This window comes from Numenius arquata, chromosome 3 (genome assembly GCF_964106895.1).
Source record: "Numenius arquata chromosome 3, bNumArq3.hap1.1, whole genome shotgun sequence".
NCBI classification, from domain to species: Eukaryota; Metazoa; Chordata; class Aves; order Charadriiformes; family Scolopacidae; genus Numenius; species Numenius arquata.
The window spans coordinates 12,113,646-12,677,409 of NC_133578.1; the positions used below are offsets into that span (position 1 = coordinate 12,113,646).

Consider the following 563,764-nt stretch of genomic DNA (forward strand, 5'->3'; position numbering starts at 1 on the left):
ATTAATTACTAATAGGTTGGGGTTTTTTTCATGTCATCTTTTTGGACACAAGATGCTACATTACAGCACAGAAACAAGATTTTTTCCATCTCCTTTGATGAAGCTTAAGGTAGATGAGACAACCATCATGAATGGCCTGTGCGTACATGCTTCAGTGCAAGGATGTGGCCTGGGAATCCCTTCCACGGCCAGGTTCCTGTGATTTTGTTTCCTGAAGAAGCAGAAACTTTAGGAGACCTTCTAAAATCTCCACATTAAATGTATAATGCAGGTGACAAGTGTATTCATGGCTCTACAGGTGGATCTTCAGGTGAATCAGGCAGTCTGGGAGAACTGTCTATTCACGTGGCTCCCTGCGCTTTTTCCTCAATTATGAATACTTTTTTCATACAAGCTAGACAGACTTGACTCTCTCCAAATTCAATTCTGCTAACATGCTTACATTGAGAAGGCAGTGTCACTGGGAAATTGTTCAGCTTTGAGTGAAGGAGGGGAGACAGAAGAAAAATGGGGGAAATCTTAACTATCGGGTTCCTTTTAGAAGGAAAATTGATGGGTTATTTTTTCTTTTTTTTAAACAAATCTGTCATTGTTGAGACTTAGGAAATTAGTTGTAACCAGGTAAGCTATCAACAGGCAAATATCCTGTGGCTTAATGGCTTGTGGATCACAAGATACCAACAGCCAGACCTTATTATAGTTATCCTCTAGATCAAAGGGCTTTCACATAAATGGGGTGCAGTCTACCATAGCAGAGAGCTGCTGCAGGCCTTCAGGATTTTACTACTTTAAAGTTTTGGTGATTACATAATTGTTTTTTTGTAACTGGAGCTCAAAGCGCTGCGTGTAGCTAATAAGCAGGTAGAAGGAAGAAAACAGCTGAAAAGCAAAGTCTTGACAAACAGCTGTAGCAATAAGTGTCGGTCCTAGCCTAAAAGGGTCAATCCCCTTATGAAACAAGCATTTAATCCTTTACAATTTTTAATTAAAAATCTACCAATAAGCCTATAATACTTTCTTAAGATTTTGTCTATAGAAGGGGAGGCGGTGGGGGGAAGCAGATCACAAGTTGTTTCAGTTGAGACACTGATCTTGTGCAAAACCATGTTTCGGAGCTGAGGGCTCCCACACAAACACCACCTCATGAACTGGTGGTGCAGTGGGGAACCCATCACGTACCCATTGCCCAGAGAACTTAATTAACCAGTGCATCATTAGAGAAGGCCCTACACCACGCTCTGCTGTAGCCCAGCTGCTCCTCTGCTTTCACTTCAGCATCCTCTGAAACCGGAGGAAACACAGGGAAACACACGGCTCTTGCCCAGCCCTGAGACACTTTGCGATCCCGTCCCCGCGAGGTCAGCATCCCCGACCGGCTGCAGGGCTACGGGCGAGCGCTGCCCGGGGCGCCCCAGCCCTCCCTGCCCACTCGAGGGCGGCTGGGGTAGTGCCCAGCGCTTCGCCCGGGAAGGGCAGAGCGGAACGGGGTGGTCAGGGCAGGCAGCCAGCTCCGCTTCTAAAAGCCGGCCGGCCGCCGCTGCCCGGGGCGGGGACCCGGTGGGACGCAGCCGGCGCAACCTCCCGCGGGGGAGACAACGCGGCGGCTCTCCCCGAGCATCCCCGCGGGGCTTTTGTGCCTGCTCGGGGCGGTGGCCCGCCCGGTCCTCTCCGGAGGCGGTCGGCAGCGGGAGCGCAGCCCCACAGCAGCATCCCTCCGGGGGCAGGAGGGAAGACCGGGGCGCAGACGAGCCGAGGGGCTGCGGCGGACAAAGCGAGAAGGCAGACGGGGACCCCCTTCATTCCCCTCTTTTCCCCTCCTCGCAGCTCCGCCGCCGGCGGTGCCCGCGCCGCCGCCGCCAGCCCCGCATCCCGCGGCGGAGGCAGGGCCCGGCGCTACTCCGGCCCCTTCCCCGCGGCTCCCCTACCTGTTCGGAAGAAAGCATCCACCTCGGAGTCGGGGACAGCGCCTTCCTCCGCCGCCCCTTCGGCGGGATTCATGGCTGGGGGAGACGCGGCGGCGAGCCCGGCGGCTGGTAATATCCAGTGAGTTAGGGAGGAGGAGAGCCGAGAGAGAGAGAGAGAAAGAGGGAGGGAAGAGAGGAGGGAGGGAGGGAGAGAGGGAGGGATGGAGGCGCGTTTAGCAGCGAGCCCAGCCGAGCGCCGCCCGGATCATCCCTTCCGCGGTGCCTGCGGGGCGGCTGCCCCGGGGCTGGGCTACGCTGCCCCCGGGCTGCGCTGGGCTGCGCTGGGCGGCGCGGCCCCGGGGCGGGGTGCCGGTGCTGAGCCCCGCCGCCGCCGGCCCCCTCCCCTCCACCCGCTATTGTTCCGACCTGCTCCGCTCCGCTCCCCCCCGCAGCCGCCGCCGCCGCTACCCCTCGCCGCGCTGACAGCCCGGCCCGTCCCCCGGCGGCCGCCCCCGCCGCTTCCCTACCGGCACTTCCTGAGGCAGACCGGGGCGGCCGCGGCGCCCCCCACCGCCGGGGCAGCCCCTCCGCGAGCGCGGCCCGGGCGGGGCGGGGGTCCGGCGGCTGCCGGCGGGGCGGGGCGGGCCGGGCACAGGTGCGGGCAGGGGCGCCCCGGCGGGGTTTAGATTTTTTATTTCCTACGCCTGTGCGCTCCGCAGCCGTATTGCTGTGCATCAGCGGGCTGCACCGCTGCCATGTCTCCCCTCTGATGAATAACCGCGGGGGCACGGCGCGGCGCTCGGCTGTCAGCTGGGCAAGCACGCGGGGAGAGAAAGTGAACGCCGGTGCGGTTACAGGGAAAAAACACCTTTCTTTGTTTGGGGGTGTGCTGGTTTTGGGGGTTGGCTGTTTATTTTTTGTTCATGGGCTGTAGGGCACGATTGCTTTGGAAGCAATCAGTGAAACTGCATGTTGTTGCAGGTATGCCTTCGTATTTTATTCTTTACCATCCTAGGCGACTAGACAGCCAAAAGGGAGTTTGAAAAGCCAAGATCCTGGTCCCAGCTCAGACATTGATTCAACTACCTAAATGATTTTTATTTCTCTCCTGTAGCTCCAATATTTGTGATTTGGGACAATAATTGTTGTCTCAAAAGGAGTGCTGTGAGGAATACTTGTTTGTACTTTGTTAGCAGCTGTGTTCAATATTACTCCCTGAGCCCAGCTATCAAGATTTCAAGCACAGACAGGCAGAGATAGACAGAAAGACAGATGTTTGCCATTTGGGCACTTTCCTTTCTTCTCCTCTTCACCTATTTGAAGTCCCACCAGCTCTTCATTCTTCTATAATCACGTAACAGCTCTAAAACTAGCAGCCTGCTTAAGAAGAAATGTTGCTATTCCACCTATTCAAAACACCGTTGTAAAACAGGAGTGTTACTCTCACACTTCACAGTTGTTCGTCTTTGTTACCTCTACCATGAGAAAGAAAAGCCAGCTGTTGGAGTAACCACCCACTCTGGCTGTATCATCCTTGGATAATCCTTGCTGCCAAAATAGCATCTCCCACTCTCAAGACCAAGAGTCTTTTAGCCAGAGCGTGTCCCCATGCCCTCAGTGTCATTATCCTGTAGGGGTAATTCCCAATCACCAGTCCTTTGCCACTGAAAAACTCGGATGTTTAAGTGACTCTATATGTGCACAGGAGTAAGTCTGCTGTAGAAGATAAGGACAAAACATCTCGGGGAACCTGGTCACCACAGAGGGACTCACTGGAGCACTTCAAAAGAGCTAAGTATCAGTGCATTTCAAGAAAGAAAATACTCCAAGTAGCAGAAGTCTCAAAGCCAACTGGTTTTAAGTGACACTGTTTGGATCAGATCTCAATCTGTCAGGTAGGTTAGCAGCTGAGGCTGGCAGAACCTTTCCTGTTTCAGCCCAGAATATTTTAGACAACAGAGGAACATGGGTTTCCTCCATCTCATCTCTTCTCAGTAGAGTGTAGAGGAATGCTGGATTTGGATGTATGCTCACTGACTAGATATATTGCACTTAATAAAAGGGGTGAAACTTTCCCAGCAGAAACTTAACTGTCAAAATGGCATTGACCAGGCAGGCTGAGCACAGAGATCCCAGGCACATCTTCTCTGACCTTACTGTTTACTACTGGAATTGAAACAGAATTGAGAAGAAAATCATATGTCATGTCTGGGGACTGCAAAAATAAAAGCAAACATCCTATAGAGATCTATCTACCATTTAGTTTTCCTCTGGTTGCCTTATTCCCTTCTGATCTCTGATCTACTGCCCATTTCCCAAGCCTAACACCAGCTGGTTTTAACTGAAGCCATTTACCTTTTTATGCTTACAGATAAAAAGGGTCATTTCACAGCTATCTGCAGAAAATGTCAACACAAAAGCTATGTCCAGGCTGCCAAAGTTCATTGCAGACCTCTGTGCTGCCTCTGAGCTCACATCCCTAGGACAACCAGGATGGCAGGACCACCTCCATACCAGGAACACCAGCAGTAGGGCATTACCACAGTACAAGCATCTGATTGCAATCAGTTTTTGAAGCACCAGGCTTTCTTCAGTGACTGTTCACCCCGTCTTCCACATCACACCATGATGCAGAAAAGCTCTGTGTCTTCCAGGCTCGAGCAAGCTGCGCCATCTCAAATCCCACCTCAAGATCCCATCTCTGAATATTCACTGCCCACAACCCAGATTTCCTGCTTAACCCTCATTCTTCCCCAGACTCGTACGTACAGATTGATTTGTTAGCGTGAGCTAAAACTTTGGTAGCTTGGAAGAATGTGGCTTCTTCATGAAGCATTTTGAATTCGCTCAGATTTAGTACAAACTGATGGTTTTTTGAGTCATAGAATGGTTAGAGTTGGAAGGGACCTTAAAGATCATCGAGTTCCAACCCCCCTGCCATGGGCAGGGACACCTCCACTAGACCAGGTTGCTCAAAGCCCCATCCAGCCTGGCCTTAAACACTTCCAGGGATGGGGCATCCACAACTTCCCTGGGCAACCTGTTCCAGTGCCTCACCACTCTCACAGTAAATATTTTCTTCCTAATATCTAATCTAAATCTCCCCTCTTCCAATTTAAAACCATTAGTCAAAGCATTCCTCCTTTAGGAGCATCCTTAGAAGTTAGGCAGGAGTTACCCGTAAGCAGGAAAGGTTTAGCATCATCCAAAGGGAATTAATGTTGTCAAAGACAGAGAAATTTATATTCCTTTTTTGTTATGAGCCCTGCAGGTGTGGCCTACAGCATCACTTGTAGAAATCACATAGGCTACACAATACATCTTTGTCTGTATAACCTGCAATCAATGGCATTAGAAAATGCCGAGGGAGGCAGAGCAGTTCATTTGACTGACCTGCCATCCTGACAACTACGCAAATTCCTGGTTAATGATTAAACCAGTTAGGCACTTATATTTAACCATGTAAAATACTGATATGTTCTGAAAACAAAGATATTTTTTTTCTTCACAGAACAACTTCATTAGAACAAGAATGGTCCCAGATCTCTCATACTGTGGAACAAATGGGAATTTCCACTTTTTAAAGAATGGGTTTTTTATCCAGTTCCATTAAAGTATATCAAGACTTAGCCATGCATTTTTGTTGCCCATCTCTGCTGTGCAAGGCACAGCAAGTTTATTCTTCTGTGCTTGCAGGTCCACTGCCCAGGGAAGCCCTGCACAATATATTCACTGTTTTCGTGGCATTATCGTTAAAGCAACAGTCCTGCTGTCACATTTTGTACACACCTCCTATATGCACACACCATGGCAATGCAGGATGGGGAGTACCATATTCAGATATCAGTACATTTTAGTGCAACCTCAGACATTAAGTGAGCTACTATTTTTATTAACAATGCAAGCAGAACAGGGCTGTCACTGTAAAATATCATTAACAACTAGGAACCACCATGACTTCAGTTCAAGTCTCGGCAACAAGTTTATGGTTTTTGTTGTTCAAAGAAGAGCTGTTAAATATAGAATGAAATACTTTCTGCAGCGTATAATTCACTTTTTAGATATAACGCTGAAGGCACCTACAGTTTCCTTGAAAAACAAAACACAAAAAAAACCCCTTTAGAATTACATAAGCCAAAATACAGTAGTTTCATTGACAGATACTGCTTTAATCTTTTGCATGGCTCCACTTGACAAATACCTCAACCCATACCAAACAACTTAGTTTAACTAGGTATGAATGTTTTTATTTGTGACAGCCTCTAAAGGTGCTCAAAGATCAGAAACTGTCACACAGGCTTTTGATTTAAGGTCTCTACTATAGTCAAGTTTTCCAATGGGATGGCAATAGGTGGCATCTGAGATGAAACATTTCTTAGCTAAATCTCATGAGCTTGCACGGGAGGAGGGGAACAAAAAAATCAGTAAAAATTCATCTTTCCAAGACAGCAGATCCAAGACAGAAGAAATGTATTTGAAGGCTCTAGGACAGTTGCATTGCTGGAAACAGTACAGGACTCCAAGAAAGCACATGCAATGTGGGTGTCCTGCACAAAGGATCAGGAGACAAGTGCTGCAAAACACAGTACACATGCCAATGGTTCTCATTCAAAAAGGGACAGGGAGAAAAATCCTTCTGCCAGGCTCAGCAGACAAGCCGCAGTCTGCAAGGTGCTGCAGAGACCGTTATTTGCACAGAAAGTCCCTCGCTTTCAGTGTCACAGCAACGTCTAAATACAGAGTGTTAATAGGTAGGATCAAAGAGAAAACCTGAACAGCAGAGCAGGAAAACATAAGTCTTAAAAGCACCTAAGGCTGCCTTGTTAATAAGTTATTTGCAGCTACGTTCCGGGGTATGTGAGAAGAATTTCTCACACCCAGAGACCTGTTCAGACCTATGTCTAGGTATTAGAGATGAAATTACTATGCTGTTAAATTGGACCAGACACAGGGGGTGGAAGTTTTCATCCGTATTCTAGGCTATCAGGAATGCTGGGAGGGAAAATCTGCAAGTCCCCAGAAACCCAGCGCACAGAGAAGCCTCTAGGGCAGGATGGAGGAGGCAGAAGGCATGTTTCATATGCTTAGACTCAAATGCCCACATATGCCAAAGATTATTTCTGCGCTCAGTAGACAGTACAAGGACATCAAGGTTGGCTGGAGCACCCACATATACATTTACACACATAGATTTGCTCTACCCTTTGTTCCAGCCTTAGATATGGAGCAGCTGTATGGGCAGGCATAGAGCAAGCTCTAATCCCATGCCAAAACCCTTGTCCCAGCGTCATCCCTGCTATTGTTATCCTCACCATCTATATCAAAGCTGAAGTGGGAATGTCTACTCAGTGTTCATCTAGTCTCCTGCTTCCACAGTCGACATTAGTTCCAATTTCCCCAAATTTGGACAGAAAGCTGAGCAGTAATCGCTTCTCTTCAGAAACACCACCCCATCCAGAAGAAAGTGATAACGATTAGCAAGACAATTTAAAAAATATAGATAGAGGAGTTTTATCACTGTGACAATGCAGAGGTTTACTAGCATCAGCAGACAGACAAATGTGCCTCTTCCATAAGATACAGAACTGCATTTGCCACTATGGCCACAGAACCTTAAACTGAGTTAGCAGAGAGCAGAACAGCTGATGCCTCCAAAAAGAAGATACAAGTCTTTCTCTAAGTTTACAAATATGAATCTGGAAAAAAAGTCAATAGTGACTGAAAATTCTTTTCTACTCAGTAACTATTTGGATACATTTGTTAAATAAGTTGCTAGGGATCACAGATTCTGTTAACTAATGGGAAAAAAAAGTCTAATCACAAAGGTGGTATCCCTCTGCTAGGCTCCGTTTGCAACAGCAGCGTAGAAAAGAGAAGCTTGTGTTGGCCAAGTTTACGCTGTACTTTTATGTACATAAAGAACATCAGTCTTAAGCACTGTTAAGCCAGAACATTTTATTCTAACTAAGTTTCCTGCAAACATTTAATCCTGATTCTGAAATTTTGCCAGATTCTTAGCGATACTGAACGGTATTTATTTACCAGGAGCTCCTAAACTCCATACAGCCTCCCAGGCAAGTTCTGCCCAGCGCAGAAAGAGTTACAGAACTAGACCAGAAAAAGGAAGGATTAAATATTGAAGTGTTTTGGGAAGAATGTAAATGTACATAGTAGCTATTCAGAAAACCAATTTTAAGGTGAAGCATGCATTAAAATTAAACAGTGACTACTACTTTATTACCACAAGCATTCATTTCTGTGCACTTGTAGGATACTAATTTCACACATGGTTGGACATAAATACTAACCTGTTTTCCATTTCACCAGTATAAATTAGTGTGAGAAAGAAGTTTCTTCCTGGGATAAAAGAAAATCATGGTATTGTATGCAAAAACAAAACCAATGTGAGTTCAGGGTGTTTCTTTTATAAAAAAAATTAGAAAACTAAATGATTGGATCTCTAAATTCATTAAAGTTTTTAGGCTTTGGATTCTCCTAAGAAGCCCTAATAATGCCCATAAATTAATCAGCTAACACATTAGAAATATCTTTAGAACATCAAATGATTCATACCGAATCAGTTGGTGTCATCTTGATAGCCTTTCAAAACCCTCTAGACCTGCTTACGAAAAACTACACTCTACAGTCCCCATAAATCCTGCCAGCAATCTTTACAGACCCTGTGCCTGGCAGCTGTTTATCCTGCTTAGTGCTTTACAATATCTATAATACTGAAAATATACATTGTAACATTCACGCCAGACTCCACCCAGTAACTGGAATGTTTTTTCCCAAATTACCCAATGAATAAGATTAATCAAATACATTTCATTTTGTTCTTAATTGAACAACACAGTATTGCTCATGTAACAAATTTGGATAAATCTTATCTGCAGAACCTCACATGAGGAACTGTCACAAGATGCCCCTCGGGGTTTTTTTGTGGCAGTTTGGATTTTGTGGGGTTTTTTTTGAAAACAGAATTATTGTTACTGAAGGGAGCAATCAGTAAACTACTGAGGCCAAATTTGATGCACCAGAGTCATTCAGCGACTTTGAGTTTTCACCCACATTCCTGCAAGCACACACAGCCGTTCTTTCCACTAGATCTCAGGGGCAGCCATAACTCTTCCTGACACCTGGAGCAGGGGTTGGTTATTCAGCATCTCCCTGCTTTCCAGCAGGGAACTACTTCTCTCCAGAGACCTTTAAGAGTCTTGCTGAGCAGATCTCCACTTCTGCCACCTTCCCCAGATATCTTTTCAGCCTGGCTTACAGCTATGGCTGGAGAGTCTGGAGATATTCTCCTTCAGTTATTGTCCTTTTTGATTTTATTTTTTTTTTTATCCACCTAATAGGAGATCTCCTGTCTCTGCTGCCTATAAACAGAGGTTCACAAGGACAGAGAGTAGCTCCAGCTTCCTCCCAGTAGTGCTTGCTACAGGCAAGCATGAAGGAGGGAAGGTGTTGGGATACTGGGAGTATAACAGAAGCACATGTGACTGCAACCAAAGACTAGTAACCAGGCAAGGAGGAAGATGTGTCCAACCAGCCACATCCTTGTGCTTCCCAGCCACCCTGGGCTGAGGGCCAGCCTTCCCCCCCACTCCACAACTACAGACATGGAGCTTAGCTGCTTGCAGTTGTACTTCAAATCTCACACAACTCAAAGCCCAGCTCAGCTCTGAACTTTAAAAGTAGGTCTCTACTGCCACCACATCTTGCTCAGAGTATCTTACACTCTCTGTGCATTAAGAGGCCAGGGATGGATTCCCATGGTTTACGAGGAGACCTAGACAGACAGACAAGGATGATAATGTGCACATGGTATACTGGAGATTTCTGATGAGGTTTGTGCCGGTTCCAACAACTGCAGATATGAATGTTTTTCACCCTACAAGAGATGCTTCAGCAGCAGAACATTCAAGGAAGAACCTCAGTACCATAGAGAGGCCCAAGAGCCTCTGTGTAATTTGGGCTTTCAGAACAAATTGCCACTTTGATATCTGTATTTTAAGTTCTAGTGCTGAGGGGACCCAGATTCAGGCAGAAGCACAGATGTTGTGTGCTGAGAGCTTAGAAGGAGATAAAATTAGGAACCAGATGGAAAATCACAGATGATACTGTTCCACAGAAGGGGCAAGACAGTATCTGAAGATACTATCTTCAAAACAATATTGTTTCTAGCCACTGTGACACTTTCTCTGAGAGGAAGGTCATTTATACGACAGCAGGTAAGGCTGACATACTTTCTGCAGTAGAAGAGCTGCCTTCATATTAGGTATTTCTACAGCCTGGTCTGTCAGTCTGATAGAGGCTGGTATCAAAATTGCCTTTCAGGGGAGCTGCGCTATAAATTCTTAAGGACCACACATGATTCTGAATATCTTTGAAAACATAATGCTTCACAGCTGCTGGAGCTGAAGTACTCCCTTCCTTCAAAGAATAAACCTTCAGTGGTCATCTGGATTTGTTTAGAAACACTGGTATCTGTTGAGGGGAACTTTCTGTATCATTATGACTGATATAACAAATCTAGAAACCGTACACAAGTACCAACGATCTTCCTTTCTTTGACTATGTCATGTCAGCTCTTCCTTGTACTCTGGTGAACATCTGGAAGAGACCGAACCCATGCTATGCTATGTTAGTACCTTTTATTTCACAGACAGCACTAGACAGCTCACGCTCCACAACTACAAGAAGTCCATGCTATAGGCCACAGGCCATCTGGCTACCAAGATCCAGCATCTTTGGACCAAGCCTCTTTGATCCTGGAAGAACAGGTTTGTTTTTTTACCGGCAGACCTGGTGTACAAGACAGACTGAAGTCTACAGAGGCCTTCATACACTATCTAGTCAGTGATTAGAGAAAGCATAACTCTATGGAAGAAAGCATAACAGAAAGCATAACATCAGGATTTCATTTCTTGTGTAGAGCTGTCTGGGGGAGCAGCAGGGAGCTCAGGATACCAAACAAATGCCCAGAAAGAGAAGGCTGGGCAACGTTTCTTGTTTCAGTGCAAGGTAGAGTTGGGCAAACATCAGTTTTTAACATCTAATAAATTTGCTGTAACACACAGCTTTGGTAAAACTTACTGAAAGAATTCTGCTAGAAATAGTGAGAAAGAATTCAGAATGTTTTGCTTTTGAAATTTGACATTTTGGCTCTATCTGAAAATGTTTTTTCTTGTTTCAGAGACTTTTGTTTTAAATGGTTGGTGGGTAAAGACAAGCCAAGTATCCTGAAAGTGAAACAAATTCAGGCTGCCTGTGCAGCTCAAGCAGTTACAGCTACTGGAAAAACTCTGAATCTGCATACATGGAGTACACATGCAGTGATATTCAGTCTGATATGTAGCCAAAGCAAAAATACTTTTACTCCAGTGCCAAAGCCAGAACAACAAATATATATTAGGTAGAAACAAATATTGGGAGTAAGGATTCTTAGATTCAAATCCAAGGTTTCTTTGTGCTGTGAACTGTGACTTTCCAGAGAACAATTACCCCTCTAAATAATAATTAACCTATCTGCAACAAGGCTATAGTGTATTCTTACCTTCAGGGAAAGGCTAAATTCACCATGGTTCAGTGAAATATTCTTAGATCTACAGCAGAATGACACACCACTTCAGGGTAAACGTTACTCCTATGAGAAGCCTTGGCGGATTCTTTGCACAGAAGTGAATTCCACATTCCCATTTATGGTGGGTCGTATAGAGCTATAGCGGGATATTTTGGTGCCCAAAAGACACACATTCCCCTTCAAGCTTCTGTTTACTTCTCCCAGCCGGCACCGCAGGCACAGTCTGGGCCACAGCCACATTGGTCCCCATTTGGTCACAGGAGTGACACCCAAAAAGCCAGCCACCCCTACTCCAAGTGTGATGTTCTGGAAGTGCTAAATAATATCCGATTGCAAGTTCTGCCAGGAGAAGCTTTTATCTCAAAGATAAATCTCTTCATCAGTTATAACATGGAACAGCACAACATGACAAATGAATTTAAGATTCAAATGTCAATATTGTAAACACACACAGCTTTCCTAGGCAACAGAAGTAAACACTGCAGTCATTATTATCATTCACACAGTCAAATATCACTTGAAATCCATGAATTCATATTTTTTATATGTAATGGCATTTTAATCCTGTTATTTTAAATCTCTTGCCAAAGCCATCCTTCCTGCTCCCTTTATATACGTGTACATACACGCAAATTTGGGCTGATTCTCCACCAGTCAAGGGAAAGAAGAGTTTCAAACACACTTCTTTTCTTATATATATATTTTTTGAGGTGTGGGTAACCAAATTAAAACTAATTTTGGCAAAGACTGAAGTTCTCTACTAAATATTTTTCTTTACCAATGGTTTTTTTACCTTGTCTGATTTATTAGACTATAGAGATTTTCTATGCCTTGTATCTGCTACATTAGCAAAAGAACAGCATTTAGTTTTAGTCAGTTGGGTACATAAGTGTCATAAGCCCATTATTGACTTTAACTGTGGAACTGGAGTAAAATCCCAGGCCTGGTGAAATTAAAGGCAAAAGTCTCTCTAACATCAAGGAAAACAGTTTTCATCCAAATGCTTTTCAGTCTGATCAATATAAGATGTTTTTATTGCTGAAAATCCCAGGTTCAAATACTACTACCAGCACAACTCATCATCCATTTAGACTGTGAAACTGGAACTAATCTTAGGAAGTGTAGTCAGGAGCAATTTTTTCTTACTTGATTTAAAATCAACATTTCTTGCATTCTATATGTTTTCAGTAAAGGGTATTGTTCAGAAAATTATCCTTCCATGCTGTAGTGATGTGGTCCAGGATCTCCCCCACTACTTTCTTCTGCATCAGTTATTAGACCTTGTACTACCCACAATAGAACCAACTTCTTCACTTGAGAAGCTGCAGCTAATTCAGAATTCATCTCTGCACATGAGCAGCTTAAATTATTTCCCCCAATGCATTATTGTGTGTTTATCTACACTGAGTTTCATTTGTCATCATATTGGCCAATCATCCCGTTTTATTAAATCCTTCTGGACATCCTCCCAGTCCTCCATACTTTCTTGCTTGGTTTCACCACCTCATTATTCAATTAATCTTCTAGATCATTATGAAGTGTATTGAAAGGTATGTTCTCTACACTACAAAGTGATTATTCTGAAGATTGAATGGGATTTTGCTCTGATACATTTAGTGGTGTAAAAAACACAACCATGAAAGCATTAGAAAAATACTCTGACATACCTCCCTAAAGAAAATGAAAGTTAGATGGACTTCCCATCCTCACCAGAGGCTCAGTGGTTTGTTGTTCCAGGCCCAGTAACACTTTCTGTGGTTTATGGTACACTAATAAAACAGCACACACTTAAAATAGAGCCTGATGCTTCCAACCCCTCCAGTGCAAGGGAGGTGAAGAACCCTGCTGCATCAGTGGTGCCTGCGTTTGCTTCAGTCCTCTTTGCAGCTGGAAAGAGCACCATAAGCATGATACTGCTCGCTGACATGTTCTTCTTTCTAGGAGCTCTTCCGATCTCCTGCAAACCCAAATGGGGAGAGGGAGATAAGTGAGAAGGAAAAGAGAAGGGAAGGAAAGCATCACCACACTGGGATTATGCCAAGAGCCTGGTAGACTTAGGCACTCCACTCCCATTAGAGTTCTGTAGAAGTGCCAAAGACCATGAAAATAATTTTAAAAATCCCCAAAAGAAATTACTATATCTACCACACTTTGCCAAGTTGTGGAGCTGCCTCCTTGCTATGCTATAGTTTTGTCCATAACAGTGTGGGTGGACATTTTTAGACACTAACATCAGGCAAAGGAGCTACTGACTCAGAATCTGCTGTGAACTTTTAACTAACAGGAACCAACTCCAAAGTCTCCCTCTGGAAAACAGTTTTCCACAGCCTCCAAGAAATTGACCCATGAAAAGGTTTCAGAAACCTCCAGCTGAGCCTACCCAACAGACGTTGCTTTCTGTCCACTCCCCAACCAAAGACACACACTTCTTCAGAGTCCAGTATAATTTTCATAGAAGTCAACAGAAAGACAGTTCAAGCTCCAGGGCAGTCGCTTCCTTATTCATTTTGGAAATACTCTCAGCTAAAGCAAAATTGCCATTGGCCTTCTTCCAGATTTCAAACAGAGAACTGCAGGGTTTGACTCTTATTTGTAGTTTCTGATTCTTTAAGGCAATGCTTTCTGTTTCTCTGCAATTGGCAGTTTTCTACCCATTTTTTTAGAAATCTCATTTTCCCATCTTCTTCTCCATTATCTTAAAGAAAGGCAAAGTATCTAAACAAAAAAATGAAGTTGGAGGTTGATCAGCAAAACTCAACAACTGTGTGAGAGAGTCATCAGCAGTAGGTGGAAGGGCTAGATGACCCAGAAGTTCCTTTCCAGTCCTGTGCCCTTCTCTGCCTTCCAGTTACACTGTCCATAAAGGAGAAACAAACAGGGTAGCCCTGGGCAGGGGGAATGCACTGAACATGAACACAAAGATTTGGATTTTGTTTTGCCTTAAAGGTATTTTGCTATTTATAAGATTTTAAAATACATTTTCATACATAGAGCTTCTGGGTAACTTGCACATATGTAACTGTGTGTGCACGCACACACATTTTTACACACACAGAGGAATCTCTAGATCTTTCTTGTAACAATTCTGCTATGCATTTGTAAAACAACCTCAAGCAATTCACAGTTCTATGCCTTTCTTTTATACTTCTGTAAAATGGTTATAGTGATACTTATTTGCCTCACAGGAGTAGCAAGGAGCCCTCGTTCCAGTTTATAGTGTTCTGAGATGCTCAAGGAGTGCTAAAGAAAAGTGCAGAGTTAATTGGTTCATAAATTGTCAACCTTGCGGTCATTCTCTAGGTTAAAAATAGCTTTAAGTCGTCAGTTCTTTTTGAGTTAACACACACAAGAAAAGGCAATTACTTATGACAAGGTAGGAAGTTGGGGTCTTTTTCTGAAATGTACCCAAACACTAATTAGTGTGTAAACATCTATTACAAACTACCACTCTTTGGAGACCTGCAAACAAGCTTCAGTACAATCCTAACAAATGCTAAGCACAGCCTGCTATGAACACAACACATACACTTTTTGTTACATATTATTGTAACACTAATTGCTTCAAGACATTATGATGTAATTATAACACTGTTCTGGAGACAAAACAATGTTTCCATGGTTTTATCAAGATGATGTTATGATACCAGAATGAAATAATGTCAGTGTGCACGTATGGAGGCAACACTGGATTGTCAAAGTGAAATGAAAGGATGATGCTGTGAATCATTGATGAGCAACCTTTTACAAGAAAATGGAAGTGAACACCAACACAATTCTGCAAAGATGGTATGATGTCCAAATTAAATAAAACAAAATCAGAGGCATTTCATTTAAATCATGTTATGAGCAAGAGCCATTTATGCATTTGTGATTTGGCTTTTTGAATGAGTCACTTACTTACAATAAATGACAATGTTTTGACAGTTCATCTTGAATGGCAAGAGGATCATCTGAGCCATGAGCCTTTTCTTTTTTTTTTCCCCTCCTCTAATCACCTTCCAAAGAAACTATAAAGTGCATTTCTGGTAAGAAGAGTGGTTTCATAAAGACAGCACTCTGGAGATCAATATTTATTCATTTTCAGTGATGACCAGAGAAAAGCTCTATTCCTACATTTTTTTGCCTGTAATGTCTCATTTTTACTGAAAATACCTAGAGACTGAGCTAAGATCAGAGCCTTATCTTGCCACATACTATCTAGGTCGTATGTGCAGACAGCCCCTGGTTTGGAAGAGTTTGCAGCCTGAACAGCAGAACTCAGTGGGAAGTTTCAATCTAAGTACTAGATTTTAAGGAAAAATAGTCTTCCAACATTTAAAATTTCCCTATAGGAAAATTCCAGATTTGCCCTTTTTCTTTTTTTCTTCCATTTTATGGTGGAAAAATCAAAATTTTTTTGTTTGTTTGTTTCTTTCTTTCTTTCTTTCAGGCCAAATTCCTCACCCCTCCATTTCCACCTAAGATTAGTTCTCCAGCCTGAACTACTTCCTACGATGTGTCACATCTTTGCCCTAAATAAGCCACCACATGTTGCAGGAGTCAATCTGTTCAGAAATCTCAACACATACAGGAGAAATATCCTTCCTGTAATTGCACCGAAGTGAAGATGGTGCACAAGCTGCAATGTGAAACAGCATTTAGGCACATTTCTGTTCTCAGCTGCATCGTTCAGACCTGTGCTTCTGGAAAGGCACCAGCTCGAGCCCTACACTGGTGTGCAGCCACTGGAACCTCCCACAAAAACTTCAGCTGACACCTCAGTGCCAAACGCGTACTCCTCCTCTTTTTCAAAAGGCTTTTTAATGTAAGGAAATATATTCTATTATACAGAAATCTTTCTCAAGTGACCACCCAAAGGATTAGTGAAAACAGGTTGCCCAGTAATGACATTGATTTTTATTTGACCTGCAGCTGAAGTCCAATCTGGGAAGGCTGATGTATATATTACAAATGGTCTGTAAGGCACATTGCATTGAAGTCTCAAGACACATCCTGTATTAAGATGCCTTTTCCCAAATCATTTCCTAATTTTTCTGACTGCCTGTCACTTAAGGGTCATGTGGTTTAACAAAGAGATGCTGAACCGCCGTCACCTCTCCCACTCCCATTTGAGTGTGCAGAGGATCCAGCGTGCGCAGGCTGGAACCTGACAATTTCCATAGCAACACCAGAAGGGTCTTGTTAACCACAGGTAGCGCAAACACTCACAAAGCTTTCAAACCATTCTGCAAGCCTCAAAAAGAGGTGCCAAATACGCCAATTATAATTTAAAATTCCTGATAAAAGCATATTTTTAAGGTAGCAATTAAAAAAGGGAATTCTTTCAGGTGGAAATAGTATAGCTGTTCAGCTCATCCAGCTGTATTGCAAGACAACTCCCCAAGCAAATTTTTCTGCTTCTTATAAAATAAAGTATTATTTTAACAGTTAAAGTGAATCATGAGGGAAACTTTACTTCAGAGAAGACCACATCATTTCATCTAGATAATTGTTGTTTTTCTATATATCTGCTATATAAAGCTGACTCTCTTGGCTATATAAAGCCAAAGAGAAACAGAGCAGCAATGGTGCTATTGCTCCCTCTACTGTAAATATTCATTATTTCTTATTACAGGTGATACAATCAAAAATAATTCAACTAATCAAAAAAACAACAACAACAAAAAAAAATCATTTTTTTCAGAATGGCATAACCAATTTATGTTATTCCCTAGCAATGCAATGGAAAGAATATCCAATGAAATAAGATGCCTTTTTTTTTAATATATAAAAAACAGTAAAATATCCATAGATTTTAATTCTAACTGCAGTCATAGGTAAGCATTAAATGGAAAGTTGCATCTATTACCTTAAAAAAATAAACATATGAGCAAACCTTTCTGCCACTGATCACACTCTTGCTTCCTAGTGGCAAAGGGAAAACAGAAATAATAAGTGCCCAGTAAGAAGTATTTTGACCTTCTAAACAGCCTCCCATTACGAACATTGACACTGAGGAATTCAGGGAATTAATCAAGGAGAGTGGAAAATAAACAAGAAGGTGATTCATGAGGAGATTTACAGGACTGCACTCTACATGCATAGGAAAGCAGATTATTGAATAATGCACAGCCGTCCATTACCAGAACCTCAGGAACCAAACGTGCTCATTGCTGAGGTGCCGGGCTCACCCGGAAAGTCTTCAAACAAACTCTGATCCTCTGTCAAAGACCAAAGAGGCTGAACATAATTTTATCCAAACCATCTAAAAATAGATCGCTACTGAGCAGAGTGCAGAAAGAAGTTGCCTCAGCACCAAATTGCTCTCTTCACAGGCTTTATTCCTTTGCAACTAGAGATTTCTAATTTAAGAAAAAAAGCCTCTTCCATCTTTTCTGCAATATTATAGTAATGGAGAATGAGAATGTAGCCGCTAGATTTTTAATACAAAATTCCTTCTGGGAGGTAATTTAAAATTGCCTTTCCTCTTTCTCGGTCCCTGCTATGGCTCAAAGCAATCAGCAGCAAGGGGGGTCCAGTGAAGGAGGGGCTGAGGGCATGTGGGAACGTCACCCCTGGCTGGCATTTACACAGGCAGCAGCATCTTTGACAAAGATCCCCAAGATCCACAGAACATAGAAGATTCATAGACCTCCAAACTTCTCAACTATTTGGAAAGCAATTTGAAAGTTAATTGCCCTTTTGTCCTTTCTCTAAAATATTTCTTTACAGGAAGGAATGGGATAACTTTCATTTTCTACTAATTTTAATTACACAGGATAAGGCTCCTCAGCCAATTTGTTTTAACACGCTCTCCACTCTTCAGTTTGGACAAAGCTCTTCTTCTTGTTTTACCACCAATTGAAATCAATAGAAAAAATCCTCACCAATTTCACTGAGCTATGGGTCACATCTTTGTGTTTTGCAGCCTTTAAGGATCTGAAATCGCAATGGTATTTTAACATACAGAATTTTTTTCTTTTGTGCAAAAAAGCATGTGTCAGGCGCTTTAGGGAGTGTGTTTCAAGTGTCTTATTCACTCCATGCTCTGCTGCTTGAGGAAGCATATGGCTCATTGTGTTTGAAGTCCCATAAATCTGCATTAGTTTAAAATATATGAATGCGAATCATTAGCCTAAGATTTCAGAGCTAGTAAAAGAGAACACAAGTTCAATGTCACTTCTAAGCCCTTCTGAAGTTGACATTATCATGACGGTGAATAAGAAATACCATAGCTACATACTTAAAGTCTGTCACTGACCACTCTTAGGACAGCTTTCGCTAGGAATAAAAACTTCTTTTAAATTTCAAAAACATTTTTTTTTCTTCTTTTGAATCTTCATGGACAAATAGCTTGTGAAGATTACATACCCAAAATAGCAGCACCATCACTTGAATCTAATTAAAACCATTTGTCAGAAACATATTTTAAAATTCAATGAGACCTGTACAGCCAGCCTTGAGTTCAAACTACAATTATCCTGCCCTGTGTATAATTAGAATCACAGGGATTAATGAGCACATACAGTTACAAATTTATTTTCTTCTACCCAGCTTTTTCATTTTAGAGGAAGGAAATAAGTCATTGAGGAATAAAGTAAAAAATAAAATAAGAGGAAAAATTAGTATTTCAGACCACACTAAAGTAAAAAGCATCTGCAGAGAATAAAGGGGGGTTTGGTGTGAAAGAAAGACATGGCAAAGTTTGGAAATATTCCAAAGCTTTTACTTTTAAACTACCTTCATGACATGGCCAGAAAGATTTGGGTGTCAGGTGTGCTTGTCTTTAAACACAAGGATTATTGTCTTAAGTTAGCCTTGAAAGTTCTAGATGTTTGACCACCGACTGAATTAACAAAGGCCATTTATTTCAAATAAAGAGAAAACACACATTAAAATAGAAAGAGGCAAGATAAAATTCCCTCCTTACCTGCACCTCCTTTCTACTTTGTTTATTCCTTATCTAAAGGCAAGAAAAAATGAAAGTAAGATGTAATGCCAATGTGTTTTTTCACTACCTTAATGCTCCTCCTGCTTCAGGCTTTTATGAAAGCCTTGCATCTGTTGCAGCCCTTGCTGTACATTGGGTCACAAGGGACAAAACAGGTAGAAAATAGTGAGCTCCAACTAAAACCTCTCTCTCCCACTGTAATTTATTAACTCATCTGACATTTCTCCCATGGTAGATTAAAGGTGGGGCAGCAATGGGCTGCTCCAGCTGCTCCACATCACAAGGGATGAGCAGAACTAAACAGGATAAAATGCAAAGATCCTGTATCTTAAATCACACTGCTATTGCAAAAAGAGATACGGTTTGCAAAGACAATGAATATCTTTTATTAGTTCAGCAGATATAATTGGGAAAAGCCAGTAATACCATCTGACCTAATAAAATGTAGCACGTTTTGCTGCACCATTTACTCGGTTATACCTTTAGGTTGGATTGTCACAGCTACAACACTGTAACATTATGGCAAGATTGAATTCTATGTTTGTTGTTAGCTTAGCAGCTGGTTGGGCAGTCACCGGCATCCTTTCATCACTCAGAAATAGTTCTCAAATAATAATCTTAAAAGATTTCCAGACACAAAGAAGTCTGTGTTGATAAGAAAAGAAACCTCCATGTCAGGTATATGACCAAAGCCCAGTCATCACGACTGCTGCTTTAATTCATAGGTGCTCATCAAGGCTATGCATTTTCATGGCTTTGTACCCCTTCTCCTAACTTGATCCAAAGCTTTCCTTTTCATGAGCTTTTACAACTAAATTAACTAATCTGATTAAGTCAATAAAAAATTTATCTCTCATTGGCACCATGCAACTTGCTTCACTTGCTATTCCCTGAGGAGATTCTCCTTTAAAGGCTTGATGAAGACTGAACCCACAGTACATAAAGTGTGGAAATGCAGATTCCTTACGTTTTCATAACTTTCCCCCGTATACATAATATATGGTGTTTGTGTGGTGTGGGCAGAGCTATGCTACTGACAGCTTGTCTTTACAGCAAATGCCTCTATTTGCTATAAGGAATCCAACCACTTTTTGCAAAGCAAAAGGTGGAAAAAAGCAGGCTCTGGCTGCAGGTAGCCTAAGTACTCCCAACAAGAGCAGCTTTTTTTTTTTTAGTTCAATCAACAGTAGTTTACTTCCAATTTTCACTGCCAAGACACTTCCTCCTGTGGTCATTATGCTGTTATTTGTAGAGCGATAGCTGTGCGATAGCTGCCTTTCAGGACAAGTAGAAGACACTGCTCCTTTCGCCAGTGTCCATAGGCAATGGGAGGACCACAACTCAGATCTGTGAGGGTGGACTCACATGAAGGGGCTTTGTGCAGGCATGTTCGATTGCCTTCCCAGTGCCAGAAGAGAAATCAGGCTCTCATTTTCAAATGATCCAAAAGAGAAAAGCGACAAATAGCACAGGGCAGGCAAAAGAAGGGCTGAGCTCTGTAACGACATGATTACATGATTCTCTAGGTTCACTGTGTGTTCAAATACATCACCTCTTTTTCTGCATTAAAGCTGTGATTTAGTAGCCTTCCTGACTACTCTGCTTATTCTTTTTGTGATAGTGAATAACCAATTCTGTTCTTGATTTTTGTGATTATTGTTCTCTTCAACTTCCTTTTTGCTACATGCACATACACATGTACAAGTTTTCTACAAAATACTCCACTGAGATGCCTACCAGGTAAAAATCATTAGTCATCACTGGAGGGGAATAACACCTAATGCACAGGCACATAAAGTCCTCCCATTTTATTTCCCACATTTACCATCAGAATAGCAGGAGGATTTTTAGAGGCACAAGGAGTCAGACTATTATTTCCATCTCCCTTTCAGAATGCATGATTCTTCACCAGTTTTTTCCACTTTAATCAGTTTTCTTTTAAGTATCTCAAGCAACTAGGTTTTCCCATGAAGCACATTCTGCTGACATTCATTAGATTGGGTTATGTTCAAAACTGAGTCACACCCTGAGAAGAAAGTCCTGCGGAGGTGCTAAAGGATCTGGTTCAAAATTTAACAATACCACTGACTTTTTTTTTACTACCTCTGAGGCCTTTCTGCAGCCCATGCGCCAGATAATTTCTTCCACCAAATTTTCGATATTTTGTGACTGAGGCTGATTTCAGTATTTCTCTGCTGATGTATCATCCCTTTACATATTTCCCTTGCTAGTGGACAAAACACTACGGGGAGAAAGGGTGAACTGGAGGTCTTCCACCATCTACATTAATGGCACTAAAACTGCAAATATTAATATTGTTATTCAGTTCGTTGCAAACAGGCTGGAATCTCATCAGTAATTATGATTTAGTGAACAGGGCCCATTTTAAAACAGTACATTTTCTCTCTTGGCACCCTCTTTCTTTCCTCCAAAGAAAACACTGTGTCTATGCCTAATTTTTCTGGATTTTTTTCTCACTTTCATCATAAAAATTAGAGGGAGGACAACCCTATTTTGCTCTGCTGTGTTCTTGGATTGGACTAAATCTAGAACAGGTGCTAAAAGTCTTGATCATTTGTTGAGAAAATATGGGGATAAAACCCTCACAAAAGATTGTCACGTAGTAGAGAATGCAGGAATAACTCTGCAAAATGCAGTAGGGAAAAAATAAAAGTTGTAAGCAAAAGAAAACTTATGCATAGAAAGTGTTTTCACTTATCACTTTCAGCATAAATATGCAAGGAATGTAAGGAAATTATGGATTCTGCTGCAGGATCCCATGATGAAGAGCCCAAATCTCTGACTACCTACAGAAAAAGACTGCAACAAAAGCTGATACAGAAAAAAAAACTAGTCAGAAAATGAGAAAAGTCATTCTGATTCCCTCCCATTCCGACATCACGACCTTCCTGAAGGTCAGCCTATTCCCACCTGAAGATCATCATTTAGTCCCTGCCACCAAGCTCAGGTCTTTAAAAGCAGGATCATATTTACCAGCAGTTTCTCATTAATTTCTTGATTTGTAACATAATGGTTTGAAATAAATATTTGTAAATATCATGTCAAGCAAAAAGAGGTCCAGCAGACCAGTAATCAAAGAATGCTAAACCGATCAGCTGTGCTACCTGTTTCCACCAGTTTGCTGAAGAGCATCAGCTAAACATAATATTAAAAGTATATTTCTCTTTGCACCACTGTGAAAGGATTTCCAACACCTTTCACAGAGCAGCTGAAGCCAAAGCTATTACTGTTTTTATGCCACCATCCCTTGATAAAAATGACAGCATGCTCCTCCATTTAGCAGCCACTTTTCTTTGCTCTTCTCTGTTGTTTCCCCCACAAGTTCTGTTCTACTATCATTTTTTGATTTAGTACCTTTCAGTTTCCCTTTCCAACTGTGCACCATTAAGACTCCTCTATTCTAGTCTTCTCTCCAGCTGCTGAAAATTATAATTCTTTCTTCGAGTACTTGGCTTCCTACCCTTTGATCCTTTTTTTGCCTTCCTAGTAAGCCACCTGACCCTTTCATACTTCCTCCACCCCTTTTTCCCTCACTCACCTCCTCCTCTTTCTCAACTGCTCTCACCTTTCTTTGTCTGTGTGCTCTGCCTTCCCAGTTTCTCTCCTCTTCAGCGGAAAATGTAAAATTTTTCCTAGAGCCTGATAAAACCCAGAAATGGAAAACATCATCTTTAATCTTATTTTCTGATTTTCAGTATGGATTCTATTAAAATGGAGTTGTTGGAGTTTTCCACTTCACAGTATACTGATGCAGCGTTATCAGAGTTCCAGTTACATTGTAAAGGATTGAAAGGAATTAAAAGCCAAAGCAAAATTTAGATCCTTTAGATACTTTTCTAATTTAGATATTAGCTAAAATTACATATAGATGTAGCAGTATACACAGCATCTTTCCTTATGTACTGCTTTTTATAATTGTCTGGTCTCTTTACATTAGGAACACAAAAAAGAATAATATTAAAGAAGACCAAACCAGGAGATGGTTACCCAAACTGGCAGATTTCTGTTGGTGGGCAGGGGACTGATCAAGATGCACAGTGGGAGAACGAGTCAGGATTGTAACGTTTGCCAATGGCCTTTCATCACACAGCACACGCATGGGTGGATGCTGCACTCAGCTCACAGGTTTGGCAGAGTGGGCCACCCAAACCACTCGGTGCGATCCCACAGAGGTATCCACAAGGGCAGAAAAGAAATTTACCTCACCCTCATGTTTCTTTTCAAATTTCTGAGTGGGGTAGATAAAAAAGTATCTGAAAGCTTTTTCTACAAAAGCAAGTGAGCAGACCTGGTTGTCCAAACTTGTACTCCCTCCAACCTACTAGTAACAAAGGATGTGTAAAAAACTATCCTGTTCTAAAGATTTCCCCAACCAGTAAGTTCCCAGTTAAAACACAAGAAATCATGGCTAGAACAGGTAAATTAGCTTTACCAAAGCCACAGCACAGAGAGAAGAAAAATTCTAAAGCTTTTAGCAAAGAAAAATTAGCTGTGCTCCCATCCTCCCTGCCTCGGTTTTACCCCTGTTTAACCTCCTTTAGCTCACTGAAATTGCACAAAGGCACCTTCCTGTGTGAGATTCCTGGCTCAGCGCATGTACTTTGCTGGGCCAGTTTCAAGGTGCACTTTGCAGGGAGGTCTCTGCACAAAGCAGTGCTCAGACAGACCTCATCACAAACCAAGGTACAGCCCTTTGTCAGGGCACCAGTTGCGTGCTTGGACCTTATGAGGCGTACACAAAGGCTCAGATACATGTGAGAAATGTTTTTAGGTTTCCATCAAATAGTAAACCCTCTAAGGTAATTATAGCAGCACCCCTAACCTGCTGGGAAGCCTTGGAGAGGGTTCACAGAAGTTCTTATTGGTGAGCTGTGTAAAGGCACAGCCTCAGTGAATTTGCATGCTCCACATTCCTCACTGTCTGAGCCAGTCTCTGAGCACCACCTTCACAGGCTTTCTGGCTCATACTGTGTGTCTAAAGTCAAGATACCGGTCTCAGAAAGATTATGTGCTCAGCAACACTTAAAACAGCCTCTTTTTCTTTTTTAATGGAGTGGAAGTTCTGCTGGCTATTTCTTTTTGTTATTAAATTACTAATCCCTGGATCTGACTGATTGATCTAAAACCTACTGTCAACCGCGAATGGATGTTTGTCAACATCACCATCTACCTTAAGATTCATGACTGAATTGCTGTGATTTAATAAGTTGCAGCACAACAACTACACCAAAGTAATTCTTCATGTTTGCACTTAACCTGTGGAAAACATGAGAGGAATCATATTAGCTTAAATCTCTGTGAAAGAGAAAACACAGATGGATGTCTGAGTTCTACTTATAATGTTGAGGCCTCCTCTGTTGTACTTGCTGAACTTCTGACACCAGAGGATCAACAATCCCTTGGCACTACTGTAATACCGTCAGTAGACAATCTCTTAACGTGAGGTGTGGTGAGGGAAGAGGACGGGGGTGGGCAATCAGAACCACTACACACAGACTGATACCACATGGGCACACAGCTGATTTTTGAAGACCAATGTGTTTTCACCTGCTGTGGCTCAGTGCATGGCAGTGCTCCTACCAGTTGTGTCAGTGGTTGTGGAGGCTTCACTGAGCTCTTGGTTTGGGCTCTTGCACCTCCTGATCGTGTGCCAAGTAGCCCAAGAATAAGTTAAAGCAGAGAAAGCAGAGACTTTGGTGGCTAAGGCTCTGTGGATTATTTGAGGGGTGATGGTCCACAGATGTCCTCAAAGTGAATTTTCTCCCAGGAATGTACTCTCCCAAGCTGCCATATAACCTTGTAACTCTGCAATGTAGCACCATCACACACAGACCCTTCTATGGAAAAATGTTCCAGTGGGATGTTTTGCTCTTTTCTGTGCCCAGAAAGACCCGAGCAGGTGCAGTAGGATGCTGCAGTCTCCTCCCTGACACAGAAGGATACAGGTAAGGGGAGTGAGGACTCCACAGAGGGCAGAAGAAGGGAGAGACTGAAAGGCAGGGAGCAGCAGTGAGTGTGAGGTGGGTGCACAGAACTGGTGTGAATATCCAGAAAGTAATCTTTTATCCAGAACTTATCCACTGAATCTCCTTCCCCCATCTTGTGTCGACCTCCATTCTCTGCTCCCCAGCTTCCAAAGCCAAAGCCAGAAAGGAAACGTGTTTGCACACGTCATGAGGTCATGATGATCATGTCAGAGGTGCTGTGCCTTCACCTTGCTGCTGAGATCATGATGAGCATGTCAGAGGTGCTGTGCCTTCACCTTGTTGCTGACTTGCAGTCGCTGTGGTGCCAATTTGACTTAAGAAAAATTTGTATTTGATGATGAGTTGAAAACATGGAAGCTTTTGATGGGTTCAGTCGTTACTGCTGTAGCTGGCAAGCCCTCAGACAATACCTCTTCTGCCTCCTCCCCAGCTACCTGGGAAGAAGCTGCAGGGTACACCTGAGGCCATCTGAGCCAGTGTCCCTTCCCTGCGGTAGGTGTAGAGCAGCTTCTCTGCAGGATGCTGGATGGGTCACGGAGAGGGGAGAGAGAAAACTACTCACTCTGACTGCTTTATTATCGGTTTCTCTTTGAAGCATGGAGTTTTCAGAACTGGAGGGGAGAAACAACTGATGGCATCCAAATTAACTGTGATAAGCAGGCTCCCTCCTGCCTAGGGGCCATGAAACAAGAAAATCCAGCAACCAGGCCATAACTGTCATTTTTTTCTTTTCCTGCCAAGTGCCAGAGCAGCCAGTGCTGCAGCAGGTGACTAGAAAGGCTCAGGGGTCATTTAGAATGAGTGAGAGCACACTTGGCTTCAGCCGTGGCCACATGCCATCCTTGTGTCATCCCACTTGCACCAGAGAATCAGGGAATCAAAAATTTGCAGCCTGGAGGAAACACCCTAGTGAATTTTTCTGCCCTTGGATTGTCAGAATGGATGGCAAAATACCAAGATCAAGTAGGGAACTTCCAGTAACTAATTGATTTAGACCTCCCAAGCTTGCCGAAAGATGTATCCTTGGGATGAAGATGGGAACATCTGAGTTTCAAAAATGCATTCAGTATTCAAAACCCTCCACCTACATACATATTGCGCCCTGCTAAGGTCCAAGAGCAGACAATATATGCAAGGCTGTATGTGCAAGGCTATTGTTTCCCTTGGCTATGGCTACAAATAGCGAAATAATAAGCATTCAAGTCTCTCCTCTCTATTTAAGGATACGGTGATACAAAACCAGCAAGCTCCTCTGCGCTGTCTCTCTCCCATATTTCTCACAGACTGTTTGTTCTTTCCAAAAGACAGGATGCAAACACAGCATGCCTCCACTGCTTGGCCAGTTTGCTTTTATTTTGTTTCTGTCAAATGATCCCAGTGCTCCAACCCATGAAGGAGTGATTAGCCCCTTTTCTCTGCTCACCTTCTTATCAAAACACGGATTAAAGAGTGAACCCCTAGGAGCGAATTGGGGGAGGAAAGAGGCTTAGCAGAGTTTTCCTAATGCCAGCAGCGAGCATGTCCATAGCAACCTCCTGCCTACTTACTGCCATTAGCGGTAATGTGCTTACCACACAGCAGCTTTCTGAGAGACACTTACTTTGCACACCTTGTCCCGCTCATCATTATTAAGCTTTTGTTTTTATCATAACATTACCAGTGCTATGCTAAATCAAGAATTCATGTTTCTCTGTAAATAAATTAAATGCATTGCTATTAAATAAGGTGTATGAACTATTCTGCATAGTAAGAAATTATGGCAAAGAATAATAAAATATAAATATGAATCATAACAAAAATCATGTGGATTATTTAATCAAAGCCCAATAAAGCTTGTTTAATTTAATTTTCTCAAGGAATAAGTGTCTATATTTACAGTTTCTCAGATTGATTTAATTCATTCTCCATAAGCTTTGTTTCCGCTCTTAGCAGTCTGCAGAAAAAAAGTTACTGTGCCCATGTTCTATTGCATTTCCACCTTCTCAGCAGTGATATAAATGCTATTAAGCTCCCTTGACAGTTTTCCCAATGCTTATAGATTATTGCTGTGTTTTTTTTTAACCCTGGGGCAAAATGTCTTAAAGGAAAACTAGACTGAAACATGATGTTTTTGTCATTATATTCTGCCTTATTACAGCACACAAAACGTGATTTTAAATGACCTGCCTGTTAAAGCCATCTTAGGTAACAGTAAGTTTAAAAATAAATATGTATATCTAGATAAAAATAATTATGTATATGCAGTCAGGGTGAGTATTTTCAGATGACTGTCAAAGGGTTTCTGAGAATCCTAAAGGTGAGGAAGCCCAGAGATAGCTGTTCATTTCCCAGGTGCTATGGGGAGTCTACAAAGAAGGTAAAACCAATCTTATGGTTTTAATTTATACCAAGCTCCTATGCCCTTTTATTTAAGCAGTGCTTCATTAACCTGAAGAGAACAAAGTCCAACTGCTGCTGAGGCCAGTGTCTCTTGCTGACTATTTACAAGTGTTAGAGACAGGGTTCCCTGTGCCTTTTGTGCAGCAGGATAGAAGTTGGCCTTCTACTTCTTTTCCAATGGAGGAATCTCGCTCTCTTTTGTATACCTCCCACAGAGTTTCCTACAAGGCAGGACGATCCAGCCCTCAGTAATTAAGATGCCCATCCTCTTCCCACCACATTCAAGTACAAAAGCCCACTCTGACATCAATAGGAAACAGAAAGTAATATTATTAGTGCTAACTGGTTAGCAACAAATCTCTCTGGCATATGTAAAGCCTATTCATAACTTGAAACAGTTACATAGGGGAACATATAACTAAGCATGAGAACTCCATCAAGAATCCTGAGCATGCCTGCAACCCAGGGGTTCAGGGCTCAGTTTTGGGGCCAGTCTTGTTCAATATCTTCATTGATGATCTAGATAAGGGGATTGAGTGCACCCTCAGTAAGTTTGCGGATGACACCAAACTAGGTGGGAGTGTTGATCTGCTTGAGGGTCGGCAGGCTCTACAGAGGGACCTGGACAGGTTGGACCAATGGGCCAAGGCCAATGGGATGAGGTTTAATAAGGCCAAGTGCCGGGTTCTGCATTTCGGCCACAACAACCCCAGGCAATGCTACAGGCTTGGGGAAGAGTGGCTGGAAAGCTGCCTGGCAGAAAAGGACCTGGGAGTGTTAGTGGACAGCCGGCTTAACATGAGCCAGCAGTGTGCCCAGGCAGCCAAGAAGGCCAACGGCATCCTGGCCTGTATCAGGAATAGCGTGGCCAGCAGGAGCAGGGAAGTCATCGTGCCTCTGTACTCGGCACTGGTGAGGCCTCACCTCGAGTACTGTGTTCAGTTTTGGGCCCCTCACTACAGGAAAGACATTGAAGTGCTGGAGCGTGTCCAGAGGAGAGCCACCAAGCTGGTGAGGGGTCTGGAGAACAAGTCCTATGAGGAGAGGCTGAGGGAACTGGGCATGTTTAGTTTGGAGAAGAGGAGGCTGAGGGGAGACCTCATTGCCCTCTACAACTACCTGAAAGGAAACTGTAGAGAGGCGGGGGTTGGCCTCTTCTCCCAAGGGAATAACGACAGGACCAGAGGAAATGGTCTGAAGTTGCGGCAGGGGAGGTTTAGATTAGATATTAGGAAGAATTACTTTACTGAGAGAGTGGTCAAGCACTGGAACAGCCTGCCCAGGGAGGTGGTGGAGTCACCATCCCTGGAGGTATTTAAGAAACGTGTAGACGTGGCTCTTCAGGGCATGCTCTAGTGCCCGGGATTGTTGGTTTGTGGTGGGGTGTTGTGTGTGGGGTTTAGTTGATGGATGCTGCTTGCTTTTTTTTTTTTTTTTTTTTTTTTTTTTTTTTTTTTTTTTGGGGGGGGTGTTGTTGTTTGTTTGGTTTTGTGTTGTGTTTTTTTGTTTGTTTGTGTGTTTTTGTGTTTTGTTTTGTTTTTTTTTTTTTTTAATGTGGTTGGACTCGATGATCTCAAAGGTCCCTTCCAACCACTAAGATTCTGTGATTCTGTGATTCTGTGATTTTAACCCGTTCAGCACAGATTTCAGCTACCTAAAACCAAATAACCAGTACGCTTTGGTGAACGACAATTTAGCAACATTATTTAGCTTCTTACATCTGCTTAAAAGAAGAGAGTTGTATATTCACGTTGTTTCACTTCTATAAGCAGCAGGCTATCTCCCCTGCACTTCCTGACCTTCAAAGATATGCCAAGAAGCAATTTTAGACAAAAGCATCAAGAAGGAAGAAAAACTTTGCATATAGAAATGAAATAACCATTTCTATTTCATTTGTAGTCTAAAGACACGTAAAGAAGTATTGCCAACTTCCACTGGAAGTTATTTAGGATTCACCCCTGGACCAACCTCACCGCAGCCTACATACAGCACAGTTCCTGTCACCTGAAACGAAGGCATCAGCCTCCTATAAACCTGAAGAAAGATTGCAGGAACGGTAATATTCTGATATAAAAGCTTTCAAGTTTTTCTACTGTAATGACTAAAAAAATGTACAATTTCTGTAGTTGTTCTGCTCTAATTACTGAATGATCCCTTTTTCATAGTACATTGTTATTATTTACAGCCAGTTTATAGCTACATCAATATATTTGTATCTGTTGCGTTATATACTGACAGCACATAATTCAGAAGGTATGTACCATACTTCTTGACTCTAACTCTTCATCCTTTAAGGTGTTTTGCATTTGAAGGTTTTTGACTGAAGCACCCAACTAATTTACCAAGGCGATACACAATCTGCAGGAACTACTTGTTTGTTGCTTTGGGACTAATGTTATGTATCATTTCAGGGTAAATTGATAGGAATCAGGCCTTGCCGTGACCCTGCTTTCCCTTGGAAAGCTTTTACATTTTAAAGCTCAGATGACCTCCTGGAGTTACTGCTTTTAGGCTGTCTGCCTAAAATCATTCCACTTGAATCATGATTTTAGACAGGGGATTTGGGGGATACACAAACACTGGGAATATATATTTTAACATAAAACAGGCCCTAATTTAAATATACAGTTCTAGAAGCTGATAACTCATTGGACATTTGAATCATATTGCACTGCTGTCCCCTCAGAGAGTCACACGCAGGTTCACATCCTTGCTGAGAAGTATACTTGCAGGCTGTTATCGCTTTTTGCCCACCCCCCTTGATCCCAGTAGAGCCCTTATCACCCAGACACAGAGCTCCCTGAACCAAGGACCACTCCATTTGTACAAAAGCATTTGCAAGTTCCCTGAAAAACTGCATGCAGTGTCCCTGTCACCCCACTGCGTTTACATGCCCCATGCTATCTTTAGGCATTCTGCAGTGCAGACTGCGTATAACCAGTACTTTGCCTGCCCCCAGAGTCACAACAATAATTTGAGGTGACCACCCTGAAGGGTTCAAACACTCTCTTCTTTGCTGATCTCTACCATGATTACAAATACCTTTTTTCTGGAGCCCCAGTGACCTGCCCAAGCTCCACAGCCTCACCTTTCCTTGGGTGACATACAGCTGATGGGATCAGGGTGTTTGGGATTCACATAAGGATGCAGGGAAAGAGAAGTCTCGCTCCTGCCAGTACACTACAGCTGGGATCACAGAGCTGCTTCTAGAACCAAGACCTCTCCTTAAGACTGGTCAAGCTCCTCAGCCTCTGGTAATGGTGGAAAATGTGGGAAAATGGGGAAGAGCCTGGAAATGGGGAGAGAGGGCCAGTGGATAGGCAGGCCAGTGGGGAGGGAGAGACCTGAAGTAAGGATGAACATGGAGCAGGAACAACTTAATATGCAGAGCCCAGTGGTGGAAAGAGTGGTTTTAAGGTGAGAAAATTATGAAGAAGTGGGATATCTGCAGGGATATTTGTCATGGAATGGGAGGAAACTATCTGCTACAGGATAGTTTTGTGGTGAACTGTATGTTTAAGAGTTCAGGGAGGTATTTCAGGATGAAGACTTGCAAAGGGTTGGGAAGTGAAACAAGAATAGGTGGGTGGAATAGTAGAGGAATAGGAGCTAATTGACTTGAGAACAGCAAATTGGGAATTACTGGACTGAGGAACTTCCACTAAGCAGAGCAAAGAATACATGCAGTAATGTCATATGGGACAGTAATTTTTCAAGTGTAAAAATATAGATGTTCAAGGCCTGGAGAAGATCAAGCTTTTGGGACGTCAGCTTTCATTTTGTCAGTGTGACTTACAAATCTTTAGGAAGTTAATACAATTTTCTTGGCATGATTTCTTGATCCAGCAGTTTCATTAGCATTCTGCACAGTAGGAATTCAACTCCAGAAATGTTTTTTCTTTTACTGTTTTTTAGCTAACACTTTCAAAGTCCTATTTTTTTCTGTTGGTAATCACTTGAGAGATTATGATAACAAATTTTTTTTCATGACATTTTCACTTTTAATCACATTGAACAGCAAAAGTAATAAGTTTCAAGACTGTAAACAATTGTTTTCAGTTCATCCTCCGATTCTCATGCGGAAACATAATCCAAACACTAAACCAAATATTTAAAATCAGATCTGCCCTCGTGACTTTTTTGTTAAAGAAATAAGACATTTCTTTTAATATCAGGCTCTGGAAATCTTTAGAAAAAGCCTGCATTTTGAGCCTAAGCTTGAAGGTCTATCCTGTAAATACCGAAGTACTCCCTAAACTCACAACATGATAGTGTAGGTCACACTCCTCTCTGGAGGAGACCAGATGAGACAGGAAGCAAGAAGCCAGCACTGAACCTTGTAAAGGTAGGTTCACCATAACAGCTGACACTTTTGGTGCAAGAAGAAGAGGCAAAGAAACAGGAAATAAACTAAGGGAGGTGACAACTGCTGGACTCAGAACGGGGATTAGAGTTGTGAGTGAAAGTGAGGGATTCAGTGAGAGACGCGGACCACAGAAACGGCTTATTTTAGGTCAGCAAGCTTCTTTCATGTGTTCTGACACAGGTACTAAGATTGAGGCCACCACTTTTATCTCTGAGAATGAAACTGGAAATGAAGCTGTGAATAAGTTATAGCTCTGTAAATCAAACCAAAGAGAAGGAAAAGGAGAAAATCCAACATCTGGACAGAAGCCCACTAGGGTTAAAAAAAAAAATCCAATAGGTTTTACTCAAAAGCCAGGAAAAACTCTGGTTGTCAAATCATCGTCTGTGTGACCATGATATCAGCTCACCTTAGCCTAACTCAAGTCTGAGAAGGGGACCCTTGTCCACCTGAGGCAAGACTCACAGAGCTCACATGATATTCAGTCCCATGATATAACAAGCGTTACAACATGTCTGAGTTTAAAGTCAATACTGGCCATTTAAGCTGTTAGAGAAGGACAGAGGATGTAGCAATTGCCTTAGAGAAATTCTCCTATATAGCTTTATGTCTCTTCGTGTGGAGAAGCACAGACACCAAGAGTTCAAGCTTCCCTGGCCTAAGCCAGGCAACGTCCCTCTGCAGTAATCTGAGGTGGTTTATATTAGAAAAAGAAAAATCTGTTTTCAAGTCTATATTTTCAGCCTTCTCTGCTGTGGGAGTCATATATTATGCTAACATATTCACTAGAAAACAGAGTGAGATCACTACATTCATTTCTCATAAGCTAAGTCATGAGATAGAAAAAGATCTCCAGTCACTTTCAGTACAAGGCTGGGCAAAATTGAAGGCAGTGATTTTTAGGTCACTTATTTATATTTTTTTTCCATAAAAGAGACATGACACAGATTCTGAGAAAGGTTATGTAAGTATTTGCCCAAAAATTTAAGGAAATATGATGAAGAGGATATCACTGAAGGATTTACATGGCTGTTCCCTAAGTAGAAGTAAAAAAGATTGCTTGAGAACTTTAGCTGAGAAATACTGAAATGAAATGGAAGATCAAAAGCAGAATTTCCAACTAAAGACTGTGTTGGAACTAGATGACAAAAAGCGAAGTGTATTGCCCATCCTACAAAAGAGATTAGGAGAACCTTGGTTTAGAGGATAAATGCTCTTCCATGACTAAGGTCTGCTTTTCATCAATAATTGTTTTTCTCAGACAAGATAATTAAGGTGAAGGTGACCATATCGATGATTTAACGCTCTTTACTTCTACTGAATAATTTAAGATGAAGACAACATTTTACCTTCAAGCCATTACTTGCATCCTTCGATGTAGTTCCAGGCTTAAGGAAATATATCTAAGTCTTGCTTATTTTCAGTCATTTCCTATATTGTTTCAAGGAAAAGATAATGATACATTTTTCAGCACCATTATTTGGATTTTAAAGAAAATAATCCTATTAAATAAATAGTAAGTTTCCTAATTATTTCAAATGTTTTAGGTTAAAGTCTAAAAAGTGTATAAAATACTTAAAACTCTCGTAAAATCAGATTCAGAAAGTTCCAGTGCTAAACTGGGAATACAAGTCAGCTTCCTAGCTAGGATAAATGGAGTTGTACTGGTTTACCCCAATTGAATATCTGGCCCAGCTGAAATTCCATTTTAAATGGACTGTAGCATCAGGCCCGTGTTTTACCTAATTTTGCCATTTAAGTAAAGCTCATAATTTTCACAAGTAGAGGATTCTGGCATGTTTTTATATATCAGGGAATTCCTCAAATTGATAAAAATAATGTTCAATAATAATATAAGTAAAAATTACATAAGCACTGTGCATACAATTACAAGGTTTGTTGTGAACCTGTTTCTCTATCACCCCACTGACACGTTCTGAAGCCAATCCCCTGCAGCAGCATCCCTAAACTGGAATAACCAGGCAGTATATGAGATATAATACACTTAATACACTTCTTAAAATGTCTTCTGGCAAAACTTATTCATCACACTGTGGTGTTAACATTGAATCAAAATGATAATTGAAATGTCTGTGTTATTAATTACTTTGCTGATAGGAAGGGAGAGTATTTAATATAAGAAGCAGGAAAAGGCAGCTACATGTGGGTAAAGGAAGCAGATTCTAATCACAACAACCAAGGGGATGAAACCTAGATTAAAAATTCCTTTAATGTACTTTAACAAAATAGAGAAATCTTGTGGAAAACAGACAGCCATTCAATAACGTGCAAACTTCTACAGTGAGTCGGCATTCAGCAACAATGTACACAACATAAGGAATAACTGGATAGCTCATACTGTTGCAGGAAGTTTTGAGGACTATTGTGAAATTCAAGTTCAACATCAGTTAATGACGCTGTGCTGTTGCAAAAGAGAAAACACTGTACTAGGAAATATAAACAAGGGTATCATTTATAGACAAATGATGTAATCCTTCTGTTATTCTTAGCATTGGTAAGGTCTCAGCTGGAGTGTTTTGTCCAGTTTTGGGCATCATATTTCAAGAAAGATATGTATCAGCTGAGGACTCCAGATGAGAGTAACTAAAATTTATGAAACACAACACACAGGCAGAATTGAGCAATTTCAGGCTGTTTACCATAGAAAAGAGAGTACTAAAGGTAATATGGTAATTGTCTTCAAATCATTAAAGCACTACTGCAAAGAAGAAAGGGAAGTGATCATCTCCAATTTCATGGACAATGGAAAATAAAACAGTAAGTTAAAATGCAACAGGGAAGATTTAAGCTGGAAGCAGCATAAACTTTTTTTCCAGTGAAGCACTGCAACAGATTGCTCAGGGGGGTGGCAGTATCAGAGCGCAGCAGGGGCCAGCTGATCCGTCAGGGCTGGGAAGCCAGGAGCCACTTGCAATGCCACAGCTGGCAAGGCAGGGACACGCCAGCCAGGGCCCGTCCCACCTCCCCCAGTGAGGGATTAGGGCAGGCCAGGGGAGGCAGCCCTGAGCCTAGGTCATCAGGCAAGTTCCTGGTGATGAGGCAGGTCCAAGATCCAGCCAAGGAGTCAGCCAGCAGACTGGGACCAGGAGGGCCCATGCCAAGTGAAACAGGGCTGTGGTGGAGATAGAGCCCCGGGATCCTGTGGCATTGGTGGGACAGGGACTGATGGCCCTGGGCTGAAATGAGGGTCCTGCACCCAAAGGCAGGCATGAGAGTTATTCCGGGGGGGGGGTGGCTGGTCAGCGCCATTCAGGCCACTGATGCCCTCAGGGCTGTGGCAGGTAGAATGCTACATGAAAAGGCTGGAGGTCTTCAAGAGCAGGCTAGATAAATTCCCAGCAGGATGGGCACAGACATTTCTGATCCAGCCTTGGGCCAGAAGGAGAGACCAAGTCACCTCTAGGCTTGCCACCTTTATTTTGACATCTTAAGTTTGATGCCATAGGTCTGAATTACTGTACACCTGCTCTGGCCCATGGTGATGTTCCCCCAGACATAAGGAAGGGCTGCCTTGGACAGAATGGAAAGATGTCACACCAAAACTCTTAAGGGTCTTGGCTCAAAGAGCAAGAAATATCTTCCCCATTTCTGGGGCAAATATATAAGACATTGATAACTTACATCCATAGGCTTTTTATTATATTTATTATTCCAGTAATATTGTTACACTAGACTACATTTTCAATTTGGATAATCTGCTTTGACCTCTATGTCCATAAATACTCTATATGGTTAATATAAATATAATGGATGGTGAATATTAATGTATTAGCTGTTTCTATGTAGTAGAAAATAGATTATTTCTTCAGCTGTGCTTCCTTTGGCCCTGAAGTTTTATGGTTTTCATACTCAGATCACTTTCTCACCCAAGTCATACCACTGTTGCCAAAGAAAGAATACGCATGAATTAATGTCCACTAACAAATTTAAAATTATAGTCAGGCCACACTTCTGTAAAATTAACATCCTTCCAGATGTTACAGAAGTAATTATTTCCTGTACTCACACTGGTAACTTTACTTATATTTTTATAACTTGTAATCATTATGTGCTTCCACTTTTTCCTCCCATTTGACTTATGGAGTGCTTTTGCTATAATCTTTCTTAACTGAACCCACCAAATGTATGCGTCAGGCATCCAGTTAGTCTCTGATATCACTGATGCTCCCTATATATCTATCCCCTAATCTTTACAGCACACTTCAAAAAGAAAAGCCTAGGTCAAGCCCAATTCAAGTATTTTGAGTGCGATATTGGATGACAGAAAACATCTTCTCCTCTGAATGGAGGTAAAATAGCATGGATTTTTCCTGTGATGCATTTTTAATTCGTGCTTATCTCCAGGTGGGAGGGCTATAATGCATGTAGGTGGACTGGCTCACATGTGTGAATATCCCAGAAGACTTGTTTGGGAGTGTAATGAACACTGGACATTTTACTGAAGAAACTGAGTGGCTGAGGTTTTTAGCCCTGACATGTAAACTGCTTGGAGTTGTAGATTTATTCATATTTTCATGTTATCCTGCATGAATATACTGTATATTGTGATTTTGAGTTAATGTTTATGTTGAAAAAGGAGACTGAGTAATCACATGTTATAACTAGCTCACCACTAACCCAGCTGCTGTTTTTAAAGTCAGGAGGAAATCCCTTTTAGGAATACAGGAATTACTTTAACTATATTCTTTCAGGGTTCAATGGAGCAAGAATATTTGTAGTAAGCTCTTTTCCAGCTTCTTCCTTTCCAGACAATTAGCAACAGATTAAGCTTTGGTTAAGATAGCTGGAGAGACAGGGACAAAGGCTATAAACTTCACCTAACAATTCGCTAAAGCCATTTCTGTAGCACTATGCTGTAGCTGTGAGGATAAGCCCAACAGTTTCATTGTTTCCAGCATCACTCAGAAGATGACTGGTTCTGTCTTGTTATTCCTCACTTACATGGATTTTTTTATAGTTATTGTAGGTGACTGGAACAAACTTCTTGTGTCAAAGGAAACAGATCAGCATCTTTTCACCACTACCAAATATTCAGACAATCTCTGTCAAGGAAACCCAAGAATACGAGGGAAACTTACTCCCATGTGTTTTCAGTTACTAAGAAAAACCAAAGGGCAGGTAGTGGATTTGAATCTAATGGCAGTTGATAGCCAATTTGTATGGGAAGTAGACTGCAGTCTTCTCAGATAACCTCAAGAAACCAGAATGTAAAAGCCTATCAGTTAATGCTGACAATCCAGCAAAAACAGTTATAGATTTCACTGTGGATTCAGAAAATTCTGCAGATTTTATATTTAGCAGAGTGATAAATAGTGTCATGAAATTTTAGCCAAAAATTACTATTTTCATACACACACTTTCACTAATAGGACATTATTCTTGTTTGTAGGATTGCCTGAAAAAAAGACAAATATGGACAAAGATTCTATGAAAGACCAATGGAATTGTCCTAATGCTACTTAAACAAAAATGTGCATCAATTTATCTTAAGGAAATAACGAGTCACTTTTCGGTTTCAATGCAGTACTTATTTTATGTTCACGTGGTGCCATCTTGTGGAATTCAAAACTCACGGATCAGTACTTTGTGCAGCATAAAGTCACCAGCTTTCTGAAAACTCTGGGTTATTACTTAAACTGTCATCAGCTCAGAAAGGTCAAAACAGCTTGAATCTTAGTGATGTTTCCTACAACTCATAACTAAATATGCTTGTGATCTTGTCCTTGTGAGAATGTACTGAGGTGAAAAGCATTTAATGTGCTTTATGTGAGATGCTTCACTTGAATGTGACAGCCCAAAGCTAAGTGATTTATATTTTTCCAACTATATTTACATATTAGGAAGAAGAAATTCATGGCTTATACACCTACTCGTTCCAAATACATCACAAGCATGGGTCTTCCACACAGTGGCTCCTGCTACAGCTTTCAATATGTGCGATTGAACTAAAACACCTTTGACTAAGACACTGAAAATCTAGTAGAACACTTTGTAGATTATTTTAAAACCCATTTTAAAATTGCACCATATTTCTAGGGTCCATGAAATCCAGCTTCATCTCCTCATTATGTTTTTACCTATCAAACAGAAAAGTTATCTACTAAATTTCTGCTTCCTCTAGTAGTATTTTTACTGTGATCAAGACATCCCTTAAGACAGCCCATCACGGACAAATGAAGTACCTGTTTTCTGTCGGTTGTATTCTTAACTACATATTCATTGCTATTCATTTCCCCTTTTCTCTTTGTTATTCATAGACTGAAGGATAGGTGGATAAACAAAAAAAACCCTTCATTCTCTTTCCATTAGCAAAGTTGTAGCTTTACTCCTTAATTGTAGATTTATGGGGGCTTGGGCACCTACCAAAATATTCTTAAACAATAACTGCCAGAACTTACACTGAATGAGAACATGACTTGGTTTTCCTATATAGGTACTGAAAAAGCTCCATTTTCTGATGAAACTGGATTCTTTGACAAACGTCTCCTCTCGTTTTTATCATCAGCTTCATTTTGTTTGCTTTCTCTCCTTCCTGAAACAAAAGAGCTTTGTTTTACTTTATCTAAGAATCATCCCCTCAAAAATCTGTGGTCCCCAAAAGCTATGTTCTAAGTATATCTATTTCTTCATCATTATTAAGCACATCAGTCTTGTAGAGTTTCTGTATCATCCTGGTATTTCAACTTAAACTGTAAATTATTTAGGGTAAGAATAAGCTTTTTACTATTTTCAGTGGTGCTTCATGCAACATGGACAGCACCTCAAGCATTAAGATTGCAAATATAATCACATACATGTTTTAATTAGTCATAATTCAGACAGCTTTTCCCTGGTTAATGATTTGAGTCTTTTCCTCCATCTGTATTTCTGTACTGTATTACATTGTTCCTGTCACTATTTGCTAAATTATGTCCAATTTGTCAACCATTTTCCAGTAAGGAGAGTATGTTCTGTCACACAGAATTAATATTCAGCAGCTTGTAACATGTTTTTTCTGCACAGATGGTCCAATGCACGATGACCTGTGTTAAGTCATCATATCCCACTTCACACTTCATTCTATTTCACTACATGGACATCGTTGTACAATATTTGTAAAAATAATTTATTATTCTTCCTCACTAGCAGCAATATAACTCTTATTTATTACTCTTCCTCACTAACAACAATGTAATCCTTATTTCTTTACATAAACTAAAGCATTATTTCTACACCAAATAGTGTTGGAACCTGGAAGATTGGCACAGTTTGCTTTCCCAAAGGCTGAGCAAACCTGGCCTCGGCCACATCCAATAATCATGCCCCTGGAAATGTTTGGGGAATGTTAATTATCTTTGAAACAGGAATAAAAGATGAAATTGGTTTAATGAAATGCAATGGACTTAAATAGAATTTAATTTTCTCCCTGAAACATATCTCGATCATGAGTATGAATAACAATATAATATTATGTATGAATGCAGCACGTGACATTGAAGAGTAAGACAGTATGTAAGACAAATAAGCTTTGTTTAATCACAATTTTACCGTAACAGCCAGTTAGGTCCAGAGATATTCAGTAATTCCCCAAACTGTTTCAATGAAGAAAGCCAATGTCTGTCAGAAAAAAATATCTACCTCTTCTGACAGCTAACTCTATGCTCAGAATACACTGCTGCTAACAAGTGTCATGACAGCTTGTGCTTTTCTTTAAAGATTGACCACTTGGAGGTCTGTGACTTCATGAGAATTTTCATTCTTTAGGCAATTTTTTTATCTTTACAGTTGGTTTTTTAAAATTATTGATAAGACAATCTTGCTACTTCAGCCATTGTTTCAAAATGGTTCAGCTGACAAGAATGGAACTTGATATCCTTCTGTATTAATTTTCCTTTTGATGAAAAAAAATAAGTGTTGTTCTATGTGTCTTCAACTAATCTGTCAAATCAAAGGATGCGATTGTGGTTTGGGAGGAATTGGGTTTTTTTAATATCTGTTACTTGTTTCTAAAAAACTTGGGATAATTCTTCTTTAATTATTTAAATTGATGAACTCACATCTGTCAGTGAGAATTTAACCATAAACTTCCATAACACCCCTTCAGAAAAAAATATACCAACAGTTCTGGCACTGGTTTGATAGTTGCCACATATCTTTTTGAGATCTTTTAATTTTTTTCCATTTTTCTAGTTTGTATTCCTCCCTTCAGCTGTTCTCCCATTACAGTAAACTTCTTATTTAAAATTTTTCAAAGAGAAAAATTGAAGCAGTCTCCAAATTCCTGCCAGAAAACCCTTCTGGCTTTTTTGACAAGATGATAAATATCTTCACGATATAGTTTTACTTCCAGTTCAGCATAGTTTCAGTGCAAATGTTAGCACAGTAATACGTAATAACACCACAATTTACATACTGGGGGAGCACAGATGTTGAATATTTATATGCGCTTCTGCTATAGTACTCTTAATAACATCGTAATGCAACCACATTTTCAGCCTGAGTAAACGTAATTGCTTTCGATGCTATGTTTTCAGAAGATCTATTTATTCAGCTAATAAAAGCGATGACATGCAGAATACTAATACATCAGTGCCTGTGTGAAACCTGAGGCACTATCCTTGATGATCCATCTACACGGGTGTTTTTAGGGATGGCCAGAGATTTAACACGAGCTGAAAGCCAGTGGGGAGAACAACGAACCGCTGGTTTTAGCCTGAACGCAAAAGCACCAGCAGTTCCCTTTGACTTGCTACCAGCCTGCTTTTACCTCTTGTGCCCGAGGACTTGCAGGACACCGACTGCACAGACAAGCTGAAGCTGTAAGGTAGTTTTATGAGCAGACCCCCACGCAGATATCCTAGTTTTACTTCAGGACGGCCACCCATCTGCGAGGCCCATTTTCCCACGTATTTTAGGATCAGGGCTTGCTGCTGCCGAATGATCCCTATGGCATCAGAGAGATCACGGTGGGAGGCCAGCACTGAGACGCGAAAACCCATCTATGTGAGGTGATTTCTATCTTATTAAGCGGAGAGGCAAGCGGTGGGAGGGCAGCCAACGGCTGAACCCTGAAGGTAACGCCCAGCCCCTCACACCCCAACCGCCGCACTTGACGACGGCCTCACAGCCCGCCCTAGCCCCGCCCATTACCCCTTCTCTCCTCCGATTGGCTATTCCCCTCCCACTTCCCGCCAATCCCCGACCGCGCTCCGCAACGCCGCTCCATCCCCTTCCCGCGCCCGCTGCCGCCGGCGCGCGGTGAGGTGCCGCCACGCGGGGGCGGATCTGGGCGGTGTTAGCCCCGCCCCTCCCCTAACGGCCGTCCCGTCCGTCAGCCAAGCGGGCTGGCGATTGGTCGGCGCGGGCAGAGCGGGGCGGTGTGGCCCCGCCCCCGCCTGGGCCGGGGCTGAGGCAATGGCTGGGACGGCGGCGGTGCGGCCCCGCAAGGTGCGTGTGGGGCGGGGGGATCACTGGCGGGAGTAGGAGCCCCCGTTCCGGTCTGCAGTCGGGTCTCAGCCCTCTCTTGGGGGCGCCTCGTTAGGCCCCGGATGTGCTCGGAGTGGGATAAGGGGGTGTCCCCGCCAGGCGCGGGGCTGGGCGGCTGGGTAACGACTCCTGAGGGGGAGTGTGGCCTTCCGGCTCTGGACGCCTTTGCTTTCCTGGCTTAAGCCCGGCCACCTTCCCCTCAGGGCTCTGACGGCTGATGTGTGTCAGTAAGGGGCTTCGCAGTGAGCTCTCTGTTCGTATCCGTGGTTTGTGCTGTGACTTTATTTTTAAAATCCCCAAGGCTTAGGTGTGTATTTATCGAGCTTGGTTTTATTCTGCAGTGTATGTTTGTACGTCAGCCCTTGGTGGTGCTGTTAAGTGAATTAATGTATCTGTAGAATGCTGTGGAAACTAACGAAGCTTCACACAGTAAAGGTGTGTTTTGTGACACGACAACGACAAGATTCAGTCCCCAATGGCAGCAGTGGGCTCTCCCCTCCACCATGGTCTGAGAGCTGTAAATTACCTTGAACTGATCTGCCTCAGCAAAAGCTCTCTGAATTAGTGGGCAATGGTCGTCTTCCGTTCCGTTGTGAAAGTACTTAATGGAAATCAAAGTATATTTCTCTAATCAACAGGCACTGTCATCTGGAAGACTAACAGGAGCAGCTAAATTCACAAATGGAAGAAAACAGTAAGACCTTAATCATGAATACTATCTAAGATTGAGCATATATCTGAGCATTTGGGAACCTTATGCTTGTCATACCTCACAACTAGCCAAAAATTCTTTGTATATATCAGAAAAACTTTTTAGCTGAAAGGCACTGTGGCCAGGTTCTAAAGCAGCCCATGAACAAACAGAAACAAACTGAGTAGAAATTTTGCCTGTAGAAAGACAGGCACTCTGTCTGTATGTTTTTATTTATAAAAGATTGAATTTGTATAGTTGCTGACCATATGCAAGACTATGGAGCAAAGACTGAATTCTCCTTTGACATAAGCTGTTAATATCTGCTAAATGTGTTTGTTGCAGCAATGCAGAGTTTTCAGAAAGAGAAAGATACTTTGTTTCTTGATAAAATTAATTTACTTTAGTTTGCTATTGTTGAATAAAAGTACTTTTTTTTTTTTTTACTTTGCTGCATATTAAGGAGGTGAATAAACAGTGAGTTTGACTTTTTCAGGTTTGGCTTAAGAAAAGGATGTCATTCTGATGTGGAGTCTGGATACTCTCTCTATTCAACTGACTCTGATGATCAGGTAATTAAATTACTTTAATACAGTCATCTCTGTTATCTAAAGAGAAGAGAAACTGGAATGCCTTGAATGATAGAAGAAAAACACATTCATTTAGATGCTACTGCATCTGGACTAGACATAGCTCCTGCAAAGCTAGCAAGAGTGTCTTTACTGCATCTTGCGGATACATGCAAATTGGCTTTGTGTGCAGTGAGTTTTGCTCTGAAAAATCTCATTAAGGCGCAGGATATATTTTTCAGACACAACTATGCTGTTTGTGGACTAGAGCTGACCCTGGCAGAAGCATAGCTGTACTTGTTAGATTTTGTGCCAAAAAGATTGAGTTGTACAGAGTCAGTGCTGTCTTCTGTGTAGTGCTGAGTCAGTTGATGCCAAAATAGAAATAGGCTGAAAATAGCTTAACTGCATGTGGAAATAAGAATAAAACCCACACACATGCAATTACCAAAATGTAAAATCTGGCAAATGTAATTGCAAAGTAATACATGAAAAATGACATGGTTTTGCAGGTTGTCAGTTGTTCTTTTTCGGATGACAGAGTGGAGAACACTCACCTCTAAGAAAGAATCTTGATTTACTGAAAGAAAACAGTGATACTCATTTTCTGACTGCAATATTCTTTGTACAGGTTGATACTATTCATAATGGACTTGACCGTTGTGCAGCTTTACTGAAGAATATCTTACAAAATGAGGCTCGAGGTTGTACCTATTGAAAATTCAAGTTATGTTTTTTAGTTTTTTCTAAGACTGTTTTGGTTTGTTTTGTTGACTAGTTTTCTTTCAACTAATGCTAGGAAAGGAGACTATCCAGAAACAACCTGGGAAAACATCTTCCATTAAAATTACTTCCAAGCCTTTGCTAACCAAAGGAAATACTTCGAAGAAGAAAGGGTTGAAAAAAGCCATCACTCCTGCCCACATCCGAAAAGAAATTGGTAAGTAAGTGTGCTTTCTTGGGCTTGCTTTTTTCTCAAACAACATTGAGAGACTCCTCAACTTCCTGAGATATAACAAAGCTTCAGATAATTGTTGTTGTTTGTTATATGTTGATCCAGGGCTAGATCCAGAAAAAGATGTAGACATTATTCATTGCTGTTTAGAAACCTTAAATGTTTACTGAGCAGTTACTAAAATTGACAAATGTTTGAGCTGCTTGTACAAGGAAGAAAGTTGAGTGCGTTTACAAATGCCAACATCACCAGGTTTAGCTGGTAGGAAGTGTGGAGGTGAATGATAATGCCCATGCCCCGTGTAGTGAAGCACTACAGGGCTTGGTCTCTGTTTGGGATATGCAGCTATAAACTGTCCTGGAATTAGGTGTCCAGCCCAGCTTTTCGCAAGGATCAGTTTCTGGAAACAGGAAAGTTGCAATAAATAATAAGAACTCAAATGGTTTAGTGGCCAGAGCACTTGAATGGAAAGGTAGACGGGCTACTCTAGGCTGAGTTCTTCTCAGTTGACATACTTCACTTCTATTAGCATTTCTTCCTCTGTCCACTCCATGTCTTTTGTGTGATTAGAGACAGGTAAGGGCTGTAGAACTGTAGAAGGTGAGCACGTAGCTGATATCTTTCCAGCCCTGTAAAAATACGGAGTCTTAATTATACCCAGAATTAAGAAAATGAAGTTTGGAGAGTGCTTTGGTATGGGTTATTCCAAATGGTATAAAAGCTTATGAAGCAGCTAAGCAGAGATTTTAAGAATTGCATTTTAGAACTGGCCTTCTGTAGGATTAAATCTCTCTGCTTCCTTCAAGGACATCAGTCTCTCCAACTGGGATGGGTTGCTCTGTCTGGAAAAAAAAAAAAAAGGAATAATTTGCTAATGAGTAAAAATTGGACTGGAATCTTAGGCTGTAGGATCTTTTGGTTTTCTTTTTCAAAGGAACCTACCGGAGTCTGTCTGACAACACAATAGGTTTGTGTAGATTGAGAAGACAGACAACTTTAGCTGGGTTTTTTGTTCTTTTCTCTATAGTGCCAGTATCAAATAGAAAACTTGCCTCGTCCACCACACCTTCTACTGAGAAAGAGCTTCCCAGTGCAGGACAGAATCAGATGGTTCAACCAATTCATGTGCCTTGCAGTCAACACTCTCCTGTTATGCATCAGAAACTGTGTGAGCATGTGCAAACTCAGATGTCTCTGATAACTGGCCAACCACCACAGAACAGCAATGAAATTCCTACTCTAACTCCTCTTCCTACCTCAAATAATGGTTAGTGGAACTATTAATGTAGAGCCTGCTATTTTACTGTATGAATTTTGCCCAAAATTGCCCTGATCTGAGAGTGTTATTTTTTCTAGGTTGTCAAAATGTTACACCTTTTAATTATCGATTACCTACCTCTACGTCAGCTCTGTCCCTGCAGCATTCAGCGAATCCCTTATCTACTCAGTCAGTAAGTAAAAGTTTGATTCTGACTACTAGTAAACATTTTAAATTTGCACTGCCTATTTATTTATACGTTTATTCAAGTGTATGGGTTTTCTTGAGTTTGTATAATTTTTCTTAGAGAAAAAAACGGCGTATTTCAACCCTTAGTGATGAACAGAATAAATAATAAGAGAAAATACTGCTCTTTAAAATACATTTTATATAGACAGCAAAAAGTGAAATTAGAGGCATTTCAACTGGCTGCTTGTGTCTGCACAGTGAATTCTGTAATGGACAGCAAACATGGAAGGTACAGGAAATTATTCATTGCTGTTAATAATTACATTCTCAGTAATGCTCATTAGGATCATTAACCAACTCCTGATAAAAGAAAACATATCTCATATGTAGGTTTTCCCTGCTAATGATCAAGCTGATTATTTCTTCAGACACTGTGTATTATCTTAGAGCCACGTTGTAAAATACTTGTGTATTTCAGGGTATAGAATAGAACTAACGGAGAGTACCAACTGCCACCTTGATCAGTGTGGTCAAGGGCTTGCACCTTGAAACTGTAAGACTGTAGATTTACCTTCCATCTGCAGGCAGTCCATGTATAGCTAGTGCTGTCCTTGACTTTTAAGAAATTCATCTACGTAAAATATTGAAAGGTAACAGTGTTGTCTTCTATTTTTATTTTTTTTCCCCTGTTCTGGTCTTATTCAAAGAATGAATGTTCATAAAGCAAAAAACCCAAAATGCTGTGGAGTTTTTTTTCTTCACAGAACAGCTGAAAAAGAACTGTGCTTTAATGTTGCCAATAACATTTAAGATAAAGGTAATCTAATCCAGATTTACATTTTATTTACTTCTTAATACACTGGAAAATTACGCTATCAGTAACTTGTAGTTTCTTTCATGATTTGCAAAAAATTATCAAGACTATACTGAGTCAGACAAGGGGGGTTTTGTTGGGTTTTTTTTTAATATTTAAAAAAAATAATCCATGTTAATTTTTTTGTTTCATATCAATATTCTTTATGCAGGATGTTCCTGTAGATGGTGACAATGCATGTGTGCCAGAGATGGGAGGATCTGTGGTTTGCCCGGTAGTTTCAGCTGCTTCTACTGCTGCGCAAATTCAGTCTGCCACTGCTCTACCTGGTGTGATCCCTTGTACAACGTCAGGTGCAGCAGGTAGCTCTACAGTGCCTGCATTCATCCCATTGTCTTCTGTCAGAGAAGTGACCCTCAACCATGAGCAACAGATAAAAGAAGCTGATTTGATAAGATGCATACAAGCTCACCTGGCCCTCTTACAATCACATGAACTGATGAACAGCAGGACTGAACAGAAGCACCATCATCATTGTCCAGCAGAACATAAGGCTTCAAGTAACAAGGAGGAGGAAACTTCTGAAGAACACAGTGAGGACACGGTCAGTGAAGAAGATGAATTGAATGTACTTGATACAGCCCCAGTGAGAGATACAAACTGTAAGACAAGTTCTGTGAAGAAAGTTCTAAAATCTAGAAAAGAAAGTCCAGAAGAAACAGCCCATAAAGTTAAGACTGTAAAATATCTCCTGGGAGAGCTCAGAGCACTGATAGCAGATCAAGGTGAGGACATTTTCTTTGTGCAGTAGAGTGATTACATACAAGTAATATGTTAAATGAGTGAGCACTTCAGTTTCTGGAAGATGTATGTGTCAGATGATTTGTGACATCTTAGTGTGGTTTTATGCCACTTCAATAGCTTCATGTTTCACGCTGGAGAAGTAGTAAATCATTTTTTGGAGTATTTTAACATTATTGTAACAGCTAGGATAAAGATTATTCTCATTTCACATACAGTGTTTTTCCCTGAGAAAGGAAAGGGAGCAGTGTAGACAGATTGCAACAGCAATCCCACCAAGGTTCATTGGAGAGATGGTAGATTGTGATTTACCAACATAGACAAGCTTAAAAATTTTAAATAAATAAATATAGTTAAATTAAAGATAAGGTTTTCTTGGAAAAAAAACCCGGATACTATAATATCTACGCTGTAGATTGCTTAATCGCATATAAAATATTGCTGTCTTATTACAGGTTTGTGTGTTTATAGGGTCTTCTTTTTCCTCACCTCTTGCAGACGATTCAGAAATGTTGAGGTTTATGAGTGAAATAGAAGACTGCATATCGTTGCTCCCAGCTGTAGTGGGAAGTACGAATATACAAACTGACATAGCACTAGCTTTACAGCCTCTCCGAAGTGAAAATGCCCAGCTGCGTAGGTTAGTAACTCGTCAGTGATTCTGTATTTATTGGAAATGCGCCTAAAGTGTCTTCAACTGGTCTGTTCTAAATTGCATATTTTAGCATTATTATGGTGTAAGTGTTACAGTCCTTTCATTCTTGTCTATGCGGTATTTATGATTGGTAAGGCTATGTAGCTTAAAATAAATAATTAACACATAGCAAGACTTCAGTTAATACAGTATCAGTTATATCATGATTGGGCCTTTGTCTAGGTGGGATCAATGTATCATTCTCTCTGAAAACTGCAGTATGGAGATAGTTACCCTGCTTATATTCTTTTTGCAACGTAAATGCAAAAATGTCTCTCATTTCACAGAGCTCTCAAGTACACAGCTGGATAGCACTTTACTTCAGAACAGAGGGAAAGATATTTACCGAAACTTGCAAAGGGTCTTTTGTGTTGAATAAATATAGGAATGTAAGAAAAATGCATTATGTAAACTTTTTATATTTCTGAAACATTCTGTAACATTTAATTCTCAGTAGCAACTTCTTACCAAACTAATTTGAAATGCAGTGGTTTTGAACTTAACTCTGAACTTTCTGAATTTGTGCTTTTCCACAATTCACATTTAGGAGACTAAGAATATTAAACCAGCAACTCGGGGAACAAGAAAGAAGTGAGAAGGCATCTGGCCAGAGCTGCAACTATGAATGTAAAGTACTAATAGAGAATGGTGCTTATTAGGGGCATTTTTGTTACAGCTTTGTTTAAATAGATACAGACATATAAATAAATAATAACAGTATCTATTGTGGCCTTTAGTGGCAAGTGAACTAACTGTTGTGGGTCTATTCATGCAACTGTATTTGTGTGGGTTTGTGCCTGTTTAAGACAGCTCTTCAGCTGCCAAGCAGATTATTTTTCCTTGTGTGCCCCTTAAAATGAAGGTGACATATTAGATAGTCGAGAAGAAAGCTTGAGTTTTATCTTGCTGCCTCAAAAAACCGTTCTTCTATCTGTAAGCAAAATTCATATTACCAAGATTATTTAAAAACTTCGTTTGATCTAGAAATTCAAACTGTACTACATAAAACACTTAAACTTTTTGTGTTTTACTTTTGGTAGTAGTTTCTTTGCAGTCCTTGAACATGATGCTCCAGGGTCAATTGAAAGAATCGCTGAAAGGCCTTGAGTCACTGCAGGCTAAAAATGAAGAACTACTTAAAATAATAGAAAGTCAGAAATTAGAAAATAAACGTCTTGCAAAAGCTATTCAAGATAAAGAGGAAGAATTGCTTGAAAATAAACAGCATTATGACATTCAATCCACCAAGCTCAAGATGGGTATGTGTTTTGAATTTGTTTATTCTTCAATTAGTGTTTATAAACTTAAAAGAAATAATTAGGTAAATTCTTCTTGGCATTTTAGAAGTGGAAGAGGCGTTGGCAAATGTGAAGAACCTTCAGTTTAAGCTGGAAGCTTCAGAGAAAGAAAATAAGATTTTGGGCATAACGTTACGTCAGCGTGATGCAGAAGTTAACAGACTGCGTGAATTAACCAGGTGCTGTTGGCTACACTATTTTTTCACCTCTTGACACCACTTTTTTCTCTTTTTTTTTTTGCATACTTTGTGTTATTGTAATCTTAGTATCTTGGTGGTAAGAGGTCGTATAGGCTAAAACCTCTCTTTGTAGCTACTTCTGCTACAGTGGTGTTAAAATTTTGCTAAAACAGAGTTGTGCTCCATGACTTGAGTTCTGTTGTAAAGTAAAATGCTAGCTGCTGTAACCTGTGTGAAGTTTTAGCTCTTGACAGCAGGCCTGCCGATAAGGAGCTCCATGGGAAGTGCATGGACCTGAAAATGTACTGGTACTTCCCTTGAAGCTGTAGAATTTAGAAACTAATTCTTAACCTGATTTAAGGAGGGTTGTTCTTTTTTATTATTATTTTTTGTTTCTTTCTTTATACTGGTTCAGAAAGAACTTGCAGAGAGATCTGTGTTCAGGACCCATAGCAAGCTCTCCCTGTGGGAATGAGTAGTCCTTTCTTTAATTCTACACACATTTGAAGTAGATTATGCCCAGATGTTTAATTAAGTATAGAGAGTGGGAGTTCTTGGATCACTGAATGAAGGTGGTGTTACTCATAATTTTTTAGTACTATTACTGTGAATTTATTTCGTCGTGGTCTTTTATGATGAACATGGTGGGAAGCTGGGATACTTAAATAGCTTTTTGCACAAGCAAAGGATATGGACATAGAATTTGATTGGACATGATGTACACATGAAGTTAAACTGTTGTCTGTCTTGTTTATAATTGATACTGGTTGGAATGGCAGAGTATTTTTAATCAGTGCTTCAGAGTCTTTAGTGCAAGTTTAGGCACATGACACACTTCTATAACTATTATACTGACCACCAGATGGTGGTATAATGATGTCTTATTACATATGTATATATGTATGCTATGTACATAAGCATTTAAGCATTCATTTCTTTTGATGTAGCAAACAAAATGAGTTATTTCTTTAATTATATTTTTTATTTAGATACAATGAGAAGAATAATTTTGAAAAAATTGTCACTGATTTTGATAACTTTGTGCTTTGTAACAGTTTCTTCACATCAATTTATTTCATAGTATTCAAAGGAGGTTTATTGGGAATAATCTCAAACTTCAGTGGGTTGTGCTATTTTAGTTGTTTTACAGGCACAGTTCTCTGAGCTAAAGAAAGAAATTCAAGAAACTTGGAATTGGTTCACATTTGTACTATGGCTTATGACAACATGTAGAAAGAGAATTGTAACTTTGCTGCAGTCTGATAAATCTAATGTTTTGGTTTTATATAGAAGTGGGTTTTTTTAAATAGTTGCTAAAAAATAGGTAATGTGATTAATCCATCTTACCTTAACAGAACCCTGCAAGGCAGTATGGCCAAGCTTTTGTCTGACCTCACAGTAGACAACGTTAGATCCAAATCTGAAAAAGGTCTCTCGAAGTCTCTTTTGGAAGACCATGAAAAGCAGATGCAACCTGATCCATTTCCTGGGAGTACTTCAGTAATGACTTACCTTAAAAAATTAGAAATGGATCATATTTTGCCAGATACAGAACTTCAGTTCTCAAGTAAAAGTGGAGAATTAGAGATGCGAAATCTAGCCTATGAAAAGTTGGCTGCTGAAGGAAGTAAAATAAACAGTACATTCTCAGAAGAAGGAACATCAACTCCCAGAATACTACAGACCTCACTGAAGCAAGATGCAGAAACAATTAGGGATTCTGTGACTTTACTAGATGACCAAAGCAAGTTGGATGAGACTGTTTATATTCCATTGACTAGCAGTGCCTCAAAAAAACAGTTGCCAATCTCTGAAAGAACCGGTGTGCTTTCCCAAAATAGAGGGGCTCATAAGATGTTGGACTACCACTGTGAGCTCTGGGACTCTGTGCAGCAGAATGGGTGTGAGATTGCAAAGGATCCAACTATTCTGGGTAAATTAAGTGCTGGGTACGGTGTGAAAAATACTATGGAAAACACAGTTGAAGTTATGGGGGATAAAGTGAAGCCAGAAGGAGACAAAGTCCAAATGAAGCCAAAAGGCCCTCCAAGAGGTGCTGCAAAAGACTTCACAGGCAAAGCAAACCAACCTCAGCCTGGTACATACCGTCGCGTACCAATGCTATTTCCAAACGAGACTTCTCAGAAAAAAGGCAGTGGGATAGCTGATTTTAGTTCCATTTTATTTGATGATACATCAGGGAAGTCTGAGTGGAGTGCATCCTCTTTCTCAACTTTTACTTCTCGAGACGAAGAGGACTTTAAGAATAGCTTAGCAGCCTTGGATGCCAACATAGCTCGGTTACAAAGAACTCTGCAAAACAGCATGATGAAACAATGAGTGTGAGGAAACAAGATGGGGTGCGCTTATTTGGATTATTTAGGTTTTTCTGAAGTATAGTAACAAGTACGTACTGATACAAGTATCTGTATTTTTTGGTATGAAATTACTTATTTCTAGTTGTTTAAATTATGGATGGGATTTGTTCCTCATTAAGCTATGGTGCTGTTTCCCTTGATGTGTACAACTTGAAATAACTGGTATAAATGCCTTTTCTTTTAAATTATGACTTAAGTTTATATTCTTTAATTGCAAAATTAATTCTTAGAACAGCACTTTTGAATTCTTTAAGAAATCAGTGTCCTGTTAGTAATACATTTTTTTTTCTATTAAATGATAAAATACACTTGCATGTTTTTAGCGTGTGCTTTTTCAAAGTAGGAACAGGATTGAGAGAGATTAATTTGAAGTCACAGAGGTGATAAAGAGGAATTTTTATTTAGTTATAACTTGACTGTTAGTAAATTGGATGTATAGTTATTTTCTTTGGTTATGACCATATGTTTCAAGAAATGAGCTCTTTGTTCTGGTTCACCATGAAGGTGTGCAAAAAGTAGTGTCAGTATCAAAGAAACAGGTGGGCAGGATTTACCCAGCTGCATTGCTTCTTAATCCAAATGGAGTTGAATCAAGAAGTGGGAGTTTAACTGATGAAAGTGGAGCTGCCTTGAACTTAAGAAGTGTTCTACCTTGACTAGGTGAATCTTTCTAAGTTGTTTGTTTGTTTAGGAGGAACTTAGTTGTGGAAGACTAAATTAAATGTCCTTGTTTAGTAATTTTTTTTTTTTATTCCCCAGAGAACAGTGGCAGGTACCGTAAACAGGGAAGAGGTTCCACAGGTAGAGGCCAGGGAGGAGCTGGCTGCACAGCAGCTCTGAAGGAATGTTGAGAGTTACAATTGGTAAGTCAGGGTCATGCTGTTCAAAAATAAAAAAATAAAATGTAGCCATCATATGGGATTTAGAGTATATGGTAGATCCTATAAAATACATGAAGTAATCTTTTTTCATTCATCACTGGTAAAACTCGGTTTTGAGTATTGGACTTGAAGAAAGAAGTTGATTAAGCGGAGAGTCCAAATGAGAGCAAGAAAAGAACCATTAAAAATTCCGTTCTTTTCTACAATTCTGTTTTACGTCATAGTTTTTACAGATGCTTGATTTTACCTAAAGTAAAAGAGAATATAGTACCAGTAGATAAACACAGAATAGTCTGGTGCTGAGAAACAGAAGCAGTAACAGGCTTCAGCTGACACAAAAGAGACAAATTAGGCATTAGTGAAAGCTGGCAAACCAGTACAGTTAGTGAAGCACCAGAATATACAGTGTGAGGAAGTAATGGAAATGCCACAGTTGGTGAGGTGTCAAACATTTATTGAGCATAAATACAGAGAGTCTGGGCTGACTCACCCAAACTGGCTCTCACAGGAGTGGGAGCGAAGCAGGGAATAATTCCAATCCGTTGTTCTCCTTGACAGGGCTTTCCAGATCTCAATGTCAAGAATATGCATCATGCAAGTTTTTGAGTTACAAGTACAGAAAGGTGGTGTCATTGCTACCATTCTGTTCCCCTTACACCCGTAGCAGTGCTTGAATGCCGTTTTTCATGATTCACAGGTTTTCCAAGAAAGTATATTTGGAAAGGGAACAGCAGTATAAGGACCTGAATTTAAAACTGCTGTTTCTGAGTGTTGCTTATTTTTTTTTTTTCCTAGAAAACATTTCTGTGCTTCCCGGTGCTGGCCTTTTCCCTTATGTTTCCATGTAGCACAAAGGTCTCAACTTTTACCACTTTGAAGAATTTATTTTTTTTTCCATGGATAGTTTCTTGAAGTTAGGATGTTTTCCATACATTGTGCTGGGGAGCAGTTCTGTGATTATTTTAGTTACTAGTTACTGAGCAATAAAAAGGTATGAAGACAACACATAACTACAGAAGATGCCAACTGGCACTCCCGCTTTGAAAAAGGAAAGTTAGACTAAATAGTGACTTCAGTGATTTAGAATGCTTTTAAGGGTTGGCTTGGATGTATTACTCTCCACGCTATTCGTGCTCAGATTCAAAATAAGGTTGATGGTATCAAAATGAACACTTCTTAATTAAATATTTACAGGCAGTTTCAGTGTAGAAGCAAAGCAAGATTTAAACAATAATTATCGCATGGATTAAAGACAAGCTACAATAAATTCTAGTGTTTAAAACTCTCGAGAAGGCTGAGAAAAGGTTGGAAGAATAGTCATTAGTAGACAAACTGATTAGTTTTCTTCTTGCAGCTGGGACTGTTAGTCCACTGGAAGGAGGATATTTGTCCTGGCCAAAGCCAGTTCCAGTCTGCATAAAGCAGTTGTGGTGTCACGATGCCCAAGCACATTCTTCGTGCATTGGGAGCATTTACATTTACTTTTATCTCACCGGGGGAAGATGTTACACTATCTTATTTGTGTCTTATTCATCATTATAAATTAATTCTGTCGAAGCACGAGATGACTATTGGAAAACCTTTTTGGGGATAATGAGAGAAGAGCAGAAGGAGAAGAAGTTAAGAAGAAGAAATAGGAAGAGGGAGTCTTCTTTAACATAGATCTTCATTTTGTACTGAGATATGTCAATCAGAGCTGTAACAACTTTAAATGAAATATAAAATTTCCCATATATGGGCATTATGAATGTGCACTGTTGTGGAAGCAAAAGCCAGCAAGATCAAATATGGAAGTCTTTAAAAGGTGGGAAGGGCTTCCAGGACTCCACTCAAGATAAAGATACTGAAACTGTGGAAGTCAACATAGCTCTAGCGTTCAGTAAGGCTTAATAGAAGATAAATAATGATAACTTCTCTTACAAACTCATTCTTTTAATGTGTCGTATGTTATAAATAAAGGAAACTCTAGAGTCTGCACATTTTGACCACTCACATTGGCATATTCTCAGAAGTACACAGCAAATAAGATCCCAGGTGACTGAGTAAAAAGAAATATTTATCTTTGGTGCCTGAAACAGCTTAAAAGTTATTTTTTCTCCTTCCCGTGGTAACAAGGTAGAAATCACTATGGACCAAAGGCAACACCATTGTAAATGCCAATGCTTGGAATATTGGAGTAGCTCATGCTGCAGCACATACTGCTGCTTTTCACTGGTCAGGATGAGGGAAGTGCTTGTCCTTGCATAAATTGCGAGTTACTGGGATTGATCCTTGTTGCAACCAAGTAGACCTCACGCCTGTGTCTTTTATTAATTTAGATACATTCCTCTCCACTTGGAAGAAGTTTTCAGTCTCATCTGACCCATTGGGCTGCCTGGCTGGATTCCAACACCAAACTTTGTTTCCCCACCAGCCCGGGTTACACTTGTTGAAAACTGTAACTTTCTGTTTGGAAGCAGGAGAGAGTTTTTACCTGAGTAAATCCATCACTCATGCCAAGCACTCCAATTAGACGAATATAATCTTCAATTGACTTCTGGTTTTGGACATATCCCTACAACGAGGAACAGTTATGATAGGTAGAGGAGTTGAAGTGTATTTGCAACAGAATTCAAGCTCCATTTCTGTTCCAGGTTTGTTAAGGACACTTTAGGATAACTTGGGAAAGGCAAGAGAATATGGTAATGACTTGATCAACAAGTGTCAGCTGTGCAAGTTATTTTTGTGTTGTACGTGGAATTTAGCTGTTGTTTCTGTTGTTTCCATGGGGGGAGAAAAAAAAAAAAAGGTAGTATTTAAATTTAGGTAGATATATTGTCTCAGAAAAGCATGGACCTCACTCAGAGCTGAAGGATCAGAAAGGGCAACCAGCTGTGGCGCCTCAGATTCTGTAGCCAGGAGGTGATGTTTGAATGAGCAAGGCCAGCAATAGCATAAACAGCCGTGAGATAACAGAGACTGTTCAAAAGGGAGTCTTCTCTTCCGTGTCTGAAGACTTGTTCTTCCACATCTGTGGTCATGGAAAAAAAAGTTCAAGATTTTCTTCCACTGTATTGTAAGTAGTTATAAAATAAGTTATTTTATACTGTATTTTCAGTATTTACGAAAATTTAAGATTGACCCTTATGATGCCAAGTTGAGAAAAGCACAACTAGTTGGGCCGAGGAGGTTTTATCCCAGGTAGCTGGCTCTCCATACACCTGAACAAGTATTCAGCAGAGCTTTTCAGCTTGGCCAGCAAAGCTGGTTCAGGTTCTGTCCATCACTGTCTCCAAATATAAGGGATATATGCAATTTGTATATTCAACATGAAATCATTGTTTTATGTTCAGTAATAGTTGCTGTGAAACATCTCTCCTGTTCCAGGGATTAGCTTCCAAAGAATAGCTCAGCAGCTGCAACTTCAGTGATCGCAGTCTCCTTTAGACTCTTCTTGTAGCCACAGAGAGAAGTCACAGGAGTTTCATTTTTACAAAGCACATTCTGTGAAGCTGACATCTGCACTATCCAGTGATGTGGAAAGCAAGGAACTCTTAAAGCGTGTTTCATCAAGCTCTTAACAGTCATTTTCCTTTTATGAACCCTTTTCCGTATGGAAAAGGGAAAAGATTGGGCAATACTCCAGAATCCAGGGTACCTGAGTTTAATCCATATATAATTCCCTGCTCCGACTTCTTAAATAATGACTGTCTACAATCCAGTCTCTCATTCAGAGAACTGGGGGATGGTGGTAGCTCCCTGCACACAAAGGATTGCTGCCCTACCACTGTGTCCAGGTTGATCAAAGGCTTCATAAGGAGCAAAGATGCTTTATTTGCTGAAGTGAGGCCAGTGCTGCAGCTGTGTGTGTAAATTAGCTACCTGGGACACCACTTGTGGTCAAGTGGCAAGATCATTCAGCTCTGTGTGAAGGGAAGGTTTTACAGCTCACGCTGCATTTCACAAAATAACAGTGATTGCTACTGGTACCTCGAGTACCTTTCTTAAGTCATTGACTTACACAGGCATCCTTAACAAGGGTGAATTTTTTCTCCTTAGAAGGGAAAGAAACATTTCCCTAGTTAGAATGTGACTGGTTAGATCAGAGAAAGAGATTAGGGAAAAAAAAAATATTATATGTTTAGTCACTTCAATGGTCTCCCCAAATAAGGCAGAGGAATATTCAAGTTCGAACGGGCCAGCTGGGACAGGTCTGCACACCTACTGCCCCACCAGAACCTACAACAAGAGTTGAGAATGTCAAGTCAGTTTTGGGGTATTAAAGCAGGTATGACAGACAATTCAGTCCAAACATAAAGCTAAAGCTCTAAACCTTCCTAGGTAGAGCAGGCTACCCACATTAATGACCTCCTTCTGATTAAGCTCAGGCAGACCACCTATAGCGGTTCTTGATAAAGAATAATGCAAATAGTGTTAGAGATGAGTGTCTGTCTTCCCCAAAATTCAGGGAATTCCTTCAGTAATTTCTTTGCACAATGAAGTCCTGGAGTCAGTTTTCCTTCAATCAGATTCAGGGATATTGAGTAGGCTTTAGTTATGAGTGAGTCAGGGGTTTTGCCTGCAGAGCCCTAGGTACAAGGGAGTCAAACAAATAGCAGCTGAGGTCTTATTGCTGATCTTACTTTAGCCTATCTGCTTTTAAGGTGAAATCAAGAGTGACAATAAATTCCATGACTGGTCTTATGATTTGAGCTGTGAACAGACAGGAGTCTGAACAGAACAATCTGTTTTTTCCCCCAGCCTTCAATCAATATTACGTGTGACCAGATCTTTCTTCACCATAAGAACAGTTTATGCTTTTTATTTAAAGGTGCACACTTGTGCATATATGTTATATACACACATAAGCTGAGAAATCTTTTTGATAGAGAAGAAAATAGTTTTCTCAGGTTTTAGTCTCCAGATTTCTCTTAATCTCTGAAAATGGACTGTTTCTGCAGTCTTTAACAGTCTTTACAGTCTTTAACAGTCTTTACAAGTGTATTCACTTTAGCTCTTTCCATCTGTTCCTGCAGGGCAGGCAAGGGAAAGGCACCTCTCTGTAAGCAGTCCACACCTTCAGTTATCAGCAACGCCCTGTTAAACTTGTCAGCAGTCCTCAAAGGCTTCCCAATAAGCTATGGTGCAGCTGTAAAGAGAGCAGTAGTCATCAGGTTATCTTTGGGCAGCTGTGGGTTAGTCAGTCCTCATGGTCGTGCACTGTTCCCCTTCCAACGCTTGACAGAAATGCCACAGTTACACGGTGATCTTTTTCAGGAATGAAATCGTATGCAAACAAAATCAACCGTGAACTTGAGATCTACGCAGATGCTGTGGTCATACCTCAATGCATCTTCAGTGAATGGTTTCACATGCTGCTTGAGGAGCAAACACCGAGCTGAACTGAAAACCAAATGCTTTTGGAAACATGTTTATCAGGACACAGAGTGGGGAGAATACTATCCCATACAATTTCTCAAGTTTTACTCTTAAATATTTGCCCTGGCCAGACACAAGACCACTCAGAGTGCACAGCCATGCACCAACCCCCAGTCATGAAGTGACACCAGCAGTCACCAGCAATGACACATGCTGGGGAAAAAAAAAATAAAATCTCCTTTTTGCACACATGTGAACATCCATTACTGAAGTTTTTACACTGTGCTCCAAAGACAGAGTGAAAATGGTGCATTACTGACTGGAAAGAGAGCAGCTTAAACTAGCTGAAGTGTAGTGGCCATCTGTGCTACAGTCAACATTATGTGGTTTATAGGCCTTTTAAGCATTTGCATGTCTAAAGACTACTTAGAAGTATTATTTCTCTTAAGACTCCTGGTTTTGCCCAAGCCCACGATGAATTCTGGCTACTTCTCTGCTGCAATCATACAGCCAAAACATATATTTTCTTACTGCCTCCTCCCAGATTCTATTCTGTATTTAGAAGCTAGCAGTGATGGTTTTGGACTTGTAATTATGACATTAAGCTAAGTGTAAAATATTTTTCTTGGCATAATCTAGAATATAAATAGCTTTAATATCAGTTTCAGGTTCTCTTTGTTCCCCTAGGGAATGCCAGTTCTCTTGCATAGTTAGTCTCAGAACTAAGATCATCCCAACATTACCCTTGCCCCAGCGCCCCTTTTCCAAGAAACACAAGCGAAGCAGGGCCAAGAACTCTGCTCTGCCCCCCAAGATTTGAGACAGACAGCACAGAATTATTGCTCTGTGGAGATGTTCCCATACATTCCCTCGACCTTCATCCCCCTTCCCTCCCGACCTGAAGAGATGCCGCAGTTCACCATGACATCGGGCTCTCTCCAAACGCAAACCAAAGGTTGCATTTCTGTTCAAAGAATTTTGAACATTTGAATTTGGCATTTTTATGTCTCGCACTGAAATTTAAGGCTAGTGATTTTCACCTTGCCTCTGTAACACCAAGCACACCAGGAAAGTTGCCACCTAATGCAGCTTTTAAACCATGGGAGAGAGGTGGAGCCTCCACATAAGTAGTGAAGCTGGAGTTTGATTCCTTTCTTAGCAGCCATTGACTAAGGAATGACAAGCTCAGAGTCGAGTTTGAAGTGAGTTCTTTCAAAAGCATTTACTGTTTTTATTAAAAAAATACTATCCGTTGTCACTCAATCCAGTTTGCTCTGTGTATTGTACACTGAGCAAATACAGGCTTTTGCCTGTTCAAGCTTCCCAAGTGAATTCTTCCCAGGAACGTTCCTGAATAGGGTCCTGCAACCGCTGCTATGCTCTTAAGAAGCTTTTGAGATGCCCCACTTGAAGGAGTCACAAACACCTACCTTCCCTCTGCAAGCATGGGCAGCGATGCCGACCGTGATGCCGACTGACACAACAGCCAGCAGTGTGCGTATGGACCAAGGAGTCACAGCCCGGCCCTTTTCGTTCACTGTGTGTGGGGAACGCACGCTACACACTCCCTCACAGCTCATCACTGTCTTTACTCCGGTTTTGTCTGTGCCGTCTCATAGCCTGCCCCTAATCCTTACAAAAGGGTTAAGATGGTCCCCTGGGAAAGCCCCGCCGGGAGAGCTGGGCTCCGAGTGCATTCCCTCCAGCAGAGCCTCTCTCCTAGCAGCTGGCTGGGGAAAGAAGAGCAGGAATCGTCACCACAGACCCGCCGAGGAGCCTCAGACACCGTTCATGCAGACTGTCTCGGGCCATGTACGGAAGAGCTGCTATTGTTAGTGCCACTCAGGAAATATTCTAGGCAGTGTGTAATTGTTTACGCTCAGATTCTTTTATCAATGCTTAATTAACTGCAGTTACAACACATGTTCACCATTAATATTTTAAATTACTGAGATGTTTTTTAAATCTATTCTCTTGGCCTTCTTAGAAACATCCACCAAAGGCTCCAAAACTGATAGGACGTAGTCCTGTGCTTGCAGTACTAGACCCTTCTTGCTTAAGGGTCTGCAAGTACGATGCATGACTTCTACATTTCGTGCCCATGACAGTACAAAAGGGACCATTTCTAAAAGTTATCTGATGCCGATTTAATTTTCTTCCTTTGTAAACAGCTCTGGGCATTTCCAAAACACAGTTTTACCCAGCTACAACAAAAGCTGTTGTCATCCAACCATGCTGCAGAAAGTGGTTACTTTGGATTTGGCCACATCTTCCAAATACACGGTTTCATCAGTCATTTCATCCCACAGAAGAAGCCACAATGAGAAACATTTTGCTTCTGAAATCCAGAGACCACTTCTAAAAGTCTAGAAATTTCTACCCCAGTTGGCTTCTTCAGCTTGATCCCCTCTGCCGAAGTAACCAAGTGGCAGTTTCTTCTCTTTAAATAGGAACATACCTAGCCTAAATGTACTGAAAGACCAGTATTCCTTTTAACAGAGACCTGAGAGGACTGCAAATGAAAGTCATTTTAGTGGGCCTGGGTTTTGTTGAAAAATCAGCCAGGGCTCCCAAAACTAGACAAAAACACACCCTTCTCCTTTTGAAGATTACAGGCTTGCAAGAAGATTCATTACTTGGGTCACAAGGCTTGAAGTTGATCATTCTCAGCCTGTGCTCTAGACAGTCTGGCTGTGCACTGCGCCTAGTCATTAAAGATTTCATGTTTGTGGTTTTGCAGGATTTTATTTTCTAAAGGAGTTATTCTGACAATTTAAGGGGACATCGATAGTCTTGCTGTTCCTGCCCACCTTTTGCAAATATTGACAATTAAATCAAGATTACAATTAATGCAGTCTTTCTGTGCATCGTTGCACTTATGGTTGCTCAAGCCTGGCAACATCATCCCATTAACATTGAGAAGAGACTGCACGTTTTCTCTGGAGCAGTTGTGCATTTCTTGGTCTGATCTGTGTGGCTTTATGCTTATATATTAAAGCCTCTCCCTTTCCTTCCTGCCATACTTCTCTCCTTGCAAATATCATGTTGTACATGATTCTGCTCCCATCTTCCTTCCAATGCAACCCATACTGGGATAACAGTCTTCCTCGGTTACCCACTGGAGGAAACAAATTCTTACCATAATGGCATCTGAATGTCTGTGGGTAGTTCATTATAAATCATGGCTCTGACTTCCAGGGACGCTCTATTTCCAAGCCAAGTTCCCCAAACAACACTCATAAAAGTTAGTGTGCTTGAGAGTATTGTAAGTATCTGGGCTCCAAGCCTGTGAAGGCACACTGCGTCTCCGTTTTAGATCAGGACCTCCGTTTGTCAGATTATTCAGTGCTTACACTATTTAATAGAGACGCTAATAGCTGAAGGGATGCTTTATCTAAGCTCGTGGTTATTCTTGTTCTTCCTTGTCCCGGTTTGAAGTAAAACTGAACCAATTTTCTGTTCTGTAACTTTACATCCCAGCTAGGCCTCCTCTAACTCTCTGAAATTAACGGCATATTGTGGAGAAAACTGCTCGTTCTCAGAATGATAAGCCCAATGTTTGTGCTCCATGCCAAGGGATGGTGTGCAGGGAGGCCCTTGCTTATACTTATTGCTATAACAACCAAGGTCAGCCAATTTCGTTATTTGCCCCCTTAGAGGGTCGGAAATGGAAAAAACGTAGAGGGGTCACATCGGTGGGGAGGAGTGGACAGGACAGGTGACCCAAACCTGACCAACTGGGGTACTCCATCCCATCTGCCCCATGCTCAGTATAAAGGCTGAGGGATCAAAGGGTCAGCCCCCTTCCTGTGATGGCCGGCGTCCAGAGAGGACTCTGTCTGTTCATCTGCCTTTGATCCCGATCCGTGTGTTCCTGACTCCAGAGCTGGAACCCAGTTCCCATTCGTCACTGAGTCCAGTCTGGGACTTCCCCAGTGCCTGCCGGTGATGTGACTGTCATCCTGGGAGCTTGATACGGTTTTGTATATATTGTATCTATTTCATTATTTTCATCTTTATTTTTATTTTGATATTAATTCTTCATTAAAGTAGTTTAGTTCATTCTAAACTTCTGAATCTCCTTATCTCTTTCTCCTCCTCTCTCCTTTTTTTAGGGGGGGGGAAGGGCCATCTGTCGGTCCAGTTTTGCTAAATTCAGCCAAAACCACGACATTCCTACTCCACCCATAACTGATAATAAATTGCAATATTCTAGTGCTTCAGTCCCAATGTACTTACCGAAGACTTCCATTGATGTAGAGAATATTAGGACTACTACCAGAGGGGTATCGAGATTTTAATGAACAGTGATTTTTTCCCAAAGCCAGGAAAGGACTTAAAGGGTCATCCCAGAATAGGTAAGGAGAAAGGTTTAACTCCATACTCTTTATCTCCCTTTGCTGAGGGCAGCAACTATTTTATCTACAGATAGAGCACAACCAGTGATAATCACTAGACTGAAGTCTGTGCAGCCCTTATACGTGTGTTTTGTTGGTTAAATCAGAATTGCTGTGTTACTCTTTTATCATCACTTCCCCCAAGTGATCAGTACCAAGATGACATCTTCTGATCCATTTTTTACAGGAGAGCGCTTCCCATACATGAAAAAAGTTAATACAAATGAACAAAGGCTGGAGACTTTGATAAATGCAGATTTTAGTGTCTGGTGGTCCTGGAAAAAAACAGGCAGTTAGCTAGTAAAAAATGTACTCAAATCAGTCATTTATTATAACATTAAAGGGCTGCCTTTGCACAGACAGTCTGAATCTGCTTCCAGTCAGATCAAGGGGTGATGCTTATTAGTGAAGCTTCTCATAATCCAAAAAGACATGAAAGTGAGGCATGGTTTTTAAATAGAAAAAGTCCTTCTTAGCCTTTTCAGTTATGCACCAGCTGTAGCCCATATCTATTAATAGAAACCCATATTATTTGTATTGAGGAGTTCCTTGAATATTCCCACTTTCTCTAATTAGGTTGAGCAAGGAATTATTGTTAAACTTCTTGCTAAATTCCGTTTTTCAGCAGGTTTTTCCTTAAGCATTTTTTCCTTCTGTGATTGCATGGTTTGTCTTACAGGGAGTGGGACTCTGCCAGCAATTTTTGACCTGAGAACTGGACGTACCAAACACATTTGCAGGAAATAATGCTTCATTAGTTCTACTACTAACAGGGATATTTGAGGTTTGTCCTATTTATTTTCTTTTCAACTTTCTTATATGTTTTGGGGAGAGATAAGCTTCTTAAAATATGCACTAGGCATCTGGAGAAGGTGCAAGTTGGTGACTGTGACGGGCCTGGTCCCTCAGGAGAAATTCCCATGTAGAGCTGGAGCTGCCCCGAGAAAGGTCTTTCTCCTGCATGGCTGAGCTCTAATGCTGGACCTGCTGCCTGAACCATTAGATTTATATGCAATTTTCCTGACAAGCTAAAAGCAAAGTGAAGATTGTAATATTATAAGACATACATACAGTAAAATCTTGCTACATTATATGACTTTTGAAACTTTGTACTTGTTCTGGAATCATTCTGATCATCTGAAAAGTCATTTAAGCATGAATGAATGCTCTAAAGATTGCAAGGTAAGATAGTACTGCCTATCCTATTAGACGTACCTATCTAGGAATACCATCTCTTCCCTCGTTGCTTGAGGAAAGGGCTTGGGCCCAACTTATTAGTGACAGTGAATAGCAGTGAAAGTCAAGCTGGGACTAAAAACAGATGAGAGAGAGAGAAAGAATCCAATGAGGTAGGGAGAAAATTTCTTTTGTAGATAAAGGAGGAAAAAACATTCTGCACAATCAACAGCAGCAGACAGCTGGAGGGTTAGATTGTCTGTCTTTCCATTTCCAGGACGGTTGAGTCACTGCAACACCCAAGGGACAACTTCACAGTTAGGTATTATCACAATTTATATTCTATTACTTTTAGGCTTCTACTCTGTAATTTCATTTTCAAAGAATTGTTGCTAGAATGCCTTTTGTTTTCTGTTTAAGCATGCCTGGTCCTATGGAGGATTCCGGTTAGCTCTAGCAAGCATGAGGTATGCTGTTTCTTTGGAAACATCAAATCTAATTAAAACGGTAGTGTAGATATAATGCCCTTGGGTGCCTGCAATCCAAGACATAGCTGGGATGCTGGGAGATGGGATAATTTCTCATCAATCTGTAAAGGTCATTCTGGGGAGTAGTGGCTTCACCTTCCAAGAAACAGAGAAGCCAGACGTTAATAATGCCCTTGAGCAAGGGACAGAAAGTGGAGAGATAACTAGTGACGTCAGGAAGCCCCACGTTGCCATCATCCAGCAGCATTTAAATATTATTTGTTAGTGACTGTTTGACTGCTCCAGTAGGCATAATTTACCCAAAGTGTTGAGTAACTTATTCCCTGTGCTCATGAGTCGGGTTCCAGCCATTACGAAGTTTCCTCCAATACGTTTTCAGGATGTCAGCCCTGTAGCGGTGAATGAAGTGCCCAGACCTGGACACAGCGCTCTGGAGACAGCCATCCCAGAGGCGTAAAGGCAACCCACCCTCCCTTGGCAGTGACACCATTCCTGCATGGTCAGTACTTCTCCAGACTACTCCTTTTATTTTGCGTAAAAACGTTTCTGTTGCCATGCCACGTTGCTGTTCCTTACATTGTTCAGCAAAACTTTTAAGCTTCTTTTTTTCACTAGTGGAGCTTCCCAAGCTCCTTTCTACCTCTTGGCAAGATTATTTTATTTTAGATCTATTAATTTATTTTTTCCAAACTTACATTTTCCTTCTTTTATTGCTTTTTAGACCTGCTTCTAGTCACTTTGCAACAATTCTCAACGTACTGTAAAATTAAGATTTAATTATTTTTCTCTTTTCTCTCCCTTTAAATATATTTTTTAAGTTAAGTTTGACTCTGCATCATAGCCTCTATGTTTCCTGTCTTTTAGAGAACTTTCAGTCTGCCTACAGTGCTCCTATGCAACTAGTGGTAAATCCTGAACCATGAGTTTATATCCTGCGTGCGCTCATGCTATCTATAACAAAGTTAGAGAAATTCTTAATACCCAAACAGGTAGCTAATTGTTTTTCTTAATTCTCATAGCCTTTTAGCTTCAATGATATCACAGAATCATACAATCATAGAATGGTTTGGGTTGGAAGGGGCCTTAAAGATCACCTAGTTCCAATCCACTGCCATGGGCAGGGACACCTCCCACTAGAGCAGGTTGCTCAAAGCCCCATCCAGCCTGGCCTTGAACACTTCCAGGGATGGGGCATCCACAGCTTCCCTGGGCAACCTGTTCCAGTGCCTCACTACCCTCACAGTAAAGGATTTCTTCCTAATATCTCATCTAAATCTCCCCTGTTTATAAACATTACCCCTCATCCTATCGCTACACTCCCTGAGAATGAGTCCCTCCCCATCTCTCCTGTAGGCCCCATGTTATGAGACAGAACGCTTTGGAAGCTATTTATATTCTGTGATAGTAATTGGTAAATTACTACTGTAAGTATGTTGCCTTGAAGTTTCAGCTGATATTCCATAGTCTTGTACTGGCAGGCAAAATAATGGGACAGCTTTTCTTGGTACCATACATCATTTCGCAATCCTACTGTCCCTTCTTAATTACCTTCTCTCTAGACTGCACACATGCACAGCCACATTAAAAGCAGATGATGTTACTTGCATAAAGAAAAAAAATTGTTATTCAGCTTTATTGAAGCCAAATGAGTTCTGGACAAAGCTGATGCCTCAAATAAAAATTGTGTGTAAAGAGGAGAGAGGCTTTCCAATAGCAGCTGTAGAGCCTAAAGCCTCAGGTAGAGGTGAGTTAACAACAGTCAATCTGTTAGTAGGCAGTTTTCGATATATATAATGAAAGTATATAATTTTTTTGCTTATCACGTATTTTTAGATTTATTTGTTGATTTCAACCTACCATTACATCTGTCTTAATGAGATTAACTTATTAAAAGCCATAGTTTCATGAATAAACTAATTTATTCATGTGCTTACTTCTTTAGACATCTAATGAATTATTTTGCAATGTTCTCAGAGAAAAAAATCTCTTGCACTAAAGTTGTTAAAGCTTTTATTACAAGATCTGTTGCAAATCATTTAGCACTTGAATGCCTCTACTGATGAATAGGAGTCCAATCTGAGTCTGAGTCTCTAGCTCATTCTGTTGATTAATTAAGGCCATTTTTCTGTGAAGTCAACATAATTATTCATATTGTTATGAGGCTAAAAGACTGCAAACTAAATTCTGTTCTAGAAGATGAGGGATACATATAGAGAAAAAGACAGCATAAATCTTGCGGTCCTGAAAGTCTAGTAAAAATAAGCAAAGAATATGTGTAATTAATTATTATTAGAATCTCCATTTAAAAGCAGGGAAGTGGAGATATAGAAAGCTGCCCAAATCAAATTGCATTGTAAGTCTGCGGTAAAGAAATCAAAATGTTTCTTGAGCTGCATAGATGTGGTGAAAACATTTCACTTTGATGTGACTAGGCTACCTCTAATTTCCAATTTTCAGTGAACGTGACAGACACATTTACATTCCTAATGAACTCGTACTCCAGGATGAAAGCAATATGCACAACATATGAAGGTGTCAAACAGTTCCAGTTGAAAATGAAACTCTGGCAGCAAAACATATAGGCGGAGGGCTTTTTCCTGCCATTTATTTTGAGGGTTGATTTTGGAGTCTTTTTCGGTTGTTTCTAACCTCAGTCTTTTGGATGTTTCAGGGTGAAATGAATGCAGTGAAATGAATGCAGTGTTTCAACTGAAGCGAGCGTGTTTTCCAACTTATATGTATTTAGAGAAAGACAGCCGGTAGGAAGCCTCTCTCCTTTTCGTTAAGGAGTAAATTGGTAATTGTTTCGGCTTTTTTTTAATGTCTACAAAAGCATTGGGAATTGGCAACTCTGGAGACTGACACTTTCTATTCACATATGGAAATGGCTGTTCCTCTTCTTGTCCTTCTCACCCCCATCTAGAATCTAGAGTTTGTCAGCAAGATTGTTCCTCTATTGAAACACTCATCATTTTTGAGAAGGTGGCCCATGAGGGTGCTAAATCAGTACTACTAGTGAGATGAGTAGTCTAAGCAATTACCCAATTAAAGAATAATGAAGATGTACCAGAAATACTTATAAAACTTAAAAAACCATATCCTGCTTCATGAAACTATCAAGGTACCTTCCAACAGACATTTTCTGTGTGGAAACAGGTTACTGAGTGTGGAAGAAATACTGAATCTCATTCGTTCGAGCAAGCGTACTGATAAACAGCCATGTGTTACCATAATTCATCTGAATCTCGCACCTTTACTATTGTCTTATTTTGGGCCTGGTTTTATTTCCTCAGCTTTATGGTAGACATTTTGCAACGCTCCAGTAGAAACATCTATCCTGATGAAACGACACCAGAGGTCTGGGGATGTAAACAAGCTGAGGTTAGTACATATCTGAAAATTTGGGAAAAGCTTGAAAATAGTGTTCATTGGAAGAATCTTCTGGTTACGGTATTTCTGCTCTGCTCTGCTCCACTCCCTTATCTCTGTAGTTCACCAAAAACATATTTAGCCCTTTGAGCTGTCACAGCCATCAATCTTCAAATACTTCAAGCTCATTCAAAAGAATTGTTTTTTAAAATAGTAGAGTTGACATCTGCATTGCAATGACATCTTAGGCTGTTTTGGAGGACAGAGAGGCAAACTAGCGGCCTTTTTCCAGATTAAGTCTTGGAAAGATCTCAGTCCTCTGCTTAACGATTAAATATTGCCTTAGTGCTAAAGACAGTCACACACATATACGTATGTATATTTATACATGTATGCATCTAGAAGCAAAAGAATCCTACACCCACAACGTTGTTTTTAAAAGACTCTAATATTTTGTTAATCCTTATGGTAGAATAACAGAACATTAGTCACAGTTTTCTGTACCAGAAGCACTTCCAGAAACAAAATCCGCAAAGTACACACTTTCATCAGAGTCAAATTCCTGCTCCTCCAGCAAGGATATATACTGGATGTCTTAATGAATGCCAGGTACAAAATACCTACCCGCAGCTGCCTTCCTTTCCCGGCTAACAGCTTGTGTTGGAGCAGCATCAAAGCTGGCTACAGGCATAGCAAATATACACACCTGCACGGAGTAATTACCGAAGCTAATGCCAGTATGTATTAGCTTCAGTGCTCTTGTGAAAAAAGTATGGATTAACTCACAGCATTCATCTTATTATAGCTGTCTCACTGCACATCCAGTTTTTATGAGCACTTAGAAAGCAATGTCCATCTATGTTCCTTTTTTATTTCTGATGGTTGAGTCCTTCAGCTGTGATACGGGAGCGATTTCAAAGCTACTCCTTTGTCTGCTTTTCTCCCTGTTTTTATTATTTTTTTCATTTCAAACTCAGCATTAGTTTGCAGGTTAGTGCTCATGTCCTGCCACCACACATACACCTAATGATCTATTTGCAACTTTTATATAATATTTACTTTTACATATCTTAGTACTGGTTTCTTCCTCATCATCTGGAACCACTGGGAAGATTGGTTAGCCCCAAAAGACAGTTTAGAGATCGCTTCTAAAAATCAAAATGGATCAAAATCAAAATCAATCAGTGCTGTCTAATGCGTCTGATGAGAACTGCATTTAACGCTCTTTACTTTTGATCAGTGTTGTCCTATGCTGGAATAAATCTGGAAACATAGAAATGAAAAGCTGCTATTTCTGTAACCATTCTTTTGAACCATCCCCAAAACCACTGAAAATTATTTTTATTGTGAAGTTACAATTTTTTTTCTGTGAAAATGGAGTAAAGATAAAAATAAATTTGAGCTCTAATACCCTGCCTGCCCTGTGTATGCCTGTTTTGTCTAGACCGTGAGCAATGAGAACCAGACACCATCTGAAATGTTAATTTAGTTTATTAAGGAAATGAGGCTTAAATGATTCTGGTATCTGTCTGTGTCCCCTTAATGACTTTTGCGCTCATTGTCTGATTTCAAGCTAATGTGACAGAAGTGGGAGAACTACAAGATAATTAAGGTACTACAAGTTTTGTGAAAATTAGCAGTTGGATAGAAGAGAGAGCGCTATAAATGCCCTGAAAGCCTGGTGCAAGTATGCACATGCAGTCTAACATTAAAGATTCCATACAGTCAAGATCTCTTTTGCATTTCCCCTCTGCAGGAAAAAAAAAAAAAAAAAGAAAAACTAGACTCTGAAATTACAGTTGGTTAAGAAATACAAATAAACAGCAACTCAAGCTTTATTAGTCTGGTGCCCAGAAAATTAGTCTCCTTTTCTGCCAAAAACTAGCAATGCATCCTGTGATGCGGAGGAGGAACTAACACTAGAGCGTGACAGGGATCAGGCTTGTCCTGATGCTGGTCTGGGGATCAGCCACAGAGGCTGGGGTTGGAGCAGCATCCTGCAGAGCTGGCGCAGCTTGGAACAGAGACCAAGCTGCATAAACGCTGTGTGAAAACAGTGTGTTTACTATAAGTGTACTCACTTGGGTTTGGCTGCCAAAATTTTAAGAACTACAAGGACATAAAGCAGCCCGTGACAGAAGTAGTTCTTCTGATCAGAGGTGACTTGAATACCCAATGTTTCACTGCAGAGAAAAGAGATGCCAACTTTGATGTCCGCAGATTCTCTGCTGCAAGGAAGACAATAAAGCGATTTTTAAAAGACTCTTCTCCTAGCATGGGTGAAAGGAAGAGCGTAGCTGGTATTAAGAGCTGCCCCTGGAACTGTAATTCATAGCGACACTACTAGAAGAGCAGCGCTGTGAGCGAGTGCAAGCAGATACAGTATATTTTACACAGAAGCATGTGGGATAGGACCAGGAAGATGAACAGAGAAAGACCTGAGAAAAAAGTAGTTGCATTTCTTTTTGGTACTATGTGTGTCTCTGGGCTGCTACTCATTTTTTGTGCTCAGTCTCTCCCTGTTTTCAGCCCAAAAGTTCAGGGACACTCTGAAGTCATTCTGTACTTAGCTTAAGGCTGAACACGTGGCAGCGTCAGCTGTTTTTCATCTACTTTCCTTCTCCTTGGGGAGCCCTGTTCCGCTTCTAGCAGAGCAGGGAGCCCTTCCTCTGACGATGGAGGAGAAGGTCTAACTCCAGGAACGAAAATTCAGCTATGCATATGCTGATGGCGTTGTGCCAGGCTTGTGGGCACATGAAGTAGCTCATTAGCCCCAAAAAAGGATGTTTCCTAGGTGTTCACATTAAAAATGCAACTGTGTCCTCTGCAACTGCTAAGAGTATAACAATAATTGCCATGTAGTGAGCTGTGATGGTTGTTATTTTCTGGTAGATGGAGCTCACTGATCCCTTCTCTCAGCCAGTTGGTGCTTTGGAAGTTGTCTAGACAGGGAGTGATTTTGTTTAGAGTATAGTTAATTCACTTTCTATCCATAATGAAAACTAGCTTGCCTGCACGCTGCCCTACATCTTCTTCCTCAAAGCACTCTGCCGATGTAACACACCACATCCAGTGGACCACCTGGTTTGTAACCAGGGTTTTTATTCCATCAGTCACGAGAGGGCACTGTTAAACGTGGTCTCCCTCTCGTCTACAGGAGGTATAGTATAGTTGGAAATACGTTAATGCCTTGCAGCTATGACAGACAGCTATACTTTTTAAAGTTATACTCTAGACCTGCTGCCTCTGGTGGTGTAAGATGCTGACAGTAGAAGGATATATTAATTGTGTATTTACGAATAATGAACAACACCGTTGTAATTTACTCATTGTTTTGCAATAGCAAAAAAGAAAGAACAAGAACTTGGCTTGTGTAGTTCTCTGCCCTGCACCCAGATTCTAGGCATCCCTTAACCTTCCTTGAGGAGGGGATGGAAGAAGCAGGTAGGACGTTTTTGTAAGAAAATCTAAGCCAGCACAAATTACTTTTCTGTTTCTTTTTCTTATAAGCTGTGTGGGACAGGCAGTAGCCAATATTTGTTTAAAATACATTTTCTCAGCACAAGGCTAGACTATGGAACTCCTTGCCGCAGGACACTTTGAGACAAAAGAAAAATAGGGACTCTTTATCAGGAGTGTAGTAATAGGACGAGGGGTAACAGTTTTAAACTGAAAGAGGGGAGATTGAGGTTAGATATTAGGAAGAAATCCTGTACTGTGAGAGTGGTGAGACACTGGCACAGGCTGCCCAGAGAAGCCGTGGATGCCCCATCCCTGGAGGTGTTCAAGGCCAGGCTGGATGGGGCTTTGAGCAACCTGCTCTAGTGGGAGGTGTCCCTGCCCATGGCAGTGGATTGGAACTAGGTGATCTTCAAGGTGCCTTCCAACTCTAACCATTTTATGATTCTATGAACTCGCATGACTTGAAAGAATCTGAATGTGTCCATGGACACCAGCAAACAGTGAGTCTTCAAAATTAACACAATTAATTTTAAAAGGGTGTTAGTAACTATTTTGTAGCTTAAGTCATCTCTTTAGAGGGAGCTTGTTGTTATGTGTTGCGTACTGCATGGTGGTTGTGCTACTCTGGAAAGTACCAGGGAGGTGGCACAGAGCTGTGCTTATGTGGATGCACCATCATCAGCACCAAGCTACACTGGCAGTCTCTCTGCCCAGCTCTTCCTTCATAGTGCCACGTAGGTGAACCCGGTATTCTATAGTATCCCTTGTTAAATCTTGTACCTGGAGCATTCACCCAAAGGCTCTGAGGGAAACAAACACTGATTTGGCACCCCCAGGTCTATAAGGAATCATAGATTTGTTTCCTAATTGGTAAAATTTCCCTTGCGCCGACTAAGCTTCTTGTCATGCAAAGTAAGATCAAGTGAGTTTTAGATTTCAAGCAAGAGAAGCAAATGTTCTCTATTGCTTTTACTTGTTATTATTATTACTACTATTCCTTATTTTAAGCATCTGAAATGCTATTTATGTCACTACCCATGTGCCAAAGTTCTTAAATAGCTGCTTGATTGTCCTGTGAGCAAATGGAGGCCTTTGCACTTGGTTCTTTGAGTTCTTTCTCCTCCCTCATTCCCAGTAGTTTAAGATGTGTATGAATAAAATACACAAATGTGTAACATAAAAATGCTTTGGAGAAGGTTGTGTTTAGTAAAGCAAATGGCCTGACTTTGAGCAATCGGTTATTTTTACTGCAGGAGGCCTGGGAAGCCCCACTGGGCAAGGTATTTTCATAGGTCTATAAAAGAAAAGACTTTGCTTTGGAAGGAGCTGGGAAACACCTTGTGTCCTCCTTGTGTTACAGCGTAGAAGTAGAGTTTGACTGTGAAGCGCCTCTTTTATCTGGAGTCAATGAGCTCAGATAAGTGGCCAGACAGTAACTTTCTTTGGTCTCCCAAAACTTTCCTGTAGTTTTTTCCTTGCTTGATTTCTCCGAAGACTATATTGACACTTACAAATAGGATTAATTCCTGGTTTCTGCTGGTTGCCGGTAGAGCTGAGAATGCATACACTGCCTTTTAGGGGTGCTATGATGGTCTTACTCTTTCTGTGAACGATACTGTTTACTGTGCTTGGACAGTTGGGTGCCATTCACTGTATGAGGACAGCTACGGTAGAAGGCGGCATATCTTGGCTTAAAGTAAATGAAGCTTCATCTTCTAGCTATAGGAAAAAAAAAAAAAAGCTGAAAATGTTTTTAAATATCTTTTAAAGGAAAAGTTGATCCTGCAAAAGGAAACTGGAGTCCAAAATATAAAGTCGGTGGGAATTTTGCAGGGGGAGGAGTCTACAGATGGACTGTAAACTTCCAACCTGCTTTCAGGGTTTGAGAACTTGCTGTGTCTATGGTAAGTGTTTGCTCACTGGCTACAGGCTTTTAAATGCTGTGGTGGGAGAAGTGGATTTGAAGCAAATATATGAAATGTTCATGGTCTTGTGTAATTCTTGGTATGTTGACAGAGCAGTAACGAAAGGCTGTTTCAGCTGACCAGTTGGAATATAGATAGAGAATGTGCGTGTGGTAAAGAGATCTGCATTCAATTACCGTCCTACCACAGATGAGCTGCAGACAAGACAATTATTCTGTGCCTCGGTTCCCTAATTCTAAAACAATGATATTCCTTTGTCTGACTTGTCTACTTAGATGAGATGCTCCTTAGGGCATTGATTGTCTCTTAAAATGTTTCTTTTTTTGTTGTTGTCGATTTATCAGTTAATACAAAGCAGCTCTGATTATCTGAGTGCTACTGGAATTCTATTGCTCCTAATTGGAAGAAGTGGTTAATTAGTCATTTGTTATCTCTGGGTTTCATTTTTGCTTCTTTTATCTAATCTTGGCAAAAATACTTTATTCTTGGAAAACAACATTGCACGGTACTTTTGGAAAACTGTCTTACACGATGTCTTCATTTCTCTTTAATCCCATTCCATCAAAATTCAAGAATGTCGGCAATGGTAGTCCAAATTCCCATACTAGACCATGCAGACAATTTTTTTTCTTAGACTAAAAGATTTTGTTATAAACAAACACATATGATTACCACTGCAGAGCTGTTTCATTGCCAGTTAGCCCCTTTTACATAAAGACAGGTGGATGCTTTCAGATTAAATTTGAGATGCCAAACTGTCACTGGTCTAGGTGAATTTTAATGCAGTCTCTTGTGCATGTGTGTTATTCGCATTAAAAGTATCACTTTGGCACGGGAGCCACTTGGGCTGACTTAAAAATATTTGACCAGATAACAAGGAGACGTAACAGTCACTGGAAACCTTTCCAACTTGGGATATTTAATTAGACCTTATGACTGAAAATTCTTATGATCATCAGGAGATCAACATTCCAACATATTCCTGGTTATGTTTATTAAATATTCCCTTTTTTGGTCCTAAGTGTGAATGTTTGGAAAATGTTAAGTTAATACAACCCACTTGACTTCACTGGCACATTTTACAAAAAGGAGGAGGAAAAAATGTGGAAGCCACTGAAAACTAAAGGGCTCTTGCTTTGGAGGAAAACAAAGTTCAAGCCAACGCTACAGACTGGCTGGAACTCTTCCACAGTTTTAAAAGGAAAAGACCCTATTGAAGACTCTTTTCACAAAACTCCTTTGCTTCTTTTATTCAACAGAGGAACCAAGCACACTTAACACTGTATAAAACACATTTCTTTCAGAGAAGCCAGCTTTATCTTCAAGTCCCAGCTAGTTAATCTGTTCAAACTCATTTTTAGCTTAAAGTCTCAGAAATTTGACACACCACAGGGACTTAAAGTTTTTAGTCTAGATGGAATTTGCTGACAATACTCTCAGCTAGGGCACTGATATAGCAGGATTGGTTTCTCTTATTATGTTTGGTAAGGATAAATGTTTTTCTCTCTCAGGGAAAAAGAAGGAAGGGGGACAAGTAAAGAAAATATTAATTTTCTCTCTCTCTCTAGATCTGCAAAGTATAATAACTACATCTATAAGGTACCTCGAGACGCATGTGCCATACATAAAAGATGTGCAAATAGAGTTGTTTTGAAAGTGCCTGGGAAATCCTGTGTGAAGCATTCCCCTCCACAAGTTGCAAGTATTCACCTGCTCTGCCACAGAGGTATAGCTATAAATCCAGAAGCCTAGGTATATCTACAGCGTAATTGGGGTTGGCTTCCAAAATATAGACGGTGAACTATTTATGTGGAACTTCTGCTGTGGGTGGGTGGCAATCCCAAACATGCCCTTGAGCATGGTCAGACGTGTTGCATTTCCAGATAACTCTAATATCCTCTTGCATTTCCGCTTTTTGAGTTGTTGACAATTGAAAACAGAATTTCCTGGCAAAAACTTTTAATTACAACTGCAGCGTTGTTCTCCTATAACTGTTGAAGTTACTGATCCGAGCTTTGTCAAATAACAACTTTATTGCCATGAATGAGGCGACTTTCAAATATACCTTCAAATATACCTTCTCAATTTGTCATGTAAGAAATTTATCAGTGTAACAAATCTGCGTTATGTGAGACTTACCAGTAGTTGTTTCTATCACACTGCTCATACCTTTCATTCCCAAGGGTCAGACTGTTTGCATGGTGCTCTTAACCTTTGTATTTAAAAGAGGGGGGAAAAAAAAAAGCAAGAATACTGTGTGTCTCTTTAATCATGCTGTAGCCATGTAGCCATTACCAGTGCTTCTTTCTTTAGGCTAGAAATGGAGATTAGAGACTGAAGGTTGTAATAAAAGTAAATTATACTCTGTAGCTAGCTTGGCTGGTCTCTGTACAGAATGGGAATGGGCACTAACTGCATATGTAATGGAAGCTCTCTAGTTCTGGGTTATTACTTGAGCAGAACATAAGCATGCTCTGGTAGAAATGGTTAATAAGCATATTTTCTGAATTTTTCCAGAGTTTGATTAATCTCAGAAGCTCTCTGTCAATTTGAACTTAGTTCTGCTGAAGTGAGAGCTTTAGGGGAAAAAAGTTGTGTCTTCCACATACGTGCAGGTACCGTCTGTTTCCATTTCATGAGGAAAAGGGTAAAGCTAATGATGCCATGATGCCAAATGGCAATATTGTCTTTCTGTTGATTGTCTTATATTGATACATTCATTTGTAAGGTCAATCTAGCCTCAGTCAGTACCTGTTTCTCAATCCCTTTTTGCATAAGACACAGTAACCATTCCCTTTATCCATCACTTGACTTGCATGAAAACCAACAGTACTCTGCCGGTGGCTTTAATTCAGCAAGTCAGAAGTATTTAATGTTTTTAATGCTTTAATGTATCTCTGCCACCACCAGTGGCTTTAGAAAAATGATGGTGCAGAATTTTTGCAGTCCAATCAAATATTTGGTCTGCTAGTCTGAACAGTTTGTTAGCTTGAAACACAAGTTTTACATTTTAGCTGCTATTAAAATCACTGAAATTGCTAGCTTTTCCTTGTTTGTGCCACTAGCATATACATTATTCCAACCTCTAAATACAAGAGGATAAAACAGCTGCTGAGTTTCCAAACCTGTAATTTCCCCAAGAGCCAAATGCTTACAGCCCTGTTGCCTTTTTCCACCAAACCTAAACGTGTAAAGACTCAGATACCTGTATATCTTACCAGATACGTATAAACTGCCTATGTGGTCTTTCACTGACAGATATAATAATTTTTTCTTGCTCCTGAGCTGACTGAACTAATGCTGGCCTAAGATTACTGTGTCGATGTCAGTACTACATTGTGTCTGACCTCTTGGCTTCCTCCCTCCATAGGTACTCAACCTCTGTATTTGCCACACGAAACTCACAGGCTTCTCAGTGTTTTCTAAATTCATGGTCAGCAAAGACAGAAGCAGGATGGGGGATGATAATTTAATCTGCCTGCAGATTTGGGAAGATATTATAGCGGTTCACTTTTAGACGATTATCTTCTAATCTCAAGGGGCTAGAAGCTGCATTGCTTTTTAAAACGAGTGCTGCCATTCTGCAAAAAAACAGGCACTCACATGCCAATAAGAGAAAAGAGAAAATTGCCTCTAGGAAACGTGTTGCTTCCCAACAAAGTTACTCACCAAGCATCTGATTTTACCAGTTTCCATGCTTAATAACGGGTCATATCAAGAACATGCCCTATGCTTAAGCAATTTCTGGAGCAGAAGTTTAAGTGAGAAAGAAGCACATATAAAAGTGCACCCTGAAAGGAGCCTAAAAGATTTTACAGGAAGATTGCAAGTGAGAGAATGAATCAGGAAGAAAGCACAAGGCAAAAGGAGAGGTTATCTTTACTCCCTTTATGCAGCTCTGCTCCTTGTACTCCTAATCACCTGATAATCATCTGAACCCTATAGTTCAGCTTCAGTAACTCACTTTTCCAAACACTTCAGCTGGGTAACTTCATCCTTCATTTGTTTCCTGTGCCTTGCCCTACAGAAGCTTTGTAAGCTCTCTGAGGGTTTTGCTGGTTATGGTCCGTGGCACGTAAGCTACAAAAATCTAAATGTAGGTCACAATGAGTTGAAATCTTTTAAACACAGGCAGCCGCTGTTTCCTAAACATGTCCCTGGAGCAGCTGCATGAAGGATGTTTACAATTCAAAAAAAGACAAACCAAAAAAAACCCAACCTCCAACCAAAAAAAAACCCTCAAGCAGCCAATTAAGAATGCACAGGATTACTCTAGCCAGCAGCATTCATTAAATGTCATATCTAAACATTCATTATCTCGGGCTTGATCTGATTTAGGATCAGCATCTAAGGAAGTGGCAGTATTGACTTCCTAGACAGCCTCCTAAAGGGCTCTTAGGACAAAGGCCCAACTAGAAGATAAAGGGTCCTAGCAAGGACTCTGGGGGAAAGCTGTGACTGGACACAAAGTGTTACATCATACTGGTTTCTACTAGGATGGGAGATCTCTCACTTCTTTTTTCCTTCTTGATCTGACTTGTGCAATCATAAAAACAGGGAAAAAAGAGAGAAATATGTAAGCTCTGCTGAGAATGAGTCAATCCCTCGAAACCCAGCAGGGGCACCGTCTGCTCTCCTTATGGATCTCAGTGGCTTTCATCCCGATTCAAGTGTCTCCTACTCCTCCTTCTCAGCTGAAGGCAGATGTGGGTTCATTGGCAAGACTGGGCCTTGTTCTTTGTGAGTGTTTAAGGCCTGAGCAATCATTTTAAATTGAAAGCAGAGACAGTGATGCTATTACAAGATTGTCTAGAGCAGCAATTCCCAACTGGTAAGACATGAGAACATTTACAAGAAAGGAGTTTAATGAAGTCTAGGCTAGAAATCAACAAAGAAAAGCATAAGCATGATATAGAGCAGCATCTTGTTGGAGCGAATGCTTAAAAATGTTGGGAAGAAAACCCTTTCCCAAAAGGTGTTACCAGTACAGACTTTGGTCAGCTGTGACATTGAAAAGGTCAAAACAAGCTCATGCCAGGCTCTGTGTGGGTATTTTAGGCTTCCATATCCTTTCTGTATTCTAATGCCAAATAAATATGTCTGCATAAAGAAAATTTTCATACAATAAGCACTTTTTTTTTAACAGTTTTGGTGCCAATGCGTATGTAGCCGTTGGATTCTGTGGACGTGTGCTGCCATTTGAAAGTAACTACAGACAAAGAGTTATGCGCTTCAGCAGAGATTAGGGATGTATGTCTATTTGTTTCGGACTAAAAAGAAACACATCTGTCCAGTCCAGGATATGCCATCACCATACCCTGAGGAGGAAACAGCCTACAAGTAACAGCTTGGCTGCAGGTAATTAGCACAGTATCTACGCACAGTTGAATGCTAATGCTATGAATGGTGTTACCTGGCACAAGATTACCTGTGAAGTAAACTGGCTAATAGCTATCTTTAATATTTATTTGTACCGACTCATAGGTTTACTTTACAGATATTCTTAAAGTTTCCTTGACACTCTGTCATGACTTCACAGAAAAGAAAATCTGAAGAGGGAGGTTCAACAGAGCCAGTGAGAATTGAGGTATTCAGAATGTCTCTAAATAAAGCCATTTTTGTTTGGGACTCCCAATTCAGTGTTTCAGGCTTTTCTTTTTTTTTTTTTTTTAAAAAGAAGTTTCTCTTTATCTGTTTTCACAGTCCCAGAGCTTTTAAAACAGTGAAAGCATCTTGTGCTCCTAATGAATAGTTCCTCTAAGGGAATTAGGAGTAAGAAAAGTATCACTGCCAGCAAACTTCTTGAAGAGGCAGCAGCAATTCCTCCTTCTTCACTTTGTACTGCACCTGGAAGAGAAAGAGTCAAAGGAATGGCTACAACTTTTCATGGACTCATAATGGTAACTGCTCTCATCCTTTGCAGAGGCTTGTGCTCAGTAAGACAAAACGATGTACCAGGCAAAGGCGGCATCTTGCGCTGCCTCATTGTACGCTACTCAGGTCGCAGGACACATCCTCTATCAATGGCTGAAAAATTCACCTCAGGATCAAAACAAAAAACACCAAGGTCTCTGCAAATATAATACTCCCAACATCGCTGCAGCAAAGTACAGCTTTGCTGCGACCTGCTTATCTTGGCCACATTTTTCTGAGTTGACGGTTGTTGAGTGGAAACAGTGTGATGGGAGAGAAAGAATTAGAGCCTGGGCTGTGGCTTGCTTCATCACCCCTAGAGGTATTTTAGAGCCTGGTGAGCAGGAAAGTTCTCTGCAGCTTGTGCTTTCCCTTTTCTGTAGCAGTTTAGAACCACATTTTAAGATACCTAGCAGTAATTTGATGGCAGCACAGAAGAATGCAAGATGACAGAAAGAAAAGGCTTTGTCCATAGAAACTGGGCTTTTGGTGTGTCTGTTCCCATGTATGTTTATGAACTGGCGATAAATCCATTTCAGATAAAAAGTCAGTTGTTTGGGGTTTTTAAATGTGTAAATAAAAAATTTTAAAAGTATTAGAGTTAAAAGGCTTTAAGTTTGCAGTGTACCTGGATTTCCCTGCCCCTCCCCTTCAGGGTCCTTAGTTCCACATTATAACACAGCAGGTTCTAAGGTCTTAGTATTGAAGAGGATTCAGTGTGTCCCCATCTCTCATTTGCTCTTCCTTCCACACCACTTTAGCACTTAACACAATTAACTGTAAACGGTTTATTAAACTAAATCCCCTGGCCCAGATTTGGATGCCCCTCAGCAGGTGTGCCAGTGCACCAGCCCTAGCCAGGCTCTGGGGGTGGTACGGAGGAGGCAGAGGGCAGCTCTGAGTCCCCTGTGTCACTGGGATCGGGGTAGTGGGTGGCAGGGCTGCAGCTCCAGAGAGACCCTGCGCTCTCCATACATACTCATATGCACACCCCTGTAAACACACCCCTTAGGTGTTTTATTCAAGTCTCATACAGACCTTCACATACATCCTCCATGCACTTCCTTTACATTCAAGCCATGCACTCACCCCAGAAAACACATATACATCCTATACACATTTCATGCACGTCCCATGCAAGACTATAAACACATCCCTCTATACTTCCCCATACATGCACCCCATGCAGTCTCCATACACGGCACTGTCTACACCCTCCGCACACACCTTATCACAGCCACCACATCCCTACGCACCCTTCTAGACGCATCTCATATAGCGCCCCTATACACTCCCACACACCCAGCTCTATAGACTCCCCCATACCTACCCGCCCCACCTGTGCGAGCCGCGCTCCACAGGTGCCGGGCTGACCAGTCCCTCCCCGCTGCTGACTGCGGCGGGGCCGGGGCGGACGGCGGCCGCTGCCTAATAAGGCTCCGAGGCGGCCGCCAGCCCGCGCTGGCGGGGCAGGGAAGGAGTTAAAGGCAGCCGCGCCGACCGCAGCGAGTATCGCCGCCGGGCACCGCTTCCCTCCGGGCTTCCCCCGCTCCCGGAGCGTGCGGGGCAGCGGCGCCCAGCCGAGCGGCAGGTGGGCTGCGGCCGGAGGCGCCGGTCCGGGGCTGGGGGAGCTTCGGAGACGGGGTGGTGGTTCCGGCAGCGCTCCCCGGACCCGCGGGGCTCTCCCTGCCGGCAGAGGGAAGCCCGGGGGCGGGCGGGGGTTACCGGGGCATCCTCCGGCGGAGGGAGGGGTGGAGTAGGCGGAGAAGGAGGAGGGAAACCTGCTTCTCCGGAGGGACGGGGTAGCCGCGCCGCAGCGGACCAGCCCAGCGGAGCCGGCTGCGGGCACATGCCGGGCTTGGAGCATCGGAGCCGCGGGTTTCCTGCGGGCGTCTCAAGCCAGGTCCCGTCCCTTCCCCTGCAAGAGCGTCGGCTGGGCTCCTGCAGGGAGAACCGCTCACCTACGGCTCCCCTCCCAGAGCGCGTTAATCCGAGGGCAAGCAAAGCGGGTAGTAAGTACTTGTCATCTTTTATGTGTGATTTGCTGTAGTTTTATTGTTCTCTGTTGGCAGGTAGCAAAGGGTTGTTAAGAACAAGCATTTATAGGCTAGGCTGTAATGATCGTCTCTTGGGCTCTCCCTTAGACTTCTGAGCCTTTCAGAGATAGAAGGGTGCATGTGTGGAGGCACATGTAGAAATGTTCCTTTGCTGCTCATCTACATCTTTCACGTTTCAGGCAAAATGTATCAAAATGTATGTGATGTTTGTTTTTTTTTTTTTTCTTTCAACTTCTGCTGTTCTCAGAGTAATTTGTACCACGTTGCACAACACAGTGTCTCAGTGAAGGATAAATCCCGATGACACTGCTTAAACGTACTGCATAAGGATGAGGGAAGGAGATGAATGCTTAAAATCATTAACTTGGAGGGGAGGAGGAGGTGAAATCACTTCTCTGTGTGTTGCCTTCACACTATGGAGCAACAGGCTTTTTGGGATTCTTGGCCTTTTAATCCTTTTTCCTGTCTGTGCACATCTGGACTCTGGCCTGGCACTGCTCCCTGCACTCAGCCTGGAAGGCAGCGGCATGGCAGGCTAGCAGGGGCTGGAGACCAGGGATGAAAAGACAGGGAATCTTTCCCTTCCCTTCCCTTGGAGTTTAAAGATAGGTTTTAGCCACAACTCTGTCTTTTGCAGAGTCAATCCATAGGAATACTTGTGCCAGAGTCAGGAAGCAGAATCAAAAGTGTTTTGAAGCCTAGATTGTGTTGTCTTCAAAGGGAATGGCTGAGAAATGCAAATACCTGGTTCCACACACCCTGCTTCTGAGGGTTCCCAAGCGTTGGACCCTATGGAGGATGAGCATGGAGTTACATGACATGCAGAAGGTGTGTTCCCCACTAAGACTCTCCAAAATGATGCCACCTCTTAGTGGAGGGCTGGAAATACCATTTCTGTCAGTGAAGCTGTAAGGGAAGGAGTAATTCCTCTTGCATTCTAAATCCCAAACTGAACAACTATCTCCCTCCCCCTACTTCCTGCACACATGTCTTTATTTTTTTTTTTTTTTTCCTAATGACTTGCATTATTATTTGCCAAATATGGTATGTGTCTTCCTGTGCAACTTCATATTTGCTGAGATGTTCCTGGAACTAGGTTCTAAGAGTGCCTTGTAGGAGCCTTCTGTTTTTAAACCAGAATTATATTTGCTAATAACTGTCAGATGGCATGAATAGTTAATTTTAATCTGGCACGTATCCCCAGTTTTTTCTGTTTCCTCAAATGATACTATTCTGCTATAGCTAGTCCCTATATGCACTGTAGTTTGTAACCTAGTGCTCACTATAAACATTTCCATAATACACCGATGTTTCGCTCATCCTTAGCATTTTGCATCCTAACCCTACAGGACAAGCGTTTTACCTCCAGCGGTAACTGGAGTGACACTGTTGGTCATAGTAGGAGAATGTTTGCCACCAGAGGACCATCAGTAGAAGGAGAGGCAGCATGTCCTGTGCTGGTGTGCAATATATTAACAGTATTTAACCCTTTTAGAGAGACACAAGCAGAAAGAAAATGCCTGGTTTAATACACATCAGAGTTAGGATTTTATATAAATGTGGGAGGCTCACGCTAGTTAATATCACTGACCCAGTTTTAAGATTTCCCTACAAGACCAATAAAAAGGGCTGCCGCAAAGAAAGTTAGAAACCAGATACTTTGCTGTTGCAAGCATCTCTCCATACCTTTAGTTGCTTTGCTACATGGTGCAAAGGAGGATGAAGGAATAAATCAATGAAGTTCCGTTGTTTTGCTTTTATAATGCTGAAAGGGAATTTATGAAGTCTGAAATAAGCAGTGATTACGTATTGTCACTGGCTGAAGTTAAACGTAAGAGATGCATGATTTTTTACCAGTTTTTGGTCTGGTTTGTATTCTCCCTGACTCCTCCTTTAAGATCATTAGGACTTCCTCTGGGCGATGATCCTATTTTTACAGTCAATCAAAATCCATACCAATATCCTTACGCAGGCCAAATACACTGTATTAGAAACACTATAAAGCAACAGCGCTACAAATTACTTTCAGAGCCCTCCTAAAACAAAATGCAGATGCAAATAGAGTTCAGAGCTGCTCCAAATGCTGTGCCTGAAAGTTGCGGATGTCTAAATCCGGAAACTGTGCTCAGAAGCTCTGTTTGAGGGCCTTGTGGGGAGATGGCTGAAGTTCTTGGTTAGACTCTGGGGAACTGGGAGCCACAGTCTGTGGTTTTTGGACTCTTCTAGGTAGTTTGGGTTCAGGCCCAAGCATGGGTTGGAAGGGTTCCTGGACTATTTCATCCTGTTCTTACAGTAAGACTTGTCTTCTCTCCTTCATAAACTTGTCAAGTTCACACTAAAACATGCCACAGTTGTTTCCTTTTCCTGTGTTTAGAGCGGCACTCAATAGTTTTTCCAAACATTACTCCACAGGTATGAGTTTAGGAGGTAACAAAGGAATATCTATTTTTTTTTTTCCTTGGCTGATTAATACTATCTTCTCTATTTGATGCTAAATTATTCATTTTTAACCTCCCTTTGGAAGGTAGGATGTTCTTTTTCTCATTGCTGTAGAAACACATTGCTACACCTGTTGCAGTAGACTTTTAAAAACTTTTTCTGAGTCTGAATAACAGCAGTGGCATCCACTGTTCCAGACAGGATTTTAGCATGCCTACAGCTGCCTTCATTCCCTTCACTGATGGAAATGCTTCCATGATGTACATTAGGATTTGTCCTCAAACCAGGACAGGATTACATATGCTCTTTGGATTTCAGCACTGCATGCAAAGAAGATATGATTATTCTGTAGTGCTGAAAACGATTCAGTAGTGAAGCCAGATGGATCCAGGTAGGATGAACTCTGAACTCTTTTTTTAAATTTATCACAGCTTTTATCACAGCTTCAAATGTCATCTATGTTGTCTCTGATTGCAATATGGGCTTTGCTGAAATGCTGGGTCTTTCCTGAGCAATTGTAAAGGGTCTGTTGAATGTGCTACAGCAAGCTCTGTCTCTAATGTCTTCATTAAGCCTCACTACAAACAGAAGGGTATACTAATTGCCAGACTAACATGTCATCTGGCTCCGTGAACAAGCTACTGAACGCTAAATTATGAATGGAAACTTAAAAGGCTCATTTGCAACCTGCTACATGAAAGAAATACCAATATGAAATGAAAGTACATTTGTACCTCTGCTGCTGTTGCTATTAAAGCTGGTATAGAATTCCAGTTTAATTTTCCTGGGAATCTTGACTAATTTCATAAACTTTTTTTGCCTCTGAAGTTTCAGCAGCTGCTCCCTATATAAAAGCTAGAAATAACTGGTTCTCCTTCAGTAAGAATGAAAGGAGAATTGAGCTCTATAGAAATGAGGAGATTAGAGCTCCGTGAGGCATATACCCATTTAATGCTGCTGGAAACCAAACCCGCTCGAATAATCTTAACTCTCACTTCTGGTGAGCAGAAATTCTAGGGAGGGAAAAAATTCCCTTAGTGACTTATTAACAAAGGCTTTTCAGGTTTACTGGGATTTATCATGTGAGCCTAATCTACCTTTTGTTCATCCAGTTGGCAGGCTTTAAGATTTAAAAAGGTCTGCAGAAACTATTCCCCCAAACTCCTTATTTAATTAAAGAGGCTTGGTGCATTATTTACCTTTGAGTCTTCCATTTATGTGGGAACAATGACTTGGGGTTAACATATTGTAAAATATTTGTGAATGCTGCATTGCAAGCAGAGACAGGGAAAAGAAACAGAAACTCTTGCTATACCTTTAAATTTACACTAACCTATATGGGTTCACTTAGAATGTCTGGAAATGACACCACTCCTACATAAATACTAAACTATAAATAAAGGTGTGTAACAACAAATTTCCCTGCCCCTGTAGGTGTTAAAAGAGCCTGGATGCAAGTCAGTCTTCCTTTGCTTCTATGGGAGCTCTCCAGAGTCATTAGATGCGCAGATCAGGCTTTGTGCATACCGATATTTTTATATATTTTGTTTTGGTAGTTCAGCAAAGACAGACTGGCAGCTGTAGTTCTTTCACTGGTTCCCCCCAGTTCCTTCTCCTCCCCCACTCCATTCATTGCTGTAGCTGTGAGCATCAAGTTGCAGATAAAACGACTTCTGAGAGAGCAAGGGGATGCAGCTCTTGCCAAAGGCAATTAAGTACTTAGGATTACAGTGTGCTTTACAAAGTGTGTTCTTGCTGAATCCCTTTCCTCTTCTGCTTGCTGGCACAAAGCAGTTTCTTGGCACTTACTTTTGTTATAACAAGTCTGAGCATTGCTAAACTTCACTACAGTCTGTCAGGTCTCTAAATAAATCCAGCAAGCTGCGGTGTCTTATGTTGTGAGGACAGCCTTGCTGGTGATTGTTCAGTAAGTCAGCTTGACCTCATCACCTTTGCAGTAATTGGATTAAATTCACTCACTTGCCAAAAATATGGCCAGCTGATGGCATACTAATTATTCAGACTGATGTGCTGTTCTACCTGCACAAGATTCTCAGTGCCAAAGGTATTTTTAGGGCTTGGGGTGCAGCTGATGTGCTATAGGATACAGAATTGTCACTGAGGGATGTCTTCAGTTATTTTCTTCATCAAGAAAGTATTAAAACAGACCATACATTCTGTTTGAAAGTAGAAGATATAACCTGTGGGAGGAGGAAGAGATGCTGTAGTTGCTAGTCATGTGCATCACTTGCTCTTTTTTCTTGTGAAATGTGATAAATTGCTGAGAGTCCACAGGTGGTCTGAAGCTGAGGACCTCCTGGCTGAGGAAAGTGAGTGATGGCATGTGCTGTTTTACACACCTACTGCAGTTTTTTTCTAATTGTTGCACAGCAGGTTAAGTCCATTGCTCTGAATTGCCTTTTTTACTGCTGTTTCTCTTATTCCTCAGCTGTCTTGTGATCTGGGGTATTTGCAGAGTGACAGGACAATATCTGAACAGAAAGATGTGCCCAAAATGATACCAGAACTGTGTAGTGAAGGATAACCTGACTACCAAGCTGTAGTTTCATCCCCAAACCTTTTATATACACACTAAACCAGTGTAATCCAGCTTTCAGCAGGAGAAACTGCTAAGCAGCAAAAATCACTATCTTGCTTGTTAACCTCAGCAAAATATTAAGGGATGAGTGGATAATGGGGAGACCAAGGACTGAGTTGAAAATACTCTTACAAAGAGGATTGGGATTTGAGTGGCTGGAGAGAGACACAGTGGTACTTGGTTTGGCAGAGACATTTTCTGAGATGTTCCGAAAAATGAAAGGATCCCTGTTTTGTGAGTTAGCTGTTCTTATCTGCCTGGAAGTGTTGCAAGTTTCCTGTTTGCTTCTAAGGCCTATCGGAGTTGTGTTTTGCAGGCAGCATGAGTCAAAGGAACTAGAGCTACCAGCTCTTAGTTCTGATCAGGACATTGTTACATTTGATTACAGCACTTCAGAAAACAGCATCATCTTGAAAACTGATGGATACTCACGGTGCAAAACAATACCCGATAGCTAAACAAGGTGAGACAGGGTTGTGAAATTTTCCATATCTACTAAGTGACAGTCACAATTCCATTTACTGTGTAAACATGCATTGCAAATAATAGCAAGGATGGCTGCTTTAATACCTCATTATAAAATGTACTTAGATGTGTACTAATACTTTCTGCAATGTCAAGTCCTATGAAGTTCCTTGTCTCTTAAGCAAATAAATATATCGTTCCATTAATTCCTTATAATGATGCCAACAGCTTGTTAAATATTGAAGTTAACCTTTTTTCATTCATATCTCTTATTTTATGTCATGTATTTGGAATCAGTGTAACTTAAAAAAAAAAAAAAAATCACATCTCTCCTGAGCAAGGAACAAGTCTGACTGGGTGAAGCAAAAGTGTGAGGACATCTTCTGTAAGAAGCACTCACAAAGTCTAGGTCAGGGAATCACTGTGTGTACGGTCTTACACTATTGAATATATCAAAAGGAAAGTTACAAAACAGAAGCAGTAACCAGACTGTTTAAAATAAACAGGAAAGAGAAAGTTGTCAAAAATGGACTGCTTTACTCAGGTTATTTACCTTAAATCTTTTATCATCATAATCTTCCTTTTCCTTTGGTGGAAGAAGAGGAAGGTATTATGTCAGTGCTTTGTGTCTGAAAGCGTCACTAGCTCTCCACATCACTAGTTCAAGTCCAACCTAGTTTTGGAGGTGAAAAACCTTTTCTGTCTTGCACAGCGATGTTTACTGCAGTGGTGTTGTGGGTTAGACTGGAGGGATGTGCCTGTACACATGCTGCCGCTGTTTAAGCGCTGACATTCTGGCTGCGGTGGCCTCAGGGGGTATCTATCAGGCAGAGCCTGTGAGACCATCGCAGAGGGAGCCCTGGCTTTGAAATGTAACAGCTGGTGTATGGGTGTCTCACCCCCAGCATCAGAGCTGTGCAATTCCTCTGACCTCAACAGAGATGCAGCATTCATGGTTTTCAGTAATGTGGGAGCGAAACTGGGCCCATATTCTTTTAACTGGTCTATTTAGCAGCTCTTTTCCATATGCAGTCTCCATGCCAGTGACAGGAGCTTCCTGGAACTGACAGGAGACACAAAAGACCCTCTTCTCTAAATCACTGGACCTTAAGAATATTGAAAGGATGTTACAACAAGCCTCATAATACACCATTGTCAGGCTCTCTCTGAAGATGCCTGCCGTGGTATCATACCTCTAAGCTTTCCAGAGGGGGGTGTGATGACCCCACATGGAAGAAAATAGAAGAGTAATGGTTTGGGTGGCTGTGAAGAATTTTATGGTACTACTTCCCCTGGCTGTAATTTGAAACTAGCTGGAGGTATTTAGCGCTGACTGAACTCCTATCAGTAAGAGGCAAGCAAATATCTGAGTGTGTATCATCCAGTTTTTTAGAAAGAGATCCTGGCTCGTGTGCCTGTGCGTTTGTGGGCGCACCTTTCTCACAGATGTGGAGTGGTGAAAGAAGGTTTATTTCATTTTCTTCTTTGTTTCCCTTTCTTCTTCCTACTCGCTTTCTTGTTCCTCCGCAGTACTGTGGTTTTTCATGTTGCTGTGAAAATGTCAGTGCTCGTGAGTGGAGTGGACACATCCGAATGGAAGAAGCTGCTGGTGTTTGAAGTCTGAAGTTCAGTGCTGCTGAGGGAGTTGTGGAGTTTGCGTTGTGTGCTTCCTTCAGCCCTGACCAGGGATGTGCCTTAACAGCATGTAGTGCTCTTGTAGGAGGGCTTGTGGCAACGCACCTCTGTGTTGCTGGCAAAACAGCCTGGAGTCAGATAATTAATTTTTTTTATTGTTATTTTCTTGGCAATCAATAGAAGCTTCTGATCATTGGTTCAGATACTGAGGAAATAATTATACCACAAATAATTATGAAGTCGCTCACATGGATAGTTATTCAGCCCTTTCCCTCACAGTCTCTGCCTGCTGCACACTCGCTGCAGGCCACAGAATCGCGGCAGGGCTGAGGGAGGCTGTCCCTCAGGGGTGTCCCTGCCCCCTTGGCCATGGGGGACCCCACAGAGTGTCTCCAGCCCTCAGCAGCCGCCATTTTCTGCCCTTTACACCTCATATCCAGGCGCTTCTCTGGCTGAGGGATGTTTTGGGGCAATGACCGGGCTCTGGCGCATGGTGGATTTCCCCCCCTAGGGTCCACTCAGAGCCAGAGGTGGGGGGAACGGGCTGGGACCATCTTGGGGCAGCTCTCAGCCTCCTGACAGGCCACCCCGCTCTGCAGCCTGTCACTTGTGCCACTTAGTGTCATTCTGTGAGAGATGTGGATAAAGGTGTGGCTGTGGGATGGTGGTGAGTATCCATGAGGGAATCCCCTCAGGCTGAGGGGCAGGTGAGGAGGCACGAGCTGTGCCCTGGCCTGCAGACATGGCTGGCCTGAACTCTGACCAGGCAGGCTCAAAGGCACTCCCTCCATTTTGCCTCAGCCCTGACCTGTGAGACCAAAGCTTTATCACAACTGATGGAGAATTTTGCTCAAGTTAGACGCTTAAGTCAACCTGAACATAGGTACTGGGCTACTTACTGATCAATTAAGCACAATTCACACAGAGTAAAAGTCGGTGTGGCTGCTTAAAAGGCTGATTTATATGGGTTTTCTTCAAATGCTTCTAAACTTAGTCAGCAGAAGTATCACTCCTTCATTTTACCCGAAATCATGCCACGATGCAGTTCATCTCAGATGACTAATGAAGTACTTAGTTCTCATTCAAGCTATTTAGCTCTTATCTGATATGACACTCGAAGTTATGTTCCTTCTCCAAGGTATTTCCAAGCTATAGCTGTGGTCATTGAGACCTGGAGACCAAATCGGTAGTCCTGGTTAGCCTGAACAGAAGTGAGGGCTCGGTTCCTGACTGGACCACCATGACATCCAGAAAATGAGGTTGCAAGAGTTAACAACTTGCATGGCATCCCAACAGCAAGGACAGAAAGTCAGAGATATTAAAAAAATTTCCAGGTAAAATAGTGTTGATCTTGCTCCTTTCTCTACATGCGTGATTGTGACCTTAGACTTAATGTAGTATCTTCTAACTGCAAACTTTTTACCACTTTATCCTTTTTGCTTTGTCTGAGATGGTAGAAGTAAATATAAATGTGTAAATATGTTTCAGTACTTGATGTTATATTGTTTAGGCTTTTTTATTATATTGTACTTGACAACTGAGATAACCTGCTTTGAACTTTCTCTAATTGCTCAGTTGTGCATGAGCACTGTGCAAGATCCTATATGTGTGACGGGTACCTGTATGTTACAGTAGCAATGTATGGTTATCAATATTGGTGTAGGGAACTGTAGTAACAGCCTACTTCTCACCAAATTAAGGTGGAGAAAAACACATGGTGTTTCATGTCTGTTCGTGCCTGTTATGTGTTCTGTGGTGAACGGAATTCACTATGTAGCTTTCCAGTGCTAGTTCCTTTCTAGCCAGTTTTATTACAAGCATGAGGTTTTGAGATGGACTGTCAGGAGCAGGCATAAGAGTTAACTTTGTCAAACCTTGTTAATTTTTCATCAATATAGCATAGAATTTTTTTCCCCAAGAACCAAACAAAAATATTTTCGTTTGAAAACTGTAGGAGTTACAAGCTAATGAACTAAATTGAACCTCAAAACAAGGGATTTATTGTCTTGAAAACAAACTTGCTCTAATTGCACTTCTTGTGAGGTATTTTTTTTTCCTTCTGTCCAAGCTTATATTTCACTTATAAGTCAGGATATACAGCTTTGCTGATTAAATTTTTTTAAGATATAAATAACTTACTGTCTTCAAAGACAGTGTTCATTTAACAAATTCTTCTAAAATAAAACTTTGTGATGAATTAAAAATTAAATTAAAATCTTGGTTTACCTGGGCTGGTAAAATAATAGCTTATGGATGTCTGCACTGTGTGTACAGATGTAAAAAGCGCTTTCAGGGTGAAGGGTGTTAAAAGAAAAGCTGTGGCACCTGTAACTGGTCTAAATTGTTTTATTTCTTGTTCTTTGCTGTTTGTATGTGTCCCTGTCCCATTCCTACCCCTGCCACAAGAGGTAATGAGCAAGTCGATAGAGAGCAAACATGTTCCTTTGCTGAGGTTAGAGTCCAGATAAAATAACGGAATTAATCCACAAGCTGCTCAGGAGGAAGAGTACCAGCCATGTGTATATTTTATTTTATTGTGTTCTTTATGGATAATTATCATTAGATACTAAAAGACAGTGATCAGCATGTTGGCAGAAAGCAGATCTCTAAAACAATATTCCTGTATTCTGCTGTTTTTTTGACTGCTGCTGAACACTGAGGCAGTGACTTCAGAGAACTGTCAAGGATGGCTCCAGCTTCTGAGTAGGAACAGTGAGAGCTGGTATTGCCTAGATGAATTACTTGAAATTTCTCTGCACTAAAGCCTGCCTGCCAATTTTTTCCCCGAACAGTGAGTTTTGTCATTAATGAACATACTGAGTAACACCAGTGCCAGCACTGATCCCAGGGACTGCACTACTGACTCCTTTCCATCTTAAAAAGCGCCTGTTAAGCTCTATCCTTTGCTTTCTTATTCTTTCTAATGTGCTTACTCTTACTGTGAATGAAGTTGGACTTGTCAGAGTGTGGTTCCCGGTTTCCCTACATAGCCCTTTCTGTAGCTGGGAGTTACGCAGGCAGGACCTTAGTACAGAGACTAACTCCTCCAGTACAGAGACTCTCTATAATGATGGCTTACACACACATTTTTTTCAGAACTTTTGTGAACATTGTTTTGTCCCACTGATTTATTAACATCTAAATTCCTTGTTTGGTCTAGTATTTCCTGAATTTACTACAGATTTATGTGGCTCCTCTGCCAGATTTGCAAGAGAAAGTGCAATGGGTATGGAAATCTCCACAAAGATTTCAGCAATAAGGACTGATGTAAATAAGTCACTGAGCTTCTCTGCTACAGCTTTAACATCTACATCTGCCCCTTTTACACCTTCATCATCCAGCAGTACAACTGCTTTCCTAGCTGGCTTCCTGTTGTTGGTGTATTTAAAGAGCTGTTTACTAGCACCGTGATCTTTGTTTGCAGGCACTTTTTGGATTGTCTTCTAGCTCCCTTAATTTCCTGCTTACATTTGACTTGCTATGTTTTATGGGCTTCCCTGTCTTTACTTAAGCAATCCACTAATCTAAGAGCTGACCTATGCCCTGCAATAGTCTCCTAACTCTCCCTGAAGCTTCTTGCTTTTTGAACTGCTCCTTTTTAGTGTCCTCTTTCTTTCTTGCCACAACCTTATATAGTTCCCTTTCTTAAAATTGAATATCTATACACTGGTTTTGTTTGGTGACCCTTAGTATCAATGCCATTCTTTGTGTTACCTAACAGGTAGTCTTTATAGCTTTCTCTGGTTTGGATTGTACCGTATACTTAGAAACCTCTTTTCCACTGGAGAGCTATATATGGATGAAGAATAACAACTGATACTATATTGTCCCTTTCTTTTCCATGTGGGAAAATACTGAGTATTTCTGAATGTCCTCATGTGTTGATATATGGCACCTATTAGTATTGTAATACTCTGGAAGCTGTCTATTAAAATTGAGAGGCACAAACTGGGCATGAAGCTATTCTGGGTGCTAATGGAGCTACATACATTATTACCTCTTTCATACACACAGTACACGCAGTGATGATTAAAACTTTGCACTTACACGTATTCTAGCCCAGGGTTTCATAAAATTCAAAATCCCTGCACTTAAAACATCCAGGAAGAAGATAGCCTTGCTTTTCCTGTTTTGCAGATGTGGAAAAAACCTGAAGGAGAATACTCTGTGGTTATATGAGAGGTCTCTGTGGACATGTTTACAAGAGCTGAAGTGTGTTTACATTCATTTCTGTGCAGTTGCTGGAAGATTGTCCTCCTTCCATAAAGCATGTGCATGCATTTGAAGGAGCAGTACAGAAGTTTATTCTCTAGGGATGCTCTTTGAAGGGCTTTTACAAATGCAATCCAGCATTGAAACAAGATATGCAAGCAAGTTATTGTTGATTAATATTGCTTAGCTAGTTGAAGCTAATATTAACCAATAACACCTAAATAGCTGAATAAACCTAGAACTTTGTTCTCTTTGGACTATATCATTAAAATCACATTCTTTTTACTAGGAGCACAGGACTGGAGTTGTTTGGGGTTTTTTTTTCTGGGCCGCTCCCAGTCCCCTGCTATAGCAGTCACCTTGCATTCTGTAAATAGAAACACTTGAGTTTGCAGAGCTTGTCAGTTTGAGCCTTTATTTAACCTGTGAGTATTGGACAAATCTCACTTCAAATCTAGCTGTATGTCTGTGCTTTGTTGTTTAAGGTTTTGGATGCAAGCCTACTACATATCTGCCTGGACCAGAAAGCTGTTGGAAATGTACACGCTCTCTGTGTGATGACTTTGCTGATGAGTTGCAGGAGTTCCCCATCATATGAGGAGCTAAATAGCGAAGTAGAGTTGTATACTTTAAAAGTTACTGTAGAAAAATGAAAGTGAACTTGTCCAGAGCAGTTTCTTCATCAAAGCTGACTAAAATAACATCTGTGGTGAAAACCTGTACCTCATCACTTCATTGTAATACATGCAAGGGAAATGACGTAAAGTGAAACAGTTGTGTGTGCAAAGAGGAACTGGACTTCACAATACAGAAGACCTCTTACTGTCCTATATCTGACTAATCAATTCTCTTGAGTGATTTCGTATCAAATGAAATTTCAGTGGCTGTCAGAATCTTCTGTGATCGTGGGTTTCTGTGGAGGTATTTAGCTGTGGAAGTGCTCTCAGTTCCAGGCTTCAGAAGGATTTTGTTTGTTATCTAGATATCGTTTTCTACTTTACAGTTAGACTGGTAGGTTTATGTAGCTACTCCAGCTAGATTTCACTTGTCTGATATTTAGGTATTGATAATTTCAACAGCATATTAATTTATGTTTTTCTAACTGTAAAATGCATTATTATGACTTATTTGCAGGATTTCTACTAGAATGTTTTTCAAATGGTATGGTCAAACTTTATCACTTTCATCGCTAGGTTTCAAACACTTTGCAAAGAAGTATCAGAGGAAAAGGAGTTGGAAAGGACTTCTGTAAGGCCTGAAAAAAGGTAAGCAAGGTGAATCTTCTGGTTCCATGTCTGAATGCAAAGTTGTCTTATTCTAACTAAAATCAACTTAGGAATTCGCTGAATAAAACTAGTGAATACACTTGCATTGCCTATAATGTCAGCTTAGTCTAGATTTAGCTTGATGCACTGGGAAAAAAATACAAATACTTACATTTATAAGTTTACCCATGAGAATGTTTAGGTATTATCAAATATTTAAGTTCTTACCTTTAAACTGCATGGTTTATATGCAGAATTTCTGGAGCTCATTGGAGAATGATTTTTGTGGTGAACTTTTTTAGCCCAGTTATCTATAAGTCTCTAATGTAAGATTTTGCCCCATGCTTGTATTAATAGTTCTGTTGCCTCAAATGGATTAATTAGCTCAAAAATATGTGATTAATTTAGTGGAAAGACAAAATATTAATTTCTTCCACAATGAGAGGCTCAACGTAATAAGTGTTCAGAGGTTAACTCTGACTTACTATCCATAGCTATTCCACCACATCTGCCGACCAAGAAGGTTTTTAGATGCTAATAAACTGGACATGAAGCCATTACTAGCTACCTTTCAGAAGTTTGTAGCCTGAAAAATAAATAAGATTAAAAAAACACCCTTTAAACTTATTACCTGGATTCCCTGTACCTTGCCCCTTCCAGATGACAATGTTATTCAGTCGTTTCCATCTTCAAATGAGAGAACCTGAACATGCTTTATAGGAAAACTGTTCTGCAAAGTTTCCAGGCTTACAGGGGACAGAGACTTCTGGAAACTGAAAGAATGAGCTTACTAGAAAAATAGAAAGCTTTGAACTGTTTGACAAATCTTGAATATCAACTTGTGAAAACAAAACCTGAGTTGGGTTCAGTGGTGTTTTTTTTTTTTGAAAGGTTCTGGTTAACTTAAATTCAGAGCAAGAGCTGAGTGCTCCCTTTTGTATTATGAAGTTACATAGTACAACAAATAACTTCAAGTTGTGTTGTACCAGCTGCTGTGTAAACACTGAGGAAGACCTTGTCACTGGCCCCAAAGCGTTTTGACCGAGATAATGAACAGTTGCTTACTTCCAGTGCAGTGTTTTATTTATATATATATATTACGGAGAGTTGTACTGAACTGATAAAACGGAATAGTTGTGATTTGTTTGTTTCTTTAATCTAGGGGGATTTGCTGTGGTTCTGCTTTTACTCCCTGCTTTTCAGAAGTATGTGTCTCTTCATTGGTCTTATAACATACTCAATATCTTGTGTTGTTAAAACGTATCTCCCAGAAAAATACCTGGTTTTTAGTTTGAGAAAGAAAGGAGACCAAAATCGCACACAGCACTCTTTTCTGATTTGTTACTTATGCTTTAGAAGAAAGGCACTCTCAACTTTAGATCTCTGCAGCTTCGGTTTCTAGCCCCTGGGTTTTGGTATGTCTTGCTCAGAGATAAGTTTATCATCTGGTACTGCTAGTCTCCCTCTGAAAGTACTTCTGCTCTGTGTGATAAGAAAACTTGTAACCATCTTAAGCTGAACTCTGTACAATTTTTGGCTACAATAAACATATAAGTATATGTTTGTTTTTAATATATTTTTCCTATTCTCCAAATCATTGTCACACCCCGTATAATTCTCTTCAGACTTTTTCAATGCCCTTTTAAGGATTTATGTGGATAACTCTACTGTCAAGGCAGAAGTCTGTGACTTCCTGACTTATGTGTGAGAGGACTTGCATTTGCTTCAGTGAGACAGTAGACTTTTTCCATTACGTGTGTATGTGTCAGACTGAGAGGCCTTGCTTGCACTTCGAAGTTCTCTGAAATGGTAAATTTAAACCCAAACACTGGGGAACAATGCTAATGCTATATGTTGTTTTGTGGGGTTTTTTTAAAAGGAAAAAAACAAAGGAGAGGAAGAACTAACTAGGCCCTGGGGATTGATCTTGACTGTGCCTTATTACCACAGCTTTATCCTTTCCAGTTCTTAAAGATGCTGTCAGTTATTGAACTCTGATGACCTGATTAATGCATTGGAGGGATGCCTATAGATTGTGGTATTGGTATTGTTTCCAGATGGCTTCCTGGCAGGCAGTTTGGCAGCAAGATGTCATCTTTGTGGTGATGAGGGGGAATAATGTGGATTTTTCCTTTTCTTTTTTTTTATGGAGCTTGTCTCAGCGAATAAATACCAGTTATTGGGTCAGTCATTCTGAAAAACAGTAGCCTTGTGGTAAACTGAATTCTGTAGATTTATTGGAGTCTATAGGGTAATACAGTAAAATGATATCTATATTGTTTTCAGAGACTCAAAAGCCATGTAATACCTGCTCCTCCCTCAGTCATCAGGAAGCTGTCTTTTGAAGCTGCATGTATCCTGTGCTTGTGGAATCTATGGGATAATCCCAGATGTTTCTTGGGGCACATACTGGATTTCACAGGACTTAATTCAGAGACTTGAGTTCGGTCAGTGCAGCAGAGAGCAGCTGTCAGAAATTCTTGAGACACCACTGTTTAGGAATTGCCTTCCTGTATTTTTTGCTTCTCCCAGGTAGCACTGGGAGAACAGCCCAGCCCTGGTAGCACAGCCTCAATATAGGTGTGAAAGGGTTAAACTGAATTGCTTTCAGTATCCAGTGAGTCAGAATAAATGACTGAACTGTCCTTTCTAACCTTCTTCCCTGTCCCTTTGTGACAACAGTTGTAGTGTCCTACCCACTTTTCAGCACCACCAAGAAATTACGTCTTTTTAATGGCACAGTTTTGTTTGCATGATGGCTACATGTACAGCTGGTTCCATTTAACCCATGTGACTGAAATGGTTTGTGAAGTGGCTTCTTATTTTTATTGTTAAGGCAAAGATTAACCTTTAAGCTCCTTTTCCTTACAAGGGGATTTCTTCTATATATCAATATATAAAGTGAAGACTTGTTGGGCAGAACTGATTAGCTGGGAGACTGGGAATGTCACAGTGCAGTTCCTCCTTTGGATCTGAGTTCTTTTGCTCCTAGCAAAACGTTTCATTTCTCTGGAGGGAGAGGAGCCGGATTCAGTGAGAAGTCTCTATCCTAATAAACTGAGAATTAACTTACTTTCTTGGCGGCATCTGCAAGCTGTGCTGTTTCACCATCACTAATTCATTTTAAAACCAGCTCAACTGTGTCTAGTTGAGCTGTTCTCTGCAAACAGTAGTGTACATACGTTTTGTGCATCATAACTTATAAGGCATAAGATGGAAAATTTCCTGGATTTAGTTCTTCTAACTTCATTGCATTACTGTTTCACACCACATACACATAAATGCATGATTCTACCTATGGACATGTAAGGGCATGTAGGTGGTTTTTTTTTTTCTTATCTGTTGATCTCTTTTGATGTCAGAAGAGAAGATGGAATGAAATGATGTGTTTTTGCTGACCTCAGGACCCACATGCCCCCAGTGGTTTGCACAGAAAGTGCTGTATTGGAAGGTGGATGCTGTAGATGTGAACTGTTATTGTATGTTTTTACATTGTATTGTATTGTTGGACTTTTAGCACTAGAAGAGAGGGAGATAATAAACTGTTATAGGAATAAAAGCCTTGGCCAGAGTTTCGAACTTTAATAACAGTTTTGTTGCAAGGAAGCTGGGAAATTGCAGTGGTTCTGAGCCAGGCCATGCTATAAATCTGACATGTTAGAGACAACTTGCTAGCAATGTTCTCTGAGATTTCTTACAGAAAATGTGGTTCTTATTGCAATATGCCTCCTCGTTCCAAGAGGACTGGCAGCTGGTTCTACTACTGCTTGTGCCAACAAGGCTGTAACTCCATTTTTCTCTTAATCATCAAATTAATTTTCTTCTAGATCGTGAAATATAGGCTTACATTTAGACACAGGTTTAATGGTGGGTTTGAACTTGCTACAACCTCTAAGTTGGTAATGTGCAGTGTAGCAGGGAGAGGCTCATGGTTTTGGCAAAGCTCCACTTACCTACTTCACTTAAATTCAGTTTGTGACTTGTCCTTCATCAGCTTCACTACCGAGTCCTACCTGCTTCTGTCTACAGCCAGGCCAGTAAAAATGCCATAGGAATTGGAGATGATACATAAGAGACAGAAAGGAGAAAGCCAACTCCTTCTGCCATAGTTCTAAACCAACTGAATCCCTAATGCATGATTTGTGTTTTGTGTATATCTGGCCAAATGTTCCCATGCAGTAATTAATGGCAATTGTCTGGTGAGCAATCTCTTGTGGAAGGATCACTAAAGCTTTCTGTAAGAAAGCTTTTGAGGAAAATCCAGTGTTCCAAATTCATTTCACCACTTTGGTTGTCTTCTGAGGACCTACAGCAGCCTGAAGAATACAGAAGCAATCAAATTCTTGCTCTAGTTTGGATTACAAAATCGAATTAATATGGAGAGAAAATACATATCAATGTCATTGGATAGTGTCTTCCATGGGCGAAGAAATTGCTCCAGAATGGATTTGTTGCTATAGATGTTTAAGAGGGGCTGGGAGCGTCTTGGCTTAGTCTGCCTAAACCAAGGAAATCTGAAATAGAGATTTATGTTCCCAGCTTAATTTTTAAAGTTGTGGGCAGCGAGGGAGAAAAGGAAGTGTATTCAGTGGTATGAGGCTAAAGGCAAATTGCCCAGATCTGCCCTCAGAAATGTAAGCAGAAGTCTCACTAATTTCAGAGGGACTGCACAATATAATGAAAGGATAATGTGGTCCACAGAAGTATCCAACTCCAGTACTATCCTTGCAGGGAATGAGACCCGTTGGTCCAGGGGGGCCTGTCCAGCCTTATTTACAATAGCTGTGCTATACAACTTCTTTCATATTCTGATTTTTAAGTGGAATTAGGCTTTTTTCTTTAATTAGTGGGAAGCTGCTCCTTTGCCATATTGGAAGCATTCTTCTGATTTCTAACCTAAATATATTCACTGTTCATTTAACATGCATGACTTTTAGGTCTCTTGTTATCCCAGCCCCTTGTTACTCACAATTGTTTTATATAAGTATTTTTCTGTATGATTTTTTGTTTGATATCTGTTAACAGTATGCTATCAAGAGTGGGGCTAAAACCCACCCAGCAGAGGGATGTTTACAGTAAGAAGCAAAATGAACCAGTAGGCTACATACATATGGAAGTCAACCCAATTAGATTGCAAAACTGCAGCTTTGGGTGTAGAAAGGCAAAGCTGACCTCTCCAAAGGCACAGCTGACCTCCTACTACGGTCCCTTAACATCTGTGCAAGAGGAGGTTGGAGGCACTGGTGGCCTTATGCACAGGGTTCCCAGAAATGCCTTGATCTTACACAGTGAAAGGTGAGTTGTGGTAAGAAATTAAATTAGCATGGTACTTCCTAGTTCCTCATTCTGTCCCAACTTTAAGCAGTGTGTTTAGTCTTTCAATGGCAAGAGATGATGATGATGCACAGTAGCAGCTGCCAGAGATAACATATGAAGAATGATTAGTTTGATAATGTAAGGGGTAACACAAAGTAACAGTTTATTTTGTGCCAAGTCTAGTAGTTCCTAAAAATAAATAGAAGTAAGGATGTAAAATTTCCCCATTAGTACACTAGGGATGAAACTGGAATCTGTATTATTTGGTCTCTAACTTTTGTGTAGGTAGCATTTTTCAGAAGTATCTGTGTTCTGTTGAACATCAGTGGAATCTGAAGAACTCTCTGAAAAATGTGTTCTCTATGAACTATGTTGATTTTGTTGTGCTTTTGTCATGACTCTCCAGGGAGGCAATGTTGCATTTGGGATCAGGGAGCTTACCTGCTTTGCTGTGGTTCTCCTGGGTATGGGTTGAAATAGACTGGCAAGTTCCTGATCTGTGTGGAAATAGGGAAGAAGGCTGCTATTCCATGGTTAGATGTGTGGAGAAAAAGTGACTTTGATTACCTTTTTGGATTGAAAGGTTTGAACATATAAGGTTTCTTTAGGTATGCAGGTCCTCTCCTTGGCTGTATCTCAAACTTATTCCTCAGTAAACCAAAATAAGCTGTGTGAGTATCAGGGAAAATATCACTTAAAATCCATTACTACAATGTGTTGTGTCTTACAACTCACAAAAGCTGTTAGATGGTATATTATGATCAGAGTAAAGAAAATATAAATTTGCAATGGCAACAACATGAAAGAAACTGGTTTGCTCTTGAGGTTCCTAGAAGCCCTCCTTATTTCTGTTTGAAATAGTAACTGAACCCCAGTGAGTAATGCTTGTGAATTGTGCTGCTCTGGCCTCCATCAGACAGTTTGCTCAACAAAAGCCTAGAGATAATGCTGTAAAATATATAAAGTGGGAGTGTTTGAGCTGTATGCTTTCCTTCACGTTCACTTTTTCTTAAATTATCAACATACATACAGTTGCCTTGTCCAAGTGAAAGTCATGAGGAGGTTTTGATTAGTTCTCCATTGTGAAGCTCATTTGGGTAGTTAATTGCCATTGCCTCTGTATTTATACCAGTCCGCCTTGGGAACTCTGAGAGCCACAGCATATCTTAGGCTACTCTGTTGCTGTATCTTCTGCATCCTCAGCCAACACAGAATATCAAAGGTAGTAAGTGAATAAAATAAAATTGTTTTATAACTCCCATCCTCCTCTTCACAAAACTCTCATGCAAGCTGGTAAGACTCCACCTTCTCCACACTGGAAACTACCAGAGACTTCCTTTAAAGATGTCTCTTGTAGCCTTGCTTTAAATTAGTTATGGGGAGTATTACAAAAACTCAAAGGTTAAACAATGTTTGGCTTGTATCTACTTAGGTGGAGGATTCTAGCATGTATTTCACTTGCTACTGCAGAGGCTGTAGCATTTGCTTAGTTTGCAAAAGCACTGCTATAGCTCTTGCCTGCGCACCAGACTTGGAATCAGTGAGGGCAAACCCAGATTTGCCCTCTTTCATTTGAATAAAGTAACCTTGAAGCTTCCCAGCTCCCCTCCTGTTCTCTGTTCCCCAAAAGTATTCTAATATTTGGAATTTGTAAACACAGGATTTGGGATTCCATATGCATCTGGAAATGATAAACTGTTGGTATTGCAGAGATGTAACCCTTTATACCTCTAACCTAGGAACTCTCTAGAGAGAACTTATAGGCACATCTGATGTAGATGTGGGCGGATTCCTAGCAGCTAAAACCAAAATGAAAAAGTTACTGTTGAATGAGTGGAATTTTCATTGAAAACTATCTCATTTGCTGGGGGGGTGGGAGTGTGTGTAAAAACTATAGAATCTGTTTGGCAATAAATACAGCCATAATATTTTTGAGCTAGGAACTGAAGAGATGAGAGTCAAGTAAAACTTGCCAGATGGCATTAGTAGAGGAGAGGACCTTTTGGAAGAGAGATGGTAGTGAAGGGAAAAAAAAAAAAACCCAAACTAAAACCTCACCCCTAACAGAATCTTAGATTAGTTGAGGTTCAGTGAATTGCTTTGTTGAAAACACAAGGAAAGAATTTAAATAAAGAAAGCCTGATAAGGTGCAGGGCATCACAGATCTGTTTCCATAGTGACATTGTTCAAATAGAGGCTTAAAGGAATATGAATACCATTGTAGCTGAACTCTATAGAAGATACCAATCTTCCAATGGGGATACTGGTTGTTGGTTATTTGATGTTTTTCCCCTATTAGTTGGATTTGGGAAAAAGGTGGTGAAGGGAAAACAGGAGCTTAGACAAATAATGGGCTTGACAGACTACTGCTTCCTTCCAGCTCCTGCTTTCTGTGTTTTATATGCCCTCTCCACTCATTTTTACTTTGACTGTTGTAATTGTTAAAAACTGGATTTAAGTGTTTTTAGAAAAAGAAATAGACACCCCCACTCCCTACTTGCCTATACTGAAGCAAACACAACTTGAGTGTAGGATTCAAATATGCATGTTCCTTTATGTCTGTGTTTATTCTCCTTTGATAAAAAGATGCAACTGAATCATTTACTTAAATGTGTGAAGTATGCAGTGTGACTGTATCACTTAGCATTTTATGTTGCCCACTGTCCTAATCATCCTATATCCATTAGGAAATTCACCAAGAGTTACTTTTAGAACTGATGCTTTTCCCTTTGAAAAGCAAGGTCACGCACTGGTTAGAGAAAAGCTGTTTCATGTTACAGATATTGTGGTGTTGGAGTTCTTCCTTCCATTTTTCTTCTCAAAATTGCCATAGTGCAGATTTTTCTTAGCTAAGTGTACTCTGAAAATAAGCACAAACCCCTTAAGTTATAGCTGTATAGAACATATTTTAAGATTAAAAGCATACCAGTCATGTCTGTCTAAATTATGACACATTTTCTTAAAAAAAAAAGAATTCTTATTTAAATAAAACTGTAGCAGTTCTTGGACTTGAACTTTTTAGTACAGGCTAAATAAGCAATCTAATAAGATAAATTTATGTAGAAAGAGGGTAGAAAAACTCTGTGCTTCTTTAGCATCTTGACTTCAGTCCATACAATACTAGGGCAGTATGGAAATGCTGATTTTTATGAGAATGGCCAGATCTAGACAACTCTCACTCAAACATGAGCAGCTTCATATTTTGGACACATCAGCTGGCACTTATCATTACCAGGACTATTCTTCTTAAAGTGTTTGAGACCATATGGAGTCACTGGAGTTGCACCCAATCTGGATCTGATCATAAGCCTGTTTTCATCTAAGAACACAAGTAGTTTGAATTGGAAACGTTATGTACTCATTGAATTAATTGACCTTTAGAGTTAAGGAGAATTACATAGGGAACAGTTTTGGCTTCAGTGAGGTAAATGGATTAATTTTTTCCTGAAATTGATTAGTCAGCCCAAAATTTTACCTTTAAAGTAACTTGATGCATATTACAAAATATTAATTTTCTGTATGTTGATTCAATAGCTGCTTTATGAAGCTGCTTTATCCCAAAGTTGCTCAGAAGCAGAGGGAAGAAAAGCAAATAAATAACTTTGAAAGTGTATGAACATGCTAACTTTCAACATACTATTCTAGTTAGACTGTGTGTTTGTTTTGGTTAAGGAAACAGGCTAGTACAAATGTCCTGTAAAAGCATAAATTTGAGTATTTAACTTACAGTGTGGTGATGGCAATAAACACGAAAGGGTTTAAAAGGGATGTTTCTGCAGAAACTATTTATATTTTGTAATTAAATAAGTTTTTACATATTCCGTGGAGAGTTTTTTCTCTCAATTACAACCCTTCCTAGTGCCACCAGAGCAGATAATATTCATTAAATTCTTCCCATTTTCCACCCCTACCTTAAGGGGAAAAAACTTTCGTTGAAATTTGTTACTTCACTTCTTGGGAGGGATAGAGATCCGGGAAATACAGACACCATGGCAAAAGTTATTTCTCTTTAAATAGTGTGGAAGAAAAATGTAACTTTGAACTAAATTCTGCTTTTAATGAAATATGCTGGTTTATACTCTGCTATTGTATTTAATATAAAATTCTGTAAAATAGTTGGAAACTGAAAATGGGACTCTTCAGTCTCACTCTTCCTTTCCAAAGAGATTTCATTAAGTGTCTCCTGCTCTAGTGGGAGATTTTCAAAGATTTCATATATAGTCTTGCTACTGAGCTGTCAATCAAATAGCAGCCTACAATTACTTGAAGGGGAGTTACAAAGATCAAACAGCCAAGCTTTTCTGAGTAGTGGCAGATGGAAAAATGAGGGGCGGTGTCCTCAAGTTGCAGTTAGTGTTTCACATTGAAGCTTAGGAGGGTAGTACAGCACTGGAATTGGTTACCCAGAAATGTTGCGGCACCTCTGCTTGTGGAGGTATTCAAAGCTTGTCTAGACAAAGCCATAGGTGGTCTGATCAGGTGTTGATGGTAGTTCTGCTTCAAGTGGGATGTTGGGTTAAGGATACGTAGAGATCCGTTCCACCTAGTGTTTCTGGGGCTCTGCCATCATGTTATCAGTTCATTAGTTTTCCTTCTTTCACCCTTATCCCAGGGTAAGATGAAGACCTCTTGCAGCATCTCCCAAAACTGGTGAACTCTGCCTGTCTAGGGTCCTGGTTCATAGTTTATAAATTTGGACAGCTCATTCAACTTAAAGTTTATGAAGTTGTCACTATTGTCCCTATTCTGAACTTCCCTGGATCTCAGCAAACAATGGTACATTTTGATCATATTTTCTTTTGTGGGATTTTTCTGATGTGACAATCTCTGTCTGCTGATCTTTCACTGAAATCATAATGTCCTACACCTCTTAATCTACTGCTCTATTCTGTGACCCTAAAGATGCATGTTCTTAAAACTCCACACGGTAGCTGTAGAATATCTGCCTAGCTGTTTGGAGTATAAAACACTCCTGTGATTGTGAAATCACATATATTTTTTTAAAGTAGTAATCTCATTCACCACAGCATATCTTTTCCTTGGAAGTCTTTTTTTAGAAGGAATATAGTTGATTTGAACTTTCTGCCTGCCTTGTAGAGCTTCTGCAACAATTTTCTTCTATAATAACTGGGTAATTTCTCTTTGAACATAAAAGGAGCTTTATGTTTTTGACTGGAGTTGAAAGGAGTATATCTCAGGCTCTCTCTCTGGAACTTGCATTAGTGCTTTGTTGATGTCAGCTTGGCTCTCTGCAGGCAAACACTTGGCTGTGAAGAAAATACATGTTGAATCATATAATTACACCTGTAATCTATTATGATAGTCTGTTACTAAATATAATGCCAGAAATAACTCATGATGTTTAGGTTAGCTTCCTGTACGGCTAGAATCACAGAATTTCCTAGTCTGAGCAGATTTATTGTCACAAGCTCTATAGCTGGCGTTTGTTGCACTCCATGCCAGGAAGGCTCCCTGACATGACCCTTGTTTTGATAGTTTACTTATGTATGCGTGGACATCTCCATTGTCAGCATAATTCACTGAAGGTGCCTTGTGTATCTTTCTGGATATTGGAGAAATGTACCGGAAAGCTGAGCATGACAAGTGCATTGTGATATGCTTGTTTTAAGGCTGATCACTCCTTGCCTTCTACCTTTAAATGATCCTTAGTGCTTTGAATCAAGTTCCACTGAATACAAATATTTATTTTTAAAATCCAAAATAGGTAATACTGTTAGATTTTTATAAAGACACTGGTGACAAAATCATACTTATCTGCCAGATCAAACCTCTAAGAAACAGGAAGTGAATGGTACACTATGATTCTGACAATGCAGTTGTCCAATGTATATTCATGGAAGAGAAACTCGGTTCGTTGTAACTTGTGAGTTTTAGCTCTGTCTTGTCTGGGATTTCTCTGAGGATGGCAGCCCAGTAGGAGGTAATTTTGCCTCTCCTTGCTGATACGTGGACAGTTTCTGCCTCTTTGGATGTGCTGTTGTCGCTTTGGTAGGCCAGGTGCAGTCATCTAAATTTTACCGTGCTATTACCTAATTATTAACTCACTATGTGGTAGGATGTTCTATCGATCCTGAGTATTGCATAAAACATACTTCATATTAGGACGTCAACTGACTGCCGAAATGTACACAAAGATAGGCTTGGACTAGTTAGTGAAACATGCTACCAGTTTTTACCTGAGATTAGACATGATTTTGGCATGATGGGCTGATGTTCATGCTCTGTCTTCTCCTTAACAAAGAATTTAAGGAATTTAACTTTGGCATTAACTTGGCATTAACTTAGAATGTATTTCTAAGACAGCATGTAGGCAGGGACCTTTGAAAAGTTGTGTCTTGGGAATAGAAGAAGATATTCCCGACTCTGAATTCTGGTCCTTTTGAATGTAATGTGATTTTATTTTCAGTCCAGATCCAGCTCCCCCTGTGCTTGGGTGACTGCTAGGGTTAGTAAAAAGGGAAGGGTGTGAATATGAGAACAGGGGGTAGGGGGATGGGAAGGAGGAGGTGAATGTTGTCATTGGTAGCAGCTGATATTTAAGGTGTGGATCCAAGGTCCCTCTAGACTGAAGATTAGAAACCTGTTTGTGTTGCTGTACAAGCACTAACAAGCACAGCTCCTGGGCTAAGGAGTTTCCACTTAAAAGGATAGGACCTTTGTGTTTTTACAAGCAGAGATGAGAAACTCTGTCCTGGAAGGATAAAGTATCTTGACAAAGGTCACTGCAGTTACCCCTTATCATACAAACTGGTGGCTCAACTCATGGCTTCTGAGTCCAAGGCATTACTACCAAGCTGTGCTTTCCTTTCCCTAATGTTTTCTAACCGTCTAGTCAACAAAACAGAAAGTTGGTTACCAGGGAGCTGGCAGAGACCTTTCCTGTGCTATGGAAGGAGTGTGTGTACATATTCTATTCCTAGGATAAAACTACAGTTCTGGCTTCCCAAGAGCCTTTGGAAATAATTTTCTCTCACCTGCTATCCAGACAAGCAATATTCAACCTGTGGATTTGATATCTTAAAGCGTCCTGAGCCAGCTGTTGTTTCGGAACCCAGTGTTGCCTGCACAGAACCTGGAAGCTCTCGGTGGGTGAGAAAAAAGCAACCTTTTCCAAGTACCCTGTAAGGTATATCCTGAATGATTATTTGCTTTTTAAGGATGGATTGATATTGGTCAATCTTCATTTGAGTTAACATGGAAGAACTAGTGAAGTGGGAGCTTTCTTCTACTTCCAAAGCATCTATATTAGTTTTGCTTGTTCTGATTGTTCAAAATGAGAAAATGACTTTAGATTTTTTTTTCCCCTCGTGACATGACTTTAAGACAATGAATAATCTTGCAAAGGAAGTGTCCCACTGTGAAAACTGACACCAGTAGGGTTGTTGGTTTTTTTTTTTTCTTTGGTGTGTGGGGTATATTTATGTTCTCCCCTCCCATCCGTAGTCACCCTTTTACTTCTAAATGATGTGGAAAATGTTGGTGCCAAAAAATAGCTAGATGAAATATTGATAAATGTGGGAATCACTTACTTAGAACAGAGGCAAATTGGAAGGCAGCTGGTTTTCATCTTTTCTGTTAATGTGGGAGGTGGATTGGGTGTCTGTATGTGAAGATTTGAGGCTACTGATTTATGTCCCCATATCATGCTTTTGGAGAAGGGGAAAAAGCAAGAGTGCTGAGAGTGAGAATCAAACACACAACATTTCTTCAGGCTTCTATTCATTATAGATTGACTTTTAAGAAATGGAGGGAATGTTCATTGCATCTTTTTGTCTCTGTGCTATGTCAAATGTTGTAAGTGCTGGGAATGATATGATTCATGGTATGCTTTATTCGCAAAACAACTTTTTACTTGAAAAACTTTATTAAAGTGGAATGAGTGTCCTCCTACACTTACACCACTGGGGAGATGTTGTGGTGCTGATCATGGTGTCTGGGTTAATTCTAGATTGATATCATATAGTAATAAATACAACAGGATTTTGAGAATCCCCGTGCAGTATGGTGATGGAGAATGTAATTTAAATTTTCATGTAGAGCAAGTGCTTTTGGCATTACTGCATCTAGTTCTTTCAAATTGTCAGTTCCAGGGGTGGCCAGATAACAAAGTTAGGAATTATAATACAGAATAAAATAGAAGCACTTATTCTGGCATTTTCAAAACTTGTATCTGCAGCTCTGACTATAAGTCAGAAAGGCTTCATAGAACTGAGAAGGATTCAGAGATAGGCAGAAAAATTGGAGGTATGGAATGTCATCCACAGGACCAGAGAGTAAACTAGGGCTCTTTAGTGTTGGTTGGCAGCTGAGGGTGCCATAAAACTAAAAATAATATGGAAAAGGTAAACGAGGAATAATTGGTCATAGCTTCATTTGAATAGAGGGAGAACTCAGTAAAACTCTGACAAGAAGATTAAAACAAATCTTATTTTCATATTTATTTTTTCTTAATGAAAGGCATGTGCAATTGATTATGGAATTCACTGCAATAAAGTGTTAAGAAGGCCAAAATGAGTTCAGGAAGAGGTTAAATTCATAGAGGTTAAACTTGGAGACTATGAAACATCATGGTCTGGCTTCTTAAGTCCATAAACTGCTGATTGCCAGAAGCCAGGAGGGTGTATTTGGGAAAGAATTGCTGTAAGCTTACACTGGCTTTATGTGTTCTTTCCCAAGGCAAGTGCTACTGATGGTCACTGGAGATAGGATATGCATAAGAATGAGACATTGGGGCATTTTTAGGGCTTGCTTTCCAACAGCTCTAGCTGTTTGACTCCATTTACAGACATGATATTTTGGTAACACTTAATGATCAAACTACATCCTTATATTGATTCTGTACTCTCCTCTTCATACATCGAGGCATACAGTAGCACTGTCTGCCAGAGCATCATCCAGGAACTAGAACAGTTACCTATTCAGTGCAACTCCATGAATTTCATGAGGGTGATTGCTTTGTGAGGTGCTGATCCCAATTCTGTGTTGTCTCTTTTGCAGTATCTATACACTCACTTCAGCTTCGCTTGCTGTAACTTTAATCATCTTGGAAGCCTTTCTCACTTCTATTTATTGAGTTATTTACTGTTTTTATCTAGGTAATTTAGCTGTTGCTTTCCTAGTTGGGACCATCATTCTTTCCAGCCGCTAACCTTTCTGTTTGTCCACTTTTGGTTTTAGGTATTCCTCTCTTGAAATAATGGGTGGGGGGAATTTCCTGCTTTTGTCATGGAAGGGATGGAAGTGTGGTGCTCTGGTTCATGTTTGTGAATTTGAAGGAAGCGATACTGTAAGCTGTTAGTTCTGTAGAGCTCCTTTCACAAGTGACAGACAATTGTACTTCACATGGGTGAAATGCACGTGAAATTTTTGTTGTTCTGGTTTTTGCTTGTTTAATCCTGTAACTGTGCTGAGTGAATTCCAAGTCAATGCTGGTGTCACATTAGTGGTGTGTGAGCCAGTGTAGTGAAGCTGCAGGGGCACACTGGTTTAACCTCTGTAGTGATGTGCTCAGAAAGTGTGTATATTTTTGCTGCTGTCCCATAGACTGGGAGTGGGAACTTGGAAGTTTCCCACTACAATCAATAGGAAACCAGCAAGTACTTAGGAATGAGAATTGCTTTCCTTTCTGGTATCTGGCCCACTGCCTGTTTTTGTGGTTTATGTAATGTTCCAGCTTTCACACTCCTCTGGGGGTGCAGAGGTGACTGCTTTCTTCCCTCGCCATACGTATTAAAATACAGCTTGCAAACGGGGTGAATGTATGCAACTCTAGGCAAGCCATCTTCAGAGAGATGAGGAAATTTTTGTGCCTTCCTAACAAGGATGTCATGCTGAAAAATGTTGTCCTGAGGAAAATGAAAGGACTGTGGCTTAAACAGAGGACTTTTAAACAAACAAAGCCTTAAACTTCTTTAAAAAGGACTAGCTAAAATTTGGGGGCTAGACAGATACCACAGTTATACTCTATTTTCTATGACTAGAAGTTTTCAAACTAACTTTCTAGCTTTTGTAGTTGTGAAGAAAGCTTTTAAGGAGTGCAGTAGCTGCTGCAGCCACAGCCACCTGAGTTGGCAGGCAGCCTGAAACAATAAGCCTTGAGGTGTGAATTCTTCTCATTCATTCAATGGATGGCTAATTCAAATGGCATTGATACAACTTTAAAGGTGAGCGTTAACTGTTTCATTGGGCATCAAAGCCGCTAGAAAAAATGGGAGAGTATGTAATGAAAGTGAGTAGTATTGTGTTGGGCAATCTTTTAACAGCACAGGGTGGGCTGAACACATGGCTTTTGAACATCTGTGCAGCCCAAGTCTGCTCAATTAAATAAACATTAACTATCGATGAGCAGCAGTAAACGACGGAAAGTATGAGGTGAATGAGAGGGGAAAAACAGACCTTTGTCATAAGTGGAGTTAGTCATGTATTTGCCTGCTGGCAGTCTCATGCTCACAGAATTCTTTGACGCCTTTGGCATGCAAAAGGTTTGCCTACTTGCTGGATTTGGGGTTATCACCTATCTAGTCTGAAGGAGGAGAGACCAATTATGCTTCCTACTTGATAAGTAGAAGTTTATGAGATGGGGAAGTGCATGCTGTATTTTGTTGCTGGCAGAAGTAAAGAGTAATTTCTATTTTTCATTTAGCACAAAATTATTAGTTGGAGAGGGAGAACACTGTTGCTATGTAGTCTGGCTCAGGAGGAATTGATGTGCCCTTTAAACATGGTTTTGTGCTCATCTGGATTAGAGAACATGGAAGAAATTTGCTGTATGAACTTTTGTTTTAAGGCTGTTCCAGTTGATAAATAACTATTCTGAGAGGCTGATATGCATCTAAAAATCTCCTTTCTTTTCATCAAACATGACTTAATTGCTCTAATTGCAGATTTTTATTGATACTTCCAAATTGTTGTGTTAAAGGACTGCAGTATCATAATTTGGAGAAAACACTGCTAGCCTCGAAGTCCTTCAGTCCAGAATGAAGTCAAGTGATATGAAAGTAGAAGAGGAAAGTAGGAAAGCTTTCCAAGACATTCAGTGTAGATATATTATCCAGGAAGAAGAGCTCTTGGATTTGCATGGAAGTCAGTTCTGCAGAAACCAGGAGGAGATAGACAATGGGAACTGCTAACAATATGGGAAAATTAATTTGAATATTTATAATTAGTTATAGCAAAATGTTCTTAGGCAGAAGTTCCTTCAAAGCAGATTGTGCTTGTCCAAATTCATTAGGACATTAATGGCATTGCAGGTTATTGCCAAGAGGCCTGGAAGTTCAAATAGCAGATCTAGTCCAGAATACATTTGCTGGACAAAATGATCTTAATTCTATTTGTTGGGCCTTGAACAGGCCTGCAGTTATTCCAGGAAGTTTGAATCACTTCTGGGTTTGAATTGTCCTGGGTGCCCATTGCCAAGCACTGGCCTTCAAAAATTATGCAGCAGTTTTTTCCATCCCAACCTGATGGATTTGTTAACGCGTGTCCTACCTTTTGTTTGGAAACTCAAAACCACAATGAAACAGGTAGTGCAGCTTTCATGTATGTATGTAAAACTATGTCAGAGCCACCTTAAAATCTGCCTAGTTTCACACTCTGCTTTGAGTCATTGCTTTCCCTGATGTATCACATGTACTTTCCAAAGGAAGGGGCCAAATACTGTGAAACTTATTGGAAAGGTTTAAAATTTTGACCTGTTCTGTGTTCCACTTGTTCCTGTTTTTTTTAGTCTCTCAACAATTGGTAATTCCATTCAGTCTGTCCCATATTCTTCTAATCAATTCCCTCCTAGATATTTTTCCATTTGGCTGTTCTTGGAGGCTTCTGATCTTGTTGCCACAAACTCCTAAACTGGTTCATTTTCAAGGCTTGTGTTATAAGATTTTTTAAGAGTGGCCAGTATTTCCCAAACCCTCCATTCATTTTCCAGTGTCTGGATCTGACAGCTGCCCAGTCCTTTAAGCTGATGCAGTGTCTCCTACTGCCCTGATTTATCCTGCTGGCCCTGCACAGCTAAAGCTGTGCATCCCACCTCAGAGATGGCTGCACTCCAGGACTGGGTGCAACAATTCAAATACAGAACTACAATACCTGGAAAGCAGCTTGGGACAAAAAGGGCACATGAATGTGTCAGATATTAATGCCAGCGTTCCTGCAGGCCTTACTGTCTCCCCAGTTAAACAGGTCCAGAGATTGGCTTTGTTTCCCTGTGGCTGAATTCAGCCAAGATCATTCCTATCCAACTTCTTAAGTGACTTGAAAACACTGAAATGAATTGCTTTAAACACCCTAATAAGTAATTTCTATTACTGAGAAGGATGTATTCACTGCCAGCATGGTACTGGTGCTGAAAGTGGATTACATTAGCCTTTTGTTTAAAATCAATTGAGTTTACAACTTCACTTCAAAGTCTTTAAAGCTTTAAAATAGAGCCAGCAGAAACTGTTTAACAAGTCAATGCTGCCCTGGGATTTGCATTGTTCTATCTTTAGCTGTGAGAGGGAAAGACTTCATTTTCCTGTACTTTCACTTCACCCAGGGAGAGTGGTGCAGAACAATAAGCAGCCTATTCAGTCTTGCCTTACCAGTGGTTTGCTAAGCTTTACCTAGGTGCAGATGCCTCCCTACACAACGAATTGCAATTCCTCCACAGTTTCAGAGTGCTCTCACTTTAAAGCTCGCTTTATTGTTAGATTGCACTGTCGTTTTGGATTGTTCCACTTTTCAAAACTTATGTTATGATGAAGAATCCTTTAAAATGAGTTTATGGAACAGTGGAGCCTTTTAGACTTCACACACTAACTTCTTATTCCTGTTGCACAAAGGGCAGCACAGTCTTTCAGTGGCCCAGAGAAAACAAGACCATTGGTTTAAAGTATGGATGATACCCTGCCAGTTCAAATTCATAGATTTTTCACTCACTGTATGTGTTTAAGTGAAACTAAGAAACGAGGAAGCCTTAGTTTAAACATTGACTGCTGCTTCTGAGGTGGGGGAAGAAGCATCTTCCATAAAACAAGGGCCTCCCTTTAACCCCCACACAATGAAAAGACTTCTGTCAACATAAGCAGGCAGAAGGGGAAGCAGAGAGTGAGTGGGTGAGTACCATTGTGTAACCAAATTTTTGTCTTTGCTCTCTCATTTGCGGCTCGAGCAGTGAGGAAGCTGAAGGAAGCAACAAGGTGTGTTTTTACTTCAGTGAAAGGCTGCATCAGTCTTGGCCTGCTCTTTGAACATTGCTTGGTCTGTATTGTTCCAACTCAGGAGCAAAACTTCCATATTTTTCAAGGGCCGCTGACTTGGTAGAAGAAGTGAAATATCAACTCTGTGGAAATAAAAATTATAGCTGTTTCCTTTTTAGGACTGAGGTAGTTTGATCTCTAGTTTGAAGAGAAACTGTAGAAACTAGGTTACTTGTAGGGTCTGTCAAAAATGCAACAGATAACGAAGAGCAATATGCACTCAAATCAAGCCTGACTCCTGTTGTGTTGAGCACGCAGATTTTTCTGTGGCTCTGCCACAGAAGGAACCCCAGACAGCTCTGGGTTTCCCCCACCTCTTTTCCCTCAAGGACGGGAGAAAGGTGAGACACAGACTCATTATACTCTTACTATTAAAAGACCTTTTAAATGCATTGAGGCACTTCCCATGCACTTCACATGCATTAAGTCATGTGGAAGACAGGTTTGTAGCTGGTGTGGGATTTAGCCAGAGGCTGAGGCAGAGTCTCCCACAGTCTCTGAATACCTGTGTACTCCTGGGTCCTGAATCCTATGGGGTAAGTTAAGGCTGGTTTTGCATTTTTTTTTCTTTGACTAGAAGTGATCTCATTCAAACTAGCCTATATCTTTCCATGAAATGCTTTAGACTGTTTTCTTTAAATGGTTTTGCTAGAAAAGTCCTCATTCATCCCACCCCATCCCGTTAATATCCTGTCTGTCTCAGAAGAACATGAAGAAATCTCAGCTGTCCTGTTCTTACACATGGTATCTCTGACATGCAAGATGTGTAAGACAATGCTTTGCCTTGTTGCACAAATAGATGCAAAGGTAGAGTAGTCTGGCAGCATGAAGCACTAAAGTTTGGTCTGCCCATGGCATTTGCTGCTCGGAGCTTCCTGTTCATGCACAAAGTACTAGCAATGGAACCAAATAGATATTGGGGGGTGGTGGTGGGGTGTGTAAGTGATAGTTAATGGATAAAGCAGTGTGCCTCCCTTGGTAACTGTTGTTTCTATAAAGCATGCATACAGGTTTGTTTCTTCAATGTTTCACAGCACTAGCAAAGATGAAGAGGTTTAAATGCCAAGTGAGCAAAGCTTGAATTGGATTTTATACTCTGAACCTTTATCTTATGGTTTTTAATGTCTGTGTGTTCTAGGATGCATAGGATTGATAAGGCTGGAGGTTGTGAGCAAACTATACTTATTTTTGCTTTTTCTTAAAGATTTGTACAAGGCAAAGGCAGGGTGGGGGATGTAATCCAGGCCTTGTGCTTAGATCTTGTAAAAACATGCTGATACCATACAATGGCTTTGAATGAACAATAACTGATATTTACTAACAGTTTTTTCTGTTGGAGTGCAATTTGCATCCAAACGCAAGCTCTTCATTATAAACACCATTTTCCCTATGCTGGTACGGAAGACACATCAGTGCCTCATGCTGCCAAGCACTGTGGTTTTTCAGAAGGAAGAAAAAGGCTTAATGCTATTTGTTCAACCCAGCCAGAGATCTACTGTTTATAATCTGAAATATCATAAAATGTGTTTTCAATTACCTCGTGCATATTTTTAAAGAATTAAATTTCCATCAAAGGATTTTGTGAGCTGTTTGATCTCACTGTGTCTAAAGAGCCCAATCTGACTGGAGATAGTTTTGGCTGAACGCATTCAGCACAATTGTGACAAATGTGCCCTTTGAGTGTATGTGACTTTAAGAGAAATCAGTCAATTTATTAGTGAGAGAAGAGGGTGGGGGGGGGCTAATTTCCAGTGTTAGCTGTGAAATGAGTAGCTAAAGACAGGATGTGTGAAGGGACTATGGTTCTTTGTGCTGTATGGCTGACTTAAGCTTTTGTTTTATTCTGTGTTAATCAGGATATAGTATTCCATTTTCCAGACATCTTTAAGTATGAGACAGAGCCCTATCCTACTGTGAGAACCTGGAAACAAAAGATGTAGGTGTTTTTTTTCCACACTGAAAAAAGACTGCTTGTGATGCCATTGTGCTAGGCTCTGTACAAGTACACAGATTCTTGGCACTGTATTTCAATTCATAAATCAATGATAAAAAAATGAAAAAGAGGAAGAAAAATGAAATGCTTTTAATCAGAAATAGTGTCAGGTGATTAAACTCCTACTACTTGATTGTTCTGCCTGATAGACCATGTTGTCTTTCCAGTGTCAGGCTCTAAAGAGCATAATGATGGAATTCAGATTTCTGCTGCTTTTGGATGGAAACTAAACTAGAGAAGCATTTCCTAAACTAGAGAAGCGAGGAAAAATATTGAGACCCCACAGTTTTTCTTTCTGTGCTGATACGTCTTCTGCAAAGAAACACCTAGAAAAATTAGCTTAGGTCTCAAGAGTGATAATTAGTCCAGTGGATTAGCATGCTCATGTTGCTATTTTAGCCTTGGAACTGGCCTGGATCTCTCTATAGAATACTGTACTGCCCTGATTAGGTTTATGTGAGATTGAAGAACAACTTTCCTGTTCCGTTAAAGTAGCTGTTATGTCTCCTTTATTAATTCCTACTGCAATCAAGCATATATCATGGCTTTTGATCTCTTTTCCTGTCATTCTTATTTCTGGGGAACCCTGACGTGAAAGCAGAGGTTTTCTTTACACATCTTGCTTCTTTCCAGCATTTACTGCTCACCTTAAATCCAGGTCTTGTTTTGGTTTGGCTGTAGATTAGGAAGCTGTTGATATTGCTCTTTCTATGTACTAATTTGCAGTCTTCTTTTAGAAAGCTAAATTTATCTGCATTTAACTAATTAATGAAAATGCGTACTATACCAAGTTAAACTGAAATTAAGTCTGGAGCACTTAATGACATGTGTTTGTGTTGTGGCATTTGACCTTTTTGCTGGTGTTGTAATCGTTACTTAGGAAATGCCTATGATATTACAAATAGATGTCAGGTAGAAAATAAGCAGCAGTAGGTGAGACCTTAAGACAAAAAGCCTTTCTATGCAGATGTCATCCCTACTAAGGAGAAGGAAAGAGAAAGCCAGACACTCTGTACAGCAACAGCATGGTTCTATCTAAACAGAAAGGGGCCTGTTTTTCTGAAGTTTCCAGCTAGTGATAGTAGAGGCAGTAATGAGATACAGAATTGCTTTCCATCTTACTCTGCCAATTCAGCTCCAACAAAGATGCCAAATAAGTTTCCATTTATGAGCTTTTCAGTAGAAAACAGTTTTAGCAAAATCCATGCTCTCTCATGCTGAAATTGTCTTTCCCAGTTTGTGATATTTGCTACCTGTTTGACTGTCATTAGCATGAAGCAATGGAAGATTTATATAAATGATATGTATGGAAAATCCCTAAACCATTCACTAGCTGTTTCTTAGTATTTCTGGAAGGGAAAGTAGTGACATCTCTAGGGATGGTTTTTCTATCAGCTGGACCTTCACTAATGTGATTAGCAGGCTAAATGTTCCAAATAAATCCATCTCTGGCATCGATTGCATAAGAGGTGAATTTTGTTCATTTATTATTATATCAGTAAAACCTCAGTATTCATTTCCAAGAGTCAGTGGAAATGGATTACATTCAATACTTATTTTTACCCACACTGTGACCATTAATGTCTCAGGACCTCTGCTTCTGCTGAAATATTATGGGAAATTCCCTCATATTAGAAGCATCCTGACTGCAGTACCCCATGTTCTGATTGTAGGTGAGTAGCTAACTCTAAGGACTTACCGACACCACGTAAGCCTCAGTGGGGCAGAGCACTTTTTTACCTTGTTTGTTTTCATATTTGTTTTTTAACCAATAATATAAGAAGCACATATAATACTATGTGTTAATCTGGATTTTATTGCAAGGCAGACTCATGTTTGTTAACAGTCACTTGTTAGATCCATGTATACGGGAGCAGAATGTGGGTCACAGAAAATGGGATGTTACACCTGAGAAAGCTTTGGAAATGTTTTGGACTAGTACTAGGTAAACAAGGAAATAAGGATTGTCATTGTGATGCTGTAGGTGAGAGATCTGATTAAGCCCTTACTAAGAGGCAGAGAAGGGAAAGAAACATCAAGGAGGAGGGAGGTGGGGATGTTATTATTTTATAACACCGTGGACACCATTATACACTTAACATATCCAATTCTAGTAGCCACAATTCACAAAGGATGCTGAAATTGGAAAATATTCAGGAAAGAGATAAAAGAATGATTCACTGTCTGGAAAAATGCCTTGAAGCCAGAGACTTCAGTCCATTTAGCTTTTCAAAAGGATAAAAATGTGACTGATTATAATTGTACCTACCTGGAGAGGTTAATGATGGTAGAATTGGGTAGAATTGGACCCAGAGCTTGGAATCTGAAGGAGAGTTTAATTCTCACTAGTACTTAAATGCCAAAATGTTTAAAGATCTTAAATAAATAAATTTTTAAAAAATGGCTGTAGAGACATCTCAGAGTGACTGGATGGCTTCTCTAAAGGATCTTAAATGAATGGAGGAATTCTTGCATGATTTCTTTGGGCTGTGTCCCACCAAGCTCAGACAAAATGATTGGAATAATCTCTTCTAACTTTGAACTCAGTAAAAGTTCTCAGTTGCCAGTTTGAATTCACTTCAAACTTCCAGTTTGTGGTCCAGTTTATAGTCTACCTGAAGACATATTAAGAACTTAGTGTTGTCTTATTTTTGGAGGGCAGACATCTGTTATAAAGCATCCTTGTAAGTGCTGCCAAGGGAAAGCCTCATTAGAGCCTATGTGACTTTGATAGTCACATAACTTCTCTATTGCTACAATATTGCTTTAAGTCCTGAGTTACAGCAGTCTGCCTTCCTGTAAACCATGTTGAAAGACTCACAGGGCAAATGAAGGTTGGAATATCTGTTTGTACTGTAGCACAGGTAAGCTAAGGAAAAGCTGGAGTGTACAGCCAGCCTTAGAGGACAGGACGGGGACAAACTTTAATCCCACTTCTGTGGTTTTCAAGAACTCACTTTGATCAAAATGTTATGAGTGAGCGAGCACAGGGGGGTATGCGTGTGTCTGCCCAGAACATGCTCAAGGGTGAGATTTGTGTGGAAGACAAAGGGAAGCTTGTGCTAGGTTTTTTTGGTGTGGAACACAGGAACTTGGGAAACCTCAAGCTTAATAAGGGCGATTTAGGTTATTTTGTCTACTGTAGTTGTGACCTTTAAAAACAGTAATAGTAACTTGACTGAGGAGAGCCATGAAGAGCAGCTGGGTAGTATTACTGTTAGGTGTGTCACCCACAGGAAGGCCTGCTGTCTCTTTCTCTCAGGGCTATGGGAAAATTGGCAATCTTTTAAAATGCCTCACTTCTCAGCTCATACTCAAATTGAGACACAAAAGAAAAATAAGTTCTCTTTATCCTCAGTTTGCCTGAGCATTAAGCTACTGATAATGAAAATTTATGGTATTGCACAAGGAGAATGACTTATTTTAAGAGTAATTTGCAATCTTTTGAAAAATATTTGCCTATGTATCCAGTTACACGTAAGCCTATATAACATCTAATTAAGAATGTATTGATTTGAATTTGAGAGAAAAAGCTGAAAAGCAATCAGGTTTTATTAAGCAACATTTTCAAGAGTAACAGCACAGTATTTCCACCACTGAGTGAAAAATTGGCCTGTGCTAGTGTTTTATGCAAGCACATTCTTTTTTGTTTTTTTTTTCAAGTAACCTTATTTCATGAGAGTGTTTGTTCCAAAATACACAAATCATCCTGAGTGAAAGCTATAAACTTTATCTTCTTTGTTTTGGTTGGAAATGGCCTTGGTCTCTGACCCATAGAAATTGAATAGTCTGCTGACTGGTACAGTGGAGAAGAATTTAGGCTTATAGACTGCAGTTACCAATATACGTGGAAGAAGGGTGAATCTGTTTTCTTGGGCATTCTAGGGAACAGATAATCTTCAGGGAGATGGAAGATACTCTTCTATGTATGCTGTCAATCTCTACACCTCACTCTTCTTGCAGACTTTTTGTATGTCTCTTGGAAATATCCAGAGAGAAGGGGTCATAAAACATGTTTTTAAACAGAGTTTTTTGCTTCATCTCTGTTCACAAAGCTCAAGCATACAAGCAGTAACCTTGAAAATTTTGCTGACTCTTGATTTAGGGGATCGATGCCCATAGTTGACGTTCTGCACTGGGTACATCTTGATCTGAATTTTGTTCCCTATGATAGGGTATCATAAACCTAATACCACCAGGCTTGACTGAAAAGAACAGTGATTATTCTGTGTGTTTTTTAATGTATGAATCTGCTGTCTAAGGTCTTACATTCTCTATTTGTAGATTGCTCAGTAACGTATAGAGGCTGGTCTGTTTCTGGCCAAGGCATCTGCTTTCTTACCAGGCAGGTTGTCTCATTTGTGTTTGTGCTATTTTCCCTATTTTTTTCTGCAAAGTTCTAGGTGTAGCAGCCACTTAAACATCTAACCTGACTTAGCTATTACAAAGGAAAAGAGGAAGCTGGATTGTATTTGTCTTTCCTCTGTATCTGTTAGCTCTGAACAGGGCATGATACTGCACTAGACTAATCCCAGGTCTCAGCTTATTAACAAAATACCAAAACCAGTCTAGGTTTGAGCTAGAGGCAAAGAGAATGGCTGAAGCACTGGGATTCAGCAATGGCATGTTATCTGTGGATATGGCAATGCAGTGTCTACATTAGATGTAGAAACAAAGGAGAGGAAAGAAGTTCTCCACTGGGCAGGCTTGCTGTTAGAACTGGGAAACGCTTTTCCTCGCACAGTTCTTCAGGGAAGAAATGAAATATTTCTTTGGGGAACTCAGTGTACAAGGGAATATTTTCCTAGTTATCAAAAATCTCATGAGTACTAGGATGGTTCAGGTTTTTTTTCTTTACAGGGAGTGGCATGTGTTTTTGCCAGACATGGCTCAGCTCTGATTAATTTACATCCTGATTAAAGGAGAGTTTTCTATATTTTATGTGACTGAACTTTCCTTCCCTGACCCCTCCCCTATCCAAAGATCGCTACAGTGCAATAAAAAGAATATGGGCTCCATTTAAGAGGCTACATTAAAGGAACTATGCCTCATCAAAAAAACAATGCAAGTCATTGTAATCCTTTCAGTCCCCTCTTGTGAATGTCTGCTTCTCAAGTGGATTCAGAAATCCCCAATGAATTCTGGATAAATAAGTTTACATTATGTAGTAAACAAAAGGAGAAGCAATGAACTATTTTGGGTATTAAACATGAAAATTCTAGACTAAAACATTTTTGAAAATTACAGTCTAAATAGTTTTTAAACTACTGAAAAGTCTGAGGTTCTTGCTTTTTCTCCAGTTTAGATTATAAATTTAATATGGTATAGACGCCTTCTGGCTAAAGGGATGTCAATGATTGCATTTTCAATTACTGTATTTTCCACTATTCACACTTATCTGGACCTCTAACATCTGTATAAAACTCTTGGAGGCAGTAGCTCCATTCCTGTAAATTCATTAATTCAGTACAGTTTGGATCTTGAGCCCTTTAAAGGGATGTGACTTAAGCTTGCAATGAATTTCCATTTTCCCTATTATTGGGTGATGTCATTGCAGGCATAAAGAAAGAATATGAATATAGATGGAGCAGCCAAAATTCATAAGAGCAGAAGATGTTAATTTTTTTTGTTTGGATTAGAGGTTCATTCCAGAGAAGTAAGTATATTTTTCCAGCATTTAAAGCCATTAGGTTTTTATTTAGTGCTGTGTTTTTCCTAGTTTTGGCACTAATGAGAGGTCAGGAGCTGACATAAACTGGTCATAAGCAGGTATTGCTTAACCTATTTTCTATGTTTGTTGATGCTGCAGTACTTCAACTACAGAGCCAATGTCTTGATGATCCCCATAGGATCAAATGCAGATCTTTTGATCCTCCAACAGCTGTAAATCCCTGATTTATTTGTGGTTTCACATGTCCAGTTTGCGTTACAGTGATAGCTACACTTCTTCAGCAAGAAACAAAATAGCAATTGTACTGAGTGAAGGTTAGTCAAGATAGCTCTTGGTATTCTGAAGAAACTCAGTAGCTCAAGTTACATATCTCCTTTTCTGTCTCTACCTAGTAGAAATGTATAATGTGCCAAGAATAGTCAATAGCTTTTCATGCTTTTAAGGGAGGAGGTGCTTGATGCAGGGCTGTTAACAGTGGCTTGACTGGAATTTTTAGTTGTGGGTTTTTTTCCTCTTTTTCATCTTTATTCCTGTGATGTGGGGGTTTAGAGGGATACACAAATCTTCATCACTTACTAATTGTCTTGTATGCTTGGTCTCTCTCATTAAGAGAGAAAGCTAGTTAGAGGTCTAGTCTGGGTGCTGACAGCATAGACACCTCCAGCTTAACCACAGTAAGGTGCCCTGACAGTTACCAAAAGACTGCAGGAGTCTTCAATACTGAAAATATACCAGTTTCCAGAATGATAATGCAGTTTATTAGCATAAAATTCACCTGTGTATTTTTAGGGTGTTATTGGATGTGTTATTTTTTTTATAACCTTTCTCAGTGAATGAGATTTATCGTATATTTTCTCTGAAGCAGCTGATGTGCAGGCATGACTAGGATGTCTAGCGGAAATCAGTCCAGTTCAGAAAGTTGGGTTGAGCCTGGAAATTAAGCCATTTGTTAAGATGAAAAATTAATGTCCTGAAGCTGATCTTGATTGTCTTCTACTCTTTTAAAGGAGAACATTTCATGTGCACTGCTTTCCATATTGGTTTGTGCTAGTAACCTCTGTGAAATAAATGATAACAATTAAATTAAAGGCTGGCTTTTAATACTCAAGAATTGAATGCACTGCACTTGGCTCAGCTCAAGAGAAGCCATTATGCCATGGCTAATTCTCTTCTCAATGGGATCACAATGAAAAATCTCACTATAGAAAGCAGATGATTACAGAAGATGCATTAACAGGAAACTGGCTTGTTCTGGGATGAGTTTGCAGCGTAAATCTAGCTCACATTTTAAATCTCTTACTCAGATTTATTTAAAGAAAGGCTTGGTCTTTTAAGCACATTAGTCTTGAATGCTACATATGTAGTAGAACAAACAAGTTTTATCTTTTCTTTATAGTCTCCAAAGTATTTTGAAAACACTAGAATCTTTTTCTGGTTAAATAATTTTTGATTGAGTGTCTGGTGTAATGGTAAGCATATGGCCAAAACGATGTTCTTTGCTAGAAAACATGTTTCCTTGCAAAACATAACTAATAAAGTGACCCATGAGAGCAGAAAAGGAAATGGGGAGAGAAAGAAAAGGTAAACCCAAACAATATGCAAGCACAGGTCTCCTTAAGCTCTTTGAGTTGGAGAGTTCAAGTTAACAGATGTCTTTCTGCAGGAGAGGTTGTTTTTTTTTCCTAATGCTTTAACTAACAACAGATTTGCCTGATTATTATATTTATTTGTAAACAATGCAAACTGGTTTCAACCTGTGGATGAACTGAGTAACTTGGAGCAGATGTCTCACTTAGCCATGGCTATGTGCTTAGATGGTATTGGATCTCTGTTCCTGAGCCTTAAACCTGCCAGCAGTGCCCTCAGTCTGTGTTACAGTGGTGTTTTTCATGCCCTGTAGGTTCCACATCAATCATTGCCATTAAAGCATTTGTTTTCCTCGATGTTTGCTTAACTCGGACGCAAAAATATTGCAAAGGATTCAGTTCTGTCAGATGCCAATAATATTGCATCTGAAGATTTCACAGGACCGTGTTTCCCCTGACTGATAGCCGTACTAAGGTTTTATGTCCTTGTTCCATGTTCATTGCTTCATTTTTACTTCTGTCTAGGTGTGCATACTTAATATTATTTACCTAAATAGACTCACCAAATTCATAAAGAGCTTTATGTATGCACAAGTTTTTCCTTAAGAAAAGGGACTGGTGTTAACTAGGATTAGCACTTAGAGAAAAATGGCTGGTATTTTCAAACTAGAGGGCACACTGGTGTGCTTTATATGGCTTGCATTTATCTGTTCCATTTATTTAACTAACAATTCAAATCTCCCACTGATTTTTCTCCTTGCCCCTCACCGCACAGTTTAAAATGGTTATCTAAAAAAACTACAGTAGGTTACACTTTAAAATCAACTTGTTGGTCTTCAAAGAATGGGAAAGAAGTAACTTTGTAACAGCACGGACAGCTTGAAGAGGCTAGAAACCTGCAAGTAGTCATTTGTCTATCTTTCATTATTCACCTTTTCTACTGAAGCTACATTTCTTTTTGAGGAACTTGCTGTAGTTTATTTTGCATGCTGACAAACCCTATCTTGTTGAAACACTAAGGACATCTAACAGTTATTTAAATGCAATGTAATTTTTTGTCTCTAACAGACCATTTTGGGCTGTGGTGATTTGAATCTTTCATGCAGAAGATACAGAAGCTCTGCACAAGAAGGTTTAAAACAGAGGCATCACTTCAGTCTAAAGAAAGTAGTAGTTAAAATACACATAGCATGGGGAAATCTGGCAAAAGGAAAGCCCACAAAAATCCTTTTCTACTCTCTGGGAGATTTATAAGGTACCACAGGACCTTCCCAAAGTAAATTTAAAATATTTTAAAAATGCAGCAAGACATCAGGAAAGTTATCACTAGCACTTTTTTAAAACTTAGGCCAGAAAGACAAAGACCTTAAATATTTAAGAACAACAAAACCCAAATCCCCTAGTCCTCCAGAACAATTGCTACTTTAAAAACAAAACAAACACACTTGGAAAGGAGTGCTTCATCAAATACTCCTCCAACAATCTCCAGTTACTGCAAGAATACTTTCCACTCCTCTGGATGGATGTCTTGCACACAAGAATCTGAAAGAGTGTAACTGATGAAGTTTGCCAAAAGACATTATCAAAAGTCTGTTAAATCAGGGGAACCTTCCCATTCAGTTCAATAGAACTTGAATGTGAGGTATTAACCCAATTTTAAGTTGTAGTAGGTTCAATTCTAAAGCTAAGTTGGAAGCTACTCATTACATGACCAGTTCTGACTACTTGGTTTAAACTCCCAGCCCTTGGCAATACGAGGTCTGTTCCTTGACAGAATTAAGGCCTAGATATAATTAAAAAAATTTTAATATACGAGCCTTCAGCTGATGTCTTTCTATAAGAATGTAGAGACAACTTAGGCCCTAATACTGTGGAGACTTACTTTGATTTGTTTGATTGAAAAGTGCTATCATATCAAACTTGGCTAAAACTTTCTGTGCGAGCTTCAATGTTGTTTACTGTTATACGCAAAGGCTTATGGGGAAAATCTCCAGCAAACCTTAGGCTGAGCAAGTGATAATCAGGACTGCCAGAGAAAGTGGCCTGTGGATGAGATTTGACTTCAATTCCTTAAAGCTACAGAGTGATTTGTTTCCTCCTCAAACATAAGAATATTTGTTTGCCTTTTGGAACTGGCATCATCTAGCTCTGCTCTGTCAGAAAGCTGGAAAGCCCTTTGGAAGAGGTGATCAAAGGTCTGGAGTCGTCACTTAAGCTTTGTTACCCGTGATCTGTCTTGTAGCAGTACAATATAGCTGGCCATGAAACCATCAGCACTTAGATCACTGCAGCAAATAGAAAACACTGAAGCATATCTCCTGCAAGACAGGCTACTGTCAAAAATTCATACTTCATACAACTATATAGAAAACCTATCTTCTCTAACATTTTTCTTGAGGAGCAAATGTCGAGGAGCAAATGACATCTGTCAGTGAATCCATATGTGAAATCTTATATTGTGTCAGTGGCAAGCAAAGAAGAAAATCTATGCCATAACCACTTGGTAATTCTCAATCATTCAGCAACATGTCACTTCAAAACTAGCAGTCTCAGCTCCTGCTTTGTATAAAGATAAATAAAGTGGGTAATTACAAGTGCCCTAAATTCCCTTAGTCTTCCAACTGGATAGTCTCTTACTTTGTCTTAATAATTTAATATTGTGGATAGCACCTGCTAGGAAGTTATGCTCTTGCCTAGAATGAATTCCTGTGGCGAGTGCTCTTGCTCAAATAAACACTTGCTTATTCAACAGGTCTGTGTCTAGCCTCTTCAAAGACTTACCTGCTAATTTTCAGTCACTACAATGGTGTTATGTTGCTCCTCTCTCATCTCTTCAAAGTCATGCTAGGAGGAACTAGCCATCACTAGTGGTGCTTTATAAGCTCAGAAACTGTGTATAAAGCGGAAGGGTAGAAGTGCAATGGGCACCTTTTCATAACAGTGTCTTGAAGATTTGAGGTTGGTGCATGAAAATCCAGCGTGACTGTAGTTTCTGTCTCCTTTCCATGTGAGAAGAGATAGTCCTGCTGCTCTCCTGACATCTGTTACTGTCCTGTGCTGCCCTGAGGCAATGGAGTATTGCTGAGTGTTGATATTTCCATTATTCCCCTCTTGCTTCTAAATCCCTTTGATCACTGGATCCACATGGTTGAATGCAAGTGGAATTAATATCGCTTTAAGCCTCCAGGCTCATTCAATTTAGCATGCCTCTTCCTTCATATGTATTCAATATTAGAGCCTCCTGTTGAACTGAAAACAAATACAGTGTATTTGTCTGTTTAATTCACTTTACAAGCTTCTAAGATTCTATGCTGCTGTGTCCCAGCTAACATATGTTAAAAAAACTGGGAGAAGGCTACCTTCATTTTTCTGTGGCTTTATGCGGCACAGAAGCAAAGCAGTCACTTGCTGAATTGGACCAGTAGTTTTTCTGCTGAAAAACAATTATTGTGACTACAGCAGCAAGAATCTCTGCAGCTTTACCCATACAGGCTCAGCATGGATCTGTTTTATCCCATTTCTGCTTGATGTGGGTTTGCATTAAGCTTGGGTTTCAAATTCAGAGAAAAGCCAATACTGGAAGGGAAAACTTGCTGTGATTAGGGGTGGCAACGGTAACTGAAATGTTTGCCGACCTCAGGAAATTGGCCTAAGTTTTAGACTTACAAGAAACTATTTCAAATTGGGCAATTTTCTTCTTTACTCAAGTTTTGTTCTAATGATTTCCAATTGTGATATCAAAAACCTGTAAAAATTGTTTACTTAATATTTTCTCTGACATCTCTTTATACAGAGCACCAATAAATCTAGATAGCTGCTTCTGTGCTGGAAAAGACAGACACTACCTCTTTTGTAGTAAATCATTAATAATTGTTCTATATTTCTCACAGAGTTAGATAATAGTGCTGGGAAAAGCTGCTTTTGTCTGTTGAACCAACATACCAATTCTTATTTGGAATTCTACTGCATCCTGTTATTTGTTCTTGCTGTTATTACCTATTAGAAACTTAAAAATGGAAAATAGGGCAGTAGTGAGTCTTTTTGGTATCTGACTGTAGGAATTGCCCTTGCTCTTTTTTTTTTTTTGTTTGTGACTCTGTGTGTGTTAGAAATACTGATGCTTTGCTGAACATACTGCGTAATGTTATCTTTTAGGATCCTAAAGCTGTTTTCTTTGTCACTTGTTGGGTGACTCATTCAGATGTATGCCATAGAATCACACATAAGCAACATTGCTGCCTCTGATCACTTAGACCAAAATGTCCTCAAAACAGAACTGCTTTTGACCACACACTTTAAACCTTCAGAGTGGGTTGTGGTGTTTGCTTTAATGACAAAGCATAAAGCTGCAATAGGCACCTCGTAACAACTTGCATAATTTCTATAATCTATTTTATAGTCAATCTGCACTTCTGAGTGCCTTAACAGCTGCTTGCTAAGGGCTTCTTATGTAGAAATTGTTTGGCTGTCATTCCTGGTCATACAAAGTTGACATGAATGACAGTTATTGTGCAAATAGATTATTAATAGAGGATTAAAAACCAAAGACTGAGGCCCTATTGATTTCTTGCAGCAGATCCAGAGTTGTCAAATGTACTTTTAAAAAAAAACCAACTCTCATAGCCATCTCTGAGGTGAATAGCATCTTGTACCAACTAGGAAATGCATTGACTACAAATGGAGGCAGAAAAAGATCACAGACTGAGGGGGAATGAAGATCAGAAACAATCTGGAAGTTTGGCCTCCCTGCCCTCTCTTCAAATTAGTAGATCTTGTGTGGAATTTGCCTGAATTGCTCTGTTCAAAGGTTATCTGTTAAAGCAATGAAAAAGATGCTTTGAAATATCTCTATTATTTGAAAACAGGACTGTGCTATTTAATCTAAAGAAGAAAACTCTTGCTAGCTACTCTACCTCTGGTTTCAGATAACCTAGTCATTCCAAATATGAGGCTATTGCCTCAGAGGCAGAAATCATCCATTGTCCTGTACCTCACCAGGCAGATTCCTGGAGGCTGTTTTTTCCTGCCAGATAAGAAATAAAATAAATAATGCAGGGTCATTGTGATTGCAGATCTCACAGAACTGTAGTACTGTAGTTCATGATTAATGGGTTTACATTGAACTGCTAGAACTTTTACAGAAAGATGTGCTACCAGATCCCGAGCCAGTGTAAACTGGTTCACTTTTGGGACCTTATGGAAACAGACTGATCTATACGAGCTTAAAACTTAGCTCCTTACCTTAAGAGATTCTTCTCCCTTATGGAGAATAGTAATCATAAAAGCATTTTTTTACCAGTGTTTGGCCTCTGTGCTTTACCTTTTATTTTAAGTAGTTTGGTGCATCATAAGCCATGCATTTATTGTCTCAGTCATCAGTAATAGTGTTCGTAAAATACATGACTGAACTCCCATACAGCTAAAATGCACCCGACAGTGGTGTCATTGGAACATGGTGTCATTGCTGTGGGAGGACAGAGGAGGCGGGAAGAAGCAGTAAGCAGTAGATCATCTCGACAGTGACATGAGAAATCAAGAAGGTATTGAGCAAAAAAAAACAACGCCCAAAACCCCACAAACAGTCTCCAAGCTGAAAATAAACACTCGTACCCTCAAAAAACCCACCTCAGGAAGCAGGAGATGAGCCTTTCAAAAGAGTCCAATAGATTGAATACTGCCATGAAGAAATGCAGGGAAAGAAGAACATGGGAACCTGGAACTTCTCGAATCACTTTGCGTTCTGCTGTTTAAGAACTGAGAAAAGACAGTGTTTAACAGAGTCCAAGGACAGCAATAGTTGGTCCTGCTTCTTATATTGACTTGCTGTATGTCTTCACTAAAGTCATTCAGAGCTCAGGTTTGGAGCTGATGTGGCAAAGATGGATGAGAGAGATCTAGTTGATGGAGGAGAAAAAAAAAACCAACCAACCAAACCAAAACTCAACCCACCAAAAAACAAAGTCTTAAAGCTAACACAGCCGTGGCTTCATTGTAGTAGCCAGGAGTGCGATACTGTGAAAAATTGACTAAGCAGCAGCACAGGGGAATGTGCGATTTGATTAACAAGTAAATATTTTGCAGCACTTCTTTTAGCTGGGGAATGTGGAGACCTGTTGGCAGGGAAAGGATCCATGGCCATTGGAAAAAGAAGCTAAGTGATTGCGGTTGCAGGAAAAGTAGGGATGGTATTTGAGGCACAGGGAAAGTCTTCCGGTGTTGTAACCTGTAATGTGTGACCTCCTTATGCTGTTTGTCAGAGCCTGTGTGGCAATGCACTGCAGCAGCTGGGTGATATGAGCTCTGATGCTATGGCATAGCAGGAATTCTACTACAGACCTCTAACTTGCTCTGCAAAAAGGTCTTTGTGCTTTTACTACTGTCTTAGCTTCCTGTGCTATGGATCCTAGAGGTAGTTACTGGGGGTTTAGGATTTGCTGATACTTGTCAAAAAATTGCTATATTGATTTGGAGTTGTTTAGTGATGCGTGTATCTAGTCTATATGTTCATATGGTCTTATTTTTATTAATTACTTTATCCCTCTATCTTCACAGCTAGATTCCTCAGCAACTATACGTGATGTTAAACAAAAATCCTCATTCTGATACCTTTAGATGTAATTTAGTTATCTTCTTTTTTCTTTTTTTTTTTTTTTCCCTTGAAATAGTTGGGTACTTAAGTGCTTGGTTTCTTTTCATGAGTGTTTGCACTCACAGCATTTTTTTTAACAATCACTTATTTCACATGTGATTTTGGAGGCATCTTAAAAAACTGAGGCCTATGCATTCCATGATCAGCAGACTTGGATATGTATCACATGAGGTGCAAATATTCCAGGAATTTCCTCAGCAAGACCGATCGATGAACTTTCTGTTTGTGTACCTTTGCAGTTTTCAGTACAAGGATTTCTACTCCCTGTTTACCAGTTCCAGATATAGATTATCCTTATAATTGTCTTTTTTTTTTTTTTTGAAAAAACACCGTTTTAATAATCTCTATTGGAAAATGAAACCTTGTGCAACTGGCCAAACAGCCCTTTTCTAGAATTGTGTCTATGCTGTATCTGTAGGTCCACTGGGAAAAGCAGTTTTCTATCCTCCGCTCTTACCTCCTCAGTGCTGGTTTTGAGATTTGTGGCATGGAGATTTTTTTGTCTAAAAGGGGATTTTTGTGGTTTGCTGAACTCTCATTCCAATTTGACACTTTCCATGGCAATTTCACAGGGTGACTTTCTGGTTGTTCCTGGTATAGGAAAAGAGATTCTGCTTCAGGGGGAAACAGTATGGATTTTATTGATATTTTCTCACACCCCTTCCCCAAGCTTTACAAAATTATTTGAACTTTTTAATCCCATTGATACTAATCAAAGATCAGGTTTCCAATTTCTTTTGTTATTTTCAAGTTGATTAAGAACCTCTTGTTCACGGACACCTCCTAGAACTGAGGCATAGTTACTTTTTTAATTGATAAATGATATCCCAAGGCACATCTGGTTTAGAGCTTCTCTGCAGAGTTTAAAAGTGCACCCAGTTCTAAACTGGTTTTCAGAGCCTGCAGAGCTCTGTATTGAGTGCACAGAAGTCTCCTGGCAAGTGCTTGTAAATGAAGAGCTTGCCTTGGACCCGGTTCCCTATTCAGTCTTATTAAAGGCACTGGCAGTCTTTCTACTGACTCCGGCAAATTTGAAGTGACACAATGTTATTTTGTCTGTTGCTCACCTCAGATATACTGTTCATGGAATAAAATGTGTGACTGGGAACAAAACACAGAAACTGGCTGAGTTCTGCCCTCTGTCCTCCATGGCTGAAATTGGCTGTCAGAATAAATTTGACAGAGAGATCAAATTTTTATCTCAATTAAGGCTTCAATATGCTGGTCTGTTAAGAAGTTTGAGTATCTCAGTGTGGTGGTAGTGAGCTAATTTAAGGGGAGGAGAGGGGTGATTCCCTTAATCTGTCATTAAAGAAGAAATCTCTGGCAAGAACTGCATGCAAAAGGAACTGAAAAGAGAACGGAGAAAACATGAATAATTTTTGTATATGCAATAGATATATACAGAAGGTAATGGGATGTGAAGTGTCAGAAGCATTTGAAGAACTAGGTTTTTTCATATATTTTTTTAAAAAATCTTCTGTAATGCTTTATCTTAAAATGACGAATGCATTTCTCTTTCTAATATCAACATTGCACATTTTTATTCACATCTGTGTAAACACTTGGATAATTGGAGTCTTTCTGACCTGCACACTTTCAGTATTGGCATTCAGTGAGGTCGTTGGGATCTCATATAAAGGAAAATTGCCCTAGCCCAGCAACTAGACAGATTTAGTGAGGCAGTTGAGTCGGGAGATATACAAAGCACTTTGCAAACAAAAAAGCTTAAAAAATGGGGAGGAGCGTGGGGAAGGGAATGACTCTTCAACGACTAACTTTGTAGGTGAAAGTCAATCAAAAGGGGTTTTTATGAATCTCAGTCATTTTTGGATTATTTGTCTGTTCTTGTATAAAGGTGGGGGGGGGATCAAACAAAATGCTCCAAAGTTCATTCAGTTGAAGTTGTAGAATTCAACAACGGAGCTATCATGGTTCTCAACCATATTGCCAGTACAGCTGAATATTGGTTGGCCTTAGACAGCCTTCATCATATGTACTTTGTTATATTCTCTCTGCTGAGTGACCGTACTCTTCCCTGCTCCTCAGTGCCTTTCTGCATCCTTAGAGTGGTCTCTTTAATCTCCTGTTGATTTCTTTTTCCTTCTTATTCTCTTTTTTTCTTTTAATCTCAATTTGTCCTTTTTTTTTTTTTTTTTTTTTTCCCCCCTCTGTTCTCTCTTTGATCATCTCTGCCTAGCCATGATATGGTATTCACCTCCCACCTTTCACTGGCCATGAGGAGAGCTAGGCCAGTTACTCCCTGTGTGACAAACAAGTTGATGTGACTGAGATCCTCTATAGAACATCTACACAAGAGCATCACAGTGCTATGCCTGGCTCAATTTTGGCCTTTTAAAAGGGGATGGGAAAACTTTTACTTTGTGGACACGATGGAAAGATTTTATTATTCCTACCACTTTTTTTTCCTATCTGATAGAGTAAATGTTGATATTTTCATTGAACAGATATACTGTGTAAAAAAGGGCTGAGTATTGGATGGGGCCCAAGTCTCATGAGAAGAGCCATTCTAATGAACTTCCGCAAAAGAAGGAGAAAGGGCCCTTCTTGTGCTTGTCTCCCAGCTGGAAGCAGGGCAGTCAGGACAGACTTGCATCTCAGACTGAGTCCAACCATTCTTCTGTCCATATCAGCCCCACTGAAATGTGAAGAGGCTCTGAACTACTGTTTCACATTTGAATCTTCTTTTGCATACACTTTTAAGCTGATAGCTTGGAGAACATAGCGCTGTGTGCTTTTGTAGAACATAGAACAAATGTGGCGTGATCGAAGTAACTTACTGTAACTGTCTAACTTAAAAACCTAGTAAAAAGTACATAAAAGAATTTTTTATGCAGTAAGGTGTTTGAATGTAACAGGGCAGTTTCCCTATGGTTGAAAATGGCAATTACTTTAAAGACACTGATTTCTTTGCCTGCTTGTCGCACTCTGCAGTCTCAAATAAAAGCTGTATTTCACTTGTTATCAGAAATGGACATTTGGCTGAGACTCGCAAACTGGTGCGAGTAAGATTAAGTAAGATTAAGCCAGATTCCTTTTGTCTCCCTCCTTCTCACTAAGCTCTGCAATGTTAATGATTTATATATTGATATTGTCGTTTTCATAGGCTGATTTTTTTCATCTTGTAGCAGTTGTTTCTGTTCAGATTTACAGTGTTTTCTACAGAATAATAGTTATCTTGCTGGCCCATATCCAGCATGTGAAATTCTTATATTGTAGTCCAAATCTAACATCAATTGTCAGATGAATCATAGTTATGGGATTGGAAGGGACTTCAGAAGGCCATCCAGTCTTTCCCATGTCCAAGGCTAAATCAGCTGTATATGTCATTCCTGACAGACATTTGTATGGCTTCCAGCACTGAAGACTCCACAGACTTCTTGAGCAATCTCTTCCAGGACTGCTTCAATTCTTATTTATTATTTTTTTTCCCCCCTAATGTCTCAATTGTCCCTGGTACAAAGCTTATGACTTCATGTCTTGTTTCCCATGTACATTGAGAATAAATTTGTCTTCATTTTCTTTGCAGCAAGCTGTTAAGTTTTTGAATATAATTACCACGTTAACTTTTCCACCTAGTGAGGCCCACTTGGGGAGTTATTCAATTTAAGTGGTAGCTCTTTTTCTTAATTACTTTCTTTTGTTTATTTCCAAAGTCTCCAGTTCAGGCTTGGAGTGCAGCATGCAGCACTGGATGTGGAACCTTACTAGCTGTGAGAAAAGCAGATGGATGGCTTCAGTGTTAGGAGTTGGTCTTGTTTGGTTACATCATTGCTAAAACCTGGATGGTAAAGGTAAAATAGAAGTGTCCAGCTCAAAGGATGCATGTAGGAGTTCACATTTCATTATCTGAAGACTGCTTAAACTTCTTGATGGTTTCTGGTACAGCTCTCCCGAATGGCACTCAAAGCTTTCACTTCTTTCTTTCTATGAATAGAGACAGGAAGTAGGATACAGACAGGAAGCTGTCCTGTATCAGGTAATGTGGGGGTGAGGGTGTTGTGGACCCAACCATAAGCTCATTCTCTCTAGTAGACATTGCTTTATCCTGCAGTTTTGAGAGCTGCTACTCCTGTAAAAAGATTTCTTCTACAGTCTATTCGTAGATGTTCTTGTCAGTGCTCTAGCTGTCTGACTGTCTTGGAGCATCTTGCAGCAGTAAGTTTTGCATGCTATCCAGTGCTTTTATGAAATTAAACCAATTCTTTGTCAATTAAGAAAAAAAGAAGATATTGTCTTAAATCTAGGTTATAACTTTTTCAGCAAGGTGGTGTTTCTGTTTGTTTTGCAGTGCCAAACACATTGTTAAGGATTGATGTATAACCAATGGTTGTTGGAGTGTGCTGGCTTGCATCCATGAATAAAACTGCTATTTCCAGAAAAAATAAACTTGCAGGAGAACTTACGGGCTAGGTTTTCTGCTGACAGTTAATGGGACTTCATAGAATGGAAGGCAGCACAGAATTTGGCCTTGTGCAGCGTATCTCAGCATGAAGAACCAGTGGCTCTTTCAAATGAAGAACCTAATTCCTTTAGTATTAAGTATTTGCAGTATAATTTGGAACTTAGTGATGTTTGTCCATGGCCCAGTCTATCTCTGGCTGAAGTCAACAGATTTCTTTCCAACGTTACCCCAGGGTTCACACACCTCAGCCAGTAGAGTGCATGTGTTTATTTTCCCAAATGGCATATAACTTGGCGGAACTGGGTCTCTCTTTGTTTTCTTGAGTTCTGGCTATATTTGAAACTAAAGCACAAAGCAAAATTTAGAGGCTAAAATTTCTGTGTTTTATGAACAACAAATCTTCCATGACTCAACTTTCGTGCAATTTTATTACCCTACTGGCTTGGAAATGGGCAATAACAATTGGCCACCTGCAGCATCAGCATCAAGGAAAATGAATGTTGTGGTTACTCTCTGAAATGTGGAACCTAAAAAAAAAAAAAAAAAAAAAAACAAAACCTAAAATAAAAAAAACCCACCAACAGACAACTTCACTGTAAACTGCTGATTTAGCATAACATTCTACCACCATTAAGACATTGCAAAAATGTAACTTTTTCTATAAAAACATTTTATTTGAATCAAATGATAGGCAGACCTTTCAAAACTTGTCCCATGCTAATGTGCTCCAGAATTAAACTTGTTAGCTCTGCTAGAACCCTTGCTGAAACCTGCACTCAGATAAAAGGAATTACCTTGCAAAAGAATAGGAAGTAAGATTTTTCTTTCTTTTTAAAAGATTAATTTTTTATTCAGTCCTTTGATCTTTGATATCTTGATTTTACTTTTTTATTGTGTCCCAGCTCTATAGTCTATTGTCTATAGTGTTTAGCCTTATACTAAATAAATATTTATACTTATACTAAGTCATTGAAGCACTGAATGATTCTTCATCCTCAATACTGGGAGAGTTAATACATATAAATAACTATTAAGGGGCTTGGATAGAAGTTATTGTTTAAGTGATGAGTACTGCTGTTTGCAAAGCAGTATTATTGGACTTGAGTATGTTGAGTATTAAGGTCTGAAGCCAGAGCTGTAGCTGCAAATTTGCACTTGTGTACTTGAAACTTCATGCTATTATCAGCTTATACTGACATACTTCTCCTCAAGATGGTTGCCACTGGCACTGAAAGTTATTCCGGAATTGCAAGTTACATTTCAAGAAGGTTTCAAAAGTCTCTGTTCCAAATGTTTCACCGAAGTCCTCTTAAATCGGTAGTCAGCTGCTCCTCAGATACTCTGTGTTGTTCTGTCACTACTGCCACGTGGATGTGAGTTGGACAGAGGAAACAGGTTGGAAATTCTCTTCTGCTTTGTGGATATGACCAGAAACAAATCTGTTCCTACAGCTTTCTCTGCTGCTTGCATCAGTGTATGTCCTGAAAAGGCAGCACAGCACTGGGAAAATTTTGTTTCCTAAAAAATAGGTTAGTAGTCCAGGTCCTGCTGTTCAGTGATCAGGGTCATACCAACACCCAGTAGTCTCCCTGCATTTTGGATGATCATGGAACGTGTGTATTTTTATCATAAACACCAACTTCTACCAGTTATTTTCTATATTTGTAAAGCATAAGATATAAGGTGCAAATTAAGTACAAAAGTACAAATGGTAAAATGAGGACTGGTGCAATCTCTTTTTCTTCAGCTATTGTTAGAATGTATGTATGCTCTGCATATCCTGAAAATCCTTCTTTAAGGAATATAAGAGGTATTATTAGAAGTTTGTTCCTTTATGAGGCCAGCTGCCAGTGATGAAATTCCAGATTGAGATTTTTAGCCCAAACCTTCCCGAGACTGTCGAGTTCTCACACTAAGGTGTTTGGATTTTGGTGTATATTGTGTACTAGAACTGATCCTTTAAAGGAAAAACTGTAGATTTTTATTGCCAGTGACGTGCTGCTTGGTACACTAAAAACCTTTCTGTAGGGCTTGCTTTTTTCTTTCCTTTTTTTTTTTTTTTTTCAATGTTGCTTATAAACTAAAATTGTAGCAGGTTTTGAAGTCAGATTGAATTACTCTCCCCAACGTGCTTCTATAAGAAGCCACTTTAGAATCGGCAAGAACAAGCCCAACTTGCATCCCATTTGCCATCTGGATTTCCCTCTGGCTTCAATTTGCTGCTATAAAATAATTCTTAGGTATGGATGCTGTACTGAACCTGCCCAATGCGTGTCACATTTAGTTACTCATATTTCTTCTAAGATAACAGCTGCAAAGAAGCTGTGTTTCTTGTGGTCTCTCCAGATTTACTGCTTCTTAATCTGATGTTTCAAATTAAACATGCAAGGTTTTAAGTCTTAAAATGTCATTGCGTTCTTCTAAGACACATATTCAGATGCTTTGTAATGGGCATGTTTTTTCTTAAAGTTTAATGCTCGGTGGTTATAGAATAATTGAATAACGTAGCATGTCTGTTTATAATCAAGATGAGTATATGTTATCAAAGGTAGACATACATTTCTTTTTTATATGTGTTTCCGCATCCTACCTTGTACCTGGAATAGCCTTTGCAGCTACTTTCATGTATCAATAAACCTTTAAGGTGCAATTGTGCAAGGGCTCATATCGGGGCTCATGTTAGATGTGATCTGTGGCAATAACACTACTACTGACAGTAGGTAAGTTAGATATCTGTACAGATCCAGTGGACCTGGTATCTTTAGTACCTTAAACAGCACTGGTAAATTGAGGAAAAATTAGAGGATGTTTACAACTGTGTGTATCTGCAACAAAGTCATATCCTTGCTAATGATTTTTTTGCTGGGCAGCACAGAGTAGCCCTCAGGGCCCCCAGGGAGGGCATGATTTTATTTTTGCTTGATAAGAATACATGGGAAATTTGGGGGCTTTTCTTATATGATTTATATAAGTAAAGGTTTGTAACTGCCATCCTTGTGCTCTAATGACCCTATCTTTAAATAAATGTAGGTCGGTTAGCATTATCTTCAGCTATTCCTTTATATAACATCAGGATGAAATTCCTCACCCAGCTATGTGACTGTACCAAGGAAACCATTTCAGGTTAAAGCCCATACCACATTAGTAATGCAAATATAATAAAAGCACCAAATTTATTGATCAGACAGATTTTCTTCTTCCCTCTCTCTCTGATCTGCTAAAAATAATTCAGTTCTGTCACACAAGCTGTATAACAATAGTTCTTTGTGTCTTTCAGAGACTTGTCAGTTGAATATTAATTATGAAGTGGGTTCTCAGTCACACCATGTCAGCCACTTTTACTTATGGACACTTCTAGAGCAGCCACGGTTGTGATTTGCATATTCAACAAAAGCTGCCCAATGCATGTCACTTTTAGTTACTCTACTAAATATGATACAGAGTATCCCACAAGCCCTGAAAAAGTGCATAGGAAGAGTCATCCTTTTTCTTGCAAGGATACCCAAGACATACAGTAGACTACGGGAAAATTGCCACAAAATGCTTTTGTTCTCTTATCTCAATGTAGTTTGAACTCCCAGAAGATATTGCACAGTGCTCCATAAGAAAATGACCTAGCTTCATTTCAGAAAGCTCCTATTATACTTTGTAGCTCAAACTTGATATCACAATCTCACAGGCGTACATCTCCTTTGGAGCTTGACGGTATTTCAGTCTTTAAAAGCAGCCTGGAGAACTTTACTGTATCAGAATAAAACATAGGGGCTGCAATAGTATTTTGTTAAAATGAGCACCTGGAACAGTTTGAACCTGCTCTTTACTGTTTCTGTGTACAGGGAAGATTCTGGTTAACACAAAGCCTCATGGCTGACTTGTGGAGTATGCAATCCAAGGCACTGAAATGATGGGATTTGAAGAACTTGCTTCCTTCTGGGAAAATCTTTGACACAATGGTCCCAAATGAAATTGTAATTTAGCCTGTAATTTTTTTTTGCTGTCACTTTAGTGAGCCTAAGCTTTAGCACAAATTGCAAGTTGATCTGTAATTCCCATTTGTGTGGGATAGTTATGCAAATGCATATTGTGGGAACATACCCAGGGATTTTACACGCATGGTGTTGCCAAAATTTAAGCTTGCAAAATTTTTGTATTGTGGAGTTGTGTGTGAAGACTTGGCATCTGATCCTGTTTCTACAGTCATGTCTAAGAGTCACTATCAAATTTTACTGGGAAAACGGTAGGACATTTAGGGGTCTGGGATGAAAATGCCTTGAAAATTTTTATGATGAAATGACTTTTCTAGAACTAGGTATGTAGAGAGCAAGTGAGATGATGATCATGGTCATGATGATGATCATTTATGGATGAGACAATAAAGGAAGAAACCCCAGTCAAGTCAGGACTGATACAAAACCTCACTTGCTCCCATAGTGTCAGGACACATTCTGAGACTTTGCCTGATCACAACACTTAGCAAGAGCTACAAATAGAGGAACACAAGCACAAGATCTGAACATCACAAAAGCATAATTTGTGGACAGTATCCTATTGTTCCCTTAGAAAAATGAAAGATCTATTCCTCTTGCATGAATAGCATGGCCAGTTCAAATTAGTCCTACTTGCAACAGTGCAATCTTCGTTTTATTCTTTTATCAGAGGCCAATACCTGTTATAATTACCAGGTCTGAAGGAGAAGCTGCTTGGAATGTGTGGCTGCAATTGGTGGGGTTACACTTTCTGTTCTAATTTCCAACCTCTTCGCATCTGCTAAATCTACACATGACTTCATCCCCTTTGCTGATACTCTATGGTTTATTGTTCTTCCTACATGCCGTTTCTTGGGTACCAGTAGCTGACAGGAGTCAGGATACTTCCTTGTGTGGTCTTGTAGGGCAAGACTGAAAAGATAGTCACAAGTCATATTGCTGCAAGAGTTCACTTCTGTAGTTCTGTGCAGAATATAGATTTGTATAGAAGTATGGTAACCACATGTTAGTCTTTGTGGTAAAGAAAGAAGCTGTAGGAAAGGGAATAAGGTGTGTGAAAGGGGGAAGCTGTCAAGCAGGTTTAGAAATGAAAGAAACTTTTAAATATTGAAGGTTTTGAAGCATAACGGGTAACATTTAGTCTCTAGCAAAACTCTGTTGAATTCGGTGATCTAGTAAGGGAATAAATTTAATCTAGTGTTTTAAAATGTACACTTTTTGAAAACTCCCTCCCTCCCCCCCCCGATTGATTTATTAAAAAAAAGATATAATGAGATCCAGCTTCCTGTAAGTTTATGGTAATTTTGTGCCTTTTGCTAGTTATGCTATTTATGTGGTCCTATTACTGTAGCCTGACTCCCGCCCTCTAATATAGTTATCCTCAGAGCACTTCTTTGTGGTAAGGAAGTACAATAATCCCCACTTTACAATTGGGGAGCCATGGCAAAGGAGAGGCTTAGTGACTTGCCTGAGGTCATGCAGGCAGGCCATTATGGAGCGGGGAATTCAACCAGGACTCCCAAACAGCAGACAGATGCTCTAACCCCTGGGCTGTCTGTCCTTTTGCTCCTATCTTTAAAGAGCTCAAAAGGGTCTGTCCAGATTTCAGAGATGGTTCAGAGGTTATTGAAGGCAGTCTGGCTAAAATACCAGAATAGCTGGACCAAGTGAAAATGTGCTGCTTAGGTGTAGAGTTGCAATATGAGTAAGTCAAAGACTTTTTCAGCTGGCAGCTCTGGCTTCCTCTTACTTGCACGAGCTTGCTCTCTCACATGCACACACATGCCCTCTCTGCAACTCATTTTTCTTCTGCCTCGGAGGAAGGACTTGGTAAAAGGAAATTAGTATAATTAAATGGTTATGTAGGAAGCTGATGGTAAGTATTTACTTATTAAAAATAAGTGGAGGAGAAAAAACTATGAGGTGGATATCTTAGTGTTTGCTTTTTGGGGTTTATTTTTGTGAGCAGAGTATTGAGTGACATAGATTTGTTCCCAGTAGAAAATGCTTGAAACACATTAGTCTGCTTTGGTATTAGAAAGATTAGAGGGCACACTGTGAGAATTTGTAAGGATTTATGTGCTTTTTAGAAAGGATTAAGAAAAAAAAAAATCCAGATTAGAAATGCTGTCTAACCACATCACTACCCTACAAGCCAACATTTGCATGGTGGTTTTCTTTTATGTTTAATACCACAATGTTTGTGCTGCAACTTCAGTTACAGTTGGTTTTGTTTAAAGACCATAGTGTAGGTGCGCGCAGCGTGTGAAATGAAATGTTATGAGTTCATGTAGCATCCTTGAAATCTTATTCAGCAGCCAGCTAGCAGTACCTAAGAAAAAGATTTTAGGGATAGACTTATTCTAGAAAGCTGCTTAAATAAAAGAAAAAGAAATCAGAAACATTCCATAGCTTTTAAGTGTCTGCTTTCTTCCTGTCTGTCAAATTTTAAGCTTGAACAAGATTTGTTCTCTGGAACTTTATTATTTCTTTAAAATATTTGGACATGGTAGTTCCATAGTAACACCAGACAGCACAAATAATTATTTATTTGTTTGGGAACATAACTGTTAAACATCCTCTAAGCTGGAAAAAAAAGAAATACTTCCTAATTATTTACTAGAAACATCTTCAGCATACATAGCTAATTAAAGTCAGACTGCTAAATGTGGATGATTAGAAGCTTATGTTGCTAGAAAAATGCTTGTGCTGATTCGAGCTAATAGTCATTATAAATTCAATCCCATTTAGACACTTTATTTAGAAAAACAAACTCATGCAAGATGTCTTTACAGAAAAGGCTAGCTCTTATTCTATTTTATGCTTTGCAGTCTCGCTACATTGGGCATCAATTTGTTGACAGTTTTTGGCATCTTACCAACATGCAATAGCAAAGTAAACTGACCAGTGCGAGTGGCTTAGTTGTCCAGGATTTTTTTTCTTTCTCTCTACTTTCCCCCCTCCTGTTTCTTTCATTTTTTTTTAATCTTTTTTTTTTTTTCATTTAATGTTATGTAGAACTTGATTGAATGACTAGAGAAATCAGTGGAAAGCTGGTGTTGGGCTTCAGCTCAGTCTTTTCACTAGAGGGTATTTCCGAACCACAGGACTTTTCATCCAATGCAGCTAATGTTGGATATAGTGTATTTTCCAGGCATGTGCCGGTGGTTCTGATTCAGGTACTTGGTGAATTTGGTCTTGTAGCATGCCCAGTGTGGAGGTTTCTGTGTGTAAGCAGGTGTCATGCCTACCAACTTCCTTAAAGTCACCCCGCATAAGCTGTTCATTGTACCCAAGGACAGATACTTGAGCATTCTGTCCCTGCAGGGTAGTCCTGTGAGCATCTGCAGCACATATAGTTTTCTCTCTTGCTTGTTTCAGCCATTATAATGGCATTGACCAAAACGGAGTTCCATTTGCATGGGTGAATATCAAGTTTGAATTGAATTCGGGATGTTTGTTGTTTTTCTTTTGTTTTCAATTTTAATACTCTTACAATATGATTTTAAAACCAAATTTTAGGAGGTATATGCTTTATGTTGTTCTGGTTTTGTAAATTCTCTGCTAAATTGATACAGATATGCGTGGAAGGATAGATTTTCTTACTGGCTTCTTATGGAATCAAATGCATTACAGTGTCTTCAAACTGGAGAACATTTTCATATTATCTGTATTATACCTGGCAGCACATTATTGTCACTGCTGGTGGTCTGAAAATTTTATTGCAGGCTTGTATTGGCAGACTGATTTGTGAGTGAAGAGTTTCACAGTTAGACATCGCAGATTTTAGCACTTATAGGCTATGGAAAGATTCAGCTTAGCAGAGGAGAAGAACGTGGGAAGAAAAACCAAAGACCGATTAGTTAGTTGAGCTTGTTGAAAAGTGAAGATGATCTGGGGAAAAGAGAAATTCAAGGAAGAACTTTGAGAAAGAGGACAGAAAAAAGTAAAAATAGAAATAAACCTTAAACTAGGATTTAGACCAATTCAGAAGAGGTAAGAAGATATAAAATTACTAATATCATATACAAAAGATCACAGTTGATATTTATGGCAATTTGAGATTTGAAAAATGTTTGTTGTTAATCTGTAAAGGAAAACAAATTTTAAAAATGTGCTGGCAAATATGTACTCTGTGACAAATACCATTCTGTGACTCAGTATGTATCAGTTTACAGCTGTGTAATTGATTGAAAGTCTGATGGGATAAACTGCAGTTTATTGCGGTGACTGTTCTGAGTGAGAACTCAGTTTGGAGTCTTGTCCTTTATGAAAGAACAATTAATTGAAAGAATAATCCTCTCACTTGTTCAGGCAAATGGTTGTTCATTGCAGAGACTATAGCTGGGAGAGACTGTCATTCTTTGTTTGTTAGGGTGCTAAAGTACATTTGTTAGAAAAGAAGCAAGTCTTTGATTTCATCTCTTGTCTCTGGAATACAATTTTTTCCTTATTTAAATTATATTATGATTTCATATGGTTCTTTGGTAAGTGAAGGTACAAAGATAATTTGGGGTATTTTTTCCTGTTTCCGTTTTAAAGAGTTGCTTATATTGGATCGGGGGACGTGCTGTGCTCTCAAGTGACTGGGTGCCAATAGAGACATTCACGGCAAGATTAACTCTTGTGTAAATAAAAGTAGAATTTTTCAGTTTAAAGTTTTGCATCATAGTTAAGGAAATCATCTTTATTCCATTTATGCTTTGGTCTCATCAATTCAATTATTAGAAACACTAGAGGATTTTCTGGGCTTTGTGTATTGATATACAGAAATGCTAACAGAACACCATTCCAGAAGAAACCCAAAGTCCACGTCACCTGGATTCTTATCAATGAGGAAGGAGATCTCAAGTATTTTTTTGAAAATCTGTGCATTAATAATTTAACTGATATCTTGGAAGGATTTGCCTTCTAAACCATAGCTCCCAACAAGTGCATAGTGTGAAGCAGAAAGCTCTGTGGCTTACAACAAGACACCCTTTGGAGGTGCCTCTTTCTCTCTGTTGACTATCAGGAGTCAAAACTTGTAGTTCAGATTAAACACCTAATTTTTAGACTAATAATTTCTGTCAGAGGAGCTGCCTTCTTAAACTGTTTTTGATCAATAGAGAAGGTGTTTCTGTATGTTTATGAAGCACATCAGGTGTACTACATGGAAAACGTGCAGTTCTCGGCCTGGGTTTTCAGATGCATACGTGTGACTTTGGAGTGTAAGTCCTATTAAGAAATGAATGAGTTTTGTGTTTCCCCTGCTCACCAAATAACTGCAGCCTGTTCTAGAAAAAGTATCCTTCCTACAATCAAGAATAATGTGGCACTAGTTTAATTGATTTTTCTCTTGTTCAAATTGAAGTTTCACTGTTTACTCAAGTATTATTTATTGTAACTTTCACCAGCATCGGATGCATAAATACATAGTCTGTCATGGATTGATGTGTATGGCAGAGGATTATGACTGGAAGTCCAGTGTTCTTCATTGGTTCAACATGACTTACTGTTGGGTCAAGCCATTTCTCAGGGTTTTTTTCCTTTGTTAAACTTGTCTTTTAAATAGGCATTTTACAGTGGGGCTTCTAATTTACATAGATGATTCAAGGAATTAGTACTAGGATCAGCTACTACTTTTTCTGAAAAAACTGAAATTTTAGTTTTCAAAAATACAATAATTCTTGCTTTCTGTTGGGGAGTATGAAATGTGTAGCAGAAGAATCACCTCTGGAGCAGATATCTGTAATGAGGTCTCTAAAATGCCATTTTTGTAGCATTATGAAATTTGGTCTCCATGTTATTTTACTAGACTATGGGCTGTAGAAGAATTTGCAGTAAAGTACAGACTTGGAATTTCTGCAAAAGTATTTGTTATGTACTAGACGTACTTTGGAGAGAGATATCCAGGTATTTCTTAAGATCTTGAAAGCATGGTATGAAAAATCAGATTTTCCACATTCCTGCTTGAAACTTATATCCAGTGCAAACAGAGGTCTTTTTATTTCATAAGTACTTGTTTAATGCTGGCTCTACTTCTGAGACTTATTGATTTTGGTGTATTCCAGGCCAGGAAAATCAAAGTCACGTTGTGAAAATATCTTCCTGAAATAAGTTATTAGCTTTTAATACAGTTGTAAAGGATGACTCTTTGGTTAAGGTTCTGGCCTGGGACTTCAGAGTTCAAACTGAGTTCAGCCCAAGGCTGTGACCCTGACTGCAACTGTAGGCACACCAGGCAATCTTCCTGGGTCTCAGTTCCCCACCTAGGAAGCAGCACTTGTCACCTTAGTCAGAAGACTCTTACTGTGTATATGAATATAGCACACACAGAGAACAGTCTGTTCCTGATCTGATTCTTAGCTATTACTGTAATGTAAGTAATCGTCATAACTTCAATATTACCACTTGTTTCTCTTTTAAAGGCCACATCATGGGGGATGTAAAACTGGTGACATCTACTCGAGTCTCCAAAACCTCCCTGACGCTCAGCCCCCCTGTCCCTGCTGAAGCACCAGCATTTACTCTTCCTCCTCGGAATATCCGAGTGCAGCTGGGAGCCACAGCAAGATTTGAGGGGAAGGTAAGAAACAGAGATGATGGTCTGCTTCTCCATTTGGTTTTTCCCTTTCCTGAAGCTGCCTAGGGGCCTGTAAAGATAGTGAAGTTGCATCTGCAATGTGGAACCTTTACTCAAGAAGAGGACACCAGTGTTTACCCTCCTGAGGAGACAGGAGCATTACAGGTCTGTTTCTGAGTAGAGGGGAGCGTTGCAAAACCTGAGTATGTGCTAGTTATAACATAGCTGACCATGCCAGGCAGGGAGCGTAGCATCAGTGGAAAACTGCTTCAAGATCTGTCTCTAATTGGAGAGTACATATTCTCCTACTGCATATTCATCTCCCTGCATCCCAAATCTGCCTTTTCATGAAACTTCACGTGTAACTCAAACCTAACGCTGCTACAGCATGTTCTTCCTAGTAGCTGAGCTAGGAATCTGTGAAGAGAGTAGAGACACTTTTGTATCTGCACCACCTGCCCTACATGTTGTTAATCTGAAACAAAAAGAGCATTTTCAGAGGAAAGATTGATTTGTTCAAGGAGACTTGTTAACTCAAGGGGTTTAAAAGGGTGTGTAGTGGGGTGTGGATCCCAGGTTCTCCCCTACCGCTCACGCTTGGGATATTGAATTGTGCTTACTGGCATCTGTATTTCTTTCAAGCTTCAATCCTGGTATGATCTTTTCCTTGTTCTAGCTATCTTTCTTTCTCCTCACTTAACTCTTTTTTTTTTTTTTTTTTTTTTTTTTTCTCCTGGAGCTGCCAGTTTTCTCTCTCAGCCCTTTCAGCTTCCTTCTGTCCGTGTCATGCTCTGATCATATGCTGACAGCTGAATCATCAAACTGACCGCACTTTTAATTTTTGAAGTGGTGGGACTTGTCTGACAGAGCTTTACTGTAACAAAAGCAAGGGCTAGAAGGAATTTGGGAAATTCAAAACTTCTGAAACTAACTTGAACAGAGGGCTGGTAGAGGGCATCTGATATTTCCCTTATTTGTTTATGCAAACACAGGCCTGGAACTGGGATTTTTCAACAGGACCTGAGCAGAAAAAAAAATTTTGGAGTATATAAATTTTTAAATGTAAAACCAAAACTCAGAAGTTCTTCTTGGATTTGTCTTTTTGAAGAAAATTTGACATTTTTGGTAGAAAGCTGATAATTTCAATGAAAGTGTTTAAACCAGTTTTTTATCAAACCTTTAGAAAGACTTTTTTAAAAATTAGCTTATTTTTATTGTGATTTTAAGTCACCAGTCAGAAACCCTGTGTGTATGACATTGGCTAGTCCTAGTGAGCATTTCCTTCCTTACTGTTTTTAACTCCTCCTCCTTCCTTTGTTGCAGATAGTGGAAAATTGACATGTTGCTACTTTATGCATGTGACGGCTATGCACAATACTATTCTAACTCTGACCGGTTCTTCCAGACAACACTCTAGCTAACAATAACAATTCAGTGAAATCAAAGTTGAAGCATATGATGTTGCTAAGAGTTGGTTTTACATTTCTCATGTTTCCTCATTAAAAGCTCAAGTGGGATATTTCCAATTTTTAGTGCACTCTGCAGACTTTTTATTATTAGTCAAATGGAAGCAATTATAAAATATAATGAGCTGCAAGCTAGAATGTCATCACTGCTTTGCATTTTTTTCAGATCTGATTTTAAAGTGTTAATTTTTCGGGGACATCTACCCCCTTTTTAAAGTCACTTTGAAGGCTGGAAGGGTAAAGTCTGAGGGGTTTTTTTAATAGCTTGGAGAAAATGCACAAATTCAATACTAATTAAAATGACAGGCCTAAGTTCCTTGAAGGAACAAAGCTTTGATTGAAGTCCTGGATTGAACCTACTTGATGAAAATCTAAATTTCAGTTCTGCCATATGAGCGTGGATGAAACATTTAATTTTCCATTCTTAAAATGGGGATGATAATATACAAGTTATATGCATGTTGTATAGCTGAAATAAACCTTTAATGCTCAAAGTGCTTTTGTAGGTGCGAAACGTTAAAAGCACAGCTTTGCTGAAATACATGTGAGATCTGCAATTACTTTGTGGCAAGTAGCCTTCCTTAACGGTTTGGCAAACCAAGATGATGCAATCACAGCTACTGTCTTTGGCCCTTCAGCCTCTCACTATGCATGGAGCGTTGCCTGGGTTTTTGTTCAGTCCAGCTTGCTGTCCTGGAGGAACTTTGGTTACCTCTGTCAGCTAACACAGGTGAGAAGAAACATGTTAACACAGCTGAAGACATAAACCAGCCAATCTTTATCATTGTGAATTAGTTCCAAATTCCCTGGAATCCACCCTAGCTGGAGGCTGAGATTCGAATTTGCAATTTTTAATTTTTTTTAATATTTTTCGGGGAGGGAAATGTGGAGGAGGAACAAGCTACATTGTTGTAATTGTAAGAGTAATGCAGCATAACATGTTCTCCTTATTATCTTATGCAAGAAAAAATAGGTTTTTAATTACAATACTGACTATTAAAATTGGGTCTGTGATCTGTTGTTTGTAATGTAACGTGGTTGAGGAGGTTGTGTTTGGTTCTGTTGTTTATAAGAGGTGGGTTCAAATGAGTATTTTGTTCTCTAAGTCTAGTAACATGGGCAGGGGGAGAGGGAACACAACAGTACAGTTTGAAAGGATACTGTCACCTAATAACTGCAGCAGCCTGCAGAGCTTGTGTCATCTGGGTCTGTCTTCAACTGCTTCGTACAATGTGGCTTCTTCTGTCACTTTAATGTTCCAGAGGTTCAGAAGGATATTGGACCTGTTCAGAAGGACAATCTTAATAAAACCAATTTATTAAGATTTAGTAATAGAAGTAGCTACTGAACACACTTAGGTTTTTCTATCCTGGAAAATAGGCTACAGATGTTATGATGGTTTGTTGCTGATACTCTGCTTCATCACACAGTGTAAATATTAAACTAGACTCAGGCTAAAGAAAAATAAAAAGCTTTAAAAATGGCTAGACGAGAGATTTTCTTCAAAGAGTTCCTCTGCGGTGGAATTTATATTATCAGAAAGAACAAACATTTTGAGAATCCAAGACAGGATATAAATCTGATATTGTGATGATCTTGTAGTCTTATTAAGTGAAAAAGTAAGAGAGGGCCCCAGAATCAAACTTGTCACTTTTATTTCCAGAGGCAAGTAAGATAAGTTGTGTGAAATGGCAATTCAAGATCAAGGAGAGTGCAGAAATTGAGAAATAGCCCATAAATGTAGGAAATTGGAGGCAGAAAGGAACTGTAGTTGCCATTAACAGGAATTCTTTGGGGTTTTTTTTCTGTTCCTCCTGCTATCATGCTGGTTTTCTTACTAAAATCTCAGCAAGTTTATCTATATCTGGCTGCAGATCTGTTTTCCAATGTGACGTCAGTGTAAAAAGTTCATCATCTTTCAAGTATATGAGCATGATTTTTGGCCTGGAGCACTGACTGAGAGGTGGAACCACTTAGTAAGGCAAAGGCAAGGTTACCTTCCCTAGATGCTCCCCATACATCTGCTACATGGACATCTCAGTTGTTTATCAATCAATTCCTGAGGTGATTTTTAAGAAAACCATCCCAGAATATTATGAAATTGTGTTGTGGGTTCCCAGCTTGTTAGGAATTGCTCGATGTGCTGCTCTTCAGTTTCACATCACGTGTGAGGTGAACATCTCAGGGTGGTAACCTCGTGCCCTGTGCTAAGGCATTGTGGCCTGTCTGACAGAGCCTTTAAGATATTCTTGGAAAAGAAGAGCAGGCCAAAATGTTACCAGGCTTTGTTTTAAATGGTTTCTTTCTCTGTTGTATTAATCACTGGAATATTTATCAGTGCTTTGAAACATTAAATTGTGAATTTTATATCTTTATCTTTCTAATTCATCTGAACATCACTGGATTTTATAATGCTCAATGGCATACTAATGAAGGAGATTCTTTTCTTTGTAGCAAATATCATGGGGGTTCCTGTAGCAAGTGCCACAGGACTGGACAGGGCAATCCTTTTCAGCAATAGCACCTGAACGAGCATCTGTAAATTATCAGGCAAGGTGGTATTTTGATGCTGCTGTTAACATTTGGTCAATTCATAATCCAAGCACAGTATCCTATCAAACTCTTTCAGACTTTGAGTTTTTCTAAATTTCACTTTCTGAAACTGTGCAGGATACTTTAATTACGACATGGAGCACATTACTATGCTGACCTACAAGTACAAGATCATTAGCCATATATCTAGTTTAAAACTTAATTTGTTTCAGTCTCTCACTCTATGAACCCAGCTGCACTGTTCTATAGCAAAGGTTCAAAACGTCACAATAGACCAATACAGATGCAAATAGTATAACTTTCCATACAGTCAAAAGGAATAAAGCTTTTAAACATTTCCATGAATTTTGATAGATTTTCCTAAAGCTCATGAGGATGGTAAGTATATATTAGTATGAGTGCTGGGCAGAGCACCTGGAATGATTTTTCACTGAAATTTGCAAATCTCTACAAGTTTTTCCATTTCTTGTGATGGGCAGAGTATGGCCACACATTTCCACAACTTTGCATGATTTTTTGCCTACCTGATTTCATAGTATCCTGCTTACTGGTCTTTCAGAGACCACAAGCTCAGTGACTTAAGACTGAAGCGTGTCTTATGTCTCAAACTCCATAATTTTGAGAAGGCCTCCTCCTTTGTACTTAGAAATTTGACTTCTGGGTGGTGGACAGCTTTATCCAGCTATAAGTTACCACTGTAACTGTTTAGAGGGGAAAATATGTCTCCATTGTAGAACCTAGCAGTTATTTAAATGTTGCCCTGTCTCCACTCCGCATCCATCTATGTCCACAATTTAAGTGTTGCTCTCAGCCTGAATTGGCCCATCATAGTGCTAAGAGTCAGGTTCAACCTTTGCTTGGGTTTGTAAGCCTTGCCCTGTGTGTATTAAGATGGCAAGCTAATTCTCCGATTCCCTTTCTGTGTTTAGAAGCACTGAAAAGTTCTTTCATGACTGTCTGGGGAAGTCTTAGAAAGCAGGTTGGCTTTCTGTGGCAGAAGGAAAATAAATACTGGGACTCTGAAGTCCTGGTGATGTGTGTAGGTGAATGGAGCAACAGGATGGACTTACCCCAGCAGGGATCTGGACTCTGCCCACATAAGAAGTCAGTGAATGTCAGTGCTCTTATCCAGGTTTCCCTCATCCATGTTAACTTCTGTACAGGAAGGTACTTTAAGGCATAGAGGGACTTACTTGGGTTTCTGCAGTAAAACTGATGGAGACACTCAGAACTAAAAATAAGAATCATTACTGTTCTCTAACCACTGAACCACATTCTCTTGATCTTTCCCTCCCTATTTTAAGCTTTGGGTTCTGAGACCAATAAAATAGTCTGCAGCAGGGTTGTTGCTTTAAAAAAAAATTAAGTTGGTTGCCCAAAACAAGCATTTTTAGTTGATAACTATGTGATTAGCTGCCCACACATAATTTTGCTGAACTGAAATAGCAATAGACATACTACATGAAAAAAATACGTCATGTCACTTCTGGTTCCTTACTGTAATGTCACTGAGTGTCAAGCAGCAAAAAATGACATGTCAAAGAACTGACAGTTTCCAACAAACCTTTCCCTGTCCAGAGTGATATTAACCTCTGATTGCAGCAGGCAATTAACTCAACCTACTTTGGCTGCACACATGTATAATTTTTGAGGGTAATATTGACGGTCATTAATTTTATGAGCTTAAAGAATAGTTGTGCTACAGCTCTGCTTGAGAGGAACAGCCAAATGTCATGTTACAGACCACAGACTGATTGCCTAGAGGTCAGGGAAGGATTTTTCTCCTTGGATAAAGCATTGCACAGTTGGCAACAGTGCAGTATGAGTTGTTTTTCTGCTTCATGTGAGCCATCATATATGGTCCATTGCCAGAACCAAGATATCAAACTACTAAATCTAGTCTGATATTCTAATCCCACGGAGCTAGATTGCATGTATTGACACGTAGTTCATACTCTGAGTAGATGTTGGGGTACTTAGTTCAGTTTGCTACCCATTGAGTAGTTACTTTTCTGCTCTTTTCCTTCCATCCCCCTCCGGGTAAGGGAGCTGGATGGTAAATTTTAAGGCAAGCCAGGTAGATGCCAAATCCTGTCCCTTTTAAATGTGCTTTCGATTTGTCCTTCTACCACCCTGCTGTTGCAACAACCCTTCTGACTCTGTTCAAATCAGTTAAGTCCAATGATGTGCATCAGCTTGCCAACTTTTGAGCTGCTTTTGCTGCTGCTGGTTACACAGATACTCTGAAACATTGTACCTGAGAAAACAAACTGTCATTAAGCAATGAGAAACAAGAGGCAATGGGAAGATTGACAGCGATTCTGCCATCTGTTCTGAGATAGAGGGGAGACCCGTTTATGTGGTGTGTTAAGAGATAAAGAGTAGGGAAGCATTAAAAGAAGCATTGAAGAGAAACACCTCCTACGGCATTTGTAGATCCTTTCAACTACCTGCTAATGGAAAAACAGTTCTAACCAGTTTGTTTTACTGTGGCTGCTGCACCAGCTTTGCATGGCAAAACCTTTGCTATCTTCCCTTTGCAATGTGTGCTCCATTTCCAAGACTCATCAGCAGGCACTCCAGAAGTAGGCTTTAATTACACTGTATGTCTAGATTTGAGGTGGCGGGATCTGAAATGAGAGAAGCCCATATAATGACAGAGGATGATGACATGGCACAAAATCCTTTGTTGTTGGCATGAGATGTTTGCTGTTACAAAATGTACTGGGCAGCTAATTGCACGAAGCTGCTGGTGGTTTTGGACCTAAACTTTCTGGAGGGGTGCCTGTTCTGAGCCGTATGAGGAAGAAACTCGGGAAAGATACATGTTTTCATGGGAGACAATTGTCTGATAAAAGTTAATGCTGTGGGAGGACTTGAGCTGATCTGTAACACCTACCATTCACAATGGTACTCCCAGAAACCTGATACAAAACACTGAGGTATGTTTTTGGGAGTAAACAATTGAAAAAGTTATCAATTTGACTGGAGATTTTATTTGATTTTTCTTTCCAGATGTCAGTGAGCATTCTTGGGGAAAATTGTGGTGCATTCACAAGTTAGTGAAACATTTTATATCAAACATATAGGCAGCTGAAATAAAAAATGAAAATAAACACACATTAGGTGGCTATGAACACCTTATTGCACATCTTTTTTCTGTTTGGATCTTCTACTGCTACTACTTCTTCCTTGGTGTAATTGACCTCCCATTATATTCACTTACCACAGTGGTGGTTTTTTTATCCATTTACATATTCTCACGAGTAATGCATGCATTATTTTATTTGGGTTTATCTTATTGTATATAACTCTGTTTTGGCATATAGAAACAGTGGCTCAATGGTTTCAGCTTTAGACAAGGGCAAAGTGGGAGTGGCTGCTCTTCTGGGAAGTCATTAAGGTGGGATTCAAAATTTCTGCCCCCTACAGTGTCATCTACTCCCAGAATCATTCAAATACGCTTCTCTTCATCAACTGACACAAGCACCTATGTGTTGACACCCATTTTCCCTGCCTTGCGTATGCAATGTCCGTTGGAAAAAAATGCAGGAGTGCAAGATGCTGCTCAAGAAATTTCTAGGTTTTAGACAAGAGTGGTGGTCTGTGAGCTCAAATTCTGTCTCTGTCTCTTTAACTCATAAATTCACTTCATACCTGTCCCCTTGTCACCTATAGCTGTCATCATTATACTCAAAACTTTCCAGGTAGAAGTATTTAAACATTCCTTGTGTAGCCTGTGTGCAGGGGGTGTGATGATTCTCAAAAGTGCTGGACTTGGTACACCCTCCCATGCAACTGACCTGTGCATGTGCTGAGGCAGCAGCCAAGATTCCTGGATGTTCTGCAGAAAAGTTTGGTCAGACCTTTTACAGAGCTGCTCCAAAAGGCCAGACGTTCAGAAATATTAGACAATGCTGAATATCCCCAAATTCCACCCCGACAAAATTTCTAAGCAGGAAAGAGGCCATTACTGAGGAAGACTGGACATACAGTATCGCTATTCTGGGTTGCCATTTCTCAGGGTTGAGTTTTTTGTACAACTGATCCTGTTTACAGTAACCCACCCACCCCCAGACTGTGGAAGAAGTGTGCTTTTTGCCACTGTCATATTTGTTACTCTGTTTGCTTTCTGTCTCCTTTCTCACCTTAAGAGCTTATCTATAACCAGTTGGGGACAGGAGTTCTCTGCTGCTCTGTGCAATGGCAGAACAACTGGGTCCCTATTCTTGGTTGTTTTGGTGCTGACTGATGTAATTAAAGGAACATCAAACCCATTTTTTTTTAACAATAATCATAGTAATAAGATTAATAATAGAATTTTTTTAAATGTATGTACCAAAGCTAAAGAGAATTTTATTATTTTGTGTAGTATATATATACCCAAACCAGGATTGTTTTAGCTAAAGCCAGGACATGTATTTGTGCTGCTTTTGGTCACCACTTTGTCTGTCTGTCTTTACTTTGTCTGTAAAGTGTTTCCAAATATTTTGGTCTTTGAGATGGAAGCGATTAAATCACATGAGGAACCTAACAATAAAATTCTGTGTGATTTAATTGCATCTACCTGTTCCCAGTTCGAACTGGGGGAACCAACAAACTGTTGACCCTGAAAATTTTATTGTAGATCTGTTTTGTGATCACTCACTACTGTGATGTATCCTTGCAAAGCACAGTTTTGTATCAGCTAAAGAAGGCAAGTGTGTGTGTTTAAGGATTTATCCAGAGGGATATCTATAGGGTTGATTTTGAAGAAAATTTACTTCATTAGTAGCGATTTCTGGACTTGCTATTTTTCTATAGTCTTTGAATAGACATCAGAGAAAAAATTTCTTAAATTATGTATCGACAAATTTGCAGAGGAACAGGAGATATAAAATATTCATGTTGTGGTATAAAGGAGGTTCAGTCTTTTACAAAAGCAATGATGGAATAAATACCATGATTAATCATAAAGTCCACTGTTTACGGATGATAAGATAAAAATGTATGAAAAAGGAATAGAAGACAATCTCTTCAAGAGAGAAACAGCTAATCAGCATATCCTAAATAGCTGAAAAAAATATATTCAGAGATGGAGTTGGTGTAAGTCAGGGTAGAAGTGGTCAGTATAATTCGTCTTATTTTTCTTGTCCCATGATGGTTAATCATGAATCTCTCAAATTTCAACAAAGGTTTATTAGATTCTTCAATTCTGCTTTTAATTTGAAAAATATCATCATCTTTTCCAGGCAACTCTCCCTTGCTCCTCTGGGCCAGTGCCTAAGTCTGTCTTGGGGTCAATTCCATTGGCAATAAAAACTCATCATGTAGCATTGTGCTTTCTTATTTATATAAATGTTCTTAGTAGTACTTGAAACTTTATTGCAACTTATCATTATGATGCTTTAAATGTCCTTTTTTGGGGAATTGTGCATTTGAGTCCTTTCACAGTCATCATAGGTTCAAAGGTTAAAGGAGACCTTTAACTGGAGCACTGTGAGCGGTTACCTTTCTTTTCCTTGTGCTGCAATAGCCAACAGTAGCGAGAGAGGGATGAAGTCGGGAAAAGATTTTTGGGTGTTTTGTTTTTTGGTTTTTTTTTTTTTTCTTCCAGAAATATGCTGGAAAACATTTAAATTTCATTTTTCTAGCTGGCCTAAAATTTAGGATGGAGTACTTATCATCAGACGTGCATTTGGCTAACTAGTAATATATTTGCCTTCTTCCATGATAAGCAAGGTTTGAACGTTACTCCAGCACCTTGCCTTCATCTGGCTAATGAAACCACAAAGGTCAGGCAGGGGTTCAGTGCCATATGTAACTGTGAGAGCATGCAAAATAGCAAAGTATGTGTTTCACTCTTCGTAAATGTGTCCCTGAGAGTTTGACCTAAACTACACCAAATGAGACTAAATCACACTTTTTGCTATAATTCTGCTTTTCCCCTGTAGGAAAAGAAAGTAGTCATTAACAGACAGCAAGCATGATGCATTCAGAATCTTTGCAGAAGGCCACATGTGGAGAAGGTTTATAATCAAAACACATCATTACTCATTGCGGTTTTGCTCAGTCCACACTCACTGTAGCACCTAGACTCCAAAGCAAAAAAATTCTGCTTTTGACATGTTACTTGGCTCTTTTCACTCATGGACATAGTATGAAGTTTGGAAACCTACTGGGCAAAACCAGACAGCATACTTTTTTTTTTTTTACATGTAACATCTGGACTCCCTAGCATCTAAGTGCATGCTGAACAGAAAATAACATTGCTGTGAATCGTGTACAATTCAACCCATTCATGAAGGAGAGAAGCCAGTCTGTCTGACAGGGAGCAGCAAGGGCTGGCCGCTCCCCAAAGGAAAGCGAGCCAGGAGCCAAGGGTGAACCAGGCACAGGCTGTGCCATCACCAGTGGGCTGCAGTCTCACAGGCTCTGAACACGGCAGACAGTGCCATGTGCTCTTATAGGGTCTACTGATGCTCTCAGAAATGGCAAGCAGTGAACCAGGTTCAGGATCCAAGCAGAGGGTACAGTCAGAAGTACAGTAGGCAAGGCCAGATTGCTGTTCCATAGCTCCTCTGTTCAGTTTTAATGTTCAGTCTGTAAAACATTTTCACTATGTTACTGGAGGTTACTGAATCTCTGCAGGTGCAGCACATATTTCTGCACCTAAGCTGCCAGAGTTCATTGCTTAGTATCTGGAGACAAACCTGCCTTCATCCCAGTTCGTAGTTAAGTATCACACATGAATGTGCATCTCTTTTTTTCTTCTTTTATGTGGAGGAAATAACCTTTGAAAGAGGAGAGATGTTGATATGTTGGGGTAGTGCTTGATGAGGGAGACGCTGGTACTCCTGTTGCTGTGAGATTATGTGTCAAAGCTCTCTGCACTGCTAGAAGCCAGAAAATCAAGGCATTCCACTGACTGGTCGTCCCTGAGATGACTAGAACAATGTAAGGACTTTGAATTGCCTGCCTAAATATGTTGAATTTATTCTTCTAGGAGACTTAACAGCCACGTTACTGGTTGGGAATTAAATCGAATGTTGACTCACAAGTTAGTAACCTGACCTCTGGGCTAGCCTTCCCACATTAAGGATACGTGGTAGTGAGATTCTAGAGATGATCTAAGCTCTTATGCCTTTCTTCTTCAGAGGAATTTTAGGAATATACACCGCTGCATGAGAGAGTGATAACCTGGAAATGAACCATTTAAAAAAAAAAAAAAATCTTTTTTTAGGCTTTCTGATGATGAAGATAGCTTTATTATCTGTAAATCACTACATTGCTGTAAACCTGCAGCCAGACAGAACAAAGCAATCCTTGTTTTCTGAAAATATTGTGGCAAAAACTGGTACAAATTCCAAGTCAGCTGTGCATGTTTTTATTGCTTATATAGAAAGCTTTGTAATTCAGGTGCAGAATGAGGTGAAATGGAAAAAATTAATTATTTTATCTATCTTTCTAAATTTTCCTTGCTTTTCTGCACCTTTTCGAAATAGTATAGTAAGTGTTACTCTATGGAATATACTATTTATTATAAATACAACAGCTGATCTTACTAAAATACTAATTAAAAGTCATACTGTATGCCAACGTGTAATGTATACGAGACGTTTTCATTTAAAGATGACAACAATCTGCACATGTAGCCCAAAGAAAATGGAGAAGCAAAGACTGACAAATTAAATGATTCTGTTCATGGTTACTTGGCTTTTGGTGACAGAGTAGAGCTTATTTCATCCATCCCTGTGCTCTCTCAACTTATGTTGAATCAGAATGGTAATTTTCCTCTAGCTGCACAGTAGAGTCAAATTGTAACTGTGTGGCTTGAGAGGTTGCCATTCGTTCCACGTGCCCTATAATACACAAGCAAGCCTATAGTTATGGTGCATGTATTATTTAAATTGTTCTTGCAAAGCTTAGAATATTAGTGTAATGCACACTATTTTGTAAAAGCATTCCTCCACACACAGTAGTATCTGGTGTCTCGTATCTGAAATCTAACTTGTTTATATCACATTCCTGTACTCATCAGGCAAACAATGAACAAAGAAATGTTCTGTTATTTGAACACCCTGGAACAAGACTTTGATAAACTAAAGCTTAATTCTTTTGTCTGTATAAATTCTAGTGTTCCTTTTTAAAAGAAGAATTCAGCAGTTCATCTCAACAGGGAGGCAAATATAAATATTTCAAAACAAAATTATGTTAAAAGCCAGGGCACTGGAAGAAAAATTATGATAAAATCTTGGAAATGCAGATTAGAGAACTGTGTTAAATGGTATTGATTTTTGCTTATTTCATGGTACCACTTAAACAGCCTAATTCAACTGGAGACACAGGCCGATCTAGAGTCAGACCCTTCTCTGATGACCGTCAGAGGACAACAGAAGAAATAATCATTACCCACTTGACATTCATGTAGAGTACTAAGGCACAGTGAGATTTGTTGGTTTGTGCGAGATCCCACGGAAATACATGCCTGGATTCAGAACTGAACCCCTGTCTTCTAAAAGTTCAATTCCCATCCAGCACCTTAGACACAATTCTATCTTTGTTGGAGATAAATACCTTCTGATTTGAAAGAGACAGTAAAGATTTGCAGTAGATGCAAATATCACCAATATCTAGGTGGCTGCTGCTGGATTAAGAGCACCCCTTAATGAAAACACAATGCCAGAATTAGGTCCTCGGTGCCCTGACACAAAAGCTGGTTTGTTTGCCTGTTGGGATATGCTAATGGACAGAAGTGTAGACAAAGATTTGTCTGCTCAGGAGACTATTACACACTCAGAGGTTTAATGGAAAACATTATGTTGGATTTGTTCAGATCTCTCAATAGGAATGCTAGCAACTGCAGTTAAGCGGAGCTCTATTGAAAGCATATGCAGAGTAAGCACTTTTTCCACAACCTAAATAAGTGTAGCTATTTTTGAGTGCACGTGTGTGTTGCTCTTACCAAGATCACAGTAATTTTAGTTTTGAGAGAAAGCATTGGAAAGAAGAGGCAAGCCCACAGAATTTCTCTTGAACTCAGCATGTCTATAAATATTTATTCTGAACTGTTGAACTAGAAATTTATAGCCACATCAATTTATACTTAGTGTTTCAGTTAGTGCTTTGAGGGGTTTTTCTTTAAATGGTTGTTGCTCAGCCCTTGATTTTTCTTTTAAACACAGCAGTTTGTATATTGTTCTGTATGAGTTATCTCTGCTAAGATGTTATTTAAAAAGTATGTGTGAAGCCTGGAAAACTTACAGATTTTACAGGTTATTACAGGATAAAAACATCACCGATGGTTGCTAATGAGCTATTGATGTTTTGCAATGGGCTTATGTATGGAAGTCTTAATTATTTAATGCATAGCAGTAAGTTGCCTGTAGCAGAATAAGCACCGCAATGAGAAATGCTAGACGTTTAGGCTGTCTAATGTATTCATATCTTTACAATCCAATATTGCATTTTATACCTCTTTGTAACCACATCAGTTCTACTTTTTCATGAAATTTAAAACAAATGACATTTCATGCCCAGTGCGTTTGCCAGCCCTACCAAGTAGCACTAACAGTGAAGCAGTACACGTAACTGAGGAGAATTTTTATAAGCTATCCAGAGCAGTGCCTTTGCCAGCAGCATTCGTCACTATCAGTAGACAGTCTTTAAATGAACATACAACTGTGCAGTCAACTCAGCAACAAAATCCAGTTTTAGCATTTTCTGTGGCCGCTGCCAGACTCCTAAATTGCAGGAAATAAATCTTGTCTGGCAGGAAATTGATAAAGTACGGGCATGTTCATTCAGAGCAAAGAGTTTTTGTTACCACCTTACATTCCAGATGTGGATTGTTGCCCTTAATTATGAATTTCATAGCTCCAGACATATTTTCCAGTAGCTGTGTGTTTTGGGCACAGAAAGAAAGCACATATTTTCTCTTTTTATTAATTTTCCACAGTAGGTCATGCATACTATGTGTGCTTATGTAAATTGATAGAGATTCCTTGCCTGTTGATAGCATATATTGATATTGAATTCCTAAGAACAGCATCCCCAAGCTAGGAAAATATGAACCTCTTTTGGTCAGGGGCATAGCTCCTACAAGAAGATAGAGCCACTAGTATTCAGTGATGTGTAAAATTAATTCACGTCCTATTAAGACAGAAACTTTGCACCAGTAAGTCAAAAAAAATGATCTTTCAGTCTTCCAGAAATAATATACAACGGAAAAATTAGTTTTTTGCAAGTGTTATTACAGTGAATAATGATCATTCTCTTGAGAAAGGAAAGAAACAGAGTGGATTGTCATCTTTTAAAAGTGACTGCCAAATCAAACCCCAAATATTATTGTTATGAAGGGATTGTTGCTCTGAAAATAATTGACGCTGTTTAGTTTTGCTTTTTTCATGTGGTATCAGCAGAGTTTTTTGACCCGATGATGTCCCAGTCTCAAGTTGTGGCTCAGTGTCTGGATTCTGTGATCAGTTCTGTGAGACAAAACAGCTAAATGTTTGCAGTTTTCCTTCTAAGTGGGGACGTACCTACAGTTTGCTAATGACAGAGTGAAATGCCGGTGTTAATTTCATCCTGTACTTGTCAAGGGGCTTCCTACTGCTTGTGCTTGGTCTAAACAATCTTTATCTACCTCTGTTACTGAACGAAGGATTCACAACTGAAAGTAAAAATCTTTGTCAAGTGTTAAAAACTAAGCTCTCTGTGTTGGGAAGAGGGGAGACAGCTTCCCAACAATTTATTTTTATTGTGTTAAACTGTTTTATGTTTCAGCCTTTCTTCTAGTGCTGCCAAATAAAATTTATGAACAAAAGTGGCAGCAAACACAGTAAATCAGGCTGTCCTGTTGAAGTGGAAATGAATGAACTCCTGTTCTGACAGCTCTCACACCACAGTGAAATTCTGGTCTGATTCTTCAAAATCTTGTTTTCTGTAGCAAAGTTTGCCGCTGCTCTGAAATGAACACTGGTCCTATCGGGAAACTTCTGGCACGCTCCTGAACTCATTGCTACTGACTTAAAGGAACGGCTCCATTTAGTAGTATTTCATAGACATCTTGATTCAGAAATCACCAAAGATGGGGAGGAAGAGAAGAATAGGGAAAGCCAGCATATTTTAGAGGCTTGCGGGACTATGTGGAACAATTAGCAAGAGCCTTATTTCCATTCAGCAACCACAGTTGTTTCCCTTTGAAGTCATTTACATTCTTACTGCATATTCCTAAATGACCCATAACCACACACACAAATCAGCTATTTCTTTGCATTTGCATTTTTTGGCATTTTAAGCTATTCGAACGATTCAGCACCTCATAAAATTTAACACTTTTAAAAAGGCCTTAACATCATTTGGTCCATGGGAAGAAAGCTTCCTCTTTGCAGTTTGCTCCTTTTTTTCTTTAAGGAGATACTCAGAAGCAGAGAAAATTCTCATTGAAATTGATGAGAGTTTCACCCAAGAGAGGGCTGCAAAGTTTATCATCCCTGTTTTGTTGAGAGCTCTTGTGCTTGCCCTTGCCTTTTTGGCCCATTCTACAGACACTTCTACTCTGCAGAGCTGAATGACAGTATTGAAGTTATTGAGAGCTGATAGAGTTGTATCTTGTTATGTTGCTCACATTCTCCTATGGTGGCAGGTTAAAATTCTCTTATTTTTAACACTATTTTACATGCTTCTTATTTTGCTACCAGGACTCTGGACCTCTGGATCTATTTTGTCTGGACCCTCTTTACTATTACTTGATACTGTGCACTTTGATAGCTTTATACAAACACATTCATAAGGTATTGATGGCTTCAGTCATTTTTCAGGGTAAGAACAGCTGCCCTCCTGTGCTGCAGCTTCACCTCAGTCTTTGCATTGACTGCTGCAATAGCAAATTTGTTGGCAAGGAGGAAGTACATGGTCAGGTTATTTGATCTAACATTACTAAATATGGAAAGCTAATTTCCTTTTAGTATGAGTTGGGCAAAATCTCTGGATGTCTCCATGTCTCAGATCCTCAGCCATGAAGTCAGTGACACTTTCCCACATGACAGCTACCTATTTTGGAACTGAAATTGTCTTCAGTTTGTACATAACTCAGTATGCTGCACACCCCTGCTTTGACAAAGCGTCGGAATTTCACCGCTTTGCAGAGACCTTGTCATCTTTGTGTGCCAGTGTAACTCCTAAAAATGTGCAACATCTACAAGAAAGTAGGAGGGAACTAGGACAGCATCTGGGTGGCAATGGGGGAAACAGCCTAAGCTTTCTCCTAGGCTTTATCCAAGGTTTGTGGTGTCTGACTCCTTTTGAATTGCCAACCTAGACAAACTTTTTTAAAAAGGGGAAAAACTGCACAATGACTAAATATAAATATAGGTCTGAAGATGGACAGAGATTCAGTCTACTTATAATCCCATCTTAAGTTCGGAAAACTTGTATGTATGGAAAAAAAAGTCCAGGTGAGCTATATGGGTGGTTTGCATAAAACTCTCCTCATGTGCTTAATGGCTACAGGTCAGCTGGCTGCAATGTGGGGAAAGTAAAAAGGCAGATGTTGCTGCTGGTAGAATGATTTATTAAAGCTCCATCAAAAAAACACTGCCACTTTGAGACTGCAACACCTGTGTGAAAATGCCCCCATTAGTGTAACAGAGGTTTACAACCCCTCATTCGCTTGCTGATTGACATTGCAGCTACACAGAAATGTGTTTCTCTATACAGTGTGTTCCCCTCATGTCTGCTAGGAAAGGGCAGAGTCCACCTTGACAGTGTTCTGTATTTCATCTGAATGATGTTTCGGGTTATTTGGGGGCTTTCTGAAAACTCCTATAAAAATCATACTTTAAATGTAATAAATTTAAACTTATTCTTTAAATTAAATAAAATCTAATTTAGGATAGCACCTATGCATGTGATTGATTCCACAAGACATAAGTAGGGCTTAAGCATTTTCTTAAGAGCTGCATTAATTGGGGCTGGTGTTTGAACTTAAAAATTAAATAAACTGAGAGCAACTTGACACCCAGTGCTGCTCTAAAATTCCACTTGGGTCCTTCAGAAATAATTTAGGACAAATGTACCTGTAGATGTTATGGTACTTGGGAAAGCAATGCTTTATTCAAACAGCTATACTCTGGTGACTGAGCACAAAGCCAATACTCCATGCACCTCTGGGAACTCTCCACACTGAATTTTACAAAAAATATGATTAAATGTAAAAGATTGGAGAAGAAATGATCTGCAGCTGCTGTCTGCTTTTCAGTTAGCAGACCATGTCTTCCATAGATAGGTCATAAATTCTTCCCTGCTGGGAGTACTATAAATGCTGATTCCCCTTCAGAACTGTGGTAGTGTGTGTAGCGTTCAGCACCTCTGCAATCTACAAAAAGGAGTTGAATAGTGAGAAAACAAAATTTGCAGATAATGCAGAACTACTTTAAAGAGTCAAAAGTAAAATTGGTAGGGTGCCATCTGCAGAAGAATCTCATTCTGTTTGGTGCCTGGACTATAAAACATCAAATGCTTTTTGGCATTGTTGAGTACAAAGTAGAAAAATAAAAGATACTTAGTTCAACTTTTATTAGCTATTGCTATTCAAAAGAGAGATCATGTCCTGAACGGCTCTCTGACTAATCAGCTCAAGGTGGGAAAAATAGTAAACAGTGTTAAAAAAAATTGGAAGGAAAAAAAGCCCCAACCATCTGCTCTGTCAATCTAGAAATCTTTGGGTTCCCACATTTGGGATGCTAGAGTCCTTATCTCAGGCTAGAAAAGAGACAGAAAATTTGACAAGGGTTATCTGAGGTATTTCATGGCTCCTAGTACAAGCACCAATTGAAAAACAAAGACTCTTCAGCTTGAACAATACAAGCGGACAAGGATTTGAAACAGGTTTATAAAATCATGAATGTCACGGAAGCATATAAAGGATGTTTGTTTGCTGTTTTCCAAAATATAAAAAGTAGAAAGCTACAGTAAAATGTCAAACAACAAGGTTAAACCAGACAGTGCCTTGCACGCAGTCTGGGAGGCCCCCCTAAGCTTGCCCTAATGATGTGCTAAGGTATTGCACTTGATGAGGCTTGTACACTCCAGAGTGTATCTTCTGGCTGTTCTCTGAATTCTCACCACATGCATGAAGCAAATCTGGTTTTGTGACCATCTCATAACTAGACATTTTCAGATGGAAAATCTAAACCAGCTTTATTTGTACAATTTCTGTAAAGCTTCACAGAAATGTAAGGTCCAAACTGTTCTCCTTACAAAGAAGCTTGCATTACTATTTTGGGCACCTCTCCTTTCTTGTAACATCTTTTGCCCACGACCACCATAATGATAGTGTTTGTGCACGCGTTTTCTCTGTGTATGTTTCTTTGTGCATTTTAAGATGGAAGTTTTGTCCTTGGATACCTGAATTCCTACTCAGACAATTAGGAATTGTGAAGTGTGCCAAGAGTTCACTAGACCTAGTCATATATGTGTCTTCTAGATTATCTAAGTAGCATGCCTGTAATGCCAGCATTGGTTTATGATCTGAACTGAAAGCATGCTTCCAGACAAATGGAGCATTGCAGAATTAATGAAGCAAGACCTAATGAGTTTTCATCAGAGTCAAAGAATTTTGTATAAGATAAACTTTTGTCTTTTTGCTACAGAATTCTAGATTCTCAGTACTCGTGTCAGGGAGGGAATAAGCACAGAAGCACGGCAGAAAGTTATCCTTCCATGTGATCAAATCATTCCACACTTTTTAGGATGAATAGACTTCTTGCCAAGCTCCTGCAGAAACCCTTGCATGTTGCCAGACAGCAAAGTGAAACTCTGTAAAAGGGTCACTCATGTAAAAACTGAGAGAATCCTTTAACTCTTTACTTTCCCCTAGCTTCTGTCTCACCTGAATTCTTATGATTATATCCTGTATCTCCAGTGTAGATCCAGGATTCATAACCTGAACTTGGTCCTTGTAGGTTTATGATATTGTGGGGGTTTTAGTAGACTTTTAAAAATAAACTAAAGTATACCGGTTTTCATTCATATCCCCATAGTTGGGTACAGCAGCCAAAATGAGCCAGAAGTGCTCAGCACTCGCTATCATGTTTTAAGTCAATGAAAACTACACATTACTCAGTATCTTCTGAAATTGGGCCACAGTTTTTTCTATGGAACTAAGAAGAACTTCATATGGCACGCTAACAGTTGCATTGAAATACTAATTGTAAAGGAACAGCTTCTAATAAATAGGAAGAAAGTGCTAATTCTCTTTTTACTTTCTGGGTCTTCTTACCCTTTGCATTGAATTCTATGAGTTGCATCTCCAGGTGATTCTTCCATAATGAGTTGCATCTCCAGGTGATTCTTCCATATCTCTCATCAGGGCCAACAGGACAATGACAAATCTTGCAGCCTTTCTATGTTAGTGGCACATGATCTTCATACTTGAGACTAAAAGAGTATTAGGTTTCCTTCCCTCGTGATGTTAATATTAGCAATATTAAGGAGTTTGATTCGGCAAAGGTTTTCTATTCATTGCAAGAAATGAAAAACAAACAAAATGTCTGGAGTTTGAAACTTCTATAGGTGAAAATTTGAGAAGGAGCTCAACGTAGCTATAGATGGTCTGAGGTTGCCTGAGACAAGAATGCAGTGATTGCCAGGGATGGGTGCCTGAAGAATGAGTTGTAGCATTTGATGGTACTTTACAGATGTTCGCTTCTACTTTCTACCTGTGATTCTTTTTTTTTATTGTTATTGCTTTTGGTTGGGATTTGGGTTTTTTTTTGTTTTGCTTGATTTTGTTTTTGTTTGGGTTTTTTTTTTGGCAAGACAACGGTCTGTTTGAAGGCCTGTGTTGTCATTCTTCTCTCCCTGCTCCATACCATTTGAGAGAAGAAACATATAATTGCACACACCAGTTGTGAAGACTTATGTCTTCAGAGTTGTGTTCCAGTTATGGTTACACCCAAAGAACAAATTTATGAGGACTGTGTGCATGTGGAACAAGAAACCTAAACACCAGATGTAGTGTACCAGAGTTCAACACTTAAACAAAAACATACCCAAGGTTTACAGAAAGACCTTTATTGTTTCTTGTACGAACAATAGGTAATGCTTTGAAGCGAGCTATGTTTAGCCTTAGTATGTATTTCAGTTTTGCTTTAAATGAGGCAATTGTAGATTCTAGACTGCTCTGTAGAAGAGGTAGGTTATTTGCTTTGTTTGCAAGGTCTCCAAATATTTAACATTTTCATGTTTAACCTTGCCAGACAGGTTCTCTGTTTTGGAGGCAAGCTTTTAAAATGGATAAACTATTCTTGAGATATGGTTTTTGTGTGTTTAAAGTCTCAGAAGGAGCTTAACAATGTATCATGTCCACTTTCCTTTATCAAGAACATCTGCTGTTCATTTGTTAAAGCAAACTGTAGCTTGAGCCCAACCAAAGCTTTGTTACAAGACTTGAAAAAGAGCTGCACTGGCATGAACCAGGTTTCCCACCTGCACTAACCAAATAACCTAAATTAAAATAAAAATACACCACCTATTAGGTGGAGTTGTATTCACGATATTCATGTTGTAGTCTCCACAGTTTTGTAGTACTTTTTTTCCTAAGACTGACATTAAGAGTTCACATCAGTATGAACTATTACATCAAGAAGTGGCTTTTTTTCTTGTTAGCACAACTCTGTCCACATGGACAGAGCATGTGTTGCAATATATCGAGTTCTTAACATCCTCTGCTAAGTTCGCTCTCAAGTACATTCCCCTCACAAGTCTTTTGATCACAGTCCAGATCCAAAAACTCTTGGCTCTTGATCCAAGGAAGATAGAGGACATAGAGGACACTGGTTAGAGTCTGGTGACTATGGGAAACACCTCTTTTGTTGTAGGACCTAGGATGAGCCACATCCACAGAACAGCTGTTACTGTCCGGATTGAATCTCTTGGGGCTGCATGAGAGCCTTCAACTATATGACCTTCAGATGAGCCCATCTGATACATAACCTGCAATAAAGTGAATAATATTCCATTTTTGCTGATACCTAGACATTGGAAGGAGAGGTACACTATACAGTTTCTACTGCATTTCAAGTGTAAGTGCTATACATTGTTTTTTCCTATATCTTCTTTGAGTAGAATTACACTTACAAAACCTGTCATGCTACTTAATCACATTTCCTCTGCTGCTTTCTTGATACAATCTGATGGATCAATACTCTAAGTTTCGCAAAAGATGCAAGCAGTTTACACCCTGCTAGTCATGAGTATTTGCTAGGCCAAGTCCCTTCTTTTTTTTGTGTCAGGTTTTTGTTTGCAGGCAGCAGAATAAAGGTCAAAGCTTGTCAGAGATTCTGAATGGTTTTCCACATCTCCCTTGAAATCTCCTCCTGATGTGACTTCCAATGATCTGCCCAAAGTATACACTTTGGAGCTCAATGGTAACATCTGGCGATTATGACTGAGGCTATCCTCTTTTTATCCCTTTTCAATTTCTGATCTCTGAGGCCTTTTCTGAGATGTAGTTCCAAGCAATGACTGGTTTCTGGTTGAAGGTGGGCATGGAACAGAGGATAGGCTACAAACCCTTATCAGAAAGTTACCTCATTCTCTGACATTCCTTAACATTATGATAAGCAGGCAGCCAAATAAGCAAAACACCTGCTGTTCTTCTAAAGGAGGTCACTGCTGTCAGACATCATCTACCAACCTACTGGCCAATTTTTCTTAAATGTCTATTGCTTTTCCTGTCCACTGTGGATGTGGGAAGCAGTTTCTTCTCTTCTGCTTTGCAGGAACCTTTATGCACTAGAAAACATTTCCCTTTTATTGCCATTCTTCTTGTAAGACTTGTTACCCTGGTCATGCAAACTTTGTTTTCATGTTGTTTTAATGCTTCCAGAAACTACAGTCTAACTATAAATGTGCTAGCTACACTACTAACCATCAGCGTTTTCAATAAGTTATTTCTCTGGGTTGCAATAAATGAGGTACAGGCTAAGAGCATCACTTCTAATAGCCTCAAGGGCTGCATATCCCTTAAAGTCTCAAGACAAGTGGAAAAGTCTATTTTTGTGTAGCCATTTATCAGTGCACGTTAATTAAAACAACAAAAACTTCCATACATTTTCTCTAAGAAGTATATTCTGTAATTTTCTGTCTCAAGTAGAAATGGGCAGTTATGATACCAAATTCTTCTCACTAAGAACCATGTGTCAAAAATCAGTGTCACTTAGCTGCAGGAGCAGCAAACCTGCTTATTTTAGGTTGTTAAATACTACCTACTATACTCCGTTATTCTTTAACAGCCTACAAAGGGGACAACCTTCCTCAAAAATCAGCAAGGTATGCAAATTGGGTTGAAAGCTACATTTTAAATAGTGTGTGATGTATAAAAAGGTGAATAGAGAACATTTCTGTCTTTCAGAGGTAAATTCAAATTTTTTTTGAGATGGATTGAGCTACCCAAATACAACCGATTCTTTTTTTCAATGATTGAATACTTTACATTCACAGGTCTTAATTCTGGCCTTTGTGGAATTAAAAGCAAAGGCAGTCTACAGAAATAGCAGCACAACTGAACGCTACGTGCTGACAGAATCTGGATGTTTTAAAATTCTGACTTCATGGGAGAATGATTGTCTCTTGAGAGGAATTTTAGTCATTAGTGGAATTCATATTGCAGCATATGAAATCATCTTTATGAGGGGAGTTATTTTGAATAGCATCTTCATAACAGTTGTATCATTGCCGTCCCAGTACAACTTTTGATGTGCCTGTCTATATAGGATGTAATTTAGGGGAATTTTGCAAACCAAGACATCTTTTTGATAGCTGTTTTCTTCCTGATCTCATTGCTTGTGTGTTGATGTGACCTTGAGCAGCAACATGTGACATTTATCTAGTCTTTAACATCAATCACTGAACACCTCAGCCAGTACAACGTGCATAATGCTAGAATATGTCATGTAATGTTTGCCGTCATTTCCAGAAGTCTTAAGGTGCTACTGTCAGAATGAGCAACAATCAGAAATAGTACACACCCTGTCAGTGCTCCACAGATTTTTATGCTTTGGTTTATTGCCACTTCTGGCTGACCCTTTTGAGTGCTGTGGGTTTGTGTTCATTGTTAGCCTCACTGGAGCCTGCAACAGTTATTACAAAGCAGGATATCGCTTTGAAGTTAAAAGCACGAGACAAAAGAGTGCATCTTGTTGCCCTAAACTGCTACTGCAACTGTGATGCATTTAAGTAGGCAAACCTATGGTTTTGTGAAATTGGTATATAAAAACTTCTTTTATGGAATGTAGATATAGGCTAAGTTTTAGAAAATCTTTCCTGTACTTTCAAACAAGAAAAAGGATCACTGACTATATTGACGTTGACGGCCACTGAATGCCTTTAGGTTTGTGACAATTGGGACTATTTTGTAGCCGCTCAGTTTTTAATAATACTATCCTTCAGTGTACAGATTTGTTGTATTTTTTCTCATTTCTTTTCTTTGGGAATCTAGCACCATCCCTTTTCAATAGTATTCCCCCAGACCTAGATGCAGAACTGAATCTTAACTCTGGAAGTTGCACAGGCAACAGGTTTTTTCTCAGCTCTTCCCACTTGCTGAGCTGATACATAGAGCAGAAGGCTTGTTTTACCTTAGCAGACTTTTCCAAGAAGACTCTAAGCAGTTGATGGGTCCAGACAAAAACTCAAAATTCACGTCTGGGCTAATACAATGGTTATTTGCTGCTTGCTGTCAGTTTTCCACTTGTTAGCGTTGTAGAGCAGGTAAAGAAAAGCTGTAGCCTCACTGGGACTGGCAATACTCACACAGGCCAAACTGTAAATAAAGGTTATAGCCTTCTGCTGCTGGGCATTAAATAAGCAGATAAATTTCTCTTTGCTGTGGATTTACTCAAGGCAGATGTTTTTAGTGAGCTCTGGAAAGGTTAGGGAGGAATATAAAACCTGCTGCAGTTCTGGAATTGATCCATTAGGATCAAAACCTAGTAACCAGTGATTCGTCTAAGAGTCCCTGACACTTTTATGGCAAGACTATGTATTTCAGAGAGGGCTGGCTCAGTTTGAAACACATTCCAAACCCAAACCTGAAATAAATCCTTGCAACAGAGCAATTCTGTAAATTTCTACTTTTCTATCATATCATTTTTGACAAAAAATGAAAGAAAAACAATACAGGGTTTGGGAAGGGAATGACTCAATCTTTTGAAAGGAAATGGCATGTTGATCACCTGTGTTTGTAATTTTCTCTGTGGCATTTCCTCTGTGTAGAGGTGTGGATGAACAAAATAATACAGACATAGCAAACACAAAATAAACACGCATGGAAGAAATGGAAAATTACTTAATGTGGGTTCAGCCATGTGACACTGAAACGACATGTATAATGGTCTACCAGAGCTTGAGGCGTCACGTAAAAATGGCCCTGTGTGGTCCAAAGGGGACTTAAGAATATGATAAAACAAAAAAGAAAAATAGAAGAAAGGTGTTGCTTGTTGCTTCAACCCCAGTTGTTCCCTGGGATAAGTGATGGAAGGTTTATGCTTGGGAGCTTTGAAGCTGAAAAATATATAGAAGAAAATACACCAGAAGGAATGATTGTGAACTGGAAAAAATAGTATTAGGTGACATGTAACTAATGACTTGTATTCACAGCCCAGAATCTTAGCAGCTGTAAACAGATGTGGCTGGGCTATTGTTAGTAAAGAGGTTGCAATGTAATGCACTGAAAAGGTGGTTCTTTCTTCATACCAGGTCAAGTGCTACTCTGTCATTTTATTGTATTATTTTACTTGAAATAGCAGTTTCAAAGCCATTTTGCTTCAAATATTTCAAATTCAAGGAAATCTTAATATCCAGTGAAGCAAGAATGAGAAGTAGAAACTCCATTCTAATCTACTCTCTGGCTTTGGGTAAGTCATTAATCTCTCCATTTGTTTCTTAACGTAAAATGAAAAGATAGGCAGGAAGGCATGGACAAGTTAATATTAAGTAAAGCGTTCTTTGGTACAAGTCAGTTTCAATACCAGTAAGCACTTTATCAACTAACAAGAGTTACACTACTCTCAAAATCTCATTTTCATGCTTCACAACTCCCTTTTTCTGAAAATGAGATGTGCTGAGAAAGATATTGCTGGGAGCCTGCCCTCTGAGTGAGCACTAAACCAATACGCTGGAGTAGTGTTAGGGGGCATGGTTGAGTGGGAGCTGCTGTTTTTCAGAAAGCACAGGAAAGAAAAGGCATGGCCACAAAAAGCTTTAGAAAGATGCAGTAGTATTTTTAAACAGCAATCAACTCCTCATCGTGCAGGATCCCAAAATGTATTCTCTATAGAATATGGCTCTTAGGTAAAGATAGACTCAGAAAGAACTTGAGAAGTTTGTACCAGAAGTGGAAAGTTTCTCCAGCTTATTCAGCAAATTCATGCTCTTGGCAAACATTAATGTCCTATTAAGTAAATAGTGCCAGGAAGAAGGGTTCGCCACATCACTGGCAAAATTAATTTGTTTGAACTGATACCCAATGAATTAAAGGAAAGAGAAAAATTTCTGACATCTGTAGGTTAAGCTCCAACAGATGAGAAACCCAGCTGGAGTGAGGTGGGGCTGGACTAAAAATGAAAGGTTTTGAAAGAAGAGAACCTAGGAATGGGTAAGGTTCATTGGCTAAAGATGGTAATTTGGAAAGTAAGTGCTGTGCAGTCAGAAGAAAGCAGAGCTGAAATGTGGATTGGAAACTGAGAGGAGAATTGGAATTTGCACAAGCCCCAACCGAGCCTTCTTCAAATAAAGACAGATCATCAATATTTTGCCCACCTGGAGGTTGAAGGGACTTCCTGTTCAGTTGCCAAGATTTGATAACGTAGTTCAAAATGCAACATTGCTCCTTTCCCAATGAGCAAACACAGCCACAACTATTACTCATCCCAGCTCATCTTGATCCACTCAGTTACTTCACGACATGTAGGCAAAGGATCAAAGCATCAGAAGATGGAGAGCTAACATATCAGAGTGGGGGAATAGGAAAGAAGGGGGAAATACTGTAATTAGGAGTTGTTATGATGACTGGGGAGGTGTGCTAACAGTTAACACATACTAAAGCAACCTTCTCATAAAGCAGAGGAAGAACCTTTGCCTGAGGAGTTAATTCCTTGGTGGAAACCGGTGTATGTCTGCTTTTCCCATTTTGTTATGAAAGGCACAGATCCTCAACAGGTTTCAACAGCTCAACTGAAACTAATAACTCCATTCTCAGTTGTACCAACTGAGAATCTGCCTGCAAATCTGAAGGTATCATTAATGTCATATCAGGCAAGGATATATTAACATGGTTGCTATTTAAAGAGCACAGGACTGGTTCATTTTGTTGAAAAATCCTCTTTGGGCTACCAGGGCTACTACTCCTTTTAAGCAGTGTGCTTGTGTGAATACCTCTAGGTCTTTATAGTCCCCCTACCAATATAATATGAGAATGACCCTTAATGACGCTTTCTCAAATTATACCCTTATTTTCTGCTTTTCAAGATCAAGACAAAATTTGGTATGTGTCTGCATTTCTTGCCTGTGCATTGTCAGGAGCTACTATATCTCAGCACATTTGAAAAATACATGGCTCCATACAGATTTACAATATAAGCCTAATCCTTGGCAACCATGCTAGAAATTTTTGGTCTGGATACTTTGCAATCTTGCTTACTTAGAGGTATAGTAGCACTGCTGCCCTTGAGTTTCCCAACAATGGGGACCCAGGTGTCAGGATTCTTCATTGGCACCATCACTGTACTTCTGCAGGTAAACCATTATAGTGGGAAACTTTTCTGTGTTGGTATCTGTCTGCCTGACTAGTCTTATGATTTTACCGATTTAACTTATCCAAGAGTTTTTTTCATTTTATTATGTTCTGCCATTTGGCTTGCAAAGAGTATGTGTTTAACAGCTCCTGTGTCAAGAACTTTCCACTGCATTGCTAAATGTCCAACATTTCTTCCTAATACCATCATCTGTTCTGTTTGCCTTCTTTCTCCACTCTCTCTCACATCTTTCCAGGTCAGAGGCTACCCCGAGCCTCAGATCACGTGGTACAGAAATGGGCATCCTGTCCCAGAGGGAGACCATTATATTGTGGACCGCAGCATTCGAGGGATATTCAGCTTGGTAATCAAAGGTGTACAGGAAAGTGATGGTGGCAAATACACCTGTGAGGCTGCAAATGATGGTGGGGTTCGTCAAGTGACAGTGGAACTGACAGTGGAAGGTAAGATGATACTTATACTGTTGTGATGATCATAGAGTTTAATTAAATGAACAAGACGTGTTAAACTGTGTGGTTGAAATCACAACTGTATACACACACTTTCTCACTGGTGTGAGAGTGAATTACATTTCACAGTTTAAGACATAAACCACGTCTATAGCTTGAAAAAGTGTGCGTTCAGTTTCAGATGTGTATGATGATGCTTGGGTAACAAAAGACCTAGCTGTAAAGACTTTGCTATAAACTTTGCCATTTTCATGGAAGCCACCACTCAGGACAGAAACAAAGGCCTGGAAAAGGCAGCATTTTCTCTCAGGCAGTTAAAACAGTGGCAACCTTGGTTGCTTCACAGCCTGTTAGACAGGCACACTTGAGGCAATGGGTTTCTGGAGATCTCCATCCATGCCTCCATTTGCTAAGCTGAACGCCTGGTTGTAATTGCATGCTTAATGTCACACAGGAAACAGCCAAGATCAAACCCAGGAATTTTTAAGAGAACATCTGCATATTAGATAGTTGCAAACTGCCAAATTTGAAATGTAAAGAGTGACACAAAGCCAGGGAAGGTTGGAAATCAATTGTACTACTTCTCTCTTCGCAATTTGGTCATGTCAAAGATCTGTTGAATATCAAAGCTCCTCAGGTCACAACTTTGTGTTGGATTCTTGAAGCAAAGCAAATATCTGTAGCAGTCCTGAAACAATCAGCATAAAGGTTTATTCAGAGTCAAAATCTCTAGCAGATATGCTCAGAGTACATACTGAAATATGCATAGGTCTGGCATGATTGTTGCTGCCTTCTGTTGTAAAAATTATGTTGTAAAAAAAATTTTTTTTTCTCCCCAGTTTTAAATTGTGACAACTTGCATGGAGGTGGAGGATTTTCTTTAAAGCTGTTTTTATATCAGATTTTCTGACCTGGGCTTTCCTGCAGTTTAAAAGCAATTTCATGGCAGTAGCCAATGACTGAATTTCTCAGAGTTTAAGTATTTACGGTCTTTAGTCTAAAAATCTTTGTTCTAAAAAATTCTAATTCTTTATTTTAAAAATTCCTCCATGCATTGAGATTGCAAAGTGCAGATTTTTTTCTGTTCTCAGGCAAGATGTCTAAATGGGGCTGACTGCACCCTGGAAAAATAAATGCCTGAAACACAATCTCATCTTTCCATGGCTCCATGGCTTATAGTCCTCCATGGCTGTCCAATCTGACAGTAATGTAGATTCTTATAAGTCTCTAGAACAAATTTTTTTCACAGCCATCAGAGCTGTTTGTTTCATGCTTCCACTCTGGATCTAACCCAGGTCACTGCCCTTTTTTTTAATGTGCCAAAGCGCCCAGGAGTGCTGTGTGCAGTAGATGGCGCTGAGTTTACACGACTCTGCACACATCTCCCTGTTGCTTACCCCAGCAAACATGATGAACTACCGAGCTTCAAAAAGAATCATTTTACAGAAAAGGTAGCGTGGGCTAGCACAGGCCTAAAAGCCAAACCAAGTAAAGTCAAAACCTCTTTCAGAGCCCCAAACCAGTTTTTTGATATCTTAATTTGAATTAGTGCTGCACCATAAAAATTAGACACAGTGTTTCATTCACTTGTTTAAAAATATTTTTGCATGAATAATCTGCAGTTTTGTTACTACTGAGGCTAGGAATTAGATGGTAACTCTGCTAAAACTTGTTTTTGAAATTGGAGAGCCTGACTTTGGAGTACAGATGACATAACCTTATACTGCAGGTGTTGCATTCCTCCTTTATGTCCAAAACCTGGAGAAATGCATATTTTACATAGTCTTCAGCATCTGTAATTCCCAATGGTCTTGACAAAACTCCTGTCTTCCTGTTTTATGCTTACAGGAAACTCCTTGAAGAAATACAGCCTGCCATCCAGTGCCAAAACCCCTGGGTAAGGAGTCCTCTGGCTTTGATATCGTTTAACAGACACCTAAACATGCAGGAAAACAAGTAAAATAACTCTTGCTAAAGAATAACCACTTCTCCCCATTTTAAGTGCTTCTTGCTTTTTGTCTTTAGCTCTGATTCTCTTCGAGGGCCAGTCAAAAAGGGTTAGATTCTTGTTTAGTTCTCCAGTTCCAGTATTTCCTCACTGGAAGCGTATTCCCAAGGCTCCTTACCTGTGCAAGAATCAGAGGTAATGGAGGAAAGCAAAGCCTGGTGGTTAATGACACAATTCTCCACAGCATTGCATTGGAATAGAGTAACTGCTTGGCGTGATTTCTCACACTTGTGCGATGGGGATAGCAAGAATGGCTGGGCTCTCAGAAGCAGGGCAGCGCCAGTTAAAACAACATCTGAAAACAAACATTTTGATATTTGTGAACTCAAACGCTCTAAGTCCAAATCTCCATTTTTCCCAAGCAGAATAGCTACTATGAGAGTTGCTGTGTTAGTAAAATGGCTGAGGCTGTCAGGAAGACAGAAGTAGATACAGCTACTGCTCCCTCCTTCTGACAGGAATTAATCTGGCTGAAAACAGAACATTCTGCTGGTGTCTGCAATATCGCGTGCTCCTCTGCTGCAATGTTGCACTGTCTTGTCTCTGCTCTCTGATATGCAGAAATCCTTCCCCACACCTTCCAAGACCTGACAGTCTTCTTCTAAAGCCAGAGCAAATACTGCTTTAAGAGTCATCAGCAAGAAATAAAAGCAACTGAAATCAGCATTCTCTCACATATAATTTAAGTATTTCCAAGCAACACAGTTAGTAAACTTTGGTTCAGAAGAAAGAATTGTTCCAGTTTGGAGTAACTGTTAGCAAGAATGGTTTGGAGTAACTGTTAGCAAGAATGAGTCGATGGGGTGATCTAAGCTGGCACACAGAGCAGCCTTCTTGCTTTCATTTACTTTCTGCACATCAGTAAGCATTTACAATAAAGTGAATGCCACTGTTTTAAAAGCCCAGGGCCTAATTCTTCCAACAGTTTAATTCATTTCTTTATATGTAGCTTGTATTTAAGTAGAATTATTTCTGATTTATATCCTTGGGACTAAGACGCATTGGATGTAGACAAAAATACACACTCCTGATTATGTTAGCGATCAGAATACAGATGGTTTGAATTTTAAAATTAACTGAGATTACAACAGTGAAAATAGTAAGTGAAACTCAGTTATCAGGAAGGCTTTTACATGATAATGTCTGTATTGCAAATGTGCTACAGAAATACACACATGCTAAATAATCAAAGCAAGAAAAGACAGTCAAGGTTGCTGTTAGGTTTTGTTATACATTCAGACTTTCCAAAGCCCTATCCTAATCCATTGTATTGCACGCAGGTAGAATGATTGTCCTCATTCTTCATTCTCATGTGTTTTATTCCTGTTCAGTATTAATAATTTTATGGTATGGAAAGTTTATACCTTATATAATCAGGCAGGAGGAAAAAGAAAAAAAACACGTTTCGGTTTGTGTACATCTAGGAAACAACCATAAAGCTGCAGGCTATCTAGTAGTTGATTTTCTTGTAATGTGTTAGTATGTGTGTATAGATATATAAATATAGAAACACCACCTAAAGATGGTCGCTGAAAACTTCTTTAATACACATTTATGCTGTGCTTTAGTGGTAGTATGAGAAAGATGACATTAAAAGCTGTCAGATATTTAATTGTATGATGAAGTGTTTTCCATTTTAGCTTATTCCAGTCACCTTTCTCTCACAAGACCTTTTGCTGGTCCTCTTGTCCATGTGAATCCTTTCATTATGGTATTGTCTCTTACTTAGAAACCTCGAGCTGCCTATATGGCAATCATCATGTCTTGGCAGCACCTTGGACTAAGACGATGAGGTCTCTGTTAGTATCTGACACCTGGTAGAAATGGTGAGGTATTGACACATCTTACTTGCATGTTGTAAAAGGCCATCTGGAAAAGAAGGCCTTGAAAATGGTTCAGTTTGCTTGAAATTAGTTAAAAAAAAAAAATCATCATCTGCCATCTGCTAATGTGTGACTTTGTTGTACCAGGACTTCAGAGCCAAGAGTGTGTGTTCCCTTTAACATTAACAGACCTGAAGTTGCACCTTTTTTTTTTTTTTTTTTTCCTTGCTATAATGGTGCTTAATGTTTTATGTTTTATGGCTGTCAGGGTTTTGGACTGTAGTCACTGATGTCACTCTAGTTTCATTCCATGTGTTGTTTCCCAGCCGTGCCATCCTTTTAAGTAGAGCTGGGCACTTATACTTAGTAGACATTCACCCAGGATGGGTGTACTTTGGTTTTGTGCCTTTTTCATGTTTGCTTTGCAAACATTGTAGTGAATGCGATTCCAAACAGAAGCCTTCCCCAAACCAAAAATCTTTACCAGGACATGTCAGAAATGCTGCAAAACCAAGCTGCTGATTCATAAATCAGAAATTGCAATGTCATTGCACTCAGTGTCAAAATAAATTGTGTGATAAAGATCTGTGAACAGTGAACAAGTATGCACAAATAATCTATTAGGAGACAATTAAGAAACAGAAACTGGAAAAAACCTAAATGCATGCAGTGTTTCCTATCATTTGGTTTGCCCAGCTCTGCTCATAAGCAACTGAAATTGTCCCCAAGTTCTGTTATGTGGGTTATGCTGGATGAGGGTACGTAGCATCATGCTATTCGGTTGCATGAGGAGTCAAGAGTAGTCATCACCAGCATTTCCATTTCTTCCATTGGCCACAAAAAATATTGTGTAGCTAAAATCTCGTTTACCACCAATTCTATACCCTCGTTGGCAGACCACTGGTCTAAAATGCTTCCTGAAGTGTGCTCTAACCACAACAGCTTTCAGTTCTTCTGTAAAACCAGGCTGTCAATTGCCTTTCCAGGGGAAGACTTACTGTTCCATCTGTGGAGAATAGGCCAAGCATCTGGGGAGAGAGTCCACCCAAGTTTGCTACAAAACCCAATAGAGTTGTTGTGCGTGAAGGCCAAACAGGCAAATTCTCATGTAAAATAACAGGACGACCTCAGCCTCAAGTAACTTGGTTTAAGGTATGATTTCCCAAAAAATTAATGTTTTCTTGCTCTTTTGAAATTTGCTGACTTGAAAGGATGAAATGCACTTGACACTGCAAATTATCATGGTGAGAATTTACATACAAGGAGAGCCATGTTCTTCCTCATTTTTATGCTGAATAAACTCACAAAATATAATAGGTTTCCTTCTCAGTATAAATTTCTCCTTTTTCTGTCTCACTGTTGAAAATATTTGTACGAAAGTATAATCTGAGAGCACCAAACAAGATCCAGGTTCTGTTATGAAAATAACAAGTACAGGACATACATGCTCAAATACTTTACTAACTAGACAAGAGAAATAGAAAAAGGATGGGAAATGTGAATATTATCAAAATCTCTGTTTTATAGAGAAGGTCTGCAGGGATTAATGCTTTGACTGTGGTTATAGAGGAGTCTCTGACAGCTGTGAAAATTACAGCTGTATTTCCCAAGACCCATGTCAGTGTCTCAGTCATAAACGGCCTTTTCTGTACCACTCACATTGGGTTTTACCCATACATTAGAATGAAGATTATGTTTGTAAAGCAATGAAATTGAATTGACAAGAAAATTAACTGTTTAGGAATTAACAGATATGATTGGGGTTTTTTATGCATGATTGTTTTTTGCAAATTTAAAAAAAAAATGAATCCAAGGCAGATAAACAACAGCTCAAATGTTTCAGTCTGACTTCCGATAAGACAGTGGTAGCAGAAAAGTGTCTGACATAAAATAAAGGAGACCTGATCTGTCAACTTCAGATCTGCATTAGAACTGGGAATTGTAAACATCTGTCATTTACCAAAAAAAAAGCTTTATAAATGAGCAATATTTAAAATTCATTAGACTATAAAAAGACATTGAAGACTTAAGTCTTAGTGCCCCCTTCGGGCATAGACAAGATCTCCAAACGCCTGGTTTTTTTGTTAGTAAGCAGAGCGCATTCAGGTGATAATTAAATATTACACAGATTAGGCCACTTTCACTGAAACTATTAGTATTATAGAGAATTAAAATTACTTTCTTTAATTTGGAAGACCAAATATATGACTGCTCTGTTGGCATCCTGCTCCACTTCAGCCTTTAACAGACAGTTGCCCTATGTATAGTAGAAAAAAAAAAGCTTTTCTCCAAGCTTTTATTTTATTCTGGAGTCTCCAGGTTTGGGGGCTGGGGAGAAGAAACCACAAAGAAACCCAGAAAACTGCTCATAGAGCAGAGAAATGCTTCCAAGTCATTATCTGCTTTATTCCAGACTTATCCTTGTTGTTTGTAATACAAGAATGCCAGGGTACATCTCAGCAAAGAAACAGCCTCTTGCTGTGGAAGCACTCAACTCACTAAGACATTCCCTTCAGTTGGCATCTCCAACTAGTCTGCTTCTCCCTCCCGCTGCTGTCAGTTCTTTGGGGCCTGCTGGCTCTCGCGACAATCTGCAATGGAGCTGCTCCACAGCAGCCTGCGTCCTGTCCCACCACTCCCTCTAGGTTTTCCAGTTGTGCAACTCAGTGCAAAACAGGATTTGTCATTCAGTTCTCTTTATTCAGGGCTGTGTGGTAAACAGCAAGTAGGGACTAGCAATCCAGCGGCTTGGATCTACGCTTTGGTACTTCCTCACACATGTTTTTGCAGTTTGTTAGAGGTTATATTTTGCAATTGATTGTCAGCTTCTATAATGCATTATTCTATAAACTGGCATTCACTGTCTGATCACATGAATGAAGTATGCAAAGTTCTTTTTATTAGCAGCTCCATCAGTTCTGTTCATGTTTATGTCCTTAAAAATTATATTTCAATACTTTCAGATCTGCATATATTATTCTGTAAAATACCACAGGTGTGCTGTTCAGAGGTTCAGTTGTCATACCATTGCTGGCCTGCAGACACCCAGTCCACCCTCCTGAACTTAGCCTCAATCCATCGCTTTTGGTTAAATTGGTTTTCTTTAGGCTTTCATTATATTATGTGAGCACCTATTTTGAGCTCACTTCCAATAATTCATACACTATGTAAGGTATAAATGTGTTGTTGCTCTTTATCAGTTTTATTGGCAGGTTGTTGTTGTGAAGCATGTTTTTTGCCTCGCTGTTCATACGGCATGGATGAACAGGTAACCATGCGTGTGCTTTGACTGGCTGCAAACAAGCTCAGACCCACGTTGCTTCTGGTCATGTCCAGGAAGCACCAGGGGCTGCAGGGTCCTGCTGAGTGGTAGATATTTCAGCATCGTGGAAATGAATTTACATGGCTGCTGGACCACATCTGGCTAGTGCAGAGACAACACATGACCACCTTCCATACAGCATGGAAGCTTTATAAACAATTAAAATCGCGCTTTTCAGAACTGATGAATAAGCTTTCGTGTAAATGTTTTACTCTGCTTATTGTTTTCTTTCCTCTTTTCTTACTTGTTAAGTTGCAAAGAACAGAAGCTCCTACTATATCACTGTCATACCCATCATGAAAATTAGCTTATTTTTAATTCAAATAGGACTTACAGCACCCAGATAGCAGTGAGTTGGTAGAGACTTCAGGAATGACAGCATCTGAAAACACTGTAGTTTCCATAATGTTTACTGACCAAAGCCCTACAGATTGTAGATTTGTACACTTTCCCTTCCTTAATTTAGGATAGGAAAAGCTGTGGTGCCTGACAGCAAGAGAGTCCTCTTTAATGGCTGGTGCTGCAGCAGAAGCACTGATTTGCTCACAAATGAGGTGTTGGTCAATTATTTCATAGAATTTAAAAGCAAAATTTGTTATTCTGATCATCTAATATTCTTAGCAGAATTTTTTCCAATTCCTGAAGTAATTCAGCATAAAGGAGCTATTGAGGGATAGAGAACTATTCCCCTACTTTAAATTTTTTGCTTGAAAGCGTGATGTATGGCTTCCTGGAACAAACATGAACAGAAAACTGGTTTGAGCCCACATACAGTGAAAAGAAATTTTTCTAGGAATATGGATATAGTAAATAATGCAAAGCCAAAACCAAACTGAGGTGAGTGGGTGGCAAAATGCAGGGGAAAACAGCCTCCTGCAGATATGAATTATATAACTTTTGGACACAGCTTTTTGTTTATACCATCTGAGTATTATTCATAGAAAGAATTTGGCTAAAAGACAGGAGAAAGTCATTTTGACCTGAAGTTTTCCCCAAAAATTTCTTTCTCCCCTTCTCTTATCAATAGCTAGCTGTCTCATGGTGTCTTGTGATATTTGCAGGGTGATATTCAGTTGCAGCAAAATGAGCGTTTCAACATGTTTGAGAAAACAGGCATCCAGTTCTTGGAAATCCAAAATGCTCAGCTCGCTGATTCAGGAATTTACACGTGCACAGTGGTAAACAGCGCTGGGAAGGCATCTGTGTCTGCAGAGCTCACCGTTCAAGGTACAGCAAAGAGTTTACACAGAAGAGAGCACAAGCAAACCACAGACATTCCTTTAAAGTATCTTTAGTTGTGTTCTCAGTATAAGCATTCGCTTTTTCCCATTATCTTCCTCTCTCTTCATTAAATGATGCATAAATGATAGCTTGGAGCATGCTACAGCTGAAAACATTGTGTCAGTTTAATGAGGAAAAGGCTATCCAAATGCTTTGTTACAACTTGCTTTAAAACCAACTTTTCATTTTTACTGTGATTTCGACCTCCATATGGTTTGAACATAGATTTTAATTTCACCAAATGGAAACCTTGCACTTGTCATTATAATCAGTAATTAATTTTGTATTTGTTGAGTACCAGCACCAGATGCACATTTATACCAGCTCCTTTTTGGGAAAAAAAATATTGAATCTATATTTGTAGAACCAGGAAAGTAAAGTAAAGGAGCATAACCCTAAACTGTAAGAGAGAAAAAAAAAAAAAAACAGCTTAATGAGATTAAAATTCAGTGTTCTCAGCTTCCAACCCTGCCTTATTTCCCTGCTGTTAAAGGAAATAAATGTCTTTGTAATAAATAATTTGGGATGTTCTATTCCATATATGCATTACCATATACAGTTCATTTTGTAGTTTGATGCTTCCAATGGTGTCTTCTACATCAGCCTCAAAATCACACAGCCTTCAGCAACCACACTAAAGAGGATTTTTTGCCACTCAGTGGGCAAGCAGACACTGGACCCAATTAAATAATTAAATAAACAGCTGCTGGCTTCAGCTGCAGTCATAAGATCACTGCGTTACACACACGCCCAGCAGTGAATTTTTTGATGCAAGATTTTTAAGTTTACATCAATGCTGTTACTCTGTAAGATATCAAGAATATAAATAACAAGGGGATTTACGTTTGGGATCCTCAGAACTACATGTAGCCTTTACCATTTAAAGCTGTACCTTTTATCTGTAAGTTCCAATCTGATGAAGCCATTGTAGAAGGAGCTTCTACAGGTTGCCAATTCAACTGATGTTTTATAGAAAGGGCCATTTTTTTGTTCAATAAGCCCTTTTTAAACAAGAAACTTGATCCTCACTTGCTCTCCCTGAAGTGGTGAGCTTTCTGTTGTGTAATGGGTACATCTGCCTTGAGAGATGGTGCGGAACTGGGGTCACAAAGTCAGTTGTGGTGTATGTTTGCTTCAGATGCTGACCACATCTCTGAATAATGCGGGCATTCTTTCTTGGATTAGTACAGGTCAGTAAAAAGGGCACTCTCTTGCAATGTACTTGACTAACCAGATGATTCCACTTACCTAACCACAATATATAATACCTAATTCTTTCATTGTCAATTAAATCAGGTCATAGGAGTTGCTGCAAGATGCTAGCAGACAATCAGGTGGCTCAGAATTGCTACATTTTCTTTCAAATCCATGCAATTTCATATATAGATAATCTTGTTCCAAGAGCTACATTTTTTCCTCAAGTTCCCATAGTGGAAAGTGGAGAGGGAAGGGGAAAATGTTCTTTTGATAAACAGAGTTGCATGGTATTGTCTTGTCTGCAACCAGTAGTTATTCAGCTTTCTCTTCTGCATTTATCCAGTCTCTTTTCAGCTTTAATTTTTATGTGAAGGATTTCTGTTACTGTTTATTGACAGGTTTATTGAAGTGAGGTCAACGGGTTATTTCCCTCTCTCACTGCAACTTTTGTGTGTGTGTAAATAGATTCTTTTGGTCACTCTGAATGGTGTGGCAAGTCCAAGCATTTAGATGTGGATTTTGCAAAACACAGTGGAAATCAGGATATCATCCATCACATGTTTTTGTTTTTCCCCTAAGGCAAAGACTCTGAAAGCATTTTTATGGAGTATTTGTTGATGACTTGCAAAAATCATTACCTTGCAAATTCATTAGCACATGTCTTTCTACCATAGCTTCTAGTCTCACAGCTGGCAACGACATAGATGCAACTTTGATCTAACAAGGAGAAACCAAGCTGCATCCTGTGCTGTTAACTAGGGAAGAATGGAGAGATGTGGTTAGTACTTGATCTGGAGTGGTATTTCTCTCCTCCCAACTATTTATTATCTCATGTTACCCCCAAGAGAAACAAATACTCTCAAGGTTTGGAAGACTGCATGGAGGATTACATACATATGAACTTAAGAGACCAACTATGGGCAAACATGTGCTCAGTTATATCAAAGCAGCTGATGAGGTGCCCTGGCCAATCTATACAGCTCAGCCATGTTCCCAGATTTCCTGGTGGTGTTGCAAAGTGAAGAAATGCGATATATTAGCTCTTGTGTTATTCATGTTAAATATGGTAATACATGATAATACTTGCTACACAGTAAATGAGTTGGTAGAAGTTTAGAGGTGGGCCCAGGTTTTGGGATTTTTTACTACTGTTAATTTGGTTTTGTGTTTTAGCCAGAGGACAGCTATACTTTCCCCGTGGGCATGCTCCGGTCTAGTACTCATGCTTTGTCTTTCTCCACTTCTACAAGTTCTGTGGAGTTCCCATAAGATCTGATGAGCTGCCTCCCAACTGTAATTTCTTCCTTACTTCTTTCCCCAACAAGGGGCCTTTGGTGTTCACAGAACCTTAAGTTCTCAAGAGACTTGAGAAATTAGTTGACCCAGCAACGTCTCAAAATGGACCAAGACCTCTTTGTGTTTCAGCTGAGCAGCTTGCTGCTGTACTTACCAAATTTCAGATGTGGTGATAGTCAATCTTGACTTGAGTGGATTGAAAGTATGAAGACTGAAGTTTCTTAAGTATATTTTTTGCTTAAAATCTTTCAAATGTATAGAATTGTGTACAGTATTGTATATATAAATTACCTGGGTTTTCATTTTTTATTTCAGGTCCAGATAAGACTGAGACATACACTCAGCCGCCATGGTATGTTTTTACTGGAGTACTTTCTCAGAATATCTAATTGCAGTACACTAATTTTGACATTTATTGCACGAGCCTTCCTCACAAACTGATAAATCTTTTTGGGTCAGTCTGTATTTCAAAGTTAGAAAATGTTCACTTGGAATGAGATTCTCTTTTGCTGCCAAATTCAGCTGTCCTGGTAGACTCCTGTGAAATAGTAGGTGGAACTGGTGGCAACACTATGAAGTAGAGAGTTCTGGTCTGGTTCAGGAAAGCAAAATTTAGATGGCTTCCCATGTAGCCAAATAATTATATAATCTGAACAAAATCTATATGAGGAGAAATTCTACTCTGTATCAATTGGTCGAACTTCCTTTCTGGAGTCAAAAACCTGTATGCATCTTGTCAGGGTTGTCCCAAAGCTTTAAAGTGCATCATCAGTATGAACTGGTTGTTCTTTGCTGTCATAATCCAAATATGGTATGGCCATGGTCTTTGCTATTGTCTGAAAATACATACAAAACTATGGGTAAAGTAACAAGAAACAAAAAATTTCATATCTTAGGGATTTATCAAGATTTTAAAAGTTAATTTATTATTATTTTTTTTTAAATAATTTTGTAAAGTGGCTTTTCTTTATGAATAGAAAATGCAGGAATGAAATGCTCTAAGCTGACTATGTAAAACACTTTCATGAAGGCCAGTTGCTTTACAGTCTTCAGGGTGTTTAATCTGTGCTCACATGCCCTGGATGGGATGTCAAAATGGCATGTTTGCATTTTCCTAACTCCATGTCCACTGCAAAGTGGATCTGAAAATGCTGTGCTACCCTGTTTTTCAGGTCTGTGTGATTTTTAGGAACATTCTTTAAAATAAGTTTAGTGTACATGGAATTGTGCAGCTCTACAGCCAGAACTCCCCAGGTACTGTGCTCTCCAGAGTAGTTTTGCCTCCTCCATCATTTATTCACAGGAAAATAGATAGTTTGTAAAATGTAAAAATCTTGCAGTTTTAACTGCAAGTCTCCCAGGCATTATATCTCTAGTACATTTAACTCTGGCTGAAGAAAGTACCACAATAAATATCCTGAATCTCCCTGAGAGAATAAGTCAATGGCCGTATTGCAAAACAGAGCTGGGCTAGAAATTACTTCCCATATTTCAAATATGTTCCAATTCTGAGTTGGAATAATACTGTGAAAGTGTGAGATACACACACAGTGCTCTATGGGTATTAGCTTAGTGGTCAGGGCAGTCAACTTCAATGAAGGAAACTTGGATTCATGTCCCCAATTAGTCAGCTACTCTCGTGCCCTCAAAGTACTGAACAGCAGATCCATCATAATTCTGAGAAACTCTTCCTAAGAAAATCATAGCCTCAATTGTTATGTCCAGTCGATTATTATTTTTGACAACACCCCCTCTCCCTTCCCTAGACTTTTGTCAAGTTTCCTGATCAGTCCTCTTGAAATCACCTAAATTACAAAAAGCCATAATTAGAAATTGTAAATTCACTGCACAATTTACATTTTCTTTTTCCTTTAGGGAACTGTTTTATGTGGTGTTTTGAGCTATAATTATACATAGCCTCAATTTATTAAAGCTGAAAGTAGTGTTACATCATGGTCATCCCAGGGGGTCACGTAACTGCTCTCTATCTAAAGCAGTGTAAGCAAGGTTAGTGTCTGACTCACAAAACGTGTTAGAACCTGAGCAGTGGATTTGTATCCATAAACTCCTCAATTGAGACAGTGTCTGAGCAAATGATCACATTTAAGGAAGCTTTTCGCTTCACCTCTTCCATCCATGTTCTTAATTTGTGTGAAGGAAACTAAGGGCTAATTTGTTCACCTCCTTGCTAAGGGCTTGTGCATTTATATCATTGCTGATAATAATAATTAGTCTTTATGCTGTGTCATATATCTGTAAACTTATCATTTTCCTTCAGCATGCCATCAAAACCAACAACAATTACTGTCAAAGCTGTTGAAAATTCAGAATTCAAACAGGCAACTAGCAATGGGATTGCTAAAGAGCTGAAATCCAACAATGCTGAACTCATGGTTGAAACCAAAGACAGGGTGTCAGCAAAAAAAGAGACCTTTTACTTCTCCAGAGAAGCCAAAGACATTAAGCAGGGACAGCACCAAGAATCCAGTGCAGTGTCTCCTCAAGAACCTAAAGAAGGAAAAAAGGGATCCCAGGTCTTGCAGAAAACTTCAAGCACCATCACACTACAAGCTGTCAGACTGCAACCAGAACCAAAGGCAGAACCCCAGGCCACTTTCATCAGACCAGGTGAAGACAGGAAAAGGGCTGTGCAGCCCCTGCTGTCCACTCAGCAAACCCCAACTCTGACAGGGCAAGTCAGTCCACGAAGTAGAGAAGCAGAAAACAGATCTGGAGCCCGGAAGGCTGCAATGGAGGAGAAGAGGGAGCCTCTGGGAATTCCCCCTCAGTTTGAGAGCCGTCCACAGAGCCTGGAAGCATCAGAAGGCCAGGAGATTAAATTCAAGAGCAAAGGTAAAGGGATGAAAGTTATCAGAGCCCTGGGGTTAGTCAGGTTCTTCTTCTGTGTGTGGAAGTGGGGAAGTAATTCCTTCTTCATTGCAAGTTGCCCTCCTCCTAAATAATTTTCGAAACAGATGCAAAATCTCATCCATTTTCCACCGTACTCTTCTCAAAGACATTTTCAAATCATTCCATACTGTAGCATCCATCCCTTCTCTCATTTGAGATTTCCCCAGATGGAATCAATGCTACTCTTTATAGGTGGTAGTTTTAGGGCCTCTGATATGAATGTGCAAGAGAGAAAATGGATGGTAAGCTTTCCAGAACTGTAGTCATATTGCCCTTGAGCCAAAAAAATGATCAGATAAGAAACTACAATCAGTCACTGCATTTCCCTTGCGGCATCTACTTTTACCCCTCATATTTCGTCGACCCAGTGCTGATCTGAGTGCTTCCTTGCAGCTGGGATGATAAAGTCAGAATTAAAAGGGAGGTTTAGAGTTTGCTTTGCAGAATTTGACCGTGTTTTAACCTCTCAGAAGAGTAATGAGAGCTGCATTTTGCTGAATCCAGGGAGTAGATTTGGAACACTTCACTTTTTTTTTTATTTATTACAATTTTAGTAGAAAATAATTTTGAAGCATTTTCTGCTATTTTTTTTAAATAACATTCACGCTTTAAAGTGTTCCCACAAGTGAGAGAGAAATTGTTTTTTATGTCTCTGGAGGAAAAAAAAACTCAAAACAAAACCATGGTAATTTATTTCCTGGAAAAGAATACCCAGACTCACAGAATGTTTGAAGTTCAAAGGGACCTCTGGAGGTCATCTGGTTCAACACTCCTGTTAATGCAGCATCACCTAAAGCAGTTTGTCCAGGAACTACGTCAAAATGGCTTTTGAATATCTCCAGTGAGAGAGAGTCCACAACCTCTCTGGGCAACCTGTGGCAGTGCTCAGTAACCCTCACAGCAAAAAAGTGTTCAGACAGAACCTCCTGTGTTTCAGTTTGTGTTCATTGCCTCTGGTCCTGCCACTGGACATCACTGAATTGAATCACTGAATCACCATCTTCTTTACACTCTCCCTTCAGATATTTATATACTTTGATGAGATTCCCCCCAGCCCTTCTGTTCTCCAGGCTGAGCAGCCCCAGAATAAACAGTCTCAGTGGTAGGTACAATTGATTGCAAAGTACTGCTGGGTGCTCTGAGAAACTAATTTAGCAGGGTAGGAAGGAATGGGGAGAAATGTCTTTCTTTCTCCTTTTAATATCTCATCACATCCGTTTTGTCTGTGTCGTTTAGAGGAACAATATTCAGATAGGAGTGCTTGGGGTTTTTCAAGTTACTAAATATTTGCTATTTTAAAAGATGGACTGCCCTAGAGTCTTGGAAGATCAGAAATATCAAACCATCTTTTTGAAGGTGATTTTGTTTATTAGTTGCTCATTAAGGTTTATGTAGTTATGTATGTGTAAATTATACTTAATTTACACTAAAGCTAAGAAAGAAATTACACTAGGGGGAATACCTGTTCATAAAAATTCAAATACCTGATTGTCTAGTTTCAGGGAAACCAAAACCAGATGTGGAGTGGTTCAAAGAGGGTGAACCTATTAAAGCTGGAGAAGGTGTCCAAATATATGAAGAAGATGGAATTCATTGCCTATGGTTAAAGAAAGCCTGCTTGGGGGACAGTGGATCTTACAGCTGTACAGCTTTCAACCCCAAAGGCCAGACTTCCACCAGCTGGTTGTTAACTGTCAGAAGTAAGTAAGTTCTCTGCACTTTGAAAATTGTGGCTGGGCTTTTCTAAGCCGTCAGTGGGTGGTGACTACAAAATTTCTATTACGACTTTTCAATGCAGGTTAATTCTGATTCCTAGCTCTGTGAATAATGTGGTGTGGGATAGCTGGGAAACCAATTTCTGCATCAGTTTCCCTTCTGACCTTTTGGTTTTGTTGTTTGTAGAGCTAAAACCGTCTCGTTGAATGTTTTGTACGCAGGGAGGCCTGTTCTCCACTGAGGTTTTCTATTGATGCTTGTATTTAATACAGGTTGCTAGAGATTTTATTGCTGTTATTCGACATTCAGTTCTTTTGGAGTTGGTTAGCATTTCTGTAGGACACTGCATATCTGAATGTTTTGCGAGCACAAACCAATCCTGTGCAGTAATGCCAATAAGAAGAAAAGTGAAGGAATGAGAATTGCGTTCTGCTAAATTCAAGTACACTTTCCAGTGGCAAATTATTTTGAGCTTGATGGCACTATCTTACTGGTCTGGTTGAAAGATTTGTGGGCCTCTTAGCAAATCCTGTCGTCAATTCTAATCTTTTCACTGAGTTTTAGGTTTTGTTCTGGAGCTATGATCATGTTTATGCAACATTTCTCTATTTGCTGTGCCTGGGGTGCCAGGATGCCCAAGATACTATCTTTCTGTCTCATGAGAGACCTGTAAACTGCATCCTTAAGTCACCCTGTTTCACTGCCAGCCAGGGCAAATTTGGGAGAGGGACTGGGAGAAGACAGCCAAGAGGAGAGAAGAATTATCCTTCCAGTTCTTTGCGCTGAGCTCTCTGGTCATACGTTGCATACAGTTCTAGCGATTGGCTGCAAATGGTGGATTCTGGCATAGAAAAACACCACCTAAGACACAGCTTGAGGGCTGGCAGTGCCTGCCTTGTAGATTACAGAACTCCTCCTTTATATCAGTCCATTGCTCAAAATTATTTCTGTTTCCCAATAAAACATTTCACCATAGTTTTGATTTATTTTTTTTTCCGCTTGTTTGCATGGGATGAATCTGTTAGCCCAGCCACGTCACCTAAGCATACCTAGAAAAAGTCACTAAGTGGTAAAGATAATTTTTTCAATATGGGTTAAAGGAACTGTTTTCATTTTGGTTTTAAAGGGCATAAGGTTCAAGAGGTTGCTCCGTGCTTTTCCAGTGTCTTGAAAGGATGCACTGTGAGTGAAGGGCAAGACTTTGTGCTGCAGTGCTGTGTAGGAGGTGAACCTGTGCCTCAGATCACATGGCTTCTCAACGGTAAGGAATCCCCCAGGCTGCAATACACATACGCACCTACACCCACAGTCTCCACTGCCGCTCTGATCAGTACATAGCAAGGCCGTCAATACTGCACAAAGCACTCCAAATCACCGTAATATAATCCACTAGAATATTTGAAGAAAATCACTTTATATGCACATAATATGCACGAAGGGTGGTTTTCTTGAGCAGTTTTCTGTCTTACTGCAGTTTTCCAGTATGTCCAGCAGGGGACTCTGGTGACAAGATTCTAGGCAGACGGATTTCGTTAAACACAGCTTTTGACCACACTGCAACAAAGCCTGTGTAGCAACACTGTGTGCTGAACCCGGTGCTACCCCACTCCATTGGAACTAGTCTCTGCTAGGGATAATAAATTCTAAGCAAAGTAAATGCAGTATATCACTCTTTATAGGAGGACGGAAACCCATGCCCGATTCCACTCTTCCATCAACTGGGCAGATCATAATTGGTATTACCAGCTGTGTCCCCAAGATCTTAAAATCACTGCTTTTCTTGTTGCATCTCTACTAGAAATATGTTACTTGAGATTCTAACACTTGTCCAAAGCTGACTGAAAAAAGGGATAAGTAAAATATTTTTAAATTTTATCAGACTATATAATCTCCTATCTTGCCCTGATTGCAAACTGAACATGCAAGTTTCCTTAACAGTCCTCTCTTAGTATTGGAGTCAGGCCCAAACATCAGCGTTTTGCTTAGATTCCAAATTATTTCAGAGATCCAGGGACTACACGCTTCGGCTAAGAACTCTTTCCATTTAGAGCCTTATCTATTAAATGCTAGACAGATTTATTCTGCTTAACCCTTGATCACCTCTGTTACTCCTGAAGTGCAATTTATTTTTTTTGCAGACTCTCCCAGGCTATCTATCTTTGCGTGTATGTGTGTGTGCCATTTAAAGACAAAGAATAGCATACTTTGCCATACAGATGTTTCCTCCCAGATTTTTTTAAAAATTAATTATTTGCACATGATCTCTGTTTTTCTTTAGCTATTCAGAGTAAATGGGATAACTGAAAAAGGTGGTAGGGCAAATGAACCATGACCTTGAGATTGGTATGTTCCCACAGCCTGGTCTGTTCCCCTTACCAACAGCTCCATGTCTAGAATAGAAATGCCACTGCTTTATTTACAACATGAAACATGTGAGTAAAGGCTCTGACACTCTCCCATTGGAAATAATTTGTTTCTGTCTGAAGGCTATTCTGCAGTTCCTCTGCAGACGTGAGTAGAATCACTGTTTTGCTATGCAAGAATTGTGCCTTGCAGCACAGAAGGAGCAACTCCGATCCACAGGGTCAGTCATTTCATCTTCATGTTGCAAGGGTACCCCCTGCTCATTAAGCTTTCACTTAGTCGTTGAATGATGTACTTATACCTGTTGTCTTCCACATACAGAGCATCTTCCCGTCTCAAATGACTTTCTGTGTTACAGTTCATCAGGCATAGATATAGCATCTCCATTGATGTAACCATGTTCTGCTTTGCTAACCAGAAAACCATTGACTCCTGAAAAATACAGCCTACAGATCAATAAGCAACATGTTTCTGCAGGCCTCCAGTATGCACTGTGCCCCCTGCCTTTTTTTCATGATGTTTGTTCTGAATTGACCTTTCTTCTCACTAATCTCAGATGAGTCTGCCCCTGTTCAGGTATAAACATGTTTATTTTGCATCCAAGCTTCTAACTGCATTTGGATCGATATCACAAGGAGGCAAAAGCAGGTGTGTTTTTTTCAGATAGTTGGATTTCAAACAATTAGGGTTCTGTAAGTGAAAGCCAGTGCATTAACTCTGCTCTTAAATCAGAAGGCAGTGATGCGTCTGAGTAACCGAAGCACAAGAAACTATCATAATAATAAAAATTATGGACATCATATATTATTTTAAAGATATAACCATACTAATTTCATTCCAGACTCCTAAAACATACAACCATAGTTTAATGCTTTTCTGTCTTACACCTGATTGTGATACATAACTGTTTATATACCATTTTGATACAAACTTGAACAGATTATAAGCAGTAGTCTAATGCTGATAATTCCATGCACACTCCTAGGGTCATTATTGTGATATCCATTGTAATGCAAACATTTCCTTCCTGTCTAACAGCTAGCTAGATACTACAAAATTCTCATATTTATATACATTATAAAATGAAGGAGAAAGTTGTGTTTCTGGTCCTGAAATATTACTCCAAGCAGACATAACAACGCTTTTGGCAAAATGACTTGATGGACTCTTTCATCAACTGGCCATATGAAGAGAACAGCATAATCACAGTATATAATTTGAGGCAGGAAGACAAATTTTGGTTTTTTTTTTTTTTAAAAAAGTGTGTTACAAACTGCTGTCCATGCTTGGAATATAAAGCTTTTTACATTCACAACCAATAGTCTGTGACAGAGAAAAAAGAAATCTGCTAAGAGCAATCACACTACTGTTCAAAATACAGCACTTTTGCAGAACCCCATAGAAACAAAAATCATATGGGACAGGATGTGTAAAGTTCACAAGAAAATATCAAATGCAAATTGCCTTCCAAGCATGACAATGATAACAACCTGGAATTAATTTTTGAAATGAATATTGAGAAAAGTATGCATATCTCGGTGAAGTAATGAATGTAAAGACTAAGTTATCAAATCATAAGAAACATGAACAGAAGGCTGATTTGAGAAACAAAAAAAAAAAAAATAGGAAAAAAGCAGAACAGTCTCACTCCTAGACTAGCCAGCCTCACTTCAGCAGTGTCCCTTGATGCTGACCAGCCTGTATGCTGTCCAGTCTGCCTTCCCGTAATCTTCAAGGAATCCTCACCACCTAAGAACCAAAAGACTTACAATAACTTCTTGTACAACGTTACATACAAATACTACTTTACATACTGAGCATTTTTACCAGCTGTGACTACATATGAATTTAAAACATTTTCTGAGGCATTATATAGATTGACCTCCCTTTCAGGTCAACCAAGACAAAAAATAGATGATGTATGCTGTGCATTGTCTGTAATTACTTCTTAGTATCTGAGAGGATGAGTAGTTTTTCCATATTCATAGGGACTGCACAAATAAGAGTTACCTGACTGAACTACAGATTTTATTCGAGCTCTTACTGTTCTCTGCAGCTCTACCATCTTGAGTTTCTCTCTCATATTTTTTCCCTATTTTAATGACTTAAAGCTTTTTTCCAACTTTTTCAGCATGGTTCTTTTTTCCTGTTGCTCTCACTCTGCCCTGTATTTTAAGTTTCTTTCTGAATTTTCATTGATTTACTGGCAAATTCCCTGAAAATAAACCTCTTTTGTTTTAGTTCTGACCTGAGCAAAGCCTTATAGATAACTTTTTACACATGTTCTCTGTGACAATGCTTCTGTATGTAACTCCAATTTACTTTAGCTTCTTTATCCACTTTATTGGTAACTTATTTTTAAATTGCAGGAATGAGGCCTATGTGACTGTATTTTAAATATCTTCCTTTTTGTACTGCTTCCCATGCGGTTTTTTTTCCTATCAGTTGAATTGAGCCTCTTTCTGCTGAATTTAAAAACGGTATGACCGTGACTTGAGCATAACAATTCTCTCAGTAGTGTTTGGTTTTAGGATAGCTTTCTGATCTGTCCAGAAAGCTTTTAATAAATGGGCCAGGGGAAAATTTCCTTTCTTCTGGCATAACATGCCAGCAGAAAGGTATTTTTTGTTATTGTTCCTGCTGCCAAGCTGTCATGGAAATTTGACTGTTCTGCCTCTGGAGAAGGGAACGTTTCACTACTGTGAGAGTTGTTTTTATTAGATCAAAATATAAGTACAATGGACATAATTTAGAATCTTGCTGCAGGTTATTCCTTAGGGCTGATATACTTGCATTCATTTTCTGGGGTCTGAGGAAAAGGATGCCCTGTAAATGAATTCACTGTTCTGTGAATAGTGCTAAAAATTAGTCAGTTTAGTTGGGAGCTGCAGTGAAAAAGAGGATGACCTGACAAAATTTGAGGACACAGTGAAGGAGGCCACATTTTCTTTTGCCACGTAGAACACTCGCCCTATTCATCTGCTTATTTACAACTGAAATAAAAAGGCATTGTTCTGGTTTTGATGATGAAGCTTTTATCCTGAGTGTATTTCTGGTATGGTTATCATCATAGTATCATTAGTCACCATTAATAGTTTCAATGTCAGAATCCCAGACAGGCTCCAGATATTCTACAGTGAGACTGGGAAGACAGTCTAGTGCCCCATGTCCTCTTGCAGAAAGCTTCGTCTGCTTGGGCTTTTGCTCTACATGTGCATCTTTGAATGTAATGTTGTTCTTTCATGGAAAAGATATGTGATGGGACCTAATAAACAGTCTGTGTGTACCTGAGTGAAAGGGAGCTCAAAGGTACCCATAATAAGAATGTCAACTGTGAAGAAGGTGGAGAGAGTTTATTCTAAAATTGGAGTCTTCTGGGCAGTTGATTAAATGTTCACCTCATTTTTTCATGCAGTATAAAATTTGCTAACTTAACAAACAGATAACTTATGAGATAAGTAAAGGAACAAGATCATCTTCCACATTTTATAACATATCTAAGTATTGGATCATACTGATTTTGGCACATGTTTATATTTCAAAATGAAACTTCATATGCAGATAGATAGTGCATAGATAATGACTGCCTTCTGAGTTTGCTGGTGTTGAAAATCAGAGGTGAGAGAAAAATCTGTGCCATCATTTAATTTGTCCTTTTAGCAACAGAATCAATTTTGATCCTTCCTTTTGACCATGGTTTCCCAAGTGACAGATGTCTTTGTTTCATTCCTGTACATTTTTTTCTGTAGTTTCACCCTCTTCTCTTAGATGACCCTATTTTTTTTTTCCAGCATGATGTTTATGCACAGATACCAGGCCCTCTTAAGCATTGCATACACTGGGAAAGCAACCAATGATGAGTCAGTAGTGGAAACTATTTAATATTGGGAAAACAGATTGCAGAAACATTTCAGAAAGTAAGGCTCAGATTGATGACAGTTCCTGAAACAATAGCAAGGAAACTTTAACCAGTCTTCACTAACATTTAAACACGTTCCAAACCAATTCAAGGAACCAGTTTCTTAAAAAGAACTTCTATAGTAGTCAGGTCACCACAGATCAGACTGTACCTGTCTGTTACCAGACTATACATAATGTAGTGTAGGTTGACTGCTTGTGTAAATCAGCCTCTTGGCTCCATTTTAGATTTTGCTGTCTCTCTTGGAACATCTTCCACTACAAAGTACTTGATGGAGGACTTCAAGTACTTCTCCATGCTCATCAGGTTTTGCACATCTAGATAATAACGCTAATATCTAGTTTCAGGCAAAGTACAAGATGGAGACAATGTCTGAAGCAAACGCACAAGGCATTTAATTTCTTATCCACCTGAGAGAGAATCTATTAAAAACACAAAGATAAACCTTTCTCCTCTTGCTGCTACTCAAGGTGGCAGCCAGTGAACCTAATGGCAAGATTTCTCTGACAACCATATTCTGCTTTGTGCTTGGATGCTGCTGTCTGTAGTCACTAAAGAGCAGTGGCTGTGCACCAGAGGGCAGGATTCGGCTCTGAACTTTTAATATACTGGCTGATGTTAGGCATCCAGATTTCACTGAAAACAAGAAGTCCTTTTGAAACTTGTGGCTGATGTATTAAGACAGTTCTCTTCCTTTCTGTTTGCAGACCAGCCAATTCAGTATGCCCATTCCACTTTTGAAGACGGAGTTGCAAAATTGACTGTACAAGATGCCCTACCAGAAGATGATGGTATTTATACATGTCTTGCTGAAAACAACACAGGACAGGCATCTTGCAGTGCTCAGGTCACAGTCAAAGGTGAATATCTCAGCCTGCTGTAATAAGTGCAATGATATCAGCTATAATCTTTTTTTAAAAGATATTGGATCCTTAACAGATGTGGTGTTAAGTGGATTCCCTGTTTTTTCTAAGCTGTTATCAGCTGGGTACCTTTTCTCCCCCTTAGAGGTATGTACAACTGAAGTGCTTAAGCACTGTGAAATGTAAAGTAATACATATGTTTCAGAAAAAGGTATTAATGCTCTGACCTTACCAAGAAGGGGTTGGTGTGGTACAGAGCAGTGAGGCTAAGTTTTGGAAGATGTGTACCACTGTAGAAAAGGACTGTTGCTGCTGAAAGAAAAATAAGTGCAGTATCACCAGTATCACCCATCAGGCAGAGGGTGTTATGGTGAGGAGGCAGATGCTGCTACTCTGTCTTGAAAGGCAGAGAACAGGGGCCAGTGCCAGGGAATGCAATTATGATGGCAAATGCCAATATTCTTGTTCTGCTACCAGAATTGATCAGAGATAACTCTGAAGAGGTATGTATCAGCTAACTGGGAGCAGTATATCTCTAAATAAGCAGAATTTTGATAGTGAAAGTACCAGAAGAACATTGTAGCAAGCAATTGAGGTGATCTGTTGTCTCTGAAATCTGAGAGCACCCTCTTTGTAAATATCAATAATTTTGATGCCCTCAGTGGTGATTTGCCATAGCTGATTTGTCCATGAAAGCCATAATTGTGCACTAGGATCTGAACAAACAGTCTAAAAAGACCAGAGATCGCAATGAAAAGATAACAATATCCCATGTATAAATTGAACAGTGAAGTAGTATTAATCAGTATTATTGTCTTTATTCTTATAATCTCACATGGCATCAGTTTTTACAGGCATTTTTTTTATGGCCTGGAGATGATGAGTCCCCTCCCTCTACAATCCCCCTCCCTCAGACTCTCCCTCTCCCTATAATCAAGCCTGTATTTGGTATTTGTCATCTGCAAATGCTTTTTTCCCAAAGTTATAGTAATTTGGCACTGCCTGTCCAACAGACTGCTGAATGTTAGATGCCAAGGGAACTATTCCGTTTGTCTATGACCAAATAATATCTGCCCCAAATTTGTACAGGCAGCTTGGTGGGAAACGTACCCTGATCCCTAGGATCCCAAGATTTGTCTTTGTTTGCCAATGTTCTGTGGTGTTTGTCTTCACCACTTCAGTGATATCCCTGCCCCTATTCTGTCTGTATGAATCTACTTAAAACCCTAGACAAGCTTAAAATGAAAAAAAAGTAATGCTGATAAACCTATGAGTTAATTTCTTGATTACCAAATTGAAAATGTAGTCATCCCCTCCCTGCCCTCTCCCCCCACCCCTGAAAAAAAGGCACAAAGTAGGAAAACAGTGATTTAAAATGCCTGAAACTAATCTGCTCTCAAAGCTGTCATTTATGATTTCTCTGAAGCATTTTATCTGCATTAGCTGAGGGCAAATCAAAAGCGCTCTACCTCAAGGGAGCTGTCTTTGACATGGGACCTGCTGATTCTTCACAGGAACTCAAAAACCAAAAAGACAGCCCCTCTCTTACTAACCATTTTTGAGTTATTTTAGGGTTGACATACAATGCTAACATGGGGGCAATAGTGACCTAACCTTTCCTGAGACTTGTGTACTCTGCTGAGCTATTTCAGGCTATGTAGTCGCTGTTGCACTGAGTTGGATTCCTCCTGTGCTTTAGCTAGTCCAGGGCTAGAAAGCTGCATTGTCAATATTATGGGGAGTTAGTTCCTGTGTTTTACATCCCATTCTATTTTCTGGGAGTCATGGAGTGGGGGGGGAAGAACAAGAGCAGAATTAAGAACATGCATGACAGGCTGTAAAGCCATGTGTTCAACATTTTTACAGCTTTAGCTGTCCCCTCCAATTCCTCCCTAAAACTCATTATGTCCCTGTTGCCATGAAGATTACAGTAACTTTCCCCAAGACTCAGATCAATGTGGATTTGCCTGCCAAAAATAGTACCAAATTTAAAATCGTGATTTCCAAATCTCTTATCTGTTCGTATATTTTTTTCCACCAGACCCTCTAGCAAATGTTTATTGGCATTAGAGTTCTCTGAGACTCTTGAATGCTGCTGCTAAGGCTTCTCTAAATGCTCAGCTTTTGCAGACAGATTACAGCAGGAAATCAGTGTGCGTGCAGAAAGAGAGGAAACCAAAAATCCTCTCCTGACCAGACAGTGATTTTTTGGATAAAGTCTGTAAAAGCTGCTTCTGAATTGTAACCCGTCTCTCTCCAGTTCCTTTTTACCTCCAAGATGATTTAAGTTTTTCAGGTTTCATGCAGTGCTTAGTTTGTTCAGTAATTGCTAGAGAAATATTTTCCTTTTGTATTTGAAAAGTAATTTGTATTTAATCTAAGAAAGAATGGATGTTCTTGGCATACCATCAGTATCAGACTAGTGTCAGAATTCAGCTTTTCCTTAACTTGCTACTGTGGTCCTTGGACATATCTTTGAGTCTGTCTGAGTCTACATTTCACTTCATATTGCCATTTTTGGCTTTGCGATTCTAATGCAGCAAGGGCCTCATGGAGAGGCATATCTGCTGTAATTGTGAGGGAAACTTTACCTGGAGTGAATTGTCTGTCTTAACAGTAAAACTCAATTTTATTTTTCAAAGGCTAAAAGCTCCACCTTCTAAATTAAATTAAGTTCACAGATAACACAGAGAAGTCCCCCATAGTACAAGTCGATACTTAGGGTGTTACCTGGACACATTTATGTTTTCTGATCATCTTTTTTTGCATTCTTTGTCCTGTAGAAGGCTGTTCTTTGTTTTGTGAAAGGAAATTTCCTTTTGTGGGATTATTGTAGGAAACAACATTTTAAAGGCCCTTTGCCCCATAAAGGGCACCTTCTCCAAGTCCTGTTAAGCTAGGAGGGGATTTATTCCAGTACTTTCAGTATGCTTCGCATTGGGCTCTGGATAACCAGCTAAGCTTATTGTGGCATAGCATTCCTTCTAAGTCATCAGTCTCAGATTCATTTATGGTTGTCTTTTGCTTCCTTAGTATTCAGCAGGATAAATTCTGCCTAGCGCTGAGCAACCTCAGTCCTTCCTTGGTTTTGTATGAAAAAATGCTGAAGGTACTTAGCTATTTATAGGAGGCTTTTGGCACTGTGTCAAAGAAGTCCCACACTTCATATGGATGGGGCATAAGAAATGCAGTGGTCGTAAAAAATTCAAACTAATCAGCCTTCTGCTTATTTAAGACAAGAAAATAACATCTTCAGATCACTTAAGTAAGTGATCTGAAGGCTGAGTAAATTGGGATTCATTAGGTAGTCTGTGGAGAAACTAAGTTAATCAAGGTAAAGCTAATTTTGGCCTTGTGAAAGACTAAGTAGACTAAATTGAATCTTGACAGCTGTCTTCGCTGTGACAGTGGTTTCTTACAGCTGAAATACAGGTAGAGATGAACTACAGAGAATAAGCAGCACTTCTTTGAGGAACCAGCCCAAGAAATGTTTTCACCATGAGAAATTTTTCTAACTGAACTCTCCAGTGCACTGGATAAAATGCTAGTTTAATAAGTCTAATGCAAGAAAACCTAAGAGGTGAGAAACAAGGTCCAGGTGATTCAAACACTCAATGATAGATTTTCCTGATATGGTACCATTTGCTGCTCTGCAAATGTTAGACTTTTTTTTCCTTTAAACTTATGCTTCATTTTCTATACACAGGGAGATCAGAATTTGGGAGGCTTTGTACAACTTTTTAAAAAAGTTTTTAAACAACATGTGCATGACAACTGTTTCTGCTGTTGTATGTGAAAGCTAGGCAATTGAGTTGGTGTTCCCATCTAATATTACAATTTTCATATTGTTTTGTCATATGAAAATAAGTATACAAGCCACTTTTTAAATACACTGGACATGCCATTTGAAAAAAAAAACCAAACCCAAAACAACAAACAGCTCCTTAACAAGGATATGCAGCGTACGTTCAGGTCACTTGAAATATGCAGTGATTATATATTGACGGTGATTGAAGATACTGAAGTTGAACATTAATATTAATCGACTTTTTATCAGGGTGGCTGAACATTTTAATCAGTTTTTTATGAATAGTAAACTGAGGTGAGGAGAAGTTAATTGACTTTGGATGTACCTATATAGTGAGTCAGTGTTAGCACTTTGCTGTAGCTGTGACAATCAGAGTATGCAAGAAAACTAGTGGTAATACTTGGTACAGTTGGAAGGTAAAGCCAGGTCCCAGACATAGTAACTGTCTTTCAGGTCTGCCTCATACCTGAGATAAGCCTCCTGATATGTGGTTGTCTCTGTCAGTTAACTAATCACTGACAAGGAATTATAGGTCAGATCCACCTGTAGAAAAGATGTGACAAAGGGATATTTAACTGCCTGACATTCACACCAAAACCTGGGTGACTACACAAGATTACAGGCTGGAGGGAGAGTGGGAATAGGGATGGGACATATGATGGGCTCAATCTAATGTTGTGCCAAAGCAAATTAATACTGTATGTAGGAAGCTTTTGTTCTTTTGCAAACAGACTCTGCATGTAAGAGAGGCTGCTAATTGCTTTTCTCAGCTTTCTCTGGGGATGATATCAAGCTGGAGTGCTTGTTGCACGAGGACTGACTCCTGGGAGAATGTCCTTCCCTCTGCAGTTCTGTCTACTGCAGTTCTGCAGTAGATGACAAACAAAATATCTGACCCACTGCAGGCTCCTTGAGAGTTTTCCAGCCTCCTCCCACCAGGCAGCAGCATCACTGATAGATTTCAAGAGGGAAGGCGTGATGCATGGGTAGTGATAGCAGCAGCACAGGCTTGCAGCCAGGGTACTTTTGTGGGCTCTAATGCTCTGCAGCCACCCATTTTGCTGATGCTTGTCGACTGTTTTTTGAATAGGGGCTTAATACTGCCTGCCTTGGTGAGCAAACACTATTCAGCAAATGCTGCTGCTCCTGCTTATTGACTCTTGGCCTCATTTCTCCCTCCCTGCCGCCTCCCTGCCAGCTGTGCACTTTCCTCCCTTTCACCCCCACCACTTTCTGTTCACGCTTTTTTTTTTTTTTTTTAGTGCAGCCTCCCCAGCATAAATGTCTATGTTGGGAAGCCTGTAGCCCTTACAATCCGATTACTGTAGACATTCATTGATCGTTGGATGAGCAGATTAGAGGCACCTGAAAGCCTGTTAGTGTCCCTGCTGTAGCAGTTTATCAGAGCTGTGAAGGGAGATGCTGTCTGGAAAACCAGTTCATTTTGTTCCTGTCACTCTTCCATCTGGTGTGAGTGGGACCATAAAATATAACCAGGTGGAAGAAAGGCTTTCAGGTAGGAGTCTTTTCTTCCAGTCATGAGAGATGATGTTTTTAGGTTGTGGGTTGTTTTTCTTTCTATCTCAGAATGACCTTAGACATTAATCTTTTAAAGAAGGTTATCACTGCAATAAGCAGCCTCTCTTTGAAGACTTAATTGAGAGGCTACAGCTTTTTTTTTATCTGAGATACATATTTCTGCCTAAGGTAAACTAAGTATGATGTACTTGCCTACAGGGATGAAATATTTTCAATATTTTCAGCTTTTCAAATTCACTATTTGAAAGCATTTTGTTGTGTTTCAAGCATATCATAAATATAAAGGACTACAAAATACTTTCCAAAATATATGAGTCTTGTTGAATGTCCAAAAGGCATTCCAGACCAGTAGCCTGGTGGAATCACTTGGATATGTAAGAACTGGTTTCAGAGCACTAAGTGAAAGGGAGGGGGGTTTTGTTACTGTATTGAAAGGTCAGAGGTAAGCTGTTGTGAACATCAAAGGAACTCTGTTCCAGTGCTTTCAAGAGTGTCCCAAAGTTCTCAATCCAACACTCTGTATGGGTCACTAACAGCTGTAATCCTTGTAAGACTAAGCTGGTTTTTTCTTTTTTTTTTTTAAAAATGCCTTCTTTCAGCACCTCAGGACCAAATGAGAAATACAATACAATGCCGCCAGAGACCAAAAATGAAGGACAAAAGCAAAACATGTGTGGAAGCTTTTAATGATACAGGATTTGTGCCATCAATATAAACAAAGTTCTCTGAAGACAGCTTCTTGATATATAAATCATTTCCAGTAAAAGGGGAACCAAATTTGGATGCAAAGGAGGGATGAGTGCTTAGAGAATAAGCATAACTTAAATGGCAGGAATTGCATTAATATTTCTTGTAAATGAAAAACAAAGATGAGATGCTGACAGAAAAAAAATGTTTAATTTAAAAAGAAAAGAAAAAAGGAAAAAAAAAAAGCCACCCCTATGTCTGATGGTCTTCTCAACTGTGAAGTGATCAAATGCTGTGAACATTAAACTATTATGTACCAGAATGACAGAAAACAGATGGTCACTATAACCGTCTTGGGAATGGCTGTGCATTGGCCAAAGGGGCAAACTGTCCCAGTTTTGATTGCCAAATTCTGTAACGCTTGAAGTTTCAGCTGAAAAGTGGAAGTCATCAAAATATATATAAAACCTGTTAACTGAATGCATGCGTGAGTAATTTTGATAGCATGGGCATGATGTTACCCCAAAGAATATTTCCAAGAGCACCTGATGTGGATTAGCTAATGGGAACTCAACAGTCAGCCATCAAACTAGCTCATAGGATTTGCACTAGTTCTGCAAATCTATGCAGTTCTTGTGTCCTCAAAGGCAAAAATGTCCACATAACAGAAAGAGCATGACAGAATTTGTTGTATGTACATTTGGGATAGTAAGTATCTCTAACTAGGCAGATACACCACTCAAACACCTGCTTTAGCACTTCTTCTTGAGATCTTATTTTGTCAAGCAGTGATACCTCGCTTTTAGAAGAATAAGGTTTCTATTTTACAGACTGGAAAAATGAGCAATTCAGAGATGTCTAAGCGCCTTGATACAGGTTACAGTTTGAGAACTAATGAACAGATCATTCCTTTGCAGTAAAGGAACACAGGGCAGGAACTTTGTGTAGCTGTATACCACTGCAGGTGTTTCTGTGCAGCTTCAGTTTAGTCAAGCCTTGACTGCCATTTGACATACAGGTTTTTTTTTTTCAGGGTAACGTTTTAGTTTGACAGATTTTTAATATAATTTCATCAAGAATTTGAGAAGAAATAACCACATACTAGAACTACCTTCTCTTTTCTGGACTTAAATGCCAAAGAAGTCATGCTTTAGAATTCCTTTCTGACTCCAGCTTTTATCCAGAAATACAGCTTTGCTGCATTTTTTCTTTTTCTTTTTTTTTTTTTTTCCTTTTTACCTTTCTAACTTAAAAAGTTTTCTTGCTCTCAAGATGAGTCTTATTTGTCTTACTTGAGGGGTTCCTTACAAGCATTCTTTATATGGTGTCCTTTTGATTACTCACTCAACAGAGTGAGCAGAACTATTGTAATGTTACCCCAGGTAACTATTCTGTTGCCAGTGTGGATTTGCCAGAGGAGGGAAGGGCTTAAGGGGCTGTAAGTCTTTATATCAGTGGCATCTTCAGCGACTTTGCACTTTATGTGACTGCCTGTTCCTATTGTGCTTCCATTGCATTTCAGCTCATGCACAGCCCAGATTTTTTTTCCTAATGGCAGTGGTATCTTTATGCACCATGATACACTGCAATTAAGCTAAACTCTACCTGGGCAGCCACACGAAAAATTGAGACTGTATGTGTGAAGGTGAAATTCTGCCTCAGCAGTTATGCACATTTTCACTGCTGAGCTAACCTGGCTTGATCTTGCATATATGAAGCACCTTTTCTGCAGTTCTCCGTGTCAGACTGGTACCTAATGATGGGGAATTTGTTAGCAGTTGGCCAGTTCAGCTGCCTTATAAATGCACTTGGTAGGTATACATGCTCTCAGGCCTTCCATGGAGTTGTTGTCTGTGGCAGTTTCAGAAGAGCATTTACTTGATGTAAATAACTTGCAAACAAGGTTAGTCATTAATAAGGCAGACAGCCCTGAAGGCAAAAGTAAACACCACTTCGGCTGCAAAAAGTTCCAGTGAGACTGTCACTGAGGTATTCGGTCTGCTGCCTGCAGAGAGTTCTGCTCTGAACTCAGCTGGCTACTTTGTATCTCTGTCCCCTGCACTCAAAAATGAGACTTTTCCTGAGAAGGGGAAGTGGAGAGGGAGGTGCTGAGCTTTTCTCCCTGGGATTCAGTGATAGAACTCGTGGAAATGGTTCAAAGCTGTGCCAGGTAAGGTTTAGACTGGACATTAGGAAGCATTTCTTTTCTGAGAGTGTGGTCAAACACTGGAACAGCCTTCCTAGAGAGGTGGTCGATGCCCCAAGCCCGTCAGTGTTTAAGAAGTATTTGGAAAATGCCCATAATGACATGCTTTAACTTTTGGCCAGCTTGGAATTGGTCAGGCAGTTGGACTAGATGATCGTGGCAAGTCCCTTCCAACTGAAATAGTCTATTCTATTATGACTGTTTCTCCCAAATCATGATTCTTACTGGTGTAGTCATTCTTTTGATAGTGGGATTTCTGTGGTGGCATGGACTGCAGAACAAACTGAGTAGACAAAACAGAGGTTAAAATGCTGATGACCTGGTCATATCCCATACAGAGGGAAAGACTCAGAAAAGAAGAAGCTGCAGAATAGGGCTGGAAGACTACCCTGCAGTAAAATAAATAGACTGCCAGATTGCATAAAGTGGAACACAGCCTCCTTTGTATATCCCTAACCACCCTGACTAGTGTAGGCTTAGGGCATTGTCAGTCTTGGGTTAAGTTTTTCTGTGTAATGCAGGCACAACACCCAGACTATAACTTGGCCCAGCTCTTCAGTGAAAGCATCTCCCAAGGATATTTAAAACTCGCCTTCCAATTACAGAAACAGATTACAACTGCAGAAATAAATGATGGGAGGTAGACATGTAAAGAACACTGCCCAGGTCATTAAACATCTAGTTCTCATGACCTAAGTTTGCAAAATGGCATACCAACCTGAGATCTTTAATAAGGCAGACAGGTCCCTATTTGTCTCAATAGCATAGAGGTCTCTTTTTTCCTTTTTTCTTTTTTCTTTTTTTTTTTTTTTTACCCGGTATGAATCAGGTTTAAAATTCTTGGAAAACTTGCAGAAAATATTTTGACCATATCACTTCAGGCCTGAGTCAGAAAACACTTTACAGGAAGAAAGACAGATTATATGAGTGTCCTAACATCAGTTTTCTGCTTTATAAAATCAGTTATTTTTTGAGTTGATAGAATTGTTAACGTGAGATCTGGTAACAGTTGGATTTATTTGCTTTGAAACTATTTGGAGAGACGAAAGTCTTTTCAAGAACAAGATATGTGTGTGAACCTGAGTCTTGCTTTAAGAGATTTTTGTGGAATCTGCTGCTTCTCTCTGAGCTTGCTCACACAGAGAGCTTTTTGAGTTAAGCATTCTCCTCAGCTCAGTTGACTTATTAGCCACTGAGCCAAAATGATATTTAAACACCATAAAAGGTAAATGTTGCTGAGACAGTCCTTTCGCGCAGCTCAGACTAGGCATTATTTGGCAGTTAACCACATGATTCTGGCAAACAGATTCCTTGAGTATAATTAAACCTCTTATAAGACTAAACACTGCAAGTTGTTTGCAGTGCTCTGAACATAAGGCAGCAAATTCTCTATTCTTTGCATGTTTGTGACTTGTAACCAGTTGTAACCGTGATCTTGTGCAGCCCAGTTACCGCGTTGAAGGTTTGTACGTGCAGTGGTGTTGCTGACCCTGGGTGAGCCCAGGGCTGGACTAGGTGATCTCCAGAGGTCCTTGCCAAACTCAGTTATTGTCTCATTCCGTGTTGAGCATGCTGAAGTCCTGATATTTCAACAGGAGATGTCAGCATTCTGCAGCTCACATTAAAAAGTCTTCAGTACATCTGGGTAGGCAAACAAACAAGAAAGTTTACTAGAATAGATGATGTCCATAAAATGTTAACTCTTTTGATTACAGGCCAGTAAGACCCAGGTCCAGCCTTTGGAAAGTTTCTTGAAGTTTGCATCCTGATCTGGAATTCCTTCTTCACTCCAGTTTCAACATCAAATCTGGGAATGGAAATGCCACAGTGCAGTTATTGATTCTTTTTTTTCTTTCTCTCTGAGTGTATAGATTTATCTGTATCTTTTACCCTAGAAAGTAAATAGTTGGTCACATACTTGCAGTTAAACTGGTACATATGTATTGTGCAATTGATTTGTAGTAGGTTAACTGTTCGGTACAGCAGGAATTTTCCACTTTTTCTTTTACATATACACCTTCAACACAATAACTGACCCATGCTTATCAATATAAAGATGTTTACTGTTGTTTTCAAGCACCAAGTTCTGATCCAGGTCTAGGTTTTTAAAAATTTAAGTGTATTTTGGCTTACGCCCACAGCTAACATTAAGACTTTTTTTGCAATAGTTTCCAGTCTTCAGATATGTGGAGGTTAAATTTATGTAAGGACTCTTTAAATCCTGGATTGAGAAAAGTCAAATAATAGGAAAGCATCTTTTATCACCTTAAATTTCTATTAGTACAGGTTAATAGATAAAAAGATGTTTGATATGATAGTTGCAGATGGATTAACTATTGATTACACAAACACAGGGAAACAGAATAAGACATTAATAGAAATAGTCATGTATCAGGGGCAATATCCCTTTGCCATCCAAATATGCTGAGAATCCGTATTTTTTAAGAAACTGGAAGAGTTTAAATTCTCCTTAATCTCTGTGGATTTAATGCACTAAGAGGCTTTTTTAAACATAGATTTAGATGCTTAATAGAGTGTCTTTCTAATAAAAAAATGAACCCTTAGGGGTAAAGTAATGCTGTGGGAAAAACCTATATTACTTTTGCTTTGTAGAAAACATATGTGGGTATATAAGGTACCCTTTAAATGCTTTGCTTACTATTTCTGGTCTCCCAGGCTGTGTTTCCCACTGAGCTGTGCATCTTATTACTTGCTCATTCCCAACATTTGTGCATATTAAAGCCTGAAGAAAGGCAAAAACCATAGGAACCATATTCGTGGGATCATTGTGGTGGACTTTTAAATCTATTGCCCTATGAAATGCCTTATCAAAAGCCTGTTGAAATGACAGAGAGACCGCTGCTCACCAGAGAATGCCCCAGCTTGGCTTATATATTATGCCCAGACGACAGCTCTGTGCAAATATTGTTAAACTCCTTGATCTCAAAATTTTATAAGAGCCTTTGAGAATTCAGTGCTCTACAAGCAGCCTTTCAGAAAATCATGGTATCTTCTGTATTATCTTGTATGATTGGACCTGCATGAAACCAACAGCTACGGTTAAAAAATTGTAGCAGCTTTTATAAGCTGCTGTAAAATAAACTAGTTGCACAGTCTGAAAACAAGTTATTGAAATGCACCTGTGTTATATCAAGTCCACCCTATGTAGGGCTTTCTGCTGTTCCTCATTAATTGTTTTGACATGATCCACCTCGGGGGAACTCACTGCAGCAGCAGAAGTTGATTGGCAAAAGGAGAGGGAGGGAGAAAATTAACTGCCTGGGGTAGAATTTTTTTAGTCACTATGGCAGTACTGCTGTGTTAAATTTTATATTCCTTCTTTTCATTCTTAAAAGTAAAGCTACTCCTACTTGAAAGTAACAAGAAGTAAGAGTGGTGAGGGAGATGTTAAACGGCTACAGGCGATTAGCCCGCATTAACATAATAGGAAGAGATCGGATCTCCTCTATTTCACATCCAGTTGATTAAGCTTGAAGATACATAAACGTATAAAAATATCATGCCCTTATGCTAATGTCAGACAAAATTTTCCTTAGGTTTCAGATTTCCTTTCTGGTGCCAGATGTGCCATATTTTTATTGTCTGTAGTTTTGGCAGCAGAAATAACCCTGCAGTGTTACGACAGAGATTGTTTCAGCCAGAAGCATAGTGACTTGCAGTATCTAAGCTGGGAGCTGGACATGTGCTTTCTTCTTTCTCTTCCCCCTGCTTTGGGCTCTGAAGCCAGCTGTCAATGAAGAGCATGCGAATTTTGAACCCTAGTAGAGTTCATGTGGTGAAAAGGTCTTTGGAAAAATGAGGGAAAGCAAGCCCTAATGCTGGCCTTTCATTGTGTGTAGCTTCCTTATTTTTGTTCTGTTTTTCTTGTCTCCTTGCCGTCCACTTTCCTGGTGCAAGTCATAGGTTTTGTTCCTGATGTATGAGACTAACTAGCACCTAGGTGTGGCCAGGGCATGTGAACTTCTATGGTTGTTACCAGTACTTTCTATGGTTACTTTCTGAAACTATGCTTTTGCAAAAAATGCATGGGGTTTTGTGTATGTTTTTTCTTGTACTACTTTCCTGGTAAAATAATTAGCCAAGTGTTTTCAAAAGGATGTAGCATCACACAGTATCTTTTCACCATAGATGGAATCAGGAGTCATTTATTTAATCTTGAATGAGCAGTGTCCCTTCTTTTTCCAAGTACCTTCCAAAATCAAATTGATTGCTCTTTTTCCAAACAAGACCTGTAAAGGCCAAAATTGGAGAAGGCCTTGGGTATATTAAAATCAGCTGTGAAAACGTACAGCTCTGCTATCTCATGGTAAAATTGTGACATGTTAAAGCCTTCATCAGACGAGCACTGAGTCACTGCATGGTGCTATGTAATAAATACACAACTAAAAACATTTACAAGCTTCAGAGGAATTTGAAAATAGTTAACATTCAGGCTTGATAATCTGGCCTCTGCATGATTGTATCAGTCCCTTCTGAGAAAATGCAATGATTTTAGACTAAGACTAAATAACATATCTAAAACTGGCTGTGTTGTCTTGTGTAAAACATCTGCGAGAAACTAAAGTTGTCAGTAGGCCAGTTTCATTTTTTTCTAAGTCTAGAAGTCCACAATATAAAATTTTAAGTAAAGGAAGAAATGTTACATGAAATGAGCACCTATAGTTTCTTAATGAACAGTGTTTATGGATTAGAACGTAAGTCTTTTTAATTGTTGCTGCCAAGTCAAGAAACATTAGAAAATTTTTGTGATATTCTGCTTAAGTTGTTGGTACAATAAACATATGCTACTGATCAACATACACTACTGATCAACAGTAGCATAAGATTAGAAAAAAAAAATTTATAAAGTAGGTGAGAATGCTTGTGTTTTGAAGAAAGCCTGTTCAAGTTGCCATGGAATCAGTCTTTGTAGCCATATATTTACTCTGTCCTTTATATCACACGTTTGAAATGGAACACTGGTTGCCTTAGCCATGAGAACTTCTAGTTTTTGAGCTCTTACGTACAACAGATTTCATATCTGTTGGCAAAGCAACGCCTTCACTGCCCCTGTGCTCTAAAGAACATCAGCAGTAGAAAGGGAAACGTTTTTACTCCTGCTTTGTAATAGGTTTTGAGAAATCAGGTAATACTTTAAGGACTAAATCAAAGTGTATGTGCATTGGTATATGATACATTTATAAGGATAGGAATGTCTTCAGAAAAGTTGTGATGTATAAAGTTTCCTTTGTTTCTGTCCCTGGAGTAATCCTCAAGTTTTCGATATTTCAGACCTAACATCCATCTTTATGTTCCTCTACATGATTGCATTGAGTTTTCCCTAATGAAATAACTCTTTCATCTCTCCAGTAACTTTTCTTGCACTGTTGAAGCTGTACCCTTTTAGGTTTTTACTACTCATATACCATAGACTTCTGGTTTTTGATACTTTTTGTCATAATTTTCAGTTTAAGCACAGAACTGGTCTTACTATAAGAGATCAGCATAAACCTATGCAGAGCTTAAATGTGGTGTGAATGCTATTTTTAAGATTTGCATGATGATATGGCAGGTTCTGGCCCCCTGCATTTCAACTTGACAGCTTCACTTACAAATAGCGAGCACTGATCAGAAAGTTGTTTTTCATCCTTTAATCCTGCAGGTCACTCTTTCAGGGCTGGAGCCCTCCACCCCCGGTAAATCTTCTTAACGTTGCTCATATTTGGTTTCCTCACCAGTGTAGGATATATCTGCCTGAGATAACTTCAGAAACTGAGGCCGAACTTTTTTGTAATCTTGTTGGGTTTGTGTTTCATATATACATTACTGTGGATTATTTGCTTGCTTCCTTTTAATGTTTATGCAGCTCTGTGCAAGAAGGTGGTTTTATTCCTGTACATGAAACTTTCATTTCTGCAGCACATATTTTGGCAGAGTTAGCATTGCTGAAAAATTCCTTTGGGGAAATTATTTTGCTCTATTCCTTCTGTAGTTGCTCACCCATTTCTTTTTAATAAGCTGAGGCTGTTATACTGTATTGTCTTCCTTGATTACAGAAATCCATTTATTTAGACTACGTGGAACAGGCACATCAGTCCACTAAAGCAAAGAACCAGTTGCAAGGGATGTGGAGTGCTGCTAGTACTTAAAGCTGTTTGTACCAGGGCTCTGCTGGAGGCAGCTCAGTCTGTTCAGGGAGAATTGCTGTTAAAGCCACTACTAGCAAATTTGTTTCCTGGTCACTGTTAACTCTCTCCTGGAAGCTGTTTCAGCTCTTTTTTTGTTATCTGTCCTTCTCTGAAGGCTTGAACTTCTCTGATCAGACCCCAAGTCTATCTCTCGGTTGGTCTAGAGCCACACCTCTGTTTTCATTTTAATTTCTCTTCTTTTACTGCATATCCGTCTTCTTGATTTGCAGTGTTATGAATTATTTCAATAAAAGGGATAACAGAAACATTATCATTTAAGTGTCCTTTTCTTTCTTCTTTTTTTTTTCTATGCCTCTTTCTTGTCTTATTACTTTCTTGTTTTTTCCTTTTTCTCCTTTCTTATTCTCATTTTCCTCCTTTTTCACATTATATGGATTTCTGCTTTCCCTCTCAGGTCTGTTTCAGTTTGAAAGACAAAGGGATTTTCTATAAGGCATTAGTGAAGTAGCATGTGCTGATATTGCTTAGTACAGCAGTTGTTTGAAACGGTTTCCCTGAGTAAACAGTACAAACCAGAAGAATATGGTGAACAACACCAGTTTATTACTGTAGATGGGTTGGACCCAACTTCATGGTTATTTTCTATACAGCAGTAGTCACTTACAGGCAGGTTCTATAGGAAGTCCTAAGACTGATCAATGTGGTCTGATGGTGAATCAGGCATTTCAGAGTAGTAAGTCCATAACACCGAGCTGAGTGGGTCTCAGTCAGGTTCCATATTTCCATTCCCACATGCGTCAATGTCTCACTGCTCAGTGCCAAGAAAAGACCTACAACATAAGCCAGTGAGACAAGATTTTGGCTAGAAAAAGCTTTGCTAGAGAAGAGGAAAAACTTCCTCTCAAGGCGGCTTCCAAATTTACATTGAGCTCAAATAACCCTGGGTCAAGTTTAACTTTCTGCCTCCAGGAGGTTCAGTGGACTTGCTCAGTGAGGTGCTTTCAGTTTTTCTAATCACCATCCTTTTATGAATGGTGGTTTTCTTCCAGCTGGGCACTTTGTGTTGCTGTAATACTGTTTGGGATCTTCTCAATATACCTTTGAAAATTTTGAAGGTGGAAATAAGGAAAATTAATCTATTTTCATGTATGGACAGAAAGTAGAGTTGGCATTTTAAAGGCAAGACACAAGAGGTCTGAACTTCAAGCTAAACAAAATAAAAAGTGTATCCAAGTGACCGATAAATATTTATGACTTCTTACATTTGGTCATGATCACTACTTCAGCTTTAGAAGTGTCTTTGCTCAGGTTTTTAGAGCCGAAGTATCTTTCCTGGTCTAGTGTATCATATAGGTCACAGTTAAATGATCCTGCTTCATAGCCTCCAAATTCAAGACAGAGGAGACCACTGTGGATACTGGAAATTACATACCTATCACAGATTGCTCTTAAAAATAAAATCTGTTAGGTCAACTCCACCTGTCATTTGATTGTACAGCCTCAAAAAAAAATCATCTGTTTGTGACATATGTTGATAACCTCAGGTTTCAATCTTTGCTATCATCAGTCAGTTGGCTAAGTGTAATACAGGAGGGGAATATAGAGTCACAGAATCACAAAATACCAGGTTGGAAGGGACCTCAAGGATCATCCAGTCCAACCTTCTTGGCAAAAGCATGGTCTAGACAAGATGGCCCAGCACCCTGATCAGCTGAATCTTAAAAGTGTCCGATGATGGGGAATCCACCACTTCCCTGGGGAGATTATTGCAGTGGCTGATTGTTTTCATTGTGAAAAAATTTTCCTCTTCCGTCCAATTGGAATCTCCCCAGGAGTAACTTGTACCCATTACTCCATGTCTTTTCCATGTGACTCCTTGTAAAAAGGGAGTCTCCATCTCCTTTGTAGCCACCATTTAAATACTGGAAGGTGGTGATAAGGTCTCTCCTAAGCCTTCTTTTCTCAAGGCTGAACAAACCCAATTATCTCAGCCTTTCCTCATATGGCAGGCTTCCCAGTCCTTTGATCATCTTTGTAGCCCTTCTCTGGACCATCTCAAGCCTTTTTTGTACAGCAGGGACCAAAACTGAACACAGTATTCCAGCTGTGGCCTGACAAGCACTGAGTAGAGGGGGATAATGACTTCTTTATCTCTGCTGGTGATGCCCTTATTGATGCAACTCGGCATCCTGTTGGCTTTCTTAGGCACTGCAGCACAGATTTCACTCATATTGAGCTTGTTGTCCACCAGGATCCCCAGGTCCCTTCCCACAGAGCTGTTCCCCAGCCAAGTAGATCACAGTCTGTGCTGCACTCCTGGATTATGTTTCCCAAGTGCCAGACTTCTTGTTGAACTTCATAATGTTCTTTTTAGCCCACTCTTCCAGCCCAGGTCTTCCCGCAGGGTGGCTCTCCCTTCTGAAGTGTCTGCTTCCCCACTCAGTTTGGTATCATGAGCAACCTTCATCAGGGTACACTTGATCTAACCATCCAGATCACTTATGATGATATGAAACAGCCTTGTGCCCGGTATTGGTCCGTGGGGGATGCCACTTGTGACAGGTTGCCAGGTTGAAAAGGAGCTATTTACCACCACCCCCTGGGTGCAGCGAGTTCCCCACCCACCACAGAGACCACTTGTGTAGACCATAATGCATGAGTTTCTCTAGGAGGAGTCTGTGGGGAACCATATCAAAAGCCCTGGAAAAATCCAGGTAGACAATGTCCACTGCTCGCCCCAAATCAACCGAGCAGGTTACCTTGTGGCATAAGGCCATCAGGTTTGTCAAGCACGATTTGCCCTTAGTGAATCCATGCTGGCTTTTCCCAATCATGTGCTTCATTTGCCTTGTGATAGCCCATTACATAGTTCCATAACCTTCCCAGGGACTGAAGTGAGACTGAAGGGCCTATAATTTCCTGGATCCTCCATTAAGCCCTTCTTGTAGGTTGGTGACTCAAACCCATTTGATATTGATCATCTTAACAAACTAAATGGTTGGTAGATTCATGCAGAGAAGTGAATCCTATATTCCTGTGACTTTACTTTTTTTACTCATCAGTCATGAGAATAGCAACCTGTAACATACTTAAAGATTTTTCTGTGAATTTAGCAGTGATTAAAGGCATTGAATTACTGGTTACAAGTTGTTGAGAGGTTTTTTTGCACCTGAGTATGTGTACTTGGGGAAAATGAGTGTAAATTTCTGTGTGATATTCTATGATATGTTAGCAGCGATTTGAGAGGATCCCTGGAGGAAGGACAGTTCCAGTCCAATTTCTTGCCTTTCTGCTTGGACTACCAGCAAGGGAAAACAGCTATATTGGGTGCTTTTAGTGATTTTTGCCTTCTGAGAGCTAAACAAGAGCACTGACTCGACTAGGGTAGGTTAAAATTGGTCGTGAAAATTCCAGTAAGAAACCACTTTTGTTCTCTTCTTGACTTCACAGAAAAGAAGAGCAGCAAGAAGGCAGAAAGTGCACAGACTGCCAAGTTAAACAAGACTTTTGCACCCATCTTCCTTAAAGGCCTGACTGACCTCAAAGTAATGGATGGAAGTCAAGTGATAATGACTGTCGAGGTATCAGGTGCGTAGCTGTAGAACAGTATTACTTAAAAATTTGAAATCCTGCTGCAAAATATGGGCTTTTTTCCACCGTCCTTTTCTTTTAGTGGGTGTCTTTGTATTTGGAAATAATATTTCAAGGAACGAATTTTTAAAAAGTAAAAGCTAGGTTTGTCTAATCTGATCTTCAGGGCAGGTGAGCATTGTCCAGTGTTAATGTGTTCAGGCCTGTACAAGTGTTTCTTTACTGGAATAATAATAATAATAAGGGTGTTCTTGGGTCCTACTGTTGAACTAAAACTAAGTCTCAGTGGACTTGTAATAGCTTTTGGTGTGAACCAAACAAGATTGAATTCCTGTCAGCTGGGGTAAGATTACTGCTGCAGAAAAGAGCAGTCCTGATATGAACTTTGGTAATAGAAACCTTTGACAAACACCTTCATAGGATCTAGAACTCATTCTCCCTCTCTATTGTATACATGCTTCCCTTATTCATTTGTATTTTAACTGTAATAGATTACACAGCATCAATAGAGCTAATGAAATTCCTTAGTGTTTTGAAGATGAAATTGCAGAATCAGGTGGCAAAAGACAACCAACCGTGTTCATTTTCTTAATCAATATATGGTGGGGTTTGTGTGTGTCTCTGTTTTCATTGTTTCCTATTTTTCAGCTAACCCACCTCCTGAAATTATTTGGCTGCACAATGGGAAAGAAATCCAGGAGACAGAGGATTTCCACTTTGAGAAGAAAGGCAATGAGTACAGTCTGTACATCCAGGAAGTATTTCCTGAAGACACAGGCAAATACACCTGTGAAGCCTGGAATGAATTAGGAGAAACTCAAACTCAGGCTACATTGACAGTACAAGGTATAAAGTTCTTCTCCACCTTAGGAAATGCTAAAAGAAAATAATGCTAATGTACTGGAGGAGCGTCTATTTAAAGTACATGAGTGTTTATAATGTCTGTTGTGAAAGATGCTAGGAGTTCTCAGTCTCTGCATCTGAATTAAAAAGGATATTGAGCAGAAGCAACTTTAAAAAAATCTTTTCACTCTGGAACACTATGTTACTATTTCAAAAATGCATTCCTGAGTCCTATTCCTAGGGACAGTGCAAAACTTCTGCTAAGTGCAGCTTCAAATTATAACTGTAAGGCTTACTTAGCTATGGACTTAATGTAAACCATTTAATGATGTTTTTCTTTCTAATTAAAGCCCTGAGTATTTGGAAAAGCTGTCTAGGAGCCAGGTATCCTGGCTTTAATATTAGCATTGTAGTGTTAGCAGGCAAGGAACACATGATTTCTGCAATTAGAGAACTAGCTGCAAAAAATTTGGCTTTGAATCTCCACGTATGATGTAAATCCCACAGCAAATACTGAAGCGCCTACAAACTTCCTGTGATTGGGCATTCACTACCTTCATGAGAGTGAACTAGACTTACTGTATGCCACCATTTTCGCATAGTCATTACTGAGAATTATTGGAAATCAATAGGAAACTTACTGTTTTTAATGTAAAGGATCTTAACCCCAGGATTTCAGAGTGCTGTGCCTCCAGGGGTGGGTCTGTAGTTTGTTGTCACTGTCTGCTCTGAATTCAGACCTTCCTCTGTTCTCTGAGCTCCCCTGAGATCTAGCCTCAGGGTCAGTCTTCTATATTGAATGCAGTTTTATGCAATTGTTAATGATGATTTATTACATGAGCTCTCAACTGCACAGCAGTGATAGTACTGTCACTTGCCCTTAAAGCTATTCCTACCCTTATTCTCTAAGGAGAAATCTTCAAGATTCCTTTTAGGGCAGCTTTAAAGTCCCTTTGTTTTGCTCTTAATATAAGCCTGGATTGAGCCAGTAAAGTGCCAAGTAAATGATTACTTTTAGTACCAACACAAGTTACTGCCAAAATTAAAGCCTGACTTATTTTCAGATTAAAAACTTATACCTTGCATGTTCAAAATAACTCTGCTTGTCTATGATTGCTTTCCTTGAAGTTAGCTTGTTAGTTACATCCAAGCTTGGCATTTTCTCCTGACTTTTAAACTGTGTTTGTAAACTACAGAACCTCAGGATGGTATTCAGCCCTGGTTCATTAGCAAACCGAGATCAGTGACAGCAGCTCCTGGGCAAAATGTCCTTATATCCTGTGCCATTGCTGGAGATCCTTTCCCCACTGTTCACTGGTTTAAAGATGGGCAAGAAATAATGCCAGGAACAGCATGTGAAATCCTGCAAAATGAAGACATCTTCACACTGATCTTGAGGAATGTGCAGTCTCATCATGCAGGGCAATATGAAATTCAGCTCAGGTATGTTTGCCATGAAAAGAGTTGTCCCCTTGAAACAATTAGTTATATTAACCCTCAAGTTGAAATTACTGCCTGAAGAAGACAAGAGTTTCCTCCTATTTGCACAAAATGGTAGGGTACTAAAGGAACAAAATATTTCTGAGGGATGAAAAGAACTGATAAAACTCAAAGAGGAAAGAGGAGAAACACAAAGAGTTGGAAAGAAGGACAAAGCAGTATAGAGTTTCCTTTGGGGATCCTGAAAAACAAAGGTTTGTGGCAGCAGCATTGGAAGAAATTTGGGTTTCTAGCAAAGGAAATCACAGTCAATGTCTTCATTTTGGAGCTATCATTTATCATGTTTGGCATCTCTCTGGATATTTGTAAGGATGCCTACTTTCCATGGAAACAACCTGGTCAGGAAGGGCCATTCCACAAGATTATGATCCATACCTTTAATGGGAGAAAGTGTTTCCTGGCCATGTTTGAAATGTCAGAATATCATATGGAAGATATAGTCTCCTTTTTCTGATGTATGCTTGAAATGAGGCACTCTGATGCTTTGAATTTCTTGTCCTTCCTACGAAATTTGGAAGAGCTGTTTTGAATTATTTTTTTTCTGGTAAAAGAACTGTCCTTTAAATGAAGAATCAGATTTGCTGGTCCTTTACATTGTAGAAAGTGCCACACTATTTTCCATCTCCAGTGGTGAAGATTGAGCATAATTACATATTCCCTATGTGGTTATAGAAAACTTAGTGTGCAACTTTAAACTGATGTTATCATTCTATGTTATTTATTGTGCATAGATGTATTGCCTTACTTGGCTAATATTTGTGACTTCCTTTATTAAAATTAATTTAACCATCATGGACATTTAAATCCATTACAGTGGAAGAAAATTATCTGCTCTGCTCCACATACTAGCTTTTTAGTCCAGATGGACTAGTCCAGGAGGCAGTTTAGACAGATATCAGCCCGTATTACCAAGTGTTCTGCACCGCTTGCACTTGGTTGGTTTATGGTGGTTTTTGTCTTTTTTCATGCTATGAACAAGTTATTTTTGTTTCATATACTTCAGTCTAGTATAAAATTTTAAAACTGAATTGTCCTTTTCCTGCTTGCAAATAAATTACATGTCTTCCTAACCCAAGGAGGGGGGCATTGCTTAATAAATTTAACCAGTTTAGCCTCTAAACAGTGAGCTTAACTTTTGATAGTTATATTTTCCAACCAATGTTGCCTGAATAATAGACATGTCACTGTGTAGATGCCAAGCTCTAGCTCTAAGGCATGTTTCCATAGACTATCACAGGCAGCCACAAACTAGCCTCAGTATATTTTAGTATTTAAAGTCAGACAAGGCACTTACTTTTTACCAGGAAAGGGTGCTTTAGAAAATTATAGCTGTTGTTTATCAAGATTTCTTACAATGAAGTTTTTCTACACTTAATTTCAAGTCTTATTACTAACATTTATGTAGGTAAAGTCATATGCATCATGACGTTTTTGCAAATAAGATCTTCAGTAGATTTAGACCCTTTGTACTCTACAATAAATCGTGAACTGACTCATTTCAGAGCAATTGGCTTGTTTGCAATCAGGCCAGGTCATCTAGGGCATTCATAATGCTGATTTGTGCAGGTCGTGTCTACATACATCCTTGCATCTACGAAAAGTCTCTTTGGGGATCAGTGGTGTTTCTAATACTCAGCACCTCTGGTGGGATTAGAAATGCCAGTTCAATTTTATTAAGGTCACTAGCCTTTACATGAGAGAGCAACTGTGAGAATTGCTACCTTCTACTGGTACATTTTCACACTTCGGTTTGTGTGTCCTGGACATGGGCATCTTCTCTTGTGATATACAGATGATTTCACTTGAATGAAAGAGAATGACATATTCCAGCAAAATTTCAGGGATGGAAGAAGGGAAGAGAATAGGAATAGCAAAGGAGAGACAAGAGGGCTTTGTGGAAGACTGATGTGGCTGACTTGAGCACATGGCCCTTAATGATCAGGTGTAGCTGGTAGTCACCCAGGCCAAATTTGTCACTGAAGACATTTGTCAAAGTGGAAGCCTGACAGTATCATGACTCTAGAACATAACAGAACGTACACTGAGAAAATAAATTTAGTAGAGGAGGAGAAGAATTTTTGGGGGGGTGAGAAGAAGTAAAGTTATAGCTAGAAATCAACACAGCACATTACATGCTAGTTTCAGTTATTCCCTAATCCTTTCACTGGAGAAATAGCTGGGGATCCCACAAAGACCAGTGCATTCATGTTGGCTTTTTCTAATCCATAATGAGTAAGCTATGCTGCAATTAGAGCAAGGGGAACACTGATACCTCTTTTTACCCTGCTGCCATTTGTAAAATTTCATTAATGTTCGGGGGACAGAAAGCCTCTATGCTTTTAGGCAATTGCTTATATACAGAGAAGTAACTGCCTTGGGAATATCCAAGGAGCCAAATGTCAGCTGTATAACTTCAAGTTTGCAATAGAGATAAAATAATTTTCAGCAGCAAGTAGTCTTGTCTAAATAGCTTTTGAACTGCCTGCATTTGTCTTGAATACTTGATTGAGAATTGTTTATATATTCAAAAACAGTCTTAACAGTACCTGAGAGGAAGAAAGCTGCATTTAGTCTTTCTCTCAAAAACTCCTACAAAGTCCATTAAAAATATGGAATAACTGGGAAACCACAAGTCAATTCACTGAAGAGTTTATAGAGAATTTGACATGGGCTATTTTTAAACATAATCATTTTCTTTTCAAATAAAATGTGCAGCTCCTTTTCATGTATTAATTTTAGAAGCATGTTGCATAGCTGCTTTTAGGGAGTCATTCTTTCTTCAACTCCCTTAATTTAGTCTGGGCATTGTTTCTTACCAGTGTTAATTATTTTCCAATTTTCTTCTCTATTATTCTTAAGCTCTGAATTCTGCCTAATACCTCCACAATTCTCTTTGTGTGTTGGCTGCCCACAAATTAAAACTCTGGTCTTAAAAACTGGGGTTTAACAAAAGATCTGTTTGTCTCCTCCTAGTTCTTTCTCCTTTCATCGCAGTGAGCTGACAAGGGTGTGTAGCCCACTGTGATCCTAGTGTGATCCGTCAATGATTGCTGGTTGGCTTTCTGTCTTTCTCTCCCTCAGCATTATCTAGAATATGTGTTTGCTTTGCCTTTTACTATACAGCAGACTACTAAGTCTGACTTTTAGGAGGGTAGTCATTGTAGCCTCTCCTGGTCCTAGTTTTAAACATACACGGACCTCTGATTCCTCTACACTTGCATTCTTCTTTTTAATTTTCCTAATAATGTTCCATTGAGCCTGTTCTTGCTCAGGCCTCAAGGAGTGGTGTTGCATAAATATAAAAAGAACAACAGATTCACCCACTACTGTGATTCATCTATTGAAATTTGAACATTTTACAGCCTGCAAAATGCCAGCCCGTGCAGTTGAGGGATAAGAAATCAGTCAGAGTCTCTGTGAAACCATCGTGATTGAAATGGGAAACAACAATCCCTTTTTTGACTCAGAAAACTACAGACATCTTTTTCTTTTCCTGTCCTTTGCATCCTTCCAGTGATGCAAGTACTGGTATTGTTTTATCCCAGTATCACTTTCCCATGTTCTTTCAGTCAATGTGTACATTGTAGATGAAGAGGTAAGCAAAGAAATTGGGAGTACTGGACAGAGACTGTGTTTGTTAAGCAAAATCTTTATAACAGCACAGTCAACACGAGAGACCTCAGAAATCCTCCTGCAGTTCCTTAAACAAATCATCTGCTTTATTAACCTTTTGTCTTCTCAGATGCTGAGTGTTTCTCTTCTCCTCCGCTCCATCTTCCATAGAAGTTTGGTTAGTGTTGATTAATCTTATTTAGAGATTTTGATAATCTGATTAAAATCAAAGGTAAACATTCATCTTATAAATCAGTAGTACCTCAAATACTCTGCAATTCAGGTTATATAAAAAGCAGTTGTAAGATTACGTTCCATTACACCAAAGAATAAATATAGTTCTATCTTTCTGTAAAATACAGTTTGCAAACCTTGCTTTCTGCTGTCAACACATTGTCTGTTTTTAGGAAGGAAAACCGTGACCCCTTCCTGTTCCATTCTCCCACTCAATGCTGTAAAATGCAAATAAAATGATTGGTCTTTCAGGTATAAAAAGCTTTTGGCCAAACCCTCAAGTAAGGCAAATCAGTGCATCCTCTTTGAAGCCAGTAGAGCTGCTCTGCTTTATGTCAGCTAATGTTGTGATCCAGTAGATTAGTTGCTTTCTTTGGGGTTAAAGCTTCATGGAGTCTGGACTTTCTCTCCCTTTAAATAACTTATGAAAGAGTTGCAAACCCTCATTCTGAGCCTTTGCAGTTACCTGCACCGAAGCACCAGCTATAGCTAGGGTTCAACTTCTTTGCCTCTTTCAGTTCATTCTTAAAAAAATGTAATTTACTCTGCAATACTTGTTTCACACTTGGTAGACCAGTAGGAATTTTTGATGTGTCCCCACACTATAATTAACAGTGTTTTTTTTTCCTCTTCCTCTAGAGAGTGCTTCCTAGGGACACGCAGACAATAAGTCTCATCTAAGGTTCAGCAAAAATATTTGAGTACATTCTGCCAAGAAACTAATATATCAAGATATTTTGAACATAAAAGCCATTCCAGAGAAAACTGATCCCACAATAGGACATAGAGCTATTTTTAAAATTGCTTCAGGCTTTGCAGCTGGGGTTTTATTTGGTTTTGGTGAGTTTTTTTATTATGATTATTCCTTGACATTGTAAAGATAAGTCCTGTGCATGGGCATTCTACAGAACAATCCTGCAAAAGTCAACACTCCCAGACACTTCTTTACAGCATAGCTACTAAGGATAGGTTTTATCCATGCCTATCGTTATTCCGCAATAACAGAGCCACTAAGATCTGTGTTTATCTTTTGTTGATAAAATGCCAACACGGAGAACCTCAAATCGCAGAAGAAATATTGTCAAGATTCAAAACAGCAGAGATGTGAAAGACTTGAAGTAGTGCTTGTGTACTGCAAAGTTCTATTCTAACTGCCCCTATGTATTTTGCCTTGCCTAGATTCTGAAATTGCATAAATGTAAAAATATTTACAAAGTTTCCAGAATTATCCTTGATTGAATTTAGCATCTAAACCATCCAGGCCTCCTTTATTTTTCTTGGCTTGTTTCTCTTTTTCCATCGGGTGATCTCCAAGGTGGGTCAGTGTTACTAACTTCACCTTTTAGACTCTGCAACTGAATTCAGAGGACAAAATTATGTTCTCCCTGCTCCTAAAATCAGTAACTAAACTCACTTTGATTTCATTGGGAGCAGGACTTGCCGTGAGAAGGCTTCTTGAACAGGGATATGATGAATCAGACACAGACTCGAGATTTGTATCCAGTGGTCTACTTTTCAGTCATTCACTTGAATCAGAAATCATAACTAACATCAAAAATCTACTTTGTGAATCATTTTCCCATCTAGGTACTTCTATGTCCCACTGTTGCCATAACTTGTAAGTGCTTCCCAAGGTTTTAAAAATAGAAAGAACAAAATGCTCTCCTGCTTTCTTACCCCCTCCTTTATTTTCCAAACCCTGTGAAAAATAGCTTAGTTTAGAGAGGTTTACTTTGCCTTCCTTATTTGCTTCTTTGCATATGTGAAGAATTTGCAGAGGGAAAGATGCATTGCAGAAATGGGTCCTGCAGAAATGCTATTATTCTTTGCAGTGGTCAGGACCGCATTCGGTATCCCCAGATCCCTCTCCTGGGAGAGCACTCTCTCTGCTACTTTAACCTCTCCCACTGGTGACACAATCCTTGTGGGCAAATATTTTTGCCATACAGTCATGACAGAAGCTGAGCAGTGGTGCCTCCGTATTTGATGTATGCTGTAAATTGTCTATACTTCAGCTTGCATGACTTCTCCTACATTGTCAGCTTTGGATTGGTTTTAAGTCCTAAAGGAAGAGCAGCTCTAGGAGACTTAAAGGAGGGAACTTCTGGTAAACCAACAGCCTGCTAACAGCCCTGTAGCACTGTTGAATGAGAAAGTACTTGAGCAGTTTCAGGGTGTCTGCTTTTCTTAAAATCTTCTGAGAAGCAGAAAAAAAAATCACGAGTTTCAATACTGGCAAAAGGGGCCAGTTTGAAATGCGTTGTTTGAAGACAACAGGTTTTCAGCAATGTTGGTACCCTGCCATCATTTGATGGCAATCAGTATGCAGTATGTTGGGAGGAGGTGACGTGCAATTCTTTCTACTTATCTTTCCATTTGTCTTTCCTTCTTTCTATTAATTTCCCTTGCTTCCACATGGAGGTCATATATAAGAGAAAGTAGGAATGGCACATCTCCAGTGCAGGACTAAGTTAAATACTTTCTGCGTTGACGTGGATCCTCTCCTACCATTTGGACAGTTTCTGTTTGGTACTCAGATGCTCTCTAATCTTTTGTATTGAAGGAAGTTACGGTCGTGGCTTTCAGTGCTGTCCTCATGGATTGCCTTCAGTAGCAGTTTCTAATGTACATATTCTGACTTGCTGGATATGAAGCGTTGAAAATGTTTAAATGGCTTATGTTGTTAATGGTCTCAGGGTCAAGTAAGAGGTGTCCCTACCAGCAGGGCCTTTACTTTGCAATCTAGTTACAATTTCTTCTTGGGTTAAAGGCTTGATTTCCAAGTTAGGCTGATTCACTGTTTCATTTTCTAAAGCAACAAGAAAGCAAGGGAAATCCATCTGAAAAGCTGGTGGCAGTAATTGCTATTATAAAGACCAAATTTAGTGCTTCATCTCTGTTAATGATCTTGCCTACTGTGTGACTTCATTGCAAGTTGCAAATGGATGAAATTATAGTTTATTCACCCAAACAGAACCATATCTAGGAATGTATTTCCATGCGCTGTTTAAAAAACAGGCCAGACCATATGTTTATGGCAAACTAACAGAAAGGCACTCCTGAGCCTTCATTTTAAACTTTGGGGCAAAGTGGACTTGAAGGTGCTCTTATCTAGAAAGTCTTTTGAAAGGAGAACACAGCTGGGAAAACCCGCCTCTCTTTCCTTCCTCCCCGCAACGCACATCTGTTTTGTTCATGTCCGGGAAATGTTTTCAGTAGCAAAAATTATTTTTGTTTGAAAAATAAAAATCATCCAGGAGTTTGTAGTTCATTTCCAAGCTTATAATTAAACTGGGAAGGACGAAAGTTTTTTCACTAGTAAAAGATATCTCTAGTCCTTAATCAATTCAACTCTGGTTTTTTAATAGCAGTTCAGGGGAGCGGTAGCAAGAGTTACACAACTGCTGCCCTGAGGGAGTTAAATTTTGCTTTTGGCATCTCCTGTGTTAAGTGGAGAAGAGCGGTTTGGGGCTAGAAGAATGATATATATCTGCAGGAGGGAGGGAGCAGCGGGGGTGGGGGGAGCACTTTAAATGAATTCTTTAATGGGAGCCCTTTCCAGAAGGCATCCGTGGTATTCCTCTGCAAAAGGAAGAATAAGTACTCAGCACCATATATGGTGACACTTTTATGTTTTTTAATATAAACATGTACAGGCTGGAGCAATCCATGTAGATGGGTTTTGCTGATTGGTTGGGCCAGGGGGGAGGGAAGGAAATGAGACCCTGCTTTTAATATCTTAACATTAGAAAACTTAAGAGCTTGGGTTTGAATAAATAAACAGTAGGCAGAGTTGGAAAGATTTTCAACTTTGCAAAAGAGCCCCTTCCTCTGCCTTGATTTTCCAGCTTTTGTATTTGTTTTCCTTTAGCTTGTTTGTTTGCAGCTGTTTCATTCTGTAAACTGCTTTGATTTTTGTTCAGGGAGTATGTTGTTCCCAGTGTAGACAGCGACAGATCAGTAAAAGCTATTAGAGATAGTTTGGCTCCAAACATAAGGGGACCAAATCCACTCAGTCAACCATCACAGTGCTGGGAGTAGGAAAGGAGGAAGCCACACTGGGTTTGAGTGCAACACACAATCAGTTAGATCAGGCAAGTTACAGTTTTGGAGGGAGAAACCTCTGCTTTTCTGATTTCACTTAAATATTTCAGGAACCAAGTTGGAGAATGCAGCTGCCAGGTGTCTCTGATGCTGCGGGAGAGTTCAGCTTCCAGAGCAGAAATGCTCAGAGAGTAAGTATTTTTCCCAGGGACTTGCATGGGTGGGTTCTATTTTTTGCTCTGTTAATTCCCTGCCCTTACAGACCCAGGCTGGCTGCTGTTCAACCTAATCCCCAAATGTGACCCAACAAATTGTTTTCATCATACAGGCTAAGCACATTGTACCAAGCCAGAGTAGAGAAGATCTTTTTTGTTTGTGCCCTTATATGGCTCCTGAAGTCATCATTGATGCAATAAACTAATGGAGTGTGCTCCTCTAATCAACCTCCCCTTCTATAAACACATTTTGTTCCTGCTCTGAGATTGTTCCCTGACATTTTTAAACCAGCCCCTTTCCTGGCTCTCTTTCTTTTCTTTTTCGGATCATAGTGGGAGGGAATCAGCCAGCTCTGGAGAGCGAAGAGATGGTGGAGATCATGGTAAACTAACATTTGGTAGAACAAGTGGCTTCAGAAAGAATAGCAGTGAAACCAGAGCAGCTGAGGAAGAGCAGGAAGACGTCCGAGGTGTGCTGAAGAGGCGAGTGGAAACTCGGGAACACACAGAGGAGAGCCTGAGGCAGCAGGAAGCTGAGCAACTTGATTTCCGTGACATTTTAGGCAAGAAAGTCAGCACCAAAAGTTTTTCTGAGGAGGAACTGAAAGAAATCCCAGCCGAGCAAATGGACTTCCGAGCAAACCTGCAGCGGCAGGTCAAACCCAAGACCTTGTCAGAGGAGGAAAGGAAAGTTCATGCTCCTCAGCAGGTGGACTTTCGCTCTGTACTGGCCAAGAAGGGCACCCCAAAAACCCCATTGCCAGAGAAAGCACCACCTCCTAAACCAGCTATTACAGATTTCAGATCTGTGCTTGGTTCAAAGAAAAAGCCACCTGCAGAGAATGGCAGCGCCAGCACCCCAGCACCAAATGCCCGCACCAATTCTGAAGCCCAAAATGCGACCCCCAATTCTCAAGCCCCTGTTGCCAAACCAGCAGTGAAAAAAGAAGAGAAGAATGACAGAAACTGTGAACATGGGTGCGCAGTCGTGGATGGCGGAATAATTGGGAAAAAAGCTGAAAACAAACCAGCAGCAAGCAAACCACCAGTAAGCAAAGGAACAGCACCCTCCTTTACAGAGAAGCTTCAGGATGCTCAAGTAGTAGATGGTGAAAAATTGGTCTTACAATGTCGGATTTCCGCTGATCCCCCTGCAGCTGTCACCTGGACTCTAGACAGCAAAGCCATCAAATCATCAAAGTCCATTGTCATCTCCCAAGAAGGTAAATTAATTGAATTACAAGCCAGCTGGATGGCACACTGCTATATCTGGCTCTTGATTAATAATAATTAGTTCATTAAAGGTAATGCAATACTTTATTTTAAAGTCCTGTGCCAGTAACTCTTTCCAGATGCAACTTTCTTGTTATTTCAGTGGAGTACTCAAGGAAGAGTATTGTTTGACATTTCTTGCAGAGTCTCATTTAACAGCCTGCAGATGTAATTTTTATAAAGTTGAACTTCTTGCATTTTTAAATGCTGTTTACATTGCTAGCGCTGTTTAAGGAGCTGATACATGACGTTTATTTAAGCTGAACTTCAAGGATTTAGAACATTGAAACCAGAATAATATTATTGCTGGTTTACAAATTCTAATTGAATTCTTCTGTATGTTTAATATTTCAGGCTTTTTATTGCAATAAGAAACACAGAAGCAAAGAGGAGTTGTGTTATAGAAAGAAATTACTACAACTTCAAGTTATATAGTTAAGATCAGAGTGGAAAATTGATTCCCAGTGTATTTAATGCCCCACCACAGATGCTTCTGTTGCCTTAACAGACACTGAAATATTTGAACCCCACTGGCCTGATGACTTTTAACTAATTTCAAAACAGTACAGGGTTTGGTAAAAGTCCTCAGAGAGGACACTTACTGTTGTCAAATTGAATGATTTCTTTATATTGCACATTCTGGATAATCAAAACTTTCTAGACTGGTTTTGCATGAAAGTTAATATTATATCTAGGCAAAATATATTTTCCTTGGGACAAAAATAGAGATGATAACGGATAATACAAAAAAAACCCAAACTTCTTCATATTTGCTTCATAAAACACTGGTGGAATTATATTGAGAATGACACTGTCCTGCACCTTGTAGTAAAAAAGTTCATGTTCGCAGTAAGAACTATAGCTTGACACAGGCATCTGCACTCTTGATTGTGTATCTTTCTTCATTTAATCCAGACTATTTTCAGTGTTATTAAATGAGAACTAAATGAATACACACAATGGTTCACCACAAGTGAATCCTTGTGCAGTGTTCCAAGCACTGAAATGTGAGGATTCCTGTAAAGTGTATGCAGTCAGAAACAACGTTGCCTTCAGGTAGGGTGGGGAAAAAAAGGTACCCGAGTACTACATTAGGGGGATACTAAAGTAGACGGAGAGAGGGAAATGGTAGCAGGTGCATTGTGTCTGTCTGGCACATATGTGAAGTAGCATAACAATTGTATTTATTAGTACATGATAATTTTCACCAGAGGGAACTGTATAGAATAGTGGTAACTGTCGTGTACATGAGAAAAAATGGACTGGTGGAAATACCATCCTTGTAAAAAGGACTGACAGGATCAGGAAGGTGGGAGACTGCAATTTAATCAGCCTTACCCTGGAAGCAAGATTTCAAGGTTTTTCTTGGTGTTGCTTAGAGTGAAAAGAAATTACACATCTCAAAGTGTCATGTCTCCTATCAAAGTGCATCAGAGGGACAGCATCTCTGTATCAAAGCTTCTGAGCTATGGTGGAGCCTTCTCAAGTCCCAAAGCGTTAGCATTGTGGTGCTGCAGAAAGCTGTTCTCTTGACTGAAATAATCTGAGTAATTGACTGTTACAATCCCTCAACTCATGTTCACTTTTAAAAGTTGTACTGTGGAGCTGAAAATTCAGTGTTGTTATGTTTTCAGTGAAGTGATCCTCATGTACAGAAACGCTCTACTACCTGCCTGGATGGTGGAGGGCATGTGACGTAGCCCATCCAGTTTGGGCTAGGTGACACTTGTGGTCATAACACCCCAGACCTGGCGTTTTGTCAGGATGTCACACTTACGCAGTACTTTACATTGAGGTAAGGATCAAAGGTCACCACTGGATAAAGAATCCACCGTTTCAGGACAGCTTCATGCAGGGAGTGAAGAAACAGTCCTTATTTTTGAGTTGTACCCGAATTATTACACTATTATCATGCTTAGATAGTCAGTATTATCAGTACGTCAAAGTTAAGCTTCCTTTTACGCATATTTGCAGAGGAGCTGAAAAGAAATATTACACAGGGAAGTAAATGCTACAGTTTTCTCCTTTAATGGAAAGAAATGGAATGAGGATTAGAACGATTTTTTTTAAAACCTTATTACATACCCTCTGGTACACTGGGGGGATGCATTGCATGATGGTCGATTTAGGTTTTTCCCTGACAGTACCTGCTAGCTTTGGCGCTTGGGGAACAATGTGTTGCTGCTCTCCCACTGTGAGGTGCTTTCATGCCAACTGTTAAGTAATTAATTAGGTATGCATGATATTTACTTTAAGTAAGCTCCACTTTTCTTCGAGATTGATTTTTCTCTTTTCACCTAATTAGGAGCACATGAATAGTTGAAGGAAGCAAGGGAGGAGGAGTAATTAGGGTTACAGACTAGAGCTGAGATATAACAAATTCAGGGTGAATATCAGGAAATACTGTTCACTAGAAAAACTGTATGGGTCAGTCTCACAGAAAGTGTTTGGAGCAGCTTAGAGAGCAACAATAAAAACTGGATGCAGTATTCAGCAGCCCAATGTCAAAATCCCAGATTCCATCTTTTGCCCCAAATGCTGAAAAGGCAGCGTTGTCACACCTGCAGGTGTCCTGTCCTTCAGCAGCAGTGCCTTTGGCCAACCCTGGAGCCACATTTAATGGGCTCTGGAGATAATCCCCTAGAGTCACCCTCAGCTGAAAGAAGGTTGAGTCAGTGGGGAAGGAGAGGAATTCAGAGCAAACAGACCTAGCTCACATTAATGGGCTTAGATCTTACAAAGCCATATTTTATTTCATCAGTATGACCTTGCTCCTCTTGCATTCAGCAACAAAATCCACTATGGAAGTGGATGCACTGGGTCGTTTCTTAGCTATTTCACCAACTGGTTTTGTGCTACCATGATATTTGGTGGTGACCACTGGTTCTCATGTATGGAAGATTTTCCAGAGGTACGTCACAGAATAACTTACTTGTTCTTAGTAAGTTGGATACTGGAAAATCCTCTATCTAGTGAGACGTGTCTACCTGCTTCTTATCACACTATAAGCCCATATAGTTAGTATGGGCCACCGACCCACAAACTGTTCAATGTAAGTAACACATGAACCTGCAGAATGCAATGTATTTGTCTTTTGGAAATTAAATTAACCCTCTCTGTCATTGCCAGAAAGAAAAAAGAGATAGCAGTTTGTTGATCTTCTGGTGCCAAATATATTGTGAAGATAAATACATAAAATCTGGTTTCAGGAACATGCCCCTGTGATAAAACAAGTGGCATATTTAGCCAGGAAGGGCAGATTTAAAAATATACTTGTGTACAAGTTCACAGAATAGGCAAATTAACTAGTCCCTTTATGCAGTCACTCAATAAAAGTGACTTTCCTCGGCATATTTGTCCTAGCTGATAGTAAGGCCCTTTACCTGTTAGAAACAACTTTATTCACACATGTACCCTGCCTTTGAAGAGGCAAACGCTGCATTGCCTGTCTGAGGCAGTTTCGCCATTAGCGTGCAAGAGAAGGGGGGGGCTTTAGCCCCACTTCTGTGCCATCAGAGAAGCCTGAATTCAAACACCAGGATCAGAATGATCAGTGATTGGTAAGGACTTTGGCAAATGAAAAATTAAATCCTGCTCCAAAAAAGACCTTCATCTTCAGGCATATTGATGCAGTATTCAGGCTGTTTTCTAGTACTAAATCTAGGGCTTGCAATGTGTCTATTATTCCAGGGTTAAGTTTACATTAGCTATTAGAAGTCAGAATCTGGGCAGCGTTATATTGAATGTCACAATCACAACATATCTAAGATCAATCTCATTCCTTCCATTTTACATTTCAACTATTAATACTGTTTTGTTTCCCTTTGAAATTATGAACACCAGTACTTGTTTGCCTATTCTTTTAATAATTCTCCAAATAGTATTGTGCCAGTTGATTGGCATGAGTGATTTATTGCATAAAGTATCATTTTTATGACAAAGTGAGCTCTTACACCATTTTTCTTTTACAAACATGTCTGACCTGGTAGGAGTTTATTAATGGTTTGACTTTATATTTTTCTTCTTTTTAACACTTGTCAGAGTACAGTTAGGTACATTCCTGGCATAGATACTAACGTGTTTTTTGCCTGTGAGATCTCAAAATAAATGGTAGCTGGAACAAACAAACAAAAGAGGGTACTCATAATTAGAGCATCATGCATTTATGCAGGCAGGTTAGATAGTGTATAGTTAAAAAGGAGTTGATTTTAATATGAGAGAGTTCTTTGTTTGAAGCTATGGGGGGGCTTTTTGTTTGGAAAAAAGTTTTTAAGAAGGCTCCAGCCGACATTACAGTGGTGTTAGACATATAAGGACTGAGCAGAACAAGCTTCCTCACACGGTGAACTCTTTAGAGCAGGAACCATTTTGTTTTGCATTTGTATAGTACTTGGCAGAGCAGTGCCCTGTGCTAGCGTCCTGCTTTGTGACTCACTCTTGGACAGAAAATCCAGATAGAAAATTTTTGCATGGTTACAAAGTCATTCTAGAAGACGCTAGTGAAAGGGGTTTGGAAGCTGGGATCCGTTACCAGACTGGAGAATTGAGGTGCATGCTGAATAGAAGTCAAAACTTGCGAACTTGCCATTTTTAAAATCATCTTGCTCTGCTTTTTTTGGCTAGATTTAGTATCATGTGACTATATAGATTGAAAAGGAACTACTTAACATAGGCTCAGGTAGCAGTGATGGTGTAGTTAGAAAATGCCCAGAGTTTGTCTTGCTTTGTGTAAGCACTTTTTTCTTCCTAAGTGTCTTGGCAGCACAAAGAGTTGGTAATCTTGTTAGCAATAATGCCTTAACAACTTTCTTGTGACTTAGCTACCAAATCTTCCTATCAGTTGTGCAAGTCTGCGTCTGTCAGTCTAACTCGGATCTGCCGTGACTCTTTTGATTTCTTTTTAACTAACTTGCAGCAAGAGTTCAGTGTGTAATTAACAGAACTCTACGTGCTGCTGAAAGTACATGGATTCTTCAGCTTAAAAAACACTTCTGAAAGTTTAAGGGAGTCATCTGGGGAGATGGTGTGAGCATCAGATCTGACACAATCCATATTTGTCACATGCCACAAAATCTCCCTCTGTACTGCCATTTTTGTATGAATCTTCCTTCTTCCAGAAATGCACGCAGGTTTAAATATAGCAAAAGAAAGACATTTGCTATAATCACTGGTAATATATTGCAATGTCTAATTAGTCTTATAAGTGTTTTATTTTTAAATCAAGTAACAAAGCAATGTCTTGTTTCTAATTTGCATTTATCTTCCATATACTTGTTTCTTTTCTCTGCTAAGCTAAAGAGCCCATTTGTACTTGACAGAATGGCTTTGACTCTGTAATAAAGATACCCCTCTATCTCTTTTTTTCAAAACTTGATGAGTCAAGCTTTTACTAACTTTCTCTCCATGATGCACTTTATCCAGCCCTTGGAGGCTTGGGGTTGTATTGTTTTGTTGGTTTTGCTGTTTGTTGGTTTATTATCCTATTTAGAAAATCACAGAACCACAGAATGATATGGTCTTGGAAGGGACCTCTGGAGATCGTCTAGTCCGACCCCCCTGCCAAAGCAGGTCCACTAGAGCAACGTTGCACAGGAGCATGTACAGGCGGGTTTTGAATGTCTCCAGAGACGGAGACTCCACCACCTCTCTGGGCAGCCTGTTCCAGTGCTCTGCCACCCTCAAAGTGAAAAAGTTCCTCCTCATGTTTAGATGAAACTTCTTATGTTCAAGTTTGTGCCCGTTACCTCTCGTTCTGTTCCTGGGCACCACTGAAAAAAGACTGGCCCCATCCTCCTGACACCCACCCTTTAAGTATTTATAGGCGTTGATCAGATCCCCCCTCAGTCTTCTCTTCTCCAGACTAGAAAGACCCAAGTCCCTCAGCCTTTCCTCATAAGAGAGATGCTCCAGGCCCCTAATCATCTTTGTAGCTCTCTGCTGTGCCATCTCCAGCACTTCCCTGTCCTTCTTGAACCGGGGAGCCCAGAACTGGACACAGTACTCCAGATGTGGCCTCACCAGAGCAGAGTAGAGGGGGAAGATAATCTCCCTGGACCTGCTGGCCACACTCTTCTTGATGCACCCCAGGATGCCATTGGCCTTCTTGGCCACAAGGGCACATTGCTGACAATACAGACATCAGAACCGTACATCAGTATCATTAGTGAGACGGAGGTAACCTTCCCATTGCTGTGCTTACTGGAGGTCACTGGTCCTCTTTCTACCTCACAACAGTGGAGCTCATGTTTCTTACTTCTGTATTAAACATTTAATCCTGAAAACAGAGCATCCCTTGCTGTACGTGGATGCTTGTCATTTCACTATCTTAAGCCCCATGTTCTTTGAGTGAATTGGACTCAGGTTAACAAGAAAATGAGATTGATTTTGAGGACTAGACTGTTTTCTCTCTCTTTCTGTCTTTTCCCTTTCCAACATTCTTTCTATTATCTGTATGTTTATTAACATTAATTTAGGAATACTTCTACATCACAAATTAAAATATTGAATAACTTTAGTTATAGTCTAGTCACAGAGGAAATCCACCAGAAACATACCAAGTGATGATTTCCTATTGCCAGCTCCTTCATGAGGTCTTTATTTTGGCAGCTCTAACTCCTCCTAACACGAGTGTCATTAATATAGTAATATAACATTAATTACAAGTGGAATAGTATAACACAAATATTTCAGTAAAGACTAAGAAAATTACCTTTGCACATACATTTGTCAGTTAAATGTGCGATCTCATGAATAATGAAAGTAGGTTTCTTACATTGTTTTTCCTTAAAACTGTATCAATTAGCAAAAACTGAATTTGACAATTTTTCTTCTCTGAAACTCATGTGAGTTTTTTCACTCACAATGTCTGTTGTCATTGTAACTGTAGTCAATATTTTCTAAGTCACTTGCCATTTTTAAACATGACTGTGACACTAGCACATATTTGCACTTTCCCAGACAATTTGTTATTTATTAGAAAATTAACACCAGTGGGCCAACAAGTTCCTTAACAAATGTTTTATGGCTCCTAGGCACACTTTCTCATGGCCTACTATTTATTAATATTGCCTAAATACTCCATAGTACTTCTTTATCCCATGGGATACAAGTGAGGAAGACATAAACTTCAGTCTGCATCATGGATGGGAGTCAGGAGGTTGGCCAGTTAGATGCCCGTGTGGGGAATTAGACTCAAGAGCTGGTTTTTTATTGGTTTGTGTATTTGTTTTATATCTGAAGTTGACTTTCTGCGGAGTTTCATGGAAAGAATGCAGAAGCCTAGAGATATTTTAAACTGGCTTGCACTATTTTTGAGTAAGCCAGAAAATGCTTTAATAGCTCAAAATGGAAGGGAAAGTCTTTGTGTATCTAAACCAGCGCCTCCAGTAAGCTGTTAGCTTCTGTGGCTGCTAAGGTCTTTTCTAGAGCTGCACCAGTTCCAATGTCTAAGCGGAAGATCCCAGTATTCATGTTTACTCCAATCCTGCCCTTTGTGACAGTGTTTTAAAGACTGTCTGTGGGCTCATTCCTAAAAAAAAAAAAAAAAAAAAAGTAGAGTGATCGGGGGACAAAATTGATAGCAAATTCTTTTAGTTGACTGGGATTTGTGAAGTGCCAGGATTCAGAATATCCAACTGGAGTACTGGAGTAACCAGTCTGGGCTCTCTTGCAGTTTTGAGAGAATAAGCTCGTTTCAGGTCATGAAGGCTTTTTGCAGAGGAAATACCAAATACTTTGTTGAAAGACATTTGGCCTTCTACCCCCAGGAACTGACTGTAGCTCTAGATCACAGAACATAAGCCTGTTGGGGAGTTTCCTGTCCTTATGAAATCTCATCAAGTTTTGCCTCTTAGGTTGTGGGGTTTTTTCTGGTTTTCTGAGAAAATGAGTTTTCTACAACCATGTGCTCTCTCAGCCTTCCCTTCCACTCCTGACTCAGGCTGCCTCATACTTTTTGAACCATTGGCCAATTTCACACTACGTCCTAGTAGTCCACAGTTTCATGAAAACTAGTGGCTAAATAAGGAAAATAACCCAAATTATCTCATTTCCCCTTCACTCCTCCACTGAGGGCAGAATACCACTGTTGCATCTGTTGGTAGCAACAAACCCAGCAATCCCCATGTACTTTGTATGTGCTGTTTCAGTGTAGTTGCTGGGGATTATGAAGTTGAAGGAAATAGGATACTAATTATTGCTGCAGAGGGTTGGAAGTCAGGAGAAAAAGGATGTAGCCCTTGAAAAAAACAGATTTCCTTCATCTTCCTTCTCACAAAATAACTTCATTAAAATTCAACACATATAAATATTCTCTTGGAATGAGTAAGACTGACATTATTTCATGAGGACTCTTCTTCCAGTTGAATAGGCCAAATGCAGCTTTGATGAACCCCCTGCCATGCAGCCTGGTCAGGGCTAGAATCTAAAAGCAAAGATAACAGAACACTGAATGCACATGGCAAGTTCAGGGTTGTCATGAGAAAACCCTAAGATTTGCTTCTAGATTTTTGTCTAAGTGTGGGGAATGACTTATTGTTAGGGTGGGATGTTTCTGTTTGTATATGCTGCATGAGGAAGTGTTTCTCATAAGGTGCTAACTTATATTGCTCCAGTGTGCTGTATGGGCAGCACTGCAACAGTATGAGTGGTGAGGAATGACCCTGCGTCACTTTAGTCTTCAATGAGCTGGCTAGGATGCAGGTGAGGAAGGGCTTTAGAGCAGGTAGAAAACTCCAGCAAAACTAAGGTAAATGCTGCTTTATTCCAGTCCCTTAACAATCCAGTTATCCTTACAAGGCAGACTCCTTCCCTGCAGTAAGGTGACCAGAGATCCCCTTCGTATCTATGTGTCTTTGTTCCATATTTAGTTCTTTTGCAATAGCATTTTTAGGTTCTAATGTGTGATCTTTTCTAATCATGTTATATAGATTTATACAAATTCATAGACTGGAAGTTATCTTTGGCTTGCTCTCCAGTTGTCTCTTTAAACATCAGAGACACGTGAATTTATATTTGCAAGATGCCTGCAAGAATACTTTTCTAGTGTCCCTCCTCCACTTGGAATGGAACTGCAGCTCGTGACATTTTTGGCTCAGACTGACTCATGGAGATGAGTTGCCTCAAGGAAGGCACGTGGCTTTTCTTTTCACCCTGTGGTTGGCCAAGCACAGCACATGTGAGTGAGGGGTCAGTTCTCTTCCGAGATAGTTTTCAGATTGCTTCTCAGGGGGAACTTTGTCATTATTTAGAGCTTCTTGTTTTTGTGGAAGATGAGGAGGCGGGAAAAAATCATTTTCTTCTAACTCTTGTGTATGTCTGGCAAACCAAATTTGCTGAGAACCGTTTGATAATAACATCCAATTTTACAATGAGGGAAAATCTGAATGCCAAAAGCATAATTGCTGTGGCAGAACTGAGGTCTGGTCTCCAAGGGGAGCCAGTAAACTCTCAAAGTTCTACTGAGAGAGGGGTGTTTTTTTCAAGGACCAGTGTCATCTGTGCCTGTGCCATGTCCCACATCACAAAGAGTATATTTGGCAGAGAGCCTGGGATCAGCCACTCTGGAAGACAGAAGGCAGTCTCCAGTTAACATAGAGACAAAGGCGGCAAATAGCAAAAGATGCTGGGAAATTTCCTTATGTCTCGGGAAGCAGGGGAAATGTCTAAAAAATATCACCTGTCCAATATTGCCATTAATTAGGAGAGACTGAGAAAGGTAAATGGAGAAAGGGGGGACCCCTCCACTTCCCTCTGGTGGGACCCCACCTGGAGTACTGCATCCAGCTCTGGAGTCCTCAGCACAGGAAGGACATGGACCTGTTAGAGTGGTTCCAGAGGAGGGACACAAAGATGATCAGAGGGCTGGAGCACCTCTCCTATGAGGACAGGATGAGAGACTTGGGCTTGTTCAGCCTGGAGAAGAGAAGGCACCAGGGAGACCTTATAGCAGCCTTCCAGTACCTAAAGGGGGCATATAGGAGAGATGGGGAGGGACTCTTTATCAGGGAATGTAGCAATAAGACGAGGGCTAGAGGTTTTAAACTGAGAGAGGGGAGATTTAGATTAGATATCAGGAATAAATTCTTTATTGTGAAGGTGGTGAGACACTGGAACAGGTTGCCCATAGAAGCTGTGGATGCCCCATCCATGGAAGTGTTCAAGACCAGACTGGATGGGGCTTTGAGCAGCCTGGTCTAGTGGGAGGTGTCCCTGCCCGTGGCATGGGGGTTGGAACTCAATGATCTTTAAAGTCCCTTCCAACCCAAACCATTCATTGATTCTATGGTTCTATTACTGTAATATGTAGAGGGTGGAGGCATTCTGGACAAGCTAACAGCAATGGGTGGAAGGGCACAGTGTCTCAGGCTGTGTTTAAGGGAGAGACCAGGCTTTCTAGTGAGGGAGGAGAAAGTAAGCCCACACTTCACCCTCACTTAATGAGACACATTTGGAAGAGGAAAGTCTGGAGTGCTATAATTGGGATTCTCCCCAGAGAGCAAAGTACTTCGTTGTTCCAAGCAAAGCAAGCGAACGTAAGGGATTAGGTAAACCACAGTTCTCCTTCCTCATCTCCCCCCAACTACTGGGAACAGCTTCTGTTTTGGTTCACAGAGTTTTATTTTTTAAGAGGAAATATATTTCCCTTGGGTCATACCAAGCTTCCCTTGGTAATTAGAGAGCTTATGTCGCATCCTGTTTCTGCAAACCTTACGAAGTCAAATTTGCTTTTGTGTTTGAAAAGAAATGGATTTGTTGCAATGACAAATTCAATTGCCACTGATATACTAGACTTTCTAACAGATGTTTTACAATATCAGACACTTGTTCTCTAAGTAACTGAAGCAAAGAGAAAATGGGTCTTGGTGTCATTTTTAAACTTGGGCACTAAGCTGAAGTTCTACTTTCACAGATGGTCATGGGAGTGCTAGAGATAAGACTGAATCAAAATATTGCAGATGGTCACTTGAGAAAAGACCTCTTATTAATAGTTCTACACTACTAGCACTTTTGGAAAAAGATCCATGGAGTGAGGGCTTCTTATCCCTGCTATAAGACAAAGAACAGCAGCAGAGATTCTGCTCTGGATCTTCTTTGCCCTCATCCATTAACTACTTTAGGGCTGCAGGGACATCTTTGAGTCTCCTAGGGGACAGCAATGAGATTTAATTTGTCTAACAATGTGGGTTTATTTTATCTAGCATTAATAAAGTTCCAATTCCGATGTTGAATTTTTAAGGACAAAACATCTTCTTCTAGCAGTAAAGAACTGGATCATTTGATGCATTCTGTTCCTTAATAGCACTAAGGTTTTTGTGAACCGCAACATAACATCCATTTGGTCTCTCCTTCCTTTGTATTAGGGACACTGTGTTCACTTACCATTGAGAAGGCCATGCCTGAAGATGGTGGAGAATACAAATGCATAGCAGAGAACGCAGCAGGAAAAGCTGAATGTGCTTGCAAAGTGCTGGTAGAAGGTAAGTACGTTGCTGGATATGGGAAAACCCTGCCTTAGAACTTTCTCCTTTTCCCTTTTATTTCCCAATACCAGCCTTTATGAAACACATACACCAAAAAGAACTATGCCCCCTTCCCTCCTGCACTTTTTGGTCAATATGTAATTCAATGTATAAGGAGCATGAGCAGAGAGACAGTACAGAACCAAGGGCTCTGGCTGCTTTGTGGAATAATCTATGTTCTACTGATGCCCACTGTATTTCTACAAGGATTTAGAGCAATAAGTTGAACCCATCAAGATTTGCTTCTCAGCTGTATGCTTTCTTTAAGATCATGTAAGAATTCGGTGTGTGAGCCTGGGTACCAGTCTGCCTCAGGACTATGTATGGCACATTTCTCACCCTAGAACTTATCAATTCTTTGCATTCAATGACATTTGGTCATTTGTTTTTTTCTAGTGGAAGTGAGTACGAATAAACAAATTAACAGCTCAACCACCCTTGCATGCTGTAGTCTTAGAACATGGACAATTTGCTGACTGAGGTACCTGTTTTCAGCCTCAGTCATAGTGATGACACTGCACTGTTGCCAAGTAGTCTTGGCCTTGGGCAAATATTTTGTCATGAGGTTGAAAACACAGACTTTTAAAACTGCCATGGACTTTAAGTCACTTAAGAGACTTTAAGTAACCCAATGTGCTTCTTATCAGCTTACCAGAAGGTGAGCTCTTCCTTGAATACTGTGATACTTTCCATTGTAACTGAAAATAGCACAAAACTAAACAACAAGCCCAATAACATAGATCTTTGGTACTAAGCCTTCACAATTGTGTTGCATATGTGGTATTTGGAGCAGGAGGTCTAGAAAAGAAAACTATTATTTGTTTTCCTACTGTATTATTTGTTTTTCCTAACGTAGCATGGCACAAGATAAGAACGTGATCCTGTAACTCCGTCAGTAAGGGTCAGTCTTCATGTAGCTGGAAAAGGAATTAATTATACATACAATTACAATTAATTATATTGTTTTCTGTAATGGCATCTTCAATGATACTATGGTCACAACATAGTCTGGCTTAGATATTTGATAAGCTATTGTTTATATTTCTGCAATTTAAAGTAAGACATTTTACCAGCACTGAAGTTCAAAGAAGATTATCAAGAGGAGGCTTTAAGCAAAACCTAGTACCCTGTAACACCTTAACTACCACAGGTGCAGAGGGTTAAAGGATCAGATCAAGTGCTTGGCACAGAGTAGTTTTCCAGAGTTGCCCTAGCATCTTTTAAATGTCTCAGTCACCTGTGTTTTTTGCTTTGACTTTGTCTTCTGATCTCCTTCCTCCCTTAGCATATTTCCTACTTCCAATTTCCCGTGGGCAATGCATGTTCCAGGAGGCAGACTTTGACTTGCAAAGTCTTAATCCTGGGAGGCTGTCAGTTCATGATATATCCATTGCATGATGACATGAATGGCGTTATATCAGCTGTCTGGCTCACCCTGGTAATGGCACCCATGGTGTTAGGAGCTATCTGCTCATGTAATATTGGACACCAGAATGATCTTGATACTGGCTGCCTCATCTGTCTTTTCCATTCCTTACTGGCATGCTGCTTTGGATGGCTGAGAAGAGGGTTTTAAGGAATGGCACTACAGCAAACTCCATCTATTTAGGAGAGATGCCATTTGATATGTCATGTCTGTGACTGACAGAGGGGATGACTGTTATTTTTAAGTTAGAATTGTGACCTAAAACAACAATTAAAATTGCTCCCTTCTACTTGGTCTGCTCTCAGGATCCCAGATGGTGATTTTTAGACTCAACAAGTAACCATAAAGGTAATTATATTCCTTTCAGCCCCATGGACTCAAATCAGATTGAGGAATATTGTATTTCAGTTGTCAAATTAGCTCAGGACTCTAGAATCTGAGTGTCTGAACTCAGATCTAGCATAAGCTTGTGCATTGAATTGTTTGATGGGAGATTCTGTCATCAAACATGAATCCTGTGGTGTCCCTTCTGCCACTTTTCTTTAGGAATGAACCAACGTGTAGTAATATTTTCTTGGAAAGATTTAAACACACAGAGGAAATGCTACTTTTCAAAATGTGCTCATCTATATAGATCACATAGACAATGGAATAGAAGAATGACATGGCAAGAGATTCTTTTGGATGAAATGATGCTTCAAATATGCCTTTGTTTCCCTCTTCCATGCACTGCCTAAAGCAGCTTTGTGCACATTGTACTTTGTTCTATTCAGTCAAAATAAACGTATCAGCTTAGATGATGCCTCTTGTCTAGTTGCTTTCTCAGGCTTTCAGTGCAGCTGCTCTGAGAGAGGGCTTCTCCCTGTCTGCTCCCTCTTCCTTTTAGAATGTGCCATTCTCCAGCAATTCAAAAGGACAGCAATTTCCTCTAATTTTGCAGAAAGATCCAAAACAAACTGATCTTAATAGGCAGCTTTTATATTATTGATTTTTTAATAGGATTTATATTTTATTATTGATTTTGATTGCAGATGCCTCATCCACAAAGACCTCAAAGCCTACTGATAAGAAGACCAAGAAGCCTAAGACCACACTTCCCCCTGTGCTGCCAACAGAGAGTAAGTAACAGTGATTTTGATTACTACCTTTTCATTGGAAACAAAAGAATGCTGTGGGATTCTCTGGTCATTCCCTTCTGTTTGCAGGCATAGTATCAGAGGCTTATGCCATTTCTTTAACCCTTGCACATAAATCATGTCAAATGAGGTTTTGCCTTGTGGGGATTAGAAGTAAGTGCTGAAACTGTGAGTTCAGACTCAGCCCACTCTGTTCTCAGTTTTCCATAATGGTGCAATAAATGTATGATACAGATTTATTTTTGGCTGCCTCCCAAAGAGCACAGAAATTCTCAAGCAGTTTGCTTCAAGTTATGTTGTGTCCTGTGTAGACAACATACTGTCTTGGTGCCATTGGTAGGCAAGGTATCTTGACTGAAATGTCCTGTAGCATAACCTATCCTTTTTTCATGACCATGGGGAATTGTTTGGTGAATTTTACATTTCTTATAGAATCATAGAATGGTTTGAATTGGAAGGGACCTTAAAGATCATTGAGTTCCAACCCCCTGCCATGGGCAGGGACACCTCCCACTAGGCCAGGTTGCTCAAAGCCCCATCTAGCCCCATCTAGCCCCATCTTCATGGCCCTCCTCTGGACTTGTTCCAGCGGGTCCATGTACGTCTTATGTTGGGGGCTCCAACACTGGATGCAGTACTCCAGGTCACATCTCATGAAAGTGGAGTAGAAGGGCAGAATTACCTCCCTTGGCCTGCTGGCCACACTTCTTTTGATGCAGCCCAGGATGCAGTTGGCTTTCTGTGCTGCGAGCACACATTGCCGGCTGATGTTGAGCTTCTCATCAACCAATACTCCCAAGTCCTTCTCCTCAGGGCTGCTCTCAAGACATTCTCCACCCAGCCTCTGTTTTTGCTTGGGATTGCCCCAACCCACATGTAGGACCTTGCATTTGGCCTTGTTGAACTTCACGAGGTTCGCATGGGCCCACCTCTCAAGCTTGTCCAGGTCCCTGGATGGTTCCATGCTGGGTGGCATCTCTTCCCATCCAGCATGTTGGCCACACCACACAGCTCGGTGTTGTTGGCAAACTTGCTGAGGCTGCGCTCAATCCCACTGTCTGTGTTGCCAACAAAGCTGTTAAACAGCACTGGTCCCAGTCCCAGCCCCTGAGGAATGCCACTCGTCACTGGTTTCCACTTGGACATTGATCCATTGACTGCAACCCTCTTGAGTGCAGCCATCCAGCCAGTTCCTTATCCACTGAGTGGTCCATCCGTCAAATCTGTCTCTCCAATTTAGAGACAAGGATTTTGTGCAAGGCAGTGTCAAATGCTTTGCAGAAATCCAGGTAGATTACGTCAGTTGCTTTTCCCTTATCCACCAACGCTGTAATGCCATTGTAGAAGGCCACCAAATTTGGCAGGCATAATTTGCCCTAGTGAAGCCATGTTGGCTGTCACTGGTCACTTCCTTATTTTCCATGTGCCTTAGTACAGTTTCCAGGAGTAACTGATCCATGACCTTGCTGGGCACAGATGTGAGTCCTGTAGTTCCTCGGGTCTTCCTTTTTTCCCTTTTTAAAAATGGTGGTTACTCTTCCCCTTTTCCGGTCAGTGGAAACTTCACCAGACTGCCATGACTTCTCAAATATAATGGATAGTGGCTTAGCAACTTCATCCACCGTTTCCCTCGGGACCTGAGGATGAATCTCATGAGGTCCCATGGACTTGTGCACCTTCAGGTTCCTTAGATGGTCTCAAACCTGGTCGTCTCCTACAGTAGGTGGTTCCTCATTCTCCCAGTCTCTGCCTTTGCCTTCTGTGACTTGGGCGGTGTGGTTAGAGCTCTTGCCAGTGAAGACTGAGGCAAAAAAGTTGTTGAGGATCTCAGCCTTAAATTTTGTTTTAAGCCTAAATGCTGTAAGGTCGCGGTCCAACTGGTCCAGGAGTTCTCACGTCCAGTTTCTCACATATACTTTGCTTGCTTTTAACGCTTTCTGAAATAGCAAATCAGCTAGAAATTTCCATGTTTTTTACTCTCCATACATGAATTTGATTAAGGAAACTTAACGGTAAAGGCAGCACAGTAATGTCATTTTAGAAATTCCTAATACCACTACTACTTTTGAAATTAAGTGTCCATGGGATACAAACGTCTCTTAAATCAAACACTGGAGTTTGAAAGTTGTTTATCTAAGATATCCATTATGTGAGTTCCTAAAAAAGATGTAAAGACATGGTTCTAATGGAAACATTAAATATTTCATCTCTCTCTCTCAAAGAAAAAAAAAAAAAAAAAAGAAAAGAAAGAAACTATAGAAACTATAATCTGATTTTCCAGCATGGAGCATCTGCAGCAGGACGCAGTGCAGTTTTGTACTGACTGATGATCACTAGTAATGATTGTGCTTCTGGAACTGTTGACTTGCATAGAGCTATGTCCTGGGCTGCAGCTCTTTCTGAGTTTCTGGCTGAGCATTGCAACTTTCCCTCCAGCCAGTCGTTTGGGGGTGTGGGAAGGGTCACACCGACATGCTCCACCTCTGTACCTGAGCTTCAAATGCTGTAAATAACAGCAATTAAGAAAAATCATTTTGTTCTTGAACATCAATAGAAAATAACGTTTTAAAGCCATTTAAAGCTCCACAAAATAGTGTTTTGAATAGTGTTTTCTATGCACACAAACACATACATTTCTGATCCCCCCAGCAGTGTTATCTATTGCAGCTTTCCCAGGAGAAAGTGTGAGTTGGGAACTAAATCTAAATATGCAGATATGTGATCTGATCCACATCCTGCTGAAATCACTGCTTGTCTTGCCGTTGATTTTAGTGGAAATTGAATATAGGGAGCAAAACAGAAGCTAGCAAGTCTGGATTCAGAAGTGATTGGGAAAAGAAGGTTGAAATAATGGTGAATAGTTTTCTTAAGATTCTCCAATGGCATATTATATCTGTTTAAAGTTCTTGAACTTCTCATAAGCTCTTTTTTCAAAATACCTTTAAAACATCTTTCCTGTTACTCTGAAAACACCAAGGTAACCAGACACAGTGTTAGGAAGCTGGGCTTTGGAACAGCTTTTGGAAAACTTTGGAAAAATACATATTTAATTTTAAAAGGATTTGGCTGCAGAAATTCCACAGGTGGTTTTTAACATCTCAGTCTCAGAGGACTGTGGGTATTTGCCTGCTTGAAATTAGTGTTATATTTGTACGTTTGTCAGGGGCAAAATATACAAAAGTGATACAGTAGACTTCACAGTTTAAACTGAAACTGAAAACCCTTTCAGATGTAGAGATTTTAAAGGTCCTTACCTGAAGGAGAATGGGCTTAACAAGTCAGATATTTGTGAATCTTTACTGTATTTCTCTCAAAAAGGTGGTTAATAAAGAATGACTGTGAAGTAAGTTGTCACAATCTAACAAGGAGACAAATTTTTACTCTGGTCTCTTCTAGTCTTTGTTGCCACATACCAACAGACTTAATGGCAAGTACAGTCTAAGGATGGTATTGAAGAAATAGAGAACAAAAATTCCTAATAATCCCACTGAATAAGTTCTGAATTTTGAATAGTGAATACAGTCACAGGAGTATACACTGTGTGGGGTACAGAAGCTATATACTCCCTGTGATTTTTAGAAACATGTCTCATGGGAAAAAAATTCATATTTTCCATTTTCTGTAAGAAAGCGCAAGTCAAATTTCATGGTTAACAGCTATGTCAACTTTTTCTCCCTTCAGAAATGATCTTTGTTTTCTGCTCTAGTTAGATACCTACAGGAAAGTCATTAACTTTTGGTTCCTGAAAGCAAAGATCAATAAATTTCTTTTTGTGAAAGACAATGAATGCTGTCAGTATGTTAACCTGTAGAATTTGTCTTGCTGTGAGAACAGTTGCTGACCAGGGTCTTTTGATTACTCATTCTGACAACGTTATTTTATTACTGGAAACTTGGGGTTTGTGAGCTACAGAAATCCAGTAGTAAGTAAAATTTTGGGCATTACCTCTTTTGAAATGCAATATATACTAGGTTCTGGTTTAAAATAAGCAGTTATTTTCAGAAAAACATCTATGAAGGCATCTCTGAATGGATGCTTGCAGTGTTTATGTGCAGAAAGATTGCTCCCATGCTAGCAAATTAGGAAATTTACAATGTATTTCTTTTTGCTTACAATTAATATTCTCTCACTAGAATTTAGCGATAGTTATGACCCTGCAGAATGCAACTCTGTAATGATAAATAGTAATAATGTTTCTGAGAATAACAAACAGATCCAGGTTTGAATCTGAGTGAAATCAACCCTAAGGAAGAATTGAGGAAGGCCACCTCTTTTTTTAATGTTGCAATCGATTCATTCTTCACTGACTGTACTGAGTTAGGCTTTGTCAGTTGTGTCTTTGCTAGGTGGATGTGAAATGCTACTGAGTTAGAATAATAAAGTGTTACATTCCATCTGCACAGATATAAAAGACTAGAAGAGGCAGTGGAAAATTGGAACCTTTCATTATTTATCATACTGCATACCCTGTGCTATGCCAGAACAATCAGTGGGTAATATAAGGGTCTTCTAGTTTGGCATAACCATGCAGCAGAAGTACAAAGCTAAAAATTCTCACCACTTGAACATTTCTCTAGGGAGCTTTGAAAGCATCTGCTGTAAAGGGATTTGGACACCCAAGTCCCATTGAAATGAGAAGTTACTTCAAATTAGGATTAAAGGCAATTTCATATTTAAATTACCAAGGCCACCTGCAAAATCTTCAGTCCTTATTAAACAGACTGTGGAAAAAAAATCAAAGTCCTGCTTGAGATTTTTACTAGTAAATAAGGATTTGATGGTTTATAAATAAATCAACTCTTTTTTAAAAGATCTTTTACTACTCCACACTTCCTAAAATTTTGTCTTCCTTAATGTGTGTTACGCTGAGGACCAAAACAGCAGTAAATCATAGCTTGAGCAACTAGCCCAAGATCACACAATCATTTGCAGGCCTAGAACCCAACTTTCTTGATCCTCAGTCTTGTGAGCAGCTTGAACGCCACATCCAAAACACATCCCAAATATTTACATAAAACATGAGTTTTCCAAAAGACAGATTCTTTTTTTTTTCAAAGGGTTGTTTTTTTTTTCAAGATGTGCTTGCGGAGAGGCATGTTACAACAGTTAGATGCTATTTCTTAAACTTCACCAGGGCTGAGCAGAGCGACATAACTTTACTATAGTAGGAAGAAACTTTATCCCAATCATTGCTGAGAAAAGAATTGGCTTTAGTGCTTTAGAAGGTACCCCTCCAAAATCTAAGCATTGGATTAAAGTGTTTGGAAAGAAAGGCCCGCTGTTTTTTGTAGGGCACCACTTCCAGTAAATATTAAGAAGTGGCAACTATCACCTGTCATAATCAGATGTATGAAAACCTAACAGGATATCCCGGATTCCCTTGTCTGAGTAATACACTTGTTAAACCCACTGCTCTCATATCAAGCCCACATACATTGAAGAGGTGACGCAGAGCAGTTTGATTGCACAAATATAAGTTCTTCCTCTCAGATAAAAATGAAGTTACATCAAAGAAAACAACTTCCTCCGCACACCTTCAAGTGAAGGGGCCCAAAACACATTACTTAGCAGTATTTGGTATCTTGCTGATATAAATCTTTTATATATGCTACTATATAAAATCTGTTTGATTTCCTGTCGAACACATTTTTGGTTAAGTAACGATGCATTCTCTTGCGGATAGTTGTTAATAAAATGTCATCGCTGACAGTGTCCAGATCAAATCCTCTGGAAGGCTGCACTGTTATCTTCCCAGATCTGATTTCTCAACATTATTAGTACGTGAATGCAAGGCTGAGCAGCATGCCACAAATGTAAAGATGTCAGACAGGACTCCTTATCATTTTATATATTCTTTTCCATAGTGGGTGGGATTCTAAGCATTTTAATTACCATGGAAAAATTATGAATCGGTGGCCAAGTAATTAGCACGCAGTTCTGTTATTTACTTTTCAATAGCAATCTTGTCAGAGAATTCAAGTCAACATGCACCATTTAAGAAAATGTCATTAAAACATTAAATTTGATGTGTTAAGTCTAGATAATACATAATTAAATCAGTAAACACTTCAAGGTTTTTCTTTATTTCTATTCTATCAATATAATAAGAAACATGGTTTGGATGAATATAAAATATTTCAAAATCTTCCTTTTATGTCAGATTGTTTTGTCCTCAGTATAAAACTTGCCACTTTCTAAGGGAAGAGCTCAATTATTAAGGAAGTAAATGATCAGGTCATAGGAAAAAAATTTAATCTTTTTTTTTAAGAGAAGCTGAAACGTCCTCTTTTACTATATGTAAATAAAATTGCCATGAGCTATTTTTAAGACCTAGGTATGATTTCTCTGAAATTCTGAATAACGAAAGGTGCTGACTTCATTCCTCAGGACTGAGGTCCAAGGGCAACCAAACCAGCTGAATTAAAATGGCAATGTAAGATTTAACTTGGCGAGTCTGAAGGTTCTTTGCCTTCACAGATGAAATGAAAATTCAGTTACTGTACGTATAGAGAGTGCAATGGAGAAACACTAATTTTTTGTGTAAATCACTTCTCCTCGGTGCCCAGTAAGTGCTGTTTAGCTAATGCCAGGTATGCATTTTGAATCTCTGCCAGGTTACTTTACAGTTCACACCATACTGACATTTTCTGAGTTAATGTTGGCACAGAACAGTATTTTCCATGTGTTTTTCATAAGGTCCATCCTACATAGCTCTATGTTGACAGAAGAAGACAGAAATGTTTATTGACTGTCTCACGCAGAGAAAAATGAATTCAGTTTTTGCAACGTGGCCTGGAACTGAAGAGGTGCCACGCACCGTTTATTCCCGGTTAAGTCATTGACTGCAAATTGCAAATCTGAGGCATGGAATAGAAGCGTTGACCAAAGTTTCTTCTCTATAAAACAGGAACCTAAATTCATTGGCTTAATTAGTGTGCAAAAGCAGATAACACCTAGCTGTTCCCACTGAAATCATTTGGAGCTCCCGAACCTCTGAATGACCTGACAGTATTTGCCTACTTAATAGGCTGGGTAGCAAGCTAATAACCTAGTTTGGATTGCTGTTCCTACACACTTGGGCACAGCATTTTAGCATCTAATTGTAGCTGTTCTCACAGGACATGAGAAATATGAAAATTAAGTCTATATTTAAGAAATTAACATTGTTGTCTTACTCCCACCAGAGCTTGTAGTGGAGTTCACATGATCTGGGTTGTTTGTCAGCTCTATTTGATACTGCACTGCTGAGATTCGCTTTAAGTGCAGGAATTGCTCAAGCACTGTGCTACAAAACTGCTATGGAATTGTTTCTTCCTCCAGCTAAGCTGTTTTAAAATACTGAGTTACTTTCAGCGTACTATGTAGTATTATTGAAGCTCTGAGTGTGCTAGTATATGCTAGCTCTCTCTTGACTGGAATGCAAGAGTGAGTATTTCCTGGATTTTGATTTTTATTTTGAAAAGGAGGAGGCTGCATTTTTTTCAATTAAAGGACAATCTCTGCATGATTTAGAAACTAAATATGGGATGTTGCAACAAAATGACAGTTGTTTTTAATGAAAAAAAAAAAAAAAAAAGAAAGCTATTAAAAACTGTTCCGAAACACGCAAACTAAAATAACTGACTTGTATGGCATTTAGTTTTCTAATTTCTGCCTGTCATCAAATTTAAGCCAGAGTTGTTTTCTATTTTATTGTATTTAGATAATAAACAGTTATTTGGAAACAGTATGAGGAATTTACTCTTTGAGAAGCAATGAAGCAGAACTGTTTAAGCTTTCAAACCTTGATGAAGTGTTCAGGCTACTGGTGCTTGTGCACTGTCACTGTCATTTTCCTCTGTAGCGATTAGCATAGGTTCATGAATGTATGAATAAATTGATAAGTAATGATGTGTTGTCTTTTTCTACTACAGTTGTAACCATCACCTTTCTCCTATTTCATCTTGTCTATGCTAAGTAATACCGGTAATAAGTTTTTTACCATCAAGGAAGTCTGTGACAGAAGCAAGGATGGAACTGAATAATTCATTGCCTTGACCACAAGGCCAAGTGTTTTATTTTTTCTGTAGTTCTAGGTGTCAGACACTCCATTTCTTCCAGCATAGCAGTGAGTAGTGAAGCTTTACAGACAGCAGTCACCTTTGACTGAGTCCCTGATGTCTATCCCCAGAAGGGTCTGAAGGAGGTTACACCGTGATTCATTTACATGTGTGACATCTTCATAATGTCACATCCCACACGTCTGAAGCATTCGAGTGAGATGGGGAAGAAGGAGAAGAGACTTGAATCTAGATTTTCCATCTCCTATATAAATATTCTTGTTACCATGATATCTGACACATTACACACATGACTTCTTTTTCCAGTTTCTCTTAAATGAAACGCTGAAAAAAACCCAATTTAGTTCCTCTCAGAAGATGAAATCTTGAGAAGTTTTGCATGAGGATAAAATGGTTTCCTATGTGACAATAGGATTAGAGTATGTCATTAGCCCTTCTCCTATCCTGAGCTAAAAGAGGCTATTCCACAAGCAGACAGAAGCAGGGAAACATCTTGCTCATTATGTTAACGGTGTTAGGTATTTACTGTACTTGTTTACCAAGTGCTGAAATCCATCTCTATAGAAGACATGCATATAATTTTAGGCATGTCCCTCAAGGAAGACAGTAGGAATTATGGACTGGTTGGAAATGCTATCTTGAGTATTGATTTTTTTTTCAGACTGTAAGAGTTTTATTTCATGCTTTATGAAAGCAAGTTGTGCAGAGAGCCATTTCAGGGGAGGGCTATGCCTATTTTTAGTAAAATTCCAAAAAAGGGAAACAAAAAAGAAAGACGGAGGCTTCTGAACATATCTGCTCTCACGAATTCAACATCAGGGCAAAGAACAGCACAACCAAAAGTCCCACAGCTATCAGCCCGTATGGGATCTTTCCCTTTTTTAGTTTATGTCCGTGTCCATCTCCCCCCCAGACACATGCTCTCTAAGAGGCAAACCTGCCTATAAAGTTATGTAAATACCAGCCTTGTAATGTTTACATTAAGTTGTTTCTAGAAGGCAGATTCATTTAAGGAGGGAATATTATGTCCTTTTTCTTCCAAGCTGGTTTTCAGTTTCAGCCTGTTTCAATGTAAATAACAAAAGAGAGACAAACTGTCTTTTTTAAAAAAGCAGCAGAGGCAGACTTGAACTAACATTTCCAAGAGGCTCAGATATTTTAATGAAAACAATCATTTGACCTTGTCAACTTTGGGTAATCTTATTAGATTTTTTTTCACTAACTGTCTCCAGCAGCTTCTGAAACAAAAGTTGTGTTCGAAAAAGATGCATGAGATGAGCTGGTGTTCCTAAAGAAGATCTAAGAACAGTGGAGTGTACGCTGTTAGCCAAAGAAGTCAGCTTCAGAGACACATCCTTGTACTTTTCCCCTTCCACGCTGCCCTTGCCTTTCATTTCTGCTCAGGGCTATTTGTGTCTGCAAAACAGGATATTCGGCCAGACCTTCCAGCAACCCTTGGCAATCTGCATGGTTTGATGAAGTCCAGTGACAGTCTATATGTCCTCAGTTAAGTGAATGTAATGTCCTGGTGGATAAAAGTAAAAATTTAAAATTTTATGCTTGCATATGAAAAACAGTACCCTAGCTGAATGAGGTGATGCATTCATGTTCTTTGCTTTACTGTTATGGAAATCTTCATTTTATTAAGAGCCTTTTAAACTGCCTTAAGCATAGCCCTTAGTTATTCCAGGGCTTGGAGGGACACCATGCAGTTATTCCACTTACAGGGTAAATGTAATACCTGGTGGTTCATTATACATCCTAGCCTGTATAGAAACATTGTTCTTTAACAGTGATGAATTGAGTGTCACTGACTGTAGTTGTGAATGAACAAATTATGTTATTGAGGTGCCTTCCATAATGAACTGAGAATGTCTGATAGCAGACAGAGAAAAGTGAGAGGGGTATCTGAGTAAATAGATATCCGTTCTGTGCATGTAATCTGCAAAGGCAGAGAATAACATTGTTGGTCAGGAGGAAAAAAAAAATCTTGAGATATTAGGAATGGATATGAATGAATGAAACACAAACATTTGGAGAGTGTGATGACTCCACCAGCACCTTGCTCATTAACTAAGGTACTGCAACAAATACACAATGTAGGCCAAGAGGTGAAAGCTGAGTGAAAATCATGCTGGGCTTAGGGAATTTGCTTTTCCTCCTACTTGTCAGCAGTGACATTTCTGAAAAACAGCAATAGTATCTGCAACCCAAGATGGCACTTGACAAATGATGCTTTTCCTCATCGTTGGTGCTCTTTGTTCATATCAGTGTGGAAGTAATCAAATTCATGTCATTGCTTTAGCTTCTATTAAAAAACATTATAGGTCTGAGGAGATTCTGTGAGATACCCAACAGCTATTTCATTCTGAGTCTGGAGAAGAGCAGAGAATCCAATGTCAAATACAGCACACAGACACACACAGACACAAATATTTACATGTTTTGAAATCATATAACTGAGTTAGTTTGCATGGTATTATGCATCTAATGAATAATTAATCGATTACTTCCATTAATAGGGATGTTTAACAGCAGATGATAGGCCAGTCTCTACAGCCCTACCAGCTGGCACCTGGTCATATACATAGTTTCATCCACATAACTGTGACTATAGCCTGAAAGAAGGGAGAGTTTCAGCTCAGGGTGTGACCATACAATGACAAGTAGGAAAGCTGCTTTGAAAACACCACCTGTTGCTCACGCAGCTTGGGCAGGAATGAGGAGCTGGAAATATATTTGCTGTCACTTACTGTTAAAACATTCAGTCTTTTAACAACCTTTAGCACATCAGTTACTATCTCCAGTGGCTCTAAAACTTAAAATCAATCTTCACAGTCGTCTGTTGCTTGTGAGCTATAATGTTAGACTTCCATAGTGAGTTCACAACTCATGGGTCCTTATTCATGGGGCATCAGGTGATGTGTTCCCTGGGTATCAGGCACAGCTTGTAGTTAGCTGTAGCAAAGGGGGTTAAAATAAAAGACTATTGGTTTGGTGGATTTTTGAGGATTTTTTTTTTGCTGCTCAGTGTCTTGCTACTTTGAAATAACTTAAGTAAACAATGAACCGAAAAATTCAAACCTTTTGAGACTGTTATGGCTATCACTAGGCACCTGTGTATATGCTGCCAGATATTCAAAAGCACTTAGCAGATACTGCCTCCGTTGGAGGCAGTAATATCTTGAAAGCCAGGCTGCTTCAATCAAGCTGCCTACTTGAGCATAAGAAAATAAGAAATGTCCTTTCACAGCAGAGGCCATCCTCTGACAAGGATGCTTAGGATAGCAGATAAAAAGAGAGTGCTCTAAAAAGAATGAACCCCTCTACTTCTGGAATTCAGTGGTTTGAAGGCATCCAGACTGTAACATTTAATGGCCACCACTAGACTAACTCCTATGAATTTGTCCTTTTGAACCTCTTAATGTTTTTGTCTTGCAAAACATTACTTGTCTGTGAACCTAGCTTATGCATGCTATATTTAAAAATCCTTCTTTTGTTTCTTTTATGCCTGCTGCCTGTTAATTTAATTGGGTGGCCCCTTGTTCTTGTTTTATGAAAAATAGTTAATGGTCATTCTCTACCTACTTGTCTTCTCTACTTACTTTCTACCTACCATTCACAATATGTAGAACATTGTCTTCCCAATATTTATGTGCCCAGGCTATAAATTCTGTTTTGACCCTTTCTTTTGTCCCTGCCTAGGGAAGAGGATGAAGCAGAGGGGTGATACTAGTGTTTACTGCCTGTGTATTGCTGTTTCTTTGCTAGCTCACAAGTGGTTTAAGAAGCACTATGTGGTTATTAACTACCCTACTTTTAACTGACCTCATTCAGCTTTGATTATGCTGGAACTCTGAGTAGAAATTCAGCGTGAGATTGATCTTGGCTTGGTGTTTTCACCCCAGTTAACCTGCCATAAGGAATGGAGTATGACAGAATATGGGAGATGTGTAGCAGATTGTTTTGATTCCTTTAAAAGTTCCAGCTTCAACTGTGAATATTCTGAAGATCAATCAGGATAACAAAAGTGTTTTTAAAAAGTATTTTTAATTCTTGAGTTTAATATGCTGAAAGAACACATTAGATTTTCAATTGCCAACAAAGCATTGCTATGGATGTAAACTTTGCAGTTAGGCTGGTACCTTCTAGATCTCACCTTTGAATTAACTTCTTTCTTTTCTATGTTTTTTAACTAGGTGAAGCAACAGTGAAGAAGAAACCAGCTCCAAAGACTCCTCCAAAAGCAGGTAATTTGTTGCATGTGCCATCCTGTAGGAATAAATAATAAACCAATACAGTTTTAAAGAACAGACACCACATTTCTAAGGACAGCTGTTTGCCTATTTGATTTTCTTGCATATGTGATTAAACAGTGAGCATGAAGTTCTACGAGGAGAAAACTGGAAAGCCAAGTCCATTTTTCAAACTCGTTCATAAGGTTACATTGTGCTAAGCCTTAAATTATGAGCATGCAAAAAAGTTACTATCTAATAAACTATAGCAAGATCCTACCCAACGCCAGCAGTAGTGTTGTAATAACACACCTTAGCCTTCAGTGAAAGAGATTTTTCTATGTATCACAGAATGCCACCTCTGCATGAGTAGCTACCACAGAGAAGTTGATAGATTCAACATTTCCTCATAACTGGCATTATGGTAACCCGTTCATGTGTTTGCGCTCTCCTAGGAAAAGCCGTCTATATTTAATGTTACCCAGAATGATCCCTTATAGGAACCTGCTTTCAGTGTCTTAAAACTTTTTCAGACTTTTAAACTGTTCAAGCTGTTTGCTTTGCCAGATATGTCCCTCAGTTTCCTTCAGATATTTCAAAACAAAAACACTTTTCAGAGAACAAGTCTAATGGGAAAAAAAAAATACCCACTTTGTTTTAATTCCATTGAAAAGAAAAAAAAAAAAACACTTTTTTTCATGCCCAGTAGCCCTGTGCTTTCAACAGGAATGTTACATTTGGCAGTGAGGTCATTCTAATGTTAAAGAATGCCTTTTACTGTTTTGCTCCTGTAAAGCAAACAGAGCAAGTTTCACCCTGGAGTTGTCTGGGCTGTGATATCTCTGGCATCTGTCCCTAGCAGCTACCAGGGGTCTGGCACACTCCGCATCACAACCCAGGGTCAGGAAGTAGCATTATTAGCAAAAGAGATGTTCTGCCATCTATTGATGCTCAGGCAGTGAGACGGAAGAGGAGGAGAAATACCTGATCCAGACATGGAGGAGTATGAATGGGACTGCAAGATTTAAAAGAAGCACTGTAATACACAACCAAAAGGATCTGTCATTGTTCACGGGAAAATCAGTGTGATGGAGAAAGATGTTGATTTCCTTTCTTATCTTTCTAATAGATGTCCCACATGATATTTGCCTGGCTACTGAAGCCAGAATCTTCATAGGCAGGTGTTCAGTCTTAAATTTTCTGAATGTTGTTGATGACATTACGGAACAGGTTTGCAGACCCCTCAGCCCACGCAAATTGATATGAAGTTAGCTGGAGCCATTCTTCAAAAATACAAAGCGCAAAAGAAAAAAGATGTTTTTCTGAAAAACCCAACATAAAATTTCACAAGCTGTGTATTTGGAATCGGTGGTAGGTATTAACACTTTCACTCTTTGGATTTCTGTACCCTGGTCTTGCATGACCAATTCTGATGGATAGATGGTTGTTGTTGCTTCACTACAGTAGAATTAACAATGTCCACAGAATTGTTTCATTGCAACCAACAGATAACTGGTAATCTGGATTTCAAATGCTGCTCTGAAACTGTTGAACTCAGAGATGTATGTTTTGAATTTTAAGAAAAATAGAAAGTATAGTCACCTGAAGAGAGATTTTATTTTTTTTTTTTGCCATCAGCTGCTCCTCCTCAGATTACTCAGTTCCCAGAAGACAGAAAAGTCCGTGCGGGTGAATCAGTGGAACTGTTTGCCAAGGTGGTAGGAACAGCACCCATAACTTGCACCTGGATGAAATTTCGTAAGCAGGTAAATTGTTTTGTGGTCTGTTTTAACAATCATTGAAAAAGTAGAGCTGGAAAGGAACTCCAATGACCCATCTTGTCCATCTCCCTTCTCCAGGAACTGGCAAAGTCCATGTCATTCCTGTCAGATGTTTTCCTCACCTCTGCTGAAAATGTTGCAATGATGAACATTTCACAGCCTCCATTAGCAACCTATTGCAGTGCTTAAATATCCATGGAGTTAGAATTTTTTTCCTAATTCCAAACCCAAATCTTTCTTGCCAAAGTTTAAACCCGTTGCTGCTTGTCCCCTCCTATAACAAATGACTGTTCCTTTGAAAAAAGCCCTAGAACATGTAATTAAAGGATAGGTCACTTGAAAGATACAGGTATCTGAAAAGTATCTGTCACAGGAATGTTCCTCTCCTTCAAAAATAACCTCTTCTTCATTGATGCTTGGTCTAAAGTTATGTCAGAGGAGCAAAATGCCATGTAATAAGCTTGAGTGAAATGTCTTACAACACAAATGACACCGTGCAGCAATTATGCTGCCGTGAGTGCCCTCACCCCCTAGGTTTAAAGTTCCTTCTATTTGAATTAATTTCCTTGAACTATATTACATGTATCCATCAGGGCAGTTTCTAAAGATAGTTGCTTTAATAAAACCACTTTAAATAAAACCACAATATGCAAGTACTAACTGGAAGATGATGTGCCGTGTTAGGATCAAGCAAATATAAATATGTAGTGTAGCTGCTATACTGTTTATTTAATTCTGAACTCATTATGTTCTCTATAGAACATGAATAAAAAACATCTCGTACAAGAAAGTTTAGACTTTAAATCCAGATGTGCCAGCATTTAATTGAAAGAATTCAAAACAGTTTGTTAGTGCAAAGGGTATTCCGGTGTCCATCTTTGTTAACCCCAAATAACCTCTTACTTTAGGGGAAAGAATGTTTTTTTTCATGAACTCTTGTGTTTTCTTGAAATTCTTTAGTTTCAAGACCGGAGTTAAAAAGCAGCCTATTCATTTCTAAAAAATAGTCTCAGAAGCTGCAGTGGCATTCAGTGTCTTGTTTTGCTGAGCTCTGTCTTAACACGTGGGTAAAATGTGCCCCTCAGAAGTGAAAATTCTGAGTTCATTGTTGAATACAACAATCCTATTTACATAGATTTCAAGGCCATTTTTATATACAAAATCTATTTGATAACAGAGACCAGCAGTTCGTAATACCCATACCAGATCCATAATCTACACCTTTTTTTCCTTTGTAAAATGTGATTTTTTTCCATCTTTATACTTTCTTCTTTAGTTATTCACAATCTAAGTGTTTGCAAAATCATACTTTAAAATGACACAAATTTTTAAATGGCTGATGATGGCAGATGCATGAGAAAAAAAAACTTCAGGAAAGTTAATAAACACTGTAGGAGGACAAGTGAGGGCATTAATTTATTAAATGGGGAGGCAGTTACTATATACTGTGCTGCACCATTATTTTGCTTTCTTTTTCAGTTATACTTACCACACATTGTTTTATTCTTGGATTTCTTCATCTTCTATAAATGTGGTTGATTTCAACTCTATTCCATTCCAAGTCTGAAAAGTGAAAATCACCAGCGTGTTCTTACAATTTTCCTGGGGGCTATTTGTAGTAGTTATTTGAGTAGATCCAGTAAGTGGTGAGTTGTGATTTCAGCCCTGCCACTGTATGCTGCAGTGTGCAGGAGGGACTTGTCCTCTCCATGTTCCTTCCTCACATTCCCTCAGGTTCAAGGGAGCCACAGTGGCCTCTCACAGGTATATTCTGGACAATGATCTTTTGCTTGGAGAGAGTGAATGTCAGAAAGTTGTGACCCATGCTGTTGTACATGATGGCAGTGTAGTGGAGGGATGCTGGAACTGTGCTTAGCTAAAAAGGAGAAAGCCTTCAAAAGCCTCTTTGTTAGTTGAGGAACAAAATTCATCATTTAACATTGCCAGTTGTTGAAGCTTCTTAACTATGACCAATGACTTTCTTTTGGGAACACAGGGATCCAACTTCCTGTTCCCCACAACCATTGCAAGTTACTGAACATCCTTTCACGGCTTTCCCTGCATAACACAGATCTAGTTCTACTAGACTGATTTTTTTATTACTGTTACCCTTTGACTAATTGTAGTGAAGCAAAACATAGAAGCCAGCGTAGAATCTCAGAAGAACAAAGTATGGGGGCAGGGAGGAACAACTTTCAGTATAATTTAAACTGTAATCTTACGTAGTCCCATTTGCTAACTTTCTGTTCGAGTTACTGGAGGAGCATCTTTCTCGGGTCACTTTTGGGCATATAGCGATGCATGTGTTCTATCTCAGTTGAAGAGAAAGCAGGGCAAGTCCTGCTCTTAGCCTTGTAATTTCTTGTTCTCTGAGTATATGAGACAAGATAAGGCAAACTAAATAGCCTTCATTTTAATGAAATTCTGAGAATGAGTTGGAAGAGTCACTTATCTAAGAAGGAAGTGGCGGGAGGAAGAAGGGCATTGACATTATGTTGTTTGTTTCATAAGAACACAGTGTACAGCTTCATAATTGCAGTGTAGCATTATGAGGTTTTTAAATAATTTGTCATGTCTCAAGCTAATACAGATTAAAATCTGTATTACCAATCTCCTTGGCCATTTATGCTGTGATAGCTTTGCTTCAATTAAAAACTAGTTCATCATATGTCTATGGTATTCAGCTGAGATTTTGATTTTTGCTTCTCCAGAAAATAAAAATGCTATAGGAAAACTAAATTTGTGCTTTTTATGTCTCTCTGCACAGCTGTAGCATTACATTTCCATTTCCGGCAACATCACCATAAATTGTTCAAACCCATGAAACTGTTACTCTGATTTATGTGAAAGAACAGAATAAGGCTGGTTAAGACAAGAGGGTAAAAGTCACAGCTATGGGTAACTTGCACATTGGGCCTCTAAAGGCGAATGGCAAATGAATTAGGGAATTTAGAGCTAAACCCTTGTTCCACTGTGGTCTCCGTGAGATATGTGAGACCAAACTTTGTTCTTTTGCCAATTACACAGTTTGCACTTTCAGCCTGTCAAAGAGAAGTTAGAAAGTGGAAGTCTTCTTCCTCAGTGGAGTCCCAGCAACACCAATGCTTCCCGTTGCCTTTGCAGGACTGATGCCATTATAATGTTCCATTGTATTTGTAGATGTTTTGTGTTGATTACACTCTTTACCAGCTGCGCATATTCACTGCTGTAATAGAGTTATCCACAGATAACACTCAAAATGATAGCCATGTATTGTAATTTGAGTTCTTGCAGATATGAAGAAATTTATCGCATAAAATCTTTAATTTTTTTTCTTTTGAATTTGGCAGATTGAAGAAAATGAATATATTAAAATTGAGAATGCTGAAAACAGCAGCAAGCTCACAATATCATCAACAAAGCAGGAACACTGTGGATGTTACACCCTCGTTGTAGAGAACAAACTTGGCAGCAGACAAGCACAAGTCAACCTTACAGTTGTTGGTAAGTCCATAATAGTGTTTTAGATATATACTCATTCTTCAGATAGCACTCTACATTTGCTTTATACATGATAACACGCAAAAAATTAAATAAAGTAATCAGATAAGTTAAAAGACTGAAATGAAAATCTAGTACTTTAAAAAATATCTGGACTGGACAGTGGCATTGTGATAAGGACTATAAGGAAGTTCAGTAGGGCTATACTGTGTTTTATTTTGAAAAATTACTAATTACAGATGCAGGTACAAAATACCTCACTCTAAAAAAAAAAAAAAATGAGAAAAACAACTCAAGCCTCCATTTTTTGGTTAGATACCACTTCTTTTTCCCATTTAATGTTTGCAGCATCCAGATATTTGCTAGACTGCACATTTTAAAACTGTGAGTTCAGGAAGGATTGAAGTGGTTTCTATTAGACTGCAAATTTGAAAACATCCCATTGCTTGGGGAAGGAAGTTTTTATTCATCTAATCAAAATTCCTACCATTGTCTACTGTTTTATAGTGACAGAAAGCAGTGAATAAAGGCAGTCTATTTTTAATATGGAGCCCTTTGTATACGGGCTTTTACATACATATATTTTAAAGCTTCAAACAGCTTTGACAGATGATACATTCAGGCCATCAAGTTCATTGTAGCAGGCTGTGGACAGCTGTAAATAGTTGTAGACCAGTAGACAGTTGCAGTGTGTTTGCAGATAAAACTGCAGCCTGGATCTCGACCAGTTAGCTTGAGTACCAGACAACATCTACAGCTGTGACATCTGGCTCTGAAAGGGCTAATGAACCCACCTTGGTGTGGATACACAGCAAATGGTTTCCAGGGAAATCTAGGGGAGTTCTACAAGCAAAGGGGGTGATATGATTAAAACATTATTCTGTGGGATAGGTATGTTTCTAGGCTCTGTTATCTATGGCCTGCGGAGGGGTTTTGATACAAGGCAGGGGAGGGCAGAGCTTGCCCAGGCATTTGGACAAATTCTAGTTCAACCAGCAAGGCTGCATCCTAATCACACACTCAAGCCTGCGTTGGCTCTGCTGACCTAACAGATACGTGGGCTAGGGAGCAAGTAGAGAGATGCAGGTATAAGGCCAAAGATGAAAATCGGACTCCAATGAAATAAATGGCAAAATACCGTTAACCCAAATTGGACTGGAAATTGATTCCAACATACAGCATTTAATGAGTAGAATTACACCTTCAAGTCCAATATCCACAGCTAAAAAGTAAGTGTCCCTCAGTTGCGTACTGCTGTGCATATTGTCAGTAGAGGCCTTCTGATTATTAAAATGAATTCCTTTCATCTAATCTGTGGCTTTTGTTGGAGTTAAGAGATAACTGAATGAATGAGTATAAATATCAAGTAGATTCCAGCAACATGCCAGAGAATTCAAGAATAGAAGAAAATAGAATAAGTATTTTTCACATGATGCATATATAAATTGTACTACCTCTTCCAACGGTGGGTTGTGCAGGTCAGAAGTACAGCTAGGTCAAAAATAAACACCATGAAAAATTGGTCTTCAAATAATCATCATATACATTGTTCTGGGTACAGCTTTTGGCTCCAAAGGCCCAACACAGCTGATTAACAGCTAGAAGAATGGCAGGAGATTAATTGCTCGTTATATTTCCTTTTTTTCCTCTCTGCTGCAGGCTGCTAACTGTAGCAGGTTATTGGGGAAGATGGATTTTTTTTAGCTGAACTAGGCCAATAATTCCTATTATCTTGTCATGGTGTGAGCCTTGACTCATTATTATATAAGTCACTGGTTTATATCCTTTGGAGTTAATTGGTTTGAAAGTCTTTGAATTCTATAACCTTATAAAGCTACATCTCAGCATCCTGCTTTGCTCTTCCATAAGAAATGTGCCAGAGAACAGTGGGATTCCCAGAGATGCTTTTGGGACAGTTGGGTGAAGAATCCTTACAATGTGACGGAGTTTGCCATTCATTTTGGCTGATGGCAAGCTATCTGTTTCCAACTGAAAAGAATAAATTCCCTCTTGTAAAATTGCCAAGCTCTTCAGTGAGCTTGGCACTGAAGAGTGAGCTCTTCATCTTCGCTGATGTCAGCACTGCCAAAGGCATGACAAAGCCTCAGGATTCCTAGTTTGCTACACATGCATTTTAAGGCCAGATTCTGCCATCTGGTACTCAAAAATGTGTGGAAAGGGAGCAAAAACGTCTTCCTTCTAGCAAATGGGTTAGAATCTCACTACTGAGATAACATCCTTCACCCTGATTGCACCTCCAAAGGTGTTAAATGTTTGTGGAAGTTGGAAGGTAATTTTCCCAAAAATCTACTCCAATCAAAATAGGGAAACAGTACTTCTCTAAATAAGTAAAATATGAGACCTCTTACTCTACCAAAGCTCATGTTTAGTCTTAAATCCCCACTTGTCCATTCTCTGTGCTCCATCCAAACTACTGGGAAGAAACTTGCCCTCCCTGCCCTGACCCCATATTAAGAACAAGCATTTGTGGAGTAAGCCCCAGTGCTAGAGATCAGCTCTGTTTGCCTCAGCTATGTATAACAAGGCTCTGAACTCTGTGTGAGCTGTCTCCCTATGAGTTTACAAATAAAATGCACATCTATGTGTATGCTGTGTGCTCAAAATGCTGCTGACTGACCACAGTCCACAACCAAGTCTTGAATGTATTGAGGGAAACTACAAATAGAGAACATCTGCTCTCTGGAGGAGTGTGTCTGAGCCAACCTAGAGCTTCTCAAAGAGGTAGCTAACAGGCTTGTCTGTTCTGAATTTTAGCGAATCAAAGGCATTTGTTAAAATATAAAATGAAATAAATAAGGAAATAAAATCTCCTTACAACCATGTCTTCAGCAACAAAGTCTTCATGCTGATGGGCAAGCTTCTCACATGAAAGACTCCAATAAGCATTTCCCAGATTAAATTTGGACTGTAACACATGGACATGTAACGGGGAGCAGGTGTCCCAGAAAAGTTGTGCAGTCTCCATCCTTGGAGGTATTCAAGTTCAGACTGGATAAGCATCTGAACAATCTGGTCTGACCTTATACCTGATCCTGCTTTAAGCAGAATGTCTAAAGGCCTTGCTAAGGCTATTTAAGATCTTGGTTTTATGTTTTCCGTTGTCAAAGACCTTTCTTCACAAAAGATAACATTATTGACTTTTCTCCAACCAGAAGACAAAGGACTCTGCCAGGATTCAAATCAGAAATGATCCTGCTATGATTTAAACCCTGAGTCCTAGACGGTAAACTATAGCTGGGTATGATTATTATAAATGATTTTTAATAATGATTTTCAGGGGAAAAAAATCTACCCTGTGTTCCTTTGAATTTGGCTCCTAAAGTCTTAAATTTAACTGTTCACACTGTCAGGCTCAGACTTCAACTGCAGACTTAACTGAACCGAGCAGGGGTTCCGACACTTAAAGAGTTTGAATAGTATATGATCCAACACGCAGTTTGGAGCAGTCGTGAAAGAAACCAACTTTATTCTGAGGGCTTTTTTTTTCCTTTGCGATTTTAATGAATATCAATGAATAAAATGTCCATTACACTCAGCTTCCAGTACGAGCTGTTTGCAGTCCACACACCAGATGCACAGATAAGTAGTCAAGTTAGAGGACACATTGTAATTGATAGGCATTGCAGTGTGGTGATGAGTACACAGCACTGGGATACAAGGACGGGGTCTTGAGTTTCACATTAGAACCATAGAATTGTCTAGGTTGGAAGGGACCTCTAAGATCATCTAGTCCAACCATCAACCTAACTCTGCTAAAAAAAAATAATCACTAAACCATGTCACTAAGCACTATGTCAACCCATCTTTTGAATACCTCCAGGGATGGTGCCTCAACCATTCCCTGGGCAGACTGTTCCAATGCTTAATAACCCTTTCAGTGTAAAAATTTTCCTAATATCCAATCTGAACCTCCCCTGGCGCAACTTGAGGCCATTTCCTCTTGTCTTATACCTGTGACTTGGGAGAAGAGACCGACCCCTCCCCCTCAGCCTCCTTTTCTCCAGGCTGAACAACCCCAGCTCCCTCAGCCTCTCCTCATAAGACTTGTTCTCCAGACTCCTCACCAGCTTCGTTGCCCTTCTCTGGACCCGCTCCAGCATCTCAATGTTTTTTTTGTGGTAAGGGGCCCAAAACTGGACACAGTACTCGAGGTGGGGCCTCACCAGTGCCAAGTACAGGGGGATGTTCACCTTCTGAGACCTACTCGCCACGCTCACCACGCATTGATTCATTGTGTAACTTTGTCTGTACAAGCACTAATAATACTGGGAGACCTGCAGTAGAAGTGAGACATCCAAGTCAAGCAATATCTTCTTTTAAAGGGCAGATTGGTCCCAAAATGCCCATGTGAGCTTTTCTCTATTGTTATGATTAGCTCTCTTTAAAAAGCAATTTCATTAGCTGAGTGATCTCTCTAGGGAGATTTTGCAACGTGTTTCTGCTCCAAAACCAAAATGGCCTTATGTGGGACTGAGCTAATGATTTACCACAGACCCTGTGTCAGATTAAAGTGGACTTCTGTTGCCAAGCTATATAAAATGAGCCACTGATGAGTTTAGTGCAAGACAGGACTGATTTAGGCAAAGTAGAGGCCTCACTCTACAGTGATAACAAGAAATATTCTCATACCTTTCATGCCATTAATTAGATGTATAGGGGTAAATTTATTAAATTTCTGGTTCTGAGCATTTTAGCTGTGTGACAGGAATACCCCAATCTATAACAACTTTTGAAAAAGGAACTCGGTTTGCATACTGGCTAAAGCTGGGTGCAATGACAAAAAGTCAAAAGAATAATGGAGTATTCAACAAGGAGAATTTGGCACCAGAGAAGTATTCTGTTCTGCAGCTATGCCACAATAGCTTCCTTCAGGATTTTGGGCAAACTGCTTTGTGTTTCTATGCCTAGTAGGGGTTTTCTGATGATTGGTGTTTGGTGAATACTTTGGATATTAGTGACATCTTTTACTTTCTTTAATACAGAAGTAAGAACACACAGGAGTTGATTTTGATCAACTTTGTCTTTTATAAATCCTTTAGATTTGTGACAATGTATAAAAAAAAATATCATGGTGATTAGTGAGCTATATGGTAGATACACGCAGAAGAATGAGAACAATATCATTATATCCTCAGAGGCCTAAAGCTAATTGCTATGGTGTTTTTATTACTCTAAGCATTCATATGCATACTATGTACTGTGTCCTCATGGACTGTTGTACAGCGATAAACCAAGTACTTAAGGACACTATATATAAGCATGTTGCCCACAGGCATACAAGTAGTACAACATGACCTCACAAAGTAATACATGCTCCTCTGCATGAGGTTACAATTCCATACTTGAGTTGGGATGGAGAAGTTACTTTCTGCGTGGGAACTGTTACTTCTGTACCTTCAGCAGAATCTGTATGAGCAGAGTCTTTCCAAGCAAAAATGAGAAAATACAAGTTTAGCTTGAGAACAAGATCTGATCGTCACTAACTCCAACAGTCATTGAATATAATGGTAGTATTATTAATTGATTATATGAAGGGCTTGGTCCTGGTTCAACAAGTGACATACATGCATGCTGTATCAGCATTAGTTCTTTGACCTGAAACTCTATTAGACGGAAATGTGGTGGCACAACCAACAGTTCCCAGTGGCACTATCAGCATTTTGTGTGAGTGCTGAGAAGTCTGGCTCAGTGCTTGCTGCTCAGACTGACCTGATCCAGCGGTGGTCAGAGCACTGGCGTTCTCTCTCTGGGAAAGCAAGTGCAGACTCCTGTAAGAACAACCATAGACACTTCTACAGAGAATGTTGCAGCTCAGAATTGCTAACATGAACGCTCTGAAACATCACTTCTTTTAAGAAGCATCAGATTATATCTTGCAGTATCCATGTGATTCTTTGTTTACAATTAGGGTCGAGAATGCAGTGAATTTCCTAAGAATATGTGGGTGGACTCAGTCTCTAGCCTTTAGCCTTTTAAATTCCTCTGGATTGCTGGAGGATTTTTGTTACCAGTTTTATGGTTAAAGGGCAACTAGACTGGTGGTTAAGAAAGAGATGTCTTAAAGTTGCTGTTGCTGCTGCTGCTGTCGTAGTTCAACAGTGTTGTAACTTCCACTGTCAGCCTCCCCACTAATGCTTGGTGGCAAAACTCTGCAGCTGTATCAAAACTAAATTTTCACAGCAAGATAACAACATATAGAGGAAAAACAGCTGATGTTGCCCTCTGCATCAGTGCCAGTACACTGATCCAGATTTATTCCTTGAAGGGCCATCTAGTTTCAATGTCATTTCCACTAGGAGAAATTCCATAGAACTCCCTGCTTAGTTTTTTTCCTGGTACTTACCATCATCTTTCTTCTAATGAAGAAAAGGAAGTATCATGACAGTATTTCTCACAACAAAATTCCGGTAGTTTACCTGCTGTTAAATGCTAAGAATGTCTTAGTTACTAAAAAATGTTTCATCACAACTCCTGCACATGAACATGGAGTTCCTAGACCCAAACTCACCCCAGTGGAGACTTGGTATCTGGGGATACCAAGACCTACTGGGGAAAGTCCTAAAGTTTATTTTGCCTTTCAGTGGACAGGTATCAGAGCTCTAATTCAATCAGTTATCAAGCCAGATGCGTAACATGAAGCAGATGAGTAATCCAAACAGCTTGTTGACTCAGGCACAGGAGCAGATGAAAAAGACTTTAGAAAAAGGGCTCCTGAGAATGCATTATATATTTGTTTGTTCCATTAGGCCTGTGGCAGAAGGAGATGTTCTTGTGCTGAGGGCATTTGCGTGGGAGTGGTGAGCTCTGGTTTCGTTCCCAGCTCTATTCTCCTGCATGTCCTTGGGCAAGGTCATTTTACTCTTTTATGCCTCAGTTACCCCAACTGGCAAAGTGGGAACAACAGCACGAAGCAGTGCGCTGGGCCTCCAGTATTTGTGAGCTACTTTATCCGCAGGTCTCAAAAGGGCGGTTTTTAAATAACTTAGTTTTATGTCAGAGCTTTCGGGAGGAGCAATATGGTGAGGGATCACACTTGGAGGAGACTAGCAGCAGCCCACAGTGTGTAATACAGGGGAGGGGTGAATTCCAGACTCCGGTCCCCTGAGCTAACTAACCTTGTCCGTGTGGTCCTCAGCTCAGCTGGGGTGGTTGCTTCATTAGGAGAAAATTTCTGTTCAACTTTTTTTGTGTTGTTTTGAGGAGGCATTCTTTTCTAGTCTAATGTTGTGCTAAGCCTATGGTAAACTAACATCCAGAAGGGTGCTAACGGGTGTTACAGGGTGTTAAGGGGTAATAATATCTCTACTTATAACACTCCTCTCCCTTGGAAAAAAAAAAGCTGCAGGGCATAGTTTTCCGAGCAAAGCAGAGAGGTCTGCCGTGACCCCGAGCCCTGTCAGCAATAATGCAGAGTTCAGTTATGACCTTTTATGGTTTCGCTTTTCTCCTGCTGATGAATTTCAAATGAAGGCTTTGCCAGTGCTGTCGGCATGGACAGTGTTCAACTGGCTTTTGCAGCATATTAAATACCTTCTCTGGCTAAACAGCTTGTGGAATGGAATTAAATTGTTTCTTTCTGTCTGTTCTTTATCTGGCAGACAAGTATCACAATAGCTAATAATAGTGTTATACAGTAATATGATAACTGGATTTAGAAAGAAACCAAACCAATTTTGAGAATAGATAGAGAAAACTACTTCAGAGACATTGCTTCAGAGCTGTCTCTGTTCATAAAAGAAAAATAACTTTTTCCAGAGGCTGTGGTTATACTGTTCTTAGTTTTCAGAGGCTTTCTACTGGTAAGAGACGCCAGAACCCTGAAAGCTCTTAATGTGCAGCAAACCCCAGCGCCTTGCTTTGGCTCAGCCTGACCCTCACATCAAGTAGCAGAACAATTTCCATTTCCCTGCGCTCAGAGTTAGATAAGGAGATTGCTGCCTTTTTTGGTCTCCTGGAATGGTGCTTGTGTTCTGTGGGCTCTGTAAACACAACCGTGCGGAGAAGGCAGCGAGATCTGGATAGCACGGTTTCATGTTATGTGGGTGTCCTGTATGAGCTGTGGGTTCGCCACCTATGCAGAGAGAGAGAAAGTCCCTTTCCTTATCAGGAGGATTTTTGGGTTACACACCACTGAAAAAAAAAGGCAAGGACCTCAAGTCAAATTTGTGTCATAAATAGCAATGATTTAAAGGCTGACCATGCTTATGCTTTATGCTTCTCAGAGTGTACAAATACAAAATAATTAAAGGTTACTCCAGGCTGTATATCAAAACCTGTTTACCAAGATGTTTCTGAGAATTTGTCTGAGAAAGGAGTGCATCTGAATTCAATTTGGGAGTAAATAAGAAGTGCACTTTTCAATCCTGAAATGGTCTTAAATGTGGCTTATACATTTCATGTGAGGCCAGCTCGTGACCTTACCATCTGCCCTAAGGAACGCGTGCCACAAAGAATAAACTGGAATCTGACCTCCTTGCTCTGGGATAGTGGTAATTTATGTCTCCCTTTGTTGGGAAGTAGTTTTTTTTTTTAATCTGTGCCTCGTTTTCTGGAGCACAAAGTGAAGAAAGCAGTAGAGTCCTCCTCCATATCATCTCCACTCCCCTTTTACTTCCCTATCCGTGGCGTATAGAGTTGCTACTGCTGTTTCCTCGGTGCCACTAGTGTCAGTGACTTTATGCAGTTTCTGCTGCTGTGCAGAACAGTCCCTGAGGCAGGCTGGAGGCCAAATTAGCTGCTTGTCCATCTCCTTTGCCTGCCACTAGGCTTTGGGAGCCAGCTCAGGGTAACTCTACTAATATTACTAAAGAGATTAGGTAGCGAGCTTTGTGCTTGAGTCCCCCTTAGCATTTAACTGTCCAACCTCCAACTCTCTTGTCAGCCTCTGCAGTCACACTATCACACACAAATGAAGTGATCGTGCATCCTAGTAAAAGAGGTATAAGTACTGTCTGCTACAAAGGAGGTAAAGTTTGTAGGATTCTGACCAAGTTCAACAGGACCGTACGGACACGGCCAATTTGACTGTGGCAATCTAGGATATCATAAAGTGTAGCTAAGTCTTCATTTTGCTGTTATGTGTGTGCTGTAAATTAGCCAAGACTGGAGTACCCCTAGTTTCATATAGTTAAGACATCTTACGGTAGAGAATATATACGTGTTTTTTCTTGTTGTGTATAATAATGAAACTGAAGTTAGAGCTCAATGTTTTAAATTAATTGCTTCCCCTATAGAAATATTCACAAGGAGCAGTGTATTTTTGGATGCACTCCCTTTCTTCTAGTTCATGTGTTGACTTGTGGCTATGGTTTGGTCCAGAACAGGAATACCAAAATTGTGGTCCAATGAAGCCTGTATAAAGCCCTCATAATATAAGCTTAAGCATAAGGTATGTTTGTGTATGTAAAAGACTGCACATGACATGCAAATATTGAAGATGGGCAGCTCAAGGACTTTAATGGTATACTAAACACTAAAACAGAAGGACAAAATAGAGAATTGTGCATGACTTCCACACCCCTCCTCAACCCACTGGATGTTTTTATTGGAAGCAGTTAATTGTGCTGATAGAGATTTCATATTTCAGAAGGGAATGTAGTTTGGCAAAATATCCTAGCTTTCAATACAGACAGATGAATAAAGGGTAACCTTTAAAATCCCCATAGAATAAACTGTTGAGAAACAAAACAGACACATGGAGAGACCATCTGCAGGTTCTCTGAATGTGCAGAGCTGTAGAATACCATCCAGCCTGATATCAAATAATTTTTAAGTGTGGTAAAATGGTACATATACATCTTTCATATTAAGAAAGAGCAAAGATTAGGCTTTCGTTCTTGTTTATGATCTCCCACAGCAGCTACTACCCCAGTATTTATACATTGAGCAGATCTGCAAGCGGCGGCACATGGTAGACTTCAAACAAAAACGTGCATCTTTCTGGCTCAAGAGAGTCCAGCCAGGGTTGCAGGTTTTCATCTTTACCTACTGGGAAAAATTTATTAGGAAACTAGAAATAGTCCCAGGGCTGGCAGATATTAGACTAAAGCCATGTAGCATTTTCTTTACCACTGATGTCCCCTTGGCCATGAATGTTTTCTCTCCAGTGCTCACATACCTAAGCCTGGCTTCTGTAAACTATGCTGGCCAAATGGATTGCAGTTATCTAAGCAAGTCATGGAAAGAGAGGTCACTAAGGTAACTGTGGCCTAGGTAACTCATAAATCATGCCCAGAGTTTCATCTGGAAATAGAAGTGTGTTGAAAGTCAGCAAAGAGAGACCATATTTTCAACCAACATAGACAATTCTACAATTCTATGATTCCATGTCCTGCCCAGGAAGCAGGCTACTGTGCTCTGCAGAGACTGAAGCATATGCATTCTTTCCTCCTTCAGTGTAAAATTCGGTGCAGAGCATTAGAGCAAGCTAATGCTTTCTTCTTTTAAAAAAAAAACAACAAAGTCATACTGTCCACATTTAGCCATGTGCATAGCAGATGTCAGAGAATCTGCACTACTTTGACAAACCCGAACAGATGCCTCTATAAGGTGATAGACTACTGGCTTAGCTTTTCTTCAAAGTATTTTCCTCTTGCTATCACCAACTGCCCTGTTCTGTTTGGATTTAGGATAAGTCAGCTGTTACTTATCCAGGTTCTTCTATCTGCATCTTGAGATGATGCAATGATGGTTATATAGGAGGAAAACAAGACACAGAGCTGAATATTCTTCTAATGTACAGACTTTGAAGAGGACAGAGGTAGCATCATTCCCTACAAGGTCTGCACGGATAAGAAATTGTACTGAAAAGACGATGGCTATCGCTGCTGTTTCACTAAAATGATACGATCCATGTGTGCCGCAGAACCAGCTCTCTGGTAGCTGCTGTAGTATTGTACAAGGGTTCTGTTATTGTGAATGGTGTGAGCATTGAATTTGTGCTTCTTGGAGCTCTGAGGAGGCTGGGGCAGGACTTGCAGAGAGAAGAGGGGTGCTGCTGTTCTGGCACCAGGAGATCAAGATTTGGTTCTCATCTTTGCTACAATCTCTCTTTCTAATCTTGGACAAATCATTTAACCTCTCTGTGATTCAGTTCATGGTATCTACACTATAAATTCATGCTTGTTTAAATAGTCCCTTTCATTCTGCCGGAAAATGAGGCAAGTGAAATGTGACAACTAAGCAGGGCATTAAGCCGTTCCAGAGGTTAAGGACATATGGTCTCTGATTTTTGTGTTTAACAAGAGATGTTCTGTATAATGATGACTCCTAGTGGAATGGTGTTTTAAGTGTTGCCAAAATGAATAAAGATAACCTATGTTCTGGCAGCCTCTTTTTTTTACTCCTGGGCATTCTCATGTTGAATGCAGCAGCAAACCCTCCGTGCCCATCTTCCTTCTTCCCTACCAGGCTTTTCCCTCATGCTCAAAAGTTCTATTTATATATCTTTTAATATGCTTAAGTTGCACAGGGAGATGGATTATCCATCACAACTGAACGAAAAGGATTTACAGAAGTTTTTCCAGGGAAATCATTGATCAACAGAACTTGCACTCTTCGGAATAGTGAACTGATATTTAAGAATCTTGATCAGATTAGACTACCCCATTTTCCCTCTCTAAGTAAAACCACAGCAGTCTCAGAGAAGTCCCTCAGTCCAAGAACTAAAGGCATGTTTATGGCAAACTGTGGCTATTTCTGTCTGCTCAGTGATTTTCCTAGGAATGATAATTTGAGTATGGAGGGATAACTGATACAGTCTACCACAATAAAGCTTTAATCAAAGTCAACAGCAGTTTTCCGCAGCATTTGGATGTTTATATTGCTGAGAAAGGGGCTATATTTTTTGGCTGGTTTGGCAGCTCCACCTTTAAGGAGAAAGTGATAATGTCCATTAGCAGTTTTAACCAGCAACACAGAACAGGATTTTATCCATCCATGTCCAGTGTAGCCACTGTTCATAGCATCTCACACTTTCTAACTTTTTCTTTTCATCTTCTGTCATTTTATCCCATCCTTTGATTTCTCATTCAACCTTTGGCCACTAGTTCATCCAGATCAACATCATCATTATTTTGTAGGTTTTGCTAGACTACTTCTGAGAGGATTATTCCCACGGAGGATATTTGTTCCCTCTAAAGTCTTTTGAAGTTCTTAACTTCCATAATTATTTTCTTAATCACTAATTTTTTTAAAAAGTCAACATTCTTCTGTCTTAGGAAAACATTCATTTCAATAACTCTGTAATCATTAAACTTCATTTTGAAAAAGTCATACAACTGCAAACTTTTTGTATTGTGTTAGATGTTTGCATTCTCGGTTGCTTATCCGCACACCTGGTTCTGGTGATATTTGCTCTATTTATGCAAATAAGGACTGTGGGAGCAAGCTTCCAACAGAGGAAAAACAGAAGTTTCCATTTTCCACTTCCCCAACAATTTCCAAAATGCACGTGAGATTAAAAAAATCTCAATATTTAAATGATGTATTCTAAATTGACTTCCTTTTTACCAAAAAGTGCACTAGGCTTCCAAAAACTGCTCATAGACAAAGTCATCACCCTTCAAGATCTCTGTTTCTATACCAACAAAGTGGTTTTGGTATATCCAATACCCAGATAGAGTTGGATAAGTGGCACATTATGAGGCTGTGAAAGGTCAGGAGTGGCCCTGAAGTCTGGAAGCAGATGGAGGGAGCTGGAGAAAGAGCATCACAGCCATGGTGACCGTTACAGAGGTAAACCTCTAAGGAAGTTCACCAAGGAGTGGTTTGCACTATTGTGGGAGATTTGATTTCAGTGCTTGCAGGCGTAGCTGGGACTGCTTTTAGTCTCAGTAGTTTCTGTAACGATGGCAGTGAAGGGCATTAGGCTCCAGCATGGCTTAGCAAGATGCCTAGGGAACTGAACGGCCCATGCTGAGGCCCATGTGGGACTGGCATCCACGTCCGCTAACTCAGGTAAGTCTATCCTCTACAGTTACTCCTTTTCACTGTAGGACAAACCCCTGAAGCAGAGCAATGTCATGGAAAGAAAAGGGCTGTTAGCTATGGCAGTAATTCCCTAATGAAAGTCCTACCTCTTACCTTCATGATTTCATCTAATGTGCTGTGCATATATGTTTTTGCAGATAAACCAGACCCACCTGCCGGAACACCTTGCGCATCAGACATACGGAGTTCCTCCCTCACTCTCTCATGGTACGGTTCCTCTTATGATGGTGGAAGTGCGGTGCAGTCCTACACTGTGGAGATCTGGAACTCAGTGGATAACAAATGGACAGACCTCACTACCTGCCGCAGCACCTCTTTCAATGTGCAGGACCTGCAGGCTGACCGGGAGTACAAATTCCGTGTGCGAGCTGCTAACGTGTATGGCATCAGCGAGCCCAGTCAAGAATCGGAACTGGTAAAAGTTGGAGAGAAACAAGAAGGTTAGTTTTTATCTTTTAAGATAAAAAAAAATAAATCTAAATTCAATTAAATGCTATCTTAACAGTTCCCCAGTGAGGTCAGGCAGCTGTACACGCTCCTTCATGTGTGTTTCTGTGCCATGAATGTTTATGCTGGCTCTAAGTGTGCTGAAGTCCCTTTGCAGACTTCATGCGGGTGCCTGAGCATATGTTTTGCGTGCACCCATTGTGGAAACTTGGCTTCAGGGATCCCAAAATCCTGCCTTGTGAAAGCAGCCAATAATTGGACTTCTGGCTTGCTGTGTGAGTGCTCTCACAGACTTGTGTAGTTCGGTGCACAGGTAATGGGAGGTAAACATAAGTTATACATTCAGACCATGTCCAGCTGGAAAATTATATTTGATGGCTTACCTGAAACGTACTGATGGATTCATTAGTTTATACTGGACGCACCGTGGAAAAACAAGCCATAAGCACTATCCCAAATTTGCATTTGGAAAGAGTGAATGTGCTTGCTGCTAGCCAAGCACTGAATATGCAGCAGAAGCTGAATTAGCCTCTCATACCTAGTTGTCATTCTCGTGCTTCGAATCCCAGCACGGCAGAGCACCTCAGACCTGTTGCCTCTACTACACCAATGTCGTGAATTCAAGGCTGTTCTACTTAGCATGTTGGTTTTGCAGTGTTATGGGTGCTAGAAATATTTTTTAGCATTTTTGATTACAGTTGCCCACACTTGTAAAAATATTTTTCAGTATCTTTTGCCTCTGTTTTGTTGTTGGATTTTTACTTAAGATCTCAAAGGACAAATGGGAAGAGCTAGAACATTTTAGAAATTATTCGGAAACTGGTAATAAATGTTAAACACACACAAAGATCAGTATTATTTTTTTAAAAACAGATGCTGAATACATATTTTTCTGCACACCCACATCTGCCTGCTGTGCAAGGATCACTTTGATAGTGATACCACACCAAAAAGCCCAGACCAGGAATAACATATTTTGCCATTTTTCCTGTCTTTGAGGAGCGGACTGTGTGTTGTATCTCTCCCTCCTTACTTTTATGTCTGCAGGGCTTTGGAGTTTTAAGGGTCTCACATAGTCCTTGTGATGTTATCTTTTATTGCCACAGCAAGAAAAAATGATAGCACAGTGGTGCAGATTCACACAACTGTGTAAACCTCTCAACAGACATTTCCAAACAAAAGTAAATCATATTTCTCTTCAAGTGCTAAATTGGATGCATTCTGAGAAATTACTTTCCCCTACTCTAAAGATTTAAAGCCTGATCTAAATCAAGATGCAGCTTCTCTTCAAAAGGGGAAAAATAATATTAACATTGAAAAGGAAGCTAGATGGTATTGGCTCTTCATAATAAAATTCCCTGTGTTTGAATGCCCTCTTTCTTTAGTTGCAGGACAAACACCTTCTAGAGTTGGAGACCTGACTCTTCCCTACATTTGTTTTTCCTACAGCAAGCACCACTTGTGCTGGACCAAAGCAAACAAGATATTTTTCTTTTTAAGACTGAGAGTTTTCTTACACAGATTTAATAGAAAAAGGCTAGAAAGTGTATGAATCATTGTGATGCATATAAAACCAAAAAAAAAAAAAAAAAAAAGGTTGATTTGAGTAAAAAGAAAATGTATTCTATTTGCAGAAGGGTGTGTGGTCTTGGCGCTCTCAATGCCAGTGCTTCTTTATTTTAATCCTGGATACCGCGGCTAGTGTGAACAAAGGGCAAGTCATATAAAGCGTGATTTTTCAAGTGTGTGAATATAACTGGTACTTTAATTAAAGGCGGTGGAAAATGCATGTGTTCAGCACCTCTCAAAGTCAGGACTTTAAACTGCCATCTACGTAAACAGCTGAGTAACGGGATTTTCCATTGCTGCCAGAAAGACTGATTACTGATTTTCATACTGAGGTGACCAGTGCATATTAGAAGTCTCAATGTAATCTTACTGAAGAAAGGCACGGCTAACTTTTCGCTGTGCATTTAAAGAAAACAGCTACTAAAATAAGGTTGCAAGTCACAACCGATTAAAATAGGCATTGCCATGTTTGAGGAAAATTTGGTACTGTTGACTCATTTCTGAGAAAGGTTTTAGCACAGCTACTCAGCACTTACCAAGCTCAGATATGTTCCGCTTATCTAATTTAGGCTTCCACTGGTGGACCAAAATGTTTCTTGTTCGTGGCTTCAATATAGTGTCGTTGCAGAACCGGGAACTGACTTCTTTGTCTAATCAGTATTTGGCAGACATTAACTACTGGCAGCGTGGCGGGGATCAGCTCCCTTATGCAGCCCTTAAAAGGGGAGGAAAATGTGATGTGCTCTGTGCAGACATGGTTTCTAGCTGGGGAAGATCTGAGGACAGCTACCCTTGAGTGGGGAGGGCTCGCTTCCCTCCCTGCTCTTCTGGTGAATCCCTGCAAACCAGCCAGTCTGTGCTGGGACATACAAGGGCTGCAAAACCAGAAAAAAAGAGAGAAGGGCTTTAGTAACGGATTATACCTACTCGATTGGCTTTGGTACCAGAACACAGATGCAGCGTTATGTGTTGGATGTGAAAAGGTGATGCCCATGCACCAGACCAGCTATCTGCTCACCCTGCACCTTTTCTTTCTGGTGTTTTCTTCTCATCCCCTGCATCTAACTCTATACTCTGAGGCACCCAATGGCATCCAGAGTACAGCATTAATGTTTCATAATATAAATCTGTTGAGACAGTGGGGATAAATCACCCGGTTAGGCTTGCGCTGTACGACAGCAAAATGCAGCTTCAGCAGCTAAAGGAAGACTTGTACGGGTCACTGTGCAACTGCCTTTGCAGTTTCTCAAACTACTGTCATAGCCACAGGTCTTAGGAGCAAGCCCAAGCGGTGTAAATAATATATAACAACATTCCAGCTACAGCCCCTTTCCCCTCATACCTGCAGGCAACACAGGGAACAACACACAAACTGGTTCTACTGACAATCCATGCACATGAAAATTAAAAATTAAAATCACGACACTCAGGCCAGCTTTTACTCTGTCTCACGTCACTGGGCTTGCCAACATCTCTGCCTGCCTTTGAGTATTCCTGCAGAACTGAGGATCCATTTGGACCTCAATGATTTAAAAATTCAGCCATGCTCAGGAAAGTGCATGCTGTCCAAATTTTCTAGTCACCTTGAGCCTGAAAAATTTGTCTGAATGCTTTGCAGGAAATCTTTTCATGTACAAACCAGCTTTACTTTTGGCTTGGCAATCCAAAAAATGCACAGAAAATCTAGAAAAGGATCTGTCATTGAAACAGAAGTGTTATTGATTTTAATATTTTAAATTTATTTCCTATTTCACTAAGGCATTCTTAAAGCTATTTATTGGTTGAGTTTGAGCTGATTCAGTATGCTGATGTTTCTAGGAGGCAGGCATAGTAGCCAAGTACTGCAAAACACATGAATTTGATTTATTAAGAAATGCTCACCAGATTATGATTATGTAGTCAATAGTCGCGTAGAAGTGGTGAAAAGATTTTAATTATGAAGTTAACGCACAAACTCTCTGCTTTTTTGCTGCTTGGCCATAGGGTCCACCAGTTGCCCCTGTTACTGTAAATAATTTCACTATCTTATATAAGCACCATATCCTATATAATAATTTGCTCATGTCTTTTTATTTTCATCATAGAACTTAAAGAGGACGAAGCAGAGCTATCTGATGATGGTAAGAAGTTCATATTTTAATCAGGACAAATGCAAGTCTGTGTTTTTAATTCATGTTTTATGGAGGCTTTAATCATGGTCCTTATTCCTTATCTGTAGAAGGGAAAGAAACAGAGATCGAATATCGGACGGTTACTATCAACACTGAACAAAAAGTTTCAGATGTCTATAATATTGAAGAAAGACTTGGATCGTAAGTACTATATTGTGCTTTTGAGGACATGGAGTTTCCAAGGCTATCAGTCAATTTTAAAGATCATGTGCATTGTGCATTCATTCTTTGATGGTGTCTTGCACTTTCAACATTTCAGCTGGGCTCTTCTGTTGCAGTAAAAATAGATCTTAACATATGTTGGCCCCTACTCCATAAAGATCCTTTATTCCTGTTAATCAATAATTCTAAATAAGCACTACATGCATTTCTGGCAAGGAAAATGGAGCCAAAAAGTGAATAAAGCTAGAGGATTCATTTGGTGTTCAGCGTTCTAAAAGCTAGCTGAAAAAAAGGTACACATTGTGCACTTGCATTTCCATTATATCCATTAGCGGTAATAAGATTATCCTGCCCACAGGCTAGAATCTCTGTTGACAGCGGTCATAATCCCAAGAGCATTAATAGTATTGCTCAGTGAAGGTCAGTGATTAGCCTGGCTGCGCTTCTCAGCGCTCAAACTTGTGGTTATGTGAATCGCATGCCATGATAATCTTTTAGCGATTTGTGCTGCTGGTGGCGCTGAAGGCAAGGGGATCCTGTATCCTGCCATTACAAGTATTGATAAGTGTATCGTAGAGGTAGAATTGTACGTATACGGCAATGGGAAATAATAGTACTGAAGCCCTGAGCATTCGGATTCTGATTTCACCTATATCCTATACCTGAGATGTCTCCTATCTGCTGCCCCTTCAGAGGTGTATGACCTATAGAAAGACTGTGTGCAGAAAAACTTGAGTCACATGAATTAAAGCCTGGTAGGAGTCCATTTTTCAAACCCTCTTGTATCAAACTTGCTAATTGGGATAGCAGGGTATCTGTAAATGCGGTACTCATTCAAAAGTTCTTGCAGATTACTCTGCAGAAAACCAATACAGGACAGCACTTGATATGAAGACATTTTTGTTTCAGAATGGAGTGGTTGCGCTGGAATATTCAGTAAAATGTTGCTATTCACGATGGCCCATACATTGCAAAAACTTTTAATGGAAATACTTATATATTTTCAGGGGGAAATTTGGACAAGTCTTTAGGCTTGTTGAAAAGAAGAATGGAAAAGTTTGGGCAGGAAAATTTTTCAAAGCATATTCTGCTAAGGAAAAAGAAAACATAAGGGATGAAATCAGCATCATGAACTGTCTACATCATCCAAAACTTGTCCAATGTGTAGATGCCTTTGAAGAAAAAGCCAACATCGTTATGGTCTTGGAAATGTAAGTATAAATCAGATCGCACTAACAAAGCTAATAATGTTGAAAATAATTGTGCATACAAAACTAGCAACTTACCTAGACATGGGACTGTCAAAAACTTTGGCATCCACAGGGCCTGGGTGATTTTTACATCTTGCAAGTTTTTCCAATTATTTATCCAACTTATTTAAACTGTGTAAATGAATCTGTGTTGTATCTCTCAAAAATCAGTGAAGATGTGTTACAGTCTTTATTGTCTAGTTTGTTTGTTTTTTTAATCGAGTACATGTGGTGTTTTTCTGCAGCTCACTCTTTTATTGCCAACTTGGGAGGGGAGAGAAAAAAAGTTAGCTGCAATTTGGGCTTGCATTTAGAACCAAAAACATGTTTAAGGAGGAGAAAAAATGTTATTTTTTTTTTCTTTAGGCAGTTCTAAACAGATATTGAAGAAGCTTATGTCAAATTTCACTTAAACACTGATGAGTTCTCTCTTGCAGAGAATTGGATGTTGATGCACAACAGATTGCAGGAAAGACAGATATGCTTGAGAATGCAAACATTTAAGCTACATTCTAACAAAATAGCTGAATTTCTGTGAAAAATTCACCCAGGCAAAACTATAGCACCCAGGAGGTATTGGGAACAGTTCAGTTTTCATCAAGTGCTATATCAGGTTTTATATTTTTAAGAGACTTTAAAGGATTAGTCTGACATGTTTTCCCTGCAACAACGTAAATACTCTGATTGCAAAATATTTCTTTATAATAAAGGAGTGCTCCACAGATGAACAGCGAATGTTCTAAATCTAGATCAGTAGATGCAGAAAGATGGGCTACACTGACTGCCCCCCCATCCTTCCTGCCCCCCCCACCAAAAAAACAAACAAACAAACAAAAAAAAAAACCTAATTGATGAATTGGTCTGGCCTTAATGTCAATATACTGATTCTCCATGATGGTCCAGGTGTAGCAGTTGTAGAAGGGGATTTCTCCTTTACCTGAAAGACATTGCAGTCTTCATCCAAAGCTGTACAATTAAGTAAAGCTGAATTTGAACACAGTCTATGTTGCTGTCTTGTTCTTGCTGAGTAGGATAGCAACACTTATTTTTACCACCCAGAAACTGTTCGCCTTGAGCTACTTACTCTACACCACTGCAGGAAATAGCAGAAAAGGACCATAAAAGCAGTGCTGTAAAGCATCTCAAAGGGCTGTGACTTAAGTGTCTTTGTATTTGAAGATAGTAGATATTTATTCCAGAAGAGAGTAGGTTCAGAGAACGTTCATGCACCAGAATTCATTATCAGAAAAGAATCTGCACAACATGGGATGGAAAATAATGGTCAGGCTTCAAAAACAATAAGAATGACCGGCGTGGCCAACGTTTGCATCATCCAAAACACACCTGCTTAGTGTGAATCCCATACTTGTGGCAGTAGCAGCTGGAAAGAACACGAAATCCTGCTCTGTGCTGATGTTTTTCCCAAAAGGTTACCTCAGTCACTGTTCTGCTGCCACATCTTCTTCATGCGCTGTCTGCTCAAGGAGGAGAGGCAGGCTTTCTGCTGGCTGGAAGTGCTGAATAAGACAGAAATTGTTGAAAGCAGAAGAGACTATATGTCTATTTTGCTTGCTTGGCACTTGCCTACATTATGTGCAACCTATTGCACTAGTGTATTTCAGAGACGGGATCTCCATTACACAACCTTGGTACTTATGTGCAAGAAGGTGCTTTTATTTTTAGATTCAGCAGTTGAGCAAGCTGGTGACGGTGAAGGAAGGGAGCCCTACTTAGCTTGGAATTGGGAGCTGGCAGACCTAATGGAAAACAAGGAAATGTATAAAGAGTTTTGAATAGCATATGGCTTTACACTCCATTAGTTCCCCCCTGCCAACAAAGGGGTTTTACTTTTTAAAAATACAGAAAAGTGCAATCAAATTTAAAGTAGTTTTGTTAACCCCTCTAATTAGGATATGATTTTAGTCTGGGGTGGCCACCTTTCCTGGCTTTTGAACCCCACACTGAAATTTCCATAGTGTTGAGCGCTGTAGGAGCAGGGGTTCTTAAAGCAGCCCGCAGGCAGGCAGTAGCTCTGGAGCAGGTCTGGGCAGGGAGATGCTTGTGTAACACTTTTGTGTCAGAGGACTTGGTAGCCTCTGTACTGTCACACGTTACCCAGCTGACGCAGTCCCAGCGTGGCAACTGCACCTGTACTGTTAGAGAGCCACTGATGGATCGTTTCTGCTTTGGCTGTGAAGCTGATATTTCCTTGCATATGAAAGAAGTTGTGGGAAATACCTTCAAAAATTCTTAATATCCAAGCTGTTCTCAGAGCTGTAAACAGAGTCTAAAAGCGTGGATTTCAAAGAAATGGAGCTCTCCTGCCAACAGTCTCCTTTTAAACTAGATTTTAGCAGTGACTGAAATCTAGCAGCTCCCCCTCCGCTCAAATTGGAGCTGCTGCTGAGGAGCACCTTTGGATTTTTCTTCCTGATATTCAACCTAAAATTTTCATTTTTTTATTCCCATATATTTATTATAACTTTTTTAACTTCACCCTCTCTCCTTTTAAATATTATCATGACACTATTTTATATGGTTTGATTTCATATTTATAATAAATTCAGAATTTTTTATCATTCATTTAAAATCAAACAAACACTCTAAGGGTTCAATTAATTTGATGTGTTCTTACCTGGAAACCCTTCCATCTACTATTTGCTGGGGCAAATCTCAGGCATTTCCTTTTCAAATGTAGCGATGTACCTGCTCCACAATAATCACCTCGCTGGAAAAAGAATATCTGAAAAACAGTAGCACATTGTGAATGGGATTCAGCACTGGCAGCTAAGCGCCTTTAAGTTTTTACATACTTCAGATAGTCAGTTTATCTTGGCATAGAACAGAAGGCTATTGTTTTGCAAATTAAGATTATTAAAGCAAAATTTCAGCAGTAAACGCCATTCATTTAGTGTGATTTAAGTCTGCAAAAGTCACTGAAGTTTTCTCTCTTTTTTGAGGGGAGATTTATTAAAATGCAGTTGAGTATTTGTCTGGGCAACTCCAGAGTAGATTCTTCTGACTGTTCCTCCATGACCAAAACCTTATAATATAATACTTTTTAAATGTGTATTTTGTGACTCTATGTAGAGGAATATATTCCTCTGTGACTCTATCTAGAGAAGACTGAAAAGAGGAAAGTCCAAAAAAGAATAAGAGATATAGATTCTGAACTAGTGACTGTGTGAAGAAATCCGACTTCACCTTCTGTGTATACGTAGAACCTCATCTGCGTTGGTTCAATTCAGCTTCCTGACCTGGCAAAAATTAAACTGGATTTGGCTCAGGATATAAATGCAAAAATATGTATTCTATAAATGCAACTGCAGTTTAATCTAATGATGCTACTAGTGAGTCTAGAGGTCCCAGGGTAAAAACAGCATCCAGATGTATTAACAGTAGTTAATTTCCAAATAATATGCTAAAAAAGCGGTGCTTGAGACAATGGTACGATTTCTGAAAATGTTTGGCTTTAGGGATCTGCAAATTATGGCACTTTTATAGTAAAAATAAGTCATCATTATCTAGTCAAAAAACAACTGGTATTTTTTAAGGATGGTTATTTGGAATTGCAGAGTGCTCCAGATATAAACGTTTTGCATGCAGATGTTTTCATAAACACCTCCACACCGGTTAATGTCTTACTGAAGTAACAAAATGCTATATCCCAGCCTTATCAGAGCTGTTTATTCAACAGCTTTAGCCATATTATTGTCTTTATGTTACAGATACGTTATAATCCAATGTAACCTCGCAGTTTGTCGAGCGTATGTTATTCTTACTGTTTTCATGTTAAAAGGAAACTGCAGAAGCATTTCTAATTATATACTTTCTGAAATCTTATAGCCAAAGCAACAAATGTGTCCAGAACTCCAGATGTTTCAATTTCAGTTTAGTACACGAGGGATATAATCGTATATCTGACAACCTACAAACACTGCGAGGCCAGGTTTCAGTTGTGTGTTTTCTTTCTGTAACTGAAATGTACAATTACATTTGGCAATAAGCATGGATGCTGCAAAATACTAAGTCATATAAAGACCACGGAGCGTTTAATTTAGAACACATTTCTAAGAGCAAAGCTGCTCTTCGCCATTTGCTCCTTTCTGTATGGGTCATTCACTTGCTGCATACAAAAAAGTATTTCCCATTTTTGGATGTAAGCAGATAAATCAATTCAGTGATTTCTCAGAATTAAAAAAAACAACAGCAAAACATCCCAAACCACAACTTGAATTTTTTTTTATTAAATCTAGGTTAAAAATGTCCCACTTTAGTTCCACATACAGTTCAACCCAGGAGATTCTACTCTGGAAAGATTAATTATTTCACATCTTAAATAAGCATAAAAGTGGAATTGACGTACAAGGAGTGTGATGATAGCTCAGCTAAAAATAGCAGCACTGAAAGAGTTGTGGGTTATATCCTTGTCCTGTCATAGCTACGGAGGAAATTCCCTCTGAGCTCACTTGGGTCAGTAATTTACCCTTTGAGCTTTGCATTCCAATTAACCATATCATTTGAATTCTTCCATCTTCAGCCTTTCTTTTTCACTCTCAATCTCTCTTCTTCCCAAATTTTTGCCAATCTACTAGAAGTTTTGTCCTCTTTTCCTGGGGCTCATCCCAGGTATTTTAGTTTTCTTTATTTCTGAATTATGTTATCTGCACTTGTGTAGTGACGGAGCAGTGTGAATCGGGCTCAGAGCCTGGAGCGGCGTTAGAAACACGTGTCAGCGGGGGGACAATCGCACAGCACACGCTTCACTGCCAGCTGCAGGGGCTGCATCCTGAAGGCGGGATGTAAATCCAGCTACACCCCTACTGCCTGGGATAACAATATGAGTGTTTCACAGTCCTAACCTGGGAAAAACAGTCAGAATGGAAAAATCTATTGATTTATACCACACACAAGAAGTGATTCTTCCTATGTGATCTGTGTGTCTATGGAAAATGTCATCACAAAACATAGATTGTGTCCTGAAGTGACTATTGCAAGCAAGAACTATCTGTATTTGTGTAAAGGAAATAGTTTAATTACTCCCCAAATGACAGTGCTACAGAAGGTGTTTTATTCTGTCTTTCATAGGGTTTCTGGAGGAGAACTCTTTGAACGAATCATTGATGAAGACTTTGAACTGACAGAGAGAGAATGCATTAAATATATGAAGCAGATTTCAGAAGGAGTTCAGTACATCCATAAGCAGGGAATTGTCCACTTGGATTTGAAGCCAGAAAATATTATGTGTGTCAACAAGACTGGTACAAGTATTAAGCTCATTGACTTTGGACTTGCAAGAAGATTAGGTAATGACTTCTCTGCCTATTTCCATATGACACGGGGGAAAGGGCAGGACAAACAGAAATTCGTACTTACTATTATATTCTTTCATGTATAGAGTAAACATACATCTTTCTTATAAATAGTTATGGTTTTAGGAAAAAAAGAACAGGGAAAAAGAAGACATTCAAGAGTGAGAATAAGGCACCTCATCTTCACGAGGAGTTTGCAGTGACGTGTATACAATCTACCTGTCTGTTTCTGTGGCTGGGGTATCCCTGTAGATTACAAGGTGAAATACACAGTAGTAGTAATGTTAACAAATATTTACATTTGCTAAAGGAAACCATGAAACACTAACTCTCTAACTGTAAAAAACAGAACAAAATCTTGTTGTTCATGAATACTACAAATCCTTGAAACTTCTGTAACAGCAGGAGTTAAGGTGTTGTTCTAGAAGACTTTCAGATATGGATAATTATATTCAATTTACATTTCCCCATTAGCTTTATCATTTCTTATCCTAAACAGCAGCATATTGTCATACATGTTAAACATGGGAGAAATTCTATAAAGAGCACTGGGTTTTGGGGGGAGGGGAGAAAGTTCCATTTGACAAGCTCCTCCTCTTCCTAAGCTGTTTTTAGCTGCTTCCTATCATTCATTTCGGACTAAGCTTTCCAACGTTCTGCAGTTTGAAAGCCAAAGACCTTGAAGGGCTCTTGTCTTCTTATTGCTCAGTGTTAATTCAGCTCTAAAAAGCAGCTGTGTTTGTTAGTGTTGAACACCACCAACATCACACACTGATCTTTTTTAATCTTGTATTTTCACAAGAGAAAGAAAATAATTCCAGGAATTAAAAGAGCTAAAATACTTTACACTTTTATATATATATAAATATATATAAAAGTATAAGTATATAAATATATATATACATATATATATATAAGTATATATAGTATATATAGTATAAGTATATATATATACTTTTATACTGGGTGAACTGAGATTTGTGGATCTTCTGCCATTAAACTGATTGGGACAATTCATATAAATTGCATCTCTATATAAAGTGGTCCACAGCTAGATTCTTAGTTGTAGTCTTTCACCTTCCCTCTTCAAACAAAATTATATTTAATACTTATTAAAAAGTAGAAGAATGATTTTTGTAAGAGTAAAGCTTGGAATTACAACCTTCTGATTTTTGTTATCTGCCTACATGCTGCTCATCCAACTTCTTTTGACACTTAAGTAACAGGCTGCTGCATACTCAAGATTATGATTTTACTTAAACAAAACCAAAAATGGTATGTTGAATGAATAGGGGAAAAGAAATCTGCTTTTCAGATTTTTAGATGATGTTCAACTCCAAAAGGGTATTACATGAATCTTGGTCACATGGACACTGCAAACTCAGAGATAAGGCATTTATTTCATTCATTAAAAAGCAGAGATCGCTGGCGTTTATGTTCCTTCAGCAGCATGAAGCCAATAGTTTTCTGGGAGAGTGAGTTGGATTTTGTTGTTGTTGAGGAAACAGCTGAACTGTTAATTAAGTTCCAGTGTAGAAGTTTTTGTTGTCAGAGGTGTGTGAAAGACTTCATCCCATGACATTCCAGCCGTCAGCCTGAAAACTATACATTTACTGCGATGAGTGATTTCACCAACAAGAGATACAATGTAACCACAGAATGGCCTTTTCATAGAACTTTCTTCAACTACGTTTTCAACTCCAAAGCACAGTTAAACCTACATTTAGCAAAAGGAAGATCTATTTTCAGCAGCCTGTTCATATCCATCAGCTTTTCCATTTTCCTGTTAATCTCAGGGCATCACTGGGTATTGCACGGCTGACACTAGCCTGTGAGCTGCTACAGTCACGCCCTATTTAGTAAATCTCTAACCTATATATAACTTTTCTTGATCTAGAAGGATAAGAGCTATAGCCACTGATGCCGATTTGGATTTTATGATATTGTACATTGATTTGGCTTAACATGTTACTAATTCTTGCAAAGTTACATTATAGGTATTAGCTGTTTCTTTCATTGGCCTGCTGACCTGAGTAACTCACTGTGTGTGCCATTTCCCTAGGAAGAGAAAGTGCCCTCCCATTCCATGCCCATAAAGCAAAAGCATTGTATTAATCATGAAGACATTCATAACATTTTGGTTGAGATATTTTCCAAAAGTAGAAAACAATTTTTACTGTCTCATTTACTTATAAAAATTGCTAAAAACATCTTTCACTAAGTGCTCTCTTCTTGTCAGTTGTCTTTTGTGGTGCATTGAGGGCACCTTCCTCCAGTTGTGTTCCTTTGAGCCTTGTGATTTTGAAATCGGCTGTCAAATTCACTTTGGCTTTGATAGATGTGGGGTTGGAGCCTTCGTACTATGGACCTGACCCCAACTGAGCAGAAACCGCTCAACCAAGGGTCTGCTGAAGGGAACAGTGGCTGATTTTGTACTTCAGCTTCTGAGATTTAGTTTTAACTTTTTGTAACTAGTGCAAACTAATGCCTCTAAACAGTCAGTGTTTTGATCAGTTTTAAAGAAATTAGAATCAGCTCCTTCTGCAGTCATCTTCTGCGGCTAATTAGTTTTCTTACACTGTCAGGAAATACCAAAGCTGCAGCGGGATATTTTCCTGACCATTTTTGGTGTGCCGAAGAACACATGTAGAAAATTGTTTAAGATAAACTTCTTGAGGAGAAAAGAGAATGGTTTTTGAGTACTGTAAAGATTTTTTTTTTAATCAGTTGATTATACACAGTGTCAGCAACAGTTTCCAGCCAGCTTGTCAGCTTTCTATCTGAACTAAGGGATATCCAAACACAGATCCTACTTGTGTACTAAGCTTGTAAACATTGGGGTAAAGATTTGACATATTATTGCATAGAAAAGGTCTCATTCTTTTCTTTTTTTTTTTTTTTCTCTTTTATACACAGAAATTGCTGTATCAGTTGTTTCACACTGTATGCTTGCACTCAAGTGCCATGTTTTCAAAAAAACCGTTTCTCTGACCTATGGGCAGCACATTTCATACAGCAGCCTTTTGCATACACAGTGCCTCATGGTAGTTTACACAGTGCCCAGAAAAGCCTCCAAACTTGGATGTGAAAATCCGAGCCCGAGATTTGGATGATCATGATGAAGCTTTTAGAAAATGGGTTCTTTGTGACAAATTCCAGTAATTTTTCATAAGGACAGTTGGAAAAAAATGTAGATGTTGACCTTACAAAGAAGGCAAATGGGAAGATGGGATCTTAGGCTTCCCGTTCGTGCTTGGAAAAGGAAGGGTGGCCTCTCACTCCTCATTGCCACTGTGAAGAGACATTACCTTTGGTTTAGGCTAAATCAGTTTAGATTGGATATTAGGAAAAGGATCCTACTTTGGGGGGCAAGAAAACTCTGGTTACGTGAATGTAGGGATGTTGTGGAATAGCTTTTGAATGTGCTTTTTAAGGGTAGTCAGACATCAGGCAGGAAGTTCTTGATGTTGGTGAACTTGTAGGGGATCTTTCCTGGGGCTGCTCACAGGCATTCTTCTGTCTGTTTCTGTCTCTAGACGTGGGCGCTCTTTGCAGGGAGGGGTCTCTGAAAGCAGAGATAACATGTGAAAATGAGGTTTCTCATTTTCAGTGCAATTAATTTACTATCACCATATCTGCTCAGAGCAAAAAAGTTTCACAGCATTTAAAATGGGAAAGTGGCACGACTGACTGTGGTAGTGCTTAAAAGTTGCCTCAAGCATGCTGTTCAATCAGTTAAGTAAGATATTAACTCCATAAATCCTTCAATTTTTATTTGGTAAATTGGGGGTTTGCACACCTCAAAAGAGTACTAACTGAGGTGTACGATTACTTTTTATGAAATGGCTTAACAGCTTCCAGTGGAGGTAACTGTAGTGTGGCGTCAGTAACGGGATCAGCATTTATGTTGCAAAACTTGGGAGAGAAAGTTCTGCTAAATAAAAATATTCTGTAAAGATTCAGTGTCATGGACAAGTAGCTTCTCTTGTAGTCTTCTCAAAGCTTTGATCTGCTGCTGTTTGAGGTTTCTTAAGCTTTTCTCTTGATTACAGAGCTGCAAATCTGTGTACCTTAACAGGAGCAGGATTGGAATCTGTTACATCTGTTTATTTTCCTATTCATATCAGTTTTGTTTAGATGGTAATCTCTTTGGGAGAGGGATGGTTCCTCACTATGTCATTCTGCTGTGCCTAAGCTGGATGCTACTCTTGCACAAAAGATAAATGTAATGCAATGAATCTCACTTAAGGCAAATACTGGCTGCTCAGGCCCACGTGCAGACTTGGACAAGAGTTTCTCAACCTTAACCCAAGCCTGTTTCAAGTCAGAAATAATTTATTTCCTGACATTTTTATACTGAATACAAGTTTGGAGTGGCAGCTGATGACGAAGCGTTTGTGGTCCCCCCTCACCACTTTGGAGCTGCGCAGGGTGTGCTCGTGGGCAAGCCTGGTTTTGAGAGCAGCCTGAAATTGAGTTTTACTGACAGGGCAGTGATCCACCAGGTGCATGTCATCAGCTGCTTTTCTTGTTTCACCACCAACCCGAGCCACTTCAAATTTCAGAGACAGGCAACCCAGTATTGATTTCCTTTCCTGTTTAAACTATTAAAAAAAAAAAAAATTGTTCAATTAAAACAGTTATTTCTTCTTATTATAACTTTATCACTACTGCTTCTCTTTACAGTAGAATCATTGAGCAGATCCCTGAGCTTTGATACATCTTAGATAATTTGTGAAAACTTCAACTTCTTTCTAACGCTGGAATCCTGAAGTCCTCTGTGCAACTGCTGAAGTGATGGAGGCTCAAACACTTTTCTACTTCAGGGCATCCAGATCTGAATTAAGCACTAAAAGTTCTCGTCTTTCTTAGACTTGGTCTTGTGGAAACTCCTTGCAACGGGAACCTTCTTATTTTGTGCCTTGTACAGTGGTGTGGGCTTGAGGATGCTTAATAAATAATGTTATTGCTATACAAGTATCAGCTAGGAAAATAGCAGTTCAGGCATTTTTTTTTTCTGATAAGGATCTTTAACAAAATCACAAATATGAGGACAAAACTGGTTTTCCTGTTACTGGGGAATAATTGTTTTTTAAAATCTGCAGGCAGCTGTTAATGGCTTTCTCTTTCATTCTTCACAGAAAATGCAGGTTCTCTGAAAGTTCTCTTTGGGACACCTGAGTTTGTGGCTCCAGAAGTTATAAACTATGAACCCATTGGATATGAAACAGATATGTGGAGTATAGGAGTTATCTGCTACATTTTGTGAGTACCTTTGCTATTCTTAATGCAAATCCTGACAATTGCTGAACATACAAAATTTCCATAGGAAACTTTTGAATTCTTCTCCAATTTTCAGGCCTTTTGTATTCTAATTAGCAGCTCCAGCATGTTTAATAAAAATTCTCTGTTCCCAGAAGGGTGTAATTGGTAAACTGCAGAAGTAGCAATTCTGGAAATTCAGCCATTTAGTGCTGTACATCTTGCATCATAAACCAGCAATGCTTCATCTCATTTAAAAAGACAATGTGACAGTATTTTATTATTAACTTTAAACTCTTTTTCCTTCCCAGATATTAAAGAGAAATGTTTGAGCATGCACTAATAATTGAAATTTCCATTCTTTTATTCCCGAGAGAGAAAATTTTTGTGAAATTTCGAGGTCTTCTTACTCAGATTGTATCCCTCCTGGGACAGACTGAAGTATCCCAGCATTACCATATCTGTTCACAGTGAATTTTAATTTATTACTAAGCACAAACCACTGGATAAATACATTTTATAAGCAGCATGGATCAAGCTAATGGAAATCTTTTAGAGGATGGTTATCTGCAGCTCTTGGTTATGTATTTCAGTACTTGATTTGATCTTTATATGTGATTTGATAACACGTGATTATGAACTTCAATGGGTCTAGAGAAACATATATGGAAATAGGATCTCCATGTCTAGAACAGCAAGCGATCTTCCTCCAACTGTGACTTTTCACATTTGATGCCATATAAACACATGCAAAGAGAAGCTCAGTTTGGAGCATGGTTCTTTCTCCCTCCCTCCAGTTTCAATAGTAAGTAAATGGCAGATCTGCTTTGCGCTCATTCTTCTAAAGGCTTCTCTCATTTAAGAGTCCTCTCCTCCCTGGCTACATTCTTCCTTGACACCTGGCAGTGCCCAGTTATTAGCCTCCCCTTTACTCAGTCTTTCTGTAATTCTGCTTGCCTTCTCAGCCTGTCCTTGGTCTCATACTCTTCTCATTTCCAAACTAAGCAACAGCCTTTTCCTTCTTGTCCTGGGCAAAAGCTACTACACCAACTCTCTTACTCCCAGAAAAGACTCCGAATATTTCTGTTATCTTCTGTTTCTTCTGTGAAGTGTGCTATACTCTTCAAGGTCACTTTGCTCTGCCAGTTTATTTAAAGGACCTTTATTTTCCATTCACTTCCAGCATTTCTTTCTAGATCTTGAAAGCTCGTTTGGATCATCCTGTAGTTCAAATAGTGCAGACCACACACGCAGTACTCGGATGACAAATGCATTTATTTCTCTAGCTTTTGAGGCCTCCTGAGTTACCGGGCACCGAAGGGCGGTGTGGAGATCCCAGCCTGCCTGCGCAGCAATGGGAAACCCAACAGTTCCATCGATGCTGCATTGCCCCCTAGAGGCCTCTTGCGCATTAAAGAACAGAACGTCAACCACGGTGTGACGTGCACATTTAGGGGCTTTAACGTCTTCTGCTGTCATTTGTTATCAAAGTATATGTGAGGCTTTGTGTGTTTGCAGTATAAGCAGTGACATGTCTGATAACCGAGGCAAAAATCGTTGACAGCAGAGGTGTGTGCTGCATACGGTACGTGCTGGAGAACGCTGTTACCCTCTAAGTAGACAAGGCAAAGGGAGCAGGTGAAACAGATGGAGACAAGGTGACATGTCTTGCCAAAAACCAATCTGCAGGCAGTGCCAGAACTGCTTCTTCCCAGTTTCTCTGTGCCACCAGAAGCAAGATATTTGGATGCTGTAATGTTCAGCAGATGGGATTGGGATGGTGTTGCACAGGTCTTACAGATGACCTGATATGCCTTGTGAAACGTATTATGAAATTGCTTGTTTGCTAAGATGTCTTTAAACTCATTTAACTCCTCATGAGGGGAAAATTACATTACCTAAATGCAACAAAAATCTTTTTGGATGCGTAGCTATTAATGATTAACAGTAATAATCAGCTTTTGTCCTTCTTGTGATAAGAATAAAGTAATAGAAGTTAGGGAAGACCTGTGAGTCATCGCTTGGACTTTCCCCCTCCAGCGGAATGACAGGCTCCCAATCTGTCTTCACTTCCTTAAAGCCCAGCTATTTTTGCAGACTCACAACTATGAGCCATTATCCAAAACGGACCATCACATCATCATTACAGAATGCAAATAAAAGTCATTGAGAACTGCATCTCTCTTACTTGTAGCTCTGCTTTCCTGTTTTCATTACAAGCTCAGAACTGCCAAATCTCACGCACAAAGTGTAAGACTCGCTCATCTGGTGTCTGTCTCACATCCCATCACTGTGCTTGTAACTTAGGTTTTGTATCCCCTCTCTCCTGACGTGGTGAGTGGGGAGTGAGGAAGGTGAGCTCTGCAGTAGCACTGGACTTAAGGACAGGTCTGCTACAGGCAGCTGATGGCCCAAAGCCACTGTGTCCATCGTATGTCCTCAGCGAAGCAGCAGGGAGCATGCTACTGCATGACTTGACACAACCCCTCTTTTAAGGTAGGGTTCTAGAGTGCCAAGAGGCCAGTAACCTGCCTAGAAAGAGACTGTTTCCGTTACGTCCTGTACAACAATGAATTCAAACCAGGTTTACCAAAGAGCTGCTAAAGAGATCTCAGTGGGTGAAGGGTCTTCCCTGCAGAAGAATAGATGGGTGGGATGAAATCTCACATAGGAACAAGGTGAGAGCACTGCTCCAAAATCCTGCAGCAAAACCTCTCTCCTACCTGCTGCTATGCAGGCGTATGTACAGGTATCGCCCACTCCGTTGGGATGCTGCATCCATCTTCCTTATGGCATGACTGACCTAATTCCATCCTACAGCTCATAGGTTCCCTTTCCACATTCCTTAGCTACGCATTAAATCCTTTTAATCTTTCTGGATAACTTATTCAGTCCTGTCTCTTCATCAGTCTTTGTTCTTCCTTATATTTCCCTGTTTGTATTCTCCACCTCGTGTTTTTTATCTTTCACTTTTATCTTGTTCTCTGTCCTGTTCTGCATCACCGTACTGTCCCACATACTTCAGTTGATCTACTGCCTTAAGTAACAGGCCACAAATATTATAGCTTGTGTGTATCATCTCCATTTATGTCTATTTCAGTGTTTCTCCCTGCATTCACAATAATCTTTATCTAATGAAGGTTAAACTTCCTGAATTCTTTCCAGCTCTTTCTGACCCATTTATTCTTCTTGGCATTGCTGAATTTGTTTGTTGTTTTTTTCTATTTCTGGTTCTTTTGATGATCCATTTGGATAGTCAATGTTTCCAATATTTAGTAATCTGAAACAATTTCTAAATTCTATTTTTATTTCAAACCAAATTTTGGTCTAAGATTTCAGTGCTGTGTGCACTGAACGTGGATAGTGCTTTTCCTTCTCCCACCGTAGGATCTGACTAGTTTCAGTGAGGAACTGGCTGCAGCTGACTCAAACCTCTGCTTGCTCTCCATTAGTTCTTCTTGCTTTATCAGTGCCAGGCAGTGTATATCTTTTCAGAGTAGCTGATATCTGTCAATTAATAATTTTTTAATATGCTATATCTTAGGCCTTTTTTAATACCGCTTTTGATATCGCTGTATACTCTTTTCCTTCAGCACCTTCCTAATAACATGCACTCCGTTTCTTCAAACTTTCCCCTTCCTTTTTATCTATTGCTTTATTCAACACTGCTGTTATTCCTCCCGTGTTTGGCCGTCTGGGTTGGTTGAAAGATCTTTTGGCATCGTTCATCTTTTGGGTCTGCTGACTTTGGACTTCGATAAGGCAAGACACTCACACTGCTGGTTTGCACTTGGCTCCACGTCATATGAAAAATTTAAGACTTGTTAATATAAAGATGAGAGAGCACTCCTTGTTCTTTCAATAAAGCAAGTTAGGAGGGCTTTAATGTCATGACTGTACTGCTCAAAAGAAAAAGAATTATTTGTTCAGTGGCGCTGGAAAACTGTGATTCCTCATTAAGCCACTGGGCATGTAGAACAAGGATGAGAACAGAGTAACAGCCTTGCTTCGGCGTTGAGCCGGCTTCCTGTAGGTGGGTTCAGTGGTCTGTTTCTTCTGTGAGACAGCCAGCGTGGGAGTCCGTCAGCCTTCAGCTAAGGAAAAGGTGGTTTTATCCACTGGATGCATAACCCCCTGCAAAGTAAACTGAGATTGTTTGTTTTATTTCACTTGTAAAAGAAATAAATTACTACACGATCTCCAGGCTGCAGGCATTACCATGCGCTTATTTGACACGACCTGCACGGGTTTATCAGAAGGAGACAGCGCTCTTTGTACTGAAATCTGTTACTTTTTTTGCCTGCAAATGCAATGCAAAGACTGTAAGGAGGAGCTCAGTGTCATCCCCCCAAATCAGTTGCTGCTGCAAACGCTGCTTGCAAAGAAATGCTCAGCGTATGACTTCTTGAGACATGCAACAAACTCATCTTTTCTGGATTAGTGGCAGTCTTAATGCAAAGATTTCCAGGTGAGACACTATCCTGTTTGTTAGATAGGCAGTGAGACCGGCAACCACATCGGACCCTTTTGAGCTTAACATCTCGAAATCTCCCTCAGAGCTTTGTTAGAACAGACCAATAAATGTTAGGGAACTTCCAGAGAATAAAATATCTTTCTTCTTTATTTAGAAGTGGAAACTGTGAAAGATTTTCTAAACAAATGGTTCTTAACATGCCAGGCAGATGCCTGGTTAAGTAGCTGGAAAAATGTTTTCAGTAAACAACTTGCTGCTTTTCTAATAGTAACTTTGCAGTGTAAGCTCAGTATTAATTTTCTGGAGCGGTAGCTCGTCTTTATCACTTCACTTCAGCATTCCAAAAGGAAATTGTTTCCATAATCTGTCAAAAGAGTTGCTGGGCCATTACTTTAAATGGCTATTAAGAAATGAACGACCAAGACTTAGGTCAGTGAAATGTGAGCTGAAGATAAGAATTCCAGGTTATAATCTACATTCGTTTCTGGATTTTGTTTTCTGACTATAGACAAGGATCTAGTTCTCCTTATAAGTATTTCCATGACAAGGCAACTGATTCACAGCGTAAAACTATGGTAGAAAGAGGGAATTATTTTACCCTTATAAATTTGCAACAGAAATGTTTGCAATTCAGAAATATGAAAATATGTTCATTGCAATGTTTGAATGAGTGCTGTTACACTGGTGTTTGGAAATGACACGGTGAGTGGAGGCTTAACTGATACCCGTCTGGTAATTTACCAGATGCATGGAATGGGTCGATCCTACCAGAGCATTTAGGATTTTATCCAATAATTTTATCATGCAATTCTTAAAAAAGAAAAAAAAATAAATAAAGCCCACCAAAACAACCAAAGGGGTTTTTTTCCTCTCTAGTCTCCGTCTCTTTATCCTCATCCCTCAAAAGCCATGTGCGACGTGCAGTACTGCTCTGCCCAGGGAGCTAAATGTCTTTGCAAGCGCTGACTCTTTTGGCAGTGGAGGGCACTGGTGTCTCCACACGAAGCAACGTCTCTGTATCTGTAGCAGTCTCTTTAGCATGGAAGTGATCTCTCAATACTGCAGCTTTAATCTCTGGAAACAGACCAAAATATTATCCAATGTAGCCTGCACAATACTATTTGTGGCAATCCTACGCAGAGGTCACCTTCGCCATACTTCCATCAAGTATTGAAGGGAAATGGGATTGTTACTGCTCTGACTGCCCAAGCGTGTCCTCTGGAAGCTTAACGGGATGAAGGGAAGAAGTGCATCTCCTGTATTGGCAGTCAACTAAAGAAATACTTCACAGCCCCTTCACTTGTATAAAATGTGCAGCTTTTTAGCAGCTGCTGAATTGGCTGATAGATTCTTGTACTTAGTACGGTCAAAAAAAGACACAACTTGCCCATCAGTATGTGGCACCCAAAGCTTAGAACTGCAGCCTGGATGGTATTTTTGCACTTTCTAAAACATTATAGAGAACGATGACATTGTCATAAGTAGGAAAATGCCTAAATATGGGAGTGGAGATTGATTTAGGGCCCTGCAGGAGTGCTTTGCAGATTCCAGGACAGAGATTTTGCTTCAACGATTTACCTGGCCGTGACAGCTGATGAGCACGAGGGCAGAAGAGAGTCTCACTGCGCAGCGGCTATACCAGCTCTCCAGTGCCACCAGGCACAAACCTTGGCTCTTCCAGTAAAGTAAGCGTGAAAGACAGAGAACAGCCATGGTAAAGTTGGTTTATATGGGCATTTTTTGGTATGTCAATCCTTCAGCTTTCTGTAACTCACGCCTACTGTATGTTCACAAATGGGTTTATGCCACCTTATACATTTATAAAGTCATGCTTCACTGTTGCATTTGAATGCACCCCATCTAACGGAAAGTAAGACAGCAAATACTTTCTGTTCTGATTTACCTCCTTCTGCCTGAGAAGAAAGAAACCTTTTATCTTCATCTCATGTATTATTACTAGGAAATTTCTGAAGTGTACACGTAAGATTCTAGACTCCGCTGTACTGCACACAACTTCCAGAAATGGTAAAAGATTTAGTATCTGCTTTGTCTGAGGCTTCAAAGCGGATGTGTTTCTGCTTTGCTTATAGAAGTAAAATCCTTAGGAACAAATTCCAAATCAGGTTGTAATTAGTAACAAAAAAGTAGCAAAATAACTTTGGAGGAGGAAATTAAACTAATATTATTATTCTATTACTATTCTATTACTATTATACTAATATTATTAATCTAATTTGATCTAATAATCAAATAAAGCTCACTTTATTTGATCCCAATCTCTTTTTCTACTAATCTGTTCTGTGATACTCAGTAGCATCACGATATTTTTCTGTAATACTCAGTAGCATCATGGTATTTTTCTGTACAGTATTTTCAGAACCCTAGTAAGTTCCACTTATTTTTCCATATTTAAAAAAAATGTATTACTGTTGAAATGTAACTGGTTGTTGTAACTGGTTAACGTGATTGTACAGAGAAAGTAAATAAAGTCTGTAAAATTTCATGAGGAATAGGTTATTATATAAATTGCATGCCAGGAAGAAGACCTGAAAACTGAATAACTTGTAGTTCTAAAGAATAAGCATTTTTACTGAAAGGGTGATATATACAGGAATCAAAAGTGCCTGGATGCACAAAAGTACAGTTTAATAGAGGACAACGCTCAGCTGGAGAAAGATACTCTGCAAAAATGACACCATGATGTTCTGTAATTGCCTTTCACTGGCAATTTATCAGTTATATTGCATAAAAAGCCTTGGAAGCTCAAGGTACGTTATAAAAGAGTATTATTTCCATTTCATGCATCATCATGAATGATTGAGAACATAAAGACCAAATTACTTTTGGAGGCATCTGCATAACTCTGCAGCCTGCAGTGATGTTTTATCTGGCTATATAATTCAGGGTGCTTTTGTTTACAAAATAGCCCTGTGGATTTCGTGATGCATCTTTCTTCTTGGGCTCTCTCTGCAGGAGGAAATGGAATAAAATGTACAAAAAACCTTGGTTTGAGAGTAAAGGCAGCAAAGTCACTCTGAAAGCACCAGAAAAAAAAAAAAAAGAAAAAGAAAAAAAAAGCTATTCAACTGAATTTGGTGTGAAAATTGCAGTATTATTTATGCAGAACCAGACAAGTACTTTAACAAACTAGTATGCTCCACTTGCTCAACTTTCACCTAATTCTAGTTCTCTCCTCAAAAACATCTTGGGAAAAGAGAAAAAAACAGCAAAAAAATTCCTTTCAGTTTTGCAGTCATTTTATTTTTTTAAGGGGAGCTCTTACTGATAAAGATCTGCAGAGCACAGGAGATGTCACACATGATTTTAATTTGCTCCTCTGATAATTTGCAAATTGACTCCGTTTGGTTTTTTGTCTGTCTGTCTCTTCTATCCCCAGGGTCAGCGGACTTTCTCCTTTCATGGGAGACAATGACAACGAAACCCTAGCCAATGTCACTTCAGCAACGTGGGACTTCGACGATGAGGCTTTTGATGAAATCTCCGATGATGCCAAGGACTTTATCAGCAATCTCCTCAAGAAAGACATGAAGTAAAGCTGTTGGACTTGATACACTTCCTATGTTTGCATTTAGCTGAACTTGTCGTTCTTGTTTCCCCACCATGAATCTCCACATTGACGCAGGCACCTCTGGTGATACTTTATAAGGAGCTGTGTGTGCCCGTCTGTCTGTGGCTCTCGGGTGTTTTACGTGCAGGGTGCAGGGCTGAATGGAGCGCTTTCCTTGAACCACCTGCTCCTTCTGCTTTTCCTTTCCCTCTGGCAAGGTGCACCCTGAGGTTTTTTTGTGGCTGCTCTTACCTTCACTGTTGTGTGACACAGATTCCTGCATGACAAGTTCTGTCTTGATCTGAATGGGTTGTGCTTTGACCGGATTTATTTGGGGTACCTCTGAGTAGGCAGCTTTCCTGTAAATGCAGTAATCAGGCAAGAAAAAAAAAAAAAAGATTAGTAGGAAGCCCTGTTTACAGCAGACTCTGAACAAACCAAGGCAAGAAAACATACTTCTCCCAACGAGTTTGCAGTCGGATGGATGGAGAACAGAGGGTTATTTACCCGTCTTCCATGAACAAAGTGAAGAATGGGTGTGGCTTGATTAGAGATTTGGACATTTCCGTTTTGTTAAAATGTTCAGTGCGGCAGGAAGGAGGATATTTAGTGGTGGGAAAGGGGAAATCTCTGTAAGTGAAGGAAAGGAGATCTGGGAGAGGGTTCTGCCAGCATGAGGTAGCTGAATCACTGCCATTGTGGCTCTGCTGTATGTGTTCCATGCCTAAGACATATGGCTTTTTGTGCTTTGTTTTATGATGTTTTATTAACACTTAAAAATGCACAGTTTTCTCGCAAAAAAAAAAGCCCCAGAGAAATTGTGAGTTGAAGAAATAAGCACTGCTGGGAAAGCAGTGCCATGTAATCTATGTTGCTAAATTTAGGAAACAGAAAAATCAGCTCTCAGAAAAGAGAGCACAAAATAATGTTAAAGCAGGTAGGTTCAACTATCGTTAATGGCAACGCTGACTAACCTTTTTATATAAAAACAGGAGTCGCTTAAATTGTACTCAATGTCTTCAGCATCCTTGGCTGCAAAAAGACACCAAAAACATGGAAGCCAAAAAACTTTCCAAAGATAGGATGAAGAAATATATGGCCAGAAGAAAATGGCAGGTAATGAAGAGGACATAGAATTGGGCTAATTATCCTAATAAGTCTCTTGATTTCTAATGTTTATGAATCTGAGAAACACATCATGCCAGGTGGTTCCTGCTGCTGGTGAGAACTCCAGTGTGGCCAGAGTATGAATGCAGTAAAGCAGGTTTGGTTTCTACGGGCGAGCCGTAGGAGGGTGCCTGGCTACATATAGATATATATATATATGTATATAAAACACATGATGATTCCATTTCAGGCTACTAAAAGGCATATGAGTTCAAGTATAGTTTTTCCCATTTTTTGGGGGGTATGACCATCTCTTCTGCCTGCCCTCTCCATCCCTCTGAGGGCTGGGCGATTCTGTTGTCCTTAAACTTGAACAGCTTGGGAAAAGCTTATCCGCCTGGCCTCCCTAAAGACACCTCATTTTGTGGTGGTTTCGTTCTCCTAAGCCAGTAGTTCTGTCCCGGTGGAGCACCAAGCTTCTCAGGGATTCGGTCAGTTTGGTTTAATAATTTTCTTTGACGTATTTGGTCTCCGTATCTTCTTTTATCTTAATGCTGGAATTGCTGTAGCCGGTCCATCTGTGCTGTTCTGGTACCTAGGGGAGCTGATGTGTAAAATCCTGGATCCACTCTTTTGATTAGCCTACAAAATATTCATTTATGTAAATCTACCTTATATTTCCTCATACGTTCTACTGTACGTGTTTCTTAGGAGCTCATTGCAAGCTGTACAAAAATATGAGTGTCCGTACTAGAGGCAACATAGTTTGAGCGTATTTTAGTATCCTGGCGGTGGATTCTCGAGCCTGTCAGAGGTCTTTCTCATTCATTTCACATTAGCTGGTTATTCCTCCTTGATGAAACTCGGTCCAGCCCATATGGCTATCGAGGGAGCCGTCCACCACCAGAGCTAAGTTCCAGTAAAACAGGACATAGCTTTTCGCCGGCCCTCCTCTCGCACAGTGCTTTTTATCCGCGGCTAACAGAGACATTCATTTAGGTATGAGTTCATCAGGGGAAGTTTATATCTGCAACTAAATTTGGTAATTCAGACCAGCCTGCTCTGTCTCTCCTAAAACAACAGAGCTATATATAAGCAGTTTGTCCAACAATTCCAGTGAGGTTTGCAGAGATCCCAGATAATTTGTCCGAAGCACGATTGTTACAGAAAATCACATGCCTTTTGGATTGGATTGATCAGAAGCCTTTTATGTTATGTCTTAGAAAACAGGCCATGCTGTCCGAGCAATAGGAAGGCTGTCGTCCATGGCAATGATTTCTGGTATGAGTGGGAGGAAGGCCTCTGGGAGCTCGCCTACCAGCCCTATAAATGCAGACAAAGTAGAGAACGAAGGTAAGCAATTTTGCTGCACCGTATTTTTGCCTCTGTCTGAATCCTATTAAAACTTTTAGCAAAATTCAAAATTCTAGAGACCGATCGTTAAGTTGGTTATTCCTGCGCGCTCTCTCTGGTTTCGCTTCTTCTTTTTATTTTTTTTTAAAGAAATCTATCAAAAATTCATTTTTTTCATGTTGTTCTGCTACTCGAAATGCCCCAGTATAAGTACGGGCAGTAAAGTCTTCTCTTTTTAAAGCCAAAGAATTAAGGCAGATTTGTCAGCTGCACTTTCTACCAGTTTGGGAATGCTTGTTTATACAAAGATTACAGTGATGTATTGCCTTCTCATGCCAGTCAGCGAGCAATAAAGTATTAACACTTGCTGTAACCGAGACACGTACTCTGCATTAACCGTGCTCCTCAGACAGGGGCATTTCAGAACAAAAATAATGTGTCGAAGTTATTCCCCTACGCCCCCATTTGAAATAGGGATTTGTGGGGTCTAACAATCAGGGGGGCAGACGTTTGACACTTCTGAAAATCAAGCGAGTCGTTTTGATGTATCCAGATAGACTGCGGGCTGATAGTGGTTGAACTGGCTTACCCCTCTGACTAGCAAAAGTCCAGGCTTGGTTAGAAACAAATTCAAGGAGAAAATAAAGATGATTTGCAGTGTGGAGGCCTGCACGTTGCTTTCATTCTATTTATGGTCTGAATCTTTGTCCAGCTGCAAAAGATTGGCACAAAACTAAGCAGCTACCGTCCTCACTGTCCCAGTAGCCTTACAGAACTAAGCGAAATAAAAGATGCTTTCACTACCATCTGGTAATTAAAAATTAAATTGCATCTTTTGAGAACATGCCCTGTAAAATAATTAACTATCTCTTCCCTCTCCTCCAGATGCTTTCCTTGAAGAAGTGGCTGAAGAAAAGCCCCATGTAAAGCCATATTTTACTAAAAAAATCCTTGACATAGAGGTTGTGGAAGGAAGTGCTGCTAGATTTGACTGCAAAATTGAAGGTACTTTGAATTACCGTATCTGTTTCTTTCTTTCCTTCCTTGCCAGTCTTCTGCATTGTGCTGTTCTTTACATTTTTCTTTTTTTTTTTTTTTTCTGTATTATCATTGAGTTGGTGTCATTTTGCTTTACCAATATCTGCATGTCACAGCATGAATGTGTTGCAATAAGAGAAATGACTTGGAGCTGCACGGGCTTGTTCTGTGCTTGCCATAGAACAGAAGCCTCCGAGTCAATGTGTGAATCACTAATTCAGAATAGCAAGTGGGAACAGCAAGATGTGGGTTTTTTTGAGTGTAGGAACAGTAAAAACAAGATGCAATGTAGTACCACGAACTGCAAGAGTAAGAGACTGCTAACCAGAAACCAGGAATAAGTAGGAAGTCACTTGTTTGAAATGACAGACAAGTTTCAGGTGACTTCAAAATAACGTTCTGTCATACATACATTGTATTAAAGGCAAAGAAGCCCCTAACAGTGTATTTGCATGAGAAATAACAATAATATCATTGTTCTGGTTACAAAAGTCATATCTAGAAAATACTGTATTGTTATTCAAGAAAGAAAACTTAGACTGGACTATGCAGATAGAAAGAATAAGTTTATAAGAAAGCATTTAAGGAGCTTGGGCTTTGTCAGCCTAATGGTCTGAAGGCCAAGAGCGCTACAATTTCTGCTGCAATGAGACTGAACCTTCTGTATCGCGGCTGTTGATGAACGCTAGAAATTAGGAAGAGAAGAGCTGTTAAAACAAAATGGATAGAGTCAGTACCGTACTGCACGTGTTTCAGTTAGACAATTTCTAATCTTAAAATGAGGTTCAGAAACTGCCTCACTGACCTTCTGCTTGTTTGTTTCTGTGCTCCTAATCTCTTTCACTGCCTGTGTTTCCTACCTCACAGCGGGGATGTGAGGATGGATTGTTGTTGCTGATGGATGCTCAGCGTGAGGGGTACGTGCATAAGTACTGCATGGAATAAAATAGATGGATGTACCAGGGCTGATGTTCCAGACTCTCCAGTGTATCGCTGTAATGTTCGCTGTCTGTTAGGGATTCCTGCACTGTATTTCTGCCCAGTGGGAAGTCACCCTCCCGTCACAGTCCAAAACTTGGCTGAGGCGACAAGCCTTCAATTTGTCCTAGCAGCCAAGAGTACTGTATAAGGGATTGTTCTCCAGCGTGCATCGTACAGCCCTGCCCTGGGTGCTTCCAGTACAGCACAGCCATTGGCTTCACACAAGGCTCCAAAACTCCTGCTGAGATGCAGAATCAAAATGCTTTTCCGAGACCCCCTCGCTTATCCTGACAAACACAAACAGGAAATGGGAGTGCCACAGTCACCGTGCAGGACAGGCTGCTGTGTAAGGAGCAGATTAGGAGGAGGAAAATTCAGAATAGCCACAACAAAGCAACCCGAGGAGGATATCAAATTGTAGTTGTAGCCCAGAACACCTTACCTGTGAAATTCTAAATCTCGCTGTTGGGAACTGTGGTTTCCACAAAAGCTGCACCATAAGGTAAGCCTCAAATATGTTGCTAAGAGTCCCTCGCTGGCTGACGTCCGAGGCACAGAGAAAGCTGTCTGCAGCCACTGCTAAAGTAGTGCAAAGCGCAACCTAGGGAGTACCTCAGTGCTAACTTTCAATCTTTTGCTATTCATAATAAAGTTGTTCCAGGTAGATGTGAAGTAAAAACGCCTCAGATCATCTACATTTATTTTAAATAGAATTCGATGGAATATTTGTATATCAACACGTTGGCATGTCCATACGCAGACGTGTAGTTAAAGCTTAGAGTAATTCCGGATTAGTTAATGCTCGTTCATTGCAATTGCCGTTCTCTCCCTGCTCTTGCAGGCTATCCTGACCCTGAGGTGATGTGGTACAAAGATGATCAGCCCGTCAAGGAGTCCCGTCACTTCCAGATAGATTATGATGAGGAGGGGAACTGTTCTTTGACTATTGCTGAAGTTTGTGGGGACGATGATGCCAAATACACCTGCAAAGCTGTTAACAGCCTCGGGGAAGCCACGTGCACCGCAGAACTCCTTGTGGAAACGATGGAAGGAAAAGAAGAAGATGAAGATGAGGAGGAGGAAGAATGAAACAAGGCTCAAAGGAAAAAAATTGAAAAAAATATATTTAAAGACTCTCCATATAAGGCTCAGTTATCAAAGCCAAGTTATCAAAAGCACCTTGTGTGATACGTAGGTCTTTGGGGGGTTGTTTTTTTCAGCATGATCAGTTGATACCTGTTTGCTTTATGTACGGGCATTAATTCAAATCAGCAGGCAATTTTAAATTGCTCGCTTGATTGGATTTACTTTAAGCAAGTCATCGACTAAGTTGCCCAGTCAATTTTTAAAATCAAATGTACGGAAAACAATTCTACAGTTAAATTCTGAACGTCTGAAAGAAAAGCAGTCTATTTCCTGAGCTCATTGCTCTATCCCGTCACTTTCCTGCAGCTAAGCTGGTGCCCCAAGATCTACTTAACAAGGAGCGGTTTGCCAGACACACAGGGAATCTCTCCAGTCCTAAAGAAAGAGGCTGCTCCCCGAGCAGTACCTGCTATAGGGGAAGGTCTGACACAGCCAGCGTTGCAATTTGTACCTTGGTATGGTTCATTTCACATCTGTTTTAAACAGAATTTCACAGTCCAAACTTAAAACTACTGCCCTTTCTCAGTGCGCTGTTGGTGCCGTTGTAATACTGGCTGAAGTGAAACACCCAGGTGGTTTCCTGAGATACTTCTGATCTTGCTTTTAACCAGCGGATCACACCTTGTCACCTTTCCCTTATAGAACCTGCCACTTCCGTGCTGTGACAGCTGCCGACTTAAGAAACAGACTGAAAACACAAAGAGGGAGAATATTTTCTGGTGTTCTGGTCAGTCTAATAATGACTTGTGATTCATGTATATGCTGCTGTGAAAAAAAAAAAAACAGGTTATTGCACAATCAGCGACTTCTCTGTGCATGTGTGTGAATGGAATCCCAGGTTAGTTAAAGTTCTACTTGCATTTATTTGGCAATTGCAAAACAGATTTCAACTGATGATAAGCTGGAAACTCCCACAGATTTTTGGAGTAGCCAAAAAGATAGTAGCCTGGATTACAAACTCCTTTATACTTAGCAGTTTCCAAAGAGTCTTAACCTATATAGGACCTATTTCTACCTTATGAGCTTGACTGTCTTGTTTTTGTCATGAACCTGCACCATTAAGGCTGTTGCATTTTTTAAAAATGCAGAAAAACAAAACAAAACAAAGAAATCCAAAACCCAGTGTTGTTGTGTTTTTTTTTTTTTCTTTTCTCAGACATGGTTAATGCACTCAGATTTAGTAACTTTGCTTTCCTTTCACAGTATTGGCACTTTTTAATTATTTTTTTTTTTTGTTGCTGTTCAGAGGTAATATCAGAAGCTGCAAGGTGATATGCATAATCCAAAACCAGTGTGTCTTATATCTATGTATCATTCCAAAAGTGATTCTTTTTGTTTTCCACTTTTTGTGTGTAAAGTGCAACCGTTTGCATTTCAAAGGTTACCTCTTTTAAAAAAAAACAAAACAACCATTACCTTAAAACCTCACCATTAAGTAGTCAGTGTACTTTAATACAGGTGTGTACAATATCAGCCTTAGGTTGTTTGATATTACCTAGTTGTGTATGTGTTTCATATGATTTGCTCTTCTACATTCAAAGCTCCACTGATGTGGATGACACGATGGTTTTTAACTGCTTTACTCTCTGTTGCTAAGTTCAGATTGCCAGCATGTCTCTTAATTTTCAATTGATAAAAACCTCGTTATACTAAACACAGTATTGCCACAATTCCTTATACAGAAAGGTTTCGAATCTGATTTAGAGCATACAGAGCTTTTCTCACGTTTTGGTTTTTTTTTTTAAATGTTTTAGGCAACAACGGGGTGTATTTTGTACCTTAATAAAAATATGCTACTGTTCTCCCAGTTTGTTAAACCATCAGAATTGCAAAGATGAGAACGCTACGGCTGTAGTTACTCACAGTTCCTAAATAAATAATACCACAAAGCACGCTCCTTGTATACTCTGTTGCAGGCGTCACCGCGTTCACCTGGGCTAAGCGTAGCAATAACAGCCTTCTTCTCCTGCTCTGTCCTGAGAGCTCCTCAGCCCAAAAATGGATGACAACAGTGGCAACAGTGAAACCCCCTTGATCTTTGTGGTGCTGCTGGGCGTCCCCCACCCCGTCAGCGCAGGTTCGCGGGGTGCGGAGGCTGCTCTGCCTCAGTGTCACCCCGGGGCTGACACCACCTGCTCTGCCCCACGTCTCCAGCCCCATCGCGTCCTTCACAGGGAACAGAAGCGTAAACGTGGATGGGGCACCACGGCAGCTGTGAGTTTTCTTTTACAGCTGAGAATTCCCTTATGGCGGGGAAATGTTTAGTTCAGAAAGATTGTAAGAGCAAGAGAAAAAAATCAGGGAAGTCTAGATGTAGATGTGTACTTACACCAATGCTCCTAGAAAGCTTAAAGCTGAATATATTTAGCAAATACGCTTGTGCTGCCTGTGTGCAGACTTCTTCTAACGTGGAGTCCAACACATGCAGGACCACGCAGAAAATCCTGAAAGCAAAGACTCTGAAACATCCTTGTAGCAACACGTTTCTTGAGCAAATCTTCAGTCATCTTTGCAAGAGGTGCTCTGCTCTCCTGTGAACGTACCTAACTTTATCCATTGGGAGCTGGTTTCCCTTCAGGTGGGCACGTGCATGAAGCAGTAGAAGGTCCGGACCTGATGGTGGGGTCTGTGGGCACAGCAGGGTCTGTGGGGACACATACTGGGTATCAGCACCCACAGACTCAGTATGGCTGTTCCCGCACACATTTTCCCTTCCCTCTCCTCCTTTACCAGTCCTTCAGTGTCCCACGGGCTATAAACTGCCTATTTTTCTTCTTCCCCAAGGATCTAACTAGCTTACCATCTCCCTGCTGCCTCCTATTATCATCCCTTCTAGTCTGCAGGAAACACTGACCTCTACTTCAAAAATTACGCGATACATTTATATAATTCAGCTCTGAGCAACTGACTCCAACCTGCATTTCACCTTGACTTTTTTGTTTCGCTTGAAGAATAGAAGATTATTCTGTTTCCGCTGAAAAAGTAATTCTATGTACTTGAAACCCTGACTAATTCTGCCAGCCATCCTAATCGGTCTAATAAAAGGTATTACCTCTTCCTATAAACCTTGTCTTGCTCGTGTAATGTTTGCAGAGAGCCACTCGTGGGGTGTGGGAGAGTTGAGACAATGCCCAGTGGCAGAGGGTAGGCACGACGTGGGTACTGCCCAAGACACACCACTTAATTCTTCTATTTCTTTTGTACAAAATTCAGTCTTCTCCAGATACATGAAAAATTTGGGACTGGCCACTGGTTTTCTCTACTTGGGTTTCTGGATTTGAAAAAACTTAATTCACTTAATTACAGGCCTGTGCAACTACCCAAGCATCCCGTGTGCATTTCTGGTTGATGAAGAGACCTTTGCTAATTGCGTGGCATGCAAAGACTTCTCTGTCGCTGTTTCCCCTTGCTCACGAGGAAGTCAGCACAGGACTTCACAGCTCGCTCCTCTGCAGCGAGTGCCGGGTTTCAAATGTAGAAAATTTTTTAGCTGCGTACATGAATAAGGAATCACCTGTTTCTCTAAAATTTCTTGGATTCCTTAGTGGAAAGTTGCACTGAAGTTGCTGTTTAAAATGTAATTCTCATAAATCATCTTTGAGTTTTGAGCCCTATTGACTGCAAGAGATGTGCATGCAACGCCATGAATTTATTACGCCACATAAATACCTACATGAAAGCAGGATTTGCTGGGCGGGAGGCTTTTTGCTGTTATTCTGCACCTGCACCATAACCAGCATGAAAAATAAATTGAGGACTATTTCTGGAAGCTGAGAAGTAACTCCACTGAGTATTTGCAATTTCTGTAGGAAAAATAGTATGTCTTGATTTTCATCCTTTCATTGCAGCTCTTTGGAAAGGTAGTTCTAGTTCTGCCTCCCCTAAAGACGATGCTGGAATTTGCGTTGCTATCCAGGTTTTTGCTATTGTATAAAACTTCAGCAGAAAATGAGTTACAGCTCCGGCTGCGCTTGGCTTCAGCGGCTTATTAAACTATAAAAGTAATGAAAACCTACTAAATATTCCTAAAATAACCTTACCTTGAAAACCAACGCTATTAATTTCTCTAAGGAAATGACAGCCCTATTTCTTGCTGCAGGAGTGAGACCGCAGAGGGGCATTTTTAGCCTGTTTTTCAACCATGACCGAAAATGTGGTTTACCCGCGGGCGGGGCGGCGCCAGGCCCGGCCGTGCCCATCGGGCAGCGCTGCCGTGAGGGGAAATGCCCCATCCACCCGCCGTCGCTCCCGGTTTCACGTTTCCCAGCTCCCCTCCGCGGGCACCGGAGGATCCGGCCGCGACCCCGCGCATCCCTCGGGCACCGCACCCGGGGGCTCCTCCCCCCCGCTACCTGGCGGGAGGGCCGGCGCTTGCCCACGGCGCCCTGCCCGCCTCCAAGATGGCGGCGGCGGGGGAGGCGGAGCGGCCCCGCCCCGCGGCCCGGCCGTAGGCTGAGAGCGGGCGGAGGCCGCGGGAGCGCCGCAACATGGCGGCGTCTGGCAGCAGCGGTAGCCGAGCGGATAACGGCTATGGCAGCCAGCAGCCGCGGCGGAGGAAGGGCCCGGGCGCCCTGGCCACGGCCTACCTGGTTATCTACAACGTGGTGATGACGGCGGGGTAAGGAGGCCGGTAGGGGTTTCCCTGCCCGGGGCGCCCTTAGCCCCTCGGCGCCTGGGTTCCTCTCAGCGCCCCACGGCCCCTCAGCGCCCGCCCGCCTCCTCGGGGCAGGGACTACCGCCGTCCGCCGCTCCGGGGAAACTTTCCCCGCACCGGCTGCCCTCTGCCGGGCGAGGCGGCGGAGGGGCGGCTGGGCGGCAGGTCGGGCTCCCCCGGCTCGGAGGGCTTGGCGGAGCCCGTCCCGTCGGAGGCGGCGTCCCCCGGGAGCGGAGCGGCAGAGGGTGGGAGCCTGCGGGCGCGGGGGGCTCCGCTCGGACGGGCTGTGGAGGTGGGTGCCCGCCCTGGGTGCGGGGCCGGGCGAGGAGCCCCGCTGCGGCGCGGGGCGCTGGAGCCGAGGGGCTGGTGGGGTCCCTTCTGTCGCGGTCTCCTTCCTCCGGTCCGTCCCCGTACCCCCGCGCCGGCCCGAGTGTCGGACGAGGCGCGTCCTCGCTGTCCCTCCTGCCGCCGATGCCACTGAAAACTACAGCCAGACCCTCTCTTGCCGCCCCTCACGCTGGAGAGGGGCTTGGTGTCCGTGTGCGCGAAGGCGCTGCGCTGCTCTCCCGGCGCTCCCCGCCATGTGCTGTGGCGATGGCCCGGCGCCGACAGAGGTTGGGTGTCCCCTGCCGGGCCTGGGCCCGGCCCCTCTGCGGCAGGTCCTCGGCCAGGTGGCCCCTCTGCCGCAAACAGAGCACAACAGCAGGAGCGTGTGTTCCCGGGAACGGCTGGGGTTTGTCACTGACACCTTAATTTGCTCTGCAGCTATCTCTGCATCCAGGTTGATGGTGCAGATCGCTCTTCTCACCCCACCACCTCTGTGGTGCCGGCTCCAGCACTCCTTGTAGCGAGGAGAAGCGAAGCGCAGGGCATTGGTCTGTAGCAGTAGTTAAGAAGGCAGAGCTGTCGCCCTTTAGAGCCCTGCGAGGTTTTCCCGCAAACCCTTTGGCTGCTCCGTACTTTGGGAGAAGTTGAAGGCTGCTCCCAGGCCTGCGCGACGCTCTGCTCCTGCCCCGTGCAGCGACATGGAGACCCGGGTGGTGCGTGCTCGGGTCTGTTCTTCAGCGCAGAAATAAAAATAGCGACAACTGGGGACTCTCGAATTCATATCAAAGAGACTTTTTTTTTTTTTTTTTTTTAAGAGACTGTAGAGTCTTAATGGAATCCAGATATAAATAAAACCATCTTTTCAAGGATTGAGGATATTTGGGTGGGAGAAGGAAAGAGCCTTTAAAATGGATCCCGAATGAGCCTGTTTTGCACTAGATAAATCATGGCGGGTGAGGAGTCGGGCAAACAGACTAGTCTCGCTATTTTGGGGGAAGATTAGTAAAGAATTAGTATAGATACGATTTATTTCGATAAGGCAATTGGACCTGATGGTTCCTGTCTTTGCTGGTGACAGCTGGCGCTGCTTCAGCTTGGAAGGTGGTTACACTTGGGTGGAACGAAGGTAGCTGAGAGGGGGGAGCTCGGCTCTTGTGCGTTACCCAATAGGTACGTTACTGGGAGATGGGAATGCTGAGCGTTATGGCTGCATAGGATATTTGCAGGGTATTTCACTCAGAGGGGGATGATAATTACCCCCCACTTTGATAAAAATTAATCTCTTGTTTCTCAATTCTCAATTACACGAGCAGTACAACGCAGTACCGGCAGTCAGGAGGGCTCTTCAGTTTTGTTGTGATGTCCCTGCACAGTGTTAAGATGTTAAGCTCTCTGAGCTCTTCTTAGAAGCAAAAGCATTTGCCTGCTGCTAATTGAGCTGCACATATTTAATTCACTTATGTTTATAAAAGATCTCAAAAACCTGAAAGAGAAATTGCAGTTTAAATGGAACGTTCAACAGTCTTGAACTTTTTATCACGGCAGGCGAGTTCCTGAGCATAAGAAATTTCTATTTCCTCAGTAGAAAAAATTGAACAAATCTAAGTGTTAGAAACTCCGAAATAAATAGCATAAATCTGTGTTTAGCTTCCCATTGTCAGGTAAATCTTGATCATGATCTTAACTGTTTTCCTGATTTATACCCAACCTCCTAGAAAATTCCTGTCTTGGATGGGATGTGGCTTGTGGTGCTTTAGTATGAGCTGCTTTTTTTCTGGGCATGTTTGTGATTAGATGATTTCTGCAATTTGGGGCGCTATCGTGGGGGTCCTGTGATGAGGGTTCATATCTCTGTTGTCATTCTCTGCCGATCTTCTGAGGTAGGTCACCCAGGGCTCTGACTGATAACTTGTCTTCAAATGGATAAGGATTTTGCGTTTCCCCTTGACACTGCTGAAATTCCCAAATATACAACATTGAGGTCAGGGAAAAAACCCCTCAATTAGTTATTTTCTTGTTTTTAAAAGACTTCATAATAAGGTAGTTTTTCAGGAGTTGGTTCGCAGAAGCTCAGTTGTTCATATGAGAAGATTGATACACAGCTGGTGGCAGCAATTTGTTACTGTCCCTGTGTTAATCAGAGTGCTCTGACTTAGTTTCTCAGACAGCACTGCCTTGGAAAGAGAGTTGTGAAAACACCAAAAATGTCAAGGTGCCCAGACGATGAAGTGATGCTGTAAAAGCACATGGGAGATTTTTAAGTGTGTTTTTATGTTTTGTTTTACAAAAAGGTGGCTTTTAAACTGAAGCACATATCAGCTTTGTTTTGTGATAAACAGGTAGTAGAGTAGATGTTTTAAAATCATAGTTGCCTTAGCTATTAGCTTTAATCAAAATGGATCGAGTAACAATTGGAAAATCTTGGCATAATTATTGTATTTACTTTGCATTTATCTTAACTTAGCTAAAGAAAACATTGATTCTAAAAATAATAGATCTTGTTTCTAACTTTATGCTGTAGCACGTGTAGTATATGGATTCATAGTAACACAATGGCTTTTACAAAAGCAAAATAGTGGAAAAAGTATATACTTGTGGATCCCTAAGTGAAGCTGTGTACACTTACTGTTTGGTTTACGCATTTGGGTGTTGATGGACCAGTGTGACACGACAGGGAATAACCAGTCCTGCAGTTGGTTCGCAGCTGTTACTTGCTCAGTTGTGTTTTTTTACCGTGGTTCAAAGCGTTAGGATGTAAAAGCACCGCATCTTTCTTCTCTCGCATTCAGTCAAACTGCTATTTTCCCATCTCAATGTGAAGTCGTGTAGTTGTGCCTGACCTGGCATAGGAAGCTCATTCTGGAGGCAGAGATGCAGCATAGAAATTATTTCCTAAAAACCGTGGTTGGCTGAAATAACTGAATAATGGGGGGGCGGGGAGGGAGGGCATGCTGTTAGACTTGAGTGTAAATGTTTGATAAGCTGCTGTAAAATGTGATTAAGGTTTCTTATTTTTAGTCAAGTGCCGTAACTGACTAGTACTTCTGGGTAGAAGTAGCTGATGGTGATATAAATGATGAATTTCGAAAGGATTTCACTCAACAAGATAGATCTTAATATAATAGCTTTTGAATTTGCAAAGGTTCGTGTTATCAGTGTTGAGCAAAGAGTGTTCTGGGTTATGAGTTTCACTGTCCACGTCTTCAGTGACTGGTTGTTGGGAGTCAAAGTACACTTCTCCCTTTCCAGCTCCGTTCACTGCACAGCTTTGCTGTATTCTCTTGCATAAATGATGCAGAACCTCAGCAAACTTTGCATAAGAAATCACGTTTTTGTAATTTGTAAGAGAAATAAACCGAGGACCTGAGCATGAAGCTTGCTTATCAAGTCTGAGCGACTGAGAGTTTAAAAAAAAAAATCAATTTTGTATATGCGGTATTTATTTTTTCTTAGCTTGGATTAATCAAAAAGTGTGAGAGTCTAGCTTAAAGTTTACATGCATGGCAGTGGTAATTCGATGAAATGTGACTCCAGCTGGTGTATCAGGTGGGCTTTAGTTCAGAGAAAGCTGGAAAAATGAACTTACAGCTTAGCTTCCATGTGACAGTGGTGCCTTTTGCTGCCCTTTTAAACTTCTCACCAAGTTTCTTCTGCAGTTGACCTTCCTACTCTTACTGCATTTTCTCTAGTCAGGTGAAGAACTATGTAAGAATCACAGGAGCAGGACAGAGGTACCAAAATCTTCAACACAAAGTAGGCACAGCTTTTAATTTTGTACAGATTAATACTTCGATCTGTATTAAATGCTTTTTGAAGGACAGTGATTTTATTATTAAAAGAGAGATGTGGTCTTTGGGAATGGGAAATATGGTCTTTTTGTAGTCAATGATCCGGCAGAGGGGATGGAGATGAGCAAGGGGCTGGAGCTCCTCTGGGCGCCACGTACCTCACCAGTTGCTTGGTTAAGGTGAGAGGAGTTTGCCGGCACCACCAAGAACTGGTGTCTTGTGCAACCTGAGAAATTGCTCTATTCAGCAAAGTTTCTCAACAAACACAGAAGATTAGGAAAAATAGACAAAGTTGACAGATACGAACAGGACAGCGTCAGCCTGCTCTGATGTACTGTTCTAAAAGAGAAGCAATGTTGCAAGGGAAAGTCATTAATACTATAGCATTTACTGGTTTATTCTACATTGAAGTCCAAATACCAAATAAATCTGATTCTTTCTTTGTAATCAGCGATTACTTGGTAAATATTTGTCTTTTGGTTTCACAAGACAGCTTTAACGGAAAAAAACTTGTCACTACTGAAAAAGAGGAGGGTTTGTTTCTTATTCCCCATTTCTCTTCCCCACTCCTACTGCTTTTCCTTGGTGCTTGTTTTCTGAGAAGTCCAGGCAGAAATGAAATAGCTTTTTTTCAGTGGTGCTAACAAGTGTTGTTACGAACACAGACTTGGATGCCGGAGTTACTTAATATTGAAAAATCTGAACTTTACAGTGTATTTCAAACAACTGTTGCATTTGGGACAGTATTTGTGTATGTTTCACAATACCTAAGCTAATGTGGTATTTGTAAGCATCTAACATGATGTAAATTAACAGAATTTCTTCATCTTCCCTGTTAGAAAACCACAGGTGAAGGGTTTTTTTTCCAAGGGCAAAAAAGTTACTTCATAGGGGAGTTTCTACATGTCTACACACACTTTCCCTGAGGTGCACCGTTGTTAGCAGAGACACTTGGTGACTGTTCGCACAAGCTTTGTAAAGGCAATGTGAGTTTGGAGGGAGGTGGAGGTAAAGTAGGGTGCCACTAGAAGTAGCTAAGGGTGACAGCCAGGATGAGTCTGTCAGTGAAAAGTTTGGGAGCTGCTGGTAAGGATTCCCATTTCTTGTTCACCAGTGCCTTCCCCTGTTTGCCACGGGCAAATGGAAACTAAAGTTAACTATAGATGCTAATTTCAAATGAAAAAGTGACCAGACTGTACCCACCTTAGTTTTGTGGTTTGTCCTAGACTCCACTGAAGAATTTCTGAGGTTGTGGACAGAACACTGACTCTGCACAGCTGTGGTAGTGAAAGATGTTACTGTATCGGCCAGGACTGGAGGAAGAATTTTTAGGGTTGCTTCCTAAATTACCTGAGGGGAAAATCAGCAGGATTAGCGGGTCACATTGTTTATAGTGTAGTTGCAGTTATACAGGCACTACTGGTACAGGCTTAGATGTACTTGTTGCCTAAAAAGGAAAGCTGGGACAGGCACAGCCATCGCTGCCTTCAGGGCTTTAGCAGGCTCAGTTTGCTTGCACTTACTTATCCATAACTGTTTCTCATAAAAATATATGCTAGCAATTAAGCTGGATGGTCTATGATAAAGTCTAAGGGTTTACTTTGAACTGAACCATTAAAATGAATGCCTTCTGAATCTTAATTGTTTATGTTGTACTTCTTTAAGTTACGGTATGGTGAGAGATCTTTGACTAGCAGTAAATGGTTTTCTGCTTAAACTAAACAAAATGTGATACCAATCTTATTTAAAATGTAATTAATGCCTCCTGTAACTAAATTAAATGCAACTCACTGAAAAATAAACTTGGATATTAAAGATAACAGTATCGTGTTGGTTCTGAAATATGTTTTAAAATGCATAATATTAAACTTCAATAAATTTGCAGAGAATCCAAATATTTAATGTTTTCACTGTTGCAGAGGGTAGGCAAAAGGTATCTCTCCGGACAGTTAGATGCCTGTTGCTTTCTCAGATATCAAGATGGATTAAGGATTTATTTGTAATTATGCTCTGCTTAATGTCTCCTTATCTTAGACTTTTTTCTCTCTTTCAGATGGCTTGTTATTGCAGTTGGTCTAGTTCGAGCATACCTGGCGAAAGGTAGCTACCACAGCCTTTACTATTCAATAGAAAAGCCCCTGAAATTCTTCCAAACTGGAGCTTTGCTTGAGGTAGGTGTAGTCTTCTATTCCCTTGAGTTACTAATATTTGCATGAGTGTTTTGTTTAGGAGAAATAAGGCAGCCTTTGAACAGCGCTTTCTAGGTACCTGTTTTTTTCCAGTAGCATTTAGAGAATGATTTGAAGGTAAATGTAAGAAATATGCCTCACACAAATGTTGAATCTTCCCTTTTAGCAAGCTGTGAGGGAGTTAACTGTCTGCTAATTAGCTTGGGCAGCAGAGCTAAATATTAAGCTTAATCTTTGAAATACAAATATTGAATCTTAAGCTCTTGTGATAGAACTAAATGTGTTTCTGTATTGCTTCATTTGAAATGTTAGTGATTTGAATTTTTCTTTTTGTTCTAGATTCTGCACTGTGCATTTGGTAAGCTTTCAAATTTCCAATTTTATTATTTTTACAAAGACTGCTTTTAGCAATATATTAGCATTAAAAATGTTATGGTCTGTGAATTGCCAGATTTAATTCTTGTGTAACTCACTTTTGCTTGAAGTACATTGCAATTTTTTAATAAATAATTTGACAAGATAAATCACAAAATAGAAAATAGTGTAACAGGTTTTCAATTACTTGACATTCTATTTTTATCTAGATCCTTCTAATACTAGAAATCTTAGAGCAGTTTATAAATGTTTTATAGTAGATCATTACTCTCCACCTCTACATCCTATAATCTTCTGTACTAAGCTGTCATTCCTCAAGAAAATATTTCTAGCTGGAAGTCATTTAAAATCCAATAAAAATAACATTTCAAGCACTAGAACTTTGCCCACATCCATAGAGCATAGATACACGTTGTAAAATTAGGAAGGGGTAACCACTCTTTATCCCAGATTTGGCTGTGCTTTAATGGAACTGTTTGGGAGAGGAAGAATTAGTTAAGATAGGACTCAAGAATTCTTGTTAGCCTGGACTGTGAAGCTTGTTTATTAGGCTGGTGGCAGGAACTCAATTGTGTGTCAGTGGCGTGGGGTCAGTAGCAGTGTCATGGTTTGGACAACCTGAAGAGCCTTGTATCTGAGTGCCAGGATTGCATCTTGTCTGGTTTGTTAGTCCTCATGAGTAATGAGCAGCTTGGCCTCGGCATTTGGATGTTTTGTTCATGGAATAGATGATGTGTCGCAATCTCAGCAAGATCAAAGCCAATGTGCTATAGAAGGAAGCAGTGCCTGCCTGCATACCTTTGCTTAACTCTGATTTTTCTAAACAATCCAATCTTCATAAAGAGACAGTCTTATTTATGTTCAGGTAGGTGGTCTTGTGACTTCAAATATAAGTGTTTGAGCTCCTATCTGAATGTTTGCTATTTAAAGAGTAAGATGGCATTAAGGTTCCTACAGCTGCAGCTACAAACCTGCTATTGTTCACGTATCGTACAAACAATGTACATACTGGAGGACATATCACTGTGGTACAAGTAGGTTCATAATTGAATTCCTGTGCAAAAGGGTTTTTTTTTAATAACCAAATGTAGTAGTTGGAAACCTTAAAATGATATACAAAAATTTGTCAGCAGAGGGCAGTCTAATTCTGTATTTGATAAATTAGTTCTGACCTTCCTGCATAATTGTTACTCTGAAAATGTTATTTCATAAAGGACAATTTTTAAACTGCACAGATCATCCCAAGAAACAAATGATCATATGCTCAAATTAATGTAAAGGCTTTTGAGAGTAAACTATATGTATCATATAGATGCCTGTGCTGCCAAGATAGTCCTTTCAAGACTGTTGTATTTTACTAAATCTCAGTTACTTTTTTTTACCAGAATAAACCATAGTTTATTAATTTTTGAAAAATGTTCTAAATGTGGATTTTTTTGAAGTCTTACTTAACAAGTGTCAAGAAGAACAAGTTGTATCTCAGAACACCGGGCAAAAAAACTTGCAAATCAAATGCTGTTTTACCATCCTAAATCTAGAATGCTCTACTGTTTTCTTAAGATAAACTTGTGTGCAGATATTAATGTTTACTAGTACTAAATCTAAGAAATTAACTGGATTATCTTTTCCTTACACTTTAGAGTATCTGTCCACAGAACTCGGTGAATAGCAGGAGAGAATCCTGGGTTTCACCTTCCAGGCTGGTGTAGAACAGCAGACAAGATGACTGTACCAGCCAGTCTGCGTGCAAAGCTAATAATCCTGGCTCAGTTAATTTGAGACGTGGATCCATTTAGCCCATGTTATCCTCAGTCACACAATTTAATATTAGTGAAGAGAGCCATTAGTGGAATGCTGCAACATTTTATACCATTACAACTCGTATCTTTTTGCTTTCCCTAACAAAGCTCTTTACAAAAAAACCCACTTATTTTATTATAACTGCCCATGGATTTTATATTTTTTTCTGTTAATGGAAGCATTTGTCAGCTAAATAAAATGAGGGGGTTTTGCACAGCTGGATGCAATGCTGCTGTCTGCTATATTCCTATGGACTCCGGTAAAAGTTTTTACGCAAGGAGAAACAGGAAATTTGCAGATTCCTTTGCCCCTGATAAACTAATTGCTATAACTAGAGCTGTAATTCTCTGTCAATAGAAGAGCTTATCTTTGACAGATGGCTGTGCGTATCAGCATAACTTTTCTCTCTACATCTTTTCAGTAGAATCTTAACTGTCAGCATCTGTGAGACAAGTTCTTCAAAATATGAAGATTGATAGGGGAACAGAACTTTGGCATGTGGCAAAGTTCTAAAAAATGGAGAGCTCTACATGAAGAGAGGAGGAAACATGTAGCCCGGAGACCAAGCAGAGAGACTGAAGGACAGGCAAATGGAAAACGAATGTGCAATTCCTTCACTTTGTAGCAGATAGAATCCAAGTGTATGAATGACATTGATATCATGGAAGAGCTTCTGCCTGGAGGAAATTGGTATGGAAGGGGGTGATAGGAGCCAAGAAAATGAAGAAGCAATAGTAGTACAGGGAATTTGTGAAGGGAACAGAGAAGAAAATCAAGAAGGCTTTGGTGAGTACAGGCCCAGCCTACAGAATCACTACTGGCCTTCCTACCGTAGCGATGCTCACCAGTAACCCTCTGGTAAGCAATGTCAGCACTGGTTGACTTTGATTTAGCCTGCTCAGGGATAGGGAGGGTACAAGGGCCCCACCTATAAGCTATGCAGACAGCCTGTTCTCAGTGGGGAAGTGCCTGGGAGAGGGAGTTGAAGGATTTCCTGCTGGAGGTGGGATCTGGAAGAGGTCTGGGCATGGCTTACTTGCTGCTTGGTTGTGGACCTGAGCCCCCTGTCAAGCACCACTCTAGCATGTGCAGTGTTGGGTAAGTGGTGGCAGATGTTTATAAAATACCAAGTTTAAAATTGTCTGTCAGGTACCTTTTCTGTGCAATAAGTAAATAATTAGAGGCAAGTAAAATTTACATAAATTGTAGGTGGTGAGTTGCTTATATTGATCTCCTGTTTTTTGGCATAGATTAGCATTGTCTTGGCTGTAATGAAAAACCTTGTTTGCCTTACTTGTGAAAGAAACTTGGATGGTGGCTACACAGTCTTTTTGGGTTATTTATAGATTCCTTTGCGAGAACATTAGTTTATCTTGTTTAGAACGGGATGATCTAAGTTGTATAAAAGAAAAGGTCTGTTATATGGTAGGAGTGAGCCATTAATGAGTACAGATTATGGGACTTTATAGCACCTCATTTTGTGTTGTCTGAGTAACAGGAATTATGCCCTGAGATTTTACAACAGAAATTAGATTATGAACAATATGAGATAAAACTGAAGAGAACTGTGTTTGCAGGATTTTTTTCTTTTTACTCTGAAAGTGTTCTTCAGTACACTTCAGTGCTGTGACTGAAAATAATTCTAATGAAACTTGCTTTTGGCTTTTCTTATTCTTTCTTCCTCTTCCACTTTCTAACTTGGCCTTTACGTCTTTCTGAGGCTGTTGTGTTGCTTGCTGTTATTTCCATTCATTTTAGAAGCACTGCTTACTGTTTATTAGGAGCTGCAACTGCTCTTCCATTTGTCTTCATTGTGCTATTGGAAGAAAATAAAACTTTGTGCTGTGAAGTTTAGAAATTTTGTGTTAATCTTGCAGTCTAAAACTATTCTTGCTCTGTCAGACCTGGGTGTGTAGGATCTTTTTAGTGGCAGTTTAATCAGCACCTCAGAACTTGCTTAGAAGAATCACTGAAATCTGCTTCCTTGAGAAAATTCTTACAATGTTTCTGTACCTACCAATGCATCAGCTATTCCTTGGGTTTCGTTTTTGTGGTGTGGTTTGTTTTGTTTTGTTTTTAAAGCTGTATTCCCAGGGAGGAATTACAAACTTTGTATCTATCGGAATATGGGCTAGATCAGTGTTTCTTTAAAGTACTTATAAATTTTGCCTGCTGGTTTTGGGGATATACTGTGCAAAACATCTTTATTGGCTTTACTTTCTAAATCACAGTAATGAAGAGTATCTTGGATATTTAAATCAATGGAGTTTATTTGAAAGACTGTCCCAAAAGCTATTTGATTGAGGTTATCTCATCTTATTCAGCTGTTTTGTGTATTAAGGAATGTGCTGTGGTTGCTTTTATTTGCATTTTGATGCTCAAAGTCTTGTCAGGGGATTGCATTGCATTAGGTTGTATAAACACACCACAGGACAGACTCCATACTCTCAAATTAAAAATTAAATGCTTTTCTTCCAAAAATTTCAAATAACTGGACTTTGGCTTAGATGTGTCTTATTTCCCCACCCCGATAGTCAAGAATATTTACTAATTGCAAAATATCTTCCAGGCATTGTTCCCTCTTCTGTTGTTCTGACTGCTTTCCAAGTGATGTCAAGGGTTTTCCTGACATGGGCAGTAACACATAGCGTAAAAGAGGTAAGTTAAGCTACAAAATACGTATTAAAAACTAATGACCCATGGTGAAAAGCAAGTGTTGATTGCGGTCTTATTTTCCTTAAAATGACTTTTGTTTTTATCCCAATGTGAAATTGTTTATGTGATCTGTGGATCAAAAGAAATAAAAATAAATCTGAAATCATCTTTTCTTGACATACATTTTGCAGTCTTTACTGCAAGTTAAAAGAGGTTCCAGTGCATAATGTGGAACCCAGAATTTGGGACGTCATTCTAGTATTGATCTCACTAGTGCCATAATTAATAGCAAAACATCCTCACTGCCCACTCTTTCATAAACAGTTTGCTTTCTTTACCGTGGCGTGTGGAAGCTTCCCTGCAACGGTGCACTGAATGCCTGGATGTTCTCCGTTATCACTTTCCAGGATAATCCTCCCTCTGTCCTTCGTTCACTTTTCTTACATTCAAGCACAGGTGCGTTTTGGTGCCTGTGTGTTTTTCCTCATTGCTCGCCACACCAAATAGTGCTGTACTTTATGTAAATCTATGCAGAATCTTTTGGAAGCAATGTCATTTGAAAATTATTCCTGACAGTTATTTTAAAATCTAAACATGCTTTAATTGATACAGATCACGCTGATTGACTCTCTCGCGTCATCTGAATACCTTGTAGTAGCCCAGATATGCCACATCTGTGCTGTTACTTTAGCCAATTTACTTCTCATTAAAGAAAGAAATTGGTCTTGATGCCAGTGTAAGCATGGATGCCTGAAATAAGTGATGGTCATCTAAGTGTCATTATATGTGTAAGATCTTTTGTGAATTGACATGGAGAATGTCTTAAGAACCTTGTCTCGTTACTGAGTCTTGAGGGCAGCTGCTTTCGCTTCCTTACTCCAAACCTGTTCTCAGAGCATCCATCCACATTTAGAGTAATGTAAGTCACTGTACTTCCTAGTAATTAGCAGCCCTTTCTGATATTATGATGTTTGTTCGTGTGGAACCTTAATTTCAAGCTATTTGAAGTGGAGGAATGTTATTTTTCTCAATGAACTCAAAATCTTGTAAATACTTATCTTCTGTATGGATTTCACTTTTGGTGCAAATAAACGTACTCCAGTCTCTTAATTCACTAGAGATAAATACTAGATTTTGAACAAAAAAAGGCAAGCGGTAATCCCAAGACCTTAGGCTTTGATAAATGCATACAATATTTTTAAAGAAATATGCCTGTAGTTTTGCTTGCCATCTATATAATGTTGGGGTATCTGGTGCTTCATAAAGAACAGCAATTAATCTGTTTTTAAGAATTGTCTCCTGGTTTTGAAGTAACCCAAATGTTAAAGGTTGGATTGCATGGATTAGAATTAGTCCATGTGTTGTCTGTTAGACATCAAAGGGAAGTCTGTGAAATGATTGTGGGTTAGGTTTTTTTGAAACTTATGCCCACATTCTCACCAGAAAAAAAAACAGCAAAATGGGAGAAAATGTGAGCAACAAGTTCAGCCTAACATTCAATTTTTAACAATTTTTAACAAGGATTCTTTCAATAACTTTACATGCAGTTTTTTCCTCACATTTCTGTGGTCTTTTGGTTGAAGTCTTGTGAGAGACTGTATTATGTATTACTTTTTTTTTTTTTTTAATGTCTTGGAAAGTGGGCATAAGAATGGTAAGGATGAGGAATCCTGTGATGAGTTTTTCACCTGTGACTTAGTGCAAATAAACCAAATGAAGAGGCTGCATTCTGACCCCTTCCCTTGCCCCCAACCAGAGCGCATGCAGTCTCACCTGGGGAGATATACTGAAAGTGTCATGAGTGTTCTACTTTTTCTAAAGGGCTGTCTGCACAAGTGAGCTCCATGGTGAAGTCCAGGATTAAATTCTCACACAGCTTTATGGAACTTGTAAGCTATGCAGTTGCATGATGAGGTTCTCGTAAAATAAAACACAGTTTTACTCTTTAACTTTTTTGAGTGAGACTTGTTCAGTATCTTGCTTTTCCAGACTGCTTTCATATATAATACAGTTAAAAGAAGAAACATCTGTATTGCATCCCCCCTTTCTGTCAGAATACACTTCTAGATCTGTGATGTGATTTGAAGCATGCTTCTTGCCACTAACATGTTCGTGCTTTTTGTTGAATTTAGTGCTGATGTGTTGTTAAATTCAATATGAAAGTATTTATAATAAATGTTTAAGCATGGCAAATGTTAAAAGCACTGCACACTTCTTTGGGTAGCAATGAGATTCCCCTTACCTCTACCATATGAGTAGCTGATGGCTTAGTGGAGAAGGGCCTGGCATGTAATACAGTACTTGTAATTGTTTTGTCATTACATGGGAAAGGAATTGGTTTGGTGAATTTTACTGTTTCTCCTATGAAGGAGGGAAGGAAATGAGCGAGACTGGCATGAAGGGCTAGAAGTAGGCATAGGAGAACAGAAGGTGCTTTTCAGTTCAAAGTTGTCTTTTGAATTTGTGTGAATAATGAAATCATCTGGTGACATCATGGCAGGCCTTATAGAGTTCCATTCTGATAGATAATTCTGCATCCACGATGGGTAATGAAAAAATGGTGTCAGCAGTGATTTAATGCTTATCCAATGGGCTGCAGTTACAGATAAGTTGCAGGTATGTATTTAGAGGAACCTTTCTAGAACAGACAGTCAAAAGGGGTGGTGTGAAGATGACACGTACAGCATATTGAGCTGGTAATTAGGACTTCAGTATCTGCAGCTGTGAACTGACATCTTTAATCAGTAGTAAAGCATACTTAAAGAGGGAAGAACATCTTAATTTATGATATTTAAGACTAAGTTGTAGTAAAAGAAGTCCATGCTGGAAAGTTCAGAACTCTAAATGGGTGAGTGCAGTTGAAAAGCCTGATTCATCACTGCTTTACATCTATGTAAAATTTGAGTAATACTGTATAACACAAATGTCTGCCAGGCCCCTTGTGCCTACTGTGAAGCTTCCTTTTTTTTTTTTTCTTTTTGTTTTTTGTTAATTGGTGTACCAGAGAACCAGTGCTCTGGACGGGGACGTGCTGTTTCATCATTACAGTTGTATAGTGCTGCCGGTTTTACTCTTCTGCACTGGATTGCTTAATTATGTGTTTAGCTGAATTTTTCTGCAAATACTTTGTCAAACTGTTACTCTTAACATGGAGAACTATATAGAACTTGTCTCTTCACGCATAAGGAGAACAGTAAAAACCTCTCAGGCTTCATTTTGTCAATTCCCAGTTCTCATCTCTGCATCTTAAAAGGCTGTGGATTCTCTTACATTTTAACAAATAGTTTGCTATTCATAGTATTGAAGATAAGCTAAAATATATTCAGGACCCTCCTTGATGATAAATTCATCTGAAACGCATGCCAAAAAATTATGCCTGTGGCATGATTGACCCTTATTAAGGCAGTTGGACAAATAAGTTGTAAATAAAGTGTAAAATGGTGTTAGACAAAGTCAAAGCACTCCTTCAAAGACTGGCTTGAAAAAGTAGAGGAAGAGAAATTGAGTCCCGAGGGCAGTGTTGGACTTAGTACAACCAATAAACAGTAGACCCTTAATAAACCACTATCTCCCTTATCCTCAACTTGGAAGAGGAATGAAACAAATACAGCATTAGCAGTGCCTAAATGAGTAAGACTCTTGAGACTGTTTTGTAAATCAGTTCCCAGGGGTATGATAATGTGCATCTCAGCCATCATTATTTGAAGTACTGAAAAATCATCAGTCCTCAAAGAGAAGTTCCAATAGTGACAGACTTCTGACACCTGTTGGTGTGTAAGAAACATACTTTTTAATTATGAACTGTGGAATGTAGTTAAAATATGATGCACAGTAGTCTTCTGTCTCTTACTGCACAGAATGTAACTATTTGAAAACTGTATAGGTCACTTTTGTATGAAAACTACCACAAAGTTCCAGTATTCTTTTGTCCTTAAACAGGGACACAAGCTATAAAGGCACAATCAGTGATTCATTAAGCAACCTTAACAGGGTTGTGTGTGTTTTATAATGGTGGGAACTGTTTTAATAACTTCTAAACACAGTTCTAATATTAAAGTAGATAGGAAAGACAAGACCTGAGAAGGCAATATTACAGAAGTCCTGTGATAGAACTGGATTGTAACTGTGAGATTTTCTACTTCTATGTGTGTCATTCACTGTTAGCTTCACAGTTTCTTGTCCTTGCTCATGTGCTTGGGTGCTACTTCAAGCTACAAATTTCTGTTTGTTGTTTTTTTCCATAGTTAGGAAACAAGTCGGGTTCCAAAGTACGGGTTGAATTCTGTGACGCATAGGTTTAGATGAACTCACTACGCTGCTACTCCTGATTTGACCAGAAGATGCAGCTCTAGAGTGCTTGTGGAGCATGTCGCTCCATGGGAACGAACAGCATCTTCTGTGAAGTGCTCTTAACTTTTCCAGGTTGAGAACTAAGTTTTTCTTATAAAGCAGACCCCAAACAAGATTAGGATCCTGTAGCAATATAAAAATAGATTTGATATCTTTTCTGAAATATCTTCAAATAAGCTTTGGATTTTGTTCTTTTGTGATGATGTAAGGGAGATTAATATGTAAGCAAATTATCAGTTTCATGTAAAAAAGGACAAGGTGCATTTGCTGCAAAATGCAGTGAAAGTGACTTGAAATACTATATGCAGCAGACTATAGGTTAACAGCAGCTCTATATTCCAGGATGTCCCAAGATTTCTGGATAAATTTTTCTGGAGTCTGTAGCGTGTAACAAAGTTTTTTATGGGTAGTCCTCTGTGTATGGGACATCCTCATGAGCATTTTTACACACAAATATATGATCAGTCCCCTCCTATTAAAAGGTTTCTGATTGCCCATGTATTTTCTCACTCCTTTTTTAATTTGTATACTTTGCTCAAGATGAATAGAGTGTACCACCCATACCTACAGAATTCCTTTTCCGCTTTTTCAAGAGTTGGAGGAAAAAAGAAAATGCCAGTCCCTGTGGTTGAGCTCTTTTTGTTCCCATGGTCCACTGAATTTGGGCTCAAGGTACTCGTACAGCTGAGAAATCTGTTGAGGGGGAGGGAAGGAGGGGATTTTTGCTGATGTTTGCTCTCTCAAGAGTTTGTAGTGCGAGTATGTGACCCCATATACTTCATCAGTGTTATTCCGTCTGAAACTGAAACCTAATAATTATGCTCCCAAATCTAATAAATCTAACAATTCATTTTAAAATACATGCTTTTGAAGATTAACCTTCAAAATATGAAGGCAGTAAAAGCTGGTTCAGTGATGTGTGTTTGAAATAAAAGTTCTAAGAGGTGTAAAGCAGTGAAACTTAGTAATGCCTTGAATGTAGCATTAGAAGAAGTATGGTGGATACACTAAGCAGGAAAATTAGCAAGGAACAGTGAAGCAGGTCGTTGCCAAGTTTATCTGAGGTGAGACAATCTGGGCTTCTGTTTCTTCTCTCCTCCACCCTATGTCTTGGTGTTAGCTGTTTTGCTGCTTCTCAAAATTAGGACCCAGTTTCTCATCTGTAGAGAGAGGAAAACAGTGCTTCTACTCAGAAGTAGCATGGACTAGGATCAGAATATAAGGTCTGAACCAGGTATCAAGTGTTAGACTAATGTGTTAGCATCTTTTCTGCTTGCTGCACTAGGAAGCAATCATAGGACTGAAATAGAAGCTGGTACTGTATAGGAATGGGAAGAGTTACGGTATGTTCTCAGCATTACAGGCATTTCTTGTACTAATTTACCTTGCATAGAATGGGCAATCTTAAGTTACCTGATCACCAAGCAGAGATGTTCTTAAGCAACTAGAAAAATATGGAACATGATAAAAAGGGTTTTTTACTGTTGTTACTAATGTTGCTTTTAAGCTTATTCTTGGAGTGTGTTCTCTAAAATGATGCAGTAAAGCAACCCATGGGTATTGATTTCTTTGAGGTTTTCATGGGTCTGGTGAGTAATTAGTAACACTTGAATTCATACTGAGCTTCTTTTCGTTCTTACAGGTACAAAGTGAAGATAGCGTCCTGTTGTTTGTGGTGGCCTGGACAATCACTGAGATAATCCGTTATTCTTTTTATACATTTAGCTTGTTAAACCATCTCCCTTATCTCATCAAATGGGCCAGGTAGGTCGCATAATAGAAATCATAGCCTTAAAGCACTGATTTGACAGGGATATTTATCTTGTAAAATAGTTGCAGTACAAAAAATTAGATTCTACCTTGAGGTAATTGCCCTGTTTGTGAATGTGACTTCCTAGCTTCTTCCCAGAAGATTTCTGGGTTAGAAAAAAAATCTATTACATTTTAAACCGAGAGAGTAGTTTGTCAGAAAGTGATTGTGTTTATCAGAAACTGACATTTAACAGTAAGGGGTAACAGTAAGTAAACTGACATTTACCAGTAACCCTTGAATCTGAGGGTTGTACTTGAAACATCATCTGTAAGCTCATTGATTAATATCAACTGTGTTTGACCCCATTTTAAGTAATATAATGACCTGTACCAAAGAGTTCAGAAATCAAAGTAGCAAAGTGTGTGGGAGGTGGGGGAGAATAGCTTTAAAGATAGTTTTCAGATTCTCAAAGGTAATCTTTAAATAATTCGAACTGACTGCTGATTTGAATACTTACCTTGCAATAATGTTCACACCTTGCCATGCCCTAATCAAAAAAGAGCTAAGGGAAGTAAATACTGAGTTGGGAATTTAAAATTTTAATATCCATAGTAGCATTTAACAAATACTTCATCGGAGATTGTCATAACTTTTAATCCTTTCCGTAAATGTTTTGTTCTAGGTACACTTTGTTTATAGTATTGTATCCAATGGGAGTCTCAGGCGAATTACTCACAATATATGCTGCATTACCCTTCGTCAGGCAGTCTGGCTTGTATTCCATTAGTTTACCTAACAAGTACAATTTTTCCTTTGACTACTATACATTCCTGATCCTGGTTATGATCTCTTACATTCCAAGTAAGTATGAGTTTAAGGCGTTTTTTTAATATTAAAAGTTGTAAAAGGAAAAGCTAATAATTGTGGGATTAAGATACACATAACTAATTTTGCAAAATATTGAAAATTATCTAAAGAAAAAAGAGCTAAAACTGCAGGGATTGCTTTCTACCAACACATGCAAAACAGTAATACTTTTTTTTTTTTCTCTAACACTTTAAATATTAAATAACTGTGGTACTTCTTGGCAAATGCGTTATTTTTTTCCCCCACTAACAGACTTTCAGGAGAACAAAGTTCAAAACGGATTCTTAAAAATTAGTTCTTTATCAGGAATAAAACATTGCTTTTGCGTTAGTGGGTAGGTAACGACTTCTGTTGAATTAACTTGAATTGACATAATCTCCGGTTGATGTTTCTATAGGTGAAATGAAGATTTGGTTTTGCTGTTTTGAAATAGGGAATAGGAATATGGAAGCCTTTAGCAAATTTAAATATGCAAATAAAGTCTAACATACAGGATAATGTAGTGATGCTGCTGCTGTTAGCTTTCTCTGCAGCTGTCTTTATGTGAACCTTGTTGTTTGTGCAGAATGATGAACCATATTCAAAGATTCAAATTTCAGTAGTCTGGCTGTTTCTATAACAAGCACTTACACTTTCAGTGAATCATCTTGTAATTCTGACATCAGGGTTCATAAGTTTTTTCCAGCTGTTCTTAAAAAAAACTAAAAAACAAAACCACACTTTTCATGCTTTTGTTTCTCCTTGTCCCTCTCATCAAAAAATGGTGATGTTACCTCAAGCAGCCCGAATAATATATTTTGTTGTAGTCAAAATAACCATGAGTATTAATTCCTACTTATGCAGTAGCTACAGCACAGTTGACAGGCCATGTGGGAGAGAACCTACATTGAACCCAAGTAACAATTTTATCCTGGTTTCTCCGTTAAAATTGCTGTCTCTGAAATGAGGTATTTTTGTGATCTGTTATCATTTGCTGGATGCATAACTTGAATGCAGTCTTTTTGTCTTTTTTTTTTTTTAATTATTATTGTGAATTGGTACATTAATTCTGAGAACCAACTGCTTGGACTCAATCAGTCTTAGGTGCCTTTTCACATGAAGGTATTTCTGTGGTATTCCCGAGATCCAAGAAAAGCAATGTTCATTGCAGGCGTTGATTGCACCATAGTTTGGTTCTTCATTCATAAAAGCTGCCTGTGCAGGAGTTACGCCTTCTGAACCCACTGAAGATCTTGGAAGTTTTGGGAATGTTAATATCACAAGGAAAGCAAGCTTTGAAAACTGTTTTTAAAAATTGAGTGTTTACATTCTTGATAGTTGCATCTTACCATTTACCTCACTTTAAATCTCTAAATTAGTACTTCTCTGTCAAAATCGACATCTTGCTAGAAAGGACATTAAATTATTTGCATATAATGGATCCCCATTACTTAGACTTCTAATGGAGAAACCATGTAGCTCTGTATTCTGTTACGTCTCTGGACAGCTGTATTCCTTAACACTGCTGGAGTGAATCATGATAGGGAGGAAACAAGCAGGAAATGAAATACAGGGTAAAGAAAGCCAAAAGAAGAAATGTTGACCTGAAAAAAAATTTAGAACACAAATTAAATAGACTTTGGCTTATGTTTATGGCAAAGAATTGCATGTGTAACTGATATAATTTAGGCTGATGCTGACCTTGTTTAGTTTTCATATGGCTCACAAAGGTTTAATCTCATAGCAACTTTAGCTTTTGCTGTTTATGTATGTGTTTTCCATCCCCTACTTTGTTGTTCTGCAAACACACTGTGTAATGTAGTCTTCTAAGTAGGAGAACAAAAAGCTTTGCATGGAGCATAGAGAGAGAAGAAATGAAAGAGGCACCAGTTTGTATTGAGTTCCTTAGATCCCGAAAAAGTGACACTAGAATTATAAGAAATGAAACAAATCTGGAAATTTCATTCTTTCAGGACTTTTTCCTCCCTGCAATGTATTTTCTTTCTATTGTGTATGTGCAGTTCAGGAAACTTTTGTCATCCTGCTTGTACATGCAGATTTAAATAAGGCATTTTGCATTTAATTAGAAATGTGATTGCTCTAGCAAAAAATGAATAGTACCTGAAGCCTAAGGACAGTATCACTTATTCTTTTTAAAGAATAAAAGGCAATAGATTACTTGAGCGGAAAGTGGATAAGCATGTTTTTCTTTTAATAGATAATTGAGGACCTTGAGCATGTGACTGTGCATCTTACATTGACATGTAAGCCTCACTTGATACGTTACTTACTTAAGTCTGTTTTCTCTTCAGTCTTTCCTCAGCTGTATTTCCATATGCTACATCAGAGGCGAAAGGTACTCTGCCACACTGAAGAACACAAGAAGTCGGAGTAATTCTAACTCTTTTTCAGAACTTTTCAAACATCAAAATGCTGCAGATTTTCAATACCCAGCACATTTATAAAGAATATACCAGGATAAAATGTCAGAGGTAAAAGATCAATAATTTATCAAGAATAACCAATAAATCTGAATTCACTGAAATTCCACAATGTAAAACATGGAAATAATGTTCAGCTTGCAGTGCTTCAGAAAACTTTTAAACTTTATATGGCTTGGCAGTTAGCCTTTTCCTTAAATGATGTGCTAAATGGTTTTCACTTACAACTAAATGCCTGAAGGTTGCAGTATGAATGATGAAGTTGTACCCATTAAATGCTTGAATTGGGATTATACTACTGATACCTCTTTTTTTAAGTGCTTGACTGCATGCCAGAAACTATGTATTGCTATGAAAGCAAAGAATATGCTCTGGAACACTTTAGGATTTTGAGACTCCAGTGGAAAATGTAATCTGGGCAAAGTCTTTGAATTTAGAAAGGTAGGTTGTGCATTTAAAAGGTGATGGGAACAAGGACAGGAAACCAGTTATGGGAAATAAGGGGAATGTGGTTCTTTAGGAATTTAAACAATAGGGTGTCTGACCAGAGTGTGTTCTCAGAAGATCTTGTTTAAGCTGATTACTCAAATGCTAATGTTAATTCAGAAGCTATAATGCTTATCTGAAACACTGAAACTCCTCTAAGTACTGCATCCCTGGATACTTTTTTTAAATACCATAAAGAAATACTACTAACTGTAATATTTGTAGTGAGATCAGTAATGAATCTAAACAATATAAGGAGGCAGGTCACCCAGAAACAGGTGCAGTTCTCCTTTTTTTACTTTAAATTATCATCTCTAATTACTGTCCGCTATCTCAGTGATACTCATCTTTCAGTGTTGAGGACTATTTGCTCTACTGTGGAATAATCCGAGGGCCTTGTTCTTCAACCTAACTTTTCTCAAGTGACTAATGTGTATCTATGTGGCACTAGCACATCCAAGCAGGCGGTTCCAGGCACTCAGCTTCTGAAATGTTGCAAAGTCATAAGCTCCTTCTTTGAAAGCAGAGTATTTCATGTGTTACATGCTGCTTTTGCAGACTGGACAAGCCTTCCGTCATCTGCTCTTTTGAAAGAGCAGAAGACCATAGAAAGTTAAATTTTTCTGAGGTGCTTTCTCTGGGTTCTCAGGTTAAGCCTTCACTTGGGAAGGTAAAACAGAAAAAGGAAGAACTGAGAAAACCTTGTGGTGAGGTGGAACACGCTAATGCTGTGTGAGCAGTGCCCCAAGTTATGAACAAACTGTTGGTTTGGGGGAGGAATGGAAGAGGCAAAGGGGGCAGGGAAATGAACAGATATCCAAGCAAAGGCAAAAGGAAATGTAGGTTATGGTCTTTGCTCTGTTAGGAATTGATAGTTGAATAGTCCTGTCTTCGCCCAGTCAGAGCCACTAGGCAGCAACACAAGGGCTTCTCTGGCTTCCCTCTTGTAACACTATGATTTAGTGCATAAACAAGGTGTGACCACTACCGTGGTGCCTGCATAAAGGTCTCGTGCTGTGCCTGCCAGCACCTGCCCCTAGATGTGGCCCATATGTGTCCCAGCTGCTTGTGTGTGAGGCATCACAGCTCTCCCTAAACACAGCCAGTAAGTACTAAGGACATGGGCTCTCTGTTCTAGCATGTGGGAAGAGCTGGATTTACTATTATTTTGGTTTATGTTTGTCAGAGCTCTATTGAAAAAAAAAAAAACAACAAACTTTGCATTCTTCAGTAATTTCCTTCGGCTCCATCAAAAAGTGACTGAAGTTTCTTAGTGCTCAGTAACACTTATAACATCTTTTCTGTTCAACACAACCAGGACTGTTGCAAGCGGGGAGAGGGTAAGAGACAATAATGATCTTTGCTTCTATTTTAAACCTTTTGGAGACGGTTATTGGCTGTAATCAAAAACGCTCTGACCATATACAACCTCAAAGTGGTTTTGCGTTCAAAGATGCAACGATTTCAGTTCGTTTCTCCATTAGCTTACATGGTGCTTTGTTTTAGTGATCTGAGAAATGTTGCGTTATACTGAACTCATCATTCAAAAGTGTAAACTGCCGCCTCTGAACAGATCATGTCCTTTTGCTTATACTCACTATCAAAGGAGTTAGTGTCAGTATTTCTGAAGGATGTCATCTGAAAGATCTGATTTCCTGATGTACTCAGGTTAGTGGATATTGTTGATGCTCAGCTCCTGAGCTTTTCTTGATTTGATTTCTGTGCCCAAATGAAAGATTTGGTTTCAGATTTGTTGGTCCAATGTGGAGAAGAAATTGGCTGTGTAATACTCCTATATGAAACAAAAACGTAGCTCTTTTGATGAGAACAAAGTTGTACAGATCTGTATTAGATAGCATTGGCACTACGGAGAAGCGGAGGGAGCTGCCAGTAGGGAGAAGACTTGTACAACCAATGTCTTTACTGAATAAACTTTATTATGGAATATTTACTTTAATTGAAAATACTAATTTACCACACAAATGCAAATAAACCACAGCCTTTTAAAAGAAAATGGGGTTACTTTTCCTTTTAAAAGAAAATGCTTTAATAATAAGAAATCTTAATCAGTAAAGTTGATTTAAAAATTATATTCTGAAGTATGAGCATGTAGTTAGTATGTACAAGAATTTCAGCACTTCAGCTTGCAGTGCTTTTTCATGCTTAGCTTCCATGGAAACCACTGGAAGGTGATCTTGAGTAAGAACTCTAGCGCGATGCCCTAATACTCCTTGGGTTTTTCCATAATACTGACTTTGGTCACACGTGTGGGTGTTTTCCTCAGAAAATAAGAACAAAATTCCCCTCATCTGTCACTGAAATTGTAATGTGATTTATGTGAACTTTATAATAGAAGCTTTGATTAGTACTGTTTGTCACAAATCTAGAGGCTGGTTTGTGTTTTTTTTTCCCCTCAGACCATTTACTTGGCTTGCATGTTTTCTATCAGCATCACCAAACTTCTGCAGCAGACCTGTTTTCTGCTTTGGCAGTCTTTGTGGTGTGTGTGCTGGTTCAGGCGACAATACTTTATGTTCTTCCAGCTTTGTCCGAGTTAGTCATTACCCTCTAACAGACCAAGGCTCTTACCAGTATATAGTTTACAACTGGAATTGTAGAAATGTTCATATTGTAAATTACAGTAAGATGCAGGTTACGGTGCAGGTAAATTGTAATTTTTCACAATGTGATGTTTCTATCAAAGCTTTTTTTTAATTTATCAGTAGAAAGGTTGGCATTTGTGTGGACCAATCTGCAGTGTCATTTTAAAACCTATCTTTCAGCTCAAAATTTTCATGAGTATACATCAAGTCATACATTTTGATGTATATTTATGTCAGTGAAATTTGGGTGAAAACTATATACAGTCATTTTTGTATTTTTTCTATGTTGTGAAGAATAAAATTGTAATTTTATAAGTCTGATTCACTAAGATTATTATAAGTTAAATGTATTTTTTGTATATTTAGGAATCTGGTATTACCTGGAGCTCTGAAAGATTAAGCATAGACTTTTTATGCATGTTTGGAAGATATTTCTACTTGATAATGCAGTGAAATGGTTTGTATGCTAAAATACTAGTCCGTGTTGTTGCCTTGTGAAAATGATTCTGTGCTCTCTGCCTGGATTTGGCCTACTGATCAATGATACTAATTGCTATAATCCAAATAAAATTAATTCTGATCAAAATATGTTGTATTGTTAGTGTTTAAGAAACAAAAGCAAATACTTTTAAAATGTCAATTAGGGCTGTATTTTTATTCATTTGTGTATAATGTGGACCTTGCAATTTACAAGATGTTTTTGCATACGTAACATTTGAGCTCAAACACAAGAATTGAGCCAACTTGATACTGTTATGAACGCTCTGCTTTTCCCTTTTAAAAGAGGTATCCATAACAACCTGTTAACTGACTGTGTTAACATTCGAATTTACAGCTCCCTGAAGGATCCTCAGTAGAATGCGCGCTCTTTGTTCTCCTGTTGTTATCTGTACTCTAGACAGTCTATGATGGTTTTCTACAAAACCAAAATCATTCGAGTATTATAAATATAGTGGAATGCTTAACTAATGCAACAGAATACTTCAGAGTTCATTTACTAAATATAATTCGTCTGCTACCACGGCAATGTTCTTAGCATTTTTAACACTTCCTGAGAGAGATTTAAATACTGTGTCTAGATGCCATTAATGCTTATAAATAACAAGTTATAATCCTCTAATAGGAACTGAGTAGTAGTTGCAGAGTGAGTACTATTATTCTAGGCATATGCTTGTCATAAGATTGCACAACTACAGTGATTTTTTTGTTTGATTGCAGAGGGGATGAAATAATGTTGTCATGCCCAGCATCAGCACATGTCCTACGCGTGATAGCTGTGACTTAGCACTACTGTGTAATTAAAAACTTCTCTTTGAAATGTTATGCTGTGAAGAGTGCTGAGCTCCATTTGTGCCTTAGAACAACTATTACTATCATTTGTGTTTCTTCTTTGCATTTTGAAAACAGTATGTCTAAATCGTTTTAGTTACGTAGGGTAACATTTAAAAGTCTGAAAGCATAAGGATTCTGTGTTAGTAACCAAATTAATTTCACAATAGTATATAAGGCTTATCTTAAAACATTGGCAGTTCTTGACATAACACTTGAGGAAGGATCTGTGCTGGTGTGCTGAGGTATGAATATCTGTGTGATTCATTCTAGAGTTGGGATTGATTGATTCAAGCCACGTGACTGCCTGGAACTTCCATTCAATATCAAGTGGCTTTTAAATTCCACTTCCCATCTCCTAAAAAAATACTTTTCCACACTTGTCAGAAGACTTCTGATATTGTAATGAGAGGATTAATAAAGCTTCTGTGGTGGTTTCTGAAGGCTATCTTGAAGCAGTTGGAATTAAAAATGTGGATGGAAAATTTAAAACTGTTTTAATACTGTTGGTCATTGATTTCCAAAACAGAATAATACTTTCCTTTACACATGTGAAAGATCCTAAAGCCCTTTTTATGCCTTCACAAATTAGCTGGACATTAGTCTTAGGAGCCACAAGGAGAGGTGCTGTGTTGGACCTTGGTCTCGCCAACAAGGAGGGGCTGGTGGGGAATGTGAAACTCAAGGGCAGCCTTGGCTGTAGTGACTATGAAAGGGTGGAGTTCAAGATTCTCAGGGCAGGGAGGAGGGCACACAGCAAGCTCACTGTCCTGGACTTCAGGACAGCAGACTTTGGTCTTGTCAGGGATCTGCTTGGCAGAGTGCCATGGGATAAAGCCCTGGAGGGAAGAGGGGCCTAAGAAGGCTGGTTAATACTCAAAGATCACCACCTTCAAGCTCAGGAGTGATGCATCCCAACAAAGAGGAAGGCAGGCAGAAACACCAGGAGGCCTGCATCAATGAACAAGGAGTTCCTGGACAAACTCAGAAAGGAAGCGTACAGGGGGTGGAAGCAAGGACAGGTAGCCTGGGAGGAATACAGAGAAATTGTCTGAGCAGCCGGGGAAAGCTGAAGTCCAGATAAAGTTAAATCTGACCATGGATATTAGAGATAAAAAGAAGATGAGGAAAAATGTGGTCCCTCTCCAAAAGGAAACGGGAAACCTCATTACCCAGGATATGCAGAAAGCTGAGATACTCAATGACTTTTTTGCTTCAGTCTTCACTAGCCACTTCTCTAGCCACATGGCCTAAGTCGCAGAAGGCAAAAGCAGAGACTGGGAGAATGAAGAACCACCAAGTGTAGGGGAAGCTCAGGTTCAAGACCATCTGAGGACCCTGAAGGTGCCCAAGTCCGTGGGACCTAATGAGATGCATCCACGCGTCCTGAGGGAACTGGCAGATGAAGTTGCTAAGCCACTGTCCATCTTATTTGAGAAGTCTGGTGAAGTTCCCACTGACTGGAAAAGGGGAAATATAACGCCCATTTTTAAAAAGGGGAAAAAGGAAGACCCAGGGAGCTACAGGCCTCACCTCTGTGCCCAGCAAGATCATGGGTCTGGAAACTGTGCTAAGGCACATGGAAAATAAGGAAGTGATCGGTGACAGCCAACATGGCGTCACTAAGGGCAAATCATGCCTTACAAATTTGGTGGCCGCCTACCATGGCATTACAGCGTTGGTGGATAAGGGAAGAGCAACTGACATCATCTACTTGGACTTGTGCAAAGGATTTGACACTGTCCTGCATAACATCCTTGTCTCTAAATTGGAGAGATAGATTTGACAGATGGACCACTTGGTGGGTAAGGAATTGGCTGGGTGGCTGCATTCAAAGAGTTGTGGTCAACAGATCGATGTCCAAGTGGTGGCCAGTGACGAGTGGCATTCCATTGGCACGGAACTGATGCTGTTCAACATCTTTGTCAGCTATGCAGACAATGGGGTTGAATGCACCCTCAGCAAGTTTGGTGCAGTTGATGCGCTGGAGGGAAGGGATGCCATCGAGAGAGACCTGGACAAGCTTGAGAGGTGGGCCCATGTGAATTTTATGAAGTTCAACAAGGCAAAGTGTGAAGTTCTGCATGTGAGTTAGGGCAATCTCAAGCACAAATAGAGGCTGGGTGCAGAATGGATTGAGAGCAGCCCTGCTGACAAGAAACTTGGGGCTGTTCGTTAATGAGAAGCTCAACATGAGCTGGCAATGCGTTCTTGCAGTCCAGAAAGCCAACTGCATCCTGGGCTGCATCAAAAGAAATGTGGCCAGCAGGTTGAGGGAGGTGATTCTGCCCCTCTACTCCGCTCTGGTGAGACCCCACCTGGAGTACTGTGTCCAGCTCTGGGGCCCCTATCAGAATAAGGACATGGACCTATTGGAGCGAGTCTAGAGGAGGGTCATGAAGATGATCAGAGGGCCGGAGCACCTCTCCTGTGAAGACAGGCTGAGAGACTTGGGGTTGTTCAGCCTGGAGAAGAGAAGGCTCCGGGGAGACCTTACAGCAACCTTTCAGTACTTAAAGGGGGCCTATCGTCAGGGAGTGTAGTGATAGGATGAGGAGTAATGATTTTAAACTGAAAGTAGATTTAGATTAGATACTAGGAAGAAATTCTTTACTGTGAGGGTGGTGAGACACTGAAACACGTTGCCCAGAGAGGTCATGGATGCCCCATCCCTGGAGGTGTTTAAGGCCAGGTTGGATGGGGCTTTGAGTAACCTGGTCTAGTGGAACCGTGGCGGGGGCGTTGGAACTCGATGATCTTTAAGGTCCCTTCCAACCCAAACCATTCTATGATTCCATGATTCTGTTGTTTTTCTCTTTGACGTGCTGACATTGATAGTGTGGTAATATTAGGGAAAGAGATGTTATTGTCAATATTATATCTTAATTTTTCTAGTGTTTTAACTTACATATTATTTCAATGTTCCAATATTTAGAAACACTTCCATGTCTAGTTATACTTGCACAAACTGTGTCACAACAAACTGCCTCTCTGTAGATGAAATTAATTCCATATAGTTTGTACATAGAAATTTTACATTACATTACCTGGTACTACATGAGGATGTTACTAATTGGGAAATTCATTAGTGGAAGTTTTTGCTGAGGCTTAACAGCTGAATTGTGAATACTGAATTGCATTTTGTCCTGTCTTTTTTACTCCTGCTTCAGTCAGTCTGCATAATCTTCTGCAAGTATGTATAGCTGTCATTTAGGCACTGTTAAATATTATAGTCACCATATATAAATATCACTTCCAACAAGTGTGTATTAAAAACTTTAATACTGACATTTTCTAGTTTGAACACTTGAACTCACAGAATCCTATTTGCTGTGTAATCCACATTCAGCCTCTTGGGCGCTGCAATGGATTAGTTTTACTCTAAAAACAGTGAAAATGTGAAGAATATACATATATAGGCATTTCAGGTATCTTCTTTAAAATTAGTTCGAAGATGATGCCAATTCAAAGGTTAGCCCTTTGTTTCTTCTGTATCTAGTATGCCTACAAAAAAAAAAAATCAGTTGTTGGGAGGATATAGGAAGTGGAGGGCCTTCCAGTCAGCCTATCACTGGGTTGCTTTTAGGAAATAAGTTTGCCTTTTAGTTAAAGGTTTCTTCAGGTAAAATACAACCTCTTCACTTACTGGATAAGAAAAAGATACTGGGTGCTGGTCTCTCTACACGACAGTCAATAAAACAACAAGATGGAAGAAGGAGGGTGTACTGGAAGGATACATTGTGCTTCCCAGAGAATGGTTGGGAGTTGACAAAACATGAAACTTTTCTTCCTTTTTTCGTTTGGTATCCAGTAGTTGGGGTGGTTTTTGGGGTGGGTTTTTTTTTTTGGGGGGGGGGGGGAGTGGTAGGAGTGGTATTGTTTGGGGTTTTTTGTTTGGTTTGGTTTGCTTTTAAGGCAGAATAACAGCACTTAATGGAAATGCTGCAATGTTTTGTTTGGTGTACTGATGATGTGAAGGCCCTTTCATTCTCTACCAGGTGTTTATTACATGATTATGGGGAACTGGATGCACTGTTAGGTGCTCTGTTTCAGTCCTGTGTTCCTGTGTATAAACTACTTCTGGGAAAGTTACTTGTTTGAGTATTAGATGTGTTTCCTTACTCAGCTTTTTGGTGCAATTTAAATTAAGTAAAAAAAGCACTTTAACTGAAGTTAGCAAACTAGAACAGTGGAAAAAGCTTTCTTGCATCAGCAAGAAAACGGATGTGAAATTGAAAGTAAGACATTGCTGGTTATTTTACTTAGTGAGACTGCAAATTAACAGTTGATATTGTTAAAGCCTTACAAGAAGTAAACTGTGCGATTTGAAGGTTCTTCAAAAACTTTTGTCAAATCAAAGAATATGTGGAAACCTGATCCAGGAATATTCGTGCATACAAACATGGGGCTGACATAAGCATTCATGGGCCAGCGTGCTCCTGGTTCCTCGTGATACATGACTGCAGATCAGGCCATAGCTTGCCAGATTTTGAAGAAATAAATTGCTGGTGGAAAGACATAAAACCACTATGTACCACTGGTGTTAAAAATCATATGATTTAGTTATTGTCAGTTACATGTTCTAAGCTGATACTTGTTTGCATAATAAACTATCATTGGAGTCCTATTATATGAATTCTTAAGAATAAATGTACTGTACAATGTATTGTTATCTGCTCATTGAAGTTCTGTAATTCAGAATAACTTTTCAATAAAAAAAATTGCCTGTTTTGTATATTTTTATTCAGGCCTGGATTTCTCATGAGAACAGGGTAGGCATTTTTTTTTTTTTTTTTCTGGCCCATTTCCCTGTTCCTGACTGGGACTACAGTCACTAAAAAGTACTAGCCAGATTTGAAAGAAGGGTAGAAGCCTAAGAGAAATTTGTACAACTTGTGTCTGCTTACCTCCAGACCATCTAGAGCATGTGGTAGCCTCATGTCAGAGTAAATAAGGAAGGGAGTGGACACAGAAAATAGACTAGGTTTTGCTAGTCTTGTGCATGGAATAACGCTTTTACGTGCACCCTCTTGTGGTTCCTTATATAATTCAGACAGTATCAGACCATTTTTTTCAGTGTAAATTTGATGGGCAAAACCACCTGACTCTGGGCCCTGTTTTCAGGTGCACTGGAGCTGGGCTTCCCAGTAGTGGAAGTTGATGGGTTGCTAGAGCACTTGGTGCTATAATGACAAGGCCTGTCACACACTCCCATTTTTTGGCATGTGTGACAATGTTGTTGGTGCCCCTTAACTATTTGTGCTTGTTCTGCAGATAAATACAGTAATATTGTAAGGGGAACTTAAGACTGAGCCTCACTACAGCTTGTGTAAAGGTATTTGATAAACTAGCTTAAAACCGTATAGCTTATGTGCCAAAAGCGTAGTAGTTCTGCTCTGAGCTTCATACAGGCTGCAGGAATCTGCTTGGGACAAATATTTCAGCCATGCCAGCATCACTTTGATGTTATCCGTAGATGAGCTAGAAAGGCTGAATACTGAGTGGACTACAGTTAACAGATGAGCTGATGTGTTCCCAGTCTTTGTGAAGAACTCGAATCCTTGGCTAGGAATACAAATAGTTTTAGTTTTGCGTTTAGAGTGAAATGTTGTGGATGCTGCTATGGAAAAGCTAGTAACCCTGATTCAATAAGCACCTTGTCTTGCTAGGCTTCTGTGTACCCCTAAAAAACCTAAGTGTCATGAGTCAGGTTGTTTTGGGCTGGGGTTTTTGTTTATTTTTTTAAAGGCTGTAGTTTTGTGTTTTCTACTCACTTTCGGTTCTATTCCTTGTGAATCATCAGATTAGGAGGGAAAAAAAAGAAAAGAGAATATATAATAGTAGCTTGTACAGTTTCAGCATTTCATGCCTCCAGGTTGGATTCTTTTACTGGTTCTGGTTTTCAGAGAGCTGCTTTGGACTATGCAAAGACAGTCAGTGAAAGGACCGAGAACTTGTTTTATAAATGCTTCACTTATTTAGGGAGTATAGATACTTTAGTGTTCTGGCTTTAATACTTGCATGAATCTTGTAGTGTATGAAGGCTATGAGAAGTCAAATGTGTGATGTGTGCATCTGTGTCTAGATGTTATTCCCCATTTTAAGTAAATAATGCAAAGAAAAAATGCTTAGAACTGCACCTGTTCTAATAATAATAATAAAGTAAATAAGTTTTCATACAGATTTATGAGGCTACACGTGAAATCAGAATTTACATGAATTGTTCATGTGTTGAAGAACTTTAGATCTGTGCTTCACATAGATCTCTGACTATACTTGGTTCTCTCATGGCTTCCTCAAGGACCTTGTGGAGTTCATATCATTCTAGTAATTTTTTGCTAGCATTCTCTAAATCTTCTATGTGTCTACTTCCATTTAGGTATTAATTTAACTACAGAAACACTTTTTGAAAAAGAGAGAAGCCCAAAGAGGCAGGGTTCTATTTTAATGCAGAATTTGATTAAATTATAATTGAAGGTACCTAATGAAATTTTTCTCCCCCAAAAAGGGGATGGCTTTTATTATTGGGGGAGTAGAATTTGGGAAGGCTAGGGTGGGAGGTAGAATGTTAGCCTTTCTAGATAAAGAATAGTAAGTTTCTCTGGTTTGGCACTACATAGCCATGTGATACTTCTGTTTGTTGATCTGTCAACAGACAAGTTGAGCTGATGAACAGGGTAAATAAATACTCTTATTTAACAGATTAGAATACAAAGAATACTTGTATTGACTAAGGTAATAGTTTGTAAATAGAAAAGTTGGGACTGAGGTATAGAAGCTATTCACTTTTACAGTCATTTTCAGAAATTGATTGGACTAAGTCACCAAAGGAAAAGGTAACTGTTATCTATGTATAATTTATTAACAGAGAATAATTGCCTGAATGTTCTTATAATAAATGTTGGACATTTTAAAATGATCTTACTGCCACCCAGGCTATGTTGTTGTTTCGCTTTGTCGCATAACTCTTTTGGGTGAGACGAACATAGTTCCTTATCTGCTGTTTATAATCAGGTTCCTAAATTAGAAACAAGAAGCCAGAGCTTCAAGAAACTGCATGTTGGAACAAAAGCTGTAGGTAAAATGTCAGTATTATAATCTGAATCCTTGATATTACAATATCCTACTAGTTACCTTTCTTTCTTCTACTACAGTTCCGAGATACAAGATCCAGTAATACGATCACCTAAAGGTAGGCATTAGTTTTAAGACTTTTAGTATCTGTGTGGAATTTTACATCATCTTTGTCATAGCCCTGTATGTCCTCGTTAAGTGAAGTGCCTGATTATTTGGCAGTTCTCTGCTTCTAATACAGCACCCTTACTGTTTTCACAAGTTACAGATTTCTTGAAGAATCTCTTCTAACTGCTCCTTTACCTTTCTTTAAACTTAACCACCTTATATTTATCTACCTGTTTTTAAAGTTACATATGGTTGAAGACTTTTTTCCACTCTAGCAAGGACAAAGCTTTTTTCCCCTCTGGCTAAGGATTTTTTTAAAAAAAAAAACCAAAACAATTTTGATGTCTTCAGATTTAGCATCAATTATTGTAACGTTAGAAAAAAAGCAAAAACTATTTCTATGTCAAACAAAATGACATAGTGAACTGAAACATGAATGATACTCTAGAATTGAAAGTACCAGTTTCTGCTACCTGTATACGTAAATTTTCTGGAGAAGGGACTAGTTTACTGTAAGGTGGAATCCTGCCTTGGATTCAGGCTTCCAGGGGGTATCATGATGCAAAAGCTAAATAAGACCTGACGTAGTCCCAGTGGTGAAACATAGGAACCTTAAAATTATATGGCCCATCACCTGAGCAATGCTTTGTTCATATCCAGAACTAAATGTAGTAAGATGTCAAAGTTGGATCTGGAATGTGCCTGGTTCTTATACATGCGCACTTAGTCTTTCTGTCAAGCAGAATTAATTTTAAACAATAAGTTGTTGTGGGTCATCTTTCTCCCTTTATTTGGTGCATATTTTTGTGGAAAAGATTTTTCTGCTCGCTTTGAAAGAATGCAAAAATGGGACTTTGTGTGTGTACAAAACAAAAAGACCTGTCCCAATTTACAACTCACTGAAAAATTGTTTCACTGTCTTTATCCTTAGAGTTCAGGCACTGTGCAGCCGGAGTAAGCAACCACAGAATTCTTGATTTTTGTTCTGCTTTAGTGTATGGATAGTGACAACAATAATAACTTAAGAAAAGATAAATTCCATCTGAAAGACGGTGGTATTTATACATAAAAATGTCTCCTCATGGAAAGGGAACTGTGAACACAATATTGAGCAGCTGCAGTATATAGCATCTGGCAGAAAAATGCCACATAGGTAATATGGCACTGTAATAGTTGAATGCATTTTTTTAGTGAAAATCTTTAACTGTGTGTTCCTGGTAAGTGAAAGATGCTCTGTGGAAGCAGCTGTTGAAAAATTCAGTATATGATTTTACAAACCTTCACTGAAACGCAGAAAGGCTTAAATTGCTATAATTTGTGGAGTTCCTTCTGAGCGTAAAGGACACGGGAAGGGCTCGTGTTTGGAAGGTTATCTGTTTTTTCCAGCTGTATCCACCAGTGCTACCTCTCTGCAAACCTTTCCTTATTTGTCCCTTGATAACCACAGCTTCAAGCACTGCCACCACTAAAGGCTACTTGTACGCAGGGATTTCCAATGTTTGGACAAACATCTAGATAATTATCGCTTTCAGCTACTTAAGCTAAGCAGTTATCTGATTTGACAGTTTGTTTTTAATAAAACATGATACAGAACATCAAGCGATATTATTATTCTTAGTACATATGATGCCTACCTTCAAAACACTGTAAATCATTAATTGGCTAACACATCTGCAGAAAGAGTTGATCATCTGAAAGAACATTGTAGAAGAGTCTGGTGTTTGAAACGTGTTGGGAACTGCTGTGGTATTCTCCCTGTACCCCTCGACCAGTCTGGCTAACCAGGTGAGAATATACCCTCCAGTAAGACTGTCACAACACTGTCAGATGAAAATGAGGGCTGTAGTTTAGGTGGTTGGCAAAAAAAAAAAACCCGAAAACAACAACAAAAAAACCCCAAAAAACCCCAAACCAAACCTATCCCAAAAGCCTGTATTCATATTTTAGCCTTAACTGCCATAGGAATCAGCCATAGCAGTACATCCAGTAATAGGTACCGAGGTTGGGAGAGGTTTCTTTGGGGCTTTACCTTCCTCTCTTCATCAGTGTTTTGGCCACCGGTGCTTGGTATTGACGTTCCTGTCACCGTGGGCAGAAGGCAGTTCCCCTTTCCTCCAGGGAAAGCAGCCCCACAAGACCCCACCGCCTCGCAGATGAGCAGAACACGGAGATACCCCCGTTTGCCTCCCGTTATGGCGGGGCTTGGTTCAACCCAGCCGCTCTCTAGCGGCTGGGTCCGGCCGCGGGGGCGACCCCCAGGGAATCACCTCAGCGAGGCCGCCGCCCCGGTGCCTCAGGCAGCGCCCTCGGCCGGCGCCGACGGCCGCCGCGCCGCCCCGCGCACCGAAGGAGTTAACGGCCGCCGCGCGGCGGCCCGCCCCTCGGCCTCGCCCATTGGCGTGCCGGCTGACGGCGCCGACCAATGGTGGCGGGCGGCGGCGGGGGGCGCGCCAATGGGGGCTGGCGGGGGGCGGTGGCGGGGGCCGGCGCGGCCGGCGCCCGGTTGAATGGGGAGTACAAAGAGGCGCGGGGCTGGGGCGGGCCGCGTTGCCGTCCCTGGCAGAGGCGAGCGCGGGGCCGCTGCCGCCCGTAGCCCCGCCGCTGCCGCTCCGCTCCTCTGACAGCGCGGGGGAGGGAGCGCCGAGCCCCCGCCCTTTTTTTTTTTTTTTTTTTTCTTTTTTTTTTTTTTTCCTTCTTCTCCCTGCAGATTTGCCCGTTTCTCCCGGTGCCCGTGGAAGAGGCGCTCCAGCCGCCCGAAGGCACCGCGCCGTAGCGGGAGCGGCGGCTGCGGCCGTGTGCATGAGCAGTGCGGCTGCCGCCGGCTCTACCTTGCCGCTGGGGCTCCGCCGCTGGGAGGCGAGGCGAGTCGAGGCAGACACCCCCCCCTCCTCGCCGCCGCAGCCCGGGCAGCCCCCCGCGCCGCGCCCAGGGCTCCCCCAGCAGGGGATGCTCCCGCCGCCGCCGGCTGCCGCGGCCCTGCGAGCCTGATCCTCCGTGCCCTCCCCTCCAAGCCGCCCGCCTCCCCGCGGGGCGGCCGGTGCCGCTGCCCGCCCGCCCGGCCCCGAGCGGCGGGTGGCGGGCCGGCGCAGCGTGCTGCGATGCGGCTCCCCCGCCGCGCCCGGTGCCCCTGCGGCCGCCGCGGCTCGGCTGAGGGCGAGCTGCCGTGAGGCGGGGGGCGTCCCGACCCCGGCGGTGCCCAGATCGCTCGGGGGTGTCGAAGCACCGGGGCTGGCGATGGCGCCTGCCTCCGCCGCGCTGCCCTGAGGGCTCCGCCGGGGAGACCCCAGCTCTGTGGGACGCCCGGCTGCTCCGGAGACTTTGGGGGCTTTTGCAGGTTTTGCCTTTTTTTTTCTTTTCTTTCTTTTTTTTTCTTTTTTTTTTTTTTCCCCTTTTTTTTACCTCCCCCTGCTGCCTTTTGGGGTTTTCTCACAGCGGCTCATTCCCTGTAGTGGTGGAGCCTTTTGTGCCTGCCCAGAGGTTGTCCCCTCGCCCACTGCCCCTTCCCTCAGGGCATGTCCCGGTCCAACAGCGTCAGCCCCCCGGGCTTCGGCAGCCCCGCGCCCTGGGCAGGCACCGAGCAGCACCGCTCGGCCTGGGGTGAAGCGGAGGCCCGGGCCAATGGCTACTCCTACCCGCCGCCACCTGCCAACAGGTCCTCGGGCAAGAAGGCCTCTCGCATGTCGAGCAGGTGGAGGAGCGAGGAAGACTACGAGCCCCGGAGCCGTGGGGAGAGCGGCTGCAGGATGATGAGCTTTAGGTCCAAATCTGCCTGGCAGGAGCATGGTGACGACAGCCGACGTCACCGGTCCCGCCACCCGCCCAGCAGCGATTCCCCCGCTGCCCCCAACAATGCCAGCCCCTGGCAGCTGGGGGAGCAGGGGGAGGTACGGCCCCGCTCTGTGGAGCTGGGTCTGGAGGAGAAACGCATCAAGGCCAAGATTGAGGAGCTGGAGGAGGAGGACGGAGACGAGGGGGACTCCGAGGCGGCCTTCTCCATGGGCAGCTGTTGCAGTAGCCTGCTGCAAATCTTCAGGTCCAAGAAGTTCCAGTCGGAGAAACTGGAGCGCCTCTATCAGCGCTACTTCTTCCGGCTCAACCAGAGCAGCCTCACCATGCTTATGGCCGTGCTGGTGCTGGTCTGTGTGGTCATGCTGATCTTCCATGCTGCGCACGGCCACTATGAGGTATCCTACGTCGTGGTGCTCTCTCTGGCCATCCTGCTGATGGTGGTGCTCTGCATGGTGTGCAACCGCAACGACTTCCACCAGGACCATATGTGGTTGGCGTGCTACTCTGTCATCCTGGTGATCCTGGCAGTGCAAGTGGTAGGGGTTCTGCTGGTGTGGCCCAGGAGTGCCTCAGAGGGCATCTGGTGGACCGTCTTCTTTATCTACAGCATCTACACACTGCTGCCGGTGCGGATGAGGGCCGCGGTCATCAGTGGGGTGGTACTCTCCGCCATCCACCTGGCCGTCTCCCTCAAGATCAACGCGGAGGATAAGTTCCTCCTAAAGCAGGTAGGTGAGCCCCGAGCAGTTCGGGCGTGCGCTTGGCAGCCCCCACCTGCCCGCTGTGTTGAAGGGTGAGGAAGGTAGGGTTGTCTGACTTCCACAGGCCTGTCTGATGCTGGAAGGCTGACAGGGCTTTCAGTCGAACCCCTAGGTTACCTGCTACGAGGTGGGATGTTGTACAACGTGGTGGCTATAAGCCTGTAATCTTGCTTTTTTATAGCTGTGGTGTTTCCTCATTGCTGCTTTCCATTAAGGCTCTAAACATCTAAGAAATGTGCCTTACTGGTTTCCTGTGACCATGGTTCCAGTGCTGTCAGCCAGCCCTGCTAATGCCCATCAGTTGTATTTAATGTAAACAGCTCTACCCCAAGCACACCTGTGGAATGGTATCCGCATGTGCCGTGTTACTGAGAAATGTGTGGAAAGTCTTGCCGCTTTTATCAGCTAGAGGTTATCCTTGTGTGTCACCCCTGAGCCTGTGTTCGGTGTCAGCGCAGCGCTTGCTCAGGCATCGGAGAGCGTGCTCCACGGGAGCATGGAGTAAGCTTTTGGTTTAGCAGGAAGGTGTTTGCTCTGAGATGTGCAGAAAACATCTACGGTGAAGAAGCCCAGAGTTCATATGCAGAAAGAAAAAAAAATAAAAGAAGTTAAAAAAAATAATAAATGCAGATTATTATTTAGCAGTGATATCATGTTTAACAGGAGCAGTTCAGTTCACAGGAACAATAAGACTATTATTGAATGCATTACAGTGCAATTTTTAATTACCATATCTGTATAAACAATGGCAATACAAGGCGCCACTCTTCTTTTCAAGCGAAGCAAGCAGCCTTGGGGCTCATGTGCTTTAAGCTTACCAGACACCTTGGCAGTCGGGAAACTGTTGACTTAAAACATTGTAGCTGTGTGGTAATCGTCAGCCTTCTGATGAACAGGACTCTGAACAAGGATGAGCCTGTCACAGAGTCAGCCCTGATGCTTGTATGTAAGCGGGGCTTGTTTCTTAAAATCAGGTGTGTGATAACTTTACAGCCCTATCACATAATACAAAATAAAGCCTTGCGCTTGCAGTTACTGCCTTGAGTCTTACTTCTGAGTTGTTTTGAGTTCTACCTATTGCAGTCCAAGGAAAAGTTGTAGGGCTTAAATAAAACTTTGGTAGGACGTGACTGTCGCTGCTCTGCTCTACTAAATAGCCCATGAAATTACTCTTTTCTCCCCCCTGCCCAGTTAAGCCTGCTTGGACAGTTTCCGGCTTTCTTCTTAGTTTGTTACAGATATTTTTGTAAACTGTACATGGCATATTTTTCTTATGCTTGATATAAATGGCTTTTTGTGCCTTTCCAGCAGAGCATACACTGTGAGTGGGACAGTTGGTGTTTTTCTGCTTGACTTGGAAAAGTTTGCTAATGGCCTCAGCTCTTCCTTGCTAGGGCTCTGGTCCTGCGTGCTCTTGACTTTATAAACTGAGACTTGTCCTATTGAATTCGGTGTATCTGGAGACTGTACTCTTACATATGAAGGCAAAACTTGTCGTCATTCTGGGCAGAAGACTTAGCAGACTGTTACGAGCACAGTTGAGTTTGGAGGGTACTAATGAGTGCGAAATTTTTATATATTGTTATGTTGGAAAATTTTGGTAACTGTGTTTTAATGGGAAGGAGCCTAAATCACAAAAGCCAAATGACTGACTCCCTTAGTAGAGAATTTGGGATAATTGCAGCTCCCTCCCTCTCCAAATGCAGCAGGGTTATTTTTAAGAGATTTGGCTGGTGTATAAGCATGCACTTGTCGAAGGTAAAAGCGTGGACAGTAGGTGATGGTACAGTATGCACAAATCTGTGCATTACACAGTTGCTTTCCCTTTCATACTAGTGCTGGATTCTCCTGCAGTTTGACTATAAATATTCAGTTAATGAGGATTGTCTCAGGAGTACTCTCACTTTGTTTTCAAAGGCAGAGTGTCTATCCATATTGCCTATTTATTTTTCCTACTAAAGCTAAATGCCGGTCTCTATCTTGCTGTGGTCTATGTTGGCGTAGCTCTGGCTGAATTCAGTGGGGTTGTGCAAGGCCAAGAATCAGATTCCTTGCACGTTTGCGTATGAATACGAGTTGCTATCTCTGGCTGGCTGATAGAAAAATCTGTTTCTGCCGAGCACATCGCCTCACAGCTATTAACAGACCTTCCTCACTAGGGCTGTATCAGGTTGCCATGGAAATCTGTTGTGTTCAGCTCTGCCCCACTGATACACGCGAGCCCTATTTTTCCCCCTTCAAACTAACAGGGATGAAGACCAGATAAATCAAGAAGAGAGGGTTAAGTTGTTTTCAAGGACTTCACGCTGGCAGTCACATCAGCCTGGGGTTTGTGGAGCAGGAATGGATGTGAATACATTTGTGACTACGTGACCAGATGGTTCTTTATCCACGGCAGTCAGAGAAGAAAGGCTGGTTAGGATGTGTATCCCCTTTCCTCTCTTTTTCATGGCATTTTAAACTATAATACTTAAGCGAGTTCTTCTTTGTGTGGGCTTTTTTCTTTTAATCTTCTCCCAGTTGTTTCCAAGCCAGGAAAAATCATACACTGTTGTTATGATCCACTACCATTCAAAGCTGGGTGACTCTTGTGTAGACTCCTGAGCACTTTATAATGGGCTCCTGAGCCTCATAAAACTTTGCTGCTGTTCTTTCTCAAGAGAGTGAAATTCTTGGTTGTAGGTATCTTCTGGGAGGCAAAGGCAACTTGTTGGATTCCCTTGCTGAGGATGCATGATTTTATTATCCGAATTATCTTTTCCTAGCACTTCTGGACTTCTCTGTCACCAAACTCTCTGGTCTGAGGATATGCTAGTCAGGCGTCTTGAAAGGGTTAAAGCAGTCTGCTATTTCTGAATCAGTAAGGGGACAGGAGTAAAGGTAGTTGTGATTGTTCAGCTGCTTTTTTTAATAATTCTTCTGGGATCACTGGACTTTGAAAGTAGGCTCTGGCTTCTGTTTGCTACCTGGAGCAGTCAGGGTCTGTCTTTCAAAACGGTGCCCTGAGCACCCCTAGCAAAAGCACCAGTTATACTTGGGACCCCTGCAAGCCTGATTGGGTAGAGGCAATGATCTTGGCTTCTTGAATTGATGTTTGATTGGATTTATTAGCAAAAAAATGCTAATTAATACCAATTATTGCTTTATTTTCAAAAGTTATCTGATGCTGAGGGAGGGGAGAAAAAGAAATTGTGTTTGTGAGTTTGAGAACTTACTTGCATCCAAAGACTGCTGCTGGAAGCAGAGCACATTAAATGTATGACAGTCCAACTACAAATCTTGATTGCTTAAAGGTGGTAGGGTTTTTTGTGTACCTATGATCAATTAATTCTAGAGGCACTGCTTTTGGATCTATTGGAGAGGGGATGACTTGTCTTCAGGTTTATGTCCTTATATTACTCTGGGACAGCTTGGATTACAAATGTGTTTCAATGCACACAAGTCTGTCTTCCTCTCTTTGTATATATAGTTTATCTCTGTTTAGGCCAGTCTTTTCCATGTGTTGGTTGTGATGTACTTTTGGGCTCTGAAAACACAATCATCTCCAGGATTCATATAAGAAGTACTTTACATGCAAATGAGACAAATAGAATATTTCTCAGTTAAGTATTATCAATATACTTGTTATCAATAAAGAAATATACTGTCAATAAATAGTATATAATAAATAGAAATATACTATCAGTAAACAACAAATATGATACTGAGCTTTATTCTGTGTTCCTGTAGAAACAAACTACCTATCTGACCCACAGACTCATACAGGCGCATGGGAAGAACTTAAGAGTGTGCAGGTTGCAGATGCTTAGCTGAAGTCATGTGAGACAACCAGCTGCCCTCAGTGCAGATAGTCTTGAGTAAGCACCGGCATTTTTGTAAGACTAGGGGCTAAGACAGGGAGTTTCACAACAGAGTTTATTGGGCTCTGAATCAGACTTAAAATCGGATGGGGATTGTGTGTGGGAGTGAGTGGGGGACCGAGGGTAAGGGATAAGAATGCCATATACAAACGTAAAACAAACCTGTGGAGTGAGGTTAGATTTACTCCTATTTTCCCATCCAAACCTGTTTTATTGTAACTTCCTGAGCTTCCTTGTTCAAGGATACAGTTAAGCCTTTGTAGTTTATTAACTTGGTGTGAATGAGTGACTGCGAATGTACCACAGAAAACAGAAGACTGGGAAAGAGAAATATTTTTGTCCTTTTTGTCTTGTGTCAGTAAACTCATCGAAAGAGAAATTGAAATGGTCTGGTCTCTTTCCTCACCAAATACTGCTGCAAACCTTCTGCAAAGGATCTCTGATAGCACAGTTCTGAACAGCTGCCCCAGCACATGGCTCTTGTTTATGGCACTCTGATTCAAGGCTTCTGATTTTGAGCTCCTCCTTGCTCAGCCCCTTTCCATACGCCTCCATCATAACAACATTACATTAGTACTCCTCATCCTTTACTTCTGAGAGCTGTGTACGTGTTGGCCTTTCTCCCTGTCAGTCCACGTAAATGGTACATGATTGATCTGCAGCTGCATGGTGGCTCTCTTGAAAGTGTAGCATTTCAGTTTAACCATTTCTAGGAAGATGTTGGTATGAAAACATGTGCAGTTTCTCTATTTCCTTTCCCTAAATAAACTGTGACTTCAGCAGGGCTAAAAACAACTTCTTACTGTAATAGGATTCTTGTGGATATCTTCTAGCATCTTGTAAAAATGCTTTTTAGATGCAGTTTAGATGGCATTCAAAGAGAAGCCTGTCACATAGCAGGAGAAATAGTACTGTATGTTCCATCTCAGCTGCAGCATGCTTAAGCCATGTAGGTGATGACTGATTTTGAGATTAACAGATTCTCAGAAGTGTGTTACTCGAGTCAATATATTGCACTTTCATTGTCTTTGAGTGGCCTTTATTCATAAAAGAGAGATGAGCTACCAGAAATGCAGACAGATCTCTGTGTCACTTTTCTTATGATTGTTTGCTGCCTGTTTTACCTTTGTCTACCTGGGCAATACATTTGAGTAATGTTCATTTTGAATGTGATTTTTAAGGCCCTCGGAGAGATACTTTGTGCTTCAAACAGCACTTAATGTCCTGTTCTGCATAACATTGATATCAGTAGAGCTGCTCATACAGTAAGATGTGCTCCAGCACTGCTATCAACTGAAGAATCTGCCTGAGCAGCGGTTTGACTGAAGTTAGTAAAAATTCATGGTTTGAGGTCTCTTGTTCAGGGAAAAAATGGCAACCCGAAATATTCGGTAACTGTTGCATTGATAGTTGCCACCTTTAGTGTAATTCTGTAACAGAGGTAATTAATTAAATCCTTGAGGTATTGTATATCAATTAGTCCTTAGTAGGAATATTGTTTGTATCTCTTGGGAATGTATGTGTTGCTTGAGATTTACAAGGTATCTATTTTTCTTATCTCCTAAATTACCTTATGATCCCTCCACCTCCTAATCTCCCCCCGCCCTTGCTTTATCCTCCTTCCCACCACCCTGCATTAGATTGATATTTCACTGTAATGTTCACTGGTACCAGTAACTGTTACTGTAATAGTGTTTGAGTGCTGTGTGTCTAATTTCTCTGTGTTTGTGGATTCTTAATAGGTTCGTTGTCTTGGTAAACTGACCCATTTGACTCATTTCTTTCATCCTTGTGATAGCAATCGCAGTCTTATAGCTGGCTTGGATCGCTGTGAATTGAAGACGAAACCTGCGGGGATGATTTAGGTGCATTGCTCCTCCAGATGCTAATTCAAGCAAAAGGCCTGTCCTTCTAGGCATTTTTATAGCATTTTTGAAAAGGCAGGGTGTGCTAGTTCTGTTTATTTCTGGAGAGGTGCAGATATTTCAGCAAAGCGATGGGATTCATCAAGACGCATGAGGCAGAAGGATAGCTTTCCATGCCCTAATCTTACAAAACAGTCATTGACTTGTCCTTCAGTTTTCTGGGCTCGATGGCTTGGTTTGACACCAATGTGACCCCTATACTCTGTCAGAGACCTGTCCAAGGCAGGACATCTTATTTACATGGTCTTTTGTCATTAACTGCATTCAGATGATTTATAAACCTGAATAGCAGTGGAAAGAAAATGCTGATTATCCTAGTGCTAAGGGCTAGCTGGAACTGATCGTGCCCTCTTGGAGCCTGAATCGGCTCAGCGCTTCCTAAATGCCCTTTTGCTCCGAGTTTGCTGTTGCTTGGGCAGTGCTGCTGAGGTCTGTGGCGGAAGAGGATTGGGACTCTGCCCGGCTGGAATGTGAACTTTGGGCACCAGACTGTTCTCCAAATGCATTCAATTTGTGTTTGATTAGCTAATCTTTCAGTCATGCACCATAGCTCCCTCTCAGTCTTTTAAGAAAATCAGAACAATTGCTAACTTTTTGGCCATTGCAGTAGTGGGAATAGTTACGGTCTTTTGGGAAGAGCTGGTTTTGTCTTCATATTTTGGTACTGGATATTACTCTCATTTTCTGACCAAACTAAAAGAACTTTCCTTCTAACCAGATAGAAGATGCAATAAAAAAATCTCTGGCAGCAGCTGAGACACCGAGAGGTAGAACTTGAAATGATTTTGACAGCAGCTTCCTTGTGTGTGGTAAAGTGGTCCACCCTGGAGCTGGTAGTGGGTTCTGAGAACCCATGCTTTGAAAAGTTCCTGTCTTCCTCTTTTTTTTGATTCTAACCCGCCTACCCCACCCCACTTTGTGCAGGTGGGTGCAGTTCAGAGAAAATACCCACTTTTGTTTGGAGAGGTAGAGGACAGGGCTCCAAGTTTTGCTAGCCTTGGGCAAGCTTTATCTTTTTGTCTGCTTTATAGTGTAGCATTTACATGGCACCTTGCACAGGTAATCTGTACCTAGAAAATTCAGTGCCGAGGGAGCCAGCGTGCACCAGTCTCCCCTGAGCCTTCAAGCTGCTACATGATTTCATGATGTGCTACATGTTTGGTTTTTTTCATGGCCCAGAGGGGTAGGACAGTGACAAAGTGTGTGTGCGAGGAATGTGAAGATACACAGCTTCTGGGAAGTGGGTGGGGTTCCTGTATAACTGCTGTGTGACTTTTCATCTCCTGTGAGTCCTGTCTTTTGATGTGGGATATACTCGGTGTTAGTTCCTTCCCTCCTTCTGAAGTCTAGCCTAGTGATCTGAACTTGTGATATCTTGCATCCAAGGGATGCTCTTTCTTCTTTTTGTTTTGACATTGATGATACTTTAAAAAAAAAAGAATAATTTTTTTGTCTTTACCTGAGTTGTATCCTGCTGCTGCCAGAAATTTAATTTGATTCATTATTATGGAGTCCTTAGGCTAGGTAAAAACCCAAGGGGAAATCTCATGTGAATGAAAAAACATAACCCCAAAGATATTAAAAGGGATAATCTAGTTATGAGGGGGCGTGAGAAACAGACAAGAATTTTAATATTTGTCTCCTGAGCTCCAAAATGTTCTCACCTTATCATAGGAAAGCTTGAAGTTTCTAGCACTTAATGAGATCACACATCAAATGGCTGTCAGGCCAAGACAAGAGTCAAAATGCTTCTTAGCACCTGCAACTGGACCACTCCCAAGGAAATCTGTACTTGATGTTTTATGATGGTGATAAGTCTTGCCAGCTCTGCTGGCAGGTACAGGAACGGCATCATTGAGCAAATCTGCGGTAGAATTTAGCATGAGATGGTCTTGTTCTGACACTCAGAGAAATGGACTGAGCACAACTTAAAGCTCTGCCTTCTGCTTTCAGCGTTCAGGAAGCCCTTCTCCAATCAGAACCCTGGTAGTTAGACAAGCTTGCGAACTGCTTCAGCCAGACACAGCTGGTTTTGCACCACAAAGATGTTGCATTTACACGCAGTAAGAGACCTCCAGTTTAAGAATTCATGGGCATCATTGGCATCACCACCAGTATTGCTTCTAGTGCCAGGCTGGCCTCGCTGCTGCTAAGTAGGATTTTTGTTACAGTATTCACTACAGAAAGTTTAATTGTATTGTCAAACTTTATTCTGCAAATGAAATACCTTTATGTACTTTTTTCTTCATATTTATGTCACTAATGCAATCGCAATGTATCCTTACTGTCTTCCTCAGACACCAAGAACAGAAATCACGTTTGTGTGTTTAAGATGTTATCTGGACTATGTGTAGTAATAGCATCAAGCAAATCCAGCGTGCACTGTATGGTCATCATTTCCGGCTTCTCCTACTTCATAGCAGCAGAAATATCAGAAGAGAAGTATATTTTGAAACATTCTCAATTCTGCCCTGATTTTGGTTTTAATTCCTCTACCTGGACTGCTGCTTCTGCAGTCTGAGAGATGAGTTTTCAGGTGGAGTATTAAACCTTCTTTTCATGAAAGGTTTTACACATCCATGCAACACCCATAAAATTTTTTACTGTGAGTTGAGCCTTTGTGGTACTGCTGTGCTTGGCTATCATCCTCCCTTTTCCTGGGAAACTACTTTTGGGAGGTTGAGTTGGGGATTAAAGCTTCTCTACTAATTTAACATACATATTCTGCTAGTATCAGAGTGCATCTTTGCAGACAGTAAAAAAAGGACTGTGCTGATGCAACAGAGGAGGAAATATAAATGAAGAAAGGTTTGTGTTTTCTTTTTTTCTTTTTCCTCCGGACATTAGAAATTGATCTCTCAAAGCAGCAACTTACACAAACTGTTATTCCTTAAACATGTTTGCAGCTTGTAGAAGACATTCTGTCTCACTTCATAACTGAAAGAAAAGGCTATGACACTGCTTGCAAGAATCTGTCATAAAACATTGCTAATGCAGGCAGTTCCCTGGCTGTATTTTCCCCTCCAGAAAAAGCCATGGCTCCTTCCCTTTATTCCCTGCTCTAGACTAAATGCTACAAATTCTGATCTCTGTGTCCCTCAGACTCCAAAAACTGAATTCTTAGAGTTAGTGATGTGGTAAGGGACTACTCAAATCAGTATTTCTAAAAACAGTAGTTTGCTGGTCAGCCCACAGATGACAGAGCTACTCAGACATGCTTGCTGAGTGATGAACTCTTTCCATTTGCTGGGACGTACCCAACAGCAGCTCTGCATGTATTCTTGCTTAATGTGTGGGTATTCATGTGCAGAATTGCACAAACCAAAGGATACATTATTAATGAAGATGTTTTCAGCTGAATGGGATTTCTTTTTTTCAGGCAGGTGGTTACTAGTAATCTTATAGAGAAAAGGAAGAAGTGCTTTGCGGTACTAGGAAAGGAGGATACTTGGCAGTGTGGTGAAAGACTGTGTAATTAAAATGTCACTCTCACTCATGCTAAAAGCTAACTGCAGTCTTTAAAACCGTTAAACCTGAAGTAGGTTACTAGTGTGGGAACTGCTATTGTGTGGTGAACTCTCTGGGTCTTAAGGCCACGAGGGACTGCTGAGGTCGTTTAACACTGCTCGCTGAACAATTCTTCTCTTAGACTTAATGATTTCTTCTATTCAGATAGTATGGAGGAAAAAAAACATTAAATGCTGAATTGCACAGCATTTGTCAGTTGAAAAAGCAATCTGCAATGATCTCTGAATTGAAGGTGAACTGAACCAGTACTTCATTCTTCTCCCTTCTTAGCGAGACAGGATTATAACATCCTGTGATGGAACAGATAGGGGGTATTTTCCTGCTCAGGATGGCATCTTTTACTTAAAGCATAACACAGATGGTCGTGTTAGTTTGTTAAGGGGCTCTTACATCATGCCCAGCTTTCATACTGGCTAATTATGTTCTTGCCACCTTAGTTGTTGTTGAATATGGCGTTTTTCTTTGCTCCATTTCTATTCTGGACCCTTTAGCAGTACACAATAGCACCACCAAAGAGCTGCTGTGCATATGTGGGTTTTAGCATTGTATCTGAGAAATTTGCAAGGCGGTTGATGAGCTACAAAAATGTGGGAATAGAGCTCAGGCTTGTATCTTCTTAGTTGTGTTAGCACACTGGAGCAAGTGCCATCCCCCTGGGTATGACAGATGCACTGATAACTTTTGAAGGCTGCAAAACCAGAGATGATATGGTTGAAGGATACTTGCAGAGGTCAGCTATGCCATCCCACTGCACCAAGACAAGACCAGGTCATCTTAAACTGCTTGTGGCAGATACTAATCACACATCCGTCTGAAAAAAAAACACCACCTCCTTTGTATATGTGTTCTTTGGGGTCACAAAGGTACTGTTGTTCTTTGTTTGTTTGGGTTGTTAGTTTGTGTTTGGTTTCTGTTTGTTTTTTGTTTGGTTTTTTTTTTTTTTTTTTAAGCAAACAAGCGAGCGCAGCCCTGGGTAGGAGCAGATAGTAAAGAAGAGATGTCCATGACTAGAGCACTCTGGCTGCTCTTAGCTGAAACTGGTTCTTAGTTTCATTGTTTCACCTATCTTTATTTCCCACCCCACCCAAAACCGGCAGTTCTTTGTCACAAATAGTACAGTTGTATCACATCTGGCACAGCTGGGTCTCCTTCCTGAATGAGACCTCCTTGAAAGCACTGCAGTACAAGCAGTAAGCTTGAAGGTTAAGTGTCCTTTCACAGGTGACTTCCCTTTCAGAGGCTAGTCCTTCTCAGGTATTAGGATAGGTGTACTTAGTTAACTTGTTAGCACTCCAGAACTGCTCTGAGGGCTCCTAGAAGTGTGTGCTTTTTGCAGCTGTGGTCTAAATGGCTGTGAACAACTACTTAAGAAAGTATTTCCTGAAAATATTTTCATCTCTCATTAGAGAAAGTTAGGAGACTGGATTAATTTTATTTTTTTTGTTTGTTTTCTTTCTTCCCTAATGTAGATAATGAGTATCTGGCTGTAGTCATGACACTAAAAGTTTGTCCAAGTAATGATGTCTAGGAAAGGATTAGTTAAGCCACAATATAGAGATCACTATATAGAGACTGTAGTCCACTTCTGAAATTACCATACTCTTCTATTTTAGATGCAAATGGACCTAGTTAATTTAATTCCAGAGGGAATGCAAACTCAAAGTCATGCTTGTTAAGAGGAGTGTTCACACAGGTTTAAATAATTTTCTTCAATTTATTTTTATGAACTTTTCTGAACAGAGCAATCTTTACCATAATATCTCCAGGGTAAGACTGTAGCTTGTGTAAATCAGGAGTACTTTATATTATTAACTTAGCGAATTGCCCATATATGCCATTTACTATTAGAAGAGATAGTGTCACCCTCTGTGCTACATGCTTACCCCCTTGGCAAGGGCTGGGGCCAATTGCGATAGAGACAGAGTCAAGAGAGGAGCTTATCAGTCATGTTTAGCCAGCCCTTGGCCCTGTTACCAAAGCTGTTTCTCAGGAGCCTGGTCCCGAGTGTCTCCTTGATGTGACCACTTCTCTGCTAGGGACTGCTGTGACTGCTCACGACTCATCCTTCACAGAGAAATGACCTGCTTCCAGAGCTCCTGGCCTCTTCCTTGGGGCTAAGAGTAAACCTTTTCATTGCCAATTCCTTAGCAGCTATGACTGTGACAATATACTGTGATAAGAGGTAGGTCTAGCATCCCATGTTTTTAAATGCTGAAGTGGCAGGTGATGCTCTTCTGTGTCTTTTCTGGGAGAAGTTCCCTTGGTTTTTATCATCTCTTCCTCTGTTTAAGCCATTTGCAATACTGCATGTGTTATTCAGCCAGTGCCTCGTCGCAACGTGTGCATATCCATTGCATGTAAATCTTCATGGGGAGAGATGCTGACAGCTCTCTGCCCGCCAAACCTTCTGCTGGAGATTATTGGAGAAATATTGTGCTCTGTTCAAACGAGTGGCATTGTAACATTGGCTTGCTGGTGGAAACTTAGCATTTGGGTCTGGGTGGAGTGGGAGAAAGTGGTATTTCCTTTCAGTAAAGAGGAAAAGACCTGAAAGGTGTATTTTGCATAAACAGTGGCCTTGGGCAGGGCTGCAATTTCCTGGGCTGTGTTAAACTTTTGAATCTTAATGGCGAGGTTACCTCCTTATCCTTCTGCTATTCCCTAACCCAGACAGCTCTAACAGGAATCATACCTCTGTTCAAACCATATCCTAAATCTTTGCTGCCTTGCCTAGCTTTATTTAGCACCACAACAAATGAGTTGGAGTCTAAATGGTTCCGCGTATCACCAAAAATACCTTTTTCCCCTCTGGCTGCTTACAAAGTTTTTTAACTCCCCTCGGGACTTTTCTGTATGAAGGGACAGCTGGTGTAGAACAATAACAGCTGACTTACACTGATCAATCCTCACATTACTGAAAGTCTTCTGTCTTGTACGAGCCACCGTGCAGTGCACAGTTTTCAGAGATGCTGGTGGAAGATGTGTCTGCAGTGTTTCCTGTCTCTCTCTCCAACCTGAGTCCTGTGTAAGTCCTGGGAAAAAACCTTGAGAAGAAATAATGTAAAAAAAAAAAAACCCAAATTAGTAGCGAGAAGTGTGTTTTCCTCTTCTTCACCTGTGTTAATCGATCAAAGGCTCTGGCCTCCCAGATTTTTGGTTGTGTGTACTTTGACAGCAGTACCAGCCAAAGAGACTGTCAAACTCAGTAACTGAAATGTTTTTTGCTCCCAGCCTGGTTTCAGCCCTATTCAAACAAGGTTAATTTAGTCCACTTAATTGGACCAAAATAGTCTTGGAGGTGCACATGTGCACCTGAGCTGGCAGATCAGAGGGGTGGGTATCATCTAGTGAAAAAATAGTGTCAAGGAGCAAGCACAGATGCAGCTGAACGATGTTAAGGACAACATCCTGGTAGGAACATATGCTACTTTTAGACTTTGCTGGAAGGAAAAGCATTTCCTATTTCCAGGAAACAACAGGAGAGAGGATGGCCAAGCATGGTCTTTCCACCTGCTACAACCCAACCTTCTTCTCCTGGTTTCTATGCGCTCACCTCCTCAGTGATGTGAATGGCTGTAGCAGAAGGCCTCAGGGAAGAGGCTACTGGTGCTTATTTTTCTGGTGCGTTTTACCTGTGCAGGTTGCTAGGATGAACCCTGGCAGCCGTCAGCTTTCACTCACAGCATTCAAATGGTGTTGCTTACTGACAAAAGGGGAGAAAGTTGCATAAGGTACCTGCAGCTGCAGGGTGGATCTCTGTTGTCCTGTGCTCCAAAGTGACTGCAGAGAACTTTGTTTCAGTGGCCGTTACCTCCTCTTACCCTGGTAAGAAACTCCAAACTTTGTTAATGTATTGAATGTCTATGGTGGTCTGGTTGAAAGTTTTCTCTCTGGTCTCTAAATGAACTGCAATGGATAACTTTATTAGAAAACTGCCCCAATTCTCTCCATTTTGCTTTGGTATGAGTGGAGTGTGCAGGAAGAGCATGATCCAACAAGCATTCCTTTGGAAGCCTCACCTACTGCATGGGATTCAAGTAGTGCCTGTTCACTTGCACTTCATGTGAGGGCAATTAGCGCACGTGCATGGCAATTAGTGCTGCAAATGAAGTCAACATGGGTATATTCTGCCTCTTTAATGGCTTGCTTTCCTCTTCTGCCAAAAGAGCAACCAAGCAGTCTCAAAGGAACCTGCTGCCTTCTGATATTTAATTTGCTTCAGGCTTACCTTGGCGTTCTGCCTCTTTCTTCTGTTGCCTAGCCTGGCCCACCTGCCTGTTCCTGCTACCAGCACTGCCGAGGAAACGATACCTATTTCTAGCAAATCAGGCCATGACTTGCCCAACGTGCAGTTGGGCCTTGCAGATCTCCAGCACCATCTCTCCCTGCTGTGCTTTGTCACTCTCAATTTCTGACCTCTTTTCAGCAGAACATTGGGCTAGTTTCTGATGAACTGCGCTGCAAGTGGCATTGCCGGGCAAAGGAATGTGCTGGTGGGAAATTGCAGAGCAATTCTCCTGTTACCCATCTTCTTGATTTAAGTATCACAGTGACAGGGGCCTTAAAATATCTGTGATATACACTGTTTATTTGTGACCAATGGTGACTCTTGGAGTGTGTATATGCTGAAATGTGTAGAGATGGTGTGTGTGTAAGCTCCATATATATGGCGTCACATGATGTGATTTTAAATGAGACTGGATAGGAAAGGTCTGGCAAAACAAACTTTCAGTTGAATACTCAATGATTATAAGAAAATTAAGGAGTTACAATACTAGAAGAGACCTTACAAGTCACTGACAGTAAGAGGGCACAAAGTGTAGGTGGGGCATGTTAATTTGATCATGAAGTTTTGGTCCAGGCCTCCTTGTTTAGCTTTCCCTATTGCAGCAGAGCACCTTGCACCATGGACCACCCATCTAGGTTTCTTTTTTGAATGCCTGACAAGTAATATCTTTGCAGTGTCTCCTGTTACGTCTCTTAATAGGAAGCTGGTAGTTTATGAAATATATTTTTGAGCTGGAAGCTGGTTTTTTTCATGGGGTGCGATTGCTCTGGACAGGAGTGTGGAGTAACCAGCTTTACTCTGAGTGGATGGTGTAGACAAGAAGAAAAAGTTCATCATTGATACCTGCAAAAGAAAAATTACCTTAGAGAACCCTTCCACTGAAGATGATACACTGGGTTAATGGTGTTAGTTTGGGAGCATCTTTCTTATGCACCATTGATTATTGAGAGAGTTCAAATGTGGGCTGGTTTTCTTTCTGAGTAGTTTTTGCACAGAGCAGCAAGCTGATGCTTTCTAGATAATATGGGTCAAGCACTATTTTGCTGAGGAAATGGCGAGGTTTTTACATAGGAGACACTTGAGTATTAATGCTAGCTAACTTTCTTGTGCTGAGATCCTACATTGTTACACTGCTAAATGTTTCTGTAACAGGAGTGTTTGTTGAGCCATGATTTTGTGTTATCAGAACTTCTGGCTTCTGTGATTTACAGAGGTGGATGGAGCTCACAAAGGGTGTGTGAGCCCCGTTGTGACTGCCTTCAAAGCCAGCTCCAAAATTCATGAAAAGCAGCTGCCACGGAAGCGCTTGGTGACTTTTGGGAGGAGCGGGGACAGGCAGACAGAAACTGTGTGTGGATGGGACTGTATATCCCTGCTCATGAAGTAATGAACATATGGAACAGGCCATAGTTGAGGAGGTCTTGGGGCGTGGAATATTAACCATGGTGAAAGCAATCCTGGAGAAGCACATGCGTCTGTGTTGGCACTTTGCACGTGTGTCGTCATGGAATTTCCAAAGAGAGCCCTAAACAAAACAGCTTTATGGAAGAACAAAACAGCATTGTCGGCAGTGGCCAAGGAAGCTGCGCCGGCACCTCTTTCCATAACCGTGCTCTGAACTGGTTCTTGTTTGCAGTGTTTCTGTGGCTGTTGACTGCACAACTGTACTGCTAGCATCTGCCTCAAAGAGTTTTATGAAACTGTGGTGTAGAAAACGGTGGCTTGACTTTGATTGAACTTAGTTACTTTTTCTAAAACCAACACTACTTTTTTTCCAGACTAGAATAACTTATCCTAAGGAAAAAAAGCATATGGAATGGTGAGATTTTTTTTCAAACAGCTGTGTTCATGAGTGTTCCCTTGGTTTGAGTTTGGCAGACTGTATTCTCTAGCCCTCTGCAGTGATCGTCTGATCCAATGCTTTGTTCGTTTGATCGGCCCCTTGAGCCAAGGTGTTTGAGGAGTGTGAGGAGGAAAGCAATCTGATCCTCCTGGATCAGTGTGCGTAGAGGGTGTCTGTCTTGATCATGGTGGAAACGCGGTGCTGAATGAAAGTGGGTTTTGGTATGTTGTGGAGCATCTGATAGGTCCAGTGAACCTATGGGACAGCTCATTTGACCCATCTACTTTGCGGCACAAGGGGAATGCACATGGCTTCCTGAGGTCCTTGGCTTTCCATCCTCAATAATGACAGAGGGCAGGAGAGGTCTGATGTAAGGGGTAAAACCTTCTTCTTGCATTGTCTTGGCTTGGTTAACCTGTGAAATAAAGTTTCTAAAGCCACTCTTCCCCGTAGTGCCTAGGCACTCAACATGGGATACCTCAAGCATCTGAAAGCTCCCAAGTGAGTCCTGAGTTTAGGCATGTAAAATCTTCCTAAAGAGCATTTTTCATTGACTAAATGGTGTGACTGCCTCCTCTTGCCTCTAGTCACTTCTACAGAATAAATAATAATCTTGTGGGCTTCTGGATTTCCTACTGTTCAGTCAAGCTTCTGGATGTAGCTGCAGTTGAATAGGCATGAGCTGCCTGACTAATCTTGTGTACCGCAGCACGCTTATTACTTATCTGATCAGCAGTGGAAATCGGTGTGGTAGAGCAGAAAGGATTCTCACAGTGCTTTGACTAAACTCTGAACAGTAGACTTCTCCTAGAAATGAAAAAAAATATAGTAGACTCAGAAGCTGGGTGTCTGTTGGGTTTCATTAAAGCACAGAAACATTTTCAATGGGAATACAGCTTTGAATTTGAATGCTGGGAGAGCAAAAGGGAACAGGTTACTATTGAAAATACTTCATGTGTCAGCCTGAAGAGGAAGGGCAAGGTCTGTGCTGTGCAGGTGAAAGGCAGGCACTTAAGGATGCTAATGGCTGGGCTACAGCTTCCTCGTTGAATTCTGTGCTTGCAGTCCTGCCTGCCTGTTCTGTTCTCCACCACCTTCTGGGCCATCCATGGCAAGAGAAGGCAGTGGCAGCTCACCGTTGAGAAGTGGTGGGATATTATATGGGATGGTGGAGTTAGATCGGTGGGACCCCGGGGAGGGTCAAACTGAAAATGGGCTGTGAAGGAGACTGTGCGTGTGAGGAGACAGCAAGCACATGAGTGAGATGGAGGAGGCTTGTGGGCCTGTATTGAGGTGGTGGGGACAGCAGACTGGAAGAGAAATCAGGAAGATCAGCAGGATGGTGCATGGAGCTGAGGAGAGGCAGCTGTGAGACATCACTTGTGGTTATTTTTCAAAGTAAACTTGTTTCTGTTCTTTTGAAAGCAAGAATTGTTTTAGATCTGGACCAGTATTATAATGTAGACCAGATCAACCAATTCTCTAATTTTCTTCTCTCCCTCAAACAAAAGAAAAAATTACAAAGAAGTTGCAATTAAAATGGATTGTGAAGTCTTCTCTGGTGCCTGCTGAGAAAAACCTCATGAGCTAGCTGAAGTAGCCGTCTGATAGTGTGCTGTGTGGGATGCAGGAAGCACAGAGCCTTGGCTGTGGGAAAGGTGTGGGGCACCAAAATGGACCAAGTATGCCCAAGCCCCGCTGCTGCCTTGGAAGGGGGCAGTGGGTATATAGCAACAGCCTGAGTGGGTAATGATTGCTCAAAATTATCTGAGAGAGGCTTCAGAGGGTGGAGGAAGGAGAGAACAAGGGGCTGAACAGAAGAAACAAGACTGACTGGTACTCTGAAGATAAGACCCAGAATGTCTTGCCATGGATCTTACGTTGGGAATAACACTTACTAAAGTTTCCTGGCACGCACGTGCTTGTCCTCTTTTTCCACATGTGACTTCTCCATAACAAACATCTCTCAGCTGGGACTGACATTGGAAAAATTATAGGAAACTTTCACCAAACAACTTGGTGGTAGGGCTATCTCCTGTTTTGTTCTTGAGCTTTTCTGTTTTAAAGGAACCATCTGCTGTATAACTGTAAACACAGCAGACCGCTAGCAAGCTTTATCATCCAAGGGTCATTATCCATCTAATCCAAACTGCTGGCAGGCTCCTGTGCCCTGTCTTTGTGTTGCTGCCACCACCTCTTCTTCCAGGCTCTGAGCCTGTGGAATTGGGCAAATCTAACTTTGCAGATCACAAGCTTCCTGCAACATGGTGACGGTGCCCTCCTTCACATGCAAAATTGCTAGAGGCAGACAGACCCATGAATATCCGAAGCTGGTGTGTCACTTCAGCCGCACCCACGCTGGATGTTACTGCGGCTCTGTGAGTGAGTCAGGCTCAACAGCTGAGCGGGTGCATTTCAGTTTCTCTTTGCAGAATGTTTTACAGTGTCTGCTCTTGTCAGGAAACCTTTGGCAGGCAAAGCAGAGCACTCTGCAGAATCCCTTTTCCCTCTGCACGCCTTCCCCAGCAGCACAGGTCAGCAGTTAAGTGAAGTGTTACTCAGAGGGGATGGGATCTTGTGTTATATCTCGGCTGTGGGGCCCTTGTAGCTTTGCATAGGGTAGGCTTGACACAGCGTTCTTCACATGCTTTTATTGAAGTCGTGTTTTACCTATTGGGGCTTCTTCCAGAAGGAAAATGCGGAGGCTGCAAGGGCTAGATGGAGGGAAAGAGAGAGATGCGGAGGATGAAGGAGAGACAACTTAGTTCATTAAGATGGGGAACTCTGAAGGGGATTTGTTGGAGGAAGCACTGATAGGGGATGTGCTGCACCAGATGTGACTTCTCCTCAGCAGAAGAGACATCTTCTGGCCTTGTTTAATGCACACTATGAACCTGCATAGCCTGGCACAGCCACCAAAAGAAGTGTTTGCTGTGGCAGCACAGGTATTTTTGTGGCATGTGGAGACTCAAAGCTGGAAACTGGCTGGATTTGAAACTACATGGGGAAGGGGGAGGAGGACAGTTTTAGGTAGCACAGGGGAAGACAGGACATATAACATGCTTGTTAGTGCTTCACCCATATGAGGGTAAAGTTGTGTATGGCTTCTGTATGAGTGAAACTGGCCAGAACACAGCTCTTGAGGTGGTTATTTCTGGTTTAATGCATCTAAGGAACAGGCTCTGACCTGGACCACAATGGAATAAAATAGAAAGCAGTTTACACTTCCACTGTTAACAGACAGGCCAGATCCTAGGGCTTGAGAGGGCCCAGGTCCTGATGCATGTCTTTATTTTCATCTCTGGTCTCCAGCAACTCATTCTAATTTATCAATCTCATCTTCATTAAACTGATGAGGAAATTAATGCATTTTTATATAGACCACGCCACAAGTGAAATGAGAAGTAACTAGTTAATGTTTAGCAAAGTTCTCCTGAAGATGAGCAGTGGCGTACAAGTGCTGTTCTGACTGTACCAAGATTACTCTGGAAAGAAAAATGCTATTTTAAAGAATGTTAATCATTGTCCTTGCAAGCGAGCTTAAAATATAGCCATACGTTAATCCGTTGCCCACTTAACGACATACAGAATCACAAAAGCAAAGGTGTATATCCCTGCAACTGAGAGATGTGTCAGGTAAGTGAAGCCAGGAGAAAGCCAAGCTAAAAAGCATGCAGAGCAAAGTGACTGAGATGGCAGAATGCCCCAAAGGAAACTTTCAACAAGGGTGACTCATTAGCAGTCACAGTCCTTTTTCTTTTCTTGCCTTACTATATTTACATTTTGAAATGTGTGCACATCTCATGGAAATGGCCTTCCTAGCTAAAGTATTCTTCTAAATGGCGAAAAAAGAAGATTTTTGTGCTTTCTATTTGATGGGCTATAAGGCTTGGACTATAAATAAAACTTTCTTTAGTGGGATACTTGGTATATAGTTGAAGATGTTGCGAAAATCTTGTACTGATAGCATCACAATGGTTTGGGCTGTGATTTCAACCTGCCTGAGGAGACACCCAAATTCCAGGCCTCGATTGGTGCAAAAAGGAGAGACCTCGAATTTGTCAGACAATCCACACACATCCTGGCCTTTTGAGAGCGTGCTGCAGCATCATTATGCCTGTGACTCCTTTTGCATCCAGAAATCCCGCTGAAACCAAGGGGATATGCAGAGTTGTGTGAGCCATGTGAACTACTGAGACCCACGCTCTTGTCCTGCGGAAGAGTGGCTGTCCACTAGCAGCAAAAGGGAATCTCTGATTTCTGCATGGCACTCCCAGCGGCGTGCTGTGTCATGCTTGCAAGGCTCATGCTGTTAATGTGCAAATACGATGAGGTTTCCTGCATCAGTGTTGTGCTAGCAACAGCCACCAGCTCCTGATTCAGTTAAACCCAGGCATGATGCGGGCAGACTGATAGCTGTGATTTACAGGGCTCTGTTGGAATAGAAAGCCTGTTGTCTATCAACGCATTGTCCAGACAGCACAATAGGGCAAGGTAAGCACTGGAAAAGCAAGGTCAAAGAGCTGACAATACTGTATTGTATTGTATGACCCTGAGCGAGTGGTTTACATGCCTTGCTTCTGCTATTCTGAGTGAAACCAGAATAGTGCTTGCTTTTAGACAGTGTTTTACGGTTTGTGGGTGGAAAGCATTTGTCTGAGTGTGAAGTATTTCTGTTGTAAAAAGAATTAGTCTTACTTGCCATAGTTTCCCATTCCCAGACCTGTTTTTCAGGGAGATCAGATGCACTCATTCCCTTTGAAGATGGAAATCTCTTTGTAGGTGTTCTGTATTTCATTCATCACGGTCCATCTGGAAATGCATTTTGGAACAATCCATATTGTTTGTGGCTTTGGCTGGATTTGCATTCTCCAAATAGCAGAGTGTGGTTTGGGCTTTATAATGGGATATATGGCCTCTTTGGCTTGGTTCCAGCACAGGTTGGGAAGGACTGAAAGGAATTCTCTCTAGGTCTGTAAGGCACTAGCAAAACACTCGGTATCTAGTAGCAGAAGCTGGACCGAGTGCTCAGTTACAAGCAGCCTGTGTGGTATAGTTTGGTGGTCTCAGGCAGCCAAAAGAAAACGCAGGGTGACTTTCTTGTAGAGGATTCAGCAGATAAAACTGTTTCATTGTGGGGAATCAGTTACTGATTGAGGTTGCTCCTTAGAAGTAATCTCTCCTGCTCAGTATTGGTACAGTGGATTGTCAGCTTTCATGGCATCATTTTCTTGCTTTTGCTAGTCCGTGACCTTTCTCCAAATTCACAAGCTGTTGCCCAGTCTGCCAGTCTGTATGGAAATGGCACGTGTACCTGCCAGGTGAACCAGTACCTTCTCTTTCTAGGCAACGTGGTGCCTAAAAGAATTGCAAGAATTTAAGCCTGTTAAGCCACAAACTCTCTCAGAAGGTTGTTTTTTTTTTTTTTTTTGCTTTTCAGTGGGACAGGACCAGATATTATAATTAACCTCTCCCCCTACCTCCCAGCTAGCTTTCCGTTGAGCGTCTGCATTTTTAGATTCCGTCTGTCTGCGGTCCAGCCCCAAGACAGTTAAATTTAATAAATAAATAATGATAAAAATAGTCTCTGAGGACTTGGCAGGCAGCAGGCCAGGGAATCTGGGCAACCCGCCAGCAGCTCTTCCACTTGAAATCTAAAGTTAACTCAGGCTATGGCGCTTGCATCGGTCTGTTCAGATTATTTCTTTGAAAAGTGCCTTTCCCTTCCCCACCTCAGACGGTACCTTGTGCCTGCTGTCCTCCAGCCTGGGCTCCAGGGCATTGTTGTGAACGTGGGGACTCTCACCCCAGCAGTGGAGAGGAGCACCTGATCAGTGGCAAAAGGCTGTGGTGTCAATGCTCCCCTGAACATTGGTTGGGACATCAACTCAGGCAAGACTTTTGCAAGTGCCAAATACACAGAAAATCCTCAGCTGGAGCAAGTGGGTTGGCCACAAGATGCAAGGGTGGAGGAAACCAGCCCCTGTGAGTTCTGGCACTTGCAGTGCTAACTGCTTGGTCTGTTTAATCTGCTCTGATTTTTTGGACGATGCTACGTGGGCTTGATTTTTAATCCCTGGGGTAACTTAATCATTGTGTGATGTCCCACCCCAAACTCCAAGTTATATCTCAGGGTAGGAGCTTTCACACTACATGCCTTTACAGTCCCATTTCCTGTCTTACTGTATATTCACAGCGTATGGTTCCAGGAGCTGAAAGAAATCCATCTGAATCCTAGGCAGGCAGTTACCACTATCAAGAATATCTGAGAAATCATGTATCCAAAAAAATGCATGCCCTCTGGTGAGAAACAGCTGCCGGCAGGTGGGAAAGTTTAAAGTAAAAGAGTTGAGATTTCCCCTTTAAGTAGAAGGGACTGGGCCCAGAAGAGCAAAGCTGTCTGGACTTATCTGCACTCAAGGATCAGCACGGGTCCTGCAGCATCACACCAACAGAGAAGTTGAAAGTGCAAATGCAAACCTGTGCCTTCTCACCCAGCCCTGTCAGGAACACTCCCCAGACCGGCCCTGCTTCGCTCAAGTTGGTTCACAGCTATTTTAACCCTCCAAAAGACTTGCTTTTCTTTAGGTGTGTATCTGAAAGAGTGCTTACAGTAGGAACTGGTGGCAATGGGGTTTAACTGTAGCTCCCACGGGCTTTTAAAATCCTTAGCGTGGGATAGTCAAACATCCCCAGATAGGTATACACCTGCTGCACTAGTATGGGCATGGAAATTCCAGCAGAGGCCGGTCTGGGGCATGGTACCTTTGTTTTGCTGGCAAGGCTGAGTACAGTATCTCTTTTTTTCTTAGCGTTATCATCGGTGTTAATAATGTGTGGCCCAGAGAACTGGCAAGGTAGCACAGCACTTTTCAGATTTCTTACTATGCAAGCCAGTCCCTGGGGATGTACCTGTCGGTAGTCTCACTTGGAGCTGGGAGTGTAAAATAAGTTGTTCATGGTCAGGGGGGAGTTGGCCAGTGGGCTGATGAAGAGGAGGTGCCTGAAATACTTCGGGTCCCAGCACCAGGGACAGTCTCAGGTGATACGGGGTAACTAGGGAGAGGAAATCGCTTTGAATGTCTGAGATGTTTATTCCATTTTGGGCCATCTGGGATGCACAGTGTTTCCGAAGGAGACACAGTGGTGAATCGGGGAGCTACTGCAACACCAACCCGCCTGCCCAGTGCTCTGGCTGCGGGAATGCATGATTTGAGCTTTCACGACTATGATGGACCAATGATGGCTATGATGACCTCTACAGGAGAGGCATTGAGAACATCCAAGGAAGATCTGTGACTCAACATGGACTAGAATTACAGTTCTCTTTATTTGTAGCTTTCCCCACCCCCTGCAGCTGTGCATTTAGAAGCCCACCATGCCCACTTTCATTAATCTGTCCACTGTTTTTCTAAAATCCTGCCAATCCGTGGAGGAGCATAAGTGAACTCTGGGTGAAACTTTGGTGCTTGACTTTTCCAAGGCAAATGACTCAAACTAAAGCAGCCTTAAAGAATCAGCAATGTTAGATGTGTGTTGGGAGAGGCCAATAAACAAAGGGCCTCTGGGGTCCCTGTGTTGTCAGCTACCAAATTTAAGGAGATAATTTAGCCTGGCAGGAGCAAATCAGCACCATTCCTGCAAGGAGTAGATGCAGAGAGAAAATCAATGACTTTCATTGCGTCCCCAGGAGCCTCTCAGTACGTGGGAACTCCATATCCCTTTGCAGGGTGACAAAAAACAAACGTTCATTTTGAGTGCTTTGCAAAGACTTTTTTAGATGGGAGAGCCCTTAGTTTCTGTTACAAAACTGAAGTGGCAGGGAAGGGCGCTCTCTTTTCCCTTGGCACCAGATGCATGTGCTACATCAGTGAAAAAGTGAGACCTCCTTCAGGACTTCAGTGTAATAGCGATGGGGTGAGTAAAGTGCAAGGGCTGCTTTCTAGCTGGAGCAAGTCCATGTAGCTCAGAACTCCAAGTGGGTCTCATCTCAGGCAGAATCTTTGTCCTGCTTGGCCTGTAGCATTGGACTGATTTGACTGCTTTGTCGTGGAAATACATGAAGTTGTATAACTCTAATCATGACCTGTGACCCCACATAACCTGAAAGGTGATGGGTTTCCTTTGGTTCAACAGCCATCGTAGAGGAAATATTTAAATTCAAATTCTCAGAAGACTGAAGTACTTTTTGTAATGGGCTCTTACTCTATGTGCTGCAGCAGCTCACCTGGTATTAACATGGACGTAGGACAGCCCTGCATTAAAATAGTTGGTTCATTTTAGTTAGTTACTAGTTAAGTACTTGGGTCCTGCTGCAGTTACCACTTAACTTAATAGTTCATTGACTTCAAAGGATCTGGGATAACGCTGATAGTATGTACTTAGAGCTTCTATTCACTGCATAGCTGGAACAAAATCCTTTGTGTAGGTGTGGGAAGAAGGGCTGGGTGGATTTTTATACCCAAGTATAAGGTAGTTGTAGAAATAGGAATCATGGGAGTAGTTTTGCTGATTCAGTGAAATCTATCTAGTCTATAAGGGCTTTAAATAAAAATACCCGTATGCCAGGAAGGGATGGAGAGGAGCTCCTGCCAGGTCAGCAGGCAGGGAGGTAACTGTGAGATCAGCAGGCTGTCAAGCAGAAGACAAAGCAGGCAAACTAATTACATCTTGGCAAAAAAGTGTAATTAGGAAAAAAAGGCTGTTGCTTAGTTGGCTGAGCACCCCTCCCCCTGCCGTGTATCCCAGCCCTCTTGGATGGCGCTCCTTGGAGATTCCCGCAGCGCAGCCCCCACTTGAGTTATCTCTACCAGGAGACATTTGCAAGTAGACAAAAAGGGAACAGCTTGTTCTGACTTCAGTTCCCTGTGCCTTGGGGAGGCACAGCCTGCAGCTCACAGTGGTGACAAAGGGCCGGTTATCCCCTGGGATAACCCCATCAAAACCAGTGCCATTCTTGCTGTTAAAAGCACTGTAATGGTCAGCTACTTGAGTGAGCTGCCATCTTCACCAAGCCAGGTCATCAAGGCCAAAGAAACAAACTTCATAGCCTTTGGCAAAGACTTTTCAGCTGCAACCAACAACCACTGTCTGTATGTCCACTGACAGATCCCATGTTGTTTTCTTGACAGAGTTGCCACCACTTCCTCTGTTGATTCAGTTAACTTTTTGCCTTATTTCTCTGTTGTTTTTACCATCCCTCTGTCCAAGACACTGGCTGGTTCTTCCAGCTTCTGTCTCTTTGCCAAGCTATTGCTGCATACAGGGAGAAGGGAGTACCTTTGCTGCACCCCATCACTATTTTTGTTGTTGTTGTTGCTTCTAGTAGCTCTCACTCCTTCCCTGTAACCAGATGTTTTTGGTTAGTGGACATCACTTTCTCTACTTCCAGTGCCAGTTTTCCCTGGTTTTGTCTTTCCTGTCCCAGAGTGTCTTCCTAATACTTTTAGCTACCATCTTTTTGCATTATTGGATTTGCCTCTCTTGACAATTAGAAGGTAGGTAGAGTCCATAGGAGTAGGGAAGGCACTGGAGGTTTTGTTTAAATAGCTGTGGTTTACAGATGTGGAAGGAGGAACTGTGGCTTACAGTGGACAGGGAAGTGGGATGAGACCGTGGCTCTTGCGGTGGCTGTCACTAAGCCACTGATTTATATTGGGTGCATCATTGCTCTAGGATCCCTATCTATAAAATGAGGAAACTTGTAAAACTTTTTCCCTACTAGTGAAAAGTACCAAGTCCTAGTACATTTGGGAAAAGAGTCCGTTTTATCTTATGGCACATTGGTGCCATTTTGTCTTATGGCAGTGGTGGTAATGGTCCTGTTTTGCTTAGAAAAGTATGCACTTTGAGTAATGTAAAATGTTGGCATCTTGTAAAAGGCCGCTAGACTGCTGCAGCAGCTGATGCTAGACACCAGCACACCTATTCTTGGGTTAATGGCATTGTACTGGTGAAATAATCTCAGAGAGTCGATGAGAGACTCTGAACGTGTGCTTGAAAGCTGCAATTAAAGCTGTTTACCTTTCATTAACTTGTTTAGCTTTTACAAGTCATGTGAAACATGAAAGTGTGTGTGTCTGGAGAGCAATACTTTTAGATATGGAGTAATGTTTGAATGTTTAAAAAATAAAGTAGCTTTTAAAAATATTTATGTTGAGGTAAACAAAAAATGTTCTTGTAATATGTTGCTGCTTTCTCTGTGTGTCAAATTTGCTTTTGTTTTGCGTTTGACTTGGCTGCTTTTACTCAAAAAATTTTTGCATTTTGGCTCTCTGTTAAATATTTCCTTCTTCAATTAATCTTCCCATTGTGAAAGAAGTTGCGAAGTCCATGCTCCGAAGGAGTATGCTGCACAATGTTCCCATCTCGTGCCAGTGCTCTTAATGTAATATTTGAGGTAGTGTTAACTTTTTCAGAGAAATGAGGTGAATTTCGGTAACCTTACCCTTACTGAGTGGGGATTTCCTAAAAGATTTTTTTGATAAATGTCAGTGTTTCGTGAAGGCTATGTACCTTCTTTTCAGTTGATTTGCTTTACAGAGAACAAGGAGGGAAATTGGATGAGGCTCTTCTGTCTGTGACCACGACGTTGACTGAGTTCCTTTCCTGCTTTTCACTTTTATTTTCCATGTTTCCGCTTTATTTTCCAAATTTATTTTTCATGTTTGTAATCAAACGTATTCAAGGAAGAATACTGACTGATTTGAGACACAGTTACCTTAAATAATTGAAAAGTATTCTCAGATCCTCTGATAAGCGGTGAGGTGGCACATTTCTCTAGAATTCCTGACTGTCATATAAATTTAATTTCTTTACTGTTGGTGATTTATAATACCCAGTAACCATTCTGCTCTTTGGTATCTGTGTATCGCCACCAGCCACACTATTGTGTCTAAGGGTCAGGAGACAATGATCCTCCAAACACATAATTGAGAACTAAATTTTATCTGGCAGCACTTCACCCCTGTCAGTGGAGAGAATGGGAAGTACCTACAATTCCTTCTGGTTTACAGGATGGCTTGTCTACTCTTAGCCTTGTAGGAGAAAGATGATAACAAGCTAATTAGTAGAGACGGTACTTTGGAGTCTCTTCTTTTTTCCCCTCTTCCCTATGTCCTGTGTCAAAAAATGAAATTGGCTCAGTGACCTTCGTTATAGCCATAGAAAGATACACCAGTAAATAAATAAATAAAGACTAAGTTAGATCTGCCTAAAAAAAAATGTGTGGGAGTGCATGGTATCAGTACAGCTTCTGGTATATCAAATAAAAGGATCAGACACCAGAAGAAACCTTTTCTCTGTGTATAAAGTCTGATCTGAATATCTTTGTAGAGGATATAGGCAGGTGTGAGGCTATGTATTAAAGTTACCTGAAACTGATAAACTTGCAAAAAGCTTTCCACAGACAGGGCACATGCAGATGCTGTGCAACAGCTTTCACTCTCTTAAGCCAGTGTGCATCTTGCATGGGCTAAGGAAGCAAACATCAGTGGAGTTATTTCAGACTTACACGGATGCATTATGCAAATGTGATCTAGTTCCCTCTTGAAACCATTAGGAATCTTTCCATTGCCTTTGTAGGAAATTGGGCTAGCTTGCAGAGCAGGATAGTTCCTGTTGACAGTTCCCACCCTTTACTATTTCTGAGGTTCATTAGTTTTCCCGAAGGAGCAGCACACTGGAATGGAGATGGAAATTTGGAACTCTGCTGAATACCGTAGGTGCCATTTCCCAATTTAGAGCTCCTGTTTTTGGCTCTATCTCTTAATGGCTACACATGGATGTAAGTCTACCTTAATTGTCCTTTCTATAATAATCTCTGCCAAAGTTGGTTGACCTTTGGGACCTTCACCTAAAACTACCTATTTAATATGAGATTTTTCAGAAGAATAGAGCAACTTCCATCAGGAGCAAGGGACTGCCTCCATGACTGAACTTATAGGCGTTGGACACTGTCTAGTGTATTTTACGGCCTTTGTGGTATAACTGACAAAAGTTATTGTTGTAGATTGTGACATTTTAATTACTAACATTCTTAGGATCATGGATAGGAATATTTTAAACCCAAAGTATGTAAAATAAAAGGAATAATAGAACTACTATTCCAATAGAATAATTGGAATAATAGAACTATTATTTGTGGAAATCTCACAAATATCAGAATCTGTCCTGAAAGTAAGATATTTTAATGTAGTTGCATTTTGTACGTACAAAATATTAATGGGAAAAGAAAGCCTCGGGTACTTACATGTTTGCTCCCCTAGAATAGAATCAGAAGCCCAGATTTAGGCATCTTGGGCTCCTTGTACAAGGAAAGTTGCAGGGTGATGAAAACAAGCAATAACATGCTGAGAAGAAACATATTGAGTTTTCTGTATTTAAATACCTAGTTAAGGGGATGCATTTGGACACTTGCTCCAGAGGCACAGAATCCTTCCTGAACCAGGCACCTACATGTACTCTTTAAAGCATAATCAGGGAGAAGGTAATAACACCCCCATTTAATGGTTTGAGGCAGTGGCCAGACATCTTTTTTCAGGTCTCTGAGAAAGCCCTTGCTTCCAAGGGAACTGTGGGAAGGAGTTTAAACCTACAAAGAGTAGGCTTGCATTTCCTAGATGTCTTTTCCATAGCTTCTCAAGGTAAGGCTGCCCAAGAGCCAGAGCAACATCGGATTTCTTACAATACTGAAACCTCCTTTTCAGTGACATTTTGCAAATCTTTCAAAATAGCTTTTTTTTTTTGTGCTAGTAGTTTTGTATCAGGCATTTTTCCTCAAACTTCGGTTGTTGTTTAGGTACCTCTAGTTACCAGGGAAACTAGCTAGGTTGCTGCCAACCTAAGGTGCTCTAGATGAGCCCAGGATAATTCATGTACAAAACAATTCATATGTTCATCTTCGCCTAATTCTACCCCCCAGGGACAAACTCCCGAATGGATGTACAGAACTTCATGAACTTTGAGATAAATATTTTTAAACTTCCTCTGCTGGAGGAGGAGGAGGAGTTCCTAAATATTATAGTTGGCAAATTGCTATTCTTCTGACAGCAAGATTAGATGTGAATTTTCTGCAAGTAACTCATTGCAATCAGTTTGAGAAGTTTTATTTCGTTCTCTTACAGGTATGAAATTGGACCCAGAATGTATATATCCATTTTAAGTGGAAGTGTTAAGAAAATTGTGGGAGTCTATGGTCACAGTTGAAAGAAAAAACAATCCACCTAAACAAATAATTTAAATGTTGCTTTTGGCTGTGAGGCATGTTAGGCTTGGCTTATACCTGGGATTTCTAGCAGCTGAGTATTTATTTTGAAGTATGATGATGGCTTATATCAACATGGCTCTTAGCTTCTATTCAGTTATGTGATAGTATGCAGTACCTTTTACAGAGAGGCTTGTGTTTTTGTACATAAAGAAAATGTTTTAAGTGTGCTCATAGTAATATAGTTTGATCCATGCTAGGGAAGTTGCACTGCTTTACGTGAGAGTGGTAGAGCTAAATACACCGCATCAGGATATTAACAAGGCTTTTATTCCAGGCTATTGGATTTTCAGGGTTTTTATTTTAGGAGCAACCCTGTGTTATATTCAAACCTTTGGTGACCCTCTTGTGTGATGAGAGAAGAGATTGATAAAACTGCCAGAAAACTGTTTGTCGCACCCCCGGGCTGACAAGCTGTGCACCAGGCATTGGAGCGTTGGTGATCCTCTCAGTGTCGGTAGGAGCCATTTTCTTAAAAGGCCCACTTACTGTCAGGAGGCGGCCTGCTAGGACACTTAAAGAAGTAGCTGAAACCCCCTTGTTCCTGTACTGGTTATATTTGAGAGGTCATTGAGGTAGTGGAATAACGGAAAGTATCAAACATAATGCCTGCCTTTTATTAAAAAAAAAAAAAAAAGGGGAGGCGGGCAGAAGTGTTGGGGAATTGCAGATCCATCAAGCTTCACTTCAGTTCCTGGAAAAATGTGAAATAAATAATAGCACAGTGTACAAGCAGCTGGGACATATAACACAGAGATGAATAACAGTCAAAGTGGCTTTGCTGAGAACAAATGGCATCCAACCAGTCACGTTCCCTTCTGCAAGTGCAGTAAGAGAAACGATAATAACAGTAATAATAATAATAATGTCCTGCATCTTGTAGGTTGACTGCTGGCTCTGTCTCATACAACAATCTCAGAAGCAAACAGCACCTAGATTGTATTTTTCCAATGTGCGGTCAAGCAGGAGGGACAAAAATGATTGTATATCCTAGTGCAGCTGCAAAGGATTCACTGTGAGATGAAAGGATGCATTGAGTGAGATTTTGTAGGTACATTTTTTTTCCTGGGTCTGCTTCTACTCAGTGTTTAGCAGAAGAGATATACCTATCAAATGTGTAGGTGACAAAACCCTGTAAGTCTGTCAGTACTAGCGGTGATACAGTGAGCCTCTCCTTCAACCTGAGCTGTCACAGGAATGAGCTTTTCCTCTGGCTTCTATCTGTAAGGCTAGAAATAAAATCCTAACTGCTTGTAATCACTGACAAATATCCGTTGATCTTGCCCCAGACAAGGAGCAGAGACTTGAAGCTGACATTAGCCAGACTTGCTTTCTGTTGGGAAGAGTTGTAACCTGGAGGTCACAGAGCTCTTTGGTTACCCCGTTCCTTCCCCATGTCACCCCACCAGGCTAGCGTCTGGCTGACCCAACAGGCTTTGCATGTCATAAGAGAGGGTATATCAAGTGAGCTGTCCCAATAGACAGGGAAATCCAATTGTAATTAATGCTTCAGGCACAGATTTGGTCCTTAACTTTTGATTATTTTTTTTTTTAAAGTTCCAAATTGTTTGGTTTTGTTAAACAGTTGGAGTTTTCTTTTAGTCTACAGCTGGTCTGGACAACATGCCTTAGTTAAAGCACTATATGCATCATTGCATGGGCTGTTGGAAGCAATTACTGTTTATAGTCAGTGACAGTCACCCTGTCTGACAGTTTAATCCTTAAAGCCATAAATTCAGTAGGGACAGGAGAAGCCAGTCAAATGCCATGTATTTCTTCACACCTTATATGACAAGCTAGAAATAGCTCTTTGACATGCTGACTTTGTATTTGTCAAATTTCTTCAGTGTTTGGAGAAAGCTTGAACAACAAATATAGATGGGTAAATTAATTTTGTTCTAATTGCTTGCACTCTAATTAGCATATTTGAAACAAGATGTTGAAAGAAATGTGACACAACATGGATTTCTAGGGCATTCTTAAAGGATGCTCTTGGGATTCAGAGGACCAGCTTACAGAGCTGGAGGTGATCTAAAGTAATAAAACGTTAATATGTATAGTTTTGTGCTATTTTTGGCCTAGCTTCCAAAGAAAATTAGGCTCAAATGATCTTTCTCTCTTCCTCCTTCCTCACCATAAGTTTCAAATCTATTGACTTTTTCTTATCCAAATATGACAGAGGTACAGTACCAATTTCATAGAAAGTCTCATGAACTTAGGCAGGTGGAGGACTAGGTGCCCAATACCTTAGTGCCTGTTTAGGGAGATGATAACATTGAAAGGATTGACCTCTGCCATTTTTGGAGAATCTTCAGAAAAGGAAGAGGTTTTATGAATACCCCAACTGCAAAAAACGCTTGAATCAACAACTTCATTAAATCTCAGAGAATCAAACCATAAATCTGTAGGAAACCACATTTACTTCCCCTGTTCATGGAACTGCTGATTAATTTCTATAGAGAGCTGGTGTGTGACTGAGCTCCTGTCAGGGGGTTTCCTGACTCCAGAGGATTTGCATAAAACCAGTGTCTGAAACACGTTTATCACCTGGCTTTGCCCCTGAAGAGAGGGCATACAGAAAAGAGCAAGAAGTGCAAACTCCATCAGCGATGCTGATCTGTGTGTGCGTTTAGTTTTTTTTTAACTGGACTCCCGTGTGCTGCCCTCAATGAAGAATTCTTAAGCAGTAGTTGTATTTCTCAGTAGTTTTAACCATGCTTTGGTTTTTTTTTCCTCTTGAACTTGGAGGTGAAAATTCAGTAGGTTGGGAGCACCTCAACTCCTGTGTTAAAAATTATATGTAGGCTCATTTCTTTGTGTCTCGTATGGTGCCCAGTACAGTGATTCCGTAAACTGTGAGTAATCTCCCAGTCTTGCTGTTAGCTTGAAGTGGTGACCCTAGAGACGCTGTCTGTTAATAATAATGTCTATGTTTTAATGATAAAATTACTTTTGAAGCAGCTGCTATGAAGATATTAGAGGGATTTCAGTGTGGATCACTTGTTCCCCCAGTGCTTGTATCTGTTGGGTTTTTTTTTTGTCCAGGCTATAAAAATTTGAGAAGAAGCTGTTGTAGGTAATCTAAAGGTATTTCTCTGAGTCCTCAATGTACAATGTTATGCTGTTGTGTTAAAATTGTTCCAATTTTTTCTTTGTGTTAAAGGGGAAAGCAGTATTCCTTTTGTCCTATAGCTTTGTCTGCACCTCGAAAATTAGTTATATTGCAAACATCTGTAATACATTTAATTAGGACATTGCTAATCAGTACTGGGTGTCAGTGTAAACTGTTTCAGCCTGGCAGAAGTAGTCTACAGCTGGCAGCAGTTAAACCTGATATAATGTACCTTTGCTGCTTCTATTAGGTTGACCAACTCTGAGCTTAATGTGGCTCTCTGTCTAGCCTAGGGACATCCAGCAATTGCTAATAAAGCTGAGAACTTTGGCTCTATGTTCACCCAGCCCAAACTCTGGCACAGGTAACATCTTGGAGCACAAGTCTGTTAGGCTTTCTGTGCTGAGGTTCTCTGTCCCAAACCCCATGAAGCTTTCCTGCTTGAGCTGAAAGATTTGGTTTGCCAGGTTTCACCTCTGGAATAGGCACTACTGGACAGGGGCAAAAGGACGCAGTGGGTGTGAAATGTCTCTTTTTCTTCCCTGATGACTGACCCAAGGAACTTTTACAATTTATTTTGCTTGTGCACCATAATCACAAGCTGCCTTCTCTTCTTCCAGAGAAAGGCTGGGGTGAACTATGCAAAGGACAAAAGGAACCAGCATTAGGATGCCTTGCCTTTCTTTACTGCATGCAATTTTAGGTAGTTGAATGAGTTGCAATTACCTAGAAAGAAATAAGCTTTCAACTTTGCCATCTGAAGTTGTTCAGACTGGATTTGCTGCAGCTGAAAGTTTCTTTTCCTCTGATGGCTGCTTGTGGGTTTAGACAACTTTTTAGCAGGTAACAATTCACACTGAAGACTGATGGCAATAATGAAACTAAATTGCTCATACTGAGGTCCTAAAAGCTGTGGGCCATGACTTTAAGTGATAGAGGGAGAAAGTAGAGCATTGGTGAAGTGTGGGGACGAGCTTACTAGGATGGAGACTGAACCAGAGGTGAGTTTAAAAGAAACCTGTATTTACATATGAAGAAGAGGGTGACTGAGCGAGATAGAGAAGAAAATAAATTTTATCCTTATTTCTTCAAAATTTTGCTATATTACTTCCCTAGCTATTTATATTAGGAAATTGGGGTATGTTTCATTTGAACAAAACTAGATATTGGGCGGGGCTGGAATATATCATTCTCTCTTAATCCTGGGTATGCTATATTCATGCACCTGCTTGGTAACGCAAACTTAGAAGATGCATATTGCAAAATTTAAGCTCTGTTTATGAAGTAGGGAAAAACAAATGCCACTTTCTGGGGACAAGCAGAAAGACGAGGTAGCATTGTTCCTATTAAGCTGCAAAGAGATCTTTCCTATGTATTAAAGCACCAAAAATGGGTAACTCATGCTGTCTCAGGGAAGCTGCCTTGGCACACGGACTTTTTCATGCTTCCAGTCAGTGGCAGAGCTGGAAATAGTCCATCATTTCTGGATTCAGTTGTGTATTGGAGCTATTAGTGGCTGCTATCTCCCCTTACTAAGATTTTTAAAATAGATTGTGTTAGTGGAGTCTGGATAAAGCATCCCTGAGTTCTAGCCACACCAGTTAAGCTAGAGCCTTTACATATTTGCTTTAACATGTTTTCCTGAATGTCTCTTTCTTTACCTTAAATCACAGAGACTCCCTTTCTTTCAGGAGGATTCAGGCTACTCAGGGAGAGTGCACAGTGACTCTGCTAGACACACAGCAAGGCGTTAATAGAGGTGGAACCTGTGTTTCTTGCTACAATCACCAAGGCCTTCAGATCTTTCACACAAGGACAAAGTTTCCATCTCCTAGAATTTTACTTTGGAAATTAATTTAGTCAACAAATGTTGCTTCTTTCAGGATGCTGGATTCCCACTTGCATTTAGGTCTTGTTTTTCTCTGTATAGAGAGCCAGGACTTTCGTATAGGGATCCCTTAAACAGCTTTGATAGAAATCAGAATTGAGCTTTCATGTTTGAGTGGTGATCATTAAGGTTTAGCTCCATATAAAACCTTTTTGAAGCAGAAGCTTTGTTCCTTTAGCAGGATCTGGTTTTCAAGCTGGAGTGTAAATCCCACCTAGTGGAAAGGGTTATTTCTGGATCGATAACTCATTGCCAGGGTTGAATTTCTTTAGATGGTGTCAGTGAGACCCCTGTCTTTAAGGCACGAACGTGCTTTGCTTTTGAGGGTTCAATTACGGGGAAATTCATTATTTCTCCCTGTCTTGCATATAGAATTAAGTAATGTGAAGGAGGAAACAAGGTGTCTGAAAACACCTTACAGAATCACAGAATGATAGGTGTTGGAAGGGACCTCTGGAGATCATCTAGTCCAACCCTGCTGCCAGAGTGGGTTCACCTAGAACAGGTGAGGTTCTCACTGAGGTCCTATATCCTCTCACTTATCAGGGCAAGAACAACTGATAAGTAGCATCTTGGTAAATAGGACTGATTCTGACTAAATGTTATCCAAGGCATTTTGACTTACAAAACGGAGGCTGTTGAAGAATGCATGAGTTAGGCAAGCTGGAAAAAAACTCCAACCTTCACTTTTGAAATAGATCTGATCATAAGATTTAATTAGGGCAGGTCATTTCTTTGGCTTTCTTAATTTCAGTGTATGACTGAATTTTATTTCCTAATAATTTGTCATTTTCTAAAGGTGAAGAATGCAGTATATGGAACCTCTGAGCTTACAGCATGGACAGATAGAGGCCCTTCTCCCATGCTGTGGTGTGGTGAGATGGCTCTTACATATACGGGTACTTGCGCTCTCCTTTTAAATCCAGAAAAAGGGGAGCAAAAGCACCAGCTCTTGTCCTTACTTGCAAGGTCAATGAAAGCATAAGGGATGAATGTTGTTATCCTTAAGTGGACCCAGCTTTTCCATTTGTTTTCAACTTTGATGGTAGCTTCAGCAAACTCTGCCTCTATAATGAATCTTTTGTTGTATAAGCAGATGAAGGACGTGTCTGGTACTCATATGGAGAATTAATGGCAGTCCTCAAGTTGTAAACCACCCAACTATGTATAGGGTTTGATGCTTTGTTCTGTTGAAGACCGAAGTGTCAGTGTATTTTGTGGTCACTTTGTTTAAAATTGTAGAATTAGATTTGTAATGCAAGACTTCAGCTAAAGACCCTTCCCCACTCTTTTGTGGATTATCAGTTATTACGCTCACTTTTTTTTTAGGAATTCCTTGCTGTACTCTCAGTATTAAGGGTTCCACTGAACACTTCAAATGAGGACAGAACAATCTCCACCAGCCGCCTAAGCAGTGCTCTTTTTCCAAGGTCCCTCCTAATATCTTCCTGATAACAGCACTTTCCCTTTGTGAGGAAAAGGTCGCAGTGGTGGAAACTGTGGTGTGTATTTGTTCTCTTGTTTCTAAGCTGTGCTATTCTTTCCTTGTTGTTGTTGCTTCTGACAAGATGGTTGCCAAGCCACTTTGTCACCACTCCTGCATCTTGACAGAACGCAGGAGCTGTCCCAGATAACAGGAGAATACATCCTTCCAGCAAAACCTGAGTGACTTTATCCAATCCCAGATTTAAACAGACCTGATATGTTCTGCCCCTCTTTACAAACAGGATTCTTCAACAGGACTCTGCCACAGAAATAGCTATGCTTCCCTTGCTAGAAAACAAATGTTTCATTTTGGAAAAAACAGAGCTCAATGCTGATGGCATAATCTGTAATGAATCTTCGTAATGAGCCCATGCTGTTTATCGCTATCTTAAGCCTCTGGTATTGGATTGTGGTGCATGTTGAAAGACAACATACTAAACAGAAAGTCTGCTGGGGCTAGTAGACTAAATTCAGTTGATATAATTTTGCATTGCATTATGTGTATAGTTGTTCTAATTCCAGGAGGAGAAGGAAGAACAATGAGTGACTATAACAAACTACTGCCATCATTATCTTCTGTCCACATCCCTGTGCTACAGCCAATCACATTAATGCAAATGGTAAGGGCCTCCTTTGATGCTCTTATCAGTCTGTCTGCAGTTCCTATGCCCTGACGACTCCCAGCAGTCCCTCGAAAGGCACACTGCGTGCGTAGCTTACAATTTGGTGAAGTCAGGCTATCCTTCGCAGTTTCCTTCCTTCATGCACATATATTGGTGAAATATATCCATTTTACTTCCATGTGGATTCTTTGATTCATGATTCATCTGTTTGGCTTTTGGTAACTTAATACTCAATGAAAATGACGTTTCATAAACTTCCCTGTGTGTCTCAATCAGGACAACACAACTGAGATGCTACTTCCATGCTAAACAGCCACACAGCACTACTGATGCTCTACCAGATGCTCTAGGCGATTTTATGCTTTCCATGCTGCCTCCTTATGTACAGGTGCCAATCTCAGAGCTATAAGGTGCTTTAATGACACACTTGGTCTTAGAGATTCATTTCACTGGGCAGAAGTGGCAAGATGCTCAAAAGTCTAAAGAAAATCTGGGTGGTTTTTTACAGACCAAATCTTCTTTTCAAAATCAGAATATTTGAGAAAACCTTTTAGGATGACTTGTTAAGCATAACTCTTTCTCTCAAAAGCTTGTCAAAATTCAACATCCAGTTGACTCCGGTTTCTAAAATTGTTTCAGGAGGTTTTAGAGAGATTATCAAATAAGAAGATTTGCACTGGCAAAATCATGAGACAAATATAAATTGAAGTAGGGGAGAGAAGAGAAAATAGTACTTGGTAATGCTTTTAGAGCGTTTTTTATCTTGGCATCTCATTAAAGTAATGTAAAGAGCCATAGCACTACAGAAGAGTGGAGAGAGCTGCCTTTAAAAGATGAAGACTCATCACATGCTGGTTTATTGCAATCATTCAGCAGAATTGCAGGCTTCAGTCCTGATTTTTCAACAGCCTGTGCTATTGCAATTACCACATCCCTAGAGGGGAGAGCTGGATGAACCCAAATGTAGTTCCAGGTGCTTCAGATGTTTTGTGTTTCTAGGAATGAGACCTCACACCTAGCTCTCCCACTTCCATGAGAGTCTTTTAACCATGGGGCTGTGGTGTCATGTCTGATATGTGGTGTCATGTCTGATCAACCTGATAGTGCAGGGAGGTAGGTACAATAAATTTAAATGTTCTTTAGCTGAGTAGCATCTTGGCTGGATACTCTAAACTGTTAATTAAAGTTGAGCAGGGACAGCACGACCTCCTCCTCACTTGACACACATGCCAAAAAATCTCGAGGGTGAACCCTGCTCAGTCAGGCATCTCTTTGCCAAGGGCCTCGTGCTCTTTGTCCAGCTACATGAAGACATCCGGTGCTCAGCCCTCATTCCTACACCTGTACATCATGAAGAAATGGGGACATTCATGTACAAAACACCTCTTGTTAGTGGGGTGTAGTGAATCCCTATTATGGCATGAGGGTCTAGTGTGCCACTTTTCTGAGATATGAGATTCCCCTAAGTGAGTGTGCCAGGAACTCGAACACCTGGTTCTGTTCTCAGAGTTGCCCGAGTTGGGGCTAAGGGCTTATCAAACACACTGGTCTCTTTTAACGTCACAGAAGATAGAAATCCCAGCTGGGGTTTACTTACTTGACTTCACTGCTTCATGACAGAGTCCTGAGGGAATCGGAAGCGGTCTGAAATAACCTAATGTTTAATACTAGGTGGGGAGAATGAGAAGTGGCAGAGGCTGATATGGCACTTGGGGAAGTCTGGTATGAGTTTGCACGTGAGTGTGAGCAGGTGAGCTCTGAGGATTCCAGAGCAGACTGTCAGTATGCAGCCTGAATAGAGGTTTTGTAGGTTCTCTCTCTCTGAATGTTTTAGTATCTTGGCTTGTTTGCATCCATGCTTGGGGGAAAACCTGCTCCATTACAGAGCTGAGGGTCCTCTCTAGAAGTGGTGTGGGTGGTGTAAGTGTCACCATCGAAAGAAGACACCTTCTTGTTAGATGACATGGAAACTAAGGCTTCATGTTTCAGAATGGGCTGCAGCTGGTTGTTTGTCTCACAACAACAAAATTACCCTGGAGAAAAGGAGCTTACTTTTATTATGATAAGTGCCCTATAGAATCAGCACTTGCTTGTCTTCTACATCCAGGTGTTTTAAGTGGACAACTGTCCTACTCCTCGCCCAGACTATCCTTACTCTGAGTTATCAGTTCTCTGTGGCTGCAATGAAGAGGTTGGCCTTGGCTTACAGACTTCTCTGCTATCAGATGAGTTGGTTGATTGCTCTTAAAGTGGTGTTTTGTTGGGCAAAGAAATGAGGTTTGTGCAGGTCTCTATTTTGTCTGACTAGGTGAAAACTTACTGACTAAAAAAGTTATGCAGTTCCTTAGTAAAATTCTAGAATAAATTAGGAATAGCCAAATGTCTGCACGTTTTGACAACGTGGCCAGCTGAGAAAAAGCTTAATCTATAGAGTTAGTTGGGCAAATATGTGAATTACTACTTCTATTGGAAAATAGAGCCCTATGTAGTTAATTGGCAGTGTTTGTGTGTCAGAATGGTGTCCTTTAACTTTCCAAGGGCGATATTGAAACAATGTCTTGGATAATTATTGCTTGGTGGGTAGAGAGAATACATCTCTCTCTCGAGTACAGCATAATCTCTAATGAGAAAGAATCCGAAACTATGAAAAAGAAACAACAATAAATGTTTGTTTTGACCACCAGCCGTAAGATTGGTTGTCTCCTGCCCATGAAGTCCTTAATAAAGAGATAGGAGTGCTTCTGGAAATGTGATGGCAGGCTTGACTGTAGGGAGGCATCAGTGTTTTGCAGTGGAAAATGTTAAGGCTTGCAACTGAATGGTGTTCGGTGAAGCTTGGAAGATAGAAGGATGATGTGGCATTGCCCAGTAGCTGGCTGAATGAAGGTCATGATTTCCCTTCTGGCAGTGCCAGAGAGCAGCCTTTCTTTTTGTGTGCTGGGAACTGTCTGTTGAGGGCCAATACTGCAAGTTCCTCTTTCAGAGGATTTTGCAACTCTGTTAGAGCACCGAAGGCCTGTTGTTCTTGGACAAGATTTCCACGCAAGCAGAAGGTGTTTTTATCTGTCTAGTGGCAGATCTCAGAGTCTGCTCTCTACTAGTGTAAATAAACTATCAGCAAAGCTGCCTTGTGTTGGGCCCCAGTGAAACGGGCAATAGATCGTGGTCTCTCTCCTGAGCAGATGAGCAGGTAAGTGGTAAATCTGGAAAAGGCAGTTGCTGAACTGGTAAGTAACTTGACTAGAAGTAGACCAGGGGATCTTTTAAATACCTTTTGTCTTCTCTTGATTTAACCCAAGTGACTTTTCTTTTAGCTCGTGTACAAGGTGCTTGAGCCTTTGGTGTTTAGCTTAGCTACCTGCCTGGTGAAGTTACTATCGTTCGGCATGTGGGTAATTTAGATGGCTTCTTGTGGGTGCTGAAAAACAGAAATGAAGTTATTCTGCGAAGCTTCCGCCCTAAAAGTAAGTTATATGTATTAGATGATTCAGAGCTTTACATGGCACTAAGACCAAGTGATTTAGGAGGGACTTGGAACATAATTCCTTTCATCTGGGTTAGAATGTGTCCAGCTGACTTAGTGATGCTGGTTCATCTTGACATTAAAAGAGGAGTCACTCTATAGAGAAGAGAGCGGATGCTTGGAAGTGCAAAGGAGTTTTGAGCTTTTCCTGTTCTTTCATAGCTTCAAGAACTGTACGTGTAGGCAAATGGCAACACTTGGCAAGCTTAAATACACAGATCTCCATGTATTTTCTTTGTACCTTTTCCTTTTGTGTACTACACATTGCTTATATATGGCAACCACATCAGCAAGGAACAAGCTGTAAGACTTCTGCACAGGATGTATGGATAAAAAAAATCTAGAATATCCAGTTAGACATCATTAATTTGTCTGGTTCTTTAGCAGCGCTTCAGTGTTGGGATATCTCTGTGCTAACGGTGTGTTCAAAACCTAGTGACATCTGCTCTCTCTCTTTTCTCCCCTCCCTGTTGCACCGCCGTAATGCAATACAACATGAAAAAGGGATCAGTGCAATTATTGCAGAGATTCCTGCTTGAGGCAGTGAGGGACAAATACTTTCTGCTGCTTGAGGTTTCTCTGTCATCTTATGCTCTGAAACAGAACTGGCACTAAACTGAGTGTTCATTTTGTAGTGTGTTGGGTTTAGCCTTGTTTCCATAGGAAACAAGCATACAAGATGAAGCTGGTTCTGCATATATTTTTCTTCCTTCTTTTCCCCTCCCTTTTTTAACCCATTGGCCAATCATGGCCAAATTTTACAGACCGGTAGAAGTCTCAAGGGTAACTGTATTACTAGAGATTAACTTCTTCTTATGGACACTAGAGAATCTGCCCAGGGCAGGGCCTGGCAACACAGTCCTGGCTGTGGGAAGAGCTTTCCTCAAAGCTTGTGCTGTGAGATGTCACTGAACCCGAGATGCAGATTGGCAGGAAACTGCTTCCTTAATTCCAGTACTTGGGGAATTACATGTTTTATACCGATAGGCAGCAATATCCGTGTTTGTAGCTGAGCCTCAAATTAGGATGACATTTATACACGGTACTCTATACTGAGGATCTTCTGTTGGACACTAGACTGGAAGCCACTGTTAACCCCAAGGCTGGAGTCTCAGCAGGGGCTGCTGGGTCTGTTTGTGCAGTCTCTGTCTCATTCCAACAAACAAATAAATAAATCCTCCTTCAGTTGTTCTTACTGTTGACAATCTCTAATTCTTGTTATGACATCTTTATTCTTCGAAAATGAGAAATACAGCTGAACAATTTTTCAAAGCAGAAGCAATCCTAGTTACACTCCTGGGCTTTAGAGTCTCATTTCCGTGATGCATAGCCTCCAAGTGATGGTTTTTGGTCTGTTTCTTCCCCACCTCTTTCTGGTATTTTAAATGATTCCTGTGATAGTGAGGTTTTCAGCCAGCTTCACTGCCTTCAAGTGTGAGGCATTTGCCTGAAAAAGCAAACCTCGCAGTGAAGTAGAAAAAAGCTGTGGGATATTTTCTTCAGCTTTTTCCTCTAGTATCTATCTACTGAATTATAAGTACTTGGAGAGATGTTTTCACTCTGTGTTTCAGGCCTAAAATGCTATGTAAAACTAAGACTTTGTGAGGAGAAAGCTGGTTTCGGTTACGGGGTCTGGTGTGGTTTTCATTTCAACAGCATTGGTAGCTCTCTGGGATGCTGGCGTGAGCAGATCTGTAAGCCAGTGTTTAGCATCTACCAAATACAGTATAGCTGGGGCTTTAACTAAAGATGCTGTTCATATTTACTATGACCCAACTTTATTTCTTCAGCCTACCTTCCGTGTGTTTGTTTCACTGTCATCACTATGTCACATCTTAAAATTGTACAGATCTAAGCCCATCCTAGAGGGGATCACAGATGGTCTGGAAGAGTCTTCCCTCCTGGACTGGTAAGGAGAAAGCAGCATCTCCCTTCAGTTCATGAAATCCCAGTTCTCCTCTTAGCTTTATTTTGAGCTTCGCTTACAGTTGCCTCATCCTCACTCCGAGTCCGCATTGATCAAATCCATTTTCAGCTGACCACAGTCTCCTCATGTACTAGTTACGTGACCTGTACAGCTGCCTCAGGATGCCCTGGCTGTGGCAGGTTTAAACAGCCTCTGTAAGAACGTAAGCCTCGGTAATAGGAATATGAATTTGGAAAGACAAAATTGGGATATCAGAGTTGTCTGAAATCTGAGGTTAGCAAAAGCCTGCTATGTGTTGGGATTGCTCAGTGGGGAGATTCTACATAGCCTGCTGCGCTGTTGCTAAAAGACACCCTTAATTTTTACCTTTCCTATCAAGAGAAGGAAGGTGAAGGAAAGCACTCAGATTATCAGTGACAATTGGTTAAGTGCTTTGTTTCTGGTGATTTATCTCTTTCTCCCACCCCCCCACCTACTCCCCTTTGATAATTGTATCAAAGACAGGCAAGGCAAACTTTATCAATCCCACATTACTTTAATTGGGGTGAGACATCATTCTGTTACTGAGCTCAAGATAGATGAAGTTCACTGAGCCTCACATTTTAAAAAGTCATCCATGCGCAGCAGTGAATGGGAGACCAGATTCCCCATAACCTAAACAGCCTTCCCTCTTCTGTCTGCTTGGACACCGCCGGCCTTGCACTGCCTTAACTACTGGTTCCCCTGTTTCTCTGCTGATGGAGAATCACAGTGTTTCAGATGACTCATGTGGTGATGCTCTGCTCTCGATCATAAGAGCAGGACAGATGGATTTCTTCCTTTGGGCCTCCCTGGTGAGCTCCCTAACAAAACTCAGTCTTGCTTTCTCTCTGTCCCCCAGTTACATTCTTCTTCTGGGTGCTTCACCGTAACTCAGCAGAGATGTTCTGAAATAAGAGTGAAAGAACTAGTGTTTCTGCCCAAGCACATGTAACTGGGCTTGCACGTGCTCAACAAGCCATGTAAGTTGCTTGTCCTTGCATCGCTGGTACATGAGTTGTTTCTGTCCCACAAAAGAAAAAAACATTTTTGAGATTTTTCTCTAACTGCCCTTGGCAAGAAGCTGGGGCTTGGTGAGATCCTGTGACTTCTGTGTTGTTTTTTGTGACTGAACAGCAGCAGGAGAAAGAAAGGCCAAGTCTTCTGACTCTCAGTTTCTCCCCATTTGTTTGTTTAGTGGTGAGCTCTGCTACATGTTGTCAACTTGCATGGCCTTACTTGAAGTTTCATCTTGATAATACCTAGAGAACAGCCTTACATTAGGAACTACCTGCAATACAGCCTTTGTTGCACCTTGTTGACTCCCTATCCACTTCTTCATCTACTGTCCTCTCCTAGATTACAAGAAGGCATTTCTTTTCTGTATGGCTCTGCATCATTCTTCAGCTGCTACCTTACCAGCATAAGCCGCAGAAAATGGTACACAGTCTAGTGTGGTGAGGGGACCCACCAAATTATGTTATTTAAGCATGAGAAGTTTTCAAATGCAATTTTCTTATGCTGAATGAGCTGGATGTTTTTTCTCTAGAGTTTTTAATGACTATGTCTCTTGAAGTTTTAATGGGGAACCTGTTCTATAACAATTACGTTGAAGTTCTCAAGAGAGAGAAGGTCATGGTTTACTTAAAATGTCAAAATCTAAAATATACTGACATTTTGCTTGAGTTTTTGATGAGTATCGCTCTGTGTTTCAGCTTTCAGGGTTCTTTTCTTTTAATTTCAGTGTCACTATGGCTGGCTTTCAGCCAGCTTTCGCAATTTCAAAGGAGTTATTAAGAAGAGCATCCTGAAGATAATAAAATTTATGAGATAAATAACAATGTTGTATAAAGCTTTTATTGGAGAAAGTTTGCATAGTGCATTATTTGCCAGCAGAGAAGTCACTTCAATGTAGCATATTCTGAATGACTGCTAATAAAAGGAATATGCACCCCACTACGGCACGTTTACCGTATAGCATGGATATGTACAGTTTATGCAGTATTTAGAAATAAGTATCTTTTAGCGATGCTTCATTTTTTGAGCAAGCTAGATTGCCCTAGTTCTGTTACATCCTGTGACTCTAAGAAATCAGTTGTACAACAAGCAAAAAATACAACCTTGTTCTAAAGCCCAGAGATTTCAAATCTGGGCTTTCTGTTAATATAAAATTGTCATATGCTATTTTGTATCCAGGTGTGAATTTTAGACACTGTTCTGACTATGGGATATTGATAGTATAGAGGCCATAGCCTTCACCTTCAAAAACATGAGACCTCTCCATTTGACTTTCTGCTAGGTGCTGACGCCATGCAGCGAGTGAGGGTGGAAAAGAAAAAAAGAAATAAAGTTTTAAATCTATAATATGGGGAATGTCTAGACACATATCACTTTGTGTTGATATCAAATTGAGTGTTTACGGGTACTGCTGCAGGGAAAGGGAACTGTGTGTTGTTCTGGGACTGGCAGTGGAGAAGCAGTAAGAGCCCCGTGCAAGAGAAACCATGCGTCCAGTCCCACCACCTCACCTCATCTCAAGGCAGCATGGGTGGGTTTCCCTGCATGTGCCCCAATCCAGCCTTGCTCAGCAGCCATCACTTCCATAATGAAAGGAACGTGCCTGAGGGTGATAACAGCTTGTTTGCATATCCGTACAAAGTAACATGGATTAATTTGGTTCATACTTCCAGCTGGGAAAGCCTTACAAAGATTAATTCGTAGTTTGTCATGGTTATGTTCAGGCTTACAGATTTAGCTCATATGTGACACATTGTGTGTCTCCACCAACTAATTTTTGCTTTAAGCTGGGCCGGTACTGATGAATTAAAGGATTTTTCATGAAAAATATTCAGTCTTGATTAAAGTGGGTCCTAAATGACAGTTAATTACTGTTGTCCTCTGTAAGCCATCACAATAAGGAATTACTTGTGTGGTAAAAAGGTGCCTTTTGTTTCCAGCTTGAATATCTTGTTTCTCAAATTCTGATCACTGGAATGTTTCAATGGAAAACATTCTGATCATGTTCGGCCTTTATCTGTGTGACTAAGAGCTCTGTGGCATCGGTTCTCTTTTCGGCACATGAATAATTGCCTCCCCATCTTGCTTTTGTTAAGCTGCGCAAATGAGCTCCTTATGATCTGTTCTCAAGATCAGGTCATGCTATTAACTTTTCCTTGAAACCATTTCAGATTTTCAGTTTGGTTTTGTGCAAGCTGGCCTTTAGAATAGGATGGGGCCTTCTAGTAAAAGACATGCCAGGGCTGTCTATCTTTTCAGGATGCCAAGGCAGCCAGGGGCCACTGGGACAGACACAAGACCTAGATTAAGCCCAGATTTGCAGCTCACTGCATAGTGCACACAGGACTCTTGTCAGGCATGAGATTTTTGGTGGGAATTCTACATTTCCAGGAAAGTTCTTACGCAATTTTGTGGTGGTGTTTTGTGTTTTTGGTTTTTTTTTTTTTAAATAAGTTTCATTGCATCTTCTGCACCCCACTTGGGGAAGATGTCAGCTGTCTTACCAGTTCAGCATTCAAATGGGTTGTTGCTTCAGCTGCCTGGGGGTTTCCAGGCAGTATGTGTTTCTCATAACAATAAAAAGTTGATCATGTGAACTGCTGCAACTTGGAGAAGATGCTTGATTTGCTAAGCAGCGTTATCTCCACATCCTTTTCATGCAAGGTTTTGATTCACAGATCAAAACCTTGCCCGAGACAGCTCTTAAAAGGTCATGGAGATCTTACTGATCTCCATGAATTTGTGGAACTGTTTTATAGTAAGTCGGTGCGTAATTGTGAGCCCTATTTGAGAGGCAGAGAAAAATTCTTATGAAAAACCTATTTGTCCATATGCCAGTAGGTTTACTGAGGAATAAAAAGCAGTTTAATGTTGGTTTCTAGCATATTGTTACAATTATACAGCTTGGAAAACCTGTGTTAATTTTGTTCTTTTCTAGCTCACTGCTGGCAGGTGGTCATTTGCCCTATGGTCTTTATCAAGTATGGAAATGTGTGGGTGACTTCATTTCCAAATGGATTCAGAAGAGAGCTTCCACCCACTCAGAAATGACAGTCAAATGGTTTTATTAGCCTTTGAGTTGCGTGAACTTGCAACCCCTAGTGGCTTAGAGAATTGCTCTTTGAAACAAAAAGGCAGGCATTAGGATGTTTGGCTAACTAAGTGATTTGAGCAATTGAAGGTGTTTTTGTGCTTCTCCTCCTCCTCTCTGTCCTCTCCCTAAATAAAGGAGCTACTTATTCCACCACTATATTCTAGGCTTTTAAAAATCTCTGTGGGGTAATAAGAGCCAGTGCTGCCTTTTATGTGTGAAAATAACACAGCAAACAATTGATTCTAAATTAAAGTTTGGAAGAATGAGTCAAATCCCCGTAGAAAAATAACATGTGGCTGAAAATGCTTCTTTTGTAACAAGGTGATGTCAGAATTCAGAGTTCTGAGTCAACGAAATTATCATCAAGTCAACAAAAAAGTGCCAGACAAATGTGTAGCTTTACTGCTTTCTTGTCCTGATTTCATTGGAGATGCATTTTTAAAAGCAAAATATCACATCCCTCCCTGATACCTACATTTCTCCTAAACTAAGTTTATATTCCATTCCAAGCAACCTGCCAGGCCAGCTAATTGAAATTAATTTCCTAAAGTGCTAATATAACTTTTAAAGATGGTGTTGTTTAGGGAGAGGCACAATCTTGGCCAATTCTTGCAACTCTGCTTCTTATTCTGAGGACTCAGAGAAAGGTGTTTTGTGTCAAGACTAGATAAGTATGATGTTGAACAGATGGTAAATGGCAATGCATTTTTAACAGTTCTGCAAAGGCAAATTTAATCCTGGTTTTATGGCCGAGGGGAGACAAAAACATGGACAAATGAAGCCCTGCAGCAAATTAAGGTTATGCTTGAGATTCCAGATCTATCCTGGGCTGTTAGACTGTATGGCTTCCACTGTTTCAACACTTGTTTTTCCCCAAACCAACTCTTTCTATGAATAGGTTAATCTTTCCCCTTCTGTCCATAGTGCTTTTACTCTCTTCATTTAAAATAGTTGCTTAGAAATTAATTCATTACCATTATCATTGAATTTTCTGTGGTGGCAAAATACTGGGGGAAGCTCCTGGGCAGTTACAGAGATAAGTGTACCCCAGTTCATGGTGTACTGGCACAGCAGGGAAAGGCTGTGGCTCTTTCAGGCCCATGGAATTTCGCTAGATCTCCAGGCTTTCTCTATTTCACATTTCTGTATTCAGAAAGTGTCAGGATGAAAAATATATTCCGCTGGGAAGAAGAAAAATGAACTTTCTGGCACTGAAATAGCATGCCTTTTGCTGCAAGATCTCGCTGCTCTGAATTTAGAGATTGAAACAAATGTCTTCATAATTGGCAAATAAAAATCTGAACCCTGTCTTGCAACATTTTTTAGATGTAAAAATATTCCTTTTATGGTCATGCCTGTATTCATCTTCTAACAAAACAAGGGAATCTTTCCAGATGTGAACTTACACCCCTCTCAGCTTTGACGAGGGTCGGTCAGCTCTTGCCATCCATTGAGTTCCTCACTTGACACTGTGCTCTCATAATGAAGGAAGAGAGAAGACAGGTCACAGGGCATGTGACTGCCCCCTTGGAGCCATGGTTGGCACACAGGTATGTGAGGAGGCCAGACAACACCCTCAAGTCTCCAGTAGGAATGGAGAATTCAAATAAACTCCCTGGTAGGAAAGAGGCCTGATTGCCCCTGTTTGTCAGGTCACTGCACTGTCCCTGTGCTACACTGCATGCGTATTTCCAGCTCTTTGAGTGGGCAAACAGGGAAAGGGGCAGTAGCTATTGCTTCTTACCTGCCAACGCAGATTCTCCTGAGGCCCCAACATGCATAGAATCATAGAATGGTTAGAGTTGGAAGGGACCTTAAAGATCATCGAGTTCCAACCCCCTGCCATGGGCAGGGACGCCTCCACTAGAGCAGGTTGTTCAAAGCCCCATCCAGCCTGGCCTTAAACACTTCCAGGGATGGGGCATCCACAACTTCCCTGGGCAACCTGTTCCAGTGCTTCACCACCCTCACAGTAAAGAATTTCCTCCAAATATCTAATCTAAATCTCCCCTCTTCCAATTTAAAACCATTACCCCTTGTCCTGTCACTACACTTCCTGACAGAGTCCCTCTTTGGCTCTCCTGTAGGCTCCCTTCAGATATTGGAAGGCAGATATTGGGAGACTGCCATTCCCTGCCTCCAGCCTGCACCTTGCGAGATGGAGATGGGTCTGATGGACAGGCTGTTTTCCTGCTTGCTGCTGGCCCATGGGCTCATCTCTGCCGGCGCAAATACAATCTGGCACTTGTTTGTTCTCCTTTGCATTAGGTGAGTCTTCTGGTTGGCATGAGAACTCATAAACCCCACATGGTTAAAGCTGATGAGGAAGTGTTGCATCTGTTAAGCAGGGGAGCTAGCCCCAGTTGGGTGAAGAACTGTTTCTTGACCAGGGACACCCAGCAAGAGAGAGGCAGGTTGGCCAATGGAAAGGAGCAATTCAGGCTTGTGAGGTGCTGAAGACAAGTAATACCTTTCTTTTTGCAAAGCTTTTCTAAAGCAGTTCCTTCCAGGTTGCCTGTGCTCACCTCAGAGCAAGGTGAAGCATATGCACGCTCCATATTGTTTCAGGCCATGGTATTTTATGATATTGTACAAATCAATGCCAGTGCCTGCATTCTGACTGCACACAAATTACATCCAGTCATGGTAGTATACAGATAGTTGCTGATGTGTTTCTCCCCCATCCTTTATGCTGTTCCTTCAGACAAAAATGTGACACTGAAAAAGGGGCTGGTGGCTTGAAGTACATACAGCTGTATGGGAGAGAGCAGGTGCTGGATTGGACCATGAGGCTTACAGAATTGTCAAGGACACTACAATGCCCTTGTGTCAATTTATTAAAATATTTGCTTCTCCCAAGTTCAGGCAGCTGAAATGAAAACAAATTGTATGAAAGGAGTAGGCAGTGTCCTGATGAATAACAAAACTGCTCTTCTACCTTATTTTTCTTTGAATGAAGTATACCATTGCTTGCAATTGCTAACTAGCTAACTAGCAAAGTTCTTCTAAATCACAATGGAAAGGACAGCAACAAAGTTAAAATTATTAGCCGTGTTTGTGCAACATGTCACTGCTGCTTCATGATTATATTTTGTGTGTATTTCTCTCAGGTGACAGTAGGACTTAAATTATACAAATAACTAGTATCCTTAAGCTATAAAGCATGTGTTGCTGGTAATTCTGCTTATCAGCAGAGGACAGTTATGACTTGATTTACTACTTTAACTCAAGTTGTTTGGCAGCAATGCTGAAAGGTACTGTACACACTTGCCAAGCCCCCTAAATTATGAGTATCGTAAAACAAATCTTTTCAGTTACTGAGAGAAATAATTGGAAAATGAAAAGGTCAAAATTATGCTATGAAAAACCATGAACATATTTTAATAAGTTTCATGTGCTTTGGTGAACAGGCCATCCTAATATTGCTCAAAAACCATAAAACAGGACTGGTCCTCTTTGGGGAATAATTTGCTGCACTCATTTTGAGAGAAGCTGGAGTATCCCAGACTTTTTACATGGTGAATCTTTAAAGATGTCTAGTGGTGGTTATGGTACTGGGAACAGATGTTTCATTGTAATTCTGAATATAGAGATGGGAGAGGGATGGGTAGGAAGAAAAATACCCTCTGTTATCAGTGAATATGGAATAACGTATCTGATTCTATAGGTTTTGCCACAACGTGTATCTTGATTAAGAACCGTGTTGTCCTATCATGTGCTGTCCTCTCCTAAATTTTCTGCAGTGTGGCCCTAAAAGGAGTTGCTTGCAAAGAAAGACACTGCTAAGGCACAGTTAGCTCCTGTTGCTTCTCTTCAAAATGTTACAAGTACTGAGTGTTTTTTCAAGAAAGCCTATATGGTACTGCATTGGTTTTGATCAAAGGTTGTGAAATGGAATTTCTGACATACAGTAGAAGAGTTATTTCCACAGGATGACTCTCAGTTGAGTGGAGAGGTCCTGCAGACTTCCCTGGGCTGATTCTGCTGGAGATTTTGCTTCTCAGGAAAGAGGTTTACAATATCAAACCTTAATTACTGTGGTTAGAGACAGTGGCTGAGTGCTCCTCTTACCAATGATGTTGAAGTCATGAAGTCAAGTGGATTTGCTTGGAAGTGACTTCAGATTCAGTTGCTATCATACAAACCATCGACAGCCTCAAAATGCCAATGATTCCGGTCACTGAGCCAACGTTGTAGATAATATATCCATTGTTTTGGTTTAGTAAACGGTAGTTGTGAACCATTGGGAGCATATGTGCACGTAGCAGTGCAGTGATACACTCATAATACGTGATGCAGAGAACTCTCAAATACAGTCTGCGGAGACCTCTGGTGCATTCTGCTGCATGTTTTGTATGTTATTTTTCCATTATTTTTCCTGTCTCTATCTGGTTTAAACTTGTTGAGGGCTGTTTCTGGAGAAGTAAGGCAAAATGCACGTTCCTCATCATCTTTCTTCCAGTAAATGCACCATCATCAGTGCATGGTTAGTCTTAGCTGGTAACTTATTTTAGGAACAAAACCACCTGGTAGGGTGGAAGGAACTAAAGCGATAAAGAGTAGAAGGGAGTTCTTCTTAATTGAAGCTGCTCTTTTACCTGGAGAAGCAGATAGCTAACTCCTACGACTGTACTTCAACAAAGCTTGAGGCATTGGGTTTTCTATTAATCTCTCCTATATACAGCTGTAAGCTGAAAATGTGTGTGTTCCAAGTGCTGATGGAGAATCTGAAAGGACTGAATAGTACCCGAGAGCCTTCTTGGACCAGTTAGTCACTGTGTGTAAACACATGCCAGCATTTAAAGTCAGATGGGGCTATTTCTATCAAAATGAGGCAGGGAACTTGTTATCAGAGAAATCAGAACATTCAATGATTAAAGTTTGGTAGGTGAAAATGCAAAGGAATGCACTATTCCGTTAGACGGATTGTTTGTATTTAGTGGCCTTTATATTGCTATGATAGACATACATGCCTTGTAGCTGCATGATAGAGAAATAGATGTACATGCCTTGTTCCATTTAAATACATAAGATAAAAGAGTCAGAGGATCAAGAATAAGTGTTCAACTTTCTCTACTGACATTTCTTTCAATGTAAAATTCACCTGATGTGGAGAAATTTGAGATTAATGTACTGATTCAGAGAAAGTCTTATGGACTCCTCTGTCTCGCTTGACAGTTTAATCAGTGCAGCAAGATTTTTTTTCAGTCCCTGTTTTGTCTTAGATTTTTTTTTTGCGAGTGTCTCACTGGGTTTATATCTGCCACTTTTTACCTGGGGAGACTGTCTCAAAAGCCATTTCTAACATCATGTTTACAAAGGCTCCCTTGGAGGCACAAGAAAGTTGGCAGCAGGAAAACAAGCCAGAAACGCTGCTGTATCTGGAAACGTGCTAAAGCAGAGTCTGCCAGTCCACAAGCCCACTGGTTTTATTGCTTAAGAAAGGAGAATCCTGAACAGGAACAAGCATCCGAGGAATGGACTGGCACATTGTTGCAAGGGAAGGCATAAAGTCTCTCGGGTATAAATTCAGTAGATTTATGTTCTGAACTGCATTACTGAACTTGATGATTAAACTCTGTCCTCTTTTGCAATACTGCCCTTTGAAGACTTTGGATGGAAAAAAACTATGTCCCTATAAACTTCCTTTCTTGCTGCCATTTTTTCATTAGGAGCCTCTCTTGTTTTTGCCACTAAAGAAGCTAAGTGGATTTTTTTCTTGTTCACTTCCTTGTGTGGTGTTATCTATGCCCATAGTTTTGGGAGTAGCTGAGCTAACTGAGCCTGTGTGGGTGAGACAGATCATCACAGAATCCAATACAGAGCTGTCATTCGTATAAATAGTCCTGACTGCCTCAGCTTGAAGTCTTTATAGCTCACGGGGTGTGTCTGTGTAGAGAAGAGCGGGTTCCCCAAGCTTTTATCATCAGATTGCTTTTCTGCCTCGGTGCCAAAACTCCTTTCTGAAAGGAGCTTTCCTGGTTTTCACCAGGAAAAAGTGTGAAGTTGTTGTTAGTATTTTGATCAATGCAGAGAGCATGAAGATGCTGATGGAGGTGGAACGCAGCAGGACTGACCATGGTTCTGCAGGGCTGGAGAAATCTGTGGTCGTAGTTCTGCCACAGACTCCTCCTGCCATTTTGGATAATTTGTTTGAATATCTTTACCTTTTTTGCTTTTGCTTATTTAGATAGTGAATTCCCCAGGCCATGAATGATCTCATTGTGATGATATATTGGGTAGGAAAAGTTCCTGATGTTGGCTCTGTTTCTTGGTGCAAACATAGTGTTGATATTTCATTATGATCCACAGGTGACTGTGAGAGAGTGACATTAAAGAAGCCGGATTTGCGTTTATGGAAATGTTTTTCAGAAATACTCGTTTTTGACCCTGCTCTGCTCCTACTTGAAGTCAGTGGGAGCTTTGCCTTTTACCTAAACAGGAACAGGATTAGGCTCAAGGGGAGTGAATTTTAAAATGTTGCCTTATTGCAAGACAAAAAGTCCTGATGGTTTGCCTTGTGCCTGGAAACAGATCTGCAGTGATCTACTGATGTGATGGCATCCATTTATCTTCCCATGATTTATCTTTCTTTCTTCCTCACCTGTATAACTAGAACTCAGAAAAATATTCACTAGGTTACTCAAACTGGGGTTTTTAAAGAAGTAAGTAGCACTTGACAATGCTAATTGCACCCCTCCCCAAATAGTAGTTGCATTAAGAATATAACTTCTGTAAAAGCCATCTCTCCTGTCAGTTTTAAATGTTCTTCTACCAGTGGCAAACAATAGACTGCTTAAATTTATTCAGCTGGTTGCAATGTCTAGCTATAGCCTTTATTGATCTTTTATGTTGCAAGTTTATTATCTTATTTACAGTAGGTGGAAGTACAAGTGCAATATTTGCATCTTGTGTCTGGTGGCATGGTATGAAAACAGATAATCCTTGGTATTCCTGCATGTGTGTGTGTTTAAATGTGACAGAGAGGATCAGGAAGTGTTTCTTTGGAAACTGCAATTTCTTCACACCATTTAAAACAGAAATGAGGTGGAACAGGATACTTTTTTGAGTTGTGTGTGATAATCCAGTTTCTGATACAGTTTTGACAGCATTGCACAATTATCAGTTCCAGCTACTCAAAGCTTTTTCCAGTACTTGGTAGCTGTGGCTGTAATTTATATTAATGACTTTTTCTTAATGTTTGTGACACGTATTGGACTGACCCCTCTGGCAAGTGAAGTGTAACTATTTACACAGCATAAATGGCACAGACGGGAGCAAGGAGACCGTCTCCTGGTGTCTGTGACACAACGTGTGCTCACCTTGACCTGGAACGATGAGCCCTGCAGCTTCAGTTTCCACACCCATGCACACCTTGGCCAGCCTTGCTAATGAGAACGCCAGTTTTTTTAATGGCCAAATTGCCAGGGGGAAATAGGCCACCAGACCAATGTCAAAGATCAGCTGTCTGAGCCGTCCTGTGGCTTGCCTGCACGGAGAAGTTGCACCAGGCAATTCTGCTACATGACGCTGCCCTAAACCACTTGCTGGGATTCAGTATCCTTTTTCTATGTTGTGGGGTCATTTTCTTTCAGAGGAAGACGTAGGATAAACACACTTGAAGGAAAGTGCAAGACATTGTTTATATTAAGTGTGTTGCCAGCAGTAATACAAGCCTATCCGTTTCTCTCAACGTGAGTTAACTCTCTCTCATGAGTTTAGAGCATTTAAAGGACATACTGTGCTGTGCAACATATTAAAGGTTTCCATGGAAATATCAAAATGCAAAAGACATTTGCTATTTTTTAAAAAGTTTTCTTGATGACCTTTGCCTATGAAATTTCAAGATTGAAAACAAGGGAAGAAAGTTAAAATCTGAGATTACTAGAGCTTCTGTAGCTCTCTGTGTTGTTAATTTGCAAGTGTGTGCTGCAAATAACTGTTCGCTATATTCAACTAGATTCTCATTTACTAGAGCTCAGCTCATGTCAGTGGACTTCAGCCAAATTCATCCTTTGTATGTTTTTAGTTAATCTGTGCTAAAAGCATCCTTTTCTGTGGCCTGCACTGGGGCTGTCAGCCAGTGTCCTGCTGTGCTATTTCATCCGCTACTTGAATGAGTTATTGATCCACAAAATGGTGTTATGTGGTGTAATTGTCCTCAGCTCCTTGACTCAGCCATTATAATACGAACTGGTCACCCAGTGTTAAGAACACGGGAAGCCCCAGGGTAGACTCAGAAATCCTGATTTAAATCTTGCCATGGCAGAAAAGGTACTCAGCTAGTTAGGTGGGCTTGACTTCGAGTAAAGCTTTCAGGTTGCCCTGATGAGCTGTGCACCATGTGGTGAGGCTCCTCTCTGCAGAATTCATCTCTTACTTCCCCGTGTTCCTCTGCCTTCACTTTCCTGGACCTGGCAAACACTTCATTCCAATGTCATTCCACCTTCATTCCTGTACAGTGTTAGGATGGTGCAGGACGGTGACTGCAGGTGGGAAGCAGAGCCAGCTCCTAAGACTGGTGTCCACGGTGAGTGAGGTGTCTGCGCTTTGCCCTGTGAGTCTTCAAAATAACGTAGTAGTTTGACATAAAAAACAATTTAGTAAGCTTTAACTTTAGCAAGTACTGGAGCGTTCTGTCATTACTTTGATCCCTGTTGCCTGCTTCCCTCTCCTCTGTTAGTTGTATGACCATATATATTACGCTATAATTTACTTCAGTTAGACACTGGTGTTATTTTATAATCCTGCAGCATACAGTAAGATCCTGGCCTGGCTAATGGCTTCTCTGCAAAACACTGATTCACATTTCACTTGTGGGTGGTGTGAAGGATCTCTGAAAATTAGGCCATATAACATCTGGCTAAATGTATTATTCAGCTATGGTCTTGCATATTATAAGACGTTTCTTACTCTCTTAGTCTATCTTATGTCATGATGCTTTATCATCTAATTTCTGCAGAAGTGTTTCTAATGGAAAGTTGGTGTGGGCTGCATGACGGGTAGATCTCTGCTGACGGCAGGAGAGAAGGCAATCGAATGTATTACAGATTGCGCAGTAACAGCAGATGATAATACACCCATCGTAAAAACTGACCAGCTGTTTGCATCAGCAGTGGCATAACAACACCTCATGAAGATAAAGTGTGGGAACAAACAGTGCACTGCCATGGAAAGTGCTGGAGGGATGGGGAGTAATTATTGCTGGTTTTAATCTGTGGGGCAGTCAAAATGAATATGGTGACAAAGCAGTTAATTTTGCCTGGGAAGCTATCAAAGTAATGAACCCAGCAGGAACAGTTTGGCCTTGCTGTACAGATGTTTCATACGCCATGTGATAAAGAAACTGTCTGACTGCTCAAAGCATGGACGATGCTTTGTCAGAAGAAATGAATACCAGGTCTGCTTCAAACTGATGAGCTATTTGAAGCTTCTTTAGCAGAGACTCCTTTCTGAGAACATGTTTAACTTCACAAGACAGAGCTATCAGGAAATACCTTAACAAGCAGGAAAAAATGCTCCTCAGAATAACGCTTTACTATTTTTACCCAATGATGAGTTCCAGAAAATGCTTAGGAAGAATGAACTTTGTCAAGCTTAAAAAGGCCAGAGTAGAATGGTTAGGCTCAAAGAACGTTACTAGCTTAAAACAGCCCTGTTCTTAGATGCATTTAAAAGCAATGCTCAATGGTAACTGTGTCTATTGCGATTTTAAAGGATGGAAGTGGAGGGCAAAGGTCAAGGATGGATTCAAGGTCCATCATTATTATTCCATTCTTTCCAAGGGAAAGAGTAGTTTAGAATCTACTCCCAACATTTTGTACTGTGCATCTAAAACACTATCTATATAGAAGTGTATTGATCATGTGGTTTTCGGCTCCTGTGAGGTTCTCTGTTTTTAGCAGCTTTTCAGTCAGCTGTGCTTCGCAAGCTGTGGAAGGATCTTATGCACTGGTACTGGTGGCTCCAGAAGGTGAAAAAGTAAAAAGAAAAGGTTATGAGGAAAGGGGAGCTGACTGAAAAAGGACATTTGAAGATAGGGTAAGCAGAAACTAACCTTGGTGCAGAGAGATGGGGAAACTAGGAAAAAAGATGAGGAGGGGAGAGAGTAATCTGAGCGCCAGGGTGTAGCTAGCATAAATCCTCCCTTGTGCTGTTCTTTATTCAAATTCATAAAACGGAGTAGTGCATTTTAAGCTCCTTTCTGGGTACATTCAGAGAAGAATTTCCTAAATAAATAAAAGAATAATTGACATATCTCCTTTAAAACCTCAAACCAGCAAGCAGGACTTTAACATTGCAGTTCCCATTTTACCAAAAGGAACATCCTGCATGAAAATAAACAGACCAATCCAGATTTCACAGAAAGCACAGCTTGATCTTCATTTTGCTCTCTAATACCTTGAAGAAATTTTTTACCTCTACAAAACAACACCAGTCCTATTGTGGTGGTCTACAGATTTGGCTGGAACTTAAAGTATCTGAATGAGGCCTCTAGAGGAATTAATATATTTTAGGAATACATTGCTATACTGTATTGAGTCACATCATTTGTATAGGGATAACTACTTGCAGGTTTGGGGAGTGAATTTTTTAGATACCAAAACAACCTGGAAGTCACAAGTGCTAAAAACTTTGAAGTTCTCAAAAATAAGTGTTGTTCAGAAAAAAAAAAAAAATTGGAGCCTCATTCCTTTTGCACCTTGGTCAATTTTATATATCTTGAAGCAGGTTGACTTAATGTACTGCTTGTTACTTTGAGGATTCAAACTTACCACCTTCTGGATGTTGTGTAGAAAAGTCCCATGGCTGAAACTTCTTATGGTTTCTCATGAGCCTATGGTTTTAAAAGGTTCCTTCAAAATGCTTTCATTTTTTCATTGATCCACACTGCTAAGGTCAAATATCATCAATCAGTTTTGATATCAAAAGAACTTCTGAACATTTAACAAACCCCTTTATCTCTCTCATAAATGTCCAGTGATGTTTGTGACTTTTGGAGATGAAAGCTGTGGTCTTTATATTGTTTAGAAAATGCGGTTTGATATCTTTGAGAAATTTGTTTGACTTCCAAGAAGTAGCTGCTCTAGTAATCTAGTTAACCATATTTATACCAGGGTGGGAAAAACCCAGTGATTATATGTTGCATGTAAATTAATGTTTATCCTTTAACTAGAGAATTGGAATTGTTTGATAATCAGGGAAAAAACTCATATTTGAAGTTTTAATAAAGAAATTTTTGTTTGACTAGATGACCTCTAGATAAGAAAAAAAAAAATAAAATAATTTATTTCATTTAGAAAAGATTCAACAGTATTTGGACTAAACTCTTTGAGATCAATTTCTAATCAAAAATAAATCCTTAATACCAATCTTTTTAACTTCAAGCCTTTCAGCTCAAGCTCAAGCTTGTTCAGATAGCAAAGATTCATAGACAACAGTCTTTGAATCTAAAATTACTCAGAGATGGTAACAACTTTGGACAGGTAAACTTTTTGAGCATATGGAAGCCTTGTTAAGAGCTCACTGGGGTAGAAACTATCACTGTTGTGCTTAAAGGATGATTTCTAAACACGATGCTGTTGTCACTTGAGTGCCTCAAGACCCTAACTGAAATCTGGGCTTTGTATCTTTGCTGTCAGCCGTATCATAGAGAGAAGCTGGGTATGTTCTGTCATATTTAGACTTAAAATAGAGGGGAGAGAGTACAGGAGAGCTGGAGAGGGACTCTTTGTCAGGAAGTGTAGTGACAGGACAAGGGGTAATGGTTTTAAATTGAAAAAGGGGAGATTTAGATTAGATATCAGGAAGAAATTCTTCACTGTGAGGGTGGTGAGGCACTGGAACAGGTTGCCCAGAGAAATTGTGGATGCCCCATCCCTGGAAGTGTTTAAGGCCAGGCTGGATGGGGCTTTGAGCAACCTGCTCTAGTGGAGGTGTCCCTGCCTATGGCAGGGGGGTTGGAACTCGATGATCTTTAAGGTCCCTTCCAACTCAAACCATTCTATGATTCTATGATAGGCAGAGTGTGAAGTGATTTGCCTGGGGATGCAAGCAGAGCTAATATTCAATACCAGATGTTCAGTGCCCAGTCCAGTGCCTTATTTGTAGTGGGACTCCAATTCAGTGGTGCTTGTGAGGTCCAGAGCCACTCAGTCCTGATAGACCTCTGAAGTCTATTTTTATAGTCTACTCCTCAGAACTGCTTCTTGCAGACATAGGAGAGTAGGGCTGTTGTTTGAAGGTTTTGCTTGTATTTCTCTCTAAAGGACAGATGGCAGCCAGTGTTATAACAAAAAGCTTGGTGACAGCGAAATGCATCCAGGTGTGCCAGTTCTAGATACCTGTCTCCATTTAACCATAACTTTTTTGGTCTTTTCTTGTTTTGCTGAAGGTGCAACTTCCAGGTTCTGGTGACAACTAGTTTTGGCTTGGTGGACTTGGAAGCCTGCTGATTTCAGGATGTCCAAGTTCTGTATTGAATCAGAATTAGAATTTAACATCTGCCTACCTCAGGATACATACGATTTTCTGGGGCTGTTCTTATTTTTAACCACACTAGCAATAAATTTCATTAAGTATATAGCCTGGAAAGGCTATGCTTGTGTATATGCAGCTTGCATAGGTGTTGTCAGATTTGTGTAGATGGGTGTGACTATATTCCTTGATGCAGAGTTATAATAGCTTTTAATTGTAGCTTCATGTTGTTCTTCGAGTGGCAGACTGAATGAGTCTGAACGCTCTGCATTGTGTTTGCAAGTGCCATTCTGTTGGCTCTTGGCTCTTTTGGATGAAATCCTTGCCCTTTGACACTCCTTCAATCTCAAACTGCTACTGAGTGCTGTGAATGCCCTGGTTACTTTTGTGGCTGCAGCAAGTTCCCTCCAGCATAAAAGCTTCAGAGGGCAGTGATTTTGTAGGCAGGGCTGTTGTGATTAGGCATGTCTATAATCCATAATGCAGTACAGAGTATGAACGGTGCTGTGGCCCATAGGACACCCTTGCAAGATTACTATAATTCGGAAAGGCCTAAAGGTCAAAGCAGCCAAAGGAGAGCACAAGCAGAAGTGCCAACAGGTGACACAAAGTCCCTTTAGTTTATCCTGTCTTTAGGCTCTGAATTCTGAACTGCTCCTCTTTATGGATGTAGAATGAAATCTTGCTCTTATTTCATTCCCAGAATAATGCATAATGCCGCAAAATTACATCAATTTCTGTGCAAAACTGTTGCGAAAGCCTTATCTGTGATAGCAGCTAGAGAGTACATAATTTAAAAAAATCATCCTGTGCACAGAAAAGGCAGGAGTTCATCTTGTGTTAGCAGCTTTAAAGTGACTTGTATGACTTCTTACTATTTAATTAACTTAGTGTTGAAGTGCATGTGAGAAATCAAAGTATTTTTCTCTGACACCGTTGTGTTTTTTTTTTTCCTTCTTAAGAGCTGGAATATTATTCATGTGATAAGCTGTAACAAATCTGTAATGAGAAAGATGAATATAGAACAGTTCATTAATTTCCTTTAAGAGCACTGATACTGTAGATATTTGTTAATTTAGACTGAAAAATGATTCTTGAGCTCTGTGCAGAGAAGAACAATGTAATCAGTCTTGTGCATTTGTGCAGGGCACTCCTTTCAAAGGCAGCAGAGCACGGGATCCAGCTATTCTGTGTCCATAGCTAGATTTTTCCTCTTCTTAGGTGTTGGTTGCGTCCCCTGGAAATGCCTCTATATTCAGTGCACATGTTGAATGTGCAGCATGTTGTTTCTCAAAAAGAGCATTGCAGTTTTTAATGAAAACAATCTTTTCATGTCCAACCAGTGATCACGCTGGCTAACAGAGACAGATTCAAAACCCACATTCTGTAAAACTTCAAATCTAAACAGTGGATTGGGAATTTTAGAAGTCTCAGAAGGATTTTCCCTTGTCCAAGCCTGTGGCAAAGCCGTTCAATAGTAATTAAAGGATAATATTAGAGACCTACAGCTAATCTTGACAGGATGGCATTTTGTTTCTTCACACTCTGTGAGCAATTTGAATGCCATTCCTTTCTCTTCTTCAAAAATTATTTTTATTAGTATTTCCAAAATATACATTATAGGAGACTGTAAACATTACAGGATACCAAGCTAGCTGTGATTTGATACAAACTAAAATTACCATCGTCAGCAATAAGCAGAGAGACCATAAAAGGGAAACGAAGCAGTGCTGCATATTTGCGTAGGGGCAAGGTCAAACGTGAGAGACGTCCCAGCCTCTCTACTGAGGAGGAGGAGGTGATTGAAGGGGTGAGGCACTGGGATTTCTTCAGGCTCCAGTGAATGTCTTGGGGGAAATAAAAAAGGCAAAATACTAGCTCTTCTTAAAGGGAGCAGAATGCGGGTGGGACGAACAGCCAGTATATTATGTCAGGAAAGGTTCATCTGCCTTGGGATTGGGGACCACATCCTCGGCAAAGGCACAGCTCAGACCCCTGAAGCTCTCCAAAGCTGTAAGTTAAGGTTCCTCAAGCTGAGCTACGTATGCTGCTAGTCACATGCAAACCATTTAAAGGCAATATGCAGGACTTTTCCCAGCCATGCTCCCTGCCACCTTTGCCACAGGAGGGTATGGGGAACATCTGCATGGGCTCCATATCCCGCTGTGCGAGGGAAAACAAGGGTGCCCAATGCCACTGCTCCCACAGGCTCTTTTCCTGCGATACCTAGGAAGGGCCTGGTGACAAGTGGCTGTGGATGGTGATATTCTTCATTGTAACAACCAGATTCTAAGAGTTGATGTGTCTCCACAGCCGAAGATTTGACACATCTGAATTTAAACTAGGATTTAAAGAAGTCTGCTCTGGCATGGGAAGGGGGAAGATGCTTTCCTTCATCCTGTTCTTTCCTGTAAAACCATAGCAAGTTTTTCAGCAAGGAGAGGCTGACCCAAGTAGTTGTTACAAAATAAACTGCAAGAGTAATTTTTTTATTTCATATTCTGAAATGGGTATTACACTTTAAAACTGTGCTTTGTTCCAGAATAAAGGCTTTCTGTAGATTAACCTTCCGAGGGAGAATAACCCTGCAAATACTGAAACTGAAATAACCAAAAAGGACATAGAGGAAAGCTGGGAAAGCAAATGAAACAGACTGAGACAGCAGGCCCTGGCACAAGAAGCCTAATGCTCAGTGGACCATATTCCACTGTTTATGCTCATACTGGTTTGCACTACACAGTCTCTCAAGCATCCTGCAATACAATGATGAGGAAGAACCATAACAATCGGTAACGCAATTATGTCTCAGCCTGCGATAGGTAACTCATCTTAAACTGCAATTTCATCTTTGTGTGCAGATGTGCTCACACATCTCACTAACTGGGGGCCCTGTGGGCATATTACCAGTACTATCTCTTGGATTTGCACTCCCTGTTTATTTGCTCACTGGGTAGCTTGATGGTCTTGGGATAGTGGATTTAAGCTCTTCTTTTTCTGAACATAGGGTAAGAAAAATATTGGGAGAAGTGTATATAAAATGCAATGCAAGGGATGTTTTCAGGTCATCCGTTTACGGCTGATTGATTGCTACTGCTCTTGAGAAACATGGCTACCTGAAGACCTTTTTTATTTGTGGGCAACCTCATCACTGCTTAGTTTGTGGCTTTATTTTACTGCACCTGTCAACCGTCCACCCCCACCTCCTCCCACATGCAGTCACAGATACAAGGTGGTTCTGCTACACAGACCCAGATTGTGTTGCAAACAGATAGCTAAATTTACAGTTCAGCATGGTGCAGATGATTTGTAGCTACAGTGCAGTGGTCTATAATTTCAGGTTACTGTAAGTGCGTGTTGCTGGAGGGGATTTTAATTAGGGATCAGTTAGGTGTGCCTTTACTGCCAGCAGGGACTGTTTGCATGCTGAGCTCTGTAACCCAAAGGAAGGATGGACCTGGACTCCAGGTGCCTTCCCTGATGGCGTTTTAGCATCACAGCCAGAGTGTGAGAGGGAAGAATGGTACCCAAGCAGCTGCACTTACATCAGTGTAACTCACCTTTTACAGTCAGAACCCTATTGCCAGACTCTGTAAACATCATTTCTTACCCCCAGTGGCGAATCAGGGATGCCAGCAAATAGCTGGAAAATACGCCGGAGCCAATCTGGTTTTATGAGTGGCGTGCTCAGATGGTTGCAGGTGGGAGCATCAAACCTGAAGATGTGGTACAGAGAGCTTAGGAGACTGGGCTTTCCACTCACACAGATATTCTGCATTCCTGATGGGTTTCCAAGGTCAATAGATTAACTTAACCTATTTTCCTAGGACCTAGAAGGAATTACATGTTTAAAATGTGTCCACTGTCAGTTGTAAGGTCAAGCTCGCCTAGGGGAGACTTTTAAACTGTCACTGCTTGTGATGGGCAAGTGGGCTTTATTTTGTAGAGCTGTCAGTATCTTACATTAATTTGTTCTATCGCACACGAAGCCAACAAAAGATAAATAGTAGAAATTTGATATTTTTGTTAAATTTATGCGTATTCATGGGTCCTGGGAAGATTGTTGTTGATTCAATCTGTTTCTTTCAGTAGTTTCAATTGTTTTCCTAGGTTAAATCTGGTACTTCTGTGCTCGAGTACTGTGCTATAGTAATAATATACTAACTGTTCTGACAATGAAGACAGGTGATTGATGCTGCCAGCTTCTGTTGGATGTCTTATAGAGATCTTCACAAGACTTGTGTTGTTGATGGTTTGCTAATGTGAATAGATTTTCTTTAAACGCTATAAAACCTTCTAATTATCTTGTAAATAGCACACTATATTTTGCATAAGGGAAATGTTAAATAAACCATAATATTTAAATCAGAATTTATTTCTGGCAATTACTCAGACTCTAAAGATAAATTCTCTTTTATTAAATTACCGTGAGGGCCTATTATTTCTAGTCTTTGTGTAAATATATACTTACCTACAATCAGAGAAAGATGGGCAGGAGAGAATAAGAAATGGGTGAGGTGTGTCTGAGGCAGGGCTGATAGGGAGCTCTTCTGAAATAGAAGAGTTTCACTTCAATTATAGTAATCCTTGAAGGTTGTTTGCATTGCTGCTTTGCACTGAATTGATCTCAGCTGAATTATCAATCAGCTTTTGGTAGAATTAATTTCCCTTCTTCACGATGAAGGTGTCTTTGAAAACAGAATAGCTCAGATGATAATCCTAATTCTTCCAGACCAGGTCTGGCAGCCGCAGTGTGTTGGCACCAGGTTTGCATCTACTTCTGTCTCGAAGGAATCTGGTGCACAACCAGTCCTTCTAACAGAGAGGTGGTAGAACCTCTGCTCCCTACCCTTCATGTAGAGCCTGGTCATACTGCAAATATCAGATTGTTAAATGGGGAAGATGGACAAGAGGTAAAACGTACAGGTGGCTCCATCACATGCCTGGGATACATCCATGGTCTCCTGCAGAGGAAGACTCTTCCTCTTTCAGAGTTCAGAAATACTTGAATCGGGAAAAAGTCTAAGTGCATGCTTCAGAGAAGATCTTCATTTCCTCCCTGCTCCTTAAGGAAGATGAAATGTAAGAATTTGTGAGATGTGGAATTTTTTACAATTGCATCATGTACAAAATATCAAATAGGGTTAAGAAGTGAGAGCCTTTGTGCAATAGTGTAATTCCCCTTTTGCAAGTCGGATTTCTGAGAAGCCGGTATACCTGATCTGCCTCTCCGCCCTTGTACAGACCCATGTCGGTGCACACATCTGTGTACAAGTCTGGAGGTGTAAATGTGGGGAAGAGGACCTGGCACTTTTCAGGCTCATCAAATGCTAAATAATACCTTTGGAACAACCTGTAGTTTCATCAGAGGTTTTGAGGAGGAAAAGGTTGTCCTCGAAAATAACTTCCAAACATATTTCGAAGACATCATCTGTCTGGAGGTAGGATTATTACCTATTTTGTGTAGAGTTAAGTGATCTCAGCTCATTGCACGTAAAAGTAGTCTAGCTGTCAAATATAAATATACTTTAAAAAAGCAAGATAAAATACTAGAAGAACTGAACAGAGCAACAGCAAGAAAAACATGAAGAAAATCTTTCTCTGTTAGAAAATGTGGTTTAGAATCTGGGTTGATGCAGGAGGAAAAAAAAAAAAGATTGGAAGGCACTTCTGGGATGGTTTTTTTTTTGTATCGTGGAAATTTCACTGAAATCAAAAAAGATTGTATTAAAGTTGCCTTGTCAGAAATGCAGACTAACTGCCTTCACCAGCGTATGCCAAGTGTTTCTGCAACTAGAAAACTGCCACTTCCCTCCCTCATCTCCCCCGCAAAGAAATGTAAAATTTGGAGAGGTTTGGTTTTGTCTTTTATCTTGTGGTCAGTCTAGAGACTGTAAATGTCCAGCAGCATGAGTGCAGTGAGTGGGATTTGTTGATGTGGAAGATCTTTTTCCCTGTAAACTACACAACCAGGTGCAACCATTATCCTGCAGAGTGATACAGGCTGGACTCTCTCCATACTCTGCATCATTTTCTGTTACGTATGTGGAAGTACGTGCCGACTACTCCACCGCTAGTTTTGCAATTCATTTAAATAAATATATACTTTGCTGTATCCTATGTGGGCTGAGCCAATGCTTTTTTAGCTGAGCAGTCCCTTTGCGAAATTTTACACATTCACAGCTCAGCACTTCTCACTCTCGTAGGTAGCACCTGTCACAGGCTTGTATGTCTAAACAGATGCTTAATTTTTCAGTGGAGTAAATACTAACTTAATCTCTGTTTCAGACAGTTCTTGCTTACTCTATTGTAGAATAATTTGGGGTTAATATTTCTTGCTTGGTTTGAGAATGAAGCAGTTGTTGAAGTTGGGGTGAATAATTAATTTTTCAGCGTTCTTCTAAAGGGTAGATGTTAATATTGTGAAGCTGCAGCTGATGCTACAAAAGCCATTCATGTTAAGAGAACAAATTGCCACTTGGCATGCTGAAAAATTAACCCAATTTACAACATGGGTGAAGATGAACTCTTTCTGGCGAAAGCTATATTTAAACCACCAATGAGATAATTGTATCTTGGCCTTCCAACACATCCTTATGTAGCACAGATGTGACTGCTTTTTCTTCATAAATGAATACAGCTCTAACAACTTCTAAAAAATTGTTTGTGCTTGTTTTTCTAGATTTTATGCATTTTTATCTAGGAAGTCTGGAATATAAAAAATAAACAATATAAGACACACATACATACGGTGTCATCTAAGGATTAAGCCACAAGATAGGCAAAACAAAGCCAGTGGATGCTGTTTGTACATGAACAAAACTTTGGGAGAATTAGTAGAAGTCCTGTTTCCAAGCAGGATGAGTATCTGTTGTGGGTCCAGCTGCCTATAAACACAGTGACTGTGCAAATAAATCTAAGGGGAAGTCTCATCTTTTAATTTCTATTATCTTACATGGAAATGTCAGGTGGTTGCACAGGCAAATTGGAGTCACTTCTCTGTGATGTTAAAAATAAGGCCTATGATCTTTGTCTCTTGCTCAACTTAATTTTGAATGTGGGGTTTTTAACTTTATCTGTTTTAATCAGCTGCAGGACCTCGCAGCAATTGCTACTCCTGCAATTGAGCTGAGCTTTCCTGAGCAAACAAGTTATCCACCAAAACAATGTGTTTGTGTTTCTATTAGAACTGGAACAAACACATCTCTTTTGTTCCCTTGTTTGTGCATGATCTGTGTAGAAGATGACAGTGCAGAGCTGGGAATGGCTTTCATCTGCTAAAATCCCTCCACCCACCAGGCTTCCACCAGGAAGATCCTGGAAGGACCCACCACCCTGTATATCCTTGGCCTCTCTGCTGCCCTGCCTTTCTCTAATTTGGAGGAAATGACAGTCCAAGTTTGGTGTCTTGTGCCAGGTGAGAGCAGCGGGAAGGCATTTGAACCTGTGGCATGGTGTGGCCAGGTCAGAGCCATCCTACCAAGCTCAGCTGAGCTGTCGCTGGTGGTCACAGGATGAAAAGAGAGTGAGGAGGGGTAGGACAGAGTGGAGCCATCCCCAGGGGAACTGTTACTTGCTTAATACCATGGGATTTCCTCTCACCTTTCTTTCCTCAGCTCTTTGGTCTCACAGCTGCTCTTCATGCGTGTTGGTAAGCTCAATGGCTTGTAGGAGCTCCTGAGCTGCTTCTCTTCGACAAGAGGGGCTGTCACTACGTCTGTGTAAAAGTTGTGTTCAAGTCTTGCCCCTTTCTAAGGCCTTCCTCTTTGGGAGAAACTGGCTGGTATTTAGACCATGGATTTATACATTTGTTGAGGAGGAAAGAAGTTATAATACATACTCACTTGCAGAATTTAAGGAGCTTAAATGAACAGATTATCTTCCCGTGTGAAGAACAGCCCTGTTGGCTTAAGCAACCTGGGACGCAATTGCAAGGGAAAAAAGAGTTGCTCTGTTCTTATAATAGTATCCAGTCCTTCCTCCAAGGTGTCAAAGAGCACTTTCTGTACTCTGCATACCTGCAAATGTGCATGAGATCCCCTTGTTTAGCCAGTGCCTGCAGGCTGTATTTGTGGAAGGGGTTTTGTGACATGTCTGATATTTTCAACTACAAAATGTTACAAATCTAAGAGTTTTGGAGAAAGCTTTGGGTAGCTGTGATGCATTAAGATACTCTTAATCTCTACATGGTGCAACTACAGAGTGGCACTTAAGTCACATGCACCTAATTAAAGGCTGATTTGTTTTCTATGTGAGTAGACAGGTAAAATTGGGCAGAAACTGTTAGTGAACTTCTCAAGCTCAAAAGGATGACGAAAATGCAGCTTTTGAGTTGGGGCTGTTGGACTCATCCACAAATTCGCCCAGGTTTGTCTAAGAAGTAAAACAGCATGAGAGGAGATGTAAATTGCATTTTCTGTTCTGTGAAGTGGTGTCTTTACCTCTAAATTGACCTGAATCTTAAAAAAGGATGTGAATATCCAAAGCTAATAATAATAATTAAAAAGAAGTCACTCTGTGAACCTCAACAAAAAGGAAAAAAAAGAACATCTTTAAGTAGCATTTTTGATTATTTGGTTACAGCTTTTTCAAAAAAAGAAAAGTCTTTGATTTGTGCAGCCCCATGTATAACTGAGTGGCCAAATGGTCAGGGATCTTCCAAAGTGAAGAGCACAGGAGGCTGAATTTGACAAAAGAGTTGTTACCTCAGTTTTTATTATAGGAGGAACAAACACAAAGGCAAAGCAGTATATGAAAGGTCACACCACAGGTTGGTGACAGAACTGAAAATGTCGTGCATTTCAGCGTCTTGATCACCAGTCCCTCTCGCCTCTGCAGCAGAGGGACACACTTGTCTGTTAGCTGATAGACTGAGCAGAACTATTCTTCGTGCCTGTGCCATGCTTTAGTAGAAGGGTTGTATTAAGGTTTATTTCTCATGCTGTGGTAACTCTCCTACCTCCTCTCAGCCATGGTGCATTGGCAATCATTTATGCAAAACTAAGTTCTGTAGTGGTGTTGACTGATTATGTTCTCTCAATGCTATCTAGTGGCTGCAGATTAGGAAGAGAATGAATATGCTATGGTTTTCTATATGGTGTTTGGTGTTCTCTGTTAAATGCTGATACTGACTGCAGTTATGAGAAGGTCAGATTTCTGAGGCTTCAAATGCTATTTCTGAGACTTGCCATTCATTGGGCTATTGGTGTAGATTTACACTATGGGGAATACTTTGCAGTTCCTAGCTGTCTACCTGTGGGAAATACCAGATCCTCTAAACTTCAGTCAGATGGTCCATCCAAACATGGGAACTGATCTAATAAATAAGAATTAAATATCTTACTAGTGGAGTGAGTTGCTGGACAGATTTGGTGGCTGGGTACCGGAATTCTTCTTTGACCTTGAGAGTGCCGTTTAACTGCTCTGTGCCCATAAAGTAGGAGTAATTGCTCTGTGCCCATAAAATGGGTATCAGAGCTATCTCACAAGGCTAATTAATGTTGGTAAAGTGCTCTGAAGCCCAGAGATAAAAGGGGTCATAGACTATTGGTGCTAAATACTGACATCTGTTTATTGATAAAGTAATTTCCCTCAGTCATTGTACTCCTGTCTTATTGTCTTGGATCAGACTGTTTCTTGCTTAATAATTTGAGTGTTTGTAGGTCTGGAGATAGATAGCTCATCAGCTATAAATCACTACAATTAGTGATACTGAATAACAATTTTCTGTAAGGATTCCCTGAAATTGCTTCTTTTTCAGTTTGAATTGTCCATGCGCTTAATTGCAATTTGACATGATGAAAAAGTTTCGTTTGTGATGAGCAGCTGGAATGATGGGCCATTTCTTGTTCCTCACCAATTGGTTTAGTCAAATGTGTGATGTACAGTCCTAAATGAACTGGACTCAGTGTGCCATGGATAACCTCTCCTCCCCACCCCCAACACATATTTCCAAGTTTCCAGGTGAACCATACTTGTTTCCAGATAGGACTTGATGTGTGCTTAAAGCAGAAGGTTGTATGGATTTAAATACTTCATTGATTCTTGCTCTAATTGGTGATGATCAGATGACAGTTGCTACTCCCAAATGCCACAAATATGCCCTAGCTGCCTAGAGATTCCAACAATGATTCATATTCTTATGATGATGGCCAGTTGGGAAAGTTTCAGTTCCTTTGCAAGAACAAGGTTGGAATGTGCAAAAAGGCCTATCAAGCTGTGTTTCCTTAGCTAGCGTTTTAACCCCCTTCATTTCCTTTGGAGAAGTTGTGGTTGTGGTGTCCTTAAGCTGAAGTCAGATGGTTAAAAAATAAACCATTTTCCTTGAGCTTTTCCCTTACTTTGTGCATAGCTCTGGCTCTGTTGTACTTGTGCATCCCATCCAGCAGCAGCAAGGATCCAGTAGTTCAAAGTACTGCTTATTTTCTGTGGCTCTCTTTATCAGCTCTGTCAGGTCTCTATGTGTGTCGTTCCCAGCTCTCTGGCCATGCTGCTTCAGGGGGATGGCCAGGGGCTCAGGATCTGAAGGCAGATGTATGTCAGTGGTGCCAAAACAAGCAAACAAACGAAAGTCCCCACAACCCACAAACCCCAAATGCTGCAGTAATTTAGGTAACAGGATGATGGGCTCTGGCAGCTTCCATCTGTGGCCAAGAGATGCTATGGTTCCTTCCATCCCCTTTGGAAGGGAAAAGCACTGGGTTTGTGTTCTGCACAGCTGAGTCACAGAGAGGCTGAAGTGACTCACCTGAAAGGAAGTATCAGGCAAAGCAAAGAGTCAGCCTTAGCTACTCCAAAGATTAGAATGGAATCAAACTACTAAAACATCCCTTTTGCTTAATCTATCTTCATCTGTCACAAATCTGAAAAACATTCAAGCCTTTCAAGCTGAAGTGGAAGAAGGCAGCCTGGCTTGCACACACGTGACAGAAGAGTCAGGCTGTTGTCAGTCTGTGCCTGTGTGTGATGCATGCTTCTGTGTGCCCTTGCAAGAGGAGAGCATGAACTGCTCAAAGTAAAAGCTGTTTCAGGATGCTGGATTGCATTTATCAGGGTAGATGGGAGATTGTGGTACTGCGGGAAGATGTGTTCCCATGGTAACTGAAAGCTGTTTTACCCAGAGCCAGTGTGGAAGCTGAAGGTGTGCCGTTCCTGTGGTCCCTTACTACAACTTTTTCATCCAACGTTAAAGGCTCATTATGTTTGAATCATATGGATCTGCATGCAGGGATTTTTCAACATGAGGAGGACAAGGAAGCATATCCTGGTCTCTCTTAGCTGTGAAGATTCTTCTGGAAGCCACATGATGCTTTGTGGGCATTGGGGATTTTAGCAACAGAACCGTATTCACAGTGCAGCTGTGGGGCGTGCAGCTTATGTGTTTCTGATAGCTTGTATAGACTATGAAGCAACAACTCAACCAGTGTCTAGTTTGAGCTTGGGAACTTTGCACCATGACCTTAATCTTCTTTGGCATTGTGCTTTCAATATTTTCATGAGTAAAGTAATCAATGATGCTGTCTTACAGATACCACAAAGTATTTTGCAGTATGTGCACCTAATGTTTCAGGACCTCAGCCCACGGAGGAATTAAGGCCTCTGAGAATGAGCTACACCATTGTCATGCAGAGTATGAGACATTTACCTCCTACCTGTAGGAAAAGGCATGGATAGTGTTGTGTCTGAGAAGCATCCTTCTTCTGGAGTTTGGGAACTGGCTGCCCACACACTCCACTTTGCATCCAAAGCCTGAAGCCATGTTGAAGATATGGTGTGTGCAACCATCCCTTCACAGACCTGAAACTCCAGGTGGAAGAACCAGAGAAGGTGGAGTTGTGTTTAAGCTGCCTCTTATGTGAGGAACCTGCTAATAGAGCTGTTGTGCATTAAATGGCTTTCTCAGCCACAGTGGAGTTGATGTGGTCTCTGAGCAGGAAACAAGGTGGTAGGAAACATTTCCACGTTTCTGCTGGAGCATGTGTCATTTTGCAGAAAAGAGAACGAGATGTTGAGAGGGCAAAGGAGAGTTATTCTGTTCCATAATATTGAGGGGATTCACCTGGCCCAGGGAAACAGAAGATTCTCATCCCTTTTGTCAGGATTATTCATTTTCAGTTAAAAAGGTTGTTCATTTCTAGCATTTGCTTGTCATCAGCAACGTGCTGATTACCCAAAAAATCACTCCCACCACCAAAACCCTATGCTGTGTGTGGTGGGATCTGACAGTCATTTAGGAGTGCTCAGCAGCAGTTTGCTGTGCAGCAATCCTGTGCGGGATGGGGATTGAAGATGAATACCCTTTCTTGTTAAAGCTGTAGAAGGGTAGGATGACATCAATGAGAAGTGAACACCTGGAATGCAACCTCAGTCAGGAACATCTGCTTTACAAAGACTCCTTTGGCATCTTTGCCAATGAAGATGTTACTTTGTGGGTGATATTCATTGTAGCATCTGTTTCCTTCCTACCTTCATCTCCCTCTGTCACTTTGCTGAGGCCACATTTATGTAGTGAGAACTTTCAGTGTTACATTGGTTAAGATCAATTTTAAGTTAAGCTGTCTCATGTATTATAGCTTATTTTAGGGAGTTGCTTTAGAAACCAAGAATCTTAATTCTTTTGAATGTGAACCTTGAATTTAAAAGCTATGCTTTCATGATGTTACACTTTGCTTTGTTTGTATGTATTTTTCCACCCACAAATGTTTTGTGGAACGTATTGGAATGTATCAGGGCCCTCTCCAGCCTGTCTTGGGAGAAGTGTTGGAAAGAAGTGGAGTGGACACTTTTCAAAATCTGAAAACTTTGTAAAAAGTTGTAAAAAGTTTAGTGCAAAACACTCTCACTTCAAATCTGTCCACCTACCTGAATCTCATCTTCTCCATTCTTTGAAAACGCAGAGGAGGAACAAATCTTACTTTGATGAAATTGCTTCAACTTGTTCCTTAACCAGCTCAGTATGCTAAAACTATGCTAGGGAAATATTAAAGCAGAAACAGAGGAAGAACTCAAGAAGTTGACAGTGATTTGTGCAGCCTCGTGCATGTGCATTTCTGAATAGCCTTGAATTATTGATTAGGTATTATTTCAGTAATTTCTTTTTCTGCAGCTTCACACTGCCGTTAGATAAACCTAAAAGAACAAAAATGTTAATTTGTATTGTTGAAACAATCTAGTATGTCTTTAATGGCTTTTATGAGATGATCTTGCCCTTCTATGGCACTGCTGATCTATGGAAATTCAGTGTTGTTGATTTAGTTTATACTGATATATGTGAGAGAAGACGGGGCCTTTCGTTGCTTTTATACATCTCTCTCACTCCAAGCAATAATTGTTGTGCATTTAACAAGAAATTTTTCTTGTGCAATTAAATGTAGAAGTGTTATTGTAGTATCTTTTAAAGCTTTTGACACGGACACAAACTTTCAAGCAGCAGTAAGTTTAGCTGAGTAGCTTTTGAGTCATGTAGCAATTCCCAGATTAAAAACAATCCAAAAATATGAAGTATAGGTAAATACATTACTTTAAATAGTTGCTGTTTGTAATATTTCTGGTAATTTCTGGTCACCCCCTCTTATTATAGCGAAGGAATTCAATCTGGATATTAATAAGCATCAGATTATCAAAGACAAATTAGTCTATTTCAGAAGAGCATAAAAACAGCTAGACTGGGCCAATGAAAAGACCCATCTAATCCAACATCCTGACTCAGACCATAGGTCGGTCCTTCACTTTCTTTTGCCAAAGCATCTGCTACTGGCAGGTGTAGAGCAGCATCCCAGCTTCTGGCAGTCAGCCGTTTGGGTACAACTTGAGCCAGAGGTTGTATCTGCATCATTGTGTTTAATAGCCCATGATGGACCTTTCTTCCATGAGTTTCTCTAATTGCTTTTCTTTTAATGCATTTATGCTTTTGGCTTTCAAAACATCCTGTGGCAATAAGTTCCACAACTTAATTATGTAGTGTATAATGTAAAAAATGAAATTGGCCCCTCTTGTTTTAAGCTAACTGTCTGATCATTTCATTTGGTGCCCCCTATTTCTTGCATCATGAGAACAGTTGTTCCCACTCACTATCTCTATGCTATTCATGATACTAGAATATAATCATATTCTTCTCCACAATGATCTCTCTTGCGGGCTGAAAAGTCCTCTGGATAATCTCTTCTTGTAAAGAAGCTGTTTTGTACCTCTGCTATTTATGTCTTCCTTCTCCCTGTCTTCTTATAATTATCCCAAATCCATTTTAGAACTGTGCGTAGTATCAAAGATGTGGGTAAATCTTCAGTTTACATGCAGAGAGATGATGTTCTCTTTCTTTTGTAATCATCCCTGACATTGTTGCTCCCTTTTACCATCCCCAGGCATTCAACTTGATGCTCTCAGAGAACTCCGTGTTATGATTCCAAGATCTCTTTCCTGAGCAGTAATGGGTAATTTAGCTCACGTAACTGTGTATGCACAAACTCAGTGGGTTTTATCCACGTACAGTCCGTTGCATTTACTGACACTGTATTTCCCAGCATCCCAAAGCAGCTATCTTCCTTTCTGCTGTTTATAGTGTTTATCCTTGCATAATGGGTGGAACTGAGCAAATAATTTATCTGAAGGATTTTTGCCTCAGTTGCTGCCTGCTTCAAGTAAATCACAACTTCTTCAAATTCAGGTTTTGCCATTGCTGTACAAAGTAACACCAAGCGTCGCGCGGAAAATGAGATATTTGCTCAAGCAAAGAACCATACCGATCTGTTTGCACTTTTCCTGGTACCCAAGCTAGCTCGGGACTTCTTACATAGCCCTGCACTGTGCTAGCGTGTCTGTACCTGTACAGAAACTGGTCAGAAAGGAAAACTCTCTCTCAGTAACACTTTTCTATCTCAGTGATAAAGATTACAGTTAACAATAGATTAAAAAAAAATAATTAAACCTTATGTGGCATATTTAGGGCCATAGTATGGCCATGTAGATTCCTTAAATAAACAGGTGAAAAGTAGATGGAGGCTTCTTCGTGCTGTCCCTCACAAAGGCAAGGCAGGAAGTGTCACCAGGGCAGGAAAAGCAGGGTGTAAGCAGGACAAAGGGTGCAGCAAGGGATCCTTCTTTCCTTCAGCTCCTTCCCTACCCTGCCGTGTGCGAGCAGGACTCTGCTGAAGGGCTGCAGTGTTCTCCACTCCCTTTCTGCTTCCAGTTTCTGTATCTGCGCTAAGCCAATGCAAAACTAAATGCAAAGGTGTAAATCCATTTTACTGGCATTTCAAGTGCTGAAAATGCTGAAAATGGAAAACTTGTGTGCTGTGACAGACTGTTTGATGGAAAATGTAAAGGCTGAATAGCTTGGTAAAAAAATCCAAATAATCTTTTTTCTTTGAAGCGCTGGCTTTCCAAGTAGTAAAGCAGTAACCAAATTTGGTTCCTCAGAGGCTTACAAGGCCATTAGGTATTTAGTACTGAGTAAATATTAGCTTTCATGGTCTGGTGGATTTGTGGTACTGTGTGTGATTATCATTTTTTATTAAGAGGTATCTTTAAACATCTGTGTGATAAATAACTGCAGTGTTATGTCAACTTGTATCTGTCATGTGAGCTCGGACACAACCAGAAAGGCAGTCTTTCTTCCATGGCAAATGCACATGTTTTTGATGTTTTTTTCTTCCCCAGAGAAACAAGCAGACTCTTGTGCTCCGCAGCTCTGTGTTTATTGTCCTTCTGTTTCTTTACAGTAGGGAATGAAAGTGGAGGGATTGTCTTTAAAATTATTGTTGCTGTCTATTAATTTATTTTTTCACCTGCCCCCATTATTACCCAGAAATAAAAGTTACAACTTCATGGGTAGGAGTAGAGGGTACAAGAGAGCCATTAAATGCAGTTGATAAAAGGTGACAGTGACTGCAGCTGAGCTTGCTCAGGAAACAAAACTAAAACTGATGAATACATAACTGAACCTGAGACAAGCCACAAAGGAAAGCAGGGAAAAAGTCAGTTAATAAATACAGGAGAGGAAATATCTGGCAGAGAGCCTTCCCTTTTACCTACCCCTTGTCGTTCACAGAGCATTCACTGAAGATAAATTTAGAATCTCTGAATCTATTTATTGTATGATTTTTTTAGTGTGTGTTAAAGTTGATATTGGGGAAAAATGGGAATGTTTTCATTTCCAGGTTTTGGAATGCGAAAGAAGGAAAGGAGGGGCATGGTTAGGCATAACTGCACGTGAGAACCAGAAGAGTTTGCTGAACCCAAGAGTCTTTCAATAGTATATGAGCCAACTAATCCCTTGTGGATATAACTTGTATTGATCTAATTAATGGACCTCTAACAATGAAACTTCCCAGCTGCAGATGGTTTACAGACAAGTAGAGAAAAAACAAAAGATATTTACCTTGTTGACTGTATTCCATTATATTCTAATGTATTGCTATATATAAACGTAGGTGGATTTTTTTAATGTCCTGTAACCCTTAAACAACTAAACTGGACTTGACGAACTGGTAGAGGAAATTATTTGTCTAGGAAAGGTCTTATTAGATTATTTCTGAATCACCAAAAATTTTACACTAAAGATGAGAAACTTTTAAAATCTACATTTACAAGGGATGGCACAGCTAGTTTGTATCTTAGCCTGATAAATATTCAGCATACCCTTTTGGAATCATAATAATGCGAAATGGAAAAGCGTATGTTGAGAACAACTGCAAGAAGAAAAGCAGCATCATTTTCCACTTCAACAGGTCTATCTATAGAAGATGATTCATTTCACCCACCTCTGCAAAAGAATGTGGCCGCTTACTAGAAGCATATTGCACCACTGTGCAACAGGTCAGGGCAGGTAAAGATATATATATATATTACAGGCCACAGCTACGAATTGCTGTCAAAGATGAGTCCTCCTGCCCTGTGCCTGCTCTGATAAGGAAAGTTTGCCCCCCACAAACAGAGCATTAGCTGCAAACTTCAAGCAGAGGCTTCCTTTCAATTGCACTGTGAGATCAAAAGGTTCCCAATCTAAAACTCAGATATGCATTTCTTAAAACAAAACCCAAAAGATGAAAGAAATTCTTCAGCTTTTGTTGACTGCTTTGTCTCTGATTGCTAGGCCAAGATTTAATTTTGCATGCTGTGTTGACCGTCACGTATTTCCTCTGAGTCAAAGTGAATTAGAAAGTAGAGAAAAATGCTACTATTGCAAAAAGTACGATTAAATATGCTCCCGGTCATGTTTATGGAAGCACTGAACAGGCTTTAATATCTGTGCTTTTCTGGTCCAGACTGGATTCACAACTCTTAATCATTTTCCTCATATTAGGAAGAAGAAAGACTCTGATAACATCAGAGTTAAGAACTGGCTGTGCTCTCTTGAATACAGTATGGGGAGAGGGTTCTTAAGAGAGGCTTTAGAAAGTCCTTCAGCTGTGAAGGAGGTTGCTTTGGATCCAAAGATGATTAGCCTCTGCTCAGGGTCCACCTGCTTACACGTGTTCCTGCGTATTATTGTAAGTCAATGCACAGAGAAGTGTCACCGGTGCAGGACAGTTGGGCACTGAAGGTGAAAGTTAATGGGATGAAATGTGACTGCGTCACTGTGTACAAGTGAGTAACGCTCGGTTACTCCAATCCTAGCCGCAGATTTGTAGGAAAGATTTCTGCCCAAGTGAATTATGTGAAATTATTCACAAAGCTGACAGTTATTAGTAGCAGACCTAATTGGAACATCATGGGAGGACTGGAAATTTTTGCAAAAGAGGCTGAGTGGTTTTGTCAGTTGTGTGCCAGCAAAATGCTTGCAGTTTGGGGATCTGAGATTGCGTACGCTTAAACAGCAAATGAAGCCCTGCTAACGTGACTGTATTTCTGTAAATAGCCTGTGAACCCCTAGAGCTTCACCCTGTGGTACTTTTGAGTTCTTTCTAGTACTACACAAATATACTAGAAACAAATTGTCGTTGTGCCTTGTACATAGTCCCGTCTGGGTGCAGCGCGGGTGCAGCAGTGCTGGTGGCTGGGTCTCACCTGGGCCCTGGGGGTTTCTTCTCACCTTTTTCTGCCGGGAGCAGACACGTGCGAGGAGGACGCGACCATGCAGAGGGTGACCTTGGAGGGCTGGGGAAAGCAAAACTGGAAAGCCCTTCTGCACCTGCTGGATTGTGAGGTACTGCTGGGTTTTGTTCTGAATTTCACTTTTAGAAAGGTGAAGGAAAGTGGATTACTTACATATGGAAAAAAAAAACCTACTAACCACCCTAACTGTTTGGAGATAATGTTGTGTTTTTTGGATCTGAAGGAATGTGGGTTTGTACCTCAGGAGGGGCCTGGTCAGCTCCTTTCCTGTATCTGCTTGTTTTCTGTGCAGAGTCTCCTCTGGGACCCAGACCCCACTGTTTTGGGGCAGGCCAAGGTGGCCATATTCCCAGTATTGCTGGGGGGGGTGGTGGGAGATGCATTTACTTTTGGCCATAGCCCTGTGTGTAGGATTGGGGGAGGAACCACGCCAATTCCTGTAGCTCCTCATCATACCTGACACTCTCCTTGAAGTACATCTTGGAAACCAGGAAAATCTTTGTCAAGCTCTTCTGTTTATATTTGGGTTTTTCAGCCTGGTTTTCGCACTGTCTGTGAGTTCACCCCACTCTCTCACCAGGATCTATTTAAACTAGCCTGCTGGCTTTGCACCATGTTTGAGAATGCAGAAGAGGTCTCAAAGGTTATGAGGCTCCCAGAAGCTGTGGTATAACTGCATCTGGGTAGCTGAAGGTGACCGAAATTCATGCGCTGCTGAGGGAAAGGTAGGCATATCTTGGGACCAGAAGCAGCAGTTGGCTGCCTGGTCTGAAGGTGGGTGTTGGTCCAGTGGCCATTGCTGCGAGACAGGCCCAGCAGGTCCTTCCTTGCAGGAGGCAGCAGGATAAGGTTGTAAGATGGGACCATGCTTTACTCCCGAGGCTCTTAGCAGCTTGCGTTGAGCATTGCAAAGCTGTTTTGGTGCAGCTCTTTCTCCAGAAGCAACACTCCCTTGTTCTGCGTGAAGGACATGGGACTTCTCAGCCAAGTGACACCATGGGGAAGCACCCTGTGAGCCTGCAGAGGAGTGGCGTGGCTTCCAGGAGAAGGTGCAGTAGGAGAAAGCCAAGTTTGTAGGAGGTGTTTTTTAACTGCCAGTTTCAGAAACTTTTAGCAGCTGTTTTCCATCAAATTCTCTCCAAATTGCAAAGACCTGGCAGTTGTTTGAGGCCAATGCCTAGTGTCCCCCCAGAATATCTCTAGCTCGATTTTGTACATTGTGTGGGAATTGTGAAAATTTTCTAGTTCAAGAAACTGTAGTGTGAGCTCAATTCTTGGTAGGCACTTCTCCAAGGTAATATTAAACTACAGATGAAATAATGGTATAGGTGGGTAGGAGCGACTGTAAATGGCTATCGCAGGAACTGGGGTCCTTCTTGAGTTTTGGTTCTTACCTTTGACAGAGGTGTTCAGTTTGCTGCATGGATTAATTTAAGGTTTCTGTTATGCTGTTTTGTAAGGTATATGCTTATAGTTCCCATTTTTCCTTTTAGCCAAACCACGTACTGGAGAGCTTCCTCAGGAAGCTTTTGTAAGCATTTGTGTTTCAGGACAACTATAGGGATATGTAGAGCTGCTTATGGCAATGGAAGTATACTGGGCATCTGTTGTGTCTGTAATAGCTGTAGAGTAGCATAGTAAAAACCCAGGGATGCAGCTTAAGCGATCCAAAATGAGATACAGATCTCAAGTTAGCCTATAATTAAATTTTTCTTTCAGTTCATTGTGTTTCACAGTAAGAATAGTCAGAAGAAAGGAAACACAAAGCAGATTTACTCGTAGCTTGATGTTCTATCTGCATACAAACCAAACATGTTAAACTTGGCGTGCAGTCTGTATTCACCGCACTGTGTTGTAGCTGTGTGGCTTCATAGAAGAGTATTTACAATACATGGTTAGCATTAAATTTACCAAAGCCTCAGTCATCTGGAATGTGTTCTTCTTTCCACATTAGCAATCCTAAAAATCCTGAAAGATTTTTGATTCTATGCCTTATTAATTTCATGAGCAGCAAACAAGCTATTGGAGGATTGGTTTCAATTGCTCACTCAAAAATACCTTTGTATCAGCCTCACAATCTTGCAGCAGTTCTTGCTGGGCCAGTTTCACTGTATCACTAGATCATGTTTCTCCAACATTTTAATGCGTATAACTAGTATAAATGTTATAGCAGACAAAGGCTTTTTTCTTCCTATACTGGGAGTTTTTTAGCTATGATTAGAAACGTTTACTGGACCTGGGCAGAGCAAAAATGATCCCTGGCTTGTCCAAGTAGTGCAGGCAGGAGCTGGTGGTATAAGCAGCGGTGTTCTTTATTCAGACACGAGAAGCCTTGCATGTTGCAGGTGATCTTACTGTAATAGTATAAGGTACAATGTCTTGCATAGATGTGCCTCCTCCTGTTATAGGAACCTGCCCCTCCAAAAAAGTTGTCTTTTTTTATTACACAAAAAGCAAGAGAAAAAAAATCTTCACTGCGGCGACATTCTTATTTTGGGAAGGGAAAAACAAAGGTTCACTTTAGAGTCCATCCAGCAAAGAGTATGTCAGTAAATTTTGTTGTCCAACTGATAATAATAAACAGCATATGTCTGTCCAGATAGCCTTTCCTGTTTCATTGGATCATCTACCTCCTCTGGGGGTTAAAAGCTAAAAGGACATTAGCTTCTCCACAACATGCGTATGAAATTTTAAGAGCTGAATTTAAGTATAGACTTTTCTGATTTCCTAGCTGTATTTCTGTAGGCGGGTGCAAGCTTACCTCAGGGCAAGGATATACTGAGAGGCCTGTAGAAACTCCAAATAATGTGACAAGCAAGCTCATGGTTATCTGATGTACAGTACTTTATTCCTACAGGTTAAGTTGTTGCATATAGCCCTGGTAGCTGTTTGCATTGATTTCTATCCTATTGGTCCCTACTTATATCCAAACAAACAAAGCATCTGTGTTTCTCACTCTTCCTTTTTAAAAAATCTCTGTCAATTGAGTTATTTTGTGGTAAATCACCATGTTTTAGCACTGCACCTTACAAGCTGCACACTTAATTTTGCCTGTCTCTGCTCTCTTAGTGTGCGAGTGTTACAAGGCAGTCCTTCCTTCCATGGTTATCAACTATATTATCAAATACAAGAGCTGTTCTGCAAGTGGAGGGTGGACTATGAGAATCCTTAATAGACAAGACATCCAGTGAATGCTCAAAGGCTACCTTGGAGCGTATTTTGCAAGTCATTCCTCTTGGTAACAAAATGAATTTCTGTTCAGTTTTTCTAGAGGCTACCCCAGCTATGGCACACAAACTGCTGGTAGCAGCCCTTGTACAAATTTTCTTCTTCACACCGGTGCACATTGCTTCAGTGATGCTCAGGCAAGGGAAACCTTTCCCCAGCTCCAGCAGTTGATTAAATGCAAGGTCTGTAAGCTGCTGACAGCTTAGAGAACGATAACTTTTGGTTTCATGTATGCAGTCCATGACTAACATGGGTCGCATATATTATCCTGCATTGCAAGCAGGATTTTGCTTGCTTTTCAAGTGAAGTAGTTAACATTGTTCTAAGATGTTGTTATCAAGAGCCGGGAGTAGTATTGAGGAGGGTTGATTTAGCTGTGAAGTCTGTTTTCTCAGCCTAATGAGCCAAGTGGGACGCTTTTCTGGGGGCAATTCAGGCACCTATAGCACAGCTTTAGGTTTGAATCACTGTCCAAAAAGAGGCATATTCTTCTGAATCCTTTTGCAAAGTCATTTCAGCTTTTCTAAAAGAACCAGAAGCTGAGAGACTAGCAGCAAGCGGGAGTTGGGATTTGCTTTTTGCCGGTTTGTTCTCCCCCCCCTTCCCAGTATCACCTCAGGTTTATTCCTGAAGCCCTAGGGAATCACCTAGGTGAATTTCACCAGAACTGCGGGCTTGACTACATTTAACCTGTCTTAAATTTTTTAGCTACTTTTTTCCTTATTCTAGTCTGTTTTTGACTCATTTTTAGAATGGCGTGAAGTTTCTGGTCATAGCTAACCTTTTTTTGTGAAGACATGGAGCAATGAAAGTGTGGATTACTTTAGTCTCTCTCAGTCATGAATTATTTTCTCTCCTTCCTTATTAAGCAATAGGGCTGTACCTTCCTTCTGATATATTTATAGAATATTCTCTTTTCATCTTTCATGTCCCTTAGTATTTGCAATGCTCTTCTTTTGACGTAGGTTCCGATTTTTGTCACAAGAGAGCTTTGCTGTTATTTTACATTTATTCTTAGCCGTAAGGAGATGTTTCTGTGTTGGATTTTCAAAACTTCTGATCTTTAAACAGCTAATGTCTTCTTGTCTACTGTCCTGCTTCCAGCCTTTCCCTCTGGCAGCTTTTCAGTGTTTTCCCACTGAAGTTTCTGTTCCAGGAGCCCAGCCAGCTGGTTCCCTGAATTTACTGAAGCCTTTTAAAGTCCATCATCCTTATTCTGTTGCTTTTATTGTTTCCCTGCACACTCAGAGGATAACATCAGTATCAGTCACCTTCCCCTTCTGAACTCTCAGAAGGTTCTTCCCTGTAAATCAGAATTACATCTAAAACAATCACCTCTATTGTAATTTCCTGCAACTTTGAAAATTAAGTAAGTCCCATTGTAAGTAAGTCTCCTTTGAATAAATTGTCAAGAGTTTGAGATTCATTTTATTTAAATATAGACACTGAGAACTGTAGATACCTAAAGTCTCGAGTAATGCTTCTGTGTGGTCATCTAGACAACGGTAAGAAACAGGTGCCAGTAGGGCAATTCATCTCCTCATTAGAGGATGAAATTTTGCTAGAGTTGGGATGGTCCAAGGGCAGAGACAGAAGAAGTGAAGAATAACCGTTTGTGTGTCTGAAAGCTGGTTTTTCTACTTTATCAATTTAATAAAACATACCATCTCAATTAACAAGCCTTGCTTTATCTTAGAGGATGGACTTATTTCATCTCACCTCTGCAGCAGCCTATACTGTTGCTTCTGGCTAGGTTGTGGGGAGAGGGACTGTGTGGATGTGCCCACTGACACTGTAGTGTAGCCTTGCAACACCTGAGGAAAAAATTCCTCATGCATATTGTAGCCTATTCTATTTGAGGAATTGTTTAAAGCAAAATAGCTGTTAGTATAAACTACCAGAGTAAAAATGTGGACAAAGCAGCTGCTTCTTCCACTGTCCAGACTAGGAAAGCAGCCAGTGTTTACCAACTGCTTTAGCTAAATCGTTTACCTAAAGTAGGTGCTAAGTGGTGTTTAAAGATTTGCTAACACCTTTCCTAAACATGCCTCATCTGGTTTGTTTAGACAAGACTGGTCAATATCTCCTCTCATTGGAAATGATTAGTCACAACCCAGAAAAACGTTTGTCATAAATTTCATTTTAGGTCTGAGAGTGTGGAGACCTCAGCCCCAGGAATGGGTGAATGGCGCTTACAGTTACCATCTCAGTCTTTCCATGCCAGTCGTGTGGGTTTTGCTTAAATACTATTTGTGTTTTTTCATTGCTGGTCTGCCTGCATCTTGATCTTATTTCAAGACCCTTCACTGTGTGTTTGACCCGTTGAAGAACTTTTACAGAGGGAGCTTAAATGTTTAGACATCTGACAACAGGCTCAGAAAATTTTCAGGCAAGCCAGCTTCCTCGTTATCTTCTGCACAATTTACGGAGAGAGTTTACCATTTGCTGAAAGGTTGGTTGTTTTGTTTAAGTTTATATTGCTCCATAGACTGGAGCACAGAAAAAATGGAATATGGGGTGTTGAAACAGTGCAGGAACATGGGCAGACCTCATGGAGAGCCTGTCCCAGAACCACACACTTAGATGCTAAGCTAAAAGTTTGGAGTTTTTCAGAATTGTTCATGGGATCAATTTTTTTTTCTGGGTTGAAAGCAAAGAAAGAAAGATGGCTTTAAAATAACCAGGAATGAGAAGAGTGCTTATTTTGTAATATTTCCTGATTATTTTTATATGGTTTTTCCACCTTTTTTGGCATGAGCCTGGTGACTGTCATGCACAAGGATTTGACTTACTCTCAATCCAGTTTGCCACCAGCCTAATTATCTAGTTCCCTGCTTTTCCGAAGTTTCATACCAAAATGAATTTATTCATTTTTTGAACAATAATTTTCTCGCTTTCTCTTTACCTCTGAGAAATTGACTATGCAACCTTGGCTGCTGACTAAAGACTTTCCTCAAAGTAAAAAAAAAAAAAAAAAACCACAAAACCAACCACAAAAAAAAACCCCAAGCCAAATCTCATAATATCTTCTGTAGAACTGTCCTGTTGTGTAAGTTGTATCGTATTCCAGGACCTTTGACTAAAAATTTGTCAAGTATTGGACAGTCATATGTTATCAGGTAGAGAAGGCTGGGTGAGTGGGGGGTGCCTCCCTGCAGTTTGGTGCTGAAGCTTTTCATTTGAAGTAAACCTGAAACCCAAAGATGAAATTCTGTTGAAACTGTAAAGCGTTGCTTATGTTGTGTCCTGATGAGCAGAGGACTAGACTGTGGTGCAGGCTACCTGGATTTTGCTTCTGGTTTTGCTGGTGGCCCACTGCATCACCACAAGCAACTCTCTCCCCTGATATTTCATAGAATCATAGAATGTTTCGGGTTAGAAGGGACTTTAAAGATCATAGAGTTCCAACTCCCCTGCCATGGGCAGGGACACCTCCCCTTGGTCCAGGTTGCTCAAAGCCCCATCCAGCCTGGCCTTGAACACCTCCAGGGACGGGGCGTCCACAGCCTCTCTGGGCAACCTGTTCTAGTGCCTCACCACCCTCACAGTAAAGAATTTCTTCCTAAAATGAGCTGAAAATTTCTTCCTTGAAATGAGGTGAAAATGGAACTTTATGAAAAACGAAGTGCTCACAAGCCTTACTTTGGAAAGGCACCATATGAAAAATCAGCTGTTTACAGTGAAGTGTCTTTCAATGCCAATATAAGAAGTTGACTGAAATTTAATTTTCTCAAGTCAAAGTCTGCATGTAATGAAGACCCCACCACGTTTTAGTGAACTCTTGTAGTACTTAAACTTTTAGTTAACAACAGCAGAAATGTAAATTTTAGGAGGAGCGGGTGAAGTGGGAATGTTGTTTCCCAAGACCCTACCTTTCCAACGTACATGCATGTGTTTGCGAGTCGCTGATGAGAATGTTTTAATGATTTGCTGAACATCCCAAGTCATGCCAAGTCCGAATGCCTCTCTCTAATTTTCCCCTGCAGCTGCCTCAGCAGGATTGTGCTTTCTTTTCACCCGCCTTTCAGCAAGTGCATTGTGCAAGAGTATGTAAATATCTGTACAGAGAGGGTAGCGCAAACTGCACACATGGTACTGTTTAGGCAACTCAGACAGATGGTGCGAGTGTAGTTACAATGAAAACAATTCCTTAAACATGGGTGGGGGAACGTTTTATGTCTCTCTGCTTGTATTGAAGCTCTAGCAGGATCTGGGCCTGGGTTCAGAGTAGTCCCTCAGCTTGGGGCTCTTGCTGGCAGAAAATTGCATTATGCCATTCCAGGTAGCTTAAGTCCTATAATATTTCTCACCTCAGCAAAGATGCAGGATGAAGGAGAATGCTGGCTTGACTCCTTTTCATTCTAATCCCTTCCTATTGTTTGGCTTCCAAGAAGCATTTTTATTTACCCTTCCCCAAATGAAAACATGAAACAATGGTGGGGTTGGTTTCTCAGGGCCTCAGGTCCTCTGTTAGTCATCTGCACTGCTGCAAAACGCTTCCTCACTGCAGGCGCGTCTTGTCTTCTGCCTTGTACGTTCCTGCTTGCACAGGTGAGGTGGTTAGTGAAAACAGAACAGTAACCAAGAATACCTTTTGAAAACAAGAATCGACAGCAAAGCTCGTCAAGTCAGACTCTCCACATGGGGTGAAATGGGTTGTGTTCTCTCTCCATCCATCCATCTGTCCGTCCATCCATCCCTGCCTGCCTCATCCCCTTGTACCGATTCGTTACTCGCCATTTGGCGGCATCGCTTTTAAAATGGGGGCTTGGCAATGTGGAAACAACTGGGGCAAGAGGAAAAGCAGAGAGGGCACACACGTAGTGGTAATTGCAGTAAATCTGCGCTCAGCCTTTTACTTGATAGCTCTCCTCCCCGTTTGCCTTCCTCTGGCAGGGTTCCTCTCTGCCGAATGCTGCTGTGCAGACGCCCCCCCCAGCACTCCTCTGGCTCACAGCTTCCCTCCTCGCCTTCCTGTCTTGGCCGTGCAGGAGCACCATTTCCCCCGTCCTCCCAGCTGCTTTCTTGCCGGAGCTCCCAAATGACTGCTGTGCAGAAATATGCATGACAGGCAAGACCTTGCTGAGCCTCGCAGCTGTTGCTAGGGAAGGATGTGACATTTAGTGCTAGTACAGAGGGTCAATTAGATAAGAGCCCTAAGGATAATTTCTGTAATATGGGGTTCGGTAATTTGGAGCTGGGGAGAGAGAGTAAGAATTATGCAGCTACTACTAATCTGGCTGAGTTTTTTTTTTAACCTTGCCTCAGAAAGCTCACAGTTTCGACCAGACAGATGTTACCACCTTCGGATATTAAAGACATGCTTAATCTCTATGGAGACATTTGCTTCACCTAATGAAATGAGCTGCAGCAATCAATTTTATTCTGTGCCTATTGATCATGTCTGTTTTAGGGAGACAAATACAAGACAACCTTAATTAAGAGGATCTATCTCTTCCTTTGGCACTGCTTTCCAGCAGGAAGCTTTCACATCTCATATTGTACTTTTTGATAGAAAATCTCTCTTCTATTTGAACCAGGATTAAATTGAAATCAAAAGCCTGTATTTCTATCCCTTGCGCTGATTTTAAAGGAACAAAGTCTGTATTTTTGAAGTACCTAATTCAATTTATTTAGATTTATTGTCCCACAAGAATTAGAAAATCAATAACTTTAGCTGCCAGGTACACTGTTCATTTATATGTATTTTTAAGGCTGTGAATGTGGGTGACATCTATCTTTTCTGAATTGAGTGGCTTCATTGTAAGTAAATAAAAAGCATAGGATTATTTTTTCTTTAATATTTAGCTTGAGGATATTCTCCCTTAGTTTCTTTCCTTCTCTTCCTGGCTATATTCCACATACAATACATGCTGTTTTCAAACTAGTTTGCCTTTAGCATAGTCCTCAAAGAGAGGAGCTTCAGGAAATCAAACGGCTGTCGTGAGTTGTTGTTGAGGGAAGTCTAACTCAACAGCAGTCCCATGTGTTAAGTGAGGTACTGGTACCACTGATGTAGAACATGCTCCTTTCATGTGTGACCTCTAAATGTAAGTTAAAATATTACGGTGCAATTTCTGAGAGAGTTGGTGCTGGAGATCGGTTCTAGAAAGCATTTGAAGGCAAATCTATAAATTGTTTGTGGCTGGTGCCTGGCAGCGCTGCACGGTGCATGGTGAGGAGCTGGCTTGTTCAGCTGGCGCTTTGAGCAGCACCTCACTTTTTGCAGGAAAAGGGGAAAAGAGCTTTGTAGCAGGAATAGCACTCTGCATCATTTCTCTGCCAAAGCAAAGCACTCCTGAGTGGACAAATGTTTTCTTTGCTCACAAAACAGCTGTGGAATATACACACAGGAATTATATTTAAGGAAATACTTGCTTTTATGAGGGAAGAATCATGAAAATAGTTAACCAGTGGCATTAGATTGCTCATGATAACTAATCATAGAAGTGCATCTCAGTATCAAGCAATGAATGTACCAAACACCATATCAGCAGGGAATGATTGTAGAGAGCTTTGCCAGTATCACTTAGTATGTGCTGTCTTTCTCACCGTCTTGAAGCACATGTCATCCTCCACGGGAGGTCAGGATTATTCCATTGCACAGCATGATAACCTTGGGGACAGTGAAGTGTCCAAGCTGAGCATATAGCAAAATTGGGAAGAATACAAGAGGAACCTTGTCCTTTATCCCCTGTACTTCCAAATGTAAAACAAGGAGTAATTTATGCTCTTGTCTGGTAGCTCAGCATTAATGGGGCTTTCTGCTTGCCTTGTCTCAAACTGGTTACACTGGGCACACCGTAGAAACCTGGATCTCCTCTGGCACACAGATACAGAATATCAGTAGGGATAATTGGTCCTGACTTTGTTAGAGGTGCTGAAGCTGCACCAAATCCCGTCACTCTGTGCGTTGGAGTCTCTTGGATGCAATAAGGCTCTGTGTGGGTGGCGTTAATCCCAGAGCAGTTTTGTAAGAGCAGCGCTTTCACTCGAGAGCTGTTGGTTGAAAACTCCTCTTCTTTGCAGCTCGGTGCGTCATGTGGATGTCCCATCACTGGGAGAACGTTAGGTCTCATCCTGAAATGTGCGTAGCGTGTCCCACTCTTTCAGAGTTTTGCTGCAGGTACTTCTCAGGTCAGGGTTGAAAAGATTTTTTTTTTTTTTTTTTATTTCTGAGCTTGTTAGCCAAATTTTCCTTTTATGGAAAAGGTAAGTATGGCAGCTGGGGAAAAATGGGAGTTTAGCACATTGCTATAAACAAAGGGAATAATTGGATTCTTCAGTCTTTCAATCCTCACCTTTTGAAAAACTGATACCTCTGCTTTAGAAAATAGTGCTTGAAATGAGTATGTGTAGAAAGCATCTAATCAAAGCAGTAATTCCGGTGTTTTTACTTCACTGACTCTGAGTACTGTTTGATGAACAATGATGTATTTACGTAATCTTATCTTCATTTACACAAAGTTCAATAAAATAAGCCATTTCAATCTATTGATATTTTCCTCCTCCTTCTCCTCCTTCTTTCTAGGACATAAACTTGACTTCATTTGACTTTCTTAGACATTTTTTGCCCCTATAAGGAAGTTCAGCATCTCACAGCAGTATGCTTTGCTTTGTTTTAGTTCCCTGCTGGGTCTCTGGGTGAAGTTTGGTGTCCTTTAGATGCTGCTCAAGAATTCAACACACCAGTTTGTTTATTTGTAGGAAAACAGTTGTTGCTGCACATCTGCTGCTTGTGATATTTCATGCTGAACTTAATACTGTTGCACTGCTCAGCCTGAATTAGTAATAAATACAGTTTGACCTACATGACTTTGAGAGATGGGACCTATCCAGGGCCTTGCTGAGAGTGGTATGAAACATTATATGAAGATCTGCATTGGATTTTGAAGTCCTGCGATGATGGATATTGTGCAGCCAGCATGAGACCACTGCACTTCAGTGCTCTTACCTTTCTTACTGTTATATTTCTACTCAGACACTTGCTTCTCAAAAAAGCCCAAACTTTACTGATTCATTAACTTAATGATTCAGCCAGCCCCTGTTGGTTCAATTTAGGCTGCACAGATTAAAGGGTCGCAAAGTAAATCCCATTCAGTTAGTTCTGGACAGACAGACTGCAGAGAAACGAGCTCTCCAGGATGATTAGCTTGAGGGAAGGGGACTCTCGAGGGCTTTCCTAATGAACTGAGAGCTCCTTTAGGGGCCTGCTGATAAGACAGGAGCCCCTTATGCTTTTCAGTCTCCTCCCTCCGTCTTCCAGCTCATCATTACAATATAAGTAAACCAAACAAAAAAGCCGTGATTCATACACAAAAGCTTTAGAGGGATGTTTCTTGCAGCTGGAGACAATGTTTTATATCCTTTGAAATATTGATGCTTGGATAATTTTCTGTCTGTCATTTTTTCTGTTTGAAAGCTTGTCAGTCATACCAGTAGTTAATGACTTTTGAAAGGCCAGTTACCATCTGCAGGAGTTTGTGGGGTGGCTTTTTTTGTCCTGAGTAACTTTTTTCTACCCTTCAAAGTGGATAGGGTTTCTTTCTCTTCGAGTCCATTTAAATATGAGACCAATATAACAGATTGAAAAATGGGAGTTCTGACATGTGGAATAAGTAAGGTATATTTATTAATAAAATTGTATAATAGGAGTTAGACCTGCTTAAGTACCAGGTTACATTCAATCTACCTAAATTTCCACTGGAATTTCCCTTGGACACAACGCTCTTCAGTTCCTCCTCTCTGCTGTCCTGTGTGTAGTTGAGCTGCCTTAGCCTTTTCCAACAGGTTCATCTAATGGCACCAACTTGAGCGTGTGTGTACTGCATTTCAGAGAGCAGCAATTCCTGTACTGGTATCTCTGCAAAGCCTTTGGGATTAAGGCACTCTGCTGTTGTGAAATGTTTTTTGGTTTTATTACTGCAGTGATAACATCTTGCATCGCTTTTTCAGTGGCAGTATTGCACCCGAGAGGGCAAAGGGTTGGTGTCTCAGGAGTACTGCTAATTAACACTACTCTTCCCTTTCTCTTTAAAGTGAGGAAGTAGCATCCCTTTTTGATAAACAGATGCATTTGAGGCAGAATTAAAATTTCTTTTGAAGGACAGTCAGAAAAGCTATGGCAGTGAGGTTTTAAGGACTCAACCCAGAAGGCAGTCTGTTCATTCCACAGGATGGAAAACCTCTTTTTAAATTAATGAGGGTAGTTAAAATAATATTCACCCATGCACAGCCTTAAGTATCAAGGGCTCACTGCTAATTCCAGCGAGGTAACATTTGCTTGTTACATGGAGGCAGACGTCTTGCCTTTCAAAGACTCTTTCCATCTCAAAGCGTAGGAATCTGCTGTATGGTAGTAAGGGAGGGAAAAGGCTTTTTCTTCTTACCAGCAGAAAACATAAAATCTTTCTGCAGTTCACTTGCATTATACAGCACAAGTCAATCTGAAATTCATGGAAAGTGTGTTTTGAACGCAGCTGAGTATCCCACATTGAAATAAGTGGTGAGGGTTTAATAATTTTGAGGTTGGTGGCCAAACATGTTATAACACCACTTAGTATGCAGTCACGAAGTAGAATGGAGTAAGTCATTTGACATGTGAACTCTGCTTACAATGGAGATGTTATTATAACTTCAGCTTTGTGTTTCATGGTTAAATAATATGAGTAACATTTGATTATTGTAATGTTGCATTGATTTTAAACCACAGGTTTACTCCAATGGTAATGATTCAGTTTTCTTTTTGAGGAAACTTAGCAGAAAGAGTTGCTTCTTTGAGGAAAAACACAAGTGGGCATTTTCAGGGCATCTCCATGGCACTGTTTCTGGAAACAAAGCGTAGGAAGCAGCATATGGTATTACATCTGCAGACTATTTGACACTAACCAGTCCCAGGTACTTCAGAGGCCAATTTACAGAACCCAGCAGAAAGCAGTTAATGTGCCCAAGGAAGTTGCTCCTCCTAAAGCCAATAGCTTGGAGGCTGACATAAACTCTGAAGTGTTAGACATGTAACTCCTCCACTGCTCGCCATTACTGAACTCTAGACACCTCTCTGGACAACTGTCCAGAGATCAGTCCAATTTTTCCTTGAACATTGATCAGACTTTGACTTCACTGCATCATTAGCATTTTGCAATTATGTATGCTTTACTAAGGACCTGGGTAACTTTTGAATAACCCATTGAATTTGATTTATGAGAGAGAATAGAGGACTCTCATATCCATTCTGCCAGATATTTGTGACAGTGCATACTTCTGTCAATCGCCTTCTTATTTTAGGTAAGCATTTCCAGTGTTTCCATGTCATTCTGTGAGAAACCCTTCTCTTCCTTCCCCCTTGATCATTGTCATCTGTTTCTGAATCCATTTTAGTTCATCACTGTCTTTTAATGAGGGGAATACTTTGGCACACAGTTTTCTAGATGAGAGTGAACCTCTGATTTATAGAAGTCTTTGCCACAACTTTATGGAAAGGGACCACTTATCAGTTGGAAGGTAGATGGGTTTTCTTATCCGTAGCTCTGTCATTAAACCCTGCTGGTATAAAATTCTCATTTTAGATGTTCTATGATTAAATACAAAGATCTCAGTGAAGCAGAGTCCTGACAGAACCCAAATTGCAGGACTGAGATTACTTTAAGCAGATAAATGACTTTTGGCCTACCAAGACTTCAGTGTCTGAAGAGATTACATTTTAGCAGTGAACAAAACCAGTGTTATAAATGATGTGGTTAGGAAGATGAGCATGTTTTTCACTATAATGTGAAACCGGCACATGAAAACCAGCCAGAACATTTAAACTAATAGAATCATTCTTATTTTGCATGTGTGTCTTATTGTTTCACATCCGTTATGTTTGTGTAATTGGCTTTTGTAGTAACTCGACAATACAAGCAAATTGTCACCAATAAAGCAGATGGAATGAAATTCCTTTTGAATAATGTAATTAAGAAAATAAGCACATCGTAGGAAGGAGCAAGTACATTGCTCTCTCTCATAGAGCAGGAACTCATCATCCATGCCAACGTCTGTTGGCAAAGCACAAGGGTGCTTTTTCTCTTCTTAAGCAAGAGATTGTTCTGTTTGGTTTTTCTTTTGATTTTGTTTTAAAAAGCCTTATATAGATGATGATGATCATAATTGCTGCTATCTCATTGAAATTGGTGAGAGTTTTGGCCTTTTTGGGAGCACTGTTGAATCCCATAGTTATACAAGCAAGAGTGCATTTTCCTCTTAATTAGGAAATAAGTGTTTCTAATAAATAAAATAATTTGAGCATTTATTCAGTCTGTTTCATTCTCCTAGCATAAGCCAACTGAAATGTATAATCCTGAGACATGTTAATTGACACACCATATTTCTAAGAAACTGTGCCATTTAAAAAGTCGTGCTCATAAGATAATAATTAAAAAGGCAATATGGAAGGATTAAGTATCTGCTCGTGTCATTTTTGACCTGTCTAAATTATTATGTAACATCTCTGGAGTTGGAGATTTCCCAGCTTCCCTAGGCAATCTATTTCATTGCTTAATTATCTTCACCTTTAGAAAGTTGTGTTTGTTCCTTAAAAAAAAAAGAAAAGACAGCTAATAATGATGATAATCTGCCCTTTTTTTTTTTTTTTTTTCAATTAACTTCTTGTCCTGGCTAACAGTGACAGGAAGAACAGATGGATGATTTTCCTTATGTTTTTGTAATAGCCTTTCATATACTGAAGAATATATTATTGTGTCACTCTTGCTTCCCTTTACTAAATTAAGCTACTGTAGTACTTCTTACAGGATGTGTTTTTTATCCCTGTAATCATCCTTGTTGTTCTCCTGTTGGAACAGTGGACAACAAATGCTGGGTAGAATAATAGCATTGCTGTATGTGTCATGCAGACCATATTCCTGTTTATATATCAGTACCACAGTTTCTGTTGTTTTATTAATATTTGACTTCATTTCATCTCCTTTGATGTGATGAAACATACGTCAACTACGTCATATTGTTTGTGCTTAAAAAAAGAGGTGGAGATACTGGACTTGGCTATATAAAGGGGGAATTAATATTTTCCTAATTTAAATGCTATTTCTAACATTGCAATTTCACTGTAGTTCTTATAGAGAACATTGGTAAATATTGACCTTCTCTTATTTAAATGATAGTTGCTTGTGGCCACTGAGATAAGTCAAAGAAACTGCTCATAACTTTGCAAATGGTTTATTTATCTTGTTGTCTTCAGGAAAAAGCCTTTCAGCTAAATACAAGGCTTAGCTGGTCTAATTCAAAGTAAGATCAGATGAGGCTGGAAGTAGAGCGGGAACAATGAAGCAATAAAGAGCTGGAATAGAGGAAAGCAAGTAAAAATTCTAGCAAGTATGTTGTTTACTATTTATGCTGTATTTTATTAGTTCTGAATTGATTAATATTAATAATTCTAAATTACTGTCTCCCAGAGTCTTGTAGTATTGTGGTTGTGTTTATTCTTAATGAGGTGAAGTTATTCTTTCAGTAATGATTTCTAAATTGTTTTCAGCACATTTTTAATGTTTGGCCTAAAAATCTGGACCTTGATTTTGTTGAACATCAGAACGTTTTTGCGATGTCATTTAGTATGACGGTCTCTCAATATTTCTGATGTTTTTGAGACATGTTAAACTGGAATATATAAACCCACAAGGCACCCACAGCCTGAGTTGATTGACTTCATTGACTTGGAGAGAATGATAAAAAATTAAGTTCAGACTTTTTAGTCTGAAGAGAGATCAACTGTAAAAGTGCTTATTAGGGTTGAAGACGTGAGGAAATGTCATTTCCATCCTTCCGAGATGCAAGTTATATCTCTATTTGTGGCCATCTTCTGACATCTAGCCCATTCCAGTCCACAGCTTAAATTCAGCAATCATTATCATTTTACAGAAAGCTGCAAACTGTTGAATGCTCTGTCGTGTGCCACTGCCCAAGCAGGAGAAAACCTTACAGTTTGGTTCTGTTGAACACTGGGGTATTATTAGTTGGAGGAACTGTCATATAGGCAAATGTTTTATTCCTTTACCTAGTCTTGGGGATTATGTAGTCGAGTTCAGCTGATGTTCAAAGGATCCAAACTTCAGAAAGGAATAGTTAATTACATACCATCAGCCATGTGTTCAGAGTAACTGAAATGTCTTAGGTAAGTTATTTTTATAACATGCCTAAGAAGAATGTCAGTTATAGTCCTCATCTTTTTATGGTTTTATAGCTTAAGATGCTGAAGATAACTCTTCAGTGTCACCGTTTTTGTGATGAGATTAGTTAATTCTAGGTGAAGTAGAAGAAAAACACACTATTTGTGCAGAAAGCAGAACTAGAGCTGGTATTTTCTGTGTTTGTGATGCTGTCATGGTTTAATCCCAGCCAGCAACTGGGACCACGCAGCCGCTAGCTCACTTCTCCCCCTCCCCACAGAAGGGTAGCAAGAAGAGGGTGAAGAGGAGGGGAAGGGGAAAAAGCCCACCTTGTGGGTTGAGATAAAGACAGTTTAACAGAACAATAACAGAAAAATAACTGTCACCACCTGGTGATTGGTTCCCCAGCTCATCCCAAGCAGTGATTGCATATCCCTGCCCCTCAGCCAACCCCCATTTATATACTGACCATTATGTCTATGGTATGAAATATTCCTTTGGCCAGCTTGTCCTGTCTATGCCCCCTCTCAGCTTCTATGGGAAGCTGAAAAAAGTCCTTCACTAATATAAACATCACCTGGCAACAACTAAAACAATATGCATTATCAACATTCCTTTCATACCAAATCTTAAACACAGCAGCCACTAGAAAGAACATTAATGCTATCGGAGCTGAAACCAGGACAGATGCCAACAAAGAGAAGAGTTCTGTGCCATGGCCATAAAAAGCTGGAAAATATAAAAAATTAATGAATAGTTGTTGCACATTCTTCTGGTAAACTGTGTATGTGTCTGCATTTTTTAAAGTGATGATAGATGTCATGGAGTCAGCATGGAATAGAATTTAAGGGATACAATAGTAGTCTTCTTTCGTGGTTCCTTGACTTAGTTGAAGGGTGAGTCCCAGATAGCTTTATTTCCCCATCTGCCTCTCATTATTCCTGCTCAAAGGGTGTCAGTGTGGAAAAGTTGAAATGTGCTGCTCTGGTAGAACAATTGGGCTGGGCATTAATAGGTGATTTCTTAATCCTTACTCAGGTATTTGGCCTTGTAACCTTGTGGAGATGATTTGTTTCCCCACATAACCAATTTTTGGCTCTTAGCCCAGGGAGCTATGGTTCCTAATAAGAAATATATAGAAATGAATAGAGAATAGGAAATGCTGCATCCCCAAAGATTCTCCTAGCTGAAACCAAGGCAAGAGGCATCAGTTGGGTACAGGTGGATGGGGAGTGTGAAGGGAACAGTCAGGCTATTCTGTATGATGGGCAGACACACTTCAGTCTTGCTCTTTTGGACATGTAGCACACTGAGTGCTCCTGTGGTGTTAACCTTTGATGGGAAGTCAACCAAACCAAATCTGAAAATGGAGAGTCTGAAGGTGATGGTTTGAAGGAGGCCTGTGATGTGGCTTTGCAGTTCATTCTGGGATGCGTCTGCTCATATGTGGGAGGCAGCAAGGAGCAGAACAAGGGGAAAGCAGAAAAAAGTTTGTTTGAAAAGTACAACAAATAATGAGGTGAGGGAGTGGATGGGTTGAGGGTGTATAAGACAAGCTTGTGCAGATAGGAGAAGTCTGGCATGGAAGAGAAGCTGAGGCTTTTTGTGTGCAGTGTGGTGACTGTGACCATTTTGCTCCATTAAGGGCAGTCGGATGATCTGTAGTAGTTCTTCAGCCATTGGAGAGCCCAAATTACGATTGTTAAGCATGACATGGAGGCGAAGCTGAGGATCCCAGAAGGCAATCTAGCTACTTTGGTGGAACTCTTAATAGCAGCATTTGCAAACACAGCAAAGCATACTCTGTCTCTGTTGACCTCTGTAACCTAAAGTGTTAACAAATTTAGCACAAAGGCACTTGATCTGGCTGGTTGCAGTCAGGTTGAATGTCACTGACTAAGGAACTCCTTAGAATCAGCATTAGTGCAACCTAATAAACTCGCTGTATCTTAAACTAGACTTATTAAGACTTACATGGCTTTGAACTGTGCCATGCCAGACATATTGCATTGAGCAAGCAATAACTCAGGTACCTCTGAGCTGTTGTGTTGTCACGTGAACTTGTCCACTGCCTCAACAGATGTCTTAAAAGAAGAATGAACAACTTCAGTTTTCTGTGTACCGCCGTAACTAGAATAAAACTCCTGTAAATTTTTACTTCATGGCAGATCTAAAGGAGATAAGTCACTGCTTGAAAGCTGTGAAAAAGGAGAGTTTGGCTGCACTGCTAATCTAATGCAATCTTGAACCTATGTGACACATGCTGTCTTCAGGTAAACCAACATTCAGGTCCATGTGCTAAGTCCATCGCTACAAAGGGTATTTGCATGACTAGCACTCTTTTCTTTCACAGTTGATTATTACTCAGTTGATCATCTTCTTTTGTGACTTCCTAAGCATATTCACTCTGAAAGATGTCACACGCACAATACTTCAGTTTTGGGTAGAAAAATTGCATAGAAAAATGGATTGAATAAGACAGACAAATGAGAAAGTTCAAACTAATGAAGTTCTTGCTTATTATCTTAATAATATTTGCAAAAAGTGCTTCTGTATTAGATCTCACTAAAAATTTACCATAATGCAAATGTTCCTCTTAATTCTAAAAAATGCAAGAGAAGGAAAACTTAGATAGCTATAAATGGATATTTTTTAAAAATAGAGCAGACTTCAAATTTTCCGTTACGGTATTCCTTTACAATTTCCTTTATTCCTTTTCCTATAAGGAATCCCTCTACATAAAACATCTTTGGCGTTTCTAATTTAATACTCTTTTCCTAATGAAAGAGTCTGCAAATTGAAGGGCACATTGATAAGCATGTAGATCCCATCATCTAAACTGAAAGAAAGTGAAAAAGGTTTTCTCTTCTGTCCTTCACGGTGCATCTTGGACCGCAGGCAACAGAGAGAGTATTGAAATAGGACAGATTATATAGATATAATAGACTAATTTTTAATTATAGATTTAAAATATAATTTGAATGGAATTTGGCATGTGTTAAAGCTTCATAGAATTGCTGAGTTTCAGAGTTATGTCCAAATTATGATCCATACTGTGTAGTGCTAGAACAGTCAAAGAAAAGGGTGTTCAGATCATCTTTCATCTGAAACCAAAACACTTATCAGGAACTGAACCTCACAAAGAATAGCTGCAGGACTGAAGGCTGTCATGGTTTCTTAGGAGATGTAAAGCTCTGGGATGTGTGCAGAACACACTGTGGTTAAGAACCAGGCTCAGAAACTGAAGTAATGTATCGTACTGTCATTTTGTAAAGAAAAGGCTTTTAGAACCCAGCAATCCAGTGTAATTTGAAATATGTTACCACTTAAGCAGCAAAGCAAAAGCAGGCAGGCACCCGCAGTTCTTATTGTTGAACCCAGCTCTGAAATGAAAAGCTTCAGAGTGTAACTGAAGATTTATTGGGGAAAAAAAAATATACTGACATGTGTGAATTTAAAAGAGATGAGAGAAATAACATGGCTAAAAAACTTGTTTCATCCTTGGGAGGAATAGCAGCTGTCATTTGTATTGCAATGAGAATTTTAAGATGTTCCCTTTCATCCCTGCTGCTATTTAGTGAAGTGTATGTGCCAAAAAAGTGACCAGGAGATGGCTGGGCACAAATAGTGCTGATGCACCCAAAGCCAACCCTTGAAAATAAAGAGGATAAAAGGAATAGTCTAAGTTTCTCACGTTGTTGTGAGATGGCATGTAGGAAAATGTGGATTCCCTGGTGGAGGAGAGAAAGGGAAGACAGCTCTGTAACCTCTGCTCAGATTTTGTTCCCAGGTCAGCTTAACACGTAAGGTCAGTATCTGACAGAATTGTTGTGGAAAGTTCAGCATAATTTATTTTTCAGTGAGGAAATACTGCTGTGTATTTTAGCCACTCATGTAGAGTCTTACCCGCTTTAGCCCCTCACCAATTACGTATACATCTTAGCACCCGACTCATCACCAACTCCACCCAAAGGATAGGGACAAGAGGAGGTCGAAGGCAAGCTGAGTGAAATTTTCATCATCTAGCTGGCCCCAATGCCAGAGGGCACAAAGTTTCCGTAAATATTGGATTGCAAACATCATTGTTCTATATTTCTCTGAAACCAGTAACTGTATAACCTGTGGGGAGTCTCCTAGGTCAGAATATGCATATCAAATTACTCACTACCATTATTATTCTGCTCTCTGAGTTGCTGCTATTCCAATTACTTTGGCCATCCTGCCAAGAAACAGGAAACAAAGGTTTAGGAATAGTTACTTCTGTACAAAATACGTGAATGGTTGGGACTTCAGTACAGTATTTCATGTTGTGGTCTGTGCATACAATGCATATGATTGGGAAAACGGGATGAAGGAGAGGTAGTACTTGAATATGACAGGGAATTGTAGAGGTTAATGAAGATTAAGGAAGACTAGGGAAAAATGAGGTGAATGGGCATGGTGGCACATGAAATGCATTTTTATCACAAGCTAGGCACAGAAAAAAGAGGAACAAGACTGATTTGTGTGTGTTGCGGGATTTTGAATTAACAACCATTGTTTGTGGGTGGAAAAATATTTTTGGGAATAAAAATATTTATTCCCACAGCTTCCACTGTGGGAAGCTGAATGAACATGTCTGCTCAGTGTGTCGTGGTGATCTAACAGAACATATGTCAGAATTACACAGAAAAGGACAGCAAATAATACTTCCCATTATTTTTAGTAGGCATTTTCTGTCACCGATCCCATTCTACTTCTGCTCCATCCCTTTGTAGACAAGTGATGAGAACTGAAAAAAATAATGCCTACCCAAGGTTTGGAACATGCCCACCGGTAGGTTCCCCTTTTTTTCTTTATAGAGAAAAACTTCTATGCTTCAGACCATGAATTATGGTGAGTGGTGGAGGTTAGGAAGACGCTTCCTTCTGTATGCAGTTTATCACCTAATTTTACTCTGAAGAGTTTCTTGCACCTTGTCCTGTGTCTGTTATCATCCATGATCAATTACTGGATACTGGTCAGATTTGCATTGATTCTTGTGTTGATTATGTGTGTGATACAACACAAAATTGAACTGCCTTTCATTGATGATCGGTTTTATATAGGCTTTAGCTCCCAGTCTGGACAAACTTGAATACTAAGGAGCAAACTAAACAAGGAAAAATTGAAAATGGATGCTATTCTGCAAGTATTCTTTAAGCAAGAATAAAAAATCCACGAGGTTTGCATTCAGTGCTGCGAACTCTTTTGGCAATAAAAGGCATATTTACGTCAGTGCAAATATTGAAGACCCTAATAATTTTAGAAAGAAAAACTGGGAACAAGATCTGAAGTCAATTAAAATAACTTGGTAATGAAAAGAAATGTTTTTAAGAGGATTCTAGTAGATAAATTGAAAAGGTAACAGCAGAGAATGGCCAGAAGAATAACTGGTGTTGTGAAACAAACTTGTTCCCACAAACTGTGTTTTTATATGTTAGGTGGGGACTGAGATAACTGCTAACTAGTTCCTTAAGGACTTTATTTTTCTGTTACAGTGTAAGTGTGCCGTGAGGGATCAGGACCTTAATATAGTGAGTACTGTGCAAACTCCTAACAAAAGATCTTATCTAGCCTATAAGATAAGATGATGCTCTATTTTTTCTCATATTATGAACATACCTTTGACAGCCACTGAATTCATCTTAGTGTCAGATTTTTCTGATTTAAGGGTTTTAGTGGGAACTCATAGAACTGAGAGAAGCTGTGCTTCAAAACTGAGAGTATGGATTATTTCCATAAAAAGTTAGCTGTAGAGATATAAACTGGTTAATGAACCCTTCAGGTGCATTTTGTATCATCCCACATTATACAGATTGAAACTTGGGCAAAGAGGGAAGGACTTAAAGTTTCAAATGTGTTAGCCCTTTTGTTTGTGCAGTGTTTAATTTGAGATATGGATTACCTGAAACTCCCACAGACTGCAGGGTTCCAGCAGGAACAAAACTGCCCCAGATGACTTCACATGGAAAAATAAGATTAGGTAAAAATAACATGGAGTTCCTTCCTGACATTTGTTTGCAAGCTTCACTTGCTAACTCCCACTGAAATCCATCCAAGCTTGCATTGCATAGGACAGGGCAGAATCTCTCAGAAAAGGTACAAACAGAAATCACCTCTGTTTTTCCCCAGCAGCGTTAGAAAAAATGGTTCCTCAAGGAGAGATGAAATGTGGAGTCACTTAACAAGCTTAGTCTGTTTGTAAAGATTCCTTCCTGCCCTTCGGCATAAAGTAACCCCTTTCTACATGCCTTTTTTCTTTGAGGTGCGGTAGTTAAAAAGGCATGTCCAGTTTCCCCTTTTATAGAAATATAGTTCATCTTGCCATGATGCTTGGCTATATAGTTTTAATTTTTTATCCTTAGAAATCAAGGCATGTTACTCGCTTGCTGTTAGAGCCGCTTTTCTGTATAGGTAACCTTTTTTTTCCTCTGGTTACACAAATTTGCACTGCACTTCTCTCTCCTGACTCAAAGGGCAAACCACTACCCTTTCTTTTCCGATTTGATGTCTTCCATAGCCCATGAAAGTTTTCATTTCGCGTGCCTTACTGCTGGTTGTGAAGCCACCCAATTTATTTGGGACAACTCTCGCTCTTTGATGCTCAGCCTTTTTTGAGGCTTCTTCCATTAATTATTTGTGTTTAATTCAAATATTTGCTTGTACCTATTTCCCAGCCTGCCTCAGTTCTAATGTTTCATTAAGTTTTTGCTTCAGTTTTTGGGGACGGATTTATGTGGAATAAATATTGACAATATTTTGACAGGTTGGCATATTATATTTCTTGTGTAAACTTGATTATAATAATCTGTGGCCTGTTTTAAACCAGTGTTTGGAGCTCAAGGGCTGTAAATGAAAGTGAGTCATGGTGGTCTATTGTATGTAAACATAATAGGAGTTTGATTGATTTCCAAGATCAGTTAGCATTACTTGATTGGAAAGGGTTGCTACGGGAGAAGGAAGGTGATAACAAAAGTAAGCAGCTAGTTTCAGAGCATGATGGCAATCAGAAGCTCTCATCACACGCAGAGTAAAATCTTCAGCAGGGTATTTTTAAACCTTACCTTAATCATGCAGTAATGTAAACATTTGCTGGAGTTCTGCCTCGGCGGAGCAAGAGGCAGTATTTGCCAGCGAAAAAGGAGCAGGGGGCAGGGTCAAATCAGCTATTCCTTGGCACACCACAGCCGAGATGGCTGTCTGATGTGCCTCCCAGCCTACCAGTCCACTCTTGTTTTTCCTTTCAGATGAATGATCTCTGAGGCAGCCAGGTTTCTGTGATCTCTCAGCAGGGGATGTGTGGCATTATGTGTGTGAGGTTTTATGCTTGCTTTGGAAAAGGCTTGCTTCACATGCCTTCTCTCTCATTTTGGCTAAGTCCCTAGAATAGAAATGTGTCCAGTAAATATTTAATTCCAGAGACAGTGCCAAGAGAGTCCATGCTTTGTGATTGCTTTGAGGTTCATTAGCATGAATCAGTTTTTATTGTTTCTTAGAACTGACCTTGCAGGAGCAGAAAAAATGGATCTGAGCAATAATCAAAAACACAAGGTGAACCGCCAGCCAGTAATTTCTAACTGTACACAGTACAAGCCCACTACTTGTACCCCGTTATTTCCTAGAAATGATACCATGCTTGTGGCAGAGCTGTGAGACCTCACCTGTCCCTGGCTCAGCGTTTCTGCCTCTCAGTTCAGTTCTGTGCTGGGTTACAGCAGATGAGGCTCTGAAGTGTTACAAATTTTGACATTCTTTATCACACTATGTCGTTTAACTACCCACCTAATTGCAGCACTTCTGTTCTTCTTATTTTGCCTGCCTGAACGTATTTACAGAGATAAAAATAGAGCAAGGAAAGAACAGCAGCTGCCAAGGCTGGATTTAAGTTAAAGACCACCTAGGAATGGATTAAAGGTGAATAACTGTTTTGCCTCGGGACAATACTGCCGAACAGCAGGGCAGAGGGAGAAGGGGAGAAAAGGTGAAAGGAGCATTGCTAAGAGATATGGAGAAGTGATGCTGCAATTGCCACACCTAAATGTAAGGAAATTTTAAGCATGCTCAAATGGAGGGAGAGGTGAAAATTAGTAAACAAATCCTAAAACGGGCAAATAGTGTTATGTTAAATTGCAATGAGTTTTAATGAATGCATCCTATTGGAGAGGATGCCAGAGGTCTGAAGAACAGCAAATACAGATGGATATTTGAGAAAGCAAATTCATCTAAATTAACTGTCAGGATGCTCTCCTGGGTGATTTCAGTTGTGATGTCAATTGACAAATAGAAACCTTGGGCTTAAATCTTGCTTTACAGGTGTGCACTCTTTCTTCTTAGAGGTAGGGCCTTACCAGTTGAGAGCTGTTAAATCATGTTAGATTAATTTCAGCTCTGCATTTAGCCTTCATCGGTTGGAAATGATAGAAAAGGAGAAAGACCACGGTGCATGAGTCAGTCAAAGAATGACTAAGCTGCTGTAGTGATGCAGCCGTGAAAGACAAGTACAACCCTGGGATGCATTTGATGAAGTGCTCCCAATACGAGAGGGGATTAGTAGCTCTGTCATACAGTGAGTGAGATCTTGCGGTGTTGGGAATACTGCATACAGGTCTGGTTAGCCAGGCTTGGGAATTAATTACCTGAATCTAGACGTATAGGAAGAAGGGCTTCTGGGATTAGCAAAGGAATGGAGAATCTCTCTCACACAGGGAAATTGAAAGAAAGTAGCTTCTCCTTATTTACAAAAACCTAATGCTGAATATTTAAAAAAATAGTTGTATGCCGTTTCATATATAAATATGAGACAACTGAGAAAGAGAGAAGACTGAGTTAAACCCGAGGACAGTGTTCAAACCAAAAACCCTTGACTGTGAGTAAATTTGAGGTGAAGATTAGAGTATTGTTTCTACCTCTTCAAACAACGTTATTTTAGGATAGCTTATGCTGGCCTTTCCTCAAATATCTGCCCTTCAGCTAAAGTCTCTTGGACCTTTAGCAACAAACAGAAATTTATACTGAAGTTGTTACCCAGTGGGACCCAGATGTCCAGCAGCTAGAATCCAAGGACTATTAGTGGAGATTAGACTTCTATAGACCATGCGTTATAATGCGTTTGCAGCCTCGTCTTACTTGTATGTATTCACTACAGAAAAAATTCAGCATCTGTCAGCATCATGACAACATGCTTGCTTGCACGTGTACTCAGCATATTTAGGACTACTGCAGCTTTGGGGCAATCTTTTCAATTAATATATGCAACTAAATCCAAGTCTAACTTGGATTATTTTAATACAGAGCCTTTGCTCCTGTTTGCCTGTCCATGTGAGCGTTACCCTAGCTAGCAGGGACACCCAACAGGAGCTGTTTCCATGCTAGTTTGATGCATAGTATTTATGATCAGTGAGAGATCAGTGTAGTAGAGATGAAAAAAGATAATTAGATTCAAGAGTCACCTACATAGATCTGTGAAAGATTGCCTGCGACACCATGGTCCCGGTTTCTAACCGTCTATTTTACATTCTCACAGTGCCCGAGTAGCAGGATAGCTGTAGCACTAGCTTATCAGACCACTTTCAAAGGGAACACATGGTCCGTGAAAACAGTAGTATTGCATTGACTGTTGGCAGCAGTTCTCTTTCCTCCTACCTCTTTCCTTCAGTTATCTTCATTCTGATTTGATACGTTGATGTTCTTTTTTTTAAAAAAAAAATGAAAACTCTTAGTCGATTGAAGTCTAATGCATACTGTCAGAGCAACAGCTTTTTTTTTTTTTTCCAGCTTTGTCTTTTTAGTGCTGTTTAGGTCAAGTTCTGTCATTTTACACCTGTCCAACCTTGTGGAAAGGCTTCACTGGGGTTGTACAAGGACAAGTGTGGGTGGAACTCAGTGTTCAAAACCTTGTATGGCTGTTGACAATGTGTGAGAAGGGAAGAGCCCTCTGCTTCCCAGACCCCAAATTAAGCCTGCAGGGCTGACAGCAAAGCAATTCTTGTAATGGTACATGGAGCTAATTTGTTATGAAATCAGAGAAGCAATAAATTTGGAAAAAAACCTATTCCAAGTTTAGAGTAGTCTGGAAGGAAATTACACCATGAGCTCTGCGCTGTGCTGCTGCTAATTTACTGTCTTCTAGACTTGGGCAATCATAGAATATGGTAGGTTCATCCCCTCAAGTTTTCCCTTCCCTGATTTGGGGAAATGCAGATTTATCTACCACAGCTTTAAACTAAGCGGATTCTTGTGGGGTTTTTCCCACCAGGTTTTCAGGTGTGCTGTTCATTCACAATCCGGAGCTGCTAGTCAATGAGAAATTGCTGTGATTTTTGAAGGAGGGGAGGCTCAGCTGGTCAGATCCTGACATTTCTTGTTCCTGCTGCTCAGAATGTCCTGCTCAGAGCCAGCTGTTAACAGACAACAACGGAAGAGCTCTCCAGCCTCGGCAGAGAGAACTAGGCTACATCTGCAAGATGTTTTGCAGGCAGATGTGAGCCCACCCAGGCCAGCTAAGATTCACGTGGCTACATTAACAGGGTCCTGAGCTCCATTTAGGAAGGACACTACTATCGTTAGGGCACCCGCATGGCTTTCTGCCTGCCTGCATCATCCGTGGTGCTCACTTGTTCTGCCTGTGAATACCCTGTAGATGTCCTCAACACACTCAACACCCTTTGCAGATGAAGGGTCATAAGGAAGATTTGAGACCGGTGATAAGACTGAGTTCAGGGCAGTACAGGTTTTGTATGACTTCTGAATAGTAAGTACTTGAGTTTTTAAGGCATCTCCCATGCCAAGCTTTTTCTGTACAGGCACTAGCCAGGAAGCCCTGGTCAAATGCATAATTTCTATGTCTACTATTCATCAAGGCACATGATTTTATTCAGCTCTATCATTGTTTCTGAATTCATGACCAGAAAGAAACAGAGGTCCTGCAGATAGTGTAGGCTATGGGAAATTGCAACACTGCTGAGATAACATAGTTGGTACCAGTACGTCCTGCTCTCATGCTTTCCAAATTACTTTTATTAAAATAAACAAACAAAACAAGAAAACTCTGCTGGCCTGGAAACCCTTAGCCATGCTTTCCTATTTTATGTTGGAAAGATTTAAAGAAAAAGGCATTGTCTGTTTGTTATTTTCACCGCTTCTTTTATAAAAATCGCTTTAAAAGAAAACACAAAACAAAGGATTTATTCAATGTTATAGGAAAATACATCTCTGGGGAAGACAAGGCTAGCCTAGAAGGAAGAAACAATACTTCAGGTTGTGATTCGAAGGTAGCCTTCATGGCTGCATGTTGCAACTCAGCAAGTTGGTTGGGGTTTGGGGCAGTAGAGTGGATTCAACAATTTGAGGTCTTAGAGGTAGATGATAGGAAACAAGTGTTCTTTATGCTGCTGCAAGTGCATTGATTTATTTTCTTAGAAATTAAGGGTTTACTCTGACCAGACTCCCACTGAAGGCACTAAGATAGCCTTTGCCGGAGGGAAAGGACTGCAGGGTTAAATCATGAAGAATAATTGCACTGTGTATGCTGTACCTTCCACCAGCCTTTCCGTGCTGCCACTGGTGGGCCTTGCTGTTTGTAATAAATTGTTATTAAGCTATTTTCCCTAGGCCCAGGACTGCAGCCACATTGTACTAGATGCTGTGAAGCTGTATAGTAACAAACTGTAAACTGTTCTCTGAGCGGCCTGATTATATATGAGAAAGGGACATGAAATGAAAATAATCCACAACCAAGCTTTGGCACATGATGATATTAAGTGAGTAGCTGTACGTTGTATAGTAGGTCTGCTGCAGAGGTGGAAACTGAGCTGTCTTCTGTGCTGTCATTATGTGCTTTAAAAAAGAAATAATCTTTATTATTTTTGTTCTCACTTAACTGCTCCTGTCCAGAGAATGGTGTAGATGCACATGCAAGTGTGGGTGGATTACAGCCTTGTCCCTCAAGACTGCTTTCTGTCCTCTGCTATCCCTATTAGCATAACTGAAAGATTGCAAGATGCCTGGATATTGCACTGGCAGGAATGGGAAACATCCTTGAGTGTGTTTCTTTTAAGTTAAGCTTTTGTGATTAGCATCTGCGTTTATGCAAGATACCTTTATATGCTGACTGGCATTCGTTCTGGTTTGACCTGAAGTGTGGTTACTTGGTCGTTTTAAATGGACACCTTGAAGGCACGAGTTAGCTCAGCCATTTATTCCTCAGTTTCTTTCCTCTCCCTGTGTTCCCATCTGTTTGATGGAGAATTGGAAAGGAAGGAGGGGCTGTTGTCTGGATTGATCCTTCTCTCCTCAGACCCAGCAGTGGCCAAGGAGGTTCAATGTGGCTGCATTGTTTTTAAGTACACAGGGACAAGAAAGCCTGAAAAGTAACTTATGTTTGTGCTTGTTGGGAACACCATAATAAATTAAAAGCTCGGGAATGCCTTGTTCATGTGCAGTCTGTACCAGAACATCATCAGCATAAGCAAGGAATCAGTCTTTCATCCAAGTACGTGGTAGCCACGGGGCTCGATCCCTTTTTTGGTGTTAATTTTTCCTTCCCTCCCTGTTCACTCTAACTCTTAGTTTTCTGTAGCTGAGCATGTGGATATGCCAGTAGCGCTTAGGCTGGGCGCAGTACTGACAACGCGGGCACTCGTGCTCTGGTTGGTTTTCAAAGGTGGAAGGACTGGCAGAATCAACACGGTGCAATGTGGTGGGTGCCTTGTCCCCCTTTGCCTCTGGCCTCCTAAAGTTATCAGCTCCCCTGGACCCTGGCCTGTGGCTTCCGGTCAAGGGAAGGTTTTCTTGAGGCTAAATTGGGGATCAGGGCAGGCCATCTGGTGTCTGCAGCTGAATTCAGGGAGTCCCAGAGTGTGTGTGTGTGATGTGGATGCAGACACTCAGTTTCTGTTGAAGTTGATGTGCAAAGCTGTGGATTAAAGCTCTGCTGCCTTAAACTCAGTCGGTTGTGACATATGCGCACTGGAGAAGTCACTTTAAAAGGGGTTTCAGGCTTGTTTTCTGCAAGTGCTGAACTTGATCAAGTCTGGTAGCACAAACTGTAATAAAAGAGGGGACAGGGGCATAAGAAATCCTTCATGATGACCCATTCAGTGGTGGGGAGAGATGGTCCTCACTGCAGTGTATCGGAAGTATTTGTAAGATCATGTCTTGCAGGCATGGGCCCTGTGCATTTACTCACCCCACAGCTCTTGTCATACGTGTGGACATTCAGACAGCCAAGTTGGAAACTGCATCCCATCATGGTTCTCTTATTTCTTTTTATTGTTTTAATTCATTTGAAGGTAAAGAATCAAAACAGAATTTGGGACCTCAAAATCTCTGCGACTGCAGGAGTCGGCACTTAATGGCAGCTTTGCCTCTAGTCGTGGCATCGAGTTACTTTTGAAGCCTTTGAAGTCAACAGGGCTGGAGGGAGAAAGTGTTGTGTTGTTTCTTTAAAAAGAAACATGCTTCAGTTATATTTGCAGCTGGGGTTTTAATGACTGAGAATTAAAGCATGTTTTATTTGGCCTTTGTTTTTAGTGCACTTTTCTCCCCTTAGGGGGACTCGAAGCCAAGGCACAGCTTGACATGTATTGGGCTGCAGCACGCTAACGTAGCCATCATCAGCCTCATCTTCTGTTTCTGTGCGGAGCTCAGCACTCACGATTTGTGTCCCCCATGACACAAGTCTCCCAGCCTCCCCAGTTAACTCGCCTGGCATCTCTTTGCATGCACTGGGCCTCCCCTCACACAGCAGCAAGTAGTTTGTGGCTGTCTTTGTGGCTTGGAGTGAACTGAAGTAAACTTTATGTGTTGGCCCTGGAGACCTTCATTTCTAATCAGCTCCTATTAAATTACTATGAATCTGATAAAGGGAAAGAAGCTCAGTTTATAAAGGTGCAGATAGACACTTAATGTGATTTAATGTATGTCTAAATAGTTTAGCTGCTTATCTGCACATCTGGCCTAAATACTTGTGCAAATCTGACCCGTGCTTTTTTTTAACCATGTTGGTGTTGGAAGGAGAGAAGGTAGATTATGCAGTTAATAGGTTACAGCTTGTTTCCCCATTGATCCTGGGAGCATCAGGCTTCCTGCTGATGGTGCCAAGTACAATAAAAGGTGCTTGGACAGCGATGGCGGTGGCTGAATGAAGTGCATTACTCTGCAGGTTTTTCCAGGAGGATTTAGTTCCCTGCCCTGCTGTGTTTCTGCAGGAACCACTGCTGACACAGGTACAAGTCTCCTGGGTAAATGTTTCGAATCATCCTTTTGGATTGTCCTAAGTGTTGTGCAAAACTTCTGTTGTGCCTATGTCCTGTTAGGAGAATACTCTGACATGAGAAAATGGAGTCATCTTCCCAGCCATACATTTGGTAGACCACAGTAGTGGAATCTTTAGCAAACTGTATCAAACTGGTGGCACAGACACCCATGACCACTGAACAGCACCTTTTTTTGTTCTGGTTTTGTACTCACTGCCTGATTATCAGTGTTGCTACGTTCTGTGATTAGCAGGCCAAATCAACTGACTCAGTCAACTCACTCAAGCAACAAGAAGACAGGCTAGATTTTATTTATTTATTTATTTGTGTGATTGATAGAAAGCAGTGATAGAAAGTATTTACAGTGAGAACTTTTTAAAGTAGGGAAAGAGGGGACATGATTTTATGACCAAGACTTATGCTTGTGCGGCAGATAAGTTTACAAATATCCCAGATCAGACTGTCTTTCTGGAGGCTAATTTCAGTGTTCTTTGAAAAATTCACAGAATTATACTGTGTCACCTGGTGCGTTTAATTTTTGTGATTACAATAGTGATTATTTTGATCCATTTTTCTTTGGATACTGAGGACAAACTGCTTTCGCTGAGACCACAAAAATTGGCCATTGAGGTTCCTACACATGCTCCTTACCCTTGCAGATGAAAGCTCTGTCTCATGGAGAATAGAAATAATTCTCTGGTTCTTTTTATGAAGTTGTTTTTCTTTAGATCAAAACAGCTTTATTTCTCCTTATCTGAGGTTTTTACAGCTGTCAGTGTTCCAGCCCTTTATGAGTTATGGACCTGGATTGCTTTCCCTTCTCAGAGTTCATAAAAGTGGAGATCATATGGTTAAGGCAAATTCATTGTCTTCTAACATTACTGACTTCAAGAGACATAGCAAGAATATTTTGATTGGTTCTTTCTGTAGAGCTGTTCTCGCAGAAGTTGAAACAGAGAAGAAACATAAACGCTTTTGTTAAAGCATTGGGCAATCTGTTGCTTGAGAAATCTGTATGCAAATCCTGGCTTTGCTTTTGTTTTCTTCTGTGACCTTGGATGTATACTTTGCTTGCTCTGTGTATATAAGACATGAGGGTAACATCTCTATCATTTTCAAGGGTGTCATAAGAATAGATCTGTGAGTACTTTGAGAGGCCATGGAGGCAGGAAATGTCATCAACCAAACTTATGCCATTTTATCACCACATTTGTATACTGCTGTAGAAGCTTAAAAAGAAAAGATTTTTCTTATGTTTCCTACAGTTTAGATGGTCTGTATCACCCACCTACTCAATATAGTAGCACGGTCAGTCTGCCCAGCTTCTTGTACTAGGTACTTGAGTGGGATGGTGCCGTTTGGGTGGTTGGGTTTAGTTTCGATTTTTCTGGGTTTTTTAATTTTCTGGACACGTGGGAAAGCTTGCAGTGTTCGTTTTGTCTGAATGTTGCCATGCCTTCTGCATGTGAATGGCCTTTTTAGCTTTTTTCCCCTGTCAATTACCCCTCTGAGTAAGAGTGGTAGGGAGTAGTAGAACATTTCTGTTTTGTAAAGTATTTCCCCTCCCTCTCCTTGCTTTCTGTGCCTGGGAAGATAGTGGCCTGCAGTGGATTCCCTGCAGTATCTGCGTTATTGCATACACATGCTTGTGACACTTTAATAGTAGCTGTCAGATAACATTAACATATTGCTGCTACAAATAAATCAAGCAGGGCTACGAGCGAAAAAGTGAGTGAATGAGAAAGGACAGTCTCGTCCATCGGTATCAGACGAGGCCACCGTAAGTATTGTCTGCTCACTTCAGCAGTGAAATTGTTTGCTATATAAAGATTTGCTTAGTGGGGATACTCAGTCCATGGTCAGAAGTCCTCATTTCTGTGAATACCCAAAAGACTTAGTTTATTGGTTATTCAGAATGAGGAAAAGAGGAAGCCTTCTGAGATATCCTTGAAGGCCCTCTCTTCTTAAGTCCTGAGGACTGACATTTTTTTGTGATATATTTCTTTCTCTTGAGAAAGACATACAGTGTTTGGGGTACTGAAAATATCGTTGCTACAGGAGGGTCCCAAACCTCACAGTTTCTATCAAGTGTTTCATTGTGATTGCTGTGCTAAATCCTGTGGCAGCAGAGGATATTGGTAAAAGGCTATGCCAATTATGTTGCACAGGCACTGATTGTCTGGCTCAGATGGGTGGTCAGGTAGACCCTGAAGCCTGAAACACCTGGCTGGCCTCCTAGACCTCTTTCTAGGAAAGCTATAGCTAGCGGAGCTAGCCACCAGAAGAAACAACTGAGTGAGGTAAAAACAGTTACACTGAAATTCCTCCCACAAAATTATAGCCCTCATTTGTCAGTGTGCTACCACTTAAGGATCTCTGTTCTGTGGCTCTCTTTACACTTTGGAGAAGTTCATTAACTTGGTACTGCTTATAAAAGACTCTTTATCTGATAGTGCAGATGTTTCCAAACTCAGGAGTGCAAACTGTGCCTGGAGTATTGTCCTCCTACTGCTTGTGGAGATCCTGGAATTATCTTTTGCATTTGAACATTGTATTAGAAAATCAGCTGGCAGTAACTTGCTTACTGCTTAGATTGCAATATACTCAATGCACTGCCTCTGCAGGCTCTGCAGGTACACCGATAGTAGAAGTTTGGCATTTGAGAGCTGGCATAATGTGGCTGGAAAATTACTGTGTTAGTTCTCCCTCCTTAACGCTTGTTGACATAGTTTTATTAGGTTGTGATAGACTACAAGGAAATATAGATCATAAGTTTAATGCATACCAGACCATTGCCTGGTTCCTGAAAAGCATTAAACTGTCATTTTGAGTGCCTCTGTGATTCAGATGAGTTCTTTGCAGGACTGAAAGCTCAGAAAGTTTTAAGAAATTTAAAAAAGAGAAAAACTTCTTGCAGAAGCAATTGCTTTTACTGTGTGAAGGTGGAAATTTTTTTTTTTTTTTAATTTATACATGATTGTCGTGTTCTTAAAATTCTCTCCGTGACAAGTCTTTTGTATTTCCTTAAACTGGTGAAGGGTTTATTGTGCTGAATTTGACAGGTTAATGATCAAGTAGGAAATCATATAACACTTGTTAGTGCAGTTTCTGATGATACAAAACTAACTCTATCCTTTCTACAGCTAAAATCAGAAACTAAATTTAGAGTTTGGAGGTAGGGAGAGATTGTAGCAGATAAGTACCAAGAAGACTGCCTAAGATCAGGGCTCCCTCTTCCTCTCCTTACATGTTGCATTCAGGATAGCAGAAGAAACACTAACCTTCATGCTGAAGAGTCAATACCAAAGTAATGGTATTTTGGAGGAATATTGTGTGGATTATTCTAGTGATAGATTGTTATAATGCAGGATTTCTTGAAGTATCTTTTTCTGAAGTGTCAGGGTTGGAGTTTTGCCTGTCTAGCAGTGGTGGCAGTAACATGGTGGTTTGCGTGCTGGTTTGAACGTCTGAGCCTGCTTGAAGGGGACTGCCACACTTTATTTATTCAGTCATCAGCTTTCTTGCCGGAACCACTGTGAAGGCTTGGTTTGAATGGAAACGTCTATGATATGGGCAGTCCCTGGTAGTATGATGAGGAAAGCAGGCAGCACGGACAGCAATGCTGACATGCCACTGCTAATAATAAGGATAATACTAAAAAGCAGTAAAGCAGTAAGAAGAATAAAGGCAGTTGCTTTGACCAGCACTAGTCTTGATTTTTCCTCGTGATTTTGAGAGCAAAACAGTCCTCGTGCTTTGTGTATGTATTTTAATAACTTATGTTTTTCCTGTTTGAACAGAGTGAAGCCTGGAGAACAAGCTGTTCTTCTGGAATCCTGTAGTTCATTTATTCCCAGTAGATTCCAGTGGGAAATAAAATCAACAGCCTCTCCACTTCTGAACAGTGACCCGTACTGTGTTTGCTAATACCTCTCAGTGTCTGTCTCCATCGAAACTCAAGATATAATTGCTAGGTCAGAACATGCAGGGGAACAAGAAATAAGATTTTCTGGAATTTAAAAAAGTACACAAATTACATTTGATTTTGGGTGCCCAAAGACTATGCTTTGCTGTAGGAGGAGCTCATTTACTTAAACTGCTTTTTAAAATCAAACTTTTTATACAGATACGGAGTTTCAGCTCTTAAAACCACATCATCAGAACATCTTAATGAACTGATGACAGCTATACACCTGAAATTCTTTGAGTGGGGGAGCACAAATGCCAAAAATTGATTTCCCTCTGGGGGCAGGAGAAAAAAAGCATTTTTTTTTTAATCTCCTGATTGAATTTGCATTTGACTATCCTATCACTTCATGCTGTTTAAATGGATTAGTGACTGAGTCCTGCAGCATAGGATCTAGAGAGTGTTTCCAATGTGCATACCTTGAAAATGCACAAAATGGTTGTAAATCAGGTGTATTATATTAGAAAATCAGCCGGCAGTAACTTGCTTACCACTTGAAGGGCAATTAAAAATGGGTTCTGTAGTACACACAGTGAGAAAAGGAGGTAATAGCCAAATGACAGAAGGGAAGGACTGATTGACCAAAATGAAAATGGAAGGGGACATGGTCTAATGATATCTGGTGAACAGAAGGTCTCCTAGAAGTGCTAAAATCCTGGCTGAATCGTAATCGTAGAGGTCTGGACTGTAAGTCCATTTTCTGTGTGCCTTGCCAAATCAAGAAGGGCTAGAATAATTTTGGTTGGAAAAGACCTTCAAGATCATCAAGTCTAACCACTAACCTAACACTGCCAAGTCCACCACTAAACCATGTCCCTCAGCACCACATCTACCCATCTTTTAAATACCTCCAGGGATGGAGATGCAACCACTTCCCGGGGCAGCCTGTTCCAATGCTTGACAACCCTTTCAGTGAAGAATTTTTTCCTAATATCCAATCTGAACCTCCCCTGGCAAAACTTGAGGCTCTTTCCTCTCATCCTTTCTCTTGTTACTTGGGAGACGAGACCGACCCCCACCTCTCTACAACGTGCTTTCAGGTAGTTGTAGAGAGCGATAAGGTCTCCCCTTCAGCCTCCTTTTCTCCAGGCTGAACAACCCCAGCTCCCTCAGCTGCTTCTCATAAGACTTGTTCTCCAGACCCCTCACCAGCCTCATTGCCTTTCTCTGAAGGTGCTGTAGCACCTCAATGTCTTTCTTGTAGTGAGGGGCCCAAAACTGAAGAGAGTATTTGAGGTGGGGCCTCACCAGTGCCGAGTACAGGGGAACAATCACTTCCCTAGTCCTGCTGGCCACATTATTTCTAATATAAGCCAGAATGCTGTTGGCCTTCTGGGCTACCTGGGCACACAGCTGGCTCATATTCAGCCAGCTGTTGACCAACACCCCCAGTACCCTCCATTATGCTCAAGCAGGCTGAAAACAGTGTAGTTGGGGCCTACAAGTCAGGGCAGGCTGTAGTGAAAGGGGGAATATTTGGAAAAAAAAAATATTTTCAGAAGCATAACAGTTCCTTTAAGAGATAAAAAACATCATGATAGTTGTAAAAATTAGTGGAGATAGCTTCAGTGATTAAATAAATTCTGTTCTGTTGAATAAAGTACTTGTGATGGTGTCAATATTTTATAAGTCTTACCACAAACTGCTTAGCTACATGAGGTAAAAGGTAGAAAGATAATTAATCTAATATTTGTTGTTTCTCTGAAGACCTGTGTAGCAATCATACTGTGGGTAAAATGATAGTATATACCGGCAACACATCTGTTAATTACAAGCTACTCAGTGGTGGAGGTTCTTTCGCCCTATTTTGAGAAGACCCGACATAGTAGTCTTGTGGTCCTGAACAGTGTCTCAAATAAGGACAGTAGGAGTCAATGTCTAACTAGCTACATACCCTTGCTGTCCTTGCTTGAGTTGTGCAGATGCAACAACAGCAGAATTTGGCCTTTCTCAAAAGTTGGTGGGGCCTTAGGATGTAATTAATGAGCTGGAACAAGGCTGCTCTTGGCTCTGCAGGGGGGTTCTGCAAATCAGACCTGCTCTCTGTGGGAGGAAGGGCATCCAGCCTCCCTTGAGTAAGCAGTTGCTCAGATTCAAGCTTGAAGTTGGAGGATTCAACCTTCTTCCTTGGAGGAGGAGAAAGAACTTTCTTGTAAATTCTTCAAAGTGCCTCTTCTGGGGCAAGGAAGTTGTGATGGAGGAGCTCTGGCAATGCCTTGCATCTTTGGGATCCCCTCAGACCAGCCTCACTTCAAGCCATGGCACAATGTAGAAGCAGAATTAATTCCTTGATCAGTGGTGATCTCCGCACATTGAGCAGGTTTTGAGTGTGGGTGTTGAAAAGTATTATGAACGTGCCCATGGTATGTATTAAGGACAGAGATAAAGGTAGTAGTCTGGGACCACTGTCTGCGTTGTGTCCTCTATCAAGTATTCAGAAACTGGGCATGGTGAAACTGGTATAGTTTAGAGGGACCAAAGGTATTTAATTGCCTAGTGCTTGCTGGTGATTTATTGAATAAGCTGTGTCAAGGAACTAAGCTATTGTGGTGGTTTGTTGTATAAGCAGTGTCAAGGAACACTGGAATACAGAAATAGGAACCTTACATACTTAGATGAGCAGAGATGTAGACTACCTGTCTTTTTAATCATAAGATAGCATGAAGAAGTGTGTGTTATCTGTTTGATACAGCTGTTACAGACAGAGTAGGTAAAATGGGGCTTGATTGAACACCTGCTGGGTGAAATTTAACTGTAGTTGGACTGAGGCAATTCCTCAGAGCTGGGGAAAAATTGAGATGCCGTGGCATAAGGTTATTCACCTCCCCTGAGGGAATTGCACCGGCTGTTAATAAGACAATTTTCGGTGTTGGGGATCTTTGCTTCCAGACACTTTAGGAATCGGTGTACTTGAGCACATTTTCCACCCGCATTCAGACCAAGGGCCGACCTTTTTCTCCCTAAAGTGGAAGCTGTTATTGCCAGGTGCATCTTTTGTTCCTTTGATGCTGGAGCTGATGTTAGGCACGCAAACTGAGAAGCAGAAGCAGAGCATGATCAACCAAGTTTCTTTACTATTCAGTGTCAGCTTCATTGATTTCCACTTCCAGCAGCTTTTATGGTAGTATATAGGATGGTGGACTTAGGACATTGTAGTCTTTGGGTCTTTCTTTCTCTACTCTTCTCCTCCCCCAAGAAATCACCTTGCTCACATTCCTTGAATTAAAGAAAGACATGGGAAGTCACCCAACATTATTTTCCTGATTCTGTTGTTTTCAGTCTCTAATTCCCTTTCGTAATTCTCGTGGATAGATGACTTCTCACATTTTAATTCCTGTTGTTTAGACATGATGTGTGCATAGTTGGATGAAATCATGATTAGATGCAAACATCTAACCCATCTGTAGTGGTAGGAAACAGTGGAAAGGTAAATATGCTCCATGGAGTCCAAGTCCTGGATATTCACTTGTATGAAATACATATTGAAAGTCCAATAACACTTGGTGCCGATTTTCCAACTAGTTTCTCTTTGAAAGGAGCTCAGCTTGCTCTGAACTAATTAAACAGCCATTTGTAAGACAGTTCTTCCTGATCTGCTCAGTGCTGATAATCAAATATAGCAATATTGCACTGTAAAAGTGATATTTTAAGGGCAAATTGAGTCTGTGAAGTTAGGCACTCATGCTAGGAAATGTGACACATTGACTATTGAGCCTGGTTTGAAACTGATAAAAACTTGCACGTGAGCTGATGAACATTACCCAGCATTTAGGTGGCCTCTGCAGCCTCAATTCACTTCCCTTGTTTAAGGCGGTACCAGAACAAACACAGCATTTGATACTTTTATTCTCTGCCAGCAATGTGTAGCAATGAAGACCATTCGGTTCTTTGCAGACCTGCCAGGTGAAGGGACTGTACATGTAGTTTGTTATTGAGCAGAAGTTATTTTTGAGGTAGAAAAAACAGTGGGAAAAAAATAGTGGTTTGATTTCAGGTTCTATAAGAAGGAAATGTGTAATCATTCCAGAAACAGTGCAGACGTTTGTGCTTCTCTGTCTGTAACTTACTAGCCTTGGCCCTCTGTTCTGATCTCTGCTTCTCCATCACTGTTTCCCTCTTCTGTCCTATTTGGTTTGGATTCTGCCTCTTTGGAGGTTCCACCACACTTTCCCTTCTCTCTCCCTTCCCCTTACCCCCCCCCCCCCCCCCCCTTTTTTTTTTCGGTGTGTTTTCCAAAACTATGTAACATTGTGAACTTTTCAGTTAAACATGAATGCAACAAGCAAACTGATAGGTAACCACATGAGAAATTTCTGCCCAGGTTCTTGTAATAACAAAAGTATTAGACAAATTTTGCTGTGGTCAGTACTCTTTGTGATGCCTCTGTGATGCCTGGCATTATGCCAATGGCTTAGCGTCAGATTGTTGAAACGGTTGGTTTTATCAGTTGATTTCTGCTACAAATTTCTGAAATAGTTTCTTAAAAAGTAATGGGCTTTGGAGGTTTCTTATTCATAAGAAGACAAGATACATCTCAATTGGTGTATTTTGTGGTTTGACTTTTAAGAGTTGCATGACCGTTTTCTGGAACTGGATTTTCTGATGGAACCATTTTGAGAAACTTTTTTTTCTTTGTTAAGGAAAGTTATTTGACATTCTCAAAAGAGCAGTTGGTTAGTTTTAAAGACTAGCTTGGAGACCTTAATGGATGAAGGAAGTCAATGGCAGAAAATACCCATCTAAGTTTTTTGTTCTAGTCTGTTCTGTTTCTGTATTCTCCTGGCTTTGCATTGCATATCTGGAATTATGATTTTCACCATCCTTTCACTTTTTCTTCTGTTTACTGTTATTTTACCAGCTCTGCAGCGAGATGTGTATTAGAGCGTTTGGGCCTTCTGTGCACCAGATGATGTATCAGTTATCACTGCTATCTGTCAAGGACCACCTTTTTTGCCTTTGAAGGGATATCTCATATTTGCTTATGACTGATTTTCGTAAAACATTAAGAAGTGTCTGATGAGATAAGATCTTAGAGATATAATTAATCATTTTCTCTAGTTCTATCTGTCTTAAGTTGATAGAGTTAAACTGATAAGAATAGAGAACTGGATCCAATGTCTTTATCCTATCAAAAGCTGCTTAAGAGCTCCCTATTGGATTTACACTGACAAATGCTATCACATTAGGTTAGCATGGCAAAGAACCAATCTGATTTCAAACCACAGTCATGAAACTGATCACATACTGAAAGATTTTACACCACTTTGTACCATTTTTTATTATTATTATCTCTTGATAAATTCTTTATTTGTTTTTATGTGGCTCTCATTTTCCAGATATAAAGGCAATAATTATACCTAGTTTTCAGTAGATAGCAAAACCTCTCAGCTATGTTTTTCCCTTTTAAGCAATTATTTATCCAGTTATCTTACATATTTGAAGTATTTTTCATAAACTCATTTTGTTTTGAAGTACAGTAATAAATCTGGACATAATACAAGTGCTGATTTGTGAAAGGCTTACTAGGCAAGGCCAAGTGCACAGGTACCGTATACTTGGAAATTAAAAACTAATGGCATGAATAAATATTTAAGCAGTGATGCAACAGACGATGATGGCAGGGAAAGTAGATTGCAAGCTAATTTGTTCATGATCAATGTTGTCTACTCCAGAAAAAGTGAAGTGTCTCTTTGGGATATATTAAGAGAAATACTGTGTATAGTATAACAAAAGCAAGTACTGCTATTCAGTGCCCTTTAAACTTCAACAAAATTGTATCAATTTTTGGATATGACCATTTTTTAAGAGGCAAGTGGGAAATGAACTGCATAGTCCATGAGGTCTCTTAGGTCCTTTGCTGTCTTGTTGCCATATTACAAAAAATTCTGAAAATAAGTGCTCCCTATTTTTTTCTGTCCATCTTTCTCAGATTAGGTTACTTTAAATATTTGTAACTCACTGTTTTTCAAAGACCAATTCTGTGGTGTACAGTATCCTCTTGGGGAGGTTAGTATGATATTAGGTCTATTTTAAGTTCACCTCAGAAAACCTATTCAGCTCCATAACCTCTGGTAACGATCTTTGGGAGAATAAAAGTACATGCTCAATTACAGACTTAAAATTTTCCACTAGCTACAGAAATTTGGATTTATTTTCTTTATATCCTGCCCAATTCTCAGAAGACCAAACTTATTTCAATTGTCAGAATTCAAAGACTCTTCCAAACTGTGCATCTCCAGTGAAGTGAGGTTGATTTGTTTGTTTCTGTTAAACATTTGAATTTTTAGACTATTGTAAAACCAGTATTTTCAGTATTCATCTTACAGATTTGACAGCAAGAAAAAGCGGGTTTAAGACCCTAGCAAAAATAACCTTCGGCTATAGTGTATCTTGATTTAAGAATTCAGCTTCCTGCCATTTCATGATGATTACAGAAATTAATGATGCAGTCTTGTGCTATGGGACTTGGAGAATGTTTTCAATTTGTATACCTCGAAAGTATACCTTGAAATGTTTTCCTTCAGACACTGCAAAGCAGTTAAAACTGTGCCCTGTAACGTATGCCATGAAAAGCTCGTGTAGTAGCAGAATAACCAGATTGTTGGAGCTGTCAGAAAAGAATTAGGTTCATCTTGGCTGATTTAAAATTATTAATTTGGTTTGATCCTGGAATCATGAGTCCATGTGTTTGTGGGAAAGACAGGACTGATGAGCTAAGAAGGAATTCCGGAGTGGATAATAACCAGTTACCATATAAAGAAGGCGGAATGAAAGACACATGAAGAGTGAAGTAGTGCAACTCCAAAGGCAGAGGGAAGAGTGGTTGTGTATAATGAGATAAAGGCAGGCTAAATTGTGTTGTATAATTTGTATTATAAACAGAGCTGGTCTTAACCATTGTCATTAGGTTGTCTTAAACTTGTCTTTATAAACAATTCTGAAGAGTCTTTTAGAGCTTCTCTATAAAATCTTTATTGTATTACTGTAGACCTTTGAAATGCAAAATGACAAAGCTGAAGGCCAAGGAATGAGCCTTCAAGCTACCCATCGTGCTCAGTTAAAATTTGATGGGGAATTTGCCTGCTGATAGTTGTTGTGTTGTTGAAACCAAATCTGTTTAGAGGTCAGTATGCTCAACTGCTCAAGCAACCAGACCATAATATACGATAACAGATCTCGGACTTTGATCAACCTCTCTCATTCAGCAGTAAGCTTAGTTTACTGTAATAGCTGACAAAACCGCACATCAGCTTTTAAAAGAGTGTATTCAGTTGTGATCTGGTCAGATGCCTTATAGATTGACTTGTATATTAGTGGTGGCCATGCACAGTCTTTGCTATCTGCTATGACTGCTGCTCTTTCACCTCATCTGGTACAAGCCACTGCTTCAGTCAAAGGTTCAAACTTTGCTGATGGTGCTTGGTAAGTTTTGGTTATTAAAAATATATGTTGGGCTAGGGATGTTAATAGGAAGGATCATAGCTTGTGGGCAAGCTGCCCTGACCTGATTTGAAATCTAGCAAAAGAAGAGGAAGGGAGGTCTTCTTAAAATCAAAACCAAAAAATCCATCTGTATTCTGTTCTTTCTCCAATTTTACATTTCTTCCCACACAAGCAAACAAAACTAACGGAACTCCCCACCTCCTGAAAACACACATTCTAAATCCTTGGGAAATAACCATTTTTGTATCTTACAAACCATTTTTAGGGCACTCATTTCTGCCTGCTGAGCAATTGGAGAGCATTCAGTTTCCCAGATAAGTAAGATTTTCATGTAACTAGATAAATATTTTTGTTTTCCCAGTGACCTGGAGGTGATGCCTGTGCTTAAATGACTATGGAAGATAAGGGGCGATGCACTGCCTGTATCTGAGTCCAGGGCTCCCAGAAATATTCCCAGAAACACTGAGGACCAGGGTGCACTGTGATGGGGGGGAAGAAGAGGACTGTTGATCTTCACAATTTTGCTTATTTAGTACAGGTATTTTTTCTCATAGCCATTGAAAGCAACCACAATGTACTTCTCTGTGAAGTGTGTTTGCTGGCATTGTTAAGAGGGCAGGTAGCAGCAGCCGTGGAGGTGACTGTGAAGAACTGGGATCCAGATCCAGAATGGGCTGCAGAGGTCTCTTCTGCTGAGATCACATAAGTAAACACTGGCTGCCAGACGCGACTTGATCCAAATGAAAAAAAAAAATGCAGAAAAACTAAGTAGATAAAATCGTGCTCTCATCATGCGTCAAATCAGCATCAGTATTTGCTTGTTGAGTCAGATAGCATATATTAAATGGAGTTTCATGTGTGTTTCGGCATATTGGACTAGTTTTAAGAGGGCCTGATAGAAGACCTAGGCATTTGGCTTCCTTCCCTCACATCCATTCCACCAGATAGGGAAAGAAATAGAATATAAAAGGCTAATCAAGCACGTTTCTTGACCTTTCTTCTCATTGATTACAGCTTCATTTAGCTTCAGAGGCATGGTGGAGAATCTTGAAAGCATAACCAGACTCCTTAATCCAACTTCTATTTAATTACAGTGTTTTCTGTTAACACTTTTTAACTTAAACACCTAATGTATCTTATCTGAACAGCTCCTCCCGCCTTGGGAGCACATGGGCATGTGGGACTGACTTGAAGATGACCCAAATTTGAATGTGCTTACAATTGTTTGCAGAACCACTGATTTTGCTGGAATATCAGAACTTTACTTAATTTTCTTAACTAAAGTAATTGTCTAAATTGCCTAAGCTGTCGTGCATCTGAGCAAATTTTGTACAGTTGTCAAAATTATCTAGACATACCTTGTGTGTGAAGATGTTTACTGTGAGTCATGCACAGAAAAACTAGGAGCTTTCATCTGCTTTCATGACCTCAAAGAGATGTACCTAATGTTTGAAGTCCTGTTTGAAGAGCTTTTATTTCAGTAAGACTGTATTTGGTTGCTGAAGTCTTTGACACATAGGTATCTCTATGGATCAGAAATAAACACACTTCCAGGGGAATGAATTAACTCATGGTACACATGTGTTTTCACTAGGGTCAGGTTAAGTGAGCTGGGTGTTAAATGTGCCCCAACTAACGCACTGTGCAGGATTGCTTGTGAGAGCTGTGGGAATCCCAGCTCCCATTTCTAGCATGTTGTTCCTTCTGGAGGCTGCCCCAGCAGATTTGAAACTGGCCAGACTTGCAGCTTGTGCTCGGCTTTCTGTGCTGTGCATGATGAGGAGAGGCATCTGGCTGGTGTGCCATCTTTTAAGATAAGAAGCCATTGGAGCTGAAGGAGATAGCCCGGTTGCAAAGACTTAAGAGATGATAATTTAAAAAATGAAGCAGGGGTTGAATTGTTAACAGGAGAAGGGAAAGTGGAAATGTCCCTGTTTCAGTGGAAGAAGCCTTTCCCTAAGTTGTTTCACAGAATCACAGAATAATATGGGGTTGGAAGGGACCTCTGGAGATCATCTAGTCCAACCCCCCTGCCAGAGCAGGTCCACCTAGAACAGGTTGCACAGGATGGTGTCCAGGTGGGTTTTGAATGTCTCCATAGATGAAGATTCCACCACCTCTCTGAGCAGCCTGTTCCAGTGTTCTGCCACCGTCAAAGTAAGGAAGTTCCTTCTCATGTTTAGATGGAACTTCTTATGTTCAAGTTTGTGCCCATTACCCTCTTTCAGGGTCTCACTCTTGCATCCAAGGGCCACTGGATGTTTCCCCTCCAGTGGCAGCTTCCCAATGCAGCTGTCTCACCTGCTTAGCCACAGGCTGGGAGCTTGCTTAGTCTGGTTCACCACCAAGGACCCTTGCTTGAAAACCAGTGCTGATTCCTAGCTCGTAAAGTATATTAAGTGTGAAGATGCACGGAATCTTGGTTGCCACAGAGATTCAGTGAGGATGGATGATGGGATCCAGTAATCTCCTTCCCAACTATTTTATTACTAGCAAAGGGCAGCACTTCCTCCCTTCCAGGCTGTGCCACCATGCGGAGGATGCTTTGCTGGGATTGTGATAGAATTCCAGGAAATTTTAGACAGAAATACTTCTTTTAGCTGGTGTTACGCCAAGATTTGGTCAGGACAGTATATTCTCCTGCTCAGTAATCAAAGAAAATAGGATCTCACTGAAATCCCAGTAGAAAAATTAATTCATAAAACAGTGATGGGGAAGTAGAATTTATCAGTTTCATGTAGGAATGTTTCCTCTTGAGATACTTACTAAAAATACATCTGTATTGGTAATGTTTTTTTTCTTTAATAAAATTGAGACTTAAAGGTTATAATTATTAAAAAAAATCAAATCATAAATACTGGATTCTGTATCATGAGAAAGAATGCACAGAAGTTTTGCAATTACAGCAACCAGTAAATTAATTAAAATGTTGTATAGAATAAGGTGTGAGGCATTAAAATTAAGAAAGCAGCATCAAACATTTTGATGTCCCCTGAAACAATTGAAAATTGTTCAATTGGAAAAATTGAAAAATATAAAAATCTTAAATTTTTGCTCTAGATGGAGGGTGTAGTGTATTAAATATCTACCTGAAACTATGTATTTAAAAGGTAAATTAGATAATATTTTTTATTCTAAAGAAAGAATAAACTTATGTGGGGCAAAATACTTGTTAGGCTTTCCCGTGGGAGAACAGAGCATCATATCTAAAAGATCGACATCTGCCAGGGCTGTAAAGGTGAGATGGTCACTGAAATACACAGAATAGATAGCTTCAGTGTAATGTTTTTACTGACTGTAATTCTTGAACAGAGACTTTCACAAGTGACATAAGGGTTCTTTTAGCATTGTCAGCCAAAATACCACTACTTCGCTCTCAGCAAGTAACTTTATGCTGAATATAGAATCTAGTTGAAAGATTAAAGTAGTCACTTTTGCTCCTTGTCGGCTTCCCAAATAGAAGGAATATGCAAAAAAGTTTCAGAAGTGTTTCTGCAAGGAATTTTTGTGTTCTCAATGTCAACTGAAGAGATTTGCTGTGTATCTAGAGCATCCCTCTCTAATAAATTCTGCTACTTCGGGACCGTTAAATTATACTATGACTTAGGGAAGCATTTAAATTTTCAGAGCTGGTTTCAGTAGCCCTACTTGTGTGCAAAAATCTTTGGAAGATAGTGGCTGTAATCAGTTTTCTGTTCTGCTCAAGATCCAAGTAAGTGGTTGCTGCAGAGAGGCAGAAGAACAAGGGAGGGAAGGCACCATATAGCAACTGCAGGAAATTTGTTCTTAGACTCTGGTGTATTGATGTAATCTTTTGTTGTTGCAGTTATTTCAAGGAGTCAGTAAAAGTACTTGTCACATTTAAAATAAAAAGAACTCCTAATTTCTTCATTTGTACTGATACTACTCTTCACTGGCCGAACAACTGGGAGAAGGGTATATGACTAACTGTTTGATTATCTTTCTAGCATAATCCACAAGTTTTCACTATCTTAGTACTCTGCTGGTTATAGCTCTGGGAAATGAAAGATGGTGTTGTATATACAGCACAAATACATGAGTAATTTGATCTAAGAGCCAGCTTGATGTTGTCTTTCATTTTAATTTTCATTATGCCTTTGGCTCTGTAGCTGCTCGAATTCTTTTATTAGAGAGTAGTATATAAAGACGCAATAGAGGGTTAATTGCTGTTCAGGAAAGTATTTAAAAAACAGCCCCAGCTATACCTTATAACAACAACATTTTTTTCATAATGCTTGTGCTTTTTGTCTTTAGAATTTATCCATACTTCCAATTCAGGATTGCACGCATAGGTGCTGTAGAAATACCTTGGATAGTTAGAACTTTTGTAGTCCATCATATTTTTGTTCTTACATTGTTTCAGATAAGTATTAAAGTTTCTATAATAGTATTTTTTCATGGTTAAAAAAAAAGAACTCTAAAAAGTAAAGCTAATTTCAGTGTCTGCCCCTGCAATTAATAATTGGGCCAATTTGTCAATTCAGTGTACAACCACTATGAAATGTAGTCTAGAAACTTAGTTGTTACCTGCTTTTAACCTAGCTGTTGCACTGATTTTAGAAAAAAATTGCTACTGGAAGAGTATCATGAGAGCTGGAAAGCAGAGGCAGACCAGTGTCACGCTCTGGAAAGAAGGGATGCGTAGTTTGTTGTTTGCTCTAGATTGTTTTACTTGACTTTTTAATCTCCATGTACGTGCTTTTCTTCTCCTTGTGACAGTTTTAGTACCCCACAGTAAAAGCTTAAAATGTAGTTGTTTTCAAAATGGGACTTCATGAAAACATCAAAACAATATTTTGATTTAAATGAAAAGTAAATAGAAGAACAAAATACTGCTTGGTGTTGTTGGAAACTTAACAGGGAATAGCCTAGTGCTATGATCTCAGAACAGAAATAACTCTGAGCCTCTGCAAGAGAAGTAGACCAAAGCGGAGTAACTTGGCAAAGAAACAGAAGCTGTGATTTTTATAATATGCGGTGATGTTCCGAGGAATATGTCCCACCTTCTCATGTCAGTAGCCAGCCTTGTTTGTCTGGCAGAGGTAGGGAATTAACAAAATTTATCTTGATGCTATCCCTCTTAAGCGTGTTGTTGTCTCTTAATTACATATTGAATAGCATCTGGTGTTTGAAGAATAATCGAATAGAAACACAGCAGAGAGAAGCGTGGCAATATTGATGCAAGCTGATGCTTCTTCTATTTGTGGTGGTCTGGAGGCTCTCCCCTGGTTACGGAGCCATCCCGGTTCTTCCTCAGCCTGGCTTGAAATGCCCAAAACATCAATTTTGTAGCAATAGTGTCAGGCCAAATTTAGCTCTCAATTTTGATTTTGTAATACCAGGTTTTCATAACTCCTAGAACACGTGGAACTAAACTGTTCCCATCTCTTTTTTTCCTTCAGTCACCAAGGGAAAAAAATATTGAAAACAGTTTCCTGCAAAAGATTCAACAAAAGCATTGCAGTGCTCTGTTTGTGCGATGAAATCAAAGTGACTAGAAACTGTCTGGTCTGTTTTGTTTGAGATTGAGTGATCTATTATTTCAGTAGCACTAGGAAGTCCTGGTGGTTTTTGAAAACCCCTCATAGTATATAGGTTTTTCTTTAGTACTAAATTACCTTTAAAGAACTCTGCCTTCATAACATCAGGATAATAGCATTTCTCAGCCCTATGCAGATGTTGTGAGAGTAAACGTATTAGTTTATGAAATACTTAAATATGGCAATACTGCAGGCAGATTTAATAGCTTATCTAGGAGTTATATGTAAGCAAAATAGTCTTTTATAAACTATTAGTTTCCAAAATCAAAAGGGTAGGAATCTTCTTAGTCTAAATTTTTAGCTAGGCAGGGGAAGGAAATCAACTACAAAATAGACAACTGTATTTTCTCATTGCCTTGAACAGCTCTTCAAGCACAGATTGTCTGAAATAGTTGCCATAATATGTTTTTACTTTTCAGGCCATAAAGCTTAGGGAATCAGTTTTTTAATATCTACACATCTATCTTTCCTCCTGGGACTGAAGCTGGTTACCATAGCAAAATGGCAAGGGAGCTGATAAGCAAGTAGTACCATTTGGCATACAGGATATAAATTTATTTTATTAAGACACAGAACAGCGAAAAAAATTAATGAGATTAGAAAGCTTTCTTCGGTTTTTTTTTTTTTGCTTTAATATATTTTAAAACACCTCTGAAGAAAATGATTGTGAGCAGATATTGAGCAAAATGGTTTTGCTCACATTACAAGTGTTGCTGCAAATAGTAGGAGCTTGAGTTTTAAATCTCTGCAGATCTTTCAACATTACACTGTAATTTCTCCCCTTATGTTTCAGGGTGTTGCAAAGATGCCATACTGTGGATTAAATGAGCTTCTACTTAACAGAATAAATATGGATGTCTCTCCCCTGCTACTTAAAAATTACATTGCAATATAGTTCTTATTCCTACTTGATGAAGCATGGTCATCTGAGTCCCTTGGGTTTGTGTAAAATGACGTCACTGAGTGCTGAAAAGTTAAATTGCTTAGCGTTCCACAAACATTATCAATAATGTCAAGTCTGATGATGTTTTTTATACTCCTCTTTGACAATGTTGGTCTCAATAGATAATATGAATCGTGTGCCTTGAACTGTACAGTTGGGCTATTTAAGGCATCATCACAACAATGGTATCTTTATGGGTGAGCCCCACTGGGAGGACTTTTTGTTGGCACCAAGATATACCCCCAAAAAAGCTTGTTTTCAGGACTGAGGTGCTCCTTTTTTTCTGCTAACTCCTGATATGTTGCCTGGCATCTAAACCACATTGTCTCCCATTCTTGGTGCAAGAGTTGAGTCACTGTTTTGGGGAATTTGTTTTGGGTTTGCGCTGTTGATTGTAAGAGAAACGAAGTCTCAGATTCTTGGGGTAGAACATAAAACTGCATATTTCTTTACAATCCTCTGCACTCTCAGTTTTATCCATTTCAGATATATGGTGGGTGCTTATGCTGTTTTATATGCCCTGACAAATTTTCCACTTACCGAACAACTGAATAGCTCCAATAGAGAGGATTTGGGAGTCTTGCTGTAATCTGGCCATGTGAAAGATGCTATTTATTGTTAACCCCTTTGAGCCCATAGTAACTGTATTGAGCTTGTAGAAGGGTTGTTCACAGGCTGTGAGTCACAAACAGTGCAGCCATGGAGCAGGAATCAGAGTAACTCCTAGGAAAACTATTTCTGCTCTCTTTTAAAGATGTTTCTTCATTATAATAAACACTACTGGGTTTTTTTATATTATGGGAGGATTTTTCATACTTAAAAATTCTCATTATCGGCAAAAAATACCATCAAATGCCTATTGGATGCAGCACTAGGTTAGGGTAACTAGACAGGATCTGGGTGGTAGTTGGCTGGTATCTGATCAGATCTGGGGAGAAATGAAGGATCTTGGATCTGGCAGGATCCAGCCAGCCTCAGAAGGAGCTGAATCAGAATATAATTGTGAAGGGAATGTGTGATCAGGGTTTATTTCATGTTCATGTGTATGACCTGCACCTTCAATAGCCCTATCTGTCTCTGAATTGTGGACTCTTTGGATGAAGGGAGCAATCTATAGGGAATGGGAATAGTTTCCTACTTGGAAATCAGTTATATGCAAATACATATATCTGGCATTGATGATAATCACCAGTGGGTATCTGTGCAGGTTATTGTATTGTAGTATGAGACATAAGTGTGGGAATTCACTGTGGGGCCATAGCCCAAAATGCAGCACTTTGATGCAGGAGCTTGGGAAGTTGGAGTGTTGCCATCTACTGGCAGCCGTCCACAGAGAGGAGAAGTCCCTCAGCTAGCTGTAGCTTAAGGTGTTGCTTATTTTGCGCCGAAAGATGAGTTTTTTCTGCCTAAATCCTGTTTCAAGGCAGAGTTGTTAATAAAATCATTGTTGCTGTCCTTAGTGTGTGGAGGTAGTCAAAGAGTTAGAGTAATCCCAGTGGGGTTTCTTGGAGAGGTTGTTATTCTTTGAGATGTGGATCCGTGTTTGACACAAGGAGGGCTCCTCGCTCCTGCACAGTGACCAAGTTGGTCTGGGGAGCCCTGAGCACCCCCTGTGACCTCATGGCTTGCCCTTCCGAGCCTGACTACGTATTTTCAGGGAATGGGCTGGGCTGGAAATTACATTTTTTATCTGCAGTAAAAAAGTAATAAAGGTGAAGGGTATATTTGGACTCATTAGGGAATAGATCAAAGATCCATATTTTTAAGAATCCTGCAGGTCTGGCAATGTTTCCCTCTGGAAGAGATGAGAGGTGTTTCAAATAAATCTGTCCTCAAAGGGAGATGCAGAACAGCTTGTGCAACTCTCAAAAAGTTATACTGTGACTGACCTCTGTTAAGGGAAATGTTTACATGATACCATCAGATGCAGTTTTGAACATTTTTCATGAACCAAATGCCACCAATGGGCATGGATATGTTTTTTCCTTTTAATAAAAAGATAGTTGGGAAATAAAAGATTGCAGCCCTAGTTTTCAGCAAAAGTTATGTGACTGCTTCCTTACAAAACATAACCCATATGGAAGCAGAAGAGTGATGTAGCTCTTCCTTTGTGTTTGTCCAGTCCAAATATGCTTCAGACTTAACAACTCGTTCTATAGTCATGTTCACAGAAATGTAAAAACATTGGTTGGTTTTTTTTTTTTTATCTAGGAACATAAAATTTTGAGTTGGAACTAGACTAAAAGAGATATTTAATAAACCTTATGACTACCAACATTTTCCCTTCGGTATTTTAAGCACCATTTCAAAATAATGGTTTAATGTATCTTTGATATGTTTTCAATACAGATATGTAGGTACACAAACATGTAAATATTTGTGTTCCTCTGTCAGACCTGTCTGCAGGAGTCTTAGCTGACAGAGCAATGATGCATTTTTAGATAGATTTCTGTTGCAGTAGTTCCAAGATACTGGATTACCAAAAGCAAGATTACAGAATTACCAGTGGAATTGTATTTTTTACCAGTGAAGTAATACACACTGTTATATATTTGAGGCCATATATGGAAGTTCTATATTTTAAAGACTAGAGAAGCAAAATACACTGGAATTAAGAGCTTAAGGTTTAAGCATGACTTGGATTAAGGAGTCGTGGAAGGGGGTTCTGGGTGGTGCTTTGTTACTGATGGCAGGTTTCCAAAGTGTAACCAAATATTTTTCTTTTTTTTTTTCTTTTGTTGCAGCTGGTCTCCAATGTTCTCATCTTCTCCTGTACAAACATTGTAGGCGTGTGTACCCATTACCCAGCAGAGGTGTCCCAAAGACAGGCTTTCCAGGAGACCAGGGAATGCATACAAGCCAGGCTGCATTCTCAAAGGGAAAACCAGCAGCAGGTAAGAGCAACAGTGGGAAATTAAAAAATGAAATTGCTGAAGCAGAATTAGCATGCTAATTGTTCTTGTAGGATGGGATTTGCAGGACTCTTGCTTCTCGACTAATCCAAGCAAGAACAGGCTGATGGTAGAGGGCAGGATTTTTAAAGCTTTGAAAGAGAACTCAGGGGAGTATTTCTCCGTCAATAGCCTGATGGACTTCTCCACAGACATCAACAAATCCTGTGGTCTATGCTCTGCGGATTAAAATTACACAGTACGCAGAGAATCTGCACCCATCATTGAAGGCACGTGTTGAATGAAGATGCAACACACAGGCTTCAGATTGACTTTGTCAGTTCAAAATGTGGTGTGTTTGTCAGCAAAGCCAACAGGTTCAGCCAGCAGGCTGAACGGTAAAAATTGATGCGCAGAACATACTGTCCCTTGATGCCTCCAAAGAGGTCTTTCTGCCTTTCCCAAAGGTTCCTACCTGCTTGCACACCTCTGTATACCTTATAGGCCTCAAGTGAATTGTATTTGTTCAAAAAATAAGATTCATTGTCAACTTCAATGGGTTTTTGCTATAAAAAGACCTGTTGCTGCCAGCGTACAGCCTAGTTGTCAAGGGTAACGAACATATCTACTCCCCTAATTCATTTGTGGGTTCTCTTGCAACAACTCACTGGTGTCCTCAGAATTAGATACAAAAGACCATTTGGGGCAGCTTGACTATTCCCTTGCTAACATACATTTCTGCCCTGCAGTACATTTCGTAGTGGTCTGTCCAGTCCAATTTGAAATTAATCATGAAACAGGGCTTCCATTCTTCCCTTGGGAGATATCTCAAGAGCTTGGTTGTGGGTTTGGGGAAGAGGTTAGCGGAATGAATCAACTGGAGTGTCTTTGCATCTCTGTGGCAACACAGTTTAATTTTCCCTCATGTCTCAGTCCATCTGCATCTATGGATTTGTCTTTTGGCAGTGTTTCATAAGGTACTTCTGGCTGACATACTTGCTGTTTAACCCTTTCTGTGAAATAACATGTACACATGCTTTATTTTGATAGTATATGTATGAAAACAAGATTCATGCTCAACGCTTCTTTTTCCTTTGTAACGAATGTAGTCTCAGAAAGATGAAACAAGCAACCGCTCCTCCTTCTGCACCTTGAAATGGAGGAAAGGAGTGAGCCAAGAGAGTACCCCCTTTCACTTACTGATTACAGTTCTGTCCTCCCTGCTGAGAGACTGCCTTAGCAGCATGGCTCAAATGATTGTCCTGTTCTGGATTTAGGAGCTTCTGTGTCAGAAGTAGTTCATGAAAAAAGCCCTGACAAATGCCCTAGCTTTATGGCTTTTTCTCCTTCCCCTCCCCAGAAAGTACCGTACAGAAGAGAGCCAGGACATCAGAAAAACATGTGTAAAAGCGAGTCACTTAGAAGTACCCTGCAGTACTTCCAGCAGTAATTGTGGGTCCTGGCAGCTGGGCACTTCTCCTAAGATTATTTACTCCTACAGCCTGCACTGACATTGATCTCCAGGTTCAGTTCGGATGCATCTGTATGCATAATGCACTGAGGTAATCTTGAGGTGACAGCAGACACAAATAAGGGCAGCTCAGCCCGCATCTGGGAGAGCCGGTCTCCAGACAGGGGTGGAGGGAAAGACAGCTGCACAGCCCAGCATTGTTATCGTTGCTTGCCTGTTTCTGGAGATCTGATGGTACTCCTGTGTGCCATTCTCTACTAAAGGCAGGCAGATTATCTCCGGCAAAAGAATGTGTGTCTTCCTTTATTAAGTATCTACCAGCACCCAAAATTAGCAAGAAAATAAATCAAAATCCAGAATGTCCAATGGAGACAAGAGACTTCATGTGATTTTATTGTTTGAGATAAGCTAGGGCAGAGCCATAACAGGAATCACTGTTGCTTGCCTAGAATAAAATACTCTTGGGTGAAAAAACAGGTGTTCTCCACAATCTGTAGTGAGCAAATACTTAGGATTTGAGATCAGGACTGCACAGTTTTACTTCTAGCATTGCTTGTCTTTTATCTCTGAAAAGTTGCTCTCCTCTTTTTCATCTCTGCGTCACTTAACTTGTGGTGAAAAATAAGTGTTATTGAACCTGAGGACAAATGGATAGTCGTAAGACATTAATTATTTGTAGGGCTTTGGGGTCATCTTGGGAGAGTATGACATAAATAGTTAAAATTCCTATGTAGTACAGTCATTGTAGGGATGTGTGTGCCCATGTGTATGTATATCTATGTGTACATATGTAAACAGAATAGATCTGTATTGTATTCTTTCATCTGTGCCTATTCTAGACACTGGTGCTCCTCAGGATGCATTTGTTTAATGTATAATTCAGTGGAACTATACTTGCATCTTATTTTGAAGTGAGAATTATATATGAATTTGCTGTTGCTTTTTTTTTTTTTTTATCAGGTCAGACTGCAGCCTTGTTATACTTGTAAAACAGCAGTCCCAGTCACCTCACTGGTGCATAATAAGTGATTTTACAGTGAGGGTTGCAATACTTTCTAGTCATTATAGCAAAATGAAAATTGTACTCTAGTGGAGACTTTCATTTCTGTGCTCCATTTGAAATAAAATGTAAGGATTTTGTTGTTTTGAAGGTCTTTCAATATGGCTTCTGCTTTACAAAGGCACTTGTTACATCCTCCTTCTGTTAGCTTCAGAGGTTATTTTCAGTGATTGTGATGCTCCCAACAAACAGAATAAAGATAACGGTTAACTTTGTAACATGGCTCAACTTCCTAATTAGTTGCTGCATGAAGGGAAGTTGTGCTACATGCATTTGTTTCACTTGATAAGTCTATCTTATTCCCTGATTGGTGATATTTTAGAGCGGTCTTAGTTCATCTCCTGGAGATTTCAAGTGTCTTGAAAATATTGGTGATTTAATCTGGCAAGTGCCCGTGGTGTCAGAAAGAGTAGGGGTGGGGGCTCTCAAGCAAAAGTTACGCAGAAATATATGTGAAAATCTCTTGGAGTATTAGTAAGAGAAACTCGGTCCCCTGAACGTGTCCCCGTTTTGCAAGCAAGTAAAAACAAACCATCCCTCCACACTCTTGTGCCTACAGGGGATGTTCCAAACCTGTGGGTGCCCCTGAGTTATTTAGGGGATGTGTAAAGTCACATGTAAAAAGCAGCTTTCACACATTTGAGGATGCCTATTATAATATGCAAATGACAACAGCGTATACACCAGTTACTCTGGCAAGCATACAAATGTGTTGTGCTTTTGCGCTCAAGGAGTACGCTAATAGCTGGCAGAAGCCTGAGGACACGTACATGATTCATGATCTTTTTTAAAAAACAATTTGGATATGTAACTGTTAGCACCTGCAGTATGCTAGTGAAGGTGAGAGTGCTTTAAAAAACAAGTACCTTGTGAGGACTTCTGCAGTTTTGAGCAGAGGAGATAGAAATCCCTCCAACACATTGTTTTCTGTGTTATTACCTCTTCAGGGACCGCAGGCAAGAATCAATCTCTTTAAGGTACACATTGAAGGGGGAAAAAAAAAGAAATACTGGGCAGCGCCATAGACTATAAAACGTCTCAGTGCACGCTGAGCACGTTTCCAGTGAGTTAATCTTCCTCTGGTTCCCCCAAAGTTCCTCTCTCTCCTTAGAGGAAGAAATATATGGGGAACTTTCAGTTAAAACTAGAAATTAGAAACCAGGAATGTGTCTATAACTATAGTATGGGCAACAGGTTTGGTGACATGAGTAATTAGTACAGATTGCTGACCCCTCTGAGTCAGGACTGCGTTTGAGCCCTACTGTTCCCTGTGTTGTTGAAAATTAATGAGCTGTTAGATAAGGTTAGGGACCTTCGTTTATGCCACATTGTGTCTATATCATCAGGAAGGAAGGCCCTTTTCTTCCCTCTGCTCACTGTGGGGAAAGAAAAAAAATAAAGATGAGAACGGCCCAAGCTTTTTGGATTCTATTCCAGAACACTTCCAGTAGGTTGGGCCGCAGTGGAGCTGATCCCAAAGGAGATGCTCCTCACCTTCTTCAGCCATAGCAAAAACTTCTTTTGAACTGCAAGGCATGTGAGTGGGAATAAACTGAAGGTCTGGGCAGAATTTCTCAGGTGTGATTCCTGAAATACACAAATGCATCCCTGGGGCACATATTACCTGCAGATTTAAATTCTATAGCCTCTGCATGAAATTGCCACCAAATTTAGAATAATAACAAGCACGGGTTTTTGTGTGAGTTTTTAGGAAAATTACCAGAAAGTCATCATTTTGTCATGTAACTAATTTTTGCCTAGCATGTAAAACTATATACAGAACAGCTTATAAAATAATGTTATGAAAGTCACACTAAAGCTATTATCAATAAATAAAAGTACCAGGTGAAGGTGGAGAGCTGTGAAAAGTTGATGACAGAGGTGGTTATCGAAAATATTCTTGTAAGTGAGTGGGGTTTACAGGTCTTAATGCAATTGGGCACTAATAGTGTTTTTAAGTGTAGAAGTATAATACAGCATTGTATTAATTTTAATGCAATTTTTGTCAGGGCATTCCTATTGACTTTTTAGCTACTAAGAACAGGTTTGTGCCTGTTGGGGGAATGTGCTTAGATGATTAGATAGGAAAGGAAGGAATTTTAAATGGTGCCCAAGGGTATCAGTCCTCTGGTATTATGTGAAGGAGGACTTCATGGTGGTGTGGAGAGGCTGCGTGGGAGATCAGACAGTATCATTTATCTGAGTCCTTCCAAGAACAGAGCACAGGCACTTTTTGAGTTACATGGCTCCATCATTTGCAAGAATTGGCAACCATGAATCACAAGCCCAGTGAAGCTGGGATGAAAAATCATAATTTTTCCTCTAAAATCATTGAATTCTTATTGTGGGGTTGGGACAGAATTGCATATGACTTGTTGGGAGATCAGCTGCTGGGTTTATGGAGACCGTTTCCCTTGGTTGTACTCATCTCTCACCAAACTGATGACTCATTTCTCCCCAGTAAGAAGCAAAGTGTGTTTGTTAACTGGGCAGCAGGTGTTTTAATTGGTTCATCTGTCTGACTCCACAGGAGCGTCTCCTGCTCTCTGTACTTCCTCGACATGTTGCCATGGAGATGAAAGCTGACATTAATGCCAAACAGGAAGATATGATGTTTCATAAGATCTACATCCAGAAGCATGACAATGTCAGGTAAGAACAGCAGCCCGTCTTCCAGCTTCTGGGGAGGAGGGACCCTCCCAGTGCTTGGCACTTAACACCCAGGGAAGACGAGGGCGACACATAATTCACAATAACTGTAAAGACTCTAAAGTGTCACCAAGTGACTTTTGAAAGTTTGTTTATAGCATGGGGGGAGGATTGCCACGTTTCTGCAACATCTTCCTCTGAGAGACAACATTAACTGATCTCTTTTTTCAGTTCTTTTTTTTTTTTCTTCCTTTCCTAGAGTGAGTCTCAGTGGTTTGGAGAAAGTGGTATATTTGGGTTTGGTTGTTTTTTGACAGCTACAATCACCCTTCTGATAAGCCATGATGGGATGCAAGTTAAAGATTGGCAATGCTTTCCATGGGGTGAACTGCAGAGCCCAACTTGAGGTTAAGATCACCTGGAGTGGTCTCTGCCAGTTGGGAATTACAAGCAGAGGGTCCATTAGTGATAGGCCTTGATCCTGCTTAGTCACCCAGCGACGTGTTACTTCTTGGTCTACCTGGATGAGCAGAAGAAATGATATCCAATCTCTGGCAAGTCATGCAAAATCAAACCCAGTCTGTGTTGCTGGGATAGTCCAACCCTATGAGCTTCTGAACATCACCAGGTTCCCATTGTTCACTTCCCAGGGAAGAGACAATAAAGTAGCACTTTAGTTGCTTGATATTTTATGATTATTGCTGCAGTTACAAAGTTCAGTTTAACTTAACCTTGATGCATTTTACCTCTCCTGTTGTACCTGACCTCTTTGGGGATCACTTATGTCTCTTCTAAGCCAGGTCCTAGACCTGTGTAACAGCTCTCTCAGTCTATAAACACTTCTAATGAGACACAGGGACTGGGGACAGAGAAGTCCCTTCTTCCCCGCTCTATCTCCCTTTCCATCAAGAGGTTTTCCTCTAAGCTGCTTGTGTAGCCTTCTCTCTTAGGTAGCTTTAAGTATGTTGGTGAATTATATTTTCTGATACTTTGTGCTCAACAAATGGAAGTGGATTTCTTACATCTCTAGTATACCGCACCCTGCATAATCCCCAAGAGATGATGCAGTGAAATCCACATGACATTCTGAAGCATTTGAAGGCATTTCCTTAGCATTGAGGGTAGCAGGGGGAGGTAATGTACAAGCAGAAAATTGGGAGGAGGTTGCTCACTGTTGAATGCAGAGTCTGATATAAAACTCACTGAAACCGGGGCAAGTCTGTGTGCTGGCTTGGATAGACTTCAGTTCAGCCCTTCATATTTTTGGTTGTGACTCAGTAAACAGATAAAGATCCATTAGCAGTACTGAAGAGAAAAGCATTATCAGATATCAAAGACAATAATTGTTCAGTGTTGAAAAAGAAAGAATGTACATATGGTGATGAAGATGAGGGGAAGAGGCCATCCAGAATGTCCTCAGCAGAATATGTGCCACAGTAGATTAGTTTAGGTTTTGTCTTTACATTTATTTTTTCCTTAATGGCACTGAGCTTGTTCAAGAAGGTGCATAAATTTCTTGTGATATATGCCATTTGTGAATTTTCTTAATAGAGAAATTGCTTTTTTCCAGTACTCAAAGGTCAGCTTGACATTCAAACTGAATGCAATTCGTTAGACATGACATGAGACTAGTCAGTATGGTATTATAGACTTTCACATCAATTTCCATGTGTCATTATTTGTAGGTTTGAAAGTTGTTCAGTACAGTCAAATCTTGGTAAAAGTGATTATCCCTTTAGGATGATGTTTATTTGAAATTTTAACTATATCACTAAATAAACAATAATAAAATTAATTTACAAATTAACAGTTCTAAAGGGAGAGGGGAATCTGGTGGAATGATTGTGATTGGAAAAAATAGCCTGAAGATAGTGGCTGGCGTGGAGACATGGAGATCTCAAAAGATAAAACAAAAAATGATGCATGAAAGAGAGTATAGAGACAGAAAACAGTTTTTTGGTTATGGCTATGAAGTAACATAAAAGGTGAAATGTATACAGGTATATGCACCAATCAGTTCCTTGGACCATCCTGCTGGATTGCCAACAGGAAGCTTGCAAACATTTAGTTTTCACCTATTGTGTATTTATTGAATAATATGAACATTTCCATAATAGATTATCTGCTGTAGCCTAAAAGTAATTTTGACTTTGTTACTAATGGTAATGAGCGTTTAGGAATCAAGCCCTTGCAGGTGCTGTCTCCGGTGCAAAGGGAGGCTGAGGTCTCAAAAGATGTCAAAAGAATTTAAATGCTACCTTCCTCGAAGTATGGACTTCACGGTCTGTGCCTACGAGGTCCTAAATCAAAGCCCACTGAGATAATGGAAAAGGCTGGAAAAGGGAGATAAGAAATAGGAATAAAATAGTATATGTGCTAGAGCAAATAGAAGGTAACTTAGGAACAACTCATCTTCATGTACTTTAGGGAAATGAATAACTAAGTATGAATATTGAAAAAAGGAAACATGATTTGGAACAAATGACTCATTTCACACTAGGAGTTCAGCATGGAGCCTTTGCTCTTGCCTGGGTGCACTGAAACCACCTCTAGTGGGAATGACTGCGGATGATTTTGAAGCATTTATGTGCACACAGAAACACGCTGGTGGTGGGGGGTAGCGTCTCAATGATGTGGATTAATGAACTGGCTGAATAAAAGCAAGCATGCTCTTTACTTTTCGTGGGAAATGCTCAAGGGGAGGCTTTTGAGATGAGAACGCTCCAAGCAATTTTGTTTTGTTTTTGTCACTATTCAAAAATGTCATAAGCTCTAAGTTTTTATGAGCTAAAGGTTATTGTGTCAAGGCAATTGAGAAGTATGAGAAGTCGGTGCAAGGGTGCTGTGCCCAGCCATTGAATCTGGCTTCCTGTTGATGATTTATGAGCAGGAGCATTTCCTCTGCAGTTCATACAAGTGGGAAGGTCTGTGTGTCTGCACAGAGGTGCAGGTTTCCCTCCTCCATCAGCCGCATCCAGCGGACCTCTTCCCTCTCTCCCAGATTAGTTAAAAAGGGAGATTATAAATGAAAGTATAATGGATGGGAATTTTCATTAGCTATTGATTTAATAGTTTGATTGCCATCATAATGCATGGAGCCCAAGATCTTCATTTTTACTGGATCTTCAGGGTGAGGTTGCTCACCAATTTCACAGTCAATGTGGAAATAATGAGCCTCACTGATGCTGGAGGTTTCAATCCAGCCAGGTTTAACTTTGGCCCTTTGAACTGGGGAGGCGTTAGGAGCGCAGCCTCGTGCACTTAGCCTGGTTTGACATTTTGTGTGGGAGAAATGGTTTACTAAATTCTGTTCCAGACAAGATTAAATATTTTAATTTTCAGGGATGATTGGTTTTGGGCTTTTGGGACCACCTCTAATTTTAATTAAAAAACAAACCCAAACCACTCTACCAGCAGAAAATATTAGTCTAAAATTATGTGAAGTTACTGGGGGGTGGTGGTGTCTGTTTTAAAATGATGAGTCTTTAAATGACCAGTTCTTCTGTGATATGCTTAGTTTTAGATACTAGATTACATGCTTTTTTTTTCCTTATACAAAGGTTACACACTTTTTTTCTTAAGAAAAAAGAAGTCAATTTAAAACCTATGTAGAAAAGACATCTTCCTCAGGTGCCAGTAGTTGTTCTGTAAAACACAGCCATGATCCTTTAATAAAGGGTAGTTCTGCCGTGTTATTTCTTTTACTGTGTTATGCTTGACTTAGAGGGTGGGCTATCTCTCTATATGGGGAAAGATGATGGTTCTATGCAAAATACAGTGGTCTTTCTGACCTGAATGGGTAAAAGCAAATCTTTTTAGAGCCTTATCAGGACTTCCTGTGAATGAGTTCATAATCTCCTGCTTATTGTTATGGAAAGTAAAGTTCAGAGACTAATTTATCCACAATGAAAATATAATTTCCTGACATTTTTTGGCAGTAAAATTTGTTTCGGGATTATGTTCTTCTGAAGAATTTAGGGTGATGACAAAATTAAGATGCAGAGGTTTGGGGTTAATACACTCTTTTTTGATGCAAATGAACAGAACCTTTTAACAGAGACCGAAAACGTTCCCGTCCTGATTTATTGAATGAGAATTAACTTTGACAAATTCAGAATCTCAGAGTGTGATTTGACCTTTCCCACATAAGTGTGTGTTAAATATAAAGTCTATTGTCAAATGCAATCAGGAAAGGAGTTCCCAAGACTATGCAAGTAATTCTGGGTAAACAACAAGGTGAATTATGTAACTAAATTGGTTCATGTTATCATGAATGAGATTATGTCTGATAGACAAACCTTAAAATATGCATAGATAATATTGTTTATTGTGCTTCCCAGGCAGAATTTTAAATGTTTTACATTACTATTGCTATTTATAGTATCTCACAGCAGTGATAATGGCTTTAATGTTATCTAAGTTTGGCCAAATATAGTAATCTCTGTGCTATAAAAGGAGGTTTGAAGTCCTCTGTGAAGGGATAAAGGTTGGCTTTGTCATTGAAATTCCTTTGATGAACTGTTTCAAGAAGCTTATTTTAGGGCTGGCATCCAAGCGTGGTGAAAGTGACAGTTTCCTCTTTTCTCCCCTTCACATAATTGCCATGAATCATTTACTCAGCAACATTAACCTGATCTCAGAGTTTTTTAAACATCTTGACAACTCGAACTAAACCATTTGCAGAAATGAAACAGTCCATTTGCTTTCAGCTTTGTAAATCAAAATCCTTTTTAACTAGTTTTCTGATTTTATTATGTTCTAGTACCAAAAATTGTCCCCTTAAAAATGACCAAATAGTTGCACTTGTGAGTGCCGAGTGTCAGGATATATTCAGACCAGCCATGACAACTTAACCTCTTTGCCTTATAGGCATCGTGATGCTTAATTAGTTGCTGATGAAGTGTGTTAAATTCTTAGATTAAAAGGTGCTATGTAATTGTGTGCTGTGACATTTGTGAAAATTTCAACTAAGCAAACATCTTTTTCCTCCCTCCTCCCGTTGTCCTCGCACTCAGGACATCTAGTCTTGCGTTGCTTGGTGTTAAAGGGCTTATCAATAGAAGTACGAAGCTGAGCTCTGATCGCAGCTAGTAGGAGGGTTCCCAGCATGGAGCTGTAACTGGATATATTAGTGCTGGGACTTGCCAAAGCAATGTGCTGTTGAGTGGTATATTCTTTTTTGGTGAGTATAGGCATGAGGCTGTTTTCTCTGGCTTGCTAACAGTACCTTTTGAAATGCTAAATGGGTTTATAATGACCCCGGGCCCGGGTCAGACAGGGGGTTGCCTTTGGAAGTAGTTATGCCAATGGGCCGGTTTTGTTCAGGAGCTCATCCTGATTCTCTTTTCGTGCTTTTCCATGAGAGGTTGCTGAAGCTAAGCAGAAACCAGATTAATTTTACCATCTTTAATAAATAAAACTACAGTATGGCATGTATAAATTTCTGACAGTTCTTCCATGGCTTTTTTCAAAGATTCCCCAGATCTCTCATCTCAGCCAAAGTTTATGTAGCTTTAATTTCTACGGAAGGCCTCATTGCCAGGAAAGGGCAGGAGCAGTAACTGTTTTTAATACTTACTGTATAATCCATCTCCTTGCTTGTCTTCTCCTCTTTTGTGGCAGGAGGCAAAATGAAAATTGATGGTTTATGTTTGAAGATGAGGAAGAGCAGCAGGAAAAAGGAGAAGGTGCAAGAACAGGTTTTATCCACGTCTTGCTTCCTGGTACTGCTCTCCCTGCCAGTCCATGAGCTTCAATCCCCTCCCAAAATGTGTTCATGGGTCGGTTGGTTGTCTCTCAGCATCAAGTCTTAGCAAGTTCTCTACCTCCTTTTTTCTTCATTTGAGGCATATGCCCACAAAGCAGTAGAAGGTTATTTTTGCAGGTGTGGGGTGGGAACTGTGTGGGTTTCATGTGGGTTCAGGCCCCCCCTGCATTTAATTGCTGTAACTTCTGGTTGAGGCTGTAGGCTGAGAAAAGTGAGTAGGAGGGAAACGATCAGCTTTCCCACGCCTTTCCCCAGATGACAGCAGTGAATTTTACCTACACGGGAACTCTTCTATTTCCCTGTCAAGAGCCAGCTCCTGGGAACTTCACATGTGTCTGCCTGGAGTGAATCTTTGCTTTTTCATTTTCCAGAAAAATTAATGACTTTTTTTTTTTTAAGTTATCAATAACTTTTAGGAAGTGTGGAAGTAGGTTTCACCCATGGGTGAAGGTGAATTACTCTGCTCTTACTACCACTAATTGCTTGACTCTTCCTAGCCAATTTGTTGGTTTTGAGTGGAAAAGTCAGTATCTTTTGCAGAAAGGCGTTTAAGCTAAAATCCACGTCTAAAGGAATTTGTTTAGCTTGCAACCATTGTTACACCTGAACTTGTTACACATCAAAACTGTGCAATAAGTGTGGCTGTTAATATTTCACTGAATTTCACTGAATTTTCACTGAATTTTTAGAGTTGGAAGGGACCATAAAGATCACCTAGTCCAACTCCCCTGCTGAAGCAGGATTGCCCAGAGCATGTCAGAGCATGTTACTCAGGACTGCATCCAGGCGGGTCTTGAAAATCTCCAAAGAAGGGGACTCCACAACCTCCCTGGGCAGCCTGTTCCAGGGCTCTGTCATCCTCACCGTAAAGAAGTTTCTCCTCATATTTGAGTGGAACCTCCTATGTTCCAGCTTGTGCCCGTTGCCCCTTGTCCTCTCACTGGCAACCACTGAAAAGAGTCTGGCTCCCTCCTCCTTCAACCCACCCTTCAGATACTTATAAGCATTAATAAGGTCTCCCCTCAGCCTTCTCTTCTCCAGGCTAAAGAGTCCCAGCTCTCTCAGCCTTTCTTCATAAGGGAGATGCTCCAATCCTTGAATCATCCTCGTTGCCCTTCGCTGGACTCTTTCCAGTAGTTCCGTATCCCTCTTGAATTGGGGAGCCCAGAACTGGATGCAATACTCCAGTTGTGGCCTCACCAGTGCAGAGTAGAGGGGGAGAATGACTTCCCTTGACCTACTAGCCACACTCTTCCCTATGCAAAGGGGGTGTTTCAACCCAGGGTCACTCCTTTTTTTCAAGATATTTGCGTCGATGGTTCTTGAAAACTTTTAAGCCAAAGAATTGAGCAGGTTTATATATTTTATCAAATCTACTTCTTTGTGCATGTGCACAGCACCCTTTAAGAAGAATAAATACATACTCACTTGTTTAAATATTCATCTGGCTGTCTGCAAATCTTTCTTTTTGAACTGGGAATATATTGTGATCTTGGTCCCTGCTGGGAACTCCTGGTGTCTTCAGGAGCGTGAGAGAGCCTTGTACCCTCTGAAGAACAAAATAGATAAATAACTAGCTGCAAGGCACCCCGCTGGATGCATTACTTAAACACGTGTGTTGTAATAAAGATAACATCCCAAAAGTGCAGTGTGCCAGGTGACTGCAGATCTGCAGCCACCAGCAAGCCATCAGCAATTAGGAAGGGCCTGTGATGTATAATTCACACCCTGCTATTCTGAGTTTACACAAGGGTCTGTGAAGTTCACAGGGTGATGGATTGAAGAGTGTTAGATGTTTTAATGATGAAATACTGTGAATAGTAATTTGGAGAGAATAATGAAGGTGCCTGCAGAAGTTTACAGAGCAGTTTTAACTCATCAAGGTTATTTGGATTCTCTTTTTTCTTCAGTAGTACTAAAAATAAATAAATTTTTTAAAAATGTAAGTTTGCTGATTGGCGTGATAGTAAATTATAGTAAAAAAATGCATCAAATTATGTTTATTAAACTAGTCCACCACCAGTCTTCTATATTCTGGAGTTACATTGACAATTGTTACAAATTACAATTGAGTCTTCTCTGACCGAAACTTTACTTGCTTGTAGAGAATTTTTTCCTCCTGTAAAGACTCGGTTAATTTTCAGTTAACAAACTACTTAGTCATGTAGTTAACATTCAAAGTGGTTTTAAGAACATTGAATTTATTTAACATTTGAAGAGGTTCTTTCTTGTTAAAATCATCCTACCTTTTTGCTTCCTCCTTAGACTATAACGAGTGAAAAGGAAAATCAGTTAAACTTTTTTATTCAGTAATGCACTGAACTTTGCAAAACTATTTAAAGCCCTCTTACAGAAGCTCTAAAACAGAGGGACAATTTTGGATGAGGGTAGATTACTTCTCTTGTCTTATACTATATTTATATCCCTCAACAATTGTTGCTAATTTGTGCATCTGTTCTTACTGGTTTATATATAATTTTGACACTGGATAAATGATGAAGAAGAGACAAAAGCTGAAACCAATTAGTGGAGAAGAGCTCTCGAGTGGTCTGGTATCCTGTGGCTCAAGTTAGTGCATTGCTAACTTAAGTCTATGTCCTCCAGTAACTGAAAGTCATAGTATATGTTTTAAACTTCATCTTTTTTATTAAATTTGCTTGATACTAAGTGGTTAAAAAGTTAGGGAGAGGCTGATACTGACTGTGCAGACCACATGATTTCATAAATGGTGTTTCTATAAGAAAGCAGGCTAAGAACAGGTCGCTTCAGAAAGAGAGCTAAGGAAAATGAAAAGTAGCAGATGACTGCACAAAGCAGCAAAGGAGGCAAAAGACCAAAGAGATTAAATGAATTTCAGCACCCACACACACCATTGACTGGGCATTGGTCTTGTGGAATGATAGAGGTGCTTTTTTTAGAAAATTGAGATTTTTCTGCATGCATTTATGTTTCTGTTACAAAGCCCTAGAATGATGCACACAGCTTTAAATGGTGAGAATGAGGACTTGGAAGCTTGCAAATAGTTTTCAGAAATTGGAAAGAAGTGTATGTGTGATAAGCTTTAAGAGGCAAAAAAATACAGTAATGTAGGTATTATTTTTCCTGATACCATGGCCGGCAGGGATCTTTGTCCGTGCTTGCTGTATGTGTGTTTGGCAAATATCTGAGCCTCTCAAAGACACTGAGAAATTCTAAGGATGTTCTTGACCAGTAACCATGTCCCTGTTTGAGCCAGACTCCTAAATGAACCTCTTAAATGTATAGGAGGATCATCAGGGTTTGAAATCAGCTCCCTCAACTCCAGTTCTAAGCCCCAGGGGGTCAAATCTAAAAAACCTAGCACAGTGACAGCTTGTGAAACTTGGATCTATGTGACTTATGAGCAAAATATTCTTCCCTAGACTTGTGTTGCAGAAACCTCTCCAGTAACTGGCATGCAGAAGGCTGGATGATTATGGCTTTGTTCAGTTGTAAGATCATCTATAAATGTCTGTTTGTCCCCATCAGTACCTGTGCAGAGCATCTGAAGGCACAACTTGCCCTCCAACATGAAGGGGAAGGTTGAGTGTGTGAAGCAGTGGGGAATTTTTCGAGCAGAGATATAGTCATGACAGTTTTTTGATCCACCATGTCAGCTCGTTTGTCTGGGTTTTTTGTTGTTGTTGTTGTGGTTGGTTTGGGTGGGGTTTTTTAATTATTTTTTTTAACTTCCTTCACAAAGTCTGATAAATACACTGTCTCCGTTTCCTGCTCATTGCGGGGAATGTGTTACTAATAGGAGGTTACTAGGACAATCCTTCTTCTGACAGCTACTTAATTTCTGTTATCTCCAAGGCCTGGCAGACCCATACATCAGTGTTGAATGCAGTAGCAGTTTTGAGAGATGCTTTGTAACATCTTGGACAATGAAGGAGATGAGAGACCTATGTTGTAGAGCTGATGGGATATTTGCAGGCGGGGGAGGTAGGCAAAAAAGATGGAAAAGACCAAAAAACCTTGGAAAGCATGGAGCAAATTTAGCAATTGTTAGTAATGACTGGAGGAAAGGAGATGAGAGAATGGAAACCAGATGCATACAGTTTTAGACAGTGGACAGTTATGTGCCATAGCAGTTCTGGTGGAGAGCTGCCAATCTGGGGAGCATGCACACCAAAGCACTGCTGCTTTCTGCCATTGCTGTTTCCAAAGAATGAGCTAATAAGAATCAATTTGTAGAACAAAGCAAACAAAACTTTGGCTTCTGCTCAGGGGAACTTGAGCAATTCTAGTTACAGATCAGGCTTCAACAGAAGCCAAGTGCTGATCCATAAAAGTGTAATTATTCTGTTTCGTTTGGAACCTTTTGTTCTGGATTGCATTCAAAACTACTGTAAGCCCCTTTGTGAGATTCTTTTTCTTTCCAGGCAAGAGAAAAAGAGGCCTTTTGATTTAATAGTTCTACTTTGTTTCAATTAAAAAGGAGAAAAAAATCCACATTGTCCTTGCCTTTCTTCCTTACAAATCTCCCCTTCTGCAGAATAGCGGCCAGCAGGTCACAGTTTAGGATGACAGGTCTAACATAGAGACAAAGTTGTATTACAGAATATAAATCATAAGTGATACTGTATTTTAAGATCCAGTACTCTTTCTCATTTTCAGCTGCAAACTGAACAAAATTTTGTTGCTGAAATTGGAAGTGATTACAAATTTCTTGCAAAGCCCAGGAACCCTGAAATTGCAGATGTGACTCACCTGCTGAGCTCCTTTTCCTTGGAAGTATGTAATGGTCCAAGGAGTAAATTTAATATAGTATCTTCTCTGAAAGCTTAAAAACAACTGAAAAAAAAAAAAAAAAAAGAGAGAGAGAAAATAGTACTGGAGAACAACTGTACAAAACTAAAGCTGTGTTTAAGGATGAAATGTGTGATTTTGGTCTTGGATTCTGAGAACAGCATAGGAGGTTTAAAATATTTGTTCATCTGCTATAAGATGGCATGTCTGCTGAGAATCATCCAGGGCTACACTTTTCTAATGCAGAAGCCCAATATGGACTATATTAGCATTTATTAAATCAGTGTATTTCACTTAAATACATGCATTCACTGACTTATTTAAATGTCTTTTGTGGATTCTTTCATCTCTTTTCAGATTATTTTTCCTGCAGATTCAAGGATCATTTCTAGTGGAGGATCATAAAAGCTGTATTTTGTTGGCCTGTCATGTCCCGCAGCTTTATATTTTTCCATTATATATATCAGACACAGCATTTATTGTATTACTAATAACAGAACAAATTCTAAGTCATCTTGCTGGATAATGGGCGCTGCCTAGAAACACCTCCTTGCATTTTTATAGAATCATAGAATCGCTTAGGTTGGAAAAGACCTTTAAGATCATCAAGTCCAACTGTTAACTCAGCACTGCCAACTTCAGCACAAAACCGTGTCCCTTAGCATCACATCTACCCATCTTTTAAATACCTCCAGGGATGGAGACGCAACCACTTCCCGGGGCAGCCTGTTCCAATGCTTGACAACCCTTTCAGTGAAGAATTTTTTCCTAATATCCAATCTGAACCTCCCCTGGCAAAACTTGAGGCTCTTTCCTCTCATCCTTTCTCTTGTTACTTGGGAGACGAGACCGACCCCCACCTCTCTACAACGTGCTTTCAGGTAGTTGTAGAGAGCGATAAGGTCTCCCCTTCAGCCTCCTTTTCTCCAGGCTGAACAACCCCAGCTCCCTCAGCTGCTCCTCATAAGACTTGTTCTCCAGGCCCCTCACCAGCCTCACTGCCTTTCTCTGAAGGTGCTGTAGCACTTCAATGTCTTTCTTGTAGTGAGGGGCCCAAAACTGAAGAGAGTATTTGAGGTGGGGCCTCACCAGTGCCGAGTACAGGGGGACGATCACTTCCCTGGTCCTGCTGGCCACACTATTCCTGATACAAATCTTTAGTGCCTTACACTCACAAACTCCTGTGTAAGCATCCACTGCTACCAATCAACCCCACAGAGGAGGTTAGGCTGGGGAATGGAAAGGCTAAGATTGATAGTGATTTCTTTTATTTTTCTTGGTAGCGAGGCTGATTAGAGCTCAGAAATGCCTGGCTCCCATTACAGAAACGTCCTAACGACTAGACCTTGAAGGCTCTGCCCTGCCCGCGCTGCAGAGGAATTGTGCAGAAGGAACAAGCAGGGAGTGTGCAGAAACACATGCCCTCTTTGTGCTGGGGACTTCTCGTGACTGCTGGCTGTATCTGCAGGGGGAATTAGCACTACATTTCAGCTGGGCGGCCACATCAAACGGGCGTCTTTCTGTTCCTCACTAAAATGAAAACCCATAGAAATTAATTAACTCAGTTGACATTCCAGGTGGCAGAAAGTAAAACACAGAGGTAGTGAAGATGTGAAGAGACACAAGTGGTGGGGCATGCCGTGCTCATCTGGGAGTGCAGAGGCTTGGCCCACATGCTGGTGTAGGTTATCCAGATTCGGTTTTCCCATGTGCCAGAGGGCCTTTGAGGCCACATCTCCTAGGAGAGGCCCTCACTGAAGAAGGCGTTCTCATTCTCTTTTGTTAACTCTGTTTCTTTTTTTTATATAAAAGAATCAAACCCTGGAGCAGCAGCTTGAATCCCACTGTCCCATGTCACAGCACGCACCGTAATCAGCAGGGCAGAGCAGGGCGCTTGCTGTCTCTGCCTCTAATTATTCTGAGTATTTTATATGTAATGAGCAGCTGCAGCATGAGGTCCTGAGGGCACCCCAGTTCCCAGTCCAAAATAGCCTGTTGTCCAGTTCAGGCTGGATTCAAGCAGAGGAAAAATCAGATTCACGTTTTCTCACTTCTCACATGAAGGGTCTTAAGAGACAGTCTCCTTGCATTCTCACTCCAGTTACTCATATATAGAGAGCAGGCATTTGCAGCATACTAAGGAATCAGGGATACAAATTTCTTTGTACATTTCTGTCCCTTAAAGATGTGCCAGTCTATTGTCATGGGCCAGTGGTGTTTTAGCTGGCAGGAATCGGGGCTCCCAGCAAAGATTTGGCTACTGTCATGTAGCAGGCAGCGAGGATGTGGTAGGGATGTTCTTAAATGCTGGACACATATCCTCTTTTATTGCAGCTGCTGATTTAGTCTGAGCCCTGTCTGTATTTCTTAACTGAAAAAAAAAAGAAAAAAGAAAACCAAACCAAACCCCAGTGAAGTATTCCTGTAAGATGCTATCATGAGGCTCAAACTCAAGTGAAAATTTGTCTGCTGGGTTTTCTAGCCTCAGTGGTCCTTGATTAACCACAGCATGTCTGAAGTAATCAGGAGGGGCAGAGGCCAGTGGGATGCTGAGGATTATTTGCCTTTGACTGCTGTTAAGTTTTTTTCTGGCTCTGTTTGTAAGGATTCTGGTGACTGGCTGTTGTCAGCAGGATTTTTTTTCAGTTGCATAAGGACTGAGAAAACAGTATCTGTCTGACTCTTCCACAGTGAATGGCTTTCAAGTTAAGCCATGGCTACAGTTATTGTGCTCTAGCTGTGACACTATAAATAAAGTTATTAACAGCAATATGTAAATGGGTTTCTATTTTTGTGCCCTGTATTGTTTGCAAAATCTAGGGCAGTTATTCAGTAAGAATCATCTGCTATTTAGCACTGAGCCTACCAGCATTTGATGCTGTGTGGGCTGCTGCTTTTTCCCCCCACTTTCTTTCTTGCTTTGCAATGGCTTTTAGAATCCGGCTCCTTTGCAAGTTTGTTTATTGTGGTATATAAGAAACAGAGTAGCTGTTCTAAGCATTTTCAGGCTTCCGGAGAGTGGCTTGCTACTTAAGAATAGAGAATGGGCTCTTGATATCTGAACTATAGGAGCATTAAAAATGGCTACACAAACATCAAATACCACAGCTGCTATTTGCTTTAGTGCGCATCTTGCAAATTCCAGTTTGTTCAGAGATCTTTACGGTTTGTGTTTTGTTTGCGTGCTCTGTTTCCTTCCGCTCCCCTCTCCATCGCTCCGGATCATCCTGACAGCCTCGGGCCGTGCTCGGGCTGGAAACTTGTACAGCGTTAATTCGTGCAGTTATGGTGCAGCCCCCGGGGGGACAGCACGGATATGTTGTTTTAGAAACACTTTACTACAGTCATGGCTACTCCTATCTGGAAAAGCAAATTATTCTAATCCAAGGCATCTGTTTAGAAACCTGAATGCGTCTGTGCCAGGGACAGGAGCTCTCTTGCTGTTAACATATGTACTCTAGAAGACATTTCACGTGAGACAGTTTGTTCAAACTTCTTCCTGCTCTGCAAGTGAGTTTAACTCTGGCTTCCCCGAATCCCCTACGGGGAAAGTCCCGACCTGTTTGTCCTGTGACTCATTAGCCACAATTTTATTGCGGGCTGTGTTAACCTTCAGATGGGCATGTGTCCTCCATGGCACTTTAATTCCATTTCATGCGGCTTTGTGAAAGGCCACTGTAACGTTGGGACACCAGCAGACTGTGTCTCCAGTTTCATTCCTTGCTTGAAGTAGTGGTTAGTTTTATGGTGTATATATAACAGAGAAATATACAGAATTGTTTAGAAGTTGTGACACCCGCTGTTCTGAACTGAACTGCATTTGTCCTTTCAAATGCCAGGCACTTAATTTCATTTTTTTTTTTTGTTTTTAGTCTTCAAGCCAAAATTGCTGCTACTGTAATGGCATAGAAAGTAAGCAGAAATTAGCTAGACTGGTTTTGCATAGATGTAGAAAGGTCTGACACAGTAACTTTCCTCTTATTTTTATGGTCTGAGACACATTACTATAATATATATTTTAAGTGGTCTCTGAGGTGGCTTTCTATGCTATAGAAAAGATCTGGTCAGACTCTATTGATTTTATTGGTATTAGTTCACTGGTAAACTAATAACTGTTTACAGGAACTTCATTTGGAGATGGTATTTTGCGAATATTGAGAGTAGCAAGCAAATGGCTTAGTGAAATATCTTAATGCATTAACACAGAAATTAAATTTTCCAATGGAAAATGCAAGAGAAAAGCCATTTCTTTATATGCAGATCTATTATTCTGGTGGTGGAAATTACAGTAATTCTCTTGAAATCAAGTTAAAATTATATGCCTGTTTCATTATGAGAAGAAACCACTGATTGCAAAAATCAGGGGAGATTCAGTGGAAAGTTAAAAAAACTTACATCTGCAGCGGGCAGACCTGCCTCGCCACGCTCTGCACTCTAGCATCCAGGATGTTCCCTGGACTCATGAGGCCAGGATTCACATTCCTGCTTTGCCATGGTTTTCCCACATGACCTTGAGCCCCTTTATATATTTTCTTTATACACAATACTGCTGTCTCTGCAAAATAGTGTGGTGTTGCTTTTCTATCACCAATGACATTTTAACAGTTGCTTAATGCCAGTTTGAAGACTTAATATGCTTAAGAAGCTAGAGATGCAATGGTCCATTTCATTTTATAAAGACAGATATTTGAGACAGAGCCAGCCAAGTAACTGATCACAGAGTCAAATGATGGGCTGTCAAAGATTAGACTCAAGGTGTCTTGATAGCTAGTATCTTGACCAGCATAGTAAAACAAAAGTGGTGTAAATATTTTCTGATACTACAGTATATAATCCAGGTGCCATAAAGTAGATTTAACACTGCTTCCTATCTATGAAATAATGGACATCTGCAAAGTATTTGCAATATGAGGTATGTTAGGGGCTGAAGAGCTGCACAGAATTTAATATTCCTTGTTCAAGAATGATCTTTGCATAGAAATATTCATTTAGTGAGCTCACCTATACTGCCTTCTAAGGGGGAATATGATACTGCTGATATTGATTATACAGAATTTCATTATATTTACATTATTTCTCCATGGCAGCTGGAGTTTTCTGTGTCACCAAAGGGAACCAAAGATAGACATCAGTTCAAGTGCCATTGATCAATTGTGATGTGATGGTAGATCACATCTTAAAAAGGAAACAAAATCCTTAACATTAAACTGTAGCCCTTGTAAAGTTGGGAGAACTTTATTCGTGAGTTGAGGATAACTATTCATTACTGTCTTTTATCAGGTAAGGAATATTAATATAGTGTGCAATAACCAGATAATGAGTTCAATATCCTGCAGGATTTTTTCCTTTTCATTTAATTCTCAAATTATGGCCAATCTCCCTTCTCACTGAAAACATCATGTGTTGTATTATTAAATTAATTAAATTTATTATCAGGTTTGTTTGTTAATTAATAGCAAGTTGATTCCTCAGTTAATGAGCTGTACCATTTTCTTTGGCCAGCCATTTTGCCTTTCAGAGTAACCAACAAAGGATTATGTCTTCATTTTAAAGTTAACTTTCTGTATATGTTTTGGGTCATTTCTCTTTACAGTTTCATTGGTGTCATTTTAAAAACAACTACTTGATTGTATTAAAAAACAGAGAAATGAGGAGTCAACTCACGTTGACTGTTCCAAAAAGGGCAGTAAGACTCATGTTCCTGTTCTTCAGCAATCAGTTTTCCCAGCAAATGGCCGCTTCAGTATTATTGATCTAGTAAGTTCCCAAACACAAATGGTAATTGTGTATACAGAATATCACATCACTTGTCCATTCTCAGGTATCCATGAAACAGTCTGCGTATTTTGGTACATACTCTCCATAGGAAAATGAGATAACTATAGGAAAGGCATAGTTGCTTCTTAATGCTTTAAATTATGACACGTATATACTTATGTAATGTTTTCATTAGGTAGTGACTTTCCAGAGGGAAAACCCTGACTTACCAAAGTTGCAGAGTAAATAAATCACAAAAGGACAGGACACTGGGGAAGCTAGAGGAAAGAGTAAGGAAGCAGTAGGGTTTGGTTTAAATGACCGTTGCGTACAGAATTTCTGCAGCTTTTTGGGTAGGGAGTACAAAAGCGTCGTCATTTGACTGAATATCCATGATACCAGGGAAGAACAGACCGAATGCAATTTGCACAGCTATGAAGAGCTCATTCTTTCACCATCAAAGACCTGAGCAATATATAACAGAAAGCATCTGAAACTTCATTAAATGCAACTTACTTGATCTCTATCCCATATGGCTAACCTGAGATATACATGGGAAACTATTAACTGTGCCAAAATCTATTACTCTGTTGGTTTCTCTGACAACTGATTGATTGCTGGCACACAGCCCCTATGCAACAGGTTGTGTTTTATTTTAATACTTAAGTTTACTGCTGTTTCTCGCTGCTTCTGTGGCTTTGATCACTTCTGCAAGCCGTTCTGTCAAAGGAGGGCAGTGAGGAATACTGCCAGACTCCTACAGCTGTGATGGTAATGGATGGTCCCTTCTAGCAGAGTTCTCTTGGCTCTGTCTTCCTTCTTGTTGGTTTTTGGTAGGATTTTGACACAGAGATTGCTCTCATGCCACAAAACAGTCTGCAAGAATGCTCATAGCAAAAAGCATGTCTGAAGTTGAGAACCAGAAAATAGCATGGCTTTTCCTTTTTGTTTTATATGCAGTTCTGCATTTCAGGCTGTCTTGTGGAACAGATGAATCTGAGATTTATTTTGTTGTGGACTGGATCCAACTAAGTTTGGACAGACCTGTCAGCTCTTTTGCACTGGTCAGGCAGACTCGGGTGAGTCTGGGCTTGCTTGGAGCCAAAGCAACACAGGTGGAGTCAGCAGTACACATGGTTCCTTTGCACCTTTCTGCAATAGGCCATGTATATCCTTCAACTTTCCCTTCCTAAACTTCCTTGGACTTGGAATGGATTTGGCATCTTTCTCACTTAAAAGCTTTTTCGCCTGACCAGAATAATAGGAAACATTTTCACATTCCCATCAGTCCTTTCTTAGATACATGAAAAAGGTCCCTCCTTCTTAATAAACCAAAATCTCATTTAGGCTGCTTGGATTTCTTTTTTTTATGTTCAACAGACAGTGGCATCTCATTTGGCTTGCGATGATGGAGTAATAAAATTCCTTCCACTCATCTCAAATACATCTATAACGTGCTCCACCTATATTTTGGCTGGTAGCCACTGCATATCTATCTTTATTTGTTTTGCCTTCCTCAAATAGTTTTTCTTCCCAAAAGGCTATTTATTACTCCTGTTTCCAGTGAAGAATCAATCTGGTTAAATATAGCCTGCTGAAATAGGAAAATCTTTTAACTCAAGATGTTTAGAGGGAGAGGGTAGCAAGTTTTTCATGTTTAAAATAAAAATGAGTACTGATGCTGCCTAGCTATAACTAAGTTCCAGTAACTGGGGTTGCTACTCATGCTTGTAAACTGCAAACCTAGGAAGGTCATGGAAAAACTTTTCGCTGTATGACTGGTGCAGTCTTCCCCTTCTGGTTGGTGACCTCAGGATCTTAATTTCTTCTCATTTCCCGCATTGACAGTGAAGGACAGACCATAGGCATCGAAGTGAAGAGCACTGACCATGATGGAAAGTCTGGTGCCATTTTTCTCAGTGGCTTTTGAGCGCCAGCAGGGTCAGACACTCAGCAGGTGCTTCCAGGAGCACATTGCTAATGCAGACAGAGCTGCAACCGCAAATGCTGAGTTTGTGCTGGAGATGTGCATCTCCCAGCTGAGTCCCCCAGGCAGTTCTGACCTCTGGTAGCACTCATTTGAGAGCAAATATGGGAAAATCAAGTACAGGCAGGGTTCTGCAGTTTATATCTGTGCAATGAGCCTTGCTGCTGTCACGCAGTGGCACTGCGGATGGCAGTCTGCACGTTGCCACCAGTGTCTCTGAGAGCCATCTGGTCTCCTGCTTCTTTGTCAGCTTTTACTCTGTCACCAGTTTCAGTTGGTATGGCCTTGCAGAGTGAACTGCTCAAATATGGGATGTAGGTTTGCTTAACATTTTTGGCTACTTTGGAAGAGGGACAGGAGGCTTTTTGCCTTTTGCTGTTCAGAAGAAGGTAAAAAGGCTCACGGTTTTCTGGGGGTTTGGTTTTGTGGGGTGTTTTGTGTTATTCTTTCTCTCTAAAGGATTGTTTTGCTTATCACAGCACTTGGGCACATACAGATCTTCTCACTCTCTTGAGCAAGTGGGAGCCAGCGTGACTGATCATCAGATGGAGCACTGTCTTGGTGCATGACAGCGTCCTGCTTCCCAAGGGGAGCTGTGCCAGCTGATGTGTCACAGAAGTGCTAGGACTCATTTGAAACTATAGGTGATTTCCAATAGTAAACGGATCTTCTCTGAAATGACCATATAAGTTTAGGAAAGAGAGTGTATCTTTTTACTGTTGGTTTTTTGTTTGTGGTTTGGTTTTTTTTTTTCCTATGACTGTAGGAAAAGGAAATATTTTAACGTCTGGTATCCTGCTGTTCTGGACAAAATTTTTTATATCGTTAAGGCTAAGACCTTAGCCTGTCGCATAGATATCCCTAGAGAGCAAGGCTGACGTGCTGTTGCGACCTGAGTTAGTCTGGAAGTAGCTTGCAGCCTTTGCTGGACCAGTCACTGGGCTGTCACTCAGAATGATGATCTGTGTGGGCCACTTCACCCTCTGTAGGTGTTCTGTGCTGCCCTTGCTCACATTAATGCTGCTTTACCTAGACTTGCTGCCTGACAACGGTCACTGTGCCGCTGCTGTGAACTTGTCCTCAGCTTGTTTTGGTTTGTCCTTTTGTTGTTGCTGCTATAAAATTCAGGAGGGAAAGAGCACTATGAGATGTTCTCACTGTGTTTCTGGAAGCTGAAATCCTTTTTGTGCATAGGGTGGGTAGGAGAGAGAGCACACAGAGGACCTTCTTGTTATCCCATCCCCAAGCAGCTACAGCTAGGAAAGAGGGACTGGGTGTATCTTGATGCCATGTCTATTTTAGGAACTTCTAGATGAACTTAATACTATGTTTATGCCAGTAGAGCTGGAAAATAATTGCTGGGCTTACAGTGCTGGCAGGGAATTGGCTTTTAAACAGATGTCCAAGTGCGAAAATTGACTCATTTACCAAACTGCTCAAGAGATGCTCCCACCTTGGAGAAACTCAAAAGACATTGGGTAACCAGCTCTAGATGGTCCTGCTTGAGCAGGGGGGTTGGACAAGCTGACCTCCAGAGATGCCTCCCAACCTCAACCATTCTGTGATTCTGTGAAAGTCTAGTTTGATGTTAAGTTGATGACCCAGCCCGTCAACTGGGAGTTTTGTCATCTTCATCCTAGTCCATCCTTCTTCTTTCTTCTTCCTTGTGCATAGCAGGACTTAATGACATGCAACACCAAAAGCAGTGGATGGTGTTGTAAAATAACAGTAGGACCCTGAGACACTGTCCTCACCGATTAGCCTAGTGAGTTCACAAACAAGGGCAGGCTGTGTCTACAGCAAACGGCTTTCTCTTGTTGCACCTTTCCTCATGAACACAAATTAATAAGATCATATTTAGTGAACAGTCATTATTTAAATATGGTACATTAACTTTTTCTTCTCTTGTAGGTAGCGTTCATTGCAGTAAAATACCGTGGCTTTGATTCACATTCAGTCAGATGCACTTTGCTGTTTTTGTGAGCCATTGAAGCTCACCAAGTCTGGGGTTTTGTTCTGTTTCCCATGCAGTGCCTGTGGTGTTCGGTTTCCAGTAACACATGGTGTTTATATTCATGACTGGCATTACCGTTGTGATGGTGATAGGGTTTGTGTTTCTTGCCTTGCTTGATTTATGTTGTGGCTGGCGTGCATGGCACGCACATGTCTCAAAATAGAACACGACTGTTTTTTTGTTTTTACATTAGAAGCACTGATGATTTAATTTAGCGTTTTGAATAATCCTGCATTTGCAGGGAAACCTGGTTGTGTCGTGTCCCCGCTTTGATAACTCTATTAGCTTCAGACATTTAAGACTGCACTTCAAAAGCACTCTCTATAGGTGTGTGTGGTTTTTAAACGTCTCATGTGGGTTTCCTGCTTCCCACCTTGTCCTTAGCTCTTCCTACTCCCTACATCATTCTTTGCTTTCCACCAAGATCTCTCCCCTTCCTCCTTCTTGCTAAGAACCTTCTCCTTTAGCATCCTGTGATGCTTCTGCTTCAGGGTATGTTAGCAGTGCAGTCACAGCAAGGATCACCTGAATTACGGGAGCTAGTTTTAAACGGCCTGCAGGGGTAGGACCCAAGGTGCACTGGGGTGGACCTGAGCACAGACTGTGAGAGCAGCCCAGGCTGGGCAGGCTCACACTGCTGATCTCTGGGGCGTTGCTCTGAGGCTCCTGCTGGTATCTGAGCTGCCTGTCTGTGTCTCTGAACTATTCTGTGAATGCATTACCGACTGAAAAATGGGAAAACAGCTCAGCGCTTTGGGAATTTTCTCCTCTTGGCTCTGCATCTTAGCTCTCTCTATTTCACCTCACTCTGCCTTTGCAGCTATGCGAAGGACTCTGTAAAAAGCTTCTAGATGTCCTGCTCAAGGAGATCTTGCAGTCAGTCTGGTGGGTTTGGTAAGCTCTGGCAGAGGCTAGCATCCCGGTGGCAGCAGCAGCTAGAGCTGTGTGTTCAGCCTGCCCTGTGCTGCCCATCAGCCCTGGATGCTTGGAATCAGCAGGATCCAGCGGTACAGGGATGCTCCAGTCCATGCATCCTCCTTTCCTCCTCCTCTGCCTGGGGCTTGGGTGAGAGCAGGCAGGTATCAGGCTGGTCCCTGAGCAGAGGGGAGGATGGCAGGATCTGGCAGCTACCCAAGCGCCTTTTCGTCTTTCTTCCCCATCAGCATTATGAGCCACGTAGGGCAAGAGGCCCAAAACTGATTTTGCCTTGTACAGCTATGAAATCTGGAGCCAGTCCTTGCTGGAAATAGGAGATGAAATAGGAGATTAGGAAAGTATTCACCTCTACCCTATAACACAATTTGCGGTACTTTTCAACCAAAATTAAACAGAAATAATTTTTTAAAAAACTTATAAAATGAATGATAACTCCCCTTTTCTTCTTTGTCTTTCCCAGAAATAAACCATTTTTTGTCTTTTTTGAGGTCATACCCTGGTTACTGCTGGACAAATCACAATCAGATGGTAAATCTGAAGGCAGTGACGGAGTGGAAAATATATCAAGAGCTCTGAAGCCATTACAACATTTTAATTACATGCTAAACTGGCTCTTCCACAAAGCAGTAGCCGTCCAGATTAAGGGACTGGGACCCAGGGCTGATAATAGTTTCTGATGCCTATGCTGCAGATTGTGTGGTCAATCCCTTCCAGTCAGCTTCATCTAATAGTACTTTTAAACCACTGCCTTACTTATCTCATGACATTTTATAGCTATAATAATGATTTCATTTGACCTTTTGTTGACCACTGTCATTTACCCCACATTTTGGCACAAGGAAGGCCTATTACTGGCATTGTGCTCCCACCAGCAAGGAAATGCCTTGTCCTCTGAGAAATAGTTTGGCTTGAGTTGTGCCCTTCATCACAAGCATCCATCACCATTGCCCTTTAATAAAACTTTTTCATTGCTAAGCATAGTCTGACATGAAAGACTGAAGTGTGGAGTGAGGATCTAAGGGTAATGGGGAAGATGTGTGTTTAAACTCTAAGGTTTCTAGCCTGGATTAGATGCACTGGCAGGACTGGGACATGCTCCTGCAACCTCACTGGAAGCGTGTTGTGTGTTTAAGGAGATACAGCAGTCTTCATTTTTGACTGAACACACGATGAAGATCATGTGCTGTTCCCTGATAGCTATTGTAAAAGAAATCTGCTTTTTTCCTAGTTGCTTCTGGGCTGCTGGGTATTTTACAGGGAGAAGGGTGAGTTTAAGTGTTAGTGGGGCTAATAACAAAAGGAGCAGAAGTGGCATGGCACAGCACCACATCCATGGGTCCCTATTCCTCCCTTGTGGGTAATTAGCAGGGTTGGGAGTGGTAAACCTGGTTGTTGTCTCTGCTGCTGGAGCTGCAGTGCTAACAGAACTGTGTGGAGGGAACAGATTAGGCAGGAGGAATAAAATGTGATTTGGTGGCTTTCAGAGCTCTCTGTTGAGAGCAGAGGACAGAGAGGCTTCAGGCTGGGTTCCTGTTTTCAAGGGCTATTTTCTCTGGCAGTCATGTGCTCTTCTTTCTCCAGTCTCCTGCCACAAATGTGTGTTTTTCCCCTCTCTGTCTTCAGTTCCCAGATCACTGGTCCTCTGCCATCTCCCACGTGGTCCTTTCTACACCCTGATGAGGTTTTCCATTCCCTGTAGCCCGTGTGTCCCAGGCAGTGTCTTCTCGTAGCTCAGTGGCTTAGCTTTTTGGCAGAGCAGGTCACACAGCTGTCTCAAGCCTGTAATGGAATATGTTCAGGTGCTGCAACAGGTACATATGTTATTTGCATAGCTGGCATGGAAGGGGGACAAAGGGATGGACCGTGCAGATAGATAACATTCATGTTAATCACAAAGTGTGCTAAAACTGAATCGTGCAAAGGACTCAACATATAATCAATTCTGAGTAGGTTTTCATATAAAAGAGCAAAAGGCATGTGCCAGACAAAGCTCTTCCTGTTATTGCCAAGAGTCATGTCCATGTTCAAGAGTGAGAAGAGTCTTGAAGCATCTAAAAAAGTACTTCTAATTCATTCCTTTACTTTAGATAAAACCAAACTTCTTTTTCCTTGACTTTCCTCTCCAAAATTATCAAACTGGCCTTGTTGAACTTGTTTCATGCATCCCTGTTCCATCAAACAAAAACATTCATTCAGAGAAGCATCTCATGTAGGAAATGTCAGCTTCCTATCAGGGGCATCAAACAATGTTAACTATCCAACATTGCTGCTGGCTCATGTGCAGAACACATTTCTAAGTCTTATTGTGCAACCTTGCCAGGTTTTATTCTCCTAATAAACCCTTTTGTAGCTACTTAGAATGGTAGTTTTCTAGAGCTCATTCAGAGCTGCACATGGAGCTGCAAAGGTGCAAGACAAGGATGAAAATGAAGGAAATAATAGCTGATTTTGAACAAAGAGCAATTTGCTGGTCACCATAGAAGGTTTCAAGTTTGAGAAAATGCTGTAATCAAGGAGCTTCAATTTGAAAAGGCATAAATCTGTGCATAGGTTGGCTCCATGGGTCTCTGCTGATTACTTCATTTGCCTGGTTGAAAATATTGCAGCGATTTAACTTCTAGGAATGTCTGATCCATTTGTCTGGCATGATAGTAATGGGGAAAGGAGGGAGCAACCTGCAGTCAATTATTCATGTTTATTGGGATGCTACGCTAGCACTAATTTTCAGAATCAGGCATGAGGAGGTGGCTCAGGGCATCCCTCTGTAGTATTTTCAGATATACCTGTTGCCGTCTGAATGTCAGAGTAGCAATTCCTCTGTACTTCTCCTGTTATAACACACGGCTGTTACAACACACACAAAAGCAAAGAGTGTGAACATGTCCACAATTGCAAGGAATTTGCAATTTGCCCCATGCTGGAAGAGAAACATGCTTGCAACAAGATACATTTTGTTACTGCCACAAAAATGGGAGACATTTCCTTCCTATTTGTACATTGCATATTAAATCATACTTAAGTTGCTTAGCCAGTAATGCAGACACCTCTAAGATTTCAGTTGACTTCAACTGTATTTCTTTGGGAAGTTTACTTTTATTTGTAAATATGTGAAATCTTTATTTATTTATTGTGTATTTTCTCAAGGGTTTAAAAAATGGCAAAGTGTATTTTGATTCAGACATCCCTGTATTCCTCTCTCACTTTTTTCTTGTGCATTTTAGTTTCAGTCTGACTAACAAGGAAATATTTCATGCAATATGTTTGGTTGATGATTTATTGAAGTCGAAATGTAGAAGGAAAATATGAAAAGCATGCCAGAATCGAAATGTGCTTCAGGATTTTTGCAACAAAATGCTTGATAAAATATTTTTGTTGCCTTTGCTTTTTGTCTGAAGATGTTGCAGGGAATTCCAATCGAAAACATAGTCTCTGCAATTTGCTTAAAACATGCTGGAGTTCTATTTTACAAAGAAGAAACAATTCCAAAGTGCTTGTTATTTACACTTTTAATTTCTCTTCCTATTCAAGTACAGCTTGATGCAATAATCAGCTTCAAAGAAAAAATCAGCCACTTGATAAATGTTCCAATATACGAGTACACCTTATGAATTTTATATTCATATAAATGTGTGTGTATATATACATTTTGGACCTATATAGACATAGTCTGGTGCTTGTTTTCCTGAGTAGTTTTTAGTTTAGCATAATGGCTGTGTTTGATTGCAAATCAATATTTTCAATGTTGTAATTATCAATGAGACAGTTTCTAGTTTTAAAAAAAAATAAAAATATTTACAGCAAAGCATTAAAATTGAATAATTAAAATCAAAGAATCATTATTAATACTTGTGATTCCAATAATTGTGCTTTCAAAACAGCCCACGCTGCTTTCCCAGGGCTTTCCTGGTCCGACCTGGGCGGATGGGAGCAGTTTGGTATCCCTGTTTGCAAAAGCAGAGGTTTGCCTCAGTTGGCAAGGGCTGTGGGCTTGTCGTTTGACAGAAGTTGAGCGCTGCCTGCTCGCAGCCTCACTGAGAGGAGCTCCTCAGTGCTCCAGGTGTAGATTTTTATAGCGTTTCAGGGGCTAAGCCGGCTGGAAGGTGCGGTACAAATGGGAGGTTTCATTTCTGTAGCTCGAAAAGCTGAGGGGCAAAAAAAAGCAACGAGTGAGAAGTGTGTAGAGCTGGGAGATGAGTAGAGTAAATCAGTGTAGATTTCCTTCTCCAGAAAATGAAGAGCATAAAAGCCTGGCAGTAGGTCTTCACCAGGACAGCCGAGTGTGTTAGGGCATGGCCAGCCAGCCCTGCAGCTCCCAAGCCTTCACCGCAGCACCATAACGTGCTCTCGTGCCTGGTTTTGTGCCTTTCTGACACTGCAGGAGAGTGTCTGCCAGGCATACGGTACAGGGCAGGGGTTTTCTGCAGCAGAGTTAAGACACAGGCGATGTTTTTGAGCTGAGAGTTTGAGGAATGTGAACAAAATGGGTAAGTGTTGATTTTATAGCTCAGCTAATCCGGTCACTGTGTAGGAGTGCCTTGTTGTTAATGATGGCTAATAGTATTATCATGCCACCACAAGCTCCCAGTGTACTGGACATGGGGTGGGGGGAAGAAAGGCTTGCGGGTTTTTTCATGCTTTCTAATCTCTGGAAGGGATGAGACCGTGCCCCTCAGGACATTATGTGTGATAGAGGCTGTAGCATAAAGCGGCATTAAGGGTGCTGATCTCCTTGCTGCTATAGGGCTGGGACACCCCTACATGCCTCCCCATCCCTGGACATCTACCCCAGAACTTACACAAATATCAGCAACAAATTTTGTGACACTTCCCCCCCCCCCCCTCTTTTTTCCCAAGCATCCTCTTTGCAGACATCGAGGGTTTCACAAGTCTGGCCTCCCAATGCACTGCTCAGGAGCTGGTCATGACGCTGAACGAGCTCTTTGCCAGATTTGATAAGCTAGCAGCGGTAAGTTTTCTATTATAATTCTCATATTGTTTTTTTCCTGTTGCAAGAATGACATACTGTACTTGTTCACTGGATTTCTGTAAATATTCACTGCCCTAAAAGGCAAGCTATTGCAAGCATGACTATAAGCTGAATGCTTCTCTCTCCTTTATTATTATTATTATTTTAGGAAAACCACTGTTTACGTATCAAGATCCTGGGTGATTGCTATTACTGTGTGTCTGGGTTGCCAGAAGCAAGAGCTGACCATGCACACTGCTGTGTTGAAATGGGAATGGATATGATAGAGGCCATCTCGTAAGTACCATATTCCCCATGGAGAATTTCAAACCAGATAGGAAGTAGATTATTTTTCCCGTTAGGTCTTCCTTACATTAGTAGCAAGGTAGCCAAACCAGGGAACTGATGCCAGCAGAAAAGGGAGACCAGCTGGAACAAGGAAACAAAGTGCAGTAAAGATTTGACAACAGAAGGACAGACACTTGAGTCCATTACAGCCACGTGAATATCAGAGCTCAATCTCCTGATGAGAAAGGCAAAGGTTACTCTAATTACTGGAAGTCTCATTCCCAAAGGAAGATACCAGTGAATTACAGAAATGTGAAATCAGAGAATTAATAATAACTTTATTAAATTTCAGTCACTCTTCACTTATCTGTCTTTAAACCAGCTTTTTACTCACCTTACAATTCCTCTGCTAAGGTCTGTCTTCTCTAGTTTAACTAATCCTTCTCCATGTGTCCCTATGCCAAAAAGGTCAGATTCAAGACTTTCTTACTTTACTTAAATTAATTATTGAAGAAAACCATTGGTGTAGCAAAGACTGGGACAGATCCATGGTGCTTTCTTCTTTATTTCCATTTACTTCCCCATCTTTATTTTTTTCTTTTAAGATCTGTTCTGAAGCTTTGCCTGCTCCTGACGTCAGTCTAGCAACGCTGTGTTTGTCCAGACCATTCCTGTCTTTAGAGAGTAACAAACATGAGACCCATATCTAGTTATATTACTTGGAGGATTTTAGGCAACATTGAATATGTTTGCATTGGACATGAGCTTTCACAGGCCAATTCTTTCAGAATTCAGGGAAGGAAGATTTATTTCGTCATCTTGAGCGTATGCAAGTTTAGGCATAAAGTTCAGTCAGTTTTGGATGATAACTGAGCTGACCATAATATCTACACCATCCCTGCTTCACAGAGACTTGGCTTCTTTTTCCCTTCTCTTCTAGTTTTTTATTTTGTGAAAGCATCTTCTAAAGTATCAGTGGTACCAACAGAGAAGTAGAAGATGTCTATGCAGTTCTCTTCTCATTCCATTCAGTAAATTGATGGAGTTTCCACTTCATCTTGATAAAAACTAGAGCTACCTATTTGTTGAGCTTGATGCAGTACATCCTTACCATTTGAATTTCTGCAAGGACATGAATACACACCCAGAGTTTTCAGCCTCATTTTCCTAACACAGATACATAGTTTGAAAAGCAGTGTTTTGACCCAGGCGACCCCATTCAAAGAGCAGTATGCAGCAGCATTCCCTTGCATTGGATACACTGTACACTGGCGGGACGTCCAATCTTTACTTCCCTGGTTTTATACTCCGTTGCTTTGCACCAGCCGCCTTTTGGGATTTGAATGCAAAACGCAAAATAAAAGGAAGTTGCAAGTAACTAGTTTTCAGTAGCCCTTGAAAGGATGCTATTTCTTCCATGTGAAGTACAATTAAGTAGCAGGTGACAAAGTGCCTTGTCAAGCACAAGAAGCAGCAATTCTTAGCCACCAGCCCTACAAAGAAGGTACTGTGTACCTTGCCCAGAAAAGTCTCGCTTTCTGCAGTAGTTGACCTGATGAAATCCAGAGACCTTGACACATCGCTGTGCAATCCCCCACAAGGCTGAGTAACACCAGGATGTCTAGACTTCATTGATTAACTTCAACCCACCTTACCTTGAAATAAAGATGGAGCTGAAGTGCACTCAGTGTTTGTTTACAAATAGCTCTTCAGCAGCCTTTAAAATTTGTTTCCCACTTGATGTATGATGAATGCATTTAACAATCTTATCTCTTAATAAGTCTGAAAGGTGACTCTGTTCTCACTACCCCTGCTTCTACCCCCCACCTCCTCCTCCCCTAAGGATCAAGATAAGAGGTTTCACAATTAAGGTAACCAATAGCTACTGAACATTTGATTGCAGGCAACAAATAACTGCTGAACCTTTGATTGCGGGCTTCACCAACACTGGGCCCTGCCTGTAGGCTGATTTCATCTGTGCACAATAACAGCAGGGAGTGTTACCCCAGATGAGAAAGATAGAAATATATTTACTATACTGCTGGTATAAATTAACTTTAAAAAAAAAAAAAAAGGAGGTAACAAAGGATATTTCATTTGTCCATAATGTATAACCAAACTCATTTTTTTGCTGCAAAGTCTGCAGAAAGTCACTTTCTCATCAACAGCTCTACTGGGAGAAGTTCCCTGGTCTTGTGTCAGTAATGTGGCTTGGCTTGTAGCACTCGTGCAGCATGTTCTCCTTCCCTCCCCGGTGTTGTACCCACACTGCAGCTGCTCTTGTCCTTGCAAGGGTTATGGCTGCAGCTGCATTTCCATTACCCCAGTTCCTGGTGCTTTCCCAAGTGTTGTGGTTGGAGCTTTTTCAGTTCGTAAGCGTGTCTTTCAGTTTGTAATCCTATGCGTCTTCCTTTCACTGCTACAGAATATCTGCTTCTTGTTAATAGAAATAATTAATATCACTTCAGCAAGTAGATAGTGAAACGTAAGATAGGAATTGTGAGGAAAAAGGAACTGTAAGAGGGTAGGAGCTGTTTCAACCAGAAGTCATCTCAAAAAGTCTTTTAAGTGGCATATTACACTCTAAGGAGTGAGACTAGAATCCAGAACTTGTCTATCTTTAATCATTCATTTTCATTAATAACTAAAGCATAAGTATTAGATCTGTGTTGATGTTAGGAAGTTGTGAGGACATACTTGTCCAGAGGATGTTTTCTAGAAAGGGCTAGATGAACCTGAAAACCAAAGAAGCTGAAATCTGATACAACTTAATGCTGCAAGGAACTAGCAACTGTGCTATGAGATATAGGTGAGTTTGCTTGTGAAACATGGACATTCTGGGAATGATGTGATCAGCAATAACGAGAAGCAGAGTTCTGGTGGCCTCATCAGGACTTTCCCCTATTCAGATTCCTAAATATATTTTCCATGTGAACAGCTCTTGAAGTTAACTTTTGCCCTAAAATGGCAAAACCCACGAAATATTCCAGCAGTCATTTGGGGAGTAAGCAGAGCATCCAAAACCTCATTAAAATCAGAACTTGAGTATTTGTAGCTGCCTGTTTGGAGTGACTGCCATAGATGTGGTTCTCTGGTTTTGCTGCTCTGACTGCAGCTATAAGCCCCATTCAAGCTTTCCAACTGCAGTGGGGTATTTCACACACATATCATATGTCATCTGTGGAAGAGTTGATGCTTGGTGCCATACAGACAAATTAAGATCTCTGAAATCATTTCCTTTTTCTCTTTGCAACATGCTATTACTCTTAATGAGGCTGAGTGCTGGCAGCTTATATCCAGCTTTGGTATGAAAATCAGAGACCAGCACTTTATTCCTTTTACTGTCGCAAAGATTTATTTTTTTTTTGTTATGAGTTCTCAACTTGACCGTGAGTTCAGAGTTACATGGATTTACTCCAAGGGCTCCCCTTTCTAATTAGTGCTTTGCTTGGCCAGCCAGGCCATCCAAGAGCAGTACAGCTGGTCTTTTTGGTTTGTTGTCCCGTTGATGTGGATGAACAGCACCATGTGTATGCGTGAATAATTAGGGGTCATTATGGATTTTTGTGTTCTGGGTGCAAGTTTCTGCCGCTGACTACAACCATGGCAGTTCTTAGTGATGTCCTCATTTCCCATATCTCTTTTCAGATTAGTCCGGGAGGTGACAGGAGTAAATGTCAACATGAGGGTTGGAATCCACAGCGGGAGAGTTCACTGCGGGGTCTTGGGCCTTAGGAAGTGGCAGTTTGATGTGTGGTCCAACGACGTTACGTTAGCCAACCACATGGAAGCGGGGGGTAAAGCTGGGTAAGTTGCTTCATCAAAGCTGTCACATTAATCCATGTGTTGTTTTGTATCTGACATGTCACAGTAAGGTGTGGAAATGGGGGACAGAGGTTCAGGGAGTCTGTATGGCTGCTGTGAAATGATCTGTGCTTGTAGTGTTTTATACATGTACAAATGTTACCAAGGTTATTCTGTTCCATGTCTGCATGTCCTTGGTTGCAGAAAGTCTACAAAATGCCAAGATGGGCCTATCCTTCTGTGGTAAGAACTGAATTCCTTCTCTGTGAAACAAAGCTGATAAATACAACATAAATGAGCAGGTCTGTGTGAACACTAGCAGAGCTGGTCACAGTTACAAAGAGATGTGACCATATGTTAACAGCGTTTGCTGAAGAGTATCCCAGCTATTGTTGGGTATATTATGAAGCATTGTTTTAGACCAGCCTTTTGTTTTGAAACAGTCCTGTGAGAGAGCAGGATAGGTTCTTGTTTCACCACTGTATGGACCAACTGAAGACTGAGTTGCTGCCAAGTTGACTCTGTGAGATAATTTTCCTACGTGCCTTTCCATCTTTTCTCTGCTCTGGAAGAAAGCATAAGACCATGGTACTTGATAAGATACCTCTACAAGGCACACTTGTACCACAGTGATTGTGATACAGCAATAAAGATACATGCTACAGTATATATTACATGTGCCTGCTGAGTACATATGTCCTTGTGAAGGGCCTGTGTTTGCCAAAATTGTATATTTGCTGTATTATATCTAAAGAGGTGCTTATAAATGGATGTGTAAGATGCTGAACGTGAACACCTCTCTCTTTAAGAAGATTCCTCCTGGCCCGTTTACTTTAAAATAGGTGAAACTCCTGTACTATATCTCTAAGAGTAGTGGCATGGCTAAATAAATTGGGTTTTATTGCTTATTTGTTCCAGTACATGGAACTTGTCACTGATAGGAACTGACCTTTTAGGTGATAACTTTTTAGAGCCTACAAAACTTGTCTTGTCTTTTGTCTCATTCAAGCCGCATCCACATAACAAAAGCAACCCTGAACTATCTCAACGGAGACTATGAGGTGGAGCTGGGCTTTGGAGGGGAACGCAATGCTTATCTGAAAGAGCACAGTATTGAGACCTTCTTGATTGTACGGTGCAGCCAGAAACGGGTAAGACCAAAGTAACTAATGCAGGTTTTAGATACTTTTAATAACTAGATGATCTACAACACACCAAAGTAGAGTGAACAGCAGCCTTTATAGATGAGTGAGTTGACTACCTAACTTTCAGTGACAAAAATTCCTTCCTGTTTCACTCTCCTCTTCCTGAAATTTTGCATGCATAGAAGGGACTGTAGCCACCTTCTGCGTAAGGTTTCTGCACCAAGTACTTTCTAGTTCTATCATAGAAACTGTCCTGACTTGTTTTCAAAATCATTTTGAAGAATGTTGTTAATATAGATGTATTTCTTCATTTGATTTTGATACTTGTACAAGTTCTTAAAGCAATAGATTAAAACCACAAAGATCTTTTCTCTGTCAGATTACAGAGAGAGGTGGTTTTGTCCACCTGCTCACCATATTGCCATGAACATAAAGATTAGAGCAGTCCTTATCATTACTTTTCAGCCTCTGTTTCTGAAGATGGAGAAATCTGGCCCACTGTAATGATAGATGATCGCTGTGACAGTGGGATGAGATCATACCTACTGCTATAACACGGGTCAGGCTGCACAAAATAAGGCTATTAGAGCATTACTGACTTGAACCTGAGTCAAGTGAAACTCAAGTGGACTTCAGTGGACTTCAATATATCTTCTTTTAGTGATACTGCCAATAACAGAAAAATAGGTTGATGTTATCACTAGTTTGTATTCTTTTAAATAATGGTAGACTCTAGTAGTAGGAAAGGACCTTTTTCATCATCTAGTTCAGCCTAACCAATAATATTTCTCTAAATAATTTCTGCACTATGGACACTGCTATTCACAGTACAGGCAAGCATATAAAGATTGGCCTGAATTGAAAATAATTTCAAATATTTCAGAATCTAAAACCAGTCAAACCTTCCCACAGCTGTAAATACAACTACCATGAGATTGAATGAATTATTGTTTGTGACATGTTCCAATAGCATGGTTGATTTGAATGACTGTAACATCTATACAGAAATACTTTGCTACCATTGCCTCATTTCCTGAGAGAATGGAAGCTTCAAATCTCCTTAATGGATATTGTGTGAAAAATCTCCAAGAAAATCCCTTATCATCTGCTAAAGAGAGAAGCTGATGTTTTGGTTTCTATTTGCTCATAAGATAAATCTCATTACCAATTGTCAATCTTCAAAAGAGGATTAGACCTTGCAGTGCAAGATTATTGTTTCTTGAGCATCACTGACTGTCAGTGGGCCAGCTGATGTTTATACCTGAACCACTTCTTCTTTGCTGGGTAGATTTAAGAACATAAGCCAAAACACCCTTCTGGTCAGGCCCCATCTCCTGGGGTGGAAAAGCTATATTGACTTCTTAAGTCATGCACTCACCAAGTCGTCTACATGTTCTTGTGGAGAACTGAAGGTTTCTCTGGAGAGAATAGGAAGACCTAAGATCAGGATTCTGCTCCTTGCTGGTATAGACAAAAAACTGAAAAACAGAAACACAGAGCCCTTGGGACTTGATTTCATTTTTGAACACAGAGTGGTCTTTTGACTAGGAGACTGGACAGACTCAGGAGAGATGTGGATTCCATTCCAGACTTAGATTTTGAGGAACTTGCATCTTTGTGCCTTGATTTTCCATGGTAAAATAAAACCGGTTCCCCGCCTCTCATTCTTTCACTGCTTTATATGTATTTATTGCAGCTCGGTTACACAGTGTAGCCCTTAGCTGAAGTCTCTAGGCACTACTATAATGGTGCTCTAACATGCTGCATCCCAGAGTAGCTAAGAATTGGGACATGCGCAGGGCCTATGTAATTATTATGCTAAATTGAAACATAAAGAAACTGCTACCCAAAGTCATGGATATTAGTGTTTAGAGTTTGAGGGGCTCCTTGTTTGCCCATTCTGCTGCAACTTTCTTGCTCCCATAGCCATTTTCTGTCCCTTTGTGAACAGTTTAAAGTTCTCTCCCTCTTTAAAAACTCATTTTCACATAATATGAAGATCAGAAGTGAGAAAAGCTTTCTCTCATAGTCAGCTCAGTCAGTCTTGAATACTCTGCTCGATGCTAGGTGAAGTTCTAGCACTTCACTTTTTCCTTCCATTTCCACTTGATTTTAATGACTTCTTGTGGTGTATTTAGCCAGGTTTTCAGTTCAGTCTGTTCCAGTAATGGCCATAAAACATTCACCTAACTTAGTAATGAGTTCCTATGAGTCGTGTCTGGGTTCCTGCTATCCTCACACACCAAGCACAGGATTTGCACTGACTTGAGAGCAGATGCAGAATTGACCCAAGTAACTGTTTGCCTGAGCTATTCCTCAGTTCACACATCCAGACTTGAGTTATCTGGATATTCAGTCCATCAGCCATCGAAACCCAACAACACCAGTTACGATGATTGTATAAAATGTAACGGCATCTGTTCCATACCCTTTCTGCTTACTGTTGCCATGGGGAGCCATAACTTTGAATTTCCCGTCTTTTTTTTATTTGACTTTTTCATCGTGTTAATGCCATTTCTTTGGCACAGAGTAAATGGGAGGAACATTTATCTAGTATTTTTTGTTCCAGGAACTCAGCCTAGCTCCTTCTTTGAAATTTTTTTTTTTTTCTTCTTAAGGATGCTGTTAACTGGAATATATTTAGTTGAGTTTTAGGGGCAAAAAAAGCTGGATTGTGATCACTGAGTCTTTAAATAATATCCCTAGACCTGAAAACGTAGTCCTTGTTTTCTATCTGGTACACAGAATAGTTGCTTTCTATTGGAAGAGAATAAACTGCAAACTTTTAAAATCTAGTCTGTTTAGGTTTCTCTCTCCTCATCTTTACCTCCAGATCTGCTTTCACCTTCCTGTTTGTCCTGTCCTGTGACACTGCTGCTCTTGTGGGTGAGCACTTGCCTGTGAAGAAGGCAGTGCTCAGATACCCCAGAGCAGTGCAGGAGTGACTTTATTACTGCAGTGTTATGTTCCCCTAGATACAAGTTTTCATGCGGTTTTTTTGAAAGCATAGGTCCAAAGTTCCAAATTTGTTTTCCTTGTGTTTGCTTTCAATCCCTTAAGCTAAGGTTTTGATAATTAAAATGTAAACCAGTCTTAACTGTGTGAGACATGAAGGGTGCCATGCATTTCATTGTAATGTCACCGTATATACAAATACATATGCATATATAAAAAAAGTAATTCTTCTCACAAAATTAGCAGGCTCCACTGTAAAGGTCTGTTGAATCTCAGCTCTAAAACCTGGTTGCTCTGGTGCCTGGTTGCTCTGGTTGTCTGGTGTCTGCTGTCAGACAGCAGTTGTATCCCCTCTCTCCCTCTCAGCCTTTTTTCTCCTGAGACAAGCTCTTCTAGTGGCTTCTTATAACAAAGAAGAGACAAGTAGAAGCTCTCATAGCAAGCTCCTCAGTTTCATGGTCATTGAAGGAAACCTTTACCTTTTGCATAGCTGCGTTATCTTGGTGTCTGATATTTACTCTGTGATGAACTAATGTGAGTCCTGATAATAAAGTGAAGTTACTGACTGTAATCTCTGAATGATCATGCATTTTGTACACTTGAATGTTTCAGGTCCCATTTCTACTCAGTCAGTCCTCAAATGTTGGGTGCTATTACTCCTTTTTTTTTCTTACCTATCAAATACTACCTGTGCTTCTCTCATTAGCAAAGTTGGTGCCAGATGCGATAAGAAAAAAATTAAACAAAATCTGCACTGAGACTAGTCATCGAGTAACTCTACTACTAACTTTCATCCAGCCTAATACTTCTTCATTCAAAACCGTCTCTTGCCATTTCACTGGAAACCAGCTCTTTGCCCAGCTTCGTATTCCCCATCTGTCTGAGCCATTAGTCTCCAACACAGCACTTTGTCAAATGCTCTTTGCAAAACCAAGGCCAGTGAGAGCTACTGCATTTTTTCTGTTTAGAAAAACTTGGATGCTCTCAAGACTGTTAATCCAAGCCCAGCACTTGCTGCTTTACAAGTTCTGTGTCATGATCCGCAACTAAATAGATAATAAAAGTATCTGTTACCAGAGCTGAAATTGCAGTTGGCTGTTTTGCAGAGATCTGGGATGGAGGTTGTCCTTCCAACTTTTGCTTCCAACTTAGTCATGTTTTCTGTTTTATAACCCTAGGCTTACGATCCCGCTTCCCTTTTGCCTCTACTGTGGCAGTAGTGATTATCTGAAGAGAAAGAATCTGTTCCTTCAGTTATGGAGTAACGTAGATTTTAAAGTTTCTGTTATCCTTGGGTGATATAGGGTGACTTACACAGGGTTACTTCTGTCCTTTTTCAGTATTTTTCTCATTCATTTGGATATATGTTTCTAATAGACTAAATACCTTAGCATGAAAGAAATACAGGAATTCTCCAAGGAAATCTTTGCCTTTTCTCCATTACTGACTTTGCATCTTTATTCTTTATCTGAAAGTCTGTGTTTCCAGATAAACAGCGACTTATCAGCTACAATTACTAATAAGATTACTCAGATCTTTACTGATTCCCAAACTTAACCCCGATGCATTGTAGTGAACTACCCAACATTACTCAGTACAATGTCTTTATCCTTCTACAGGGTGGTTTTGTCTTATTCTTGTTATATTTTTTTTTCAAGTTTAACCTGCAGACTGTAGCATTCCTAACACGCAGCTCTCTACCTCCACAACTTTTAGACCTGTCCTTCTGCATTTTATTCAAAACCTCTGTCCCAGTCATTCCTACCATCCTATCATTTCCCTGCTATTCTTACAGTACTCAGCTTAATTACTGTTGTAGTATCCAGTAGTCCCAGTTCTTGTGCTTCCCACATTTCTGGAATTTGTACAGGAGCATGTCACTTGGTAGTTGTTGGCAACTTTCTGCTCTTCTTTGAGATCAGGTGCTGCACTAACTTTTAGAATCATCACAACTATGCTTCTCATCACTTCTAATCATTAATAAAAGCTTTACTCTGAGAAGGGTGGAAAAGTGGGTTTGGAGGAGTGTGAAACAGACCTTAAAGTGAATAGGATTTTAACAGCACATTAGGTTTACAGCTAGTTTTATTGTCCTCAAAATTGTCAGAAGTCTGGGGAAATGCTTTGCTTTGAACACAAGTGGAAACAAAATGTGACTGTTCACAGCTGAGCAATACTGCTGACTAAACACACTGTGCTGCCTGCACCAAGTCGGCAAACAGAAAAAATGTTTATTTTTTTCTAATGTCTTTCAATTGCAGTAAACATGGGTGTTTCTTTTAACAATAGCAGGTACACAACAGTTTCAGAAAGGTTTGTTGATGGTGGCCTTAAAACAGCTCAACAAAACTTTGGCCGTAACTCCTAGAAAAACAGTTCTCATTCTTTTCTAAATAGTGTCCTGGAACTCCATCCAGCTGAAGAAACAAAATGGTCCTTAAATGTTATGCATGTGACTCTCCTAAAACACGATCAATCTAATGTGATGATTCCTCAATTTAACAAATTTAATCACAGCTCATCAGGGTTCCACTCTTGTAGATTTATGAAGGCAGTGGTTTGGAGCATGTAACATTGCAAGAAATATCATTCATGTCTCAATAGGACTTCAAGACAATTTAAAGAATAATATGTAACTTAATCTGAAACAGCTGATCCATGCTTGGATTTCACTGCTTTGTTGCACTGATAGCGATCAATATGTTGGAAAATCCTATCGCACACTAAAGAAGTAACAGGCAGGCTTGATGCAATTGATAAGTATAAGAAAATCCCAGCTATTTCTGCAGTTTTACTATAGCATTACTGTAGCTCAGTGTGTGGGAACTGGTGGTGGGAACACAATAAATACCCTGGGAATAAGATTTACAGTCTCTTTGCGAGTCCAGATTTGTGAAGTTCCCACAACAGTGTTCTGAAGCTTAGCCACTTTAAATCTGAAAACATCATTGCTGTCAGAAACTTTTGCACCTGCTCCTGTCGTTGGTAGTACCTGTAACAAGTAGGACTGAAAAATATCATCTCTTCCTTTTCTTTATTCTTCTTTCCAGTCTTGTTATGCCTTAGCTCTGTGTGCAAGTTGTCCTCATGCTGTCACTTGGCCAGGAAGAGGCAGAGGAGGGATCCTCATAAATTTCCACAGAGGATCTGTGATCCTTCTAATTCTGCATTTGTTATTATCACCACCCACTGAACAAGTGATTTTTCAGAAAATAAATTGCCTCAACTTTTGAAAATACCAAGTTTAAAAAAATGTTTTTGAATAAGTATTGATGTTAACAACAAAGTCCTATTGTTCAAGATAATATAGTAGCACAGTATGTAATGGGGGACAGCAAAAAATCCACTATGCTTGTATATATGTATTTTAATCTGATGGAAATATTGCAGAAACATAGTTCACAATGCAGTGATAACCTTCTACAGAGATTGGGGGGAAATACTACCAGAGTTCATGTAGCCATGGAAAATTTATGGTGCCTGACCACATGCTTAGAAACAATCTCAGAAGTATATATATACCTGTTTGTCCCACTGTTAGCTCAACCCAGATATATCAATAAACATGTATGAGGTCTTTTATTCCCTTCAAATTAATCAAGTGGTGCTTCAGAGTCACCAGCACTAGCAGCAGGTAGAAGGATCACTTATTGGCTGAGAGGAGTTAGTACATCTGCTTGGATTTTTGGCATTAAGGCTTTTCTCAAATTCTAATCAAATTTACTAACTCATGAGAGGAAACCTGCTGTATGTGTCTTTTATCATCTGTTGATGTACAGGCATTTGTAATGTAACCAAATAGCTTAGCTTTTATAGGTCCCCAGACTAGTTTCAGCATCTGGGTTTTTTGATTGCTTTTGGTCGAAAACCCGTCACTAAGCTGTAATAAAATGCATTGACAGTGTCACTTCTATTATTGAAAACAATATATATTTGCTTGGAGACAATGAAAATGTATTTTCTACCAGTTTTCTGGTGCCACGTTACAGAAGAAAGGAGCATAACTATGAAAAAGATTGCATAACTGAAAAAACATGAGAAAGTGCTACAAATGATGGCAGACACCATGAAGAGCAGTGACTTTTAAAAAACAAAACCTCAAACCAATTCAAATCTGGACAACAGTGTTGCATCACATTAGTGTATTTTTAGAAACATTTGAAACGCAGCTCTCCTGGAGGTTATCCAGTCGCTCTGTCATGATTGGTCATGTGAAATTCAGCTGGTGCCAAGTGATGGAGTTCACTGCAGATGAAACAGTGGTGTGTTCGATGTGGGGAAGGAGGCGACGTAGGAAGCATTTGCTGTCCTGGGGGTGTGATGCGTAAGCACATACGGTTCTCCCCAGAAAACATCCTGGGGAGCTGCTAGCTCCCTTAGGTTTGCTCCCACTGAGTTTCCTTGAGATCCTACGCTTGTTGTCCTGGCTGGGTGGAAAAAGAAGACCTTAGCTGGCAGCCTGGGGCTGCAGTGACCACTGCTACTTAGTGCCACAGGGCTGGTCAGGTGTGCAGCACAGGGGTCCTGTGGTAAGTGGCACTGTGTCCCCAGCTAGTGGCCGTGAAGCCTGCAGCATTACGTTCCCAGGAACGCTTGGTGCCTGCGTGGTGAGCTTGTGGTCTCACGGGAAATGTTGTCATTGTAGCTGTCTCTTCTTTGCAAGAAAAGAGATTATGATTTCCCATGCTTGTCAATCAGGCAGCTTCCCCCAGCGCTGAATTTTAGGAGGCTTTTAAAATTTTCTTTTAAAAAAAAGTAATGTAAGGCAGCATAACACTTGACATTTAACTCTCTGGTTTCCATGGAAATAACACCAGGTATTTTGCAAACTCCTGACAGGCACAAGTTACAGTGAATAGTGGAGAATCAAAATAAATAGGTAGGGAAAGCAGACTCCAGGCAAAAAAAGATGTGGACCTACCTGTCATACAACGCTTGAACCAAAATTCTAGAGTTTAAAACAACTGATGCTTTCTTTTTAAATTATTCAGTTGTCTAAACACTTTCTGAAATCCGAAATTAACTATTATGTCTAATTTTTTCAGTAATCTCGTGGAAGCAGCAATTCTCTTGAAAAAGTTTAGCCTCTCAAGAAATAAATAGCCACGTTGTATCTATCCCTACTGCCCAATTTTTCAAACTCTCCTAAGTTTGTCTCTTTTAAGCAAGGATGTAATAATTGCCACCCCTCTGCCTTCTGAGTCAGTACAGGTAAATCGTCCAGTCCTCACTGAGCAAGTCTTCTTGCTAAAGAAGATTAAAGGGTTTGATCTTGTGCAATAAACTCCTGTCTCTTAGCAGAACACATTCCATGTGGAAACTTGCCTGTCTTTTTAGCTAGAGAATGTATTCGAAGTAAGGAACTAACCAGCCTGTTGTTTAGCCTAGTTATGTGCTGCACTTCTGTGCTCTTGTAACTGGCATTGAGCTTGTATGAAACCTTTCTGGCAGATCCTGTGCAAACTTTGCCATAAGCTCCAACTACAACCAAGAGTCAAAACCAACTCTAATAACAAAACCACAGATTCTGTCCAAACTTCAGGAAAGTTAGTGTCAATGATAAAATTTGCAGCTAGCATTAGGGTAGAGGAGACCATTTTGTCACACTCTGCAATACTATTACACTTAAAAGGTACACAGTTAAGGTGTTTATAAGGTTTACATGTTTTCCTTAGCATGTCTGGGAAGATATTCTTGCAAGCGTGGAAAATTATTTGCTTGTACCTACAGTGAAATGTGTCCTTTATTCCCTTAGCTTCAAGGAGCTTCAAAGCTCCTGTTCTTCACCCAGATTACTTTGTGTGCCATTTCTCTTGCAGATGCACCAGTCTTTTTTTTTTTTTTTTGAGGACCCTCTGTGTAGTATGTCAGCTTGGAACTGCAGTTTCCTATCTGAAATTATTCAGTTTGATTCAGTTTACAAAAAAAGAAAATAGATGTCTCAATTTTGGAATGCTCCCTGCGTTTACACAGGGTATGGTGGTTATTCGAAACAAGCAAAGGAGAAAAATGGTGAGCACCGCTTAGGGGCAAGTGTTCTAAAAAATGAGAAGAAAAAGAAATGGTGAACCAGAACTGCTTCTGATCAGTGCCACTTCATAAAGTTCAAGGCCCAAAGCCAGCTTCTAGAGTGAGAAGTGCTTGAAGAATGACTGCCATGTAAACGTTTCAAAAATTTATAAATACTCTACATTTCTCTGTCGTTTGTATTTCAGAAAGATGAGAAAGCCACAATAGCCAAGATGAACCGTCAGCGCGCCAATTCCATTAGCCATAACCCGCCACACTGGGGTGTTGACCGGCCCTTTTATAACCACCTAGGAGCTCACCAGGTCTCCAAGGAGATGAAGAGAATGGTAATGCCTTGCTTTATGGACATTAATTTCTTTTCTTCTTAATACAGCATTATATATCCCTCCTTGCTTTGTCTGAAGGTTTTTTCAGCCCCGAGGGCGTTTTCCAAATGGGGGTGGTAAATTCTACTTTGACTCCAGAACTAATAATAATTGGTGCATCTGGAGGTGAGTGATTGTGAGATGAGGCGCAAGGTTGTTTGAGAGGGGAAGGGAGGCTGAATGGCACAAAGAAGGCTCTTTTGTCTGACTTGTCCCATGTTCTGAAAACTCATCCAGGCTGTGTGAGAAGACGGGATTATTTACAAAAATTGCTCAGTAACCCAAGCATTCAAACAGCAGCTGACATACGTTTCTACTAGATCATTACAGACTTCAGCACCTGCAAGAGTTTCTTGCTTGCATTATAACAGCCAGATGCTGTTCACCTTCTATACGTGCCCATATATACCCATGGGTCCCCAGGAGTCACACCACTGTGTTTAACTCTTGAGAATACATTCTCAAGTACACAGATTAATTGGCCGAAGGTAGCAGGCATCTTATTTCTTGCACCCTTCAGTCCTTCTAAATTAAAATGAACAAGAGCTAGTTACCAATGCATTTGGACTGAGAGCATTTTTATGGCTTATTTTACATAAAGTTGCAGATGATATCTTTGCTTCGTGCAGTAAAGATGAAGAGAGTTTCTAACAGCTATTTGTAATAATAACAAAAATATTTAGCACCTCTATAATTGCATGCATAATCAGATTACTCTATAACCTTATTAATGCTGTTTTGACCCTTCATACACAGTCAAAAGTGTGTATTTGTTGCCCGCTTTGTTGCTTATAATCAAACTTCTGCTCCAGGTCACCAAAGCCTTAAAGCATTCAAAGAACTTTTTAACATGAGATTCACTCCTACAGCTTAAAAATTTTGATATAGCTGTAAGCAACTGCATATGGTGTCTTCTAATGGGAAATGCTGGCACATTTATTAATAGTTGGTGCTAATATTATTCAATCATAATATTATTTTACAGTGCCAAACCAAATTTCTTAATCTCCATAGTAATGTTTCTTTCATTTCTCAGATCTCCAAATGAGGGCTTCTGACATAAGCATACAGATCACTGGAACTGTGCATTTTTATGTGGGCTTTTCAATAGGGTGTTCTCAATAGGCATGACATTATTAGAAGAGCCTAATCACACTAGCACATAATTATAATTATAAGTTTCTTTGAATAGCATTTAAGGGGTTCTTGCAGCCTCCTGTTCAGAAACTAGGTGTACGCATGCCAAATGGTATTATGCTTCTTGGTGTTAATTACAGTTTGCCGTGTCTAGCTGGTTGTTCAGTTGGAAAAACATAATTATTTATTGAAATATCAAGCTGAGTCCTAAAAACTTCACTGCCCCTCGCTTGTAGGAGGAAAAGCTTCTTTTTTTTTCTTTTTTTTTCTTTTTCCCCTCCTTATCATGAACCTTCCCTCTAATGGTATTTGCCTTTTTACAAATTCAGCAGCTCAGAAAATCTTTTCCACTCAACCTGCTTCTGTATTGCCTCCTGTATTAAGCTCTTTTTTGAGAGGCTGATGTTGTCTGTGTTACGTGCGTCAGGCTATTTTTTGAAAACTAATTTAAACCTGATTCAGATGTACTATTTTCAGCTAGAGTTTTTGTTGTTCTTGGGGACTGTTTTTTAAAATCTGCTATTTACGGTATTTCCCACTGCTTTATGTTTGAGATGCATTAGTCAAAATGAAAACATGCTGCTCTCCGTGGCCTAGAGACCATTTTAATATCAGCTAGATTGACATTTTATTGATTAGATCATAGGAAGAATTTCTCTATCTCCTGTCTCAACTCTTTCTCTGTGTTAACTTCTAATTTGAATACGCCTTTCTTTGTACCACCCAGCTTTGCACAGTACTTTATTTGTCTGTAGTCTCTAACATTGTGTTACATGGATGCTGCGTGTGCTCAAATGCACGCACAGTGCACACCGGCTGCAAACTGCCTGCTTAGAAATACAAAATACAGACAGACAGAAGGGGAGCAGGACTACAAAGGCTTTTTTCAGCACTCCTCTGGGATGACATGTCATTGATCTTGGTAAGCCGCACCAGCTTTCAAAGCTGCTGCAAATGTGCTCTTTGTTCCACATCGCCCACCTTTCCCCCAGCCCTCTTGCATGTAGCCTTTTTTCTTGGAAACTAGGAACATGTAAGGTTGGATTACTCAAAGTAGTATGCCGAAGGCAAGCATTGCAACAGTTCCTTTCTCCTTAAAACCTGGAGCTCCTTAGCCATGTAATTTCAAAACAGGTGTTTAAAAGGGTAGTTGTGAGATAGTTCTGGGGCAGGAGCCAGGTGATGTTGCAGTGATGTGTAGTTACGTTATATTGATATGTAGATATGAACACATTTGTGTGTAGGGAGTAATATGGATGTTTATAAAGGACACTGTTTCTTGTCACAAACTTAAAACATTTTGCATCATGAAGACAACCATATTTACAGAAAAATGAGAAACAATGTTTTTTGTCGTGCTACTTACAATTCTCCGAAAGCAAATATTAAGGTTCCCTAAATTGCATTTTTGGGAGGGAACCGTTATATTTAATAGAAAACAATTATTTTGGCCATTTTTCTTTCATTTGGATGCTGGCTCTGGTAGCTGTCTCTATTCCTAGGTTATATTAGCAGTAGTCCTGGATGAGCCGGATTAGTATCAAAGGTAGCCATATATTCCTTTTTTCCCCCCTGCTCTTCTTTTGTTGTGGCATTTCAATACACTGCCATGCTGAGGGGACATTGGCAATGCATCACAGCGAGGTGCAGGTCCCACAGGGTTCGTATGGGACGGCAGCCCTGATGCCAGCATGGGAAGGTCACTGGTCCCTGCTTCACTCCATGTTGTGGCTTGGAGCTTAATCTCTGCTGGGTCCAGCTGACTTTTCACAGTCCTCCTAGGCTAAGTTATCCCCCTGGGCACACAGGAGCTTTTTCAGGCACTTACACACACACATAAATAAGAAAAACTGTCCTACACATGTCCATGCAGCAGTAATCTAAGATGTCCTGGAAAACTGGAGTTATTTTCCTGGTCCTACCCTACTCTCAGCAACTGTGCCAACCCATCCCATCCTGCTCAACAGCCCCCCCCGTCTTCCTCATGCACCGATCTGCAATCATCTCCAGACCATCTCCAACCCTTCTTTTTCCCCTCCCATTGCTTTGCGGTGGCCTTTCTTGCCGTGCGGAGCTTCCAGGGAGGCAGCAAGCAGGAGCCACCGACCTTGCCCATTGCTGACCCTGACCCCCATTAGCTGGTGGAGCCAGAGCAAGCTGGTCTTGGGGACTGCGCCGAGTTGGGCTGAGAGGTCAGTGGCTGCCCCTAAAAAAATGGTAAATTTGGAGCAGAGGAAGATCAGAGAGAAATGGTGTGGGAGGGCAAAGAGCCTTGCTCTGGGCTGGCAGCCTCTGAGCAGGCAGAGAAGCCTGGACACCCTGAGCAGGCAGAGAAGCCCGGACAGGATAAGCTCTGTGGCTGTACACAGAGCAGGAAAGAGCCAGAGCACGGCAGAAGAGCAGCACAGCTGCTTTCTATTTTTATTGGTTTTTATAGCATGTTTTCTTGTTTCCTAAACAAAAGCAGTCAGTCCAGGACCAGTGACTCTGTCTCTCTGGAAATGCAGACTTTTGTACTGCTTGTGATGGACACAAAGGAGTAGCATTCCCCCAAGTCTCTGTACACCAGCCTTGTCTTTCCCGCTGTCTCTCTGGTCCAATTTTTAATTGCAAAAGGGTCAAAAATAAATGGACTTGAAAGCATTTGAGAGTACAAGCATAATTATAGCTGTAACAATATTTATACACCACTAAGAAATACTTTGCTTTTCCCAGTATAGATTTCAGAGTGCTCTTATAAATATTGATGGATTTTAGACTTCTGGAAATAATACTCATGTCTCAGTTTTCATCAACAAAACAAAACTACTATTGAAAAAGAAACAATTTGGGGATTGTAGTTAAATGTAAACTGAAAGAGGTATGTTGTAAACAGCCATGAAAAGGCAAATGTTGGTATCTCCCAAAATGACAGGGCTGTTCTAGATGAAAAATTATTCTCTTGCATCTTTTGCCCTGCTCAGCATTATTGAGGTTGTAGTTGAAAAACCACATCCAGTTTGGGATTATAATCCTTTAGGAGAATGTGGATGAATTGGTGCTAGTCCAGTGGAGAAAATTACAAATTAGGAGAGTTTCAACAGGGTGACCTGTGAAGGAGCGTTAAAGTAGTCAGTTTGTTTAGTCTAGAAGGGAGAAGGTTTGGTAGAAACAAAAGTCTTCAAATATATGAAGGTTTGTAAGGACAAAAGATAATGACAAATCATTCGCCATGACTGCAAAGGGCAGGATTAAAAATAATCATCTTAATTTGCTGTGAGGAAGATCTAGGTTAAAAAAAATCTTAGATGCGAGGAATAGACTGTATAAGGAGCTTGTGGAATTCCTGATTTTCCTGAAAACATTTTATTTATTTTATTTAAGCTTTTTCAGTCTAGAGGAGCATCACAAAATGCTTTGCAAAGATAGAAACAATAACATTAAAAAATCTACATTAGGAGAATTTATAGGGAATAAAGAATATAAGATTAATATGAGATAGATGTAAAGATTTAAGAAGTTTTCAATCTAGGCTGCACAGAACTTGTGGCGTCAATCTCCCCCCTTTGCTAGGCCTTGTTTAAAAGCTTCAAAGGATGGAAATCCCACAGTCTTGCTGGGCATCCTTTTCAACAGTTTGATTATTTCTCTTGATGTTTTGCTTCAGATTCCCTCACTTCAGTTTTAAAACACGGTGCTGTGTGAGCTATTCACAGTAGATCAAGGACAATTCAATTTCATCCCTTTTACAGTTTTCTTCTCTATATTTGAAGACTGTTACTGTATCTCTGCTCAGCTCCAATTCCCTCATTAATTTTGTTCCCTATTTCGTGCTTTCCAGCCTGGTGGTTGTTCTTGTTCGCCTCTGAGCACTTGCCGTTTCATCAATAAGAGGCAGCGCCCCCACCGAACTCAGCGCTCATACTGAGGTTTTGTTAGTGCTGCCCAGAAGACGTTGGTCACTTCTGAGGTCTTACAACCAGACTTGACACAGACGAATGCTGTCTGGCTTCCAAAAAAAAAAAAAACCGTTAGTTGTACCATGAGATCTACTCAGCTGTGGAAAGTCCTACTGTTGGATCTTAAGGCTGCCATACAGCTATTATATTTATTTTACACTGGCTAGTATGAGTGAGCAGCTTAGCTTGTTCCACTAGTACATGCTTTGGGGAAGGTTTACTTCAGAAACAGGTACCTCCGAGTTGTTATAATCAAATGTGAGCAGAGTGCCTAACATGATTACTGAGCCCCGTTGTAGATGCCTGGCAGATTTCCTTTTATTTTTTCAGCTGCTGGCAAGGTTTAACATTAGGAAGTGTATGAAACAGAAAGAGGAAACCCTGAAAATCTGCAACACCGATTTCAGTCTCATCATGCTTCTGTCATGAGTCTGAGTCTAACTAGTGAAGCATTTAATTTGCAATGAAATTGTGTATGACATCGATGTTAGTTACAAAGTGAAAACCAAAATAAAATCAAATAGGGAATATGCACATGTAGGAAATACAACTGCATGCAGATGTTAAAAATGTGAGACAAGATTATAAAAATGCATCCTGGGTATGGCTGGTGCAATAAAGAACAAGCTCATCTTCCAGGTAGGCACTGCCTGATTCCTTGTGGTGCAGCTCGGAGCTCTGCACTGTCTTCTACGCGATATTTGATTGCTTGGTGTTTACTTTCTAATGAAACAGCACTCATCTACAAGCCTGGTCATTCAACCATAAAATATAATTCTTTGTCCTATTCACCCTGTCCTAAATCAAACAATTCTCTGCATGTTGCATGGCAAATACAGCTTAATTCCTCCTTTTGTGTTTCCAAGTTGCCCTTACAATAGATTTTCTTGTTACTTGGAAATCAAAATTGGGGAACAGGTGCATCAGAGGAACAGACGCTATGGCTGGTTCTATGCCATGTCTACCGCTTAGACATCAGAAATGATTAAAAAATTGAAATAAAACTCAGTAGGGCAAGCTTTCCTCAGTCAATAGTGCAGCCTCATCAAAGAGAAGTGGATTTGAGTCCATGAATGAGGCACCGAGAGTACACCCTCCTTCTAAAGGTTTCATTTGTCTGGAGGTCACCATTATCCTCTTTTCCAGCAATCATCTGATAAATCTGGTAATAGCATCATTGACGTCAGCGGAGCCGGACAGGGGCACCCAATGGAGAAGAATTTGACCCACTATTTTTTCACTGCTGTTGTAGTATGCAGAATCCCCTGAACTCGTAATCAAGCAGGGAGAAACCCTCAAGCAATCCTTTCTGCTGTAATCTCCGTGTATTGCTATAGACCTGGGAGGAAATTGTTCATCTAGTCTGGGCTTTATATAGCCAATTTGGTTTAGATAGCTCACAAACAGCAAGGGGAGGAATCCTGTCCTGAAGTTATGCTACGTAATTGCTTTGGTGCTTCTGAAAAGAGGATTCACATGTTCCGTGTGATCTCCTATAAACGAGCGGGAGCCATATTGAATATTGTATATCGCTCAAATTGTCAGAGGCTTCGTACGGTTTTGTATCCTCATCTGCAAACCTAACTTTTAGCCTAATTGATCAGGGCTTGCAATCTTTCGTGATTAAATTCTTTAAAAGAGGTATAAGAGTCAGCGAGATGCAACAGCTGATCTGCAGCTGCTTTTGTGAAACTTGAGTGGGGCTTAATTAAGCCTACAGAAATAAAGATACCAATTCTTCTTTATTCACAGAAACATTTTACTCTGATGTTGGTGGCAGCGTTGCATAAGTGGACATCAGAGGTGGAGTTGTGCCGCTTACCAGAATGATTTCCAAAGCTTCCTAAAGCGGACAGTAAGCTTTAATGCCAAAAGGAGGCAGGTCAGCAGGTTTGGGTCTGGTTTTCAGAGAGGGTGAGCAGCTCTGGCCGGTGCCAGCGGGCAATTTCAATTAAGGCTGGTTAGGCTTGGATTCAGTCCGTCTGCATCTGATTAGAAGGCTATTTGACAGTAGTTTCTGTAGAAGTTTGTTGTGTTTATCATCGTTTGGAGTATAGAGATGAAAGGACAGAGATTAGGGAGCCAGGAACTGATTCAGAGCATTTCTAGGACTACCTATTTTTATGTATTCTTCTGTTTTGCAAGTTCTGGTAACTGTTCATAAGTGAGGCACAGATTCACATAGCAATTTCCTTGAAAATGTGGCCTTTGAAATGAAGAAATTTGGATTCAGAGTTCACAGAAAACTGGAAAGTGTGAGCAACCTGCACTTCTCAGAGGTGTGAGTTCACAGCCAGAAGTTAATTAAAAGTAAGGGGGAAACCTGTTTCTAAACAACCATTATGTTCTATAGATATAAATCTCATGGGCCAAATAAATTCACAGGTTTGGCCAGGTCTGATCTGCCAGCCGGGGTCTGCATACAAAATTATTTTGAGTAGAACAAAGTAGAGGGTTTCACCATCTGTGAGCAGTTCAGAGGAATGAAAGTCTATTTATCAAGTGGGGTGGGCTGCAGAAAGGGAGCGCTTCAGCTTTCCTTTTTGGAGCTCATTAGTCTGTGTTCCAGCTATAGCAGACACACTCGTCATATAATCTGTTTCATAAACTGGTTTTCTGCCAGTTTGTTGTTCTGCACTTAGATGCTTGTTAAATATCTTTCCTATCAGGCTTAGTATTTTCTGTGCCAGTTCTTTCTGGACTCTGTTACAGAAATTGCGTTATTTCTGGCTGGAGAGCTTTGAAGTCCTTCAGTTTTGTTTCTGCTTTTACACCTGACAGCATCTGTCTCCATAGCCTTGTGTTGTTGACCACAGGGACAAAGGCAGAATGTATACCACTGCTGAAAACAGATGTGAAGAATTAGTTTTGCAATGGGACCAAACCAGGTTTGTTTTTAACTACACCCACTGTCCCTCTCCTTTTCTGTCTCCCATGGTCACCGTCTCTGTGAAGCACCGTGGCTTTGCAAGGTGGCCTGACCCCTTACAAAGCTCATTTTGTCCCTAAATCTAAAGTTCTTTTGATTTCTGCTTTAACATCATTTAAGTCCCCTTTCAACTTTGTTCTGGAGATGAACAAAGGGCAAGAAAAATTAGTTTCTCTTTTGCTCTTATGATCTTTGCTGTAGTTGCAGCAAAGATTTAAGGTGGAATCCATGCTTCCCAGCCACTTTGCCACTAAGAAGGTCGTAGAGCTCATCATCCCCTCTGCTGTCTTATTTTTGGAGCTGAATGAAAAGTTAAAAGGACGTAGAGTCTATTCCACTTTTCTTTGCATATTTACAATATGTTAATAACTGCAGCTAATGTTCTCAAAGTTAGAATTATTATTTCTAATAGTTCTTGATTTGAAGCATTATAGTATAGCAGTTAGCTTGTCATGGCTTTGACAAACACTTTATCATTCTATTTAAGGAATCAGTTTTAATCTTCAAAGAAAAGGGCTTAGTTAATTTAGAAGTCAAGCAGAGAGATGGCAGTCATAGGAGGTTTTAGCACAATAGATATTCATAAAACATCCCCCATAAAAGAGTAAGCCTTGGGGACAGATGCAGTAATATAAGATTCCCTCTTTTTTACCTCCTGCACATGTCTACTCCTGCACTGAGGATGGTCATTAAAAGTAAGTGCTTGTAAATTCACAGCCACCTGACCTGCCATAAAAAATACGATTTTTTAAGAATCTCATGTAGAAAAGAAGAAAGAACAAGACTGTTCTTTGGTAGGTACTAGTTCCTTTGAAGGAGCTGATTCAACTAAATTTGGGTTAATATTCCTGAAGTAAGAGAGAGAACCATCTTAGTCTCAGAGCAATTATTAAATATTATTAGCTTCATGTATGCAATCTGATGGCAGAATAATGCAGCCTCCTGGGGGAAGGGGAAAAACTCCTGTATAAGGGATATTTAAAATGAGACTGAATAAAAATTGCATGAGGTCCTATATGCAGCAGTCCATTAGTACTGCACTGCGATACGACCTATCTCATGCCTTATATTCCCTTCTAGAGAAAAGGAATTTTGGCCTTAACAAGTTCTACTTCATCATCGTGATTATGGAGCTATTCTTGAACTCCTGTGAACTCCTATCTGTCTGATTCTTGTAGCTATGACCACTTTTGCGATTTTCATCCCTGCTGACAATTCCCAGCCTTTTCTTCCCAGCACCCTCGAAAGCCATCGGCACTGCTTCGGTCTGCTGGGCACAAATCCATATTATATACTTAACTCCAGGAATTGGCTGTTTCTCTTCCTACCCCGTTGCTTCCCCCCTCCTAAAAGATAGGCACCTCATTTTTATCAGCTATTTTTTCTGGCCATTCAGGTTTTTGTGTGCAGAAATGCCAGTCATATCTTTGGTGCAGCTCAAAGCCTGCTCTGTACCCGAACAGGCTGGGTACAGCCCCAGCCCAGCTACCCAGCCTCCAGAGGTGAGCCTGGAGAGTGGCTTTATACACATGTTGGCAGCAGCACCCTCTGTTATCACGGAATTGTTGGAGTTGGAAGGGACCTTCTAGAGATTATCTAGTCCAACTCCCCTGCCAAAGCAGGGTTGCTTAGAGCACATTACTCAGGACTGCATCCAGGTGGGTCTTGAAAATCTCCAGGGTAGGGGACTCCACGACCTCCCTGGGCAGCCTGTTCCAGTGCTCTGTCACCCTCACCGTAAAGAAGTTCTTCCTCATATTTGAATGGAACTTCCTGTGTTCCAGCTTGTGCCCATTGTCCCTCATCCAGTCACTGGGAACCACTGCAAAGAGTCCAACTCCATCTTCCCTCAAACCACCCTTTAGATACTTATAAGCATTAATAAGGTCTCCCCTCAGCCTTCTCTTCTCCAGGCTAAAGAGTCCCAGCTTTCTCAGCCTTTCCTCATAAGGGAGATACTCCAATCCCTTGATCATGTTTGTTGCCTTACTCTGGACTCTCTCCAGTAGTTCCCTGTCTCACTTGAACTGGGGAGCCCAGAACTGGATGCAGTATTCCAGTTGTGGCCTCACCAGTGCAGAGTAGAGGGGGAGAATGACCTCCCTCGAGCTACACTACGGGGAAGCTGCTCTTCCCTACGCAGCCCAGGATCCCATTGGCCCTCTTGGCGACAAGGGCACATTGCTGGCTCATCGATAATTTACTATCCACCAGGACCCCCAGATCCTTTTCCTCCTTTCCAGCAGGTCCATCCCTAACCTATGTTGGTGTCTGGCATGACATGTCTGTTATTTCACTTCCCTGCTCGAGCTTGGAAGTTTGTCTACTAGATCATGAGTGTTAGGAATGAAGGCAAATCCACGTAGACCATATTTCTTCAAGATCGATTGTACTTAGTGTTTATCCATTGCAATTCATGCAAGCAGCCTTATGCTGAGCCAAAGGGCTTTGATTGGAGCAAAGCATCTGAGTCCTCAAGAAACTAAACTATTTGCCAGCTGCAGAGGAGAAAAAAGGCCAAGGTATCATTAGTGCCCAAGCTTCATGCAAGGGGAGGGAAATAATTTAAGTGCAGATTTTTCAATGGACCAAGCATGCCCACAAAGTAGGAGGAGGTGAAAACACATTAACCAAAACCCAGGGGGAAATTTCCCTCCAAGCCAAAATAGGGCAAGCAGCGTGACCTTGCGCGTGTGGTCATCTCCTCCACTTAAAAGACTTCTTGGTATGTGATTGAGATCTGGGTGCTTTAGGGGGTAGGGAAGGAAATCTCTGGTCACAGCCAGATCCTAGAGATATATTTGCTCTGTATCCTGTCAGTGCAAATAATAAAGATCTCCTTTCTCTCCTCCTAAAAGACCATTTTTTTTAAGAAGCTGTGTATGGGGTGTTTTTCCTAAAATAATCCTGCAGACCTTTCTCCATAACAATTCCATTTTTGGCAATTCTGCTTGAAGAATCTTTCCTATGAAATGGGAACGTTTGAAATGAATCATTTAATTTGCTTAACTTAAAGAGGTTCCCACTACATTTAATTTTAAGCTGATTCTCTCTAATTAAAGTTCAACTCACTCTTAAATATTTGGCCTTGTTAAATGAAGATCCAGGAAAAAAATTGTACTAATCTTTTCCTTTTTTGCTTTACCTGAAATATGTCTTTTTTGAGTTTTTAATTTTGAAACACCAATTTAATTTGAACTACCAGCATGAATAATTTCCAGGGTTTCAAGCACAATTTAGTATTTTAAATTGAAAAGCTAGATCAATTTATTCTGTATAATTTTAGATATATTCCTATACCAGTTTTGCTGGGGGATAGAAGGAGGAAAGAATCAAATTCCGTGTTGATCAAATGATTCTTCATATAAACAAACAGTTAAATATGCATCCTACGTATTTTTCCATGCTTGAAATATTGGGGAATTTTTTGAGGATGTGCTTGATGAGGTGTTTTGGTAACTTGACCTGGTTGGCCTGTATCCTCAAATTTGTACACCTAGAAGTCAGGAGTGTGAGATCTGTGTTTAGTTTCAGGATTTCAGTAGGATGAACGGTTCCACAGCTGCCTGTGAAAATCAGACCATTTTAGGGGACTCTCCCACTGTAGTCAATCGTCCCGTTCCCATGTGGCTAAGCCTGAAAATGTGAACTTGATGTCTAGCTAATAAGCAAGTACCAGTGTTTTTCTCATCAATTCTCTCCTCTTATTTCTTGTCTGGTAGCTGTTCGTGTTTAGCTGATTTTCCTTTTTTTTTTGAGCCTGACTATGACACCAGACAAATTAGTGAGCATTTTGTCTCCATGATTAGTCAGTGAGCTTTTGGTTTTGGCACTGTGTTGTAGCATTGCTTAGAGGATAAATAAATAAATCAATCAGATATTCCTGACAACTGTAAAATGATTAAGATAAAAAAAAAAAGCCACACAACAAGAAGTTGAATGATCACTCTCTAATGTGAAATGAAAAAGTACAAAAAGTACATGTTTTTTTTGGCTTGAATAACTGGACATGCTAACTTTGAATCATCATTACTGTTTCCTTCTTCCCATTGGATCCGCTGGTGGTTGTTACACGGGACTGGGAGACTTCCCTTATCTGAATTTCTGATGTGTGAAGTTGGAGTTGCGGTTTCTATTTTGAAGTGTGTTTTTAGTCTGAAACAGAGTCTATAAAAACGGAAATTGCACTCTCAGTGAATCACAGTCCTGGCTGTTGACCTGAGTGACAAAACCCACTTTTTCCCCCTTGCAAAGCTGATGCTGTTCAGGGCTTGCATTGGCTTTACTTCTGCCTCTTGCCATATCGCCGCTTTACTAACTAGTTGCAAGGGCAAAATCTGTTCACGTTTAGTGTCAAGTCAACATTCTTGTTTCTGATGGTGTTGGACAAGGTGGCTGTGGGAAGACTTTTGCCCAAAGATTTTTACTGTTTTACCACCAGGATGCATCTGAGTTTGTTGCCCCCACTTTGGTAACGCCTGCAGGCCCAGCAGCTGGAATATCCTCACGTGCTCGGAGCATTTTTGGCCTGAGGTCTCTGGGAGGAAAACAAAAGGAATTCTTCCTATCTCCCAGCTACATTTGTTTTATGTTTTGGAACACAGGGTACAAACTCTGTCCCTGAGTATTTGACCCTACTTGTCAAATATACAACTTTTCTTGACTTCAGTTTAATTTAAGCCAAGATGTCAGAGGGCAGATTTTGTCTCAGCCCATGCAAAATGGCCATTTTGATGCAATTTGGTCTATTGGGTATATTAATGCTAAACATATAGAACTATGCCTCTGTACATATGTTTCTCTGAGGCCTTCTAGCCACTTAAACTACGGATGACCCGTAAATACAGACACTTACTTAGTTCAGGTGGCCCTAAAGGAATTGAGAACATTTTGGCTATTACAAAAATTATGAATAATTCCTGAAATATTATTCAAGAAAACATGTTTCATATCTGCATGCAGTGAGGGAGAAAGAACAGGACCCCTTGAGTTTCCTCCTGAAGAGAGGAAAATTGAAATGCATCCAGATCCCTTAGCCAAGCCCCGGCTTAGAGAAGTACAACCTTGTTGAATACAATAGCTGTCCCATGTTATCAGTATGAGTTTTGTTTCAAGTAAAATATGTCCTCAGTTATAATATCAGCATAATTTCCATTCTATCATTTGTAATGGTGACTGAAAAAAAGAAGGCACCTGAAATGAAGCATGCCAGCATTCAACTCGGGCATTTCCCATATCTTTACTTCCATAAATTTCTATCTGAAGGCATGTGTTTTACTAAAACTGCTCTGTCTGCCTGATGTTACGGCAGCACAAAATATTTTCATGTGATGGTACGGTTTTCCATCCACACCTAACAATGAGCGCCCTGAAAACTCTCAAAATGTCGTTCTCAGGACACTTTGTGTTCTCAAGGTCAGCCTGTTTCCTAACCCTTGTGTCCTTTTCCTTTCTTTCAGGGTTTTGAGGACCCCAAGGACAAGTAAGCAAATTTACTTCTGTCATACACTGTTATGTTTGCAGATTTGGGATTTCTTTTCTCATATTAAAAAAAAAAGACAAAAATTAATGCCCAGCAGCCAAGAATAATGCCTGGACTCCCTGGAGGTTTCTCTTGGAGGGACAGCCAGTCGAGGGCATGGGATTGACTGCTGTGCATTCAGAACTGACACTACCCTTAAAACATTTATTCATTTGTGTGGTTCTAACTTGCTTTTGTAATTAAAATGCGTTTGCTGCTCTTCTCCATGCCCATGATATTCTTTGCTATTTGCTGCTTTGAAAATATCCTAAGAACAAAATCTTCCTGTAAAGTACATCTGTGTTGAACATCTCAGTTAAGAAAACCTTATGTATGTATTGAAATATATATATAATTTCTGAGTTTACTTGTATATGTTTTATATTACTCATTATTACATATTACTTATTTCTATGTATAAAAATGAACTCAGAAATGACAGCTTTATTTGAAAAAGTAATTTCAAACTTCTGTGCTCTAAAATACAGCCACATTAAAGCAGCATTTTCATTTTCTTTTTCATATAGAACTTTAAAAAAAAATATTTAAAATAACAATTCAACAAGAGTGATATTTTGAAAAATTTCTTTTGGAGGAAAAACCCAGCCATGTCCACTTTTTAACTTCTACAGCTGGAAATAGCAAAAACATTTCCTCTATTGAAGGTGTTTGTAATAATTTCACATTCAGTCCTACTGAATGGCATTAGTTGAAAGCTTGCTCAGTGTGAGATAGGTGGCAGTAGATGAGACTGATGCCTAAAATAGGTGGCTGTTGCTCTTTATCATGTTTCTCAGGCTGCTGGTGGTCAGGACTAAGCAGACCTCTGTGAGCTGGGGCAGCTAAATGCTTCTGTGGGACCTGAGCATCTGGCTTTGGGAAAATTCACATGATGGTGGCTGAGCATTGACAGTGACTCCCTAAAAGTAAAGGGATGTGATAAGTTTGAACACGGCAATAATAGGATCATTCTCTCCCTCCCTTGCCCTTCACTGCAAACTCAATTTCCATAACATTATCTCTGTGCACCCTGCGATGTTTCACTGGTGGTACAGGGTGTCTAGGGGGAGTCACCAGGAATTTTTGTTGCATCTATGGCTTCAGGGAACTCAGTTGATATGAGATATACTTTGGACAGAAAAAATCTAACAGATTACAAAAAATTATTCCTTAGGAATACAGAAATTTTAAGTATTCCTCATAAAACAGGATCTCTATGTATAGTTTATACAACAGAACATAAAGTCATCTGCCTCAGTGTTAGCCCACAACAGTCACCCAGCTGGTGACGAACAGAATCTCCACTGTTCCTCCAAGGACCGTAACGTCTCTCCTCCGTCCTATAGTTTGAAAAGGTTACTTGAGCTGTTATGGCCAGTAGGCTAAATGCTGGCAAGGATTACTGTGTATTTACCAGTGCTGATTCAGTGTGACCCCATTTTATTATACAGATTGCAGGATTTTTGCATTTCTGTTCAGCACCAAAATAAGCTACTACTTGCCTCAGAATCTCTTGATCTGAAAATCTGTTTAATTCAAGGACAAAGAAAAAATCTCTAGCAGAAAATGTTCACGGTGACATTGCTTAAAATCAGATACCTCAACCATGTCAAACACTCAATCCAATACCTTCACGTGCAGAAACACTGAGCATCAGTACTTTCCTTGATGGTAAAGGAAGGTGTAGGCACCACGCATCTCTGAAAACAGGACCCGACGCATGCCTAAATGCAGATTTAGTTACTGAATGTAGGCATGGAGCATTTAAAATTATGGCATACATGTAGTTTTGGCAGTGGTCACACTCTTCATTTGCAGAAAGTAATTAAATCAGCAGAACATTTTTGGATTACTCTGAAGCCAGCATCTCTGGGTTAATTGCTGGCTTTCACATTTGCAAGCAGAGTGCAAAAGTTGCTCCAAGCTCTGTTCGTGCTGTTCCTGTCCCTTGCACCAATTTTCTGTTGGCTACATTTAGAGAAATCTCAGCAGTGCTTTTAAGGGGTGTTTCTGGAAGTTTCGTGGTGGCCTGAAATCCTTGGGTTCCCACCACCACCAAACTATGAATATATCAATAAGCATTTCCACGTATGGATTTCATTAGTCTATGGCAGTACCTCAGCTCTTGACTTGCAGGCACTGCCTCCAGGGCTCTCCTTAGCACTGGGAAATTTTGTATTTCAATTTAAGACTTAGATCTATGCAAATGTACCTGAATTTGCCGTACAGTAACTAGTTCGGGTACAACTAGCAGCTAGGTATACACAAGGTAACTGAGCTTCCCTGCAGTCTACGTGAACGTGGCTGCCTCACTGCAAATATCCCAGCAAAGTAATTAAAAACCTGCAGGGGTATTTCTACCCAATTTGCGACTGCAGAAGTTATTGTAGTATTAGTGCTACCCTCAGCAGGATAATGACCTATTACAAAACTGGAGGCAGCCAAGGCCAAAGTCCGAGCAGACAGTTTCTGCTCTTCACGTCTTCCTGAGTGATGCTTTTTGACTGGAACTTGAAATTTAATGGAGGTTCATGAAGATGCTGAGCTGATTCTTTCCCTTCGGCTCTAGGAGAAAACGTATTGCTTCTCTCGTACGTGGTATGAAACGGGTAAATGTGAATGACCCAAATGTGTAAATAACTCGCAGGATCTTGGAAGACATTCTGTAAATACAAAGCCTAATGATTTCCTTGCTCATTTTTATGAGGCCAGAAGACAGAATTGCAAGGACTGAATGAAAACAAGCAGCATTATCTTGAATGGTCAAGCAGATGTGCTTCCTCTAAGGAAGCATCTAGAAGTAAATTAAGTATCCTGTCCTAGGGACAAAACCACTTTTATTTTCAAAGTGGAATATATGAAGTTCAAGGAATTAAATAACACTAGAGCCCAAAAATAAAAGGCTCTTTTCCCCAACCCCACTGAAATATTAAGATTGGCTAAAATAAGACCTTGAGACAAACTAGGTTTGCAATTGCCATGTGGTCACTAAATAGATGCCACTGGTGTATCATGATGACCCAGCTGAGATACAGACACATTCAACTTGTTGGCTGGGGCAAAGGGGGGTGGAATGGAAACGAGTAGGGAGACTTGATTTATTTTTCTCCTGGCAAGAGGTACACAGTAGAGTTGTGGTAGAGAATGCTTCTAAAGTCTGGTCCAGTTTTGCAAAAAGTTTTGGGAGGCCTTTTATTTTGAAAAGCAACTTTTAACTTTTAAAACAGAGTCACATTCTGTTTCGTAAGCTGCTTTGAGCAGTCTCCGCTTCGGTCACAGTCGCACCTGTAGGGACCTGCTGGCTGCAACACAGTGTTTGTGCATTACGCGCTGTTAGGGAGTACCAATAAAACTGAGAAAATAAAGCAGTGTAGCTTTCCATCGTGCTTGTCAGACCTTGGGATTTTTCCTCCAGAGTGTCTAAGGCGAAGGTCACACAACATGAGCTGTAAGTTGCTGGGCCATCATGGGGTTTGCACACAGAAATAGTTATCCACTGGAATATGCCTCAGTGCAAGTGGGGAGCATATTCCAGTGGATAACTATTGGCATATCCTGTGGATAACCTTGGCAATCACGCAAGCAGAGCAGAAAAACAGCACTTCAGGATTAGCTTTTAATTTCTGCCTATAGCTAGTTTTAAGGCAGGCCATTAAAGTGACAGCATCAAGTCATTAAAATCCTTTTTAGATTTTAAAAATAACTAGAGAGTTTGGGGAGGTGCTTCGGGTTTCCTGATCCTCAGTGCAAAATGCCTCAGGAAAATTAAGTTTTCAGTGTTATTTTTTTCAACAGTTTTTGAAAATCAGCCTCATTTTTTTGGAAACTGTAGCTGAGCGTTAGAAACACACTGATACTAAAGACTGTAAGCAATTTAGAAATCTTGTTCCACATATTTAGAAAGCAGAATCTAATTTGTATTGCTTTCTTTTGCTACCTTTTTCTTTTGCAACCTTTCCTTGTATTAAGTAAATATCTTATAAACAGAAAATTTTGTATGGTTTATGCTTTATACCCATAAATGGCTGCATGAAGGGGAGGCAGTAGGGTGTCAGGCCACAGTTTTTTCCCCACATTTGTTCTGTGAACAATTTTTTCTCAAAAATGGAGAATTGTTCAAGTTCAGAAATATTTCACAGAAATATTTACAAAGATTATTATTGGGAAGCAAGAAATATGACTGGTTACATAAATAATTTTGCCAGTTCAGGCACTCACAGCTACGACAGCATGGCAGGGCAGGGAAGAACAAGTCAGAGGACTAGTGGAAGGAGACTACTGACCGGTTTTAGAGAATGAAGGACAGTGAAAAGACTGCAAGGCAAGAGAACAGATGGAGATAGTGTAGAAAAAGGGCATGTAAATCAAATCCTTTCACTGGTGGACTCAGGACTGGCAATGAGCTCCAGAGCCGATATCATTTTCCTCGCGGCTCAGAATCCATTTTCCAACTTGAAGCTGTCATGAACAAAATGCCATTTAACCTCCAGCTTGCTGAAATGATAACATATAGTGAAGAGGGGGAAATTATCTTGTCCTCTTATGCTCCCTTTTTGTGACATCCTCAGGAATACACAGGAAAGTATGAACCCAGAAGATGAAGTGGATGAGTTTCTGGGCCGTGCCATCGATGCCAGAAGTATTGATCGGTTACGCTCCGAGCACGTGCGCAAGTTCCTCTTAACATTCAGGGAGCCTGACTTGGAGAAAAAGGTAATGTATAAAAATCGTTGCAATGTGTCAGTCAAGCTCGTTGAGAGTTTTAATACACCTGCATAAGGTCAAGCTTTTGTATCTATAGGTGAAGCTAAGTGTTTGGTGTTGGAGGTGGGGTTGTGATCTTAAAAAAATCTGTGCTTCTTTGTGGAAACCTTAATATCCATGTCCCTAGAAAGCCACAGTCATCTGAAGGGAGCACTGGGCAGGAAAACCAAGTCATTTCTGTCAGACACACATGAATATATAATGACGAGCTATAAAGGGAATCCAGAATAAAGCAGATTTGTTTCTCTGACCTTGAGGCATCCAAAGTGAAATGGCAGTCACCCCTCATCTCCCTCAAATCACTGGAGAAACCTGCTTCAGCCTGCCCAAGCTCCAGGTCACCTCTGGAGGGGCTTTACTCTGCCTTTGTACCCCCAGGGAGCCCCAGAAACTACTAAGGTTCATTAGGATGCAATTCATACTCTGGTCATTTTTGGGAACCCATTTTAAGCAACAAATAGAGTTTTGTGTCTCACAAATGTGAGAAAGAGGAGTAACAGACCGAGGGCTCCTGAATAGCTGATTGCTTCCTGGTTTTGTTTCAGATGTCAATGTTGTGAGGCAAAGATCTTTTCAATTTCTCTGTCTGTGTAATAGAGACAACATCGGCTCTAGATGTCTGCAAAGTTAAACTCAGTTAAGTCCAGATGCTGTTATTAAGGGTACTATGTAAACTGCTGGTTTTAACTGCCTAAAGAAAGTCAAAGTCTTCTTTTTTCTTTTTTCTTTTTTTTTTAATCAAAGCACAGATCCTTGGGATACTTGAGGAGTCTTCAGGTTCATTATTCCATGGAAAAAGCTTCAGTAATTAAGTTTGCACTAACTATTTTAGTGTTTTATTTAGAAACACTCTTTAAATGAAAGGATTTGTAACCTATGGCAAACGCATACCTTTGCAGGATTCACAGCTGTATCAGTGTGGGACTGGATAAAAGCTCAAGCGGGTTATTTCCCCTCGCTCCTTCCCTTCAGCTTTATAGCTGAACACTGCTAGAGAAATTAGCAGTTCACCTGTTCTGAGCACCTTTTATTTTCTGGTTCAAACATTGAGACTCTCTGTACTGAGAACCGTGCCTCAAGCTAAATAAAGCATCTTTGGGAATCGGATGCAGATCCCATGTGACCAATATGTTGACAAGTAGTTGGAAGGAGTGACTGTGTGAAAACCGCAGCATCCTCGCACTATCATTAGAACAAGCCAAGCCGTCTGCACAAAATGCAAGGTTTTCTCATTAGCAATATTCATCCCTGTTGGAGGAACCTTCCCATGGAAGAAATTTAGGTCTGACGATGGTGACCTAGAATCCTGGTCCCAGTTAATCCGTTCCTGTTCCTCTCGTGCAAGGGGCAGATGGCGAATCCTCTCTCCACCCAGCTGTGTGGGTTTGTCCCCTGCCCTTTGGGCCTGTTCAGGCCCTTACAGCTTGCCCAGAGAAAAGAGCAGTTTGTAATGTTAGTTGTTTCCTACTAGAGCTGCTTTCCAAGGACCTAAACAGAAGCCAAATAAGAAGTTTTTGTGGAGAGAAGGCAGCCAGTGAAATTTCCCACTAACATGACCCTGTTTGCATTTTTGCAGTACTCCAAGCAGGTGGATGACAGGTTTGGAGCCTACGTGGCCTGTGCCTCCCTAGTCTTCCTCTTCATCTGCTTTGTTCAAGTCATAATCATGCCACAGTGAGTATCTTTTCATCCCTTTGCTCCCATCTGCTCCCCTCCTCTATTCTGGCCTACTTTTCTTTGTTTTTTTCTTGAGAATTCAGAGCACCAAGGGGAAGAGGAAAATCTTTAAATAATTCATGCTCAAGTGATGCGTGGTGCTTATTGTTTTCACTCATTTCTTGTGCAGATTAAAACCTCCTCACTGGCACGTGAGGATTTCTGTTTTCCCAGCGTGATTTCTCTTACCATTTACCTCCATCTTAGGAAATGCAGTTCAGCATGTTTATAAGCCTGTGGAAAACAGATATCACTAAGGAGTAAGGATTGCCTACTAAGGCATAGTAGGCGTTCACAGCATGAGGCCAGGCTGTCCTCTTATCTGAACGTAGTGGGACAGAGAGGTGAAAAACCCATCACAGCCTTGTTGCCCAGAGCGCTGAGGTCTCAGGGTCTGCTTCACAGATGAGGCATAATCTCTCATGTGTTTATTCTTCTGGACTCAGAGTCGCAGCGCAAGAAGAAAGGTACAGAAGGAGTTGAGCTACACGTGTCTGCTCTTTGGGTAGCTGACTCCGGGTGTAGGGGTTGCAGTCATTTCTTTCCCCAGGCAAGAGTGGCATAAGCTCCTCGGGGCTGTGGGGCACGGTGCTTTTGGACCACTGCAGTGTGTTGCTTTGTCTGAAAGGCACAGTGTAACCCACTGGATCTTTTTCAGCAGTGAGCTCTGCAGACATGGTATTTCTTCTCAAAGAGTTCATAAAAAAAATCCCTTAAAATTAAAGCATGTTGGTATTTCCTGTGCTCTGGTTTAGCAGCAGTAATATATCACTTCACTGAGCACTGCTGTGTTGGAAATAAATTTGGAGTTAGTCATTTTTAATCTGAAGGACAAGATCACAGAAGCACTGAAAATGCTCCAAGTTCATCTTCATTACAAGAAGACAAAAATTGTTTAGAGAGAGCTCCAATACCATGCCATTACAACTGCTTTCTACATCTGTTCACACCACAGATCTTTTCAGAGTAGAGATTGGTTTGTACCATTCGGATCAGATATTTGGAAGGACACAGAAATGACGCATAGTCTGATGTTTGAGGTCATTCCCTCTCCCAGGCAAGAGGACATTCACTTCTGCTCACAGAAAGATTGAATCAGCACAATAACATGAGTACAAATGTACTGTGTCAACAGACAGTTCCACTTTGGGAAACTGGAAGTGAAGCTGAGAGGCCCAGAATTGAAACTAGATCAATCCCAGTAATTAACACATTGTTAATTATAGCCAAAAATGTTATTTGAGAGTAATTGACTTAGTGAAGCCTTATACTCTGGATCTCTGGATATTACTGCTGTGACTCCACACCTGCAGAGGCCCTCCACCAGCCTTTGTGTTGCTCATCAAACTCCCTAAGCAGCCACTAAGCTGTCTCCATAAAACCCAGTTTAACATTTAAATGACAACTTGACAATTTCTGATCTGTGGCAACCATATGGCTGACTCTTTTGTATTACATGGGAGTCAATCTCTTACAGCAGCGTAGTATAAATGTCATGCTGCTCAGTCTCCTTCCACGCCGCCCATAAGGGTGGTGGTTAGATTTTTGTTAAGTTCTGAGGTATCCTTAGGCAGTCTGACCTGCCTGAAAGATGATTTGGTTCAAGAGTAAGTAAAATTTCATGTTTTACCTGCAGGTCAGATATACTTTCCTTCACCTTTTAGTTTGTTTTTCCTTATATTTCAGTTGCCTAGTTTTGGTCTTTTATTGAAGGTAACAGTTAAGCAGCAGCTGAAACCACAGGTGTATATGTGTCACCATCAGAGCTTCATGAAAGACACAACATGGAATTTGAATCTCAAACTAGAGACAAAATGGCAGTGATAATTTATGTTGATAAAGAGGAATAGCTTTAATGAATTTCACAAAGGCTCAAACAGTGAATTAGCAAGTACAATTATCTTAGTAGTCATGAGAGAACGCAGAGACCAGCTGGCTTTGGTGTGGTTGGCCTCAATGTCACATCACAAGAGTAGTTCCTTTAAATTATGAACGAGGCTAACTCCTGGGAGGGGGCCTGTCCTGTCACACAGAGACCAATCACTGGGAAATTGTTGTTGAATATCTTCATGATCAAAACACATCAAAATGCATAGTACAAAGTTGGCCCTGGAGTCCTGTTTGTACTTCAAAGTTGGGAGGAACAGGAACCTATCAAACTGGCCAGATTAAAGCTGTTTTCCCTGACTGTCCTTGTGCCGTGGTCGCTCCCATCCCATTAACGAGACCCAGCACGGGGGATGGTGCAGCACAGACGTTCCCTGTGCATGGCAAGGGCGGGTAGCAGTTCCTATCGAGACGATTCCCACTCGGCTGCACCACAGTGCTCAGCACACTTTCCCTCCCAGGGGTCTCCTGCCCACAGCCAGCCAGGGGCCCACCCGTCATAATAAATTGTTCTATCAGCTCCTCCAGTGCATGCAATATTTCTCAGTCCCTCTGTTGTCACCCCGGCAGGAAGGTGATTGCTATAAAAGATGCAGGATTCTCTGCTCTGCAGCCTGCGTGAGTAATTCAAAATAGGGCAAAGTATCTGTTGATATTCAAGGCACCTCGTATCTCCTACTGCTGTCCTAATTGGAAAGCCCATGCAGTGTGTCATAGCTGTACAAATATCACATTCTGGAGAGCGGAGCTGTAGCTATTCTATATGATGTGCATTTAAAAAATAAAAATTTCCTTGATTTCAGCTCTACATTTATGCTGGGCTTTTACCTGACCTGTTTCCTGATCCTGACCACAGTGGTGTTTGTTTCGGTCATTTACTCCTGTGTAAAGGTGAGTACTGTGGTTTCTTTGTAGAGTCCTTTGCCTGAGATAACCGGATCAGCAATCTGTTTCTTCAGCTAACAGAGCATGTTTTGTTAGCCATCCTTTCCACACTATGTGATAAGGGTTACAGAAAAAGCCTTTGATAAGACAGAATGAACTGCAAACAGATGTTAGGGTTGGCATCTCTGTAGTTCAGCAAGAAGTAATCACTCTGTGGATCTGCATGTCTATGAAGTCCCCTGCGGGCACTCTCATATTGATAGAAGAACACATTTTCCAGTGTGGAACGAAACACTGACCGTTCGTTTCCTCCCTGTGAACTTCCTGCGGAGTCGCCTGTGTGCTGGCCCCTGCTGCATATGCATGTTTGGGTAGGCAGATAATCAGAAGCAGAATATCATCAAGGAAAAATGTTCTGGGGGGAAGTAAAAGCCATAAACATATATAAGTTTATCAGCCTTTCTCAGATGGGTACACAGAACTTCTGACATTTGGTGGGCTCGCTCTTGTAACTGGTTTTGATCAGTGAAGAAATACATTGTGTGAAATCTGAAAACATATTAATTCTTCTTGGCAGTCTGTGGTAAATCAGGAGGGAGTGCTTTAGGAAGGGTGATTTACTCATCTTTTTAGCTCAAAATATGCATATTAAATTGTTGATGCTAGTTGATTGTATTTGCCGTTTGGGGGATCCTTGCAGTCCTGCAGTGGCTGAACATGGAATACGTTCAGATTCAGGCTCCTTAGCCCAAGCTCAGCTTTGTTCCTCAGAGCCTGGAATAAAATAGCTCAGTAGCATAATGTTTCCTGCAGAAGAAACAGTGGGGTAACTGATTATGTCAGGCAGATGATTTGCCTCACTTTAATTATCTTCTCTGTGCCATTTTCAACAGTTGAATGTGGGTGCTCTTGACAGACTTGCACCCTTTATGTCTTTTTGATTTTTGAAATTTAGATCTGGAGAATTAAGCTTTGCCTTCTCGTTTAATAAGAGCTACAAACTGTTCCCAGTGAAAGAAGCTTCAGGTTATATCTGAACTTAACAACTCACTCACGGGGCTTCCCTTGGGCTTATGACAATTTTAAAGAGAACCTAGTTAGTAAGCGCAGCATCCCGTTGGTCCTGCTTGTTTACCAGCAATGAGAATTACAAGTCAGAAATAACAGTGCTTGGCTCCCTTCAGCTGGGAAATGGTACCCAAAGATGCCTGGTTATGCTTGGTGTGTCCGTTGCACATGAGGATGCTATTGAGTGTCATTAGTTTGTAAACTGGTATCAGCAGTTAATGTGGTTAGCAGTTAATTAACGACCAACGTGGAAAGCTTTTGGTCACAGCCACAAAGGACTTGGAAACTTGGTGCAGAGCTGTGCTGGAGCCTACTTACACTGCGGTGCCACCGGCAGCTACATCCCAGCTCACTGCCAGCTGTGCAGAGCCATGCCAACACAGCAGCTCTACTGGTGCTGTGGAAATACTGGGGCAAGAGCTGTGGCAGACCCAGACCTCTGAAGTATTCAAGCTGGCTGACTTGCAACCAGACGGATTTCAAGGCGCACAGCTGTTTGTCACCCTCTGGCTTTTACGGGCTTAGGTTGCTTCCACATGCTGACAGCAGCACTCATTTCTTCTGTCATCATTCAAAGGTTTTGAGTTTGGTTTGGGCTTTTTTGGTTTAATATTATTACTGATCTAAATTAACGCACACATGATTTTTCAGCCCTCGTGACCCTAGGCAGATGTTCAGTCTTGCTTTCTTTGCCTTGATCTTACAAATTCCAGCAGAAGTTGTGCCTGCAACTAGTTTTCGGCTGACTTTGCCTCAGTGCACAGGCCCTGGAAACACAAGACATTGGAGGGAATTCAGACTAACATCAGAATTTAATGGGATTTTATGAAGCTCCTGGTATTTCTGAAAGTGAGTTTTCAGCATGTTGGTCCAGAACCACAAGATGCTTAGGTATAACATTCAGCGTGGCCTGTGCCTTCCGTGCACAGATTTCAAATATCCACAATATCAGGCCCTCTAGCTCCAGTACCTTTTTGATAACCCCTTTTTTAGTGCTCCAAATTAGCCTCTGCTGGCAATATCTGATTATGACATGGCTTGTTTAGGGGGTGGGTATTTGTAGCTTGTTAGCTACCTGTCTGATGGCAGCAGCTCCCAGTAGCTGCAGCCTGTTTCTGTCATTAAAGATTTTGCTATTTCAAGTAAGAGGTTTTTAAGTAACGGTTTTATCTAGCCTTCAGTTAAGGGGTGTTACTTGATTTCTGTACTCCACGTTGTTTCAGGAAGCATTTTTACATGTGTGCACAAGGAAGGCACTTTTACAGATTCTTTAGATGAAATTTTAAGACACAGGGATGTCATCATTGTTAGTTTTGTTTCACACTCGGATGTGGGATAGGAGAGCATGCATTTTACATACCAATGGTTCATTCCACACAAAGCTGCAAAGTAGGTGTCCACCCCAGGATATCAGCATAAACATAACTTTTGCCTGTTTGCTGTGCTGTTACATGATAAGTGACTCTTCTTTCTTCCTCTTTCCAGCTTTCATGTGAGATTTTCCTTCCCTGGTTTGGCCTCTCCATCCCTGGCTTTGATAGTGGCCAGCAGGCTCTTTCTGGACAGCTTGATCATGTTTTATTTTCTTTTGCTGTCATTATTATCTTCCACTGTAAAATTCTCCATGGACTAGAAGTTGATCCTGGAACTGCCAATGCAGCCAGCTTGGCTTTCCAAGTTTCTTCAGCTGTAATAAACAAGAGAGTTCCAGTTCTTCACTTTGATGCTTCGTGAAGACTTGGCCACCGCGAGATGGTGTTCCTTCCCAATAGAGTCTAAGGTCATGGGAACTAGGATCCCTTCGCAAATACTCCACTGACAGACATCTGTTTTGCTACTAACTTATCAAGTTCATGTTTCTTAAAATCCTTAACTTCTGGTATCTACACTGCGGTGTGGAATTCAACTTCTTGCATGTTCCTAGGAGCACATATGAGAGAAATTATAAGTTATCCTTTATGAGAAAATAAGTTTTTCTGTAGCTTTACGTAGGTCCAGCTTGCCTACCTGTTTCTTTGCCTCCCAAAGTAGTTTAGATTCTCCTAAAGTGTTTGGGTTTTTTCTCAAGCAGGGAAAAAAATACTTCTGAAAACTATACTTTTTTAATAGACTAATAAATCACTGTGAAATAAGTTACATAAATGGACTTGCAACATCAAGTTGCCTGGAGATGTTGTCTTTCTCCAGAAGCATCTTAATGTACTTCAAAATGACTCAAAGGCTTTTATTACAAATTGAAAAATCAGAACTTAAAGGCCTCATACTTTTTGTCATCTCACAACACAATAGCAATTATCTAAGCAGTTTTCCATGTCCACAATATATGTTAAAAAGACAAAAAGGGAAAATATTACTCTTCTGTCTGTGATCAGCTGTTATTGCAAAGTGCAGCTTTTATTTAAGTGTATTTTTGTCAGGCACATGACTGGAGGTTGTGGATTCTTTTCAGTGTAACACTAGTACTTGTTGGATCGCTTTTTAAATTTGGACTTTGATCTATGCAGCAGTGCCCTACCTTCCCCGTCTGTATTCTTTGGTACCTGCGTGCTTTCAGAGCCTCTCTCTTCTGGGAGATAATGTCTTCCAGCAGCATTTATGCATTTCAATTCAGAATGAACTGGAATCGACTGGGCAATCCACTTTCCTTTTCCCCACTGTTAATTTTCTTTGCATGGGGATTTTAAGAGGGCTAATGAGTGACCTCAAGCTTATGTGGCAACCCAAATGTGAATCTCGGCTGCCCAAACGGATCATTGTCCTTTCTTTCAGCCCATGTTCTCAGTAGCGCACCTGCAGGCTTAGAGTTGCCATTTCATCAGACCTTCCCTTCTCCTGTCTTCACTCAGGCAAGATTTGAGTTCTTATTAAGAGGAGTAAATGCTGTTGGACAGTACAAGCTAATGGGTTAACCAGCAACAGTGCATTTATTTTCGCTGTGCTGTAACATCCTGGTGTTCTGCTTCTTTTCCTAGGACAAAAGGGATTTTATTTTGTTTTATTTGAAAATGGGCGGGGAAGTCACCTTCTTTTTTCTTCTTTGTTGTTATGCCCCTGACTTGTGGATGTTTTTATGGAGAGAACATTGCTAGAGTGGAGCGGAATTGTCAGAGCTGAGACAGGTCCCCCATTTCTATCATAGGGGTCCTCCAGGCCACAAGTATTCCTGGTCTCTATCTGCTTCTGTAAAATGGGAAGAGCGTTACTTATGTTATAGAGCCTCCATGAATGTTGTTCACAAGGCAGAGGTTCCTCAGATGTACAGCACGGCTGTGCCGTTGTGGTCTCTATTGCAATCCTGACCTCCTATGGTTTTTGGCATTTGTTTCCTCTTCAGGACTTTTTTCCAGCTGTACTTGTTTGCTGACCTAAAATTTTCCCTAGTTTGCAAAGTAATGAGAACCAAGATTAATACAAAGAAAACATGTTTTCATTAGAATTTAAGTGTCTTCCCCTGATAGCTTTGCTTGATATCTCAGGCTTGCTTCAAAGTCAGGCTTTTTTGGGATCACTGGCAGCGGGGGCTTGAGCCAAGATCCACAACAAAGCACTCCCAAGTTTTATTTAGGTGCCTGATTTCCCAGAGATTACAGAAGGAGGTTGGGTCCGTGCATACCTTTGTGGAGCTTGGCCTTGAGGCCTAAACAAGGGGGTGGCAGGAAAACCTGTCCTTCTCTAATCTAGAGAGAAAACTTTAAATGCAGCACAAATCCTCCTTCTCCCTCCGAATCCTATAAAGGTTAGAGCAGAGGAAAGCCCCATGGCATTTCCCACATCCCCGCGCTGGCAGGGATCTGCTGGCTGATGTCTGCATGGAAGCAGCTGTACGTGGTGAGGCAAGGAGGCATTTTGGTTCATGGCTTATCAACAGAGCCAAGGATTTCTACATCAGCAAGGTTTATTTCTGAGAGAGAGATGTTTTTCTTTGGTTCAAAGTGGCTGTATGAGCCTGAAGGGTCGCATAAGCTTTCAGTGAATTTCAGTCAATTCTGATGCAGTGCAGCTAAGTCATAACCCCGATTTCCCTTCCCTCCCGTCCTCCCCAGAGCCTTGTCCTCTCCTCTCGCCTGGAGTTAGCTGGATTTTTGTGCAGGTGAAATCAGCTCTTGCAAAACTCTCGCCATGTCAACCTCTCTCTTCCCTCTGTAAAAGTCACCGGCTCATCAGCGCTTCGGCCGCTCAAACGCTTCGTAATTATGTTGTAGGACTGCTGTGTGGGAAGCTATGCACTGACAAAATGTTACATCTCTGAAGATGTAAGAGTGAAGGATAAAAGGGAAAAGCAGGACTTTTAATAGAAACATTAGTCACAGTTAAATTGCAGTGCCGTGTCGCTGCGCTGCTAGCTTCTTTGTTTCTCTAAAAATACCCTCTAGTGGCTTGGCTATTCGTGTGGCGTGCTGGTAGGGAAAGGAGAGTTGGGTTCTGGAAAAAACTTTGGTAGTCTTCAGCTGATGCCCTCTGCCCCAAGGGGGTGGCGTGGAGGGGAAGGGCACTGCGGGATGAGATGTGTCATTGCACAAGGGTTTCCTGGTGTCCATCTCTTGCTGCTCCAGCCCTGAGTTTGCGCCAGGATGGTGGTGGCGCATGAAGAGGAAGGAGTTGTTTCGTTGTCATCTGGATTTCTCTTGTAGCTAATACAAGTCAAGGAGGCCTCGTGAGATGCAGAGGGATGACCCCTCCTGCAAAGGGCTCCTGGTTAGTCTCTGCCTTCATCCAGAGACTGTTTCTACCTAGAGTGCAATGCAGCATCTAAAGCAAAGCACACTGGCGGCCTGCAGTGAGAAAGCAATTAGAAGAAAGCTTCTGGCTCTGATAGTAGTGAATCACTGGGACAGTCTGTCTAGGGGAGCTCTGTGATCGCCCTCGCCAGCTGATATTTTTAGCCCCGTGTGTCTGTGGTGCCGAGTGCCATAGACCAGATGAGGCCAGCTGGTTTCTCCAGCACCTTTCACCAAGGGTCTGACAGATCACAAGACTAGCCTGGGCTTTTTAACAGTCTGCTTCTGAGATGCCACCAGAAAGTGCTGCGATATGCCTTTGATCAAAGGTATATGATGTGTATTTTTTCATTGCTGCTTTTTTTATTAATTTTTGATTCAGTAATTTACAGGCTCGAGCTCCTGGCAATTTCAGTTACAGATGGCCTGTGGTTTGCTTCTCACGACAGGATGAGCACAGCCCTGCAAGCTGTACTATGTCGGCTCAGGAGCCATCATTCCCATTAGGAAGGACTGAGTAGATGTTGTGAGCCAGCTGGGCCAGCCTGCCATGAGGCGGTCACGTTCCTGCTCACCCTTGTCCTGGAGCTGCCTTTCCCCATCATCATTCTCTAACCCCTGTGCAGCATCCGCACAGATGCCACGCTGAAGGATGCAGGCAGCTCAAATGCAGGTTGTACTCTGTAAAACAAGCAATTATTTTACATGTTTTTCTTTTTTTTTTCTTTTTTTTTTTTCCCCACATACAGCTTTTCCCAGCTCCACTCCAGACTCTTTCTAGGAAGATTGTACAGTCCAGGACCAATAGTACTTTAGTTGGAGTCTTTGCCATTGTCCTGGTTTTCCTATCTGCCTTTGTCAACATGGTATGTGCATTATTTCCTTTTGACCCACTCGGTTCCGCGTGGTTTTCTTATTGATGCTCTGCAGCATCGTAACCCTGACAGCCACTGGGTTTAACGTAATCCTGCCTAATGCTTACAGCATCTGAGGTCAGTTCCCTTTTGCTTTTTGGACACAGAAAACAAATGGGACCCCAACAGCTGCATCCCTGTAGCCTGGCACCGATTTGTGCCCGTGTGCTTTTCTGATTCTTTAAATGCTTCTGCTCCACGTACATAAGCCAAGCCTGAAGCGTACCCCTGCGTGAAGGGCCAGCACGAGGCCCATGCGTCATTTAACTCCCACAGTTTTGAGTGGGACTTAAGTGTCGTGTAGGCTTTGTGCCGGCCTTCTGCACGGCGCTGCATCCTGCTCCCAGTGCAGCAATCACCTAATGGGGACTGCGAAGACTTTGCTTTGAGTAGCACTTTTGGGGCCGGGGTGGTCTAGCTTTGCATTCAAACACCGCTGCTGATTTCAAACTCGGAGAGAGTGGACTGTTCTCTAGGTCCCTGTGGCTGCTGGTTTCTCAACCGTACACATGGCTTGAAGGCTGAATGTGTTTTAAAAAAACCGCTTGACTATTCTCTACCCTGCATACATGTATTTAATTTTTTGAGAGAGGAGTTAAAGAAAAAAAAGGAGATGGGCCTGGGGTTAAAGTTCTGAGCTTGGAGGTAGCTACAAAGACTTCACGTGCCCCTCTGCTCCTCTGCTGGGTCAGTGCTGACTTGCACTGGCATGCAGAGGCTTAAACACCTAAAAATCAGATCACTACTTGCTCGTGCCTCGGCTTCCCTATACACATAGTGGAGATTTAGGAACAATTTTATGCTCTGTTGAGGTACTTGAATGTGAGGCACTAGCTGAGTGGCATCGACACCCCAACGCCTTCCCCCATAGTCACCTGCAAAGAGCTGGTGTGGGCTGCTGAGCACCACGTAGGAATTAGAGTTTTGTTTTTCTGCATAATGTGCACTTTTTTGCATTTGTGAACTGCTTAGTATAAAAATTCGCAAAACGGACAAACGGAGCAGCGTGTGGAGGAGATCAGAATGGGCCTCTGCTGCTTCCATGGCATAACATAGCACATCAGCCTTTGAGCCTTGCTGCTAAAGTTTTCCCTCTGGAAGGACCCACAGCAGGAGCTTTAGAGATAGCAGGGGAAAGTTATCAGCTCCGAAATTCCCATCAGCAAAAATAGAGCAACACCAGGACCTTATCACAGACAGCAGGATATATTTGTATGTGTAATATCTACAGCCCCTCTGCCTGTGTACCTTCAGATATAAAGTTGTACGTGAAGTTGAGCAGGAAACTAGCTTTCTAGAGTGCACAGCCTGGATTTTATTATTTAATATTTTGAGGGAGAAAAAACAGCCATTGCACAGGCAGTAAAACATAAGCCGGTGATTTCATTTTGCATATTTTGCACATTGCTACAGCCATTTCCGAGGGGCTTTTTAATTTATGCAAACTGTTTTGTTTTCTTCTCCTTGTCTAAACCATTGAGTTTAATACCATCTTTTTCTCCAGTTCATGTGCAGCACTGTGGATCTTGCCAGCTGCATGGCTGCAGAATACAACATCACTCCTGACCGGGTGGACATATGCCTTATCAGCAACCTGACTTCCAACTACAGCCTGGGCACCTTGCAGGGATTCTGTGACAGTCCTTTGCCCAACTGCAACTTTCCAGAGGTATTGCTTGAAAAAAAATGGGTTGCACAGTTTGACCTGAGAAGGGGCTATAAAGCCTGTGTGATAAATCTCAGTGATTCAGAGAAAAGCAAGGTTGCTCTAGACTAACGTTACAGGACTGACACGGGCTACTACACACAGACTTAAGTGTCTGAAGTTGTTATCATGAGTCCACATTAATGTTTAAGTTCCTTCGGGGCTGAATAATCATAGGCTTTTATAATTGTTGGATCCTGCCTGTAGGAGGAGAAATGGACTTTCTCCATGAAGTCCTTAATGGCGTGCAGAACTGCAAGTCATTTCAAAGGAGTTCATGGGTGCTCAGTGTTACTTGAAAATCAGCACCTAGTTATGGATTTAACCCTTCCCTCCATTTTTTTATGTCCTGATGAAAAACTTTGCTTATATATTCTTTCGCTAGGTGTGGTAGGTTCTGGCCTCAGGCAGGTTAGCAGCCCTGATAGTGGTCTGCTTCACTTTGCAAAGGCAAATCCTATCTCTTCAGAACAACTTGTTAAAAAAAAAAAAATACTTCTAATGGGAAAAAAACCAACCCAAATATGTTTCACACACTGGTAGAATACTTTACCAAAAAAATCTTTTTGCATAGCTATTCAAGACCTTTCTCAGAGTTCTTAGGTCATGGCCATTACATTGTTGTCTACTGGAAATTGAAAAGGAAAAAAAAGTCTGTCTAGGATGGGGGCAGAATTATGTCAAGGTCATCTGGGTTTATGGGGACCTGACAGATTTATGGCTGATCTGTTATCATCCAGATGTTCAAGGTGCTACTGAAGACCCTGGTATCCCACTGAAGCTATATCCATTTAACCTAACAGGAATATGGTCTCTATCTGACTCTCTGAGGTTTCTGATACCACCATTACTGTGACTTTCAGCCCTGCAAAGGTTCTTAGTATGTCTGCAGAAAGATCCAAGAGCAAAATCTGACACAATGGAGAAATAGAAACAGTCTGTGCCCATCATGAGGCTGTCAGAAGTGCTAGTTCAGGAGAGAGGGGGGGTTTAAGCATTGAGGAACAACTATTTGCATGCTGAGGATACTATGGCAGACTTGAGCCAGGTCCTGCCCATCAGTGGGCTAAGAAGCGAGGAGTCCCTCCCTTGCGCTCTGCAGGGCAGATGTTGGATCTGGTACGGGCGTTGTCTGTTGCTCCCAGTGTGCTTTCTGGAGATGGTGGGATCCTACCCCTCAGCCACAGGGAACATCCACCCATTTTCTAGAAACAGAGAAGTCAAGTTACAAGCTGTACATTTTCTCTAATTTAAAATATCAGCGATGAACTATTAATAAATGAGCTCAGAACATGAGGGTATTTCTGTTTCAACTGAGGCTTGCTTTTAACTGAAAGAATGGATTGCCTCAGGCACCTGGTACGTTTTTTTTTTTCCAGAAATAGGCCTGTCCGGACAGAGCGGAAACTTAAATCTTCACAGATTTGATAGCAGGAAGGTGATGAGCTGGATAACATGTCTTTCTTTGTTTTACATCCATGCTAGCTTTCCCAGGAGCCATAAATGGCACCTGCAGCCTGGAATCACATTTGAAAGTGCTGGTATGCTAAACATTCAGCTCTCAGCTTGGCAGAAGTTGCTGTCCCACCACCTAGGTGTGGCAGAGGGTTCCACCAGCACACACACATGCTTCTGCAACCGCTGATAGAAAAAATGATCGTGGTGTTGGGCATTGGTAGAAATTTATCCAGCCTATATCTTGCTGATGGATTCAGTGTGTCACATCAGCAGGGGCAATACTTTCCAGCTGGCCGCAAGTGGGTATCTGTCCTGGTGGTGTGAATAGCTGATGGTCCTGTGCATTGTGCAGATATGTGAATTCAAGTCCAGAATTTGACCTTAAAGCACAAAGTATTCCAGCATAACTGGATGATGCTTTCTGCTAATTCAGTAACTGTCCAGGGCAAACCTATATCACAACCTTGGGTATACAGCTGCGAACCCCTTGCCTCTTGAGTGTAAAGCAAGTAACACCTGGTGAAGAATGCAAGAGTTTTCCTCTCCATTGATTCAGTTTTAACACTTAAATCTCCTGTAACATGGGAGAATCCCACATGCAACCTCAGGTTAACGTTTGGTCAGCTCAACTACATAACTCTCAATCCCTTTCTATCCCTCTGTTTAGTTTCCTTTGTTTTCAGTTTTGATTTATCCAGCTGACATTCATCTCTCTTCTGGTTTTTTTTTCCCCTTTTTGTCTTTATACAGTACTTTACCTACAGTGTCTTATTGAGTCTCCTGGCCTGCTCTGTGTTCCTTCAGATCAGCTGTATCGGAAAACTGATCCTTATGTTAATCATTGAATTTATATATGTTCTCATTGTGGAAGTGCCAGGGGTCAACCTTTTTGACAATGCAGATCTCCTGGTTACAGCTAACACCTAGTAAGTGCCTTTCACTTCTGAAATCTTCACCTAATTTCTTTCACCCAATGATTTCAGTGTGGCGTTAGGAGGACAGGAGCACTGAGGGTGTGGTGCAAGCAAGAGAAGTGTATCATACCAGAGAAGGCATGGCTGTAAACTAAAGGCTTTGTCAATGCTGCTCTCCACCTCTGAAGAGTAGGAAAACACAGTTCCCTTTAAGATCTTTTTAATGTAGAACTTGACTAATGAACTATCTATTAATAACAAAAAATAACTGGAGTCACAGTGGATCTGTATTTCTTTTTCGTCCAGAAATGGGGAGCTGTAGTTAGTCATTCTCACTTCTTCTGCTATTACACTCCCAATATAGAAATGTCTTTTCTCAAAAATGAAAAAAATACCTCTCCAACAAACTTGAGCTGGCTCAGGGATGTGATAATGAACCACCGAGATGTTCAGACATCTGCTATATCAAACCCAGGTTGGGGTGGTGGAATGGTGGTGTTTGATGTTTGGCTAGGGATCTCCTGACAGTTGCTGTTGGACATATGTCCGCATTTGAAAATCCAGCATCAGAGCCGGTCTCAGCACAATTCCCAGCACAGTGGCCAGGGCTAAGTGGGAGTAGACAGTTGCCCTTTTGGTTACCAAGGGTAGTTTGTCATCACCAGGTCACATATTAATCAAGGTAGCAACCTCCTTCCCCTGACACAAGTTACCCCTCTCCCGAAGGTCACGCCAGGGAGGGAAATTTGGCACATCCACAAACCCGCCCTCCTCTACAAGTGTCATTTCTCACTGGGAGTTGCTTTGTTGTATTAACTACTTGTTTTGATGATTTCCCTTTGTAGGCAGCCATTGTACTTGAATGTGAGTCAATAAAATCATAGTGTTGTCTAAAAGTGAACGTGATGCCAGGATGTATAATGAGAGTTGCCTGTAAGACATGAGAGGTAGACCATTGCTTTACTCAGGAGTAGGAAGGTCTAGCCTGGAATACGTCTACCAGTTTGGGGCAAGAAGGCAGTTCACAATAATGGAGATTCCAGAGCAGCAAGGAGTAATCAGAGCTCTAGAAAGCACCAATTTAGGTGAAATATTGGTCAAGGATGATAGCTGTGGTTGCTCCTGTCTTCCCAGTGCTATTTTGCGTGTTATCAAATAGCTTGTGTAGTTCCTAAATTTCTTGATGGTCATTAACCCCTTGAAGATGGAGACACCTGGTTATTTCTGGCCTTCGCATAAATATTCCTTGATTTTAGCATTCCTGTGTGCCCAGTAACGATTAATGGAGGCATGGCTTTTACTGCCATTGGCAGTAATCAGTTAAATTATTTTGTTAACTCAAGCAAATGATATTATGTAGGAAACCCCATGGAGCTTTGTGTGAAGGTATGAGGAGAATGAGATTTCCTTCCTTTTTTTTTGCAGATGTTATGTATTCCAACAGCATAAGCTATTTAGCATTTTCTAACACAATTAGAGAAATAAAAGCATTTTATATCCCAAATATAATTTCATTCTTGTAAGTCAAGCACTAAGCAAAATTACAGCACTTAGAAGTATAATTTACATCACTTCACAATCAAAATGTCAGTAATAAAGTGGAGAAGGTTAACATGTTTTCCCAGAAATAGCTTTCTATGATGCTATATTATCTCTCACTAAATGATACTTGTTTTGTCCGGAGAGCTCCATGGGACAGCTATTTATTGTTCCAATGTCTGGAAGCCCATTTGTGTGTGGTGGGAAATGGGAGCTCAGCAAGTAGCACGTAGTTCAGAGATGTACCTTATTGTCCAGCTGATATTAAAAAAAAAACCACCATGACCTCATGCTACTTTAATTGGGTGCCCATTGCACATAATTACTGTCTGCTCTGCAGCCATTATGGTGCTCTGACTAATTAGAAGTGATGCAGATGTCACTTCACACTTCTGTGTACAAAGCAACCCAGCATGCAAGGAACTGAAAGGCTGATTATAGCAGGTTGGCAGTTGGGACTGCAGCGACACACCAGCGTGGTGACACAAGAAGTATAACTGGATGCTCAGAGCTACTATCATACTACCTTTTCCCTATACTGAAGATAATACTAAAGCATTGGTTTTAAAGATGTGATAGACCAATGTGATCTTCTAAGTTGAGTTCCTGCATAGTGGAGCCCAAAGAGCTTTGCCCAGTGGTTTGTTCGTCAAGTCCATCGTTTCTGTTCCAGTTATGGTTGGTGATTTAGAGGGCTGGCTGTCCTTGGCATCGTGGCTGTGAGAGGGGAGATGCTCCTGTCCTATGGGAGCTGTCCCTAAAATCAACCACCTCTCCTGCTAAAAACGTGCACTTAACTTGAGCGGGAGTGTATTTAGCAAGCTTCTCTCTGTGTTGCCTTCCAGTAATTAAAGAGCCATCTGCTACTGGAAATGTCTGTCCCATGGGGGAGCAACCTACCAATGTAACGCCATTATTGCTTGTGCTGGGCATATTCACTTATCCGAAGTGTTATTGTAAATACTGGGTTTGCTGCATTTCACAGTCTCTGCTGAAGATTTTAGAGCCAGCATAAGAGCCACAGTGAGCTGCAGCCCCAGTACAGAGGGTCAGATCTGCCCCATCATAAGACAGAATGATAATGGGGGGGTAGTCAGTCATCCTTGCCCAGGCAGTGATTTAGGGCAGTGGAGGAAAGTGTCTCCAGCTCCAACTAGATCCAACCCTCAGTGTGGGAGTCACTGTCCCCAGGGTTCCCAAACTGGGTCCACGTCCAAGCACACATGTTCAGTGCTGGAGTGGGCCAAGAGGCCGTGCAATAGATCATATGCAAGACAATGCTGGGTTGCAAAATCCATGTCAGAAGAAATTCCATGCTCAGAACTGCAGAAAATGTCTCGGAACAAACAAGGTTAGAAAGTTGCTATGCTTTTATTTTTTAATTTTATGCCCAGTTAGGCTTCCTTGGCTATTTTGATGATTTGTTTCTCTGATTCTGTAGCCAGAGGTTCCCTCCAGCCCCAGAAAACTGTGGCCTGAAGCTCTCAAGACAGCTGTGAGATTCTCAGGCTAGAGATGTGTCATGTTAGTACCCTGCAAAGCTGTAATTGCCTCAATGACACTACAGTAATTTTACCACTGATCTCTCTCTTTCCATTTAAATAGTGTTTTAAAAGATCCATGTATGTGGTTCTCAGCCACCTAATACTCCACCCACACTTGAGAAAAAAACCAGCAGCATTAAGCAATCAATCACTCAGGAACTGAGACAGCTACTACCTACCAGAAAGCTCCTTTCCATCTTTCACTGTAAGAAAAGGACACCCTCCATCTTCTCCAGCAGCTCTGCTTCATACCAGTATTTTGCAGGATTGTGAATGGTAATAGCAATCCACATAAGGGTTCTCTTTAGAGCTCTCATGTGCAGTACCCATAGCTCTGCACAGCCCTGGAGATGAGCAACTTGCAGAAGAAGGGAGTAGTGCTAGAGTTAAAGGAATTAAATGCCTCTCCATGCTACAATAAACGGGGAAAAGAGGAGCTATCCCTCACGACATATTACCCCAAAGCTTCCATCTTTAGATCAATTTTTTCCAGCCTGACCTAATGAAGTAGGGACGGATGCGCAAGCATTTGCTACGCATCCCACACTGACTTCAAAATCCCAAATCATTGTCTGACTCTTAATGCTTCTTAGATCCACATTAACTATGTCGCACCATCACTCCAGATTTTTGAGTGTAGTTCAGATGACCTTTTTTTCTCCCCACCCCCTCACCCTCCTCCGTCTTTTTGTAGTTTTCTGCTTTAAAAGGGCTATAGCCCCACACAGTGTTAGAGGTGCCACATTGCAGGGATGCTGTTGACTGATGTACAGAAAGGCAGGTGCTGGAGGGAGCCAGACACTCTACTAACCTTTTGCTTGTGTTGTGGTTTTTTTTTCAGCGTGTCTGCAAATACAACGTTGTCATGGTGAGTCACTTTGGCATATATTTGAAATATTTTTATGGGGTTTTGTTGATAGGTGTTGTGTTCACAAGGTGCAATATCATGGTGTTGATTCACCAGCGGTGTCTGGTACTTGACTGTGCTTTGCTGTGAGCTGGTGCAACACAATGCAAATGCCCTAAGTGGACTGAGGATGTGTGTATACACAGCTACTCTCAGAGCATCCTCTTTCCGGTGGGACTTACGTCAACTTGCTTTATAGAGCATCTCATAGACTTTACTTGTAATTACAAGTCAAAAGTTTTATCAAAATAATATTTTCATACTGTATAACTCTAATTCAGATTTAACAGTTTTTATTTGCTTGTGTGTCAGAAGGGATGGGAACATGTCTTAGTGCTCTTTTCAGTTTATGGAATATTTACAAAACAAAGGCCATTAAGAAGTGATTAGTTAGAAAAGCAATAAGTGCTTAGGAGGCTGGGGAAGCCGGTGCAGGAGATACAGAGAATAAAGACTGAAGAGCTGTCACCATCTCAGTTTTGCCAAGCATAGTGGTGGCTGAGCAGGTATGGCCATTCTCTGGAGAATGGCTTTTACATTGATGATAACCCTTTTTAAGGAGCTGGATTAAATTTCCACTGTCAAAGTCCTGCTTTAGAAACCGGCACCTATGAGGCAAAGTCCTCAGCTTTTTGCAGGTATTGTTTGTCCCTTTACCAACATGCGACTCGGAGGGAAAGAAAAAAGCCTTTTATTTGGAGGTTGGCTAGCCTTAAAGTGAGAACTGGGGAGCGTGGCTAAGCTGTGTGGCCCCATGCTGAGACCAAGTGGAAAATTCTGCTCTTCCTTGGCTGCAGCTCTCCAGCGGTGACAAGAGTTGCGCTGAAGATTGTGACCCCTGTCATCATTACTGTCTTTGTCCTGGCGCTGTACTTGCATGCCCAGCAAGTGGAATCCACTGCAAGGCTTGATTTCCTCTGGAAACTCCAGGTTAGTGGGTGTTTGCTGTGTTGGAGGAATACACAGACTCATTGGTGTTAGGGTAAAACTAGTAAACTAGTCACTGTCGAGTTGAGGAGTGTTATAAAATGATTCTGAATTTAATTTGGATCTGGCGTATAACTTGGCATACTAGTTATCCTTTTTTCTTCTTTGGTACTTTGCATTCTTATGATTCTCATTCTGGTTTTTTACTTTAACCCTTTGTTTCCTTGTAAATGCACTTCGAATAGTGCCCACAATAAAGGGTCATAGATCCGAAGATCAAAGTTAAGGGATTTGAGCACCTGAGCCCCTGTCACTGTTGCAGGAACCTGTAATATAACGCAATCGGGAAATATAGGAAGATCATATTCGCTGCTGATTTGTTTCCCTGAGTTCAGACGACTTTAGCTTGCTGTGTTCGGGAGTGTGAAAGATTCACAGTTGCATTTTATTCACCTTCTTGTTAAGCAGTGGGAACTGGCTTGCTGTCCAATCTTCATCAGCTCCTGGGCAGCAGCACTGGATAACCGACACACTGCAGAGAATGCCACGCTTTGCTCCTGTCCCTGGGAGTATTAATGTTCTCATTAATGTTTTCACTACTTGTGCCCACGAGTGATGTTGGGGTACCATATATGATTCTTAAGCAAGCAATACAGCTGGGGAATCACAACACCGCAGGTTTTCTATAGATTTTTTACCTTCTGATGGCAGGACATCATTCAAATAATAGGTCTCAGTGGTTGGAATAGGAGGCACTGGGGAAGCATCAATTAATTAAAGGTCCTTGGGAAGCAGATAAACATTGTTATCCTTGTTTATAAATGGTTAAGCAATGGATGGGATGAACTGACTTGCCTGTTCCAGGTCTGGGCTCAGCTGGCCAAAGCATTTGTTTCCCCGGGCAGAGCCAAGTATTTTCCTTGTTCTGTCTGGACACATCACCTTCTAAAGGGTCCTTCCTCATTTAACTTAATTTCCAGTTTTGAATGTCCTGTTTCAGAAACCAGAATCCATGAACAAAGTCTTTTGCAAGTATTGCTTGTGCCTTTACCTACATGTACTTAAGAGATGTGGGGAGGTCATCCCTTCTCCCCTCGCAAAGTGAGAGCTGGGGAGTATGGCACGCACACCTCTGTACCTTTACCTACAAACCAGAAGCAGTGAATTGAAGTAGTGCTGCTGTCGTGCCAGTCTGCGAAGAGCAATCAAATCCCCAGAGAGAAGTTATCTGTGAGGTTTGAGTAATCATCTAGTGAACTCTTAAGTGCTTGTTTTATTTTATTAAGGCCTAAGTACATCCTAGGAATGTCCTTCTTGAAGCGCTGGTTCCTTCGGAACATTAAGCCCAAATCCACACCCATTAGCGCAGAAGGAAGCAACCCATCCTCCTCACGTTCCACTTCTCCCAAACATACTCCCACTACCGCGGGAGACATGGGCTTTACAGGCTGGTGAAAAGTCCTCTCCAGAGTGTCAGGCTGGCCTGTTTCATTGGCTCCATGGAAACTGTACTTCATGACCATCATTGCACCCCAGAAAACCTTGTGGAAAAGAAGGGTCCTTTTATTAGCTACGTGAGCATTTGGGGAGAGAGGGAGAGGATTGTAATGCCACTCATACAGTTAGACTTTAGCGGTATCCTCATGAAACCTGTTGTGCTTGACTGGAAAAGCCAAACATGTGTTTTCATGGATGGTAGGACAGTGGTGGAGTTCCCCAAAGTACCTTGTACAGGTTACCCAATTCAGGGCCCAGAAATATAACGATGACACTGGATTTTGATGTTACTCTGTGCCTGCTTTTACATACACGTGTGCACACAGACAGACCATCTTCCACTGCAAAACACACGTTTCTGCATCTCTCTGGTTCCTCCCTCCTTTGTCGTTTCCCCCTTTCTTCTGTTTCTCTCTTCCCTGCAAGCTCATTTTCAGCTTTTTTATCCCTCCCCACAGCAGTTACCAAAAGAGTAAGCACATCACTCTCTCTCCCTCCTAAACTAGGCCACTGAAGAGAAAGAAGAAATGGAGGAGCTGCAGGCCTATAACAGACGCCTCCTCCACAACATTTTGCCGAAGGACGTGGCAGCCCATTTCTTGGCTCAGGAGCGACGAAACGATGAACTGTACTACCAGTCCTGTGAGTGCGTGGCTGTCATGTTCGCCTCCATAAGCAACTTCTCAGAGTTTTACGTGGAGCTGGAGGCCAACAACGAAGGGGTGGAGTGTCTGAGACTGCTCAACGAGATCATTGCTGATTTTGATGAAGTAAGTCGCAGAAAATCTGGGTGGACAGAGTGAACTGAAGCGATGAGTTTATTTGTGCTTTGCTGAGCTCCTGAAGGAAGGTGGCCTATTGAATCCTTGTGCCATGGTTCATTTCTCCTCACTGTAGAAGTCTTTAATTCTTTTTTTTTTTTTTTAACATTAAAGTCCCTTTTATTCCCATGTCGCTCCTCCAAATATCTAATCCCCTTTCCGTCTATACTTTGAGTAGTGGAGGCTCTGCCCAGTACTTCGTGGTGCAAGGCCATTACCAGCACGTATGTGTTTGGTGAGGTTTATTTGCTTCTTTTGCTCTTCTCTTGTGAAACAGATAATAAGTGAAGACCAGTTTCGGCAGCTGGAGAAGATCAAGACCATTGGCAGCACATATATGGCTGCGTCAGGCCTCAACGATTCCACTTATGACAAGGAAGGGAAGACGCACATCAAAGCTCTGGCTGATTTTGCCATGAGGTTAATGGACCAAATGAAATACATTAATGAACATTCATTCAACAACTTCCAGATGAAGATAGGTAATGTCACCTTGTTTACAGGATTAAGTATAGGTAGTGGTCACTCTGAACTGGAAATTTTTATGGGCAGTAAAACCATAGATGTTTCCTTAGCTGTGCAGTGAAGTTAATTGTCTTCTGCCTGGTGACAGCAAAAATAACCTCTTTGGCCTCTGTGAAACATCAGGGCAGTTTTGTTCAGGCAGCAGCATTATTACTGAAGCTCCCTGGAGAATTAGAAGCAGTTGGGTGACCAACCTTGGTGCAGAGAAGCTCTTACCACAGCACGGTCTCACATTGTGGTTGAGCGTGGGCTCATTTTGGCTGTGATGTGCTCCCTGCCCACACCTCCATGGTCCCAGGCTCTGCCATTCTTGGATGTTAAATTGTCTTTCAAGTCAGGGAATAAAAAGAGACAGAAGAGGAGAAGGAGAAGAAATGCGAGGATGTCAAGTGTGGTATTTGTTTTGGAAGGCTGCCGGGCTGCTGCCTCGTAGGCACTCAGCACTGCAGCAGCTCCCACTAGACCAGGGAGTGTGCTGACTTCCAAGTGAGCATTTCGCTTGGCAGCTGGATGGCAAATAAACCTTATCCTGTTATCTGGTACTGGAAAGTAGCTCTGGATTGAGTAGATCCAGCCTGTGCTGACAGCCAGACAGGGATCATGGATCAAAGAAGCCAACGTCTCTTTAAAAGTTTCTTTCTCCACAATTTGGCTGTAGCTTTACATGTCAGGGTAAATGAACCTCAGGGTGTTTTTTATTGTCTGAAAAATAACTTGCCTTAAGCTTCAAGTGATTTGCATGTGATGGATCTGAGCATTGTGGGATTTCTTCTCTCCTTCCAGGCCTCAATATTGGTCCTGTCGTAGCTGGGGTGATAGGAGCACGCAAGCCCCAGTACGACATATGGGGCAACACGGTGAATGTAGCCAGCCGAATGGACAGCACAGGTGTGCCTGACAGGATTCAGGTAAGGAATTCACTGGAAAACAAACATTGAAACTTAATTAGAAACTTATGGTTTTGAAACTTAATTAAAATTGGAATTTTTTTGTTTCAGTTTATTCCTTTGTGCCATACATCTGTTTACACAGTACTGAAAGAAAAGCCAACTGGGGAATGCTAGTGGTACCATCAAGTATTGCCATTTAATCTTGGCCAGTTCTGCAACCTCGGCTCAAATACTTGCAGCTGAGTTCTGGGTGGAAGTGTTGAGCTGGGTTTCCTGCCTTGAGTGCCTCCTTGGCACGATGAGCATGGTCCTGCTGCGATGCTTGCTCACTCGTGCTGCCAGCTTTGCTCTTCAGCTATGTGCAGCTGTAGGTTGTTTTATGTTCCAAGGCCCTGGTTCAGATCTGTATTTGTAATCCACTGCTCCGTTCACAATGCCAGACGTGTTGTGACACTCGCAAGGAGCCAGGCATCAGTGGGGTGGGGATATATAACTAGAGAAAGAGGACGGTTCAAGGGCTATAATCGAAACTGTCTTGTAATCAAGCATCTCCTTGGGCTTCACACAGTGACCTTTCCAGTGATTCAGTTCCACTGTCCTGCTTTCGCTGAGCCAGCATCCACAGGAACAGATTGTCATTCCTTGGGAAAGTACTGAAGGGATGTAAAAATAGTTAAGAGTAACTGATGCAAAGCCCGAGAGAGGAAACCATGCTGTTTCTTTCCAATTAAGCTGTCAGTTAACTGGATCAATATTTATCCAACACCCTTTAAACTTTCTTACAAGATGGTTCGTGAACAATTTTCATTCTAGTTAAGCAAATCAGCACGGCAATGGTACAGCAACAGGAAGCCAGAAATAGAAATATTTAAAGCCACCTGAAGAAGGGTGAGAAAATACATTGGAATAAATAAATATCCCAGGAAATCTGGTCTTTAAACTGTGTTATTCTGCAGCACAAGTGATTATTTTGAATGGCATCTGCAGAGAGAATTTGGATGCTGGCTAGATTATTCCATTTGTTCCGTCTTTCTCATTGCCCCACTACCTTCTCCTCCATAAAAACAACCCCCTGAATGACTCCTAAACTGTATATCCTCTGTGTAATTTCCAAGTCATTTTTGAGGGCTTTTAAAATATATGTTTAACCTGTTTTCCTACTACCACTCAAGTGACACAATGAATGCATCTGAGTAGACTGAACTGTCAGGTGCATTTTTAAAAATGTGACTCATTTGTTTCTTTTTATCCCATGACCTGCTTGAAAACATGTGGGTTTTTTCCCCCAGTTGTGCACCGTGGGTGACACCTGCAGATTCTCGCTTTCTAAAGGTTGTGTTTGTTCTGCAGCTTGTGCCAACCTTTTAGTTAGTGATCGATATGCAAAAGTTGACTGTTTGAGAAACAAAATAGTTGCTGCTACTTTAATTTTGTCTGTGTTTTACTCCAAAAGCGAATGACAAAACTGTGTGGAAGGTATGACAAGCATCTGCCTACTCTTGTTTATTCTGCAGGTAACCACAGACATGTACCAGGTTTTAGCAGCCAACAACTATCAGCTGGAGTATCGAGGGGTCATCAAGGTCAAAGGCAAAGGAGAAATGACCACCTACTTTCTAAATGAAGGGCCTCCGATTAGTTAGCACCGATTGCAGCGTCACTAAAAGATGGAATTTGCATTACACAAGATTGTGAATCAGAGAAGAATCACTTATTGGCAGTGAAGCCGACAACGCAGCGCAGTTGAAATTTCTCACCGTGACTCTAGAGCTGGTATCAGCAAACTCTTTGGCCACCCATCATGAAAGGCAATCGAAAGAAACCACCTTGGAGTTGTTCCTGGCTGAGTGCTAAATCGACCAAAGATGTGTACTACAGAGTTCACAGATAAAAGACGTGAATTTGGAAATTTTAAAAAAGGCTGCTACCACAGGATGATATAAGAAGCTATTTAAGTATTTATTGACGCAACACAACATTTACTTGGTTGAAGGAATGTATGATTCACTACAAAGCATTATTTTGGAATGGATTTGCACTCGCATAACGTTCCCATCCCATACTGCCAGCTATTTGAAGTGTACCACTGTGCTTTTATTAGCTGTTTTGAATGGGCTTTCAAAATTGACACCCACTGTTGCAGCACACAAAATGGCCTTTTAGAAGGGCATCGGTAGTGTTTTAGTGTGAAAAGACGTTATAGCCCTGGCCCCCTCTTTTCCCTTCTTCTACATGGCTCAATGACTGCTCTTCTGAGTGGGGCTGGCACGGCTGACGAAGGGGAAGATCGAGATCACGAGAGATGGCTCTACAACCGTATTTATTAAAAAGTCTTCTGTGCTCTTCTTTGGTATATATCAGTTTACATGGGAAAGACTAGATGTAAACAAGAGACACTTTGTGGGGGGGAACTCCCCTGAAATTTGTTGTGGTTTTTTTTGTATTTTTTATTTTGTAATATTGAAAACATGGAGATCTAACAGATATACCAAATTCTATATTTTGTAAATTATATATAAATTAGAAGGCAGGCTGTCCACACCGAGGTGTGGTGGGAGGTGTATATAACCTGTAGACTTTTGTGTAATTTTTTTGTGCGTAATACTCTGAACACAGACTTGGCAGTTTTCAGATTATCACTATACAATCAACCAACAACAAACAGGTGAGTTTCCAGGCTGAATCAGATGCGTTTTTAAACTGAAAATCCAGAAATCCCTACAACCCCAAAGAAGAGGAAAATAACAAAAGGCGGTAGTCACACAGTTGTTCCATGCAGCATTCAGGCGGAGGGTGGCATCTTAACAAATGGAAACAGGACCTTTCAGTGTTAGCTACTGAGACGGTATCAGTCAAACATGTCAAAAAGAGCTCTAAACAAATCTTCTAACTAACTCTAATAGGAGCTCTTATAAGGAGAGAAAAAAAAAACTTTTCCTTTAAAAAAAACATTTTTCATAGATGGTCTTAACAGAATCCTGCTGACATGGGAGTTGTCTGATATTGTAACTGCCGTTTGACATTACAAGGAACTATGTATTTCAGCATCGAGTTGACTTTCCTGATGTAGGCGCTTATTTAAACCAAGTCACAGATTTTCAATTTTTCAGGAATCAGGTGATCTTCAAAAAAGTCTATGATGGCGAATGTGTGTGTCAGGTGGTTGACCTTAAATACAGTGCCATTGATATTGTGTTGGACATCTTTATCACTAGTGGGAGGTTTATGAATAGTTCACTGTTATCATTTATGTACCTTTTTTAACTATTAAAGAAAAATCCCTTGGTATTTTATTAAAAAAAAAGAAAAGAATTTTAAAAAAAAGCTATATTTTTTATATTCTATGAGGGGAGAGTTTTGATATTGAATTTGGCTAGCACTAAAAGTGACTCCAATCTTTTGACATTTAATAAAGTTCTTTTCCACTCTTCTCAGGGCAGAATTATTGTAGTACTAACAGCTTAATGATTGCACTATGGTGGTGGTGATTTATTTTTTCCTACTCGACGACAAGAATAAGTGATAATCCATGGGCCTGTCTTAATTAATTTGCCATATTGCTAAGCATAACCCGAGCATTAAGCCATTTAAACATGAGCTTAAATGGCATCGCCCCTTTCCTTCCCCCTTCCACTAGGAAACATCTCTGAAAAGTATAGTATATTGACTTCTGTAAAACTGCCAAGTCTGCCCTTGTACTATACTTTTGCTCCTTCACATCTCTCCTGGTTTGCAGAGCACTTAAGTTGCATCACGCTGTTATGCTTTTCTCCCCCGTCCCCACCTCCACCTTCCATCCCCTTTCCCCCTCACGGAGTTTCATTACCTTCATGCCATACACTCCAGGTTTTAGGTTTGCTTTCTGCTTTCCGGAAGTCTGCGGTCTTCTTAACTTTCGATTCATCTTATGAAGTTGTGTTGTTAATGAAATTTCAAGTCCCCGGTATCTCTAGGTGTGATTGTTGACAGTGTGTCATGATCATTTCAAGGGGTATTCACACACTCTTTACTCTGGATCTTGCAAAAATGGATACAGTTATGATTTCCCATGGAAATTGAAATCTATTTAAGTAATTTAACTATATTAAACACTGTTTCACTGGTAAAGCGTCTCTGTTTTATTTTAGCTGCATCTGGCTAGTGAAGAGATCAGGCCCTAAGCTGTGTAGGAGATACTGATTTTGCACACAGAAACATCCAATTCCTGACCAGCGATGGACGGATGCCTGTTTGGAGCGCACTGGTACCAGGCAACACCCAGTTACAGAGCCTCAAGGGCTTGTTTGCCCAGAGAACATCTCCTGCGTCCCTCTCCTGCACCCAGTTGTCTGGGGACGGCTGACAAAGCCTCCTTGTGACACTGGTTAAATATATTGGTATAACCCAGCAGCTTAAAAATAATTAATATTTTTTTCTATCCTATTGAAAAAAAAAAAAAAGTGTGTATTTTAAAAAAGTACATCACCTTTGCCAAGGAATTCCCCAGGTACTCATCCTCTCAAGGACACCTGGAAGGAGGCAGCAGTGCTTGTCACTGCAACGGTTTCAATATTTACTGGTAAAAGTAAATGCTACACAACTACACCAATGAGCAGAAGCCTGAAGTATAACTGAGAAAAAAAAGCTCCATCTTTCAACTGAGTTTTTTAGTTGAGAAGACATCACACAGGCAACTAAGGAAGGAAAGACTTATTTATGACTATAAATCTGTTATTTGTTAGGCAGGTTTTCATAAGCGTACTGATAACATAGCTGCATTAAGAAAAAGCCACAGAGTACTTAAAGTATCAGCTTTTAAGAATGATGCCAAAGGACTATTTAATACTTTATATGTTCTACATACTCAAAGGAGCAGCAATTCAGGACATTTTTCTGATATAAGCGGTTTTTGTAATTTATCTGGAGAAGGGTGTTCCCAGGAGAGGGAAGCCAGTAGCCTCCAGTGCTGCACCCTCTCATTTCAATTGCTGTACACACTGACTGGCTGAACTATTTTTCCCTAAATGGATCCTTTTCCTATCCAGAAAACATTTTGATGAATTTTCAGGTGTTTACCCACTTCTCCCCAATACAAAGCTGCCTGCATCAACTATCTGCCTGCACTTAGTAAAATGGTACATTTGGGATGCACCAAATTTCTTACATGCATCTCATGCACTGCCAATATCGCTGCCCTTGCTGTCCGTGCGCTACACGACATACACGGACACCAATATCTGGCCAAAAGCTATCCCAGAGGCAATATTTTCATCCTGTTAACCTTCCTGACTGCTCCTTAGGGCACCACCATCTCTAGTTTGAAGTTTGGAGGCTGGCAGGGAGAGAGAGCTTGGGCTGCAGCCTGAAAAAGGGCAGTTCAGCTGTTTTAAGCTGAAAAATTTAATTTCCATTCTCTTTTCCCTCTCTGTCAATTGAAGAAGGCAGAGGAACCTGAGTGGGTGAGGGCCAGGACTGAGAACACTGAATTTCAGGCGGGATGGGGCACAGCAGCAGCAAGTTTTCTGCCATCTGGCAGCCAAGTAGCTTACTGGGTTATGTTTTTTTAAATTTATCTCCCTGAGCACCTCACGGTCCTGTCCTGCTCTGCCCTGGCACTTTGCTTGCAGTGCTGGTGGTGAGGCCGCGCTGTTGGTGCCAGCCCCGTCCCCGTGGCGCTCCGTGGGAATTAGAGCAGGGGGGCGAGCCCAGCATTGACAGGCTCAGAGGCAACGCTGGTGCAGCTCAGCACAGGCACCACGCGAGTTCAAAGCTCCGCAGGAGAACAGCTAAAGAGAGAGAGGAAAAGAGCTTCCCCTGTAAGCAGCTGGCCCCAGAGATCTTTTCTTTAAACACAGAATTTCACATGCAAATAACTATTGCCATCTACTGGAAACAGACTTGCGTAGCCTCAGCCAGGCGACGTTACCGCTGCCGCCAGTAATCCTGCAGGATCAGGCTGAAAGAGTCATCAGTACCTGCACCAAAACCCCCTTCCATCACAGCGACACCTTAGGTTTCACAACCTAAAGGCAGCCACTCCTTCCAAAGCAACCAATTGTACACAATCAATCAAGTGCAACTTACAGAGAAGCAATAAATAATCATCCCAGGTCATCAACCCCCCCACCACCGCTCCGGCCGGCAGCACAGCAGTCAATGGCGCAGCAACACAAGACCCTCCCGTACACGCTGCTGCTCCTCCTCACTTAGGAGCGTGCCCGTGAGAGGCTCCAGAGGAGCCCTCCCCACCTAATGGTGAACAACTTCTTGCATGGTGCAGCACAAGTTCCAGCAGGAGCCATGAACTGCCCGTTACGTGGCAGCCAAGTCAGGTTATTGTGTTCCTTTACCTGGTCTGGCATTGTGTACCTTGAGTCCCACCAAACCCAGGATGAAGCCGTTACCCTGCTGCGCCATCGGGACCATGGTTTCAATCCTTCCTTTACGAGGGGAGAAGAACAAAGAACCTCCTGCTCTCACCACTCACGTATGCTCGATGCTCTCCTGTCCTTCAAATGACTGTTGCCATTTGGTCTGAAATTAAATACAGGCTAAACGAGCTCCCACCTCTCCTTTTCACCTGCTCAGCAAGGAAGACAGGGATGGGGAGGGACCAGGAGAAAGGCACGCAGAGCACCATCCTGATGCTGCACACCTCCTGCTAAGACACAGGGCTTGCCTAAGTCGCCTGAAGAACTAAAGCAATGCAGACTGTGTCCTGAAAAGGGCAGGGAGAAGACAGAGTAGAGCTGGCTCTGGCTTTGGAATTACTTAATGCCACATTATTTAAGGACACATGTAAAGCAGGCACCAGGCCTCCCTGGCTAGGTGAGTTCAGGAAAACTCAGCCGATAATGTCGTTCTCTCTTGCCCTCTCTTCTCATGGCATTCCTGCAGCAGCTTCAGTGCGAGCGCTGGAGCACATTCTCATTTCCTTTCAAGCTTTGCATGGTGCTTGACAACTAGGGCATGTTCTTGAGCTCTGCTCAGTACAGAGGTTAGTGGGCTAATCCCACAGTGTTCCTCGTGCAAGCTGAGCCAGACACCCAGGTCGCAGCTTGGCATGCTGCACAGCAGCCAGGGACCCGCACGGTGCCTCTGCAACCCCCCCAAACCGTACCTCAAAGTTCCTGAACACGTACTTGTCACTTACCCGTCTCAGGAAGCTTTGCCTCTGAGGAAGAAAGACACATTATCCAGGAAAACAAAGACTCCGTGAATGCTCCAAGAGGCCATAACAACTTTGGGATAGCTCTGTAAAGCCAGGATAGCAAGTGAAGGTGTATGGATTGACATAAGTGCTCCAGAAAGTTCATTGGCAAACAATTTGATCAATGAAACTGATGAACCACAATGTTGTTAAGTAAAGGAAACTGGTACAGAGACCGGGAGACCATTTGGCCTTACCAAAGTAAAGGGGTACCTGGAGTATTTGACCAGCTATCACTGGAACTGCACATGAAGCTTCCTCAGACCCCTGGTGAGAGATCAGCTGGACTCCTGTCAACACAAGGCTGCAGCTGCCATTGAAGCAGTCTCCCTTACCGCTACCCTTCTCATCAATTACCTCCAATCAGGGAAAAACCCTCCTGTAATACATCCCTTTACACCGATGCCATTTAGAAAGCATGGGTTTTTGCAAGCCATAACACCTATCTACAATGCTATTTATTCGGACAGAAAGTTGATCTGAATAGCAAGTGTTTAGTGTTTGCAAATGTTAATGGGCTTCTTTCTTCCAATACAAACCACGAAAGCAAAACCAATCATACCACAGTACTTGCAATAGAAATGGGGAATGAAAGGCAGGAGGCTGAAAGGTAATATCCCTAAACAGATGTTCTTCAGTCCTTTGATAAAGAAACTATCAATTTATTAAAGAATCTACAGTGAAGGTTACGTAATCACAACATCTGCAAAGGAAACCAGTTTCCATTATCTTCTAGTTCTCTGCTAGCTTTGAGAGCGCTAAAAATTAATCCAAATAATACACATACATTCCCTCATAGGAGGCTGCATTTTCTACACTTCTCTCCCTTTCTCTCTCTCTCAATATTATATATTCTTATATATAATATATATTCTTATATATCTTATGCACATGTATGTGTGTCAGTCTTCCATGAACCAGTGTGAAAGAAGAAGGGGTCTACACATTTTACAGGGTCTCAAAAGTTATTTCCTAGTAAATTCTGACAATTCACAAAGTTGAGACAAGTCCTTATCCCCAGCTATTAGCCAGAAATTGAATACAAGAGAGCAGACCACTACGAAAATCCTCAGATATTAAAGAAAAATTCACAAGGAAGAACATGGTTAAGTCTCTAGAAGCTCAAACAGGGGACTCTGAGGTAACCAAACCTCAAACACCTTGTGGAAGTCAGTCAAACTTTTGGCCATCCGTTCCTGAAAGTGAATGTAAACAGTGACACTTCATTCAAAGAAAAATATGGTATTGTGGGTGCTGGATGGACCCATTCCAACCTCAAGAGGGCTTACTTTATACACACGGCATGAATGGGCTCTGCTTCTACTAAATCCCACAGAAAAATCAAGCGGCTATGAATGGCCTTGTGCAATTCAAACCAAAATAACACATGTTGTTCAAGAGAGTAGTCATCTTCAGCAAGTTCATTTCCTAAAAACTCAAGTATCTGGTAAAATCAGCAGGGAAACACCTACTGTTTTTCTGAATGCTGAGTTTTTATAAGCAAATGGGAAATTCGGGGAATTTTCAGTAAATTTTCACCTCCAGCTTGGCCTGGTGTGTCTTGTTTCTCATAGAATCATAGAATCATTTAGGTTGGAAAAGAGCTTTAAGATCATCAAGTCCAACTATCTCACACAAAATTTCAGCAAGTTCTAATATTATAGTCAACCTAAAGTAACACATTTAAAAGCTGTGTTTTTAGCACCTAGTAATATCAGGTAATGAAGAACAGTCATGCTCATTAACTTTACATTGTGAAATGGGATTTTTATCAGTGCTGTAAAAACAAGCAAACAAAACCCCAACTGTCTTCTATTACACTGACAGTTGCGTTTGTTCATTATACCTGCTAATCAGCAATTAGTTTAACGCCAGCATAACTGGAATGGAATAATGGCTCCAGATGCTATGACAAAGGAAGTTTTCATTCCTTAAAAATGCATCTTCAGGAATAGAAGGAAGCGAAGGAGTCTCAGGGAAAACAAGATTCTCTGCCAACATACCAACTGAAGAAATGATACAACAGAAAATTCTTCATGTGCACAACAGCCCGAGTTAAAAACTAAGCAGTACTTCAGGCATTCATAATAGCATCCCTGCCTGTCAATGGATATGAAGTAAAAAGATAGGTATAAGAACTCTTCTAGATTTTATAAGCAAGATAAAACCTGGTTTTACACTTAAAACACAAATAGCTATATTTTTCAGTCACTGGCTTAAAATGATAAAGGACTGCTTTTCACCTTTGTGTCTGGAGTTCAGAAAGGTGCACTGAATGCTAATACAAGCAAAATTCTCAGTGCTAAACAAAGGCTGTTTTCTATTCTTCTGGATTTTTAAAACATTTGTGGTGTAAACATTTCCTAAAATCCCTATATGCTACCATCCAGTCCTCCTCTTAATCTTTTCCCCATCTTCTGGATTCCCAAGCCAAAAGCAGACCATGCCCAGGAATGCATTCTGCTTCTCTGTCTCAAAGTGGGGAAGAAAGAGAATTAACTGCAAAGCACATCACCTCCGACACCAATCTTTGAGGCTGCACATCAAGGTATTTTCGAGGTCTTTATCTCAGACATCAGTCTAAGAAACACATTATGAAGATTATAATAGATATTGCTCCTGTTCACTTTGGATTACAATTTCATTCTCTAATTCTTCATGGTTCTATTATGCATAATTTTCTTGATTATTACCACCTATTTAAAAAGAAAAGAAAATATCTAGCTCCTTTCTCCTCGGTCATAATCCGACACTAAATAACTTACTGAAACATATACAATTTTGGTATGAATTGCCCAAATAAATTTGTCCACAGCAACACTTCATGGTACAGCAAAGCTCTGCCAATCCCCAAACCCAACAACACAAGCAGCAGGGCAACCTCCCTGCCATTAAAGCTTGCTTTTTCCTTTTTCTTTTTCTTTTCCCAGCATTTCAGTGAATCCTCACGTTATTCCAGGTC

General features: G+C 40.5%; 5 protein-coding genes across 7 annotated transcripts in view; 4 read left to right on the plus strand and 1 right to left on the minus strand.

Annotated features, from left to right (window-relative positions):
- Window positions 1-1,998, minus strand: part of KALRN (kalirin RhoGEF kinase) — a 492,654-nt gene extending 490,656 nt beyond the window's left edge. Inside the window, 1 exon segment of the mRNA XM_074144827.1 lies at window positions 1,926-1,998. Coding sequence (XP_074000928.1) covers window positions 1,926-1,998 — 73 coding nt within the window.
- A 39,577-nt stretch (window positions 1,999-41,575) lies between these two features.
- CCDC14 (coiled-coil domain containing 14) lies at window positions 41,576-51,792 on the plus strand. Its single transcript, XM_074145388.1, has 13 exons — window positions 41,576-41,620; window positions 42,298-42,353; window positions 42,847-42,922; window positions 43,551-43,623; window positions 43,719-43,859; window positions 44,902-45,141; window positions 45,231-45,325; window positions 46,347-46,920; window positions 47,435-47,576; window positions 48,178-48,257; window positions 48,671-48,889; window positions 48,975-49,107; window positions 50,463-51,792. Exons 1-13 carry the CDS (start codon window positions 41,588-41,590, stop codon window positions 51,445-51,447), a joined length of 2,847 nt encoding a protein of 948 aa, XP_074001489.1. The 5' UTR covers window positions 41,576-41,587; the 3' UTR covers window positions 51,448-51,792.
- A 28,511-nt stretch (window positions 51,793-80,303) lies between these two features.
- On the plus strand, window positions 80,304-298,622 carry MYLK (myosin light chain kinase). Of its 2 annotated transcripts, XM_074145668.1 has the most exons (33): window positions 80,304-80,466; window positions 142,423-142,580; window positions 169,631-169,838; window positions 171,693-171,741; window positions 174,662-174,827; window positions 178,059-178,224; window positions 181,087-181,123; window positions 183,050-183,624; window positions 185,178-185,381; window positions 186,524-186,658; window positions 192,388-192,540; window positions 210,383-210,520; window positions 211,172-211,369; window positions 212,563-212,809; window positions 220,867-220,947; window positions 221,305-222,194; window positions 233,604-233,720; window positions 236,220-236,306; window positions 237,585-237,587; window positions 248,584-248,634; window positions 250,258-250,385; window positions 253,730-253,883; window positions 267,029-267,331; window positions 270,992-271,027; window positions 271,126-271,219; window positions 272,248-272,451; window positions 277,579-277,796; window positions 282,944-283,067; window positions 290,936-291,088; window positions 292,099-292,222; window positions 293,437-293,566; window positions 294,452-294,571; window positions 296,427-298,622. In XM_074145668.1, the coding sequence occupies exons 1-33, from the start codon at window positions 80,304-80,306 to the stop codon at window positions 296,672-296,674; spliced, it is 5,862 nt and encodes a 1,953-aa protein (XP_074001769.1). In that variant the 3' UTR covers window positions 296,675-298,622. The 2 variants fall into 2 exon arrangements, with proteins under 2 accessions (XP_074001769.1, XP_074001771.1); XM_074145670.1 differs by lacking the exon at window positions 237,585-237,587.
- Window positions 298,623-301,201: 2,579 nt separating this feature from the next.
- HACD2 (3-hydroxyacyl-CoA dehydratase 2) lies at window positions 301,202-325,580 on the plus strand. Its single transcript, XM_074145671.1, has 7 exons — window positions 301,202-301,349; window positions 307,554-307,671; window positions 308,029-308,047; window positions 312,434-312,522; window positions 318,512-318,633; window positions 319,305-319,483; window positions 321,781-325,580. Exons 1-7 carry the CDS (start codon window positions 301,219-301,221, stop codon window positions 321,861-321,863), a joined length of 741 nt encoding a protein of 246 aa, XP_074001772.1. The 5' UTR covers window positions 301,202-301,218; the 3' UTR covers window positions 321,864-325,580.
- An 11,441-nt stretch (window positions 325,581-337,021) lies between these two features.
- ADCY5 (adenylate cyclase 5) lies at window positions 337,022-557,711 on the plus strand. 2 transcript variants are annotated; one of them, XM_074145962.1, is made up of 23 exons: window positions 337,022-338,026; window positions 465,299-465,448; window positions 470,507-470,628; window positions 496,711-496,822; window positions 496,992-497,119; window positions 500,759-500,917; window positions 501,924-502,065; window positions 511,230-511,370; window positions 524,873-524,895; window positions 529,503-529,647; window positions 531,275-531,372; window positions 534,105-534,192; window positions 540,722-540,838; window positions 542,391-542,555; window positions 544,800-544,975; window positions 545,007-545,038; window positions 546,338-546,390; window positions 549,407-549,429; window positions 549,751-549,883; window positions 551,884-552,147; window positions 552,476-552,680; window positions 553,507-553,631; window positions 555,128-557,711. In XM_074145962.1, exons 1-23 carry the CDS (start codon window positions 337,022-337,024, stop codon window positions 555,254-555,256), a joined length of 3,735 nt encoding a protein of 1,244 aa, XP_074002063.1. In that variant the 3' UTR covers window positions 555,257-557,711. The 2 variants fall into 2 exon arrangements, with proteins under 2 accessions (XP_074002063.1, XP_074002064.1); XM_074145963.1 differs by lacking the exons at window positions 545,007-545,038; window positions 546,338-546,390; window positions 549,407-549,429 and adding an exon at window positions 548,888-548,914.
- The last annotated feature ends 6,053 nt before the right edge of the window (window positions 557,712-563,764 follow it).

Bases quoted from the DNA above. Each gene is read 5' to 3' on its own strand.
- CCDC14 (XM_074145388.1), top strand. From the start codon at position 41,588: ATGGCTGGGACGGCGGCGGTGCGGCCCCGCAAG. The intron at 45,326-46,346 runs GTAAGTAAAAGT...TTCTTTATGCAG, and splicing joins ATCCCTTATCTACTCAGTCA to GATGTTCCTGTAGATGGTGA. The intron at 47,577-48,177 runs GTTAGTAACTCG...ATTCACATTTAG, and splicing joins GAAAATGCCCAGCTGCGTAG to GAGACTAAGAATATTAAACC.
- MYLK (XM_074145668.1), top strand. From the start codon at position 80,304: ATGCCGGGCTTGGAGCATCGGAGCCGCGGGTTTCCTGCGGGCGTCTCA. The intron at 185,382-186,523 runs GTAAGTAAGTTC...TTGGTTTTAAAG, and splicing joins CTGGTTGTTAACTGTCAGAA to GGCATAAGGTTCAAGAGGTT. The intron at 211,370-212,562 runs GTATAAAGTTCT...TGTAAACTACAG, and splicing joins GGCTACATTGACAGTACAAG to AACCTCAGGATGGTATTCAG.
- HACD2 (XM_074145671.1), top strand. From the start codon at position 301,219: ATGGCGGCGTCTGGCAGCAGCGGTAGCCGAGCGGATAACGGCTATGGC. The intron at 312,523-318,511 runs GTAAGTTAAGCT...TCGTTCTTACAG, and splicing joins TAACACATAGCGTAAAAGAG to GTACAAAGTGAAGATAGCGT. The intron at 318,634-319,304 runs GTAGGTCGCATA...GTTTTGTTCTAG, and splicing joins TATCTCATCAAATGGGCCAG to GTACACTTTGTTTATAGTAT.
- ADCY5 (XM_074145962.1), top strand. From the start codon at position 337,022: ATGTCCCGGTCCAACAGCGTCAGCCCCCCGGGCTTCGGCAGCCCCGCG. The intron at 470,629-496,710 runs GTAAGAACAGCA...TTTTTTCCCAAG, and splicing joins CAGAAGCATGACAATGTCAG to CATCCTCTTTGCAGACATCG. The intron at 540,839-542,390 runs GTATGTGCATTA...CTTTTTCTCCAG, and splicing joins TATCTGCCTTTGTCAACATG to TTCATGTGCAGCACTGTGGA.